This window comes from Bactrocera oleae, chromosome 5 (assembly GCF_042242935.1).
Source record: "Bactrocera oleae isolate idBacOlea1 chromosome 5, idBacOlea1, whole genome shotgun sequence".
Classification (NCBI taxonomy): domain Eukaryota; kingdom Metazoa; phylum Arthropoda; class Insecta; order Diptera; family Tephritidae; genus Bactrocera; species Bactrocera oleae.
The window spans coordinates 48240625-48817340 of NC_091539.1; the positions used below are offsets into that span (position 1 = coordinate 48240625).

General features: G+C 33.6%; 24 protein-coding genes, 2 long non-coding RNA genes, 1 other non-coding gene and 1 pseudogene across 41 annotated transcripts; 8 read left to right on the forward strand and 20 right to left on the reverse strand.

Moving 5' to 3' along the window:
* Window positions 1–17116: 17116 nt before the first annotated feature.
* Window positions 17117–17680, reverse strand: ubl (Ubiquitin-like protein 5). The gene is made up of 3 exons (XM_014246232.3): window positions 17522–17680; window positions 17321–17459; window positions 17117–17255 (listed from the first exon to the last, which is right to left on the reverse strand). The coding sequence occupies exons 1-3, from the start codon at window positions 17558–17560 to the stop codon at window positions 17212–17214; spliced, it is 222 nt and encodes a 73-aa protein (XP_014101707.1). The 5' UTR covers window positions 17561–17680; the 3' UTR covers window positions 17117–17211.
* A 442-nt stretch (window positions 17681–18122) lies between these two features.
* On the forward strand, window positions 18123–18761 carry LOC106623644 (anaphase-promoting complex subunit 15B). The gene is made up of 2 exons (XM_014243239.3): window positions 18123–18466; window positions 18529–18761. The coding sequence occupies exons 1-2, from the start codon at window positions 18256–18258 to the stop codon at window positions 18684–18686; spliced, it is 369 nt and encodes a 122-aa protein (XP_014098714.1). The 5' UTR covers window positions 18123–18255; the 3' UTR covers window positions 18687–18761.
* A 448-nt stretch (window positions 18762–19209) lies between these two features.
* On the reverse strand, window positions 19210–20477 carry LOC106623643 (NADH-cytochrome b5 reductase-like). Its single transcript, XM_014243237.3, has 2 exons — window positions 20128–20477; window positions 19210–20064 (listed from the first exon to the last, which is right to left on the reverse strand). The coding sequence occupies exons 1-2, from the start codon at window positions 20309–20311 to the stop codon at window positions 19340–19342; spliced, it is 909 nt and encodes a 302-aa protein (XP_014098712.3). The 5' UTR covers window positions 20312–20477; the 3' UTR covers window positions 19210–19339.
* Window positions 20478–20517: 40 nt separating this feature from the next.
* Window positions 20518–21770, forward strand: THG (tRNA-histidine guanylyltransferase). 2 transcript variants are annotated; one of them, XM_014243234.3, is made up of 3 exons: window positions 20518–20610; window positions 20699–20897; window positions 20966–21770. In XM_014243234.3, the coding sequence occupies exons 2-3, from the start codon at window positions 20750–20752 to the stop codon at window positions 21688–21690; spliced, it is 873 nt and encodes a 290-aa protein (XP_014098709.3). In that variant the 5' UTR covers window positions 20518–20610; window positions 20699–20749; the 3' UTR covers window positions 21691–21770. The 2 variants fall into 2 exon arrangements, with proteins under 2 accessions (XP_014098709.3, XP_014098708.3); XM_014243233.3 differs by having other exon boundaries at window positions 20559–20897.
* On the reverse strand, window positions 21742–22557 carry NC2beta (negative cofactor 2beta). The gene has a single exon (XM_014243235.3). It carries the CDS (start codon window positions 22409–22411, stop codon window positions 21851–21853), a length of 561 nt encoding a protein of 186 aa, XP_014098710.1. The 5' UTR covers window positions 22412–22557; the 3' UTR covers window positions 21742–21850.
* Window positions 22558–22903: 346 nt separating this feature from the next.
* Window positions 22904–24196, forward strand: ATPsyngamma (ATP synthase, gamma subunit). The gene is made up of 2 exons (XM_070110444.1): window positions 22904–23047; window positions 23120–24196. The coding sequence occupies exon 2, from the start codon at window positions 23154–23156 to the stop codon at window positions 24045–24047; it is 894 nt and encodes a 297-aa protein (XP_069966545.1). The 5' UTR covers window positions 22904–23047; window positions 23120–23153; the 3' UTR covers window positions 24048–24196.
* Window positions 24197–24863: 667 nt separating this feature from the next.
* On the reverse strand, window positions 24864–29021 carry Surf4 (Surfeit locus protein 4). The gene is made up of 5 exons (XM_014243240.3): window positions 28765–29021; window positions 26302–26565; window positions 25994–26224; window positions 25750–25929; window positions 24864–25546 (listed from the first exon to the last, which is right to left on the reverse strand). Exons 1-5 carry the CDS (start codon window positions 28813–28815, stop codon window positions 25460–25462), a joined length of 813 nt encoding a protein of 270 aa, XP_014098715.1. The 5' UTR covers window positions 28816–29021; the 3' UTR covers window positions 24864–25459.
* Window positions 29022–29697: 676 nt separating this feature from the next.
* Window positions 29698–34596, forward strand: LOC106623651 (RNA-binding protein 1). Of its 2 annotated transcripts, none has more exons than XM_036365862.2 (4): window positions 29698–29842; window positions 30048–30285; window positions 30349–30480; window positions 30938–33744. In XM_036365862.2, the coding sequence occupies exons 2-4, from the start codon at window positions 30077–30079 to the stop codon at window positions 31677–31679; spliced, it is 1083 nt and encodes a 360-aa protein (XP_036221755.1). In that variant the 5' UTR covers window positions 29698–29842; window positions 30048–30076; the 3' UTR covers window positions 31680–33744. The 2 variants fall into 2 exon arrangements, with proteins under 2 accessions (XP_036221755.1, XP_014098722.1); XM_014243247.3 differs by lacking the exon at window positions 30938–33744 and adding an exon at window positions 33983–34596 and having other exon boundaries at window positions 29699–29842.
* Window positions 34597–37688: 3092 nt separating this feature from the next.
* Window positions 37689–47993, reverse strand: LOC106623648 (band 7 protein AGAP004871). The gene is made up of 4 exons (XM_014243242.3): window positions 47710–47993; window positions 39855–40371; window positions 39604–39769; window positions 37689–38012 (listed from the first exon to the last, which is right to left on the reverse strand). The coding sequence occupies exons 1-4, from the start codon at window positions 47837–47839 to the stop codon at window positions 37857–37859; spliced, it is 969 nt and encodes a 322-aa protein (XP_014098717.2). The 5' UTR covers window positions 47840–47993; the 3' UTR covers window positions 37689–37856.
* A 1644-nt stretch (window positions 47994–49637) lies between these two features.
* LOC106623647 (probable serine/threonine-protein kinase nek3) lies at window positions 49638–51888 on the reverse strand. The gene has a single exon (XM_014243241.3). It carries the CDS (start codon window positions 51735–51737, stop codon window positions 50757–50759), a length of 981 nt encoding a protein of 326 aa, XP_014098716.3. The 5' UTR covers window positions 51738–51888; the 3' UTR covers window positions 49638–50756.
* A 1307-nt stretch (window positions 51889–53195) lies between these two features.
* On the reverse strand, window positions 53196–54141 carry LOC106623639 (fatty acid hydroxylase domain-containing protein 2-like; annotated as a pseudogene).
* Window positions 54142–56477: 2336 nt separating this feature from the next.
* LOC106623649 (fatty acid hydroxylase domain-containing protein 2) lies at window positions 56478–67330 on the reverse strand. Its single transcript, XM_070110220.1, has 5 exons — window positions 66823–67330; window positions 63029–63102; window positions 57475–57650; window positions 56923–57377; window positions 56478–56853 (listed from the first exon to the last, which is right to left on the reverse strand). The coding sequence occupies exons 1-5, from the start codon at window positions 67263–67265 to the stop codon at window positions 56703–56705; spliced, it is 1299 nt and encodes a 432-aa protein (XP_069966321.1). The 5' UTR covers window positions 67266–67330; the 3' UTR covers window positions 56478–56702.
* A 936-nt stretch (window positions 67331–68266) lies between these two features.
* On the forward strand, window positions 68267–84282 carry Ubr1 (Ubr1 ubiquitin ligase). Of its 4 annotated transcripts, none has more exons than XM_070110222.1 (11): window positions 68267–68351; window positions 70191–70954; window positions 73549–73566; window positions 74869–74937; window positions 75328–75662; window positions 78297–79775; window positions 79843–80504; window positions 80566–80677; window positions 80748–80876; window positions 80950–82321; window positions 82389–84282. In XM_070110222.1, exons 2-11 carry the CDS (start codon window positions 70780–70782, stop codon window positions 83558–83560), a joined length of 5523 nt encoding a protein of 1840 aa, XP_069966323.1. In that variant the 5' UTR covers window positions 68267–68351; window positions 70191–70779; the 3' UTR covers window positions 83561–84282. The 4 variants fall into 4 exon arrangements, with proteins under 4 accessions (XP_069966323.1, XP_069966322.1, XP_069966324.1 ...); XM_070110221.1 differs by lacking the exon at window positions 68267–68351 and adding an exon at window positions 68408–68732; XM_070110223.1 differs by lacking the exon at window positions 68267–68351 and adding an exon at window positions 68408–68696.
* A 2629-nt stretch (window positions 84283–86911) lies between these two features.
* On the reverse strand, window positions 86912–129050 carry LOC106619181 (uncharacterized). 2 transcript variants are annotated; one of them, XM_014237181.3, is made up of 3 exons: window positions 126523–129050; window positions 88203–88554; window positions 86912–88104 (listed from the first exon to the last, which is right to left on the reverse strand). In XM_014237181.3, the coding sequence occupies exons 2-3, from the start codon at window positions 88551–88553 to the stop codon at window positions 87868–87870; spliced, it is 588 nt and encodes a 195-aa protein (XP_014092656.1). In that variant the 5' UTR covers window position 88554; window positions 126523–129050; the 3' UTR covers window positions 86912–87867. The 2 variants fall into 2 exon arrangements, with proteins under 2 accessions (XP_014092656.1, XP_014092655.1); XM_014237180.3 differs by lacking the exon at window positions 126523–129050 and adding an exon at window positions 93543–94349.
* Window positions 129051–132507: 3457 nt separating this feature from the next.
* On the reverse strand, window positions 132508–134467 carry LOC106619179 (uncharacterized). The gene is made up of 3 exons (XR_004977118.2): window positions 134386–134467; window positions 133963–134192; window positions 132508–132616 (listed from the first exon to the last, which is right to left on the reverse strand). It is a non-coding gene; the product is annotated as an uncharacterized protein (transcript).
* A 3636-nt stretch (window positions 134468–138103) lies between these two features.
* On the reverse strand, window positions 138104–145977 carry RSG7 (Regulator of G-protein signaling 7). 2 transcript variants are annotated; one of them, XM_036365855.2, is made up of 7 exons: window positions 143376–145977; window positions 141062–141309; window positions 140793–140976; window positions 140452–140732; window positions 140264–140377; window positions 139368–139493; window positions 138104–139296 (listed from the first exon to the last, which is right to left on the reverse strand). In XM_036365855.2, the coding sequence occupies exons 1-7, from the start codon at window positions 144588–144590 to the stop codon at window positions 138969–138971; spliced, it is 2496 nt and encodes an 831-aa protein (XP_036221748.2). In that variant the 5' UTR covers window positions 144591–145977; the 3' UTR covers window positions 138104–138968. The 2 variants fall into 2 exon arrangements, with proteins under 2 accessions (XP_036221748.2, XP_014092657.2); XM_014237182.3 differs by having other exon boundaries at window positions 141062–141333.
* Window positions 145978–149967: 3990 nt separating this feature from the next.
* On the reverse strand, window positions 149968–275899 carry LOC106619186 (mucin-5AC). Of its 4 annotated transcripts, XM_070109417.1 has the most exons (7): window positions 275585–275899; window positions 272735–273055; window positions 271332–272377; window positions 238832–238882; window positions 186391–187038; window positions 158337–159271; window positions 149968–156996 (listed from the first exon to the last, which is right to left on the reverse strand). In XM_070109417.1, the coding sequence occupies exons 6-7, from the start codon at window positions 159269–159271 to the stop codon at window positions 153534–153536; spliced, it is 4398 nt and encodes a 1465-aa protein (XP_069965518.1). In that variant the 5' UTR covers window positions 186391–187038; window positions 238832–238882; window positions 271332–272377; window positions 272735–273055; window positions 275585–275899; the 3' UTR covers window positions 149968–153533. The 4 variants fall into 4 exon arrangements, with proteins under 4 accessions (XP_069965518.1, XP_069965519.1, XP_036221726.2 ...); XM_070109418.1 differs by lacking the exon at window positions 272735–273055; XM_036365833.2 differs by having other exon boundaries at window positions 186843–187038; window positions 271332–273055.
* Window positions 275900–304005: 28106 nt separating this feature from the next.
* On the reverse strand, window positions 304006–318950 carry Tlk (Tousled-like kinase). 2 transcript variants are annotated; one of them, XM_014237183.3, is made up of 7 exons: window positions 316564–318950; window positions 307955–310483; window positions 307055–307233; window positions 306797–306989; window positions 306526–306731; window positions 305583–305802; window positions 304006–305489 (listed from the first exon to the last, which is right to left on the reverse strand). In XM_014237183.3, exons 1-7 carry the CDS (start codon window positions 317008–317010, stop codon window positions 305220–305222), a joined length of 4044 nt encoding a protein of 1347 aa, XP_014092658.3. In that variant the 5' UTR covers window positions 317011–318950; the 3' UTR covers window positions 304006–305219. The 2 variants fall into 2 exon arrangements, with proteins under 2 accessions (XP_014092658.3, XP_036221731.2); XM_036365838.2 differs by lacking the exon at window positions 316564–318950 and adding an exon at window positions 311415–311546.
* A 116740-nt stretch (window positions 318951–435690) lies between these two features.
* Window positions 435691–441082, forward strand: LOC118681424 (uncharacterized). Its single transcript, XR_004977115.2, has 2 exons — window positions 435691–436687; window positions 440813–441082. It is a non-coding gene; the product is annotated as an uncharacterized lncRNA (long non-coding RNA).
* Window positions 441083–448959: 7877 nt separating this feature from the next.
* LOC138857325 (uncharacterized) lies at window positions 448960–449695 on the forward strand. Its single transcript, XR_011396411.1, has 2 exons — window positions 448960–449220; window positions 449427–449695. It is a non-coding gene; the product is annotated as an uncharacterized lncRNA (long non-coding RNA).
* A 38011-nt stretch (window positions 449696–487706) lies between these two features.
* Window positions 487707–488930, reverse strand: LOC106621759 (anionic trypsin-2). Its single transcript, XM_014240732.3, has 3 exons — window positions 488582–488930; window positions 488241–488517; window positions 487707–488183 (listed from the first exon to the last, which is right to left on the reverse strand). Exons 1-3 carry the CDS (start codon window positions 488923–488925, stop codon window positions 487836–487838), a joined length of 969 nt encoding a protein of 322 aa, XP_014096207.3. The 5' UTR covers window positions 488926–488930; the 3' UTR covers window positions 487707–487835.
* Window positions 488931–490532: 1602 nt separating this feature from the next.
* LOC138857536 (anionic trypsin-2-like) lies at window positions 490533–491637 on the reverse strand. Its single transcript, XM_070110330.1, has 3 exons — window positions 491300–491637; window positions 490959–491235; window positions 490533–490901 (listed from the first exon to the last, which is right to left on the reverse strand). Exons 1-3 carry the CDS (start codon window positions 491587–491589, stop codon window positions 490536–490538), a joined length of 933 nt encoding a protein of 310 aa, XP_069966431.1. The 5' UTR covers window positions 491590–491637; the 3' UTR covers window positions 490533–490535.
* Window positions 491638–493342: 1705 nt separating this feature from the next.
* On the reverse strand, window positions 493343–494447 carry LOC106621755 (trypsin-2-like). Its single transcript, XM_070110329.1, has 3 exons — window positions 494117–494447; window positions 493776–494052; window positions 493343–493719 (listed from the first exon to the last, which is right to left on the reverse strand). The coding sequence occupies exons 1-3, from the start codon at window positions 494404–494406 to the stop codon at window positions 493348–493350; spliced, it is 939 nt and encodes a 312-aa protein (XP_069966430.1). The 5' UTR covers window positions 494407–494447; the 3' UTR covers window positions 493343–493347.
* A 2797-nt stretch (window positions 494448–497244) lies between these two features.
* SkpA (SKP1-related A) lies at window positions 497245–498239 on the reverse strand. 2 transcript variants are annotated; one of them, XM_070109752.1, is made up of 2 exons: window positions 498080–498239; window positions 497245–497942 (listed from the first exon to the last, which is right to left on the reverse strand). In XM_070109752.1, the coding sequence occupies exon 2, from the start codon at window positions 497925–497927 to the stop codon at window positions 497442–497444; it is 486 nt and encodes a 161-aa protein (XP_069965853.1). In that variant the 5' UTR covers window positions 497928–497942; window positions 498080–498239; the 3' UTR covers window positions 497245–497441. The 2 variants fall into 2 exon arrangements, with proteins under 2 accessions (XP_069965853.1, XP_014096205.1); XM_014240730.3 differs by having other exon boundaries at window positions 498062–498238.
* Window positions 498240–498763: 524 nt separating this feature from the next.
* On the reverse strand, window positions 498764–499429 carry LOC106621761 (uncharacterized). Its single transcript, XM_014240735.3, has 2 exons — window positions 499188–499429; window positions 498764–499126 (listed from the first exon to the last, which is right to left on the reverse strand). The coding sequence occupies exons 1-2, from the start codon at window positions 499343–499345 to the stop codon at window positions 498949–498951; spliced, it is 336 nt and encodes a 111-aa protein (XP_014096210.2). The 5' UTR covers window positions 499346–499429; the 3' UTR covers window positions 498764–498948.
* A 304-nt stretch (window positions 499430–499733) lies between these two features.
* On the forward strand, window positions 499734–506235 carry Hmt4-20 (Histone methyltransferase 4-20). Its single transcript, XM_014240738.3, has 3 exons — window positions 499734–500197; window positions 501318–501985; window positions 502092–506235. Exons 2-3 carry the CDS (start codon window positions 501380–501382, stop codon window positions 506055–506057), a joined length of 4572 nt encoding a protein of 1523 aa, XP_014096213.3. The 5' UTR covers window positions 499734–500197; window positions 501318–501379; the 3' UTR covers window positions 506058–506235.
* A 7718-nt stretch (window positions 506236–513953) lies between these two features.
* Window positions 513954–514849, reverse strand: Roc1a (Regulator of cullins 1a). Its single transcript, XM_036365832.2, has 3 exons — window positions 514630–514849; window positions 514536–514563; window positions 513954–514392 (listed from the first exon to the last, which is right to left on the reverse strand). Exons 1-3 carry the CDS (start codon window positions 514705–514707, stop codon window positions 514172–514174), a joined length of 327 nt encoding a protein of 108 aa, XP_036221725.1. The 5' UTR covers window positions 514708–514849; the 3' UTR covers window positions 513954–514171.
* A 3216-nt stretch (window positions 514850–518065) lies between these two features.
* Window positions 518066–536821, reverse strand: OtopLb (Otopetrin-like b). 3 transcript variants are annotated; one of them, XM_014240731.3, is made up of 7 exons: window positions 531205–531382; window positions 521724–522218; window positions 521464–521580; window positions 521160–521377; window positions 519159–520109; window positions 518925–519101; window positions 518066–518845 (listed from the first exon to the last, which is right to left on the reverse strand). In XM_014240731.3, exons 1-7 carry the CDS (start codon window positions 531351–531353, stop codon window positions 518505–518507), a joined length of 2448 nt encoding a protein of 815 aa, XP_014096206.2. In that variant the 5' UTR covers window positions 531354–531382; the 3' UTR covers window positions 518066–518504. The 3 variants fall into 3 exon arrangements, with proteins under 3 accessions (XP_014096206.2, XP_036221712.2, XP_036221717.1); XM_036365819.2 differs by lacking the exon at window positions 531205–531382 and adding an exon at window positions 530735–531198 and having other exon boundaries at window positions 518069–518845; XM_036365824.2 differs by lacking the exons at window positions 521724–522218; window positions 531205–531382 and adding an exon at window positions 536516–536821 and having other exon boundaries at window positions 518070–518845.
* Window positions 536822–576716: the final 39895 nt, after the last annotated feature.

The following is a 576716-nucleotide window of genomic DNA, read 5'->3' on the forward strand; positions in this document are numbered from 1 at the left end:
TTGATGGCAATACCGCCTGTTGCTTTCGCTTCCGCTATATCCGTCCTTGCGGTTGACTTAGTATCATACAAGTATTATCACCAAATATGCAGATATTTCAATTTTATTTTAAAAATTGTTTCGCCTAAGGGGCTATATCTACTTGTGAATTTCAAAAAAGTTGATTTTTTTTAATATAAAATAAATAATATAATATAATATAAATTTTAAACTGATCCAACAAATAATTTTGAAGACATGATGTATTTGTATGAATTCTTTGACTTTAACCGTATTTTTCTGGAAACGCAGTTGTCAAAGTCGGTGAGAAAAAAGGTTAGCCCGATCGACTTGAAAATTTTATGTGACTTTCATAGAATTATTTGTCATGTAATGATAGAAAGAATAATATTTTTACCGTTTTTGTCAAAGTCAAAGCTTTGACTAGTCCTTCGATCATTAGCTGTATTAATATTTCGTAATATTTGTTTTGTTTTCGGATTTTAATTAAGTTTTTAGAGAAAAATTTTCCTCACCGCCGGAGCTCTATCGAGGTCCGGTATGGGATCAAGGAGATGCAAAGTTTTCACAATGGATCGCCAATTATTAAAGCAGATTAAATTTTTTTTGATATATTTATTAATACAAGTAAAATCCATCTACAAAAAAAATTCCCAAAAACACGCGTTTCTTTTAACCTGCAAGTGCATATAAACCCTTAAGGAAGTATTCTGAGGTTGAAATTTCAAAAAAAAAATTTTATATATATTACAAACTCAACCTTAAGAATATGTCTCCAAGAGAATTTCTCAAAACAATAATTATGTTTGGAGATAAAGCGATTTTAGTGACACGACATCCAACCCGACTGATTGAGATTGGACGCAATTTTCCCAAAACCTTAAACGCATTTCTCTCGTATCTTTTTTTTCATTATTTCTCAAATTGAACCTAACGATTTACTTGCAATGTAAAGAGAGTCGTCTCTATATAGTAATATATATACGTACTTATTACGACATTTGTATAAAATTGAAACTTTACAATTTTTTTAACCTCCACAAAAATCAAAGGAAATGGTAACAAAATTATTTTATTTTCGAATAACCGCAATTTAGCAAAACATGAAAAAAATTTGAAAATTTATTGTAAAAATATATTTTGTGAAAAAAAGACTTCAGGACCAGAATACCTCCTTAACATAGTAGAATGAGTAATAGCTCAACACTATTTCACGCTTTTTGAATAATTAACTTCAAATAATACAATAAATAAAAATTTGCATGGAAATATACATAATACAAAAGTTTGTCATGGCGTATGAGTAATATTATTTTCTTACTAGAATATTACTTTTTTAAATATTCTATATTGTTAAATATCAAGAAAATCTCTTTACTTGTACACATGAAACTAATGAAAGAAAAAATACGAAGTATTCGTTTTTAGAAACTGCGTAATCGCTAATCAAGAATTTTAGTCAAAAACAAGGGCGACAATAGCAGAAGACTCATTGAAATTACAATTCTGCAATTCTGCATACACATGTATACAAACAAGTTTATTTATATATTTTGAAAAGCCACAAGTTTATTATTGGTAACAATATTACATAATGACGGTTGCTGTTATCAAAGGCTTTGTGTCGAGACTTGAAAATTGTTATATGCGAAAACATACAATTTTGTAATTGGCACCTATTGTACATTCGCATACACTTATGTAGTACGCCGTTATTTACAGAACCGCCACAATAAGAGCAAAACGCCTTGTTAACCTTCCCACTAATAGCACAGTCCCGTGCCACACCATTAAGTGGCTTTTTTGTATACCGCCAACGTAGCATGCAGCAAAATGGTGGAATTTAATTGCTTTCGCAACAACAATACCATTAATTTTATTTCCACATCCCAGTCAATAGAAGGCAGTGCCAAGGTTACTCACGTTCGCACACTTAGTAACACACCCACTCTTATAGTACTATATACCATATAGAATAGCATGTGTACGTATTGATATATATAGACGTGAGTGTGTGTGCATTCAATGTCGAAGTGAAAATGCCAAAGCAAAAAACCGTTAGCATGCATTGCTTGCTTCCCCTGCCTCTTGTGACTGCTTCTCCGTTTTATTATACATTTTATCGTTTTCAATCATTTTGCTGATGTCACAATGACAAATTCTTGGAAAATTTCTAACATTATTTTTTTAGCTGCTTCATGTTCTCATACTTTCTACTAATGTACAGCATTCGTTTTTGTCATTTTGTAAATTTATTAAATTCACTTTTTTATATCCTGCAGCGAATTCCAAAGCCACTCAAGCAAAGCTACAGGTTGCAAGTTGCATCAATGATTATATGTTAGTTATAAAACTTTTTCACTTGTCGGCTACACACTTTTGTGCTTCTGTAATTTAGATTTATATTTAGCTACAACATACTGCTGAATAAGTACTTTTAGTTATGCTTATTTTCTAAACGTACCACGCGTGGCAAACTTTAAATTTCCAAAAAGTTGTACGATAGTAGACGATATTTTGAAATTTAGAAGTTTTTCTGATTGTGAAATTATGACGGCGGACGACGAAGCTTGAACTGACGCATAAAGAAGGACCGGAAAAAATTGCATTGATATATTAAAGTAATAAATCACTTAAGGGGCACAACTGGTCTGACAGCATAAAAAAGGAGCATTTGCGGAATAAAAAAAGAACTACAGTAAAATTGTTTTAAAATTTTAAGTAAATTATATAATTTATATTTTAAGAATACACCGTAAATTATGAAAAAAAACATACTTTATTAATTAAAAAAAGGTCCTGCACTGCTGCAGTAATTCCGGCCTTCACCGTGGATGAAACTTAATACAAATTTCTTTTCTAGAAAATATTGTCCGTACAATGACCTACGATCGAAAAAAGTCGAGAATTAAAAAATATGATACATAAAAAAAAGTTGAATTTTACCCAAATTTTGGTCGTTTTCGGCCTGCCGAAAATCGATTCTTGATCAGATCAAAAAACTGGTAGGTCAATATATGAAGAACTATATACAGAATTGCAGAAAAATTTGGTAGTGATCGGATTACTTGATCACTCTTGATTGAAATTGTAGAACAGACGCGTTTAAAGATAAACTAATTTAGCTGATTGAACTGAGCGACTACACTTTAAAAGGCTGTAACTCAAAAAATATTTTAGATAGCGATATAAAAATTTATTATGTTATTTTTAAAGGTCGAAATTTTGTATGAAAAAACGATTTTTTTTTTGTTTTAAGTTCACGGTTGTGGTACCCCTTAATAGCGATTTCCTACAAAATGTGTTCCCGAATTTCTGGTTATTAAAGCACTCCGCCACAAGGGCAGAGGTTAAACTTACAAACAAGTAAAAGATCAAAAGCAGCATGTTGGTCAGTTGGTACTTCCCGACCTTTACAAGTACGCTTTTTTAAAAATAAATAATTTTAGTAATTTTTTTCTTCCTGTTTTGTGGTTACCTTCTAGAAGTTATTGGACAAGTAGGTTCTATAAACTTTGATGCCAAAAAAGCACCTGAAGGTTAAACCTTAACTGCTGAAGAACGACCGCAGCTTGTCTTCACATATTATAAGGTTAGGTTTGGCTTAGATTTTCAGCTAGGATTCAATAAAAATTGATTTGCTTCTGTTTTTGACTTCCTTAACAAAATCACTAATTGTATCATCTCGAGCTTGGACAAAATCATAGGCATTTACTTTTTATATATTGTAAAATAAATAATAACATAAAAATACTTACAAAAAATATTTTATGTTGCAGAGATTTAATTATAGTCCCAACGCCATAGAGTAGCAGAAAGTACTAAATGCATTGTCAAATATGGAAAGATTTGAGAGTCCAGAGACGAAGTGATAAACAAAATAGAATTGCAGGTGTGTAGTTGTAGCAACAGCTGAGTAGCAAGAAATACATTAAAATGTATGCTGTCCACAGAAAAGTTCTACATTTTGTGACTTTCTCCTCTAATGCACTCCGTGGTATGTGATTATATTTACTTTAACTTCCGCCCTTGGCTGCAGAATTAGCTCACTACTTGCCTTGCTCGCCAACTGAGTTTCTGACGGTCGTCACAAGCTTACATAAATACATACTGAATTCGTTCGAAAGTCTTTTGCAGGCGCTTTTCTTCCATGTATGTTCTCTAGGTCAAGTTGTTATCCTACTGTGTGCGCAACAAGTTGCTACATTTGATGAATCATTGCCGTTGTAGACACTTGCTCTTACATACAAACATACGATAGCATGTTTTTACATTGTATTCATGTTTTGCAAACTACAGTGCAGAACTTTGCTTTGCATTGCTTTTCAACCCTTCCAATTCAATGTAATTTCATTTCTGTTAAAAGTTAAAATTTTACCGAATTTGTGCATCGCAATTTTAGTAGTTATGACAGAACACGTGTTCATAGTTCGCTTTTACATTTGTGAACTTTTGTAACAAACATATTGCATTTTATTGTATATTCTAATGTATTTGCGAGAGGTTTATTAAAGTTAATTGGTAACTATGTTGTAGACATGAACATTTTCAGATTAGTTGCAGACACGTAATCGTGAATTTATTTACAACTTTATTTGGATGTGGAACTTTGACCACATAGTAGATAAGTTGTTTGTGCTATTCGAAATACGTGTTCGGTTACTATTTTGTTCACTTTGTTCTGAAAAGTTCTTCGGTTATAGTCAAATTCTGTTATTTATTTGGGTTTCTGGGTGCATACACCTAAATTTGAATACTAATTGGTCGGTATTTAGGGTTTACGAATAAACAACGCTTTAGTACGAGGTGTGCATTTTGAATATTTTTGAAAATTTATTTATCAATATCTACTTTGTCCCCTTCAACTTGTGTCAACGCTTTTTCCAACGCGCGAAGCACTTCTGATATGTGCTTTTCGGTATGACCATCAGCTCTTTCTTCGATTCTGACTCTGACTGATCTCATCAATATAGGAAAAAGTCGTAGGGAGCCAAATCTAGTGAATGCGGTGGTTGAAGCATGATTACGGGTTTGTTTTGGGCCTCCTGATCGATACTAATGCGACATTGCTTTTGCTCAGAATTTAGAAATTACGGAAAAAACAAAACATCGATAATCGAATGAACACAGCCCACGAAAAATCAAAAATCCCCTTTTCCTTTGAACACACCTCGTAAAGGGATATACGAAAGTTTTGTCGAGTAAATTATAATATTATTAAGAAAAATAATATAAAATAAAAATTTTGTTTAATGTTTACAGATTTACCCAAACAATAGAACTAAAATGCTCATGCTTGGAAAAACATATTGATTGACCTCTCGTAATCTCACCTGAATCCCAATATTCTAATGTATTTTTCATTTTTATTAGTTTTCAAATCTGATTAATTTTCAGACAAAAAGCAGAAACAAAACAAGTTTTAATAAAAGTTTGACATCAATAATGAAATTTCGAAAGAAATAAAATGAAGCTTGTATAACGATAGTATATACCTTCTAAAATAACATACTTAAATTTTGAATGAATGTTTTAAATATTTTTTAAGCTACAGCCTTTTAAAATGTATGCCTTTTCAAATTTGCTGTCGTGATTACTCAGAGAAAAATTATCCGAACACTATCAAAAATATAACTTTGACAGACCAAAAACAGTAAAAGTTTTATGAAAAATTAGATTTTTTGTTCAAAAAACGACGCCATATTACCAACTTATGATTTTCTTTTCTTTGGTTAATACTTCACTCAGACTTCAGACTTTTCTAGTGTTAGTCATTAATATTAAATCCTTATTAAGCATTATTTTAATTTATTTTTATTAACTATAAATAAGTTCTAAAAATATAGAAATTCAATTTTCAAACACATTTTCAAAATCACTTTAAATATATTAAAGATCAAATTTGAACCAAAAACAAAACAAAAATATTCACATGTTTTAATACAAATTATTAAAATGGCTTTAAAAATAGGATTCTAGCCAGTACAAGCATGTTAATCCTTATTGCGATTTTCAATACACTTGTTATAAGCCTCAGCTAAGATTGACTTTAGGGAATTTTGTTTTATGCGGTTTCGGCCCATTTTTTGAGCGCCATTCGTTAGATTGTTGGACTGGACGCCATAGTCATAAATCTACGTCTGATCACATGTAATTTGGTGAATGTTGAATCGACCTTTAAGAGAAATTCTGCTTTCTTTCTGATGTAAACACGACAATTTTTAACCACTGTTTCTTTAACTAAATAACAGGAGTAGATGGATGACTCACATGAGGTGACTTCACTACCTTCACTGCATACTTTGTGCACTTAAATACTTGTGTTCGTACTTAAGTAGACTTCGTAAAACATTTCTGCAACACTTTCAACGATTATGTAGCCGTGTTTCTATTGAAAACATGAAATGTCAAGCAAACCTGTCGTTACATTTTTTCATGATAAAAATCGCCAGACAAGCTTTTCGCGTAATAAACAAACAACTTACAAGTATACACTAATTGATATATTGAGATCAAATTCCACACGAACATAAAAAAGTTGTAGCAATCTATGAAAAAAATGTTATCTATTTGGTTTGCGTGCGTGGTTTAGATAAAGCGATCCGGGTCAAATTTGATCAGATGGTATAAATAATTTCCAAATATGTGATAATAGGGACCCGTTATAGACCTGGATAGATAATGTTTGAAAATAAAAAATATCATAGCAAGATGAAACACATCGAAATCAAAAGATCAAATAATTTACGGGGATCTGAGGTCCGGAAGAAGAACGGGAAGGGCGTGGTTGAATTTTTAAGGGTTAAAATGCTTTATCCCTATTTCTGGCAAAAATACGGTTCCTATAAAAATTACTTGTATGACAATATTGTAGATAATTAAAAGATCTATAACTTTTGTTTATAGACTTTATTCACATACCCTCAAAATTAAATGTGAAAAATTGACATAACCAAGTTTTATAATTTTTTGATATTAATCTTGTAAAAAAAAATGTTGTTTAAAATATTTAGTTTTTCTCCTTATATTGACCTAATATCGGAAAAAAACCCTAACTATAAAACAAAAATTCTGAAGTCAAAATATCAGATTTTTTAAACAGTCAGTAGGCTTTATATTCATGAAAGTTACTACTTTTTTGTGTGGTATAAAAATTATATACACCTTCGTGAAAGAAAAAAATTGTTTATATAAGATACAAATAAAAAACCCAAAAAATTGGTTATTTGAATTTTCACATACATTTTGAGGTTATAGATCTTTTCATTACCTACTACATTACGATACAACTATTTTCTATAGAATTTGTAGTTTTATCGAAAATTTAGATAAACCGTTTTTAATCCTTAAAAATTCAACCACGCCCCTCCCCTACTTTGTCACGATCTCAGATCGCCCGTAAATTATTTTTCTTTTAATGTTTGTCATTTTATTTTTCCGAGGGGTTTCATCGCACTATGAATTTCTTTCTATTTTTTTATCATTTTCAAAGGCTTCTGCCCCAGTGTATTATTTATTTAAATTAAACTTGTTACACAATTACCTTTTTATTTAAGTATTTGATAAGATCCCACTAATTAGTAATGCTTAGTGTAGCTGTTGATCACATTGGTATATTTTATATGACATTTTATTTTCACAATTGAAATTTTTTTTGTAGGTTTTGTAACTAATTATATCTCACATAACTGGTCATATTTCATCAAAGTTATATTAAGCATATGTCGATATTAAAGCATTGGTTTCTCAATAATAGTAATTTAAGCACAACTTTTTCATTTGTTACCTGATAAACTGCATGCCAAAGTAATGTATTTTAATAAGAATTAAAATTTCTTAGAATTTTCAACACTTTTCTGAGTTGATAATACTACATGGTTTGTGTGAACTTCTTCATAACCCCTTGATTGTAATTATGTAAATATATTTAAATATATATATAATATATTGTATTTTAACACATATCTTTAAGTTAACTATCTTTTAGCTTTATTAATATTGAAATAATTTATATTTGACACTTAATTTAACCAAATTTGTTAGTGTAGTTGTTATTAATTTATTTGAGCAACAACAATATTGTTTAACCAACAACAGTGGCAAGTAATGACTTTTTAAAAATGCACTTTTTATATATATATATTTTTTTTTTTTTGTAAGTTTAAATATTTGTTGTTTTTTATTTACTATTTGTATGTGGTTTTTTACTCTTAACACTAATATTTTTTTTTTGCTGCGTTTTTATTTATTTGCGTAAATACTTTTTTGGTTAATGCATATTTTTAATCAGAATTTGTTTCAACAGATTTTAAATTTTTTTAACAATTGTTTTATATTTAAATATACTTGCGCTTACGTTATTTGTTAAAACGCCAACAACTTAATTTTTTAATTTTTTTTTTTACTCATAGGCCAAATTAGATCTTTTTGCTGTGTGCACAAAATTTGCACTTACTTCATTTCTGGAGAATTTTCACCAAACTTTTTGTATTAACACTGTTTCAATTTCTTAATAACGTCAGAAGTTTTGGCCCGTTAACACATTTTGAAACTCTATTTGCTTATTTGTTAATACATTCTCACAAATTGCATGATTCAATATTTTTTTTCGAATATTATTATTATTATTTTAACAAAATTAAGAAGGTTTTTATTAATCTCTCCAATATCTGTCATAACAACCCTCAAATATGTATTTTATTTTAAAATTTGTTAACACTTTAGCTTTCCTCTAGATATATAGTTTCAACAGTTACTAATTTTTTGTACCACAGTTTTTTAAATCACACACTTTTTCAACGGTAACAAACCAACGTCAAATATTTCATTCAAAATTTAGTTTACATTACTTTTTCACTTTTATAAAATTATTGTAGTTTCAACAACTTTCATCGCTTTAACAAACTTTTAGTTTTAATAGTTTCAAAGTTTTTTCGAGCGCAAGCTTGCACAATTCGAAATTGCGAGCCACTTTAACGATAACAACAAACCATTTGATAACACTTATCACACAAAATTAATTTTCCAAAGTCACTAAAAAACTTTAGTAACTTTAAAATCAAAATTTTCACTCTATGTTTTCAAAATTGTAACATGAATTTTTTTTTCAATCTTCTTCAAATTTTTTGTTTTGTCATATAGTGTTCACTGTTTCACTTTATAAGAAGTTGCTGCCACTATTGCTTCGTTCGATTAGTTGTCGAGCGCTGAAAGTATCTCAATGTACTGAAGATACTTTGCAGATGACTCGTGCTAATATAGTAGAACAAAACGCGCAACGCCAAATAATTGCGTTTACCAAATGTTTTGCAAGGATACACAGGGATTTCACATTCGCATGTACAGACATTGCGAATGATAACAGGACGCAGGCAAAAATAAAAAAAATAAATAGCGCTTTCGAGCAGACGCAACAGTTTCGAACATCATTGAACGACGTGTATACATACATGCAAGGAAGTATTAAATACCAGCTGCAACCAGAAACAGCTGATAAGAAAGTTCGTTACAACTTTCGAATAACCCAAGACAGTTACCAGCTAAATTTTTAGCTTTTATCTTTAAGCAACAGCTTTAAATGAAAGTTACTGACAAAATGTTTGAGTGAGCATTTTAGCTGCGATTGAGTGAGAAATGGGTGCTGTAAGTGTAATAAATGGGTGCTCACTGCGTCGGCGCAGTACGTTGGCCTTATATTTACCTTGAGCTATATTTCAAGTTCATCTTGTCTTATGTATTTTGCTTGTGGAGAAGAAGCTTTCGAATATATTCACATATGTACATATATATTAAATTTTGTTTTATATAAAACACGGAAAAGTTTACTGTCCATTCCGTGGGCGAGAACAATAAAGAGAGTTGAAAGCTTAGCAAGCGTATTGCTATTAATGTCTAACAGTAAATTTCTCCTTTTGGTATTAAGTCTTTAGTTTCATTTTTTGAATATGAGTCATTGAAACATCATATTTGGGCATCTGTTAAAAGAGGATTAATGTTTATTTCAAAACTTTAAGACTTCTTAACAAAAGATCTATTAGGTATTAGATGGTCTGCTTCCATGTTTGTCAAATTATAGCTGCAGATAAGGTCCTTATTGTGTTTTGAAATATTTTTTATTTATATAAAAATTTAAAAAAAATCGGAACATTAAAGTCTTTGTTAGAAAAAAATTTATATTTTAAGAGAAACTATATGATATATATGTTTTTGCACTAAAAAAAAACATTATAAAACGTAAACAAGCTCTTTATTTTCAATTTAAAGCGCTCCTAATCATATTTCTTTTCGCATGAATATAACATGGAATTTTTCTTATTTTGCATTAAACAAGTAATCTACAACTTTGAAGAAGTACTATCCTAATACAGAATTCTCCGCTCTACAGGAAAGTTGCAAATGATTTTTTTCATAAAAATATTCGTTTAAAAGTTATACACAGTTAAAGTTATAGTGCATATGTACTGACTTTTCATACAAGATTGTTATAAATTCTATGTTACTCATACAACATGGTGTACTCTAAGAATACAGCACATTTAAAGTATAACTTTAACAGCTTATACTAAATGCTTTTTTCTAACGCTGTTGTTATCCCAAATCCGACCTTACTAAAATCAAGAAGCATCTCTGTTAATTGAATTGAGACTATTATGTTAAAGTTCGGTGTGACAAAGATAGACACCACAACTGAAAACTACAAGAAGTGAACTGGTCACTGTTAAATATGCCCTTTAACTGTCTCCACTCAAAATTTCGACCAATTTGTTCTGTCTAAATTTTTAACAATGGTATTTACAGAGTTCTCACATCCCCTACTTTGTCGCTTTGTCGCGCTATTGCCAAACTGTTAACACGTTAAAATTCTAGACAGAGAAATTTCAAATGTTGCAACAGACTTTCCCCAATTGCTGTTAGCAAACTCCCTTCTCATAACAATATGTTATTAGCAGTATTTTCTGTGAAAGCCACATAAATATATGTACGCTCCACTACGCTTTTATAGAACTGTTAGTTCTGCTCTATGCATGTTGTTGATTGCAACACACCTTAACTTTCCCTAACATATACACTCGTACATATGAATTCACCTTGACATTCACAAGGCTCGTAGTGTGCCTCAGGCATACTCACGCTACCACATCCACCAAGTAAACCGAAGCATATTTACAATGCTTGCATATGACAACTTCTGCCGGAAATTCACACAAGCTGATGAAAAATCCTTGTGAACTCTACTTCACATCTATGTATAGATATATACATACAGTACATCTAAATGTGTATTTGTCTGGATATTGGCTGCGTCAAGTGTTTATGGCGTCCGAAATCCATTTTGAAAAAGTTTGAAATTACATTTCTCTTGTTAAAGAGTATACTCGCATTTGTCTTCTTGTTGTTATTGCTATGTGTAACGCTAGTTGCAGTCAAGACAAATTTTCTTCCTTTCAGTTGTTCGGATGAATGGCTCTATTGGTCTTATAGTTTTCAGAACTGGCTATGATTAGCGATGAATGTCACCTGCTCGGCTAACACTGTGCGCACTTAATTGATATATCCATTTATGTTGGTTATTGGCCTATGGTGTTTTCAAGTTGTTCTACGCGCTTTTATTCCTCCTACTAATGTTAGTTTCACTGCATCCAAAATTATCGGTTTAAAAATAGTTGCAGCATTGAAGTTACCAAATAAAAATTTTAAAACGTCTGCTAAAGAATCAAATAGTGATATAATAAATCTTCCATTTGCAGCGCTTAATGCAAACAAAACTGCACCCATAAGTTTCAAATCTGGATTTGCTATAAATGATGTACATTAAAACCATGCAGTTCCTTTGAGATATTTCAATTATTGTAAGAACATTTAATAAAAAAGATAAAGTTTAATTACTTGTTATGGTTATAGACCACGAAAAACTTGGTGACAACTGACTGGCTCCGAACAAAGTTATATGTACATAACTTGTGTATTTTTAGAAAGAATGAAAGACTAGAAGCAAAATTTCAAATGTTCAATAGTTGTGTATGCGGTCTTATGAGATTTTGTTATAATTAAATAATTATATATATATAATAATTGAACCGTACTTTTCTCTTGAGTGGCTTACATCACTGAAATTACTTCAAGCTTGATTCTTAATAAATATTTCTTTTGTTGTCCAATGAAGTTACCAAACATTTTTTTTAAATTAAATATTTTAATATGTGCGAATTTTTTTATACAAAAATAAAATTAAAATAATTAAATTAATAGTTATTTATTTAAATTTAAATTTAAATTTAGTTCTAAAACAATTTCCTTTTTCAACACTTAATTATGTGATTTCAATTACAATTTTTAATTGTTTTTTCAATTTGGTATTTGAGATTAAAAAATAAAAATAATACAAATAATAGATTAAACAGTATTGCGGAACTAAAAATTGTATTTATCTTTTTAATCCCGTGTTTGCAATTACAAATTTTTTTCCTGAACCTATACCCTGAACAGTGTATATTGAATTTACTACGCAGCTTTAAACACCCAAAGGGAAACGTCAGAGACCCTATAAAGTATATATTTAATTGATCAGCAAGACGAGCTAAGTGAAACCATATTTGTCGGTCTGTCCGTCCGTTCGTCATACAGACTAGTCCCTCAGTTTTTGGATATCGATCTGAAATTTTGCACCCGTCCTTTTCTCACCAGGAAGCTGTTCATTTGGTATATCGGTGCCATATGAACTGAAAGATTGGAATAAAGTGCTTGTATGGAAAGCTTTTTCATTTGACGAGGTATCTTCAAAAAATTTGACATGGGTTATTGTCCAAAGCAGCGGTGCAAAAGAAATTGTTCATATTGAGTCACTATAGCATATAGCTGCCATATAAACTGACCGATCAAAATTCTTGTAAGAAACCTTTTGTATTTATAAAGGGTATTATAGCTTCGGTGCAACCGAAGTTAACGTTTTTTCTACTAAATTCTTTAGGTAGCATTATTTTGCACTCTTATGTTGCAGTGAGAAAATCGGACTATTACCACGCCTACTGCTCATATAACACAGTTTCAAATTCCATCTGATTCTTTCACTTTTCAATCTATAAGACATATTATAGAAACTCAGAGAGAATCCGTAGCTTATAATAATATGCTCTTCTACCAAAAATGGGTTAAATCCATTATATACTTAATACAAAAGTTTTCGAATTTCCTTTTTACTTTACCTTTATCGACCAATATGTGAGTTATCTCAATAAAAATGAGAGAGAGCGTATTTTACTAAGAACAATGTATCTTTCTGCCTAAAATGGATAAAATTGGGTCAAAACTTGCCCTAGCCGCCATATAACTAATATCACGAATTTCGAACATTCGTCTGACTTTTTTCAATATATATTGGTGATGGTGGTACACTTATACCTTAATGAAACTCAGGGAGCATATCATAAGTATGTGACAGGTGAATAGTATGGGGTACTGACAAAAATATTTTGCCAATTTGTCAAGTTTTGTTGAAAATTATGTGATTTACCACGGAATATGAATGGAATTGGTCTAAACTTCATATCCATAATATACAAAATTTCGATCCTCTGGTTGACATTTTCTATTTGATTGTAATTTATTCGCGATTTCTTCAAATAATGGATGTTTAATTCTTTCGCAACATTTTTTAATATAAAGCTTTGCCAACATCTGAAAGTATTTTCCTGGCTTTGATCATTGCAAGTTGCAAAAATAAGAATCGTTCGATTACACTCGAACTTAGCCCTTCCTTACTTGTTTTAAATTTAGTTTCATTTCGTTAAATTTTTTCATCATCGCATTCATTAATCCCTAAAACATATAAATAACTGGTTTTTAGCTTTGATGGACGGAAACTCACAACAACACACATATGCGTAATTAATTCATTTGGTTGTCCACCAATTTAATTTTTATATGAAAATATTTAAATCGCAATATAAATATTAATATTCGCAAAATAATTGTAAAAACATTTAAAATTCGAAAAACTCACCGGCTAACTTTAAATAACGACTGCTTAGCATGCAGAGGAAATACTTGCATCAGACATATGTGCGCGCCATCTAGCGCAACTTTTGGCCTTACCCAAACACAAAACAACATACATTTATTTGCATATATATTTACTAACTAAATAAGATTTTCTTATTTGGACTTAACTGATTTTTAATACCCACTTTTTATATGTCACACAAAACTATAATTTCACATTAATTTTCTTCACACTAACTTTGCCACTTCTTATTAGAAATTGGCACTTTTCTGCGCGATACAATGAAACACACGCTGGGCGGCCATTTTGAACGAAAGGAGGCTTCGCATTTATGATATTTCGCTTACACATTGCTTTTGCAAATTTGCATTTCTAAATTAGATGACTTTATCACACTTTTCGCACTACACACACACAAATTTCGGCACTACAATTTTTACAATAATAAATTTTTAAACCACGCCGTAGCAATACAATTTATTCACTTTGCTAATTTTCTTGACAACCGCACGCACTAACTTCAGATCGAGTACTAACTGTTCGCTAATTGATTCGTTAAATTTGACAGCTTTTCGGAAGTTGACGAACGAGTAAATCGGTGCTGGACAATCGCTTCCGTGCGGATGCTGTATACATTTCGAAATTCTGACACTGTTCAAATCGTTAATTCACTTCCGAAAAGTGAACAAGCGGAAGTAACGAATAAGTGAGAACTTAGTAATCGATTTGAAACAAGCGCGTGTGTTTGAGAAAATCGGTAAAAATAGCATTAATATAAAGAATACTGTGGAAATGCAATGTTTTTATAATCAAAGTTTTGAAAAGTGTAAGAAATGATAATTGTGTAAAGTCAAAGTGAAAAATGTGCTCTGTTAATGCAATGTGTATACAAAAGTGCAGGAATGGAAACATGCATCAGCTCTTCTCAGAATGGCCGCCGCAAAGGTAGCACTTTCAATTGTAAAAAGCTACGAGAGGGATAGATTATTATTATATAGAAAGAGATAAAGAAGAAAAGACTAAGAATTATTAATATACCTATAATTTAAGAATTGTTTAGGAAATAAAAAGTTTAAAATGAGTGAACACTAATGTGAAATGAGTTAGTTTGTAGTGTATTATGTGCTGACATACATATGTATAAATATCCAATCAAAGTTGCAGTCGAGTCTTCATGTTATGTGCATGTGCATCTGATCTTGAAGCTGTAAAATTATGCATTACAATTAATATTCGGTAATTATATAATACAATGAAGCGTATAAATAACTACTAAATAATAGTATAAATGCATTATGCGAGGATATCAAATAAATTTACAGAAGCTTATACAATAGTATTGAAAAGATGATCAAAATTTGAAAAGTAAGTGTTCAATATATTTAGAACTATTCAGAGATTTGATAAATATAAGAACAACGAATTTTGAGAAATTGAAATCCACACATTTATTTCATTCAAAAACAACTCACAAAAAGCTCCTAATACTAAATTTATCGCAGGATATTTAATAAAAATCATGACATATTTATACCCTGAACAGCGTATGTTAAGTTTGTCCCACCCAAAATGAAACGTCTATAAAGTGTGTATATAAATGATGAGAATGGCGAGCTGAAGGGATTTAGCCCTGTCCGTCGGATCGTCTGTCTATATATACGCGAACTAGTATTTTTTAAGATTTCGATCTGAAATTTGCAGACTATAACGGGTGTTTTTTTTCGAGGTATAGAACTTTAAGTTCACATTACTGTTCAAGATGGCGATTGATTTAAAAGCTGTCAAGTGATTTATTCTCAGTTTGGTTTGGCAATTCATCATGAATACACTCACGCCTGAACTACGCTTGTAAATAATGCAATTTTATTTCGAAAATAATGGTTCTGTGCGGAATATGTATCGCGCACTACGTTCTTTTTTTTTTTAGCGATGAAGCGCACTTCTGGTTGAATGGCTACGTCAACAAACAAAACTGCCGCATTTGGAGTGAAACTAATCCTCAAGTGTATGTCGAAACACCGTTACGTCCAGAAAAACTGACTGTTTGGTCCGCTTTATGGGCTGGTGGAATCATTGGTCCGTAGTTCTTCAAAAACGATGATGGCCAGAACGTTACAGTCAATGGTGATCGGTATAGAGCCATGATTACTAACTTTTTCATTACTGAATTGAACAGCTATGATGTCCAGGAGCTGTGGTTCCAACAAGACGGCGCATCATGTCACACAGCTCGTGCCACAATCGATTTCACGTTTGGACCTATGAATTGACCTCCAAGATCTTGTAATTTAACACCGCAAGACTACTTTCTGTGGGGTTATGTAAAGTCATTGGTCTATGCACATAAGCCACAAACGCTTAACCATTTGGAAGACAACATTCGCCGTGTTATTGCCGATATACGGCCACAAATGTTGGAAAAGTCATCGAAAATTGGACGTCCAGATTGAACTACATCCGAGCCAGCCGTGGCGGTCATAAGCCAGAAATCATATTTAATATGTAATGCCACAAGATTATCTTTCGGATAAATAAAATTCATGTCAATCGAATAATCCATCGTTGTTTTATTGCAATTAAAAGTTCAACACCTGCCATATAAATTTTTTATTTGACAAGATATCTTCACAAAATTTGGTATGGATAATTAATCAAGACAACGGTACAATCACCAACTTGTTCAGATAAGATGACTATAGCATATAGCTGTCATACAAGCTGAACCATCAAAAGCAAGTCCTTGTTTGCAAAAATTTGTTATTTGACAAGCTACCTAAACGAAATATACAATACAATATCTGAATAAATTTTTTTATATCGTATCACTATAACTTATAACTGCCATACAAACTGAACGATCAGAAAAAAATTCTTTAGGAAAACTTTTATATCTGTGAAGCGTATTCTAGCTTTTGTGAAACGGAAGTTAACGCTTTTTCTTGTTGATGCTGAAATTCGTTCCATCACCTCTTCATAATTATTCTAAAATCAAAATTCTCTTACTTCTTAATGTTACAACCATTTTGCTTAAATAAAATATAAAATAATTTCAAACTTCGTATCCTTCATATAGTTTTACCTTTTGCAGCTACAGTATAAGACGGAAACATCACAGGATTATTGTGTTTTTACAAATATTTTATTAAATAGGCTTAAGAAAAGAAATTATTTATCAAAACAGTGACTTCAATTTTTAGTATACGATATCTAATTTATTGATAGTACAGCTCCAAATTCATGCCATCGTGTATTTCATCTAAAAGAATAATAGAAGCGTTTGTCAAAGTTATAACTTATATCAACTATTCTCTAACTACTCACAATCGCATAGACGTATAGGGTCTTTATAGATAGTGTACCACTTTTTTAAAACTATTTTTTCAGATTTTGTGCCAGTCTGCGCTGCAATTAACTTCTTTAGATCACCAATAGTGTCATCCGGATTGCATTTCACTCTCACCTATTATAGAAAAGACTGTATAATTTATATGTTTTTTAATTACAACAATTACATTTGCTTACCTTCTTGCCCAGTCGATCATTGCAAGTAATTTCAATCATTGCAGATATCCAGTAGAACCAAGAATTCCAGAACTAACTCAATTGTAAAACAAATATTGTAAAATTGTAAAACACTTTGCACATAAATTTAGCTAAATGACATTTCTCAAAAAGCCAGCTGACAGTTGAAATATTTTGAAGCCAATGTATTTAAGTGTTGCTTTGCTAACGAATAATAAATAGTATCATTTTTACAATCGTTTTTATCTTGATAATATCTATATTCATTAGCGGTAAGTGATACGCTTCCAATCATAAAGTCAACTTTAAATTGAGGCGTTATAAATAAATTTGTATAATTTAAATCCCTCAACGAAGGAGGCCTCGAAAATTATATAAATATTTTTTAAGCGTTTTATTTTGACGTGAACGGAAACTACACATTTACTATAGATTTTGACTAATTCCACTATATTTTTAAGCAATTCAAAAGCTCACATTATTATATCAAGGTGAAAAATGTCCAAATAGAAAACATGTACTTTTAGTTATTCGAAACTGGACTTACACTTTTGTCGTACCAATAAGTGCAGCCAGAGGTCAAATTGCAGCTCTGTTAGTTACAAGTAACAACAAAAATTTGTTTTGTTTACGAAAAACAGAAATCAAAAATCATATTTTCGTAAACATAGTTAGTCAAGATTTTCTCATACATAAGCTTTAATTATTAATTTAAAGTCTGTGTGAGACTAGTCATGTCTATGATACCTTTCTTTCCATCGTTGCGACCACAAATTGCAAATCGCATTTGGTTCGAAACTAATACTCCACCAAGCGAAGATGATGTTTTGCGTTATGAGCGGGATCATGATAATTGGAAGGAATCTATAAAAAATGCGGCAAGTGATATTCCGCCTCTAGGTAAAGTTTTAACAAGACCAGGGCCTGAAACTGATGACGAAGATGGTAATATGTACATACATTATTTAATCAATCAAGGACACATGAGCTTTCTTTTATGCTTCCAGCTAACGATGATAGCGATGATTCGGATACACACGATGATGATGATGATACAAATGACAGAGCTATTCCTGGTCAGCCAGAGCATTCTGCACTTTATTCGCCTGGTGATGATGCTAACCCAATTAATGAAGATGTGCCAACAACAGTCGACACTTTGTAAACCGTTTTTCTTTCCTTGTGGCTGTTTAATTTTTTTATGAAGTAGAATAATAATTTAATTTTGCAAATCTGAAAAGAGTTTATTTATGTAGTAGGATTTTCAACTAAAAGAGCAAGCCGATTTTATATCGGCCACTTAACATTTAACATAGCTTAGAAAGCGCAAAATGCCGCTTCGCCTGGAATTTTCATTGAAGTTTCCCAAATATAATATTAAGTACATTGTGGCTGTGAGGGCAGTTTGTGTTATATCTCTCATAACCAGGACGAGTATACCACTAATCGATAGAGTTTGTTCTTTCATTGTTTTAAATAAGTTTAAGTTTTTGCTTTGTTGGTTTTAATACATTGACGGTTAATATCTGCCTGTGGATGTCTTTAGGTATCGCTTTGCCAGCTAGCATGTACTTTCATTGCACCAAATGAGTGTATAAGTTTCCTAAATGTTCGGTGTTACATACCGCTGGTCCAAATAATTAAAGATCAGTAAACCAAGTACCAGTATTTACTAAAAAAAAAAATCATTTACAAATTTTGTATCTAATAATTATTTATTTCTTATAGATGTGTTTTTGGTTTTTAAGCGGGTATTAAGTACTTTCAATAAAAAATCAGACTTACATTTGTAATTTCTCTATATTATTTAAATTTCATCTACAGTAAAACAAATTTGGTATTTAAAGATTGTAACGTTAATTTTTTGACAATATTAGTAACAGATTCTTGGAAATTGTTTGAGCCAGCAATTATAAAAACTAATTCTATGTCGTTATCGACAATTCCTTTGCATATATCACTCAATTCAGATTCAGTCAAACGACATAAATAAGCCTTTTCTTTATACCACAATTTTTTTTGAAACCAGGTACATTCTCCACTGCATTCAACTGTTTTACACATACTTTGCGGACATCTCTGATGTGCGAGATATATGCGACTTTTATAGTTCCAATACTTATTGAAGTCTCGTAACGCCCCTCGAAAGAAAGCATGTTCTATATCTTTATAACATGCTAATTGAAAAACCTGACTAAAGTCTTCTTCATTGTCCAGGATATCTTTAACAATGCGGATGGTTGCTGCAATGGCAACGCCTTGCGTTATAATAAAAACATTGCGTTCAGTTTTAGTGTTACTAAAATATTCATAAGCACCTATAGGACCACGAAATTCGACAAAATCACCAATCTTCAGATCTTTAATAAATCGAGACATTTCACCATTAGGGGTGAGATTTACAAGGATTTTGAATTCCATCGCCATAGTTTCCACCCAAAAAGGAGAATAGGGCCTTAAGCACACTAAACCAGTAGGTAAACGGTGACGCATCATTACGTGACAACCTACTGGTATCACCAAAGCGAAATCCCCCACACCGTCTGGCAACTCAGAAACACAAAAATGAAGCTCAATTACTTCGACTATATCACAATTTCCATTACCATCGTCTCTGCCCATGGGGTTATGTGGATATTTCCTTAGGAGTCGAAATTTTTGATACTCCGAAATAACGTTCTGTTTTCCTTCTAGATTATCATTAGAAGTTTTCCGAAATCCCACATTTAACACACAATTGGCACAGCCATTACCGCAGCAGTCACTCTCACTTATCATAGTTTGATCCATTATATCCCAATTTGTGTAACAAGATAATTTCTCCCATCAGTTGTTTCCATATTCTTTATCGATTTATGCAATTGAGACTGATTTGTTTTCAAATAGTGAAACAATCTCATGATATAAAAACAATTGATAAAAACTTCGAATGGCACAGACGTTCTATGATAAGTTGATCACAGCTAACAGCTGATGGTTGACTTTTCAATGACACCTCATAGCCTTTTTTGACGTTCTCGTCTATTGGCATGCATGTTCTTGACAGATAAATAAACAATAACAGTGATATTCTTGAAGAGTTTTTATAAGTAATAAAATTTATATCTAAAATAAATTAACTAAAAACCAAAATATCTTATGCAACTTTTACGATATTCAATCCTTTATACATTAAAGAGATCAGTTGAGATTATAAATCAACAACGTGTTCTACATACGTGCGGTGGTATGGCCTGTAGTCGATTTGAATATGTTAAAAACTACGAACAGGACGACAGCATTTTACCAAATGTCTGGATTGTGATACGTTTGGATGGCAAGGGATTTCATAAATTTTCTAAAGCACACGAATTTGCTAAACCTAACGACATAAATGGTATATGTATATACAAAAGATTTTTTACTATTCAACTTTTTTTATACATAAATATCTTCTGTAATCAGCGCTTAATTTGATGAACATCGCCGCGATAACAGTAATGGAAGAATTTCGCGATGTCATACTAGCTTATGGCCAAAGTGATGAATACTCATTTATATTCCGAAAGGAAACTAACGTTTTCCATCGACGAGCAGCGAAACTACTCACATATGTAACCAGTTTATTCACTTCTGCCTACGTATTTAACTGGAATCATTGGATGCATCACAAAACTTTACAGTATCCTCCATGCTTCGATGGCCGAGTTGTATTATACCCATCAGATCAAAACTTACTCGACTATCTCAGCTGGCGACAAGCGGACGTACATATTAATAATTTATACAATACTGCTTTTTGGAATTTAGTATTACAATCGGGACTAAGCAATCAAGAAGCTGAAGCTGAGCTTCGCGGTACATTCTCTGCGGATAAAAATGAAATGCTTTTTACTAAATTTGGTATCAATTATAACAAGCTTCCCGCCATCTTTCGCAAAGGTACTATACTATTAAGAAAGCGGGTGAAAATCAGCGACAATGATGGTTTAAATAGACAACTAATTGTACCCGTGCACGATGATATGATACGTGAAAAATTTTGGAAAGATCATACTGAGTTATTGGGCAAGTATAAGCCTGGCGACTACGTATCTCGCTTTGATGATTTATCACCGGTACTAAAATCTCAAATAGAAAAGCTGAGCTCTGGATATGAAAAACCACAAAATATAGAAATTTCAAGTTAGCACAATACTTTTACAAAATTTGTATCTAATTAGAGAAATAAGTAAAACATATTATTATTTAATGAAACATTAAAAACTTTTATGTATGTATCATTTACGATATAAATCCACTTATAATCCTCAGCTGTAGGCTCTTAAATCTAATGCTTTTTAAACGCGATTAGTATTCTTCATCGTCGTCATCGTCATCTTCTAAACCCCCTCCGCTACTGCTAGACTTCATTTGTCGATGCAATAATTCAGCATTTTGTTGAACAGAAGACGCTTGCATGCTAATCCATTGTTGTTGCTCTTCACGTGCTTGCTCTTCGCGAGCTTTAGCGAATAGTTCCTGTTGTTGCCGCAGAAGTTCCTCTTCAGGTATACCAAGATTTTCAAGTCGTGTACTTTGACGTCGCCGTTTGGCGGCAACTTCTTTGCAATCATTCAAAACGGCCTCTGCTTCCTGTTTATAATCACAGAAACCCAAACGATCAAGAGCTTCTAATACATGCTCTGCATTAATAGTCTTTTTATTACGTCTGTTGCATACATCGTTAGCTTCTGAAGAAATTAGGTGTATAAACTCAGTGCAGCAATTAAGTATCAATTCTCGACTCTCATTCGCAACGCGTACTGATGGTACCAGCTCTTTAATAATTTTGTTAATACTTGCTCTCGGCAATGTCAAGTCATCATCCTCTGTAGGTGGTGGGCACAGCTCATCTTGTGGATCTGCCATTTATTACTAATATTTATTGCGTTAATTGTCAAAATTTCAAAAATACTTTATAATTCGGACTTATAATTACAATATGGATTATATTATAAAATAAACAAACATATACTGTTATATTTTGTGTACTGATTGACAGCAACTTTATTTTCCAAAAAATTCTACACAAGTGTCAAAAATGACAATCTGTCAACTAAAAATATCCTTCAGTGTTGCAAAACCATTAATAATAATAGTGGGGCTTTCATAGTTTTATTAAACGTTGAAAAATAATATTTTAAACAAATAAGAACGAGACAGACAGAAACCTCAATATCAAAAACATTCTAGAGAAATGTCAAAAATGACAACACGGCTAACAGAAATTCACTTAATTAAAGTGTTGAAAAGTCCAATTAGGTATAATAATACTGCTTTTATAGTTGAACATTTAAAAATAATATTTTTATTAAACCAAAATCGGTACTACAATCACAACATATTTATATACTCGAAACATTTTGCAATGGCAGACCGCAGATATTCTTGAAGGCCCATAAATTTCCCTTTTTAAGGGTAGTTGGCCAACACTGATCCCAACTTACATAAGATGAAATTCACAACACCATTTTCTGTCAATTGCTTCGTGTCGTGAAAAATTTGGTAATTCTCATTTTGCATAACCACAAATTACGGAAAAAATTGTGATAAAAATCTAATTTATACTACTTTTAGTTTTCTGCACGGTCCGGAACTTCAACTTAGCAAGATGATGATGCAGCGTGCTAACATTTTGATCCCAGTTGCCATTGAAGCGACTTTACAGTCGCAGCCGCAGCGCGGCATGGCTACTCTGAAATCCATCTCGATCCGTTTGAAGTCCGTAAAGAACATTCAGAAAATTACGCAATCCATGAAGATGGTGTCAGCTGCCAAATATTCGCGTGCTGAACGCGATTTAAAGGCTGCTCGCCCTTATGGTGTTGGTGCACAACAATTCTTTGAGAAAACCGAAATCCAGTCGGAAGATAAGGCTGAGCCAAAGAAGCTGTTGGTTGCTATGACTTCTGATCGTGGTCTATGCGGTGCGGTGCATACGGGTGTTGCCCGTTATATCCGTAACGAACTTGCTAAAGATGATTCCAATACTAAGATATTCTGTGTTGGTGACAAGTCGCGTTCAATTTTGTCACGCACCTATGGCAAGAACATTTTGATGGTTGCCAACGAGATCGGTCGTCTGCCACCCACCTTCCTTGATGCTTCAAAAATTGCTCATGAAGTATTAAAGACCGGCTATGATTTCACTGAAGGTCAAATAGTCTATAACAAATTCAAATCAGTCGTTTCATATCAGTTGTCTACGCTGCCTGTATACAATGCACCAACCGTAGAGAAATCTGAGAAGTTGGCACTCTATGATTCACTTGACAGTGAAATTGTGCAGAGCTACTTGGAATACTCGCTAGCTTCATTGATATTCTATACCATGAAGGAAGGTGCTTGTTCCGAACAATCTTCCCGTATGACTGCCATGGACAACGCGTCCAAGAACGCCGGTGAAATGATTGAGAAGCTCACACTCACATTCAACCGTACCAGACAGGCTGTCATCACTCGTGAGTTGATTGAAATCATCTCTGGTGCTGCCGCTTTGAATTAAAAAATTTAAAACGATCGAAGTAATAAATGGAAAAGTTTCGAAAGAAATGTTGGTTTTACGTTTTCGGAATGCGGTATTTAACGAAATAGCGAATTTTTCGCCATAAGTTAAAATTTGAAATAAAATGTAATAAACAAATAAAACTTATAGTGAATGTCTTTAATTTTCTTGAAATTGAAAGTTATAAAACGTTAATTAAGTGGAATTTGGAAATATTTGGATAGGTGCATTTTCTTCTATTTTTAAATTGTGTGCTTTGGATCATATCGGTTTTAATTTGCCTCCAAAGAGCGGAGGACTTTTTATACCCTGAACAGTTGATTTAGCCATATTCGTCTGTTTGTATATACGCGAACTAGCTACTCCGTTTCAGATATATCGATCTGAAATTTGGCACACGTTCTGTGCTACTCAAGAAGCTGCTTATTTGTCAAATTCGCCGATATCGGCCTACTATAGCAAATAGCTGCCATACGAACTGAACGATCAAAATAAAGTTCTTGTATAGTAAACTTCGTTATTTGGCTATGTATCTTCACGAAATTTGGCATAGATTATTGTACAAGACAGCGGGTCCGATCTCCGAAGAAATTGTTTATAGAGCTATGGATGCGTTCGAGCTACCTAATAATTGCAGCAGTACAGCTACTCTCGAACGCACCCTATCCTAAAAATTAATAGATCAAAATTAAAATAAATATTTTTTATACACTTTAATGCAGCTGAAGTTTACTTCTTTCTTGTTATAAGTATCTTTGCGCTTCTGAAACACTTGCAAAGAATCAGCAGTTTAAATTTTCTTGAAAACAAAATACCTTTCTCATTTAAAACATTATTTTCATTTTTAGATTTTATTTCTTAAAAATTAACGGAAATTAGGAATAAAATTGTTGTAGTTCAATTTTAAAATCTAAAAGGTTTTTGGAAGAACTAAAACAGAATGTGTACTTAAAAATTAGCTCATTCATGTGGCATTTCGTCGTATCTGATATAGTATATTTATGTACCGTGTGTTGTATAAAAATAAATTATGAGAGCAAAAGCACAACCTGAAATTTTTTTTGGAGCTAACGTCGATCATATACATATTTTATTACATCGTTTACTTAACACATGTAAAAGACATTACTGTGAACATGAAAAGTACTTTTGTTTGCTATCAGCAATTGCTTTGAACGCACAGTGGAATTAACCACGATTTCATATTTCTCTAAATTTTTTGTTTGTTTTCATTTGTGTTTTTTTATTTACTTTTATCATAATTTCTTCCATTTTATGGTTGTTGTTTATCGCTTGTTATTATAAAAAGTTGTCTAATTTATGAAACAAAAAGAACTACATTTATATAAAATAATAAAATTAATAATTTTCTCTCCTGTGCATGGAGATGCTCTAAGCCAGCATGGTCAAGTCTACCATTTCTTTTTATGTTCGTCCATTGATACACCACCTGGACCCAGTGACACAATCATTAGTAAACCGCCGATGACGGAGAGCGTCTATAAAAATAAGATAATAATTGTTATTCTTTTAGGGAAATTATTACATGTATAATTATATTTAACAAAAATCACAGGTGCACATTTTTATACATTATATTTTGTAAACACTTATATCGTATACACATCGTTCTACACATAACAAACCCTACTACAAAATATTTTTAATAATTTATAATATAATATACTATCTAACACATTACCTGGAAAAAGTCATATTTCAGAAAATCTCTAAGTGGTTTATAAGAAGGAATGGTCCACCACGCGTTATGGTACAAATTGAGTACAGTCAATAATGCTACGAGGATGAGTGCAGACAATTTTGTTTTATATCCTATTGTTACCAGAACCATCAAAATCGAACCGACGATATCTAATAAAATCTGAAAATATTTCAAAAGACCGTACTTGTTTTATATTGTATAACATCTTAAGCATTTAAAGTACCTGAAGGAAGCTCATTTCGAAACGAATTAATGTAATAAACATAAATGCGAGCAGTATACGACCAGCGAGCTGCATTACATTTTTAGGTTTATTCTCACCCAGTGAGGGAACACCAGCAAATAGACTGCGTCCCTCCACACGTGATTCCGCTAAAACAAGCAGTAATGCACCAATCAGTGCCAGATTGCGCAACAAGAATTGTATGTCCCAAAGGATGGAGTAAGCGATTGTCTAGTTTATGAAATAAAAATAAATTAAAACATAATTATTATTTAAATATTTAACAACTAAAAGTGGGGGTCACTCACCTGTAGCACTACAATGAAGAAAAGCAAACCAACAGCTATATCGACCTTAAATCTAGCGATTACCATTACACAGCCACCTAGTTGTCCAAATAAATTTACAAGCACAAAAACTGTCGCTAAAAATTTGCCACATCCCCAACTAATATCCATATATTCACGTTGCTCATTCCATTGAAAATACATGCGCAAACCATCTTCAAAAAATGTCGCTATTAAACACAGACGGGCGACTGTGGGCAGGATATTTTTACCGCGACGAATTACCTGCATAAAAAATAGAGAGTAATTAATATACATAAACACGATTATATTTTGTTTTATATCTGTTGTATAAATAAAACCGCATCGAATACTTTGCTTGACCTGCGAAACTATTTCCAACGCGGACGGAGTTACATAACGGAATGCCGTAGATCTATATTCAGCTGGAGAGCTTCACCCCATATTCATTACAATTTTTTAAAACTGCTGTGCCTTTTTGAAGAATTTTACTTTAGATTATTACAGAAAGAATTTAAAAATATCTGTTCGATTGTAGTTAAAATGAGAACTATTCGGATATTCTTAAAAGAATAATAACATTATAATTACACTAACAAAACTTTTGTCTCCTTCAACAATTACTTTTCATTTAATAAATTTCTTGTAACGTGCAAAAGTCTTCCACCTAAAGACTTGAGAGATATGAATCTGATTATAACATTTTTTGGTCAAGATGTGACGTGACGAGTACCGAAACTAGAAAACAAAATTTTAAGACTATGCCGAGGGCTTAGTTATATCTTTTAAGATATGTAAAAATATTATATTTTGTACAGCATATTATATTAACAAATTGAAACTCATATTGAAACAAAATTTTTATTTTGGCTATAGCTTAACTATATTTGATAGCAGAATTTTTGATGATACGCTGATGACAATATGTACTTACAATACTTATTGTGTACTAAAAGTTTTTGTTTAAATATTTTTCTATTTTGGTTTATATTGATGAGGATTTTCAATATGTATTTATATAACTAGACTTTAAAGAACGTCTTTCTTTTAATTAAATAGTTAACTGAGAAAGAAATTATATATTTACTAACAATTTATAAATGTATGTATGTATATAAATATTATCAAATAAGCCCTATTTATTTAATATAAATTAATTTTAAATGAAAAAGTTTTCCAATTGAAGTGAAAGATAAATATTTGAAAATTTATCATACACTCTTAACTAAAAGAACCTGACACAAAATATTGGTATGATAACTGAAAAGCTACTTTATTTTTCTCAAATAGTTAAAAAGCCCTAATTACATACATATATGCAACTACATGCTTCAGTTAATATATTGGTGTTATTGAAACTTTTTAGTATAAATGCATACATTTTCAATTACGTTATTTCTTTCATATTTTGTCTACAATACATACAACTATAGCAATATGTGCTCATCTTATGTAAATATGAAATCAAAGTGCATGTGTGGCATTTAAATGCGACCGACATATCATTACTTAAGTATGAAACTTTCGAAATATGTTAAAGACAGCTACAAATAACAAAAAAAAAGAGAAAAACTAAACCGGTCAAGAGAGTGAATCTATTGAGTTCCAAGAAGTGTGAAGACGGAAGCTCGAAGCGGAAAGTAAAAGTTAGATACAGTTGTAATGCAAGTTACATACATATGGACGCATAGATTGCTATATATTGTCTAAGGGCAAATTTTTTATTTTCACCAACGCGGTAATTAAAAATTTTTAATCTATTATTATGACACCTTCGAACTTTACACTTTGTTTTTAATTAGCATAAAACAATTACTTCGAATAGGTATTACTGAAGATTTCTTAAAACCACTAACTAGTTATCTTGCAACAAGTGGCACTCGAATCTAATATTTATGTTTAGGCTTATTTAAATACCATATATAAAAATTTTACTGATCACATACACAACACAAAGCTTAGTAAAATGTAGCATATTAAATCTTCTTTCTTATAAATTATTACTTTTTAAGTATTTTCCCACATGTTCTATCAATTCACTTGACGTCCCAATTGAATATAGCGCAGAAATCGAATTTAATCGGAACACCATTGATACAATCATTACTAGGGAACAATTCATCCTACATATCAAAAACATAATGTAGGAGCAGCAACAACAACCAGCAGCATTAGACAAACTAATATTAAAATGCTAAAACAACAACAACGAAATATTGCTGATACGAATGGGTGACGTTGACAGTTTTTTCATAATCTACCGTGCGGCTACTCAATTTAGCCGCATTCATCTCTTTCTATTGCTAAATAGCAGGATGATAGCCGTAATATCTAATCAAGCCGTTATGATGACAACTTTCTCTAAAGATTTCACATAGCACATTTTTGTTCTCAATCGCATTAATATTGGCTTCTTAGATTGTCCTACCAAAGTTTGGAAGTTCAAGCTTTGTACCAATTTACCTGATCCGCCACATCCTCCGTTTTCGAAATGTATTCGTTGGGGATATTCATTTTTGTTTGTGTACTTAATGTTCGTCGTTGTCCCGGAACCTAAGCTCAATGGAACAAATTTATTCGTTGTGGCTTTAGTAATAAAACCCTACTTTCTTTTAAGATTTCTCACTACCCTTTATAATATTTAAAATAAAAAATATTAACAAAACTTGAAGCAACACGAACTACTTAAACACGAACCACGAAAACGAGACAAATGTTGGAAGAGAACACGTCTGCTGCATATTATCAGTGTTGTATTTGATTTATATATCCAGTGTTGTAGAACGCCAATTGGAATAAAATTTTAAAAAAATCCAGTTAGAAAAATATTTATTTTGACATGCCAACAGCCGCATTAATCAAAAACACTGGCTAAATTAGAGAAAGTAAATGATTCATTAACATTCTCTGACTAGATATATCATCCGTTCCCAGGACATTCGGGCCTACATAACCGAAACAGACCCGGATTTTATCCGGCCAAAGACTGTCAACTCGGCGGAACTCTGCCGCTACAACAACAATAACACTAAATATATCATAAATATGATTCGGTGCAATATATTAGAGTATCATTTTAATATTTGCTAATTTTAACCAGAAATACTTTCAATTCAAATAGTACTTATTATAACATTATTTCATATAAAGAATTCTGACGAATAATATATATATGTATAATATATTTTTTCACCACACTTTTAAAAGCTTTATTTAGAGAAACTTTCCTTATATAATACAGTTAGTCAAGATGGGAGCGAATTTCCCTAAATTCTATTATTAATTTGACAAAACAACAAATAAATAGTTTATGATTTTTAGATACCCTGTTTCATAATGCTGTATGAAAATAGAGAGTGTTCAGAAAGGTATACGAATATGCAAAGGAGACGTAGACAATTTTCGAATCTTTCGATTATTCTTTTCTTGTGGTTGTAGCGAGTGAACGTGTTTGGGTTTTATCCGCAGTGGAAATTATATTAAACGGAATAAATAAATTTGGTAAACCTATTTGCAAAAGTATACACGAATTTAATCAAAGGTAAAAATATTTTTAAAATATAAGAAACAGTAAAATATTGTATTTTTTATTGTGATATTGGCACTTAGACTAGTTATGCAAATCATAATGTCGTCCGCCATTTTGTTTTTTCTGTATATGTAGAAATTTCCACGCCTTCGTTTTCCACGTAGAAAAATTGTTCAAATATAAGTCTAAATTTTATTTGTTTTAATATTGGTTACAGATATTATTAAGGATTTATAAACAAAAATAATGCCGCGCTATCGTGAGTGGGATTTAGCTTGCAAAGTATATGTAGGAAATTTGGGATCATCTGCCTCAAAATATGAAATAGAAAACGCTTTTAGCAAATATGGTCCCTTGAGAAATGTGTGGGTCGCAAGAAATCCACCTGGATTTGCATTTGTAGAATTTGAAGATCGTCGCGACGCAGAAGATGCAACACGAGGATTGGATGGAACGTAAGTAACTTGTATAAAATATTTGCAAATTTTTTCTTCAATATTTTTGAATAAAAACTGCAGGCGCTGCTGTGGTACTCGGATACGGGTAGAAATGTCGTCGGGCCGATCACGAAGAGATGATAGACGACGAGGAGGCGGTAGTGCTGGTGGCGGTGGCAGCAGCAGCGGAGGCCGTGGTGGGGGCCGCTATAGGTAAGTCAACGCAATATTATATAGCCTATATGAACGCTTTATTAATTTTGGCATTCTTGGCAAATTGTAAGAATAATTATACAGTGAAATTTTATTACCTAAATATTTTGCAAAGGATGAGTTGTTGCGAAAAATTACCATTTGTTGGTATTGTTCTATTATTATACTGATGTGCCAATGCTTTAATTAGTATGTTATGCATATATAATTATATTAGAGAACTAAAAGTGTAAAATATCTTTAACATGGAAATCTATAGGAACGAGTAGTGCAACATTATTTTAATTTTTGTTGCTAATGCATACATACAGCCATAAACGGTGCTAACGTTTATAGTAGTAGATAAGTACTGTTATGGCTATTTGTTGATTACACACATTATTTCGTGTTTCTATTTAGATTTTGAGATAGATATTGAAAGATTTTTTAAATGTAGTTTACGATAATCATTTTGCAGGATAAAGTCTACTGCTACTACTACTTCTAGAACTTCTACCTCCTCTTCCTTCAACAAAAACTACAAAAACAACATCTTCACGTATCACAACTACTGCTCCTTCTCCACAAACTTCACCACGACAAGCAACAAGCTCAACTTAATATCGTTCAACGACAACAATCTTGATAATAGTGAAAAAAATGTCAACCAACAATTTTTTAAGAAAGAATATCTACAAAATTTCGACAACAACAATTTTAGTTATAGCAAACATCATTTTCAACATCACCAAAAACAACTAAAAGAAAAGCCACAACACAGTACTTTCATCAATAAATTAATGATCATAGTTTTTGTTATCAACACGAACACCTTGAACACCACCAACACCAACGTTACAACAGTCTTGCACATAAAATTTGATCTCGTTTTCGCTGTAGTCATTGTCATCAATACTTATCTAACAATTGTTGTTGTCGTAATAGAAAACTGTAACAGTTGTCCTGATGTTAAGTGCAGTAAAAGATCAACAATCATTAGAACAGCAACTACTAGTAAAATAACTACTACCGCTACTACTACTACTACCTCAGCTGCAACTGCTTCTACAGTCACTACAACTATTGCTACTACAAGAATTAGTGCAACTAGTAAAAGTGTGCTTGGGCAGCAGGCGCAGGATCAACATCAACGGCAAATTCCTAAGCATTTACTACAGCCATCATCATTAATACCACTACTACCACCACAACCACCTTAACAACTTGATATACTACTACCACTTCCTTCTCCTTTGTATAAGCAACTGACTGTGAAAAGTGTCCACAACACTACAACCTTCAGCACAACAAATACCATCACCAACAACAAAAATCACAACGACTTTGACAAGAAATGCACACTTATGTGATAAAAAAAAAATCAAAGTGCTTGGTCGGGTAATGTATGCATGTACACCCAACGGTCTATATATGGGGAAGACCACACAAAATAGGTGACTCCATCGTAACTTCGTCATTTCTTTCGATGTTAACTACATGATTTTTTTTTTATGTCACAAAACATATTCGATCGCTGCAACGTCTCTGCTCTTAACCAATAATGACGACTTTACTACTAATACTTTTATACAACTTTCAAAACTTCTTTAACGACAAATTATACATGAAAGAGCAGTGGTTGTTTTCAATCGCACGCTATACAGACTGACCTGCAATGCAATTTTAACTGGTACTGCCGATATAATGGAATTTAATCTAAAATTCAAGAGTTAAGACAATTGAATGATTCGGGTAAACGGGTTCTGCAGTAAAAATATGACCGCAATTCGGATATTTTTTTGTTTTTGTATTTTTATTGTGCAAAGTAAAACTGCTAACTGCGTTATGATCTTCAGAGAATCTACATTAAATGGCGCTTTTGTGTAATCCACCAAATACTCCATCAGTTCTGCAACTTCACTCTTGCCTCTGCAGTGGTTTCAACTGCAAATATATACCTACAACAAGTGTTCGAGCAATATTACATCATTTACTTTGAATTTAATCCACTCAACTCGTCAAAATGAAAGTAATCGTTCAAATCTCAAAAGGGGAAGGGCAGGTTGTCACCCTGAACATCGTTTTTGACATGCAAATGTGCGAAACAGCGTATAAGTGCATCAAGAACGAAAGACAAAACGTGTGCGGTAATTTCAAGTAAGAATAAGTTCTTTCTAATTTAGATACTACCTAGTTCATTTTGTTACTAATATGCTAATATTGAGGATATTTCAAGTTGTGTTAAAATAATTTTTTCAAGGTTAAAAAAAAAAATGTACACTTTGACATAGAACTATCCACTAATTGTAAATTCCATTGCATCCGAGCAGGTGAACACTTAGCAATGATCGGCTTAATGAACACCATTCACAACTGCAACATCTTTTCTACTTAATGGGTGAAAATATGTGCGCTACTCAGCTACTCAACTCCATGACATCCGTTTGATAGGAACTTATTTCGAATTCATTACATCCACTTTGGCTGGTCCTTCGAGCGTTTTAGAGCTTGATTGGCAATATAAACAGGGTCACCGCTATACATCCTTCAAGCTATTCAACGTTCCGGCTTAGCAACCGATCTCCAAGGCCTTCAATTAAATCTAACTGAACTCTCATATTGCACCATGGTCAACAACAGCAAGCTAATGTCATCACTACTACTCCACCGATGCGCATACATATTCAACCAGCAACCCAAATTAAGGCTTTTTTTGTCTACTTCACCAACCCTATCATGTCCGATATGCGCAACAAACGCTTCCAAGTATCATTGTCACAGATGAATGTCGGGCTTGTATACTTTGTTATCCGCTCAATAGTTTATTTTGCAATTTTTATTATATCTTTTATTCATTTAAAATAGTCATCACAAATCAGTTGATTATCAACAAAAGAAACTCTTCCATTATCACCAAAAACCACCATCACCAGTACTACTACTACTACTACTACTACACCACCACCTCAACAAATAAGTCAAATCAAATGAACGAGCTACTGAGCTGCAGTTACTCGTGCATTCAGCTTATAATTTTTTTTAGAGAACCAAGGAATTGTAAATAGTCAGCAACGTAAGCCAGCTCGTCGAATTCGGGTTCAGCAACGCAGCAATACAAAAACAATTTGAAATAAATCTTTATATATATCGACAATATCAGGGAACAATTTGGTAACATTACAGTTAATTGAGTCAATATAAAGAACAGCGCAACAAAATCAACAAAACATTCTCAATAGTTAGACTTGTGAAAGCAAAGGGTATAAATTGACTAATTATAATGAATGAGAATTTTTTTTATCATTTAAAAAGTAGCGTCTCTCATCCCTTGACTGCAAAATTATTTGTAACGAAATCTTCTCTACAACAATCAACTCTACTACAAAATCCCATCGAATGTTTACAAATGGTATTAAAATCTTCAATGTACGGGTTTTTTCATTGTGTGCACTGCTTAGAAATCTTTCTATACAATAGCCTATTAAATTTTTATTTTTCTCTTTTATATGACAATTTCTTACAGATCACGTTCACCACGTCGTACACGCAGCCGTTCCCGCAGTTTTTCTAGAGACAGACGTAGCCGATCGGACTCTCGTGATCGCCATTAGATATATAATATAAAAAAAAAAAAAAAAATCACAAAAATTTCTCAAATTGAATTATCGGAAAAAAAACTATTTTCTTTACTCAAAATCTATATACACCTTTATGTAGAAAGAGAGAACTTATCATAGCATAAGTTTTAGTAACCTGAGAGTAACTTGTACACTTACTATATTGTATGCAGAAAACAACAAAAAGAGTCTAGATTAATTTTGAAGAAGTGGTAAACTAAACTCCAGCGTTTAATGATTTGGAAGATTTGTTCTCACAACAAAAGTGCAAAAACAAGTGTGCATTCCTGAGCAAAACAAAAACATTGGGTAACACAAAATACCCATTACACAATCTGTCTATCCACCAACAGACCTAGTATTCCCAAAAAGCACCACATTAAGGTAAATTCTTAATTTTTTTGATTGATTTACCGCATTGTACGTACGTTTGTGAATAATTACTTATGGAAAGCATTATTTAATAAGTCTTGCTAATTTTAAAAGTATAATAAAATAAAGATAAGATATTTAAAATAAAGAGCCGTTTTCTTACTATCCATCATGTACAGAATGGTTGAAAAGTGAGTAGTGCTCACCAAGAAATAGCACTACTAGCACCAAATTTTTTTTGTTTTCTCAAGTTGGTACATCTGTCGTGAGAACACATGCAAAGTTACAAGTCATTCTGCCGATTAATCTTTGTTTACAAGCCATTTGAAGTTGACATGTCAGAGTATTTTTTTTAATATATTGTAGAAAAAATTGTATATCACGCAGTGATTCGATTCTTTGTTTTAAAAGGTTTAAAAGCAAATAAAAACAATTGTTAGAAGTGTATAAGGAGTTCTCACCTTCAAAGCGCACCGTTGAATTTCGGGCTGGTAAATTTAAACGTGGTCGTACTAGGCTTGAAGACGATCCGCGCGAAGGACGACCAAATACCGCAACCACACCATAAATCATTGTGCAAGTTTATAATATTGTTAGTGAAGATCCAAGTTTGACTAAGTATGAAATTGCTGATGCCATAGGTATCACACCAGTACTTCATATTTTACATGGGTAATTACATATGAAAGAGCTGTTTGCGATCCAAACAGGTCTAAATTAGATTTGAGGGAGTGGACCACGAGTTACGTGGCCCCATGCTGTCAACGCAATAATGCGACATCTGCCTCAACGGCTGTGCAACCTGCACCATGTTCGCGCACTGCGCTGCCGCTGCAGTCGAGTGGCCAAGATAGGACCTCCATGGCCCTAAGGAGCTCACACATACAGCATGACTCCCAGTCTGACCAACTTATGCAATATCGTCTAATCGATGTTGACATCGACCGCAGGGACATTACCCTAGAATGTCAGGGTATAGGTGCGTTCGAGCTACGTAATAATTGCAGCAGTGCAGCTACTGTGTTGCATATTTGCTTATACTCTGCTGATGTGCAGACAAAAATTTAGTGTTGCCGATTATTTGCATAAATTGCGTACAAAAAATGACAGCAGAACGTGATGCTGTTGCAGGTGTTTGCAAAAATTCACGCAGAACGTGATACTTTGACAAATTTGCAACACTGCTGTCGTGATTGCCATCTCGAACGCACCCTATAGTTGTCCGGTCAGGCGATGTCGAGCTCGAAATATTTAATATATACATCCCCCAGTTACATGTTGCCCAACAGGATATCACCCGAACATAGATGCGCTACTTCGTGGTGAAAATCGTTTGGTGCTAGGCGACTTTAACGCGCATCACGACCTTTGGCATTCCTGCCTGTCAAACGATCGTAGGGGGATGGAGCTGGCGGAACAGATAGACGATTCGACACTCTGCACAATGAACGACGAAGCCCCCACCAGAATTATGGGCACCTGTAATAGCTCGCCCGATATTACCATCGCTAGCGGTGGTCTGATAAATAGCATAACCTGGCGACCTATGCTAACTCTCGCATCAGACCATCTGCCCATAATTATCTCGATCGAGAAACCTCCCGAGTTTATTTCTGTGGACACTGGGTCGGCTCCACAGAATTTACTGAGAGCACCTTCAACGCACTACCCATTTCTACGGACGTCATCGTTGGCGAGCGTCAATTCCGCTGGTAGAATCGCGGAACTCCGCACCTTACGCCATGCCGATCCCTGTGATCCCCGAATAAGGGATCTCAATTTGGAGATTCGGAAAATGGTAAACCAACATAAGCGGACAAAATGGATGGAGCACCTGAAGTACTGTAATCTCTCCACCGGTGTGAGTAAGCTTTGGAATACTGTCAAGGCCTTGTCTAACCCGAGGAGACATGACGATCGAGTTGAAATTCAATTCGATGGCCATGCCTCCTCGGACCCGAAGAAGTGCGCGAGCTATTTTAGCCGGCAGTTTGCACTGCACCCTTCGACCGACAAGGCCAAACGATGTGTTACCCGACGGCTGCGCAAAATGAAAAAAAGACTGCGCACCACTTACTTTCACCGATGGGGAGGTTCAGAGTGTCATCAACAAGGCGAAATCGTCTAAATCCATCGGCCCTGACGGAATAAGCATGCTGATGCTAAAACACCTAGGCCCAACGGGAGTAAACTATCTCACCAAGGTCCTCAACTTGTCGATATCCACTTTTCAAATACCCGATGTGTGGAAAGTCGGAAGAGTGGTCCCACTACTGAAACCTGGGAAACCCGCCAACAAAGGGGAGTCTTATCGCCCGATAACTCTCCTTTCCCAGTAGTGAAGACACTTGAGGCCTTGTTACTCCCGTCATTCACTCACCACCTGAGTCTATCAGATCATCAGAATGGCTTCCGAAAAGTGCATAGTACCACCACAGCGTCATAAACGCCCAGATACTTCATGGCCTGAACCAGAAGCCACCCTGCGAGAGGACGATCCTCGTAGCGTTGGACTTGTCAAAAGCTTTTGACACAGTCAATCACACAACGTTACTTGAGGACCTGGAACAATCAACGCTCCCTCCAGGGCTGAAGCGGTGGACTATGAACTACCTGAGCGGTCGGCATTCATCCGTACTGTTTCGAGGTCAAAACTCCAAACTTAAGAAAATTCCGACGGTTAAAAACCTTAAAATTTTAGGCGTCACATTGGACAGTCTGTGCTCTTTCACTCCTCACACGACCGCGATAACTGCCAAAGTACAACAAAGAGCTGTTTGGAAAGTTACTGAGAGTTGGTGAGATCATTATCCTAATTTGAAACAAGAACGTTTACAGTGAACTGAAGCTGGTTGTTCAGCTCCAAAGCAGGTGAAGTCACAACGATCAGCAAAGAAGGTTACGGCATCAGTTTTTTGGGATGCAAAGGGAATTTTGTTGATTGATTATCTACAGAAAGGTAAAACAATCAACTCTGAATATTATTGCAGCCTTTTGGATCAGCTGGATGAGAAAATTCGTGAGAAAAGAACTGGTTTGCAGCACAAAAAAATAATTGTGGCATAAAATTATTGGAGGATCATTCGAATAAGTGTATTAAAGTTAAGAGAGATTACAAGTATATTAAATAAAAAAATATATTTCGTAACAAAAACAGTATTTTTTCATTTCGAGCGCAGAAACTTTTCAACCAACCTGTATGTACGAGTTGTAATGTAAAGAATTTTGTAGTTGTTTCTATTTTTTTTTTATTTGTTTGGTTATTTATTGTATATTTGTTTTATATCGTTTTTTGTTTAGCAAAACTATTTTGTTTGCAAAAGTGTGGAGCTAATTTTGAATTGGCTTGCGCTTGTAATCGATTTCATATGAACTTAGAACATTGAGATACTCCTCTAACAGTAAACGTCACTGATGATTTATTCCTTGAGCAGCGTGTTGCCGACACAGGTGATTCGTCGTGCAGTGTCCAAGAAAGGGCGTTAACAATTCCATGGGTAGAGGGAATATTATGGTTGAATTCTTTTCGGCTGATATACTGCTGAGCGTTTGTAGATAACGTAGCTGAAATAATTGATTTCAAATTAGTTATAATATATATATTACAAAAAAAATTTAGTTGTATGTACAATAAAAAAAATGTAGAATTATTTTCGATAAATTGTACGAGCGCAAATAGTCACAAATTGCAAATTGTCTGGAATATGAAACACTGGCCCTTGTATCTCATCAATTTATTTAGAACGCCCTCGACTTCATTAAAAAAAGATGCTTTGTCGAGCTATGGATTTTTGTTTTAGCCTTAAGGTAAGTAAATTCTGGCAATCCACTGCAATTTTTTCAATATCTAGTAGCAACGCTGCTCCGTATACTCCTAATTTGTGCTGGCATTAAGCTCAAAACGAGTCCATAAAAAATTTTTTTAAGGTCACGTCGTTAAATTTAGCTCTTCTATTGGTCGGAGTTTTCTTAAGGACTAAAGACAATGTCAAAAAAATGTTGCTGGACGCAGCTAAAAAAGATACAGACATGTCAAAACACCGCTCTCCGGCTCCGACAGGTTGTCTCTTGATGTCCTCCGTCGAACACCTTCATGTTGAGCACATTTTATAGTTCTGCAACTTGCGAGGATCAAAGCCGGCGAAAAATTCTTTTCGAATTTTAATAATGTCAGGTTGAACGATGTTTTCGGTCAAAAGTTGGCAATAGGAACTGGCGTCTATATATTTAGTATCTAAGCCCCCAGATAGATAGTTTTGGTTCGACTTGGACTATTTTGGGTCATAAAGGCACTATTTGTGCAGTTTTATTCCGAGAAATAGATTTTCACCTAAAGGTGGGTGGTGCCAAGCCGATCTTCCAAATTTGACACCGCCTCCTATAAAGCCCTTTGTATCATCGTGGATGTAAAATTTTGTCTCTGGCACATTTAGTTATAGATTTATCGCACTTTTAGTGCGTTATATGGGGAGGGGCGGGGTTAAAATCCGAATTCACCCATTTTCACCGGGTGGCTAGGAATGCCAAAAAGATTTTGCCTGAGCGAATTTGGTTATACCTTGAATGATTTAGAAGATATGTACATCAAATTTATGAGAGGGCTGGCCTCACCCACTTTACAATTTTTTTTTTTAACCATAAACGCCCCCATCTGCAATATCAACCCTCGCTGGATGCCAAGGAACGTGTGTACAAAGTTTCATCAAGATATTTACACGTTTTTGCTTTAGTTATCACTTGCACGGATGGGCGGACGGACGGACAGTCACTCGGAATTCAATTCGTCTCGTCATCCTGATCATTTATATATTCATACATATGTATATAACTCCATATCTATCTCGTTTAGTTTTAGGTGATGCAAACAACCGTCAGGTGAACAAAACTATTATACTCTGTAGCAACATGTTGCTAAAGTGTAAAAATGTTGCGTTGCTGTCAACATAAGAAAAACTGTATTTGCTTCAAAAAATACAACTTGCATTCTTAACTCGTTCTCTTTCACACACGGTACATGGAATTTTTTTAAAAGTATGTTTACATTGCGTATACCCAACAGAGGAAGACAATCGATTAAACCCAGAATTATAAAATAATATGTACATACATGCATAATTGGAGGGCAAAAACGTATGTAGTAAAATCCCCGACTCACCTGTAAAGCTGATGGGCTCGCTGAAATTATTTCAGATGCTTCTTTTAAAGCACGCGATGATTTCATTTCTCCTTCAGCCGCGATAACTTTTGCGCGAGCTTCGCGCGCCGCTTCCGCTTCAGCAGCCATGGCACGTTGTAATGCTGTCGGTAGTGAAACATCCTTGCTATAAATGTAAGATATATTTGTAAATAAGATATAAATTCACTGATTCGATTACGATTAAGACTTTGATAAAAAAAAAAACTCACATCTCTACACGTTCCACTTTCACACCCCATGGATCGGTAGCTTCATCCAACGATACTTGCATTGTATGCGAAATAGTTTCACGCTCCGTTAACAGCTCGGATAAGTTTCGTGTGCCCAAAACATTACGTAACGTTGTGGCGGCCAACAAACGTGTTGAGTGACTATAATTAGACACCTGTATGACGGCCTTAAGAGGATCGCTAATGCGATAATAAACAACTGCATCAACCGTCACTGTTACTGAATCCTTGGAGAGCACCTCCTGTGGCGGCACATCAAACGAAACGGTGCGAAGATCTACTTTACAATAATCATCTACGCATGGTAATACGAAAAAAACGCCAGGACCACGAGCGCCGCCACTGCGCAGTCGTCCCATGCGAAAGATGACGGCGCGTTCATACTCGGAAACTACTTTGAAGCAGACAAATATGGAAATCGGAAAGGTGAGTATCATTACTACGATAGATATCGCCGTCGCGAGTATCTCGACACAGCCCATTTCGTCATTCTCTGCTATAATTATAAGATACCATTTTTGTATAACAGTAAATTTCGTACAAAACTATTCTGATTTTTTTCATTGAGTTATAAAATTCATAAGAAAAAAACAGTGCCTTAAAATAATCAAACTTCGATCGTTAATATCTTTTTAACGGTCAGGTTTACGAAAAAATCGTAAGAGACGTTTTTGTAGAGCACTCAATTTCTCTACAACAAAATCTATGAAGATGAGATGTTTTCAACTATTTGGAAGCGAGATGTGAATTTTCTATCTGATTATAAGAAAACAAAATAAACTATAAGGCGGAGGACCTTCCCGTTACAATTAAAAGCTCATACTTGGAGAAACTTTCGTAGAGGTAACATAGAAATATCAGGATAATGTTACGCACCGAATTTGGTTGAAATCGGTCTAGTAGGTCCGGGGATATGTGATTTCACCTAAAGGGTTTGCGGTGCTACGCCCTCCTCCAATTTTGACATTTAGCTCCTATAAAGCCCTCTTGTACCATCCCGGATATGAAATTTATTGTCTGACGCATTTAGTTACTGATTTATCGCACTTTTAGTACTGTACTCTCAAATCAGTATACCGATATGAAGTGAGCGTTAAGATACAAATGTGTTGGTAGGGAATATTTGTTGTGAACGAGCCTTAATTTTTTTTGTTTGGTTGGCATGACATCTGTCAAACATATTCAATAACCTTACACTCTTTGAACAAACATCATTTTTTTCATTGTGTTGAAAATGTTAATTTCGCAGAATCGCATCGAATGCGATAGAGCCACATGGTGTTCATGCTCTATCAGAAGCAATACGCAAAAGATGGTTTCAACGGTTCAGAGATAATGATTTGATGTGAGAAATGAAGAACGTGGAAGACCACCAAAAAAGTTTGAAGACGCCGAACTGCAAGCAATATTGGATGAAGATGATACTTTGAGTCAAAAGGAAATGGCAGCCATGTTAAATGTTACACAACAAACAATTTCAAACCGTTTGAAAGTTATGGGAAAGATCCAAAAGTGTGGAAAAGGGGTGCCACATGAATTTAATGAAAGACAAATGGAAAACCGAAAATACACTTTTGCTTCAAAGACAAAAAAGAAAATCAGTTTTGTATCTAATTGTCATTGGCGATGAAAAGTCATGGGTTAATCCGGGACAACCATCAACTTCGACTGCAAAAACAGATCGATTCGGTAAGAAGGCAATTCTTTGCGTATGGTGGAATCACAAGGGTGTGGTATATCATAAGTTTCTAAAACCTAGTGGAACTGTTCATACTCATCACTACAGACAACACATTATCAATTTGAACCATGCATTGATCGAAAAACGACCAGAATGGGCCAGAAGACACTGCAAAGTAATTTTGTTACACACAAAGCACTATCGATTCAAAATACAATCAAAGTACTTGGTTGTGAGCTGCTAGTCCACCCGCCGTATTCACCAGACTTGGCACCTTCCGCTCACCATTGTTTTTAATCAATGGGACACGCATTGGCTGAGCAGCATTTCGATTCTTACGCAGAAGTCGAAAAATTGGATGTCTGTTGGTTTGCTTCAAAAGACGAACATTTATATTGGCATGGCAACCACAAATTGCCAGAAAGGTGGTCAAAATGTGTAACAAGCAATGGTCAATACTGTTTTTTTACTTTCTCCTTTTCTTAGTATTTCCTTTTTACAAAAAAACGCGCATTTCATACCGGTACACCGATATTCGTAATATGGATGCTGAATAAAGATATTGACGGAACATTATTTTGAAATATTTCCAAAAAATTAAGCGAGGCATAGCTATACATGATATGACTTCTTTAGAAATTTAGGATATTTATGAATAGGCTTCAGATGAAATTTACATAGAATGTAAAATACAGATTTCCTGAAAGTGATTAAAAAAGTTTTAAGCCTAGGCTTAAGAAGATCCTCCATTTTGACATAAACTATAGTCGGTTTCGATAATCATCCATTACTGAGCTCAATTTAGATCGTACAAAAATATCGCAAGAATCTTTTTCAAAAAAAATTTGTTAAATTTCTGAACTTTATTCGGTAAATTGAGCGATATTTCTCAAAATAAAAAGATGGAATAATTTCTAATAATATAATAAGAACAAAATTATGTAAATACATCAGCATCTAGTAGTATTAAACATAATTCGAAGTTCAAGTTATGAATTTATTATAGCTATATGTACATGTGTAAATACCTACATATTTATATCAGCTATAATTAGGCATGAATTATCAGTCTTCAGATGTGTGTATTATGTATGTCTATATGTATAAATCTCTACTTGCATATACCTAAGTAAATATGGTAAAACTAATTAGATTTTATGGCATATGATTAAATCTGTAAACATATTCAAGTGCCAACGTTTTATTTAATCATTATAAACCTTTGAACATATTCAAGTGCCACCTTTTTGTTGTTGTATATGTTACACATTTTAGTCAGTTGTTGGATTTTTTTACTAAGAATTTTGACATTAGTATTGAAACTAAATTGATATACTTAATTTATTTTCTAAATATCCCACAAGCTATTAATAAAACTCTCGATTGCTTTCCAATGAGGCAGTGAGATTTAATGGAATTTTTATTTCGTTTTGATTAGCCATTTTATATCGCTTTTAAATTCTTATAATTGAGTTCGAAATGGCAAACGGCTTCATAAATATTTGCACATGAAAAGTGCAAGTGTAAAATTTTATTGCATTCTTAAATTGCATTGCATTGCCAATATATCCCTATTTGCACGGGTGCTAATATTGTATGTATATATTCTTATAGAAAATTATGTGTACATACATACATATATCTGTCAAAACGTGTGAGTGTTTATATATTAAATTGTTTTTGCATATCCATCACTTATATATACATAAATGTATATATTATTCGGATTTTGGCACTTGAGAAAACCTCACGAGCTTCCGCAGTTGCTGCTCGAAAATTAGAAACAAATTTTCAACTGATTGTATTTTCAATGATGAGAACCTGTATAATTGAGTTTATGGCTGCTTTTGGCAGGGGATTTGCATAATTTAATGGCACATGAAAATTCAAACGATTTAGTGCGTTTGGTTTTTGGTATTTGAGTTTTTAAAAACTTTCGGTAATCGTTTAAGCCAAAGATCACGTTGCATGTGAAAGAAAAAAGACACGTAGATATACGCTTTGCTTTCTCATACGATAAATACCTTTTCCAATAGTAAAATTTGCAATTGTTTTCAATTTTAATGATTTATTTGTACCTGTGAAAGATATGTTAGGCTTGAAAATTGAGAATCAAAGCTGAATTCATATACAAATCTGCTCATGTTTATACTTATACATACGTATGTATATTGGGTCGTTCACTAAGTAATTTCGTTTGATGACAACAGCTGATCTTATTGACGTTTTTCGCAGCCAACTTTACACTTAACCGCTTTACCGTTATATATATTTGTACAGCTGATATAGTAAAGCTGGTTTGTAAAAAATTTTCTAAAATTTTTTGGAATAGTTTTTGTTTAGTGCGCTATAGAAGATGGAATATCGAAAACAGCATTTTTGGCATATAATATTTTACTGTTTTACTATCGGGAGAGTAAAAATGCAGTTCAAGCAAGGCGAAAATTATATAATGTGCATGAAGAAGATGTGTTGACCGAACGCAAAAATTGGTTTGCAAAATTTCGTTCCGGCAATTTCGAACTTAAGGATGCAAGCGGGACTCCCAAGTTGTAAGCCAAATTCCAAACGGTCCATGCCTTTTTAAGAGAAAACAATTGCAGAAATAATCTGGGAAGAATACTTTGCTCCCAAGTTGCTGCTTATTTGTCAGAACCCCTGATATCGAACCACTATAAGATGTAGCTGCCTTCTGTAGCTGCCTCTAACTTCTTTATTTGAAAAGATATCTTTGCGACATTTGGAATGGATTATTGTCTAAGACAACGCTACTATCATTTAATAATTTGTTCAGATTGGACCACTATAACCACTATAGCTTATACATGCTATTCAAACTGACCGATCAAAATCAAGATAAAGATCTGTTTATACCCTTTTATACAATGCGAAATACCATTCTGAAAGGTATTATAACGTCCTTTTTTCACCAAGTAGCTGCTTATTTGTCGGAACGGCCGATATTGCACCACTGTAGCATATAGCTGTTATACAAACTGAACGATCGGATTCAAGTGCTTGTATGGGACATTTTTTTCATTTGTCGAGATATTTTTAGGAAATTTAGCATGGGCTATTGTCCAAGACAACGCTGTAATCTCCGAAGAAATTGTTGAGATCGAGTCAATATAACATATAGCTGTCATACAAAGAGCAATTAACATTATGTAACGCGTTTGGTTAGGTCCGGTCATATGGTTTGTGAGATATGTTACGCCTATTGGAATTCATCGTTAGAACGTTATGACACAATAAGGGCCGCTATTATCTGACCATTTTGCTAAATTAAATACCATATGGCAATCCATTCTATGTCTCCTTCCTAAAATTGATAAAAGTCTGACGCTTTTCTGACTAGCTCGTTTTCGGCTAGAAATTCCATTAGTAAACCGGTACTTTACCTGATTATTTTACTACCGGGTATGTAAGGTAGGTAAAAATTTAGTGCAAAATTAATCAAATCACTGTATATAAATTATGTTTGTAGGTATGTACATATATCCATCGAAAATGTAAATTATTTCTCGTTCAATGCACTTCGTTGGCATTTCAAGTGTTTATTTATCTCTCAAATACCAATTGGCGCTGAAATTGCGATTGAACCTTGCTGTGTTTATATTTAGAAGTTAACAGGTTAGAGGATAAATCATGTACTATATTAAACGGAGAATTTACTGCTGTAGGTTGGACAACCATAATAGCCATTCTACTATTTAGCTGCCTTTGCCCCATGTGAAGTACTGACTTTGCATGTATTTTCGATTTTGCATATCATGTGTGTTTGTATGTACATAAATACATATTTTATATACTGTTATAAATGTATCATTCAATGGCGAGTACCTCGAATTGTTTACCTTTATCTTATTTTATGATTTTTATTTCTAATGATATAAACAAAAATTTTAAACGCCTGTCAACTTACATACATACACACGTACATACTAATATAGTTCTGAAATTTTCTAGCGCAACTATTTAAGTTTAAGGAATATGCTATTTTAGTGTTTTTATTTACTTTTTAATGTTTATGCATCATTATAAAGCAAATAAAGCGATTACATGCGCAAATATCTGCCATATACAAGTATTGTACAATATATATATAAGTACCTAAGTATGTATGTACATGTGTATATATATATACTAAATATGTTGAACAAAAACTGTGTAATAGAAATTTATTAAAATGGAAGTTTTCTCAGTGCTACTACTGAGGCTAGGTATTAACGTTACAAGGTTGTTCTCCGCTGTCCAAGGATTTTTTTGGATCATTACTTGAATTAAGTAATTGAAATACTGGAAATGTTTTCAGAGTATTTTTGCCATAAACAGCTCTTAAAAATCATTCAACTGTTCGGAGGTGTACACTGTAACAATGGATAAACTTCCACCAAGGATATGAGTGCTAATATTTAAAACCTACTGATATGGACTTTTTGATTAGAATGACAGCCATATGGAAATTTTGAAAGTTTCCATACTGATTTCTTATTTTCAATATCCTGAACACTCAGAGGGAAACATCGGAGACCCTATAAAGTATATATATACATATATAAATGATCAGCATGACGAGCTGTCCCGATTTAGCCATATACATCTGTATATACGCGAACTAGTCTCTCAGTTTTTAAGATACCGATTTTGCTCACGCTCTTACCTTATCGGCACCGCCGATATCGGATCACTATAGGATATATGTAACTGATATACAAAGTGATCGATCAAACTCAAGTCCTTGTATGGAAAACTTTTTATTTGACAAGATATCTTCACGAAATTTCGAATTTTGCGAACAAATTGTTTAGATCGGACTACTAAAGCATATAGCTGCCATACAAACTGACCGAGAAACTTTTAATTTGACAATGTACAAGTATCTTTACGAAATCGGGCATTGAACAAATTGTTCAGATAGTACATCAATAGCATATAGCTGGCATAAAAGCTAATCCATCAAAATAAAACCCTTGTATGGAAAATTTGTATATTTGATAATGCATTTGCAAGAAATTACATAGAAATTGGGCAACGAAAAAACTGTTAAGACCACTACCGCATAAGGCTGCTTTAAGGGTAACATGCGTTTCACGGCTTCAAACAAATTTTTTTGTTTTTTTTGTCTTATTTAATTCAATAACATCTCTAGAATATTATCCTACATTCTCAAGTTGATATCAGTAATAGTTTTGGAGATACAACTTTGAAAAGTTGCGCGCTCAGGGTCAGCTATATAGTCACTTAAAACTTTAAAAGCGTTTTTCTCGAAACTGTGTTTTCAAAGTCGGTTGTCAAGATTTCTCACGAACTACTTAGCCGATCCTAATGAAATTTTACACATTTATAATTTACAAAGTCTTGCCGCGGAGGATTTTTTTGTTCAATTCCAACTATTTAAAAAACAAAAAACGTCGAGAAATGTTTACCAAAATTTGCATGTTTTTGTAAAAACGTCTGCCAAAAATACAATTTTTACTTTATATGTTTTTTCTCCGTCTCCATACCTAGTTAATGGTCTTAGTTCAAACACGTATTGTTTTCTTTTTACTTTTGATTATTCTGTCAGAAATTCTGCTGTCAACGCGGACGCACCTTTTTTCCGAGGGACTACCGGAAATGACGTCGTAATGACCGAGTTTTAAATATTTTTCTTTGAAAATTTCACAAAATTTGTATCAAATATGCATCTTCGAAATAATAAAAAGTTTAAATCAAATATTTAATTTTTTATATGAATATGATATAGATATTTTTATATCTCTTAATGCTATAAAAAATGCTCCTGGGGAGAGTATTATAGTCTAGGTGTAGCTAAATTTAACGTTTATTCTTTATTTTTTTATAATTTGCGAAGAAATAATCGGTTCAAGATAACTTTAGCAACATCGTTAAAATTGTGGTGTGCTTAACGATTATCTTAGTGTTGTTTCAGATGCTACAAAATTACTTCAGTGTTATAAATTTTTGAAGCTATATGTATGTGCATATTAGCAATGGTGGCTTTTTCACTCTTCATATAAATACATGTGTCCATATATCATATTTGTTACTAAACCAATTTTCCATATATGCAAATTTATATCAATATTGAAAAATATGGTTTTTTATTTTTAATATTGTATACAGTAAACTTTGTGCGTGTGTATGTACATGTTTTTAGGCCCTGGTAGACGCGTGATCCTTGCATAGTTGGCGACCGGACATCCGTTGTTGGATAGCTGATGGCATGTGAGGAGGCGGGATTTACACGTGTGCGATGTTGGCTAGCGGTAGTATTCATTTTTAAATATTATCTACGGTACCGTTAGTTGTTTAATACTTTTAAACGCGCGCTCTTTGCAAACTATCACTGCACCAAATAAGCAAATATCCAGCTTTAATGCTGGCCGATTATGTGATCTAAACGTTGGGAGCTAGGAAAAGCAACTAAATTGAGTTAAGCAAAATTGGAAAGCGCGAAGAGTTTTCAAAATTATTATATGCTTTTGTGCTATATGTGTGTGTATGTACCTGTCCATGTGCTAATATGTAGTTGTATACATTTGTTCATGAACATCTACATTTTTTGGTCCAGTGTTTATATTCCATGAGGTGTTCCTATTTACATACAAACACAAAACTTGGCGGCACACACTGGAAAATGTTTCCAGCGTATTTCGTCTACATGCATTTGTTTATAATTTTCACAAACAATATAACCATCAACTAGTTGCTACGGGTTTTTTTTTCTTCTAATTAAATGAAAATGTAAACTTTTGTTTCAAAACGGGAATACATTATACATACAAATATATTCATACATACATATTTATTTTCAAGCACCTACATACCTACAAACGTACATATTTATATATTTTTAGACATTCTTGTTTTCATCGACCGTGCAGTACGAATACATGAATGTTTCTGATTTCTATTAAGTTGTTAATGTACTGCATGGCTGATCCACTCGTGCGTCTTCCTCTGCCGCAATAATAATCTCTGTGACTAATCAGTCAATGAACAAGCATATTACTAGTGCGTTTTGGAGTGAATGCCATTTGGGGTCAAAAATGTTTTGGTTAAAAGTTGTAAATACACAAACGCATGTCGTATTTGTCAAATAGGATGTAAAACAGTTCGAAGTGGCCTTGACATGACGGTTTCTCGCTTCAAAATCCCAAACTCACTTGTCGATCATATTGCTTTTACTGACAGTTTTAATTGCGCAGCTCACTGAATGGTTATGTGTATATGGCAAAAAAGACCCAAAAAACAATTCAAACCTGCTCTTTTATTTCAGCCACCTGTTATTTCCTAGTAGCAGCTGTAAAAAAGCATCTTTGAATCGTTTGGCCGGTCTTTTCTTTTTGCATTTTCTGAAAGAACTTACCGTTGTAATGTATGTACATACATATATATTTTTTCTATCATCAGAAAGTAGAAAGCCGATTGAAAATTAAGTACTTTTTTCGTCATGAAGTCAAAACCAGGAAAAAACTAAATATTTTAAACCAAAACAAAAAAAAAATGTTTACCTCGGTTGCACCGAAGCTATAATACTCTTTACAGAAAATTCAATACAAGAACTTGGCTTTGATCGGTTAGTTTTTATGACAGCTACATACTATATGCTATAGTTTTCGTTCCTAGGGCAATAATCCATACCAAATTTCGTGAAGATATCTCGCAAACTAAAAAAGTTTTCCGAACAGGGACATGATTTTTGTAACAGATATTAATCAAAAACACGGTTATTTGAAAAAAAATTTCTCAAAAAAATTTTAAATATTTTTATTATCTACAACGTTGCCATTTAACTTTTCTCCATAGGACTCGTAGTGTTTCCTAAAATCGAGGTAGACCGTTTTTAATCCTTAGGTCTACTTTAAACTACGACCTCAGATCGCCCGGAAATTATTTTTTTCTTTCATTTTTGTTATTTTATCTTTTTTGGGGTTTCAGCGTACTATGAATTTTTCACATTTTACCATTTTCAAAGGCCTCAGCACTGGCATATAATAGTGCCATAGAAATTTGTTTTTGAATCTTTGACGAAAAAAATTGCTTACAATTATAAAAGTATTACAGTTATTAAATTTATTTTATATACTTTTATTCTGCCAGTATATATTACAAAGTATTTATGTACATGCATATGATTATTTGTAATTATCAATACACATATGTTTTTATTTTTATTTTTACCGTTAATAATTGTTTATTGTATTATTTCATTTCATTTTTTATACCTTCTTATTAACTATACACAAATATTATACGTACCCTATATGAAATAAATGCCTTAGCATTTATAAGGCACTTTCAAATCTACATACTTTTATAATTGCTTTCCTAATATATGAATTATAATTTCAATCTTAATGACTCCAATATTTATATATATAATTTGGTTTTAAATTATTGTCACAGAAAAGAAAAATATATTTAATATATTTCTTTTAATAATCAATATGGAAGCCAATTAAAAAATGAGTAATTCAAATTAGTCTCCTAATTTAATATTTTTAGCATTTTCGAAATATTTTTTAAAATTACGTGCCTTTACTTTCTATAAATGCTATGTTTAAGTGAAATACATTTATTAATATACGATTTGGTATTTTTTGAGCTCTAATTGCACCATAATAGTTGTTTTCTATCAGAAAAATTTGGCTGAATTTTTTATGAATAAAAAAATTGTTTTTTTAATCAACGCCCATCAATTGCTGGCGTTCGATAAATGATAATTAATATCTTTAAATGCTACAATATATATCGCTATGGTTTTAACGTACAATTGCACGATTTTTTTTAAATAAAATAAAATATTTTACATGATAACAAGTACACGTTTTCGGATTTACAAATTACTATAGAGATAATTTTTTAACAGAAATTGTTTTACTAAACACAGTAGATTTATGAATGTACAAATATGGACGTTCATAATTCATTTGGTTTGCAAATGACTTGTATATGCAAATTTCGATCATAAACAAATGTAAATTTTAAAAGAAGTTTGTGAAAAAACTAATAGTTTTGTTTTTAACTACTATTTATCGAATCTCACTCTCTTCTGTCACAACTATGTATTAAGATATTGTTATCGTGCTTTCTTGTAATAATTGCTGAGCAAAATCTACAGCATTATCATTATCTGTCTCTGCTTCATATGTTCCGTTGGAGATATCGACTATATCCTTGGTATCTATTTGTCAATCATTGTACATGCCATCAACCAAGAAATCCATTCGACGATAATGTCGCGTAGACCAGCAATCGCGGAAACGGCGATAAGTGGTAATCACAACTCCAATTGCCAAGGGTATTGTGAAGAGAACTGTCATAATGGGTACTATGTAATCTCGGCTGCTGTAATAGCTGAACCCATTGTTTAATTCTTGTGACGGTTGCACATTCGGTGGCACAATGGGTTCGTTCGCCACTGGCAGTTTTGAGCTGGATGCAACCATCTCCTTTATAACGTTCGTCTCTCCTGGTAAAATTGGGAAATCACCAAGTCCAAATGTGATAATTGGTTTCTTTGGCTTGGGTGTGGTGGTGGTGGTAGTAGTAGTAGTAGTGGTGGTGGTGGTGGTGGTGGTCGTAGTTGTAGTTGTAGTACTGGATGCGGTAGTACCTTTGGTTGATGTGGTAGATTGTGTTGGTTTCGTACCATATTTTATTTCCGTTGTTTTATTTGATGCTTGCGCGTTATCTTCATTTTTGACACCCGGTTTTGCAATTGTTGTTTTTATCTTGTCTTTTAGACTTGTTACATCTGTTGCATTCACCGTAATTACACCAAGGTTAGTGCTTTCGTTGTGAATATTAGTTGTACTGGAACTTTGAGAACTGTTTTCGATATTTTCCGAGTTATTAGTTGCCACAAAATTACCGTTTTTTACTAACGCCTCCGTCTTATTGTTAATTCGATCTATAGATACATTTGCACTTTTCGTGTTGTTTTCCGTTCCTGTTGGTGTTACATTACGATTTTTATGTACGTTGGCATTGCTTCCCGTTGTATTTAATAATTGTGACAAAGACTCTGTGTTATTTTTTGCCAGAGTATTATTTGGCAATGCATTTTGCACTGATGACGTTGCTATGCCGATATTTTCACCATTTGCCAAAATCAGACAATGCAAAATTTGCAGACAACCAAGTAATAACAAAATCGTTCCCTTTTCCATTCTACGGCACTTCACTCGATAATGTATTTGCCAAACATTAAATATTTTCACAATTTTTTATAAATTTTCTTGCAACTATAAATTCAAAATTTCTCTTTTTTGAATATTTGGATGCATAAATATTTATCAAATTTAGAGATTTTTTGCTCAGCTGTTTTATGTATAAGATACACAGAGTTGCTTTTATATGCAACAAACGAATATAGAAGTACTAACAGTAGGGTGATCTTGTTTATGTTAAATTTATTAGGAACAAAATATTTCGTCTTAAACTTTTATCTATAAATATTTAACATACCTACACAAAATGTAAAAAATACGTTATATATAATAAGAAAACACTTTAAATTTATAAAAACCACATTTATGAAGCTTAATGTGAAATTGAATAATCGTCTTTGCATACATGTATGTATGTTTAAGTGTTATTGAGCCAGAGGATTACTTTCTGTGAGAGGCCACACCTTTTTCCTATGGCTCCTCTGCAGCAGTAAATATAACTATGTCAGTTTTATTTAGGTTAATGACGAGACCATTTCCAGTCGCCAAATGATTTACGACGCTGAGATAGACTGGCGTTAACTCGTCCCAGTACTCAAGAACTTTGTTTTGACAATGAGTGCTACATCATCTGCATAAGCAATCACCCGACAGCCACGATCCTTAAGTTTTTTTAGCAAGTCTTTTAACAAGGGAGGCTTAACCATCATGCGATCTTTGTCGCTTGAGCGTTCTTTTAGTAGCAGTCGCTTCCGGTCGTACCCTGTCATTTTCGTATTCAGTATTCTCTTGGTCTACTCGGGTGTGTTAGCATGCTCCGCAAATACTTAACGGTATCTGCGTAAGATATCAGATAATGGTAATGCGATCTTTGTCGTTTGACAATAATTATTGCTTGTGACCAAAGCGCTCCACGATTTTTGCTGCCAAGAGGCGATTTGCCTTTTGCTTCCTAGCTGATTTTGTCTTGCTTCTGCCCGTTGTAGAATCCCTCATTAGTCTAGCAGAGTTGCTTTTGTTAGTGCTAACGATACCGCCTTGTAAGAAGACTCCCTCCACGCTTGATGGCAGATTTGCGCCGAAATCTTCCGATCTATTGTTCGTAGGAGAGCCTAAGGCCGATCTTATTATAACTGGCGTAGCGGTCCTTTCACTGCTTTTAGTTGGCGAATGTTTCATCGCCCAAAGACCCGTGACAGGTCTGGGCGTCATTTTCGACCTCCCTTTACTTCTCACGTCATCGTTTGTGTTATTTTTGTTGTTTATCCATGTTGATTTGCATATTCTTTAAATTTTTATAAATCGAAATTAGATTCTGCTCAACTAGAGCTCCCTAACCTCTTTATACCCTGAACTGGGAATAATAAGTCTGCCACGAAGTTTGTAACACCCAGAAGGAGACGTCGGAGACCCTATAAAATATATATGTAAATGATCAGCATGATGAGCAGAGTGGACTTAGCCATGTCCGTCCATCTGTATACAGACAGTGTATACGCGAATTAGGTACACAGTTTTTGAGATATCGTTCAGAAATTTATCACATGTCCACTATAGTATATAACTGAACGATCGGACTCAAGTGCTTACCCGGAAAACTTGTTTATTTGACAAGATATCTTCATGAAATTTGGCACGGATTTACCTTACCAAAGAATATCCAACCAGTTACAAGATGCGTACGAACCACACTCAAAGACAAAGCAATGGGGAAGGTATTCGCCAATATACCTATGTTTTATTGGATGGCAGTAATGTGCTACCACAGCAATGGGTGAAGTCCACTCGTAGTGTTTCTTATGTATATACCTATATAGAGCGCCATAGTGTAGCAAGCGATGACCATAATAGAAGATTATCTCTTCCAATACAAAGAATAAGGCCAGATCGAAAACAATTTGTTGTATCGATGGTAATTCGCGGATATTCAGAGTGTTTGGATATTTATAAACAAAATGATAGAGTCCATAAGCCAGCGGTATAGCCACATATGTTTGATTGAAGAGCACTACGCGTAGAGACTGAGAGGACATATGAAAGTTAATTATTTATGTGGATATAAAATCTGTTTTACATAGTACACACAAGTGCATATATGCCGTTACATAAACGCTGATATAAGTATATAAATTGTGAACTTGCCGGTAGTAAACGCTTTGTGTCCACAGGATCATCTTTACCCGTCTGCAACTTTTATTTACGTAAAAAATGTCGGTTTTTGGTAAAGTCCATCAAAGTTAAAATGGTCGCCAATTAATAATATTATATATATTAAAAGTACTTTGCCATATACCCATAATCTTTCAGGATCGTCTAAAAATTGAATCCACTTCTCCTGACAGAAAGACACAAAGTTTAATCCATTCCATTCTCTCGAAAAGAGCACAATTGGGTTGGTAACAATTTAATATAGAGGGCTCTCCAGCCGAGATTATTGCCAGGCGATAAAATATGGAATTTCTTGTGTTCGCTATCCACCCTCTCTGGTTGTTTGTATGGTAGATATTTCGATGCATTTCGCATTGTTGACATGTGCATCCACACAAAATGACAAACACAATATTGTTGATCATTCAATTAAATACTTATATGCAAAAATCTGTGTGCATATGTATGTGCTTTGTTTTGAAATTTTATAAATAAATTCGCCGGCTATTTTAGTTACCTAATGAATTGTTTGTGTGTACCCTACGATAAGTGTTTATGTGAAAATTACATTGAATACTTGTATGTTCTGAAGACATAAGAGATTTAGGGTATAATATTTGTAGAAAAATTTGAAGTTCCAAGGTGTCCTGATCTCATTTTAAAGAATAATTCGACATTTTTTCAGACGTTGTGGAAAAAAGTCTAAAAATTATCGATAAATTAGACCCTTTATTATATATTTATTTAAATCCCATCAAATTTCTAATTTAAAATTGACATTAAATTTTTAAGGTCAAAATACATAATATATTCACGTTATACTCGAGATATTAAATAGCATATATGCTGGAAAGTTGTATGTGAAAAATAGTAATTGTCCGATTTTGCTAATTTTGAAACTTAGTTTTTAAGGAAAAACGTTAACTTCGGTTGCACCGAAGCTACTATAATACCCTTCACAAATACAAAATATTCGTTACAAGTACTCGATTCCAAACGTATACTATAGTTATTCGATCTGAACAATTTCTTTGGAGATTGTAATATTGCCTTAGACAATAACAGATGACAAATTTCGTGAAAATAGCTCAACAAATGAAAGGGTTTTCAATGCAAAAACTTGATTCCGATCGTTGAGTTTGTGCGGAAGCTATTTGCTATAGTCATCCGATCTGAACAATTTCATGTCGGAGATTGCATTACTGTCTTAGGTTATAATTCGTGCCAAATTTCGTTAAGATATTTCGTCAAATGACAAAATGTAAGCACTTGGTTCCGATATCGGCGGTTTCCACAACTGAGCAGCTTCTTGAGGAGAAAAGGCCGTTTGCAAAATTTTACATCGATATCTCAAAACTGAAGGACTAGTTTGCGTATATACAAACAGACGGATACACAGACGAACGTGTATAAATCGACTCAGCTCGTCCCGCTGATCATTTAGATATATGTTTTATAAGGTCTCTGACAATTCCTTCTGGGTGTTAAAGACATCGTGGCCAACCAAGACCAACAGGGTATATGTTCATGGTATAATTAGACCAAAGTTTAATGAATAAATATATTTCCTTCTGTATAATTTGTTGTTGATCAATGATTCAGCAAAATATGCTGCTATATAGCAAAATATAGTTTATATAATAAAATGTATTAATTTTATATACATATCATCTGATCAAATTTGACACGGACTGACAAAAAAAACTAAATTTTCACATATTTTAATACAAATCTACAAATCGCCTTCAAAGTAGGCACCTTTTGAGCCAATTCAAGCATGACAATGCTTTTCATACATTTGTTATAAGCCTCGACTGGGATGGCCTTCGGTGTTTTCAGCGAATTTTTATTTATTTTTGGTTTCATTCCATTTTTAGAACGCCATTCATGAATCCATGTCTCGTTACCAGTAATGACGTGAGAGAGGAATGAGATACGTAGTGAAGAATCTCTTTTGCGACCTCTACTCGTCGTCATTTTTGCTTTATATCCAAAATATGTTGAGTCGATCCATAAAAGATGTGGAGAACCTCTGCTGTCTCTCTGATGCCAACATGACGATTTTCAAACACTGTTTCTTTAATTTTTTCAATGCTCTTGTGATTGTATTGTAGATAGACGAGTCGAGAAAGACAAGTTTTCGTTGACTTCACGATCTTCTCTGAATGCTTTCTGCCATTCATATACTTGTGTTCATGATAAAGTATACTCCCCTAAACACTTTTGCAACACTTCCCGTAGCCGTGATTCTATAAGAAACATATGGAGATCAAATTTCACACGACCCTAAAAAAAGGGTGGTACCCATCTATCAAAATTTTTTATCGATTCGGTTTGCCCACGCATTTAAATGGACTAGTATGGGTCAAATTTTCTATTTCGCCATTTATTACTGAGATTTTGCAAATGTAGTCTAGACAATATACTGGTACTATCTGATAAGATATATTCGTATTTTGGAACTAAAATAACCATCTCTAAACTCTCAAATTTGATAAAAAAATATGAGATCTTATGGCAGCTCAAGCCTACTTTCCAATTAAAATCAAATTACAGGAGTTAAATCTCATAGTAAAAACAACAATAAAGAAGTGTTATTAATTATCTTATTTTTTAATTTAGCTACATATATTTGTATATATAATATATACAATCATATCACATAAATTTATAGAATGCAACTTATGTAAAACTATAAATATTGTTGAATAGGCATAATTACATACATACATACAATAGACGTACATATAAAGCGAATTCAATACAATTTAAAATATATTGACTTGATATTTCAATAAGTTTAAGTTGGATGATATTCTATTTGGTTGATGAATCTGGAAAAGCCTCGCGTGGCGGCACAAAACTCAACATCATGATGTGACGTGTATAGGACTTGGTAGCCCTAAATAAAATATCAGTGCCATGTAGGCGATCCAAAACGCCCAGCACGCCAAAACAATTGTTGAATCTGTTATGCAGAAGAAAAATTAATTTTAGCCGATTAATTCTTATAAACACTGTGCTATGTTGAGCTTACTTTAAGTGATGGAAGTCGTGTGCCTCCGGACTGGGAAAGAAAGGCAGATGATAACCGGAATGTGCGTTAAGTGTCGACAAAATAGCTAGAGCGAACCACATCCAAGCCGTAGCTACGTGTGTGTTCATTAGGAATACGCCAAGGAATGGTGGCAACAGATTGCTGAAGACATGCTCTATTGGGTGGCAATAAATTGCAGTCACCGCTATTGGTGCTGTCCATTCGTGATGCTGTTTGTGTATGAATTTGTAAATATGTTTGCTATGTAATAGCCGATGTGAATAATAAAAGCCCAGCTCCTCCATTAGAATGCATACGGTCAGCTCTACGCAGACCCAGTGGAATGTAGGTAATTCACGTATCGAGTTGGGACCACGTAGCGTCATTAGTTTATAGCTGAGGAAAGCGAATGGAATGCCGACAAATACTTGATTGCTAATTACCCGCCATATAACCTGATGATGATAAAGTTTAAGAAGATAAATTAAGGCACTAGTGACAAACGGTATATATACACGTATATAACTTTGTATGGTTGCTCATATTATTTACCTTCATTAAACGTTCCCTCTCAACCGGTTCATTCGTGCCTGGCTGAATTTTGTATTTGCGCAGGAATGCTGGGCGATTAGTCATGTCCATGAAAGTGTAAATGCCACCAACAAACCAATAGACTATCATGGAGAATATGGTGCTACCGAAGACCCAAAGGATCATGGGATCATCACCTGAAACACATACAAACAAATGGATGTACAATATATTGTACTGTAATACTGATTTTGGAATATATTTTATATGCACGTATTTTTACATATGTATGTGAGTATGCGTAATTCTGCTTATATTTACTAAGTTCTAAATTAATTGATGTTAAGTGAAATTTAATTATAAATACATAGTTGGAAATTTTTAAAAATTGCAGACATACATATCTATTCATACATCACCAGTTCAGTGGTTTTGGCGAACCCAAGATTTTAATCGAAATGAGTAAAACGTTACAATTAGCATACATCAGCAAAATAATTTAATGATATAAGTAATTAAAAGAACCGGTTAATGCTATATCTATTAAAAATTTATCTATTAATCACGGCCCATAATTTCGAAAAAATCTTTAGTTAGAAGAGACAGTAAACTTTAAATGCAGTAAAACTCCGTAAGTTTCATAATATTAATGATTATTCAAATTAAACAAAATATTTTTTATATTTACGGCTTCTTCTCAGCATTATTATTTTAATGATTAGTGAAATAGGATAATAACCACGCCCATTCCCAATATAACGGTTACGTTCAAAACTCTAAATAATCTCGACAGCGTTATTACCCCACAGTTAAATTGATACGGAAGGGATTTATACCGCCGGTGTCAAAAATGAACAATGAGCAAGGCTCACCCTTCGGTTTCAAGGTATGCCGTCTTAAGTATAAATTTATCAAAATTTAATCATAACTTTTTAAGCCCTCAAATACCGATTTTATGGTTCCCGGTGCCTATAGCTTCATGTTTATCGAAAATAACGGTCAATCAGTGAGATATATTATTGAAATTCGGATAGAGTTTTTTCTGATATTAAAGAACCCTTTAGTCAAAAATTGGTAAAATCGGATCAATAGCACTTTCAGTCCCCATTTACTTCATATAGTGATTTCGAACTTTAAATTGACTTTAAACGGTTTAAGATATTAGGAAAGCACTTAATTATACCCTGAACAAGGTATGCTGACAAAGTTTGTAACACACAGAAGGAAACGTCGGAGACCTATAAAATGTATATATAAATGATCAGCGTGACGAGCTGACTTGGTTTCGCCATATTCGTTTGTCTGTCTGTATATACGCGAACTAAGCACTTGTCCGAACCATCGATATCGAACCACTATAGCATATAGCTACCAGAAAAACTGGACGTTTGGAATCCATTTCTTGTATGGAAAACTCTTTTATCTGATATGATTACTCCACAGATTTTGACATGGATTATTACTGAAAGCATTACTACAATATCTGAATAAATTTTTAGCTTATCTTAGCACTTTCTGATTTGTTATCTATTTTATGCCAGTTGCTCGTTCTTTTCGCTGCTATTTTAGTGTCAAAGAACTGATAGCTATCTTTATTTTGTTAAATTTTAGCAACTTCCAATAACAGAGGAATATATTTTGTTCTTGAGCGACTAATGATCTTTGCTTGATATTGTAGGTAATTTGTTTAGTTGATCTAACAAAAAAATGCATAGGTCAATATTCTTACTATTTAATAATTAATAGACACGTAGGATTTAAAATAAAAAAATAACGACAATTTTAATATAAATTCAGCATTTTTTATTTAAAATATTTATTTCGTATATCACAAAGAACTCCATAATGTTTACCAAAATATGTATGTATGTATAATATAAAATGTAGTCTACATTTTGGCGCTAAGATGTATTAATATAGGGACTTTAGGAGAAAGGGCAAGCAAGCACGAATTACTTACTGACTGAGCTCAAGTTTTTATATAAGCATTGTTCATATGTATGTACTATGTCATAAATGAGAAGCTTAAATTGGTGTCTTTGAGAGTTTGTCTCATCTATGTAGCACATATTATATATGTATGTACATATGTACATATATATAATATGTACAGTTTAATAAAAGTCGAGCTTCTTTGTTGCAATGCGTATAAATGTACTCGAGCTACTCACACAAATATATTAATAAAAGTTCAGTGTATATGTATTAATGTATGTAGACACATATAGGTATATAATGGACATTCATTTAGGTAGTTCTCACCATTTAATTGAATCTGACAAGTGATATATTTCACAGACGTTTAACATTTAGCAAAAACAAATTTTTGCGAATGAGCATTTTTGTGTGTAAATAAACAAATTATTAGGCGGGAGAGCGATACCGGGTTACAACGTTGATTAAGCATGCAAACAAAAGTAATTGACACACACATAATGATTGTGTAAACACTTGTTGATTCTACAGAGAATGCATACATATGTATGTATTTATATGTATGAGTATTAATAGATAAATTGTGTTTATATATAAATAAATATAGTAATTAGAAAGTACAATACTTGCACGTATTGCTTACAAAAATTACGAAATTATCATGCTAACGGTATCACATGCATACAAGAAATAAGAAAATATTGCAGATGCCGCAATAATTTGAATTTAAGTGAAAAGCCTTCAGAACTAATTATGACTAAGAAAATTTAAAAATACATACATATGTACGATATGTGCAATAATACACACGTGAGTACACAAAAGGCGTTCGTTCTGATATTTTCAAAAGCTTTTAGTATTTATTTATGTTTTGTTTACATTTTTCTTAGCGACATAAACACAATTAAAACAAGAATGCCCGTGACCATCGCAATTACGCGTATCTAAGGAGATTAGATTACAAACATACATATATTTACATACAAATTATGTTCATAGGTATTCATACATAACTACACTTATCTAACTATTGTATATATTTATATTTATATAGTGAACTTGGAGTAAACGAATTTTGGTCAGAAAGTGTTAACAACGAGGGAGACTGCAATTATACTATAATACCTCAACCATCTGACTAACAAATTTAAGCCAGACAGGTCTATTTAAACTGCCTGCGCAAATCGAATCGACAAGAAGAGTTCCCAGATTGGAACAACGTTTTTTTATGTTCGTGCGTAGTTTGATCTGGCGCTTTTTACTATGGAACAATCAAAAAAAAAAAAAATAACATCGAGTTTCCTGGAAATTTTGTGTCTCCAATGAAAATGTCGCAGAAGTGTTTTGAGAAGCCTACTTTATCACGAAAACAAGTATTTGAGTGGCCGAAAGCATTCAGTGAAGATCATGAAGTCATAGAAAACTTGTCTCATCCGAGTCGTCAATCCATCTCTCTTTATTACCAAATGACGATAACATCGAAAATGTTAAAGAAAAAGTGTTTGGATATTGTTGTGTTGGCATCAGAGATATATCAGAAGATCTCTTATGGATCGACTCAACACATATTGGATATTGTTTTGGTAATGCTAGATGCTCGTTATTTGCAAAAATGATGTCGAGTATAGGTCTCATAAGAGATACTTGCCAACGTAACTGAGAATCCTACATTTATCAAACGCATCATTAAGGGTGACAAGACTTGGGTTTATTAAATTGACATGTCGAATATGTCCAGCAACCTAGCGAATCCAAAAGGTGATCGCAGCCAAGGCTTATAACAAGCGTATGAAAAATTGGATTAAGCACTGCCATTTTTTGGTTTTGGAGCCTACTATGACGGTGATAATAAAGATGTGTATTAAAATACGTGAAACATTTTATCAGATTAAAAACAATTTTTAGTGTTTGTTGAATTGTGTATGAAAAAAAAATGTTTGTAATAGCACTGATTTAAAAAAAAAAATCAAAGTTATGTACAAAATCCAGAAAATTTTTTAATTATACAGAGGTCACTGTACCTAGTTTTTTACTGGGTTTAGATTTTGAACATTAAACAAATAACTAAGACTCGTATCATATATTTATTATGATATTTATGATAAATATATCAACAAAGGAAGTGTAAAGAACACCTTTCATAAAATATTATTTTGATAAAGAAATACATACATATATTACAACATACCATACATACATATATACTTATACTATAGAAAGTGTTTTTGCGCCTATTAGAATTCTCCAAATATATCATATATTAAATTTCTATTGAGTAGGGGTCTTAAATTATAGAAACATCTTTTTCAATAGTGATCGTACCTTCATAAAAATTTTCAAACCTCTGTGTTTAATTATAAAATATCATAAAAGTTCATTAGCCGTTCATAAAATATGGATTAAATCTTCTAGGTATTTCCATTTGTATAGTAAAGTAAGACAGGTATCTTTATAGACTCTAATAAATTATTACAACACTGTTTAATTATAATTATTAACCGGTAGCACATTTTTGATAAGTGTTCATACAGGTTATTTATGGGCCTATAGTTTTTATTTCATAAAGAAATAAAATTTAAAGTTTTGTGCGAGGTATACTCGTATGTAATATTATATCGTGTTATCTTGAAATTGTTTATATTACGAACTTTACAAAAATAAATACGGGCGTTTACAAAAATACAAACGTATATAGATATGTTTGAATGCATATATATACATATATATATATATATATATATATGTAGGTCACTTTGTTTAACTATATTGTTGTTATATAGTACATACATACATTCAAAACATCTGACGCTATGATAATAAAAATTAAAGCTTCTGCGCAATTAATAAGCCAAACAGTAGGCTTAGTAGTCGTTGATTTTAAGTGCATTTTATGTATATAAGAGAGATAAAGCCTTTATATTGCTAGCTATTATATATTTTTAGTAGTTTATAAATCATGAGCTATAAAATACGAGGGTAGCTGTTGGAATATGAAAAACTAGACATAAATGGTTTTTAGGGGTTACAATAATCGAAACTATTTGGTACTTCTGTCGAAAAATTAAAATCAAAAATTAATAATTAATTTTTTTTATTATTTCACTATGGCCAGCCCTGTTTTTAGCTTCGGCCAGCTTATAGCTTCAACTTTTTAAATTCTAACTGTTTTTACTAAGTGCTTGATGTTTTAAAATGTTTAAATATTTCTGTATGTACCTATGAGTAGCAAGACGTAGTGTGGACTATTTTGATAGATAACACGGATTAGCGTTTACGACCCGATCATCTACTGCATTAGGCGATAACTATTAATAATAAATATACACACGTCATAAATCACTAGTATTGACTATTACACAATATACTTAAAATTTCACTTAAAAACCCGATTCGAAATGCTTATTTAGCTTCTAATCATTAACTTTGAAACAAAACTAAGCTTACTGCGGTCAAAAAGTCAAAAAATAATGGAGGAGACTACGAACTTTTATCAGCGATAAACGGATGAGTGATACACATACGTAGTACATACTTACGTGCGTGGATTTAAATACACACATATACCCTCATATTTGCACAAACAATTATCACCGCTTAAATACGATTAGGTTAAATTTTTTTACTTTCCTTGTGCACTTACCTGTTTTATCGATAAATTTATCCCATTGCGCTTGCCAGAAATCACCCGATGCACCCCAGAAGCTTTGCAAATGCCTGAGTAGAAACATATCCAAGTAGTAAAACTTCTCCATTATCAATGATATTATAAACGATAATGTATAACAAAAAGAAAACAAAATTTTTTTCAACCGAAAAGGTGCAGATATCGTATATATGAGTATCTATGCCAAGGCTTCCAGTTTAAAACTAAACCAAGCTGAACTTGAAACGAAAGTCGGAACTGTAATGCTAGGTAGTTAGTAAATACATATGGACATGTGTATGCACATATGTAATTACAGAAACGAAAATGGAAAATCACTAATGAACAAGAAAAAATGCACTATACGTAATGGAAAAATGTAAATGAATACTCGGAGAACCGAAATTCCGGACGGTCGTTAAAAGAATGTCAACTGTTGCCTGTGTTGTGATGGTAGAATGTACATAGCAGTTGGAATTGACGGACAGAATGGGACTCAATGGGCTGTGCAATGATCTTTGCGCTCCTAACGAGGTCTAAATCAAAACAAAGCGATCGAGAGATTTTACTCTCACCAATTAGCACACACACAGATATACGAAATTGTATCTACGAGTTTGCAGAGATGTAAATAGTGAGTCGCTCTCTCGCTCTATACTGGAAAATTATTGATATGTATTGGTTGACGTCCAATTGCGACTTATACTTTTGTAATACAACCTGAACGTGCTTATGGTACAATACAAATATGTATGTAGCCCTTAACTTTACATATACAATCATATTATTTGACTGCCCTGTTAGGAAAAGTTCACCACATTTCTAATACTTTCTGTGTTTTACAACAAACTCCGAATGGAATTTGCCTTGCTTCATGCGAGTCGTCCATCCACCTCTGTTAATTACTTAATGACGATAACATCGAAAAAGTTAAAGAAACAGTACTTGAAAATCGTCGGGTTGGCACCAGAATTATAGAAGAGGATCTCTACTCTTCTTATGGATCCAATCAATACATTTTGGTTAATATTTTGGGTGTTAAGAGCGTCCATGCTAGACTCATACCACTAGATTCTTCGAGATCAATGCGATTCCGAATATTACCTACGCCGTAACATTCTCGTGTTAGGCTTATTAGAAGCCTAATTTTAATGTGATCTCATCTGATTGTACCTCAATGCTTCTAACTGCTAGTCCAGCAATTTTCGGCAGGGTGTCTTCCGTTGTATGGACCTAATTGTTTACATGACAAAGCCATTACTGGTTTATGCTTGATTATACATTCTTAAGGCAACAGAAAAACCTTTCATGTTTGACACCTTCCGTCGTATTGTATCATTAGACACATTTCTTAAGTCACTAATGCCACACTTCTCAGTCTTCACTAGTTTTTTTCTCCTCTCATTCAGTATGTTAATTCGAAACTAGAATATTTCGAAAATTCGTTTATGCTTTATACTTTCTCTTGGCCATTTACAGTTTTGTAAGAGATGTAAAAATAATATCGTTTCTTCTATATAAGGTATATATGTAACTGTAGGTTTTTCAGAGAATGAGAGAGCGAGCAAGCTTAGGTATTATATACATACATATTTATCGTATATATGTAAGCATATACTATACGTAATGGTGCAAATTGTAAACAATATTGGCGCAACGTCAAAAGTAAACAATCGGTCAAGTGCGGTTTGATAAAATATGTCCATATACATACATACATATACGGATTAAATGCTAGTACATGTGTATGGATGTAGAGAAAGGAACCTGTATACTTAAACCAATCTATGTGAATGTATATCGTAAAAAGTGAAAAGAAGACCTAAGAAGAAAGTAGTGACAAATTTACATAAATGTAAATGCACGTGTGTATGTACATATGTTTGTATATACACACCTACATACATACATATGTACATATGTACATATGTGTATACTTTTAGTTGTTTTTGTTTCGTATAAACAGAAAATAAACTTATATATCTACATATAGGAATACATACATATGTATGTACATTGCTTATGAATGTTGTGTGAATCAGGTGGAAGGTAAAGCGGTCATTAGCATTTCATTGACTAGTGAAATACAGGAAAATTCTTTAATTTCATTTGGATTTTAATGCGTGTACATATGTAGGTAGGTAGAGTGGCTGTCTGACGACGCTTTTAGGCCTTTAGAAGGCCCATTGTCAAACCATTGGAAATAAAATCCCTTCACTCTATTGTCGCCTCTTTAAACCACTCCTTGCATCTGATAAAGTACAAAAAGTTTTATATATGCAGCCTACGAAACATCGTTAAGAAATCCTCGACCGATAGTTGCGATTGTTTTTCTATTCAAAGCTTCGCTTTCGCATAGAAGATGTTTTGTAGTCTTCTTTTCTTATACATCCTGACAGCTTCTATGGTGTTCCTAGTCTGTTGGCATGTCTGCCAATTACTGGTTTATCGTGAAATAGGATGATAGATTCACTAAGAGATCAAGGCATTCCTTTACTATCTTTGACGAAACCTTAAGAGACTTAAGTGATTTCAAACCCGCTTGGCTATATATATATGTGTATAAATATATTCCTTGTTGTAAGCACCCTCCTTGTCAGAACAAGAAGGCTTTCTTTATTTGCTGTAATCTACGCTTCAAAGTCACTGCTGTTGTCTGGTCCACGGAAGGCGATTTTGGTATCTAAAATTGCTGAAAATACACCACCTCCTACTTGATATTAAGCTGCGTAACGTTAAAGCAGAATCAAAAGAATTGAGGTTAATAAATTTAAATAAGATTTTCAGTACCTTATGTACCTGTATAAGTGTATTTAGCCATCAGAGTTATTGGTTCAAACACAGGCATATTTGGATAAGCCATAGATATATTTTGACGTTTTTGAAGTTAATTTCTTAAGAGTTTCTGAATTTTCTATATTTTTCAAACCACGGACTGTCAGTCACTTATAGAGAGATTCCTTTTGATTGCAAGGCCGATATTGATATCGATTTGGGACCAAAAAATGAAGTAGCATTTCATATTGAAGTCAAAAGTAAGGGTCGAGGATTGATGCCATACAAACTAACCGATAAAAATCCAGGTCTTGTATGGAAACTTTTGGATTGGAGTTGAAGGGTATTATAGCTTCGGTGCAACAAAAGTTTACGTTTTTTCTTGGTTTTAATTGTGTATTGGTGTTAATGCAGGCATCCAGTTTTTTTCACAGTTTATCTAGCTTTCTTTCTTTAGCCGATATATTTTTATTCCAACTTTTTCATAGTCCGGTAATGGGACGACTATTATACTCCACTGACATTTGAGTATCATTTCTGTAAAACTTACTGCTGTTTTCATTCAGCTATAGTACGAAGGGGTTTTCATGATGTCGTTTGAAGTTCGATACGGTCTCCGAAATAAGATAGGTTTTAAAGAGAAGCTTTTTCTGAACTTTCTGATGTTTGTAATTAACATGGTTTGCTTCTGGTAGTGCGCGCCTCGAATCACTAGAAAATGGAATCCCAAAAAGAAATACCTACGGGTCTTAGTCTTCAAATCTTTTGAGCGGAATCGCTGAAACTATTTCATTATATCCTAACATACCTAAACTGTGGCAAAAATATAAAATTTATATTTAATGCCACCAAATTAATTATAGAACAATTAAAAGTGATCAGAAATGAAAATGACTTAAGTAGAAGATGCTTAAGCAAAACCGAAATCATGAAAGTATCTATCTATCTTAGTGTCAAAGGGATTTGAACATGAGAATATGTATGTACATATGTATATCGAGATGCGTAATACGTACCAAGTAAGGACGTTCCGAAACACAATGAATACTGCTAGTGCACAGGTTATAATGAAAATGACACTGTGTAAAGATGACAACCAGCGTCGTTTTTTAGGTTCCATTGGTGGGGCATAACCAATAGCTGATAACGGTGATGGAGGTGGGGTGTAATCCGAATCATCACCAGCAAGCAAAGCGATGCTATCGCCATGAGCATCAAAATCAACACGCTCCAAATACTTTTCTGTTTTCTCACTATGCGATGTTGTTCCACCGGCATTACCAGCTCCCTTATCGTTAACATTGCTTCCACCATAACCATATCCACTAGCTGGAGTCGGCTGTGCAGCATTGGTTTCCGTAACTGTTTTTATATTATTCATTGAATTAGCATTGCTTGCGTGTGATGAATTTGTTGTTGTTGTAGTGGCATTAATTGAAGTTTTCAAATCGGAGGCCATATTTAAACTTAATTTATTAAGTATGCCTATAGCTGGTTAAATTTACTACAGACAGGTAATTGTAGCGATTGTTTTTTTTTCTTTTAAATAAAATAAACGATTTTTTTTAAATTATTTAACTTTTTTAATTTTTTGTAGTTAGTTTTTTCATACTAGTTCGCAGACGTTACTACATTTGTATGTATGTATGTTTGTATATCTAAATTAAGTAAACTAATCACCATTTTTATGTCAAATCGATAATTTCGGAATATATGTAGTATAATAAAAAAATCGATTGTTAACCGTGAAAATTGGTTATATTATCCAACTGGTACCGCTGTTGATAAGTATCACTTTCATTTAATTTCGTTACTTTTTCTTAATACGAATTAATATTAATTCTATTCATTTTTTATATATATTATATTTACCAAATTATTATTTTATGATAACTAAATAAATGTACTGCAAATGTTTGTCTGTGTTGTTAACAAAGGACACGAATTGCTCACATCAAAACAAAAACAACATGCTCGTCGAAATCCTTTGTTTACATTTTGTTGGCTTGACGACGAATGGTTTAGAAAGCTTTCCCTGAATTTATACTAACTTTATTACAGAGGAGCAAATTAGTGCAACTTTCACATAAAAGTTCTTATATTCTTACAAGTAGTATATGAAAAAAATAATAAAATATAAAAGTGAATTATATACTTCAACTCTTGCTCTAAATATTTTCATTATCAATAACAAATTAATGCAAACAATTGCTTTTAATTTATATGCATCAATCATATACTCCGGTCTTCATTCATATATACATACGAATATCTGTGTCCTTCATGGCATTTTATTCCCACTGTTCTTCTGCAAAAGCTTAAATTTGGCCATGCCAGAAAATTTTCAAAAATTTCAGGAAGGCAAAATAAACTTTGCTTCTAGACGGCATCACCATTTTCACATGCAACCATGTACGCAATCACTAGTTTCTCTCTTTCGCACATGCTTTGTTTTGAGTGCTAAACGGGAATATGGAAAAATAGCTTCAGCAACACTTGCGCATCTGACAGCTGTTTAGTCTTTATTCACGTGTAAAATTAACAGGTACAAAATTAACGTAGTTATTTCACAGTTTCTTGCCAATTAAATTGATTATCTTTAGTGTTTGAAAAATTAATTTGCATTTCTACCCGAGTTATGCAATTTGTTTTTGTCTTTCCAATTATTGCTTTGGATATTGGTACAATATAGTCAAAAACAATAGGACAAATAATTAAAATGGTATTGAATTCTTCGATATGAGCTAGAGTGAGATAGTACAATTGGATAGCAGTACGAAGTCAAAGAAATAATAAATAAAAAACAAATACACGAAGAAAGATAGATCGAAGACAAGAATAAATTTGAGTTTCAAAAGAAAATATAAATTTGTAGTGTGATTACATGAAAGTGAGTGAAGAAATCAGCAACAAACTTATCGTGAAAGTACGCAATACATTTAAAATATTCATATGCAAATAAATCCCAACTATAATAAGTAAATTTATGCAAGCTATACAATAATAAATGCAAAGCTGATAACTTATTTTGTAATACGTGCAGAAATACATAAAAATAAGAATATCATGCTAAGGAAAAATATCTTTGCATGCAAAAATATTTTACGTCAGTTTAAGAAGGAGCAGTGAACAGCTATTAAATATATGTATATGCATACATAAAGTGTTTATTTTAGCTGAAAACCAGATACAATGTATTTTATTTACGCAAAACTCGAAATTTTTTTGCATGAATGGTGCACAAATGACGTGGACGCAAATTGCACGCTGAAGTTTTGAGTAGTATTAAAAGTTGATGTTTTTTAACAATGGAGTTGTAGCAGGGGGCTATAAATATTGAGTGGGAGCATGAAAATAACGTCATTTTTACAGCCGAAGTATACATGCATATCCTTAAAATATGTTTTCTCTTGTTAGTATTGTTTGCTTCCGCGTCTCAGGAAAAAAAGTATACTTATACTACATATATATAATATTAGCAAGATGTTTAAAAAGTTGATTATTTCGTATATATCTGATAACTAGTTTTCCAACTAAATCACATTAGTTGTTTTTAATATCTAACAAACATATACCTACTTTGCAGTATTCACATATGAAACGACCTTCATTTGCTGGTGCTGCACACTAAATAAGTATGTTATGTGCAATGTTTATTTCTTGTTTTTTGGCTTGTGGAACTTTGCCATAGTCGTACAAATGTACTCATATATAGGCATCACAGCTTACATTAATACTATACATGAATATAAAACAATATATGTTTTATATTGTATAACAATAAAGGCTGTGTCTCCCTGAGCTGCGCACTTACATCTACAACCGCTTTGTTTTTGCATAGAGCTAAGTTATTTTTAAGAAAGAAATCCAGATTTTAAAATTATAAGGATGGTGAAGTGTAATTATTTTTTTTGACGAAAACATAACACTCGATTAGATGAAGGATTTCTTTTTATAACCGCACCCACAATGACGTTTCTTCGCTACCATCTTCTTTAGCTTTACAATGCATCATAATCAAAAATTAATTGATTGCGGAAGTCACCAGCTGTGATTTACAAAATAATGAAAATATTTTAAGATAAAGAGTTTTTAAGTATAGATGGTAGATGTGGTGCATTAACCTTCATTGAAAAGTGTTTAATATTCGAATAAGTATACATTAACATAAAGCGTCCACTATTGTAGAATTAATATAATAAAGTTAAAATACCAATTCGGAGATAGCCAAAATATCATCTCTGATTTGCTAAGTTATGTAAAATTTTGCTCTTTACCTTTTTAAATGTATGTATAATATAAAGATTTATGTATATACATACATATATACTAACTTGTGCAAAATGTTCGAACTTTAATTAATTGTTAATTTTTTGTTTTGCAGATACCAATAATCAAAATATACAACTAACAACGTAAGATAAATAAACGGGAATAGATGCAAATAAGTACACACATATAGTATATGCAAGAATCTCACAAACGAAACAAAGGAGGTGCATCTATATTCTTCGATACTCTTGAGACCAGTGACGTTTTATTGTTTCCTGTTTAATAATTAATTCTTCTAGACCCAAAATAACCATATGCTTTAATACATAAACACCTACAATATAATAATATTATTAAAGGAAAAAAACAAAGAAGTAAAAACAATACATACATATACAAAGATCCGAGCAAAGCATAATAATTTGTGCGAAATAAAATATTCAGAGGAAAGAGACAAATTCAACACAGCAAATCTCTGTCATCGTGTGGCTAGTGAAACTACAGCAGTAGATGCGTGTGTCATAATATGCAAAATAAAGTTTTCTATATCAAAAACAAAAGCAAAACATAATACAAGTAAGGAATAACAACGAAAACAAAACACTATAAACACAAAAGTCACAGAATTAAACAGAAGTGTATATTAAAGACAAGTGACATTGTCGACGTAGGTGGAGTAGTATTGCAACGTTAGCGTCTCTATGGATCGTTTCGATTTGGAGGATGTGGTTGCACCGCCAACACACACTGCCGATGCGCCACTCAAAGATTGGCGTCTCAAGTATCAAGCTGGTACAATAAAAAATAGTGATTTTACGGAGTTTTTTCAAAAACAATCAAGGAAATATTTTCATTTCCGATATGAAAGAGAGCAAGGTGAGTAAATGCTTTACTGTTATTCTCATTAAGCAATGCTTAGCCATTCATATTAGTTACTATTATAAGCAGACCACACAGTAGGTGACTGAAAGTAAAAAATTGTCATTTGTCTGCCCTTTGACAATGGCGGTAGCGACGACGGTTGTGGTTGTTTTAGTGCTTTGGTAACATTGACCATGGCAACATGATCTGATAACACTCGTGTGCAATTTACCTGATTATTTACATACACATGTTAAAATTGTAATACTATTCTAGTTATGTGGATACATATGTCAGTTTTCATAACTACAGAGGTTTTTGAGGTTTTATACTCTAGCTCCACACGTCGCTTACGGGTGTTATACTTTAATTAACGTTTGCTTGTAAAAGTATTGTTGAATCTAATTATACTCTTATTTACATGTACTTCATTTTCAATAAAATATATTTGTTTTTAGAAGAAAAAAATACTATATAAAGCAAATCATTGTTATATACAGTACAAAAAGCATAAACCCTAAAATCTATATATATATTATATTCGATGTTTTTTTTTAGATTTTTCAGGTTTTGGTTCTTATTGTGGCGCGACGTATACATTGAGATAATTTAAAAAATATTTATAATACATACATGCATACATATGTATGTATATGTACATATTTGCCTGATATGGTTGGAGTATAAAATTCCGTTACGCTTATAAGTTATGCTTCCTTACTAGTTTACCTTGTTTCATGTAAAATTTTGTTGTTAATAGTCTCTTGTTCATATTAGTACAATAAAAGTTGAAAAATATCTGGATGTGGTATTGAGGCCTAATTATATCATATTATATAATGAGCATTCCTATACTGTTTCTTTTCTAAATAGTGAGCGCTCAATTCCTCATTATTATATTTGTCAATTTGATTAGTTTTAGTATTTTCGTTTTATTAAATGCAGTGCGTATTCAATCAAATCAATAATTGTAATTATATATTTAGACAATTTATCGTGGAATTAATATGAATCTCGTTAATGTATTTATGCGAGTTGAACAAATTGTCAATAGGTGATTGACTGCCGTGCGAAATTTCTCAGTAATACACCATTCAATCGTGAGAACATAGCTGTAGTGCACGAAACTGTAGAGCAAGTCTAATTAAAATTAACATTTTTTAATTGAATGGAACTGCTTTTTATATTTGTTGTTTCTTTACCGTTATAAAAATTATATGGTTGGCTTAGATTAAGTTTAACATAAATGTATTAATACACATGACTTCAAATGAAGTTTGTAAAACCCAGAAGGAAACGTCGAAGACTTTAAAAAATATATGTATGTCCGCCTGTTTATCTGTATATACTCTAACTAGTACCTCAGTGTTGGCGATATCGTTTTGAAATTTTTCATATGTCCTTTTCTCGCCAAGAAGCTGCTCATTTGTCGGAACCACCGATATCGGACCACTAAGCACGAAATTAAGCATGGATTATTCTCCAAAAGAATAATATAATATCCGAAGAAATTGTTTAGGTCGGAGCCCTCTAGCATATAGCTGCCATCAAAACTGACCGATCAAAATCAATTTCATGTAAGGAAACTTGAACCTGTGAAGGGTATTTCCCAAAGCATTGCAGCTGAAGTAAACAATTTTTCTTGTTTAGAATAACATTGGTATTTTAATATAACACAGATATGTAAAATTAAGTGATTAAAGATTATTTTCATTAATTATTGAAAACATTTGATTATTTAATAATGTTCATAAGTAACATTCAATTTAGTTTTGAATTTTATTTCCAATTATATTTCCTTTTTATATATGAATGGGTTTTAACTACATAGTATATGCAGGCACGAGTAGATTCGCGACGAAAGTGCTTTGTGATGAATCGTCAAAAATGAAAATAAAAATAGAATAATAACAAAAAAGTGCTACGTAGCGCTTTGTTTTCCATATAAGATATTCTAGAGTTCAGAGGCATGACAAAAAACGTACAAGGCATTGATATTTATATTTATCAACTAGATGTAATATTAAAGCGATCTTAGTTGTAAAATTGTATTAGTCTCTATACTTTTAACCGTATAAATATTACAACTTCCTAATCATTTAGCACATTATAGCACTGTGGATCGCATGATATTTGAAATATTCGGTTATTATTTTTGTGATAAAAACAATTAAAATTTTATTACACCAATATGAGTTTATGTTTTCTGAATGGGCATTTCAATTTAAAGTGACATATTATCTCAAAAATACATAGCAAACGTATGTATGTACTATATCCATAAGTTACTTATATTAAAATCAAAAGTGCATAAGCTTACAAGAAAAAGACAATGCTACCAACTATATAGATAATTTATACGCGTAACTGTTGTTTATAATCACGTCATCAGCATTTTCTGTAATTATTCACTTTTAGTCACTATACATAGTGCTGAAGCGATTTATCACCATAAAGTATAGGTTATGTGTTTATGTATATATATATGCATGAAACATAACTTGTTCGATTTTTTTTCTGTTAAATCCACAAATATATATTTAATTTATCGTCATAACCACTGTATTAAAACGAATAAAACTAAAATTAATTGTTTCCCTTTCTTTCAGATGCTACCAGACCCAGCTGTAAGTAAAATAGCATTGCGAAATTCATTTCGCTGATTATCGTGAAATGTCCATTGAACATTTAAATGTATTTCATACATCATTCATAGTACTTTATGTAGTTGTAAGTTCTGTCTTCCGTAAAAAAGTACCGATACATTCTATAGGGTAAGAAATCTGTTGTTCCGATTCATGAGAATTAAGGTTAATATTTTTTTAATCCTGGAGAATATTTCTACGCCACCTTTTGTGCCAATTGGAGGTAGCATTAAACCCTTAATAGAGGATGAAACCCCTTAAAGCAAGTGAATATATATTTACGAATTATTTAGGAAATTCTATTCCATTCCACATTATGTGGCAACAATATACTCAACGGGGATAAGTTTGATATGATTTAAAATCAAAACCATCTCACTTTATTGGAGATTACTTTCTCATAAGAGCATTATTCTAAAATCTATCAATAGTGTTGATTTCTGACTGACACTATTCAACATTTTTTATAAATAAATGAAGCTCTTATTCTTTGTTTTTTTTTAAATATTGTTTTCAATAGAGTTGAAGTCTTTTTAGTATTTGTAAATTGAGTCGCGTATGTATTTATTTTTAAAACAATAGTTGTGGTCTCTTTCAAACTTTATTGTGCATACTGAAAATTTTAAAAAATTTTCAAATCATTATTTCAAATATTTTCTGAGTAACAGCTTTCCAAAGTGTAGGTGTTCAGTTCAATCAGTTTATTTTTATAAGCATTTTTCTCAAAACTACATTTTTCATACATTGACTGCAGTTGCTAAATTGTAAAACATTTCATGCAGTAATTTTCTTTAAAAGAAATATGCAAAAATCACCTTTTTAGGCGATCCCACTAGATGTGTCCCTTAAAGTTAATGGAGTTTGGTTTGAATTTCAATTTTAGCTATTTTAAACAAAGACAGAACTTATAGGCGACTAAGTACTATGTGCTATTGGTTTTAGGTTAGGTACTCTTAATATATTCTGTGTATAATATCATTTACTTTTTGTTGTATGTACTTTTTTTTGTTGTAGTTCTACATTAAACACTCATTAAGTCTTAGCGGTTAAATTTTCTGCAGTTTTTGCCTTATTGCATGCACATCTACTCATAAGAAAGCTTTAATAATAAACTAATATATGATTTGCTTTTGCGGGTTCATATTAAATACTCGCACTCAACATAAAAATCATTTCACCTAAATCCGTAACATTTGCTTGATGCGCTAATTTTATTATTTTAATATCGTTTATTTATTTATTTTTTATTTTACGTTAATTATTATGTGTTTTTGGTTCCCCAAGGGGCAGATGTACTTTCTGCATTTAGAAACTATCAAACTAGGCTTGATGGCTCGCGGCCTCGTGGCGCCTGTAAGTTTTTTTTGCCAACACTTTTCCCAAAACTTAAATTCACTCATCTGAACAAATACAATAATTCAAATATAATCATCAAAAACATAAATCAGTAATTCAAAATTATTTTTCCGTTTTCATTAAAAGGAAGAGAATATTCAGTTTAATACGCATACATCCATTGTGTTTAGAATTTACTGGCCACGCTACTAATTTTCACTGCCTGGCTATTATATAAAGGTGGTTATGCACTTGCTATGCAAAAACCAGCAATAATCAATAACCATTTTCATTACTCACTAACACACGCAACTATATTTCTACTAAATCTATTTTTCATTACTCTTTTTTTATTCGACTGTGCTCTTCTGTATGTTCATTGCTTTGGAAAAAAATACATATATTTAGTAAAAATCAACTTCAACGAGGCTGGCGCCAAGGAGCACATCATAAATGTTCTGATGGAGTTCGTGTTGGGTGATAATCCCACAATAGTGCTCGATAAACTGCAACAGGAGGGCAATACCGCCACGGTGTGTGGCAAAGTATTCAAGAATGGCGAACCCACATATAGTTGCCGCGAGTGTGGCATGGATCCCACTTGCGTGTTGTGTGTGAATTGTTTTAAACAATCGGCGCATCGTTATCACAAATATAAAATGTCAACTTCAGGCGGCGGTGGCTGTTGTGATTGTGGCGATGAGGAAGCATGGAAAAAGGATCATTATTGTGAAGAGCATTTGGTGAGTACCTTTCATTTAAATTCATTTTGTGTCATTCGTTCATACTTAATCGATAACTTCCGAAGTACAACTACGCCTTTTGTTGTTGTATATGCAAAAAAAAAACATTCACCAAATAATTTTGGTAGAGGCGGCCGAGTTAACAGTTCTTAGCAGTATAGATGTATATCCGAGTAAACTCGACTGTTGATTGCTACTTACCGATTTAAACAGATTTAGATCGCTAAAATTATGGCCCTTGGCCACCCAAAATCCAAATTCCAGTACCGCATTTTTGGGTGTTGTGGGAATTGTAGACCTGACTGTCGCGGAAACGGACACCTTTTCTTTTGTAATTTTGTACAATTAATGAATTCAAAAATGTATTTTCGTATTCGAAATGTATTTGATTTCAGCTGTCTGACTATAAATCCATTCATTCCAAAATTGAGTTGTATTTTTTAAGCATTAAATTAAGCGAAAACTTGAAAAAGCATGACTGTGTTCGTAAATAATTGTAAATTGCCTAAAGCATATAAGTCTTGTTCAATATTTCATATTCATGCAATAAACAGTATCGTGCAAAACCTCGACCTCCTCCAAAATCACGTTCGTAACATCGTTGCGAAGATTTATAATAGTTAAATAAAACAGTTAATCAATGTTTTATACCTTGAACATATACTTATTTACCCTTAATACCAATATTTATAATACCATATATATTTATTAGGTTTATTATTATATTCCGGATATTATCATAATTTTAATATCTCTTTACTAATTTTAACTTTATTGTATATATATTTGTCGTATTGTTGATATTATATATCCAAAGCCTAGCTATTGTAAAATGCTGCTATTCACTTTCTGATCTCCAAATTTTCATATGATCAAATTTGACCCAGATTGTTAAAAAAAAAAACTACATTTTCACGTATTTTCATACAAATCTTTATTATCGCTTTTAAAATATAGTCCTTAGCGAATACATTCATGCTTAATCACTTCTCACTTCATGCTTAATTCACTTCTTAAAAGCCTCGGCTGAGCTGGCCTTCAGTGCCCTCAGCAAAATTGAATTTTCTCGGTTCCGGCTCATTTTTGGAACGCCATCCGCTAGATTTTTGGACAGTTTTGACATTATATTTGTAAACCCACGTCTGCGTTTAATGAATATGGGGTCCTCAGCTACGTTTTGAAGCATATTTTTTTTTGTTTTCCTCGACGTCGTTTTTGTAAAACATTTCGGTCTTTTGGTACGAGTCTAGACACGCTTCATACCCAGAACATTAACCAAAATGGTTGAATCGATATATAAAACATGCTGAGATCCTCTATTATCTCTCTGATGCCAACACGGCGACTTTCAAACACTGTTTAACTTATTCGATGTTATCGTCCTTACCAGAGTTGGCATGAGGCAAGTTTTCGATGCCTGCATGACCTTCACTAAATGCTAAATGCCAAACACACTTTAATTAACACATGGTGGAGATCAAACTTTACGAACATAAAAAAGTTTTTTTTTTAACGATTCGGTTTGCGCGCGCAGCTTAAATGGACCAGTCCGGGTCCTATTTGATCAGATGGTATGTGTATGTGCTTATGTATGTATGTACGTATGTATTTGAAATCAACTTGAAACGAATTTAAAACTACGAAAATTTGCCAGACCCTAAACTGTTATTTTTAATCGTTTCAATTTTTTTTGCAATAATTTTTCTTCGGCTTACATAGTAAATTTCCATAAATAATGCACATTTCGAATATGAACCGATTTTTGGTTGTAACTCTACTCTGGCGTCGCCTAGCGAGGCAATATTTTTGGCAAATGGCTGTCTTATCCTTGCCAACACATTTTTCGATTATAAGTAAAATCGAATTAATTCTGGAATTTTTCAAAATCGGCACAGTAGTTTTGAAAATTGTTTTCAAACAGTATGTGTAGCAGAATTCGCAGAGTACAAAAAATTCTTTATTCCTGTAAAATAACGGTTATCTGTTAATGAGAGATACTGAAAGTGAAAAATTTAAGTCGTTTTACAAATATTTTTGTAAAAAGTTCAATAAAAAACAACGGAATTTTTTCAACTACTGTTACTTGCTTTTCGCGTACTTTAACGTTACTTCATATTATATTTTATAATTTGAGTGGAATCCAAATTTATAAATTACATATGTGAAATTTATGTACTATGCTGCTACTGATTTAATGTGAATAAACAATATTTTTCAAAAAAGAAATAAACATCTTCTATTTATGGTTTTTATATCCTTCGTTGCACATGCTAGCAAACAATCGTATAGAATAACCACAAATCAGTTCGGTGAAAAATCCGTGGAAGAACAACCATTGAATTCACTAAACGTGATGCCACAACCACTAGAAAATCTTAAAGGCAAACCGTGCTGCATATCGGCCAGTGAAATATTTTTTCATCATAGCTGAAATGCAATGAAAATCAGAAATATCGAAATATTTTTTCTGCTTAACCCTTGTGTGGGACTTCTAATATAAAATTTTACGTCTTGTTCATTTTTCATTTTCTATATTCATTAAACGCATCAAAATCACCACGAGCTCTGATCTTTCACCAACCCATACAAAATAAGTCACAAGCATATTTTGAAATGTATACATTACACTTTCAGCGCGGCAAGGAGAATCCCATCAGTAGTACCATCATCACGGACGCCATACAGGAACGTTGTGAGCTGGCCTTCAATGCGATTCTTACATTTTGCGTGAATTTCCTAGAAATCGAACCGAACGCAAGTCTCGAATGCTTGGACGGCGACTCAGACGATGGACAAGAGGAGTGCTTTTGCACCGTACTCTACAATGACGAGTCGCACACATTCGATCAGGTCATACAGACATTGACGAAAATTGCCAAATGTCGCCAGAAGGACGCTATGGAAATTGTGGCGAGCATTGATCGTGAAGGTCGCGCGGTTGTCAAGTGTGATAGCTTTAGTGAGTGTCAGCAACTGCAAGAGGCCATCGAAAAACAAGCAGTCACCGCAGTACCAGCTATACCCCATTCACGCGCTAATCAATCGCTACGCGTTTCTGTGCTAAATATACGAGCTGTGGCTTGCCAACAATTCGCACTACAATTGCTCACATGGTTTCAGGAGTTTCTCATTAAACACAGCATTTTCCGTAAGATATTCGCACGTCTAATAATGGATCGTAAGTCACCCTATTGCATACGACACATACTCGAATATGATGTGAAGTTGTGGAAGACAGCACGTGCCTGTTGGCATCGCCTGCTTATATCCGGCCTACTGATGGAGTATGACAACAAAATGGCACTAGCGCAAGAATTCTCCAAACATTATGCTTCGATTGTGCAGGATTTCATACGTGACGATCACGAGCACTCATGCTCAATCGTTTCGCTGAGTGTACAGTTATTTACGGTGCCGAGCATAGCGCATTATCTAATGGCTAATGAGGGTATTTTTCACAAATTGCTACACACATTCTATCATGCATCGATAGAGACTTTCATCAAGAATAAAACCTTACAATTCTCAAAGAACATCAATGCGCCGTTTAAACGCGCTGCTTACATTCTATACGATTTGCGCTATATACTCAGCTTTAAGCCAGATGTGTGGACGGATGCATTGCGTGAGGGATTTCTGGAAGGTTGCAAAGCGTTGCTGAAGCTGTTGAACGTGATGCAGGGTATGGAGTCGACGACACGTCAAACTGGCCAGCACATGGACTACGAACCCGAATGGGAATGCGCTTTCAATTTGCATATTAAATTAGCCACCGCTATAACTTTAGTATTAGAATGGTGTGCTACTGATTTGGCTGTACTGACTAAACTTTATCAAATGGTAATGCGTTATCTCGTTACAAATACTTTTATTGTGGATACCACAATTAAGAGAGAAGAGCGTCATGTTGCCGGCCATGTAGCCGAATGTATAATCTACGATGTGGCTTCACGACCCGTTTCCATACATTTACCATTGTCCCGCTTCTTTGCTGGCATATATTTGCACTTGGGCTCATTCGGTTTGACCTTTGATAATGCCGTTGCTGGCAACAAACGCACGCCCGAGGAGATTATGGAGCCAATATTATGCACACAAACGATGATTGCTCAGGTAAGTTTTTGCAAAGAGTGTTGCTAGTGCTAAAAGTGTTAATTATTCAAAAAATAAACTAATATAGGTGCATGCTGCCATGTGGCGTCGTAATGGCTACTCGCTGCTCCATCAGCTGTACTTCTATCGTATTGTACGCTGTCGCACCGAAATGTTGGATCGTGACATTATCGGCTTACAGATTGGTGCCGCTTTAATCGAAAGCAACCAATATCTGATACATATATTAAATAAATTCAATTTAATCAAATGGATACAACCGGATTATGAAAAGAATTCAACTGCACAAGCGGTGGATGATGACTTTCTCTTACCGATGATTGAAGAATTTTTAGAATTACTCATCGTAATCATTGGCGAACGTTATGTGCCCGGTATATCGAATGTGGCAGAAGAAGATCGCACCAAAAAGGAAATAATACAATTGCTTTGTATTCGACCATATTCACACTCCGAGTTGAATCGCGCTCTGCCCGATGCGCTCAATGAAACAGCCGTGGAAGATGTTATCGATACTGTGGCAGTTTTCAAAAAACCACAGAAGTCAGACGCTAGAGGCGTTTACCAGCTCAAAGAAGATTTGTATGATAATTATAATATGTATTTCTATCATTACACCAAGGAAGAAAAGTCCAAATCGGAGGAGACACAACGTCTGCGTCGTAAGAATAAAAACGAACTCGTTTGTTGCCCACCCCCCAAGCTGCCCAAGTTGACCGATGGATTTGTGTAAGTTGGTACGATACGCGATACGTTTAGAAAATACTTATGTATGTATATATTCTGACAGCTCTATTGCTAATCTGTTACAATGTGACGTTATGATGACGATATTAACAACTGTGTTAGATCGTGCAATCGATCTAACCTCAAATAGTTTTGCGGAAAATCATTTACAGGAGGTAAGTTAATCTACTAAAATATATGCTTTTGCTTAATAATGACTACACTTCACACAACTATTGTTTACAGGTACTTTTTCTAATCGGTTATGGTTTGCAAGAGGAACAATCGGGCTATTATCCATTTCTTTCATTCTACGAGCAGTCACAAAAATATAATATGCTAAATAAATTAGAAGAACTGTCGCGTAGTTCTCGGGTAAGTACTGTTGCTACTATATGCACTTGAAATATTTTTCCCGAATACTGTGATATACGTTGTCTGCTTTTAGGTTGAGGCTCATCGCGATTTCATACTCTGGACAATACAGAAATTCAAAGAGCTGCAGGCCAAAGGCAAAGCTAACGAAGCAGATGACCTCAGTACAATGTTGGCAGAAGGTGGTGAAGCAGTCGAAATATCACGACCACTCACCGCTGCTGAAAAGGAGAAGCAAGAGAAGGAGGAACGTGCACGTCTGGCTGCCGAACGTCGCGCTAAAATAATGGCACAAATGCAAAATGCCCAAAATAATTTCATGAAATCGAATGCAGAAATGTTTGCCAGCGCTAATGTACAAGCGACCGGTAGTCGTGATACAACAACAGCAATGGAATGGCAAGAAGATGTTTCGAATATGGACGAAGAAGGTGCTGTAGCATACAATTCACAGGCTTGCTTGGGCGTGGAGCGACGCTTGCAGCAGCCAGAAGAGCAGAGTTTCAAATGTATACTCTGTTTTGAGGACTGCACCGTAAGTAAGGACGGACCGACACTCGTATATTCGGCTTTCGTACAGAAATCGAAAGTATTGCCACCCGATGCAAAAAATGCATGCTCAGTACACACAAGCAGCTGTGGTCATGTGATGCACATTAACTGTTGGCAAGAATACTATACTAACGAAGAGACAAAAGAACAACGAAGGCCACATCGCAATCGTCAACCGTTTCCACAAGCATCACAAAACACTGAATTTCAGTGTCCATATTGTCGTTGCCTAAGTAACTCAGTGTTGCCACTGAGTGCACCGCTATCCAAGTACTCAATGCCATTGGTTATTCATAAAGGCGAGGATTTATTCCCCATCGATATGTGGATTGAGGTTATGAAAACATTAGGTGATGAATTGATTTTACCCCCAATTGAGGGCAATTTCGATCGTGTTTTACCACCGACAGACACAATATTGTCGCGCGCTAATTTGTACGCCAATATCGCACAGTTCGAGCGTATCGCACAACCCATTGATAAGTTAGAACTACCGGCTAGCTGGATAACTTTTGCCCAACGCTATATCAAATCGATTCGGCAACATGCGCCAACTGATTTTGACGAGTCTGAGAAGGATGGCTTCTTGTGGCTGATACATACTTGTATCTATACAGTGCGGGCGCTGGAAGTTCACCATCGTGCGGTGGCTAAACCGTTTAAGAGTGAAATGTCCATACGACAAAAGAGTTGCATTAGTGGGTTGGTGCGTGCGTCATGCTTATATGGCACGAACTTGACACACACCGATGTAACAAATCTGAAACCCGCTGTGGCCGAGTTATTGGACACAGTTTTCAAGCAAAAGGGCAGCTGTGTTTTGGAATGGCGACCTTTCAGCATGATGGTGCAAATGATATGCATGGTGCCGAATATACTTTTCTCCTCTTCGCGTAAGTATTTATTTTTGTGATTTGAATTTGTCGTAAAACTTGTTTTCTACCATATTTATTACTACAGACAAATCTGTTGTGGTCAATGGCAGCATGCTGGACTTCTATGCAGTGCAGTTATTCTTTCTCGCTAATATGGTGAAGGCAATTGTGCTCTTCCAACCACCAGACATGGATGTCGACGAAGACTACGACCAGGAAATAAAACAGTTACCACAAAAAATACGCGACAACATAGCAGAATTTTATCGTAAATATAATTTTGTTGCTCGCCAACAAGCGCACGCATATATGCAACAACAAACACAGGCTCAGTCACAATCACAAGCGCCAGCAAAATCCGAAGAGGCATTATTACAGGAAACACAGTCAACAGAAATCAATCCCGATATCGAAGTATCGATGCATGAATATAATGCTGATAATGAATTTAAGGTAGCGTGCGATTTGGGCACTATCGCCGCACTGTATGCTCACATCAAACAGCAAATGAGTGAATATTTACGTTGTTGTTGTTTGTTCTTTCACTTTGTCACCGAAGTGGAATTTCCCGATGAATTTCTTACCGAATATAGTGACACATATGAAAATATGTGTAAATATTTAGGCTTGGAAACCGGACTGGCGGCATATTTCGACAGTGCCGGCTGCTATGCATCCATATTAGAGATATTTGCCACCCATCCCGATTTGGTGTACTGTGACGTGACAACATTGAAGAAACGCTGCGGCCGTAATTTCGATTTAGTGCCCTGCACTCAACCTGTGCCAAGATTAGTAGATCTACCCGAAGATTTTAGCGATCTTATAAACAGTGTTTCGGACTTCATTTGTCCGAATAATAAGCGTGAAGAGATGAAAACCCCAACGATGTGCTTGATATGCGGCAAAATAATATGTGCACAATCATTCTGCTGTCAACCGGAGTTGGAAGGTCGAAATGTGGGCGCTTGCACTTATCATGCCAATTCTTGCGCTGCAGAAATTTGCGTTTTTCTACGCATACGCGATTGTCAAATTGTGTATTTGGGTCGTAATAAGGGTTGCTTTGTGTATCCACCATATCTGGATCAATATGGCGAGACTGATCAGGGCTTAAGACGTGGCAATCCGTTGCGCTTATGTCCGTTGCGCTATAGCAAAATACAACTAAATTGGCTGAGTCACACACTGCATGAGGAAATCGCCCGACTCAATGATAATACGTCCGTTGTGGCAACACAGTGGCATCACATGTAGTCTTTTTGGTCGCGGCCAACACAAAAGTTGTACCAGATATGATGCGCTGGACACTGAAGCGCAACCGGAACGGCGTGAGCAAGTTGGCGACTTATTACATATGTGATTTATGTGTGTGCGCGCTAAAGCAATCAACCTTATCGGGAATATTTTAGCGTGACTTCTTTTGTCTAGTACTAATTTAGAAATAGAGGGAAGAAAACATTGAAATTTCATTCCCGCTACGGTTGTATAGGTTTGCCTTTTTCATTTTGTAAAGAAATATTTTTTTATTTAATTTAATTTATTATAAACTAATTATAATAAATGCAGCTGAGAGCTGAAGTGTCTGTTAGCCAAAAATATAAAAATACCCCGTGGGGCAGTTTAGTTGGTAGTGAATAAGATAAAATCGCAACGCTTTTCAAGATACACACAACGTATACATAAATACATAACATAACATACATACATATATTCTATAAACATTAACTGTGACTGTTTAACGCATCTACAGAAAAAAAAAAACAAAAAATTAAGAAGTTTGGTATAAACGAACAACTTGAATAGGCAAAATAAAAACCTAACTGCACACAGTACTTTTCTGGCACTCGTTAGAACTTTCGCTCTATATGCAATACTACTATTTACAAAAACAAAAAATGTTATTAATTATAATTTAACTATAACGACAAACAATTGAAGAAACGAAAAATTTAAATAAATCAAAAAACAAAGCAAAATCAATTGTTTACATGATTTGGACGTGCAGTGAGGAGTGGGAGGAATGTACAATTTTTTTTTTTTCTGAATTATAATTTTTACTAACATATTCAATTTGCGTTGATTTACGCAGCCAGCCATACTACTATCGAGTCTTATCTGTTTACCCCGATGATTTTTAAATCTACTCGTAAACAACCAATAAAAATAAAATTTTATTTTCGACGGTGAGCTTAAGTGTAGTTCACACAATTTTTCATTTGTACCATGAAAATAAAATATTTTTTAAATATTTTGGAATTAAAATTCAGTTTTAAGAAGCCAAGATCATCATACGATCGACAGTAAAACTCTAATTTAAAATTGGATGCTCAAAAAATATTTGGAAATTATTTGCAAATATCCATTTCCTCTTTTATATTCTTTGGCGAATTATAAACGAAATTTTCGTTTTATTCTGAAATTTGAGGCTCCCTGTGTGGTGTTCTACTGTGGAACCCGATTAGTTATTTTGTGATGCATTTGTTGTGTGTACGGCTAATTTTGAAACAGTTACTTTTGAATATTTGTCCACTAGCAATAACCACTGCCACTTCAGTAGAAACACGATTTTCGAAGTTTTTCTCCGTGATATATACCGTTGCTCTACTCTAGTTTACAATTTTTAAAATTAAACCATATGATTTTTTTCTTTTCTATATTTTATCATCAAATTTCTTATGCCAACTGATATTGCTATTCACAGAGCCATTGTAACTAAAGAGTAAACTCGAAAAAAGCATAGAAAAAAACTACCATTAACAAACCATTGGGCTAAAACTAAGACTGATAGAGATAATATTGCGACACAACTTTTACAATAAATGTGCTATTTTCGTTCATGACATCATGAACTTATGTATTTTCTCATTCTCATCAAAACACCCGTCCCGATAGGCAAAAAAACTGGGACTCTTCAATTTTCACAACCTTCTCTTGAGGCGAATTTTTCAACAGCAAAATCATTCGCCGTAAACAAGACTGGGTAGTAATCACTTGGTGCCAGGTCCAGACTATAAGGTGCTGCATAAAAAGCGTCCGGAGCTTCCGGCGAGTATTGATGTGTGATTCACTTCCTGTCTTGGCCGATTGTTTCCTTCAGGCGTTGTAATTGTAGGAGCTTCGTCCATGTCCGTTTTCGCTTGACGTTATCGTAAGTGATCGACTTTTCATCATCAATTATCATCGGCTTCACAAAGAAACGAGTTTGTTGCGATTCAGCAGATATTCGATTTCGGTTCGCCTTAACTCTCATGGTACTCATACATTAAGCTTCTTTTTTATTCATCTTTATTTAAAATAGGGTTTATATACAATATTTAGCTCCTGGATCGAAGTCGACGATTTCCATTATTTTTGCAATATTTTCGGTGTCTCTTTGACATCAAAATTACCGAAACGAAATCGACAAAATCTAAATTGTGCATGATTGGCTGTTACAATATTAATACCATAAACACTACTCACATTTTCAGTCATTTGGCATAGGTTTTCGTCTTTATCGAAGAAAAACTGTAAAATATGGCGTATTCACTCTTTGCTGGTGTCCATCTCCGACGTATGGTCAAACAATATTGAGTCAAGCAATCACAAAACTGTTAGAAAAAGGGCTCGTTTTTTAGTACGAAACCTTATCTTTCTAATGCCATATAGCGTAACAAGATCGCATTTATACGATGTGTGATACGGATTACTAAAGCTATCTATTGCAAACAAATGGATTTATTTTTACTAGATCTGGAATTGTTTTCTCTTTACCCTATATCCCTCGTTTCTCCTGTCATCCAAAGCTGTAGAAACAAATCTTGTTTTGGACCTAAATGATTTCAAAGACAACACTTTCAAGATCCCTATTGTATGGGTATTTTAAAAATTGGTCAGTTAAAGATTAGTCATTCCGAATATTGGTTAATGAAATCTGTCCTCGAGGTCTTTCAAAATGTTTGAAAAGGTTTCTAGCTTTCCGAGTATTATTCTAGAAGATATTTAGGTTCTTATATTTTATTATATTTTAACTAGGGGAAAATATCCAACTTTTTCGTTTACTGAACAGTAAAGTTTGTCTATGAGATTTTGTTCTGGGGCAGACTTGTATGTTCCGTAATATCTTATATATAATATATAGTTTTTTACAATTTGACTTTTATGCTATGGATCTGAGTTGATACGATCTCGAATCACTAGAGCATAAAGCTTCCTTACGAACAGAATAAAAGCTCTATTTTTTCTTATAAAGTAATCTTAATTCGATTTGAAGGTTATTTATAAGAAAGAACATGCCTATAAAGAAAGAGCAAAGCATTTTCCGTTAGATGCACATGAACAATTGGTCGCTTAAGTTTTCAGAGTTATAAGAAATATAGTAGTTATAAGAAATGCAACTGTGAAGGATATTATAGCTTCGGAGCAGCCGTAATTAAATTTCTTTTTGTCATTCGTAGTATAATGGTTTGACCAACTTCCTGATGTGGTCAGTAAAAACAATTTCACCTATCCTAATGTAAAAACTATCAGAATATCCATTAATAACCTTTACTTTCGCAAAAGACAACCATACTGAGTTTTGCGTGAGAATACTAGTAGAGAGAAATCGATAAATTATTTTTGGATTTTTGGATTTTTAATTTTTTATTATTTATTTTCAATTGCTTTATTTTATTTTCCTTACTTAATGCATATTTCTCATTATACTTTTATCGTTTTACACATTAGCTTATACATATTTACTATAAGTCCTGCGCTGATAAATCATCATTACATTTTAAATGCTGGTTTTCGTTGCTTAAAAATATTTATTAGCCAATGATTTAAAGATAAATAAGAAGTACTTCCGACTAGATGCTGTTGAGGGATATTTACAATGAAACGCAATGAACTTAGTCTAATGTTTTTTGTTTTTTGTTAATTTATGTTTTAAAATATTTTTAAGTGGTAATATAAAATTTTTGGGCAAAATTTTATGAAAAATATAAATCATAAGTTTTCTTTGAAAACTAGTTTATTTTGTATAAAAAAAGAAACGATAACCTTATAATTATTATACTGTAAATAGGTATTTGATTAAAAGTTATTACAATATTTCATATTGTATAGCTCAGCTAAGTTTAAAGTCCGAAGTACAGTTTAAATACGCATCAGTTGCAGATTTTTTAAAATCTGTTCGATGGAAAAATATTGCATTTAAAAGGCCACAGTTCAATAAAAGTTAAGAAAGGGTTAACAAGCAGGCAAAAAGGCGTGTGTGGGTATGTGTATAGATTTCTCAGCAATAATCTACCTTTCGTGCAAATGAACGGTTATGAAAAGCGTTTAATAAAGAGTTTGTAAAGTATTAAATTGGAAATTTTAAAAACATGCTGGCAGTCCACGTTATGCTTTTTGGTGTTTGGCCCATTGGGGTTAACTCCCTCATCTAGTAAATTTATTTATTGCTATTATATTGTCTGCTTATTTCAATTTTGCTGCAAATGTGTCGATCTATTTGATTTCTCTCTCCATAAAGCTAATTGTTAGCCGTTCTGTAAGAGCGCCATATTGAAAAAAACTTGTAGAACTGGCAACTCGACTTAAATATGTAGCACAGCTGCGTTAGTTGCTGACGACGGTTTGGCACTAGCCTCCGTGGCAGAGTTGCTTGTAGTAGCTACAGTGTTCACAGTCTGTTGCGCTTGCGGCTCCTTGCACTGCTCCATATTGACAATGACACAATCGTAGGGTGGTGGCGGAATTTCATGCTTCACCACAGTATCATAACTGGGCGGCAAGCTGTCCATGATGCGCAATATATCATTTTGTGTGTTGATCTGTTGGCAGTGGAGAGAGGAAGAGATAGAAAGAGAGTAAAAATTATTTTTCTTACATTCAAACTCAGAGAAGCAGAAAACTTCTAATTACTACTCACATGTGATATACCGCGTCCATCCGTGCGATTGCCCAACTCATCGATCGGTCCCGTCCAACAGCAGACGCTCAAGCGATGTGTTACATAACCGATAATGATCATGATTACCATCAGCAGACCCACACCCAGTACAAATACCAACCACGGACTGTTGGTCATATTTTGTAAATTCTTTTCCAACTGCAGGGCAAAAAGTATTAGCACCGGCACCGCAACAACACCAACTAGAATGTCAACAATATGACGTCGATCGTTGTTGCCGTTGGCCAGATCATTGTTGTTGCTGTTGATCATGTTGCTCAAGCTGGTGGTCGAACGCACCGTATTAATGCTGTGTGCATGCAAAGCCATTCTGTCAAAAAATTATAAAAAATTAAATCAATTAAGTAATCATATTAATATTTCAATTATAGATTTAATGTAGAAATATGCAAAATATTAATTTAAATTTTATAAAAGCTCATTTCAGTATGTTGATATTGCTTACAAGAAGTCAGTAAGAATAGAATCCAAACTATGTTAATTCACCTTCCGTCTGATAGTTCAAGAAGGCTTAAAACTAGTTTAGTACCGATTCAATTGTGTATGTTGGTATTTTCTGAAACTCTTTCTGTTTAGTTTTAATCGAATTTTGATTCGTCATACAGATTTTCGACATTACATAACGTCTTCGTGAAGACTTGAAACCGCGCAATATAATTATATATCGTTTTCAAAAGTTTTCCTATTGTACTAATCTCGTTCTCTTTCATCTTCGGGAAGTAATAATAATATTGAAAGCCAGGTCAGGTGGTTGCGAGCTTTGATCTAGAATCTCACCATGATTTAACACCTTTTTCACATAACCTCAAAATTTTTGAGAACAGCTGCTACTACGAAAAAACAGGTAGACGAAATAAAAGCAGCAGCTTTAAATCGTTTAATGGGACCGTTTTTAGCATTTTCTAATAAAACTTAATATAGTAATGTACCTTTTTTTATATAACTATAATCAGAAAATAAAGAACGAAGAAACTTTTAAAAGAAAGAAGACACTTTTAAAAAAGCAGATATTTTGAGTGAGAATTTACGATTGAAAATTTTCCGATATTAAGTCAAAATATGGTTTAAAAATAAATATTTTATATTACAAAAATCACAGTATGTTTAGTACATAAGACGGTCAGTATAATAAATTAATTATTTTTCCCTTCATGTTGTTTTCTTTATATTATCTTTTTTTTTAAATGAGTTTCATAGTATATTGATTTTTTTAAAAATATTTTACCATTTTCAAAGGCTTCAGCACTGTTTTACAATATTACACTACAGTGCTTATGCGTTTTTACCTCGGCATTTGTAGTACATAACCTTTCTATTTTCATTTTGCTTTACTGAACCAGCCGGAGTTGTCCTAGGTTAATACAAGTCTAAAGTGAAGGTGCCAAATAGAGTCACGGTGAAGTTATCGTAAGCCAAAGGGGGCCAAATGAGCTATTATTTGAGCAGCCCAAATTTATGTTTCTATGTTCTTTATTGTCTGGTTTTATCAGCTATAAATATAATTGCTTGGATTCCGAATAATGTCAAGAATTAGTAAAAACGTCAGCAAAAACCCGTGTTTTTATTATCTACGAGTTTATGTGAAGCTTTTGTGAATAAATTCTTTAAGAAAGTGGGTAGATATTTGAGATCAATACCAGTTATATTTAGTAACGGTAAATAATAATTAAATATTTATAATAGTCATTGAGTTTTATATAATAGTTTGCAGAAACAAATAACTTCTACTTATTTTGCCACCGCACTTCGCACATTTTATTGATATTTTTCACCTTTAACTAATATTATTATTTTTCTATTGTTTTGAGTACATCATATAACTCGTGCCTATTGTAGTTGTTGGTGTACTGTTTTTCTGTTTATCTGTGTATTTATGTACATTTTTCAAATAACTTGGCACTTGAAATGTGTTTTTTTGCGGCGTTTTAGTTGTATCTGCTAAAAAACAATCAACTTATTTGTTTACGGCAAAAGCCAACTTAAATGTGGTGTTAATATTGCTAAGTCTTTATTTGCCAACCTTATCTGGGTGCATATTTGAGGTTACTTATACGCCACAGTGTCATTTCTATCCTACTTCATAAGGTTTATTTGTATTTTTCTCCACACCTATGTTATTGTTTTTACCGTAGTGCAAAATATATATATAGTGTAAATAGTTACAAAATATTGCAAATAAGTACAGGAAATAAGTTGGCAAAATATTATTTTCAATAAATGTTTGTTTAGCAAGTGAAGCACCTGTATGCATTACAATAGAAATCTTAAGTAATGTATCTGTAGTGCCGCACACGTGCCATTGTAAAATTTGTAAATCTTTACAGTAACGTATTTGTTGGGATATTACGTAGATATATACTTTTGGGTGAAATAAAGCTTTTTTTATCTCTTATTTTATTATATTTTATTTCATAAATCTAGAGACCAGTTTAGTATCAGATAACAGCATGGCTATAATCCTTATATTGCGGATTTCAAATGATTTTAACTCTGATTGACCATCTTAAAAAATCCAACTCGGACTGGCTCTTTAAATTGCGCAAACCGAATTAAAATTTTTTCTTTCCTTTTTTTCGTGTGAAGTTTGAACTTCATATGTCAATTAGTTTGGGTTTGGCAGCTGTTAGTTTACGAAGTGAAAAACTTGGTGATTTTTACCATAAATAAAGAAATGAAACGGCTTTGCTTGAAATTCTTGTATCACGGCTACGGAATCGATCAAAATGTTGCAGAAGTGTTTAGGGGAGTCTACGTCATCGCCAACTAAAGTATGTTAAGGGCATAAAGCAGTCAGAGAAGGTCGTGAAGTCACCGAAAACTTGTCTCATGCGAGTCGTCATCGATCGGACGATATCATCGAAAGCAGTTAAAGAAACAGCGCAAGAAAAGCGTCATGTTGGCATTAGAGAAATAGCAGAGGATCTTAATATCATTTATTGATCGACCAAACGCATTTTGGTTAATGTTTTGGATATGAAGCATGTCAATGCTGACATGCTGAATCATAGTTTGAAGATTCATATTAAAATAAGTGTCAGTCCGTGTCAATTTTGATCAGATCATATATGCCGAGAGTTAAATCACTTTTCGGTTTTTGAGGCAGCACAGCAAACGCTAGAAGAAACATTGGCTTCCTTTATAACGTTAGCTTTGGAGGAGGCTCTGTTATAGTTGAAAGGACTCGCAAGCGCTTATCTAAATATACCAACAAAAAAAAATTATATAAAAGAGCAGTAATTGAATGTAAATTCAAGTCATTCACCTTTGCTTTAATTGCAATTAACAGGTATTTAAGTTAATTTTGCGATATGAAAAAATAAATGTGAGACAACGCGTACACGTACATACACACATGTATGTACATATGCTTCAATGTAAAATAATGTGAGTGTGAGATGCATTTTTTGCAATTTGCGTGAGAATTGTTGTTTTGAGAAAATAATCAGATAAACAATAATCAAGTGTACACAGTTAATATTTGCATGCACATATGTATATATATATATATATATATATATGTATATGTGTATATTTGTAGGCAAAGGCATACATATATTGATGCAGCTGCACTTATTTGTTGTATGCATGCGCAATGACTTGTTATGTCAACGAAGGTCTTGCATTTGCATTTTTCACATTTCACCTTGTTTTCAAAAACATTTGAAAATAATTTCATTTGAAATTTTTGCATCAAATGATAATAAAGATAAACATGTAAATATGATACACAAAGCTGATTTTTTTTATGTGAGTAAGTGCTTAACTCTGTATATATGGCAACCCAGTAAACCAAATGATTTTTTGAATGCTCATGGTCATGAAAATGTTTCATTCAATAGGCAAGAATATATTGTAATATTTGTCTTTTTGTGTGGTTTAGTCTAGATTTCAATAAATTAAATCAAATAACTCAATACATACTATAAAAAATGATCAAATATGATCCGGACTGGTACATTTAAGCTCTTCTCGCAAATTGAATCGAAAAAGAAGAAAACCCAAAAGGTCATGAAGGCATCGAAACTTTGTTTCATGCGAGGTCATCCATGCACCTGTGTTAATGACGAAAAGATCGAAAAAGTTAAAGAAACAGTGCCTGAAAGTCGTTGTGTTGCCATCAGAGATAGCAGCAGATCTCAACATCTTTTACGGATCGACTCAACAAATTTTGGTTAAAGTTGTGGTTAGGAGACGTGTCAATGCTAGACTCGTACTAAAAGACCTGATTCTTATGTAAAAATTGCGTCGAGTAGAGGTCGTAAAAGAGACGACAACGTAGGTGAGGCCCTAAAACTATCAAACGTGTACTGTTGAAGAGACGGGAGTTTATGGTGATGGCGTCGATACTAGCCAACAAACTGGCGAATGGCGTCCCAAACATTAGCCGAAATCGAAATAGTCAAAATTCGTTGAAGCTAAGGTAGAACATCACAGCCGAAGCTATTAAGAAGTGTATGGAAAATTGGATTAAGCATTGGCATGCTTGTATTCGCTCAGTAGCCTATTTTGAAGGCCATAATAAAGTATTGTATTAAACTACGTCAAATGGTAGGTTTTTTTTGGCAGACCCGTTCAAATTTATCAGATGGTATTATCTTCGTGTACTTTAAACAATAGGCAAATTATTAAATTTTTTTCTTTCCATACTCAAAATGTTTGTCAACTAATTGTTTAAATTAATGTCATGTATACTAAACAAGATGCTAAAATTTACAACTTGATAGAATTAATCGAGCTATTTAAAGATAACATATACATATTACATTTTTACTATTGTAATAAACCCGCGACAAAAAATTCCAAAAAACGTTATCACCTGATTAAGACTCTTTTATTATCAAATAAATTAATTGTTTGAGTTCTGTATAATGAAAGTATTCACCTTAATTTTAAAGAATTAAAATCCTTATCTCTGATGCTAAAAAGACTAAATAGACTCACTTAGTATAATAAAAAAAAAATTTTTGCACTGCTAAAATGGAAGAGATTTTTTCCAAATAATACTAGGTGTGGTTCCGTAAGATCAAATATTAACCGTTACTCGTCATTGCATTATAATTCGTTACCAGATAGTTGGGATATATGTATATACTATATAGGATTTATACATTTTCTTCGCTTTTATACACTCAGGAAATAAGTTATACCTTTCTACTAGACAAACTTAAATATTAAACACAGCAGTTAATTTCAAAATTTGTTGAAATTACTGCTAATAGCATACTTTTTCAGTTGAATTGTGAAATTAAATTTTTTACTAACTCACGACATGTTTTATTATAAAATCTATTGTCATACCTTGCCTCAAATGCTGTGGTCAGCAGATCGGCGGGCAAACTAATACGCATCTCGAAGCGTGTCTTTTTTGCGGTTGCTGCTGTGGTTTGACGTGAGCTTGGTAAATGTTTGTTGTGAGTCGATATTAAATAATTTTGATCACTTAGTTACGGCTGTTTGGGTTTTTCGCTCCCACAAATATGCAATATTTCCTTTCAAGCTGTGTAATGTATAGTATGTAGATGAGTTGTTGTTTTTGCTTTTATTTGAGTATTGACTTTAATTTGACATTTAGATTATTTTGTGCTCTTATATTAAAATGTTCTTTTTTCAATGAAAATTGTTTAATCGTTAGTTTTGATACACGGATTTTTACTATTTTTTATGTTTTTCTTAGCTGCTTAACACAACTTTTTATATTTATATTTGAGTAAAAATAATTTGCCTTTCATTTTCATTTATAACTTTTTACGTTGTTTTCCATAATGCTATGAATAGTTTATCACCGATTGTTTTTTTTAGAATTAGCAATATTTTACTATCACTTCATTAATTTATTGATTTCTTAATTGATATTTTTTGTTATTACTTGTGCTTCGTAATGCTTTCAGAATAACTTAAACTTTAACTTTTAATATTATTTACACATTAAATAACATGCAAATTTCACAATTAACTGATAAAAGTCGTTTAACGTGTTTTTCGCGTTTACTGAACTGCTCAACGGCAGCTCTCTTAGCCAACTGAGCTGAGCCGTATAAGGGGTGGATTTTAGTACATTTCGCAAAGCGGCGAGATCAACGTTCCGCGCAAAATGTTAATCATACGCCCGGCACGCACGCAGTCAGAATATGTAATAGCAGGAAAACGCTGACTTAATGTTTGAACGCTTATCAGTCCCCGGTGTGTAAGTGTGTGTGCGTATCTTATTATAACAATAACTTTAATTAAATACTGTATGAGATAAGTTGTTCAAATCTGGAATGCGCAAAATTTGCTAAGATTTTATGACAAAAAAAAAAATTAAAACGTTTGTTCGGCTGCACCGAAGCTATAATACCCACCACAGGGGCATTTCTTATAACACAAAAGGGTTAAAAAAAATTTGGTATATGCAATAATGATCCGATCTGAATAATTTCTTTAGAGGTTGTACCGCTGCTTTAGACAATTATCTATACCAAATTTCGAAGATATCTTGCTAAATAAAAAAGTTTTTCATACAAGGACTTGACATTGATCTATCAACTTTTAAATCGATAACTCAAAAACTGAGAGACTTGTTCGCGAATATACAAACAGACAAACATGACTAAATCGACTCAACTTGTCACTCTGATCATTTAGACTTATATAGTTTTTAGAGCTTCCGATGTTTCTTTCTGGGTGTTACAAACTCCGTGGCAAACTTAATATACCCTGTTCATGGTATCAACGTATTAGCATACTTTCTTAACATTATGGTGTAGATCACTTATTTCATTGAAATTAGTTGATAAAAACCGCTTATCAGTTAGTAAGACTAATTATGAAGTCACTATCTACTGTTTAAGTGCTTGTGTATGTGTGTAAAGAATTCACGTGAGCAGCCAACAGCTGGTAAACTAGTTTAACATAGTGTATTTGTTGATAGCGAAGCGTGGAGCAATAACAATAGCACAATCAAGTAATTACACCTCATTACTACGGCTGGTAACAATTAGTGTCGTTACACTAGTGAATTCACATATGAAAAGTAACTAGTAAACTCATGACAATGCGGTAATGCAGAGGATCAGTAGTTTATGAAAGAAGAATAATCGCCAGACAAACAGTTCGCGTCATAAACAAACAGCTACCAAACACACACTAATAGACATAAGGGGATCAAACTTCACATGAACATAAAAAAAGATTGTACTTAAAAAATAATCTTTATCGTTTCGGTTTATGCGCGCAGTTTAAATGGATCAGTCTGGGTAATATATGATCAGATATTGTAGTAGTGCGGTAAGTAATGGTACTTATTGATAAGTATAAATTAGTTTTCGGCTATGTCATCTCTGTTTTAAATTCATGAGTGAACAGCATTATCGTTAATCTGATATAAAATATAACTAGTGTTGGTTACCAATGGCTAATGAACTCACTAGTTTCTCACTGATCAGCCGTACTGGTGGCGCCTGCTTTAAGCTCACGTTCGCAGAGTCAGTATATGTATGCATGTATGTGTGTGATACGCAGACATTAATGTGGTCCAAATATACATATATTAATATGGAAAAATGGTAATTCACACTCAAAATGGTATTTTATCTACAATATGAATTTTTAATTCTTCGCTCTCATTAATAAAATTTACATTAATGAAATAAAAATTTACTAATTTATTGTAATTAATTGAGTAAAAATACATGTAACTTGTACATGTTCTCAAAACGTGTCCAATTTGCTGATCAACCACTTAAATCAACTACTTAAAGGCCTGAAAAATAATTTTAATCTCAATAGCAGACCGATTCCGATGCTACATACTCGCAGCAGGTAAAAAAGTTTAAACACTCAAAACTACTTTTTTCAACATGGTTGGGAACATATCTCGTAATGGTACTGATTGACTTAAAATTTGGAAAAATTTATTTGCAAAACAATATATATAGAAGACAAGGAATATTTATTGTTGCAACAAATATGTACTAATATCTTTATAAAATTTCGGTGCACATTGCTAGTAGAAAAAGCAACTTTTTTGTCCAAATTTACATGTAATGATCCGGTACCGGAACCTTACATCGCTAACTTCGGGCTGATCCCTACTTGCACAATCGCCATTTTTTCAATGTAATCAAATAATTTTTATATATATAATATATAGATATAAAATATCCAAAACTAATAAGAAACACATAGTTTAATCTCGTAAAAAAGGTGATTTTTGGGAATTTTGTTAAAGAAAACTGCTGCATGAATGTTTTCAGATTTTGAGAACAAATTTATACACGATTAATGAATATACACAAAGATTTAAAAAAACATACAAGTCACTTCACCGTGATAGAAAGCAAAAAAAAAAACAATTAAAATATAATAAATCTCTAAGATATTGCCTATACAATGGTCCACGATTGTTAAAAAAATTAAAATTTAACAAAATGGCAAGAAAACTCGAATTTTGCTAAAAAATTAGATGATTTTTGGACCGCCGTTATTACATTTTTTATCCATTAAAAAAACGTGAAAGGGTATTATTTGGAGAAATATTTAAAAAATAAGTAGAAAAACATCTAAGCGATCGGATGATTTGTTTTTGAGTTACAACTGGTGCCAATTTGAAACATGCTGTTTGAAGAAAAACGCGTTTAAAGATAAAAAAATTGAGCTGAGTGGTTACACTGCAACTCAAAATATATTTGAAATATGTTTTTTTAAAATCTTAGTATAATAATTTTTAATTTTCTATATGAAATTATACGAAACCAAAAAACTTTGATTTTTTCGAATTTTTAACGAGTTTAACCTGTATAATAATAAAATTCACTGGAAGCAAATGTTTTTAGCACCTCTACCTACAGTGTGAAAATGGTTGAAAATGGTTGAAATCGGGCGAAACCCCAACAACGCGTTAGTTCGATTAGATCCGGCTGAACCAGTTTGGATGACGGGTCAGCGAAAATAAAAAACAATTTTTTTCTAGACTAGAATACCCCTTTAGGAAACACCTTAATACTATATACATATGCTCCAATATCAGTATAGAGTCATATGTATGTATGTATGTATGTATGTATTTATGCACCCGTCGATTTTAAGAAAAGTGCAATTGTACTTGCCACGAGTCAGCCAGCGTCCAATTGTCGCCCTCATTACTATTATTATGCTGTTTGTATACATGTGTGCATGTATGTGTGTACGTGTGTGTGTATGCAAGTGTATTTTTATTGCCACTAAATATCACTTCAATTGATTGACATTATTAATGTGTTTGTTTTTTGTAAATATTTTCCCATCTTTGCGCTTTTACCTAGCGGGTTTGCTGCTGCTGTTATTTGTCTGCCGAGTGATCGGCGCAGCCGGCGTGTGATAACAGTAAAGGTCATTAGATTATCGTTTGTGTTATAGCGACAAGTACTAAATGCATGCGAGTTGAAAGGGATTCGCTTAAAAATAAATATATATGCAAATATTCAGGAATGTATTTATGTACATTAGGGTGTCTGTTATTTGAGAGATTGATTTTTTTTTTTTTGCAAACGCACTGAAGTTTTAGTTTTTGCTCTAAAATAAATTATTAAACATAAAGAAACTCTTTGTTATACCCTGAACAGCGTATATTAAGTTTTCCATAATGTTTGTAACACAAAAAAGGAAACGTCTGTCTGTCCGTCCGTCTGTCTGCATATATTTTTCATTTGACGAGATATAATATATTCAAGAAATTCGACATGGAATAGTGCCTAAGAAAATGGTGCGATCTCCGAAGAAATTATTCAGATCGGATTACTATAGCACATAGCTGGCATACAAACTGAACGATCGGAATACAGTGCTTGTAAGGAAAACTTTTTTATTTGACGAGAAATCTTCACCAGATTCGACGTGAGTTATTGTCCAAGGCAACGGTGCAATCCGAGAATTTGTTCAAATCGAGCCACTATAGCATATACATAGCTGCCATACAAAATGACCGTTTAAAGTTCTTATAAGGAATATTTTTCATTTGTGAAGGGTATTATAGCTTCTTTGCAACCAAAATAAGGGATTTTTCTTGTTTTTTATTTAAACTGTGTCGAAATCATAATTTGGGCATAGCCTATGCTATATACTATAGTGGGCCGATAGTGGGGAGAAAAGAACGAGTGCAAAATTTCAGAACGATATCTCAAAAACTGAGGGACTAGTTCGCCTATATACAGACGAAAGGACATAGCGAAATCGACTCGGCTCGTCACGCTGATCATTTACATATATATATTTTATAGGGTCTTCGAAGTTTCCTTTTGAGTGCTACAAACATCGTGGCAAACTTAATATGTATACCCTGTACGGGTTATAATAAAGAGCTTGTTTGCATTGAATCCTTGTTTTTAGGGCAAAAACTGAAACTTTAGGGGGCGGTTGAAAAAAAAACTTAATTGAGAAATAACGGACGCCCTGATATACATACAAGTATGTATTGAGGTGACTAATTGTTAGCATGTTCAACTAAGCATCACTGCTTATTGTATACTGTAACTGTATACATATTTATGTTAGTTTCTTTATATTCATCAATTTACATATTTTTATATATTTAATTACGTTTTTTAGTATTTTTGTTTTGCTACAACTTTTCGTTTTATTGGTTTTGAAATCTTTTTCTTTTTATCACCAAACAAATTGACAGAGAATTGGGTGAAGGAGGGATGCCGTGCAAAATAGGTACTCTAGCCACATGGCTTTAAGATTGTATTAAAAAATAAGTGTTTTTTTTAGACAAATAGTAAATTAAAATAAGATAATACCAATATTTCAAACGATTACCAACAATAAAATGTTTTTTTAACACCAATCATTCACTCGATTTCCACAATATAACTTCTCTCTATTCAATAGCATACTTGTAGTAATAAGATATGTCGAATTCCTTATTATATCAATTGGAAACACTTGATTTGTTACATTCTAAATTCGCTCCACTCACACGTACATATGTATCTATGTATGTACTTACAATTACTTACACCAAATAATTAACATGTGCACTTGAAATGGGTAATTCTGACATTAATTAAACACGTTTTTATGATTTTACAAATTAGCATTGCTTCATTGACTCAACGAGTGTGAAAAAGCGTGGCAATAAAAATGTATATCTACGTGTATGTGTGTAATACAAATATACTTAATTAATGTTAATAACCGACAGCACTTATAGAAAGTCGTGTGAATTAAAAATAATTTCAATTTAATTAGCAAAGTAAAAGTTGTATAAAATTTTTTTCAGTGTAATGGAACATTTTTTGGAATTAGTTGAAGTCACTTTTTTACCTCATTACGTACGCCCTATGCATATTTTTTCGAAACATATTTTACATTAAAAAAATTTTTTTTTATAAAATATATTTAAAAAAAATACTTCATATTTTTTATTTTAGGAAAAATATTTTTTTTATTTTAATACATTTTTGTGTTCTTTGTACTAAGACTGCACCTATAATATAGGATTACTTATTTTATCCCTTCTCATATATTATATTTTTATATCCTTAACAGGGTATATTAAGTTTGCCACGTAGTTCGTAATATCCAGAAGGAAACGTCGGAGACCTATTAAAATACATATATAAATGCATGACAAGCAGAGTCGATTTTGCCATAGCCGTCAGTCTGTTCGTCCGTTGTCTGTATATATGCGAACTAGTTCCTTAGTTTTTGAGAAAGCTGCACATTTGTTGGAGCCGCCGATATCGGACAACTATAGCATACATTTGCCATCAACCTACCAAACTGAGCGATCGGAATCAAGTGCTTATGTGGAAAACTCATTTGAGGGGATATCTTCATAAAATTTGGCGTGGGTTATTATCTAAAGCAATGGTGCAATCTCCGAAAAAAATTTCATATAGGATAATTATAGCATATAACTACTATATAAACTGATCGATCGGATCCTTGTCCTTGTATTACAGCTACTGTGCAACCGAATTTAATGTTTTTTTCTTTTTTGATTATTATTTAAACAATAATTAGTAAATGAAATGGAAATCTTGTGGTTCTAAAGTTCTCCTATAATTTCAACTCAACCATTTTACATACTTTGCTCAACTTGATTAACATTAATTTTAACTGACAATAAACGGTGTTTAGCACTTGCTGTTTGCTGCAAATATTATTTAAATAAACTTTAATATTCATGCATTTATATATTTGTTTTTCATATTCACACTGTTAATATTACAGGTGATTACTATATGTTGATGAGATATAAACTTGGTTAATATTGAAATCGGTGTAATTGAACTTGAACGAATGATTTAATGTTTTTTTGGAATGTTTTGCATATTATGTTATGTTTTCTGTATTTTCTAGGAACAACGCGAACTTTTTCTAAATTAATTTTCGATTACTCACTTAAAATCGCCAGAAAAATAAATAAATAAATATTTCTTTCAGCAAAAGATAAAGAAAAATATATCAGGCACATTCACCTGATGGCGTCGTTTTGAGTGTATACAAACACACAGTTTTTGTGGTTTAAAGATCACTGATCGTGCTATTAGTGAACCGAATTATGATTTGGCTTTGTGGCTGATTGAGAGGTGGTAATTATCACTCTATCAACAGTTGTTAAATGTTTATTGCCATTATTAATAGAAAACATTTAATCAACAACTTTATTACAACAATAATTTTACTAAGAGAATTTAAAAAATAAATACATGATCTAATGCTGCGTAGTATACCACAATTCTCACGCTTTCAATTCGCTATTTTACATTACAGCTCAGCTTAATTTTTATTTTTTTGTTTATAGATTTCTAGTGATCTACGTACAAGATCGCAGTACATTTTGTACACACACACACACATACACATATCTACGAGCGTTAGTTTTTCTAGACAGTTGCGCTTATTTAACAATAAAAAACATGTCAGACTTGAACCGTAGCAAGCAAATGTGTTCGAACAACTGAAATACGAATATAATGGTTAACAAAGCGAATGAAATTGTTAAACTTCATACTTCATAGTAACAGCAACAAAAAGTAAAAAAGTTTAAGTAAAACTGGGCAGCACTCCTTTCGAATAGGAGAGAATGAGAGTAGCTGGAGCCGTCGCAAAAAGAGGGAAAAAAAGAAAAAATATTACCTTCGACAACACCGAAGCTACAATTCCCTTAACAGGTGCATTTTTCATAGCATAGAAGCGCATTAAAGGTGCTTTATCATGATCTTGATCGGTCAATTTGTATGACAGTTATATGTTATAGTAGTCAGATCTGAACAATTTCTCTTCGGAGATTGTTCCGTTGCCTTGAATAATAATCCATACCGAATTTTGTGAAGATTTTGATCGATCAGTTTGTATGACAGCTATATGCTATAGTGCTCCGATATGAACAATTAGTTCAGAAATTGCAACTTTGGCTTGATGAATAATATATGTCAAATTCCGTGAAGATATCTCGTCAAATAAAATTGACTCAGCTCATGCTGATCTTTTCCCCCTAAGTGTTATAAAGTTGTTGACAAAATTAATATACTCGTACCCTGTTCAGGGTATAAAAAACAGTATCCAACAAAACAAAAATATATAAAGTTACTAACCGAATTGTAAACCAATGGAAAAAGTAAATAAAAAATATTTATTGAGTTGAGAACCTGGACACATTTCTGTTTATATAATATATGCATATGTATGTATATGTAACATATTCATATTTTGCAGTTGTTGCAAAAAATGTCGCAATAATTAGCAAAAAGATACACTGACGTTTAAAAACGTTACAGCAAACGCTTCAGGAATGAGAAGGTGTCACCGTGACCATCGGCACACGGAAAACCGATAAGTCAAGCAAATTTGCATGCATCGAAACAAATAAAAAAAAATTAAAACAAAAAAGTAACAACAACAAATTTTTCCACGTGATAATGAGACATAGATTCATAATTTCGTAGCTCAGTAACCAGTCTGCTAACCAATTCACTAACCACTTCACGAACCAATCAACCGCACAGTGTTGCACAAAAGTAAGTCACATTACACATTCAGTTAGAATTGACTATATTTAATTACACTTTACGCAAACAACAATGCATTTGTTTATTCTCGATACACATACCAACATAAATTGCTGTGTTGCAAGGTGGCAGCTCAAATAACAAGCAACAAAAAAAGCGTAAATAAAACAATCTATTCTACTGAAGGTACACACTCATAGCAAATAACGAGGCAACCAAGCGTCATTGGAGCGCACTAAAAAAGTACTATAATAGCGCAAAAACACGGACCGAGGTAAGTGTTTAAAATTTCACTTGCGATAAAAAATAGAAGAAAAAAACAAGTGCAATTGCATTTCAAACGTCATTGAAAGGTGAAAGGCTTTCATAAACAATATCTTGTTGGTTCGAATAACGCTTTTGCAAACAGCTTGTCACTGCCCGGCTACACAAATGCATACCACATATACACGTTTGAGAAACTGCCGCTTTACTTGAGGATCCATTAACCTCAAAATGTTGTTGTGGGCGACTGGCGTGTGTAGCCAGTGTAAATATTTACGTTATTTGAATGAAATTTTTTACTTTAAGAAAAAGAAATAATTGGCTATGTTTGTAAGACGTCATTATTTGCTTTAAAAATATTAATTTTAATTATTCTGTGCCACAACGCTTTTTAAAAAGCTTCTAATTGTTATATTACTTTCAATGGCACACCTAGGTAAAAGTTTTAAAAAATCGATTTTTCACAAACCTATTTCAAAAGGTTATACTTTTAAAAATAATATACTAAAATCGATATCTCAAATTGTTATTGAGTTACAGCTTCCTAAACTGTAGCCGCTCAGTACAACCAGCGCCTATTTTTCACTTTATTTTTAAATGCGTTTTCCTCGAAAAACAATTTTCGAATTTGCTTGGGTGATTACTGTGATACAAATGATCCGTTCAATATCAAATTTTTGCATTTTCTGTATATATTTTTATCTGATTAATTTGTTAAAAAATCGAATCTTGGGAGGTCAAAATGGCTAAAATTTTGCTTAAAATACAGCTTCCTTTTTTAACACGACGTCATTTTGTCAATTTTATATATATTTTTTTTATCAACACAGACACGGACAATATCTTAGAGTAAATAATTTTTTTTAGGTTTCATTTACGGAGAAGACGGGGATCACTTCAACAGTGAAGGCTCTTTTTTAGTGGCGTCGAAGAGCGCATCTAATTTGAAAAATATTGAAATTTTTTTTTTTTTAAATTTACTGTCTGTTCTTAAAATAATATATAACCTTAAAATTTTAAAACAGTTGATATAGTAGTTTCTAAAAATCGCATGTTCAAGGCTGCCACACTTGGTGTGCCCCTGAAATATAGAAGTCACATCGATTTCCTTTAAAGGAGTTCAATCAATGATACGGCCAGTATTTGGAGTAAATCGCAAAAAATAAATGATTTTTCTGAGAGTGATCGAATATAATTTACCAAAGAGATGTATACCAACGAAATACAAATATAAATCTTCGATGAGCTACTTTACGCACAATATTCTTCTTCTTGTGACTTTTTTGTTCGTTATACGCTGCGGGAAATGATCCATGCAGCGATTAATGCTATTAAAGTGTTAAATTTGTATCAATAGTGTACCTTATATTGACTCTTTGTATAAACGCACCTGTTGCACGTTACTTTATTACACACCTCCTTTACGTACAAAAGTCGTAACCCTTAAAAGCTTGCATAGCTTGCGCCGGCACATTTGCATAAAATGTTCATTTAAATATTATCCGTAAGTATATTTCAATTACTTCTAAAGTAATTAACTCGGAGCAGAGATGGAATTTTTTGGCGCTTATCTTAGTAATTTTAAATAAATTATTTGTCTGCAGCGGACACACCTATTTATTTTTATTTTTTTTATACCATATAACATGTTTTTTCAATTTCTTGCGCTCAGTAAACTAACTTCACAAATCCGACTTGTCACACACTCACTCTGAATATGCACATATATATCTTATATATATATATATAATATATTATATATGTAAATTTGAGAAAAAGTTCATATAATGCCATATTATACCTTATTTAACATTCTGTGTGGGTTTTTTTTACGTAATTCATGTATTTCGTTGAAAATGTTTCACAACAACACTTTGACAAGCTCCTGCTTTGTTGTTCTTAACCAGCTGAAAAATTAGTCATCCAAAAGGTGGTGTTTTTGTCAATTAAACTCAAGCTTATATGCAAGAGAGAATAAAGGTAGAAATTTGTATTAAATTTGTATAAAAATTTCGTTACTAGAATGAAATATTTTTAAGTGTGTGGTACCCTTTTTTTCTCGTATACATACTTATATGTATAGCAAAATTTTTTTTATTTTAAAAATTATTATATTTTGAAATTATCAGTTAAATAGTTATTCTCCTATTGCCTCTTTCATCCAAAAATTAATTAATTAAAAATAAGAAAAACCTATGACCATAACCTTAAAAGCCAAGGGCTTGGTTTTGATTAATCAATTTATATGACAGCTATGTGCCTTTATTAGTCCAATATCGGCAGTTCCGAAATGAGCTGCTTCTTTGGTTGAAAAGAATGTGTGCAAAATTTCAAATCGATATCTCAAAAATTGAGAGACAAGTTTGTGTATATACAGGCGGACAGATGAACCAACGGACAGGTCTAAATCGCCTCGGCTCGTCTTGCTGATCATTTATATATCAGTATACTTTATAGAGTATTCGACGTTTGTGTGATACGAACTTCGTCGAAAACTTGATGTAACCTGTTCAGGGTACAATAATTAAATGGTTCGAAAAAATATAAATATATACCAGTATTTTTATACCCTGAACAGGGTATATTTTCGAAGAAATATGTTCAGTTCGGATCGGATAGCATATAAATAGCTGCCATACGAACTGAACGATCGGAATCAAGTGCTTGTAGGGAACCTTTTGTATTTGTAATATATCGATATAAAAATTCTGAGAACATCAAAAAATTATATCGATATCGTAATCTTGAATTATTGATATTTATCTAAGTATCATGAAAATATTCGTACAATAGCTTTACTGTGCTAAAAAAGTATAAGGAGTAGTTACGTTAGTTGAAGCGTAAGTTCAAATTATGCAACCGTCAATACGACTTCAAGACTATACTTTTTACACCTGAGAAAGTTCAAGATATAATCAATAATTTTAATGTAAAACATGACTCCATTTTCTTTATAGTATGTCTGAGTGTCAATAATTACTGCTCTTTTATAGTTGACTAACCTCAAAAGAACAAAACCATCTAATCTCACAATATTTTTGTGATTAAGCCGCAGTTATAACAAGGGGTAGACAAAATCAAAAAGTGTGTGAAGTTCTGGTTCACAATAATTACCAACGAAAAGTTCTTTGTTGCTACTTCAGACTTGGCTATGGCATTATTGCAGGTCGGAAAAGAAAAATTAGAATGCGAATAGAAATAAGTAAAAAACATTAAGAACAATAACAATAATAAGTACCATAAAAATTAGTAAACCTGTTCGTTCTGCATGAAAGCGGGAACAAAAGCTCATTAAGTAGCTACACACACGGGTAGGTATGTATATATACAAGTATGTCAGCATTTATACTATTTATGTATATATGTATGTACATAATATAGACTCATAACAATTGGCAACAATACGCGTAATAACTTCGACAGACAGCTGTAGTTGTTGTTGTGTTGCCAGATAGAAATCCGTTGGATCGTTGAACTACCAAAGTTGCGTTCTGTTTCTATATTTCTATAGATGTATGTATGTAAGTAAGATTCTCAACTCGAAAGGAAGTTAAATTGTCGGTTTGAGGTTTAGTTGAAAGCGTTCAAGATTTTTTTGATGTAATCTTTATGTGGTTTATTTATTTGAGATGGAAGCTATTAAATTAAGTTAACTTGGCATGATATAATCGCAGAAAGATTCGCTAAAAATTTATGACAGGAAAACAGTTTTTTGTTTATACGTATTTTTTTTAAATATTTTTAACATTTTTTATGCCTTAATTGCTTTTAATTTAAAGTGGGCTTGCTCAGATTTCAACTTGAATTTTATGTGCTGAGTTACTTGAAGTTAGGAGCTTTTTAAATTTATTCCGTACTTTTTAAATTTAAATTTGTTATACAAATGAAAAATATAGCAAAAAAAAAAGATTTTTTAAGTTCCTAAACTTATTTCACATTTGCGCTCATAATTAGGCAACAAATAAGTTATAAAAATAGAACACAGTTTTCCAAGAGATGAAAACGTTAAAAATAATTCTGAATGAAGTCAACTTTCGGCAAGAACTGCTAAATAATTTTAGATATTATTATTAAATATAATAAATATTTCATTTTAGTTTGTCATCTTAAAATGCGCAATAGTAAATTCATTGCATCCATTTTATTGTTAACAAATGTTGCCTACCTTTAGGCGACAACCCGTAGTTTTATCTTAATTGTTGGTAGATAAGAAAATCCTTTGTTGATTTAGTGATTAAAACCAGCACCCACGTATCGCACATATTTTTTTTTATAATTTAGTGCATTCTTTAAAAAAATCTATGTTTAATTTGCTTTACGAATGACGACTGCATTTTGTAATCCCTCATTATAATTTATAGCACTCGTCGCAGTTCGGCGATATTTGTTTTAAAGGTGATGGACTTTAACACTTCAGATTCTGGAAATCCCGTCATGTGTCAGTGGAATAATATTTAATTAGTTTTATCAGCATATATTATATTATATATTTATCGTGTTTTACTTGCGTTTGGCTTAAAATTTATATTAATTTTTTGTTCTTATTTTTATATATTCCCGATAGATAAGTTGGATCTTAGAATACAATCTGTTCTCATAATTTACTATTTCACGCGAATATTCATTACCCATGCATGTGATAATGAAAACTACTGATTACGTGGCCTGTACAATTTTTTAGGCAAGTTTTAATAATGCTTTAAAATAAAATTTAACAATGCTCGAAATAAAACCATATTTTTTCTCAAGTGAAATGAATGAATAATTAAAATAGTATCAGAATCAGAACAAACTTACGACATCAATAGAAACTTATCTTAATATGTCAGCAAAATATTTCAATGAGCAGTTATGTTATCTAGGGAAACAAGCCGAATCGATAAAAAGAAATTCCCATGACAGTCGGGTCTACGTAACCGGAACGGACCCGGAATTTTATCCCGCTAAGGACTTTCAACTGGGTAGAATTTTGCTACTACAACAACAACATACAAAAATTTTCCTAGATTGATTCAATTGTTTCTACTATCGTATGACGTCTGATCTCCATAACATGTGGATAGTGGATATTTGGCAGCTGTAAGTTTACGACGCGAAAACCTTTCTGGTGATTTTTACCATAAAATAGAATTGAACAACGAATTTGTTGGAAATTATATGTATCCAATAGAATAACGGCCGAGCCGTTGAAAATGTTGCAGAAGTGGCATAAAGCACTCAGAGAAAATCGTGAAGTCATCGAAAACTTGCCTCTTGAGAGACGTCCATCCACCTCAGTTAATGACAATAACATCGAAAAAGTCAAAGAAACAGTGCTTAAAAATCATCGTCTTGGCATCAGAGAGATAACAAAGGATCTCAACATAGCTTATGGATGCACTCAACACATTTTGGTTCAGTAGAGTTTGCAAAAGAGATGCTTCACAATGTAGCTGAGAACCCCTATATTCAACAAACGCATCATTACTGGTGGCGAAACGTTGGTTTATGAATATGACTGTCCAACAAAATAGAGAATGACTGTCCGAAATTGAGGCGAAACCGAAAAAGCTAAAATTAGCTTCGGGCACTAAAGGCCATCCCTGCCGACGTTTATAAGAAGTGTATGGAAAATTGATTCAGGAAAGGCTCAGAACCCTACTTTGAACACGATAATAAAGATTTATATTAAAATACGTGAAAGAGAAGATTTTTGTCAGTCCGGTTCATTTGTGATCAGATGGTATTTGTGAGACATTTTTTGTTTTTATCCTGCTAACATTTAGAAAGAACTAGAGTATAAGAAGAAATATAGCCTTACAATTAAATGATGCTTTGGTACTTCCTCGAATGAGATTCATTAAACAACATGTTGATATTAGCAGTATTCAAAATTCTATTATAAATGAATTTCATTATATAGTTTTCTTTTTTCAAAATAACAAAACTTGCGTAACTCAAAATGCTATATCTTCCAAACCAAAACACATACGGATACAATTCTAGTCTTGCTTACATTTCTTGCCCTGCCCAATAATTTCTTTGACTAGTCAAGAAAATGACTTAAGTTTAGTTTTTGTAGATTTTCTTTAATATTTAAGCATTGCTTATATTCCATATTTATGAAATACACAATTTTACTTCGACTTTATGTGCTTAATTGATGTAAAAAAAAGTTTTAATCTCATTTTCTCATACATGTTCTGCTTAAAGGTGCAAATATTTAATTAACACATACTCAAGTTTGTTGTGTCTTGTAAATAACGCTTTTAATTAACAGCATTATGGCAAAGTCACATACAAACAAACACATTGTTGATAAAACGGTTCAACAAATTGGTGTAGATATCTTATCAGATCACAAAACAAGTCTTGTTAAGATACTTAATTAGTTTGCGTACAAAAAAAATGTAAAAAAGAAATAAAACACAGTCGAAAACGAAAAGAAAACACAACATTAGATAAAAAACGTGCGTGGAATTATGTGGCTTTTTTTGCGTACGTGCGTATACACACATATATATACATATGTACTTAAACATTCGCTACGAAGCCTAGGCTCCCTAAAGAACTGGTTGCAAAGTGGGTTTCCATATATGAATCGAGCTGCTAAAAGCGACAAACGCACGCACCGAGGACTTTATGGGATAGATACCATAAGCTTGGAGGCTGTACTTTCAAAGAAAAAAGCATGGAAAACTCTTTATGACAATTGTTAAATGAATAAAATGTATAGAGAAACGCGTGAGCGCAATTAAAAATAAACCGTTTATCAGTATGAACAGATAATAAAAAGTTGAATGCCGACAATTATAACGACGATCTGCAGAAGAATGGGAATGAGGAGCAACCAGTTATACCACATATTCCTAAAGTATACCTGCATATTTCTAAGACATATATATATGGTATATTCCTAACACAAACATGCATACACCTAATATATACATATAAACATATGTTGTTGTATATATAAGACAATTTATAGACAGAAAGTAGAAAGGTAGTAGAGTGAGAAGAAAGGAGAGAACGAGGTGCACTCATTGAAAATAAAGTTAAAGTATAAAAATCGCGTACAATATTTTATGGCATTTATTCTTGCCAGCAATAAAGATATATCTGCTAATACTCCAGTCACTCGCCGACAATGACTTCACATTATGTCGTATCGTATTACTGGCGCAGGGAGTAGGTCTGTGATGCCGAGGGTAAATGTAGGATAAATGGGAGCTGTGCGTTTAAATAACTTTATAACGTCTGATATAACGCTGACGTATGTATGTGTGCCCGTCTGGTCTTGTGCTTACAACATGTGCGCTCCTGATTGTTGTGCTGGTTGCTCATTTCTCCAATAAATTTGTATATATTTCATGAAATTATTATTTCTACCGACAAATTTCGAGTGACCGCCGTGCCAGAGCGCATGTCTGACAGATATGCTGCACTTTGGTTTGTTTGTTCTCAGCGAAAGCTCAAAAAAGTAGAATTTCGATTTGTGTTTGATTGATTTATTTGATCTTGATAATGTTGTAAAACACAAATTAGTATAAATATTCATATTTATTTGATAAAAATTTTAACTAGGCACATTGCAAATAATTCTGCTATATTTCATTAAATGCTCATTAAATTAGGACATAAAGCGATAATTGTTTTGAACTCTGATGAGGTTAACGTGTAAAAAGTACCTATAATATAAATAAAATATAATAATTTTTGTAGTGGTTGTTTGGAACAAACAAAAATTATTTTTCTTGCATTTATCAGGTGACTAAACATTTTATTATGTTAAAAAAAAAACATATCAAACATTTTATAAGTGCAAATTAATTATGAACAATTAATAAGTTGAATGACATCATTCGAATCATTTTAAATCGAATCTTGTATGCAATTATTTTGTTCTTGGAAACAAAGAAAATTAATTTTGAAAATTATTTACTATATATTTATTATAAAATAAATAATTAGAACTACTTTCTTGAGTATTATATATATATATATCTAGTTGGAGGCGATACATAAATTTTTCTATCTGATAATAAGAAAAAAACAGAAAACCATTAGGCCAAGGACCTTCCCGTTACAATTAAGAGCTCATACTTGGAGTACCTTTCTTAAAGGTGTATATCAACCAATTTTTCAGTGTGCGAAGCGAAAAAAAAATGATATGTAGTATTCTGTATATATTTTCTCTACATCTAGATTTTTATCGTTTATTTTGTAAGGCAGTTATATCCTATACAAGTATTGATCTAATCTGAACAATTTCTTCGGAGATTGTAGCGTTGCTGAGGACAATAATCCATGCCAAATATCGTGAAGATATCATGATGTCAAATAAAAAAGTTTTTCATACAAAGACTGGAGCTTGATCGATCAGTTTGTATGTTGATCCAATATCGGCGGTTCTAACAAAGCAGCTTCTTGAGGACAAAAGGACGTGTGCAAAATTACAGATCGATATATCAAGAACTGAGGAACTACTTCCCTTATATACAGAGAGAAAGACGGACATGGGTAAATCGATTCAGCTCGTCACGCTGGTAATTTATAAATATAAATTTATAAATAATTAATAAATATAAATTTATAAGAATATCGTTTCCTTGTGGTTGTGACAAATTTCAAATTATTATATAATATACTTTGTTCAGGTAAATATGAGAAAAAAAATGTTTAGGAGAATGCTATGAAAACATAAAAAATGCCTCTCTCTTTCTCTAGATAATTTTTGCTTTTTGAAAAAATACAGACCAAATTTCTGGGTTTTAGAGAGAGCTTTGACCTTATAGATAACTTGTATCTTATTTTTAAAAGTCAATTTTTTTTTTTCATAAAGAATATAGATGCATTCTTTGTTTGGTTGCCCTTTGTACTCAATGCATTTGTTAGCTTTTAATAAATTAACAGTGACACAACTAAAGAACACTTTTAAGGCCACAAAGGTTGCAATTAAACATGTGATGCATTTGCATTTAGTATCTATGTATGTAAAATATCAGTGTACTCACAAGGTCACATTCTAGGAATTAGTCACATCATAAATTCTAAAAGTACAACTTCAGTATTTAAATAAATGCGCATGCATTTATGGGATAAAGATAACAATAAACGTAGAATTTTCTCAGATAGCGCGGGTAGATACTGAGGATTACCATGTGGATTACTATGAGCGAGCAGGATGAATAACGTGTCACATGGTGTTAAGATAACACTATATACACATGGATATCTGTGTGCATAAAATTTATAGTAATCTAAATTTAAAACACATTATTTTATTAACTATGCAGTAAAGCGAACTAATTAAGTCTATACTTAGATTAGTATTTACTTAAGTGCTTACGTAAATGCACTGTAAAAGTAAATACGAATTTACATATAAATATAATATATTATAAATAGTTGTTGACACCTTTGGTAAATATTTGGTTGATCTGCCAACCATATTTATAGTCTGTTTCTACGTCTTAGATGATAAATCGATTATAATTTTTCACGAAATAGTCTGCTACAAAGAATAGGAAACGTAACATATTCCACAAAAAATCATTGAATTGTTAACGATCCGAAAAACTAGAATTCTCTATTTGCTAATGATAGACGAATCTTCTTACAATGAATTCACCATATTATCTTCGAAAATGCGAAGTTCTATTAGGTGAACAGAATACGTCCTAAAATTGGAACCCTACAGATATACCGTCAACAGGGTATATTAAGTTTGCCACGAAGTTTGTAGTAACACCTAGAAAGAAACGTCGGAGGCTCTATAAAGTATATACCATATATATTGCCAAGAGACTTGTTCCAATATTCCGAATATGAGTTAGCAAGTTACAGTCCTCGTGCGCCGTTTGAAGCATAATCAACAATAATTTTTTCCACTCAAATATGTTCAACATTTTGCCTTAAAAAGTGTTTTTACGGTGTTTTCTTAATTACTTCAATATAAAGAAAACCTTAGCCGAAAGTCATCGTATTTTGGTTGAAGTTTATGTTAAACATGCACGTGTCAAAAGTGTCTTGCGCGATTCAACACTAATCGTAAATAATTATATATGAAACCAGGCCAACCAGCCAAATCAACGTTGGTGGGATCATGTAAGCGTGGTGTATTATGAGCTTGTAAAACCGGGTTAAGTCATTAATGGAGAACGCCACCGGCAACAGCTCATCAAATTAAAGTGAGCGATTGCCGAAAAACGCACGGAATTTACGTCTAGGCACGAGGCAATAAGTTTTCATTATGAAAGCGTTCGGCCTCATGTTGCCAGACCGGTTAAAAACTTATTGGATAACAGCGGCTGGGAAATTTTGCCTCACCCGCCTTATGGCTCAGACCTTGCCCCTTCTGACTACCGGAATTGTTCCGGTCGATGCAGAACGCCCTCACTAGAATACGGTTCACATCCGAACAGTTTTTTTGAAATACCACCCACAAACTGCCAGAAAGATGATCAGCGGTTCCGATATCTGGCCAATATAGTAAATAGCTGCCATACAAACTGACTGATCAAAATTATGATAAAGATCTTTTTATACCATTTTATGCTATAAAAAAATGCACCTGTGAAGGGCATTATAGCTTCGGTGCTGCCGAATATAACGTGTGTTTTTTGTTTACTTATACTTTTACGCATTGACTTATTTAAGAAATTTTTTTCTCTATTTTTTCCATAACACTTGGCCTTCACCGTCAAACAAGGTGGCGCGGCGTGGTATCTTGTAATTCCACTCGGCAGCCTTGTAAGACGCTGAGCTAGTTTATTTATAGCAACTGCCTAGCAATATAACTAATACTTGCATATCATATACAAGTAAGTTACAAGTGCAAAGCAGGAAATGGTTGCCAGCAATGACCATACATTTAATTGCAGTTTAATTTTGTTTGTTGTTAATGCAACTTACAAAAGAGTGGAGCGCGGCTTGCACGCGTTACGCATTGGAAAATTGAAAAAATCGCTCAAAGAAATTATAAAGTGCTACCGCTTAGCCTTGCCATGAATTCTAGTAACCCAAACAAGTGACACTTGTCGACTTCTGGCTTGACCGGCCCCACAGAAACCGGCTGCAAAAGGTGGCAATCTCTCGCGAGCTAAACGAATCACCGACCAGTAGATGAAGTGTGAATGTGAGAAGTCATGAGGAAATTCCCAACAACAATTCACCTATTCATCAGCTGTTCAACCGCATTGAGCTTTTTGTTTGCTGCTGTTGTGTTTTATACATACATACAATATTTACATATGTACAAGTACGTTGGCATCGGTTGTCTCGGTATTGACCACAAATTGCATTTATTCAAAAGTAGTTTATCTCTTCGATTTGTTTTTTTTTTGGCTTGCCCAGCTGTTGGATTATTTATTCGTACCAGTGTTTCACAATATGACGCAAAAGCTTATGAGATAATCGATTTTACCTATTAACCTTTTTTCATCGTACAGTATTTACTTAGGTGGCCTGGATGATGTCAATTCATGTTATTTTCTTAGAGCAACAACCCACACAAATTTAAAATTCCAAGATATTCAATTTAGTTTGAGTTGATCATTTCATAAAGTTCGATAATTGATTGTAAGGTACATATTAAAGTTTCACAGGTCAGCTAAGACATTACAACAATATTTTATAGACTAGACGTAGACAATCAAGCCGGTCTCAGCAGATACTACTACTACTACACCAAACGAAATTATAAAAAGTTAGAATCAAGCTCGAGAAAAATCATTTTTCGAATATATACATATACTCGTATATTGTAAAACTCGACAAAAACAAAACCTGATTATTAACGATCTAAACTAGAATTCTCAACTTGTTAATGTTAGACGTCTCTTCTAGAAGTTCGAATATCTTCAAAAATAATTGTTCTATTAGATAATCAAGATTAGGTAAGGTACAGAGGTCGATTCTAACAGGAATTTCTCTTGGAAATCTTACAACGGCGCTCCGTCGTGGTATCTAAATTTGTTCAGGCGGATAATGTAAGTTTCGGCTATGTCAATTTCTGCTATGTCCCCTGGTTCGCCGAAGGTATGACTGTCGAGATGCATATTTAAACCTCAATCTTGTAATAGATGGACAATATAGCAGAAACTGAAACAATCTCGGGGTCGCACAAAAGCTAGTCGTCGACCAACGCCTGTTCATAGGTATAGTGCTAAAACGCAAGATGACAACCAACAGTATGTCTACTGCTCCCTTAGTCGCAGCTACTTCTGTCCAAATAATACTACAGTGTTCCGGTAGGCTAAAGCAAAGCTTTAGGAAGGGATCCTTATAGAAAATTCCCCTTTTAACCTACCCTCCTAGCTTCCATCCATCCAGGAAAAGGCTCACTGCGCTTCTTCTCCAGCAACTTCTTCCAGTCTACATACCTCTTGTCGGTATGTGAGCAGAAAAAGTGATCAAGAGTTGGCTTTGCGAGGCGGTGGTCCAAGTTTTCAGGGTTCGATTTGAAGAAAGATAGAATTTCAGCGTGTGCCTGATTGGACCCTTTTACCCCATATACCCAAGTTCCCTTAGCCTTAGAGCAACCTTCGCAGTAATGCACTGTCGGCAATATCCACAGCTGTTGTGTTTGTGTACTTGTTAATATATAAGTTTTAAAAATGTGTACCAGATTATTAAAATTAATTTAAATTTCTTAATTTTCGTATATAGTACATATGTACATACACTTTTGCACACATTAAGTAATAACTAGTTTCCTTCGATTCAGGCCTTGAAAAATATCCAATCGAACAAACAACTGGTATAAATGTAATATACTGGTATAATTAAATGAATAAAGAAAATCAAGCGGTTATGTCATTTTAATGAGTATTGAATTCAACTTGATAAGTATTTGATTACTTTTGCATGTAAATTTCCTAGCAGGAGAGCAGAGTTCAAGTTTAGCGAAGTATCGAACCGCAGATGCTTTCGATATAATTTGATTTTTTCAGAACATATAACCGCTCCATTCGCTTAGGTGCGTGTGTATAACTTAGTCAAATGTGCAGCAGGAATATCTTATCATTATTATCTTAAGCAGCGTTGCCGTTTTAAATAATTGTTAATATTTACTTTTCAACTTTTTTTTTAGGTATAACCATAAAATATCTAAAACCTCCGCAATAAGCGAACAAAATGATATCGAAAACTTCAATTTTTTGTAGGGATGGCTCGCCTAAACTTTATAGCGAAAACTTTGTAGGGAGTGGTTAAAAATATTCAATTACCTAGAAGAAAAGGAAGAAGGGTGGGCATGTGACTAAATTTAATTGTCATTTAAGGTTTATTTGTATGTTCATATTTGCCCAAATGCGAAGTGATATAAAACCCAATGTTTTGATGATAATAAAATTTGGTAGTTTGGCAGTAGATTTGGTAGCATTTGGCACTCAAAGATTATTTCAAGCGGCAACAGTGATCTTAAGTAGAACTTCAACCAAATTTAATTAGAAATTCGATGAAAACTATTATGTTCAAATTTTTTGAAAATACTTGTATATAATGCGATATCCTTGTATTAATTGCATAAAAATAATTTTAAATTAATTAGCAATTAATTTGTCCACTTTACAGTTTGGGCGTGTACTACTTTCATAACTCAGTATCAGAGACCAAATTATTTTTCGTGCTTGATTTCATAAACTTTTCCAAGAACGTTGATTTTTCAAACTGAATTTCGTTAATTACAATTTTCTTCATTTCAGTCCTTTGCACAAGTCAGCGTAGATATGCCATTGAACTCATCATTCTAAAAATAATTCGGTATAAAGCTGCTAAAGAAGCTTGAGCGTTTCTTGTCTTTGTACTAAAGTCTGTTTTACATGAATTGTTGGTGTTTTATTCATTTATATTTTTTGTTTTACATCTGCATTTAAAGTATAATTTATATATATTTTGTCTATGTTTGCTTGAAAACGATCTTTTAGTATGTATGTATGTATGTCTAATTGCTCGTACACTTTTAGATTGTGAGAATTTCTGCTCTTTAATATCTTTAAGTAATTTACCCACGACACTTGATCACTAAGTAGCTAGTGTCTGCTGTTTTATGCTTAACGCAGTTCCTTTGAAGATAATATTATATAATGCGATCATTATCGCACAGTACTTATGACGAAAAAACGAGTATATGTACAATACATATGTAGATGTACAAGAAATTACTTTCTGGATGTAGTTAAACACCTAAAATGTGCTAAATCTTAAACATTTTAACAAGTTTTTTTTTGTATATTTATTAATTTAATATTAAGTTGCTAATGTGAGAACCATTCTAGTTAATATTTTTGAACATTTTAAATGTGGTAAGAAGCAGCAGTTAAACAGTTAACTAATTTCGGTTGAAAAACTAAGCGAATATCTAAGCTATATACAATAAGCGCATATACATATGTTCAGGTATGTTTATCCTTAAGAGTCAATTATTAATAAATAAAAAATCTTGCATTTAAGTAAATATGTGCACACAACACATTAAGCGTAGTTACTCACTCAAAAGCTGAATTAAAATTTATACAAAATTCAGTCCATTAAGGTTTTTTTCTGCGAGTTTGACTAGCGTTGTGGTTAGCTCACCACGCTTCCACTGTTTATGTGTGTAATGAGAGAAGTAATAATTACCTTTTTGTGGCAATGAAATTTAAATGGGTTTGGTTTTGTAAACAATGGCTTTAAATATTGATTTCATACCGATACCAAAATGTAAATGTAAGTGGTTCTTCGACAAAGACTAATATTTTTTTTTTGTAAAAAAATCAAATATGCAATTATTTAATATGTATATAGATATATATAAATATATAATATATAAACCATTACAACGTCAATTTATTACAATTTGTTAACTATTTTATCAAAGAAAAGCCTTATGACGTTCGCCGTTTTTTCAAAAACGAATATAAAAATCGTATAATAAGTATCTTAAATAACTTACTCGCAGATTGAAATTAATAAAAACTTAATTTCTTAGACTCAGATGATATTTTTACGTAAGCCGTAACAAAGAAAAGTAGATGTAAACCTCTATATTCATCCAAAATAAATCTGTTTCGACAGAGAATTGAAATTAGTAATGCTTGGCCGCAAAATACGGACACAGGAAGCTTTAATATTAGATAAATTTACTGCTATATGGAAAGATATAAGTTAAAAAAAATCGTTAACTTCGGTTGCACGGAACTTATAAAACCCTTCACAAATACAAAAGTTTCCTTACAAAAACTTTGATCGGTCAGTTTGTTTGGCAGCTATATGCTATAGTGATTCGATCTGAATAGTTTCTTCGAAGATTACATCACTGTCTTAGACAATAACTCATGCCAAATTTTGTGAAGATATCTCGTCAAATGACGAAGCTTTCCATATAAGCACTTGATTCCGATCGTTCAATTTGTATGGCAGCTGTATACGATTTCGACAAATGAACAGCTTCTTGGAGGAAAAGGCCGTGTGCAAATTTCCGATAGATATATCAAAAATTGAGAGGATATTCGATATACGTAATAGACGAACAGACAGGCGCACATGGCTAAATCGACTCAGCTCGTGGTGCTGATCATTTATATATACACACACTTTGTAAAGTCTCCGACGTTTCCTTCTTAGTGTTACAAACTTCGTGACAAACATAATATAATATATCCTGTTTAAGGTGTAATGACTTTTAGGGCGAGTATTACTGGACTGAGATCAGACTATTAAAATAGCACAATTACGTTTTTCCAGATCGATTCTTCAGGCCGTTTCAATATGCCCTTAAGAATTAATTTCGATAGAAAATTGAGAAATACTTAATTAGCCATCTTCTTGGATGGTCAATATACCATTTGCGCTCTTCAACCGTCTTGGAGTGAACTCAGATCTAACAGGGCAGAAATAATTACTAAAGCCCATCCGTTCGGTAAAGACAAAAACATTTGTCTCCATATTTATGTATGTATATGTTTAGCTTACATTCAACAAATAAGTAAAAAAGTGCACTTTTATGTGTGTATATTTCAAAAACTTCATTTCAAAAACAGTTTAGTTGACTGGCAGTTCAGAAATATTAGCTGCTGCGACAAGCGCGTAAAAGCATTATGCTCATATACACTATATACACATACATATATACGCTTATCCACTACAAACTGATGCAACAATCGTTTGTGACCTACAAACCTATTTAAACCTCGTTTTGGCCCCTCGGCCACGATATTCCCGTTCGCATTTAAGTGTACATACGTACATATATACAGTCATAAGTATATACATAGAAAAACTCGACAGTAGCGCGCTGCCTGCTTGTACATAAATGCTAAGTTTGTTTGTTTTGCTAAATGCTTATATTTATTTTGGTTTTGTATGCGCGAAATTATAAGTTAATGAATTGTTTAGTCTAATCTTTAAAGCCATCTAAGGTAACGGTGTTAAGAATTTGAGTATTTAAATTAAAATAACAGAAGAAAATACACACTATGTATGTATGTATTTTTTTAAGTGAAACGTTATTTATTTAAAAAAATTATAAATGAAAAATTTAGTAAAAAAATATTTGGCGAAAAATATATCAAATATGAAAAATATATAGGTGTTTTTTTCTTATTTTCATTTTATATTAAACATGTTTCTAAATTTATATTAATAAATTTTTATTACTTATTCTCAATCTAGAAGCAATGTTAAATATACACACATAGTAATATATAATAAATATGATATTATGTACGTATGTATGTAGAATAATTTCATTTTGGCAATCACTTTCTACGTCATTCTGGCAATAAAAAAAACAATGAAAAGCAATAACCAAAAACAATAGTAGATGCGATAAGCATATTGTCGAATTTTCATATTCATCTGAGGTGTTCGTTCGCTCGCATTTTCATTCTCATCTTCATCTCTATATGTACTTATATGAATGCATATGTAAATATGTGCATACATATGTGGGCAAAGCTTTTTAATTTAGTGCGGTTATTTACATATGTTCGAGACGGATAGTACAGACGCGTCTTATTCGAAACTTGTTGACTACGTGACAAAATACTAAGGAACATATGATCTGAGATGAGTAAATATTGGTATTAAGGTGCGCCAAAAACTAAACAGACACGAAAGTTCCTGAATCATTAATTATAAAAAATGAGCAAGCGAATTTGACAACTTTTTGTTATTGAGTAATACAATTTTTGATTCACTTTAATGAAAAACTTCTTTTGCGGTATTCTTTATGTTCTTTGAACACTTAAAATAATCATAATAGAAGGATAAAAATCATTGGAAAAGGAAAAGAATAAAAGAAAATAGTAAGGAAAAATAATTTACGGACGATCTGTGATCGGGAAGTGTTAGGGAGCGGATGTGGTTTATTTTTTTAAGGTGAAAACGGTCTATCTCGATTTCCGGAAAATTTACAAGTCTTATGGAAAAATGTCCTCCGCCATGTTGAGGGATTAGTCATCTAATGTAACTTAGCCTAACCTAACCTTTTTATTTTCTAAATACAATGTAATTTTGTTTTGTAAATATTTATCTTTTCACCTAATATCCGAAAATACTCAAATTTTCAATCTAAAGTGCTGATGTCGAAACACTATCAACTTTTGGGAATGCAATTACGTTTTCTGAACCACGCGAAGGTTTGAGTCAACCCAATAGCGATAGTTTTGTTTATTGATAAAGCCATTAAGCCAGAAATGAGCCTAATCTGAGAAAATGATTTTTCGATTAACGTTTTTTTCGGCAAAGTGAATTCGGGTAATAATCTTGGACAATTTCCAAGCGTTGTACCAAAATGGCTGAACACATTGACAAAATTTGACACAAAACCGTAAACAAACATGACTGCCACGAGCTGTCAAAATCACGTCATCCCTATTGATAGACGCTGTACATATGTATGTACTTATAAATTGAAATTTAATTTTTGTTAAAAACAACAATAGGCAATATTTAAAGCATTAAAAAATACCGAAATAGTATTTTTTTTAATAAAATGTACAACCCTAATGAAGATATGTTTCATGACCCTTGGATATCAAACAACATTTTGCGCTTACACAATTGTATTTACTTATATGTCTACGTACATGCCTTCACACTATCATTTTATATACATTACTTAATTTATGTAAGTACGCACAAAGGTGCTTATATGTTCACGCGTTTCGTTGTGACGTTTAAAACGTTAAACACATTAATATGCCGCATAGCGTTTTTACGTACTTTGTGTATTGCCATGCGGAGAAATTGATATGTTATGACAATATAATTATGATTTCCTTATGTTGCTTAGATTGAGTGCTTGTAATATGCCATATATAAATGTATGTACGTACATATGTACATAAAATAATTTATTGCAGGTAATTATGATAAAATACGCATTCATTCGGAATATTGATTATCATAATCATTTCAGTGACAGTTAGTGATTTTATAAAATGACGGCAAGCGAAATTGCTGACAATTAAATAAAATACTTTAATACCTGGCTTATTGCCTTATATGTATGCATAAAGTGTGTTAACATAAATAATCCGTTTAATTAAGTTTTTACGTATTTAGATACAAGTATTAGAATAAATATGTGTGGATAAGTAGACAGCAAATAGTTGGATGTTTAAGGAGCGCAATTAGTGTGAAATTTTGAAAAAAATATTTATTTTTAATATTTTGCATGTTTTAATAGTTTATACTATTAAAAATACCATACTAAAACTTTATGTCGATATATAAATAATTTTTGCGTTACGGACTTCTAAAGTGTGGCCGAGAGAGGATATTTTTATAACATACATATAAATATACCCTTAAAATTTCAAAACAATTAACACAGTAATTTTTATTTAATTTCAAAAAATCGACGTTTCTTTAGGCTGTCACACTAGATGTGCCCCTTACATGTCATAAGAAACCATTATCATTCATTATCGTTTAATTAATTTGAAAACAGCAACATCTTTGCTTACGTACATACATAAATGATTACGTTGAGTATCGTTTCACATAGCTTATAATTAACATAACTCTAAGATAATATTGATTCAAATGTATGAAACAGCTTTAGGTATGCAGGAAATCTTAAAAACTTTTAAAATTTATGTACATATGTATACATAAACATTTTCGAGTTATGCTATTTGCATATGTAAATATTCTTGTATGTTTGTAAACATTGAGAATTTAAGTTTTTGGTATTTATCTCGTCGTTTTTTATATACTTGGAATTAGTGACTTGTTCATTTTACGCAGAAAATTGGTGTGAAAAACAATTTACCTCACTTTTTTGTAAGTAGAATGTATTTTTGCAAAATAATGTTTCGGGCCCAATTACGTGATTTAGAAACAATGTTTATTTCTCAGAAAAATTGAGCTTTTACACTACATGTGCTGATGAAAGATTTATACATTATACAAAAGTAGTGACTTTTAATTTGTGACTTTTAGCTGGAAGAGATAATCACTCAACGTTGCTAGATAACGCCTATGCAGCAATTCTAAAAATACATTAGCACAGAGTACATACATCTGTACGAGTACATTGGCAGGTAGTTCCATAGAAAAGTTACAGCACTCGCATATCTCATCATGTAAATTAAAATAAAGTTTTCTATATAGAAAGGGAAATTCTATTGAAACTTGCAAATACATTTTAATGGTTTTTCTACAAAAGTTTATCAGTCTACGTGAGATTTGAGAGCGAAGCATTTTGAATAATATTTCACAAGTTTTGTAATTTGTAATTTGTGTGCTTGTAAATAACAGTCTTAATTTCATGACCCATGCAATGCAGATTCTCGTTTTGAGAATAATACTTTAACTCGCTTTAAGAACCGTTCTTTTTTCTTCATGAAACTGCTCATTTGTCGGAACAGCCGATATCGAACCACTAAAGCATACTCGTATGGCTGCTATTGTATTTAAACTGACTGATTAAAATAAAGATAAAGATCTTAATTAAATATATATATTTTTTAATATTGTATTAAGTAACCTTAATTCGATTTGAGGTTTGTTTATATCATAAAAAGCGGCTAGAAAGAATTAGCAAACCGTTTTACGTTGGTTGCAAACCGTTGTTCGCTTACGTTTTCAGACTTAATTATACATAAAATTGCTGTAAGAAATGCACTTGTGAAGGATATTATAGCCTCGGTGCAGCCGAAGTTAAATTATTTTTGGTGGGTTTTTATTGCCAACAAATTTCAAGGTTTCGTGTAAAAAAAACAAAATTTAAAATCAAATTCAGGGCTTCCTACACGAACCAAGGGGAGAACTTTATAGTTCATTACAAACACAAAACTTTAAACTCTACTGACTCGGTGTAAAGTAAACGTAATAATAATTATCTATCCATTCGAGATGCGACATTGGGAGTATAATCCAATCGTAGTACTATGTTAAGATCACATTCATTTAATTTGACACTCATGGTATGCTATAGGAGGTTCAACCCTTAGATTTCTTACTGATATTTATATTTGTGCAAGCATGGACTGGTGAAACAGTGCAGGTTAGATGTTTTCACCGGGCCGGCCCGAGACAATTTATCGCCCCTTCTAAGCCTATTTTACGTTAACAACAAAATTTACATTGTTGTTTATTAAAATACTTTTTATAGTCTCTATTGAGCCCGTTTCAATTTACAATTAAACATTTAACAAAGTTGATTGATTTGTATCTTAAAGCCGAAAATCAGTTGACTTAAAGTTTTTCGTCCTTGATCGATTTATATAATCCAATTATTTGTTATTTCTTATAGTAAGAAAATATGTATTATGCGTAAAACACTATAATAAGATCATGTTGACTCGATAATAAAGGTCAAAGTTCAGTCTCTAAAGTAGCCATATGTTATACCAGAATTTAGAATATGTTTTCGAAAAGCTATGGAAATATGTTTGAAAACAAAAGTAGAAGACTTTGCCAAAAAAACGACGTGTACACAAGTGTATACAATATATTTCATTCAAGTATTTAGGGTGGTATGAGTGAAAACGACCAACGGACACCGTCCGTAAATTTCAACATAATGGAAAAAAACTAGAGAAAGATTTTCAGACAAAAAAAAAAATTGTACAATATAAATATAATATATAAAACTGAAACGCTTATGGCCGATTCACATACAACTTCGCTTGACAATTCATATTATAACAACAAAATGAAGAAAGAAAAGATTATTTCAGAATGAATGCTTTGCTTTCCGTGCTAGTTGTGGCAGTTCTTCAAGATTCGCATAAAAAGTATATAGCCAACTTACTAATTATATATGTATGTGTTATCTTTCTTTATTTACTGAATAATCACTAAGTGGCACTCGAAATTCGCTAGGCATTTCGGCTTTGGATTGAAGTTTTTCTTTTATTATACTCTCGCAACATGTTGCACAGTATAATATAATGTATAATAGTTTTGTTCCCCTAACCGTTGTTTGTGTCACCTAAAACTAATCGAGATAGATCTGGAGTTATATAAATGTATATACTATAAATGATCAGTGTAACGAGACGAGTTGAAATCAGAGTGATTGTCTGTCCGCGCAAGAAATAATTTGAGTAAAAATTGAGATATCTTGTTGAAACTTGGTATTTTTAGCATTTCTTTATACCATACACTGTGAAAATGGATAAAATCAGATAATAATCCCGCCCACTCCCCATATAACGGTTATGTTGAAAGTTATTAAAAGTGCCATAACTCAATGATTAGGGAAGGGCTTTATGGTAGTCGGTGTAAAAATTGTGTAATGGGCATGGCACCGCGCAATTTTAAGTGAAACTTTATATCTCAGGAACTACTAGCCCAATTTCAACTCTGGTGTGTGACGTTACTCAATTATTACTATTATACGCTAAGAAAATGGGCGAAATCGGTTGACAACCACACCCTAATTCTTTCACTTTACGTTGTACAAATCAAACATCAATGAAGTTATTAGAGTAAAACTTTGCACAAAGTATGTCCTCACGGTATTTAATCTGAAGCCCAAAAAGTGTTGAAATCGGTCTGTAACTTTTCAAGGACCCAGACACCAAATATGTGGGCGCCAGTGCATATGGCCGATTTTTTGCCGAAAATATCGGTCAGTCTGTGTGTTATAGTGTTAAAATTCGCGTAGAATGGTATTATCGGGTCAATACTTTTCTTAGCTCCCATATACTCAATATAAATACTTTAAACTTTATACTGCATCTATCCGTCAATATGTAGGAAATCTTAATGAATTTCTGAGAGAATCTCTTTCTAATAATAGTGTATTTGCTTGCCTGTAATTGTAAACCATGGATGCAATACTCCCTACTTTTAATTAAAATATATAACTAAATAACTAACTTGCTTTTTTTTATAATTTTTTTATTTGATAATTTAAGCTATCAAGTGCTTTCATATAACTCAACCTTTTATTTTAAGAAAATTTGTAGCGCTTGGAAAGTTTTATATTTTTTATACCCTGAACAGGGTATATTAAATTTGCCACGAAGTTTGTAACACCAAGAAGGAAACGTCGGAGGCCCTATAAAATATATACATAAATGATCAGCATGGTGAGCTGAGTTGATTTAGCCATGTCCGTCCGTCTGTCCGTCAGTATATATGCAAACTCGCCCCTCAGTTTTTAAGCTATCGATCTGAAATTTTGCACCTGTCTTTTTCTCAATAAGAAGCTGCTCATTTATCGGAACGGAACCACTATAGCATATAGCTGCCATACAAACTGAACAATCGGAAGCAAGTCTTTGTATGGGAAACTTTTTTATTTGTAGTAATATCTTCACGAAATTCGGCATGAGTTATTTTCTAAAGCAGCAATGTAATTTCCGAAGATATTGTTTAGATCGGATGACTATAGCATATAGCTGCCATACAAACTGAACGATCGGAATCAAGTACCTGCATGGAAAACTTTTTTATTTGACGAGGCATCTTCACGAAATTAGATCGGAATCAAGTTATTGTAAGGAACCTTTGTATCTACACATTCCCATTACATGGGAATATATGTGTCGCGTCCCAAGTACAGACAATTTTGTTTTATGTGTGCCGGTGTAGTTAGTGGCTGCTGTTTCACATATGTAAATGTTGGCTCTGTTTACTCAAAACATGTAGTAAAAAAAAGGCCTTAAACACAGTATTTGATGACATTGGAATAATTACTTGCCAGTCATAACGGTGATAATTACTATATAACTACTAATGTTCTTAAGTTCGAGTGATTTAGACTAGAATACCTAGGATTGATATATGGTTAACTGTTTCTACGACCTTCCTTTAGAAATTTTCAGATTTTCAGATCGGTTTTAAGCTTCTAGATATATTTGTTAGATATGTGTGTATAATAATCTTAATGTTAGCCTAAGCGAACAGTTCGTCTTGAGTTTAATCGGATAGTTTGTATAGCAGCTATATGCTATAACGGTCTGATATTGGTGGTTTCGAAAAATGATTAGCTTCTTGAGGAGAAAAGGAAGGTATGCAAAATTTCAGATCGTTATCTCGAAAATTGGGGATTAGTCCCGGTTATACAGACCGGCCGTCAGCAAGACGAACATGTCGATTATATTATATACTTGTATAATACATATATACATGTAGACTATAGAGTCTCCGATGTCTCCTTATGAGCGTTACAAATTTAATATACCCAATTCAGGTTATAATTATGAGATGCGATTTTGCGGCAGGCATCTTTTAATTTTTGCAAAAAATTTGAATACTTCACCGAAAGCAAAAATACCGGCTCAGAATATTATTGAAATAGGTCTTAAATTGTTGGGTTATCTTTAAACTTATCTCTATATTCATATGCACATACATATGTATCTATATACATATGTATATCAAAAGGTAATTTATTCATTGTATAACATGTCACCTTAGGACAATTTCATAACCTTAAAAAGAAAAAAACTTTTTCCGCTTTGTGTTGATTTTTGTAGTTTATAAAAAGCTTTTAAGAGTTTTCAATTTATGTGCGACTCTACAATATGCTACATGCATTGCCTTATAGAACTAATATTAATTTATATAAAAATGCTAATAATGTATAAAAGTTATGATAATATTTTACTCACTTTATTGTTCTTTAGTAACTTTGCTCTGCTTTTTATGGTGAATAAAAAGTTCTCGGTATTATTCGTGAGCGCAAAAAGTCGTATTTTTTTGTTACAAATGCGTTGGATTATATGAAAATAATTAATTTATATTCTATTTAAGTTACACTTTTTTTTTGCCAAAATCACAGTATTTATTTTTACGAACGATTTCTGTTTTCCAAATTTGGTGCCGCTTAGTAAGTTTTTTATTCTTATTTATTTATTTTTTTGTAATTTTTTGTATTGTTTTTTTTTGTATTTTTGTTTTTTTGAAACAAAAGCACTATTTTTTATTGTATTTGCTGTGTGTGATTTTGTGTGTATTTTGTAATCGTTAGTACGCGTTAGGCTAGGTCAGTGCGCGCGTTGCGGGAGCTTCGAGATCAAACACCAAAATATTTAATGCGAAATTTTCGCAACGAAATTGAAAATATTTTTTTTCTGCTTTTAAATGTTCGCCAAAAATGTTCGAGAATTTAAAATTCTAAGATAATTGCTTCGACTGCGTGTGAAAGCTGCTCTGATTTACTTTTAAATAATAATTTTATTTCTTATATTCTCTGTCGACTTTTGCAGGTTAATGTCCTTTGGCACGTGTGCTGTGTGCAACGAGAAGAAGAAGAAATGGTAGAAACAGAAAAAACGAGTGCAAGGCGATTATCAGTTCTTTGATGCTTAGTTGTGGCAAGCAAGTTAAATGCAAACAACAATATAATTTTTTCTCGGACTCAAAACGCTGCTAAACTTCTCAGTGCTTCGGGTGAGTTTTAGCTAATCTATATTTAATTTTTCAGTTATTTAGTTGCTTTAATTATATATTTTTCTCTAATTTGGTCTTCGCTTATCGGGAATGTGTCTATTTTTAAAATTTGCAAGTATCAGTGTTTGTGTGTGTTAAATTCACCTTCTTTTTGCTCTGCTCGATTTGGTTCCCTAAATTTGCTTTCATGCATTAGCTTCAGTCGTGGTTTGCGTTGCTGTCATTGCTCCTCTCGCTTAATTCTTAATTATTATGAATGCTCTTCTGACGTTGTTCACTTTAAATTTAGCAATTTATGCAGCGTTTATGTGCCTTCCGGCTACGGTGTGACGTGCAGGATTCTTATTACAATTGCTTGCCTTGCAAATGATCGCCACAAATCGTATATGTTGCTATAGTTGTTGTTGCTGTTTCGACTGCAATTGCCGCTGCACTGAAATCGCCAATAATCCAGCCAGTCAAAAACGTATTGATAAAAGTAATCCAACAACGGTTTCACCATTACACTACAGTCACCGATTGACCCGTTTGTCGTAGCTGTGGTTATTGTTGTTTTCGTCTCAATATTATTACTTCTATCACACAGTATTATTGCTGCTGGCACTTTAGTATCTACTCCCTCTTATGTACACAACTTTTTCCTTCCTTTTGTATTTTTTCAATTAAAGGGATGCGTGTTTTTAGCTTTTTTTATGTGTCCTTAGTAATTTAACATTGGGTTACGTTGGAAAATCACCGCTTCTTCAATTAAAAAAATCGAAAGTGAAATGCTATGCGAAATTCACACTATCGAAAATTAGCTGTGTATTGCGTTTATGGGCGCCGCTTTTCACTTGCAACAATAATTAACCGCAATCACGTGACCTTTAGTGATAAGTATGTGTACTCGCGTCGAACTCGTGTTTACCGTTTGCAATTTAAATTATGCATAGGGCACGTGTCGCTGGTGATCTGGTGATCGCTCAGTGTGTGTTTCATGTAGTCAAGCAAAGAGTTCCAATAATTGCTGTTCAATAATGATTACTTTACTTTTTATATGTAATAACATACAGTTAAAGTTAAAAGTTCCGGTGTACACGTCTGTTCAACTGCGCTGCGTTCTACTTTATGCCGCGTTGTGTATTAATAACTTGTAATTTTCAGTTGAAATATCTGCATACATACTTCGATTGCATTACGATTATTTTGTATTATTTTTATATTCTTCAACTTATTTTTGCTTACATTTTCTCTCAATTACGCTAAAATACCGGTATTAACAAGCGCAAGCGCGTTTAAATTAAAATAAAAAGTAGAAAACTGCAGCAGTTCTTAAACCCGATTGCCGCATCTGCAAGATAGCTTTCCTTAAATTTTTCTGTTTTTTTTTTTTTCTCTTTTCTTTCTCGTCTGTCTGCTGGCGTTTGGCTTTCGAATGAATTTGTTTCATTTACCGCCTCTTAGGGTCGTTTTATTTGCATTCACATAAATAACTTTACATAATGTACATGCTATACATATGTATGAAGATACACATACCTAAATATACGTTTATTCATTCAAATGCTTTTATTTGCGTTTGTTTAGCATTTCTTCAGCCAGCTCGTATGAATTTATCGACTTTGTGTGCGTTTATTTAGATCTTATGGCTACTATAATGTTATTGTTTTCTTTTCCTTTGGCTTTTGTATGAATTTTTTTCGTAGACCTTTTATTTGCGCGTTCACCGATCTTCACAACAATTCTCAAACAGCTCTGAATACCAACTGAGGCGATTCTATATGAAGCGATACGTTGTTCTGTGGGCTGCTGCTTTGTATAGTGCCGTGCTTTTGCGCCTCACTTTGTTTGTGCGCTCACAGATATACAACGTATTTGTATCTATGCATGCCTTTAAGCAGTATGTATGTGTGTATGTTTTTGTGACTTGCGGTTGAAATAAATACCATACAAACAGATACTTTGTATATGATGTGATGTGATCACGTGACATCAACATCACAAGTTGATCTTTTCAAGCTTTTTAACATTCTCTGCTTTAGCGAAAATCGTGAAGACTGCAGCTTTGAGCTTTCTGTTAAATTTCTGCTTTGCTTACAAAGTTTTTTTTAAATGCACAAATTATTTGAAATAAACACTGTTAGTTGTTGACTAAGGAAATGGTGAAAGCGAGTTTTCCTGAATGTAACAAAGCAATTTCATAGTTTAAAAGCTTTTTTTTAACCTTTGATGAGATATATGTATATATATTTAACCTGCAAGGAGACTGTACAACTTCATCTTTCAAAAATTTTGGAAATTACACATTCTTCCCCAATGTGAGACGGTTTATGGGCATAAAAATTCAATTTTTAGTCCCAAAATCGAAATTTTAAAATTGTAAAATTAATTTCTAATCTTAGAATCTGAATTAAAATTTAAAAAAATGGTAGAACATGAGTACGCAAGCGCGAAATAATTAAAAATTCAAAAACATACATTTCTTATTTTTTAATTGTAAGATGGGATTAACATTTTTTTCAATCCGGTATTTAGGATTAAAATTTTCATTTCTTATTTTTGATCTAATTTTTGAGATTGACAACTTATTTTTAATTTTATAATCTGGTATTCGAGATTAGACAATTAAAAGTTGTTTTTATTTTACATCTTCTACTGGCAATTTTTGAAATTTTCACTAGTGCTGCCTTTATCTATTTTTAACTATATACATAAAATCTTAGAATTTTCGAATATGGTATTACTCAAATTTTAATAGTTCAAAAAAAAAAAATAATTAACAAGTATTTTTCAAATAACACAACTTTTTATTAATTTTCGATTAAAGCTTCTGTAAGTTTATCAAATTAAAGAATGTATGAATTTTGACAACTTTTGAAGACAGCTCAACTCGCGTAGTTCCGCATAAGCACTGTTAGCAAAGCCTATGATTTTTCGTGAAAAGCTCGTAATCAGCAAACGCACATGATCAGTGTCAAATTATCGACAACTATTGCAAAAGGGTGAATCAGCTTAAAATGTATTAAGTTGATGGTTTTATTTAGAAAAGTTAGAAAATCTGATTTGGGTCAAATACCTACCGTTTCGTCGCAAAACTTGTTACATTACACCTATTTATAGAAACCCTCGTCTCTATTCGCAAAAAACAGGTAACTTCGATTTTCACAAGCTTCTCTTGGTTTATTTTATCGATATTTTCGATAGTCAGGCTTCCTTTGTCATCAAAATTACCGGAATGGAAACCAAAATTGAACATTATAGTCTGTTATAGTATCATGACCTTAAACACTATTGACATTTCTAGCCGCTTGGCTTGAATATTCGCCTTTATCGAAGAAGAACTAATGGCGTATTTACTCTTTGCTGGTGTCCATCCTTGACGCGTACGTAAACAATACCGAGTAAATCAATCACAAAACTATGAGAAGTTTTTTTAGTAAAAAATCTTTAATTTTTAACGCTTTCGATTATTTTTAATTTTTATCGGATCGCACTTATATAACGTGAGATACAGATTACTAAAGCCATCTATTGGACAAATAATCGATCTTTTTTTATTAGACCTTTTATAGATATTCTCAAACAAGTCTTTGAAGTGATGTTGACGCATATTTAAATTATTGGCTGAGTTAATAATCGTGTTAAACAAAATTTGGGAAGAGTGCAACCCACACCAGTTTCCACAGTTGGCGTTGAATACAACAAAGGAATATTATATACTTTGAGTTTTAAACTATTAAATATGGTAATTTCTAAAAATAGTATTCGATGCAAGCAATGCAAAAATATAACCTATTTATTAGATCAAATTAAACACTAGTTTCTACATTGTTTATCAACCTCAAAAATAGTGCGAAATTATTCTTGTGGGTTATCCTAAAACCTTTAGTCAATGTAGTGAAACCTCCATATTCGCCAGACATGGCTCCCGGTGACTTTTTCCTTTTTCCAAAAATAAAGAGAACCCTAAATGATCGTTGTTTTAACAAGATATACATATGATAGATATATGAAAATCGCTGCATAATATCGGTACACTTAAATCCATTCATAACATTTAATATCCACTCATAACATTTAATAAAGTAAACAGATGAACATTTTTATTCAACAAGTTTAATTAATCTCAATAGTCGTGGTTTTACTAAACTGCAATAAAAAAAACTTCAATTCACTCCAAAATATTATGGAGAATATAAAACACAAACTCCATTCACTACAACAATGATTTTACGATTCATAATTTCTATGAATAACTACTTCCCGATTCCACATTTTCGTCTCATTTCCACAACTAGTTTTTTCAACGCAAAATTAATTAATTTTGTTTTGTTGCACTATAACTATTAGATGTGCTAATTTTTGGGTCTCCATATTAATTGACCCAATAAAACTACGCAACCGTTTTTTAAGTCATTCAACTGACAACTGGTTTGCGGCATCCAAATATGCACACATACTCTTATATACTTAAATATATTTGTGTTGGTTTGCTGCAGTAATCCAGAATGCTTTGATTTAATTATGCAAAAACACCAGTTTTAGAATTAAAAATTGAAAAAAGTGAAGTCATAGATGATAATTTAAACTTTTGATGGCTAAACAACTTGGCCATTAAATACTAAAAAAGGATATTCGACAAACTGGATTAGCAAAATGATAATTGGATAATCTTCCGCAACAACAACTTTTTTTTGTATTTCTTCATTCGTAGCTAAAAATTGAAATATTTGCTTTAAAACATTTTTGTATGCTTTATGCATAAATACTGCTAAGTATATTCATGATCATGCAAAGATCGTTGGTTATCACTGATCGTTTGATTGAAAAAACTGTACTTCAGATTTCTAATGAGAGCAAGAGAGAGTCAGTGAGTGTATTTTTTTTTAAATCAAAGAGTATGAGATAAATATTTTGAAGAATTCAGTATGTTTCCGCAAAAAACTTTTATACTAATATAGAAAATACAAATTTTATAAAAAGAAGCTTTTTCCGCTTAATACTGTAAAGTTGTTTATTATTACTATTATTATTATTATTATATTATTTAAAAATTGACATAACTGACATTTTAAAGTATTAGTTTAAATTGATAGTGTGCCCAAAAGTTAATCAGTTTCTTCAGTTTCATTTTTAATTTGTGGCTTAAATTGCGGCAAATGGTCGCCCCATGGATGAAAGCCTGTCTCATCAGCAACATAATGCAGTGTATATTTTATACCATCGGGTGCTATCCATGTCGAAAACCCGTCTACTCTGAGCGCTTTAGTATCTGCGCCAATATCCTTAAGTTCTGCACTCTCCTTACGTTCGATACCGTCACTAGTTTCAAAACTAAATAAATTAAGAAATTAAATTAATATTTTCGTAAAAGTATAAAAGTAATTCAGTGATATGCGAGTATTCAAATTTTCTAGAATATATTCCCTGAATAGATTTTAAACGGATAAAAAAAGCTCTGATGTTATTAGTATTATTTTAAACAGGTAAATTTATCCGCAAAGAATTTGAAGAAAAAATTATTGTATTTAACAAAACAAAAAAGTGAATTTTTATCCACTTGCAAGTCAGGAAAAACTTTTGTCTTTATGAATTGATGTAATAAATAAATATAAAATATGTACATTTAGCGTCAGCGCATCAGCATTAATTTTAAAAAATTTTGGATTCCCTTGATATTGTAGCCAATCTCCGGAAGAATATTAATTATGTCTAAACTTAACTCAAAACCAAAAACCATAACCCAAAAAAGTTTTGAGTATTTTCCTTTGAAAACTTCACAAACTCTTTATCAAATATGTATCTTCGGAATAAGAAGAAGTTTAAATAAAATATTTCATTTTTATATGAAAAAAAATTATTGAAAATAAGTCGTTTTTTGCTCGACGAAACCCATGTACTTGTAATATCTTAAACTAAGTTAAAAAAATTTTGCAACTACGCTCATGTAACCGAAACTATTTTCCGGATCTTCTTCAAACTTTTTGAGAATATTGTCAAATATATGTACATTCGATATACGTATGATGTATGTACATTTTTTTTTAAATTTACAAGTGACAAGTAGATTTAACCCCTTAAGCGTGAGGGTGATAGAAATTGAAAAACTCTGATCAACATGTGAAACAAGCTTAGCATCTGGGTAAAATTTCAGCACAAATGCTTGAGCATAACTTATATTTCACTTTCTGTTTAAACATTTTTTTAAACAAATCTTTTTAATAAAGTCTTGAAACTGTTCCTGGAATATTTAAATTCAAATATCAACACAAAACACAAAGTGTTTGTATATAAGTTTATTACTTTATTTAATTATGTAAACATTTTTTAACGTTCTCACACATTGAGAACGAGTTTGGTTTATTTGGCCAAGTATTGAATAACACACACTTTTGCTACTTTTTTAAGTGAAATTATTTATAACAATTCTAAAACAGTAAAACAAGAAAATTAACATGAACACGGTACGAATGAAATGTATAGCATAAAACTTAAGAGAGAGCAAAGCTTTTATAATTTTTTATTTTATATTAAATTCTTTTTTTTTATTGAATTCATAATATCTCAAGAATAATGGAGCACACTTGTCAAAGTTACAAGTAGTTTTATATCTATCTTTGGAACGTTTTATATCAGATCATTTGCTGTTCAAAACTATAAAGCGTTTTTCCACAACTCACGTTTTCAAAGTTGGTAGTCATCAAAGCTTCAAAACTACTACACCGATCAATTGAAATTTTAAACACTATTTCTGTACAGAATTTATGTAGTAACACGGGAGAGTTATTTTTTAATTTCTTAGTATTTTTTAAAAACAGACTTTGCAAAAAATCACGTTTTTCTCAATGAAGTATTAAAACAAAATGAAAAATGGTCATTTCAAAAACCCTATTGGCATTAACTGTTAACCCTATTGGAAAAAACTGTTATCTAACAAATTGTCCTTGATTTTTTGATTTCAGATGATCCAGCACCAAGTTATACCAGGCACCGTAATTATACTTTTTTCCGAGATAAAATCGAATAAAGCTGCCACTTTTTAATATATCTCAAAAATGCGCAAATTTCGACCAACATTCTTCGAATGTCATAATTTAATGTACCATTGGTTTTAACAAAGGGATTTTAACTGGGTCGCCACCAAAAAATTCACAAAAACATGTGTGTTTTTACACGAATTTACTTTTCACCCCACTTCAATTACCACTCGCGGTGAATTGCACAATGTGTTTAAGCTTTATAACGTCACAGCATAAAGTGTTTGAGCACTTTTCTTATCTATTATCTTAATCATCACTGTGCTGTGCTATTAAAAAACAGCTGATGAATTTGACCCGATACGAGTGATTATCTTTTCAGAATATTTTAATTATTATTATTTGTTTTTTTTTTTTTCATTTTAATCTCACTGTTCATAAATTCATGTAACTTTCGATTCACTACTCGTTGTAATGCCGATTGCACATTATTCACATTGTATTTGTAGTTATTACTTTTTTTCTTTTGTTACCTAAAATCGTAACCATCTACTCCAATATTGTCAAAATCGTAACGCAACAGTCGTGCATTAGCCGAGTCGTCAATTGGTGCTGCGAAGGCGAGAGCAATTAATCCACAGATCGTTAGGATACTCAATGCAAACTTCATTTTATATTTTGTTATTGTATTTTGCTGTTTCGTTTAAAGTTTTATACAACACAAATTCGTTAAGTTCGTGCCTGTTGTGATCTCTTTTACGGTTTCTAACTAATGCACTATTTTTCCGTATGTTGTTCGCTTTTTATATGCACATTAATTCATGTGCAAAAAATAAGAAATAAAATTGCCAAAAATTACTATACATCGGTATATTTAAATAACTTAATAGAGTGCCCGAAAAACTTGTAGAAATACACAAATACACATTTTGCCATTTTAACGCCACGTGCTTGAAAAAAATATTTTATAGAAGAGATGAGCGCTATGATAAGTAGCAACAAGAAATCGCCAGTTGTGGGTAAAAGAATGCATAAAACAAATTTAGAGATAATCTGCGATTTTAAAACAAGTTAGCGAACTATTCTAAATGCGTTTGCATATTTTTACTATTTATATTTAAATGCAGTTATGTTCAAAGCGAAACAGATATGTTATATACATATATACACGCGACATAGGTACATATATATATTCACTTTTCTTACAAGTATTTCTAGTGTTAAGTATTCATGCGGATTCATGAAGTCACGACTGATCCAACTTGCAAAGCTAGAAACATTTCTAATGTCATTGTCGTCTCTCCTAAGTATGGATCAAAAAGACCGTCGCATATCGAGTAAGCGCGTTGAGCTTGCCAAAAATTTGTTGATACACCTAATATCAATTCCAGCCAATTCGCCCCAGTTCGCAAAAGGTATGACCACCGAGATGCTTCAACCTTAGTCATACGAAAGCCCCTGGAGGGAAAATGCCTTGATATTTCCACCTCACCTTCTTTCACGCAGTTTTGACTTCATTGCATGATTATCAAGAGGATAGTGCCTAGTTAGAACTCCTACCATTGCGGCGGTATAAACCTTGCTAAGAGCAAGTAATTCAATGCAACCGGCTTTCATATGACAGTTATGTTCAAAAATACGAAAGAAGCGATAAATATTTAACCAATAACGCCATAAAACGTTAATTTAATGCTATAAATCAAGCTTTTTTTATTATCTTTGTATTTGTATCTCATATACTACCTATACATAAATTTAAATGGCAATATGTATATAATGTTGTGCGTATATGTATACGCATCCAATAAAATTTAAATTCACTGAGCCGTGTGTCGATATTTTATGAAAGAAAAGTAAAAGACCTTCATTTATTATTTTATTATCTTAGAAAGTAAATCTTAAAAAATTTGGTCGACAAACGTCTAAAGCTAGTGAAAACCAAGTATAATACTTTGGAACCAAGCAAAGAAAACCTAAGAAATATTTAAATTAAATACTTATACTAACGTTTGGTATTTCCGCATTTTTATTAGTAATCTAAGCTTTTATTTAAAGCGATTCGTTCTTTAAGCTTTTTAACCTTAATGACTTGTGCACCATCTTACGTAACTTTAAACCCGCTGACTATTTTTTTCCTTAGAGGCTTAACGCTTCTAATTATTTACCTTATCTATATTTGCTTAATTTAACTACTTTCACTTATATAAAATTCCACTAACTTTATCTGATACATCGGAAAGAGATAATGATTATATTTATGGAATTATAACTGTAGATACTTTTTTAAATGTTTTCGCTTTTTAAGCTAAAGCTTTTATTTTTATCTCTCTTACACTTACTTTTTAAACTCTCTAGATTGAACTATTCCTAAGTAATTCGGCTTTTTAATAACAATACCAATTTTTTTTCTTTCCGGTCTGCACGGAAGTTAACAAAAGCTCACAACATATTGTCCAACACTAAGCTATTCGTTTAGCAGCTTTTTAAAAAGCTTCACATTTAACGCATGAACGAACGGTTAAAATTGAATTTATTATAGGTCTTCTGGATGTGGATAAATAAAGAAATGTTTGAAATCAACATTATCCAGTATTTTTTCGTTTTTATTTTTACTGTTGCGAATTTCTTTTTATAAGCCTTAAGTACTTATTTTGCTAGCAAGTCTTAAAAATATTAATATCCCGTTTATTATTTTGTTTCAAAAAGCACATTCCTAGAATCATCGTCGACGGTCGAAAAAAGATTGATTCCGTAGCCGCCAGTTTTTATCAAAATATCAATTTTGAAAATTTTCTTAAACACTCAAATACATGTTTAATAAATCCTGAAAGAGCGAAGTTCGATTCCCTTTTCCTTACTCCTGGAATAAATTGTAAAAATTAAGCCTTTTTAAGTGCTTCTTAAGGGTTTAAGGGGTTTACATATTCACTTGTGAATATCAAAAAATTTATTTGCTATGCATATAAATTGAATATAATATGCACTCATATATGTGAAAATATTCTTCCGATTTTTGAAGTTGATCTGGCAAATAGTTTCGGCGATATGCGCGTATTTAAAAAGGGTTATATGGATTTCAAAGGTTTAAAAAGGGGTATTATAACAATTTTTTTAATATATACAATCGGATATTTTATTTAAACATTTCGGCATATAAAAGATAAATATTTAAACAGTATATTGTGACATTTTTATTTTAAAATTCCGAAAACTCAGCCATAGGTACCTCATCTTCCTTGACGTCTCAAAAAAGAAAAAGATACTCTTGCCGTGGACAGCATAGCTCAATACTGGTATATCTAAAATCAAAAACCTAAAAAATGTTGGTTTGTAAGTGAATATATCTTGTTACTGTACGGAGGAAAAAAATTAAAAATATTTACCGACTTTAAACAAAAAAAGAAAAAAAATTGGTCCAATTTTCGCCATGTATTGGTTCAAAAAAATTAATGGTTATAAAAAAAAATCCATCGTGAAAGGACTAGATAATGTTCTTTCAAAGATGTGTGCAAAGTTTGAACAAAACCGACTTCCGAAGGGTCCATCGCTTCGAATTTTACACGTATCGATTTGAAATTTTAGGAGAATATTTTAAACTTATTATATTATATTATACGATTTAATAATGCATAACAAAAAACGATGTTTTGAAAATTTCAAACCCTCCAAATCGCTTAACTTGGTGTAATCCGCTCCCAAAACTTTAAACGCATTTTTCTTGAAACGCATTTTTTCAGAGTTGGCGAAGGAAATTTTTCCAAAACTTTGTAATTGAAGTTTTTATATTTTCTCTTTACTTATCGAAGTGCACCCCTTAGCTTATATATATATACATACAAACAAATTAAATAAGCATTGGCAGTTTATTCTTGAAAATGCTCAAAACATTGAACATTTTTAATATGTATATGTATGTTGTTTTAAATTACATACCATAGTACAATTAACATTTAGACATATATACTATAACTCTATGTTTATTTATATACTTATGTATGTACAAACTTATGTACTTAGTGTATTTATCTGCAAACAAGTAATCATGTAATATGTATATGTATGTATTCATGCGACTGTCTACACCAATTCAGCTATTATGCCTTTATGATAATATAATATTTCTGCAGGAAATGCAATATACATATGTATATGTATTTGTAGACCAAAGATGCGAGTTTTTCATCCAACATTTTTTAATTCAAGAATTCGCAACCCTGTTATAGACATGTACATACACATAACTATATGCGATTTCCATTAGTTATTACAATTTGCCTAAATTAGTTTACGATTATTATTTTTCTTCATTAAATTAACAAATGTGCCTATTAGTTAATTTTTTTTTTTCATTTGAAAACTAGACTAAAGTTGTCGAAAGCTCTATAACAAAAATATTTGTTGTAATAAGCGCTTTAACTGTTCAATGCCACATATTATAAATATAACTAAAATTTAATAGTTTCTGCTGCGAATATAAATATTAAGTCTATAAAAATATAAATACTTGTAGTTAATTATTAGCAACAAAAAATAAATTCAACTATAAACAATCTAGTCAATTCCTTTTTTCAATAATCCAAAGCTTTTAAGCTGCATACTTAAAAATAACAAGCTGTGTGACGGTATAAAGTACATTAGTAGTTAAACAATTTCATTTACTGCGACAATAGATCACGCCTTCACTTTTACTAGAGTTGTCTATTCTCACCCTAACGCTTCACACCGAATAAATTTGGTATTGATTTGATTTTCTTACGTGAACAATTCAAATAATCTTTATACATATCCGAGCGCAAATAACGGGAATATGAATCGCTCTTCATAAGGTGATAAACATGCGCAGCGGCCACATCGAAGCACCAGCGATTCGGACCATTCACGGCATTGACGGCCTCACGTGCCAATTCCACCGATTTCGAGTCGACATTCACCGGACAGGGTGCATCGGGTGCGAGAAACTCTTGCCAGATTTTGTGTATTGCTTCTTTGATTTCAGATTGTGGTAGTGTTTTCATCTGTTGCACTGACTCCCAAAACCTGTTCAATAGAATAGAGAATATTATTTGTAGTAATGGTTGTTTGTCTGCAATTTTATATTGACCGCTTACTTTAAATTCTCGCCACTGTACTCCTTTTCGAGAAATTTTGTGAATTGCTCACGTCCAACGGGATCGTTCAGTAGCTCACGTAAACTAAAGCCCCAGCGCTTTACATGACGTAACGGTACTTCTTTTCTGTAGGTGATAAATCAGTTTTTGGTATTATTATGAGATTTGTATTTGTATGTATTTTGTTTAGAAAACACTGAACAGTGTTTATTAGATTTGTCACGAATTTTGTAACATCCATAGGAAAACGTTCGAGTCCCCATAAATTGCAAACTTATGTACCCAAATAAGGCGTTGTGAGCGTAGCCCATTTAGTGATGCCCGTCTGTCAGTATATACGCGAACTAGTCCCTTAGTTTTTGAGATATCGATCTGAAATTTTGCCCACTTCCTTTTGTCCCTAAGAAGCTGCTCATTTGTGGTAACCACCGATATCCGATCACTATAGCTATAACTGCCATACAAAATGTCCGGTCAAAATCAAGTCTTTGTATGGAAGACTTTTGTATTTGACAAGATATCTTTACGAATTTTGACAGAGATTATTGCCTTAAACACCGCCACAATTTTTGAAGAAATTGTTTAGATCGGACTACTATAACATATAGCTACCATGCAAAGTCACCGATCAAAATCAAGTCTTTATATTAAAAATTTTTATATTTGACAATATACAATATCTTCCCGAAATTTATTCCGAGTGGACCACTATAGTATACTTCGTATTCAAAGTTAACGTTTTTTCTTGTTTTTTGTTTGAACATGTGAAATCGGTCCAAATTTCCATTAACATCGATATAAGATCTATTGATTACTACCGAATTCACCGAATAAACCTTTTTACTTATAATACCGCAATTACTTTTTTCTCAATACCCTTAACCATAACTACTTACGAGTTTCGTTCCGCATCCCACATTTCGGTGCTATCCGTTTGCCAAGGATTTGGCAACTCTGGTGATGTTATAAAGTAATCAAATTCATTGTATTGCTCGTAGTAGGCGACCAAACTGTGTTGTAAATATTAAAATTTGAAATTTAAGCAACAAACTATATTTAAACTGAATACTCCAATATGACTTACGCTTCGGCTGCCTTTGACACCTTTATTGTGCGCCGCTCGAGCTTTTGTTTGCGCAAACCAATCACACGCGTCACCTGCTCGACGGGATTCTTGGCCACAGCACCGCCGGAAGTGCCGCAGCCGTGACCGCCACGTCGATATGCTTTCTTTATATCGATTTCGGTTGTATTTACACAGCCTGGCATTGGTCGGTGCACATCCCAGAAGGCGCGCTCCTGTGAATCCAATACTTTGCGCTCGAGCTTATCACGTTTTTTGGCCACTTTGCTTTGTGACTCCGCCTATGGCAGAGTGAATAGAAATTATGCAAGGAAAATGTTAGATGTATATATGCTATCCACCTGCATGAATATGAATTCCCATTTGCGTGAGAACATCTTCTGAAGTTTGGCTAAGTTCTCCGCCTCGTAATCAGCCAATTCCAGTCGTGTTTTATTCTGCATCGTACGTTTGCACAGATACACGGCATAATCTGTGTTTTCAGGCTCCCAACAATTTGATGGCCAGAAATAGGGTGTTTGAAATCTGTGTGTGAAATTAAGTAAAATTTAGTATATACAATTTCTTATATAATATTTAAATTCAAGCATTTAATTGCATTTTAACTCACCTATAAAAGGTGCCATCGTTTTTCACAGTCAACTGATGATCATCGATGGGGAAAATGTAGCCGTGTGATGCAAGCAAATGCGCAAAATGCAATGCTTCCGTCACATCTTCAACATCTAAGTTCTTTAATATCCAAGCGACTAAATCTGCACCGGTAAAGACCGATGGCACTTTGCTCATAAACGCTTTGACAGTGCGCACCGCCACACCGGTAGATTCCGCTTGCATCTTCTCAATAATTGCTTCCATCTGTGGGTTTGCAAGAAAGCCATACTGCAGATTATGTTATAATTTCTTTAATAATCGGAATTTACGTTTGATTGAAATTAATACAATATTTACAAAAACTAATGAAGCAGTAAAATATTAGAAATTAAATCTGCTCTCTATTACCGCTTCATCTAAAAAATTCCTCACAGCATGCAGAGAAATTCTACAAATTGAGTTCCGCATATGTTTATATTTACTCTAATAAGTTCATATATATTTCTTATTAAAAGAAATTGTATCATCGATCGGTACTAAACGGCAAGGAACATGAAAGTTTGGCATTGTATAAATTACTCATACCACCCGTTGTCGTTAATAATAGCTCATATATGTATATGTATGAGTATATATTTGCATGTTTTATAAGAAATATGCTTTGTACCGATATGCATTAAACTAGCTTTTATATTAGGAAAACTTCATGTATATACTTTGCTAATCAATAGACAAAGTTATACGTTGTTGAAATGTTTTTATTTAAAAACCTACGAGGCGTATAAGTAATATCCTTGTATTGAAGTCACCCAAACTGTTGCTTTAAACCTGTCGAAATCCCTCCAAATCGTCATAAATGTTCGGACTTAAAATACTTTAAAACATATCATTAGTCAAAAATAGTATATTAACGTTGGTATCGTACGGTGTGAAAATGGGCAAAATCGAAATACAACCACACCTACTTTTCATGTAACACAGTTTAAAATTACGTCTAATTCCTTTATTTTACTGTATATAGAGCAAACATGAATAAAGTTATCGCAAGAAATCTTTATAAAAATAGTGCCCTTAAGGTATGACATCTAATGTCTAAAACTCGGACGAAATTACACCATAACTTATCTAGTATCCAGATATCATATATGTGAAGCTGAGTGCTTAAGAGTTTTTCCGAAAACAGCGGTCAATATCGAAGATAAACAATGAAACTTATAGCACGTACAGGTGCTAAAAATGACTAAAATTGGTTTCCGATGCCTCCATATACTTAATAAAAGGATTTTTAAAATCGGTTGACTTTATACTATATATAACGGGCAATATGTGATTTATCTTAATAAAACTCAGGAAGCATAATTTTCTGGAAACTATATATGGTTTATGTCAAAAATCGGCCCCATATACCTAATTTAAATATTTTCGATCTTTCGGTTGAATCATACCATATGTATCGAATAATGTGTGAGTTGTCTTCTTAAAATGAAAATATGTTCCCGTATATACTTGAGTTATGTATTTTAGTCCTGATGCTCATCTAGCCCCAATAGACACGTTATAGTGATTTCCATCCATTTTGACTATTCATCTGACTTTATAGCACTTATTTATGTTATGAAAACTTGATTTAAATATATCTTTCGCAAGAGTATAAATTGTTCGGTTACATCAGAGAATAGCTCTTTCTTCTTTGTTTAATTTTTATTTTTTATTTTTTTTTAATTTTTATTTTTTTTTTTTGGTTTAGCCCAAAAAACAGTACACTAATACGCTATGCTGCAAAATTTTATCCATTAAAGTTAAAACGTTAAACTGAAAATAAATAAATTATTAAACTAAAAGCGAAAGATATTAAGCAGAGAGATATGTACAAAAGCCAATTACTAATTCCTAAAATAGAAAATTTTAAATAAAAATAGCATAAGTATTTTTATATGTGAAATACGGAATTAATAAATTATCGTAAACTTTGCGAACTGAGCAATAACTTTTTTGTTAAATTCTATGCGGACAAAGTCGCGGTCACAGCTAGTAATGTTTGAGAATTATAACACATAAAAATACAGTTATACTATTTATTGCTCATACGCACAAGTATTTCCTCACTCCCTTGTCATTGATGACCGTCAACAGAAAACTAAAACCCTAGCGATTAGCCTTACATATGTATAAATTTTGGTTCGGTGAACTCGAATTGTTGGTGCTAAATCTGTTGAATATTTCAGCTATTCAGTACAACAAATAAACATACATATCTAATATCCGCTTAAACACTATCACTAATTGTTTATATGCATTCGTGTCTTTTTGTATTGTCGCTTTTTGATTACCTTTTTGTACACCATAATATTGGGCGCATCTTCGTTGCGACGCTGTTGTGGGTGATTTAGAATGGCGCCAGTGGTGAGTGAAGGCTTCGCTCCAGGCAGCGCAGTATGTGAGCCGTCCGCGCCGCCACCGCTGCCATTGCTGGCAGATGATTTCCCATGTTGAGCGCTTTGTTGTTGCTGTTGCTGATGATGATAATGACTGTTGCTCACACCTAAACCGGCACCGCCACTACCATTGGCAGTGTTGCCACCCACGGCAGCCGGCGTAGACATGCTGGTCACACTGCTGGTGCTGTTCGTACTCGACGTACACGTGCTATTGCTTGTGTTGCTGTTGGTGCTATTCACGCAGAAATTCACCTTTGGCGTTGAGGATGATGATATTGATGATGATGTGGTGGTGGTGGTGGTGCTGCTGGCTGCTATTGTTTTGCCGGTTGCAACTGTGGCGATGGCGGTGAGTTTGGCTGCATCGGTGGCAGCTCGTGTAACGCTTGCTGCAGTGAATGTTGTTGTGGTGCTTGCTGTAGTGTTATTGTTTTTTCTGCTGTTTTCGCTTTTGACAACAACATGTTCATTCATTGTGACACTTGTGGTGTCTGTAACGGTAGTTTTTTCGTTACACTTGGTGACTGCCGCCGCTTCAGCGCCTGCGGTAGTTTTGTCTGTTGTTGTTGTTGCAGTTGTGGGTGCTGGCGTTTCTACAGCTGTTACAGTTGTTATTGGTGTTGCTGATATATTTGCTATATTCATAGGTGTGGCAGGCTGTGGCGCAACGACGGGCGTAGTTACCGTTTTGGGCGTTGCTCCCTGCGGTGTGGTTGGCGTAACCGGTGTGGCCGGTGTTATTGTTGTGCATATAGCTGCCTCAACGGCCGTTGCAGGCGTCGCAGCTGTCGAAGAGTCATCTTCACTTGCCAATTCAATCGAAATTGTAACACTTGACAATTCTAATGGCTTTAAATTTGTTGCAGTTGTTGTTGTGATTGCGGTTTTCGCTGACACTTCATTACAATTATCGGTCGTTACGTTACTTGCTGTAAGAGTTTGCGCTGCATCCTCACCATTGTCACCCTCAAGCGCTATGCGTTGGCGTTGGCCCATCTCCTCAGCCCGAATCGGATTGTTTGCACTGGCGGCGCTTTCGGCAGCCGATTTCGCAGCCAAGACGATTGAAGTTTGCGTTTTGTCCACCTCTGAAGTCATCGTTACCATTTTTTCATTGATTAGGAGTTAGTGTGCTTGAAATCTCGCCGCACAAGTATACAAACCAACTATGTATGTATGGGTATATACATGCATACACACATATATCGAAAACAATTTCAATTCCTTTTAATTAATTATCACCGTTAAAATCACTTTCCATTTGTATTTCGTTTGACAAGTCTACACAAAGACATTTGCCGATTTGCAGCGCTGGGGATTGTATGAATTACACGCTACGATAACGGTTATACGCCAAATGACAGTATTAACGACCGCTCGCCGACCGACCGACCGACTGTCGCTACAAGGTGCACAGAGGGCAGCAAAAGCTAAAAAGGTCAGTCCGAACTGCCGTTGTCGGAGTTGTAGCCGTACGTAGGGAAAGCACTTTAACACACACACACACACTTACCTACATACACGCACACACATATGTACTCGTACACGCTCTGAGTGCGCAACACTTAAGACATTTTTTATTGGATATTTATTTTTATGGCCGCTGCTGTTGCATTTGTTGTTGCTGTTCAAAACAGCGGGGTTGGGTCGCAAGTAATTGCTGTGCTCTCTGCGTCAGCTACCTTTCACTCGGCGCTGTTCCTGTATGCGCATATATACTTGTATGTATGTAGCGTTTTTCTTCCTTTTTCCTTACGCACTCGTAGAAATTTTTCCGTATAGCCAATTATATGCAGACAATTTTACATTAACCTTTTGGTATATTCACTTTCAATGTAGTAACTTTTAATTTATTATTTAGTAATACGTTTTAGTTTCAATATTATTTCACATTTTAATACACAAAAGCTGACTGTTGTACCTATATTACAAGAGTTATGTATTAATATGTTGCACTGTTAGATATTTCCTCCTTTGCACACCACACATAAATTCGAAATGTCACTTTGCCACTCGAAGCTGCCTAACACTGGCAATGGCACCGCCACTACTCGTGCGCTGAGCTTACTCGTTTCCTCATTTCGGTTGGCATTCGTTTGCTCGTTGGTGGCGCTCCTTTCGTGTCACTTGTTCGTGGCAATTTGCTCATCGTTTATTAATGCCGATAAAGTTATTTTTGTAGGTTTCTCCATTGTTGTTGCCAATTTTATGGTGTGTGCTTCTTTCAAGTATTTTGCTTCAATAGTTTGCTCTCTGGCGGCAAATTTCCTGTTCTCTATTTGACTGCTTCCCGCTCTCGTTTGCGCGTCGGCGCTCTGTTTCTCCGTTAGCTGCTTGAACGGTGTTGCCACAAGCTGGAATTTCTTAGGTCGCTTAATAGTCAGATAAATATTTTGAAAAATATAGAAAATTTATGTGTTGCGTGGGTTAGTTAAAATTAGTTAAGGTTTTATCTAACTTTAACCCCTTAAGTGTCGGCTTGTAAGTCAGATAATAATCCTTTTTTGTGAATTATCTTTGAAAATGCATTTCATTCAATAAATACCCTACAAAAATGTACATTTACATTATTTAATGTACTCTAACGATTTGTGTTCAGTTTTTGAAAAATTTAGGATTACTTAGCTGATCCCCAAGAGGACCTTCAAAAAATGTTGTCTGTCGGTGAGGAAAGTTTTTTTAAATTAAATTTATCTCAAATCCAAAAACCCAAAAATAATTTTATTACTACAGATTAAAACAGGTAATGATTGAAGGATTGAAAATTTTAATTTTTCACCAAATGGCCACTTCCTAAACAAAGTCGTTTTTTGTGAAAAAATTTACATTTCAGTTTGGCTTAAAAAATCGAAATTTTATTATTTCGATCATTAGTTGATAAATATACAAGGTGTGTTCCAAAGTAAACAGTAAAAAAGTAAAAAAGTAAGCTCTAGTGGCGCCATTTATATGTCGACTAGTGCGTTAGAATCTGCTATCCTTTATCGACTTCCAGTAATAATTTCATGACATTTCATCTATTGGAAGTGAAGTTATCGTGTTTTAAGTTTCAGTATGTTTTTGTCAATGAAATTTGAAATTTTGTTTTAAAATTGGTAAAACTTTTACCGAAACGTTTCAACGCACGAGTGGTTTCAACGTGATCGTGAGGACATAAATGAGAAATGAGCCGAAATCCAAACAATCGCGCCACGTTAATGCGGTATTCTACCTTGGAATTTTGAAGCGTTTGGTGCGCCGTATTCGACATGTTCGGCCCGAATATCGCGAAGATCCTTTTTCTAAAATTCACAAGTCAAAGAAACGATTAGCTGACGTAGGCGTAACTCATGATTTTAGATGTAATCGATTTCGCAAAAATCTTGGAATAATGCATGAGTACAGCATGCAGCTATCAGTTTTTATTTTTTCCAAAATTTTCATAGGTCGTAAATACATTTTCTTATTAAATTTTCTATTTGATGTTAAATAAAAACTTAGGTTGGGTTATAACCTTGAAATGATCTCTAGGTACCTGGATATACCATACAAGTATATCTATATATACAATAATATACCTTCTATAATTGCTAATCGATTTATTTCTCATTTGCCAGTCACCGACTCGACTAGAATTTTATTGAAACACTGGTAGTCTGTGTAAAATGGGAGGGTACTCTCAAAATTGATCCTAAATACTGCATTATTAATAATTAAATTTTTCTGCAAAAAGTATTCCCAAGCATATTATTCCGGATATCTCAATTAGTATTTATATTTTTGGTTAACTTAAGGACTAACGTACTACTGATGCATTCTTAGCTTATAAAGCGATTTATTAGTGATTCGGAACTGTTATCGCAAAGAAAATTTACTCGTATAAATTAGAGTTAAGCCTTTTTAAATAAAAAAATAGTTTTAATTTTCTATTATTATTAATTTTTTGAAAACATAATCTGGCAACACAGCATCAACTGCTGTTGAATAAAATTCTCATGGATGTGAGTATGTCCCAAGTATTTGGTTTGAATTGATTTTTACGCTCTTTTTCACACAGTTCATCGCAAACAGAGAGCGTTGAGCAAGCAAAATACAATAGTTGTGCGCATGCGTCATTTGGTGAGCCTAGGACAAAAATAGCATAATTGGCATGAAAGGATGACTAAATGACTAACCGATTAATTGAAGCGGAATGAAAGAATGGTCAAGTGGATGACTGATTACCGCTCCGTTGGGCTGATGTTAAGTTCGAGTGACTGCAAATGGTTGGCCGCATCGATCAACGACGGGTGTGCTAATGTTTGATAAGCACATGACTACAAATATGCTTTTGTTAATTTTAAGTAGTGGCTTCAGTGTGTGCTGATATTTTCGGCTGTGAGCATTTTAAGTACTTACGACTATTTAATGCCAATATATCCTATCATTACTCAATTTAATATTTTATGTACTTTTGAGGTATCAACAATGTTACTGACTAATTTGGATTTATAAATCTGAAATATTTTTTTTCTGACGACAAATACTCTGTTTTATTTTTTGAAAAGGCAGATAGGCAGTAATTCTTTTGTTTTAATGGCCGTAAACTTTTGTGTGAGGCCAACCGTGTTATCATTATTAAGCTGTATGTTTCCTTGTAACCCAAGCGATTGGCTACGTAGGCAAATTATCATAAAATATTTCCGCCATCGGTTCTCGAGCTAAAAATTAAAAATTAAGAATTTTTTTTAGTCTAGAAATATATATTTTGTAGATATAACGAGAATGAATAACGGTATTGGAAATTAAAGGATAGTTGCAGAAGACGTTACTCTTTCATAAGACACCTTAATGACAGCGATCGGTCTATAAATCCGGGAGCTATTCAAGAAAATATTTGACCTCTACTATTCGGTTTTGCGCGCCTGGTACACATCTCAAATTTTTGCATTCAGATAAGAAAATTTCCGTTGCACATCATCACCTACACCAATAACACACAAAAATCAATGACGCACACAAAAATCAATGCTTATTGCAGAAACCATGTATGTATATATTTTTAGTAAAAATCAAAGTTCCAACATGTGTCCAAATAGATATTATCAAAGTAAAAAATGCAATAACGTCTTTTATTTAATTATTTTTGACAGAAAACAAAAGCGGTATGACTACAATTTTACTATTACATTTTTCTTCTATTTTTCCAATTTTATTTTTTTTTATATATCTATATTTTTTTAATTATTTATAAATTTTTTCAAAAGTCCTCTCAAAGCACTTTTATTTGACACCAAAATCATTAAAATCGGTGAAGATTTGCTCAAATTACGGAAAAAAAACATTTCTGGTCACTCTACCATGTTTCCTCATTTTTCACTAAATTCACAAACATCAAATTCTACCAGGCGACTATAAACGCCAGCGGGTCACTGCGGCAAAAAATAAGTCAATTTCTGTTGCATACCTCAAAGGCGCACACGCAACACAAGCAAGTGGTGGGTAATATAGTGCTTGGCATATTCGCTATAACTTTGGAAAAACTGAATCGATTTCAATGATTTTGGTGGCAAATGAAAGGTAATTGCTACGAAAAAATATTACTTATACGCAAATACTGTCCTGTCACACGTTGGCTTGGCAATTTAGTTAGAAAGAAGCTATTCGAGAATATGCACTACAGTTGAGTGCGTTGAAGTAGAAATGATGTCGTTTAACAGAATATACTTACTAAGTGTATGTTCAGTGTTAGGTAACACGAAGATCATTTCATCTCGTTTTGCAAATATAAAATTTTCAGTTTTTATTATATAGTTAAACGTTCACATTTGCTACTAAAATATTTCTTTGATTTCTGGTTTGTTAATATTTACTAGTTTGTGATTGTGTAGCTGCACGCTTGCCCTTTCATTTGGTGCTTGAATGATTGAAATTGGTGCCGAATTGTTGGAGTTATTCCTGAAAACGTGGCAGCAGTCTCTACTTCCGGGTGTCCTGCATCCGGCGGTAAGGCAGGCCTCGTTGCGCCTTTAAGTAGGCTATAAGAAATAATAAATTTTAACCGGCAGCTAACTACTGGGCCATTTTGCGCGCCTGCTGCAAATTGATGATTTGAAGCGAAAAATTCGTAGGGCCCCTTGTCGCTGGGGTGACCAGATTATATTTTTGCGCAATTTTAGTTCAAGGCTTGCTGGTTGCTTTTTTTTGGTATCGTGGATGTAGTTTATGATTAATTAATTAATACAAACATTTTGATATATTTACATATAACTTTTTTCTTTTTAAGATTTTGCCCAACTTTTTTGAAGTGCAACAATTTCAAGATTTTTTTTATGTTCTTTATTGAATTAGTTTTTAGTCTCTAACATTAGAAAAAGATTTTAATTTCTTTTATAATTTATTTCTTAATTTTGTATTTGCTATATACATATGTCAGCGGCATCGTGAGTATTTATGAGTGTTTTCTTGGTTAAAGGATGGGATGATTATACTTACACTTTCCTTTTTCCAGCATTATTAAACACTATTTATTTAATTAGTTGTAATTAAACTATATATTTAATTAATATATATTTAAGTAAATTTTAAGCACATTGATGATAAAACAAGCACTTTTTTTACATATCGTTCGTTTTTATATAAATTAACTTAATATTATTTATGTTAGAATATGACATTTAAGCAGATGGTTTTTAGTTTTTTAGGCATACCATGTATTTGCTTAAAACTAAATTTCTAAATAAAGTTAAAAGTAAATTAAAAATTTTTTTGTCTTTTTAGTTGTATGTGTTTATACATGCAAAAATCTATTATCTTCTTAATTATCAACACAAAACTGCCATTTCTCAAAATAATGGCATGGTTATGTTATATTATGTGAATTTTCTTATTACTTCTATTACTTATTCTAACTAAAAGTAATTGGTGTTGTATAAATATTTAAATATGTATGCTTAATAAATTCTTGTTATTTTCTGAGCGATAATACTTTATCGAATCTATTTAATTAGTTTGCTTGCTTAATTAATTTAATTTTGTTTACAAAATATCTTATAGTTAAACAATATTTTTAGTACAAGCTTTTAGTGAAATTATAAACTAAGAAATGTGATAGAAGTAAAGAGTATTTCAAAATATTCAACTTTATTTAACGTGTTTCGTTAAAATATCACTAACAAGTATATATGAAATAGTGTTTTTACATTCAACTATGTATTTCTTTATATAGTTAAGTATAATCGGGTTTCTTAGCTTTATAATGATAGATATGGTATTGATATACGTTTATAGTTATCAATACATCCTTGGTGAATACGGTTTGTATACTTTCATTTTTGTTCTCTGGCAATCTGAAAAGATATGATATTTTGCTGTGTCGAATAACCATGGAATATCACAACATTTCTCTCATCTGTTTTTGACTTTATTTCTTTAGTTTTTTATTTTTAAAACTAAAGCACAACTTATTCTTCGCTTTCGATTCGCACAGGCAATGCTGCCAAGTTTACTGCGGACTGTTTCCAATGCTGGCATTTAGTTAATTTTTTGCTTGTTTGTTACGCCACTTTTTTAACCCTCACGAATGGAAGGCGATTATTATTGAAATAACTTTTCGAAGAGAATATAGATGTAAGTAAGATATATAAAATGGTAGCTAATCAAAACTTCATTGAAAATTCATTTTTTTAGTGTGGTGGACACAATTTTTAGATTAAATCACAAAATGTTTTTTGATTATACAAGTAGTACAGAGTGTTCAAAGTGCCCGAAATAATGTAAACAATTTGCAAAAAACTCAATTAATGGTAAAAAATAGTTTCAATTAAGATATTGTTTTTCGTTTAGAAATGCGTTCTACGAACTTATTTTCGGAAGAAAGTCCTTTAATTTATATTTATTTTTCTTTCTCCGCCGAAAAAGAAAAGGACTATGCGATTATTCCAATACAATATATATCTCTTTTATCAGAACCAATATTACAATATTTAATCGTTACTTTAAAAAAATTATGTATTTACAAAAAAACAAAAAAAAAAAAAAATTGAAAGAGTCTGTTTTCTTATTTATACTATATTTCACATATTTGTACCTAGTTTATGATTACTAAAGTACTTAGAATTAGTTGTAGATCCAAATCTTGTTTTTTAGTTCCATTAAAAAATTAGTAAACAGTTCAACATTAATGTTTGTTATTCAAAAATAATTATATATATTTTTTAACAGTCATAAATCGCACAGCCCTTTAATTCAAAACCTTTTGTATAAAATTAAATGGACGATTTTTCCTGATTCGAATTTTTAAGAAAGAAAGCAGTCCGAAGGATGGGTCCAGAAATTTCAAAGAATAAGAAACATCTCAGAATGGTGCTAATATAATCTATAAAGCTAAATTTTTTTTTCAGAGTCGAATTATTGTAGTTATAAAAAGTATTGATATGTAACTTTTTGATATTATTGCATCAAAATTTCTGATGCAGGAATGTTGGCCAAACGATGGAACAGGTAACGAAGATTTTCAAAAAATATTTCCGATAACGTTTAGCGAGATAAAAAACTCTTCCCAGTGCTGGACACTTCTGGATGGCTGGTAGAAATGTTCGATTTAACTACCAAAATCTGTTATGTTTTGCTGGGCTGTTTAATGGCTGTGAATGGAAAGCCCTTATACTTTTTGGCAGGCATAAAAGTATTACAAATGGAATAATATTGGAAAGATAAATTTCATAAAAGCTTGAGTCAATATATATAAAATTAAATGTTTGTCTGTGTGTCCTTTATAGAGACGTAAACTATGCTTTTGATCATGTGTTGATCCTTGGCAAAGTTGTTGTGTATGAGCCAAAGAAGGATTTTGAGTTGGTACGACCAATTTTTGATAGATGGCGCCAGTGTCATTCCTATTGTGAAATTTATGTCGGCACACATTGAACAGACAATCGCTGTGCTTTTGCTGGATCCAGTGCACATCGAGTGTAAATTGAGGCAAAAAGAATATCAGCTGATTCTGGGCGCGCATGGTACAGCTAGAAAACTATAAAATGTGATGGAAGTGTTCATAATATTCGTGCAAAACTTGTAAAAATAAATGGTGTGATAATGGAATGATAATTTCTTCCTTCAGGGTTTTTGGACAGTGAAATAGTTAAACTATAATAAAAATAGATCTCTTCTAATAAAAAGTCATTCACTTTGACTAACATACTGGAGCATTTTTCTACAGATTTTGAGTAAAGTGCAGTTAGAAAACATTTTTGCAATAGAGCAGAAAATATAAGAAATAATTTTCTATAAATTATGATGAAAGATGAAGCAAGCAACAAAGGTATAGTTTTAGAGTGTATAAGGTAATTCGGACAGCTGAAATCGATACACTTAGAATGCAGCAAATCATAATTAAGACACAATGCATAATAAGTTAACTAAGGGAAATTTTGCTAGGATAAATGTGAATGAAATTTTTTATTTACTTATAAATTTTGTGTAAAATTTTGACTAATTTAGTTTTGTTGTGTCTTTATTATGGTTTGTCTGGATCTCGAATTCCTTAATTAAGAATGTAGCTGTCATTATAATATAGAGATAATTAAAGAAAAAATATACGAATCACTCATAGATAATCACCAAAATATGTGTTGAAACAAACTTGAATGTGTCAGTATTATTTGGAAATAATATTGATACACTTCCCTACTACCTACGATTCCTACAACAAACAAGCACCAACGCTGTGACAGCTTAAAACGCTTACAATTTGGCTTGCGCTCCGCTAGGTTTTGCCGCGGCTGTTAATTGGAGAAGTACAATTTGCTTAGTATTAATGAGCAATACGCAGATAGGCAAGTTGGCGGGCAAACAAATACATATACATACATACGAATGTTGGTGCAACGCAAACCGTTAAGATAGGCATACGTAAAAGCGAAAACAGTTGCACGCACAGCAATGCACAAGTGCTCATTCAATCATACAAGCACTCCATCAAACAGCCACTCAGCCAGACACACGCGCGCTGCGTGGCCGTCCGCTGACACTTACACCACAAATCAAACCTTTTTTAGCTTTGCCGCTTTTCCTATCACCGCCACTTTTTGTTTAGTGATTAACATTACCGTTATTGCTGCGCGTTGGCGTTTTCGTATTTGAATTTGCAGTCGCTTTGACGCCCTCATCGCTACGACTTTGGCTGCCGTTGCTGCTGTCATCATTGTTATTTTTGTTTTCGTTGTTGCTATTGTTGTTGTTGTTGTTATTATTTTCATTATTACTTCTACCACTACCGTTGCTGTTATTGGAACGCCGATATTTCGGCGCTATGTAATAGAGGCCGTCCTGCTCACCCGTCGCGGCCAGTTGCGGCGGCAGGCGCTGAAAGCCGTTAGATCGATATATCGGTGAATAGACTTGTGGTCGTACCACTTGTGGATGTGAAATGTATTCACTGTCTGGATTGATGGGCGGCAATGGCTGCCGGTAGTTGACCAAAATGTCACGATGCAGTGGAATTTGTGGTTGATATTGACGTGGTGGCGGCAATTGCTGTTGTTGTTGCTGTCGTTGCTGTTGTTGTTGTAGTTGTGGTGGCGCATAGTATTGCGCTTGGTGTGAAAGTGCTGGACCTGGTGGTTGTTGTGGCGCTGTATAACGTTGTAATTGCGGCGAAAAAGGACCTTGCGGTAATGCTGGTTGATAGGGATTAATATATTCCGCGTCTGGATTGAGCGGCGGTCGATTTGGTGCGTAATTCACATATGTATCATTCTCTAAACTCCACAGTGTTTGTGGTTGTTGCTGTGGCTGCTGATAATTAGACTGTGGCGGTTGCCGATAATTGATGACGCGCCGTTGTTGGAAGGGCTCCTCATAGAAGCGATTGTTTTGTCGTGCATGCAGCGCCGGACCACCATAATAGTAGCCATTCAAGCCGCGTTGTTTCGGGGCGAATGCGACTGGTGGCCGCTCAATGCGTTGATACTGCGGCGGTTGCGTGTACTCGTTCAGCTCTTGTTGTTGATTCAATGAAACCCAAGGTGTTTGCGTGGTGACGTGTGTGCGCTGGTTACCTTGGTATTGACGCAGTTCTGGTTCGGCTGAGCGGTATTCGGCTAGAAGTGGTGTTTGCTGTAAATATTTAGCGCCCAAGCGCAACTTTTTCGAACGCCCTTGTGATAGAGGCGCTATTTGTTGGTAAGGCGTATCGGGTTGTATTGGCACGAGTGTGGTGGTCGACTGATAACGCGCTTGTTGCTGTGGTTGTGAGTATTGGTCTTCTTGTTGTTGTTGCTGCTGCAACTGCGCATTCGTTTTCTCAACGTTAATGGCTTGGAAAGAATTCTCGTCGTTCACCGGTGGACTATAGGTGACCATTGGTTTGAAGGGTGCTTCATCATATTCGGCTGGTGGTTGAAAGTCTTCAGCGCCCGCTGTAGGTTGCGCCGGTTCCAAATTCTTTGTTGCATCGAAATTGAACTCGTATATAGGTTTGGCTTTTGGTGTGCGTGGTATGTTGTTGTCACGCAGCTGTTGGTTTTGGTAGTAACGCAGTGTTTCGCGTATCGCATTTACCTCTTCTTCAAAGTTCTCCAGCGGACGTGGTTTGTAGACAGTTGGTTCGATCGGCACTTGTGGTGGTCGCTTGTATCGCACCGCGTCCGGTTTAGGTGTGATGTAGACCACATCTTGTGGCAGGTATGGACGTTGTGGCTGCAACTGCGGCGGCAAGAAGTTGCGTTGGTTTTGCGGCTGTGATTTGAAGGGCCGTTTGCTGGTTGCATATAATTTGATTGGTTTAGCTAGTGCCGGCTTTTCGGTAGTGGAGAGGAAATCATCGATAACATTAGTGGTAACACCATTAGGCTGACGTTTAGCCTCGAAGTATTCATAGTAGATGGGGTTGGATTTCGAAAGTGGTGCTTGGTTATTACGCGGTGTGGTTGATTCATAAGCGATGGCATTCGGGCGCGATTGTGGATATTTGTGGGACGGAAAGATGGGTATATGTACTGCCACTGGCACAGGTATAGCGTGAATGATACCCGGTGGCGACGCGGTCGGTGCGGGCGCCGGTGGTGCTGGCGGTTGTTTACTTGGCTGCACATGTTGTACAGCATGTGGTGGCTCTGGTGTAATGATAATTGTTTTGGGAGAATACTGATGTATTTTCGTGATAACTTTTGGCCGATAGGGCGCCTCAGTTGTGGTTGAGGTGGTTGTTGTTGAAGTAGTTGTTGTGCTTGTTGTGGTAGTTGTTGTACTCGTAGTGGGTGAAGGTGTGCCATAACCGCGATGTCTTGAAGGCGTATGAACTTTCTCGGGTTTCTCCAAACGACTAAACTGATTGGCGGGTGGCGGTAGTACTATTCCTGGCACTAATGGACCCGGCGGCACTGGATTTGTGTAGTTACTTTTATAGACAAAAGTATATGCGGGCGGGTAGTACAATGATGGATCATCTTCATCGAAATAATCGGTACCATTCGAATTGTCTAACGAACCGTTATGTGAAAAAGTAAATGGACCCAGATTTGGGTATGAAATGGGTCGTGCATTATTCAAGAAGGGATTCACGAAAGTTTGGTTGTGATATAGCCACGGCGGTGAGGGTGCCGGGTAGTTGTAACCCGGTTCACCTTTCGCAACATCTTGAGCCGATCCCGGCCGGGTAAGAAGATTTTTCTCGTTGTCACTATCACTTTCGGTTGATGGGTAGTTGGCTTCCGCGCCGGCGGTATAAACTGGTATCGATTCGTTAGCGATCGGATAGACGACCGTGAATTTATTATTTCCGATAAACTGTAGTGGCCCATTCTCCTCGAGCTGGACGGGAAATGGTGGCGGGACTTTTGGATTCGGTGGAATTTTGATTTGTCGACCGGGTGCATCGTAATCGTCGATGGGAGGCCACGGTTCATCCGGTTCGCCCTCATTGAGATTACCACCCTTGATTACAAGCAAATGATCCTCAGCCAGCCAAATGTCCTCTTCATTGAGACCACCAAAAGTGCGTTCATTATCTATGGGTGTCTCCTTATTCGGTAAGTAGCTAATAACACCAGGTCTTTTGGGCGGTCGACGAAATATTTCTTTTTCGATAAGCCCATACTTGCCGTCACGTACTTGATCAGACAGTGTCTTCTTTGATTCGTCTTTACTTTTCTTCGACTTAACGGTGTTTTCTTTGCCTGAGCCGGCACTAAGGCGCAAGATACCGTTATCCCAACTATCGAAATCGCCGTCATCTTCCAACAATGCTTCATCATCGGTATTATCATCATCATTCAACGTGGTGTCTTTGCGATCGGTTTTTGTTAGAAATGACGTTGCTGTTGTAGTTGCAGCTGTATTCGTTGGCGTGACAGCAGTTGTACTTACTTTTGTTAAACGATACGAACTACTCATGGCCAGTTGTCCTCCTTTGGTACGCACGTATTGATATGGCGGCTTATGAGTTGTTGAATTACTAGTTGTGCTGTTTGCCGTGATGGCGGAAACCTGATAGGTGGAACGTCCTTCTGCGTTTTGAATGTGACCCGCTACAAGACGATGGATCATGCGTGGTCTGAAATGAACAATGAATAGTGACAAAAGTATACACAACATATAAGGAACCCAATATTGTTAACATCCATCCAAGAAGTGTGATGTAAACAAATTTTTGATGGTATAGAAACGCCAATATTACGAATCACCTGGTTCTTGCAACTCTTTAATATCTTGCGCCCCAGGAAGACTTTGTCCTTTATTAGGTTTAATGTGCATATCTAATAAACCACTTAAGCCAAATTAACAAAATTTTCTCAGTACAAATGTTTTTGTTATCCCCTATGACCGTGAATAGGAGTAAATAGGAAAATCATCTAAACTACTAAAAGTGCGATAAATCAATAAATAAATGCGTTAGAGACATTAAGTTTTATACTCGAGATGGTGCGAGAAGGTTTTATAGGAGCCGTTGTCAAAACTGGACGATGGGCGTAACACCACCCATCTTTAGGTGAAATCACATATCTCCAGACCTACTCGACCAATTTCAACCAAATTTGGTACCTCACATTATTCTGACATTCCTATGTTTTAACAGTACGAAAATTGCCGAAATTGCGATACAATCACGCCTACTTTCTATATAACACAATTTTAAGTTCCATCTAATTCTTTCACTTTCCAGTGTACGAATCAAACACCAATAAATATATTGGCATACAACTTTGCACGAGTAATGCGTTAAAGGTTTGTCACCTTATGATCAAAAATTGTCAAAATGGCACTACAACTGTTCAAGTTCCCTGATACCGAATATGTGGATGCCAGTTCCTATTACGAGCTTTTTACCAAAAATATCGATCAAGCTGTAAAAAGTCAAGCTGTCGAAAGTAGGGTATGAAACATCTATTAACAATTCGATATAAGTATACAGGAGGTATGTGTTTACTACATACGAGCACTTATATTGATGAGCCCTTACAAACAACCTTTAGTAGCACAATAACCCAACCTTCAATAGCCTGGTATACCCGGGTTCGCAGAGATGCTTTTTGCTTGCGTCGGTGCTATCACTTAATTTCAGATGAAATCTTATTTCACTTTGATACGTGGCAACACCCCGCTTATTAAGCATAGCTTTGAAATCGTCGATTTATTTTCCTTTAAAGCCCGGAACTAGAGCTGATTATTAAAGCGTTAAATTCGCATTCACCCGTTTACAATGATAACGCTTGACCCGCAATTGCCCCAACTGCCCACTATTATTACAAATCATGTGTACAACCAAAACAATGAAGCGCTAGCTGCCTGTAAATCTAAACTAAACTAAATGCAAATCGTAAATCGCCAATCATTTTGAGTTTCGTACGTCTGTTTGTTTGCTAAAAATAAATATGTAGGAAAAAGGCAACTCACGATTTTGGTGTCTGCGGCAGACGCGTCGAATTCGCCGTGCCAGCACCATTGTTGTCTGTCTGCAGTGTTGGCGTTTCGCGTTGCACGTTGGTTCGCGCCGCAAAGTTGGCGATTTGTTTTGACTGGCGCTGTAGTGGCGGCTGCTGGTGATGATTCGTCATCGCAACGCTTGGTTTGGAATCAATTGATGACGTTGTACGTAAAGCGCCGCTGCTAGAAGTATTTGTTATTGTAGACGTCACAGATGGCGACAATGAAGCCGTTGCTGGCACTTTAGCTGCGCTTGCCACAGCGCTCGTGCGCGCTACATTGTCGTTGGCATTTTGATAATTGCTATTGTTACTGCCTGGTTGTTGTTGGCCAGCATTATTGTTGTTGTTCTTGTGTGCGACACGCTTTATTTGGCGGCTGTCAATTTGTTTGTTTGTCTTGTTGGCATCAACACTCCTACCGACCGGCGCCACTGCATCTGCATTGGCATTTTGTAAGCTTTGCGTCGCTGCCGCGCTCAGAAAACTACGATTTTGGCGCACATTTGTTGGCGCGCTCTCATCAGCGCCGCGTGTCGGGCGGCGTATTGATGGCGGTGTCGTTACTGTAGCGGCTTTGAAGTTGGGCGCCGCACGACGCGCTGTTTGCGCAAATGACTGCTGCTTCGGCGCGCTGACTGTTGCAGATTTGATGGTTGTTGTTTTTGTTCTTGCTGTCGGATGCGTCATCACCGTGGTAGGGCGCGGTGTGCGCATGAGTCGCGGCGCACGCAACGATGGTGGCTGTTGTGTTGTTGTCGACGTTGTACGCTTATTAATATGAGCGGAAGTTGTCTGCTTCCCTTCCGCTGCTGCGTCAACCATATTTTGACTGTGTTGTGTTAGGAACAACAACAGCAATAGCAACGGAAGTAACGTGATGAGCTGCAAGGTCAACGACTTCATCTGCAAGCAAACGCAAAAGCAACAACAGCAAAATGAGTGAAGTGCAAGTGCAACGGTAAAAATCCATAATGAATTTAATCATATAAATTAAGTGATTTGGGGTTTAGGTTTTTTCATGTGCACCATTATACCTGTTAAGTGTGTGTGTTTGTGTTATATTTATATGTGGCATATAATTTTGCTTAACTAAATAATATGTACATAGATCGTGCAACAATTTGCTGCAAACAACATCTACCGATTTTAAGCGCGTGTTTCAAACCATCTCTTACAACAATAATAAAAATCGTAAATAAATCTGAAAACTTCCCCTCTTACCACCCTCTTTGCCTATGTCTTCGTAAACAACTTATGCTTAGCCGTTATTGGCGCGAATCGTGCAGCGCGCCGAAACGATTTATGGTAATTAGCTGTAATGGATTCCACCATCCAACTATTCATGCAACCACTTGGGCATCTATAAGCGCTGGGGCTGTGCTGGTGGTTGTCTGCCTCAAATTACCAGACAGAGCGCTGTTGTTGCTGTTGCTCATCTCTTATGCTCGGTCAAACGCTGCAGTATTTTTTGGCCTGCCTGTGGATACATGTTTGTTGGTGTGTGTGGCACGTGCGGCATAAATTTCAATGTTTACTTTACAGATTTATTTATTACGTTGCAAATTGTGTGAATGAGCATTTATTTTGTTTAATGCCGTTAAAAATTGTTATTATTAATTCTGACATCAATAAAGAAAATATATGCGAAAATTTTTGTTGAACTTTTGAATATTTTATATATTATGGATTTCTTGTTACTACACCTAGTATATCACTTAAATTGATAAATTTTTTGTTTTTATGAAACTATGAATGATAAATCGAAATTATTGTAAAAAATTAAGGATTTTGCACAAAAAATGGAACATTAAATCATATATAAAATATGTATAATTTATATGTATTTTATAAATTTTTAATGAGCTTTATAAGTCAGGTTAAGTAAAAGTTTTTTATATGAAGCCCCAGGCGGATGTTATTTCTTTGTCTTTATAATGTTTTCTGTGTGTAAATTCTAATGGATTGAGCGACTATTTTATAAAAAAACCAAACTGAAAAAATTAGAATACTTTTTTATATCTAAATGGAACTTGCTAAAAAAACCGAAGGCATATATATTTTTCAACCAACAAAAGATATTCAGTTTAACTAGGCATTCACAGAGTCAGCATCAACTACTTGGTGAAGGGCAAAGCAATCACATGGAGCCACTACGCTGAATTATTGGGATGATTTGATGGTACCATTTGGTGAAGAAAAATTACTCTTCCACCATGACAACAAACTGACTCCGCCGTCGCCAGAACCAAATTGGACGAATCAGGCTATCAATTCTCCAGATTTTACCCTATGCGACTTCCTTTTGTTTCCAAACATTAAAGAGTCACTTGCCGTGCAAAAATTTGAGTGGCAAGAAGATGTTTTCACCACCATGGAGGACTACTTTTCAGACCGCCATAAAACGCATTTTTCAGATGTATTAAAGAAGGTCTAATACATTTGAGTCAAGGGTATCAAGTAAACATGAAACTGTCGCATTTTGGTTCAAAAAATTCAAAGTTCTTTTGTAGTCTTATTACTATTGTACAATAATAATAAAAAATACATATATACAATTATATACTACATTCGAAATTAATATGAAAATGCCAAGTAAAGCTTCAGTTTCATATTCATAATTTTCGTATAAGCTGTAAAATGACTAAGAAAAGGCAAGAAAATTATTTAGACTACAAAAATAATGCAATAAAATTGCATAACTTTTTAGGTGACTTTTGTATCTTTGATCAAAAACCAGCACCAGAGAGCAATATTTCAGATTTTTTATGCACTTTTTTTTTGTTTTTTTGTAAATTTTGTAAGCATTTTGAGTTTGATTCTATTTGCTTACTTTTATTCTGCTTTGGCTACAAGTAGCTGGATCCAAATCATTGAAAGCGCGAGCAAGGCAGTGGGTAAAACAAAGAGAGGTCTGCAGACAAATTAAAGTATCGCAGCGGCTGCAACGCTTTCAACAATAATCGGCATATAACAACCACAAAGCAGTTAAATCAAATGCAATTAATTAGATCTACTGGTACACTTTTTCTATTTGCCTTATTGAAACCGGTTCTGAGCAACTGAAATATTTCGGCACTCTGACTTGGCTGTCGTTGTAATTTCAATGAACCCACTAACTGTACTTGTGGACGAGTAAAACATACATACGTACTAACCATTATGCACTAAACCAGGCAGTTATATACATATATGTTCATATACAAACGAACGTAGATACGTATATATATATATTGTATATATTGCAGTACATAGTATGTATATACAATATATACTACGGTGCCTAACGACCTGCATAACGGCTACATATAGTAAAATAGCAACAAAAGTTGTTATCAAAGCGAACCTGCATTAGAACAAATCAAGTTTTTATACCCTGAACAGGGTATATTAAGTATGCCACGAATTTGTAACACCCAGAAGCTAACGTCGAAGACTCTATAAAATATATATATAAATGATCAGATGAGTCGATTTAGCCACGTCCGTCTGTCTGTCTGTCTGACTATACGCGAACTAGTACCTAAGTTTTGGAGATATCGATCTGAAATTTTGCATGCATTCTTTTCTTCTCAAGAAGCAGCTCATTTGTCGAAATCGCCGTTATCGGCCCACTATAAAATATAGCTGTCATACAAATTGATCAATTAACATCATTATTATTATTTTTTTTTTACATTAACATGTCCTTGCATGGACAACTTTTTTTATTTGACGAGATATTTAACGAAATTTTGCATATATTGTTTTCTAAGGCAACGCTTCAATCTCCGAACATATTTTTTAGATCGGATCATTATAGCATATAGCTGCCATACAAACTGACCGATAAAAATAAAGATAAAAATATTTTTATTTATGCAGCTGTGAAGGGTATCATAACTTTGGTGCAGCAAGTTAACGTTTTTTTTTTCTTGTTTTATTCTGGTATTTTACTATTTTTTTGTTTTTCTTTTTTATAGTCTGATTCATTTTTTATTTATTTTTATTTATAACCAACACTGTCAGTCAATTCGCCCGCCGTCAACGTTAACAACGTTCAATTCGCTAAATTGTCAATTTTACTGCCATTTTAGTCAATAGGAAATACACGTGACTCCCTTCACCCTGAGTAGAATCAGAAAATCCGCGGTGGTGAAAAATTCCATTGACCGCTTTGAAATGAAGTTGTTAACCATAGCCAAACATGACATTTGTGATTTATGTCAACATATTGTGGTCGGCGCTAAGACACAGTTAGCAACAAAAACAGCAGTTCACTGCAGCGACAAACCTACTTAGTCGAGCTCATGCAGCTTTCAATTGAGGCTACTCACTACGAGTCATCAGATTGCTACCAAAATTGGTTGGAACGTCATTGGATGGCGCGTGCAGACGCTTTTAACCTGTATTATATATATTTATTTTCCACCATATCTCATTCATTCATTTCTTCTTAAAGGCAGTAGTTGTAATTCATCCGCATGGCAGCCATGCGGTCACGTATACTCTTATAGTACAGATGCCGATCATTTGCGATGATGACTTTTGGGATGACTGGGCCAATACAACTTGCATGTAAGTGTGTTTGCAAATGTAAATATGTATATGTGTCTCGATACTAAAAGTTATCTTTTAAAAGCTTTGCTGTGCTTATTGCATTAAGTAGTTTATTGTGATTGTCTCTTTCATCAAGCGTATTATTAGTGCAAGTTCAATGTCAAATACCAGACTAAGGACGGACTTTTGAGGTCATGTACATAATGTTTTCTTTCTTTACTTGTAATGCAGTGCAATAAAATTTATGGTCTGACTTGGTTTTAGTGCATTTTTATTCAAAGCTTATATTTTTTTTAGTTAGTTTGATTAAGTAAAGTTTGTATTCCAGACTTTCATTTAATTAAGTCAATAGTTTGAAAACAATCTATATAAATAATAGGTCCTTAGTAATCTGTATCTCATGCTGTTGTGCGATTGTATTACTCAAAATGTCGTTAAAGAGAAACGACTTTTTACTACAAAAATCTCAGGCAAATCAAAGATGCACCAGGACCTTTAAGCCCAATTGTCAAAAATATGGGAAAAATAATGGAAATTGTCGAGTTCCTCACAGAAGCTAAACATCGCACTACAATCCGCTTGAAACCATTTAATAAGGCTGAACATAAAAAGAAGCTCAATGTATGGGTGTCATGCGGGAAAATGCAACCAACTCGATCCTTTTCGAAGCGGATGGTAACATGGTTGAATCGCGTTCAGCTGACGCAAGCTGTGGCGTAGGATTGACTCTGAGCACTGTAAATTATGAAAACATCTCTCAATCACGTACGTTCCTCTTGAGTTTTGAAACAACTAATCAAAAAGAAAAGAGACATGAAATATGCAAAAAAGGGAGAGCCAACTCCCTCCTTTATTTGTTTTGGGAAAATGAAGAATGAAAAAAAAAAGTAGCGTTTTTTTTGCTTTGAAATTAGCTTATACAAGATATATTTAGAATTGATGACAGATGACAAAGTCACAGCCATTTTAATACAAGAAAAAGTGGTCAATTGTTCCATTTTTACAAAGAGCATATATAAAATTTTGTGGTAAATTTGCAAAAAATTTGCTGAGACATACGAATTGACGAAAACTTTTATAGTGATGATTTAGTCGTACTCAAGTTTATTCGTGATTTAAAAATGATCGTGAGGATTTGAATGACAACCAAAAGCGAGGACATCTAGAAGCTAGTAATGGTGCTGAATTGGTGGAAAAAGTCCGTGTAATTATTGGTAACGATACAAATTATACTTCCAGAATGTTAACTGAGAGATTAAATACGAGTAAAAACAATATTTAGGGAATTTTAACTCAAGATTTGGGTAAAAGAGAGGTCTGTGCACGTTTTGTTCCCCAGGAATTAAATGAAGACCAAAAAAGTTAACGATTTTTTGTTAAAAATACAGATTATTCTCATAAAATCTCCTCCGTATTCGCCTGATCTAAAACCATGTTGGTGTTTTTATCTTCAAAATTGAAAAACAATATGAAATAAGAATTTTATGATGATATCATATCTCAGCCATTCAAGCAGCCGTAAATGAGGAGCGGAAGAATATTGCTATTAATGGCAAAAAAATATCTATGCATGCCAAACATTATGTTGATTCTAATGGAATATATTTTGAATAAATATTAACTTGCAAGCATAATATATTGAGCATTTTATTGTATATCGAAAATGTTCGGTTATTTATCAAACACACCTTGCAAAGTTGACAGTCTAGTTGCTCTGGTTACTATAACATGATTTTGTATTGTGCATGGCAACTGAGTTCAGTACACTTAAAGCTGTTAATAGCTACGCTGAATTTTGGCAACATAAAAAAATACTTTACAACGAAAAACTTGTGAATTGAAGTAAAATTATGCGATAAAACGTTTTCTTAAGTCACTCAAAGAATAACCATGTTTTCGAGGTAAATTTTAGTAAAATTTTTTTCTTAGAAAGGTTCAAAAAAATACAGTCGCAGTGCATTTTTCAAATTTCACTTTATAAAAATACAACAATAAAGCATTCATATTTTCTTTAAAAATATTCAAAATATTTATACTTCAAAACTCGCAAAATACTCTAGGCAGCTAGTACTGAGCAGTTGCCTGATTTTGACATTTCTGTATAATATAACAAGGGATTGTAGTAAACAATACCCAGTTGTCTATGATTAGTAGATGGTAGCAATGCTCAATGCATACGGTTGTCTATCGGCTTGAAGTCATACAGATTAGGTGTGCTGGTAAAATTGATTGAAAAACCTAAAGTTAAAACATGCACAACAAATGAGAGACGTGTTTTGGTAAATACCAAGATTTACGATTATATTTAATTAATACCAGTTATAAATACGTTATATTTATGTATACGATATTTATATTTACAATGTAGTATGTAGTCTTGGCTCTTACAAGCATTGCTACAGCTTCTGATTATTGAATTCGCAACCTAAACATCTTAATTACACGTTTAAATATTGAGTTTCAATTAAAACTTATCGTAGAAGGAAATCAAATAATTGTTCAACACAAGCGATACATATCAACACCGCAGTTAATTAATAACAGAATTAATCAATATTGCACCGCAATGTATTATGAAGGAAAAATAGAATGAGCACAAGTATGAGATATAAGCTTTCTAATTAAAAGCGGTGCTGGCAATTAATTAAAATTCTTAAAATATTAATTAGATCGACTAACAGAACTAATTACAATAATAATACAGATGGGAATTGCAAACACCACAAAACCGCACACATACACACATACGTAGCACATGCGGGTGCATGCTGCAAGCGGGTTGGCATTTCTTGTAACGGCTCTTTTGAGTTGACTATCTGTATAATAATAAAATTGTTGCACAGTGGGTGTGTGACACACCCGCGGCAATGGAGTTGGCTGCATGCAGCGCGAAAGAATGAATTTCAATTGCCAGCGAGTGCAATGGCAGCAAAAAGCGTTGGAAAAGTGTTCGCACACCCAAACACCAAAGCACAGCCTTTACCGGTTGGTGTATCGCATGAAAAAAAAAAAATATTTTCCAAAAGTAGCCGCGAAGTGCAGCCATTAGTTGACTTGATTGTTGTTTTGTTGCTGTTGCTGTGGTGGCAAAGCGTGCGAGCGTTTACTAATGATACCGTTAGTGGCGTTTTATCGCCACCGCTTGGAGTAACTCTTTCGGTAACCGAATGTACACCGTTACTTCTAGTTCTAGCCAACTTGATTCGGCCAGGCACATAAGCACGCCTGCGCGCCTCTCGACACCTTTCTTGGCCGGTTTAAGCCGTTAGCAAATACAACATATATAATATATACATAGACATATATAATACGTTTACTACACTAGTTGTTTTTCCACTTTTTCTTTCTGGCGCGCTTTAGTATTTTTTTCCTCATTTTCTATATATATAAATTGGCATTTAGACGTTTAATTATTTTGTTTCTTCTTATGCTTACTAATCAAATGTGAGTTCGTTGCTTTATTTATTTATTACACAATTCTTTGTAGGTTTTTTTCAACCGTTGTTATTGTTTGCCGCGGCTAATTGGTTGAAAAGTGGTTGCAAATTCATATTACATGAGCGCCAGCATACGTATACATATGGTATGTATGTGGGACGTTATCTACGTGGCGCATATTTCGATCGGTCTGCCTTTTCTTGGTAAGATTTTATTTTATTTACGATCGTTTATTTTCGTTTTCGGTGTGGCGCATTCGAAAATTGACTGATTTACGCCTTTGTCCTTGATTTTAAGTGCAGTTATTTTTTATGTAGATAAATATTTTTCATATCAACCGTTAATATTTTTTCAAAGAAAAATGGACAAAGAATTACATTTTATATGCTAAAAAGCCAGTTCAAATGGAAAATGTTGCTAGAGAATGACTACTTCCAAACGGTATTATAAAGATATATACGGTTCTCAAAAAAAAATACTTATATGGGAAAAAGAAATCCATTATTTTTCCAACATATGGCTTTATTAATCTGTATCTCGCGTTGCATAAATGTGTGAAAAAGCGAGGCAAGCGTCTAGAAATGTGAATATCGCTTTGAAAGGCCATTATCGAAATATCGATCGACAATAATGGAAGCACTGTTTTGAATGCACAGGAGATAAATATTAAACAAAAAACCGTTTAAATAAACCTTAATAAAAAAGAAGCTCGGTGTATGGGTGACACAGGAGTTAACGCAAAAATCTCATGGAACATCGAACTTCCGTCTGCGACCGCAAAAAAGTTGATTAATTTCCGAAACGGATGGTTAGCCATGATTTCAGATTAGTAAGGGTTTGCTATGTGTTTGATGAGCTGAACAGCGCATCGATTACTATGTGCTGCACTTCTACGGCCACCTTCTTAATTCGAAACTGCACTGTTAACAATTTGACCCTATGAATGAAGCAATTGCTCAAATGAGACCGATAGGAGATGAATTGTGTTCCAACATTACAACGCCAGGTCGCTCACAACTAGTGTGATTCGTGAGTGAGTGGCATATAGAAGTTACCTTCCAAATGGCAACAACATCATATTTGATGTAAATCGGATAATTCTAACTATATTAAATAAAACCGTAAATTTAATGCACAGATAATGGATTTATCTTGACTAGAACTTATTTACAAATATATTAAACTAGTTTTTGTCGATAAAATTTATATAGTTAAAATCGATGTTTTTTTGTGAATTTCTTATTAACAATTTTACTATCGATATAGTATATAAATATCGAAAATGGAATATTCAAAAAAAAAATGTTACAGAAAATTTAAGAATATATAATCGAAAACACGGCTTTCTCCACAAATATTTACAATCATAAGCCGCTAAGGTATATAGAACGCCATACTGAGCAAATTCTTGTTGTAAAGAGGGACGCAAGAAATATTTTGGCGATTTTTCATTATTTTTGTTGGGTAAATAAAATGCAAATTCATTTTATTTATGATAACTTATTTATTATTTTCGGATGCCAGAGTTCGTGGCGATATCTTGTCAGGTAAAAAATAAAAGTTTTCCATACCAAAACTTGATTTTCATCGATCAATCCATGAGCAGCATTTAAAGAGGCAAAGACGTGTGCAAAATTTTAGGTCGATATCTTAGACCCTGAGGGACTAGTTCGCGTATATACACACAGACAGACGAACATGGATAAATCGCGTCAGCACGTCACGCTGATAATGATAAATATATTTTAGTATATGGTAGGTCGGAGACTACTACTTTTTGGATGTTACAAACCTTGTTACAAGCTTAATATACCCTGTTAAGGGTATAAAAATGGAGCAATTCATATACATAATAAGGATTATGTTATAAGGAATTGATTCCCAACTATTATTTTTTTTTCTCCCAAAAGATTGGTGTTCTTAACGACAATAGCTTTTTTTTATTAAATCTTCGGTGTATATGATTTTTAGAAGTAAAGATCGATAAATACATGCCCAATAACACCATGTTTGGGTGAGAGAATAAATAAAAATGTATTAATCACAAATTCTAAAAAAACTTCAGAGGTAATTAATTTGGCCATGTAAAATCAAAAACTCTTCTCATTTTAAAAATCAAAGTAAAAATTCGCGCCTGCGAAACTGAGATAAGTTGAGCTCTTCGTTTCGTACATAATTCTACTTTTCCGAAACTATGTCAAATACTGTTCAACTGACATTCGGTCATTTATCAAATATATTCATTTTATAAAATATGTTTGCCTTCTGAGATGGAATGTTAATTTTTTTAAAGCTATGAGCCGTCATACAGCTTATTGTGATAAATCGGAAATACTCGTATACTACAACTAAGATGCTAAAGTCTTTCATTGGGGAAACAGCTAACAGTGTTACTGCAGCGTTAAGCATTCTCGTAATAGTTTAACATATTTATTAATATCAAAGAATTTTTTATGCAATAAACTTGTAGAATATGCAAACTCGCACTAATGAGTCACATATTGAAAACCAGCAACAAAAAACAATTTCTCATAGTTAAATATTAAAATAAACAGGGCAATTGCATAAAATGAATACTAAACCATGTTACGTAAACAATTCAAGTAGCCAATGTGCTAAACACAAGACAAATGATGATTAAATTTTATATAATCGGTTATTCTAATTTTTAGTTACCGCAAAATTAGAAATGCATGACTTTTACCCATAGTATTTGCACTATTTGCACTTGAAATGGGCGCCTGAGAACCAAAAGCGCTCAAGCCGTGAACTGGTTTGCATTTCCGTTTAGCCGTTAGTTATGTAACGGAATTGGGGTGTGGTTGCGACATTTTAAACTCATATATTAAGTATTACCATACCTTTATTTTATTACTATTACAATTACGGTTATTCTAAATTATTAACGCGCAAACCAGTTGTGCAAGTCTTGGAGCTTTGAAAATGACCTGGAGAATTTGCACAATCACATCGCTGACACTGACATAACCAACCGCTTGACCAATAACGAACAAGCTAGATTCCGCTAACCAAAGCCATAACAATTTGCTAAAGCAAAATCAAAAAGTGCATATTTATAATGAACAAGTTAAAGTGGCAGTCAAATTGAACTGTCATAAAGTGTCACCATTTACCGTTCGAAACGCAAGCAGCAGAGTTGACAGTCAAAAGCGCAAACGAATTCGCTGAGCAAAAGTAATCGCTTAAATTGAATTGTCGCTTTGGTTTTTCGCAAGTTGATTGGCTGCATTGAACAAAAAAAGAGCTACAAATTTGTCGAAAATTGTAACTGGAAATATTGGGTAAAAATTTCGGTATGTGTGTAAAATAATATTTAGAATATTTTTTAGCAAATTTTAATTAAAATTCTAACCGCACTGCACAAGCTAATTAAAGAAACTGACCGAACTTGCTAGAATTTGCCCATTTTTTGTTGAAACGCTGGCTTTTAATTTAAATTTTTATTCATATTTTTTATTTTACAATATTTGGCTTTTATATTTAGTAACACTCTCGCGTGTTAACGACCGCTTTCTACATGCTCTAGTTATCAAGTTTTGCCGCACACAGGGTGTATGTAAATATTATACAAAAAAAAAAATAAAAAACGTTAACTTCGGTTGCATCGCAGCTATAATACCCTTCACAAATACGAAAGATACCCTACAAGAACTTGATTTTCATCAGTCAGTTCCATGATAAACTTAGTAAGGATATTTCGTCAAATAAAAAAGTTTTCCCACACAAACACTTGATTCCGATCGTACAGCTTGTATGGCAGCTATATACTATAGTAGTCCAGTATCGGTGGTTCCGACAAATGAGCAGCTTCTTAGTGAGAAAAGGACAGGTACAAAATTTTAGATCGATATCTTAAAAACTATACATATATACAGACGAACTAACAGTAGGACATGGCTAAAGCGACATAGCTCATCTCGCTGATCATTTACATATGTATACATTTTATAGGGTCTCCGACGTTTCCTTCTGGGTGTTACAAACTTCGTGGCAAACTTAATATAACCTGTTCAGGGTATAATAAATGCAAATTAGCAGAAAAAGAAACAACAACAATAATGCAAATCACGCATTTCGGTTACATAAAATCAAAAATTCTATACAAAAATGCGCGCTTATTAAAATCACGTAATGATAACAATACAAAGAGCATAATAATAACCATAATAACAACAAAAGCCTACATAATTTTTATTGCTAATATTTTGTACAGAAAGAAAGTCTACAACTCAACGAAGCGCAAACTGCAGCGTTTGCCAAAGCGTCATACAAATGTCATTTAGGCGTTGAAAATTGCTAACTACACGCGTATATATGCCGTTAAACTGCCACTCGAAACAAAGTAACAACAACACACAAAAATTTTGTATAACAATAAAAAATATAAACGAAATTTGTGGCAAATTTGCATATGCATACATACACATAAACATATATAAAGACCTTCGAGATTGCGAACCCAGCGGATACGCGGCGTTGCACCCACACACCGGAACTAGAGTCAGGCCTCAATTGCTATTATTATTTTTTGTCATGGAATAATGTGGGAACATTAACATTTTCGCTTCAAAGGTTTTCTTAGGTGATAGAGCGTAGTTTAGGTGTCAAAAATGTCAGGAAAAATTTGAATTTACAAGCTTTCTTTTAATGTTCCAAATAAATTAGCAACAAAAGTAGATAATTTAAAAGAGGTGAGTTTTCCATCAATGATGTCAGCAATTTCAAGAATATAGCCTTTTTTATATAAAGGGCAACATCGGTTGAGGGAAGCCATACAGTTTTGGCATTGCTCTTAAGTAAGCCAATAACTTCCTGATTTGAAAGAATCTCCTTTATTCCCACACCAGTTAAAAAAAGCATAACAATTCTAAGCCCCATTCATTACAATATACGGCAAAATCGAGGAAATCGAGTTAAAAACAAGTAAGGAAGGGCTAAGTTCGGATGTAACAGAACATTTTATACTCTCGCAAAGTCAAATGGTATGCTCGTTTGAGATTTCTTTGTGGATTGACTGATATTTTCGGTAGAAGGTCAACTATAGGCACTGGGGTCCACATATTTAGTACTTAGGGGTTCGAACAGTTTTGGTTCGATTTAGACAATTTTTGGCCGCAAGGTGGCATACTTTAATTGCATTATTCACGCAAAGTTTTACGCCGATATAATCATTGTTGCTTGATTTGCATAATGGAAAGTGAAAGAATCAAGTGGTATTTAAAATGGTGTCATATGGAAAATAGGCGTGGTTGTAATCCGATTTCGCCTATTTTCACACTATGACATAGAAACATGAAAAGAACGTTACGCACCGAATTTGGTTGAAATTGGTTAAGCAGATCTAAAGATATGGGTTTTCACCTAAAAGTGGGCTGTGCCACGCCCACTGTTTAATTTTGAACGCGGTTCCTATAAGGTCATCTTATACCATCTCAGAGATAAAATTTAATGTCTCTGGCGTGTTTAGTGCTTGATTTATCGCGCTTTTAGTAGTTTTTAACAGTACCGTTATATGGGGAGTGGGCGGAGTTGCCACCCGATTTCAACTATTTTCACACCGTCAATAGAAGTACTAAAAACATTTGCTTCTAGTGAATTTTGTTATTATAGCATTAGCGGTTTAGGAGATATGCACATTAAACCTATTAGAGGCGGGACCACGCCCACTTTTTAAAAAAAGTTCTAACTGCAGATGCCCCTCCCTAGTGTGATCCTGTGTACCAAATAACAGTCTTGTATCTTATTGCGGAGCTTAGTTATGGCAAGTTATTTGTTTTTGATTAATGGCGTTTTGTGGGCGTGGCAGTGGTCCGATTACGCCCATCTGCAATACCAACCGTCTCACGGTAACAAGAAACATGTCTACCAAGTTTCATAAAGATATCTCAATTTTTACTCAAGTTAGAGCTTGCACGGACGGACAGACGGACGGACGGACGGACGGACAGACAGTCACCCGGATTTCAACTCGTCTCTTCATCCTGATCATTTATATATATATAATCCTATATCTAACTCGATTAGTTTTAGGTGATACAAACAACCGTTAGGTGAACAAAACTATTATACTCTGTAGCAACAGGTTGCGAGAGTATAAAAACTTGTATTTTCATTTGAATTTAGTCTTTAGAATCATTCACAATAGTAAAACTGATATGAAATATGCAAAACAAAACTTGGTAGCACTGAAGACAGTGGCTATACCACTTCGCATACTCTCGTGCAAGAATTCAACTCGATAACTTTGTTGTTGTTTTTACATGTGATTCTTTTTACAAGAGAGCAGAGGCTGCAGAGAAATTGCGAATCGAAGACAGCTATTATATTATATTACGACCACTCTTCAAAGTTGTAAAGTATCTCGATTTGACCCTAGGAAAAATTCAAGAGGAAAAACACATAATGCAAACTGTTTATACAAAGCCGTTTGATGCATCTACAAAACTTCTATTGCGTCGAAAAGTTTTACAGTCCGTTCTACAGATCTGCGATCAGGAGGTAGAAACATCAGAAGCATATACTTCTTTATTGCCTCGCAATAGCAAGTCAAGAAATCGGACAAATGAATCCGGGAAAGAACATATCAAAACCATTAACACAGAAGCTTTGCAAAGCTTCTTTGAGTCAAATGGGTTAAATGAAGTGTTGTGATAAAAGGAGACGGTACAATCTATCATAGGTCGCAGTGTATTTATTACATTATATTATTAATTATATTAATAGCCCATTCTACGTCGAATTTACATAAAAGATGACACAAAATAAATAGTAAGGTGTCAACCAGATTCCAGTCAAGCAGTATTTAAAGTAAATTAACACACAATCCGAGGATTTTAACTCTTCCCAAAGTTTGAACTATATGCAGTGCGATCTTTCCCACTTTTAGGAAAAAATTGTTTTATCAAAGAACCATTTCAATTATTTTAGCTTAAGTCGATGGCAACGCAGACAGTATGACAAAAATTCATAAAGTCAATGCATGGTTTTGCTTGAAATTCAAATCACTAAAAGATAAATAGACACACACTTTGTTATAAGTAACAATTTTCTCTAAAAAACAATTAAAAAACAGACAATATTAGAACACAGATACATATTTTATTGAAAATAAATAACGGTATTATAAACAATTTGCAAAACAAAATGTGATGTATGAAAATAGTTTGCTTCGAATTCAGCCCTTTCTTAAGTATTTCTTTTCCATTTACTTCGCGCAACATTTTCGTGGTCGGCACTTGTCAATTTTAATGGGTGCAAACTTGGCGGAGTAGAGCACCTGCCCTGCCTAACAAAGGCACGTATCACCTCTCACCGTTTCCGTGAATTTGCTTTTTTTGTCGCCGAATATTTGTTCGAGTATATTTCCTTAATGTACCCGCTGTGCTGTTGTTGGCTTTGTGGATAGACGCTGATCAAACCAAATACAAGGGTATGCGCAGACAGACAAACCAACAAACAAACCGACGGACAAACATGTCAACATGCAGCACATTTCAATAGCCCACGAAGCTGCCAATACGGCTGAAGCATAGCGGAGCACACTTTGTTATTGTTATTGCTGCTGTCGACAATGATGGCCAAAGCTCACAACAATCTGTAATGGCTAATGGACAGCAGATAAACGAACAATAACGGTAAGGTATTGGGCGCATACACATGTTTGCGGATAAATAAGTAATTGGGCATTCTGCCGATGTCCATTTGCACTGACAACCGAACATTTACTGTGCTGCGCCACCGCGTGTGTGCGTTGTTTGTTGTTTGCCGGTGCGCGCGGGTTCGTTGCTTAAGTCTTTCGTTTGTGCGCAGTTTCGCTGCGGTGTTTGCGTTTATGTCTGTCTACACATTAGTATGTATGTTGGCACAGCGTGTTCGCTTTTGCTATTTGCTGCTGTTGTTGTTGGCGCATTTCATTAAATGTTGCATGCATTTGGCATTCTCTGCTCAGTGGTATGCGAAAATAAATTGTGTAAATTGTATAGCATTTAAAATTGGTGGCAATTGTAGAGAATTTGTCTATTGCATAACAATTGTAGGCAATTGTGTGTGTGTGTGCGTTTACTTTCTAACATAATTAAAAAGCTTACTGTAGGCGAAGCGAGAGAAATTTAAATACATATCGATTTTTTAATATGATAATGATTGAAACAATATGGCTCCACAAAATATTATTCATGCATATTTATTTAATTTCACGCATTAAAATTCTGATTTTATGTAATAAACCTCACCCCTCCATGCTTAAACTTTCGTTACACTTAATAAACTTTTCCAAAACATTCATTCATATATGTTATATGTATATATTGATTCCTTGCTATATATATATATATACTTATATGTATATTAGGGTGAATCAAAAAAAAATAATTTTGACTTAAAAAAATATTTCTCAGTATGTGTCCTTAATATTAATAGGAAGGTACTCCTTTTTTCAGTTTGCTATTTTTTCCTTATTATTGCAAAAAAAACTTATATTTCAATATCTACGATTTAAAAAAAAAATTTCTCGTCTTATATATTTAAAGGAAATTGAATAATCTACGAAAATGGTATCTTACATGTTTTTCGTAAACCTCAACGTTCAAAAGTTGTTAAAAAAGATAATTCCAAAAGGAAACTGAAGAACGGAGCACCTCCCTAATAATATTAAAAAATCATGCTTAAAGCGAATTATTTTAAAATGCCTACCAAACAATTGTTTTTTAAATGTAAAATAAAAAAATGATCGTTTTTTTTGTTTTTCACCCACCCTAATATTAATACATATTGTATATAAGCATATCTATGTACGTCGCCGCATTGTGATGGATTATCTGCGCTGTTTGTGGTAAATTAAAATTGTTGCTTGCGTTTTGTTACGTCAACTGACTTTTGTTTGACTTGCACATCTGCCATTCGGTTAGCCGGCTGAGCGTTTGCTTACATATTATTTCGATGGGCCGCTGTGCTATTTTTCGCTTAGTTTGCAGATATTTTGCACAGCGTGAAAGCACAAGTGATGCCCCAGTTACGCGTCGTGATTTATGAGCGTGCGTTTTGTGTTCCAGTTTTCTTGATTTTTATTTGATATTTGGTGAAATAGCTGTTATTTTTCAATTCAATTTACTAGCCCAATTTCGAACGTCTGATTAATTGCATGACTTTCAGGAAGCAATTTAACTATAGACAAGTTATTAGCAATAGTTTTGCTATAGTGATTTTTAAAGAGCTTATTGTAATGATTTTTATATTTTCACAAAATTTCATTTCTTTTACTTCTTCGAAATGTAGATACTATCGGCTTTCGATTCGCCATTTCTCTGATCGAACTTTGTGCGCTGCTCTTTTGTCAAAAAACATTACATTTAAAAGCAAGTAACAAAGTTATCGAGTTGAATTCGATACAGGATCCGTATATTACCTCATTAAAGTAGTATAATCGCTATCTAACAAGTTTTGTTTTGTACATTTTAAACCAGAATCAAGTGCTTGCATGGAAAACTCTTTCATTTGACGAGATATGTCTACGAAATTTTGCATGAATTATTTCTTAAGGCAATGATGAAATCTCCAAAGAAATTGATTTGATCGGATTGACCGATCAAAGATCTTGTAACGAATCTTTTGCATTTGTGAAGGGTATTATAGCCTCGGTGCAACCGAAGTTATGATATTTTCTTGTTTTTATTTTAAAAACTTAAGAATAATTAAAATTGCTTTAGCGCGGAAAGAAGAATTTTTCAACCAAAGAAAGAATCACGACACAATTGCGCATGCGTCAGAAGACATGTTAGTGCAGATATACACTGAAAGTGCTGCTCGGTTGTTTGAACTTCTGGTATAGGTTGCTCGAATCGAAGACAATTATCATCTTCAAAACTCATTCTTTATTAACATTTTATTAAAAATAAGTATTCTTTTAAAAGAAAGAGGTACAGTAATGGTTATAAGGTCTAAAATTTTATAGCGAAGTGGTTTAACTTTATAAGAATACAATAATGATCGCTTTGAGATATACTTTAATAATCCGATTCAGGTTAAAATCAAATTAAAATCAAATTAACACAAGGACGTCTAGATTTTATTAAGTAGAGAATCTTGTGAGCTGTTGATTGTTATTTAAAAACACACTGGTTATATCTCAGAAAACGTTGCTGCGAAAGATTTAATATACTTTACGTGTGACAATATTCAAGATAGAATAATAAGCTGTATGAACTCTGCTGATAATTAGTATGTGCACCGTAAATTTAATTTTTTTTTTTTTAGGTTTTTAGTTGTTTTTGTTGAAATTTTAAGCGTTTTATTGGTCTAAAGCATTCAGTGAAATCATAGAAAAATTTCTTCATAATAGCGACAAAATCTGAAGGCAATGAAATTATTAAGGAGTTAGTAGAAACACTAACATTGCTTATGAATCGAAGCACACGCATTTTGCTCAAATTTTACTAGTAAACTCTGCATTTTTTGCCGAGCCGAGCGTAGGTCCAAAAATATATACTTGTCTTCTGGGCAAGCAATTGAAGTAAAAGAAGACATCCTAACTAAACCCCCTAGCCTACTGGGTCTTTAAGAAATTGACTTAATTATAATAATTATTAGCATGTTCATATTGACTCTAGAAAGCTCCAGCCATAAATGAAAATTTTACTATATCTTTCGGTTAAATCTTATACAAGTATGTTGGTATAGTATGCAAGGCATTAATATATATAAATAGTTTTGTAATATTAAAAAGCAGCTGGTATTCATTTATAATATAAATTTTCGAATTCATTAAATCAAAAATTAAATTTTCTTTTCAATTTCAAGCACTTGCTTCTATCATTAATTTCTTTGCGTTACAAAACAAATTTCACACATAATAAAACGGACGTAATATTTAGAAAAGTGAAAGATAATGAAGTAACAGGTATGTTAAATAAGCTTTACGCCGTTGTCAAAAATCGACACTTTGAACTTTTCGAAGTCAATTAAATTGCATTTTTTAATTAACAAACACCTATGTAAGTAGCAAGAAAGGTAACAGTTGCAAAATAGTAGCAATCAAAAGAGTGCGATGTGCGTGAATAAAATATGTAAAAGTAAATGGTGATAGGAAAAGCAGCAATGAAAACGCTTATGTATTTATAATATATACATATGTACATAAATAATAATAACAATAATATTAATAATAATATAATTCATTGGCCTCTTTGCCAACTCATTTGCCAATGTTGACAACTTGAATGGGTTTTTATTTCCGCTACACAGCAAGTACAAGCGCGCGCGTAAAATGATTGACAGGGGCAAAGCAAATGTGATTCCAATTAGATGCGAACAATCAAAACGTTGTAACACTACACATATTGCAGCAACATAAACAGACGTTGAGTGACAAGTTTGCAAGCTCGTAAGACATTAGCGCTTAAATTTGAAAAACAGCGGGTGTTAGCGCTTTTCCCTTGCAATGCTAAGCATTTGTGCGAACATGCGCGGCACTTATGCTTATTTTTATACCCTGGACAGGTTAAATTTGCCACGAAGTTTGTAAAACGTAAAAGGAAGCTTCGGAGATCCTACAAAGTACTACATATACAAACGATCAGTGGTGTCGAGCTGAGTTGATATAGACATGTTCGTCTGTCTGTCAGTCAGTCTGTACATGCGCGAACTAGTTCCTGAGTTTATAAGATATCGGTCTGAAATTTTGCACAAGTCCTTTTCTCACCAAGAAGCTGCTCATTTTCGGAGCCGCCGATATCGGATCCCTCTAGAGTATAGCTATATAAACTGATCTGTCAAAATCAAGTCCTTGCCATAGGTTATTATCCAAGGCATGGCTAAAATCTCCGAAGAAATAGTTTGGATCAGACCACTATTGCATATCGTTGACATTCAAAGTGACCAATCAATACCAAGATAAAGATCTTCATAAAAGACTCAATTCGATTTTAATGATGTTTAAATCAAACAAGTCTAGAAAGAACTAGCAAAATGTTTCCCGTTGGTTACAAATCGTTGGACGGTTACGTTTTCAGATTTAGTTGTACACATAAATGCACCTGTGAAGGGTATTATAGCTTCGCTGCAGTCGAAGTTATAATTTTTTCTTGTTTTTATTTTCTAAAAATATTTGCATATGTTCATGCATATTTGAATTTATGGGGGTGTTGTCCCATCCATGTAGTTTTAAATACAATGCAACATGCCACGTTTGATTTATTTCGAATGCGCATGCGAAACTCTACTAATACGAACCGTTACTCCCTGACAAATGCTTTACTTTTATTGTCTTGCATATTATTGCTTTAATGTTTTTTATATTTTTTTTCCTAAGTGATCGTGTTAGCGTCCAGCTATTTGAACTGTTTGGTGGGTGCTACCAGTGATTGAATCGGTCTTACAATGTTCGCTGGAGTGTTTATGTTTTTTCTTATTATAACTGACAAATAGTTATGTACATGAAATGCAAATTCAGAGCGCGCTCTATGACTGACTGGCTGCGTGGAATATTACAACACTTTTGACAGCCGCTATGTCACGCTTTCTATTGATTGCTTTTAGATTGCTGGCGATTGTTTATTGTAACTTTTACTATGCAACTATGCGTCGTTGACAAAACATGATACCTACACCCATGTTATGTAATATATTAGAGTAAGTTTACAATTTGTGCGCAATGTTGCATATAATTTGCTTGCATTATTTTATTCAGTTTTAACCGCCAAAAAGGTTATGTTTTTACATTTTACCACGAAGATTTTATAATTATTTGGTATGCGAGTATTATAAAGATATATTGAATGAAATTTTTTTTATTTTTAAGATTTGAACACATTTTTAAAATATACTATACTATACTATAAAATGCTCCAATATGGGCAAACTCTTAATTCGAACATACTTTGTCAATAATTGGATTGTCTGCATCGCCATTGCATCCTAGGGCCAGTAGCGGTCAGTTTTGGTCAACAGGAGAGGAATTGTGTTTCAATAGATCAATCGCACACCTAGCTACACACATTAATATGCACGCATCCCAAGCTCCGGGAGCTTGGTTGGGAGATTTTTATGCATCAACCCTGTAGATTGGACCCGGCATCAATTTATTACTACCTGTTCCCGTCTATGGCAAATAACTTTGCTGGTGAAAAGTTGGCCTCGGGGAGAAGCTGGTGAAAATCGACTGTCACAGGTTTTTTTTTTGGCAATAGGAAAAAATTACTATGAGAGTGTCATTATGAAATTATCTTCAAAATGGTAAAAACTTACCGAAAAAAAAAATTTGATCTAAAGCGAATCATTTTAACTATACTAAATAATACCATAAATTTCATGTAAAAATAATGGTTTTATTTTTACTAAACCCCATATTAGGAAAATAAAATATATGAAATTCGATTACATAAACATAAATGGTAAAGAAGTAATCAGTAAAATATCCATTCCAGAAATGAGTTGAGTAAACCATTGCATTTCCTTCACCATGTGCTTAACTGCTTAATCTTTCGGAGCCCCGTCAGTCAAAATAAATATAAGTAAATTTTTGAAAACTAGTACAAGTATACTCTACAAGAAGTATCGGGGGCGAGTGTCATTTACCATTACCACTCAAAAAGGTATTTTAAAATCAGAGCTATGTACTGTTGAGAAATGTTAGGAACCACTGGAGTAATATTCTTAAGCACATTTTTAGAATATTTTTGCACATTTATTTTTTTAGTAAGATGCACATGTACCCTTTTTTTTAATAAGAATTTTTGATAGATTCCATTTTTTGGAAAAATTGCATTGCACCGAACAAGCTGTTTCAAAAATAAAGAGGATTAATTAAAATGAATTCAATTAGCGAGCAAAATTTGTGCATAAAATTTTAAAATCTACATTCGAAATAAATTTAATGTTGGCGGCTAATGACAGGAGAAATAAGTTAAAATAATGATTACAAATTAATTGTTTAATTAAAGTACACACTTGCAACATTTTGAAATCAATTAGAAATAAATATTATTTTTAATTCTAGAATCACTATATTTTTATTACAAATACATTTTATTATTTTTATTTTTATTTACTTAGAAACTTTAACTCCCCTGTTCGGCTAAATATTGCTTTTCTTTAAGCTAGTAAACTTTAAGCGGTCTAAATGCTTCACCCATACTTCATTCACATGCAAACAATGGATTTTCTTCAGCCCAGCTATTTCTCGCAGCATATATTAATAAATAAAATCACAAAATTGCAACACACATATGCAAAGTATCGAAAATGTGTTGCAAGCTATTTGTATTAAACAAATAAATAATCGCAACATTGTAAAATGTCTTTTGTATATGTTTAAATGTGGGCCAAAGTAATATGACACCCAACACACCACACCACACCATACCAACAAAAGCAAATAAAATAGTTTTCCTCACCACAGTCAAGCGTCACAAAGCTTCCACATTTTTAACCAGCCCATGTACAGTAGTTAAATCGTGTCAATCACTAGTGTGTTACCCCCCTTCATCCGAGCAACATCAAAATGACCATTAGACAGTCTTGTCCAGCGCCTGTGACATAAAAAGTAAACGCCACACATTGTGGCTGCCCGTTAGCGGAGGCATGGCAGGCACTTTGGCACGGCATTTACGGAATGCCACTTGTAGTGTGCAATAGCTTGGTCCAAAAAGATTTGTTGTTTTAGATTTAATATGGGCAGGCTTAGCAAAAACCCATTTCAGTGGCAAGTGGCAAGTGGCATTAGTTTGTTGGTGCAACGGTGAGCGATAAATTGTCACCCGCTATGCATGTTGTCATGGTATTTATTATTTGCGTGCAACACAATGAAATTACAGAGGCAAACCCATTCATTGTCAGCTAAATTTCGCACGAAAATAATAGCACGAATTTGCATCCGTCGTATACAAGCGCAAATATGGATTGAGGAGGTGGTACTAGATTATCAGCGATAGCCTAGTGTTGAAATTTTGCCTTTCAGTGATTTCTTTAGATTTCGGTTTCTCTTAATGTTGCCACATATTTCAATTTTGATTTCAATTTAATTTTTACAAAGATATTGGAACATATATTTTCTTGCATTCAAGTGATGAGTTTGAATTTTATATTTTCAGATTGCCATCTCTGTGAGTTTAAAAAAATCGAAATGTATTGTACATATATTTCAGAACATTCTTCGGAAATTTTGAAGTTGGTCAAAAAAATAGTTTCGGAGATATGATCGTAAAGGTATGAATTTTTTGACGTACTGTAATCTGTTCCCAAAACTTTGAACATATTTTACCCGAAACGCTTTTTTCAGAGTAGGTGGTAAAATTTCGTCGAAACGACTGAACCGATCGACATGAAATTTTCACAAGACTTTCTTAGATATATTTATGAGATAAAGACAGAAGAGGTAATATATTTGATAATAATTTCGATTTTTTAAGCCACTCTGAAATGCAAATTTTGTCACCAAAAACCCTTTTTTTTGGGGAGGGGAAGTCGCCCTTTTGTGAAAAATCAAAATTTTGACTAACCTTTAGATTTGCATACAGTTATTGGATTCATCTACCGTAATAATAATAAATTGAATAGGTTTTTGGAGTTGAGATAATTCTAAGCAAAAACATATTTCTCATCTCTGGACACATTTTCTCGGAGGGCCTTCTGGAGATCAACTGCGGAATCGCGGGAATCTAAAATTTTTCAAGATCCACAATCATTCAAATTCAAATTAATGACCGATTATTAAAGTACGTTAAATTTTGAAAATGTAAATTTTTTTTATTTATATATTTATTCAATAACATGCTCCTTGAAGAAAAATCCACAAATAACTCGTTTTTTATAGATTTGATATAATCTTTTAAATAAATTGAAGGAAGTGAGAAAAAGGTCTGAGTACGAAATAGATAAGAACGTACAGACGACTAGCCATAAATGTTATCAGTCGCCCAGAAAATACCCCTGACGTATATTCCTCGGTTTGAGAATAATTAATTGAGAACGGAGATGTCTTATTTTGAGCCAATATGAAAGTTGGTTATGGTAGAAGTAGTAGGAGTATACATGTATATAAAATAAAAATGATTTCCCTTTATTACCGTCTTTACAGATTGGACACGGTCAGATTTTCGATCTGAGAGAAGGAAGACTTACATATCAAAATATAATATGTAAAAAACTTGAATAAATAGTTATGAATAACCTGCCTTTGTATATACTTTTAATGCCTGGAATGGATTTACATGATACTTTATGAATAACGCATTTTCTCAACAAAGCTTTCCAAAATTCTAGTAATAGTTTTCACAAACGTTTCTAAATCAATAACGGATTGTTTGGATAACGTTAATATTATATTTCAGAGGGCTCTCACAAAATTAGCTAATGGTGTTAAATTAGGGTACTGAGGTGATCAATTCTAATAGATTGTGCTGAAAAAGATCAGAATCTAAAGCAGCAGGCGAAATTATATTTTATACCGCACCAAAGTACGCACCGATTTACTGCTTGCTGAAAAAATATTCGAATATAATCTTCTAATCTAATCTTGACATATCTAAAGCGATATTTCGTTTCTCGGAAATTAAGAACTCGATTCAAAACACCATAAGTTCTCCTCAAAGAGTTAAAGTGCAATTTTTTCTGTAAGATAATTATAGTGAAAGGGATTACACTATGCTTGGTCTGCATAATTAATGTTATCGCAATAATTTCAATACATAATTTCCTCATTTTCTTGTTTTGCTAAAAAACACCGTAGGCGGTATCACTTTCACAGTTCATTAAACCAGATAAGAGCCGGTTGCAAGTAACTGACCATATTACAAATGGGGACAGGTGCTTTATAGAATGACGGCCACAAAGTATTGACATATCGGCAAATAGTTCTGGAATAGATGTCGATATGGCAGACATTATTATCGTTGGCTTTAACACCTGCAATTATTCTCCGACAAATGACAGACCACCGCACATACATTTTTATGATTATTTGCATTAGAAATCAATAATTTACTCATACATACTTCATCAAATACATATTAAGTATGCGTATATATTGTACCATATTTCTTGAAGTAAATGCCTTTTTATTGCGGTTTTGATTGTTAGCCTCAGCGACAGGTACTTTGTTTGACATATTGGCAAACAAATGTTTCTTATTTAGCACAACAAAAAATTATTACAATATGTGAAATTAAGATTTCAACGCATATGAGTACATTCATTAGCATCAATAAATCGAAATGTGGCTTAGATTGCATCGATAAGCTCAAAGGCGCAGACGCAACCCACATATTTAGTACAGACACCGCTCCGCGCAGCCGCAAACGCACCAGCCAGTTCATTGTCATTGCGTAAATTATCAAGGCGTGAAATGTTATACGCAAACTTTATAGCGGTGTGAATAAGTCGATTTAGCTAATAAATAAATAAATGAGCTTTTTAATCAAAGTGGATTTTCATGCACGCAAAATACGAGAGGCCTGAGAAACTGCACCCAACATAACATTTTTTATTTTTCGATTTCTTTTCTTCTCAGTATTTATGTAAATATTTGCGCATGGAATTATTATTATTTTGTTGACGTATTTTTTTGTTCTTTTTTGCATTGCTGTGCAGTTATAATGCCATTCTTTTACATGCGCCAGACAGTTGAGATTCCAGTTTTTGACACTTTTGTTGTTGTTGCGTTTTGTTAGTGCGTGCCGCTTAATAGCCTATAATTTTCCAGTCTTATGTTCTAATCGTCTTGCTAATGGCTTAGCAGGCCTGCTGCATAAGCTGCTATTTTTATCGCCACTACGACGTTGTTTCTCGCCAATTAAAATCTGAAAACTGTAATATATTGATCGTAAAGATCGATCGTAAATCTACCCACTTTGCGCGTCTACAAAGTCAGAATCATAGAATTTTGCTGGTGTTTTACGATTATGCGATTTATGAGCGCAGTTGTGAAAGTATTGAAAGGCGCTTATTGGAAATTCATTGCTTAAACGTGACGTGAATATCAGGTTTTTTATTGCTTTAGTCGAAGAAATATTTCAAGTAGTTTTTCGCCACTCATTAGCGTCATTTCAATAATGCAGATCTTTCAGAATTAACTGTACTTGTTTATAGCGTACTATAACGTATAGAAAGCATTTATAGAATCCAACCGGATTACATTTCTAAAATCTTTTTTATATTAAAAAAAAAAAAAGAAATGCAGATGCGTTGTCAGAGAACATGCAAAAAAATATCTGTATCCTTAAACAAGAAAAAGTCAATTTACGCACCCGAGTCATTACTTGATGAAAAGGCGTAAAGTATTAAAAAGTTAAGCTATATACCTAAAAATCCAATCGTGGTGTGTCACATGTACCAAAAGGTGACGAAACTTGGATATACTTGACATACGATATCAAATCCCATAAAACTTGTTCAAAAAATTACTACTTTCTCTCGTAAAAATTTGGCGATTACTAGTGGTGATTTGAGCATCAAATGCTGAACTCATCCCAAAGAGGTAAATATTAGGAATCGTCGCTTCACAAACACATAACCAAACAAATACCAACTCTCGCAATTAAGCCGACAATGAATTGCTTCTTATTTTCATTTGTTGAGGAAAACAAATTAATTTTTTATAATATCTGAGGGATCAGCAGTGGTAGTCAGAAACCCATGTAATATCATACGAGTATAAGTGGATAAAAGGTTTCATTGCGTTTTGTTTACGAAATTATTCATAACAGATAGAAAAATTTAAATCATAGTTTAGCTTAAATTTACTTAAAACAAAAATAGATATTTATCTAAGTCAAACCAAAGTTTATAAATGACTATAAGCCGACTAAATGGGAAACGATGTCTCATTTTCAGATATAAAAGAGTTAGCTAAAGGCTTTGCCATTTTAACAGTAGTGATGGCATTGAAATCTATACCGAATCGTAAAAAGGCTAAGTAGGTATTTTGAAAACATCGGCAGGGAGAACCATCTTCAAACCTTCAAACTAAAAAATTAAATGTTTGAAGGGATTCCAAGCATTTTCTAGAAAGGTAAACGCCAACGGAATATATGAATACCTTTTTTTTGCTTTCGTTTCTAATTTTTACAAGTTTTGTGAAAAAGATAATCGCTTTGCGAAACGGGTAAAATCTCAATTTGAAGTCAGGAAGAAATGAACCATATTTTGTCAAGTAACAAAACACGCAATAGACATCAATATCGATGAATGTTGATCAATTATTTATCCACGATATATCATTCCAACAAGATGGAACGATCTGTCAAATTGTGAATCAAACTGTTAGCTTTTTCCGCAGAAATCTCCGCAGAGACTCCAAATCTCCAGATTTGATTGCATCAATTTCATTGGGGTAATTTTAAAAGCAAAGTGTATGCGAGCAATCTTCGGATCATTGTCAAATTAAATTCTAAATGGACCAAATTAAGTACATTTCTTAACTATTTTGTAAAAGGAAAATATTTGTTTTTTTTCCCTAAGTTACAAAAACAGAGATAATCATATGTTAAGTGCGAAGGACATGCGGTATATATTTTAAAGACTGTACGAAAATTATATATATTTTATTTGGAGAAGAGACAAAATTATGTGGGACTACTTCTTAAGCAATCCGTAGTTGGGGCTAAGCAAAATTTCGTACGTATTAAAATTTTACTGATATAAAGATTAATAGATATAAGGGTCATGCACAACGACTTCAAATAAGATGAATTAACGCCTTTTTTCCTCTTCTCACAAAAGCACCCCTGTACTATAAATTTTCTCTAGGTAATTCATTGTAAATCAAGTTATCAAAAAAAAAATAATAATAATAAATTAATGTACAAATTTAATGTCTTTGAAAATCTATCCCTTTACTATTGTGTTTTAATTTTATATAAGAATTCAACTCAGTTCGCCATAAATTTTAGCTATACTCGCTCGTTTAAATTTTATAGATGGCACCTTAGTAACAGATTCGATTTCATTTATGTAAGCATGAATATTTGTGTCTATTATAATAAAATGTAAATTAACCAAGATTTTAATATTAAAATATTACTCGTTTTTCGACTCACCTTTTGGTTCTTATATCACAGAATCGTTGTATGAATGAAGTTAAGACGTTTGTTTGTTAGCTTGTAATTAGTTGTAAGTTGTAATGTGATGCCACCTTGATGCGATTTTTATATTATTTGATTTTTGTATTAAAACTTATCACTTTGCACAACAGATTAAATGATTTTATTTAAAATTATTTTATTTAGTGATTTTATTTATGTTTATTATTGCACTTGTGTGAGTGATTAATGGGGAAAAAATTGCTATTGTGGATTTCGATGCTTGTGCTTGAAAGAAAAATTGGAAAGCACTTGATTGTAATTTCTTTAGTTGGAAAAATAAATGGATAATTGTTAATTGACAAACATTTAAAATATTATTATTTATTATTTTTGTATTTTAAAAATTTTTAATGAATGAGACTTTAAAAAACGTTGTGAAAAAAAAACTTCCAGCCGGTAATATTTACATATTGATTAAAAGTGTGTCGAAGATAGCAGATGTTGCTGTTAAAACGGTTATTGATATTCGATTATATATATATTTTTTTTCTTTCTTATTATACGCGCACGCTTCGTTAAAAACTTGAAAACTTTTCGATTTCGTAGCAATGCCGCCGTCACTTATTGGTTCGTTTGTATGTGTTGTAGCGCGTTGTAGTTTTACTGAAACGAAATAACAAAAACATAAATTGAAATTATTTGCAATTTAAATTCCAGTTTATGTATAAGAACTTTAAAATAAAAATACAATAATATAAATATCTAAAAAATTTTAATTCAAATTCTTTTAGAAACATACACGCGCTAGCAAAAGGCACGAATACATGTTTCGGTTGTATTTACAACAATAAAAATTGGACTTATCTCAAATTTAACACGTTTGTGCTGCCAAATATAGCAAATCTGCAATTAGCTGCTCACGCAATGACAATGGCTATAGAAAAGATTAATTGAAAGCAAAAGTCCATGTGGCTGGTGAATGGTAAACTGTCAATGGGGCGATTGACATTTCTGGGTGTAGCTGAACACTCTCTATTTGCACTTTAAAGTACCCGCATATTTGCGATGTTGTTGGCCTTTTGTTTAGAACAAAATTGTGATAATTGTGATATATTATATATATATAATATGCGCATATGTGTGTGTTATTTAACATGCAACACAGCTTCGCTCAAAGCTATTATTCAATAATGGTCTAAAAAAGGTAGTTAAAAAATGGTAATTATGTGGCAAACTATATAAAATAAGATCAAACAAAATCCAGTTACTTAATATTAAAGAACAAGTTTCAATGTTTTTTTCTCATACTGTGTTCTATTCATTTTGTTTCCCAGTGCGCAACACACCCATTTGGTGGACCACATACATGCATACGTACTGCCAGTAATGCTAATGATCTTTTGGTATTCAAGCAATTCTAAGTACCACGTTTACAGGAAATAAAATGTAAAAGTAACGGTTAATCACTACTGGTATTTGCACTATTATAACAACATTTATATAATGCTTAGTCATAATCATATGAAATGAATCTGAGACCAAAATAAGCGGTAGTTAAACATGAAATTACAGTCGTCTATGCCTGTGGGGCAAACAATAATAATTAACTTCTAATTAATTATACTGGGTAACAGCGATTAATTTGTTGGAAAAGCGGGAATTTCAAGCTGTGTATTTAGAAGAACAAATATTTAAACAAAAGTTTAAGATTCTCTTGATAAATCTTTAAATATAAAAAACTTAATAAGGGAATTGCAAAAATTCACGGGTCATAGGAAAAAAAACCCAACCCATATTATTTTAACTATACTTGTATACCATACATACGTAAAATGGCTGTTAATTGGGACTTCATCTTTGTAGCTTAAGAGATTACATGGGTTTCATGGCTTCAAAAAATTGATTTTTTTTTTAATTTTAGTAATTAATTTTTAATTGTCTCTGAAATATATTCCTAAATGCTCAAGTTGATCCAAGTAATAGTTTTCGAGATACAACCTTGGAAAGCTCGTGCTCGTGGATGCTCGAGGTCAGCTATGTAGTCATTTAAAACTTTAAACGCGTTTTTGTCGAAATTGTGTTTTCAATGTCGTTTGTCAAGATTTCTCGCGTAATAATCAAACGCTCTTAATGAAATTGTACAAAGGTCTTTGAGATATAATTTACAAGGCCTTGGGCGAAGGATTTTTTAATTACAACTGTTTAAAAAAAAACAATGTTTATTTTACTTCATATGATCCTATAAGAAGTGCTATCAGCACGGTCGCACCATTTTCCAAGGAGCTGCCGGACATGACGGCATAATGGAAGATTTTGAATATTTTTCTTTGAAAAGTTTACAAAATCTTTGTAAAATAAAAGGTTTGAATAAAATATTTCATTATGTGAAAGTTATTGAAAATAGAGCGTTTTTTGCTCGAGGAAGCCTATGTAACCCTTAAGGAACACACCCAGTGTGACAGCCTAAAAAATTAGCTTTTGGAGAGTTACAAAAAAAAAAAAACTTTTATATCAATTGTTTTAAATTAATATTAATAACATATTTTAAGGATAGACACACAAGTTTTTGAAGAAAAACATTAAATATTTTTCGATTTACACGCAATCTGCGACGACGCTAAATAAAGATTCTCCGCCATGAAACCTAAACAAAAATCTCTCCCTAGAAGATGTTGGACGTGCAATGACCTACGCTTGAAAAAATCAAAAATTGTAGGTTAAAAAAAAGTGTGTGTCAAACTTTTGGTCGTTTTTGACCTGACAAAATTCGATTATCGATCAGATAAAAAAACTGGTAAGTTATTGTATGGAAAACAATATAAAAAAGCAGCAATTTGATTGTGCCGGATAATATTATACTTGTATGTCTCTAATTAAACACTCAAGCAAATTTGAAAAATTTGTTTTGACAAACACAGGCTTAAAGATAAAGATTGAAATGACCGGCCACACTTTAAAAAACTGTAACTCAGAAACTATTTGAAATATTAATTTATAATTGTAATATGTTATTTTAAAAGTATAAACTAGCGACATATGCAAGAATAAAAAATATGATTTTTTCGAAATTTCATATAAGGCAGTGCCCATTGAAATTCTTTACTGCACTCCCCGATGTTTAAAGCCAATTTGTTAATTATTATTTTTGAACTTTAAATTACGAGCTTCCAATGCTTTATAGACACGTTCATATCCCCAACTTGGAGATTTATACAAAATATATATTGAAACACTTTCTTTCTAAGAATATTTCTGTGTATATAGCTTAAAACATAAACAAAATATAACAATATAAATGAATTGAAAAAAATCATATTTGGTTCTTATGAAAATTTTTGCACAAGTCAATTTCATATATAAATTGTAATTTCGATTTTCCTGGATTTCGCTAATTATCTGTCCTCTGTTTTATTTAATAATATGAATATATCGTATTTATTTATTTAAGTACCTCAGTATTATAGCGGCATTAATTACCTTTAATTGATGAGAAAATAAATGTTGACGGAAAAATTTAAATTCCATGTAGACTAGTGTTTTATGCATATTAAAGTATGGTATATTAAACAACACCGCCGCATTATTAAATGTGCTTAACTTTAATACTCCAATTAATAGCTACATATGAATGCAACAAACATATTACGCATGCGCCAGCTACTTATGACAAGTATAATATAATGAGTGAGTTAACAATATAGACGTAACTAGATATACGGTTGTTCGAAAAAAAAATTATAGAAGGTTTTATGTTAATTAGAGTTAATATTTGTTCAACATTGCAAGTATATATACGTTACATGTGTAATTATACTGTTAAAGTGATTTATTTATTCGCATTACCAGTTATCTGAGAACATTATATTATGAAAAGTGTTCTCAAATTAAAGAAATATCCGGATTTTGAAAATTTAGAAAAGTCTAAAATATAATTTTTTAAACTTCTTATTAATTAAACTTAATTTAGATAGTTTGAAAAAAAGTTAATATTGCATTCCAAAATATAAAAGTATTTGTAAATATATTTTACTGTACATAATTTCGAAAACTTTACTACTGTACTAATATTTTCTCTAATATTTTACAATTAGTGCTTGTAATTTACTCCCGTAAAGGGTTAGAAACCAGCCAGCATAGCAGGTCATAGCGCCAATTGACTGCATATTGCCAAAATAATCAGCTGAAAACACAGATATGAGCTAATTTATACGGACTTCCCATCTCATATATTAGACTATAACTGCCGAATAAAAAGCAACCAGTTACTAACTGTACTATATGCATATTTATACCCTGAACAGGGTATATTAATTTTTCCACGAAGTTTGTAACGCCCAGAAAGAAGCGTTGGATACCCTAGAAAATATATATTTAAATGATCAGCATGACAAGCTGAGTCCGTTTGTCTGTCCGTCCGAAGCTGCTAGTATAGAAAAAATTTCTTTTTGGAATGTTTTCTAAGAAAACACTGTATAAAACGTTTTAAAATTTCAAAAATATATTTATAAAAAAATAATTAGCCTGAGGGTAAAATCTGTAGATTATAAAAAAAGAAAGTTCTTAGAGAAAAAAAAATGTTATAACATCTTTTTCGAGTTAAAAATTTTATTTCGTAAAAAATTTTTGATAAGTGTTCTAGAAGCTGTGGAGAGTTCGCTTTCTGATAAATTAAAAGTTATCAACTTAAAAAAATTGTTTGTGGTCATTATTGGAGTTTAAAAAAAAGTCTTAAACGACAACATGCTTTCCCTAAGCGTTAAAATAAAATTTGAGTCAAAAACCGTCACATTCGGTAATTTTTATATAAATATAAAGAGTTTAACCCAAAATAATTTTTTCTTGTCCAAAAAAAATTTTAACACGAAATTTACTTTAAAACTTGCAAACAAATTTGTTTTTTATAATCTACAGATTTTACCCTCAAGCTAAGCAACAAAAAAAAAATTTTTTTTCGCTCCACCCTTATAAATAATATACACAAATACCCAACAAAAAAATTGTGTTTAGCGAGTTATTTACAACTACACCAATGCACGTGGTTGAAAATAAAAAATAAATACAAAATAAAAAAATTATTTGACTATAAGGTATTCTCTATACGATGTTCCACGATCGTTGAAAAATTAAATTTAACAATATAGCAGTTTTTGAAAAAAAAAAATAATAATAATTTTGCCCAAAATGAGACGTCTTCGAGTTAAAACTTCAGCCAGTTTGAAAAATGTAGTTTTGACAGTAATTTTATTAAAGATGAACTGGTTGAACTGTGCGACTACACTTTAGAAGACTGTAACTCAAAAAGTCTTTAAAATATTCATTTATCATTTATCTATTCGTTGGGTTATTATTATTAAAATTTTAGTATACCTTTAAGGTATAGACTATCGAAACATGCAAATGCAATGAAGCAATTAAGCAATGAAAAACAAAAAACTGAAATTGAAAGAACTTCGAGTTAGAGCATGTGGTCAGTTTACTTATATATTAAATTATCGTACTTTAATATTTTGTTGATATATATATTCTGTATTACTAAAAACTTTATATAATAACTTCTCTGTTCATTAATACTTGCAACTCATAGCAGCTTTTATGATGCAGAACAAAATAATAAAGAACTGAGTGACAGTCAGACACACTTCTGATGATACATCATTATTGTCAATAACATTGAGATTTTTTGAACAAAACAATCATACAATCAACAAAGTCAACAAAACCTTCTCAACATTTGCGAAATGTCGCATATATATACATAACACTCATGCAAACAATCATATATTTCCATATGTATAGCAGAGCATCCATTGCGATATTTAGCTGGGAATCAGTTCAAGTCAACAACAGATTATCAAAAGGTGTAATTTCTACTTTAACGACAAGCCAAGCAGCCGCTCATCACATACAAGTCAGTATGGAGGTATGTACGAGTATGAAAGACTTCAAAGAGAAGTCTTCTGTGTGACCAAAAGACCACAAAACAAACAAAAAACCTTTAAGAGTACAATTCAGCCACCACAGCAGTAAAAGTGGCAAATAATAAATAAAAGCACACAATTGTTTGGCATACACTTGAGGCTGGCTGTGGCACTTGCCGCTAACACCGCAATGACTTGTACAAGTGCGCTTATGCTGGTGAGGTTGTTGGTGCTGTCGATGTGCTAATGTTGATGTTGCAGCAAGTTGCAAGAAATTTTCTGAATGTCATAAATTGTTGTAAGTAAGGCAAAAAAGCTAAATAGCGGCAAGCAACGCTTACGAAGGCATTAAGTTGTGTGTCACTGTGCGCATGCGCACCTTCTTTTTTATAATTGCGGCTTTGTGTTTCTATTTCATTTATTCCGACTGAGCTACACGCTTGCTACGGAGAACAATCAGCGTATGAGCATTAGTGTGGACTCGCTAAATTTAATGCGTTAAAGTCAATAAATACATATTTGTTTTAAAAACACGAAAAATATAAGAAAATATGCAGAACAGATGCAGAATAATTACAGATGTCAACCGTGTTTCGTTTTTAATAATTTTATAAAAATTATAAAATAAAAATTAATATAAAATTTTAGCATTCTTTTTCGGACACAACCTAGTAATCGCTTGTATGTGATATTGCAGCATGCATGCAGATGATTGTTATTACAAATATTTTGCGCAATAGTAGCAAAGAAGCTTCACTATGGCGAATTGAATGCTTTGACAAATAAGATGCTTAAATTGTCGCCAATCACGTTCTTGTTTATTATTATATTTTATTTGCGTCTAAGGGGTTTGGCATGTGTGCCGTCTATGGTAATATCTGTTAGCTTTGAAATTTTATGCGGCTCCCTTTACAATGAAAAATAATAGAGTGTGAAAATCTTATAGTTTTTTTCATATTCTACGGACACTTTTTATTGATCCAGACAAAATAATTTAAAAAATTTCTAGTCGTTTTGTAAATAAGGCTTTTTTTTTCGAAATACTTTTTTCACTCCAATTGACATAATCACAAAACACCTTAATGCACCAAAAGCTTATGAAAACTTTGGACCTTGTTTTTTTCTTTAATAATAAGAATATAAAGCAAGAAAAAAACGTTAACTACGGTTGAACCCCTCACAATTACAAAACATTTCTTACAAGAATTCTGATCAGAATTCCGTCCGTTTGTATGGCAGCTAAGTATATGCTATAGTGACTCCATCTGAACGATTTCTTCGAAGTTTACACCGTTCCTTTAAGGGGTTACATGGGTTTCGTCAAGCAAAAAAAGGCTATATTTTCAATAATTTTTTTTTCTATAAAAAATAAAATACTTTATTCACACTTTTTCTTATTTCGAAGAAGCATATTTGATAAAGATTTTGTGGAAATTTCAAAGGAAAATATTTAAAACTCGTTTATTACGACGAAAATGGAGCTTCCGCGTTGATAGCAGAATTTCTGACAGGATCATCAACAGTACAAAAGAAATATATATTTGAACTAAGACCATTAACTAGGTATTGGAGACTGAGAAAAAACAAATAAAGGGAAAATGGTGTTTTAGGCGGACGTTATTACAAAAACATGCAAATTTTAGTGAACATTTTTCGAGATTTTTTTTTTTTTAAATAGCTGTAATTGAACAAAAAAGTCCTCCAAGGTAAGACCATATAAACTATATCTCAAAGACCTGTGTACAATTTCATTAAGATCGGTTGAGTAGCTCGTGAGCAATCTCTACAATCGACTTTGAAAATACAGTTTCGAGAAAAACGCGTTTAAAGTTTTAAATGACTACATAGCTGACTTCGAGCGCACAACTTTTCAAAGCTGTATCTCCAAAATTATTACTGGTATCAACTTGAGAATTTAGTACAATATTCTAGAGAGGTTATAGAATTAAATAAGACAATAAATTTTTTTTTTTAGAAACCGTTAAACCCATGTATACTCTTAAGCAATAACCCATGCAAAATTTCGTGAAAATATCTCGTCAAATGAAAAAGTTATCCACACAAGCACTTGATTCCGATCGTTCAGTTTCTATACCAGCTATATGCTACAATGGTCCGATAATGGCCGTTCACAAAATTGAGCAGCTTTTTAGAAAGGAAAGCTTCTTAGAGGGAATAGGAGTGCAAAATTTCAGATCTATATCTCAAAAACTGAGGAACTAGTTCGTATATATACAAATCAAATACAATACATAAAAACGCAAATTTTAAACTAAGGTACATTATTTTCAAAATACGGAGATATTTGTTGTCCCAAGGTGATCATGGAAAATATTATTGATGGTCCTCCTTGTAACGTCTAATGCTGAGAGATGCAATAATTCACATGGAATTTTAAAGAATCGATAAATTATACTAATAACTATCAACACAGGGCGAGCTCTTAAAGATATTAAAATTCAACTCGACCACCTAAATTACAATAAAAAGGGTTCAAGTCAAGAAATATGAGAGGCAGTAATCATATATGGTAAGTTTTAAAACTACAAAAAAACTAATAATCATAATATAGGACAGAAAGAATAAACCAAAGAAATATCTATGCATTAAATTATACTATCCTGAAGTCTACAAAAAATGTTTTGTGGTGAATCTTTGAAATAATTTCAGAGTTTCAACACAATTACAGACATTGAATAAATTATTATAATAAAAAACAATTGATTTCTAACAACCAAAACTTTCCAAGATTAAGGAATTTGTTTTCGCACTATATAGAAACTATTGCAATTTCCCTTTTCTTGCAAGATGCAAAAACGCTAATATTTTTTTACTTCCATTGTCCAGCTCTACATAGTAGTCTAGCTAATTTTGAAAACCTCAACGAAGTGTTGTGCGGTAATGTGTCATTCTCCTAAAATACACTTCCTTCCACAATTCCTGAACATTACTCGAATGCACTCATCCAGACGCACTACCGGTCCGTTATGTTAGTCGGGCTGTCAGTTGCAATTTTTACTGGTCAATTACATTTGAAAACTCGCCGCGACGGATGTAGGAAATTTGAAGTGACAATTTTTTATGCTGTCGACGACAAAAGTTTTTACGAGTGAATACATGTCAAATGTGTGTACATTACAAGTAATTAAAATGTGTGTCGCATTGATGACTTTTGTTGCAGCAATATTTGTTCACTTTTGTCTTTAACGCAGTTGCAGTTGCTGTCATTTGTAATTAATAATTTTTTTTACGCAAGTAAACATTTTTCATGCCAAATTTCATAAACACAAGAAAAATACTAAATAAAATTGACATAATCCAATGTTTTTATAATAAATATATGGTATATACATACAAGGTGTGTATATATAGAAAAATAGCAAGTCAGAAGTAGTCAATTGTGGTCATTATCAAAAATTACATCTTCTCGAATCATAATACTATGGTAAAGGGACTTTGACTCAATAAATTTACCAACTATTCCAGGCAATTCATCGTAATTGAAACAGGCTGCTGAAACTAAACACAAGCATAGATATAGGAAGACTCATTAAAAAAACTAAAAATTTTAAGATCACAAAATGTGGGGTTAAAAATTTTTGCAAGTAACTTTTGTGCTTTTACGCTATACCAACTATCTGCTCCAATAGGAAAACAAAAGAAAAACGAACTAAATGCTTTAAATGCTTGGAAAATAGTTTGGAATACACAAAACTCAACATTACAATAATCTGACTCTCGTTTCCTTCTCAATTCAGTCATTCGTTCAGAGTGAAAAGTCTCACCACAATCCACAATACAATGAAAATTCTCAAATTTGTTAAATAAAATATACTAAACACTTGGAAAAGACAAAAACTGTAGAGCTGCTTTCCGCGTTATCCAGCATGCATTCAATCTAACATAAAAACTATGCGAACACTCTAATACTCCAAAGATTCCAATCAAAATCTTTAGAAAATTATTTCTAATTCATCTTATTAAAATAAATACACTCATACCTCGCTATACGACTGCACGTTATATGGCATTTCGCTATGGCGGCCCTCTTGAATTAAGGCACATTTTCAATGTACGGTCTAAAATGATTCACTATAACTGCCAAAAAATTTTTATCAATGTGAGCCCGACAATAAACATATCCAGAGAGAACTTTGTAACCTTATATTTTGAGAATTTCTTTTTATCCTTTCATTGAATTCAGGGTGCAATAGCTATTTTTAAGGCGTAAATTCCAATTAAAACATTTTGGAAAAACTATAAGATCATGCTGTTGACAATATCGATGAATCTTGAAAGGAATTATAATTAACAATAATGAACCATGTTTGGAAAAAAATATGACTAGAATGTGAAAAAGTAGTTCTATAATTCCTCAAGGAATTAACACATCCATTAGCTGTTAAAAATCTCTCAAAAACGAAATAGGCTAGAGGGCAAAACAAAAAACGTTGGACAATTTCCATGCTAATCAGCAAAAAATTATGATGACTGTAATACGCAGCTTACCATTTCTTCATCATCAGATTAAAATCATTTAAAAAATTATGTACGTATACGTACACATAATTTAACTAGCATGAAGTTGTTTTACTTTTGTTTATAGATTATTGTTGGATTTTGGAGTACGATATTATTTTATGTATAAATATATATATTTGTTATATATGTATTTTTTATTTAAATTAAATAAAAATATAAAAAACGCATTTTGAATGATACATGTTACATATTTAACAAATTTGGAGCCGATCTCATTAAATTTGGCTTTTCGCTTTACAGCCAAGTTTCGTAGAACGTATCTAGGCCGAAAAGTGAGGTATTGGTGTATTTAAAATATTGAGTTTCAATAAGGTTTATTTAATCATAGTTTCGGAAAATAAAATTAAAGGCATCGCCTTTAAAGTAGAGTGTAGTAAATGCTGAAGCATTTTTACCGAACCAAAAGTAATCACAAAATTTATCTATTCCATTGACAAATATTGGTAAAAGTTTTAGGTAACACTTCACCACCTGATTTATATTATTACTGTTAGGTTTGTTAAATTTAAGATTTTCACCTTTTGCAAAAAAAAAAACACAATTAGAAAGTTTACTTCGGTTGCACTGAACTAAAATACCCTTTACATATACAAACGGTCGGTTTTTTAACGATCGTTCAGTTTGTATGACAGCTATATACTATTGTGATCCGATCTGAACAATTTTTTCGAAGATTGCACTATTGGCTTAAACAATAACCCGTGCCAAATTTCGTCAAAGATATAGATATTTTGCACACATCCATAGAAGCTTCTCATTTGTAAGATATAGCATATAGCTGTCATATAAATTGAATGAATAAAATTCAGTCCTTGTATGGAAAGCCATTTGACGAGATATCTTCAAGAAATTTTCCATCATTTATTGTCTAAAGCAATGAACGATCGGAATCAAGTGCTTGAAGAAAATATTTTATATTTGGGTATTATACCAAATTTTACGTTTGTTCTTGCTTTTTTAATAAAATATATAATTTATTTTACTTCCAATATCATGAAAAAAATATTTATTTATTTTGCGACTAATTTAATTAACTAAAATATATACCTTATAACTAACATAATAATAGTACCTGAAACTAAAGAACTGAAATAGAGAGAAACTGCTATGGAAGTTTCCACCAATGAAATAGTGCATTATTTGCTACCGTAAATTTGCTTATTTACTTACTATTTCCCTATGCCGGATGCACATAAGAGCACTTGATTTGCGCAAAAATCATTTTTTATCGAAGACATCACTGCCACCCAGCTGCCTGAGGGCGGTCTTAGCCAACAATGTCACCAAATCTGGAATAAATGTTATTCGCGCTAATAATCAATCAACGCCTACCATTTCATACTACAATTATACAGCCAAGTGCTCATCAGTGATGGAATGCGAAGAGCAATGAGTAGAATAAATTCTAGAATTGTTGTTGACGTAAGCACGTTCTTGCTAAACGCCCTAGTTGAACAAACATTGCAAAGTAATTTATTGCGCACCTCTCCAATCAAAGCGTATGCGTGTTTGGCCTTTTAAGTGATAATCATTGCACGATCCTTCTCGCATAACCCTAGGGACTGTATAGGTGTTACTTTCGCTCAGATAATTGCAAAAATCGCTCACGTTTCGAGACCGATCAATTGCCTTACAATGATTTTTAATTAAAATTGCAAATGTAACAGACAGGCATCAACGACGCCCTCACTGACTTTCCTGCCTGTCCGGCAGCCAGCCTACCTGCCCCTTCGCGGTTGCAATGTACGGCGCGTGTGCAAATATATATATATGCATACACAATATATACTAATGTGTTCTGCATGATTTGGGGTTTGGGGCACGGATGGCTGACAGCTGCAGCAGCGTTGTTGTAGCATTCGCCGTGTCTGCCTTTGCGTCAGTCTGACTTAAGCAATTAAAATAGTGTTGATTGCATTGCTGACGTTAGTTAGTGGAAAAAAATAAAAGCAATTAGATTTTAAGCGATGTGCTGGTAATTTTTAATTTTAACGATTACTCGGTAGTTACATAAAAGCAACTATAAAGCAAGTACAGTACAGAATTTAGAAAACTACACCACTGTTTTTGTTGTACTGTTTATTGTAATTTTTAGTTGTAAGTAATTCTGTGTTGTTACATAATTCTATATATCTATGCTAATGAATGACCTAAAATACATTTAACACAAAAATAATCGTAGTATTTAAATTTGAGAACAAAAGATTTATGAAACGAACTTGGTTGAACATTTTCGAATAATAGTAGCATATAACACACATAAATACATAATACAAGTATTGTCTGTACGAATAAATTAACGTTACTTTAAATAATTCGCTATCAGTAAAAAATAGAAACATCGACTTGTTATTATAAAATTTGAAGCCAAATCCAAGTACCTGACGAGTTTTTATGAGGCTTTGGCACAATACGCTTTTAGAAAAAATCCTACCAATATTAGCCAGTAATTGAAGCACATCCTACATATTACTATTAGCCTCAACACCGCCTTGTTTTTTTGGAATGATACTTTTTTCAGGTGGGTATTTAGTGAAGTTCTGTAGGGGCTTCTAGAAAGCTTTAACTAAAATGCTTAAATAATATAAAACGACTTTTGTATTACTTTCTATTTTAACGAGAATTATGAAAATTTCAAACTGAGCTTTAAAAAATAAGTTGATGCATTATATGTACAGTGTAGTGCATTAGTAGATCGCCAACAGGATCTGTTATGTTCAGTTAAATAAAATAATAATTATTTCGTGATTATTTTGAAGTTTTCAACAGTTCTAAAATATGGCAAAATATTATAGTAAAATTTAGCTCTTGATAGTCGACACAAAATTCTACAATATGTAATTCTCTGTATATACCAAAAACAGAACTTCAGTTCGACCGCTATCAATAGGCTTAAACTGATAAAGTAGGTAAGAGTTAATCAAGTACTCATCCTTAAATGGTACAAAAATTCAATTTCACGGTTTTCAAACTAACACTGACAGATCAGTTCGAGCACCAAAAAGGTCGCGAAAATCGTGATTTTGATTATCATAACATTCATATAATATGCGGAAAGCCTGACCGATTCGTACTGGAATATACAAAGATTCTATCCTGGAAGAAATAATGGATATGTCTGTTGAAGAAAAACTAAACAATGCAGTAAATTCATATTCAAATAAACACAATTTGGGTAAAAGTGTTTACAATAACACTTTTCGAGAGATTGGGTCAAAAGTAAAAAAGTAATTTCTCCGTTTTTCGAAGTTAAAACCAAAATCGAAATATTCGCCTTCGAATTTCAAAATTGAGCTCATTGAAAACATTATTATTAATTACAATATGTAAGTTTTTCATCACGTCTTCCTTATATTTCAATGGGGTCTAACACTTGTTGCAAAAAAAATTAGTGTTCAAAATCAGGCCAGTATTTTTATAAAAGAAAATATTTTTTTTTTTCAAAGATCCGACTTTGATTCCATATAGCAACTGTCATATAATTTTGACCGAAAACATAGGAAAACGTAGATTGTGTCCATATTTTTAATTTTTTAGTAATAGACTTGTATAATTAAAATAATCTGTTGTCTGCGAAAGATGTATTTCGAAAACGGTTTTCATATTTTTGGAGAATTTCATAAATTTCTGTGTCTGTCCTGTGACTTTCGATATTAAAGATGGAAATTAATCATACTCGAGTGTTATAGAAATCAAAGGTTTTAGCGCATTTAAATATTTTTAAATTAATGAATGAAATGTTAGCAACAACAGTTGCGCTTTGTAAAAATTATTCATTCACATATATACTTTTTTGCATATATAATATATATTTGCATGATTAAATTATCTACGTACTTAATAACAAATTTTCACAACATAAAATAGATATATTATATATGTTAATAGCAAAGTGAAATTCAACGCCCTAAAGAATTTAATTTTAGCTTTTCACTTTTTCTAATTAAAAAAAGATTGTTTTGTTTCCCACACGTTTAAGTATTTCTGTTTAGAACTTTATAGTATAATTTCATTTACCCGCACACACAATTGCATACGTCATAAAACAAATTATATTTTTTTAACTCCCATATCATTAGCAGCTGACTTATGCCACTTAGCTCTTCATTATTTATGATAAATGGCTTGACTAACTTAACTAGATGTGGCTAAGTATAGTAATTATTGCACTTAACTAAAGCACAAAGACGCCGACTGTAACTCATCCAAAGCAGAAATTTATTGATGCTTTCAGACAGAAGGGAGCAAAATGCATTTACAATTACTGCTGAAATACTATAAGAGCAGTAAACCTAGTTAAGAGGTTTATAGCAGTGAAGTCATTCGTTCAAGTCCCTTTTAAAACGTATTAATTTATATGTTAGTATATTACTCATCATAACTTGATTAAGATTTATTGCACAAAAGGTAGGAGTACTTAAATTTATCTAGGAGTTTTGGTTCCATAAAAAACATTTAATTTAATGTAATAGAAAAAGAGCGCTGCATCCCACTTTTTTTATAGTGTTTCGAAGTTTTTGCTCTTTTTTCTAAAATAACCGTTAATAGAATTATTTGAGCAGCGCTTTCGCGACACCTTTCAACCTATTTTTTTGGAATATTTAGAAACATTGTGTATGTACTGAACCTTCAGTTAGTTAGCCAATCTAGAATTTTCAAAAAAAAATCAAATTTGGGGGGATTTGGGGTTTTGAGGTGCTTAACTTGAGATAAAATTGTATGAAAAGGGTTTACTGAAGCCAACTGAAATGCTTTACGGCAAAAATACTCATGCTTAAATACTTCAAGAATTCAATTATCTAAAATATAAGAGCAGATTCTGTACTCAATTGAAACAAGGAAACCATATTGTTACTTTAGATCGGACATCACAGTCACCAAACGTCAAACCAAAAGAAAATGTTTTGGCTTTGATGAAAGCTAAAATATCAAGAAAGAACATATCTGGAGGTCGCTTTCTCTGGAATATGCGAAAGTTAGTTGCAAGTTGCCATCAAATATGTCAGGATATAATGGTCGACGCGGGAGATTGTTCCTAGAGTTACAGTCTTCCTTAGAGGCCCAATTTAAAATAGTAATTGCGAAAATAGACCTAGTAGCCTATCAAAATATCTACATAAAGATTTTGTGTACACTTGTTCATATGTATAATAAAACCTGAAAGAGTGGCATACGATTTAATTTTCCTTACTTCCAGAATTAAATGATAAAGTAACACTTTTTCAAGAGTTCTTGATTTTTCTAACTCCTTAACCGTATTTGCTTTGTCTGCTAATTGGTAATAAAAATTACAGTAATCTGAAAAAACACATAATAATTCAAAATGTTTAAAAGCGAACTTACATATATGTAGGTACATTATAATGTTCAATAAGTTATAAAAATAAACCCATATATGTACGTTGTACATATCTACTTATACAGTATATATATATTTATAAGTGCAGTTAAACTGCAACTTGGTGAACGGAAATCATTATATGTTGCAATTTCCTCGGCGCTGCATTATAGACAGGCATAACATCAGCATGTTGCATGTCATATTCCCACAATAAACTCAAGTTTTAGCGGTAAAAATAGCGAAAAAACACAATAGCCGTATATATAGCTCCAACAGCTGGATAAAAAAAAGTTGACGCAAACCGGTGTGAAAATCAATACAACGGCTACAAAGGCCAAATACTAGACAAACTAACCGGAAAAAATGGCCCAATAGCCAAAAGAACAATAAATACATGCATACATACACATATATGCACATACAGTTATCTAACATGAGCGATTGTACAGCTAAAGGGGTGCAAGTGTATGAATTGAAAATATTGCATGTCAATTCATTGAATGCAAATCAAAGCCGAAATAATTCCACTTGAGCGCTTTGACTAGTCAAGCGTGTAAATAACAAGAAAAAACATTGCTAATATGTGGATATGTGGCATGTAGCTACAAATTCAATATATGTACATACATATCGAGGCATACGTCTGTTTAATTTGTTTAATGAGGAAAATTGCAGTGGCTTTGAAGGTATAGAAAGTGAGTGTAGCAACAACAATGATCAACCAATTGCTCTCAGTCAAGTGCAATGTGCCTAAGCCAAGCCAACAATACCAACTAGTTTAAACACTTTCAAATCACTATAGCTATAACAATAAAAAATTAAAAAAAAAGATCCACAATTATATTATATACTAGCTACAGTAACAATGTTCATAGCTGTTGCCGGCAGCTAGAGTTTAAATACAGCATTACCGTACATCGGACATCAAATTCTTCCAAAATAAGAAAAAACGTTAACTTCGTTGCACCGAAGCTATAATACCCTTCACAAATCCAAAGGCTATATACAAGAACTTGATTGCGATCGTTCAATTAGTGTGGTAGCTATATGCTATAGTCATCCTTTCTATACAATTTCTTCGCAGATGGGATTATTGCCCTAAATAATAATCCATGCCAAATTTCGTGAAGATACCTCGTCAAATGAAAGAGTTTTTCATACATGCACTTGATTCCGATTCAGTTTGTATGGCAGCTATATGCTATAGTGATCCGACTTAAACAATTCTTCAGATATTACATTGTTACTTTAGAAAATAACTCATGCCACATTTCGCGAAGATATTCCGTCAAATAAAAAAGGTTTCCATATAAGTACTTGATTCCGATTATTTAGTTTGTATGGCAGCTATATTCTATAGTGGTCCGATATCGGCCGTTCCGACAAATGAGCAGCTTCTTAGAGAGAAAAGGACAGGTGCAAAATTTCAGATCGATAGCATAAAAACTGAGGGACTAGTTTGTATATATACAGACAGACGGACAGACAGACAGACGGACATGGCTAAATCAATCAGTCAGTCTTCTGCGTTTCCTTCTTGGTGTTACAAACTTCGTGGTTAATATACCCTGTTCAGGGTATAAAAATAATAATTATATTGTACGAATGTACAAATGTATAAAGGCTTAAATAATGGTAAATATTGAAAACATAATTGAATAGGTAAAATATCAGTGCTTATATACTTTTATTAAATAATGTTTTAAAAGTCACGAAAAAGTTAAACACAAGTAATTTAATGATATGACCATCCTCAAAAAGTCATTGTTTGGTGTGCTTTATGGTCAGAGGGAATCATTGATCTATATTTCTTCAAAAATGAAGACTGCCATAGTATTACAGTAGATAACAAACGCTATAGAGCCATGATTCATGACTGAATTGAAGGATGTTGATGTGGACAAACTTTGGTCTCGGCTGCAATATATTCAAGCCAGCCGAAGCGGTTACTTGCCCAAACTAATAGCAAGCCCTTACCTTTAGAATAACGCTAAATTCTCGGAAATAACAAGAAATTAAATGCGATTTATTTTTTCTTCAAAACTACTTTTCTAAAAAAAAACACCCTTCGACTATCTCATTAACGCATTTTTGACTTTGCGGCCAAACGTGAGATATTGATTAGATTTTGGGCCTTAAATCATTTATATAATATACTATTAATGATGTAACTTATATTCTACACGATTATTATCATGTATATGAGCAGAAACATGAAGTTTTTAAAAATATTATGGAAATACATTTTGGTCAATTTTGGTTTGAATACCAAAATTTATAACAGAGAATATACAAGAAACAGAATCTTGGCCATGAACAACGTTTCCGTAGCAGTGATATCATTGGCAAAACCAAAATTCAAGCAAACTCTAATAATTTTTTCCCATGGTAAAAAATTCCTAACAAACCCATCGCCAAACATCTGTCGAACACTTTACACTAACATAAAAAAGTTTATGTCAATCCAGGCAAAAATACTATTATCCAGTCAACTTGCGCACGCAGTTTAAATGAATCAGACCGGGTCGGATTTGATCTTGAGTGTATTGTTACTTGAACCCCTGTCGGGTTGGAGAATTGCATAAATACTAAATATTTTTACTAATGCCGTAGCCATTTCGTAAAAACTTTTATACTTTATTATGAGTTTTTGAATGAATAATAAGGTAACTAAAATTTACGTCCATACAATGTCAGTTTAATCCACTGTAAATACCATTAACAAGCAATAAACTGTACACCTGACCACGGATGTGCACTTGAGCTACTGTTTTACGATTTGCAAACCGCGAAACTGTACAAGCAACACATTCATCGCCCAATTCGGATAACTGTAAATTACTTAAGAGCCTCTAGCTTGAAAGTCATCTTGATAAAAGTGAATAAATGGTATTGCACAATATTAAATAGGAAGAAGCGAAATAGGAAACACTGTAAGTGATAACCGGCATAAGCGGATAACACAATTTACCACAATACGTAGTAAAAATTAGAGAAAGAAAGAGCAGGACATTTCGGTATAACAAAGAAGAGTGGATGACTGTCCGAAAAGTCGTTTGGCAAGCGGAATGGTAAATGGCAATAACTGAAGTGTTCAACACCAGAAACGGCTGGCTACCGCTAAATACTTGAGACTCCTCTTCGCTCTTGGCTATAAACACGATGACGACGAATGGCGATGAGATGAACATGTTTTGCTATGCATATTTTTGAATTTGCTCATATATGGTGTAGGTAAGCCCGAAGCTTGTTGTATGTTTGTAACCTTTTTTTTTAACCGTTAATTACTAAGCATCATATAGTTGTTGTTATTTTTGTTAGTCAACTGCTTTACAAATTGTCTAATGGTTTAAGAGCTAGGCGTACATTTGAATTAAAATAGGATATTTTTATCACTTTATAGCAATGTATGATTGCTCGAGGAAACGTTGATAGTTAAGTGTTTGCTTCATACTGAGTAGCTGTCGGCGGAACTAACTGACAGATATGTTTATGTAAGTGTAAAGCATGTAAAGTGTTGTTGAAAATGCGTTTTTTTTTTGCTAAACGCTTGAAGTTTTAGATAATGTTAGCTTTTAATCACACAGGAAAATCGTTGAATCCTCTTACATTATTATTATGGATTCTTCGTAATTGGTTCGGATGATCACAATGCTTACTTAAATAGTGACAATTTTAAATGAACTTTTTAAAATACATAAATATAATCTAATCTATAATGCGACTTTAGTGAAAGCTTACGCAGAATTGACAAGTGGCAATTAGGCTACCCGTAGCAGTCTTACTGCGTTGGGTTATGCAAGCAAGCAATAACTAGACGCTCAGTAGCTAACTCGGTAAACATCATCAGGTTATCAAGGTGGACGAGATCTTGGAACACTAGCAACACAGGACTACCACAAAGTTATTTTGAGGTAGTGTTGATGGTAGACAGACGAAAAAGTTTCTACTTCTAGGCAAAAAGAAACTTTGTAATATTGTAGGGATCATCACAGAGCACCTCCTCTTAAGAACCCACCTTCCGAAAATGTAAAAAGTGGATTGGATGGAATGCAGAGCATGCGTGGGGATGTTGAGACACTAGAATATTATCTTTGCGAATTCCTGACTTCAGCCGGCTATAACGGGATATCTTCCACAGCTCTCAATGTTCCAACTTAAGAGTCATTGGGCAGCTGGAGTGGAAAAAATCAGTTTATTTACCAAAATGAGTTGCTGGATAAGGTTTAATTTGCTTATCACACGGGAGCACAATGCGCTTAATGATGGCCTAAGTGCGGCTGCCTGCGGACTGACGCTCCTACGTCTATCTTTTCAACCAACCAACCAAAAAATTGTGCATTAATATTCGTATTTCAAAGGTGTTTATATAATTCATCCCAGACAAGGTTTTAATGTAGTTTAGTAGCTTTAATAGAATTTAGTTTTAATTATATACATTTATTTGGAGCTTTTTTAAATAACCTGTATACCTAACATATAGGCATATAACAATGATAACTTCCTATAATAAATGGCAACTACTATGTATAGTAGCTGCTAAGCAACCCTACACTAAAATTTTGCATTGCGTATGGTAACTGGATACTGATCATAGGCAACAGAGTAACTAGTCGCTATTTTATGATATATATTTTATTACCACCTACTTTATTACCACTTACTTGTTATTGTCCAAAAAAATGTCAAATTCAACTGATCTTGGATACTGAGAACAGAGAAAATCCTAGTAACCAAGGCTAGTAAACCGGCAAAATCTTTGATTAAACTTCATCTGCATAGCTTTCATAACCAGCATATAATCAAATAATAATAGATTATATCGAAGGGTCTATCTACCTATACTATTCCAGCACTTTTGAAATATTAGACGAGTATTATAGCAATATTCTAAAGTTGTAAAACACTATAAATATCCAGACCTTAATATCTCTCTATACATTTTCTCTTACCTGCAATTATCACAGCTAATCTGATCTAATTTTTGTTGCCGTTTATTTGTTAAACAAACTTTTGTAATTTTTTTGGTATGTGTAATTTTTACATATATAATTTTTCGTTCAATTGATTTTTTTAGTCGAAATGAATCCAACGCCAAGAATTTATATCTCAATTTAATATTATTGCCTGCACACGGTTATAAAATGACTCACAGCGGATGTCTATTTCGTGACATGCATTTTATTTTGCGAAAAAATTGCGTAACGAAAACAAATAACCGAGTTCCGTTAGTGATTCTACTTTGCGGTCATTCATAGAATGAGAATAGTATGCTATCCGGCTAAGCAAGACGCAGGGTGCATTTTTTTTAGATTCTTGTCAGCAATTAATTGCCTATTATTAACTGTATATGCCGAACATTGATGAAAATCGTAAGATACAATATATAGAAACATACATAAGTATATACGAATATATGACTATACGAGCCATGTTCGTATGTATGTTTACAAAAAGTTAAGAATGCGCACACGCCATGCTAAATGTCTTTTTGTTAGCCCTATTAAGAATCGAAAATAAAATAAGATTAAATAGCAAAAATTCAAGATTTTGTTATGCGACGAACTTTTGTTTGTGCGTATTCACGTAGACATTTATGTTCACCGAGGCGTTTATTTATTATCATAGTTGTTGGCATGCTGTCTCATTCATCAATCTGCTTGGCGCAGAGTCATTGTTCAAAGTTTTTTTTATTTAGTTCAGAAATTATATTTTTTTGCAACGCTTATATTTTACATAGAGGTACGTGGGTAAAATTTTTAGAAAACGCTGTTTATTTAACTCAAATTTATTTCAATATTTTAGATTAAAAAAATCTGTATATTTTTTTTAGTAATAAGTTTTAAATGTTCGCATTTATTTATGTTTAATAAAGAATTAGTTAGCATTTCTGAAATGAAACTTTTTTTAAACGATAACACTGTACAACACTCGGCAAGGTATGGGATCAAACCAATTTTTTTCGAGATTAAGTAAAATGTAATTTCTCCATTTTTGGAAGTTGCCCTCAAAACTGAAAATATTTGACTTCGAATTTCGATATTGAGAATATTGAAAACATCATTATGAATAATGGTATATTAGTTACGAAATAATTCTCTCATCCCAATGGTGTATAAAATATTTCGTTCAAGCTTATATTATAATAAAACAAATTCGACCAGTATTTTCATATTATCGCAATATGTTACTGCATAATATAATAGTTGTGTTCACCTAACGGTTGATTGTAACACCTAAAACTAATCGAGAGAATATAGAGTTATGTATATATGTATATGTACAAATGATCAAGTTAAATTCCGAATGACTGTTCATCTGCCCGTCCCTGCAAGCGATAACCTGAGCAAAAGTTGAAATATATTGATGAAACTTGGTACATATATTCTTTGGTACCCAAGGGAGATTGGTGTTGGTAGTTAGGCTTAAATGGAATATTGCCACGCCCATAACTAAGCTCCTAATAAAGATAAAAAACACTGGAACTTAGTACAGAGAATTGCAGTGGTGACAGGCACCTGTAGGCTGAAAAATGTTTAAAAAGTGGGCTTAGTCTAGATATATAATAGGTTTTAAATACTTATCTTAAAAGCATCTAAAGCTATATCAACCAATTAAAATGAGTGAAATTGGCATCTAACCACGCCCACTCCTTTTATAACGGTTATATTGAAAACTACTAAAAGTGCGATAACTCAATAAGTAAATGCGTCAGAATCATTAAATTTTACACTCGAGGTGGTCAAATAGGGTTTCATAGGAGACGGGGTCAGAATTTGACAATGGGCGTGGCGTCGGGTAAAATCCTATATTTCAGGAATTATATACATAAGTCGAGAACCAATGACGTTATCGAAATAAAACTTTGCACGCAATAGGTACATATGTATTTAGGATATGCAATCTTCTTTGTGTCCCCATATACCGAATATGTGGACCTCAGTGTCTTTAACTAAGTTTTTACCGAAATATCGGCTAATCTCTGAAGTAGCTTAAAGAAATCATTTTCTGTAAATAATAAGTGAGCCCCGGCTTTGATCCTTTCAAATTTTGAGAGTATAAAATGATCGGTTACACCCAAACTTAGACGCTCCTTACTTGTTTAAACAATTATAGCTTAGCTGGCACTAAAAAAAGTGTCTATAATGAAAAATTATCAAATTTGAATATTTGTTTGAATTCCTTGATATCATACTCGAATGGTTTAAAGCAAAAAATGTTACATAGTTGCCACCTGTTTGAAAATTGAAAAAAAAATTCGAACACTTCAAAATTAAGGACTTGAAGATATTTCAATATGCTCAGTTTTGAAAATATTTCTTAAGAGGACTGCCACCTATTTAAAAATAATTACTTAAATAAATTGAAAATGTAAACGAAATACTGCAATATTAACATTAATTTTTCTATGAATTGTCAGAATTTTTTTCGTCTAGATTTCAATATTGATATTAAGCGAAAGGTATCTGAAAAATATTGGATGTGTGTATTATTTTTAATTGGATTTACATCTATTTAGCACCGAAGTTATTAAAATTAAATAAGTATTACAAATTTTCAGACAATTTATATATAAAAATTAAAAAAATTGATGGGACAGCCTAAAAAATGCGATTTTTTTAATTTTAAAAAAATACTGAGTTTGTGGTTTTCAAATTTTCAGGGTAAGTTTATACATATTTTAAGAATACACAGTAAAGTTTTTGAAGACGACGTCGCTAAAAAAGTCTTTGATGGACGTAAAAAAGGATTCTTCAATGCTTCAGTGATTCCGACCTTGAAACCTAAAAAAAATCTCTGAAATGGCGGCGTGAAAATAAAAAAAGTTTAAGTTCAAAAAACTAGTAGATCATTGTATGAAAAACTATTTACAGAACAAGCTACACTAAGTGTCTCCTTTAATTAGGAATCCGTCATAATTTCATTTTTCCGGGGACCACAAAGATGAATGGTAGCTCTTTTTCTTCCTCTTCTTCAAGGTCTCATTACTTGATGAAAAAAAATCTTTTTTTTTATTTATGTTGTGTACTTTTGAAATATGAATAAATTTCCTTCTCTTTGTTTCGTGCTCTTAACTAGAAACCGCTGGTAATAGCTTATCTTCTTTACTAATTCGGTGTTTACATCACACTCTCCGCTATCTCACTTCTGTCAGACGAAGACAATCTTTAAGCTTCAGCTCATTATTGATATTCTCCTACATTGTATTTCATTAGCCATATGTTGAGTAACTTCAAAAAAAATATCAAATATAATTGACAAAGAAGCTGCTATAAAAATGTTTCAAGTCGTTACTCAATAAGGCAGTAAAAGTAGTTTTCCTTTTTTCCTTTGAATGCATAAAAATCTTTTTCAAAATAATCATAAATTCAAATCATTACAGCTTCTTCATCTTTCTGTCAACTTACAATGATTTACAACCAATTCATTACTGAGCGCAATCGCTCAATCTGGAAATGTGATGACCACACTTTGGTCACTCTATAAAATCCACGCATTAATTAACGCACGCCCAGTCAACGTGACATATATTTATGAGTGTGTGTGTGTGTTTCGCAATAAAATTGCATTGCACTTCATTTTCAATTCCACAAAAATCTCACAGTCACACTCGCGTGAAGAAAAAAGCGCATAAAAGGGAGACCGATAAAGCCACAGCGTTAAAATGCTGCTAATGAATGCAGACGTTAAAAAAAGTTGGTAAGTGTGTGTACGTATGTGTGTAAGGCATTGCATCTGAAGTTTCAGCGATGCATGAAAATCGCTTGAATGGCCTGAATTAGTTACATGCTGCCAACGCATTGTCGGCGCATTTTTCACCTTTGTTTTTGTCTGTGTCTGTTTGTGCTTTTGTGGAGCTGTCGTCAAGAAATGCCAAACCCTTTTTGCCAACTGACTGGCATCTGGTGGCTAGTGTTTGTCTGTTGTGTTTATCTTCGCTGCAGGTTATGTTAATCGTTTCGACGGCTTCGCCCCTTTTGTGCCAAATATTTTTTGTTGCTGTTTTTTAATGCAATTTTCTTTTTTTTTAAATAAGATTTTTGAATATAATACATACAAAATTTGATGTTACATATAATCCGTTCATTAGCAGTCTTTGTTAATGTTTTATTTATCAACATTCATATTGCAAGCAAGTAAGGGTTTTTAATCGCATTATCATTTAAAACATATTTGTACTATAAAAGTTCTCAAATCATCTGATAAAACAACATGTGCTAAACAATTGCTTCACTTCCGGGACTTCATCAAGGGAAGCACATATTTTGAAATCAATTGCAGAATCATTACGGTGAGCTCTACATGAAAGAAGAAATCTAAAGTATTCATAAATTTATTAAGAACGACAGTGGCAGAAAGATTAATTGTAGTAAACATTTCTTAAAACAGGAAAATCTCCGAAAATCAAGAAAATTAATTCAGTTAATGAAGAAATCTCCATCTGTCAGTCGCCAAAGTCAAATTTTCACTTTTTTTTCACTAGATGGCTTTAGTAATCAATCCCCTGCGTTTTATAGGTCTGATCTGCTTACGCTATATGGCGTTAGAAGGATGAGATTTAGTAATACAAAATATTCTGACAGCTTTGTGATTGCTTGACTAAGTATTGTTTCAGCATGCCTATTGAAAGTCTGGAAGGGCAACAGTCAAATATATTGATAAAATATTTCTAATACCCAGGAGCTAAATATTGCACGAAAAATCATTTCGAACCACTTTAATAAGGCTGTATACAAAAAGAAGTTCTATTGTCATATGGATACCACACGACCAGCAGACCGTTAATGGAAATAGAATGTGGCTATTTACGAAATGTCAAAATTTTCGCTTGAAGTCGCATCGCAATGAGTCGGAGCAAGCGGTGGTCAAGTCAGTATTGACTAACAGGAAGGAATTGCTGTGTTTGGTGAGATTGGTAGGGAATCATCTAATATAAGCTGCTACGGCAAAACTCTTAATTCGGATCTACACTGTCATCAATTGGATGGTCTGAGGTAAGCAGTCGTCCAGAAGTGACCAGCTTTGGGCAATGGGAGAAACATTGTATTTCGTCAGAACAACACCAGGTCACACACGGGTGTTAACTCGCAAGAAGCTTCGTGAGCTTGGTTCGGATATTTTTATGCCCCTTATAGTTTGGAGGTACCATGAAGTGATCAATACCTATTCCTGTGTATAGCGAATGATATTGCTGGTGAAAAATTGACCACAAAAGAAACTTATGAGGCATAAGAAGATAGAGACGATAATTTCTATTACATTAATACATTATGAAATTACCTTCAAAATGCCAACAAGTTATAAAACAAAATGGTGCACATTTGACATAAATCGTATACTAAATAAAATGTTAAATATGATTTAAAAACAAGTAAGGAAGGATTAAATTCAGGTGTAACCGAACATTTTATACTCTCGTAAAGATCAAAGCTGACAAAATCCTTTAAGGTGTTGTAAAAATGAACTTAACATTCGTTTTTCGACGAAATGGTGAAATACTTATATTATAGGTCGTAGACTCAATCAAAGAGGTTCAATTTATTGTAATATTTTGGGTATATGAAGAAAAAATCAACTAGTGAAACGGAAATCATAATATTTAGGATAAGGGGTTTAGACCACGGTCTAGATCGATTTAATTCATATTCACCGCTAAATCACAAAGTTTATGAAAACATTAAAGTATCACATATATCGACCAAGTCAGAAATCATTATATCGGGTGTATTTGGGCGAAAGGAAGGTATGTAAATACTTTATAAATAATTTTACCCATTTTTGGCATTACGAGATATTATTTCCATAAAACGTGGCTCTCTGACTTTAATTAACGTGTCAGGTAAGAATAAGGTTTGTGTATATTTCAGAACGACTTAAAACTTTAAATAATAATTTAACCATCATATTTTAAATATGTTTCGAAATCCATTTGTGGTGGCCCCAAAGGAAATTGCTCTCCAATTATTTAAATTAGATTCAATGCGGGGGACCTAATAAAAATTAATATATATTTCCATTTCATAATAGAAAATCATGATATACACCAATACACCATAGAAGTATATTCATGTCATGTTTTTTGCCTTCCAAAAAATCCAACCAAAATATAACTAAATTCCTCATAAACCATTATCGACACTACTTCAGGAATTTCAAAGTCTCATAAATATCACCACTACAAGCACACAATTTGCATGCACTCGCTTACGCCTGATACAAATACTTATTTATTGCAAATGGAAATGTGTAATTATCAGCGAATGAAGTTTTATGTAAAATATTTTTCAATTTGAACATTGCTAGAATCAGTATAATCAAAAGACACAAAACTAGCTTGCCGAAAATCACTTCATCCACATGACCGAACCCTAAATGACCGGCTGAAAGTAAATCTAAAACAAAATGTTCATTGGCGCACACGCAAACGAGGCGATCGACCACACTGCATAAGTCTCCGCTAACAATCCATTGTCTAAGTGTAGTCAAATACCATCGCATACATACCAACACAAGCAATATTCTCGTTGCCCAGTATGTATTCGTACTATGGTGCATATGCATGTAGGAAATGTATGTAATTTACGTGTATGTGCTTGACTTGTCCACTCTTCGATTTGCCTCGAAAATTACACCAAGTCACGAAATCTGTAACGGTAGCACATAAATTGTACGAAAACAAAATTGTATGTGGTTTTTAGTGAGCGAGTTTAATCGCAAAATCAGAAAAAATGTTCAACCGGCATAATGCAATAGAAGAAATATAAACCAACAACAAATAAATGTATGCCGAAATTGAAATAAATACAATAAAATAATAATGGACCGTCGCCTAGTTTGTGAGGCGTTTTCGTGGAATTTCGGTTTAAGGCGGTTGATTGTATTTTGAGAAAAAGTCAAGTAAATTTTACTAGGTTATGGACCTGGCATATCTATTTAGTTAAACACAATCTATGAAACTCAAATTTATATAAATGAACTGTTTTTAAAGAAATAATTAGGTCTGTGTTCATTTCTCAGCGAAAAAAATAAGTTTCTCAACATATTCATCCTAATATATTATAGCAATCAAAAATAAGTTGACTCATGGAATTACAAGGGACATATTCGCTTGCAGACGATATATAATATTATTATATATGAAAGATGATCTGATGAGCTGTGTGGTCTATATAGTCAAGTCAAGGTAGCCCGAATTAATTTTGTCCCTTAACTGTGAAAGTATTGAAAGTTCTACTTAAGTGGCAGATAAAGAAGGAACCCTCCGCATTTAAAGTCAAAAACAAACGTTCTGTCTAGAGAAAACCGATAGACGTCATATAACATCTTATCAAATTTGATAAAAAAAGGATTTTCGTTCGAAGTTTGATCCCCATATTTCAATTATTGTGTGTTTGGCAGCTCTTTGTTAACGACGCGAACAGCTTATCTGGCAATTTTTACCATTGAATGAAATGTAACAACCAGTTTGCTGAAAATTTTGTTCTTCCAATAAAATCACGGCACCGGAATTGTTGCAAATTTTGCAATAGTGTTTTGTGAAGTCTACTTTATCACGAACCCAAGTATTTGAGTTGCACAAAGCATTCAGTAAAGCCAGTCGGGAAGCCATCGAAAATTTGCTTCATGCCAGTCGTGCATGCATCTCTGTTAATGATCACAACGTCGAAAAAGTTAAAGAAACAGTGCTTGAAAATTAGCGTGTTGGCATCAGAGAGACAGTAGATGATCTCAACATCTCTTATGGATGGTCAATAAAGAATACTACCAACTAAGTTCCGCCCTTGGATCTTCGGCTTTACTTAATCCAATTCTATGTTAGTCTTTTTTAAAGCTTATGGGAAGAATAATTTTCGAACGACTATTTTTAAAATCAAAAAACTATCTCTGAAACGCCATGAAAAAACCCATGCATTTTAATTTGACAACTTTAAGGATGGAATTCGATAGCACTTGACCACTTGAAAAAAGGTAATTTTTGGGAATTTTTCTAAAGCAAACTGAAGAAACTGAATAAAATGTTTTCAACTGTTTAAAATATATTTATACATAAATAATTAATATACACAAGAAATAAAAATAAGAAAGAAAGTATTATAATTTGTAACAAATTTTTTGCTATTACAAAAAACAAAAGCTCCCACCGCGGTTTTCACGGCTTAAAAATAATAAAGATTATTAATTAGTATTAATTTGTAAAGTATTGCCTATACCCTACGGTAGACAAAAAACGCGATAACTTACAATTCTCAAATATATTGAAATTTAACAAAATGTCAGACTTTGAAAAAAAATACAAATTTTAAAAAAATAAATATTTCAAATATTAATTTAAAATTTTAGTATGTTATGTTAAATGCACAAACTATTGAATTATGCAAAAAAAATAACATTCAACCTCCTAGTCCAGCGCTTCTTAGCTGTTACTATAGCTCACTAAAAGCCATACCTCTGCACTCTAAGGTGTATGTATGTGTAATTCATATATCATTACAATTGTTGCTTGCAATTTGTTTTGTGACTTTTGGCTAAATGGTAAGCCATTGTTTGACTATTTTGGCATTCTGTTATTGTTGAAAAGTTAGGAGTTAGCGTCATCAAGGTCCTTACACGCCTCACCACTTTGACTTTTATGAATAAATGGTTATTAAAATTGGCATTCAGCGCTTTTTTCTCATATTCTCTTGTTGTACTCTTTCATTATAACATTATTTCTAAACTCACATACCTACATATGTGTCATATGGATTTGCTAAATGTTTGCCTTCTTTTTGGTTATTTTCAAGAACAAATTTATTTTATCTTTTTAATGTGATTTTATTATTTGTTTGTGCTGCGGTAGGTAGCATAGGTTGTCATAATTTTTATTGTCAACTGTGGAGAAATAAATATTTTTGTGTGTGTATATGCTTATTTATACTTGTATATTATATTATATATGAGAATGAATTTGACAAACGATTTGCCAGTCAATTATATTTTATGTGCAAATTTTAGTTCTTTTGTGTTTTTTATTCAATCTTAAATGTTTTTTATGTATATAACAGTATATTATATGTTTGACAACATTTTAGGAGCGCTCTTGCGGCACGGTTTCGCCTTTGCAAATAATTGTCGGCAATTAACAATCAAATGCAGTTCTATGATGAATACAATGGCTTGAATATTTACATATTTGTACTATATATGTAAATTTCTGAAATTCGACTTTATAAATTACAGCTATTGAATATGCAGAGATTTTAAGATTCAAAAAATATATCATTGGAGATGATTTCTTTAGCAAATTATTAAATTCAATAACTTTAAATTTAAGATTGCTTATGCATTAAATAAGCCTTTGAGTTCCAAGAAATGTACCGTGTCAGCAATGAGTTTAAGTTCTGTAATATTCACAGGAAAAATCTGTATAAATGACAACCAAACAACAATTGAATTCAATTGCAAAGGTTACTGTATTAGTGCATAATTAAGCAAAGGTATAAAATTAGCACAGTATGCTGGTATTTCCGCTCACAAAATTATTTGCCATTATGTATTTACTTTTTTCAGTTTGTATATATGTGCACATGTATACATATAATATACTTGTACATGTGTATGTATGTATGCAAAATCAACTGACCGATAACCGTTAATCCACAACCAATAATTAAGTAATTAGAATGGTAGTTACAAATTATTGAGCATTAGTTATATGCACATACATATGTAATATTATGGTACACATAAATATGCAGGTCTGCCAACAAATTTTAGCTACGATATAAAAATTTGGTTTTGCGTGCCAAAAGAACGAACACATTTAGCCAAAATAATGTATGCTGAATTGAAATTTAAAGGAGTGACAATGCGAGTGTGTAATAAAATATGCCAATTTTTTTTATATTTTATTGACAAATAATTGTCTTTAAATTGCATTATTTTAGATATTTTAAACAAGCAAATTGGCGCCTGGCCATTTTTAAATTTGAAGCGGTCTAATAGTATATTTATTTTATTCTAATATTGACAAATTTTCAAAGCATTTGGACTTTTTGGATGCATATACTGTATGTCAATAAAAGTGTAACCTTCAGAAATTATAAGAATACCAACCAAGATTTGTACAGTAAGATATTTATTGGAAATTTTATTAGACTCGAGAAATGTGACTCAATCTCTGAACTAAAGTAACGGACAGTCACACCTAAAAACATTTCAAAAGAAGGGTATTATATTACATGCCGTCCAGTACTTGCAAAGCGTAGATCGAGACCACCTTGATGGAACAAGGAGCTCGAATCACTTAAGTGTAGTGTAGTGTTAAGGAACTCTTCAAACTAACAAAAATGGCCAATAAAGAGCCATGCTGTAAGGAATATAAAAATGTAATTAAAGAGTATGAAAGAAAGAAATGAGCTTCTCAAAAATTTTGAAAGAAAAGCACCAAAACTGATAGCCTATGCAGACGACATGACTATACTAGTGACGGAGAAGTTTCTAGAGACAATCAGTAACGTGCCGCTCTAAGTGTCTAAGTGTCATACACCAATGGACAATATCGGCCAGCCTAGAGGTAAATGCCGATAAGACGGATATTGTACTTTTTACAATGAGGTACAAAATCCCGGCATGGAGACCGCCGAAGCTCAACGAGCTTGAGTTGAGAAGTGAGTGAAAAGGGACAAAGCTAAGAAGATGCTAGGGTCTACATAGGGCCTATCACCTGGCCTCATACATTAGTGTTACATAGCAGTAGTCAAGCCAATCTTGCTTTATGATGCTTTTAGGCTGTGGACCGCTGTCAACAAAATTTCATACAGAAAACCATTGAAGCGGAAACAGCGACTCGCTATTCTCTGCGTAACGGGAGCACAAAAAAACTTCCGAAATACTGCAATATCTTTCAAATGGAAGTCTTTGCGGTCAGGAAAGCGACTGAGGTAACTAACAACGCAGGACACAACATAAAGAAGATCAATATATATGTGCAGCGATAACCAGGCGGCAATTAAAGCAATAGTCTCAAATGTCACTAAATCAGAGAATGTCCTTAGATGGAATGGAATTCGGGGAAACGAAATGGCTAAAGAGATTGCCAAAAGTGCCATCCGTTTGACTATCTAACGAGTACAGGGAATATGGAAGTCATTAATGCAGCATCGCCAAAAAAAAAACGTTAACTTTGGTTGCACCGACACTAGAATACCCTTCACAAACAAAGAAGAAATGAACAGCATAACGAGCCAAGTTGCCATACAAACTGACCGGTCAAAATCGGAATCTTACGAATATTTTTACCTAATTAATTAAATAAAGGATATACCTAATCAAAATTCCAACTCAACAAAACTTTAATCTATAATGAAAGAATTTTACCAATATTTTACGTCCTTAGTAAATTAGCTCTAAATGTATTATGACCACTGTACGTGTAATATCTATACCAACGAAATAATAATTGACTGCATCATTATTATAGAATATGCAAATTTGAGACACATTGTTAAAGCAATAAACCAACTCCTTACACACATACATATGCATAGAAACGCTACAAATTGCACGCGAATAACCATTTCAGAATTAACTGTCAATTTTATTTTGCATTTAAATAGAAATTAAGCAATTTATCAAACGCAGAAAAGCAATTATTGCAGAATGCTTACGACAATTCTTCCAGCAACAGCAAACGCCCAATAAGACAAATCTTAATTGTCCAACTGCTGCATCATTGACACCATTTAAGCACATACATGGCTACTTGATTGACATATCGTTTTGTTGTTGTAAAATTTAAATAAAAACTTATTTATTAATTTGAATTTCATTAGAAATGATTACATACTTCCGAATGATTAATTACGTCAATTTGACTGATAACCGGTTCACCGACAAGACGCATAGAGCTATGTGATAGACTGGCAGGTGCACTTCATTTTTTTAACCGCTTAGCAATTGATGGTTTATGCTAATTATTGCCGAGGCAGTGCTCTTGTCCGCATTTGTAGCCGTTGTCACCAACCCTAATTGCAGTTAAATTCAATTATGCAATGACTGAAAGACAGCCCACGCCTCGCTAAGGCCTCTGAGCAACTGTTTTATTGACATACTTACATAGGTGACAACATAGGACACCACAGAGTGTTGTATGCTACTAATTAGCAACATATGTTGCTATAACTACTATATCTACTTGCAACTTTTTATTAATTAACTTATTTTCTATATCACATAACTCATTGCCTATACTTAATAGAAACATTAAACAGTCTGTGGTAAATGCAGAGCGAATAAATCAAAAACTGATTTCAGTTTTATATATTCCTAAGAAAAACAAAAACGATTAAAAATTATCTTTAGCATGTCGTTAAATGGAACGTACTAGCTTTAAGGTGCTGTTAAAAGCTTTTATTTTTTTTAAACACTTGGCTTTAATTTTTGGTATAAAATATGGTTTAAACTAAGTTGTTGAACCAAATAGGCTGCATCTTTTTGTAACATATATATCAATTTTTGTTTTACAATTATGCAGAGATAAATTCTATCAATGAGAAAAACACAAGAAAAAACGTTAACTTCGGTTGCACCGAAGGTATTCTACCCTTCTTAAATACAAAATATTCCTTACAAGAACTGGATTTTGAGCAGCCACGATCTTAACAATTTCTTCGGAGACATCAGTGCATCTCGGACAATAACTCGTGCCAAATTTCTTAAAGATATCTCGTCAAATGAGAAAGATTTCATACAAAGACGTGATTCCATACGTGCTGTTTGTATGGTAGTGATATGCTATAGTGGTCCGATATCGGCGGTTCCGGCAAATGAACAACTTATTGTTTAGCGCGTCAAGCTGATCATTTAATTATATATATAAATATATATATATGGTTCTCCATCGTTTCCTTCTGGGTGTTACAAACTTTGTGGCAATCTAAATATATGTACCTTGCTCAGAGTCAAAAAAAGAACACAAAATTGTATCATTTCCAATACTAACTTCTTACAAAGGAGCAAGCGTGTAGGAAAAAACTCACAACTGTATCCATGAACTCAACCCTTGATTAGGCTCATCAAGAAAATCAATAACTTAGTCACGTAAATTCAATTACGTATCCCTGAAACCACTGCGCAGCAGTCTTTGACGCTCAAGGCACGGCGTACCCTGCTGCGAAGAAGGCGAAAACTTTCCTGTAGGCCGGAAAGAAAATGGGATTCACAAGGTAGGATCTACATCGACTATGAGGGTAAGGGCAATGCGATAACAGAGCTCTACTATGCCGAATTATTGAGCCGATTCGACGTCGAATTGGAGAAAAAACAGAAAAAGTTTGCGAAGATATATTATATTGTATATTATATATTATACGACTAAATTGGTCGAATTAATCTATAAACTGCTGTCTTATCAACCATGTTCTCCTGATTTGGTCACGTTTATTTCACACTTTAAAAATCACTCACCGAACAATTTGAGTCAAATGAGGGGGTTGCCACCGCCACGGAGGCTTGCTTTGCTATTTTTTTCTGACAGATCTAAGAAATTGCAGCATCGTTGAGTCGAGAGTATTGAGCTAATACTTGACTAATGTTTTATAAAAATGCAATCACTTTAAAAAATGTAAAGTAATAAAAAATGTAAAGTTAAAACAATTTGTGTATTTTGTGGGAGATGTATACTATTCCGATTTTACTAATTTTTAATAAAAATATACTTTCAATGGCAAGAATATTTGTCAAGTCAACTCTGGACCATGGAACGGATAGTTGGACCAAAATTGCAAAGTAATTCTTCGTTCAAGCTGAATATAGGTAAATGAATCTACATTTATGGCAAAAATGTTGACCTAGAACATGTTGCAGCTGCGGTTTATTATGGGTGTATAAAAATATTTGTTGGACAAGCTCTAAAAATAATTACAATCAAATTCTTTTGCGTCATTAACAGCATTATAATTTAGGATTACTGGCAGCTTAAATTGACCTATTCGATATAACTTGGAATTAAAAGCACCAAATAAATGTAGAAACATACACACGTTGTTGCTGTATTAACAATTGCTATATTTTTACAATTTGTTGCACCAGCTTGTTAAATTGTAACATACAAGTACATATTCTTTAATGTCTAAAATTTTCGCATACAAAAAGTGCCGGCTGTGATGTGTAATGTTAGTTCATTTTTGTAAGAAAAGACTGTGCTTGGCTGTCAAGGTCACAAAACAGTTTGATTAACTGAATTTAATGTCCAAAATAAATTGGAATGGATATACCATATATATATATATGTATAAATGAACTTCAATGCGCTTAAAAATGCATTGCGGACTAAGGTTATAAAAAATATAGGGTATATTTTAGGGGTGTAGAATATATTTGGTAGGTGGATAAACTTTAACCCAGCTGTCAGAGAAAATGTGTTTGAAATAACTAAAAACGTTGAGACTTATTTCGAAACTCGCGTCCTGTTCGCCAAACTTTGCTGAGTACTTAGAATATATCAGTGACAAGGTAAATTTCTGACCTAAAGAGCGTGTAATGAAGCAAAACTGTCAACTTAAGGTTCGAACAATTCTAACGGAAGTCTCCAGGCTCCTTTGTATTTAAATGAGGTTTTATGCGGAAGGCTTTATTGGTCAATAATTATTTTTTTTTTATGGAACTTCTCCATCTAACATACACTCTGAACAGTTCGAAAACATTGTCATGAATGGTCGGCCATTTTTCTGTATTTAATTAAAATTAAAAATTTGATACGTTTAAAAAATACCTTTATAACTTTCAAAATGTTGTTATACCCTTATTTATCAAGTTTGCTACAAAGTTTATAACATCCAGAAGGAACCCCCAAAGATCCTATAAAGGACAAAAATGATCAGTGGCATGAGCTAAGTTGATTTAGCCATGCCCATCTGCCCATCAATCTGTATATACGTGAACTAGTCCGACAGCTTTTGAGATATCGATCTGGAGTTTTGCCATGTCCTTTTCTCCTCAAGAAACTACTTATTTGTCGAAACCGCCGATCGGACCGCTATAGCATATAGCTGTCATACAAACTGAAAAATCAAAATCAAGTTTTTGTATGAAGAGATATCTTCACAAAATTCGGCATGGATTATTGCTTAAAGCAACGCTATATTCTCCAACGATTATGTTCAAATCGGACCAGTGCTGCCATACAATCGACCGATCAAAATAAAGTTCTATGGAATCTTTTGTATTTGTGAAGGGTATTATTGCTCCTATGGCAATTTTCAAAAATTCTTTCAATATATTTTTTTATAACTTCTCTAACCACCAGAAACCACAAATCGAACACGGTACAAAGGAATTCGTTCTTTTTCAACCCACATATCAAATGTATTGCAATTGTGCGAGTGTAAATATTGTAATTAAAACTGTATAAATAAATTAGTGCAATGAGGTAAGCAGTCAATGGGGTAATATATGCGTAAACAAAGAGGAATGTTTGTGTTGCTAGATCAAAAGCAGATAAACAGATAAAGATGCAGAAAATATAGAAGAGAGAAAGTAAAGTAGGAAGTCAGCGTTAAAGAAATGTATACTTATACAAGTCTGAACTGTATAGTCGTATATACATACAAGTATTTACATATGCAGCAATTTAAATATTAATTTTCTTACGGCTGGCGCATTATGTCAATGACTCTATGTGTGTTTGTACACCACAACTTGCTACACATAACAAGCGTTGCTTATTGTTGCGCGATTGAGCAGAGAAATTGCAAAAGTAATCATCACAACAACAACAATCAACAGCAGTGACAACATACCTATACTCACATATTGACAATAAGCAAATGCATTTGTTTGAAAAAATTAGCACAACTTCACAACAATTGCGTAATTCTTTTTGTTGTTGCTTATTTTCATACTGTGGAATTTCAATTGAGCCTAATTACAAATACCGAACTGTAGAATTGCACAATGCAGCGATCGATAGCAACAGTAGTGATAATAATAAGCGAAGGAGGATACTTGATAAGTATCGGCATAGATGCATAAGCGCTTAAAATATGCCCACTATTATCACAATTGGCAATCGCAACAATTAGCGATGGAAGTAAGAAATATTGTTTTCGTTCGAGAGCAAAAACTGTTTTATGAATAACATATGAACTGTCACTGCTCGCGTTGTGGTCAATGAGTAGAATGAATATGGGTTACAGTGAAAACGACTTACCCAGGCCTCTCGATTTTGCGAAAATTTCTTATAATTTTAACAGCGACTTATAAAAAAATTCGCTGTTTTCAATAAAAATGTAATGAATTATTCTATAACTAGACATACATACATAAATTTATGGGGTATTAAGGTGCAAAATTATAGAGTTAGTTATCTTTGGCACTTTCAAAAAAGAGAGAATTACAGATCGATTAATTTTATAAAACCCTCTATATAATAGAATTTTGAAACCAAAAAATAATAATAATAAAAAAATTTCGCGGCAACATAACGCACCTTAAGATCAAAAGTTCAGATAATTGTAAATAAATCACTAGTTTAGAGTTGGAATTATATTCTATTATACGATTTCGACTTTTTATTATAATATATTTTATTATTATTGGCTTCTTTTTTATTATATTTTCAATATGAAAAGTACTAGAGAAATATACATATACATAATATATTAAATTCCATTTATTTATTAAGTTTATAACTCAACAAAGATACCAAATTAAGCTATCAAACGTGTATAGATTCGATTTGTGCGCGTAGTTTAAATGGACCAGTATAATGATTAGATGATCGGACTGTAAAAATAATCGGGCGGTTAAAAATAATATTGTTGTATTTTCTATCACAAATTATAATAAAGGAGGAATGGATACAGGTGGCTAATACAATTATTTGAAACATAGGAGCAGACTCTGTACTCAATGGAAACTCTAGATTACGGAAGGCACAATTTGCCTCCATATGCCTAAAGATTGCTGAGTTTAAAACATTTTACTCACACATATATGCATTACCAAGTGGAAATATAGCGTCAATATATGTATATTCGAAACAGATTATCGGTTGCAGTAGTTGCACTTACATATATTAATAGACGTAATATTTGTCTTTGAAAGCGCAACCAACTATGGTTAATTACACATGCAAATTTCTTTACGAACTGAATAAAGTAAGTTTTTACAAAGAATTGCATATTACGTATATGCAACGCCGTCCTTGCAAATTCTAACTGAGCAACAATTAACTTGTTACATATTCATATTTATTTTTTAAATATTCATCTATCAAAGTGCTGTTATGTAAAAACATATCAAGGGCTATAACTCAGCTCTAAATTATGATATAATAGCGAGCTGTGGGCTGAAAATTTTTTAAAAAGTTGGCGTGGCCCCGCCCTCTAAGAGGTTTACTGAGCATATTTTAGAAATTACTTAACCGTTATGAATTAAATTTGCTAAAAGTATTTTGAAACTTTTTTTAATCACTGTGAAAATCGGTTAAATTAGACGATAACCACGCGGTTATGTTGAAAACCACTAAAAGTGCGATAATAGTAAATAAGTAATTTTGTCAGAGACATAAAATTTTACACCCAAGATGCTACGATGGACAATGGGTGTAGCACTGCCCATCTTTGGGTGTAATATTATATCTCAGAAATTAATTAACCGATTTCAACCAAAGTTTGTACATGATATTACTGATATTACTGATTGACTTTCTAATGCTATGTTGTGCAAATGGTCTACAACCACGCCTTCTACCCATATATCACAATTTTAAATTTCCTATGATTCTCTGACTTTACAGTGTATAAATCTAAAGCCAGTGACGTTATCGAAATAAAACTTTGCATACAAAGCGTATTTAATTTCATACTTTGAAATATATTCACATGTCCAAAAATAGTTGAAAGCGGACCATAACTTGTCAAGTTCCCAGATACCGAATATGTGAACCTCAGTGCCTATGCCAGACTTTTTACCAAAAATATCGGTCAATCTATGAGGAACCTTAATGAAAGTCAGAGAGCACCATTTTCTGGAAATAATTTGTCGTGTTGTCAAAAATAGAAAACATCGGTTCCATACGTTGTTCCTTCCCATATATACATAATATAAGTATTTTCAAACATCCGCTATATATTGTGAGGTATCTAAATAAAACTTTGAGAACATCCTTTTATTTTATTAGTAATGGTATGTCGTAATGCCTAGTCACCAAAAAATCCGATATAATAGTTGCCGGTTTTCTAGTTGACTTTAAACCATATATATTATTCAATTTATATGATACTTCAATGTTTTCACAAACTTAATGTGGTTTAACGCTGAATATGAATTAAATCGGTCTAGACCGTGGTCTAAACCCCTTATCCTTAATGTTATGATTTCCGTTTCACTGGTTGATGTTTTCCTCATATACCCAATATATTATATTAGATTTAGCCTCTGTGGCTGAGTTTTTTTCCTACTTTATTTTGATTTTGTAAATTCTTATCAGGTCTGACACCTAAAATAATTACATTAAAGGTAAACAATTCACTTGAATTCAAAACCCAATATATTTTAAATGAATTTTTAAATTTATAAATTGATTTAGTAATTTAAGTATGTATTTTGTACTTTCTTGAAACGTGCTTGCACAACTTGGTCCGAAAATAATTTTTATTTTGCATTCCAGTACCAGTTTTGTCAAAGATCTTCTTTAAAACACCGGTTCTTAATTGTTTAAATATATAATAATTTGACAGGCAGACCAAATAATTTTATTATGTACAATAAAAATTGTTAAAAAAAAATTAATAAGAATTTCTTTCTGTATTTGCACTTTTAGCGATTAAAAATATTTGACCTTAACAATTGTGTGGTCAAAGTAATATAATATAATAATTTATAATCAAAAATATATAGTGAAATAAGAAAAATTCCTATGTCTCGCTAAATAATTTCAGTTACTGTGCATGAACAATTTACTAATTAAGCGATAAATTAATTTGCATATAAATACGCTAATGTTTGCTATGTAATAAAGCTACAAATGCTTGCTACAAAGAAAAATTATAAATTATATCACCGAATCTCCATACCAATTTTCTTAATTGCTCCCAATTTATAGCAGATTGTTATCACTAAATATTTACCTCAAGTCTTTGGAGAGAAAGAAAAACATGTCGTTGACCGCGTGTGTTTTTGACTAACAAACTAACTGTAAAATGACAGGAATATCAGTTGGCTATATTTTTAAAGATATACAATATATGTTTTGACATGTTCTTATAAAGTATCAAATTTGCATTGTAATTAACGAGCACAAACAACTTTTCGTTACTAATTGCCATTGTAATTAAGTGGTGATATAATTAAAGCATAAATAAATGTATCTAACGGGCCATAACATGCATGCCAAACTGATTGATCGCCCGCCTGCCTTCTCCGCACTTTTGATCGTTTGACAGCAAATTGAGCGATTTCGGTGCATAGCTGAGCTTTTTGCCACAACGTACAAGCCATGCATGTTCGATACATGAGTGTTTACTTACAAGGTGTTTACAAAAAGTTGGGGTATTACTAAGAGTAAATATAATAGTGGCGATAGAGGCAGAATTTGCATTCTATAACTACCCCACTTTTATATCACTCGCTGTAAATTGGTTTAGGCAAGGTGTTGATTTAGGTGTATCATCGAGAACAGCTACATATATGGTAGATTTTATTCTAGTGCCTACTCCGTTCACTAGCGAGAGGTATTATATTTTAAAATTTTCTTTTATAAGGATTTTAAAGTAACTGTAAAAAACATTGTTTCCACGAAGTCGGGCTAAATTTATTTCACTATGGAGAGACCGCCCCAAACAACAAAAAAAAAAAATATCCAAATATAAAATCATTGTTTGCATAGAGTACTAGACTTAACTAGAATACTGTCGAAGTTTCATGCATAGCGAAAAATCGTGAAATGTGAAATATTGTTAGGTGACCGAAAAATGAAATTTAGTCAATTAGTTATCCAACAGCTTTGTGGCCGAGAGTGCCTCGTTTTTTGAACTTCAACATTCAAAAAGACGAAAAGCAAACTGGCACTGACCAAACCCCATAGAAGGAGTTTCTTGCCTGTATTTCATTTACATTTTCAGCGAACTGAAAGTCGGACTTTCCCAAAGCGCCTTAAAACACACCGAAAAGGTTTCAGATAGTATTTTTTTTTATTTATGTGAAATTATTTTATTCGGCTATACAATATTACAATACGTGAATAGATCGATCGGACGTTGAGATCACAGTTGATCAAATAGTAGAAAAAAATACCAGTTTGCACATTAACCTGAAGCATGCAAAGAAATGAATCAGAAAACTATCAGACTTCTATCAATTTGTAAAAAAAGTTAGTTAGTCTCTCTTGACTAAGTTACTTCGATCAATAAGTACTTTCAAATGAAACACGAAAAAACGATTTAGATTAGAAATCTGATTATTGACATCTCGAAAAGCATCACATAAATACTTAAACTAAAAGTTTTAATGGAAACAAATATAGTCTGAAACCTGATATCTGTCGTAGATATTAGATTATCCGAAGAAGTCACAACGAATGGCTGATGGATTTATATGAGCAGCTTTTCCACTGCATGAATACACTCAGAAATTTGAAGTTGGCTGCGGAGAGCGAAACCCTGTCCTTAGAAGTTTTAATAACTAGCTTTAACAACAATATCAAGTCGATTACCCGATTTTTTAAATAAAGTCCAATTAACTTGACTTTGTAGAATGATTCCATGCTATCTAGTACTTAGATGACTTCAGGGGTTATATCCACTGTGAATTTCAAAAAATCAATTTTTTTTTTAAATATATCGAATGTTAATATATTTCATTATATTATATTATCTGAAAATTTTAATTATCAGCTAACTAGTTTCGGAGTTAGGGCGAGAAAGCAGCATATTTATAAGAGAAGAGTATTTAACTTAGTATAATCGGCTCAAAAAACATAAAACGAGATTTTCTCGAAACAATGCTTTCAAAGTCGGTGAGAAAAATTTCTCCTCTACAGCTGGACCGATCGACATGAAATTTTCACAAGATCTTCTTAGATAAGATCAGATAATGATGGAAGGAATAAGATTTTTGATAATTATTCCGATTTCTTAAGCCACTCTGAAATAAAAATTTTTTCACAAAAACACTACTTTTTTCGGAAGCCGCTGTTTAATCCAAAAACAGAATTTCGACTGAAACTAATTTGAAATTAAACTACTATTGCAAAAAATTTATTTTTAATATCAAAATATAGCTCAAATAGAAAAATGTTAATATTTGTACAGTATTTTTTCTCAACTTCAAGCTTCATTTGCCTATAATGGAAGTACTGATATCTATAAATGCGCATTTCTGCCAAAAAGCATGACTATGAAGAAAGTGAATAAGCAAAAACGAAACCAAAGAAAAACATAATATTGCAAAATATTTGATAACAATTCATGGCGCTGCATTGTTATATGACACTGGCCACTTAGCAGCAGATGAGCATGCGCATGAGTAGCTACTATGTGTACGCACTCGTAACAGTGGCAACATAACAACAACAACAACGCAACGGTAAACCATGCACGTACACACACTAAATGGTAAATTATGCCAAACATGTGCACATCGTCGCAAAATTCATAGCAACATAACACAAACGTTGCCGGCGAAATGAAAATGAAAATGAAAAAAACACACACACACATATGTATATATGCATATATGTTTATATTCAAGCAAATTAAGTGAAAAAATAATGGAAATGAAATAAAACGAAAACGAAAGTAAAGCAGAAATAGAAAATGCAAGTGCCAGAAGCAAAAGCTCATAAACGAGCATTTATACACACACAGAGCCATATAATTACCGGTGCCTGTATTTGTGTGTGTATTTGTGAGTGTGCAGTAGCCAGAAAAATGTGTAAAATTGCCGACAGAAATTGCATTCATAATGAATTATTATGTAAAGATGAGCACCTATGCATAACAAAATCGTTGAGAAAGCAACTGAGTACAACAATAGCAACAACAGAAAAAATCACATGCGAAGATAATTGTGGAAATTGAAGGCAATAAATGCACACACACGGAGAAATATAAAATTTTATAAATATGTAACTGTTAATTTTTTGCTTGACTTCAATTGATTTAATATAAACAGTACAAAAAGAAAAGCGACAACAACAACCGGAGTGAACTTTCTCATTAAGCGCCAAAGTGCAAGTGGTATTTTACCCATGACGAGCGCCGCATGGATAATTATGCTTATTAATATTGCGAGCTTTTTCTGCAAGTAAATGCTATATTTACCTAAATACATATGTAGTTTCGTATGTACATATGTGTGAATTTAATACGGGTTTATTGCTGCGTGTGAAGGTTTAGTAGCTTTTTAAAAAAACTTTATTTGCTTTACATCTAGTAGAGGTAGTTTACAAAAAGGGCGCAATTTATAAATTTTAGGTCTCATATTTTGTACAATTTACAGTTAAGTGCTTTAAAGTTTTCCCACAAGGTGCAATTTACTATTGACAAAGTGCGAGGCTTCTGCGGTTTGTAGGTTAGGGATGATCGCAATATTGCATCATGCGTCAGATAATGTGATGTATTTCTTGGCTAACTTAAAAATTCTACGCCATATAGGTTTTTAATACTACCGAAGAGCCTAACATAATTATACCCGGAAGTTTGTACAATAACATCTAGAAGGAAACGACGTAGACCCTATAAAACTTATACATATATGATCAGCGTGACGTTCATTGTTGAAACCGCTGATATCGGACAGCTATAGCATATACAAGTACATAGCTGCCTACGACGTGACCAAACAAAATTAGGTTGATGTATCGAAATTTTTTTTATATAACACGAAATATATATATATCTTCACGAAATTAGGCGGGAATCCAAAGTCCAAGGCGACGCTACAATCTCCAAACAAATTGTTCAGAAAAGAAAACTACAGCAACGTTTTTTTCATTATATACATATATTTGGAGTACGCAAAGTAGATAACTACCGAAGCTACCAAGCCTTCCACACGGCGCTCGAAGCACACTGAACCCAATAGATTTGTTGTATTATATATCCGCAGTATAAAATAACCCTACTAACTGTTTTGATTGGATTAAAAACTTATCAATAGTAACCGGCGTACTTTGTTTTCGTCGCGCTTTGCTAGAAGTCAACACAAAGTTAATACATTTTATTGTCATTTGGACCCAACTTCATAAAACTCTACGCTAACATTAATACATTTTTTCTATATGAACTTTATTATTTTTGCAGGGGCAGAAAAAAGTCACCAATGTTTCTACCGCATGCTGTAGAGCTGACAGCGTTTGGGTGGATGGAAATGCGGGTTCGTTCCAGTTAAGTAGCGCCAACTATAGGCATTCAGCTCGGTAAACGGTGAGAACATCAAAGAACTTAAGAAATCTGTATATTGTCATGGAATTACAGAGATCGTAGAGGCTTTCAAGAACTACAGGCTTTCAACAACACATTTTGGTTAATTATGTACCAAAGATCCCCAATTATTTTAAAAATATAACGCGGAGTAAAGATCGTAAGCAACATGATTACAAAAAAAATTAAATTAATTCCAAAGTCATGAGTATACCAGAGATTTTCGCTCGGAAGAATGGGCACGTGAGTTTATTAAGAAAATAAAAGGAAATTCAATGAAAGAACTTAAATGAAATGAAACCGCTAGAAGGATATGTGTATAAAAAATTTAAATATAGTATAATTGTATTGCTGGTACATTTGTATTTACTCAAAATTGGCCTATAAATGGGCATTACCATTCTATTTTTGGAAATTAATGAAAAATTACGAAAAATATTCTTCGTAAATCCGAGCATTAACCGTCTGCAAAGTTTAAACAGGAATGAGTACGGTAATGTACCGATTTTATAAGAGAGATTAGTACCGAAATTCAATTAAATTCTATCAGGCCATTAGGATCCGTTAATATTTACCAAAATTCATATTTTTACTGTTAATTTTACATTGAATGTTATCATTAAATTTGTATTGAAATAAAAAGTGATAATGCGCATATGCTCATAATGAATGTGCAACTACGCATGAGTAACGTGTGAAACTCCGGAAAGAGCTTTGAACTTAGCGCATGCGTGCGTCAACTGATTAAATGCTTGTCGCTCGCAAAGAAATTTCTATTTAACATATGTTTAGTAATTTACATATTCATACATATGTACTACCGTTATTTTTTCATTCCATCAATATTTATGCGAAACAAATTAATTATTCATAATCGGTTATAGATAATTTATTAGATTAGTTAAAAAGAGATACAAAAAAAAACATGTTTAAAAAGGAAAAAGGAAAAAATACACAAAATTCCAGTTTTGATAGAAACGCATGAATATGTGCAAAAAGCGCATATGCATGTCTTTTTTCGTTTACTATAGTAAGCCGTTATATGATTATTAACCTTGGCTCACCGACTGGGTCAATCAACTTGTTTATTTACTTTTATTTTTTATACAATGCTAATCGGTTGAAATTTCAAATTAAATTTTACTTATCAACAAAAAATTAAGCCATAACTTTCTGAAGTGGAATAAAGGGGTTAAATCAGTCTAGGATTTACAAAAAAAAAATACTTTTTTGAGTAAAGTACACTTAAACCTTAGTCAATTGGTATGTAGAATAGTGAAAAAAACAGCATGTTCAATAAGTTGTAGCACGAAAGACTTTAAAACGGGCGAGGGCGGAACTCGGAAACCTTCGTACATATCAACTTGAAATTTTACCAGTAATCTTACAGTATTATTATTTAATTAACTACGCACGCTCTTTCGTTATTATTGCAACCTTTAACCATTTACTGCTAATTTTTTCGTTCAAAAAGTGATCCTTTTGCTTACAAATCCGGCTTTTTGAAATTTATTTATGCAGGCCTTAAAACATACCTACCTAACTAGCAAGTCTTACGTTAACTACTGCGCTTTATCCTTTGTTTCTGAAATCACGAGTTTCTACAATCAGCATCGCCCGTCGATATTTTATGGAAAAAGGTGATTCACAAGACTGACCCAGAAGCCGCCATATTGTATTAGAAGGCCAATATAAGCATTTTTTGTACACTCAAGTGGGCTCTAGACTTGTCTAACCTTTTAATAAAATTATTTCTATTTAATATTTAGTATTTATCTAAACGTGGAATCTAGACACTAGCACACCTACAATAGCGCGAGAATAGTTGCCAGTATACCAAAATGTACATTACAAGTGGATATCGACTACCTACTACAGATAATTGAGTCGGCAGTCGATTACTATCAAACTTCTTTAAAGTAAGTAGAAATGTCAAAATCAGGAAACTGATCTTGAGCTGTTGTCTTACACTATTTTATAGCTTAAATATCTGTAAAGACAGTATATATGTATATACTTGAGTTTTTATTTACATACAACGTTTTTATCGGAATAAATTCAAATTGAAAAAAATCGTTACTGTTTAACATTTATTTATTTTTTCAAGAAAAACTTACTTTTACAGTTTTTTGTTGTGAAATTTGACAGATTTTTAAAAATTGTTCATATCATCAAGCACTGGCTTGAGTAGCCTTCCGCAATAGGGATGTAAGTAAACTTAGTATACAAAAAATATTTTTCTTTTGAAAATATCTCACCCTGTGATTACTTATGTCACAATTGTCCCTACTGATTAAGCATTTTTATAAACTTTTTGCCCCAACAAATGTTACACGCATGCAAGTATGCATTTATTCGTAAGTATTGTGTATATATTTTCAAATGCATGTAGCTCACAGCAGCAACACGGTTCAACACGCATTTTCGTGTACGCACGCTTGACCTCACAAGCGCTTGGCCAAAACGAAAGGAATTACGTCTACTGTTGGCTGCCCGCTGTCATTTGCATATTGCCTGCCACAGTTTACTGGCTGCCCCATATAAGACCACAATCGGACATAAGTAAATACAATTGCTGTTTTACTATATAAATACACAAGTGTACATTTGCTTGTCGCAATTGAAATGTTCCAACGCTATGTGGCCGGGCACTGACAAAAGCTTTAAAATTATTTGAAAAAATGTTTTCAGAAATTCGAACAAAAAATACGTAAAAATGCGTGACAACATAAACTAGCACTTAATTACGACAACAAAAAGGCTTTGGCAGTCAATTTGATTTTCAATGGACAATCATACACACATAACATATATATGTATGTAAATACACAAACTAAGTGAGTACGTAAAAATAATGAAATATATATGTATATACATATTTGTATGTATTCACAGTCATATAAATTGACATATGTAAAATGGTAAATGCACAAATGCATTTGGGCGATTTTATGTCCATTTGCTGCTTAGACAAGTGATCGTATGCAAACATGGTTTTAAATGAAGCCTTGAGGATACAATTTAGACAAGGAAATATAAATATTTATATGAAAGGCATTCCAATATTTTATAGCAGAATATAAATGCTGAACCTAGACTAGCTTCGAGTCAAAGCATAAATGGAATAAGAAGAGAAGAAAAAGCTATGATATTAATATAAAAATTGCAGAAATAAAATTAAGAACTTGAAGAGAGGAGGAAGTATAAAGATAAATACAGGGTTTTGAAATTTCATTTCAAGTAAAAGTCTCATATACTGCAAACTAACACGGTGATCCACAAATCACTGCCGATAGTCAAAATAGCGATGTTAGAAAAGCAATCTTCTTCTGCTAAGACTAGCTGTCCATATGGATATAGTTTTCGAAATTGACACACATTCAATGCATTGCTCGTTGGTGATAACAGAGGGATAAAATATTCATAGTTTTAAAAATGACAAATCGAGAAAGAAGCCCTCATTCTGATCTATATAAAACATGGAAAATAAGTTTTGAGGGGAAATTTGGTTTACTAGAATGCACTATGCAATAAAAAGCGCCCTGCTTCGAATAAAACCATTCCGCATCATACGAAAATTCTATTTGCCTAAAAATCGCTTGTCTATTAATAGTGAAATCTAAACCATATTTTAATGCCTAATTCATTTCGTCTAGAGACTATTGGCCGAGTGCGTTTCTGAATGCATACTTAAGCATAGACCTAAATTGGAGATTTTTTAAATTTTCAAAAATAGCTTTTTGTATGTAACAAGTTAGACCTGATAAGCCATCGTTAACAAATTCAAATTAGAATCACTTTATAGACCAGTAGCAGTAGAATTATATTGGGAAACTAGCATTGTTTCAACGGAAAGTCTCTTAAGCGCTTTTTTAGCATTAGGCAGCAATACTAAACTGAAAAAAACACTGTTTTTGTCGCACGAACTTTGTTAGTGTTAGTGTACCTTCATTAACAATATATAATACTTTTGTTTTAATCACGTCCAGTTTTTGTTTTTTTGACAGCTACATATTCATTTCTGACCTCACATATAAATCTCCTTTAAATAACTTCATTTATACCACTGTATAACTATTGCATTCGACTAACTTATGCGCCCTGATTTCACGTCATTAATCCATGTTATTTAGACTATTTTCAATTTCCTGTGAGGAATCAAGATAAGGTGGGGCTTAACAAGTACCCAGGCATATGCCATTTGCTATACCCATGATTTAGACGGAACCAAAGGATGATGTAAGTGATTATTATTGCGTCAAAAAGGCAAAAATTAAAGATGGAATATTTTTAGGTCCAGAAATACGGCAACTAATAAAGGTAAGGAGCTTGGAAGAAAAACTGAATGCTCAGAACTCGCCTGGAAAAGTTTTGTGAACTTGTGATATCGTATAAAACTTTGGGGTGTAATATTTCCTCAAAACTACATATGTTGAACTCTTATCTGTATATCTTTCCGGAAAATTTGCGTGCTGGACAAACAAGGCGAGAGGTTCAATCAGAACATTTCCTTAATGAAGAAGCGCTTTCAAGGGAAATGGAGCGCAGGAATACTAGAATATTATTGTTGGAGACTTAAAAAATACCTTCCAGATAAGCAATATAATGATGGTTGTACTTTTTAAAAAAACATATGTTTTGATGTGTCAAGAAAACCTGACGTCTCAATTTTTTTCATTCACATATTATTGTTTAGTGGTCCTTGTACATTTAAATTTTTATATGAGTTTTTATGTGACAAAAAAAGTTAAAATATTGTTAACCAGTGTAATATTATACAGATATATATTTTTTCTAGGCTGGAAATGACAATGATTTGAAAGTTCTCAATATAATAACATAAGATTCCTAATTGTTTCCAATTAAAAGAGAAACTACCATAACCTTCACCCTTGTATATATACGAGTATAAAGAAAGTGTAAAGAGTTATCCCTAATATGATGCCAATACTTGTAATACAACTTTTTCGGAAGTTTGGACAAACTTTTATTTGTATAGTAATATATTGTATTTTTTTGATAAACTAGCATTGTTTGATTCGTATATAACTTTAGGGTTTACAGTGATTGTAAAAACCCGAACTAACTTGTGGATACCACACATTCATCACACCCATTTTTGGCGATTGCTACAAGAACCAGCACTTACAATACCAGTAAAGTACATTTTACTGAAACGACTGAAAATATTTTTTGTTCGGCAAAAAAAATTTTTACACAATATGCATTTTTAATGTGACCTGTCAAACAATCTCGCAATAAACACCTACCATAAATAGCACAAACTACAAAACAAATTTCCATAAACTAAAAAAAATCACCTGCGGCAAACACACTTTATGAGCTTTAGACTATATACTTATAACACCAAACAACTAACCACAAATAAAATAAAACAAAAATTTGTTCAAAAATATGTTAAAATTCTCGAAACAATGCTGGTCAAAAACGAGGCACACGGTACTGTGCAGCCGTGGGTGATGGCAAAATAATGTGTCAGACTAAGCAAATGAATGAGGCAAAAAATATTATATTAAAATAAATCCATGACGTTTATGTAAAATTTTTGTTAAAAATGCAAATTCATAAGAAAAAAACTGAAACAACGGACCGCTAATAAAGCGAAAAAAACAATATTTCCTCCAAAGGAGTAAAATTGCCCTCAAATATGTGCAAAAACTGCATGCCAAGTCAAAACCTATGCCCACTCAACAGCGGCAATCAATGCACATACACTATATATGTATACATACATATTTATATATGTGTACAAGAATGCATAAATGGAGAGTCCAATTTGAAATATAGTATTTACGGTTTATGCTCGACACAATTGCAAATATTTGGACAGCACCCACTGGGGGTGCAATAACGACAGTCGAAACTATGACGCTAAACGTTGTCGCTTTTGGCGTTGATATATGACTATTTTAACTAGCAAAATTGGCGAACAAAAACAAATTCATGGTAGAAGTTAGTGAGCTAGAGTCGGAGTCTGTCCTCACTGGAATGTTAATAATTATGCAATCGCTTTCATTTGCATTTGCTGCAATTACAGTCTTTATATAAATTTCTGTACAAATTGGTGGTACAAAAATGACAAATTCATTGTTTTTTTCTTGCAGTTTGCTGCTTGAGTTGTAAGATGTATGAAGTATAGCAAAATATAAGGTCTAGTAGAAAAAAATTTAATGTTTTTCCAGTAGAAGGCTTTGGTTATTTGTATGTTGCGTTGAATAAATGCTATATAGAGTTAGAAAGACAAGATTTCGTTCTAAAAAACGTCTGAGACAGTTTTTTGATTGCTGGTAATTGTCGAAAATTTGATAATAAAATAATAAAAATCGTCGAGTCCGGCCGTTATGTATGTATGTAAGGACTGTTTCGATTGCCCAGAAGCTAAACATTGCACGAAAACCTTTTGGAACCATTTAAATAAGGCGGGATACCAATTAACGCAAAAAACACTTCACGGACCGAATTTTCATATGCGAATCGGAACAAAGAAATCCATTTCTGAAGCGGATAGTTGATGAAAAGTAGGACAACGTCAAGCCAAAAATGTCGTTGTCGAATTGTGGTGATCCATCGTAAACGGTGGCCAAGCCAAGATTAACTGTCAGGAAGGAGGAGCTTCAAGAAAAGCTTGTGAAAATCAACTGTCCTAGTTTTTTTACCAATAGGGACAAAGGTTTCCATGAGAGTAGCATTATCAAAATATCTTCGCAATGGCAACAGTTTATCGAATAAAACAAAGCAAATTTTACATATATCGGATCATTTTAACTATGCTAATTGAAACCTTCAATTTCATGCAAGAATTATGAATTTATTTTTTCTAGACCTTATTAATTGAATCTGTTCTAGTAGCTTATTTATAGGTAAACAAAACAAATATAAATATCGAAAAGCTGCCATATAGCCGTATTGTCTAATAATAAAAAAAAAACAAAGTCATAACAAATTTTTTTAGTATTATTCTGATCAGTTCTACTAGCGTTTAAAAAGGGAAATCAAGATCCATAAATAGGCACGGTAAGAGTATTAACAATTTAGCTTAAAAGCAATATACATAACTGTATGAATATATCTTCAACATCATCTAGGACATCTAGGTGAGCTATAAACTGGCATAGGTAAAGACTGAAGTATGTGTGCACAAACTTATTAGGCATACATATTTAGATCACCATTTCACATATTTCATCCGCAGCAGCCAAGGATTTTAAATTTCGAAATATTTTGTATACTCTTGAACGAAAAAAGTATTCAGTATTTAGAGAACAATTTTTGTGAATATTTCTTCAACTTTAAGTGGCTTCAACTCAACAAGCTGTTGTTATACTCCAAAAAATATTCCACAACAGCTATAGTCAATAATAGTTTGGTCTGGCGCGAACCAAATACCATACGCTTAATACTCAAGCATTGAATTCTTAAAATTGCATGTTTAGTTTATTGATAATAAAATAAACGGATTGCTAAACATTCACTAATTCAATTTAGCACTCCACTTCATACTTTTAAATATTCATACATAAAAGGATCTTGTAAATCATTGACCCAACAATGGCTATCGCACAAAATCGAAACAAAAACACAACAACAGCTGTATTTTGGGCAACAAAACCAGTTAAATTTACATTTTTTTTTCTAAGTACCTATGTAAATGGCAGCTGGCAAATTAAATTGGAATTGAGAGCTGATGCTTATCGGAACATGCAAGTCAATTTAGATTTCATTCTCAAATCGAAAGTTTGCATTTATGCACTTTGGGGGGCAATAGTGCTAATCAAGAATGCCGATAAGAACAGTTACATGGTAAATCGCTCTGATTTAAATATGATATACATTAGAGCGGGTCGATTCATATTCTAAAAAATTGCGTATGCGAAAATTGTTCGATGGATCATGGTGAACAACTTTGCCGAAGAGAATATGAATCTAAAACCGGTTGCGAGTCAACGATTGTTTAGGAGAAGTTTAGTTTTTCGGGATTGTAAAAATTGCTTCGTCAATTTTTGAGATATCCGAACGAAGTTTATTACATAGGTGCATTTTGATATTTTATTGATCATTGTTGGAATCGGCCGGATCGGACAACTATATCACATATCTCCCTGGTTTAAGACCCATATTCTTTTAGAAGAAGTTGTTCAGAATGATCCGTAGAACATTTTACGCATGCGCGAGTTTTCCGTGTTTTGGCTACCTGTAAATCAATTTTAAAAAGATTTGTTTGAACTTACATGACTTAATTACGCTCAAAATCGCTATGCAGCAAACAACCAACGAATTGTCTAAAAAGAAAAATTATGACAAATTTACAAATTAAATTATTTAAATTTTTAATACATATAATATATGTAATATGTCTGTTTTTATCTTTTATATATGTATGTATGCTGCACTAATAACTAAAAGAGCCCGTATCTAATGTATTGTCTGCACTTACGATTATCACACCGCAGCTAATATAATTGTGTAGTAGAGCATATATTAAGTATAACAAAAACCAGCTGATACCGAACAGACTACGAAACGAAATGGCAGAAAAGAAAAAGCGAGAAATTATGTCAAGGTTGTATGCACTAAAAAAAATTTTAAAGGCAAATTAAAATCTCAAATGTCACACAAAACAAAGCCGAAACGCACGGTTGAATTAAACACATAAGAAAAGCCGAAAATTTAACGGTTTGACGTGTAAACAAAAGGGACAGAGACCGCAGCTGTCTAATGGACAATGGTCACAAATCGCTGCGTGCGTTCGCGATTCAGATCAAAAGTCATTTTCGCGCACTTTATTCGTATAAACGCAAAGTCTTTAAGAAAAAAAAAAATAAAATAAAGTTAGATAAAACATAAAAAAGTAAAAAAATATACAAAAAAAAAATAAATAAATAAACGAAATACTTTACGAAGAAGAAAAAAGTTTTAAGTACACTAATAGCTAGTAAAAGTGCAATGATTAAGTAAATTAAGTAATAAAGCTGCAAACGCTCATAATCACAATGACACACATAAATTATGCCTCTTCGACTCACACAACGAATGTGAACAAACACTTGATTTAAAGTGTGTAAATATGCTCGAAAAGCACTTATTAAATATTATGTCTTGTTTATGCTTTAATACAGTTGTAATAGTATGTTAATTAAATATATGTGTATTTGTATGTAAGAGGAGTGTCATTTAGAGTTACTTACTTGTATATACAAAAACAAACAAAATGTTTGAAAATAAGGAAAACTCTGATGATTAGGCTAATTTAAAGATAAAAATAGCTTTGTCTGAACATTTATTAATATGAGAAATATTATCGATTAATTAACTAAGAAACCATTTTTCAGGTAGCTGTAAAAGTACCTTTGGAATACCCTCAGGTGTTGGCAACACTTAATTTTAAGAAATGTAGCGAAAAGGTTGAACTTTAGTTTGGTACAATATTAACCTATTTTGAAGGTCACAATTCCCATAGTTTTATTATTATGTTATGCGAACATTATACTAAAATTATTGGAGGCATAGAAATGGAAGCGCTGATTGCATGAATTTTTGAAACTACTCAGATATACTTGAGAACTTATTTTCAAGCAATTTTATAAATATAAACATTTATATGGAGTAAAGTCAGCCGGACGTTTCAAAATCATGAATGTCAGCTGTACCAATTTTATCCATTTATGCACAAAGATGCACTGTTATTAGACAAACACGCTCACTCAATTTAATTACGATAACTCACATATTGGCCGATATATGAGGTATAAAGTCAACCAGAAGTTCGAAAATCTTTTATTAGGTATATGGGAGCTAAAGAAAGTATTGATCTGATTCAACTCAACTTTGACACAAGGGTATATTATTATCAAAAAAAAATATTTTCTCCGAATTTCAATTATATATCTAACAGGTTGACCGATATTTTTAGCAAAAAGTCAGCCATAGGCTCCAGGGTCCACATTTCCGGTATCTGGAGGGTTGAATAGGTATATTTTTATACTGGAAAGTAAAAAAATCAGATGGAATTTAAAGTTGTGTTATATGGGAAATAGGCGTTGTCACTGGCTGAATTCATTGATTTCCGTACTGTTACATGGGAATATCAAAATAGTCTTATGCACCAAATTTGGTTGAAATTGGTGAAGTAGGTTCGGAGATATGTGATTTTACACAAATGTACGCGGTACCACGCCCATTGTCCAATTTCGACACCTGCTCCTATTAAGCACTTTTGTCTCATCTTGGATGTAAAATTTAATCTCTTTGATGTATTTCGTATTAATTTTTAATAAAACCGTTTAAGGGGGACTGGGTGTGGTTATCATGAACTGTAGTAAGGTAAAGTAATTGAAAAGTGGTTACATCTGAAACAGTTTAAAAATGTTAAAAAGAGCAATGTAGAATTGGCCACTTTTAGCTGAAGTCTCATATCACAAAAACTCTTCGATGAATTGGAACCAAATTTAGTATTAAATTACACACCAATTGTACCGAAGATTAAACATTGCACAAATAATGCCTACTGAATGCAGCACCTCTTTTTTTAAAAGGTCGAAATCGGACTATAACTTTTAAAGATCCCAGATATAGAATATGGGGACCTCAGAATATAAACAAAATGTAGTAAGGAAACTAAGAGAGCATATAACCAACAATAACTCACTTGAAAATATATTTTCCCGATTTTGATTCAATGTTAACAGTATAAAATTTTAAATAAATCGTCTTTCTTAAGGATGTTACACAATATATGGCCTTGAAGAATTACTTTAAGTAAAAGCCACTATTTTTTTCGTTATTTTCGTAGTTTATCACAAGGGCATACATATGTATAATATATTAGGATGGAGCGAAAAACTATTTTTTTTGTTTACTTAGCCTTAGGGTAAAATTTGTAGATTATAAAATACGAAAATTTTTGGAAAAAAACAACATTTTTTTAACATCTCACTTTTAAAGTAAATTTCGAGTTAAAATTTTTATTTCGTAAAACATTTTTGATAAGTGTTCTAGAAGGTGTGGAGAGTCCTCTTTCTGGCCAACTAAACGTTATCAATTAAAAAAAAATTGTGTGGTCCTTATTGGAGTTTTAAAAAAAAGTCTTAAACGAGAACATGCTTTCCTTAAGCGTTAAAATAAATTTTGAGTCAAAAACCATCAAATTCGGTCATTTTTATATATAGGTATATGAAGAGTTTAAACCAAAAAAAAATTTACTTTAAAAGTGAGCGAAAGATGTTTAAAAAAATTTGTTTTTCTCCAAACATTTTCTTTTTTATAATCTACAAATTTTACCCTCAGGCTAAGCAAAAAAATGAAATAAAAAATGTTTGTTCTACCTTAATGTATATGCTAACTACTGGCGCTTGCGTTAAATTAATTTTGTACAAGTTTATTTGTATGTTTGCCAGTCCCTTTTTATACTCTAAACAGGAAATATTAAGTTTTCCACGAAGTTTCCTTGGAGAGCATATAAAGTATATAGAGGGTGGCTTTGGATGACCATTGCACAATGATGCACAATGTCGGCCGTTCCGACAAATGAGCAGCTTCTTAGTGAGGAAAGGACAGGTGCAAAATTTCAGATCGGTAACTTAAAAACTGAGGGACTAGTCGTTTATATACAGACAGACAGACGGACAGACGTACGGACGAACAGGATGGCAAACTTAATACACCCTGTTCAGGGTATAAAGATCAATGAAATGTAACGTGACTATAACCATGTGTTTGCCTACATACATACATAAGTGTAATAAATGAGAGTAATTTAACAAAAATGTTTTTGTGTTTTACAGATATATATATATACATATAACATTTTTTCATCTCGTAAGGTCGAGACAACTGAAAGCAACCCAAATTGGAAGTGTTTTACTAAAAATAGGCGCAGCAAAGTAAGTCAAATATTATCTAGCAACATTTTGGCCTGTAAGATAGTATACGAATAGAAAATTAAGATTTTATCGCTGTGATCAGTTTTTCCTTTTTATTTTTTGTTTTAATTTTATAAAAAAAAAAAAACGTACGAACAAAAGAATTGCGCAAGAAACATACAAACCCAACCAAAAAATTTATAGACAAACAATCGCAACTACAAATAAATGCAATAAAAATAAAAACAACAGCAGCAGCAAACAAAAAGTTAATCGAAAAATATTCACCGATCACACTGAAATATTTATCCCCAACCGGACAATGTGAAACCGTCGTAGGAAAATGGAAATAAATAAATAAATTCAAGCAAAGCTAATTTTATCTAAGATATTTTTTAAGACAGAAAAAAGCAACGCGGACAGTCTTAACGAAGCAAAGTTGAAGCCGCAATCGGCAAAGAAGGCTGGCGAATTAATGTAGAGCAGTTCAGAGGGTCACGCAAGGCGTTGTTGCCCATGCTGTGGTCGGTATGTGGCGATGGTGGCGCTCAAGGCAGTGACGGCGTGGACCAGTGCAGCAAATGAAGGCAAAGTGTTCTACGAGCAAAAGTACAATACATAAAGAGCGCTATTGAAAAGTGCGCGCCCCGACGTTGATTTAGTTGTAATTCTCGAGGCATTTGCCACTGAGTCGGTCTAGTTATTTGCCGACACTTGCTTGACTACAAGTAAATTGGGTTTAGTATTCGCATTGCCCAATTTGCGATAATGATAAATTTACTTTCAAATAAATTTTTACTTTTTAAATGTTTCCATTTCTAGTTTCTGGTTAAATGTGAAAAATAGCAGCAAAAGTATATTATATCTTTAAGGAACAAAAATAAAATAGTAGCAAAAGTATATTATATCTTTAAGAAACAAAAAAAAATTATAATAATACTATTATTGTATATTAGACCAATATAGGTGGTAACAAAGTTAATAGAGAAATTGGGCAGTTTATGTGATATCTCTATATCGCACTGGAAGTTTTATATCTCTCACGGCATTCGACGGATTGAAAGAAGATTTGGTAGAAATGGAAATACTAGCAAATTGTAAAGTAGTAAAATTGTAAACAGTCACACCTACGTCGCGGTCCTTTTATGTATGCCGACTAGCGCGAGTATAGTAGTCAGTAGTTAAGCGATACCAAAATTTTAATTATACATAGCAACCGGCTACTGATCATATGTAACAGAGGAGCCAGCCGACATTTTGGTGCATTATACATTACAACCATTCCTATTTATAGTATACAGAACTATGATATTCAGGCAACTGCTCATGACTACAGTATGTTTAAAATTTGGTACATGAGCACCTTAAATTAAAAAAAAATATATATATATAAATACTTTATTTTTATATTTATATTTATCAACTTTAATATAATCAATTTCTAAAATGAATCTCCAAAAACATTTTGTATAAAAATAGTATTGATTTCGTTACATAATTCTTTTGTTGTAAAACATGTATTCACTACCTCAATAGACATTGCAAATATTGTAATAATATTAATATGATTAAACTAAGTATGGAGGATTCGCATTACATAAGTTTTCGATAACTAATTTTTGATGAATGACTGAATGTTTTGTGGCACTCAAATACTTGTGTTTGTTATAAAGTATACTCTCCAAAACACTTCTGCAAGATTTACAATAACTCCGAGACCATGATTCCATTGGAAACACAAGATTCTATTTATTCAATCTAGGAAAAAAAATGTTATCGATTTGGATTGCACGCGTAGTTTAAATGAATCCGTCCGAATCAAGATTAACTTGATTGTATATTATTTAATAAATTCTTGCACCAATTTGAGCGTAGTTGCGTACTTCCAAAAACAGTCAACACAGGAATGTTGTCCGCGTTTTCAAGTAAACTGAGACCAGTAGTCATATGATAACAAAATACTGCTTTTTTAAAACTATTTTAACATTTATTTGTCAAGTATACCCAAACAAGCAAATAAAAAATTATTGACGTACGATTCATACCGCCGGAATAGCTTCACTTAGTCATATATGATGCAGCATTTAAAAACAAACGAGAATATAAAAATAAATCATACGCTCAAAATATATTTCACAATTATTCATACAAATTTCCAATTTTCTATTGCTCACTATTTGTTGTAACAACTACAATGACGCATGTGATTTGGGAAAATCCAGCATTCACCGAGTTATATGAGTATATGGTACATCTATTTATATATAAGAATGTCCGTTATTTTCAACGTTAGTTTTTTGCAATTAAAAAAAAACAAAAACTTATTTACATTGGATTTTTGGTTTGGGGCATAAACTGAAACTTTAGAAGGCATTTGCAATGAAACAATCAACTTGGGAAATAACGGACACCATAATATTGTATATAAATATGTACATGTATTTATTTAATTACGAATAGTCATAGTTTGTTGCGAACTCATCATCAAAACTATTTTCGTAATATGTAAAAGTTAGTATGCGTGCTCTAGGACAAGGATTCCATTGTTATTACTAATAACAATTAACGGAAAATTGCTTTCGGTATGCGCTGGGCGAACCCAGTCTCTCTAAGTTGATAAAGCAAACTATGCCGCACTGAAGCTTTGTTGCAGTAAATTATCAGTATTTGTCAGCAATATAACACGCATTTTAATTGAATGCCAAATCAAATAAATATATATACGTACTTATTTGTGTATATAAATAAAATGCAATCGGGCATATGGCTGATACTAACATATGCATATGCATACATATGTGTGTATATATATGAGTATGCATGATGTTGAGTCAAGTCATATTAAATGCGATTATGTATATGCTTCTAATTAAATTAATTCTCGTAAGACCCCTGCTGTGCTATTGCATTTTTATCTCAACTCCCAGAATGCAATGCTTATGTATTTACATTAAAACTATATATGTATATAGTATCTACCAAAAGCCAGCAGACGGGCGTTTCTGCCGATTTCATACTCGCACATGTGAAAAGGGTGATTTTTTTAGAGGTAAAAAACTGTCTAGAAAATGAATGAATAGATGATAAGCAAGCTGTCAAATGACGCAGATTTGTGTTTTACATTTATGTTCAGTAAATTTTGTAAAGTTACTATGCATAGATTTACAAGGAAATGGTATTTAAAATGGAATTGTAAATGGAAATTTGTCCCACAAATCGCGTTCTATTAGGCAAACTCAAATTTCAGTTTTTACCATGAAATCATCTTCAACGATAAGGCATATTTCTGGCCTAAATAAGTTTATTTGGAGTACAAACAATGCTGAGAAGCTATCTACAAATTACTCTACATTTTTTTAAACTCGAAGTGGAGCCAAGAGCCAGTAGGAAACGTGGGAAACCCTATAAAGTATATACCATATATATAAATGATTAGCGTGACGAGACGAGTCGATTTAGTCATGTCCATTTGTATATACGCGAAATAGTTCTAGTCTTTGAGATATCGATCTGAAAAGTTTCACACGTGATTTTCTCTCCAAGAAGCTGCTTAATTTTCGGAACCACTGATATCGGGCCACTATGGGATATAGGTGCCATACAAACTAATCGATCAAAATCAAATACTTGTATGGAAAACTTTTTTATTTGACACTATATATTCATGAAATTTGGCACAGATTATTGTCCAAGGCAACTCTACAATCTGTGCAAATGATGATCGAATTATATAATATTAGGAAATGTGTTTATCAATTGGTCTACTACCTCCCTCGGTTAAGAGACGGTCTATTCTGGAAAAAGTGGACCTACAAAATGGGTTTAATGAGCCGTAACCGTTGAGGCCATATACATACCTAAAACAAAGATTTTTTGAAACAAACACCCTTTAATAAATATACTATGTATATATGATGCATTGGTGTAAAAACAATAATAAACTAGTATGTATATGTATGTACATTATTTCTTTTATTTATGTGAACTTGAAAAGTGTGCAATGCAATATTAACACCGAACTGCAAATTACTCGTTGGCACCTGGTGGCTGCGGACGCGCCTATAAGCAACTATTCGCCTGTCAAACGCCATTCAGTTGTCATGATTTTCAACATTTTTTCTTTTTTGTTTCATTCTTTTTTGTTTCTCATACTGTTTCGCCCCCAATCTTTCTTTAAATGCTTTGTTGTTTTTATTGACTCGTTTAATTGCCTCAAACTTCATTAGTTTGCATTTAAATATATGCTACTCGGTTGTTATACATATATATAAACGTTAATATATACTATTTTCATACATAGTTGAATATAAATATATGTAAAATTATTCAGAACAAACGATTTGAATTGAATCGCCAAACGATTAGTTAGTGGGAAACAATCAATGTCATGACTGAAATGACAGTTCAACAAAATGCTGCACTTCGTTGTCAATAAGTTGATGAGGTCGACAAAATTTATGTGGGAAAATCACCGATTCATATGTGTTGGAAAAATGTATCACATTTTAGAGAAATATATATTTATATGATTTTATTCAATTTCAAACAGTTTTTTATCTTTTGTTTTCGGTTTCCACTCCACGTCAGTACGCCTGTGGCTGAACTAATGTTAAAATATGTTAACGGAATAAAATAAAAATTCAATTATTTTTTAAAGCAAATATAAGTAAAAGTTTTGTTAACTTCTTAGTAAAACTGTCAAACATGCGTAATTTAAAACAACAAGTGAACAATTCCGGTAATTACAAGTTTAATTAGTTTAAATTTTCTATTAGAATAACTTTTTTCGAATCGCTCGTGTCTTATAATAACATAGCTCAGCTATAGATCAATAATATCGATCTGATCAAATTTGGCTCGGACTGTCAAAAACAAACACGTTTTCACATGTTTTAATACATTATTTATTATCCACTTCAAAATAGGCTCCTTTTGGGAAAATACAAGCATGTCAATTTTCCATACAATTGCTGGATGGCCGTCGGTGCTTTCTACGAATTTTGCTTTTCCACGTTTCGGCTCATTTTTGTTTTACTTGTATGTAATGCCATTCGCTAGATTGTTGCGACAGTTTTGACAATATTCATAAACCCACGTCTTGTCACCAGTAATGAATAATTAATCAATAAGGTGGGTCAAAAACAGGAATGTTTTTTCGCTGGGTACTCTAAAAATCTTAATTGTAACAGAAATATCCTACGCCTTATAGTTTTCTATTTTTGTCTTATTATCAGAGAGAAGAATTCAAGTCTCACTTCCTATTACTTGAAAAAATATCAGGATTCATAGATTTTGTAGGAAATCCCCTAAGACTTTTTTTCGTCAACCTAACCGTTTAAAATATATTAACGATGAAGCTTGCGTATTTTAAGGCAAATTTGATTTTTACTTTTGTATTTTACAACTCAATGAAAAAAAATCATTTTAAATAATAAAACTCATAGTTTTATAGGAAATTTACTGCTCTACCAAAAATGGTCTCTTTATCCGTTGCCGTGCTACGGAATCGATGAAAATGTTGAAGAAGTAATTTTGGTAATCTACTTTATCACAAACAAATGGTCAATACTTTGGGTATGAAGTGTATCAATGCTAGATTCGTACCAAACAAAAACAGAAACTTTGCAAAACAACATGGAATAGAGGTCGCAAAATAGATGCTCGACAACCTTACTTTTATTCCAACATTTTTCGTTATAACTTCATGAAAATTTTATAAAACGATGGCAGAATACGATCCGTAAATAAACACATCATAATTATTTATAATCAAAATCATTTAAATTATTGTAAAAAAAGTTTAAAAACTCAAAAATTCAACTAATAATGTTCAATGTTACAAGTTTCTATTACTCAACAAACTTAGTACAATGATATTTCCACTACCTTTTCCATATAAATACTTTGTTTAAGCATTAACATCCCTATTGCAGAAGTCTACTGGATCACATATAGTTGCCGGTATACCTGAGTTGGACATCATAACAGAATTTTACTAAGCGCAAAGCTACTGCAGTCAGTGTATTTAAAAACGCAGCTAACAATCCTGTGTTTACATTTTTGGGAAGCAAATGAAATTAGAAAATTTTATTTTTTTATTTGAATGGGTAAGTATTCTCTATATTCTTCTGCTGTAGATCGATATCAACTCGTAATGTAACCTTTAATAAAGTCGAACTGCTCACGCTATTATAGATACGCAATAGAGTTGTGTGAGTTTTAGATCAAATACACACTGCAGTTGCTGTACCTGTCAAAGGAAAAACTCAATAAATATTTAGGTTAGGTAAATCAAACGCAGTTTTAAGATTATTTAGTAAAATATAACTATAAAAGAATAAAATAATATTGAACGGAAATTCGATGCATACACTTCCATAGAATATCACACAAATGTGTACATATCGTGTATAAGTAGAAGAAAACTATGTACGTCTAACTTGTCGGACATAATATTTCAGCTTTAGTTATGACTTATACATGAATATCCAAAAAAATCATTTTAACATTTATTTTCATTGTGGCTTCATATTTACCATCTTAAATATACTATTATACTATGAAAAAAATGTACACACTTTCAATTTAGGAGTGCAATAACCCAAAGCTGGAGGCAATGAACTGAAAACTACCCAATCGATTTATGAAAACACAAAATATTAAAGTATAACAATATACTTGTAGATGTGTGCATATAACTATGCGCACTCGCATGAATATACCATACAAATATACAGTTATCACAATATGCGATTTCAATGGGAGCTGCTTCCGAATTTCGACAACTGAATAGCTGAAAGGCACTGCGGAAAAACACCTGAAAGGCATAAAAGACTTAATAATTGCGCACTTGCAGTATTTTTAACTGTGCGCATGCGCAAACATTTACATTGCTGCATCAGAGTTAAGCGATGAAATTGACTAGCGGGGCCATGCGATTTCTTAAAAATACGAAACAATACGGCTTTGATTTAGTTTCTTTACAAAAGTTACACATATAATCATTCGCAGAAGGAAACGTCGGAGACCCTACAAAAATAATTGAATTATATATATAATTTATATATAAATTTAGCTTTCCTCCGTCTATATGTCCATCTGTTTGTCTCCATATATACAATACGCGAATTAGCGCCATAGTTTTTGAAATATCGATCTGAAATTTCTAAATAAAGCCCTTGTATGAAGAACTTTTTTATTTGAGAAGTTATCTTTACAAAATTTGGCACGAATTATTGTTTAAAATAATGCTTTAATCTCCCATTATTTTCAGATCGGACCAATAAAGAATACATATAGCTTCCATACAAACTTACCGATTAAAATCAAGTTCTTGTGTAGAGAACTTTTGTATTTGGCAAGATGTCTTCACAAATTTCGACATGGGTTATTGCCCAAGGAAACGTGATAGTCTCCGAGCATATTGTATGGATCGGACCATTATAGCATATGGTTGCCATATAAACTGAAAAATCGGAATCAAGTCTTTGTATCGAAAACTTTTATATTTGACAATATATCTTTACGAAATTTGACATAGATTACTGTTCAAGGCAACGCTACAATCTCCGAATATATTTTTCAGATCACGTTACTATAACATATAGCTGCCATACAAATTGACCGATCAAAATCAAGATTTGTATACCTTTTTATGCTGTAAGGAAAGAAGTAACAACTTTTTTTCTTGTTTTTGTTTGCAAAAAAAAAATTATGGTATTTTTTGTTCTGAAAAAGCAGAGACACATACAAAATCATATATACAAGTATATATATATATATATATTTCGTATTTTCATTATTATTTTAATAACATTCGTGATAAGTTGAGGTGTCCGTGTTGCGGCGCCAATTAAAATTATTGCGTGCAATAAATGGAAATACAATTTGATCTAAAATTACTTTTAACACTCTTTTCATTGCTCAGCAGCACAATTAATAAGACTAAGATATTTCGGCAAATATATGTATATGTAAGTATGTATACCATATATACCTAAACACAAAACGGTACAATTTTGATTAGTTTTGATTGACTGAAATTCTTTAAAGCCAAATTGAATGGCGGCAAAGCAAACTACAAACACACACGCACTAACACAGTTACAAAATCCACCGAAGACATTGAACGGCAGCAGAAAAATTGGTGTGTCTTCTACATACATGCATATACATATCATATATAGGAGTATGTATGTAGAAGGTGCGGAAAGTGAGCAAATTGTAACACTACTTAGATTGTGCGATTGATTTGCACAAATGAATTGTGAATTATAAACAACAACAGAAACCACACGAAAATCATTTAAGACCAAGTAAATGGCAGCTTAGCTATGGTGATGCTGTGGAGGCAACTGTTCAACCGCTCACTGACAATTGCTGATGATGAATACATGAATTGCCAATGCTGCTGCAGCATACATGTATATACACATATACATAAATACACAATGATGGTTAAGTGCATTGTGTTAGTGGCAGCGAAAGAAGGCGAGTGCATATGTGGCGCGCCCTAGCATAAAAAAACCCGCAGTGAATTGCAATTATTGTAAGTTGAGTTTAATTTTTCATTGCACAGTTATTTTTTTCTAACATTTATTTGGTGTTTGGCAGGTGATTTGTTGGTGCTTTAAGCCACAAGTGGCAGCGTGGCGTTTGTTAGGCCGTTATATGCACATTCGGCTGGCTGGCCGAACAAAGGCCAAGTTCAAACTGTGTGCGGTGTCATTGTTGCTACTTATGGATTTGCCATTTAAACAGCTAATTGGGTAATAGAAATATCATTAGCAGCTGTGTGGTGAATAGCGGCGATGTTGTGGCTAAATTTATATGCACTTGTATGAAACTGGGTAAATTTGTTTTAGGCATATTCAAACTAAATAAAAATAAGTTAACATTAGCAAAAAACCGTAAAACTTAGCTTCTCACGGCTGATTAGCATTAATTCAAGTTCAGTATACAAAATTTTGTCATTATTGGAAAAAAACGCAAATTATTTAAAAAATTTTTTTTAATATATCAATAAAAATAGCTCTAAGACAAATATACTTTCCAATATATATACCTTAAAGAATATATGAATGTCAGATGACATGAACTGGACAATAATTTTTTTAATTTTAAAATTTTTATTTTGTAATAATTCGAAGAAAAATGAGCATCCATATAATTCAGCGAAGTTTTAAACCGAGTTCATAGCTTAAGTTTTTGGTTAATTCGTAAGTTAAGTTCTTTGAAAAAGTCAGCTTTCTCAAGGAATTACAATGCATTTTGGGTCTATAGCTACATTCAAACGAAATTCAATGAAATTCTTGATCGAGTTCGTGTCTTAAGTCTTTTGTTATACTGAAGTTTTGTGAAAGAATATTGTATATTAAAAATTATACAGAATTAATTTAATAAAATATTTAATAATATAATACTGTCATTAATCCAGGTCTTAATTTTTGAACGGCATGGTAAATCATCGAGTTAGTAAATTGATTAGCTTTTATACAAAATGTACCTTTTTCATATTTCTGTACAAACATGTATCCTAAAACACTTATATGTAGGTCATAATCTAAACTTAAAAAAATTAAATCAAAATATATATGTATCTATACACCAAATTTAGATTTGCTTCGAAAATATATATTTTTTTTAATTGTATGCTCTTAAATTTTATAAAGAATGTCCAACTTTTGAGCTATACCGTTTCAAACATAAAATACAGTAATTATTATTTTTGTAAAAAAATCATTACAATTCGTGTTCTTTTATTTATACTCCCAAAATAACAACACTAAGTCTAAAACACATGTTTGGAGATTTATCTCATACATGCATGCTGGGTTTAATTTAAAAGAACTAATTACACAAATAAAGTCCATTCAGCGTTTTATATACAAAACATTGAAAAAAATTGTAATCCGTTTTTAACACTCGACCAATTAATAATGTCTTAAGACATTTATGAAATTAATTTTAGCCATTTATTTTTTCTCATTTCGTTTTGATATATGTATTTTACTGTTATACTGGCATAAACAAGCAATTTTTCACTGTTGCCGTTATTTCTTAATTGCAGATTAATTAGCGAAAAACATATATAACTAATAGCGAGCCATTTGATATGTCTTTGTTTTCATTTGCGGAATTCGAAAACAATTGTATTTACCATATCGTGACAGAAATCGACAAATAGATACATACGTGCACATATGCCTTTGTTGTTAATCTGGTTTGCAAAAAAGTTATAACTCGTAGTTTAGAATCGCGGAGAAAAAAATACGAAATCAAGTCTATTATGAAAAAATAGAAAGATGCTTTTGTTATATACTCTATTATAACCTATTAAGGATTTCTTCTCACAATTCTAATAACGACACAAATAAATAGATATATGTATATATTTTTAATATGAATGGTCTTTTTTTTTGTCACTTTATAGTGAACAAATTCTTATTCAATTTCTCTGCAGTACTAAAATTACAATCAAACAATAAATCCTTGAAACTTCGTCACTCAAGAGATGAAAGTGGCACTTCCCATAATAATTTAGTAAATAATTTTTATTAACTTAATTTTTATTAACTTTCTTATTGCTTTGATTATAAATACATATGTATAGTCCAGCGCCTACTGTGTATTATGTGAATTTGAGTTATAGACAAAATTTCAATGCTAATATTCTTCATTCAAATATTCTCGAATAATGGAGTTAGGATCACGTTCTCATCAGATGCATCAAGAAGAGCTTCGAAAACATTTCTCTATCGAAAACAACTTATAACAATTTAAAACAAAATTGGCGTACGTATAAGCTTCCTTTGCTTGACTACACTTTGGGTAGGATCGAATCGATCAAAAAACTGGTATAAATCACAAAGATTGGTTTAATAAAATATATATAAAATAACAAACGGTTGTACCACTTGAAGAAGACATTCACATACACTTTTTGTGCTGAATTCAATTGAACCTCAACATTTACATCATCGAAACTTCAACGTGCATTATTTCTAAAATATTAGGTAAGAGTATTCCTTAGAAGCTCGAAGGATCTTAAAAAAATTTTGAAGTACTCGAGGAAATACCATAAATATATAGAATTTAAGAAATCGATACACAACGATAATATTCCCGTACGATATATACAAGTATGTACGATACGAGAAAGCACTTGGAGCACTTTTCGATGACAAAAAAGCTATATATGTATAATATATTATTAATTTTTTTTTTCCACGGACTTTACCTTTTTCATATCAACTTATATTGAGAAGGTTTAAAGAGACATGTTCGCGACAAAAAATACCTCGACAACTGAAACTCAATCACCTTTCTATTTTCATTAAAGCAACAAACGCTGAAATTCAACTTAATATGGAAAATTCGGAAAATTTTCTATTATGTATAAAGTAACTGCATCTCAAATTTAAATAATTTTTATAAATTTTATTGCACAATGTAATTTAGCTAATGCATTTAAATCAATTGAAAGAAAACCCCACACAGCTACGTACAAAAGTCATTAGCAGCTTTTAGCTGCTACCCACGGAGGTTAGTAAACTATAATTTTTAATCATTACCCAATTACCTCATAAATAACTGTTTTATTATTACCTTTTAACTGCATATATATATATACAGGAAATATGATGATATCGATATTTTTAAATGAGTTTAGTTAAAGGTAAGGGCAGTAAGAGTCACATGACCTTAACCAGAGCAACAAGGGCGTGAGCAACTAAATACAAACCAATTACCGAAAGTATATGAATGTTGGCATTTATTGATTATGCTCTATAATTCCCAAACATTTTATGCCTATTAGGCACAAAGCAATTGTTTAAAATGATTAATTAATAATATAAAAAAACAATTGAAGCGCAAGTAGACAGCTCAAAAACACAATCCTTAGTCGACGGAAAGGCGAAAAGAACAATTCGCCGACACAATTGGGAATAATATGTAGGACGTTAAGTAAAGTTCCGATTGTGATTAATATCTGAGTGAAAAATACATGCATGTACTACAATGTGTATATACTATCTATGCAGTTTAGCAATGCCATTTGCAGCGGACACTTGAAAATGACAACTTGTGCAGTTATCGCTTGACATCGACCATAATATATATGGCATGTGTTTGTTAGCTTATTATATTGTTATAAATTTGTTACAAAAAGAAAAAAGAAAAACCAAAACAATTGACATGTGACTACAACTGATCGATTGGCCAATTGACTCGAAAGATAGTTGATAGTCGGTAGTGCTTTTCAACTGTAATCACAATTTTAACTATTGTTCAATTGTGTGTTTTTGTTGTTGTTGTACGATTATTAGTTAATGTTTTTTGCACCTTTTATTTCTTCAGCGCATTGCCAAGGCGCATTACATGCATTGACACTTGAGCAAGCGTGGCGGAAGCGACATAATTTATCATCATTTCAAAATCAGTGAATGGTTGACGAATTGAGAACAATATTTAAACAACAATTAGCTGCAATATACAAAAGTAGTGGACAAATGCGCAGATACAGATATATGTATACGCGTGTATATAAGTTTTTATAAAGTTATATAGATTTTTGTTGAAAGCAAACATATGTTAGAAAGTCAAATCGTAAGATAGTAATGTTAACTATATTTTAAAATGTTTATTTGCAAAACGAGAAGATGACAAAAGCTCAATAATTTCATAAAAAAAAGTAATTTGATCAATGTTCTCAATAGCAAGTATGAAATTCAAATGTGTTTCTAGCTGAGTTCATAAAAAACATATTCCGAAAGTATCTTTGTGGAATATGAGAACTTACACGGAGGAAGGAATGGAGTTTCAATCACACCAATTATATTTTTGAAAATTTACCTAAAAGCACAATTGCCAAGTACATCGATATCAATGCGTTTTCGATCACGAACACAATTGTTTGTATGGCACAAAGCATTGCCAGTTATGCGAGACGTTCATCCACATTTATTTGACTTTTCCAAAAGACTCTTTTGCAGAAATGACATCGAGTAGAGGTCTTAAAGAGATGCTTGACAGAGTAGCTGAGGACCCTACATTCATCAAACATAGCATTACTGCTGACGAGACATGGATTTATGAATACGATTTCAAAACTGTCCAACAATCTAGCGAAAAGCGCTCCAGAAACGAGCCGAAACCGAAAAGACCTTAATTCGCTGAAGGTACTGAAAGCCATTACAGCTGAGTCTTATAACAAGGCTATGGAAATTTTGATAAAGCCTTAGCTTGCTTATCAAAAGGAGCCTATTTTAAATATGATAATAAAGATATATATTGAAATACGTGAAAATGTGGTTTTTTCCGTCTGTCAAATTTGACCAGATGGTATGCAAGAATAAGTCATTTAAATTTTGATGTCGTTAAAACATTCTAGCAATGTTATATTCAATATAATGCTCCTAATAGATCCCCTACATAATTACTATAAATGTGAACAGTTATTATGCACAAGTCATAAAATAACCATAAATTCAATTACAATGCGTCTTAAAGCTCATTTGTTCGAAATAGAATTATTTAATGATACAATATGATTATTTCGTATCAATGCTAAACAATTCTAAATAGAGTGTGAGGTATAGAAAAAATAACAAATTCCTTTCCAAGTGGAAAATCGTGCCTTGCGCGGATTGTGGCAATGATATGTCGTATTATAAACTATTTCAACACATATTTACATGCAGATATACGAGTAAATACACTTATGACAACACCCGCACCAATGAATATCTAATTTAAAAAAGAACACTGACAGGCTTTCACAAGAAATGGGTGTTGACCAGAGAAACGAGAAGAGCACAAAAAAACATCAAGAACACCGTGCAGCATAAATCAAACCACTTTTCAGATTACGAAACACAACAATATACAAATACAAATACAAAAATAAAAAAAATAAAAATTAGTTGAATACCATTTAAGGTACAAGTTGGCATGTGAATATGTACAAGTACAGAGTTATAAGCCAATAAGGTATGCCACTATGTATGTATGTGGCGAGTATCTTTAGTCAACACGAAACAGACATCAATTCCATTTGACAAGCGTTTTCAATTTCAAGGTACAATGTCATGTCCGAGACCTCATTCTAAACAGATTCGTAACACAGTGACCAAAAGGCACTAATACTATATGTATGTGTGTAAGTGTGTACCGATATAGGTACGGCTATTGCGCTGCAACTAAACAGCAAATTAAAGTTAAAATAAAATAACTAAATGCATTACTAGTAGTCATGCATTGGTAAGTGTGTGTAAAGTTATTTATTTATATATATTAAAACAACATCAAAAATGTGTGTGTTTACATGTATGTGTAATATTACTTGATGCGGGTTCACTATGAGTCGCATGCAGTCAATGTTAAGTTCAATGTAAGTTTGCTGCGCGCCACAGGCGCTGGAGTCACTGGACCAAGCAATCATGGCTTTGGTATTGCCAACCAAGTATTTTTTACTATTCTTATTTATTTATTTATGTTACGCTTTAAAGAATTGTTAAAAATAAACATAAATATTCTGAAAGTCTTCGGAATTTTAACAGTGGGCAACAACATCATATAAAGGTGGCAAAGCGTTAACCGTCCGCAAATTTACCAGATGGTAGACACACAAGACATTTGAAAAGCAGCAACTGAACCGAGGTACATACCCTGCAAGAAATGCGAAATAGTAATCAGAGCAAAAAAAATTAGTGAACGATCTTTCACTATTAATTAATAATAAAATAAACATGCATTTTTTTGACGATTTTTTTAATAAACAAATTTTTCATACAATAACTTGATTCGGATCGGTTTAGTTGTATGGCAGCTATAGGCTATAGTGATGCGATCTAAACCATTTCTTCGAAAGTTGTAGCCTTGAATTTGACAATAATCTGTGCCAAATTTTGTAAAGATATCTTGTCAAATAAAAAAGGTTTCGTTGCAATAACTTCATTTGGATCGGTCTAGTCGTATGACAGCTATATGTTGTGGTGGTTCAATATCGACCATTTCGACAAAAGTGCCGCTTCTTGGAGTGTAAATGACGTGTACAAAATTTAAAAGGGGCTAGTTCGCGTATATACAGATAGACGAACATGGCTAAATCGACACAATTCCCCTATATGAGTATTTCTTTCTGAGTGGGACAAACTTCGTGGCAAACCTAATTGAACCTATTCAGGGCATAAAAACAATTTCAGAGCCACTATTGGGAAAAAGCAATAAGAGGTTTTCTTCTCCAAAACCATTATTCCGAAAAAAAACTTAGCCTAAAATCTAAGCTTTTTATTAAAGAAAGAGGACGAATTAATTTGATGACAAAATGTGTGTGAAATCTCCTCGCATACCACCGATTTTGTCATGAGAGAAAGATTATTAGATCTAAAATTACTAAAAATATATTTTAAATGATTTTTCAAAAATTATAAAAAGTGGTAAATTGGCATCCTCACGGGTAATTTGACACTTGACATTTTTGTATACTGTAAGAAGTAACGGTAGTGATGCTTAATACACTAAAAATGGAACTTAGTAGTTGGTTGCCATACATAATGCAAATTTCGGAACACGTTCACGTTAGTCGCCACACATGGGAATAATAGAATACTTCGTACGGGTCGTAAAAGTAAACTTCCTAGAACATCACAAAACTAAATTCGTAAACTGCTTTCACTGAAAATGGCATGATCGCGTAACGGTGCTTGATACTTAAATTCGAACTAGTTTTAGACTAGTGCATTTTCCGACAGGCAAACGATTGCAACTATGCACATATACTCATATGAAGATACATACCCTATATGCATCTGTTACAGATAATTGAACGCTATTATTTTTACGCTTTGCACCACTTCTGGACCAAATCAGCGCAATGGAGCACAACAAAGCAAACCAAGATCACCGCAAGCGTATTCGCAAAATAAGAATATACATACAAAACTATATTTGTAACGCTCTAATGACAAAAGAGTGCGGCGAAGGACGTTATGCGGATAGTAGCCGTCAAGCGCTAACCGCCAACAAAATCGTTCGCTGATGATCGCATTTAGCAGCAACCAATATCCAACCATTCAAATGACTCGACTCCTCCATCGAGGTGGCGCTGCTGTGCGGCTAGCCGCTTGGCATTGAAATACATCGCCTTGCTGCGGTTGCATGTGGCAAACTCAACTGCACACATGCAGACATAACTACAACAGTGTACTTAGCCATATTTATACATCATATATAGGTATATAGCGAGACAGCGGGTCTTGGGTCTTATGCAGCAATGTGAGCTTTTTGTCAAATTAGAGCATCACGCTTGGTGCGCCTGATTGATGCTGTGTTTATTGGTTCGTATTAATTATTTTTGTATTCATTTGTTTTGCAATTTATTTCTATTATTTCAATTTTATTTATGCATATGTGTCCATTATTGGCATTATTTTTCTGCAATTTAATTGCAAGCAAGTTATTTTCTTTTTTTCGAACTTTTTTCATTGATTTTGTTTAAACTTTTTTTGCCATCATCTCAAGGTGCACAACGTGTATGAATATTAACATACATGTAAAATCGAGCGTATGTATTTATTCAAATGGGTGGGTGCATTTCATAATTTATTTATTATTATTTTTTTTTTTTAAATAAGTTATATACACATTTCTAGGTGAATAAATGAGCGCAGCAAGTAATTATGCTTGTACGTGGCTAATTCACTATTTATTAGACGATTATAGGTTCGAGATCAATTTTTCCAAAATATGACTTTAAAATGGCAAAATTTAATACTTCTGCTTGGCAAAACTTCCCCACGATGCAACTTATCTAACAAAAAACAAGAAAAAAAACCTCAACTTGGGTTACATCAAAGATACCCTTTACAAATAAAAAGGTCAGTTTGTATGGGAGCTATGTGCTATAGTGACCTGATATAAAAATTTTAATGGGAGATTGCAGCGTTGTTTTTGGACGATATTCTATGCCAAATTTTGGGAAGATTTCTCATCAAATATCATATAAAAGTTTCTTTGCAAGGATATGTATTTGATCGTTCAGTTTGTATGACAGCTAAATGCTATAGTGGTCCGATATCGGCGCTTCCGAAAAATGAGCAGTTTCTTGGGGAGAAAAGGATGTGTACAAAATCTTAGATCAAAATCTAAAAAAACTGAGGGACTACAAGTAGTTTGCGTATATATAGACGGACATGGATAAATCGACTCTACTCATCACGCGGATTCCTTATTTATACTTTTATAAGGTCTCAGACGTTTCCTTCTGGTGCTACAAAGTTTATATACCCTATTCACGGTATAAAAATCGAAAAAATTATAAAGAATGTCGTTCTCTGTTCTAATCAGCACATGTTAAATATGAAGAGGATATTTTGCTAATTTCCCTTTTTGAGCTTTCAGATGGACCACTACATGACTATAGCCGTATTCGGTTCGCCATTCCTCTGCTCGCTATGTTTTAAAACTGCTCTCTTATCAAAACATTTTACAAGGCAGAGTACAAACTAAGTTAGCGAGTTGATTTCGATACAATAGTGTCGTTACAAGTATACCGATACGCCATTAAAGTGGAATAATCGGTATATACAAACATATGCTAAAACAATTTTGATACCAATTTTTTCATTGTCAATAACTAATGTGACTAATTACTATCAAAACTGCTGGTATAGCTTGCTCGATTCTCCACTTTTAAACCCTTGGCAAAATTCAAACAGTTAATAAATACTAAGTACAGATTCTGAATAAGTCATCATGATGTTCTAAACAATGTGCAAAATCTCAAATCTCACATATAAAAGTCATATTTTCTAACTTTATGAGAAAAGGAAAAAAATTCTCAGTGTACCTGGTTGGTTCTTAAATCTATGAATCACGCTGATATTTTAAATAGTTTCACCTTAGTGAAAAATAGTGTAGTGTAAATAAGATAGCTTTTTAAAACAGAAAGTCTGTTTCGCCTAAACTGCGTCGTTTTAATCAAAACAAGTGATTGGAAGATCAGATGCGTTAAACTTTAATTCCACTTTAAGCCAATTGGAACCTAAAAATATCATTATTTGTTACCAAAAATAAAATGTCAAAAATAAACTATTATGTATTGTGTGTACTCAAGTTCATACAGCAAAAGTATATACTATACTTTTCTTACTAATTTATTCATTTTCAATAACTTGGTTTCTATATCACATACTCATTTCTTGGCCCAAACCTTTCAAGCATTTAGAAAACATATCATTTGTATGTTGCTTTGACACATATAAACAAGTTATTGTGCTTGAATGTAGCTTGGAATTCGATATGACAAATCATATAATTGCAATAGAATTGTTTCTCATGTAAACGGGTTCGTTCTACGTGCCTCAATATATGTATATTATATACATTAGCAAAAAGTCTGTTATGAAACACGCATGCACAAGTATTTCACCAGCAATTATAACACAAACCAATTTTAAAAAATTTTAATTGTATTTTATAGCAATTCTTAAGAATTGTTCAAGTGCAAATTAATGATTGTATATTTATAACGGACAAAATAAGATATTGTCGCGAAATTACATTAGTATGGACAATGGAACTGCCAACTCAGGCATAATACTGCTGACAAACAGCTGACACCTGATTAAATCGTACATTTCAACTGACGTTGAACACTTGTTCTACAGAACGGCAGAACAGCACAGTTTAGTGTAAATACCAGTGTCTTGTAATTTTTATTTGTAGAGTGAATTTTTACGGCTTAGAACTTCAATATTAAAATCATCGATCAGAATGCTTAGTCATAACTTTCTTGTACTTAAACTTTATTAAGAGAACGACAGAATATGCACATTCGCCTGATATTTCTAGGTTAAGCAGTCTAATGCTGCCAATCTTTTGTTCCCTTATGCTACTCAGTGTAGTCAAAGCGGAATTTCTGTTCTAAAACAATATCATTATCACATATCTTTCCCGAAAATTACACAATTTCTCGTGCTGCCATACAAACTTTCCGACCAAATCAAGTTCTTGTAAGGAATATTTTGTATTTATGAAGGGTATTATAGCTTCGGTGCAACCAAAGTTAAAAACAAGTAGTTTTTTTTTAATTTTTATCATTTTCAAAGACTTCAGCAAGGGTCTATTTGAATGTATACACAAACTATTCGAAAGGAATATGAAAAATGTGAATGTATTGAAGAAAAATATTTTCTTGTATAATTCAAAGAACTGTCTTTGCTCAAACAATTGCAGACATGTGTATTTCGAAATTCTCCTCGAGTCACGAAGATTGGTCGGACAAGCGAAGTAAGCCTACAGGTATGCCGCTCGCGCACATTTCATCAATATATCAACACCTTCGAAATGTCAGAGAAGTGAGAAATTGCCAAACAAACAAAACGTTAGTTTAACCGAATATTACATACAGGAGCAAAAATGCACAACAACAAAAACAAAAATAATAATACTACCAATAAATCAACTCGATGCTAATTAGTAGACCGTTGAGCCACATACTCGTACTAAGCAATACAAATCGTCGAACAAAGCGAAAGAGTAAACTATGGTAAATAAAACGAATACTTAACTAAAGTAGGAAAAGACTTAACAAAAAGGCCTTAACAAAAATAGGAAAAATATTTAACAAACAGGCTTAATAAAAGCGCACCAAACGAGATCATTTCTTTTACATGTAGTTTATTTTTATTGGAGCGATTAGAGTGGCGCATATTGTTTGCCCAACTGACCACAAGACCACAGGCGCACATAACTTAACACACAAATAAGGATCAAGACAATTATATAAAAATTGTGAAAAATGCACAAAAATGGAAATTCCGATTTATGTATTTGTGTGGGTGTATGTAAATATGTCAATTGCTTGCTTGGGGATAGAAATAAGTAAAAATACAATGAGTATGAAATACATGAAAATTTTCTAGCATTCGATTTATTACTGTTGATTTTTGGAAGAATGTACTAACAACAACAACCACCCACAACTGTAGATGCCGTCAACAATAACGGCCTATGGCAGCCACTAGTGAAAATGCTGGAAGCAACGGGACTTATAAGGGGATAAGAAAAAGTAGCGGATAAAATACTAACCATTAGGCGAATAATTGCAACACTGCAACTTTGTGGTTATTGCTACAAAAAAAGTGCAACAAAAACTGTGCCTTAGTAAACTCAAGCCAGCTGCTGGAACATTATGAGCGAAAAGTGTAACCAACAAAATAAGCAATTTGCAAGTGCAACTACGAAATGTAATTAAAATAGTCAAATAGTCAAGTAGTAAGGCAAAAGAGACAATAACAACAAACACAAGCACTTCTAAAGTGCATAGACGGTCAATATGCAGCAAAAAGAACCGGTGAAGCCCACCAAAAGCGATAATCGATAGCACATGAACGAGCAGGCAACGCGAGCGTGGAAGTGTGGCATGCAGTCACTGTGGCATAGGTATATAAATTTTTGCATTGCATTTTAATATCTAAAGGCATAAACTAACCGTAATATATATGCTGGTGATTATTGCATGGTTTTGCTAATATTTCAATATTTTTTATATTATTATTATTATTATTTTTTTTGTTTTAATAGTTTTATTTATTTTGTTATTTCGGGTTGCGCCAAATTTCAAACCTTTCACGGCATGCAGTATTAGCTATTTGCAATCCAACTACAATGTTTGTGGTATTTTTATTTGTTATTGTTGTAGTTGTTGATGTCGTAGTAGCCACTGATTGCCGTCACCTAACTCTTGTTTTTGTTGTAGCGCTTGTTGTTGTGCAAAATTCGAAAATAATCAGAGCGTTTCTAGTGGCTGCACTGAAGCCCATTCAACTAACGAAATTCAGCAATGAAGGTATGGAAGGTATGGAAGGCATGTCCGTTGCATGTATGTACTTATATATGTATTTGCAAATATATTATATACATATATATATATAGCTTATGTGCATTGATTTGGTCAGAAGTCGGTGAGTTTTCTTTGTGGCTTCAATTACCTTAGATAATGCCGAATTTCGTTTAACTTTATAACCATTTACTTGCTTAAAGTTATTTGCAATGCATCTGTCGTTAACTGAATTCAGTTGTTACAGTTCATAAAATTTGTGAGTGCTGATTTTTGCAATATTCTGGCTATTTTTATAATTATGATTTGCAAAATATTAATAAATTTTTAAAAATAAATCTAATTTTTAGCAAAATAAAGCTCTAGGACCTGCTGAAAACCAATAAATAATTTTTTATAAATATTTCCTGTATTATTCTTTATTGTACATCAAGAGAAATATATCTAGTCTGAAAATATGTTATAAAAGATTGCCTTATTTGATTACAAACCGTCAAGAATATGTATTTATTTCAAAGCATGATATGGCCCACTCCTTTGTATTTAAAGATTCAAAAAAAATATGAGCTCGAACAAAATAAATAAAGCCTCAGGGGCAACATCAGAAAAAACCAGAAAGACAAAAAAAAAATGTATGGTAATGTAAATATGTGCAATACTTATAAAACTATTTTAAAAATATTAGTTTTTCAATTTTTTAATTTCATACCATTTCCATAAACACTTTTTTAAGTATTTTAGAACTGGTAACGTCTACACGCCTTGTTTTCGACCAAAAAAAATAAAATAAGGTGCCACCATGTCACTATGTCTGAATTTGGCAACATTATAAATTTATACAACTGCCATAATTATGAAACTCCCTTTTCGAGAATACATCTGATCTTCCAAGAGGGATGAAATTATTGAAATGAAGTTGGTGACACCGTTACTCTCAATATATAACGGTATAGATCGATAATAACCAACTTTTTATAGCCAAACTGGAAAAAGTTGATCTTGAAAACAACAGGTTCTTACAAGACGGGGCTACGTACCACATAGCACCTGCAACAACCGAATTATAGCCAGAAAGGTTTGGAGATTCGATAATTTCAAGAAATTTTGATTTGAGTCTTTAAGAGTAAAAAATGGCAAAGTTGTAGGTTATAAAATGATCTACAATACAAGTAATTTATGTAAAAATTACAAATAATCAAGTTTTTGGTTTTTAATTTTTATCTTATGCAACAAAGTATTTCTGTGGTAAACTAAGTTTTTTATGTCTCAAATACAGTGTAACTTTTCGCTCATTTAAATTATTTATTTATTCACCTTTTTTAAATAAATATCGAAAAAGGACCGTAATTTTAAATAGACAATTCACACGTCAAAATATGTGCTATTTTTTGTTGGTTTTTTCTTAGTTGAAATCTATACTTTCTGATGGCATAAAAAATATATACATTGCTATGGTAAGTTTTCTCAAAAAATGCCATTAAAGAAGCGAAGCTGCTTTTTTACAGCTGCTACTAAAATGTCAAATGTTTACTTTATTGTTTTACTAACTTTAAACCAGTTTTACTGTTTGTTCTGAACGTACTGACTGAGAAAAAATAAAAAACAAATAATTTTCGTGGTTTTAAAAGCATAAAGCTTTAATAAATATATATTTGTGCGTTTGTCAGAAAACGTAAGGCATGGAAGTAATATAATATAATTGAAATAGAGTTTTTCTAAAATGCTAGGGGAGCAAAATTTTTCAACACAACAAAAAGAAGCAATTGCGCATGCGTTATAAGTCATGTCAGCTTTCACATTATTTAAACAGCTGGTTTAAGGTGTTCGATTCGCTAGGCTCTAACGTTTGTCGAATCGATGACAGCTATTATATGAAAGTATTTTACCTAAACAAGTTTAAAACGCAATAACTTGGCTAGGTAACTAAGAATAATATTCTGAATTTGTTAATATAATAATAGTAGTAATTTATGATGATATGCTGATTTCATTAACGAAATAATTGCGCATTTAATTGCAATTCAACACCTAATAGGAAATGAGTGCTAAAATTATTTAAAGTTCACGCTTAGTCGTGCAAGGTGGCCACCCACAACAAATGGATTCAATGAATCAAATCGCCCATATTTTGTAATACAAATCATCACAATTCATTTAGCAAATGGACTTTCATAAATTAACTTTCCACAAAGGCAAGTCGTATTTAGTAAACTTAATTACTCATTTATATTGGAAAACAATATTTTACTGCGCTTTAGTAAGCAATTAAAAAAAGCAATATGCAACATATTATATATTGAAATATAATACATACGAACATTTCTATACGGCACCAGACCTTGACATTGACAGCTGTCTCGGCGGGCGCCAAAATATTTATCAGAATCATCCCATTTTTGGTTGAGCATTTATGTATGTATGTATGTAAGCTAGTGTGTGTGGGTGTGTTGATTAATATGCAAAGTGTTCTATGAACAGTTGACGCCCGCATTTTGTAGACACTTTTGTATTTTTATTCAAGAATTTAAGGCAATAAACAGCACGCCTATTATATTTGACATTGAGAAAAAGTAATTTATAATTTTCCACTTAAGGTCATTGAAGCTTATTAACTGCAGCTAGTTTAGGCCTTTAAATAAGCCTACATGCTACTTAGCGTATGAAAAGCGTAAAAAGTAACTAATGTTTTAAAAAAAATATTCTACTAGTTTTAAAAATTAATATAGCCTATCTATATCTAGTCAAAATTCTGACTGTCAGTCAATGGTTGATTGAACTTGAAGTCATTTTGGCCAACACTTCCACCAACACTCCTGAAACTCAAACATAATTATAGCTCTCTGGTTGCTCGCGGCATAAGTAATAACAGCAGAAGTGCCAGTAGCCGCAACAGTAACACCATTCACGAACAACAATAACAACAACAACCAGCTTTTTATTAACCATAACAACAACAATAGCCGTAACACACTGTTGGCAGCTGCCAAAAAATAATTTGTTTATTGATTTTCGGCGCATAATCCTGTACGGTAATTGTTGCAACAATATGTATATATGTGTGTATGTATGCATATGCAACTCAACTACTGTGCCACACCATGCGGTAATAACAAAAGCTTTTGATTTTTGCCAAATTCGCTCGTGTAAATAATAACTCAAATAGCTTGTGGCAATAAAAGCGTGCAACGGTTTCTTAAAATTACACTTGACTTGCCAAGGATTTTGTGTTAAAAAACTGAAATTCGGTTTGGTTATTTTGACTATGCATGTTATTTTAAATAATATTTAACTTATTTCGATAATTCTTTGTTTGGATTTTGCCTTTTCTCAGCCGCACAAATCAATTTACCATTCTTTGATTAATGATTATAATTAAATTTAAACTTTGGCTTTTCGTTGCTAGCAGCAGCACAAGTGGTGTTGTGTCGGTAACTATGTAGGTACACACCTAGAATTTGACGCTCGACATAACTGCGCTATAATTAACGGCTGCCAGCAGAAAAACACAGTTGCCAATTAAATAAACAAACCGGGTGCACATAATTAATAAATCACATGAAAATGCAATAAAATTAAAATTTGGAATGTGAATGTCAAAAAATAAAACAAAGTTATACATATGTGTATGTATATAGGGGACGTAGAATGAATATGTGAAAAGAACATACAAAGTATAGTAATTTTCATGGTTCGCAGCGTAAACTCAAAAATTACAGGAATAAGATGAAATGTAATCTCTTTTTGAATTTTTTTGGTAGGATATTTGAGAACCGATTCTAAACTAATTTTTTACATTTCTGTTTACTCGTTTCATGAATATGTTCATGAATTACGTTTACGCTAGGTGGCGCTGCTGTGGAATAATTCATAATACTCCGTTTTAGCGGTACAGATTTGTATAGAACCCCATTTGTTATGAAATATTATTTTCAAAACGTTTGTCTCTAGTTTTTTTCTTTAAAAGAGTTAGAAAATCATGTTCGCAAATCTTACCTTGCGACATCGAGAATTTCAATGTAGGTTTTTATTTCAATGGGTCCGAAAAAGTAATAAACCTTACCAGCTTTTACTAAACCTGTCTAATAAACAGATTTTAGATACGAAAAAATTTTAACGAAAATTCAATATTTTCAAAAGTTCTAATAAGCAAAAAAACAAAAATAAAACACAAAAAACGTTAACTTAACAAAAGATACCTTACAAGAACTTGATTTTGATCAGTCAGTTTGTATGGCAGCTATATGCTATAGTAGTTTGATGCCAACAATTTCTGCGGAGATTATATCGTTTCTTTATATGAAAATCCATGCCAAATTTCGTGAAGGTGTCTCGTCAAATAAAAAAGTTCTCCATACAAGAATTTGATTGTTCAGTTTGTATGGTAGCTATATGGTATAGTGATCCTCTCGGACCAATTTTTTCGGATATTATACCTTCCCTTTGGAAAATAATCCATGCCAAATTGCCTGTATTGTTAAAAAAAAAGACGAAATGGCAGACTTTGAAAAAAAAAGTCGAATTGGGATCAAAATGATTTTTGGCTCGCCAAAATTACAGTTCTCATGCAATCAAAAAAACTGGAAGGCCATTGCACGGAGAAATATATACAAAAATCAAAGCGATCGGCTCATTTGTCTTCGGATTTCCACTTTACAACTGCAGCCACTTTGAAACAATTTGGTTGAGTTGATTGAACTGAGCGACTACTCTGAAATATTCATTTAAAATTTTTGCAAATTATTTTTAAAGGTATAAACTATCGAAATATGCAAAAACAAAAAAAAAACTATTGTTTAGAGTTGTTTTCGAGCACATTAGGTGTGCCTTTTAAATTTAATAGTCGATATTATCAATAAACTGTGGTGTATTGAGAAGGCCAAAAGCGCAACGCCTCTTGTTACTAAAGATAAAGAATACTATAAAATTTTTAGAACCCCTAAGCAATGAAAAATATTAATTTAGATTTTCATGTAAACTCTTTTATAGTTTAGTTAATGAAAAATGGCCGCAGTTACCAAAAAAGCACTCAAAACAATAAATATTTCAAAAGCTAAGTGCACTGCGAATGGCAAAAATGTATTAAACTATGTTCACATTTGCATTTATGTATACTTATGTATATTATTATATATACATATGCACATAAGTATGCGTGTGGGCCTGTAGTAAATGAAATCGAAAGTTGGAACCTTGATGAGAATTATGAGCGTATTGATTCGCCCGAAAACTAACAGCTACGAAAATATTAATTAACCATTGGCATAAGTGAGTGAATATGCATGTGATTAATGAAAACATTTTGAACTTATGTTTATTTTTCGTAAAAAAATTTGAATGTTAAACATTTGTTGAAATAAAACTAAAGAGAGAACAAATTTATATTTGCAAAAAGCCTATTAATCACTGCTTAATTTACAAACTCAAAACAGATCAAAAATATATTTGGAGCAGGGAACGCCCTAGACTCAGTGAGCTGCGGCAGTCTACAAATACAAATACAAAGGCAAGTCAATTATAGGTGACTCAGTGCGCGATTCGCTTGCAGATAATGCTTTTGGAATTTCGAATTTGATACCCCAAATTTTACTTGACTTATTTTAACTATTTGACTTATTGCCTTGATGAAAATGCCAAAAGTCAAAGAATTGCAGCGCAAACAAAAGCAATGTTTTTTAAATTATTCTTTAATACTTATTTTTATTGTGCATACATATGTACATATATATTTACCATTTATGTTTCTATTCGGTATTTTGACCTTGCGCTGTAATGCGCACACCACCGCTTTGAGTGTAATTATAATTTTATGCAAAAAATTATGGTTTTTTCTTCGTAGTTAAAAATAAAGCACTAGTTAACAGATGTAATTTTGTATATAAAAAATATGCGAATTTATGTGAAAATATAAATATATGCTGAAACAATATGCATATAAATATATTATGTGAAAAATTAAATTAACGAGCTCATGAAGTTGTTGGCTGGGATAAATTACCTATTGCATATTAATGTACGGAATTTTTAAAAATTTCACTCGACTACAAGCGAATAACTGTAAAAATTCATTCTTTCAAGAAATCCAAATATGATGTCTAATTCACTGACAATATTATACCTATAATGGAATTGAATGGTTTTTCTAGATCTGTTGAATAACAAAATCACTATAAGACTCAGAGGAAAACGGCATTGATAAGAAACTGTCTGCTCGAAACCGACTTGTATAAAGCAAACTCACAGCCAAACATTGGCTGAAGAAGCTACGGACTAATGTAGTTTATAAAACAATTTCAACTATAGGACTAATAAGAATTTATTTCATTTGCCCGACTTTTCCATTCATATAATGATAAGCTTAACAAAAAATAACAAGTTGGATTTGGAAATATTCGGACACTCTTTAGATTTCATACCAATATATATATAATTTTTTTTCGAAATTTTCACAAAAGTGTGTCTGGCGATTTCTCCATGAAAAAAAATTTAACAACAAGTTTGATAGAAATTTTATGTTTTCATGAAATCGCGGTTACCGAATCGTTGAAAATGTTGCAGAAGTTATTTGGGGAGTCTGCTTTATTACGAACATAGGTAGTTGAGTGACACATATTACTCAGTAAAGGTCGAGAAGTCATCGAAACCTTGCCTCATGCGAGTCATCCATTCACCACTCTTAATGACTTAATCACGATAATATCGAAAAAGTAAAAAAACACAGTTGGAAAATCGTCATGTTGTTCATCAGAATGAAAGCAGAGGACCTCAACCCCTCTAATAAATCAACTCAACACATTTTGCTTAATGTTTTGGGTATCAAGTGTATTAAAACTAGACTCATACCAAAATATCTGAATCTTTTGCAGAAACGACGTCGAGTAATTTGCTTGACAAAGTAGTTCAGACGAGGCGTGGATTTATGAATATGACGTCGAAACTGTCAAACAATCTAGCGAATGGCGCATTAAAAATGAGCCGAAACCGAAAAAAAACAAAATTCGCTGAAGATACTGAAGGCCGAGGTAGAGAAAACTGGATTAAGCGTTAGAATGCTTGTATTAGCTCTGGAGCCTATTTTGAAGGCAATAATAAAGTTTTGTATTAAAACACATGAAAGCCTATTTTTAGCAGTTCGGGTCGAATTTGATCAGAAATAGTTTTAAAATGCATAAAGATAATTCTTCTATACGAAAACGGAACGGAGACCACAATGTCGAATCAAAAGTTTGACAGCAGCTTTACATATTCGTAAATCGGTGCATACTCTGACGTTAAGTAAAAATTTCGTAAAGTGTTTTTTGTTTTTTTTTTGATAAAATAAAAATATTATATTTCTAATTATATTATTTTTCTATTTTCGATAACAAGTATACATAAAAATATGCTGAAAAGGATAATTAAACCCCTTCATGATATCAAAAGCCCTCCCTGTGTTGCTATAAAAGTATAGAATAAGATGCAAGAAGTCATCAGAATCAAGCATAAACTTCGATTTCAGGAAAACAAAATTCACATAATATTATAAAGGGGAAATTCTTATCTAATTACTATGTTAATATATCTTTTCTTTTAGTTTTAAAAAGTAATCAAGATAATAAAAATAAATAAAATAAAATTTTTAGTTATCCACGAATATTTTTTTACTTTTCTTTTACTTAAATTTAGCTAACGATGGGGTTACAGTGGGAAGAGTTTTATATTTAATACAGTTTACCAACATTTATCAGTAAAACTGTAAATATGTTAGATTAACAACAACAGTTAATACTATAAAGTTCTATAACAGCAAAACACTAATTTTAAATGCTTTGCCGTTTTTAGTTCTACTTCTCTATTTTACAAATAAGCTCAGAGTAATAATAACATTCCCCCCAGACTCAACTGACAAATTGCCAACAAAACCAAAAAAAAAAATCAATTTAATATATTACAGCAAAAAGTTAAACAGAAATAGATAAATGTTTTCTTTGTGCAGCTCCATATTGCAAGTAGTGTAACGAAAGACTTAAGCAACAAACTTGAACTCACCTGCACTTTACTGCTCGATGCTGCTTATTGCATGCACTAACTGTTGTTCTCTATTTTTTTTTTTGGTTTTTTTTTTGTTTTTGTTATTTAATTTTATTGCTGTTTTTGTTTTGCTGCCAAAAAACTCAAACTACTGCTGGCACAGCACCTGCATGCAGCACAGCAGCAGAAGTGCCGCAGAAAAAGTCAAGACAAAACAACAAAAACAAAGGAAAAGCAAGCAGAAAACACAAACGAAGCGATGATCATTGAGTGAAGAAGGCACGTGCGCGCGATCAACTGAAGCAGTTTCGTAGTAGCCGCAGCGACGACGGCAAGAGTGCGAACGATCAATGGGGGCACGTGAGTCAATGTTGTGTTTATCTTTTTCGGCGTTTTTGTTGTTATTATTATTTTCTTTTCTTTTTTGTTTATTAGGTTTTAATTTTTTTGTTTTGTTAAGTTTTTGTGTGATTTTATTTTGTTTCTTTCACAAATTTCGCTTTCAATTGTTGTCACACATTAAAAAAATATAATATATTATCATTATATTATAAATTTTGATAATTTTTCGGCTATTTGTTTTTAATTTTCGCAAACTATGCAATTATTTTCGCACTTGTAAATTATATTGAATAGTTAGATTATTTTTTGCTTTTTTTTAGAAAATTTCTGTTTTTTACTAGTTATTTTTATTACCTTTTGTTTTGTTTTTGTTTACTTTTTTTGTTTTTTGTTTTTTTTCTCGGATAATTTTTATTTATGTTTTTCTTCTTTCATTATGACATTCTGCTCACACTTTTGATTTAGCCAATGCCATGCTTTCATGTGACAAAGTATTAATCTTAGCTTAGCTTAGTCTTTGCAAGCTCTCACTATTGTTTTTGTTGTTAGTTTGCCAAAAACATTTGCTACGTGTTCACAGCTGTTTTTGGCGCCCTTTTTTATTTACACAAATGGAATTTTACAATTTGCACCTTTTTATTTTTGTAAAATTATTTGTTAATATTTTTGTTGTATGTTGTTGGTGTTTCTATACCTCAATAATGATTTCGCGTAAAGCGCAGCTAATGGAGAAGTGCCAGTTAGAAATTATAAAAAGAAAAGATAAATCTAAATAATTATATGGAAGAGAGCGAGAGCGTATAATCAAAGAAAAGCGCACCAAAAATTAGTAGAGAGCTCGAACAAACAGATTTCTACTATCTGCTGTTATTATTTTCTACAAATAATTTTGGTTCAGCTGAACTTATTGGAGAGATATAAAAATAATATATTTTTAAAATGTATTTTTCTTGATTTTACACACATTCGTTTCACTTAGTTTTGCTTTTTTTCACTTTTTTTTCAGTCAGCTTATTTGTTACTTTTATGATAAATGTTCACGTCTTCTGTTTTTAATATTTTTGCTGCTCTTAATTTACCTCGTCTTGATTGTTTCAACACACTGCGATAATCTGCAATACCGTTAAGTTTTACACCAAGGCGCATGCGCCAATTTTGTTGTTGCTTAACTTTTTGTTTTTGTTTGTTGCTGTTACTGTTGCTAATGTCTATGATGACAGCACCATTTTTTTTGTAATCGGTCGTTTTCTATTTTTTGTTTTTTTATTTCTTACACTTTTTCATAATTTAGTTTCAACTTTGTTGCAAAGGCCTATTTTTGCATTTAGTTTTAGTCTATTTAATATTTTTTGTGATAAATTGACTTCAACTCTTCAAAGTTTGACTTTCTACGGAAAATGCTTGAAATTTGAAATTTTATTAATTTTCTTTACTTATTTTTTGCAAATTTCAAGCCTAAATCAAACAGGCATTTAATATATTTACATAACAGCAACAACAAAATTATAAAATATTGGAACCTTTTACAGTGGTGAAAATTGCTAAATACTTGTAAGTGAGTTATACAATATTTGTTTAATATGATTATATCGTTGGTTAAATAGTTTGATTAATTTGGTTTTATCTGAATAAAATTTGCCTTAAACAGGCATATAAGACCTTATTTGATAGAACTTAATACATATCCTAGAAATGAAGTACTATGTTAAGTGCTTTTCCCACTGCGACTATTAATTTCTAAAAGTGGCTATTCACATAATATATATATAATATTTATACTGAGGTTATTGCAAAAATTTTCTATAAAAAAAACTGAATATTCTTGCCAGGAAAATGTTTTTATCAAGGGGCACCTAATTAGACCACCTAAAAACGGCGATTTTTGGCAGTTTTTTATATAGAAAGCTACTGTATACAAACTTTGAGGATATATTTAGGCATAGTTAATGAATATACTAACATGTCAAAAAATATATATTTATACTAATTTTAGCGAGTTATTAGCTTCTTCCAAACTATTAAAAAAACGCCATCCACCGTTGCTGATTGCGGTTTTCACCAAAAATAAAATTATTAATCTGTAAGATGTTGCCTAGACGATGACCCACGCTTGTTAAAAAATTTAATTTAACAAAATAGCAGACTTTGACAAAAAATGTCGCTCAGAAATGAGATGATTGTTGCCTAGCCAAAATTATACTTTTCATACAATCGAATAACTGGATCATTGTACAGAGAAACATTTTAAAAAAAAGGGAAGCAATTTGAAGCGATTGTATGATTTGTCTACTGGTTACAACTGTAGCCAATTTGAAAACTTGAATTTCGAGAAAAATTCAGAAAACTCAAAAAATATTTAAAATCTTAATTTAAAATTTTACTATGTTATTTTTAAAGGTACAGATTATCGAAATTAGAAAAGAAGAAAAAAATTTATTTTTCGAAATTTCACAAAAGGTAAGTCCCTTAGATGATAATACTGATATAAAATACACGTATGTGCTAGTCCGCTACACATAATAATATTTTTATAAGCTTATTGAATCAGAGGTCTGCAGACATATTTTTTTTTTATTTTACAAAAATATTAAACAAAAATTCAGAAATGGAATACCGTGAAAATTATTGTTACAGTAATTTGAAAAGAAAAAAAGTTATTTAGCATTCTTGAAGTAAAATTAACTTTTTATTTCTTTTACCATAGAAGGGTATTGCTTAAAGTTATCTGACATAATAGACAATAATTTAATTTCTTTTACCATAGAAGGGTATTGCTTAAAGTTATCTGACATAATAGACAATAAGCCGATTTTCACGAAAATGGCAAAGAATCTTTGATACTACTAGAGATAATCAAGATAACAACACCACTAAAAATTTAGTGGACAAGTTCTACGCAGAAAAAAAATGCAACAATAAAAATATAAATTTACATTATGTTTAACAAAAAAATGTCACGTATTTTTTAAAATACCTTAACAGCAATATTCGCTATAATATTACATGTATATTTTTTCAACACTTTTTAAAACATAAAACTTGTATTATTTCTATAAGCACATCATTTTTACAAAATTTTATTTTTATAAATTAATTTAGCTTGTCACATGTTTATTACATGAAAACCTCATGTCAAACTAAGCATCAAACATAAATCTCATTGATTTCTAAACATTTAAACATATTCATCTTCTCTTGAACAAATTCCGAACAAGTCTGAGCACTTTATAGCATACCGGTAATAGCAAGAACAAAAGACTTAAGCCACGAACTTGCTGTAGGCAAAATATAAACAGTAATTCTAACAACAAATCATATGATCATGTATATGTAAAAATATATACGAGTTTTCGACATTGAAGCTGTTTACTTTCATTTTCTGCTGTGATCAGTTTTGCTTTCCAGAAACCCAGAACGCGAAATGTATTTACTTAAAATTCCAATTAGCATGACAAACTTTCTCAGTATTTTGAAGTTGTTGGCGAAACACCAAAATACAGTGTTGCAAAAAAGCAAAAATAAAAAAAATAAAAACAAACAAGAAATTGCCGCTAATTGAGAAAGTCGTAGAGTTTAAGCGTTGAAAGGTCTAATTGCTAAATAAATATTTGTGTTGTTGCTGTTAGAAATTGCTGAAATTCGTTGTTTTCCTTTGCTTTGTTTTATTCTTTTTTGTTGCATAAAATCGTGAGAATAATATCTAACATATAAAATGTTAATTCTTATTGAAGAATGCTGCCAACAGTTAAGCTCGAGTATTTGAAAAACAGTCTATAAAATTTTTAAATCAAAATTTTAAGAACACTAAGTGAATTTTATTTTAAGAATTTTCAATATACTTTTTTTAATTTTTTTCCACAACGTTTATGTACTATTTGATATTTGCTCTTAAATTTTTGTAAAATATTTTACTTTTATTTTTTTTTTACCACAATCTCACACATTTAACACACGAAACAACACCATCGTCTTCATATTGTCATAGCAAAATCAGCTGTTTAAACAAATTTCTTTTTCAATTCATTCGCGTAAAGTTCGAAAAATATTTAGACTACATTTATAGTGTCTTAAAATAAATATTGCACAGTGGCTAGCGTGCTGCACTTAATGGTAGTAGTTCGTAATTTTTTTTTTTTTGTTGTTACTAAATTAAGTCAGCATTCGAATTATTTGACTTAGACACTGGCAAGCGTAGAACATTGCGCTAGTGCTGACAGACAATTGTTTACTGGCGTTGATAAGTCACAGCGAGGGCGATATTAACTTGAAAATGCCAAATTTGTGCAGCCACTTTGCTGTTAGTCTACTGAAATTGAGAGCGAGAGCCAGAGCGGGAGCACACCAAAAGTGGCGCTATCTGCCAAATGAATGTGGAGAGCACAAGCTGAGACGCCGCTTACAAGCTGAGTTTAATTAGTTCAGTGAGAGCTTCGAGTGCAAGCATTAGCAGGTGATCAATAAACGCTCTCAAGTTCTTTAAGCACTCTGCAATTTATTTGAGAAAAACCAGTTGGCAATAGCAAAAACAATAACGACTATGCTTAAGTGCAATGTAGCAATGTTAATTCTGCAAAAATGTGTAACACTAACCAAAATGTGCAACAGCAACAGCAACAACAACCACAAAGAGTAATAGCAACAATGTAAGTTGAAGCAAAAAATTACAACAATTGAACACTGGCTGATAGGTGATCGGTAATGGTTGCAATTGCGACAATTGTGAGCGCATGAACTGTCACGAGACAGTGAAGTACAGTATGATGTCCTGACTTAAAAAAGAAAATGTATGGAAACTTTACAACTGTCGAGAGATAATCCCTTATTTTAATTATAGTTATATATACATACATGTATATTTTGCATACATATTCAAAAATATCAGATTTTGGTCCCCAAGAAAGTCACTCCAAATTGATATTGGGGTTCATGTTCCCCACGTCAATTGGTTATCCGACCTAAATCGGGCGTGGACGGGTATAGACCAAGAAATCCCACCTCACTAAAAATTGTTGGCGGAACGTTTGTTTCGCCTACAACAACAACAATTTTGGATTTGGTGGGACTACAACTTGAGGTTCACCTTTAATCCAATCCAGAGGTTGGGATATAATATGGCTGAATTTATGACATGTTTACTAGGTCTCAAAGATGTGTCACCACTTAATTGAGCTTAAAACCTGTATATATTTATATAGGGTCCCTCTTAATGGCCTTTGCTATAATAATGTGTTACTGTTTACCTTTCACCATAGTATCCCTACTTTGAAAGAGTAATTATGTCTCCTATTAAACTTAACACTGACCTACCCGAACTAAATAACAACCCAACCTCATAAGCAAACGAAACCCGAACTAACCTAAACTAGCTTATGGGGTAATATTCACTTTCAAAATATCGAATTTTTTGCAGTTTCGAAGATATGAACGTATTTGTAAGAATATTTCAACTTAGTGTAATCGGCTCGCAAAACTTTAAAAGCGTTTTTTTCGAAACGCTATTTTCAGAGTCGTGAGGAAAATTTTTCTGGAATGGTTGGACTGATCAGTTTAAAATTTTCACAAACCTTTTAGATATATTTGTCAGATAATGATCGAAGGAATAGGATTTTTGATAATTTTGATTTTTTAAGCCACTCTGAAGTGTAAATTTTTTCACCAAAAACGACGTTTTTTTTAGGTAGCCGCTATTTTGACAAAAATCGAAATTTTGACTATATACCAATACCTGTAATCATTTATTGTAATAATAATTACTTTTGGTTTGGTTTTTGGATTATAGATAATTGCAAGCAGAAAAGTCATCCTCATACCCAGATACCTTTTTTCGGAGGTCCTCCTGAAGTCGGCTACAGGATCGAGAGAATCAAAAATTTTTCAGAATGAATCACCGATTGTTGAAGTACATTAAATTTTATAAATGCGTATGTTTTTATTTAATTTTTTTTTGGAACTTAATCTAACAAAAAAAAAACTCAGCGACCTAACCTCAACTAGCCAAAACAAAACCCCTACAAATAATTCTAAGTAGTATTTTTCTAGTCTTGACTTAAAACCATCATTTATGAGATTTATATTCATTTGACCACTGTGCTCAGTGGAAAACCATGAAGCCATAAAGTCACAATAAGCCGAAACCAAAATGATACAACCAATAAAAAGAGAGCGGCTAACAAGCGCACATAGTTAATGACGTAATACACAACCGTCAACAAGTAAAACTTCAGCGGTTCCAATTGCAATAAACTGCTTCAGCAGCTAGTCAGCCATGAACATTACACTCAGCGCAATGCAAGAGAGAATTTATGATCAGTAGTGCAGTGAGGTGCGCCGGAAGCATGTAAACGACGTCACTGTTTTGACAACAATATAGAGCAATTGAGCGCGCACAACAAAGCCGCTGAGCAATGAAAAATCGAGAGGAAAATAATGAGAGCGAAGTAGAAAAGCACTCCGAGAGCAATGAAATGCAGAGAGCATGCTCAACCACTACAAATGCGCCAACGCAAAACTTATTTTTTCATAACTGACAGTTTTGAAAGCGCTGTACTGCTTATTATACACGCTGCTGATGCATCAGTTAAATTCATTCACAAATTTTACGCTTTAGTGACTGCTTTGTTGCTCTTCCTTACCATGCGATGCGATGCTTATCAATGAAGTGTGAGTTCATTTGTTAGCCGAAAGCATAAATGTTTACATAAATTTACAAAAGAATAAATAGTTCTCGCTAGAGGTTGGCACACATACATACATATGTACCTAGACAAATGTATACATATATGAGTTAGACATAGTGACGTTCTAAGGTTCTAAGCTTTTGAGCGTGGAGGTCATTTCCGGTCCGAAAACTATTTCATTTTCTCACAAAATTATTTGGTATTTTAATTTTTACGCAGAAGCAAGTGCATAACGAATAAGATTTATTAAGGTCAAGAGGCGTTAAATTTGGATTATATTTTATATTATTTAAAAATTTCATCTTATTTTCTTATTGTTTTGTTATATTTTTGATTAATTTCAAATTATTTAATATGTTATTGCTGGAAAAATGTTAATTGCCATTGGATATTATATTTTTCTCACTTTATTATGGAACTGGTTTTGAAAATTTTTCTGCACTATACCAATGTAAAGGAGAGTCGGGGTTAAAGAGGGTTAATTAATAATAGTAAAACGATTGGATTTGGGCTGTGAATATTTCGTGACAGGTACATTACGAAATTTGTATTCTTATCGGGCTTACGAAGTTTGAAAAGTGGCTGTTGTGTGTATATTTGTGAGTGTAGTATACAAAAGTATATTTGGTCATACAAAAATTTTAAAAGCGCAATGATTACTTTAAGTGAATATGGGTTTTGTACAAAATAGATGAAAATCGTTGTGTATTGGTTTGTTGTAATTTGTTATTGTTGTTATGAGATTTATTTACAATTTCAGAGTCCTTGGTTGGATTGAAATCCGGATACGTTCCGGTAACGCAGAACAGATATTCGTGAAAATTATGATATTTCTGAGCCTGTTTTCTTAGTGTAAAGCATTGAAAAACTTTTTTTCTATTGTGAGTACATAATCAATTTTTTTGGAAATTTATTTAAATTAATCTAATTTTTTAATTGTAAGAATTTAATATTAATAGAATGCATTTGATTGATTGGAAGGTTAAACATAAATGAAAAATGCTTCGTTGCTAAAATTTGTTCAAGAAAAAGTATGAAAATTATATATATAATTAATTAGTTAAAACAAAATGATCAAATATTAATAAACAAAAATTTATTTTATTTTATTTTTAATTTATTTAAGATACAAAAATATGCACTGAAGCCGTTACTCTCTTTTCTACATAATACTGACAAATATTTGTTTAAAGGGTATATACAATATAATTCAATATACACTATATATATATTTAAACAATTCCGGTTTACGAACGAATTTTTGCAGGTTCTACTTCAAGGTTACTTATACGCACAGTATCACACTTTTACTAATCAGTCTTTATTCTTAATATGTTTATTAACTACTAAGTCCAAATATAAGCTAAGGGTGAGAATCCTTTTGTTTCAAAAACCCTGGATTATTAGTAATAATTATCAGTAATAAAGCCAGAGAAGCCAATTTAGCAAAGTCCCTAAAATTTTAAAATTTGAAAATACCCCAGTTTTGTTATATAAGCAAACCTAACGAATAGAACTTTATAAAGAAATAAGTAGTGGAGAAGAAAACAATAGTTTTGAAATTGAATTAATATAAAGTTATTCAAAAATTTCCCAGTAATACCATGAGCTTTAAGGACATACAAATACGTTAATGTAATACAAATAAGGCATCTACAATTTTAGAACTTGCACCAACGAGAAAGCAAACCTTACGAATGAAAGAAAAAAGCAGAGCCACTCAATATATATACGTCTGTGGTAAGTCATGTCCGAAGCTCGAGTACAGGTAACAAGCTCTATGAATTAATGCTACGATGTATATTTGCTTCATAGAAAATTTTATATATAGAATTAAGTAAATATTACGTTTTTAGCATTATTAATTTTTTATGAAAAGTGTTCACGAAAATATATTATCATAAAAGAACTTTAAATTAAAAACTTTTTACAACACTGACCGTGTGATGAACTGAGCCGTAACGGACATATCGGTGTTTTTTTTTTACTACTATTTGCGTCGATTAACTTAATAGAGAAGAATTATTAAAAGTAAGTGCTATAACATCTGAAACACTACTTCTAAAAATACATTTTAATACAAATCTTTATTCTCGTCTTCAAATGTGGACCAATAAAGCATGCCAACGCTTAATCCAATTTTCTATACACTTGTTAAAGTTTGGCTGGAATGTATGACCTTCAATGCTGTCAGGAAATTTTGGTTTTTTCGGTTTCGGCTTATTTTTAGAGCGCCATTCACTAGATTTTTGGACTCGTTAGCAGTAAAGCAGTATTTGATGAATGTCGTTTATCCAAAATTCAGGTGTTTTGGTACGAGTCTACCCATAACATACCCAAAATATTAACCAAATTATGTTGAGTCGATTCATAAAATATGTTGATATCCCCTGATATCTCTTTGATGCCAGCACGACCATTTTTAAGCACTGTTTCTTTAAGTTTTTCGACTGATCTTTCGATGATCATTAATAGAGGTGGTTCGACGACTCACATGACGCAAGTTTTCGATGACTTCACGGCCTTCACTAAATGTTTTGTCGCTCAAATACTTGTGTTCGTGATAATGTAGACTATCTAAAATTCATCTGCAACATTTCAAGAATTCCGTAGTCATAATTCCTTTGGAACCACAAAATTTCAAACAAAATCGTTGCTAAATTTTTATTTTTCATGGTAAAAATCACCCGACAAACCTTTTGCGTCGTAAACAAACAGTTGCTAAGTTACAATTAATTGATATATGGAGATCAACCGACAAACAAACATAAAAAGTTGATTCCAATCTAGGAAAACATTCTTTTAATTTTCTCATCAATTCGGTTTGCCCTCGCAGTTTAAATGAACCAGTCCGGGTCATTTTTGATCAGTTTAAGTTTTGAAAAATTAGACAGTGCTATTTCTGAGTGCAAAGCACCATGCAACATACTAATGAAAATAACAGAAAAATTTCTGAAATGGGCTTCAAATTGTTTCCGCATCCAACATATACTGCCGATTCAGACCCAGACCTTAAGAAACTGTGCGCAAAAGACAAATCATACTACTAAATTGGTGTCGAAAAGTTAGAAGATTATTACAATCGGTGTATCGACCTGGATAGCAGGCATGTTCAATAAAAAAATTTAAATTCTGACAAAACGAATGAGTTTTCCTTTAACGCTATTCGAACTTTTCAGCAATTCTAACATTTCAGATATTAATATATGAATTTCATAAGCCATATTTTCCTTGTTGCTTCAGAGCAACTATAGCTCCACCTATTAAGCAGTAATTAGAAAAATTGTTGCTCAAACAAATTAGATTATGTATTTATTGAATTTTAAAAACATATTTATCAGTGATTAGACCACTTAACATAAATAAGAATGCAGAAAACCAAAAGGCAATTAATAAATGGAGGTGAAAAATTCTACACCTCAACTTTGTACACACGATTAAAACACAATGAAACCGTTTGTGATAATCAAGGCGCAATTACTCAAGTCGATATGTAGGTATGTTGTTGTATAGTTGCAACTAAAACGGCTTTACAGTTTTTTATGCCTTTCTATGTTTTCATAAACTTTGTTTTTAGCGCGATTTAACACCTTTAAACGTCACTAGAGCAGCGGGTGGTAGTGGTGGCGGTTCCAGTGGTATATTGTGAGCATAAATCAAGACATACATATGTATGTATGTGCACGTATATGTTGTTGAATCATAACGGTACAACAGCGTGGCAGCAACACCTTAAAACACACACATACACGCTAATTACATCTGGTCTAAATAGGCGTGTTGATATGTATGCATATGTGTTTGTATGTATATATGTATGCATGTATGCATGTATGTATATATAATAACAAAAATGCATAGAAACAATTTTTGTATTAAGTGCATATTAACTATGAAGTTGGTGACGCAGCAACCAACAAAAACTGGCTAAAGCTGACTTGCGTTTTTTCTACCCAATGTTACCGTTAATACTGCCGCATTTCCAAGGACAAACTACATTTTAGCGCAGATTTGCAAATTCGATCACAAAAGGAATAGCAATTGCATGATTTTATGATGGTATACATATGTATGTGATATATCTATATACATATATATTATATATACCAATATGCGTTGAGCGTGTGGTACGTGGTCGCGTGGTGGCGTGGCTAACGCAACAGGCTCTCATATGTATGCATAAAAGGGCCCAGTAGGGAATATCTAAGGTATTAAGACAAATAATGAAATTTTTGTTGGGTTAATAGATCTCTAATGTAAAACTATTATGAACTCATTTTATTTATAAAATTTTAATTATAAAGGGTCACCGGCTGCAATTCACGGATCACAAAAAACACAAAAAAAACGTTAAGTTCGGCAACACTGAAGCTATAATACCCTTCGAAGGGGCATTTCTTCTATCATAAAAGGGTATACAATAATATTTATCTTCATTTTGATCGGTCAGTAGTCCGATCTGAACAATATTTTCGGAGATAGCGATAGCGATAGATATAATAACCGGTGCCAAATTTCGTCAAATATAAAAGTATTCTTTATAAGGACTTCAGCTTGACTCATCACTTTGGATAATAATCTGTGCCGAATTTCGTAAGTTATCTTGTCAAATAAACCAGTTTTCCATATAAGGACTTGAGATTGACTGATCAGTTTGTATGGCAGCCATATGTTATAGTTCTCTGATATCGGCGGTTCCGACAAATAATCACATTCTTGGTGAGAAAATGACGTATGCAAAATCCCAGGTCGATATCTCGAAAGCTGAGGGACTAGTTCAGGTATGTACAGACTGAGAGGCGGACATGGCTAAATCGACTCAAACTGACTTATCATTTATTTATACTTATATACTTTATAGGGTCTTCGTTGTTTTTTTTTTGGAATTTATAAACTTTATGGCAAACAAAAAAAAAACACACTCACATTGTCAAGCAAAATCGGTTCTAACTCCACTTTAACTAGAGAACCAAAAGTCTCTTCAAAAGACAAGTCCACTAGCAGAGTATGTAATATACAATAATCATTCCTACAGGGTTGCTAGTAAACTGACTGCTTGATAGTTTTAGTTTTGCTGAATTGTGACGATTTTTCACGTACAAACACGAGCGCTGTCATAGGCAAATGCTAAAATAAATCAAAAAATTCGCGTAGTAGGTGCGGCTATTAACTCCATATATAACACAAATTTGGGCATTTTAGTGTGTTTGATTGAATATATTTCAATTTTTAATTTGTGTATTGCCTTCCATGGCTTTGAAACACTATCTATTGCTTTTAATTAAATTTTGTTAATTTTTTGCAAAGGAATTAGCCGTTTTTCTATAAATAATTCTGATTTTTACTAATAATTTGTATTGTTTTTGTCTGCGCATAAAACAAAGCAAACTCAAGATTTAATAAAAAAATCTAATTGATTAAATCAAGCAGACCAAATTGCCACAGACCTGACGAATTGTTTTGGTTTTGATTTAAGATTATTTTAATTCTTCATACAGGCAATGGAACAAAAAAAAATATATTCAAAGTTTAGTATATAATCTAGGACAATAGCAATAAATTGTCGTGATATAAACGAATGTTAACTGTTGAACAAAGCTTTAATGTTGTGTAAAAAATATTCATCCTCTAAATAAGTGTTTTTAAGCAAGACATTCGAATATTATTTAATCTGCCAACCCCTTAGCTTCATTTTTTTAACCTTCAAAATAACTATAGATGTAATTAATTGTTTTATCTTTTTTTTTTTTTTTTTTTTTTTTTTGTACCGAATGGTTTTGCAAAATAAATCTCCGAAAGGATAATTGATTAATTTTGTTTTTTTTTGTTTTAGGGACCTAGGGCGATCGCTCTAAAAAAGATGATTTTTAAACTCTTGCAACATGTTGCTAGAGAGTATGATAGTTTTGTTCACCTAACGGTTGTTTGTATCAACTAAAACTAAACAAGTTAGATATGGAGTTATATTTATGTACCGAAATGAACGGGATGACGAGACGAGTTGAAATCCGGATGTCTGTTTATCCATCCCTTCGTCTGTGCGTCTGTATGTACAAGCTGTAGCTTGTGTAAAAATTGACAAACAAAACTCTATAAATTGCCATAACTAAGCACTAAATTAAGATATAAAACTATAATCTCATACAGAAAATTGCAATAGTAAGAAGCAGCTGTAGACTAAACATTTTGAAAAAATTGGCTCTAATAGGTTTAATGTACATGACTCCTAAACCAATAAAGCTACAACAAACAAATTCACTGAAGACAAACCCCTTAAGCACCCCTACCGATACTGTAAAAATTAATGAAATCGGGTGATCACCCCGCCAACTCTCCATATGTTATAACGGTTCGCTTTAAAAATGAAAGAAAAAGAAGATTTTATAGGAGCTTAGGTCAAAATTTGACGATAGGCATGGCACCGCCCACATTTCGTTGAAAATACATATCAAGACCTTAAGACCTACTCGGCCGATATCGACTAAATTTGATATGTAATACTATCTGCATATTCCTATGTTTTAGTGCGAAAAGTGGGCGAAATCGGACTACAACCACGTCTAACACAAGTTTAAATTCCATCTGATTCTTTCACTTTTCAGTATGCAAATCAAGCACCAATGAATGCATCGGCATAAAACTTGCATGCATAGTGCTTTTGAGTTGGGCGACCTTATTACCAAAAATTGTCCAAATCGGACTAAAACTATTCAAGCTTCAGATACCAAATATGAGGCTCCAATTTTTACAGCAAACATTTTATCGACTATATCAGTTAATATGTGAGATATATTATAGAAATTCTAACAGTATCCTTTTCTGATAATAATATGTCTATATGTCAAAAATGGGTTGTATCGGGTCATTAATTACTTCAGCCCCTATATGAATAATGGAAAGTTTTTCGAACTACCGGCTGACTTTATATCGCATATATCGGCAAATAAGTAAGATAACTTAGCAAGATTTACTGAACATATTATATAATATTGGATATACTATAGTTTAATGCCGAAATATGTGAAAGTGGTCCACAAATTATCCAACCAACCATATCCTACTTAGGTATATTGATTTTCGTTGTTGAGGCTTTTTGCCAGGCTTTGATGGTGGCAAGTTGCAAGAGTATGAAATGTTCGGTTACACCCAAACTTAGCACTTCCTTACTTGTGAATATTTAGCTTTTAAGTAGATAAATGATCTAGAAGAACTAAAGCAAACTAGACTGCGAAATTCAGCGAGAAAGTCTAGACTTTATGGATTAAGTATATAAGAATCATACAATATTTAGCCACAACATCTCGAAGGATATAGACAATAGTAATAATAGACAAGCTCTAAGCTTATTTATTGTAAAATCCAATTTTTTTCGAAAAATTAGTACTACTAACTATAGAATTGGTCTCTTGGGAGTCTGCATTTGTAAAACACTATCAAAGTCATAAACCAAAAAGGAAAAAATTGCCACATTATTGCAGTCAAGAATCTAACAAACTAATTCATTAAAACCGCCACTTTCAGACTAATGAATACACAATTAATCACGCCTGTAACCGCAACGAATGTGATCGAATTTATTAAAGCTTGAACGAAGCTGAATCATTAAATGTTATGATTTTTCAAGCTTACAATTCAATTTTAGAGGCTTATTAGTGAAAATATGCGTGGAATGGTAATAAATAAAACATTGATTACAAAATTAAAAATAAAAAAAAAACACAAAAAATAAGCCAAAATTAATTTAGCGCAAATATTTTATATATTAAATACTGTAACGATAGTTGACTGCATGTACTAAGCAGTTCAACGAGCATGCAGCAAAAGGAGGCATGCAACAAATATATTTATATGGTTTGTTCGTGGTGCAAACACCACCGGCATGGCGTGTACAAATTGCAACACTTTAGCGCACGCCGCCCACCAACACACCCCGCAAGTCAGTGAGCAGAACAAAAACAAAACTGTTAGGGTTTGCGTTTTGGCTTACTCACCAAACGAGCAGCACAAAAGACGCCTTCCATATTTTTTTAATATTTTTGTTTTGTATTATTTTTTAGAAAAGATTTTGTGGCGCATGCGCAGCAACTTAATTGCACTAGTCACTGCGTTTGCAATACAAGCTAAGCAAACAAGCAGGTAATATAAGCGAGCAAAGCGCCAACTTAAAAGCGTCTGGGCGTTGAAATCGATTTTCCCTTAGCGCCTTGACTCAGCAGTTTCCATTGGCGGCAGTATTTTCGGTAACTGTAAAAAGCAAGCAGCACAGAGGGCGCTGCACCGATCTAAATTTTGACCTTGCACAGCGTGTTGTCGTGTAATAAATTCCGACAAAAATGAATGCCAACTGACAACACCGACATTCAAGCATAGAAGCAATAAAGCAGAGCAAATTTGAAAGAAAAATAAATAAAAAACGTTAACTTGAGTTACACTGAAGCTATAATACCCTGGACAAGTACATTTCTTAGTGGATAAAAGGGTATAAAAAGATAATTATCTTGATTTTAATCGGTCAGTTTGTACGTCAGCTATAGGCTATAGTGATCTGATCTAAGCAATTTATTCGAAGAATGTAGAGTTGGCTCGGATAATGATATATGCCAAAGTTCGTTAAAATATCTTGTCAAATAAAAAAGTTTTCCTTACAAGGACTTGATTTTAATTGATTAGTTTGTATGGCAAATATATCATATAGTGGGCCAATATCGGCGTTTCCGACAAATCAGCAGCTTCTTGAAGAGAAAAAGACGTTTGTAAAATTTCAGAACGATATCTCAAAAACTGAGGAACAAGTTCGCATACCTATGTACAGACAGCCAGACAGACAGATGGACATGGTTTAGTTGACTCAGTTGGTCACGTTGATCATTTATATATATGTATATATATATTTTAGAGTGTCCGACATTTCCCTGTAGGTGTTACAAACTTTATGGCAAAATGAATATACTCTATTAAGGGTATAATACATACGTATATGCATACGACTTAACGCCCAAACGTGTAAAAAAGTCATACTTTTTTTTGGTGAAAAAAGCGATTGCAACGAAATAAAGGAACGGCTCAACATTGCAACAAGATTTTAAAAGGTTTTGAAGAAAAACACCAAAAATAAATGAAGAAAAATTCGCTGCTGATAATTTATACCAATAATAATGTCATGATTGACAAAGGAATAAGCAAATGAAAAACCAAAAATGCTGACAAAAAAATGCAAATGCGTGCTTATGCCATTAGTGCGCTGAATTGCCGTGGCTGTATGTCAGCATATGCAGATCCCGTTGTGTATGGTCCAAATAAGTCGACATTTATTTGCGCTTTTATTCTATGATTTGCTTGCCCAGTTTTCCATATTTTCCACTTTGTAGTGAACAGTGTAAGTTAGAAATATTTTTATCAAAGTTAAAAAACAACAAAAATGCAATTTTACTTATACCTTTATTTACTTGCATAGCCTTAACAGGTTACAAAGGTTAAAGGCGATGCCCAAAACTGTTTAGCAATGTTGCTCTAAATGCTTGCAACATTACATATACGACACCTACACATACATACACGTGTACATATTAGTATTTAGTGATCACCATGCATTGTGCACTCGAAGTGCATGAAATATGAGTCGTTTATATGCACTAACATGCCACTCGCATGAACTTAAGAATTTTTCTTATGAAGTAATATGGATATAACAATAAATAATTGTTCATAAGCGTAAGCAAATTTTGGCTGTAAGCAAATAGTTATACATTTTGGCGTTATGGCTCAAAGGCAGTAAAACAGTATTAGAGAAAATTGTATAAAAAAAAATAAAAAATTGTGTTGAGAGAAAAATAGTAGTTGAGCGAAAATAAGGTGATAAAAGGGAACAACAGAGAATAATTTATTTAAAAAAAATAAGGAGTTGTGAGGAGTGCTCTTACAATTTTCGCCAAAGATACTTTAATATGTCTGTATATAAGCACGTTCCACTATAAAAAAATATTCAAGGCTAAAACCCAAATCTAACTAACTCGACGAAGTTGCGTTGTTAGGAAGATATTTGTCTAGTTATTAGAAGTATAATCCACACACATGCTCCGTAGCAACAGTAAGCCAACAGGTGCTCTACTGATTCCCAGTCCTACTAGTACCAAAGAATTAATATGGATTCGCGAGAAGCAATGAAACCATAGCGACTTAGTAAAAAGAAAACTACAATATATTTGGACACAAAAGGAATTACTTGACAGCAAGCGAGAGAAACGAAAACGGCACAGAATTGTGCAATGAAAAGATTGTTGAAAATGTTGCAAAAGGAACTTGGGTTGTCTACTTTATCACGAACCAAGTATTTGAGCGACACAAAGCATGCAGTGAAGGTCTAGAAGTCATCGAAAACTTGCCTTGTGTGAGTCCCCATCTACCTCTGTTAAAGAAACAATACTTGAAAATCGTCGTTTTGGCATCAAATAGATAGTAGAGGATCTCAATATTTCTTATGAAATAACTCAACACATTTTGGATCGAGAGGGCGCAAATAAGGTACTGGAAAACGAAGCTGAGTACCTTACTTATTATTACTGGAAACAAAACGTGGGTTTATGAATATAACTTCGAAACTGCCCAACAATCTACCGAATGACGATCCAAAAATGAGTCGAAACAGAAAAAAACCGAAAATTGGAAAAGGCTTGAAGGCAATTAAGGCCATCCCAAACGAGGCTCTATAACATGTGTATGGAAATTTGGATTACACGTTAGTAAGCTTGTATTGGCTCAGTATGTTAGTAATAAAGTAAAAGTAAAAATAAATTTATACGCAATTTTCTCAGTACGGGTCAAATTTGATCAGATGGTAGTAAACACCATAAACCTGAACCTGTAGTCAATAGAAGACGACTGATTCGAGGAAATATCGCGAATAAGAAATGACAAAATTTAAAAAAAGTCATAAAGAATAGCTAAGTCGGAGCTTCAAAATCTGCGATTTTTATTATCTAACGGGTACGAAGATATTTCGAAAAAGTGAACTGAGCTTAGTTTTAATATTTGAAAGTGCATTTAAATACTTAACAGCACATTTGATCAATATTTCTTGTAAGCAAAATGACTCAGTCAAGTAATGGGTCAAAATCTAACAGCCTCAAATACAGAAAATCTCAATCTTCGATACGTACATATAATCTTTTGATTATTAGTTTAACGACAAAAGAGAACTGCGTCTGAATGCAGACCAATAGCTCCAAAATATTTATAAGATTTAAAGACATTTTTCTCTAAATATGCTATCACTAATTCCAGTAAATTCGAAGTAATTTGTAATAATAACAATGAATTATAATTAGAATCAAAAGGTTTTCAACTTCAACAAACCGACAAACAGTTGAAAAATAGTATATATTAATCTCGTATTAATCCGAAATCTTTCATTGACAATTTTTAGTGTGTGTCGCCCTCCGCTCACTTCAATTAGGGTCTGATAAAAAATAAACTGGTTAATATTTTCGGATTTCTGTCACATTGTTGTTTGCCGTTTCATCATGTCATCTTTCATTTCGGTACAACGTGGGGAAAAATTCACAAATACACATTCATGGAAAAGTCATCTTTCAACAAACAAATTATCGCTCCTGTGGTTCAGAAAACCGAATTGCACCGCCAAAAATTGACCCTTTGGTGTGGTATGGCGGCATCATCGGGTTTTATTTCTATCAAAATGAGGCAGGAAATGCAGTTACTCTCAATAGCAAGCGCTATAACACGATGTTGAACGTTTTTTCCGGAATTTGATGAAATCGAAGCGGACGATGTTTATTTCCAACAAGACGGTGTGCCGCCTCATGTTTAAGACATAAAATAGGCACATTGCTAGCAAATTTTGGCGAATAGTTAATTTCGAGAATGGCCTAGTTAAATGTTCGCCAAGATCAAGCGATTTAACACCAATGAAAGATATTCAGCGAACTATAGCCGAATTGCTGCACAGGGTCATCGAAATTGGCGTAAACGGGTGGAGATATGCAAACGGAGCCATGCTGGCTATTTAGTCGACATTTTGTTCAAATCATAAATATTGTAGCATAAAATTATCTGCTTACCAAAAAAAAAATAAAACAGAACCCATTTTGACCAAATTTTAGTGTTTTATTTCATTTTGACATTATGTTGGTCTGGTTGGTAGACGCTTAATGTATGAGACCCCAATATTTATTCAGATATCAAGTAAAAGAAATAAAATCGATGATTTATACCCGCTAGTTCGTGTTGCAAGATTGACACATAACACCTGCTCCATGTTTGCCAGTTGCGTTTCGTGCGACTTCACACGAGTAAAGGTCAAGGGAAATGTTTTTTTTACAAACTTTACTACACGCAGCGCCTAAACAGTAGTGGAATAGTAGAAAACAAAGGCAGCGCTAACCAATACAGAAGAAACGAATTTACTGCATTGTAGCAAGATCATTAAAACAAGTGAAAATTTTAGCGCCAACAAGAGAGCCGCTGCCACAATTAAGATAAAACAGTGAGCTAATGGCTTTTCAGTGTGTGACAGTCGACAGTGGCGTAAAGCAATATATTTTTTAAGTACCTCAGTACAACTTTATTACTTTTTCTTGTATTTTTGAATAGCGATTCCAGGCCGAGCTTGGCATACAATAGTTGCATAAATTAATTTCGTTTCTTTTCATTTCACTTTCAAACGCAACACAATGCAGCAAACCTCAGCGCTAAGCGTAAAATACCAAGCTCTAATAGCTAAGCTGTGAGCAGCTACAGATTTAAAAATGCTGGTATATAGTATTATTGTGGGAATGCGTGAGAGAGAAACTGTTACATATCGTGGTGCGAGGGTGTACAATGGCAATAACTGTCAGCAGCTGTCTGCCACAACTTTTAACTGCAGCGCCTCACCGCCAATCATTTTCATGCTTTCTTTCTGCGAGTGTGGCATTCATATTTTCCTGCAGCATAGATCCATTCATTAGCCGTCCATCAATCTTGTAATTATATTCTCATGCAGGTTTTTTATTAAGAGTGAATTCTCTTGTAAAATTTTTCGCCAGCTCATTTTATATTCAATGGCAATTATTGTTGAAGAAACTGTATTTCTGTTTCAAACACAAAAACCGCAAAACACAGGCACATGCAACCTACAACACTCTTGCTGCGCCATCATAGACGGCAAAATGCACTCATGTGCTTGAGAAAGTGCGCCGCCATAAAGCCAACGGTTGACAATGAAGCGAAGCTAGTGCCAGGGCGAGAGATGCCCAAAGTTCACACGAACTACACCGCACATATTTGCATAGTAGTGCATGTAGCTATTACTTGGGTGCTTTTGCTTTGCATTTTCTACGAATTGCTCTCGATTATTATGGCGACAATGCAGCCCACAAATGACATATGGAAGTAGTGAAAACCGCGAAATCAACTGGGCGGTCGTAGCAGCGAAAAAGAAGGTCACACAGTAGTGAAATTATTTGCTCGCATGCAATACTCGAAGTCACATACACGCATGCAGCGTATGTATATGGTAGCAAAGTGCATACAAAATTGCTACTAAATATGTATAGATATATGTATGTAAATTTAATTATTGTTCAAGCAATGCATAATATTTGCACATATTTCGCAGGTTTGCATACCTAAATATAAATTAAATAAAACTGTTTTATTTACGGCCTGTGAAATGGGAATGAAAGAAAGTCAACTGAATGTATTGTACACTCGTGATCCTTTCTCCTTTTTGAAGATACTATGTATAGCGATGGTAAGATCTCCACCCAACTCACAAAAGAAAAATATCTAGATTTCATTCCAATTTTTAAAAGATCGCATAGTAATCGCTACTGGGTAGACGAAAGCAAAACTTCGATTGTACAATATAAGATGCTTGGCGATGGCGAAATATTGAACAAAGGTTTAATAGATAAATATGTATAAAACTAAAGTTAATAAAATGTTATATGACCTATACCAATAATTTAGCTGGGCAAACTTTTGCTTAATTAACGAATTTATAAGATTCTGTGATAGAGGCAACGCGCTAACCAGATTGAGCTTACGACTTACAAACAGCCATTAGACCATAAACTTTCGATATCTCACATTGATTTCTAATCTAATCTAAGGAATTCAAGATAAAATTGCTTTCAAAGTTTTTAAGATATATATTAAAAAATTTTTTTTTCTAATTTTAATACTAGTTAAGCTTTTTGTGAGCATCTGCATTTAAATCCGGACAAAATTAATAAAATATTTACCGTCAGTTTTGAACCTTTATTGTTCTGACATGATATGATCCATAAAATTATGTGTATAGCTTAGACACCTTGACAATAATAAGTTATATTATATATTTTTTATGGAATTTATTTTAATAAAAACCCAAATATGGAAAAAAATCAATGTAAACATCAAAAACATAAATCGCATTCTCTCCTGGAACTCTTATTCTAAAATCCAAATGTTTGCGTGATGTTGTTTGTAACAATAGCAAAATACCAATACCTCGAGTAACTGCAGTCTTCAGAAAAATGTATTAAACTAAACTTGAAGTCGAAAGTGGTTTACACAATTGAAAAGTGGTGAATTTTGAAGATAAGGAACTGGTAGTATTAGTCAATGAACGGAAATGATCTGGCTGACGAGCTTACTCGCTCTGCAACTACTTTTAGAATGGTAGAACTGAAATACTGCATTACGAGTGGCATAAAAGAACTGTTTCGCAAGTAGGAGAGAGTTGGCAGAGAAGATCTTAGCAACAACTGACAGCCATGCGCCAGGCAAATCTGCTAATGGGTGGTTACAACCTTACTAGGTTTTAAAGGGTAGTCAACCTCCCGAGAAACAAAATCCGGCTACTTGTCGCATTTTAAACTGGACACTTAAGAATCACCTATTTAATATGGGTCTAACCTCTTGTGCAAACGGCCGCTTCTGCGATATGGAGCCGGAAACACCCGAGCACCTGTTGCTAGACTGACACAGTAGTCTGTAGACGCACCAAGGTCGCATCAAGGCCCTCAATAGCACTCAGCAGTATTCTGGAATTTATCAGTGGCATAAGCCTATGTAATTCGTTGTGACAGAGGTCGCGGTGCAAACCTCAATTTATTTCTATCCATCTTTCTACTCGACGAAAATTATTGTTAAACACAAGAAGAGCTGGCAGAATCTTTGGGAGCAGACATTTTAAAACGTTCTAAAATAGCCGGATACACTCAAAAGCAAGGAATTCGCGTGCGATATGAATTAAAGCCAATAGACGTTGAAAGACGATTTTGCATGTCAGAAATGCTACTTAAAGGCTACAAAAAGAAGTCGTTTTTTGCATCGGATTGTGACTAGACTGGAGTCTTTACAACCTTTAATGTAAAAAAATTATTTGTGAAACCCGGCAACCAGCCATATTAACGACAAAGCCGTATATCTATGATATTAGTGCTTTGTATTTGATGGGATTAAAAGGGAACGCTACCAACAACAACTCATCAAATAGAAGGGAGCGATTGTTAATGAAAAATGCTCGAAATTTGTAACAAGGCACGAGGCAATTATTTATCAACATGACAACGCTCGGCTTCAAGTTGCAAACCCGATTGAAAACTATTTGAAAAACAGAGGCTTGGAAATTTGTCTCACCCGGCTTATAGCCCAGACCATAGAATACAGTAAACTAGCTAAGAAAACAATAATATTTACATTTATTATTATTTCACAAATGATTTGGTTAATATTTCTTTATTAGTTGTCATTTGTGTTAAACCAAAGGAAAAATTTTAAAATTTTTTGCTGTGAAATTATTTTTCGAATTTAAATTACAAGCACATAAAAAATTTTTTGGTGATTTTTTTAAACAAGGTACATTCTATGCGTTAATGAGAGAAAACTACTTATACCTACAAAACCCGTTCATGTATACATTGTCAAATAAGCATGCAGCCAACGGCTGGTTTACTGTACACTGTGGCCCTAACCTTGCCACTTCTGACTACCACTTGTTTCGCTCGATGCAGAAAGCTCTCACTCTTGAGAATAGAAAAACTATGAATAGTCATGGAGATCAAAGTATGGCAATTAAATTAAAAAAAATACAATTTAAAATTCGAAACTTACCAATACTGATGCAATGGAATTTCAACTGCAATACAGCCTTATTTATATATTGCTTAATTTTGCTTTTTTATGCCTTATTTTCTTTCTTTTTCCACACAACCCCCAGCTATTTCGACTGAGCCCATTGCCAATGACAAAGCGCAACGTATGCATAGCTGCAATTTTAACCAACAACACACTGATTTTCTTTTTTCCTTTCCTTACTTGACAAAAACAATTTTTACTAAATTTTTGAAGTCTATAAAGAGAAAAACAAACATAAACAAAAAAAATTAAAAATCAAAAAGTGAAATTTTTAAACCGAAAGATAATTTTATAAAAATAATTTAGAAAATAATACTTTAATAAATAATATTATAACATAAAATGTTTTAATTTTGAATAAAAATAGTATATAATATAATATTAAGTAAATCAATTGTTTAAAATTAAAAAAAAAAAATTGTTTTAATTTTGAATAAAGCTAATATATAATATTATATAAAATAAATAATGTTTTTTAAGTACTCAAAATTTAATCGTTCAAAATATCGAAAAGAATATTTTTTGTTTCAAACACTACTCAGCGCTAACATTTTGCATAGCGAATTGCCAAAGGTTTCCATATAAAAACAAATGGCCTTTAAAGGCAACACCCCCCACCTAGATCAAAGTAATATTGATATCGTTCAATGAAATACAAAAATGCCATACATTTTTCTTTTAAATATTTTTATGTATTTTTTTCCATATTTTTACTTCATTTATTTTCATTCATTCATTTATTATATGTAATACTTTTATCTTTTTTCATTTGCATATTTTCATAATTTTAATTATTTTTGGTTTTTTTTTTCTTTTTATTTAGCATATTTACTCTATTACTCCAAACACATTTTGGTATTTCAAGTAATGTATGTTGTTGTTGCTGTGTGTGTTTGTTTTTGTTTTTTTCTTTGCCTTTAAATTTACTTCGTACGCCAAACTCTCCCAACACAAAACGCCTCTCTCAGCCTCTCATCCAACATACATGTACATATGTACCCACATTGCTAGCAGAAAATTTTCAATATTTTTTTTTATCGTTTTTGTTTTTTCAATTTAAATTTACTTTTAATTATTAACTTTTCTATGCATAATTTGAAATACACTGTTGTTTTTGTCCAAATCGTTACAACTGCGAAAATCACTTAATTTTTTTTTATATTTTAATATAGTAGATTACTTTAGTTCTTAATAAATTGTACGTATGTATGTATGTGTGTGTGTGTTAGTGTACAAGTGTTTATGTGTGTGTATGTGTACAGGTGTGAGTGTGTGTATGTTTTTGTTATTATATCTTTTTTTTATTCATTACTGCAATATTTTTGCTGTGTTTGGTGGCAATTGTTTTTGTTGTTTCTTATTTTTATGGTAAGCCATTTCTCTTGCTGGCACTGTGCTGCCAATTTTGCTACAATATCCGTTAATCTTTTGAATCCTTTACTATTGCAGTTACTACTATTTTTTGTTTGCCTGTAAGTCTATGTTTCGTCTTTTTTGATATATTTAACAATCAAGAAGTCTTCCATAACTACAATTTTTATTTTTTTTTTGGGATTTGAATTTCTTAATTATTTTTTTATTTTTATTTTATTGCACTATTGTTTATCATTTTTATATGCAATTATTTACTTCGCTAACACTGTTGTTGTTGTTACATTATTAAACTCTTATTTTGTTTGGTTTTTTTTTTTTTGTTAATCTGAGAGAGGAAGAGAAAAGTTCGATATATACTATGTATGTATGTATATTAGCATGTAACTATTTTCTGTTGCCTACGGTTTTGTTGTTGCATTCTCCGCTTTGTTTTAGCTGTTTTATGAGTGTGTCTGCATGTTTTTCTTTCGTTTTTATTTTTTATTATAATATTTGTTTTTGCTGCAAACTCGGATTTTTTTCTCAACACATTTTTTTTTATTTTCAATCTATTTATTTATTTTTGTTTGTAATGTTATTAGCCGCCTATTAGAAAACATCTACAAATTGTTAAAATTAATTTAATTTTCTTTTGTTATACTTTTTCACATTTATTTTCATTGTAAGTATGCATAAATTACTTGCAGTTTGGCTTTTTCTTGATTGAGTGGTTTAATGGATTCGCAAAATTGTTTTTATTTAATATTTAATTTAAAAATTACACAAGTGTCTATTTTTGTTTTTGTTTGCTTTGTCAGTTATTTTGCTTAGTTTTACACTTCATTGTTCTATATTGATTTACTTTTGCTTTTACTTTGTTAATTTACTGGTTTCGCTTTGGAAGTTCTTTCTTATTCAAATATGTATATTACAAAATACTTAAAGTTTTAGTTTTGACTTCTTTTTTGTTGTTATTATTTATTATTGATGAATTCAAAAGTTTTTGTTTAGCTTCTGTGTTATGTGATTTTTGTGTTTTGTTTATCTTTTTATGTGTCTGTCGGTTGATGTATTAATGTTTTTAATCACGTTTTAATTACATATGAACAATTTACAGTATGGCCTTAAGAAAAAATAATTTATTCGTTGTAATTACTTTTGGTATACTATCATATGCGAAATTTTTCGTTTTCCAAATATTTGAAGAGCGGACGACGTTGATGGTGATTGGAAAAACTTAGTTAAAAATTACCAAAAAGCTGGAGAAATCAAAGAAATAAAATATTATTCAATAAAAATAAATAAAACCTAAAATAATTAGAACTTAAATTAATTGAAAAAATGAAAACAAAAGTTTATGAAATAAAAAAATTATAATATGTATATAACAAAAAAAATATAAGAAAATAAAAAAAAACTTATAAAATCATAACACTAAAACAAAAAAAAAATTGTTCAAAAATTAAAAAACTATATAAAAGAAATTGTGAAAAACATAGAACAAAAAAAATACAAAGAAAAAAAATTTAAAAATTATATATGTACATATGTATGTATGTTTATATATATGTGTGTATATAAAATAAATTAATAAATAACAAAATTTAAATTTAAGATTTAAAAAATATATATACAAAAAATCAAAAACTAAAAATAAAAAGAAATATTGGAAAGAAAAACAATTTTTAAAAATATATAAAAAAAAAATAATAAAAAAATAAAAAAAAGAATAAAAAATAATAATAATAAAAAAATATATAAAAAAATAATAAAAAAAATATATAAAAAAATAATAAAAAAAATATGTAAATTGCAAAGAAAAAAATATAAAAAAAAAAATGTATAAAAAAATTATAAAATAATAGTAGTAAAAAAACATAAACAATAATAAATAAATAAAAAACCTAAATAAATAAAATAAAATAAATAAAAAATAATAATATATGTAAATAATAATATATAAAAAAAAAAAAAATTAAAACAAGAAAAAACATTAACTTTGACTGCGCCGAAGCTTTAATACCCTTCACAGCTACATATCTTATAGCATAAAAGCGTATAAAGAAATCTTTATTTTAAACGGTCAGTTTGTATAACAGCTTTATGACATAATAGTTCAATCCGGACAATATGCTCGAAGAATATAGCCTTGGACAATAATCTATGTCTAATTTCGTGAAGATATCTTGTCAAATAAAAAAGTTTTCCTTACAAGAACTTGACTCTGATGGATCCGCTGGTATAGAAGCTATAACCTAGAGTGCACCGATATTGACAACTCCGACATATGACCAGCTATTTGGGAGAAAAGGAAGTGTGCAAATTTTCAGATCGATATCTCAAAATCTGAGGAACTATTGTAGTTCGACTATTTACAAATGGACAGACTGGCATGCCTAAATCGACTCAGCTCGGCACGCTGATCATTTACATATACATATATTTCCTTCTAGGTATTACAAACTTCGTGGCAAACCTAATATACCCTGTTCAGGGTATAATGATAATAACAAAGTGGTAATAATAAGAAATGCAGTGCTGAAACAAAGAAATTAAAAAAATTTTATTTTTAAAAGTAACAAAAGAGATAAATAATAATTAAAAATAGAAATAATTAATAAAAAATAAAAAAAATTATTAAAAATAAAATAAAAATTAATTAAAAATAAAAATAACTAATTAAAAATAAAAATAATTAATTAAAAATTAAAAAAATAAAAAATTACGTTGGATACTTCAGAAGGTTTTAAATAAGAACAGAAAGTAAATTTTGAATAGAAGAGAACAGTATTCAAACATTTTTTTCTGCCTTTGATAAAATAAGCGTTTATGTATTTCTAATATTTTTTAATTTTTTCTTTGTTTTAATATTGGCAGTCGTACAATTGGACAACAGGAATTATAAGTGTATATGCATTGAAAAATGCATTTATTCTGCTGTCGCTGGTCATTGCCTGTTTCTGTTTGTATCTGCTGAATTCTGTTTCTGTTTTGAATGTTGTTATGCGTCGCAATTCTGTTATGTGTCACAATTCACATTTCAGATTAAATATGAAAAAATAAATATATAAAATCATATGTTAACAAACCAAAGAAATAAATTTTGAAATAAAAATATACATACCTTTACATAACAACAAAGAAAATTATTTCAAATAACATAGACTGAAAACAGAACGAAACAAATTTTGAACAAAAATATAACAGAATACAGCCAGAGAACGTATATATATTCATATACGTTCTCTGATACAGCCGTGTATTAAAATAGATGATGAACATAATTTTGCATACTTTTAGGCGTCGAATAATTTTAGTCAGACGTTGGATTTGAACTTAATGTGACAGCTCTTCGGCGAAAGCAAACAAACTAACGCAGAAATAAACGGAAAAACAAATAAAAGTATTTTTTGAATTTTTTGGCATTTTTTAGTTTAAATAAAAAAGTAAATTGCTACATTTATTCAATTTTGTTGCTGCTAATGCTTTTATGTATGTTTGTAATTTTTATTACTGTTTTCTAGCGGTTAAATATTTTATAATTTCGCAGTAGTTAAAATTTATTGTTTGCATTTTTCTGCTTCTCCTCTTTATAACATAATTTTCATTTTGCTCGTTTTGTTGCTAATTTTTTAAACGTTACTATATTAAAATGTAATTTCAAAATGACTTCCAACATTACAGGCATGTATATATATGTATATATATATGTAAATATTTATACATATTTAATTTAGCTTTTATTTTTTGTTTTCCAACTTGCTTTGCTTCATTCATACATACACATTACATTCGCAGTTGCCTAAAATGTAAATTTATTGTAATTATTATTAATTTTAATGTGTATATGTATATAGTTTTTTTATTAATAGCATAAATCCTATGAATGTGTATGTATTTGATGTGAATGTGTATATATAAATATACATATATGAATGTATGTGTATGCGTAAGGTTGTTTTGAAATTTGTTGTAGGCGTGCCTGTGTGTGCGCGTATGTTTGTGATTGGAGTGTGAAGTTTGTTGCTGCAATGTTTTGTTGTTTTTTTTTTGTCATTTTCATCGATTCCATATATGTATTTCCATATATTTTAAATTAAATTTACTTGTTTTCATTGTATATACGTAGGTTTATTTTAATTTAATCCGACATGCTATATTTTTTTATTTAAATATTAATTAATAATAACTATTTTTTAAGTTATAAATTTCAATGTAATAATATTATTATATTTAATGTTTAATATTTATATTTTATTGTAATTAAATTTATTTTATCCAATCCTTTCAATCTGCATCACCACATTCAACTCACTTGATTTAAGAATTAATTAATATAGTATAATAATAATAGTAAAATACTCAACAAATATTTGATTTCAGTTTTATTTTCCACATTCATTTGTTAATATTATTTTCTTTTTATTATATTTTCAATAACTTTATATCTGTTGCGTGGAAATTTTTTTATATATAAATATTTTTTTATTTCTTATTTTTTGCAACACAAGCGCTTAACTACAACTATTTGTTTTTGTTGGTGTTTATTGTGTTGTTTTGAATGAGAAATGCTAATAAAGTTAGAAATTTTTGGAAAAGTGGAAAATTTTAATTTAAAGTAGAATAAATAAGGGCCTTAAAAAAATTAGTAATAAATATTTGCGAAAAAAATCAATTTAAACAATAGTTTAAATATTTTCAATGTTAGAAAAAATAATCAAAATTTAAATAATGGGATATGCAATATTTAATAAATATATAAAAAAAATTCATAAATATTTAATTTAGATTAAAAAAAATACAGTTGTAAAATACGTATCGATTAAGAATATTAAAAAAAGTTTTCAAAAATCTATTTACAAAAAATTTAAAAATAAAATAAAAATTATTTATTCAAAACAATTATAAAATTAATTACTTTAAAAAATATTATTTAAAAAAATGTAGAACACAAATTATTAAAAAAGAAAATATAAAAAAAAAAATGTTAGACAAAATATTAAAAAAATATATTAAGACAAAATATTTTAAAAATAATATATTAAGACAAAATATTTAAAAAAAAATATATTAAGACAAAATTATAAAAAATATATGTTTATTAAGACAATATATTAAAAAATATATATATTAAGACAAAATATTAAAAAATATATATATATTATTTTAATCAAAAACTTTTTTTTATATTGAAAAATATATAAATAAAATAAAATGGAAAATATTTCATATAACTATTGAAACATATGTTTTACTTATACTTTTCAAATTATAAAACAAAAGAAAATTAGATAAAAAAAAATATTGCAACAAATTATTAAAGAAGCTGGCATTGGAAAATGTTTATACAATAAATTGAAAAAAACACATAAAACCTATTTAAAAATATATGATTATCTGAAAAGTTTAAAATTACAAAAAAAAAAATAGTCATCATTAATACATAACTTAAGAAAAAGTGACTCGAATTAGTATTTGTCAATTTTAAATATTTAAAACAAAAAAATCCAAACGTAAGCTAAAAAAAAAAACTTACAAATCGAAAGACATTTAACACAAACTCACCAAGTTAACGCGTAAATATGCGCAATCTCAACAACAACAACGCAAATTACACCAACAAAAACCACCACCAACTTAACCATTTAAGGAAACGAATATATCAGTCAAAAGCAAATAAATAATTCAAAGCAACATGTTGTCAAGCTAAGAATTCGCTAATACAAATACATATACATATGTACATATATACAAAGCGCCTTGTTAGTTAAGCTTTCCAACCGACAGGAAGAGAGAAGTACATGTTGAACGCTTTTGCGCCGAAACACAACACAATGCGGCCGAATACTATGCAACAACAACAAACACACATAAAAAAAGAAGTCCTATACGAAACCGGTTCTTTACATTAAAAAAACATATATATATATATATATATTAATGAGAAATTGCGCATCGCCATTAACTGGTTTTGTTTTACACAGTTTGCGTTTTGGCCTCGAAAGAAAATCGCGTACACGAAAAAGAAAATAATTGCATGGAAACAACAACAACCAATAATACATGCAAACTAAAGTCGTTAGCCCTAGCACGCACTGCTCCCCCGGCTCAACCCTCAAATAACGCATTTCTTTCTCTTTCTTTTGCCATTCTAGACTCTTGCACATACCTAAAAATGTACCTATGCGTTCCGATTTATGCTTTGGCGTCTTAACATGGTTCGGATGTTGTTGTTGTTGTTGTGGTTATGGTTCACAGTGTTGGTACGCTTGCTTGTTTTTACGTTTTTTTGTGGTTTTTTTCGCTTTTAATTACACATAGATATAATTTTATGTTATTATAGATTTTATTTTTATTTAATTTTTGTTTTTTTTTTTACTTCTGCTATACGCTTCTTTATTACATACATACTTGCATACTTATATATTTTTTAACGTCTGCTTGTTTTGTGGTTGATTTGCATTGTTTTATTCACTTGTTTATTGTAATAAACTATCATTAGTGGTAATAATAATAATAATATTAATAATAATAAAAATAATAACTAAAACTATAAATATTCTTGTTGTTTGTTTTACTTTAAATAAGAGTTTAGGTTTAGGTTTTGTTTTTGATTTTTGTTTTCAAAATTTCCATCAATATTTTGCTTTATTATAAATGTATTCTTCATTTCTTCACTTATGCATTCCTTTCATTTATTGTGTGTTTCCTTCATAGCATAAACATTTTCTTTTTGTTTTTGTGTATTTTATGCTGTGCTCTATTCATCAATAGTTAATTGTTAATAATTAATTAATAATAATAATAATAATAATAATATTAATAATATAATAATAATAATAAAATGTGGCTTGCGACCGGCTCAACTTACCCGCTGAGCACCGCGCATACCGAACCACACCCCCGCACTGGCTATATTAGCCATCATATTTATCATATCTAGAGCATTCGTTTTTCTTGCGCTTCGCAACGCTTTCACAAATTCTACATTTTAACTTATAATTACTTGCATTACTGTTCTCACTTTTACGATATTTGCAATTATCGCTTTATACTTTTATGTTTTTTCTTTTAGTTTTTTATTTTTGTTTTTTTTTCGCCACTTTCTCACATTCTCTCTTTTTCTATATGTCTATATATATATATATATCTCATTACAATCATCTTATGCTTATGTAGATTTCTATATGTTTATATATATTTATATATATATATATATATGTATAATGTTTAATGTAGTATGTGTGAGTTAATGCTAATTAGAAATAATCCTAAGTTTGCGTGCGCGATTACGTGTTGGTTTCACTAAATGTTTTTCTTGTTGTTGTTAATATTATTTTGTTGCTGCTGCTGACGCGTTTTATTGTTTTTTTTTATATTTTATGCTTATGCTTGTTGTTGTTTTTGTTTTTGTGTGTATTTTAATTTTCAACTCTGCTTACTTCATCATTTCTCTCTCAACGTATTCGCACCGTTTCTCAACAATATACAATTTTTGTTTGGAACACATGCATTCCATAGCTTAACCTAGGCATTACCGCAAATGCTACTGATATCTTCTTCTATACGTTTTGTTATACTTGAATTTCTATGATTTGATTCCATCGCTTCGCTTGCTTCGTGCACTTTTTTTTTTAAATTTATTATTTAATTACAGTGCACATTATTTACTCTGGCATTTACTGCGTGCTTACAGCGACGTGGTGTGTCGTAATCGCGTTTACGTCATATAACTGAGAAGATGAAATCATTTTTTAACTTTTCGAAATTCGAAAATTGTCAAAGTGGAAATGAAAATAGCTCAATTTCCGTGTAAAAAAAAAAAAAAAACAACGCCAGTAGTTACATAGAAATTGATAAGGATTCGCGTGCGAACAACACACCAACGCAACACCGCGCGAAAGCTCAAATGAAAAAAATTGAATTTGAACTGTTTAATCATTTAGTTAATATTACTGTACAATGTTTTGCAACTTATTTGTAAGAAAAACAAAGGAAACTTAATAAGCTATTTTAAAACAAAAATGCGAACCGTTTGGCATTTCAAAGGCATTTCAAGGCTTTTATATAATGATTTCTATATATAAAATAGCACAACAAAATGTAAGTTAAACGCAAGTAAACATGCATTTTTCCGATAGCATTCAAACTGATTGACGAATGTTTTTATTTAAAAAAAAAAAAAATTTCATCGATCGTTTTGTTTTTCGTTTTTTTTTTTTTGCTCTAACCGTCTTCAAGCCAACGTAACGTATATGCTTCATACACCGACTGCTGCAAAAGTGTATGCGCTTGTAATTTTGAAAATTTCTTACACAAAATTAGCAACGCTAAATTCGGTGAGCGCACAGTTTGAGTTAAAATTATATTATATATCTACTAAAAATGTTCATGCATTCAGCAATTGAAAACTCTCAACTAATCCATTTACCGTTTTTAGCGTCGCAAACTTAAGCGTATAGCAAGCGAACCACACTACTGCTCTAACATTTGCTGCTCTATCATTTGCTTTTGACAAAATTCAAGTATATTATCACATTTTCTTATTGTTTTTTTTTTTAATAATTTTGATACTTATGCTTTCACGTAAATTGTGTGAACTTATTACATTTTTTTTTTCACCATCACCGAGACAAGCATTTGAATATTTATTTATTAGTGAGCGTTTACAGCCAGCAACAGTTAACGCGCACAATTCTCGCCGCCATCAAGCATCATGATTTTTTGTTGGTTTTTGATTTTGTTGTTTGCTTGTTGGTTTTTACAAGTCTTGTTTGCGGCAGTGTTGATGCTGATGATGAAGTCTGTTGGGCGACGTTGCGACTTTCAGTTGACGACTAATTGCGCTAATGCTGCTGTTACAGCGACCGCCGACATGCTGTGCCATGGTTCGTTCTCTGCCAGCTGCGACGCATTGACGTCGTCGCTTGATATGCCGCTGTGGCTGTGTGGCTATATTGTTGTTGGTGGTGGTGCTATTGTTATAATGCTCTGGTACAATTGTTGTTGTATTATTTGCTTCATTTTTCCTATGCGTGTAGACGCAAATTTGCGTATTCTCCAAGACTGTTGGCTCCATGGACCCGATGAGCTCGCCAGACGTTAGCATTTTTATACTGTTATTACTTTGATTGCAATTACTATTGTTGTATGTAGTGGGATGGTGATGATTTTGGTTATTATTGTAATTGTTGTTGGTATTGTTCTTGTTGCTGCTATTGTTGTAGTTAAAATGATATTTACGGCTTTTGCTGCTGCAATAATTGTTGCTGTTGTTGTTGGTATTACTGCTATTGTTGTTGTTGTTGTGGCTGTTATTATTATTATGATTATTATTATTGTTGTTGTTGTTATTATTATTACTCGCGATCAGCATCAGCAATTAGGAATTTGAGTTGCGTTTGGTCTGCAGCTAGGATGAGCTCGACTGATTCAAATTACCGAACATACCCGCCGAAAAGGATGTTTGCCCAGCGGAATTCGCTTGTGATGTGGTCGACTGCTGTTGCTGCTGCTGTTGTTGCTGTTGCTGCTGTTGTTGCTGCTGCTGTTGTTGTTGCGTTAACTGCGATTGACCACGCACATGCTTGGGAATTGGCGGCTGTATGTACTCATGTCGCGCTAATGCAAACACATCCATGCGATCCTCTTTGCGATAGGCTAAGCAACCGCGTATGAAACTCTAAAGAAAAAAAACAAAAAACAAAAACCAACAATAATAAATCACAATTTCCAAATATAATATTTAAGTGTGCGCTAGTTAATAACAACTTACCTTTGCTTCATTGGAGACAGTTGGTTTATTAGAGAATTGTACCTCTGTGGCTTTGAGAATTGTGTTCTCCTCAAGGATGGTGGCCTGCGACTGATTGTGCCCGAAAGGTTTTTTGCCATAGAGACATTGGTAGAAAATGACACCAACACTCCAAACATCGACTTTCGATGAGATTTTCGGTGGATTCTTACCAACAACAAAACATTCGGGCGGTAGATACCTGTGTAGAAGGCACAATTTTGAAACAATTAGTATTGAGTTGCTACTTTTTTTTATTTAAGGGGTTAGGGGTAGTCAGAATTTTCGAAAACATAGATTTTTTTTTGCATTTACTTAAATATTAAATTTAATATCTTCGAAATACTTATGATCATTTGAGCTAAACCCGACAAATATTTCTTGAGTTATACGATAATTAGTAAAGAGTTTTAGGGCGCTCTCGAACATTCGAGAGTATGTTGCTAGCAGCAACTACTAGTAGCTTGAGGTAAATTGAGTGTAGAACTTCAAATGCGATTTTCTCAAAACTACCGTTCGGTAGATTACAACTGGTTCAACACATAGTCACTACTTTTAAAATTATAAGGTTTTTTTTTCAAATTTCTGTCAAGTCAATTCAAAGCCTTTAATGCTAGGTTTTTACTTCAATAAACTAAAATAATTTACTGACACCAAAAAAATATTTAAAATTGTAATTTTTGCATGTCTCTGACTACATCTAACCCCTTAATAGATTTTTTGCAGATTTTCATTCAATTACTAATTTATAATTTATATACGTAATAAAACATTATCACCTTAAAGCATCAATATTTAAGAAAAGTGTGCAGTTGTTAAGCGATAATTTAGTTTACTTCTCCCTGCCGAAATTGTCTATAACTATGTTAATCACTTCACAAACTAATGTGTGTGTGTGTGTGTCTGTTGCCCCACACATACTCACCAATAGGTTCCCGCGCCTTGGGATGTCAAATCCATGCCATGGTCTGGATTGTAATTTTCATCATCCATCACTTTAGACAAACCAAAATCGGTGATCTTAATCTCACCACACACATTGCCCTCAGTTAATAGAATGTTGCCTGGTTTCAGGTCATAATGTATAACTGGCGGTTTAATCTCATTCAAATATTTCAAAGCCGAAACAACCTAAGGTAATAAAATGTATAAATTAGAAGAAGAAGCTTGTAACGGTAAACTTCGCATAAACATACCTGCATAATAATCGAACGCGCCTCACGCTCGGGTATAGTTTTATGTTGTTTTAGATAGAAATCTAAATCATGACCATCACAATATTCGAGCACTGTGCAAAACGAATTGGCGTCTATCTCGAATACATCGTACAGCTTGACCACACGTGGATGGTCCAAGGCCTTGTGTATATTGTATTCTCGCAAGGCGTGTCTAATATATGACAAAACATATTTAATAAATATGTGATTAAGTTTTATTTTTGCTTTCACACTTACTTGATGTAGTTGGCCTTTTTATCTTCCTTCCAATCTTTATTTAGTTGATGCACTTTACACGCTACATATCGTTGCTCTTTCAAATCAAATGCTTTGTGCACTTCGGAGAAGCCGCCTTTGCCGAGCAGCATAAGCAGCAAATACCGATTATTTAGCACTGGATGGTTGTTGAAGCGCGACTAAAACAAAGAATATGAATTTTCAAATAAATGTACTCGACAAAAATTGATTTAAAAAAAAACACGAAGGAAAAAAACGTTCACTTCGGTTGCACCGAACCTATAATACCCTGCACAAATAAAAGTAATTTGATTGTGATCGATCAGTTTGTATGGCAGCTATATGTGCTATATATAGTGGTCCGATCTGAACAATTTGTTCGGAAATTTTACCGCTGCCCTCGACAATAAATCGTGCCAAATTTATACAAAGAATATCTTGTCAAATAAAAAGGTTTTCCATAGAAGAACTTGAGTTTGATCAAACGGTTTGTATGGTAGCTATCTGTTAGAGTAGTCTGATCTGAACAATTTATACGGAGATTGTAGCGTTGCCTTGGACACTAATCCATGCCAAATTTCGGGAAGACATCTCGCGAAATAAAAAAGTTTTCCATACAAGAACTTGACTTTAATTGATCAGTTTGTATGACAGGCATGTGCAAAACTTCAGAACTATATATCATAAATGGAGCAACTAGTTCGCGTATATACAGACGGACACGGCTAACTCGCACCAGCTCGTCACGCTGATCATTTATACAATATATTCATTTTATAGGGTCTCCGATGTTCACTTCTAAGTGTTACAAACTTGTGTTCAGGGTATAATTAAAATTAAAAACAAAGCGTGATTTCCATAAGTTTACGAAGCATTAGAAATACAAAATGTCTTGCTTACCTGATCTTCATTCAATATCCGCTTCAATTCGCGTATATGCAGATTACGCTCACGCTCTAACTTCTCCATTTCAAGCTGTAAATCGGCATCTTCTTTCTTGAGCGCATTTTGCCGCAGCTTCAATATCTCATCGTACTCGTAGTATTCTTGCGCTGTGTATGCCCCTGAAACGGGGTCGGGTTTAAGGAACGTTGCATCGCCGCCACCACTGTTGTCGCCGCGGCCTGTACCACTGCTGCCGCCGCCACCTCTATCGGAGAGGCGATCGCCGACACCACTGCTGCCGCCCACACCGCTGCCACCGCCATTGTGCAGCAGTTGCGTTTGACCGGCCTGTGTTGAATTGGAACGTGAAGGACCGCGACCACCACTGCCGCCACCAGCACCACCACCTCCAGCCGTCGAGCCGATACCACTGTCACCACCACCCGTCAAACGATCACAGCCAGCAATGTTAGTCGAATCATTTGAATTCGAATTCTGTTGCTGGCTATTGTTGCTATTGGCGTTGCGTTTTCGTCCCGATTCCGCAGGCCGCTTTTTCATTAGCTGTTTCTTTTGACGGTCGATTTCTTCGCGCTCGGCTGATATCTCCTCCTGCCGTCGGGTGAGCTCATGAAAAGCATAGCCATCTGTCCAATTTTCCTGGAATGTGGCACCAACGCGCTGCGTCACAAATTGACCAAGACGCAGTCGATTTTGCATGCACTTTTGTCGCGCTTCCTTCTTTTCGATGCTGCTCTTCTCTTTAAGCAATTTCTTTACCACGTCAATGCACTTGGCTATCTGCGACTTGTGCTGGTCGATCAGCTTCTGATGAGCAATTATCTGGCATTTTTGCTCATCGGACAGTCTTGTCATCTCGTCAAGCTTCGACTTGCTCGATTCGATCTCCGAGTCACGCTCCTTTATCTCCAAAAAGGAGAGTTCTGTTTGCGTGCCCTTTGTTATGGTGCTAGCCGGTACCGGTTGCAATGGCGGTTGCATGCCACCCATTGCGCCCGGCATAATGCCGGCATGCTGCAGTGAATTTAGCTGCACAGCGGCTAGCTGCTGCGAGGTTACGCCACTTGTTAGCGTTTGTTGCGCCGACGTGACTACCGATGTTGCGGGAATATGTTGTTGCGGCGCCGGACCCATAGGAGGAGGAGGTGGTCCACCGACAACGCCAGCAGCTAAACCTCCCATGTTGTTGGCCAACACACCGACTATTGCCGACTGAGGAGGAACCATTGCATTGGAAGTTTGCGGTTGTGCCACACGCTGTTGTTTTGCAGCGTTATTCACCGCCACAGAACTATGGTAATGAAATTCGGGTGGTGCTTGGGATGTAGGTGTTTGTACACCGCCTGGATTCAGCTGTTGAGGACTAGGAGGATACATTGCATATGCGCCTGTACTAGTGCCACCGCCTGCATTGCCAGTGTTCTGTACTTGTTGTTGCGGTGTTTGTTGCTGTTGACCAACACCTGCCGATGGACTCTTCGAGCCGCCCGTGTGTTGACGCATAGGACTATTTGTGGCACCACTGCTCGGTACACTGTGCTTATTGAAGTATTCATTAATTTTCTTGCTATCCATGCCATGCTGCAATAGTCTTGCATTCTTTCCGCCAGCCAAGTTGCAGCGATCTGCCGATGTACCTATATTCAATGATAAATTTGTTTTGCTTAGTGTCTGTCCAGTTCCGATCATATTAGAAGATTTTGATGCCTTGTGGGCGCCAACAATTGTTGCATTTCCAGCATTATTACCTCCATTTCCTCCACTGCCAGTTCCACTACCAGCGCCACCGCCACCACCACTATCTTCAGTATGGGGAAATTTCCTTTTACGTTTTCGTTCTGTTGGTGTACGTGACGGTTTTTCTAGACGACCAACCATATTATTGTGCTGCACTTGTTGCTGCTGCTGCTGTTGATTGCTGCTAACGCCTGCGCCACCTCCCATCATACCAGCTACGTCTTGGCCTATACCACTGCTATTCATCATAGCCCCTGGGGCTCCGTTATTGGACAATATACCTATTTGATTGGGAATGCCTGCAGAACCTAACATATCGGCAACATCTTTTTCGCTATGTGATGAACCTGTGCTCATATTAGAATCCGGATTACTACTATGACCGCCGCTATGCGTATGTTGCAGCGCAGCTGGCTGCTGCTGCAGCGGAGGCGCAAGTGTACTATGTGTCTGAGGCAACAACTGTTGCTGATGAGGCAACTGTTGATTGTGTGGTGGATGTTGTTGGGGAATTTGTGACTGTTGCTGATGAAGATGATGATGATTAGGCAACGAATGCAACGGTTGCGCTTGTTGTTGCGATTGCGTTATATGTTGCTGTTGTAACTGTTGTAATTGCTGCTGTGTTGGCGTAATTTGTTGCTGTTGAGTTAAAATTTGTTGTTGCTGCTGCTGTGGCGGATTATGATGGGCTGCGGTAAAATGGTGCTGCTGTTGTGTCTGATGATGATGGCTTATCGACGAAGTTGTCTGTGGTGCCATCTGCAATTGAGCGCCGGCGGACATCTGCAATGATCAAAACGAAAATACAAATTAATACATTTTATATACAGAAACATTATTACATCTTACGCAATCTAAAAAATTAATATATGAATGTGATGAACTAAACACTACAATAAGTTAATTAATAATATATATATTAGAAAAGTAAACATATACACTAATTCCAGAGTATTTACTAAACACTCACAATTTGCATACAATGCTGAAGTCATACCCATTATTGTTGACACCATCATAGAATCCCGGTATATATAATTGCATCTTTAACATTAACTGTCACAGTTAAAATTGGTTTTCATACATCTATGTAGTTATTTGTTTACAGTTTTTGCTTTTCAAATAAATAAATGTTTTAACTTAAGGCGCGTGTTAATATGCCAAGACGAAACCTATCAATATCGATATCAAAATTATAGTAATCGATTATCACTGACTGACCGATGAAGCAGCAGCTGGCAGAGTATGGATTACAACAACACTTTAGGCGCAGATATAAATATATATTCATAGGCCGTCGTTCACGCAATAACGAGTCGCACGAAAAATCACAAACTAACGATTTAACGAACAACAAGCGAATGAACGAATTTATAACCAACGAATAAATTCTTAATCAACGAACGAACGTGCGAGTAAACGAAGGTAAAAAAAATAGTAAAAATGTCAAAGCAGAGCAGAAACAAAAATGGCTACCGTCGGCAAATACTCGTCAATTTGTCAGCCAGCCAACCAAATAGTCAACTGCTTCGCACTACTTTTCCCCCACCAACTAGTTTTTTTCGCATTGAAATACACAACTACTACGCAAATCTACTTTTAACTACTAAACTTTCATTTATCAAATCTAATTACATATACACTTTTAACTACATATTCAGAAAAACGAGCAACACTAATTTGCAACCTCCTTGTGGGTTCGTATTCTTGTCACCTTTTTTAAATGCCGCATTTTCGTTGTTCTCTTTGCGTTACGTTTTAAATTTTCTTTCACGAATTTGTGATTTTTATGATTTTCACCACGCTTGAGAACTGCTTTTGGCAAATCCTCGTGAAAATAAAAACAAATTCAAAAATAATCACACTGATTTATTTTGTATTAACCGCAGCAAAATGTTTGATCGCATTTTTCTAATATTTTGTATAACACTTATTTATTTAAAATTATTTAGATTATTTCAAATCAAATGAATAGCACCGAATAATTTGCAGACCACAAAAACTTCTTTTTCTGACTTTGAGCGAAAAAAAATTCTTTGCCACTGATTCGTTTTTCTTCACGTCTCGTTTCGTCTCTTTGTCTTAACGAGTTCTGTCGCGAGTCGCTTCCAAATGCAACGAGTCGGCTGTCAGTCACTCGATTATTTCTCGTTTTTCACTTCGTCATCGTTGTTGCTGCCAAGTCTTCGTCGTCGACGTCGTCTTGTTCACTATTGCTTTTTGTTGCTATTTCTGTCATCAACGCTGCTAAGTTTCATCGTCGTCGGCAGCCATTGTCGAAAAAACTGAAATAAATATTTTCTCCACATTTCACACACCTCTTTACAAAATCTTATTTATTCTCAAAATTCGAATTTCTTTTTGTAATTAACATGTTTTCTAAGTACTTATATATGTACACACGAAATTTCACTTGTAAAATATACGTTAAAATTTGTTTCATTAAATTTTCAATTAGTTTATTTCATATTGTCACTTTTATTGCAAATTACTTTAATTTACACTCAACGACGTTTTTCATTCACTCCGCACACAACTGACCGATCCAATGATGATAGTGTGTAAAAGTAAGGAAGAAAAATTTCATGCATACCGAGAGCTGTGCGCTCACGAATTTGTCACTGTGTATGTATATGAGAAAATATGCGACTGAAAAGGTGTTGCCTTTACACGTTCGGCATTATGCCCCTTTCAATTCCCGCGACTCTGCGCTGAACACTAGACAATCAAATGTATCTACTTGCAAGTTACTATTGACACTCGGAAGTGAAATAATTCAGTATTTAATTGTAAACAACGGAATCGCACTTACAATGTGTGACATAAAAGTCGCCAGAAGGGAGATATTTTACCCCAAAGGCAGAGAAGTGAACACTTTATCTACTTGAAAAAAATTACTACGGCGCTCTTTTACTTCTCCGACGCTCACGCTAGAACGAGATAAATCTATAACGGCACGCATTTACACAAGCACACAATTTTACTCATGCTTTGTGCGCATATTGCAATCCGCTCATAGGAACCAACAAATTTTAATTTGGGAACGAAGAAATATGACAACACGATAATTATACTGCCAAAATGAATACCGCACAGCAGGAATAGTTCACAGTGCGGCTGGGTTGTCATAAAAAAAAAGGTTCAACACAAATACATACATACATACATCCATGCCTCATCTACCTTTATTTACGTATGTATGTCTATAAAACTGTTATGCCCACAGAGAATTCGAAATAAAACTGAACAAATAAATCAAATGCACGGTGTTTGAGGTCTCTCTCTTTGGCTCGCTCCTGCTCTCGAGTTCCGCTATTAGCTATGTTTGCAAAAAATTGCAAAAACAATTCATCTCAATTTTGCAAACACTTCGGACAGCAGAAACTTGGGATTTAATTGTAAGCAGGCAAAATTTTAATGAGTTTGAGAAATATTAAGTGAGCAACTCTAGTTTAATCAGCAAATGACAGATGGTTGATGTTCGTGTGAAATGAGGTGGATATGCAGATACATATTTAGATATCTTGTTGTACATAAGTGAATTTTAAATTTTTTACAGAAGTATATACATACATACCTATTATTCAGTTTGATATACATACAAATAGATTGATAGAAATTCGATGTTTTTTTAATAATAAATTTTTTTAGAATAAATACAATTTTAAATTATTAAAACATAATTTTTGAATAGCAAACGTATAATTATAATTCTTAAGAAAATAATTATTTTTCTTATTTCATATGCTTACATACATATGTACATATATATTTTTGGCTAAACTTCCGATTAGCTCACTTTTACTTTACTTGCATAAATGCAAAACAGAAAATAGTGTTGCAAAAATAAAGCACAAGTACCCAGCATTTGAACTGCATTGCCAACCACTTATAGCGAAAACGAATCGGCCCAACCCGATGAGTCGATGAGTAAAAACAATGCCACCACATTCGACCAGAAAAAATGCTGTTGATAACAATTATGCTGTCATCAGTTTATAGCACATACACCGTCATACATACATATGTACATATATTTCTCCACTACACCATGCCAGATGTAGCGACCATCTGTCAATTTCATTTCGCTATAATCCCAAACGGAACGGCAACACCGCAGCTTAAATAAAAGAAACTGAATAGACACAGAGCAGCAGCATGGTCGCTAGCAAAAGAGTGCACAGCAGCACCCGAACACCACGCTCGATTATGTGCGAATACATAGGAAAAGTATGTGTAAGTCAATTGAGAAAATGGCAAACGGCTGCCACATCGGTGTACAACGTTAGTGATAACGAATAAACTCACATTGTGACAAAATGTTACCAGATAGAAAGTATCAGCAAACAGCAAACTTTATTCGCACATCACCGTATTTTCATAAGTATTTACGCTTATGAATCTTAATCAAGTATTCAATGTTGTAAAATCCCCCAACTGTGTGGCAACACGATTGTACGTCAAGTTTGGTATCAGATCACATTGGCTTCGAATTGTAACACAACAGTTTAACAGTTCATGCCGATGAGTCAAGGTCGAGAGACGTCACGTCACGCAAATTTTCATTTTCATTCCTCACACACACAGATAACAAATGTATAAATTTGCATGGAGAGAGTGAGAGCGAAATGTCTGTACGTTCTCTCTCTCTTGTTCAAATTCCAATAGGGCAACCAAACATTTGCATTTATTTATAGCATTAAAAAGCAATTACATACATGTGTGTATGTATATATGAAGGCACTTGAGTTTTGCGCGAACAGTTGGTGAGTGAGCGCTCTGTTGTTTTTATATTGTCTGTTATGTTTGATGTTTCTTTCTTTTAACAGTTCAGTGTTTAGGTTTTGTTTTTATCGCTTTATTCTCATTTTATGGAACGTTTCACGTTTCCATTTTTCTATTTACATTTTTTTTCGTTAAAAGATTGCGCTGGATGATATTAAATATTAGGAAGTAAATATATCAGTGAGTGGACTATCGATTTCTAAAGTTGCCGATATTCGTGTTTAACAGACAAAAATTAAATATTATTATATATAAATTAATTATATTTAATGTTGAATAATGAAGGTATAAACTTTTAAAATGTATGTATGAGTGAAGGTATGTGCATAGAGGGTTGCGATTGTCAAACTAAAATTATTAAATTATTTAATATTTTTTAATCCCACAAATAGCCCCTATCGGTTGATTAAGCTTATTTATTACCTTTTCAATTACTTTTATTTTGTTTTATTTTTGGTTTGTAAATTAAAAATTTAATTTTTAGTTAATAATTTTTGGATTAGCCATTGAAAATTTAATGGAAAATTTTTATATTCTGAACAGGAAATTAAAATTTTTATATTCTGAACAGGGTATATCTTATGTACCAGGAAGTTTGTTAGACTTGAAGTCAGAGACCCTATAAAATACACATCTCGTGATAGTCCTTGTCGATTTAGCTATGTCCGTCTGTGTATATTACGCGAACTCGTCTCTCAGGTTTTTGAGATATCAATCTGAAATTTTGCACATTTCTCCCCACATGCAATTTTCTCCCCAAGAAGTTGCTCATTTGTCGGAACGGCCATTATCGGACCTTTATAGCATATAGCTGGCATAGAAACTGACCGATCAACATCAAATCAAGTTCTTGTATGCAATTATTAATTTGGGATTAAAATATATTTTATTTTTTAATCCAAATATTTAGGATTAAAATTTTTATTTTAAAAAATTGAAAATTACTTGTAATTAAGAATTTCGGTATTACAAAATAAAAAATTGGACTTAAATGTTAATTCAATTGTCTTTGTCTTTTAATGCATTATTTGTAGACCTGTGTACATACCAGATCTGGCCTGCCCACATAGGCATGTTAGGCAATTGCCTAGTGCGCCAGAATTTTAGGGTGGCAGTTTGGCAACTTTTTTTTTAAATATTTTATTTATTTATTTTGTTAAATAATATATAAAATAATTTACAATAATTTATAAAAAATTAGGTTGTGCGTACAAATAAGTTTAGGGAAAATATGCAGATAAATCTTTGAAATTTACGTCAAGTTTCAAGCAAATGTAATCGATTTTACTTATAATATTTATAATTTATTAAAAATGCACTTTCTCTAAACATTTATGTAGGTACATTTGTATATACATAAATATTGAAGTATATCGAAGTCTATTTTGAACATTTTGTGCTGAAAATACATATATAATATATAACACATACATATGTACATATGTACATAGTCAGGCTAGTGCCTAGAAACAAACACCCACAATAATATCTCTCCGCCTTTAATAATTGGTGACCAAAAGCCGAAACAAGAGTGGTAAATAACACTCGCCCAGCGTGAGAAACACGACCCACAACCACAAATCTGACTTTAACGATTTAATCCAATTTTTCAAATTAACTGTCTGTGGCATTCGCACTGCTCCACATTTCAGCAAAGAAATATATACTTATTTATATATACATACATACATATGTATGTACATACCTATGCACGCTAGTATGTAGCACTAACAAAAACTTCAAAAGTCGACAAATACAACAAAAATCAAAAGTGTACCGGAAAAAACATGAGCACGTGCAAGGCAATGATTAAATATGAGAGGAAACCACTACATTACTACTATTGCGCTTGCTCTTGCTCTCGCTAATTCGTTACAGCCGAATACAGAGATTGAAAATGGAACACGAAACGCTGCCGAACTGGCGTCAAACATGTATGCTGCTCGTCGCCTACTTTACGATTACACAGTTGCGCACAAAAATAAAAATGATAAAATAAAAATAGAACAAATTTCATATACACTACACACTAAATATGAAAACCCTTTCGCAAAACGGAAGTCACAATTCGAACTCACTCTCTCAACTGTTGTTTTTCCTGTTGCTGTTGCTGCCACTGTTGTTAACAGTTTACGATTACGTTTCGTGATTGGCGCCGCTGTCGCTGCTACTGTTGTTGTCGTTGTTGTATGGCCCATTATTTGTTGTGCCGAGATATTAGCACTCATGCAACGACGTTTACCGCGCGGCGTCGACGCTTGTGGCTTTCCGCTTGTTATCAAATTTGAATTTGAGCGATGGCGATGCAGCTGTTGCTCAGCCGCTGCCGCCGCCACTACGACCATTTCGGTCAACATGGGCTGCACTGTGGCCGCAGTTGTATTTGTAATATATGTGAATGTGCCTGCACCGCTACTACTGCTACTGCCACCGCCGCCGCCACCGCTGCTGCCAACTAGTCCACCACCGACAACGCCACCAAAACCCGAAGCAGCGGGCAACATATGTGCACAATTAGACGACATGCAGCACAATCCAATAAAAATACACACGCGCACACAAATATTTTGTATACATACAAATAATCAAATAATTTTACACTCTCTCTCTCTGCAGTTGTAGGTTAGCGATACGACACTGCTGATTCTGACTGTTATCTGGTCGTTAGGTCGGTCGCGAGGCAAAGAGAAATCAGCTGATCGGTATAAACACAACAAACGAACAACCGGCACGAAACAGCTGCTCGTTTAGCTGGTCGTGGTCGTAATCACCGTAGACAACACCACCAACAACATCACAATTGTACTAAAACGTTGTTTGTTTGTTTGTATTGTAAACAAACGAGTGCACAATCACTCGGCATGCGAGAGTTCAATAGTCACACCAAGAGAATTACTATATATTTTTGCTTTTCTTTTGTTTTCTCTTCTACTTTCTGTGTTTCGATTTGCCGTTCGGTTTTCTTTTATTGCAGTTTTTAGCTGCTGTAGGAAATTTGATAAATTTTGACCGCACGTACTCGCCTATTAAACAACCGAGTTTTTTATTATACATACATATATGTGTACATATATAAATTAGTGATTACACGAAGTGTATTAAGCGTACACTGTTGTCGTTAATTTGTTGGGGGAATACAAAGTTGGCTCGCCACCATGGTAAGCAACCGACCTCTCGTTTGGCATCCTTGGTTTCTTTGGTTTTCGTTGTTGCCGATTCACACACGCACACACAAAACACTACACTTGCAATTTTTTCGTTAACCGTTCTATTCCACCGTTCGATTTTCTCTTATTCCTCGATGTAGAAAAAACGTATAGAAACCGGTCGGAGGAGACAGACAAGATGCTGCCAACGGAAATATACATATATTCAATGTTGCGCAGGAGAGCTAGTAACATAACTTTCGGTTTGCTGCAGTCCGCACGCCGGTATCTTCGTTTCGTTACGATTGCTGTTGTCACTTTGACTGCTGCTATCACTTGAACTTGCTAGAATGTTTCGTATACATAAATATATATGTATCTTTTCGTTACGGGCAGCACACATCTGGCCTATGCTGTTATTATGCTTTTGTCAGACGGCGTGTTGTTGTTTCACCTTTTCTTATTAAGCGTATTAAATTATTGTGGTAGCCTTTTAATGACACCGCGGCACACTAGCTTGTTGCCTCTCTCTTGCGCGTCGCTCTTTTGAGTGAGTTGGCACTGCTGCTATGCCACTGTTAATTGTCGAGACTTCTCTGCTTTACACAACATTTACATTTTTATTTCGCGTTTACTTTGCACTTGCACAAGTGTTTAGCATTTTATTTTTTTATTTTTTTTACCTTTGTATAAATAAATATTTTTTATCTCATTTCTACACTACTTCGCTTTTATGCATGCGTTATTTATCACTTACTTTATATGTCTAAATTTTTTTCTTTCTGTACTCTTCTCTATGGTTTCTTTGTGAATTTTGTCAATGTGTATATTTGTTGTTTCTTTTTTTGCAAATTTTTCAACCGTCGATCAAATAATTAAATACACGTCACGATGAACGCTCTGCGCGACCAACACTGACAGTTACGAACGCAGAGAAGATACTCGGATACCGCTGCTGCTGTTGCTTTGGTTTTCAATTGGTTACGCGTCGTCGCGACGTTTCTCATTTCGTCTCGTCGCAACTCGCCACACCATCTTGCACTTAGTAATTGCAATATATGTACATCGCGATATACACAAATTATAGTAAACTAAATACAATACATATGTACATAATTATATGAGTATGTATGTTTGTATGAAGGTACATGCACAGACACACAAATGCTTGTGCCGAAAGTTCGACCGTCGCACAGTCTTCTGTTCAATCGATTGACAGACAAACAAAGAGACCGACCGAACGACACGACTGTTCGTTGTCGACAAGGCGAGCCAAGGTGAAATTAGCAAAAATGTACTCGACTCGTACACACAACACAAACATGCGATCAAGCGAAGCGAAAATAATCAACTAACCGACTGAACTTAAAATTGTTGTTTTGCTTTGGGTTAGGTTAGAGAACGCGTTGCTGCCGCAATGACATAGCGCTGTTAAAGTCGTTGCCGACGTCGTTGTTGCAGCTGCTCCGCAGACTGTTCGCCTGCCTTCGTGCGGTATATTTGTATATTTTGTTCTTATTTGTGTCGATTTTGTACATATGTCTATACACATATACAAATAGACATACATGTGTGTATCTACATAAATATATAAATATTGTGTGGATTTTCATATTGCTATTGCCAGAAGATGTTATATGTTGTATGTTGTTTGAGCTGTGGATATCTTCTTTCGTCACAGGCCAACTACTCGCGTTTGCAACTTATAATATTTCGTTGCCACGTTGGTGCTAAGTACATACTACATACATACATACGTGCAAATGTGTGTAGATACAACACTTCAAAAGATTTACCACTTTTCTTTCAGCGAGTGGTACATACATACACCCCTTGACATGCTAGTATGCACTCACTATTTACATTGAGCTTTAAGGCGAATTTGCTATTATTTCAGCGTGTAATTTTTGCGGGTTTCATTAATTGATCGAATAGTTGGATATTTGATTTGCTTTGATTTTTATTTATCAGTCGGCTCGTAATTTCGAAAAGAAACCATTGAGCGGGTTATACAATACTGAATTCTTACTTACTAGGTCAGTTAGAGAGTGCTTTGTGCCACATCCTAACTTTTTGACCCGAAGCGTTAAATTTCCCGGTATCCCTATTTCGTTTCAATTAATCACCCACCAGTGCTCACAGTCAATACAACGAGAAGCAAGCACTTTCAGCACTTGCAAGTGAGTGAAATGCTAAAAATTTGCTATATTCAAAAAAAGTTTGATATCAGTGACATTTTCTCAAGTTCGTATCCTCGCCACAATGCAAGGCATATGTGCATATGATTACATAACTTTTGATGGCGCTAGTGAGTAACTTTATAATTAATTAATAAGTTTACAAAAGGACATGTATCAATTTCACTTTATTACGCTGAGCCAACTTTATATTGTAATTACAATGACGGCCGCAACATCAGCCAACTAGTGGATCGTGCTCGTTGAAACACTGAACAAATAAATGCACTGTGGCGCGACATAATGCTACATTCGCCAATTTTCAGTCGCAAAATTTGACTTTGTAACTTGTGTTTTCTGTGTTTTTTTGTTTTTTTTTTTTGTTTTTTTAAGGGTGAACCTCTCTACTCCACAATGCCAAACAAAAAACATACTTACATATGTACATACATCTGTAGCGAAATGAAACGAGTGCTTTAATCGTCGTTGGTAGGCAACACCCGAGCGACACCGAGAAAGACTTACAAATTTATGCGCGCTGCATACACACTTCACAAGTTTGTTATTATTATTATTTTGGATATCCATATATGGATTTAAGCATAAGCGCATAGGTAAAAAAATATTTGCCTTTACTTCCATATATTAATAATATAGTAATAAGAGCTGGTGACCGAAAACCGGTTCATATGCATTTGGCAAACGTTATTTTACAAGCATGCATACAAATAAATATATTAATATACATATAAATGTATGTACATTTAAGTATGAACATAGGCGCCGCAGTTGTAGTACGTACTCGTCACCTTCTTTCTGCTTTCATTTATTGGCAAAAATGTACCCACTGAGAAAACGTTGGTTATTTTCAATGAAGTGACTCGTGTAAGACACAAAGTTTATTAAACAGCTCACACAAAAATTAACACAAACATCAAAGTTTTGAAAAAAAAAAATTATTATAATTCCGTCAACATATTTAAGATGGTTTTTAAATAGCAGTAAAAGTTCAACAAACCAAATTTGATTTAAGCATTTGTCTTTATACATACATACATATGTCCCTCTGTAGTTATGGGAAAGGTTAAGAAGCACACCTAGTATGACAGCCTTTTTGAACTAAAAGGTTGAGGTTAGTCAGAAATTTCAAAAAAATTGGCGATTTTATTGGCATTGTTTCAATGCATAATATCTTAGAAATATTCTCTGAAAATTTGAAGTGAATCGGACAAATACTTTTCGAACTATTCGATAATTAGCAAAGAGTTCTCGGGCGCTCTGGTACGATTGAGAGCAACTGGTGACCACTGTACTTCGAAAAGCGCTCGGAAGATTTAAATTAATTTAATTTTGATTAGGAATTAACTGTTGTTTTTTTTCCGAACATCTGGAAAACAATTTATTGAGGCCGTCATTTTGTTAGTTAAAAAAAAGCTTCGATCCAGTGCCTGATTTATAAAAAAAACAAATTTTTTTGTCCGATTGCTTTAAGATGAATCTCCAAATATTAGTGATGCACTGTAACAATTGATTTAAAATTTTAAGGGTATAGGTATTTATACATATTTTAAGAATACACAGTAAAATTTGTGAATAAAATTAAATATTTTACAAGTTAAAAAATATCTGTACTTGAAGATATTGTCCGTACAATGACCTACGATCAAAAAAAAATTAAAAATTGACAAAATGACAGCGTTTGTAAAAAAGTTGAATTTTACTCAAAATTTTGGTTGTTTTTGATCTGCCAAAATTCGATTTTTGACGAGATCAAAAATTGGTATATCATTGTATGGATGACTATGTATGTGCAGATGTATGTATATACGGAAGATGTAGAAAATTTCTTTGTCTTTTCGGACAATATTTTCACCGTATCAAAGAAAAAAATTTTAAATTTTCTTTGTTCCACCCTAGTATGCATGTACATATGTATTTATGTATATATTAAATCCCGATGATGGTGCCTAAATTATAACAATAATTTATAGAACTGATTAGTATTAAAATAATATAATTAGTGCATTTATAAATATTTAACAACTGCACCTTTTTATCCCCAATATATTTTAATATTAAGTAAAAAAAAAAGTATTTAAACTTATTTAAGCGTGCCCACAAATGAGCATATTGGTTACATTTCAAAAGTACCGTATTACTGCACATACCAAGCGAAGAGCAACGCTTGGACTGCATCACCATTAAATATCTGCTCTCGTGCTCTCTGTGCGCCTCCTTACCACCCACCATTTCGTGTGCACACTAACACCAATCATCTAGCCACAAATCTACATTTATATAAACTTTCTTGTACGCACACACCATTGCCACACCTCGACTTTCCCCTCCTTGCTCAAATGCATACATGCAGAGTGCATGCAATTTACAACATAGACGAAATTTTGGTTCTATTATACTCGCGCATGCAGCGCAAACTATCGCACACAGGAGATTAGGAGAACTACTACGAATATACATACATACATATATGCATAGTATGTATGAAATTGTTATTGCCGTTGGCTACACAACCGCCACCACCTGACACTGCCGATAACAACGTTGACGCCGATGACGTTGTTTGTTGATTTGTTGGGCTCGCTCGCCAGCTCGCTGTTTGCTGTTGCCGTTTTGCTTGCTGCTGGTTGTGTTCGTTCGTTAGGTAGTTGAAATTGTTGGCGAACGACTTGTTTGGCTGCTAACAGGCGCACAGCGACAAGCAACGAGTAACTCTAAAAATTTAGCTGCCGTTCGAGTGGCCAACGAATTTTGTTTTATACACACTTGTTTATGTATGTATGTATGTTTATTCGGTCGGCAGGGTTGGCACAAATTAAATTGCAGCTGGTTGGGTGTGATAAGTAGTAGGTAAAGTGCGCGGGCGGGATGAAAACAAGTAGTCAACGAAACGAAATGCAAAGTGAAGGAAAGACGAAAATGAAAAGAACACATGTACATACAAACATACATATGTATGTAAGTATATGAAAATGAATGTGAGTGCGAATACGAAAGTGAGGCAAAAATTTAAACAGGCAGGCGAAAAGACGATACTGTCAGACAACCCGTCATCGAACAAACAGGCTAATAATTGCCTTTAAAATGTAACTGCAAATCGGCGTTGGAACTAAATGTTATAATAACAGCAAAGTTAGGTGGCCATTTTGAATTACGCATGGCAATCTACTAAAAGAAGACCACGGCTTTGCAGTTTTAGTTAAATCATTGTTAAAAGATTTTGAGTGATTTGAATGGCTTGCCGCCTATGAAATTCCGCACCTGGACAAACGCTATGCATTCAAGGTGACCTAACCAAAGTTATATTTTCTTTGAATTTATACTAAAAAAAGGTATATAGGACACTCATATGAATTTAATTGGATCACACAGTATAATTACATTATTATATCCTGAACATCGTATATAAAGTTTCCCACGAAGTTTGTAGTAACACCTAGAAAATGATTATCGTACACGAAACTTAACATAGACTATTGTCTAAAGCAACGTTAAGCTCTCCGAACATATTTTTAAAATTGGACTACTAAAGCAAATATCTTCTATACAAACTGAACGGTCAAAATCTTGTATTATTTTTGTATGGAAATTTTTTATTTGTAAAGGGTATTATAAATTGTTAACGTGTTTTTGTTTTATTATATGTTTAGGCATATTCGTCATTTTGATATGGTATTTTGCTAATACATATTTACATCTGTGCAAAACTTGCACTCGTTCGCAATTTCGGCGAGTAGGTACTGCGCCTTGCAATAAGTATAAGACGAAGTTTTAAAAAGTATTGCAAGAAATAAGTGAAATAAATATGAAGCAGCAAAGTCCGTGGCGAGTGCAAATGCATAACAAACTGAAAATGCAATTGGTTCGTTGTTAGACGCTTGACTACGTAGTCACCATATAGTAATTCATATATACATATACATATGAATATATGTATGTGTGTATCTGAATTTAGCTAGAATTCCTTTGGTATGTAACAGCAGCAGACTGCAGTACTCGTCCCAAAGTACTCAAAAGCACGGAGAGCAAGATAATTCTGGAAGCCGAATGCTGAGTTGACCTGTGTGGTGCTGCGTCAACCAAACAGGCAGGCAAGCAAGCAGCCGGAGCCACCCAATCGAGCAGTCATCCAGCCGTCAGGCACCCAAGGCTGCCGTTTTGCTAGAGCCTATGCAGTAGGAGAGTAAGCGCAATGTATGCGTTGGTTGAGATGAGTAACCCTTGAAAACTTTAGTGGATGCACGCAACATGACATGCAACAAAATCGATAAAGAGGTAGCCATGCATTTGTGCACACACAATCAGACAAATTTACATTTGGTATATCTACATGCAACTGCACATCTATGTATGTATATATGTTTGAATGCATATATGTATATACATATGTATGGAAATAAATTTGTATATATACCAAATGCTCATTTTGTTGGGATGTCTTTATTAGAGCACCATTTCGGAAAAAATTGTATAGAAGCTGAAGCCTTCCCCAGATACTATTTAGGTATATTTTTTTCGTTATAGGTATATAATGACGTACATAAAGCAAAAATTTTTCTAAAATGTTTATGAACACACATAAAACGATACATACAAGTACTATATACATGGTATGAATATGTACATAAACATAAGTATTGTATATAACAGGTCAAAGCTATGCCACAACTTCGTGCTTATAAATTTGTATTCCTAGCAGAGTGTAAGCATGTGTCGGTATATATCGTACTGTATAATCTCTAATTCGGAAAGTGTTCTGAAGTGGAAAATCGTCGGCAGAGTTCGTTTCTGGGGGAAAGTGACCTCAATGTGTTAATCATTACTGCACTTTCTAAGCAGGCAGACCAGCATGTTAACTAAATTTTATTTCAATAGCAAAAATCACTGCTTCACTACTTCTTTTTCTCGCTTTTGGAAGCTGGTCATGTATAAACTGGCTTTTTTTGACGCATTGCCACACTTAAAGTTATCGCAACTTTTGCTAAATAAACGGGTACGTATGCATGATCATTGTATACCATATATCTAAGTATATATACAATATTATATATTATATACAAATATACATACATATCTATTATATACATACATTTTTAGTATTTGTGCATGTTTGTTCGTATGTGTGAATCTCATTTGGCTTACTTTATGCTTTGCACATTCTCTAATTGTTGTTTTTGTTTTTGTTTTCCGTTTTCTCGCAGCGGCTGTTGTTGTTTTTGTTACATGATTTTCTTACACGGCAAAGGTGAATAAACTCACCATGGCTATACAAGAAATGCAGCCCAGCGCCAAGTCGCTAGCCGCCAGTTGCCAGTCTCCAAACAGCTAAGCAGCGCGAACAGCGCACAGCAAAAAGCGAACAAACGATTTACAACAACAACAAACTAACACACAAAATGCGACAGCACTGCGCTTGCTGCCGCCCGAACTGCGGTTGTTGCCAACATTGCGATTTAACGGCTATAACTTTCAAACAAAAAAGGCGTTCAAAGAAGCAGAAAAACGGCAATATACAAATTAAATGAAATAACAAGAAAAAAACGTTAACTTTAGCTACACCGAAGCTATAATACCCTACAGAGGTGCATTTCTTGTAGCTCAAAAGGGTATAAAAAGATCTTTATCTTGATTTTGATCGGTCATGTACACATGTGTATGGCAACTATATGCTATAGTGGTCCGATTTGAACAATTTCTTCGCAGCTTGTATTTTTGCCTCGCACAAAATTCTTGCCAAATTTCGTGAAGATACCTCGCTCAAATAAAAAAAAAAGTTTTCCATATATGAAATTGATTTTTGTAGGGTCTCTGACGTTTCCTTCTGCATGTCACAAACTAAATATACCCTGTTCAGGGTATAAATACAAACTCAGACTGGCCCAAAGCGTGCAATAAAAATAAAATATATTTTTATATAGTATATATAAACATTAATATATACATACATACACACATATAACACAAAAGTAATGCAAGAAAGGCAGCACATCAACAAATCGAAATCAGTACCAACTAAAGAAAAAGCGACGCTTAACAAAACGTAAAAGCGATCAGCCAAAGCAAATCAGATATAATATTGTATGATTTTTAGTAAATGTGGCAATAGAGGAAACAAAAAATTAAGAAATACACGTACGTTTATGTCTAACGCCTCGGCTTAGACAAAGTAAGCAATGAGCAAACAGACAAACGGACGAAACAGAATGCCTGCCGGCCAGCTAAATAGCCAGCGAGGCAGTCGTTTAGTCAATGATCGTGACGGCGCGACCGAATCGAGTCAACTAACCAAATAAGTTTTAGCAAACTACAGATACGACATCAAGCCATAATTTTATATGTACTTATACATACATATGTATGTCTATATGTACTTGATACTCAATGTAAGCGTCTGGAGCTTGTGATGCCAACGCCAAATGCAGGCGGCGATAGGCAGACAGACAATCGTACTGACACACAGCCAAATTGACCGACTGACAGGCGTGTAGGCAGACAGGCAGGCGCACAAGTCAAACGGCCGAAAGCGTCAGTAAGCGAGTAGCAATAAGCGATCGACTGCAATACAGGCAGGCACATAGAGTGAACTGTTGCAACATGGAGTGGCTGAAAGTGCGCTGTTGGATCATTTGTGCCAACATCCAAACATCAACGGTATCGATAAATGTGCGCAGAATTCGTTGTTGAACTGTATTAACAGTTGAATGCAGTTTCTTTTTCGCTCTTTGTACTTTATACTTTAATACTTTGTTTGCTTTTGCTCTCTCTATAGTTTAGCAAGAAGGCGGACAATGAAGCACCGTAACTAATGAAAACGTCACCGCACAAAATCGATGCGCTACCACGTCGGGTAATCAACGAGAATCGACATTATCTGAGACGCCATTATTAATTTTATTATACCTATATGTACATACATACATATGTACATTGGTCTTTTCTGTCGAATATTTATATACTTATGCATAAATAAATGCCTGTATATAATAAATATATTATATGTATATATTCGCCAGCGTATGTAAATACATATGTGGGTACATATGTATGTATGTATATTCGCATGTCGCTTTTTTATTTCCGAAGTAAATGAATGTATCGTTTAATTTGCTATATAAAAGTCTGTGTATAGTGACCCTGACGAGTATTGAAGTCAGCGACAAGAATTTTTTTGCTTTAAATTATTGTATTTTTTATAATTATTTACTCAAGTGAATCTCAGTGACATAATATACGTACATATTATATTTTTACTGTTTATTAACGCTTTGTTTTAAACATTTTAAGTTGAGTTTAGCTGCGACTAATTATAAAACAAGAATAATATTGCAAAGTTCAGAAAAAAAAATAGTAATAAATAAATAGCCGGAGATATTATCACATATGCTGAGAATATACATACATACGTAAGTATGAACTAGTAAAAAGTCGGGTTTGAACCTTATTAGCGTATATCTGATTTAATATATCATGTCCATCTCGGAAACTAATACCAATAACAATTAAAATGTCGGAGAGGTACATTAAAAAATAATAATAATTAAGAAATATTTGTTTTACAGAAAATACTAGAGCATTCCAATACGATAACTAACTAATCACCGATCGCGTTGACTGAATCAATGGCCGTTTCCACGACAGTCGGGTCTACGTAACCGGAACGGACCCGGTTTTATTCCGGCCAAGGACTGTCAACTCGGCAGAATTCTGTCGCTACAACAACAACAACAACTGAATCAATGGGGGTACAAGAAGAATGTTAAAAATTACATAGAGAACGTATTACGGATAAAAAAATGAGACCAGGACGCAGGTAATGACATGTAAGTCTTAAGGCGAGAAATATGGAACGCCACCCTGAAGTAATGCGAAAGCGGACCCAGGATGGGCAACGGTACTTTAGAGGAGAGTTTTTTAGTGACCTGCAAGTGGCACATACCCGTTGCTGTGACGACATAATGTTGATGTGGAAGGCATTCTTCTCAACCTCAACCGAAACACAAAAAAACAAAATGGAGTTATCAGATCAAATTTGACCCGGACTGGTTCATTTAAACTGCGCGCGCAAATCGAATCGATAAATAGTTCTTTCCTAGATTGGTACAACCTTTCTTATGTTCATGTTAAGTTCGATCTCCATATGGATGTTTGTTTACGACGCGAAAAGTTTGTCTGGCAACTTTTATCATAGAAAAAAATTTGAACCTGCAAAATCATAACTTTGTGATTCCAATGGAATCATCACAGAATCGTTGAAAATGTTAAAGAAGTGTGTCGAGGAGACTACTTTATCACGAACACAAGTATTCGAGTGGCACAAAAGCATTCAGTGAAGGCCATTCACGCCGAGACTTATAGCAAGTGTCTAGAAAATTGGATTAAACTTGGAAGGCGATAATAAAGATTTGTAATAAAATACGTGAAAATTAAGTTTTTCTTTTTCAGTCCGGGTCAAATTTGTTACGGATGATAGCATAATTCGCCCGGCATCCAGTATTCGATATTTTTTAGAAGTTGTCGAAGAGATCAAACCAAAATTTGAAGACGTTTAAAAATTGGCAATGATATTACTTAGTTCAACATAGTCATTATTATAAAGGAGCAAGTACCGATTTAACGCTATTTAAAAAATCGAATGCAGTTTCGAAAACATTTGTCAATGAAAATGTGTTTTAAAGTTTGCTTTACAGCTTGACGTTATGAGGTTAACAGACAGTTATACCAGTATTATTATACCAGTTTTTTTGAGGTATATACACACTGTCTTGTCTTGAATTCAACATAACCGAACAAAAGTTTTCTGGCCCGTCATTTCTTTGTTCGAATATATAGTTTAAAGTGTCTTCAGCAGATATTTTCGTATCAAAAAGCATTGTTTGCGCTTCAAAATCCCAGAATTTGCTTTAGTTTCAACAGTATTTTGTGGTTTAACTTTAGTGGATATTACTCAATTTATACACAATTTCTGCATAACTACGATTTAATTATAAATCAAATGTAATAGTGTGTTCGGTTTATAAGATAACTGAGCGTCTACTTCACTTCTTTATCGAAATTCTAGTGGTTTGGGTGGCTATAAATACGTTTTGTTTTTATTTATATAAATATATTGTGGTCGAGTATTTTCAAAACCTTATCAAAGTATCGTGTAAATGTTATGTCTATACTTATGATGAGCTACACTGTAAAAAAAAAATATATGTATTATATTATAAAAAAGGTGCATTTCTTAAAGCATAAAAGGGTTCAAAAAGTTTTTTATCTTGATTTAGTAGTTTCAATAGCAGCTACATATATGCTTTAGTAGATCGATATAGGAATTTGTTCGGACATTGCAGCGCTGCCTTGAACAAAAATCTATGACAAATTGGGTGAAGATACATTAATAAATAAAAAAGTTTGCCATATGTTATAAGGATTAAATTTAATCGATCAGTTTGTTTGCCAGCGATATGCTATAGAGGTCCGTTCAGAAGAATATGTGCGGAGCTTGTGGCCTTGGCTTGGACAGTAATCAATGTCAAATTTCGTAAAGATATCTAGTCAAATAAGAAAAGTTTTCAATGGAAGGACTTGATTTTAATCGATTAGTTTGTATGGTAACTATATGCTATAGTGGTTCGGCATCAGTTCCGACACATGAGCGGTTTCTTGGAGAGAATAGGACGTGTACAAAATTTCAGTTCGATAACTCAAAAACCGAACTACTATCTAGTTCGCGTATATACATACAGACAGACAGACAGACGGAATGGCATAATCGACTCAGCTCGACACGCTGATCATTTATATATATGTATATATATATTATAGAGTGTCCGACATTGCCTTCTGGCTGTCACAAACTTCGTGGAAAACTTAATATAAGCGATGCAGGGTTTAAAAATTAGGCGTTCCTAATTTGCGTAGTAACTGACTGAACCGTGATTTTGCTTAGTATCAACAGTTAATAAGTGTTCTACTAAATATACAATATATAAAAACTAATTATTCATATATTAGCGTCTATATAGCGATTTCAGTTTTGTTTGTTTATATAAAAAAATATATAATAAAAAATTATTATATACACACATATTATAATATGTACATTTTATATTAGCTGATTAGAATTTTTAAAGTTATTTATTTTCATTTATCGACTTGGCACGTTCCTTTTTAAACAACCATATACTCAAATTTATTCATATTTATGCACAGCTGTTTGTATGTGTGTGTGTGTTTAGAATAATACAATACTCTGCTGGTCTCGGAGACTTATCTACCGCCGTTAAACACCTGTGAAGCGTCGGTAATATAACTACTAAACAGATATATGTATGTGTATATAAAATAACGACAATATAAATAGCTAAATGACAGTGAATAAAGTGACAAAAACACATCTACATAAACATATGTGCATACAAATATTGCTGATGTATATACAGTGGATCACAGCTTATTTGATACAGCAGTCGATATAAATTTCGAATCCCAATATTTTTTAAACTGAAAGGAATATTGAAAAAATTTAAACGCTATATTTTAGAGTAAAGAATTTCATATATATAATGTACTTCATTTATTTAAAAAATATTTTATTTTCAACTATATGTACATAAAATTAAAATTACTGCTAAATTTCAGGTCACAGCTTATTTGATACAGATATTTTTCCATCACGAGGCGCCAGCTTGTCGCACCGCATAACTGTATTTTATTTTGCCATGCATATTGGCGTCGTTTATGATTAGTTTTAAATATTTTTTAGTGTGTTATAATAAACCATGGAGACAGCAAGTGCGTTTATATAAAAATGGGTCGTCGTACAACAATTGAGCAGCGTGAACTGGTCATAAACAAATTTAAAAACGGTAAATCGGTTCGACAAATTGGTGAAATTGTGAACCTTAGTGCCTCCACTGTACAGCACATCATTGAGCGATATTTACATGAAAATCGAGTGGAAAGTAAAGGCAGAAGTGCGCCAAACAAAATTTTTAGTGCTTCCGAAGAGCGCTATATTGTTCGAAAAATCAAGGTAAACCCCAAACTATCAGCTCCAAAATTGGTTGTGGATGTTCATCAGGAATTAGGAAAATCATGTAGTGCTGAAACTATCCGCCGCGTACTCCGCGAACATGATTTTAATGGTCGAGTTGCTCGTAAGAAACCATTTATTAGTAAAAAAAACCAAATATGTCGACTAAAGTTCGCTCAGGAACATGTTTGTAAGACCCATGATTTTTGGAACACGGTTATATTTTCAGACGAGTCGAAATTCAATATTTTTGGGTCCGACGGCATGTCTTACGTTTGGCGAAAAAAGAATAGAGAGCTAAATAAGGAGAACCTAAGAGCTACAGTGAAACATGGCGGTGGAAGTGTGATGGTTTGGGGTTGTATGTCCTCAGCCGGTGTAGGAAATTTGGAGTTTATTGAAGGGACAATGGACAAAAATATGTACCTTAATATCCTGAGAAGTAATTTGCTGCAAAGTGCCGAGAATCTTGGTATAAAAGAAAAATTCCGCTTTTATCAAGATAACGACCCAAAACACAAAGCAGCAGTCGTTCAATCCTGGCTCATATGGAACTGTCCCCATTTGATGACACCCCCGGCACAGTCACCTGATATGAATGTTATTGAAAATTTGTGGGCTTTATTAGACAAAAACATTCGAAGCCACAAAATTTCGAACAAAGAGGAATTGAAAAGGGCGCTACTAGAGGAATGGCAGAAAATTACCCTAGAAACCACACAAAAGTTGGTCCATTCAATGCCAACCAGGATCCAGGCTCTTGTTAAGGCGAAAGGCTTTCACACAAAATATTAAGAATTTAAGATTGAAAGTGATTTGTTTTTGTTATTTTAGAAAGAATTGAACTGTATCAAATAAGCTGTGACCTGAAATTTAGCAGTAATTTTAATTTTATATACATATATTTGAAAATAAAATATTTTTTAAATAAATGAAGGACATTATATATATGAAATTCTTTACTCTAAAATATAGCGTTTAAATTTTTTCAAAATTCCTTTCAGTTTAGAAAATATTGGGATTCGAAATTTATATCGACTGCTGTATCAAATAAGCTGGGACTCACTGTAAATAGAATAGAAGAACTATTTAAGATTAGAAATAATAAACAGGTTCTTGTATTCTTTCAAAACAGTTAATACAAATTACTAGCCTAACGTTTATTAGACATCTGACATAGAGTATAAGACTAAAAGATTTAAGTACTCACTTTTTTGCATAATAATTAGCGCTTTTTCGGACGATGCACAAAGCCAAACATGTGATAAATGCGAAAAATCAACTTAAAACGTTGAACGCAAGAGTAACGCTTAGGCTCGCTCTCCCACGAAGATTTTATTGATGTTGTTTTCAGTAACTTAATTAATTTTTTCACTTCTGGCTACGAAGTGTGAAACCAGGTTAATACGCCACGGTGTGTAAGGTTTTGGACTTTTTCTTTGTTTATTTCAGCATTTTACTTTCTTTTCATTTGCTGTTGCTTTATTGTTTTTTATCTACTGCTTTCTATGGTAGTTTATTCACAACTAGCTGCTCACTTTTGATTTATAATTGTTATTTAGGTGCCACAAGCGAGTTTTATTTCATTGTTTGCACTTTTTATCTACAATAATTTTTCGTTGTAAATATGTATGTATGTTTGGTTTAATAAATATTTAGCGCAATTGGCGTACGAATGTATGCTCTTAACTTCAATGTATTGCAAGTTTTTCCCATATACATACATAGGTATATATGAATACAAGTATATGTATTTATTATTTATACTATACTTTCACCAGCTTTTAATGGAATTTCAATTGCTGTTATAATTAATAAATACGAATATGTGGTTCATTAAGTATGTGCGTAGATGAAAAAAGGTCGCTAGCTGTGACATACTCGTATGTACATACATATGGATGTATATGCATACTCGTACTCACACACTTTTTTATTATATAAATACATATGCAAGTACTTTTTATGACAAACCCTGGTTTGAATTTATATAAATTTTATTTTACTTTATAATTGGAAATTGTGTTTAAAAATAATTTTCAAATTTCCAAAGAGGAACAACGGTTTGAAAAATTAAAAATTATTTTTTAAGTCCAAAAATTTAATGAAATATTTTAAAGAAAATTTTAAACCTAAATACTAAAATGAATTATAGAAAAATATTAATCTCAAATAAATTTCAAAAAAATAGGTTTCTAAATGTTTAATTAATTTGCGTTTGCATACTTCATGTTCTATCATTTTGGATACTTTTAAAGTACAGTTTACTTTAAAAAGATATGTAACGATATCTTAGAACTTGTTGTCTTATTTACATTAAATTATTTGTAATTAAAGTTTTTCAGTTAGAAATATGTAAAAGTTTACTGTTTTTATTCCATTTCATTCCAGCTTTTGATTTGAAAAATATTTTTTTATTTGTTACTTCAATTATATTAAAAAAATACTTTAACAACTTCTAAGTCTTATTTTGGGATTAAATATTATGTTTTCAATTTCTAATTAGAATTTTTGGGTGTGAAAATGAAAAATTGATTTTTTATTAATATTTTTGCTTTAATTTTAACTTATATTAGAAAAATATTTTTAAATTAAAAAATTGTTTATCAACTTCTAATTTTGAACCCATATTAAAAATTAAATTGTCAATTTCTATTTACACTTTTTTTGCCATAAAAATTTAAAATTTAATTTTTCCTTTCTTATAATTACAACTTTTGCTTTGAATTTTTTTAATTTGTTAATCCAACTTTTAAATATAAATATATTTTAACTAAATTTAGAATTTAATTTTTAAATTTTATTAATTTAATTTAATTTTTATACCCAAAACTTTTTAATTAAAAGTTGAAAATTTAAATTTTATTAAAAATTAATTAAATTATTGGAATTTATATTTAAATTTTTTAATTTTATTAATTAAATAAATTCTTGTTTGCAAAATCGGAATTAAAAATTTGAATCAAATTTTTGATATAAAATTTTTTATTAACAAAAAAATTCGCAGCTCTGATGGCAACAGCATAAAAAGTAAAAACAAAAAAAAATATTTGAATTTCTAATTGTGTCTTATATTATATCATTACTATTATAAATTATATAAAACTAATATTTACATATTTCAGTCATAAATATTATACAGCTGTCTTATATAAAAAACATTATTTTATATTTATGCGAATTTATATAATGAGAATTTGTACACACACATTGCATCACTCCATTTACTTGACTTTACTTGAAAATTAAGTGAACTTACATACTTATTTCAACATTTTTATTTATTTAAACGACTAAAACAACGGCAATAGCTAATAGAAGGGAGCACGCATGTAGGCAAACTAATACACACATACATATATAAATAAGTATGTACAAGGTATCAGATCGAGCATATAAGTTTAGATACTTAACTTAGAAAAATGTATCTTTGTATCACAACAGATATACATATTTATATGCTTTACCGATAAATATACATATTAACTTACGGTACATATGTACGTGTGTGAAAAAAATTAGTTGCAGTGGTAAGTAAGGCGCAATTTACGGTGACAAGAAAATCCATATACCTGCATACATACATACATATGTACCTATAATGCGTAGAGATACATACATACATATAGATTCGTTCAAACACACGACCAATGATTTGTGTTGAATTACGCGATTGAGTGCGTTTCACAGATCTTTTCAGTTCACTTTTCGAATTATTTTCTATATGTATATTATCTCGAGCCGTTGTTGTTGTTGTTGTCTGCATTGTTTTTATATTCAATAAATGTACGCACGTATATGTATACAGATTTGCAGATATATACACACTAAATATATACATATTTATGTATATAAGTATAGTTGTAAAATCGCCTTGTGTTTTGTAGTTTTGAGAGTTTAGCCACTTTTCGAGCGAACGGAACAAAGAGACTGACGTAATCGTAAAACTGTTTGCTGATTTTATTTCACATTCCTACTAAAAAGATATAATATGTATGTTGATTTGCAAATTATTTTTATCAATCAATAAGTCTGCTACATATATCTATGTATATACTTTTATGTATATACTTTTATGTATATACTTTTTTGCTTTCGCAAAGAGTTGAGATGTTTCTACATATACATACATAGATTTGGTCCTTATGTGAACGCAAAAAAAACCTTATTGCAAAAATTATCAACAACAAGAAAAAACGTTAACTTCGGGTACACCTTTCCTATAGCATACGAGTAAGAGGGTACAAAAGGTCTTTATCTTGATTTCAATTGCTCAGTTTATATGGCAGTTATGTGCTATAGTGGTCCGATCTGAACTATTTGTTTGGATATTATAGCGCTGTTTTGAAGGATAATCTATGCCGAATTTCGTAAAGATATCTCGTCAAATTAACAAGTTTTCCTTACAAGGACTTAATTTTGATCGGTCAGTTTGTATGACAGCCATATGCTATAGTGATCCGATATCGGTCGGTTCCGAGAAATGAGCAGCTTATTATGGAGTAAATGACGCGTGCAAAATTTCAGATCGATATATCTCATAAACTGAAGGACAATGGGTGTTACAAACTGTGTTGCAAACTTTATGTATGTAAGATATATACCCTGTTCAGGGCATAGTTAATGTTTATGTATGTATATATGTAAATATTTACCACTTACTAAACACACCTTCATATATCGATTTTTTAAATTTGGTTGTTGTTGTTTTTTGCAATCTATTCAAAACCCACAAAGTTGTGGCGCTTTGATTCACTTCCAAACACTATAGCGTGCTTGACATTTCCTTTGTCGCAACCACAAAACGAACGAAAATACATAAAAACACACTTCACCACACTACACCACACAGCAAACAGAAGCTATAACAATTATAAAAGCTAAACCTCATTATTCAAAACGTAATAATGACTAAATGTCATTCAACCGATGTGAATGTGACACGTTTAGGCAGAGTCACAACAGCGAGCAACAAAAATAAGCAAAAATGAATCAATTACAAATTACAAATAATTTTTTTTTATTTTTTTGTTTCGGTTTTTTCGAAAACTGCAGAAGTGAAACAGAGTTTGACCGAAAAGGAGGCGATTATGGGCGAGTAAGCACGCACACATGAACAATGAATGGGAGAGGTGGCAACGAAAAAAAATAAGCAATACTAATAAACAATTATGAAGATGTTAAAAACGGAGATGCGAACATTGGAATAATCGTTTTTAAATTATATTTTTTATATCAACGATACTTAATTTACTTATATTTTTTTTTATTATTTGCGACTTTGATTCAACTTTTTTTTATTTTTGTAAAGCATTAAAAATTATAAGTGAATTAACATTTATATAATTTTTATTTTATTTTATAATTGAAAATTGTAATTAAAAATAATTTTCAAATTTCCAAATATGAACAACGGTTTGAAAAATTTAAAATTAATTTTTAAGTCCAAAAATTGAATGAAATATTAAAAATGAAAATTTTAAACCTAAATACTAAGTTGAATAATAAAAAAATAATAATCTCAAAACAATCCAAAAAATATGTTTTTAAATTTTAAATTAATTAAGTTTTTGAATTAAAACAAAAATATGTTTTTAAATTTTAAATTAACTTGCGCTTGCGTACTTCGTGTTCTCTCGCGTTTGGATATTTTTTTAAAGAAAAGTTTATTAAAAAAATATCAATATATCTTAGAACTTGTTGTCTTATTTAATGTAAACTATTTGCAATTAAAGTTTCTCAGTAAGAAATATGTAAGCTTCCTGTTTTTATTCCATTTCATTCCAGCTTTTGATTTGAAAAGTATTTTTTTAATTTGTTAGTTCAATTTTTGAGTAAAAAAAATAGTTTAACAACTTCTAATTCTTATTTTGGGATTAAAAATTAAATTTTCAATTTCTAAGTACAATTTTTGGGTATAAAAATTAAAAATAGAATTTTTTATTAACATTTTTCGTTTAATTCCAACTTTTGATTTGAAAAATATGTTAATTTGCTACTTTTTGAATTAATGCTAATTTTAAAATATTTTATATTATTACTTGTTTTATGATTTATGAAATTAATAGACAGATAAATAAATTTAAAAATTTTTAAATTATAAAATATTGTTAAATCATACTTTATATTTATTTTATATATTATTTAGACAATAATTTTTTTTTTTTTATTTATTTCCGCTTTTAATAATTTGTACATTTTAAATTCACAAAATACATATATCGAATTATTAATTATTTTTTTTGATTTATAACAAAATACAATATATTATATAAAATTATTAAATTTTTACAATTATTAAATTTTATTTTATATATTTAATTTTGTATATGTATTATTTATGTAATTATTAAATATTTGTTTATTTTATCTTTTTTTTATTTATTTAATTTTATTTAAATATTTAATTTCATTTAAAAATTAATAAATTAGCTGTTTATTTAATTTTTTTAATACTTTGAATATTTCACATTTTTAAAATCATTTAAATTATTATTTTTTAATTAAAAAATAAATATATAAAAAAATTTTAATTTTTTTTAATAATTAAATTTTAATTTATATATTTCATTTTACTTATTTAGTTATTTATCTTTTTTTTGTATTTTGTTTTTTATATATATATTTTTTGTTAAAAATTATATAAAAAATCAATAATTTTAGCTGTTTAGTTATATTGAACAATTGGTTATTAATCAAATTTTATAATCCTATAAATTGTTTGCATTATCATGTAAATGTTATTTTTTAATATAGTCAAGCAAACAAGTCTAACGAATGCCCATACACACAAATGGATATGTACATATGTATGTGAACAGAAGGATTTAAAAAAGTATTGATCTCCCAAGCTTTCGCTCATTTTAACTTCTAATTTATTTGTACTCAGCTAAATTTGAAATCAAATATTTTATACTATTCTAAATTTAAATTTTAACGCATAGCAAAACAACAAGATTACTTACATATATACTCGTAGTATATGGTATACATATACAACAAAAAATATTGTATAGACGCAGAAGAATTTAATTAGTCTTAGTTGTTGTTGGTTGAGGAGAGAAACAAGGCAATGCAAAGTACAAAATAATAAAATGTCACTATGTACAAACGTTTATATTTCCATATATATTCATATAAATATATATATGTACACACATACATACTTATATAATATATAATTATATAAATCGGCTAAAACAAAGTGTCGGATAGTTTTGTAATAAGTGTACATTTACGCGCATTAAACCGAAAGACGAGCGCAACTATCGATAACCGATAAACCAACAAGCATACCGAGTCACCAAACAACAGCCCGACCGCCCAATCAGCCCGTAGTCGACACACGCCACGAGCTAAAAACTAAAACTTGATGTTGTTGCTGATAGGCAGACGCGCTATATTGCAGCGTCGCTTATGCTTATGTCAATGACGAAGATGTGTCAGTGGGAGTTGTAGTACTGCCAAGAGAAGAGTGTGCGTTGAGTAAGGAGCTTTTACAGTTTTGGGTATAAAACAATGCATAGATAGAAAGAAAATATTTCGTCACCATTTTTATTTCATTATTAGTATATTTTCTTCAGATCGGAGTTCAAATCTCTGACAGGGTAATTTGAACTTGAACAGTTTAAGGGGTTCGATCAGTCTATCATTTTCAAAAAATCCATATGGTATTTTTCTGGTTTAAAGTACACTTAAGAGGTTGAAAAACATAATTCAATTGTTAGAATAGTGAAAAGTAAAACAACTAATCACGTTTTTCTCGAAACATTAGTTTTCAAATTGAGCCAGGATGCTACTCGGCGACTAAGACTATGATCTACGTACTTTTGTTATTTGGAGAGAAATACAAATTGTGTCTCTAGTAATTCTTCAGAATTAATATTTAACAAAATAAATATTGAATAAATGTAGCTAAAATGTATAACCCAAAATGCCGAGCCAACAAAAAAATTATGCGTCTGATACTTAAATACGCAATAAAATTGAATTTTCTTCGTGTGTATGTACACTTTTATGGCACGCCACTGTATAAACGGGCTGAGTAAGTGCTAGGATGTCGGAGGACGGTTAATCGCTTGTGCGAAATCGCAGGCGAGACATATTCCAGTTGAATGCGACATTATCGAGGCATTGCTAGCAAACTTGTCGCCATGCGTCAACGACAACAACGGGTGTGGTATGGCACTGGAAAAACGTCTCTACTTTTAACTTCATTCTTCACCTACTTATGCACATACTTAAAGATATACATGCATACATAAGTACCTACATGAGTAGCTGCTATCTTTATCTGTTCAATTCCATTTCGTAAGTTTATCTGTCTGTCCGTGCAACGTGTGCCTATAATTGTCCTCTTTTTGCGCTTCAGCAGCGCGATTCGTTGAGATTTATTTGGTGCTTTAATCTGTCCGTCCGTGCGTCTTGTGAGCGCACTTGACAATCAGCTTGTACATCTTGACTGACTTTCTAACTAACCAAACGCCTCTTTTTTATTATTCTTGCTTACGCAGTTTCTTTTGTTACTCAGCTTCAGTCAATTTTCATATTCTCTTATTATTAGTGTATCTACACTTAATTCAGTTAGCCACTTAGTCAAACTGCCACTCAACAACGCGTTCCGGTTGAAACTCACCGCTAATTTCAATGATTGAAATCTATAGGCGAATCGTTTAATAGCCATATATGTGCTCGTATATAGCCGTAGGTATATTTATTAGCTTGTTTACAACAAGTTTACGCTCATCGTACTTACTTGCATAGATACATATATACATATGTATGTATGTGGTTAGTATCACGAATGTGAACAGCATGAAAGTGTACGAACGAAATATCAGAGCAACCAGTACTGAGACGAAAAAAAAAGCATAGGAGTCAAAAAAATATATATTCTTACTTATAATGCCTGCTTATTAAAAAAAAATGATAACTCAAAAAACTAGCAATTTTAGTCAAGTATACAAATATAATAAAAGGTTTATTATGTTAAACATTTTCTCAACGATATCCTTCCAACTCTAGTTGCTAGAATATTACCGTTATGCTCCATTTTGAAAGAGTTTCCCAAATTGAAATCATCAAGTATGCTAATCACCACTTTTGTAATTTTTGAGTTATGGCATATTTTAAATAAACACCATAGACACCATAACTGATGAGATAATATTTATATCTCATAAGAGATTAGCGCCATTACATCTAAAAATTCACATACACTTAGGGTTCATTGTTTATAAAGAAGAGATTTTATAAAAAAACATATTATTTCAAGAGAACATATTTTATAAACCAAAAAAAAAAACAAGAAAACCCGTTATTTTCGGCTGTACCAATCTATAATACACCTCACCGGTGCATTTCATATAGTATAAAAAGGTGTAAAAAGATCTTCATCTTGATTTTGGTCGGTCAGTTTGTATGTCAGCTATGTGCCATAATGGTCCGATCTGTACAATATATTTGGGCAATGTATAACGACTTTTGGGCAATATTCCATGTGAAATTTCGTGAAATATCTGGGCAAATAAAAAGTTTTAAATACATACTGGATTTTAATCGATCAGTATGTATGACAGCTATATAGCGTTTATACAGACAGATAGATGGACATGGCTAATTCGACTCAGCTCGTCTCGCCGATCATTTATGCGACATTTTCTTCAAGGTGTTACAAACTCAGTTACCTGTTCAGGGTATAAATATTATAAAACTACAAGGATTTCAGTTTTTAAAGTGCTGAGCTGAGAACATAGTATAGACAATAATGAAGTCTGCACTAACTTAGCACACAACAAGCCAGCTTTTATTTTTAATGATAGAACGTTCTATGCTCTTGAAAGCAAGTACTTAAAAACTGATGATCGGATCAGAGGAATTGATCAAACGACCTACAATGACGAAAACTTTCAACTACACGTCTAGTACGTGAGACGCGAAAATATGACGCTAGATAGCCTCTTGATTTGACTTCAACTTTTTTGGACCTTGTCCAAACCAGCACCATTTTTATTTTCTTTTGAGATATGCCATAAAATGCTGGAAATATTGCAAGGCATCGGTTTGTGAAAACATGCAGCAATCAAATGATCGAATGATATGCCATGAACCATCAACCAACAAAACGTCTCTTGTAGCGCTTAGGATTTGCAGAGAGAAGCAGATGTTCCTACCGAATCCCGAAATATTCTTCAAATAGATACTGCAAAAGAATTTAATGAATATTTTTTGCTGCTGCAACAGTAACTTAGTTGCAAACAATACTAGTCGATTGTTTTTTAATGGAAGTTAAATCTGTCAAGGACAGTCTGTCCGGAAGAACATGTTATATGAATGGTATTTAACATCCTTTTTGATTTTACATGTGGTTAATGGGTCTATGGGAAATATAGTGAATAACAGAGATGGAAACAACGATTAACCCTTATAAAATCAAGAACTAATAAACTCTTGACGCAAGTATAGTAGTGTTGGAAGATATTCCGAAAAAAACACATTTTTATATTTTGTAGAAATTAACTGAGCTTGCATCTGACATACATAAAGAAATATATGTACACTCTTGATATTTTTAAGCATAAATGTAAAATACATATATTTATTAAAGTTGGTTTATAAATAGCAAGCAAATTTAAACGAATAATACTGCTTACTTTATTATAATAATAAAAATATTTACATAATATACTCACGATTACAACAAAAACAAAAACCACTGCAAAAAAAGTTGAGAGAGGACGGTTAATATTGTTAAGTCGATGAATCAAAACTTAACGATTTTCAGACAAAAACGAGTCGAGGCTTTATACTTGAGTTACACACCATAATAACGGAAGAGTATGACAAACGAAAACATAATAGAATAAATTGAAATCGAATCGAAGACTATAGTGTGGGTAGTGAGAACAATCAGAAGAACGAAAGGGTATAAAATATGCAGAATAAATATAAACTAAGAGTAAAAGTAGAAGAAAAATGTCGAGATTAAACGATGGTATACAGCAAATTGGTGCAAATGTTTGTATGTACATATATATATATAAAACGGGCATTTTTATATACATATTTAAATATACAGATATACAGATATATAGCTGTACAAGACATATAGTGGAGTATATAGAGATAACCTGAATGCTAAGAACTGATGGAGTAGGCCAAGGGGGCTGTTGCAGGCACAGCAGCAGTACTTGAAAATATGCGCGCATGTATTTATGAGGTAAGATGGAATACATACGAATAGGAACACGCAAAAAAACATATTTTAATAAAAAATTCAATCGACCGAACAACAGGCCAACCGACTGTCAGGCAAATGAAAAGGCAGTGTGTGAAGGAAGGAGGGGAATCAAGCACGACGGCAGGACGGGAGCGGTGGGCGAAGCAAAAAAAAAAAAAAACAAAAACGAATCAACGTAACAACTAGTGGTGGTAGCGAGAGTGGGAAACGTAAGGAGTGGAGCAGGGCAAAAGTGGGAACAAGTGAATTACGGAACTGGTGAGTAGTAGAGTGGAGCAAAGCGAAAAATATCAACACACAAAAATATATATGTATATATAAAATAAAATGGAAATAGAATGGCAAAAAATCACATTTGGGGGGAGGGAAGAAGACGGGTATGGCGGTAGTTTGATGGCAGTTAAAAGCGTTGGAGCGGTGGAGCGCTAGACCATAAGTTGGGCGCTAAAACAAATACACATACACGCACATACTTGCATAGCTTGTAGACGAGGTAATTAAATATATCCGAGAGGAAAGAGTGTATTGTATGTGAGTGTGTATGTTTGTATGTATGTATGTATTTATGTCGATTTGTAGTAGGCATGAACGCAAAAGTTGTGTGATGCGATCGAAAGCGAGCAAAAATGAAATAAAGTAACAGGAAAAAATCATATCACAAACAGCAATCAACCAACCGAACAGTCAGTGGACAGTCTTAAAACAAAATCAAGTACGGAAAAAATAATAAAAATTCATACGAGTGCCAATCGTTTGCAAATGTATCCACTTGCATGCATGCTACATACATACATACATACCTACATACAAACGAGTAAAATTGTATCGCTTTGCAGCAACTGGCAACTGACGAGCATGCAGCCAAGAGGGTGTGCAAGGAAGGCCAGGCAGGCGAAACAAAAAAAAAACAAAAACAACGAAACAAAAAGACATCTGCAAGCAGCACTTGGCACTCAGTGCAAAACATTAAATTGCATGGGAGTAGTAGAGAGCGGTGCAGCGGGCTACCGATATTAGAGTCGCTCGGCTATTTGGGGGCCGAGAGTATAAGAATGAGAGCGCATACATATGCTGTGCAGAGGAACCATTTGCGAAAAGTAAAAAAAAAAAAAAACAACCAAAAAATATCAGCAACAACAACAACAACAAAAACAAGTAGTGTTCAACGGGCGTTGCTATTTCAAGAGGTTGCAGAGGGCTGCTAAGTGGTCGCGGGTTGGATGAGGCGGTGTATTTTAATTGTGTTGTACTCGCATTTACATACATACATACATACATACATACATTCCTAAGTAGATGCGAATGTGTGTATACTTAAATTCGAAAACTTTGCCACGGTACATGGAAAGTATTTAAAAAAAAGAGCCACATTTTCTTAAAGCGTTTCATATCTTTAATTAGGTAAGTATGTATGTAAATATATCTGTATGTATGTTTGTAGGTATCTTTGCTTTAGTTTTATTTTTATGCTTGTACTTTTAACGCTTCTCTTCGAATAGTTGGTGAAAATGAGACAAAAGTTGCTTAGTTAGGATTGCATTTTAATATGCACGAGTAAGTAGATACATATGTACATACATATCTTATTTTCAAATTCAATTTGTTTAATGTTGCTTATTTAGTTTTTCACACTAAGGTGCGAAGATTTATCGGCTACGCCGCTTTAACTTAATACTTATACTATATTCTCCAATTAGGTTTGTTATATATGCGTGAAACAATATGTACTCACACACATACATATATACATATGTATGTATCTACTATATATGTACACATACAATATTCAAGATATTGTTTATCATATCTACTTATTACACACCTTTTGAATAATAAGCTATAATGATAATTTAATAATATATTAAAAAAAAACTTTTCTGCTGAATTCAATATTCATATTCATATTTAAGAAAATAACTGTATTTTTTTAGATATCATATTTGCACCAAAAATGTTAATTATTAAATTATTTTTAGTGCTATGTTGCATAGTAGAACGTTTAATTGTAATTATCAACTTCTACAGTGATGTGCAAATGTAACTACACATTTGCTAATTATCCGGTCATGATTGGTTTTGAATATTATCTATCTAACCTTATTCAACTTATCGAATAAACCAAAAAATAATATTATTTGTAGCATTGATGGCCAGCAATGTTTTCGACCCCAGACCTCATAATGCATGATATTTATATTGTAGTTCTGGTAAACACAAACAACGTTCTAAAAATTTAGATTAGATCCTACACATGTTACGAGTATATTATACTACGTAGAAACTCATGAACTTGGAAGCAACCAGGTATATTTGACCCAAATGACAAAATTTCTATATTTCAATATAAAAGCAATCTATTTTTATCCAAAACAGGAAAAAACGTTCACTTCGATTGCACCGAAATTACAATATAATATCTTTCACAGATGCATTTCTTATAGCATAAAAAACTATAAGATATCTTTATTTTGATTTGATTGTTCAGTTTGTATGGCAGCTATATGCTGTAGTGGTCCGATCTAAACTATACATTTGGAGATTGCATCGTTGCCTTGGACAATAATATAATATATGCCGACTTTCATGAAAATAATTTCTTAAATTAAAATGTTTGCCATACAAGAAATTGACTTTTAACGGTCGATCTGAACAATTTTTTCGGTGATTGTTGATTTAGGTGATAATCTGTGACAAATTTTGTGAAGATATTTTGTCAAATAAAAAGTTTTCAAAACAAAAACTTGATTTGAATCGGTCAGCTATATGCTATAATAATGGACAGCTTTTTGGGGAAAATAGGACAAGTGCAAATTTTCAGATCGATATCTCAAAAACTGAGAGACTATTAGTTCGACTCAGCCCACGTCATGCTGTTCAATTATACATGTTCGAGTACTTTATAGGGTCTTCAAGGTTACCTTTTTGGTATTACAAACTTCGTGGCAAACTTAATATATTCTGTTCAGGCTATAAAAATATTATTATTTTTGTCTCCATTTTATGGCGCACCACTGTATTGCTATAGTAGAAAATTTTTTTAAAATAATTTCTGAATTTTGATATATTATCTAATGGAAAGTATATGAGAATTTTGAAGCAAATCGTTATAATCCGTTATAATTTTTCAATATTTCGAACACTTTCATCACTTAAAATTAAAACACTAACAAATCAACTAGAACGGATATGTACATATGTACAAGTATATACACGTTTACATAAAGCGAAAGCGACATTCATATTTAACTCACTGATATTTAAATTCAAGTTGATTAATACAAATTTATGTGTAAGTATGTATGTATGTTGGTGTAAGAGTATGCGTTCCAAGCGTTTTATTTGTATTTCTAATTTGTTCTGTGCTTCTTTACTACACTGTATTCTTTATTTTGTTAATGTTGTTGTTGTATTATTATAATAAAATGTGGCTGGCATTTATCTGTCAACACTTTTAACTTTTTCACTTACTTACGAACTGTATTTTTATTCAATTTACTTTTGTGTTTTTGCAATTATTGCTTGTGAAACACTTTGTTGCGATATCTTCGCCACTATTATCTGTGTTTTTTTGCACCTTTTTATAAGCTCTGCTCTTTTTACCACAATTTCTTATCTTCTATTTTATTGTTTCAATTTTTTTTCATTTTTTTTTAATTGTAATGTTAATTTTACTTTATGTACATTTTTTTAAAACTTTTTTTATGTTTTTTTTTTTAATTATTTGCATTTCTTCGCTGTGTATTAAATTTAATTTTTTTTTCAACAACTGCTTGCTTAATAATATTCAAAGTGAATATTATGCTCGGCCAAACGAGTCAATATACATACATATTTATTTATTTATTTATATTTTGTTTTTATGTATTTATTTATATACATATGTGCATACGTATATACGTAGATGTCTTGAGTTAAGTATTTTTGCGTTGCTTGTCGACATTTATGCACAAAAGTCACTGTACACCAACATCTCCATGTACATACACAAGTGGGTTGTATGTTTGTATGTATGTATGTATGTCTATAGATTTTATTTTGCTGCTATACGGCGGCTACTGTTATGCTGCTGCTGCTCGTTGATGTTTGGTTGTGTTGTGGAGGAGAATCGCGTGGTACTACTCGCAGATACATTATTATTGTAGCGCACGCGAATTGAGACTAAAAAGTCGAAGAGAGATGTGATTTTGTGTAAGCACAGCAACAGAAAGCCCAAAACGCATTGGCAGCAGCGCGACCGTGGCATAGCGAGTCGCATTATGAGCGCTGACGTTGTCGCTGACGTCGAAGTGAACTGTGTGCGCGCGCTAAGCCCATAACAGCAAAGCCAATTGCAAAACTAAAGGTGAAATAATAACAACAATAACAAGAAAGCGCAATACAACAAAAATCAAAACAGTGGCAGCAGAACAACAGGAACTAAATGGAATGGCCAAAGTGGAAATGATATGAGACGACTTTGCGGCAATGCGACGGACGACCGACGACGACAACGACGACGAACGACGCTTAGCGGACGTTGTACGATATATGTACATATGTATGCGAGTGTATGACTGTTTGTGCGATACGATAACGAAGCAACGTCTCTTCGACAATGTTGTCGACGCCGACAACAGCAACGACAGCGACAACGAAACGGTTAAAAGCCACACAAGAACCAGAAGTTCAGCAAAAGCAACTACAATATTGTATAATTGGGATTTGAATTACTAGCAGCAGTTCGGCAACCAACAAAACCGCAACGGCATTAAACACCAAAGGTTGAATAGTGTACGGCGTTCGGGGTTGGCGGTGGGGCCGTTGATGTGTTCGCCGCTAGGTACTTGTGCTTTCAATCGCTACAAATTAAACTAAACGATAGCGTGAAAATATCGTGTTGTTGAAAAGTAATTGTTTTTCATTTATTTATTCGTTTATTCAGCATATGATTTATTATTGAGATATTTTCCTCAAATATTTCATTATTCATATACTTATGTAGTTGTTGAGAATTTTTAAAGATATGTTCAGGGTATAACTGGGTATTATAATTTACCACCTAGTTTGTAACATCCAGAAGAAAAGGTCGCAGTATATGTATGTATATATAAATGATCAGCGTGACGAGCTGCGTCGATTTAGTCATGTTTGTCTATCTCTCTGTATATCCGCGAACTTATTTCTCATTTTGGAGATAACAATCTAAAATTTTGCACACGTTCTTTTCTTCCCAAGTAGCAGCTCATTTGTCGGAACTGCCCATATCGGACCACTATATCATATAGTGTATGGCAGCTATCCGCTCCAAATCAAGTTCATGTATCGAAAACGTTTTAATTAGACAAGATATCTTCATGAAACTTAACATGGATTATTGTTTAAGGTAACACTATAATCTCACAACAAATGGTTCAAATCGGACTACTTTAACATATAGCTGTCATACAAACTGAACGATTAAAATCAAGTTCTTGTATGGAAAACTTGTTAATTTGACGAGATATCTTTACGAAATTCAGCATGGATTATTGCCCGAGGCAAGGCTGCAATATCCGAACATATTGTTCACATGAGACCACTGTAGCATATAGCTGCCATACAAACTGAAAGATAAAAATCAAGATAAAATATTTTCATACCCTTTCATATTATAAGAAATGCAGCTGTGATGGGTATTATAGCTTCGGCGCAGATGAAGTTAACGTTTCTTCTCATTCCTACATATAAATATTTGTTGAAACACCATGGCGTATACGTAACTAATGAGTAATTTAAACTATGCTTAACTTCAATATTGTAACTTTGTTATGACTTTAATTAAATATTTGCTGTGATAAAAAATTTTTACAAACACATTTGTATATATCTAATAGCTTGCTTTGAATATAAAAAAAAGTATAGGCATACTTGTCCATAAGTCAAGTGCGGCTGCAATTAAGTGGAGTATCTAATGTATTCTGTCTGTCGCATGAAAACACTCAGAGTAATGGTAGAAAGTATCACGGAATAACAAACGCAACATACATATTACAAGTATATATTGCTAGTGTTTTAGAACACAAATGAAGTCAGCAAAATACAAAAGAAATAAAAATTTGCAAAAATTTGCATACATATATAGATACAGACATATAAATAAACATATGTGTGTACATATGTATGTACATATGTATGTACATATTTATATGTACAGGTATGTATGTACGTTTACTACAATGAGATAGGTAATGGTACGGCCGTAGGCGGACGCAGCACAAAGCCGAGACAAAGCGAAGCGAATAAACGAGCTGTCGGAGCTTTAAGCACCGATTGTCGTTATGGTTGACGTTAACAAGAGCTAGTGATTATTGTTGTTTTTGCTAATGTATTTTTTTTATTATTATGATTGTCAAAGCCGTTACCGTTTGGTTGCCAACCAAACACAGCTATTAAACAACACATCAAACGTACGTACACACATATAGACAGATCCACCTAACTAAAGTTTATTTATACATACATATATGTGCGTATATAAGTACTTATGTGTACACAAGAGTATATATGTACATATATGTAGCAGTTTTCATTTATAGGTACATACGTAAGTCACGTGAACAAACGCCCATATATATTTTGCATATATGAATATGAATGTACGAATGTATTTATGTACAAGTTTATGTGTACCTAACTTAGTGTTAGTGGACTGTATATGCGTGCCTGCTGTGCGTAAATCGAAGAAAAAATAACAAAACTTATGCGCACCTAAGCTTGCTAAGCTCATTTATAATGCAGCGCAACAAATATAATATATACATACATATGTTTGTAAAACTCCGAATAGACGGACACTCTAATTAGCGGGCATCTCTTATGAGTGGTTATATTTTTTGAACGCAAAACTTTTATTTGAAAAATTATTTTAATTTCAGGTAAGAAACCACTGTACATTTCTTGCAATGTGAATGTAATTACTTGAAACATACCCATTAGACGATAAAAAGTAAGATAACCATTGGCGTTGGTTTATGAAAGCTTTCACAGTATACATATGTATGTATATTTCTATGATAGTTTTCAAGTGTTTGCGGATATAGTATAAATATATATATATATATATATATATTTACATAAGTACACAAGTAATATATAACTGCACCGAAGCTATAATACCTTTCACATGTGTATTTCATCTAGTATAAAAGGGTATAAAATGGTGTTTATCTTGATTTGAATCGGTTAGTTTATATGACAGAAATTAGCTATAGTAGACTGATCTGAACAATTTGTTCAGAATTTTTAGCGGTATCTAGGACAATAATTTATGCCAAAATTCGTGACGATATCTGGTCAAATGAAAAAGTTTTCGATACAAGCACTTGATTGCGATAATTCCGTTTGTATGGAAGCTAATGCTATAGTGGTCCAATATTGGCGGTTTCGACAACTGAGCAGCGTTTTGGGAAGCAAAAGCAGTGTGCAAAATATCAGATCGATATCTCAAATCTGAGATATATAGTGCGCGTATATACAGACGAACAGACGGACATGGCTAAATTGACTCAGAGTCACGTTGATCTTTTAAATAAAAATATTTTATAGCGTCTCCGACATTTCCTTCTAGGTGTCACAAACTTCGTGGCTTACGCTTTTCAGGGTATAAATATAGTAATATAATGATTTCAGCAACTAAGAAAAGCTAAATGAATATACACAAATAAATACATATGTACATACTAACATACATATAAATGTACAGATTCTTGCATAAACAAGTGGCAGGACAGTTGAATCGCCGCAATTACACAAGTAACGAATGTAAATTTAATATGAGAAAGCGATGAAGCAACTAGAAGAAGAGGCGAAATATGGTGTAAAACTAAAGCTTGACTGCAAAAAAAAGATAATTCAATAAAACCAATCTGACAGGGATAACAGTCGACAACAAAATGCCCACAAAACGTCAAATACAACACACAGAAACACAAACATACACACACATACACTAAGCAATGTATGTGAATATATGCGTTGCCAGCGGCAGCAAACGAGTGCTTAGACTGTCTGACGTGAGGACGAACAGATAGACAGTCCGGCCGCCAGTTAGCCGACTTGACTCACTCGACTGACTCGCTCCACTCATCCAACTCCACTAGCTTTGCTTACATTACAGCCGTGTCTTAATGGAGCGCTAAAGTGTGAGGCTGTTGGTGTGGACATAAAAATGGTGTAGATACCATGAAGTGGATGACGCCGTCGTCGTTGTCACCGCTGCCGTAACCATACATTTGGTACAACAACAACGAGCAAAACGCAACGCTGGCAAGAGTGAGAACAACCGTCGGTCCACAATGGAAAACAAAACGGCAAATGATTATAAGAAATACATACAAAGTAGAAAATGGTATTCGCATTCGCACAATTATTATACAAAGCGATGATGAATACAATGTTATACAAATAAATATACATACAAATACCTGCAATTGTACATACATACATACATACATAAAAGTACAACAACAAATATTAAGGCATATGGAAAAATATAGTTTTGTATCAGCTAAATGAGTCTATTTGCCCGACTAACTGACAGGCATTCACTTGCTCGGCTGGCAGTCGTGTAGTGTGCCTGACCACCAATGTGTTACTTAGGAGAAGAAAATACGCACATACCATACATACATATGTATATAAATATAAATGTAGTATATGTATATTGTGCACATATCATAAATATGAATAAACAAATGCGCACATTCACACATACATATGTATATACTAGCAAATTAAAATATACATATATGCAAATACATACATACATACATAAAGAAATGTATATAGCTACTCGCTGGTAGATATTTCTTTAAACTCACCGTCACCTCCACGCCAACCACACAATTTGTACTTTAGCAGTAACAAAAACAAAGCAAAAAAAACAATAACAACAACAACGTATGTATAATATAAATCCACCAAACGAGAAATGTGTATACTACATATTAGAAAAAAAAGGCTGGAAAAATCAAGTCACATTCCAATATGGCGTTGGTTTTGCATTTTTCGCTTAATTTTCGTTGACTTTCGCCCGTCGCGCTATCTTCTTTATGTCCAATGTTTGCGGTTATTTTGCTGTAAATTCTATTTCGCCACGTTGCAAATCATCGGTATGCATTGTACTAGTTCATATGGGCATACATACATACAAACATATAATATAATAATTGCAAAAATAAAAAAAAAATAAAAGAAGAAATTGTGTTGTCAGAAATTTATTTTTATACGCCTTTTCATATATTCTTACGATGGTGTCCGTCTAAAAATAGTTTCATAAAAATTATATCATTTCAAGAATTGTGTTGTTCATCTACAACTCAAATATTGTAGTTTAGTTCAGGTTGTGCTGACTGCCGATCTAAAGCATAGTTGGTCTAGTAATTCTTATGAGAAATACTTCATTTGAACTTCTGTATATGCTTGATAATTAATTAACATAAACATTAAATTTCTTGCACGCAATATTATGCAAGAATCAGCTAAAAACAAAAATTACAAAATTTTAAGTAGTAACGATAGTTAGGTTAGATGGCTGAGCCCAGCGATGCCGGGTTGCTATATGCAGTTCCTTGTGAAGCCATAGTCTTTTTATGGAATTATGAAGTCATCATAATCTCAAAATCTTCTTAAGGTGTCTCCTTATAATAATGAACATACATTAAGGTGGGCCAAAATTCGAAATTTTTTTTGTTATTATCAAATAGAAAAATTTATATCTCGCTTTCAACTACTTGAAAAAAATCTCGTTTCATAAATTTTGTAAAATCCTGAATGCTTCACAAAAAAAGTCTCTTACGATGTCGTAAACCTAACCATTTACCATAAAATATATTAACCATTGAAATTTGATTATTTTAAGGAAAATCTTTTTTCTTATGAATTTTTTAACTGGATGAAAAAAAATCATTTTAAATTGCAATTGCTCATAGTTTTGTATGCAATTTACTGCTCTACAAATTGGTTTCTTATATTTTTTCGATTCAGTTAGACGGTTACGAGATATCCATCGTGAAATCATCAATAAAAAAATATATAATAAAAAATTTTTTTTTAAATTAAAATAAAAAAATTTGGGAGAATATTCTCAAATATATGTATGTCCATCCATATCCATATGTATATATATTCGATTTTTTGATAATCATTATTGGATATAATCGCTTAATGGACTTATTTTTTTGGGAATACTCAAGAAATTAAAGGTTTCATTAAGAATTAATTGAGTAATCACGTCACAATCCTAATATATATTACACAAAAAAAGCACGCAATAATACAATACATACATACAAGTATGTACGTTGGTAAAACCTCCCTTATAAGTAATTTAAGTGATTAGAAAGCAAATGTAATGCAGTCACAACTCAACAAACTACCACATACGTGAAGGTTAATTCATACAAAAGATAACTGAAAAGTAAGTAGTAAACTATACCTATATATCTATGTACAATGCAAATATCGGACAAAAAGTATTTACCTTATACTCACAAATGACCGAAATGAAGGGCATAAAATTGGAGTGCTTCGCAAACAAGGTGCAAACTTTAATGCAAATCTTTATATGCATATTTATGAATAAAAGTTTATACTAATAATGCATATACCAAACAGGCTGAACAGTTCGTAACATTGAAATGAGAGGGTGCCACTAGAATTCATATACATATGTTTTGTAGTTTTTCATACCAGAAAGTGTGACTTGATGATTGTTGTCCGGACTGTGCCATAACCAGAAATTATCATATAGCGTTACTGGAACATTTGAAGAACAAAATTGCACAAATTGGACTTCTCCCCTGTTAAATTTGCACTGAGACATCAACAGAATGTTCGCTGCAAAAAAATTCAGCGACGAATATCGTGTTCAACTTTGAGACTGAGTACTATTTTGAAGGAAAAGACCAGTCGTATAAAAATTGATAAGGAATTTTCAAACCGCTGTAGTCGGTGCCAGAATTCAAGCCTCTTCAAAATTATAGCTCTTTATGATTTATCAAACCTTGAAGAGTAACAAATCGGAAAGAACTAGTATAAGTCACAAGGATTAGTATTATATAATAAGTGGTTATACCACTTTAATGGGTTACTCACACACTATTGGTGTTGTAATTGTATAACTTTGTTGTTACTTTACTCATGTATTTTTAGAAGAGAACAGAGTTCAACCAAAACTAATAGAAAATAATACTTATAAATGTATTGATATTTTTCGCTTACCAAAAAAAAACAAATATTAGTATTTGACACACAATACAATATAAAGCACGATGTAATACCTAATTTGTTTTCCTGACACTACTCCTTGATGAAATGCAATAATAAAAACCAAATAATTAAGATAATCAAGTTTTAAGTATTTATATGGTAAATGCGTAAATACATAGTATGAAACATTAATCTTTAAGCGATTTTTACATTGTAACGTTATGTATTGGTGGTGCTTTTGTTGAACAAATAGTTTCTAAAACCAAAAAAAAAAAAAAAATTACAAAATTTCGTATGCTTTTGTTGAACAAAGAGTTTTTAAAATAAAAACCAAAACAATTTTTACATATTTTCTTGTGCTGCTGTATTTATAATATTCAGAAAAAAAAATTGTGTTCATGTTTGAAAATATTTCACTTGCGGGTATTACACAAAATTAGAGCGCACTCAATTCTAGCCGCATGAGTAAATACCTACATACATACATACGTATGGTATGTAAAAATAGCCATCGAATATAAATATTTTGCAATACAAATACTTAAAATTAAAATGTGTACATTTTGGTAGTTGGCAACTATTCATTATTCAAAAACTAAATAAGACTATTGGAAAACAATTAAATAAATAGAATATCAATGAAATATTTTATTGACGTAACATAATTTATTACTAGCATAGCTAAAGTTTTGTTAAATAAATAAGACAATAGATGGAATAAAAATATTTTAAAATAAATTATAGTCAAATATTATATTATATTACATATATAAATTTACATAAAAAGCGAAATATTACATTGAAACACGATAATATGAATCATATTAGAAATTTACAAAAAAAACAATGAAGCAAGCAAAAATAAGAAAAAGACGTTAACTCCGGTTGTACCAAAGCTACAATACCCTTCACAAAAATAAAAACTTTCATCGGTCAGTGTGCAGCTATATGCTATGGTGATTCGATCTGAACAATTTCTTCGGAGTTTCCATCGTTGTCTAGGACAATAACCCAAATTTCTTGAAGATATCTCGTCAAATGAAAAAATTGTGCATACAAGCACTTTATTCCGATCGTTCAGTTTGTATGGAAGATATATGCTATAGTGCCCCGATAACGGCGGTTCTGACAAATGAGCAGCTTCTTGGAGAAAAAAGCATCTATGTTGGCGAACTATTACTAGACCTTTGCTGATAAGTTACAGAACACAAAAAAAATGTATGAAAAAAACCATTTCGTATTTCAACTAATGCGTAGAAAACTATATAATTCTTGTTAATTTTTGCAAAAACAGTTTAATATTTTTTTTTTTTAATTTAACTAAATTTAGAAAATATAACAATGTTGAGGAGAATACATAAAAACTCTATTTTATATGAGAACTGTCAAAGTTTGTACACCACCATTAAGAAACAAAATCTTCCGTGACTGTTTTTAGAGTTCATTGCCCAAATAATTAAGTTTTATATGCACAATTAGAAAAAGTTATATTTAGTAAAACAGATCGATAAACATCACTTTTATCATTGTGTTCAATTACTTTTCAAGCATTCCATTGCTTATTTTAGTTTCTATTTATAGTTGATAAATTATAAAGCATTTGTTTAAGTCAAACATAGTATACAAAAAATAAATATTTGAGTTTAAAGATGTATCTACATCTGACTGCGTTCTTTATATTGACTTGGCACACATCAATCTACACGGGGTAAAAGAAAATAATTAGGGCAACTGTGAAAATAACAAACTCTATTATAATTTCCGGTTCACTGGCCGGCAATAGAAAATAAAAAAAAATATATGGGTTGAAATTTTTTTTATTTGTAGTTATACTTGTAGTTGGTATACCGAACAAGATGAACAGTGCAGAGTTATAGGAGTTGTAAGATGTAAAAATATTGATGAATTTTTTTTTTTTTTTTTAATATTTTTTTTGAAGAAATTTTTTTTTTAAATAATTTTTTTATTATTTAAAAAAAAAAATTTTAATTTAAATTTTTAAAAATTTTTTTTATTATTTTTTTTAAATTTTTTTTTTACTTTCTCACTACTTTTTTAAAATTTATTTATTTTTTTTTGTTCAAATTTTATAAATTTTTAATGCTCTTTTCCACTTGAATTATTTTAACAACTGTTATTGCCAAGTACTAAAAAATAGTTTAATTTAGTGCTGAAGTATTTCATGCATGTCTGTATGTGTGTCTAAAATTGAAATATGCCGTGGACACAGCTAATTTGTCCGCATGAAATCGGTGAATAATAAAAATCATGTGTTTGGTGACTGTTTGATTTTCGTATGTACTATATACATACAAATGTATATAATTTATATGTTCACTTACTATTTCACTTTATTATTTTTATTTTTTTCATAGCTACAAATAAATGAACGCCTGCACCCACAGATCGAGCGCACGATCGGCTGACTATCACTTATGTATTTACACATCAGCTCACTAACTCACATTGTATCTAAATGTGGTATATATATATATATATATATATATATGCATATACACTTAATTATAATATAAATTGTGTGTAAAGAGACACTTGACTGTTGTGCGGCACACTGTATTACACTCACATCCGTATATAGTATATATATACTATATTATGTAGTGTCTGAAATGGCAACGCTCTGACAATGCGTTATAAATTGTCTTTCACATGACAATCGCATACTCGAATAATTTAAAATATTTCACCGACATGACATGCTTACCTAATTAGGTATTTAATGCAATAAAATATCAGATAGCGACTGATAAAATAGCGAATAGCGGCGAATAATGCGTTGTGACCGGTTAGTAGCCAGATATGTAGGAATTTTGCGCAAAAAAAAATATAGTATAAACCAGAAGTGATATACATGAACACATCTGAATGATCAAGAGCAAAAAATTAGATCGCAACTCTAGATATAAATATACACATGCATATGTGTATGACTATATATGTAGTGGTGCTCCAACGGTATTTTTGAAGCTAAGTTTCAATAACTTGGTTTAAGGTTTTTTATAAAAAATATATTTTGTCCTCAAGAAATTTTCGTAAGAACTACACTTATTCATACCTATATAAATATACGCTTGAAAACACAAAAAATTCTTACGTTTCAAAATTTTAGTTTTTAAAACAATTTTTCTTTAATCAAGTGCTATTGTAAAAATAATTAAGGTGAAGTGGCATATGTTAATTGTGTTGTTCATATTTTTTATAACTTCGCATTATCGCGATCAACTGTTGATGACGCGTCACAGTCAACAATACAAAAATCATTTGATTAAGGGTGTTTAGAGATGAATGAGAGACTATAATAAAATTTGTAGCCAAAATCATCTACACACTTATATAAGCTCGCAAAAAAAGCATTATTCTGTAAAATAGCATAAGTAAAAAGATGGCAGACAAATAAGATATTATATTAAGCTAAAATTAGTCTAATATTCTTAGTGTGTGGAAAATTGGATTAAGTGCTGGCATGCTGTTATTGGCTGAAGAGCCTATTTTGAATGCGGAGATACAGATTTGTATTCAAATACGTTGAAATGTAGTTTCAGAGTACAAATTATGGAAGAAAGCCTTTTATAATTTACAAGCATAAAATAGTACAAATAATTATAATTATTATAAAACTGCTCGTATTAAAATCTCGAAACACCCATTAATTTGATAAAAAGAAATAGTTTTGGTAAATTAGTTTATTATATGCGTCCTACAAGTATACTCAAGGGTACTTCTAAATGCATTTATAAACACCCAACATATGTATGTATCTACAAATGTATGTGTGTACAACGGGTAGAAATCACGAGTACGCCAAGTACAATGTACAATATATAATGAGATCGTGATCAGGTGACTTTTTGATTAAACAAAAATGCCCAAATCGCTAAAAGTCAATAAATCTATAAATACATGCTTTATATATAGAGTATGTGAACACACATATGTATTATAGTAGGTATACTAATAAAAATTACATTCGTATACACATAAATACTTTTAATGGAATTCACCGAGACTAAGTAATATACCTAATTCGACCTTATAAATACTCAAAGGTCAGCTACAAGTAATATTTACCTCCTTTATTTTGTATTATTCTACATCACTTTAATTTATAAAATAATTACGTTGTCATTGGAAAACATTAAAGGTCTGAGATTACGCTTACTAACTAAGGATTTGTTAACACACGGGAGACGAAATTATTGATGCTTTGTGCCATATTTATAAAAAATAAAAAATTATGTAGAAAATATCGCTATGAGAGATGAGTCTCACTGTAAATACGAGAACTAGGCGTTAAGTTTTGAGATATCGATCTGAAATTTTACACAAATCTCTTTCTTCCCAAGAGGCGGATATCCGCCGCTATCAGACCACTATAGCATATAGCTGCTATACAACTGCTATTATAAAAACACAAACATACCAAAATCAAGCTAAAGACCTTTTTATACCCTTTTATACTATAAAAAATTTGACTGTAAAGGGAATTAAAGCTTCGGTGCATTCGAAGTTAACGTTTTATCTTATTTTTATTACTTGATTTCAGACTATTTTAGTGGATATTAGTCAATAATAATAATGAATAGTAAAGATTGTGAAATTAGATAGAGAGACTGGGAAAATACCCATTATCCACGATTTTTACTTTTAGTTATTTGCTGTTCTAACGTCTTTAATCAAAATTTTATTATATACAGAGTGTTAAAGCTTTATAAGCTGACTTTAATAGTCCTTAAGTTGAGTTCAGTTAAGTTGAGTTGAGTTGAGTTGAGTTGAGTTGAGTTGAGTTGAGTTGAGTTGAGTTGAGTTGAGTTGAGTTGAGTTGAGTTATAATAAGACTAAATTTATTTATTCTATATGAAAATTATAAATAAAGTGAAAAAAGCAAAAAAAAATAGTTCACATTTGCTCTTCCGAAAAGTTATAGAAATAGAATATCTACATATATTACTCTATACATTTTATTTAATTCTGTAGTTCAACTCATCAGATCACCAATATTTTACAGAGAAATGTACGTTCAATTCAGTCGGTATGTTAACAACAAATATTTGATTAATAAAATATTCAGTATATAGTCTATATACATATGTAAATGTATGTATTTAAAGATAAAGCACATACGAGTAAGCATGTATATACATATATACAATTCCACAATGACCATCGTATGTATATATGTATATGTTAATTATAAACGGAATTCACAGTTAATTTATTTCGAACTGCTAAATTTAGATTTTTATTTCGATGGCACCTTTGTTGCGATTAGAAGCTGTTCGATACAGGCGCACAGAACTAAATACTTGTAGTTCACAAGTTGTCGATGATCAGCACGATCGATCAATAATAATCGGTGCAAACACATGGGTATTTACGTATAACAAGCGATCGATGTGATAAGTAAGTATAGCTGTTGAAATGAAAGCGAAAAGTGTAAAAAGTAAGAAAAAATCAATCGATTGTGCTAATTTGAGTAAGAGAAGGAATTGTATTATTTGCATTTCAAGTGACAGGGGAGTAGTGGCGAAACTGAGCGGTAGGTCAGGTGGCGAAAGGGCGGATTTTGTGGATTTTGGCGAGTAAGTGGTTGTTCAGTTGAAGATCAAGCGAGTGTTTTCAATGCTAATTTCTAGGTATGTATATATTCGTATGAATGTAGATCTGTATTGCAATTTAAATAAAAGCAATGAAATCACATGGTGCTTATACATACATATATAGGTATATAATATATCTGTGTAGTAATAAGTATTTATATACGAAGGCATGTATGAAATTGATGTATGCAAAGCGACTTTAGTATAATTTAGAGAAAAGAGAAGGAACGAAATTGAAATGTAAAAGCACAAAAAGAAAACTTATAGGTTTGTACATATGTACATAACCCCTTTGTTTCTTACGTCTCTATATTTATTAACAAAATAAATTCTTTAAAGTAAAATGTCACACTAGTCAAGTAAGTGTTGACCGAAATTGAACTGGTTACAAAATTAATAACATTGAACTAGTACAAAAAATACCAGTTTCGTAACTATTAATAGATGAATTTTAAATCAGTTAGTTATTTTATTTATATCGTTTTCTTTTTAATCTGCAAGTTATACAGATCCAACTCTGAATGTGATTTGCTTTTTACGTTTTAGTTGTGGTCCAGGACTTAATTAAATTTTTTTATTTCTTTTTGGTAGTAGTATAAGACTGGTTTGATACTAACCAATCTGGCATATAGTTTGGCCATGTACATACTTCTTAATAATTTATTATATATTTATATGGTAAAATGGATGGAGTAATTTTTCTAAAAAAAAGAAAAAAAGAAAACAGCAACTACATATATTCAACGGAATATGTTTAGTTTTTTCTAGCCAAGTTAATAGATATAAACAACCTTTAAGTCGAACTTAACTTTCTACTAACCTTAACTAGTAATATGGAAAAAATAATTTACTGAAAATATTTAATTGATTTTGATCGGTCAGTTTGAATGGCAGCAAAATGCTATAGTTGGCCGACCTGAACAACTTGTGCTAAGATTATTTCGTGAAGATATCTCGCCAAACATAAAACTTTTTCAAGAATTTGAATTGGATAGTTTGTATGGCATTATATGCTATAGTGGTTCGATATCGGCGGTTCCGGAAATGCGTGCAAAATTTCAGATGGTTATCTCAAAATCTGAGAGACTAGTTCACGTATATAAGTATACATACTAACGTTCAGGCAGACGGCTCGACTCAGCCCGTCACGCTGATCAGTTATTTATATGTATATACAAGTATTTTATAAGGTCTCCGATGTTTTGTTTTAGATGTTGTTAACTTCGTGGCAAACTCAATATACCTTGCCCAGGTTATAAATATCCGCATTTATCCCTTGAAGCATTCGAGTAAAATTTTTTTGAGAGAGAGAAAGATATTTGCTGGAACGGAAGCTGCTATTGACAGGATTTGTTTGAATAAAGTTTATGGATGCTTATCTTTTTATATATGGATACCATTCCCTTTCCTCAAAATCATAGAAAAGTTGTATTAATTTTATCACACATGTCAGGGAAAAACTATACCTATTATCTGAGGTCTTCTTTCAGGAGGAATATTCCTACTATAGTCACCTGATTAAGTGCCTTATAAATAGTATACCTATACTTAGAAGCAGGAAGTTTCAAACGGAGCTTATGCAAACCTTTTTGTTTCACTACCCTTATGGGCTAAAGTCTTTCATGGTGTCATATATGAGAATACTTGTTAAGTTGAACTGTGGTAGTGGGTAAAAACCTGCCAAATATTAAAATATTAGGTGGCAAGCCTTGTGTAATGTTCGTGTATAGCAAAAAAAAATCTTATTAAGTTTCCAAAATTATATGCCAAGTTTATGTCTTACGCTAAATTTTAACCATACAAATATGAATACATACATATGTATGTACCCAAGTATAAGTATACACAAGTATGTATGTATATAGATTATTATATGTAATTGGTTACGCGCAGTTGTTGAAGTTGGTTATTCTTTACCGTTGCGTAGTTTATGTTCTGTTCTTATTGTTGTTGTTGTTGCCGCTGTTATTCCAACTACTGGTCATGATACCCACAACATTTGCCCATATGCAAAGGCTGGAATAGTCTAGAAAATGATTTCTCACCCAAAAAGGTGTAGAGGTAGCAGAAAGTAGCACAAATGGTGGCATTAAATACAACAAGAAAAGCAACAATAATCTGTACAAAGTACATATGACAGGGCAAACAACGAACAATCCTCCGCGCAAAAATCGCTTGGGTTGAGTTGGCAGCGCAAGCATTCGCAGCTGGAACGGGATAAGGAGGAGGAGGAGGGTACTCCTCTCCTGGCTATTGCAGTTGAAGTGGAAGGTGGGGTGTATGTACACATGTATCCATACATTAGTAAGTATGGATGTAGTTCGAGGCTGAAGGCTGGAAGCTTACTGTCGAGTGCTGGATGCTGGGCCTCGCGCTGCGGCCGCACTGACGATGATGCTAGAAAAGTAATTGAACTTTCCAACAGCTGTCGTGTAGCACACAAAGCGAACGAGGAGGCAAAACTGAACCGAAGCGAAGCCATTGCATACACACACATATACATACAGTATGTGTGTACATGTAAAACTTTTCTCTGACAAAATGCACAATCTTTTAAATATAGTGCCCGTAAGTATGTATACGCATACATAAGCACTTGGAGTTATATACCGAATATATATATATACTTACATATTTTCATAAGAGCATATACCTATAAATTGAGCATCTATATAAATGGATATATCTATGTGTTAAGTTGCTGATATTGAAAATATGCAAAATTGCATAAATATTTACATATACATATGTATATATACGTATATTATGTTTACGAACATTTAATCTTTATGTTCGAAAAGACTCTGCGAGAATATCCACAAATACAACATATACAAAAGAATTTCCAATTTTCTCCTGAAAAGTTTTTTTTTCCAACTTTATGTAAAAGAAATAAACTATGGTTTTTCTTCCCACTTACAAATTTTTATAGGGTGCGCCATATATTCTGGCAGCAAGCATTGGATTAATAAATTCCTCCGATGTCAAAAAGCTATGACGTTGACTGCCCACTAAGGTTTCCAGATTTGTCTCCATCTGACTTCGGTAATAGTCCTCAGACTATGGGTGAGCTTAAGAGGTTATATCCACTTGCAAGTCAGAAAAAATTGTTTCTTTGTGGATGCACTTTATTTAATAAATAAGTTTAAAAAAAATGTACATTTAAAGGATTGCCGATTTTCTTTCAGAAAATGAATACTCTTAATTCTATAGCCAATCTACAGGAGGACCTGCGAAAAAAAGTGTCTGGCGGTGAGAAAGATTTCTCTACATTTTTTTTTTAATTTACTCTTTAGAGTGGCTTAAAAAATCGAAGTTATTATAAAAAATCGTATTTCTTCGAACATTACATAACAAATATATCTAAGAAGGTCGTATAAAAATATCATGTCGATTAGTCTAGCCGTTTCGGAGAAATTTTCCTCACCGACTCGATCAATTTCTAATTTTCGAAGGATATTTTCGAATAATTTCATATATGCAATCGATATAAAACTAAACAATCAGTTTTTTGTAGTTCACAAATGGCTATAGTTCCCTTAAGCAAACACTTCTGCTGAAAGCATCGCCAAACCATCCGAAATTTTCGTAATAGAAATAGTCGCATAAAGAGCAAATTTAGTTGTCTGTTCCTGCCCAGCGATCACTTGATTGATTTTGATTTCAAAGATATTCTAAATAAGTTGTAAACGACCAAGTTAAATAAATAACTCAACTGTCATATGTAATTGATGACGCACCCTGTATATTTGGAAACTCGGACTCAATTAAAAAATAAACGGCAAGTGAATTGAAGCTTATGCAAAAAATAAGAAAATATACGATTGTAATTTATAAGAATTCCTCAAAAAAAAAAAAAAATAAACAATATCATAGCTTCACGAAACAAAAAAAAAATCAATGATGGTCACAAAAATGAGATTGAATCCGGGTATGTCTGTACGTTAACCACAAAAACATTCATCTTTTCGTGAGCATATCAAAAAATTCTTCGACATTTTTCTTTATTAAGACGCAGACTAAAATAGAAAAAAAGTGCATAAAGTGTAAACGAATGAAAAAAGTACAGATTTTTTGCATACATATGTATTCAGATGCACGATTTTAACCGAGGAGAAGGCTCAACAATGCTCACTCTGGAATTTACTATAGCAAACAGCAGATAAATATATGTACGAGTACATATGTATGTATGTACGTCATGCACAAACGGTACATTATGTTGATGGCATTATCGGGTGGGTGAAAGTTACATCGAAACCACTGGCAACACGAGAATACATAACTATTTCACTTACAAGAGATCAGAAATGTGCTTGAATTAAAATAACGAATAACAGTAACGTAAGAAAGAAGGAAACAATTAAAAAATAAAGTATAACAATAGAAAGCAACTAGGCAAAAAAATTGCACAACGAACTATATTCCTACATGTACTTATACATATATATGTGTGTACTTATATTATACCATACATATAGATGATTATGTGAGCGATATGCAAGTGTTATACAGAAATGCGAAACATAAGGCGAAAGAAAGAAGAATTTATTTAAAAAAATCATAACTTGTAATAAACTAAGCTTTGTAAAAGATGGGATAACCAAATGGCGTCACATTGCAAACCGTTGAGTTTAAAAGACATTATAATCCAAATATGCCTGCCAACTGATCAAATTTGAACCGGATTGACAAAAACATTTTATTTTCAAAAAATTATATTTTAACACAAATCTTTATGATCGCCTTCAAAATAGGCTTCTATTCTATCATTAGCATTGACACGCTTCATACCCAAAACATTAACCAAAAAGTGTTGAGTGGAACCAAAAGAGATATTGACATCTACTACTAACTCTCTGATGTCAACACTACGATTTTCAAGTACTGTTTCTTTAATTCTTTCTTTAATTTTTTCGATGTTGTCGTCACTAACAGAGGTGGATGGACGACTGGCATGAGGCAAGTTTTCGATGACTTCACGACTTTCACTGAATGCTTCGTTCCACTCAAATACTTGTGTTCGTGATAAAGGAGACTCCCCAAAGCACTTCTGCAACATTTACAACGATTCCGTAGCCGTGATTCCATTGGAAACACAAAATTTCTCGTTATTCGTTTTTTTTTATGGTAGAAATCGCCAGACAAACTTTTCAAGTCATAAACAAACAGTGGCCAAACCCTTACTAATTGACATATTGGGATCAAACTTCACACGAACATAAAAAATTATTGTTGAACTAATCTAGGAAAAATTTTTCATCGACTCGGCATGCGCGTGCAGTTTATATGGAATATAGTCCGGGTCAATTTTGATCAGATGGTATTATTTGCAGAAAGAACTTCAATCAGACTCAGTTCATATTAAGACAAGAATGGGTAATCTGGAATTTCAGCTTCAGAAAATGGTGATTCGGAAGTTCTTTCACATTTGTATTTACTGTATGTTAACTGTAGTATAATTTGTTGTAACTTTTTTATATAAACAATAGACCGATTTTTTTTGAAATCCGTTAGTCGCTCCGAGGTGCTTTTGTTTTCATATTTTCAGGATCATCTACAATCTATAGAAGATGAGTTATTAAAGAAGCTCAGTCTTCATAATTTACGATTTTTATTGGAAGGTATAACATGTTATATATAGTCTTAGAAGGGGCTACATATAAGTATATGAATTCGAAAGAATTAGATTTTAGGCTTTGCTCTTATGTATAATTAACGCTGACCCCAATATCTTTCTATTACTATACTTTCAATAACATATGTACATACATACATACATACGAAATATGTCTAGTTGAAATATATTAGTAACTCCATATCTTTCCATATGACCTTAATTTGTATTAACGACTACGTATATACTCCTATTTATTTTAATATTCTCAATGTTAGCTTTGCACATTTTTTACGTGCGCACACACACAGACACGCCTTGAAATGTAAGCAGAAGTAAATAAATATAAATGAGGCAATTTACGTCATTGCAAATTCGTTATTTACATCACTTGTATATATGTATCATATATATGTAAGTATGCATGTATCGTCGATATGTATGTATGCATAATAAATGTGTATATATATATATACATTGCTGACATTACGCTATTGAAATCGTTAAGCGTAATAAAACAAAAATGAAACATAACGAAAGTAAATAAAATATTTAATTGCAAAAATATTGTAGCTGAATAAGCAAAAGGAGGAATGTATCGTGAAAATCATTGAATATGGGCTATGAAAAATATAATCGTACTGGAAAAAAGTAATTTTGTGAGAAATTGTGAAAATGCAAATGTAGAATGGTTACAAATTTATTTTACTGTGTTACTTGAAGTAAATACTTTATATCAAAGGTATATTTATATTTGCGAGTGTATTGCCGGAGTTTATAGTCAGAAGGCCAATCGCTATTTTTAGATAATTTAGTGAAACTTATACAATATTTAGGTTGGATTTTAGTGACCAAAATTTTAGAGATTGGGAAACGAACGTTGCTTTTTCTAAACCCAAAGTGTTGAACTGTTTAAAAAACGCTGAAAAATAATTGTTAGGGTGGTATATTTGAGTTCCAGAACTTACGTGTGAAATTGTGCATTAGGGTGATCACAAAAAAATCCCATTTGCGACTTTTTTTTAATATTTTTTTTAAATTTTTTAATGCTCAGAAGATGCGTTGCAAAGCTACTGTCTTTTTCTGTGCCTTTCATTTATTTAACAACAGTAATTTTTTTCACTCAGATATGTCCAACTTTTTGCCTGTTTTGAGGAAAGTTCTTGTTCATTGCTTTAATATAAAGAAAACATCAGTGTATTTTGGTGTAAGTTCTTGGTGAACATGCTCTAGCTGAGCGAACGTGCCAAAAATGGTTTGCACGAATTAAAAGTGGCGATTTTGGTTTGAAAGACGAAGAATGTTCTGGACGGTCAAAAAAGTTTGAAAATGAGGAACTAGAAGCACTACTCCATGAAGAATGTTTCCAAACACAAGAAGAGCACGTAGAATCTTTGGGAGTCACTCAAGCAGCCATTTCAAAATGTTCAAAACCAAGAAAAAAGGGTGTTTATGAACTGAAGCCAGAGATGTTGAAATAAATCGTTTTTTTTATCAGATTGTGACTGGTGCTGGAAAATGAATCCATTACGACAACCCTGATCAACCAGCCAAATCAACGGCAAGGCTGAATATCCATAACGCCATGGTAATGCTCTAAAATTGGTGGGAGCAAAAGGGCGAGCTTCTAAAATGAATGGGGAACACTGGCGACGACATCTTGAAAGCAAAATTGAAGCAAACGATTGCCGAAACACGCCCGGAATTTACGACCAGACACAAGGTAAAAGTTTTCCTCTATGACAACCCTTGTCCGCATGTTGCAAGACCGGTTAAAACTATTTGAAAAATAGCGGCTGGTTTGTCTCACCCGCTTTATGGTCTTGCCCATTCTAACCAACATTTGTTTCGTTTGATGGCGAACGCCCTGGAATACGGTACACATGTGAACAGTGACTTTGAGCTGAACAGCACTTAAAACTTCCCATAAGTACTTTACTAAAAAGCTCGATTACTATAATTGAACTTTATTTTCTTTTGGTTGCACCTCCTTGTGCTTGTCATGATCCGTTATATTTGATAGCTATATTGTTCTATTATATCTATCTCGAGTGTGTAGAGCTGTTGAACTCACAATAAAACAAACAAAAGCCTCTTGTTTCGAAAAAAAGCTCACACATTTAAAAAATTTATTACAAGGCCCAACAGAACTTCGGGAATTGAGAGCTTGATTTAGCATAACATTTAGAGATTATAAATATATCAATACAAATATTTTATTAAACCCCTATATGTACATACATTTTTGCCCCCAGCCCACAATCCACATTCTACACATTTATGCATGTATGTATGTCCATATGTAAGTTTTGTAGCTTTCATCAATGTTAGCAACTAACAAACGCATTCGATTTTCGCCGAAATTGTAGTTTTCGCGTTTGTAGTTTTCGCCAGCTTTTAGCACTCAAGCCAAACTGAACTACACAGCGAAAGTCGGCAACAAAATTCGGCGACACAAAGCAGCATTACGTAATGTATGTAGGTATTTATGTATATGTGTGTGCTAATGGAGGATGCAGCGAAACTGGAAAGATTGCAATGAAGAGAAGGTGTGCAGGATGCGGCGAAGAGGTGGCGTATGCCAGCTGAAGTCATTTCCACGATTTTTAGCGAATGACAGTTGGGTAGACAGCAAAGCATTAGAAAACAACAACAACTATAAAGGCAACAAGCGCGATTGTGACAGCCAAGCAAATTCATATGCCGAAATTGGCGAAAATTCATGGATGCACACATTCCTTTATGTGAGTGTGTGTGTGTGTGTGTGTGTGTGTGTGCACAAACTATGTATCCTAGTAACACAACAAATGGCTGAAGTGGGCGAAAACTATGCATAAGCTAACAACGTACAGCGCGTAATTGTATTGGCGAATGTACACATACATACACATATTTACATGAGTGAAGGCATATTTATGTATTTACATGCAAAGGTATGTATGTGTTTGCTGGAGACTAATATATTGAATGTGGAAATTTTTAGGTTAGGGTCTTGGTGCAATATTGTTGTCTGCTAAGCTGAATTTAGAACTTTTTTGGGCTCAATTGGTTGCTCACTACAAATATCTTAAAAAGTTGAAGAAACTATCCATAAGCAACACAGATCGCGTCACATATTATATGTATATAGATGGATAGCAAGACCGTGGAGAATCGCAAAGGAAACGTTTATATAAAGCAATACAGCCACACCTGGAGACTTCGTGTGAAATTTGAGAGTTTACTAAAAATTGAGAAAAGACGCAAACTTCGGCTGGACTGCAGCTATAACGCCATATACATCACAGGTGATTTTATATAGCATAAAAGGGTTTAAAACACCTTAATCCTAATTTTGATAAGTCAGTTTGAATGTCAACTATATGCTAAAGTGGTCCGAGGTAAACAATCTCCGCATATTTTTTAGCAATGTCTTTGGCATTAATCCACGCCAAATTTCTTGAAAATATCTCGTCAAATGAAAAAGTTTTCCATACAAGCACTTGATTCCGATCGTTCAGCGGCATTCTCCACAACAAATCCGAAAATATGTTATGTCGTTAAGAAACAACAACAGAAAAAAACCCGTACTACTTTATTCAGTCACTCAAGTAGCGGTATTTTGACTTTCCTGATCTTTTACAGGTATTTATTAACACGATTTTCTTTCTAGAGGTGGCAAAGGTGGCACCTTTATAATATGCGCCTTTCAAAATTATTTGGCGACTTTGAATGTCTATACAATTGTATGAGTAACGTTTTCATGTCAGTTTTATAATAGAAAGTTTGCCTCTGTCATTTGATAGACGAGTAATGTAAAAAACTAGATTTTTTAGATTTTGTTCCTCGGACTTATCTCCTCTGGTACAAAATTCTCCTAAAAATTTATTACTTCGAAAAACACTTGACCTGCATCTAGTATAATAGAGTGCCCTGCGATTGAGTTCGTTCTCTCACGAGAAATGTTTTAGTAGGTTATAGAAGACTTCGTATGTATTGTATGCTAGTAGAGAGCTAATAGAACAAACACAAATGTTCAGAGATTCAAAAATGAAAAGTATCAGTTATTATAGAGATTGTTTTGAAAGCACTCAAATAAACGTTAAGCAAATATTGCAAAATGTGTTAAAAAATTCCGATTAATATTTGAAATCAAAGTGCATTAATGTTTTTGATATGCTCTGTATATGTATATATGTATATATATTTGTTTATTTATATTTGCATAAAGCAGCTCAGCTACACTTCACATGTGTATGTATGCGGGCGTATAGTTTAGTTTCTAACTGGAATTGCCTATAGCAAGTTTGAGGCAGCAAGCAGCGAGCTACAGCAGCTTGACGTGCGGGGCGTATGAGTAACACCGCCATCATGTGACCAACCAGGCACAACCAACCAATCAACGCATAACTAACTACAAACGCAGCTTTCAAGCAATACAGCAAATGCGTTGACTACAGACGCGTATAACTTTCGGTAAACGTGTGCCCACGCATGATGATGCTGGACCGAAAACTAGGTAGAGATATACACCGGATGTGGTAGCGCGCGACGACCGTACGACCAGCGCCTATACAAATAAATATTCTCCTACAAATATGCACACACACACACACACCCAAACAGCTTCTGACAGAACGGCGCTTATTAGATATGCCTGCCGTCACGCCAATCTTCTGCGCTTGCTGTTGATGTTTTTGCTGTAGAGCAAGTTACTCGTTGTTTTGCCGTTAGGCGAAACTATTCGACTGATATTGCGCCTGCTATGCTTTTGACGGTTGCAGCAGCATTGCGACGCGCCACACGAACAGTAGCGACGAATAGTTTTAGCCGCTGCTTTGAATTGGACCAGGAAGGATTACACACATACTATACATATGCACAGGTTGGCGAAGGAGAAAGGCACGAGTTGTTGTGTATAGAAGTGAGTGTTAGTTTGCGCTAACTTATTTGTAAGTACGAGTTTCTACGCAATGCAAGGGATGGATGCAACGACGACGACGGCTGCATCGGTGGCTGTAACTGCGTTTTGTGACAGGTAAACGACAAGCCGACAGAAATTCGGTTGTTGACTACCCAGCTTACACATACACAAATACATACATAATACACGTATACATACATACATACATGCATATGTATATAAATAAGCTTGAATGGCATAAGTGCACTACTGTACAAGTGCATACATATGTGTATAGGTAGGTAGGTAGTTAGTATATGCATGCAACTATAGTTCATATGCTTTGGTTGGTTAGCTAGCTCTTTGGCTGTTTGGCTGCTGATGAGTCGCGGCTGCCTTGTAGCTTTGTTGCGAAAATCAATAAATCAGCCAGCGAAGTATGCATTACCAACAGCAGGAGCCGCCCAGGAGGTGGCACAGCTTGGCTTAGGAGCGACGGCGGTGTGGGAGAGGTAGCAGCAGCAGATTGCGTGCAAGTAAGCAACCAACCACTAAATAGGATATGAATCTATTTTCTCGACAAATTCCGTGTCATGCTCTCTTTTCGTAACGATTCTTACGCGACGATTGTGCAGCGTCGGAGTATACTGAAAAAGTTGTTCATGTTTTTATGCCAGCACATAATTGAAAATTTATTGTGGAAGAACTTTCAGATAATATAATCGACACGCATTTTGATTTACTAACACTCAAACTTAATTGGTTATATAAATGGTTGTCGGTTTTAAGCCATTAACACTCAGATCGGAGAAAAAATAGGTAAATATTATTAAAAAGGGTTTCTCGAAAAGGCTACATAAAATACAATAAGTAATAATATATAATAAAAATAATTAAGATTCAAAGTTGCAAGTTTAGAGAATATTCATCTACACAGTGGGATCTAATATGGCAAGAAATAATAGTATTGGTATGATATCCTTGGAATGGGTTAAAAGAGACTAATGTTACAGTCACTCACAAAAATTTAGGACCGCCAGTATTAAGAACGTATTTTGGGTGTTGAAAAATATGTATGTAAGTGAGGTAAAATAAAAGGTATACATTATGGAAGGTACTATTAGTATAGGCAATAAATTTTAATTTTGTTGAATTTTTAACGTAAGTAGAGTACATACATATACTCTAGTATAAAATTCAAGTATATTTTTGTTATATTAAAAAATAATTCCACCAAGCTTTTATATCCTTCAGAAATGAAAAAGTTTCCTCAAAAGAATTTAATTTTTATCGGTCAGTTCGTATGACTGCTATATACTACAATGGTCCGATTTGAACAATATATTGGAAGATTGTAGCGTAGTTTTAGGCAATCACTCATGTCAAATTTCGTGAAGATATACTGTCAAATAAAAAAATGTTCCATACAACCATTGGATTTTTATTGGTCAGTTTGGATCGCATATAATGCTATAGTGGCCCGATATCAACTCCGATTGCAGATTGTAGCGTTGCCTTAAACAATAAGCCATGCCAAATTTCATGAAGATACCTCGTCAAATAAAAAAAGTTTCCATACAAGAACTGGATTTTGAACGCTCAATTTGTATGTCAGCTATGTGCTACAGTCGACCGATAGCAGCGATTCAGACATATAACCAGCTTCCTTGGGAGAAAACGACGTCAGCAAAATTTCAGATCGATATCTCAGAAACGGCGAGGCTAAGTCGACTCAGCTCGTGACCCTGATAATTTTTTGTCTTTGCTCTTGATACTGTATTGAAATATTTTATAGGATCTAAGACGCTTTCTTCTGAGTGTTACAAACTTCGTGGCATATTTAAAATACAGTATGAAGAGCAAAGACAAAAATGAAAAGCATACAGGGATATTGATGATATTGTAATATATTCAACTCAATTGCTTTAAAATATTGAAATATAATTGGTAGGTGAGAACAAAAGCTCAAATTAAACGATAAAATGGCTGCAATGTAGTTCGTCCCTACCGATTAAAACCATTTGTGTCAGCCGAGATCATCCGTGATGGAATTCTTTTGACAGTTTGTGCCGAAATAGTTTATTTGGTGGACCACAAATTATTCCAACATGTCCAGAAAAACCATTACTAACGAGAAAGCATGTATTGAGGTAATAGTCTATTATAGAATAACTCACTGCTATTGGTATAACAACAGAAAAATTATTCAAATATAATAGAAAATCCGCAGAGCAGTGATTAAGGATTAACAGAGTTGTGTTTTGCCATTGGCATTCTCATTCTTCAAATATTCAACAAATAAGTTGTGGTAATAAATAATCATTAAAAAATCGATACTAATTGATCGAAATATGAGAACTATGAATATGTATTGGTGAATTGTTTTCTGTAAACAGTTTGAAAACTTCAACTACTTTAGATATATTGGAGTATACTAATTTTCATGGCCACTATATAATCTCATTAAAAACGAGTAGACTATTTCTTTAGTTCCAATAAATTTACGGATTAGCGAGTTGGACGGCATTTGTTTGAGCATTCATTTAGAGATGACTAAATGGCTTAACCATCTGAAATCTTGCATAATAGACGCGTGCTTAGTACATCAGACAAATGTGAAAGTATTTTAGTAGGGAAAAAAATAGAATTTACGCAATAAATAAAAATATGCAAGTACACAGCTTTGTAGGTATATACATATAAAGAAAAAGGCAAATTGAAGTTGATAATAAAATAACAAGAAATTTTCAACCATAAAAGGTATAATAGAAGGTACTCAACCAACAGTGACAACCGCTCAGGATCGATAATACCAACAACTAACGTCAGCAATACTAGTAGTAAAAACGACAAAGATGCATGTACGAAATTACATATAACAGCAGTTATGTACGTGTATGTACAATATATATATATTAGGGTGGTTAAAACAATAAATGAATGCTTTTTTTCTCGCTTAGTTTTCTGAAAAGCTACGCACTGAAACTGTAAGAGACCACTTTACAGAGCATTCAATTCTCTATCTATGAAACGAGATATTTCAAGTAGTTGAAAGCGATAGATATATGCATTTTTGTATCTGATAATAAGAAAAAAATAGAAAACCGTTGAGCGCAGGACCTTCCCGTTATAATTAAGAGCTCATACTTGGAGAGAGTTTCTTAGAGGTGACTATCAACCAATTTATCAGAATAAGAAGCAAAAGAAAAAACAATTGACTTTTTTTGGTCCACCCTAGTATTTCTGTTGTATATATAATAGATATACATTCAAATGTACATATATTCACTTAACCTTAAATTGACACGCGTGGTATTTTTATGCATCATTTATCTACATATATATGTATATGCATATGTATGCGCATATTCGAGCACATACAAATGTAGATATATATTTGTTTTCTTTTGTAATAACAAACTGTGTATGTGCTTTTTGCTGATTTTGCTAAAGGACTACAAATAAACTGATTTTAAAATAACTTAGCACTGTTAAAAATCTTTCAAGTGTGATTTATATATGGCAAATTATTAACTATAATAGAAAACAAGAAAAAATAATAATTAAAAGATTTCATACAAGAACTTGATTTGGATCAGTCAGTTTGTACGGCAGCTATATGCTATAATGGTCCGATCTGAACAATTTGTTTGGAGACTTGTGAAGATATCCTGACAAAAACAAAAGCTTTCCATCCAAGCAGTTGAGTCCGATCATTCAGTTTGTATTGCAGCTATATGCTTTAGTGGCCCGATATAGGGGTTTCCGACATATAAGCAACTTTCTTGGAAAAAAAGGATATGAGCAAAATTTCAGATCCATATCTCAAAAACTGAAGCACTTGTTCGACTCTATACAGACGGTCATTGCTTAGGGGCTCCGACGTCATAAAAAATGATATTAAGGCATTGCCATTCAAAGTAAGTTAAGTTCATTTATACTCTTTTTGCAGAAATTTAACCACATAGGCTTGCACATACTCTACAAATGTGTGTGTCGATACAATATATTTACATATTACCTTTATCTCTTCTTCACACATGTGTCATGTATTTAATATTTTATATGACAACATCAGCCAAACTCAAACCAACCAATTAACAGCGAATACAGAAACAATATAAAAGGCAAAACGAACGAAAAACGCGACAAAATTGCAAAAAAAAAAAATAAGAAGAAAAAATACGAATAAAGTACACCCATACTGAGTCATGTGTATCTTGAGCTCATGTAAAAATATGCGGACATCTTGTGATTGTTGCAAAGTTGGTCGGAACGATGTACAACATATGCGCATACATATATGTACGTGTAAGTGGTTGGTGACGGAGGAGTTTTATTACAAAATCCACAAGCTCACTTAATGTTCGTATTTGTGAAAATGCCAAACTTTGATGACTCAACAGTATTTTATAGACCAAATTCTATGTTTCCCCACAACCGATATGTTGCCAGCGTAAATACATTGAGATTGCAACCTTGCGTTGTCATTGGCTTATATTATATTAACGTCTTTTACGTACAAGTATATGAAAACTTGTAGAGTAGCTAAAAGATATTTTTTAAGTAGCGAAATTCGGACATATTTTCACGAAACTGGTTAACTAGAGGATGGGATGTATTCCAAGGAAGCAATTTACGTTAAAAATGTAAACAAGTGGTGTGAACTGGTGACAGCTAATCGGAGGATAAATCAGCAGACAATTCAGAACTACTGGTCTACTGCTAGTAAGAAATGGTTTTACGAAAAGAGCCATCTGCCTAAAAACTGGGTAGGGATTGTTAACAAGACGAGTATCATATTTAGAAATGCGCACAAAGACCTTTACCAGTTTATTTTTTATAAAATTATTCCCTATCGATTAACCAATGCAAATTCTTGAAAAGTGAGTTGCATAAAATGTGCGTCAGTCAAGCGATAACTTAAATATATTAATGCGATTTTATTTTTTCACAACATTTTGTAAATAAAATATGCGTTTTAATAAACAAGAAAACAAATGAATTTATACTCACACAGTACATATACATTTTGGCTTGTTGGTATCCAGGTTTAATGCAACAAGAGTTGAAAAATTTTTCTTACCTAAAACGATAAAAGGTTATAAATATTATTATCAAATATATTCTGAAGAAATTAAGCTTTAAATTAAAGTTTTATTAAGTATTTTTTTTCTTAAATCGAAGGGATATCAATTTATCTTAATTATTGTTGTTTTTGTTTCTAAAGATTACTTCCTTATCCGGAAACTTTATTCAGTTTTGGGTTATGTTTATGTAAATGCAGTTATCTACCTCAGACCTAGATGGAATTACACAAGAGGAAAGGAAAACAAGTAAAAATGTTAAATTCGGCTGCACCGAAGCATTTCTAAGAGCATGTTTATTTTAATTTTGATAGGTAAGTTTGTATTGCAACTAGTGGTTTAATCTGAAAATTTTGCCGTAGATAATAAATAATCCATGTCGAATATCTAAAGATATCTCGTCAAATAAAAAAGTGTTTCATACAAGAACTGGATTCTGATCGTTCAGTTTGTACGACAGCTATATGCTACAGTGATTCGATATCCGACAATCGAGCAGCTTCTTGGAGAGAAAAGGACGTGTGAAAAATTTCAGATCGATACCTCAAAAACTAAATCGACTCAGCTCCTCACGATGATCATTCATATACATATATACTTTATATACTCTACGACGTTTCTTTTTAGTAGTTGCAAGTTCCGTGGCAAACTTAATAATATATCAGGGAATAATGAATGGAAAATAGTAATCAAATCAAAAATAATGATATAAGAATAGGGCGACCCAAAGGCAGATGGAAGGATTAAGTGGATGGTGAAACTTGAAATCTTGTAGTGCCAATTTGAGGACAAATCTGCCGTTATATGTATAAATGATATAATATGCGACTTAGGTAAGTACATAAAATGGAACAATCAAAAGATCTATGAGCGACAGCCACAGATAAAGAAATCCTCAGAGTCTTAGATAAAATTGAGGGTTCAGATCCTTTGTGTGGTTTGGTACAACGGATTTCATATCGCTATAAAACTTCGGTGAATTTATTTATTATTAGCCACCATTAAAAACAAAAACATAAATATATTCGAGAATAGTCATCTTCACCTAACCTAACTTTAAGATACTGCTCAATGCAGTTTTGAGTAAAGTGAGTAAAATCGCTTGAAAAAAACTCAAATGTATCAAAACGAAGAGAGAAATGCCAGCAAAGACATATTATATGGCCAGCAGCAATAACCAGCGACTCGCTGGATTACTAATCTCATGTATGTTACATGCCTCCATAAATTATTTTGTGGCGCTGCGCATCAAAGCAGCGGTGTAAAATTGAACTAGAGTAACGGTAATAAATAGCAGACGGTAAGCAAAATAAAAACTAATTCAATTCAAGAATGACACGAGGTTCAACGAGTAATAAATAAATGACGTAAAAGCAAAGTAACGAGTAAGTTAACTAAAAGAGCCAGGTTATGGCCAACAAAACCCAAGAGAACCAAAAATATATTGTAAAATAGTAAAACTGTAATAAAAGCTAATGACACACACTAAGAGGCCAAGTCGAACAGAAACATCAAGCATACGTACGGCTCAGTTCCATAGCAAAATATTGTAATGCTTAAGGCTAGAATGGTGTTGAGGAAAATTAAGCAAAATAAATATGTATGCATGATATGTACATACATGTGTACATATGCGGAGCAGAAATTTAAAAGCGGGATGCAATGGAATGCTTTTATATGAAACGAAGAGTAATTGTTAACGTTATTCATAGAAAAATATATATACATATATAAAATGTATATGTGTAGTGTGTTATGGAAAAAATGAGAGCGTAAGAATCCGTTGATTTCAAAAGCAACAATAACAATAACAAGTGCACTCAAACGAGCCACAACGACCCCAAAATGCTTGACAGACGGGTTTGATAATACTTTTCCCAGTGCCACAGCGCAAGCAAGCAAAGTATATAAATATATATAGATATATATGTGATACATAAATGGAAAATGAAAATAAAGTATGTAAGTAGTGTGAAAAATAAATCAAGAAAGCGTATATAAAGTGTGGTAGAAAATAGGAAGAATACTGGAGAGCACAGTAGAATGTTCCACGACAGTCAGTCAGGCGAAAATTTATGATGCCGACGAAAAATTCACATGACAACCTACACCACTATATTGGAAAGTAGCAGCTACAAACACCGAAAATCGGTCGATGAGTTGGAAAAGAGGGCGAGCGGGGGTTTAAGGAGAAAAGAGAAAAAAAATTAGGAAATTTCATGGCAATAACATTAACAGCAGGTTAAAGAGTAACAACAAAAGTAAATCTATCAACAGCATCAAACCATAACATAACACACCAACAGTGGAAATTAACACATATCACCAATGCCACCACTAGACTGCTGGGCCAACAACAAACCATGTATCTGCCGCCACCTACACCAAATATAATATAATAACCCACCAATTGAGATAGGTTTTAGTCATGGATACCAACATTTCCGCCCAGTCATAAATACTCAAATGAATACCTAGCTTGCCATTACACCCATCTTATCTGTTTTAATGTAACTTATTTACCATAAAATGCTCATACATGCATACAGGCACATGTGCTTTTGTTGGTTTTTCGTTTTTTTCCTTTCTGTTATGCACATGTTGGTTTTGGGTGAAGGGGGGTGGGGGCAATGAGTGTGGGCAAGCAAAATATTAAAATGTTAAATAAGAAAAACAACACACATTTATATATGATTACTCACACAGCATATATATATCTATACACGTACACATATATATACACACATCAAATAGACGTTGAAATCGATGCCTGTACGAGTCGCTGAGAGGTCGAGCTTCAGTTGTGTGGCAAAACAAATATATAAGAGCAATAACAGCCATCAAACGTGAAGAACAAAAATGCGCAAAGACAAAAAAACTCTAGAACAGGGGAGGGGAGGGGGTCGTTTAAGAAATGGAAGCAACACAGAGCACAAATAAAAGACAAAACTTCGATTCGTCGAAGTACCAAGGCGCCAAAGCCCCAAAGCAGTAACATTTACAAAATAAAACTAAATAAAAATAAGAAAGAACGTTAACTTCGGCTGCACCTTTGCCATAATATCCTTCACGGGTGCATTTCTTATAGCTTAAAATGGTATAAAAAGTACTTTATCTTGATTATGATCAACTAGTTTGTATGGCACCTATATGCTATAGTAGTCTGATCTGAACAATTTGCTTAAAGATTGTAGCGCTGCTTTGGACAATAATCCACGTCAAATTTCGTGAGATATCTTATCAAATAAAATTTTTTTCCATACAAGAACTTGATATTGATCGTTCAGTTTGTGTTACAGCTATATGCTATAGTGATCCGATATCGGCGGTTCTGACAAATGAGCAGCTTTTTGAGGAGAAAAGAATCTGTACAAAATTTCATATCGATATCTCAAAAACTCAAAGCCTATTTCGCGTATAGACAGACGGACAGATTCAGCTCTTCACGCTAATTGTTTATATATATACTTTAGAGGGTCTCCGACGTTTCATTCTGGATGTAACAAACTTCGTGGCAAACTTAAAATATCCTGTTCTGGGTATAAAAAGCATCAATAAACGCCAAGCACGAAACGTGAAAGAGCAAAAGCAATAAGAGCACAAGCACGTGGTTACAAACGAACACAGCTTACAACAAATCAAGGCACCCCACAAGCACAACCAAATGTATAAGCATATGGCCCCCAGGAAATCACTCCACCAGGTTGGAGAACCTCAACTAAAACAGTGTAAAGTAGACAGGCAACCAGTTAGCCAGCCAGCCCGACGTTTAGTGAGTCAGTGAATCAGAGAGTCAGCGTGTCAGCTACCTCATTCAACTGGGTAATATTGTTGAGATTACAATAACAACTGCTATATTAACATAGCACACGACGCTCATTTCAACTCGTCCTCAGCTCAGTCGGCCAAATAAACCGAGGAAGAGCAACAGCATAACAAAATATGTTTGTAAAATGACACAACGGCGCTGCTAAAGCGGGAGAAAGCTGAGGGTGATGAGTACGAGTATAATAGCAAAAACGACAGGAGTATTATAAAATAATACAAGTAATATAATCGTGGATATGTATGTGCATTTGTAAGCATTTGACACGAGCAGCAGCAACCGGATGGAAATGTACGAACAAACACCGTCACGGTATCAACCATTGCCATCGTCATCGCCGACGTCCTCGTTTACGTCCTTGCCACTAGTGCGCGTCGCTCTCCTCCCGCTCAGAGCTCAGTAATGCTCGTAAAGTCTATTAGGATTCCTAAAGCGCAGACGGCAACAAGCGTGCTGATGGCTGCCTTGTCCAGTGTAGAGTTGCCAATTGCTTTCGTTTCTGCTTTTCACATAAAATACTCATACTGTTCCGGAAACTACTGTGCTGTAAGAAGGGTGGAGCTTCATTAATATCTATGATAATTTGTAACCTTATAAATTGACCTCATAAATTAAGGGGTTATCTGCACTTGTAAATTTAAAAAAATCGATTTTTGGGCATAAATAACGAATATTCTCCGAAAACGTGTAGTTGATCCGCCAAGCAGTTTCGAAGATATGAGCGTATTTGAAAGAATTTTTCAACTTAGTGGAATTTGGCCCCAACATAAACCCTTAAAAAATCGAAATTATAAATAATTAAATTATTATCAAAAATGTATCTCAAAACACCGATTCCAGAAACACGCGTTTAAAGTTTTAAGCGACTATATAGCTGACCTCGAGCGCGCAACTTTTCAAAGCTGTACCTCCAAAACTATTACTGAAATCAACTTGAGGAATGTAGGACAATATTCTAGTGCTGTTATAGAATTAAGTATGACACACAAATTTTTGTTTGTTTTTTGAAGCCGTGAAACCCATGTAACCCCTTAAGCCATTCTGAATTGTAAATTTGTTCATAAAAAAAAATACTTTTTCTAGTCCTTCGATCTTTATCTCTATAAATCTTTAGTAACAATAACCTTTTGTTTGGATTTGGATTTGAGAAAATAAACAAATAATTTTCCTCACCGTTAATCACATTTTTTTAGAGTTCCTCCTGGAAATGGGCTACGGGGTCAAGAGAATCCAAAATTTTTAAAAATAATCGGCGTTTATTAAAGTACATGAAATTCTGTAAATGATAACTTTTTTTTATTTATTTATGAAATATAATACCACTTCATAAAAAAAAATTACAAAAAATTCATCTTTTTGTCTTGCAAGTGGATATAAGCCCTTAATGTCATTTCTAAAAACTATGGGTATCATAAAAAGGCCCTATATGTTTTAGATCCTTAAGCTGTACACTAGTTTATTTTGCGTTCTCCTGTTAATCAATAAGTGAACAACTGCTGGAAAGGCAATCGAGTGAGTTCACGGATTTTAAAAAATCAGTGGTCCTTAGAAAAGTCCTTAATACCTTTTGTAGAGTGTTGAAAACCATTAATATATTCAGTAACATGTCTAGAGTTAATTGACCTGATTAATTGGAGTATAATGGTTCGCAGTCTTTAAGAATTTTATACTAATCGAACTCTGACATTTTTATTTGTATTTTAGTTTAAAAAAGTTTCGCTCAACTGCCATTGTAATTGGAAGGTTCGGTGTGACTTGGATACTAATATATGAGACCTTCTTCTTCAGTTTTCCCCTTGTCTGAGACCATGCACTTTAGTTTCACCAAGAGGTGGAAAGCTTGTTGGTTCATCCAAGGGAATAAACACACAATTGGGAATTTGAGGGTAAAAACCAAGATCAGAAAAATCATCAAGGCCATTGAAAGCATAATGCTATAGTTTAAAATAGTATCATATTTCACAAATTCGTCCTCTCTTACGCTTGTGGCAACTCTGGTAATTATCAAGACAGACAGCAATGAGCATGTCATTGTCGGGTGGTCGCCGCCGTCATCGTTTAGTCTCTGCCAAGCTTATCAGCACATCCTTACAAACATATGTATATATATATTTGGTAGAGCTCCAAGCATTCGACACATTGCACGTACCACCCGTTGATATAGTTTCGAGGAGACAAGTAACGCTTAGCTGAGTTTTTGCAGGCAATTTAATAGAGTTCGTACATTTCAACTTCTGTTCGTTTTTCATGACGCTCTTTCTTGCAAGCTCCAACACTTGCAATAATTTACATAGAAAAAAAGCAGCAAATAAATACGAAGGATGAAAAAATGAAATCAAAACTGAGAGTTTAAATTTGAGGAGGGAAATGAAACAGTCACACCGAAGGACACACAACGAAGTTATATTAAGAGAAAAGCGGAAACAAAATTTTAGCATGTGATACATTTTAACTAACACAGCTTTAAAAATATTGTAGGAACGAATCGATACTTTGAAGTAACGTTTTTAAAGTGTTTTAAAATATTTAAACGTAGTAAATATTAGCACTTTAACTTCAACTTTATAGGGATATAATTATTTTTTAAATGTACTTTTAAGCAATTCCTGCCTTTATCTTTGCCTAAAAGCAATTTATATTTGTCGAGGAGCGCTCTCGAAGTGCAGGCTGCAAAATTAAGTAATTTTCATGCAATTGTTTTTTGGGGTTGTGTACGTGTGCTCTCAACTCTTGTGGCCCGCAATAGCAACTCACCCGTGAAACCGGAAAAGGCAAATGCCGAACAAGGAAGCGACGGAAACACTGCAAGGTGTTTCAACTTACTTAGTAACGGCTGTGTGTGTGGGGTTTGTCAAGCCATATTCACCACTTAGCAATGCGTGCAATGTGGACAGCCACTAAGTGGAAGGCAAAGCACAAAAAATACAAAAAAAAAAAAAACAAAAAAAAAAACAAAAAACAGAACATAAAATGGAATCGAAAAATAAAATAAGGGAAAAAATATACACATACATATGTATACTAATAATAATATAAAAGGCAGTGGAAAGTAAAACAAACGAAGAAATCTCATTTAAAGCGCATAAAAATGAAATTTTGTGCAAATGAATGGCGGAAAAAATGGAGTAAAAATAAAAATGAAACCACAACTACCGAGACCATACGACAGACAGACGGCTCGACCGACCGAAAAGGCAAAAAGGATTTATTTATTATTGCATTAACGTGACTGGCAAGTGTTGAGTTTAACTCTGTTTAGTGCTTTCATATAAATACATGTAGATATGTACATATGCATATGTATATGTATGCGTATGTGTGTGTGTGCAATAGCTGCTAGTATGCACTAGAATGAATGAGTGGGTATCAGCTTGCGGGTAGAAAAGGATACAGGATATATATTCGTGTACAGCAAGCTAACCGAATATGACTACATAAGATGATGAGTGTGAAACACGGCGACTGCAGTCAGAAGGAAGAGAAAAAGTGTAGAATAAAAAAAAAACACTGGCGGGTGGGCGGTTTGGTTGAAGGCGTGGACATGAAATATTTACACGTAAAATAGCTGGGAATATTATAAAACTTTTTCACTCTACATGTAACCAAGTATAAAAGTGCGTGTGTGTGTGTGTGTTCGTATGACTGTATTTTGCAATTCGCTTGAAACTGGTATACACCAATGTATATGTATGTATGTACGAGCGTATGGCAGCTGCGAGCTTTAACGTTTGTAGCAGAAAATATATGTAAACTCGGTTGGCTGGAAGCGGTTAAAGGTGGCATAGCCGGGTATCAGCACAGTTAAGGTCGTCTGGCTTCGCCGTTTTTTCCATGGATACATAAGAAATGGAAATGTAACGATTGCACAAGTTGCTAAAGTTACATACATATGTACATAAGTAAGCAATTAAGTGTAATATGAAATTAGCTTGCTTAATTTGCGTTGTTTTCAACTTTAATAGTTCGGCAAGTGTTAATAATTTTCAAGATTTTGTGGAGGTTTCAAAATTATATAAGTACAGTTTAATAGCCTTGAAGCAGGCGAATAACCTGATTACTAATATAATCCCTTATAAATAACATTAAGGATACTTATTGCAGTATGTCACAACAACACATACTTACATATCGGAATCTATATACATATTAAAGCTCTTGGTATTCGACTAACCGGATAATAATTGGTTTGCACTATCCGGATAGTCGTAAGTTGTAGACTAGTAAGCGTTCATTACAACAAAAACAAAACAAAAAACAAAAAAACAAGAACAAGAACGGATACAAGCCGAATATTCGAATAATCGGCTTTCGGGTTATTCAAATAATTTTAAGAGCTCTACTGTATATGTATAAACCACTACTTTGAAGTGTCCCTATTTGTCAAAACGAATAGCATCACGTGTTTTGTATGTTTTAGGGATGTAAAATTTTTGTATAAAGAAAAAAATCACTGAAAAGGCAGGACATACGTTTTCTAGAGTCAAAGAATTAGAATATGACATTTATTACTAGATTTAACCGCATACAGATGTCATTATAATGACAAAAACGATAAAATGTTTAATAGTTTCTTGTTAAAAAAAAATTGTTGTAATTAAAATGTTAAATTTTTTTTAGCACACCTAAACATTTTTTGTCACGAATCTGAAAGTCTCGAATTTTCTAGGTAAGCTAACAACCGATTTGTGAACTCTTAAGCTTGACTGAGGACCATCAGCTGAATGGTAGGTATGCCCCAAAAAGACTACCACTATTTGGCAAATATTTTATGACAAAATCTATTCAATAACAACAACAAGAAAATATCAATAGATCTATATCAAAAAACCTAAAGGACATAGAGTTCTTTAAATTACGTGTCCTATCATAGAGATTACCAAGACTGCTCATTACTTCAATCATACACTTATGAATTTCAGGCTTTCTTACAGGAAATCCAAACTCTTCCAAAATGCATCACCGATTATGAAGTTACATAAAATTCTGCAAATGAACATTGTTTTTTCAAAAGCCTTTCAAAAATAATCACGTAAAAATCATTTTATTCGGACTTACAAGGGATATAACACCTTAAAACACTCATTTATCTTGAAGAACTGCTTTTCAAATAAAAGCTCAAATAAAAGCTCTTCGCTTATTCCTCTCTTTCGTCTGATATACTGTCTTAACTTGATTATTACCACTCTATTAGATTTATAGTATTACTTGTATACCAGTCGCTTGTTCGATTCGCCACTCTTTAATGTACAAATTTGCTTATTATTAAAAAATCAGACATAAAAGTTCTTTTGCGCGGAATGAAGATGGCAACAAAAAAGATATATTTCTTGCGATTGCTGCATAAAATCTGTGAATTTTTGGTAAAAAAATGAGTTATCCAATTACAATTATTCTGGATAATTTTGACTGAGATAGCATTTTACAAATGGAGTTTGAAAATACCATAGATGTTTTTGATATCGAATCTCGCCGATATCGAATCTCGATATTATATAGCTGCCATACAAACTGAACGATCGGAATCAAGTGCTTGTAAGGAACCTTTTGTATTTGTGAAGGGTATTATAGCTTCGATGCAAATAAAGTTAACATTTTTTCTTTTTTCATAGCACAAAGCACACTAGAATATATAAAATTTTTTACGAAGTGCGACAATAAAAGCCTTTTTTTTAAATTAAAAAAATTATTTTAAAATTTACTGCTAGTCACATTGCAAATGAGCCACTGTGCGTGCTTATTATTTACAAATTTACAATAAAAGTTTAAGTAACTGAATTTAGAATTTTTGATTAGTTTATTTTTCAATTTTTATTTGTGGATTTGAGCAACGAAAATACGTTTGACTTACATCTAAGCAGCATAGCTGGGCTATTTGTCGACTGATAATTGGTTAATTGGTTTTTTTAATGGTTCTTATTCTTCTTTAGTACACTTTATTAATAAACTTTTTTTAATTTCTTTATAAACTTCATATTTTATTTATTATTTGTCTATTTATTTTAGTTTTATAGTATTTTCATAAAACACACGTGTAAACACAGAAATGTTTGTCGGAATTTGCTTTCAATCACTAATCACATTAGTTAGTATTATTAGCCACTTGAGTTTTCAACTACAAACCGTGGAGACAGAAAAAATTTTATAGAAGAAAAAAGCACGAAATTCTCAGTTGGACACGCACACGCACATGCAATGGCGAAAGTTCGATGAGAAATACACAAATGAATTTGCGTAGACACGAGAAGCAACAAAAAGCAGCAGCGTCCACTAACTTGGGCACACAATAACAACAAGAGAACAACAAAGAAGCGACAGCAGGATAATAACGACAAACGGACGCAATGCAAAGCGTCGACAAAAAGCCTGTCAAGCAGGCAGCCACGGGGACAATGGCACTGGCGGGCTCTTAGGCAACACGAACCTGCCACACCCAAAAAATATTCGCACAATATTTTCGTACCAAATTTGTTTTTTTTCTTTGCGCTGCTTTGCTTTGGTTTTTCTTTTTCTTTTACTTAGTGTTTGCAGTTATTTTTTGTTTGCTTGTCACTTAAATTTTCGCTATTTATTTTTTCCTGCACTTTTGTACGGAATGCTCGCGCTGCTTATGCTTCTTCGTATTTGCGTTCTTTTTTCGGTTGTTGTTGTACTTGTGTTGTGTGTTGTATTATTGCTGCGTTTCTTATGCGTGTGCTTTTTTTTGCTTGCGATTTCCTGCGATGCGCCTTGACGGTGCAACAACAACTGACAGTGAAGCATTGCAAGAGAGCAACAAGGTGGGTGGGTGGCTGTTGCAGGACTAGCGAGCTGATGCGACAGTGACTGTCAGGGGAGAAGAGCAAGAGCGGGGGGGTGGTACGTGTAGTGAAAAGTGCAAGCTGAATTGGAGAGAGTGTACATTTGATAGAAGAAATTATAACATATTGGATAAGGAGATGAGTGACGTATAAAGACAAAATGCTGATGGTGAGGGGGGAGATTTGCGAAGGGAAGGGGGTGGCTGCTTTCCGTTTGCATACATAAGTAATATGTTAAAAATGCAAAAGCGTGAAACTTTTAAAACACAAGTAATACGAAATGTTGCACATACGCACACACACACACACACACTCTGACAGTGCCACAAGCACACACAACACGCATGTGCATGCAGTATTACGGCGTATGTGCGCGTGTGACAGGATATGCATTGCATTGTAAGCCAAGCGAGCGCATAAAGACTATGCAACGCGGAAGCAAACCGAAAAAATGTCCTAGGCAGTAGCAGGTTTAGCACTGTACCTCTTCTCTGTCAGCGCAGCGCCATCTTAATTCTACTTCCACCACCCACCCACACACACAACGCTACGTAGTTGTGGTTGTTGTTGTTGTGTAGTTGCTTGTTACACGAGAGACCCGAAATGCCAAATATGCAGCGCGTCGTGTTGCATGCAACACACAACACACCAACGCGCTACAAGTTCGCATATATTCAACTAACTGTGTATATTTGTATGTATATTCGTGCGGTAATGTATGTAATTGTGCGCGCAAAAGTCTGTAGCACTACACGCAACAACAAAAAAAAACCAAAAGCAATACCAAAATATACCAAACAAGTAGACGGAACGTTAAAGAGCATTCCGCGCGCGACTTTGGCCAGCGAATTTTCGACTCCCCAACTCGAATGCGCCGACAATACTGAAATGTCCTCGACGATGACTACGTCGAGGCCGTGGCGTAGAAAAGCAGCAGCTACAACAACAACAACGATAGCAAGTGTAACAACAAAAGCAGCGGCAGGGGCAGCAATGGCAAGCACAAAATAACACATCCAAGTTAGCGACGGCGGCAGCAACATTCGTGCAAATAAAGGCGGCAGCATTAGTGACAGCCACAAGGCGCACATACTCGCACGCACTCACAAACACATCAACCCAATAAGCAACAGAGTTTGAAACTTTTTTTGAGGAATATTTACAGCTTAGGCCTTGCCATGCACCCTTAGTTGCTACTCAGCGAGTTTACAATGGAGACCAAATTCTACACGGAGAGGTTCATAAAAACTAAGCGAGCATACCGAATCGATAAAAAAAAAATTTCCTAGATGAGTGCAATCTACAATTATAAATATATTGGTTCAGAGCACCTGAAGCGGATTGTTCAGTTTCGAAAACAGGTAATAATCAGAGGGAGCTAAATCTGACAACTATCGTGGCTGAGCGAAGACTCTCGTGTGTGTGGCCACGAAAATTCGTGACAATCACGCTAGAAAGTGACGGCGTATACAGTTCATTTGGTATGAGTCTAGTATTGAAAAACTTCCTAACTAAAACATAAACCAAAATGTGTTGAGTCGATCGATAAATGATGTTGCGTTACTCGGCTATCTCTCTGATGTCAAGCACGACGGCAAGTACTGTTTATTTAATTTTTTGATGTTAAAATCATTAACAGGCGTGGATGGGCGACTGGCATGCGACAAGTTTTCGATGACTTCACGATGCTTCTTCTACTTGGTTAGTTTACCGAAGACACGTTCAAAATTTTTTACCATCGACTATCGCATCAAATACCTTTTTCGCTGGAGCGTCGTCGGCATTCCTCACAATATGATCAAACCAGCGCAGCCGTTGGATAATGTCATGTCGTGGTACATCTCATAAAGTTCGTCCTTTATCCGGATAGGTTAGTAGTTGCCAACACGTAAAGACTACAAATCTTGAGAAGGACACTAGAAGCACCAGCTCATTACATTTTGGTCATAGTTCGGCGCCATACAGACGTACGGATTTCCGCCGCGATTTTGTGGTGTTTTGTTGCAGGGATAGAACAGCATTTGGGGTAGGCAGAGGCGTTAACATGAAAGCTATGTGACAACTTGGGCTAAACAGGGGAAAAGTTCATGCTGCTGCTCACCAGGTCACGATTAAGCAAGCTTAGGCCGCTTGTTGCAGTATTACAGTAAAATATATCTCCAGTAGTTTTAAGGAATGCTGCTATGTTGATAGACTCTGATCGGCTTTAAATTTATAGACGTTCAAAATATATGAAGCGAACAACTTAAAAGCAGGCAGACTTCATAGTTTTTGTTGTGGCGTGAACTAGCTTTTCTTGCTTTCTAAGAAGCTGCGGTTCTGGATTGTTTCGTGTTTAACATTTTTGTATGGATTTAACATCTTTTCGATATTATTTCCAAATTTAATTACCAGATAAATTTTGATAACAAATGGGGATAGAACACTAAAGTGTCCAAAACTCATGAACAAACTCACTAATATATCTATGTTCAGATTTTCCGATCTTAAATTCAGACTATCGAAATAACCTTAGCCTTGAAGCAACTTTCATCAGTTTTCGCGATATTTTGTCTGCGCAGCTGTAGACTTTCATTACACAATTGGAAATTAAACGCTCCAACAATGAATACCATTCGAAAAGGTTTACTGGGTATGCCCAATGCAGTGCCATTCGACTTGAGTGACGAGCGCATAAATGCCACCGAAAAATGGAGCAAAGAAAATGAAAATCGGGAAAAATGCCGTAATGGAAAGTAAAAGAAACCTTATAAAGCAGAACAATCAACATACAACAGGGATATGGCGGAGTGAAAGGATGTGAGTGTGGGTGTAGGGAGACTTTCTGTGGTTGCAACAACAAAGCGTTAGCCGCAGTATGGCATGCACGCAATAATACGTACAACAACAACCAAAAAAAAATACGACATTTATGTAAGTCTGTTTGTAAAACGGGAGCAAAAGCGGAAATAACTGTAATACTTTAAAAAGTGGTGGAAAATCGAACGCACGAACAAACTGAAACAACAACAACACTGCAACGAAGGCATGAAAGGATTAAGCGATAAACCGAAAGTACCAATAAATATAAGATGACTGAATACCTGTAAAAACATAAACACACGTGGATTTCTCAGATATAATTGCGGACTAGTGAACCGACTAGTTACAGCTAAAGGAGGAAAAAAAAGTAGATCTCTTGGTGGTATGTGTTCACCGGTGAAGTAAGGCAATTTTGAATGCTATCTCTAATGCTGTAAATACATTTAATACTACAAAGAATTTTAGGTTGACTTATATGTTGCTTTAGGGTGGCCACCAAAACTTCGCTTTTCTTAACATTTTTCTCAAAATAAGTAATTGAATATATTCGTAGGATTCGTATTTTAGAAATCTCCGGATCCTAGTTAGTTCTCCGCTACAAAAACAATACTCCGTTGGACATCCTTAATGAATAAAAGTCAGATACCGCCAATATTAAGAAGATGCTAAAATATGCTATATGTGAGGCGAACTCATTGGCGGGATTTCGTGATTTAAAATTTAATAAAAATAGACAAGTCCCGATTCTCTAGATTGAATTTACTTCAATCAGATTAATGATTTTATATTTGGCACCCCTTCATAAGAAAATCTTTCGAAATTGAACATTTTTGAAAAAAATCTTGTGTTTTAAGCAAAGATAATTGGAATGATATTACAGTACAAAGATTTTGATATCCTAATGAGAGAGTGGAGAGTTTTAGGCAATGTGTGGTGCACAAATATAGACGCGTTCGACGTGACGACCTCAGACATTCTATCCAGCACTGTGTCTATCCGAATTCCATCTAAATATTGACCTACTTCACGAATGGTTCGAAGCTAGATAGGAAGGTCGGAGATGGAGTTTTCCGTTTATCAACTACCTGGACACTGCAGCGTGTCACAACACACAGTAAAAAAACTGATTTCCCTGGTTACAGAAATTAATAGGTAAGTTTCAATAAGAAATCTGTTATCGAAGACATTTAACGAGATATGACCACGTGTTGCTTACTATTGGACAAATGGAAATAAAACCGACTTTATGAGCAATAGAATACCAAAGTCTTTCCGGACGAAATTAAAATATTGCTGTATTGGAAAAAAAGGCAATATTAGTACAAAACAAAAATTGAATTCGGTTGCAGCGAAGTTATACAAGTAATACGCTTTACAAATAAAAAAGTTTTCATTGGTGCAGATATACGCTAAAGTCGTCCGATGTGAACAATTTGTTCGGAGGTTGTACTGTTGCCTTTAGCAATTATCCACGCCAAATTTCATTAAGACAACTTTGTACATTTTGATCCATCAGTTTCTATGACAGCTATATACAATATTCGTTCGATATCGGCGGTTCCGACAAATGAGCAGCTTCTTCTAGTAGTGGTATATACAAACAGACGAGCGATGGACATGGCTAAATCGAATCAATTTAGGGCATAGAAGAACAGAAATAATGACCTCCATTTCTTTTCTGCACTTTAGCAAAATATTATATTAGACTTCAAAGCCAAACAAATATAAACACTAACGAACTTGATAGAACCACCCTAAAAATTAACAAAAGGTTGCCAAAAATGGAGTAGGGGCAGATAGACAGAAGAAACGCGACAGCAAAACGCGAAAATCGTAATTCGGCAAGACGACTCGGCTAACCGGATACGGATATGCATATTGAAAATATGCTTGGTTTTGCAATTGAGCATGGGAAGAGATGTTGTTAACGTGGGAAACATACGAATCGACAATAAGTGACCCGAAGCCAAAAAGTTGTAGAGGTAGGCAGTATGGCGCTAGCGAAAGCGCGAATGAATACATCCTTATATATATTCATAGGTACATACATACATATGTGTTGAGTGGAGAAAGAGGGATATTTGAAAAAGTCTAAAGTTGCTATAGCTGTAATAAAGGGGCGATATGAGTAGGCGCACGCTGAAAAAAAATTTCATATTTGAGGAAGCTGCGAGTACACAGTATGTGTGCTTTTCACAATGGGTGAGCTGTGGTGTGGGCAGCGGTGGGGAAATGCATCAAAAGGACCTGCGAAAATACATATATACATACAAACACACCCAAAACCGAAAACCACCAGCAAACTAAAACAAACTAAGCACTGTTAAGGCATGTTGCAGCAATGAAAAGAGGAGTGCACTAAACCAAAAGCCCTAAAGCGTATATAGTTGGCCAAAAACATATGTACATACATACCTTAAAGTGGCGTTGCATTGAACTACATGTGTAGCGCGGCGACTAAGGGACTTTGCAACCAAATGCTAAGCCCAAACCTGTATATAGCGGGTAAAACTAGGCGACCCAACTAAGCTCAAGTGCTATAACAACAACATATAAACGTCTAAGCAACTTTGCAAACGATGAACGCATCGCACACATCTCCACAACTCCTCGCCTTCATTATCCAAGGTTCGATTTTGTACGCGCTGCCGTCGTCTATACGATATGTAAACTCATGAGCAGTACACCAAAATGACAAAGGAAGCTTGTGTGGAAAATACCAACACCAATACAATATGGCTACTGCGTCGCTGTGCAGTGTGAAAAGCAAATGCAAGCCACATAACCGCCGAAACAACAGCAAACGATGCAGCTGAGAAAGCTGTTCATATATGAGTAAATGTAGTTCGATGACGACGGCGAAAAAAGTACACCAAAATAGAGTCAACAAGCAAACAAGGCACTGACGGACGAACGAAAAGAGCGAAGACGCACACACGCTGGTCCACAGTGTATCGCCACACGCAATTCACGCAATCCTGAAAGGACCGTTGCCCTGCAATGATGATGATGGTAGCGATGGTGGCGATGGTGGACGTTGGCGGTGACGCTGTTAGCAGTAGGAATTTCATTAAATGCGTTACGCGGCGCCAACAATATACACAATGCAACAGCAAGCAGCGGCTACAAACAACAACTACACAGTTATTGCCACAGTAGCAGCCACAATGGCAGTAGCAACAAAATAATGACATACTTGTAAAAGCGTACACGAGCACACGAACACAATCTGCATTGAAGAACGACGAAACTAACGAACAAACGAAGCGGCAGGACACAACGCAACTCATCCATCGCCCGGCATTCGCAACTCGGCTGCTCCGCTTTGGCTTCGCATTCGCATGCAAAGACGTCGTTTAGCTTGTTGTCCCAACCGAGCACACCTAACCGCCGAATGCCACAACATAAACACAAGGAATTACTTGTGGTGTTGGTGTGAGTGGGCGACGGCAGTTGCGTTTTAGAGGTAATATCCTAAATCTCCTTCCTCATTCCTCATGAAGTGCCGCAAGCTAGCAAAAGCACAAGCAGTAGGCAGTTTGGTTAGGAAGTAGGCAACCGACAAGTTAGGCGTAGCAATAAGGATTTGTATGCATAGCATGTATGTAATGGAATTTGTGTTGGTATTATTGTATACTTAGTTGGATACACAAGCTATAGTTTAAGATGTGTACTTTATGGATTAGAGCAATAAATAGTGGCTATAGCTTCAGCGCTGTAAGAAAATTGAACAGTATACTTAAAGCAGAAATCCAAGTAAGTAGTGTATACAAGTTACACAACTTTTATCGATAAATGCCAAAAAATTGATAGTAATATTATTTTTAAGGTTACTTCTGTTGTAAAATAATTATAATGTTGCCTTAAAGATTTCGTGGATTGAGGCACAGTTGAATTTTCTTAATTTACTTGAAATTTTATACAGAGCTTCTTTATACAATATACTATCGCGCTACGAGGATTTATGAAAAAAAAAATTTTATTTTTAAAAAATAGCGCCATCTATATGTGAGGCCCTAGACTTTTCAGCGCAGGTGTTAACTCGCAATTTTGGTTCCGTCGATTCGTTTCCAAATGTCGAAAATATCGATCAAATAATTGAAATTGTCGAAACTGATCATCATGTAAGCGCTGTCCCGATTGTCTAGGAGTTAACATTCTGTCTGTATATACGCGAATAAGCCACTCAGTTTTTGAGATGTCGATCTGAAATTTTGTTCACGCCTTTTTCCACCCAAGAACTGCACATTTGTCAGAGCAGCCAATATCGGACAGTTATAGCGTACAGCTTGCGATACAAACTGAACGATCCAAATCAAGTTCTTGTATGGAAATTTTTCTTATTTGATGAGATATCTTCAAGGAATGTGATATGGATTATTGTCCAAGGCAGCGGTAGAATCTTCGAAAAAATTGTTTAGATCGGACCAATATAGCATATAGCTTCCAAACAAACAGACCCGACTAAAATCAAGTTCTTAAGGGGTATGGCCACTCTATGGGGCATAAAATCATGTGCAGATTCATTTATTTTTTTCGTGGAATAATCATTTATTCACAGAACTAAAAAACCCCTAGCAAGTTTGAACCTCCAGGTGATGAAAAAAAATTGTTTCAGTTAATTTTTCGAGAAAAACGCGTTTAAAGTTTCACATATATGTCAATATAGCTGAGGCGGAGGTGCGCTTACAATATACGCCAAAAGTCGTTTGAAAACATTTTCTTCGCTACTAGAAAGTTATTCTTATGACTAGTTTAAGCGAAAAAAAAAGATTTTTTGAAAATTCTACAGTGTACATACCTCTTAAGTAGAAGTTGAATTGTAATAATAAAAATTATATGAAGAACCACTAAATCTGTAGCGCTAAATAATTCAAGCATTAATGATAAACGCACACATTCATGATACTCACAAGTCCTAAGTATAGGTCCAGATCAAGTACAGAAACAAAAATTTTTAAATGATAAAGATGCTGCTAGGTGAGAGCAATAGTGTATGCTATTGTAATGCCACGCATGGAAAGCAAGTGATATTTTATAGGTGCTATATAGTGTGTGCAAATCGCTGCACATTATTAACAAAGCATGGATTTTGCTACCGATACATAAAAAATGCACAAGTAAATACTTGTTGTAAGCTTCTTTTGAATTAAGCAGCTGCAAAGCAACATGTATAGCCAACATTTAATATGCACAACACATGATTACTGGGGAACACAGCGAAAAATATTCAACTTGTTGGTAACTGGACCCTGCGCCGCTGCATGTCATCGCCAATATCAAGCTTGCAAGGATATAAGGGATACGCCTACCCCGTTTTTCCGATATTTGTACAGTTTGTGCAGTGCATAACACACGGCAGTCTTGTATTCAGATTCTGCAGTTTCCAAGGTGCAGCCACGCATGCAATTATTCATGGCGAATGTAGAGAACCGAACTGGTGCCGCCGCCCTAACTGCGTAGCTAGGCAACCTGCTCAGACACAAATCCAGGGTAGTAAAATACATACACACATATGTATGTGTGTATATATATACATACATATATATGCAGAGGCAGTTTTGATGCCACACGTGTGTGCGTAAGTCGATTTGCAAGGAGGTAGATGTGGAAATTATTGAATTAAATGTGAATATGCGACTTCGATACAATGCTGGCGTATAGTATAGTTAAGGCCGAAATGCGCATTAATTAATTCGGAATGAAATAAGGTAATAAGGTGAAAGGTCAGCTGACGGTGCAGGCAAGCTTCGCATGCAAAACTGCCTTTTACTTAATTGCAGCTAAGTACACGAGGAAGCGTTACAATGTTTGTGCTTTTGTAGTGAAGCAGAATTTAATTAAGTTACTCATACGCGGTGGTGTGCCGCACCCAGCGGCAGGCAGCTTATGAGCAATATTATTTTATGAATTATTATTAAGAACTTCAAGTTCAGAGAAAATATGTTATGCGCAAACAACAGCAATGCGCCGATAGAAGTAGAGGATATTAAAAAATGTACAACAACAACAAAAAAGTACAGTTAAAAGCAGAGCAACGCATAGCCAGGCGAACTAAGTTGATAAAGGTAGCGAGAAATGCAATTTTGCGGCAATAGTTTCTGCAACGGCTGGGTGCACTACCATAAACGAACACACACACACACAAACATATATACATACATACATCCACATTATAGCCAAAGCTCAGGCACTGTTTTTTTTTTTAGAGTGTAGTATATGCAGGTTGGTCGTTTGATTATTTGTGTTACGATGACTATGGTCGCCGATCTGGAAAGCAATATATTACGCGAAGCAGCGGCGGAGCGAATGAATAAGATGCTGGTTAAAAGTGTGAGTGCAATGTAGGGAGAGGCAGATGCGATGCAGTAGATGGACAAAAGGTGAGCGGCGAATGGCGCGCGCGCTTACAACTTTCAATCAAACGAAAATATGTTGTTGAAGTGGCAAAGGGGCAAAGGATGGCAACGTCGCGTGAGTTAAAAAATACACAAACACAGAAAACGCGCTGAAGAAACATTCGAAAGTGGGCCTTGCATCATTGACAGGGCTGATATTCGGGTTACACACAAATCTCGTCGCCATCGCCATCGCTATCAGCAGCTAGGTGAGCTCACTGAGCTGTGCGCGCGCGTATACAGCTATTGATTTTTAACAAATGGCAGTAAGCAAAAGTAAAGAGACAAAAGGCAAAAATAATAATAAAAAAAAATTAAGCAAAGAAGTAAAATAAAAAATGTCTTGGCAGCAAAGCGCACAGAAGACAAATGCAAAGAAGGCAGCAGGCAAAGTAATGGAAAACTTAAAAAGAAAAATCAAATGTATACACATGTATATATGTGTGTATATGTGCAACAAGAAAGTTGGCACACAGCAACCAACAAGCGAATGGCATAACCGTATTTCACCGTTGACTGTGCGCTATAATTGCTGCAGTCGGTCGCGTGCAACAGGATAGCACGGCGTTGTTAAGTAGTTGAAGGATATTTGCAATTTGCGTGAAGGTGACGAACTGATAACTGTTTAAATGAAGCACTCACACACACACATGCACAGAGTTATCCACAAGGCAGCATGTGTATGTGAGCTGCTGCGGCCGATAATGGCGTTGATGCTGATTATGAGGAGAATGGCGGCAGCGTATTAAGAATGCGTGTGTTTGAGTGAAAGGACAGGAAGTGTTGGATACATTCTCATCAATGCTCGTTTACAAATTATGTAAGTTTTGCAATAATCTACATACATAGTAAATAGTGTTTGTTGGTAAATGCACACATATATTCGCTTATATTAAATACGCACTAATTTCGTAAATGGTAAGTTTAATTAGCAATGTAGCTAATGTAAATTATAGTGCAAGAAGCGTTGACACTTGCACATGCGTTTGCAACTGTTAACTTGTAGTCCTGATTTCGATTCCCACTGTCTTTATAATGTATTCGAATGTCTGCAAACACACGTCGAGTTCAGAGTTGGCTAGCTTTAGAATATATATCATAAAAAAATCATATATATATCTCTCGCGCTTACATAATTGTTTAGCAATATCTATATCAGCAAATATTTTAGAAAAACGTTGGCCTACCTTACCGACATATCAATTACCATCAATTACCCTCACTGTATAATTAATTACTATGTTTATTATGGTGGTAGAAACAAGCCAATACATAAGCATATAAATATATATATATACACTAAAACAATCCTTAGGCGAGCAAACCCGAATTATATTGATTATAGCTTGTTTTATATACAATACTATTATATTTGCCTACATGTACATATGTAAGCATATATGTATGTTTTCTCAAATGGAAAGTTTCTATTAAACTAGAATACCCTTCACAAATAAAAAAGTTTTTCATACAAAAACTTGATTTTGATCGCTCAGTTTATATGGCAGCTATAAGATATAGTACAATACATATATACAAGGTGCGTTCCAAAGTAAACAGGACTTTAAAAGAACAAATGGTTTTATCGGCAAAATCAATTAATTTTATTTAAAATAGTCTTCTTCTGTTTTAATACAGCTTTTTGCACGGTCCAAAAGCATGTCGAACGAGTGTTTTAGCTTGTTGCCCGGTATGGCCGCCAGTATGCCGGTACAAGTCTTTTGAATGGCCTCCACGTCTGCATAACGCTTTTCTTTCATCGGCAAATGCATTTTTCCGAAAAGATAAAAGTCGCACGATGCCATATCAGGTGAATACGCGGAGTGGTTGATTGCTAAAATGTGATTTTTGGTCAAATAGTCGGCCACAAGCGTCGATCGATGAGACGGCGCATTATCGTGCAACAAACGCCAACTTTCATCTTCGCGATATTCGGGCGAATTAGGCGCACGAAACACTTCAAAACTCCAAGGTAGAATACCGCATTAACGTTTTGGCCGGGTGGAACAAATTCTTTGTGGACAATACCCTTGGAATCATAAAAACAAATCAGCATTGTCTTCACTTTTGGCTTCTCCAGGCGCGATTTTTTGGGTTTCGGCTCATTTCTCCTTTATGTCCTCACGACCACTTTGAAAACGTTGAAACCACTCGTGCACTCTGCTACGGGATAGGCAATCATCGCCATAAACTTGTTTCATCAATTGAAACGTTTCAGTAAAAGTTTTACCAATTTTAAAACAAAATTTAATGTTGGCTCTTTGTTCGAAGCTCATTTTCGCACCGATGACAAAAACATACTGACACTTAAAACGCAATAACTTCACTTCCAATAGATGAAATGTCATGAAATTTTTACTGGAAGTCGATAAAGGATAGCAGATTCTAACGCACTAGTCGACATATGGATGGCGCCACTAGAGTTTACTTTGTTACATTTTTGCTGTTTACTTTGGAACGCACCTTTAGTTAGACTGAATTTTGCTCACCAAAAGCCGTCTAATGCACTCCCAAATAAGCCGTGACTATATTGAGTATGGTAATATAAGATTTGGGGTTAATGAGATCTCGGTTCGAGTTATTTATGCCAAAATAATTTCTGAATGCACTCCTGTGTTTTTCACTCATTTTCGCTAAATCAACTAACTTTAAATATTTATAGAGCTAGTTAGTGGTTTCGGAATTACAAATAACCGGACTCGGACCACCCCGCCGATTCTCATTACTTTCCGCACATATTCAAAAAAAATTCCGTTGAAGAAAGTTCGACGTTATCAAGAGATATTAAAAATGTTGATTTATTAGTGAATCCTACAAAATTATAAAGTCAAGGCCACAGAAGACTATATCTAAAATTATATTTGCAACTCTATTTGACGCCGCATGCTAGTGGCACTTACGTAACCAACCAAATATGTGTACACAATTTTACTATAAAGAGTGTAAACGGTAGTTGGAGGTCGGAAGGGAGTGATGAGAAAAAATGGCAAAGCGGAAAATCTTCAAAGATTAATGTTAAATGGTAAATCAATAAAGCTATACGCGCTTGAAAGCTGTGAAAAATGCTTTCGAATATGCAGACATACGCACATTTGTACATGAAAGTGCATAGTTAAGTACGATTTGCTTTTAGTTATATATGGCGACACAAGTATTATGTACATATATATGTAGTTACAGAGAACCAAGCATATGCACAGAGATGGTAATGTATGAAGTTGTCCTTTGTGTATTTTCTAATAATTTCTTTGGATATATGCATACATGTGTTACATGAATGAATGATGTGGCTAACAAGAATATTTGGAATTTTTTGTGGAAAATTCATGTTTAATAACAGCCTTATCGATTGCATTAAAAATAATAAGATAAAGTGTTAAAACAAGTTCTGGCTGATTAAACTTAACAACATTTAAATTGAGATAGGTTAGATTTCGAAGTTGAACCCGATACCAACCAATTCGCCCAGTTCACCGAAATTATGACAGCCAGGATGTTTCAACATCATTAAAAGGAAAGTAAGAGAATTCATGTATTTCTTTTTTAATCAAATTTTTGTTTCAAAAAAAATAAAAACAAGAAAACACTTCAACTTGGGCTGCACGAAGCTATAATAACAATTTTTCCGGAAATTGTGCCGTTGTCTCGGACCATGCCAAATTTCGTGAAGATACTTTGACAGTTTCCTTCTGGGTGATACAAACTTCGGCCAAGCCTGTTCTGGGTATATTAATAACACGACTAGTTTCTATCCATATCCTTTGGAAACAGTGAACTGTACCAAATTCCTACAGGGTATGAAGCAGGAGATCATAATATTATATTACGGAGCAATAAAGTTCAGTTCAGTTTCTACTTCTACATAAAAAGCTACAAAGTTAATATAAAAAAAAAATGATGAAAATATATATTTAGTCACGAGTTACATATATGTGTGTATATGCTTATCTCATACAAATGCCAAAAATTTTGTTTCTAGCTGTGAGTGATTCGACAGCTAGATGTAGATACACAATTGTGCAGATTGAATTTGCAAAAAAAAATACTGTGAAAAAAGGTATGTATGTATCTCTTTTGCGGTGCTGGTGGTCATGCACGAGGTCATGCTGGGCTGATGTTACAATACACATCCAATACAAACGCACAACTCAGTGAATGGGTTATACTTGATATTCGACGACTTAACCGCTTTTGGAACCTGTTAAACTAACAGTTGTGAGGGTCAGCTTTCTTATTATTTCATTCAAAAAAGTCGCAATTATTTTGTAATAAAATCATCTAGGTAATTTTTCTTATTAGACTATGCAATTTATTCCATTATTGTAATACTGTATTATTATCATATACATAAGGTTTATAAAGGAGTGGTAATTATTTTTTTTTTGGTAAATTTCTGTTTCACTTGAAATCAGAAATAAATAAATCCAATATTTTCTGAATTATTGTTTAAAAACGCAAAGTGACGTAGATTTGGGCAACATCTGATTCATGGCTCTTCTTGCTAATTACAGAAGATTCAACGGTCACCAGGTGGTATGTAAGGGCTTATTTCTTTTTTTCTGAAATTAATTAGTCAGTCATCTTTATATTGGAAATGTGATGCATGCGTAATACACAATGAAAGAAACTCTAACGTTCAAATTCGACATTAAATTAAAAAAAAAATTTTTTACAGAAATAAATATTGAACATTTTGGTACAAAATAAGTAAAAATTTTTAAAAATTATTAAGAAGAAAGTATTAAGACATATGTATATATCACTTTTATTTAATACATTTAGTTTCAGTTGCAAAGCCAAATATTATTCCAATAGAAGGTAAAAAAAAAGTCTTAAAGCAAATCGTCGAGTATAATCTACATATCTCTAAAAAAATAAATAGAGAGAGAGAGAGTTGCTCCGTTTTATCATCGATAGCTTTCTTACTATATTCCTCGCTAGTTTTTAAATCATCGCTATATCGTCTATTGGAACGGTTAGGTTTCAAAAAAAAATCTTACATTGGGTATTGGGTTTTTAGAAAAGTCTTTTTCTCAAACAAGTGTAATCAAATATGCTAAACATTATTTCAGGCTGTTGTAGTTGCAATTGGAAATTTTTTCGACGCAAGCTATTATTGAACTAAATACAATAATACACATCACTAATTTGCCTAATTTCAGACTAAATCGAAACGAAAATGTTTAACTGGCCATCGTTAGTTTGAACGACCGATTACGACACTGCCGATAATTTTTCACTTCTAGAAAAAGTTTCCCATTACTTGTTATTAAGATAAAGTTTTAAAAGAAACAGACTAGCGATAACCCCAACCGCATAACCGCATGAATATGATAATTCTTTTCAAAATTTTATATGCTAAGACTTCTTCGGTTAGTGTAATTGTGGTCTAAGCTGATATCATATATACAATGTAATATATGTAACTTAAGTAAGGAGATACGCAAAACCTGAATAGCGATAAAAATTTGTTGACAAACATAGAGTGTTGCAGATAGCAATTTTTGTTAAATAAATTAATGGCCAATAGAAAAATCCAGTGTTATAAATCACAAGTAGATAGAATCAAAATTTGTTTCAGCACTTTTAAGAGATATCAACATACCTGTTTGTATGGAATTCAAAACAAAATCAATTTCAAAAGTAAATGTTAAGTGTAGCAAGCAGAGAAGTGTTGAATCAAAGACGGTTATTATTGCTTACTAATTTTCCAATGTATTTCAATTGATATTATTAAAGTAAAAATCACTTCTTGGTACTCACATTACTTCATCTGAAAAGTATTTATGTGAAGAAGACTGTTGCATCATACAAAATTTAATTGTAATCCGACATGACTAAGTGAGGTACCATTAAATTCTACGAGAATACCGCTGCATACTTCTCAAAATTATTTGTATTAATTGAGGAAAGAGATTTATTTGAGTATTTGTGTGCCAACCCATTTATGCGGTTACAAAAAGTATAAAAAAAATCAATTAGCTATCATCATGTTATGAAGTGACGACGATGAGTTATTATTGGTCATAAGTAGGTGTTGCATAGAATTAGTCATAAGTAGCAAAAGTAAATAGTTAAATACGAAATCATACTTCCGTATGCAAATTACAGTTCTTCAATGCTTTTTAGGGGCACTGAGATCATAAATATTACGTAAGCTGTGGATGAAGGCAGTCGAAAAGATCGCCTCAAACTATGGTCGGCTTGTTTTTATTTGCAAAATGAAATGTTCGTACTTAAATATGAGCCAAATCAAAGAAAATATAAAACTTTGACAGCAATTCGACTCTGGCACCATCTAGCGGGAAATATGCATATGTTTCTAGTATGAGCTATGTAAATAGAAATACGACTTTTGCCCCTAATTTATTACATTTAATGGATTTCGCATTTACTAGAACACGTTGCTCTAAAAGTAAACACGAAAATCTCGTCATAATATGTTCAGTGGTTTTAGAGTATATTGAATTTACTTGGTTTTTACCACATAATTACGATAATTAGTCCATCCTTGATCGAACGAAAATTCACCAACAAAGTTTTCGCTTAGTAAACTCAATAAGAAGATTACGTAAACAAGTGAATGATTGAGTATTTCAATGAATAAATGAGCATTTTGTGAGATAATTAAAAATAGATACAAACGTACAGTGCCGGTAAAAAAATAGCAGTATGATTACTCATTGTAACTGCTTTTTTTAAATACATGACAGCTTTCCATTCTTCAAGCTTCATTTGTTCGAATAGCACCGCAACAAAGTTCTCCCTCACTCACTTACTCAATTAGCGGAAAACTGTTTTTATTTTTTAGCAAATTAACACACATGCTCAATTGCGATCACTGACGACACTGACACTTCGGTCAATTTTTTTCGATCTTCTGATTGTATCTTTCGAAATCTTATAAGTGTGGTTCTTTTACATCTTTGAGAGAATTCAATTGAATTTTTTTTAATTAACCGAAACGCTATGTAGGTTTCAAAACTTGAAATACGACAAGTCATATAATTTCTATTTTATTTGTGAAGCGGCTTTTTCCAAAAAGTAAATTATCTCAGTTTAAGTCAGTCATTGAGATTGCAATGAATCGCAACAATATCATGGTTTTTCTCAAGAATATTCGTTATCGAGCAAAATAAATTATTATTAAAAGGCATGCTTATATAAAAAAGAACCTCTTGAGGGACAAGACTTTGAGCAAGGAATGGTTTATGGAAAATGAAAGCAATATTGACTGTGATTCAAGCCTACATGTGATGGCCTAAAAATACTGTATACAATAGTAATATACGAGCACCTAAACTTGGAGATTCTTCTATCTTACAAGGATGTGGAACAACACTCGAACAGGAAATAATAAAGTAATACTGTATCTGCAAGAGAGGAAAGCCACCAACGCTGGCTCGCAATTGAGAATATTTATAGATTCCTTTTGGGATAAAGACAAAATAAAAAGTAGTCGGGATTCTTTATAAAGATTTGGTACGACATTGCTAGACACAAAAGTAATTATGCACTCTGCGTTTATTCGAAATGCATCGAGAAAATCTTAAGAAAAAGATGACTTATATTCTGATTAATTAAGTAGAATTTTATGTTTACTGGATTTATAAAAAAAAATATTTTTGTTAGAAACAGCGACATATGTATAAGTGACACACCCCGCCACAATGCTACTAATTTTATCATCACTGTATATTCATGCATATGTAGCAAATGTGTACGCTTTGTTGAAATTTTTGTTATTGCGAAAGAAACACAAACGAAAGAGTAAAACTAAAAATAAATTTATGAATGGGAATAAATAAATGAGGTAATTAAAATGTTGGATTTATCGCCAAATAGACGAGCACTCCGTACATATCGGGAGCAACATGTTGTTTTGTTTTGTTTTACAAAATAATTTTGTTTCGCTAATATTAAAAATAAAAAAAATTATAGTGAGAGCAAAATTAATTTAAGAATTTTGCCGAAGTATAAAAATTTATTGCAAATTAAAATGACTTGCATACTAAGAAGCATATACATACATATATAAACGATTAATAAACAGTTATTTTGTAACAAAATGCTGCAAAAAGAAATAAAAATAAAAATAAAAGAAAATTTTTTATGACACTGTACGACTGAGTACACAGACATGTTTAATTGTTGACGCGAGCTAAAATTATCTCATTGTCTGTTTACACAATGCAAATATTTTGTGTTTTGCTTTTCGTTTTCTTCTTTTTGTAAAATATGAAATGAAGGTCAGCAAGGAGATTGAATGTCGCATTAATAAAGTATTAAAAGATATCGACAAAACAAAACATAATTAACAAAAGCGGCATGTAAAGGAGCGCATGAAATAAAATACCCTGAAGGAATTCACAAAGGCGTAGGTATAAAGTACTCAACATTTATGAGTTATAGCTTGAGTAAAGTGTAGCTAGAGATATCTCTTTTTAAATTCTAAATAAAAGGTGTTTTTTTAGACATGTGGTTTTCAAGAAGAATAACAATTTTAAAGCAAACAATGGAATCGTTTTTAAGAAATCGTGGACACCAGTTTAGAAAATGTAGTTTCGAGAAAAACACGTTTAAAAATTACATTAATACATTAAATTTCGAAAAATTACTTTACCGGCACATTCTATGAATGCCCTAGATTGGACTTATGCAAAACAAAAATCGATTTTTTGAAACCGTCACACGGGATGACCCCCTTAAATCGCACGATCGTCGAAGCCACGCCACAGGCGTTCAATTACTTCAATCAATTGGGTGTTTCGTTGGCATGTAGCGCCGTCTTGTTGGATTCAAGGGTCCTTCACATCAATATCCTCCGAAAAAAGCACAAAAAAGGCACTAATCACGGCTTTATAGCGTTCCCCATTGATTGCAATATTATGTCCGTCTCCATTTTTGAAAAAATACGAACCAATCATTCCCTCTGCCCATAGAGCAGAACAAACAGTGTCTTTGTGAGGATGTAACGGCGCCTCAACAATGACTTGTGGGTTATTAACGCTCCAATGTGACAATTTTTTGTTTTAACGTACCCATTCAACCAAAAGTGAGCTTCATTGGTAAACAAAGTATTCTTGTAAAGGTTTTCAAGGATTGGACGCTTTGGAAACGTTGTTTCGGAATAAGTCTGTTCATTATAAAATGACAAAAACAAATGTTGACCTCAAACGGGCTTTATAACGGAAAAAAGATAGTTTAATTCATTTAACATTACAATAAAAAAAACTGTGTTTGGTTTTGATTTTATATTCGTTTTCCCACCAAACACTTACTCCTTCTCTTCTTTTTCACAGGGTTGCAATTTTATACTAATTGATTCTCAATTTAGTACTAATTATGCAATTAGTTAATTGGCTCATTCTATGTGACTTTTAACACCATTAAATATGACTTTTCCATTTGTAGAAAAAAATAAGATTTATTTATTCTTTGTGGGTATGTTCATACATACAAACCTTCGCAGTGTTTTTTAAGTGTAGAAAACATTCTTCAGATAAATATTTATAATACGTCAGATATAAATAGTCAAAGATCATAAATGTTTACATGTTTTTTAAGTGTTAATGTTATATCTTGAATTCGATAGAAAATAAGTAAGGATGTATTAATTTCAGTATGTCTACAAAAAATGTATTATATATATAATGGCTTGGATATCAGTAGTTGTTAGTGGACGAAGTCTTGAACCCATATAGATGGAGTTCTCTACCGTATTAAGTGAAATCAAGAGCACGGAAATTAATGTATTGTACATATGAACCGGTATAACCGATCTTTGCTACCGATTGGCCTTATTCTATGAGGAACATATGTCTGACATAGCTTTAGAAAATTTATGATATTATAGACACCATAATAAAATCAGCTAATGAGAACAAAATGGATTTATATGGGTTGAAAGCAAAACTTGTGATAGGTAAAGTGTCAGCACTGCATAATAAGTATATATTTTTATATACATCTCCACTGAATATCGGATGTCGCTTGAATAAATGGGCAAGGCAGCATATTATCCATATATAAGTACTACATGTATATCAGTAGTTCTTTACTTTTGTAATATATCGAAAGAGAAAAGAGACCTTAGAGAAACAAACAAACAAACCAGTTGGCCTCAGACAAAAGGGAAGTAGCGTCAAAACAACACAGGTAAATAAATTTAACAAGAAAAAATAATATTTTTGCACACAAGAATAAGCAATAGAAAACAGAGTGAATACATATGTATGTATGAAACAAAGATTGCGAAAAAATTGCGAACCGCAAAGAGTTGATAGCAAACTCGGCTAACGAGTAAACGAATGCGCAACAAAATACAATTGAAGCAATTATTTTGTAAAAAATAGAAAAGAAAAAATTCAGTGAAATGCGCAACACGCAAAAATGGACGAAGAAAATAAGAAAAAAAAAACTATGCATTTGTAATTCAAAAATAAAATTAAAATAAAAAATTAATTGGACAGCAAAAGTTTCAAAAGATGTGTACATAGCTCCGGCAAGCATAGAAAGAGATTTGCAACAGAAACAAAGATGTGGGGCAAGTGAGTATACAGAGTCTGACCAATGGACACATGAATATATGCATGCATACATACTTAGATACTCGTTTCCAGATAGAGTGATCTAGCACGGGCGCACGAACTTCAAATGAAAAGCCTATTCAAACACTACGCAACTTTTGAAGCATAAAATCTATTTGCAAAGAAACAGCTTAGTAATCCGAAACAGACTAGTTTATTCTTAACTGAATTTGAACTAGTCAAAAAAAAATTATTGACTATAATTCAAAATTTTTCAGAAAATACTTGTTTGGACCAAATATCTTTGTGGAATATTTTATATTAGAACAAAAACCTTTCTTTAACAAGAAAACACGTAGACAGGTGAATTTCTTATAACATAAAAGGGTATAAAAAGATCTTTATCTTGATCGTGATCGGGCAGTTTGTATGGCAGCTATATGCTATAGTAGTCCGATCTAAACAATTTCCTTGGAGATTGCGCCATTGCCTTAAACAAGAACCCATGCCAAATTTCTTTAAGATATATCGTCAAATGAAAAAGCTTTCCATACAAGCACTTGATTCCATCGTTCAGTTTGTATGACAGCCATATCCTGCCGGCTCCGACAAGGAAAAAAAGCACGTTTGCGAAACTTAAGGTGGATATCTCAAAAACTGAGGAACTAGTTCGCGTATATACAGACGAACATGGCTAAATCGACTTAGCTCATCATGCTGATCATTTACATATATATCTATTGGATAAGGTCTTCGACGTTTCTTTTGGGGTGTTACAAACTTAATGTACTCCCTTGTTGACATTGCTGGTTGGTGTGCTATTGGAAAAACTGCTAGAGAAAGACGATGGACAATGCGAAAATCTTGTGGTACTACAATTACCTGGCGTCACTAAGCTAGTTGCTAGAGGCTTTTTTTCTTCTCTCGTTTTTACTTTAGATGTAGGGCAAAGCTTTACTGCGATAAATTCTCTACGGACTCTAATTGCAATCTTCACTGTAGCGTATTCATGCAAGACTGACTACCACTAAGAAAACGGTATTTCTACTACTGCAAGGTCTCCTTTTGTGAAGTAAACATTCACCTAATTCCTGAAGGCAAGTAAGTCAATAGCTAATAAGAAACCTCGTGTCGCCATTTGAGACTAAAGAACGCATTAAAAGATTTGTGATTTGTGATGTTAGGACGTTTCGTCGATGTCACAATAACATAATCTAAGTTAGTAAAGGAAACCACTGATGACCCACAACAACATAACGACGGAATACATTTGTGTAAGTTTTCTGGAGTTACAGTCTGAGCCCCGTCGAGGATATGAACGGTATGAAGGCTACGCTGAGAGTTTAGTCTGACTTCGAATCTGTAACCTTTTTGGGAGAGTTTTGATTCAAATCTGTTACGGCAATAATAAAAAATCAAACAAATTAGACCATAATAAGAATTGGCTTAAAATAAGTATGAATTTAGTTATAAGAACATGTGCAAGGATATATCACATATACATACAGGTGCTATCTATGTAACTTTGTAGTATCTTTTCTATGTACATAGTTATGTAAGTAGGTAAGTATATATGTATGTTTTCAAGCATACTTACATATATCGTATGAACATATGTACGAGTATATGAAATATAAGGTACAAAAGCACATGACAGTTACATAAAAATAAGTACATAGCCGTACTTACATATTTATGAGTCTACAGCTACTATATACCTATAAACATATCATATACAAATGTATGTTTGTATGTATGTAATTGTTATTTGTAGAAAATGTGAGCAGTAAAGTCAAAACTGAGTATACACACTTTATCGGCATATGTATATACTGCTAAATACACTCAAGTATATGCTTATTTACATGACTTCAAACATAAATTTTCATGCTAAAATACAAATATATACCAATTTTGTATCTATGTAAGCAACATGTATCAAAGTATCTACATGCATATAAATACACATCCATATATATCTATGTAAGTATATAGACGTGAAGATGAAATTTTCGCCACTGTGTCTCCGCATGCAAAAGTATGGCAAATTCAGTACACTCCATTGCGGTTGAACAGAGTTTTTAACGGTTTCGGTGAGTTGGCAATGGCGGTTAGCTTAAAGCTCACGCACGGCGACGATGGCAAGGAAGACAAAACAGAATTACATACATACTATATACATATTTAAAGTATTTACTTTTACAAAGCAAAACTCATGCCGAATGCTGAACGATAAGGAGATTTTGGGCAGCGAAATGTTAGAAAACCAGGCGGAACATGGCAACGCGAAGTGGGAAAAAATACATATACCTATGTATAAATATATATATGTTTGTATATACATCTACGAGTATGCAATAGGCGAAGAGGACACAAGCAAAATCCAGATAGCTAAGAGAAGCAAATGCATAATATGTACCTGAGTTGTAGATAGATGCAGAGCTGCATAAGTTGACAGATGTAAGAGAAAAAACTTTTTTAGCGAAAACAAACAATTGATCTATATGTTGTAATGCTTTAGTGAAAGCCATTTTTGCAAAAAATTTTATATACAATTTAAATAAAATATACAGACATTAATTTTTGTATGTGTGTTCGTGCAAGTATTTATAAACGATAATTTTAAAAGATCGAAGTAAGTACGCTTGTCTTATTATTACTTTCACTTAAATTCACTAATTTTTTAGCACACATCTCTAACACCATCGAATTTATATTTTATTTTGAGAAATTTTTAATTGTCATTAAAGTTTGGTATAATGAAACAAGTCATTATAGGGAGGGTAACCGAACGTTTTGTACTCTCCCACTTTCCTAGGAAGTGGTAAATTTTCGAAAATTTTGAATTTACTGCTTCTCACGTTATTTAATATCTGCTTTTATCCGTTATAACAGTATCTGTGCAATTTTTCTGACTACCGAGCCAGAATAGAAAATACAGAAGTCACTAAAAACGATATACAATGAAATTTCCGAAAGGGGCTGACAGGCTAATCAGAGCGAGATGAAATGACTCAATGACATGCAGGATCGCACAAGATCATGTGCAAGAGCCGCGAAAAAAAAAACATTCATGCTTTTTACTCACACAGTCTCGAAAGGACTGTAGGACAGTTGTTGGCCTAATGACAGGTATCACATGCGAGGCATCACATGCGAGCCGGATGGGCATAAGTAACGACGATACATGCAGAAAGTGTAGAAAAGTAGGCGTCAGAGAGACGCTGAACCTCCTACGCTTCTGTTCGGCAAAGTCTTAGATATCTAGGAGCTTCGCAGTGTAAGGGACTACGAGGGACTAGAAGTATCAAAAGCAGATATCACGTCGATTTTAAATTTATTCGATCGTCGATTTATTATTTATTCAAAATAGATTCCATTAGACACAATATAACGTTTGGAATGATCAACCAGTGCAAGCATAAATTTTTTAATGTTATTAATAGGAACACTTATGAGCACCTCGGTTATAGCTGCTTGAACAACTGGGATATCATTATAAAAAGCTCCTTTCATGTTGGTTTTCAGTTTTGGAAATAAAAAATAGTCACATGTTAATAGATCAGGCGAATACGGAGGATGTGTCATGAGAGAAAAAAATATTTCTCTTTTTTGGTCTTCGTGTGGAACCAAACGCGCACAGACATTTCTTTTACCCAAATATTTGTTTAAAATTCTCTGTTTTTACGCATATTTAATTCCTTAGCCAACATTCTCGTAGTAAAATTTGCATCGAAACCAATAATTTCACGAACTTACTTCCAGCAATTCAGCACGATTACTGGCTTCTAGACGACCTGGACTTTATTTGTCATTTAAATCTTCAGGACCATTTTTCTCTCATACAATCAGCACCATACACTATTTTCCTCAATTCGTATGTCTCAGCGAATATTTTCGGAATCTATTCGACGAAGCGCTCATGAATATTTTGGTATGCGAAAGTCGTGTGTAAAGTAGTTGCTCCGGTAGTTCACATTTAAGAATTGCAGTGTGCCACAAAATAAAGTAAACTTAGACTAAATTTGCATAAAATTGACTTCGAGTCACTTCGTGTTACAACATATTCCCCATATACCTCAAGAAGATGATCGCTGGAAGAATAATTTGTAAGATTGACGAGAGTCAAAAAACAAAAAACGAAAAAAAAGACAAAAAAAAATAATTAAAAAAACATGAATAATGTCGAAAAGTTAGAAAATCGCTAAAAGCGGTGTATCGACCTCGGTACAATTCTGCCGCAGTATACTTCAGACTCACAAAAAAAAATATGTTTAGTTGATCTAATGAATGACTAATGTTAACACAATGAATTCCCTCCACGTTTTCGTTTTTCTATGCAATCCTTTTTCCAAGATCAAATACATGCGATTGGGATACAGTCCCCAAGATAAAATTTTAAGCAAGAAAAGTTTAAAGTCAAAATCGCTAAAAATAAACTATCTGCATCATAAATCAATATTAACAGCTGTTTTCTAAGATCAGTTAGCATATCTGGCTTAAACTTTACACGGAGGTCAAAAGAAGTTTTCAAATACCTGAGCATTTTAAATAGCCTAAACGGGGTCGAATTATATCGGATTTTATGTAGATGCACATATGATTATTGTAAAACCCGCCCAATCACTGATTGCGACAACCGTCTACATTTACAACCCACTCATAGATGGTTCGCCACTCAGGAAATTAGTGTGAAATATTAACCTTGACTTTTGTAAAAGTATATTTTGAACGGTGTCTTTATTAATATTTATAGATATCCATACATATACTTACATACTAATCATATCTATGTATGCGCTTATGTTTACAAACCTTTTATTGTGTATTAACATCCATTTATGTAATTAAACATTTGAAAAGGGGATGGTTATTGAAGTTCGGACACGAATGACTGGTAATTCTAAGGAGTGTATTAATTTTCTATTGCAGCACATATTTGTATGTACGAGTCTGTAACAAAAGTGTAAAGGCATAACAAAAGAACTACGTAATTTCGAGACACAGAAATGTTGTATTAATGTGGTGGATGACATCAATAAACATGAGTCACAACTACATATTTGCGGATAAAATATTGAAAACTTTATATATAAAGCATAGTAAGTGGATTAGGGGTAAGTGAAACGACCCCATTGAACTAAATGCTTCAGTAAACAAGCGACAACCCTGTAGAAACGCCGATTAATTTTGACTTGCTTCGCAGCAGAGTCAGGGAAGTTAAGAAATTAATTTTAGTAATACAAACATTTTTACAATAGAGCCAGGAGAGTGGCGTATCGAACGAACGATTGGTATAGATCAAAAGGACAGATATAATCATACAAAGATAGAATGATGGCAGTTGTTACTATAATGGGCCATTCAAATATTCTCTCAAATTAAATTCAACTGAAATATTTGGAACATTTTTTCACAAAAGAGCAGAGTTCAAACATAAAATAAGATATGGTCTCTATAGGTTAATGATTATACAAAGAATATTAATTATGATCACTTCAGCAAAGCAGTTTTTCAGTAGATCAGCGATTTCTGGAAAACTATTGACGTAGTATACTAGAACAAAAAAACGTTAGCTTCAGCTATGTATAACTAAATCTAAATACATATATGAATACTATAGTAGTCCGATATTCCATGGCCAATTGCGAGAAGATATCTTAGATGTCTTCGATTCAGCAGATGCCAGATGCTCAAACAAACGGGCAGCACTTGTCGCATGCGCCATTCTTTCTTAGTGGAGAAATTCTTTTTTTCGTGTTAAAAAACGTTGCTTTAACCATTTATTTTGATTTAAATTATTATAATTGATTTTAAGTCTCATGTTTTAAAAATACAAGAAAAAAGAAATATGTAATTTTATTTGTCATTTAAACCATTCACAATAGTAAAACTGATATAAAATAGGCAAAACAAAACTTGGTAGCATTGAAAGCCACTCTAATGGGTATAGCCGCTACCTTCGCATACTCTCGTCTACGAATTTAACTCGATAAATTGGTTGTTGCTTTTACTGGTAATTTTTTTGACGCGTGCAGAGAAATGGCGAATCGAAGACAGCACTATTCAAACAGAGAAGTTTTGCATACAAGAACACGATTTTGATTAACGAGTTTGTATGGTTGCTATATCTTATAGTGGTCCGATATCGGCGGTTCCGACAAATGTGCAACTTTTTGGGGAGAAAGGGACATGAGCAAAATTTCAAATCGACATCTCAAAGACTGAGCGAGTAGTTCGCGTATATACAGACAGATGGACATGGCACATTCATCATTTATATATACATATGTATGTATATTTCATAGCGTCTCCGACGTTTTCTTCTGAGTGTTACAAACTTCCTGACAAACTTAATATACCCTATTAAGATAAAAATATGGCGGCGTCATCAACACAGATGATTTCTCAAACAAAATCGACATGAATCACTGCATCCAGTAGATCACTGCTTCCGCCAATGCTCAGGGGAAATCTACCTCCTTTATTAAAGAATCTTTATAGGTTAACTGCACTTTTCAAAGAAAATTCATAGCTTTTATAATCATAGCTAATAAGGTTCAGATAGAAAGATGCCATTGACGAAATTGAGATACCCTTCAATAAAATCACGTAACATTCGCAAATGCTGCTACATCACCCTTTGAATCGAAATCCAGAGCAGTGGAAGGAGAACTCCGATTTTGGATTATGTTACAGCAGCTCTCATTTTATCCTGATAGATTGTACTATAAGCACACAGTAGTTTTGATCCAAGGAAGATAATAGTGGATATGGCTCTATTCTGTCTCAATCCTTTGGATTGGTTGGCTGTATATGTTGCGTATAATATATAATTCCAGTGGAGTCGAAAGAAATCGTATTTAATTCTTGGACTATCGTTGCCGACAAATTCTAGCTTCAAACCCAAATCAGTTCAAACTTTTAAATTACAGACCCGCTGTTCTAAGGTATCTGCAAATCCATGTGTATTTGTGACATTTAAAACTTTTCATACAATTTAAAAATACAAAAATTCCTACAGGGCATCAGCGTGCTTAGGAATATCAGTGCAAAACTGCTACATACTTAAATAAGGATAACAAGACACAAGAAATTTATCCCAAGATTGCAACTGATACAACTCGTATTTCACACAAAACGCTAGAAAAACAGCAATTAAGGGCGACACAAATAATTCGCCCTTTACGTCCACATTTTCAAATAAATTTTTAGTTGTAAAAATACAAAATAAATCAGCATTTTGAACAGCTTTTAATAGTTTATGAGCACGCTGGTACAATTTGCCATATTTTCCTCATTTCTACTTTCAATCAATCTTTATATGCCATGTGCCGAATACAAAAACATGCCGACGCGCATTTAATTTTAAACCCCTAAAGTTGATACTTTTCCAAGGTACTTTAAGAAACAACCCTCCTCAAGCATGGTTTGATAAAAACAAGCAAAAATTCACAGCATTTGAGAGCGGCAACAACAAAAGCAACAGCTAAATAAAATACCACATAGGACGGAAGAAGAAAAGGTCAAACTGTCAAACAAACTTATTAACACACAAATGCACATACATATTTATTTACATAATTTAATATAAGTATATACATATGTACATATCAAGGGTGTGTGTGTGTGCTTATTTTGAGTAAATTGTATCTAGATAAGGCACGTAAGATCCAGAAACCACTGGCTGACTAGCGGATAGCTTGAGATACTCGCGTACCGACATGCATATTTACATACATACATGCACATTTACATACATACCTATTTACATTCATACATACACATTTCCATACATCTGCTTGTAAAAACCGCTGAAATTCTTACGAACGCGCGAGGTGTGCCGAGAAATGGCAAATACTTTTCGATTAAGGGCGCTAACGCTATGGACTTGAATATATATGCCTGTATAAGGGTTCTCTTTTTGTCTTATTTTATATTATGGAATATGTTTACGCGATGTAAACAGGCATTAATTGCGCATTAAATTCAGCAGAAATGTATGTGCTTAACAACGGGCGAGAAATCATACATTAAAGTAGAGGGGCAGCGTATTTAGCTTGTGTCAATAATCGACGAAGAATTGTGGACAAATTAAAATTGAGCGATAAAAATGCGAACAAAAGCCAAAAGTGTGAACACCGAAAAATAAAGACGAAGCATAACAAAAAATATTTATTTATAGCGATGGATTTACGAACTACACAACTGCAAGTACATATGTACGTATGGCTGTACCCGTAACCATATTTGTAAACAAAGGGAAATTAGCGCATAATTACATTGAAAAAAAAACATTAAAATAAAACGCCTATCACCGAAATGAGCGAGTACAACAAACGAGTGGTTTCTCGTTCCAGTTTACCTCCTTTTTTTTATAACTTTTATTAGCTTCATCTGTACGTTTGTAACTTTTTTCGGTGCAAGCTTCTGGTTAAAATCAGATAATAACCACGCCCACTCTCCATATAACGGTTATGTTGGTAACTAATAAAAGTGCGATAACTCACTAAATAAATGCGCCATAAGCATTGAGTTTCACAAACAAGATGGCAGGGGAGAGCTTTATAGGAGGAGGTGTACAAATTGGAAAATGGGCGTGGCACCATCAACCCTTAGGTGAAATCCTATATCTCAGGAACTATCGAACTAATTTCAACCAAATTTGGTATGTGAGGTTACCGAGCCATTCCTATCACACACTGTGAAAATGGGCGAAATCGTACAACGTCCATAAAACTATACCGCTAAGAGCATGAACTATCCTCCTGAGAGAAGCGTGGGATGGTATGTACCACCATATTTTTCGTATATCGAGTCCATCACACTTTTCTCACAATAATACAAGTATTTTTCAGTCAACATTTCTGTCAAGTTATATAAGGAATTATTTTCCACTTTTTACATAATTTGAAGTGCTTTAAAAGCGTGTTTTTTAGTTTTTTTTTCAAACTATATTTATTTACTTGATTTGTAGTTTTGCGAAACTGTCGACTTTCTATGACAGCGTTTGCCAACTGTGCTGACGTTACTTCACTTCAATAATCTTTTTAGAGCGTTCTCCGTCGTTAGGTTCCGAGGCAAACGGAGCTGAGTTGTGTGACTAATTGACAGATCGTCGCGCGCATTGTCACTGTGACACCACATTATATACAGTACATCACATCGTAGCAGATAATTGCGCAATTTATCGCATATAATATTTGCATTTATTAGAGTGACCTTGAGAAATGCATTTCCAATTAGCGTTAAATATATGCACAGATATTATATATAGGCATGTATTTCCATATCAATATGGATTTTGTGGAAAGTTTTAGATTAATATATACATATTTACGTATATGTGTATATAGATAATATACACATTTGTCGCTAATGTGTCAATGTTCATTAATTCTTGCTAAATATTTCTGCTGATCACTCCAAGATTCCTCTCGTCATTGTGAAATATCATAAACAGTTTTGGAGCATGCTTCTGTGATAACAGTCCTTAGTCAAACCAAATCCCTACCATATTTTGGCAGGACAGCAGAAAAAATCTAACTTTTTGAATTAGCACTATTTTTGCAAACTTTCGAAAAGTTAGAAGTTTAATTAAAAATTGATATTTCGTTGAGTAGCCTCCATTTTTTTCAGTTAATTAGCTAACCTGCATATCGGGATGCCTAATGATACTGACTCTATCCATTTTTATTCTCAGATGGGCAGAAGAGTGTTAATGGTAACAAGATAAACATCTCTGAAAGAGCTAAAGGCCATCGAGTTTGTGAAGTGTTTCGACAATTGTAAGAAGCGCTGGCAGTACATAATATCGAATTACTAATTTGAAGGCGACAACATTAATGTAGACGAATAAATAAATTTTTTTTTTCAAAACCCAAAATTGCCGTTATTTTTTGACCACAACTCATACGCTCTTAGCGTTATTTTTGTTGTTGAAGAGGTTTCATTTTGGATCATATAGGGAATTTCACATTTTTCATTAATGGAGCCATAACTACTTATATTCCTACGTTTTTTTTTTTTTGAATTGTAAGTTTATTTAAGAAATATATGTACAATATTATTATTCAAAGTATTGCCCATCTAAAGCTATACCGTTTTCCCATCTTTCTGGCTATTTGTGGACTCCATCCCACAGGAACTGCGCGGAACAAATGATAGTCAAAAGGGGCCATGCCTGGGCTATGAGCTCGAGAAGGCAAAACTTTCCAGGCGCTGTTTTTCAAATAGTTTTTAACCGGTCTAGTAACAAGAGGCCGAGCGTTTTTATAATGAAAAATTATTGCCGCGTATCTAATCGCAAATTCCGGGCGTTGTTCGGCAATCGCTCGCTCCAATTTGATCAGTTGTTAACGATGGCACTCTCATCTTGTCAGGCCAGGTTTAACATATGATTTTTTACGTTTAGCATTGACGTAATGTATCCATTTTTCGTCACCAGTTAGAATCCGATGCCAAAACGACTTTGTTTTTGTAGCGTTCAAGCAGCATTTCTAACATGTAAAATTGTCTTTTAACGTCTCACTGCTTTTGAAAGTTTCGAAATGCCTGCTTGAGTGAGTCCAAAGATCTCTGCGAGCGCTTCATGTGTTTGGCAACAATCTTCTTCGAGTAATGCTTCTAAATCCTCATCTTAAAACTTTTTTTCGCCGCCTAGGACGTTCTTCATGTTCATAGCTTTCCAACGGTTAATCGGAACTGCACGAATATACATAGTTATAGACCCAATATAAGGTAATGCTTTGTGAATTAGTTTACCTCGACATAATTTTTATATGAAAAAGTAATTAATTATTTCAAAAAATGCATTCTAAAATTGAGGCCCAGTTGCTTTTAACTATATTTTTCAGTTAATGCAAAACCATTTTCAGAATAAATTTTCGATATCTTAGTCAAGAAATTAGGCCAAAGCAAAATTTAAACATAGAACATACAAATAAACGTATGTTTGTTGACTTTCTAGGAAAGAATTCCGGGAGCTCAACAATATTTATATTTGCTAATGAAATATGGTAATTTTATACAGGTGAAACCGCTCAGCACTGCAATTTCAGGTAGAACTAAGAGTTTCCCTGAATTGAAGTAAATATACAGCGTTTTTGAAATGACCTTGAATGAATCTTTCAGTCCTTTCGCTTATTACACAGGTCAGTAAAGTATTACTTAAAACGGTATTCATTGTGTATCAGCCCTCGGCAGTCAAACCAAAACATTCGTCAAACAGTATGACATGTATTGACATATGTTTGTATGTATATATATGTATGCACGAGCAACACAAACCGACTGACATGTGCAGTGGGGGTGCACAAAGTAATGAATACGTACGAGCATGTATTTACACATTTACCTATTGACGTAAATATTTGAGTATTGAAGAGCGGTGCAATTGATGCGCCATCACGTCAATTCGGTGTCGACTCATGCACACAAATACACAAATATTATACTTAACAAAGATATAAAAAGCGACAAGTAGGAATGGAAAAGGTATAAACACAAATTGAGTTTGAGCAGTGGATAGATACAGAAAAGCGAAGGCGAGTAAACGACAAATGAGTTGCACGTGGCAGCTTCTCAGTGGGTAGAAGAGGTAATGGATACTAAAATAATAGCGCAGGGCCCACCCGGCGCTGCTAATAGTGTGGAGTTTGAATGAAAATTCGAAGAGGAAGCCAAAAAACCGAAGAAAGCAGTAGAAACCAAAACGAAATTGAGATTAAAATGGATTTTCAGATACAAACACACACACACTGAAGTATGTATTTGTGTTGGTTATAAGCATGAACTCTATACATTCTTACATACTTACATATAATTAGGTATGTTTGTGGCGTCGTCAAAGCAATAAGTAAATTGTACGTAGAATAAAAAATAAAAAATAGAATATATAATATAATAATAATACCATATATAGACAAAATATTATGTATGCGTCTCTTTCCACACGATACAGTGCAGTAAATTTGTATGACAGTCGATACAAGATATATGTATATGTATGTATGTGTGACTTTGCGTACGAATAAAGAATGTAGCGAAAGTGTAGAGAAAATGGAAAATTACTAGCAGCTGTTTTCGTACAAATTCACACACTTGTTGTTGTTGTTTGTTCTCTAATTTGCTGTTATTTCATTGCCTTACGACACAGTCCATTGTTGTTTATATGATTGCTGGTGGAAGTCAAGTACGTCTTTGCTTAACATTTACAACTTTGTATAGGAATAATGTTGATAATCAATGGCTTCTAGGTCGATGTAATGGGTTATTACTAAAAAAACTTTAAAAATTTACTTTTATTAACTATTCACAAAAACATACTTCATCATTTTATCAAGCACTTCAAATGTTATGAACTGTTAGTAATCTCTTGACTGCGCCTTTTTTTAATTATAATGATGAAATTATTGCTTAAATTAAATTTTTAGCGTTATCATACGACCATGAGACTGCGATCAAATAAATAAAAGAAATTACAATAGATGGTGTTATCTACGGTAATTACTACCTTAAGGCCTGTTTTAGGTCTAATTTGGTTAAGGAGCACATCTAGTGTGAAAATTTTATAAAAAAAAGAGGTATACATATATCTCAAGTAGTTTTTGAGTTACAGTCTTCTAAAGTATAGCAGTTCAGTTCAATTAGCTCAATCAGTTTATATTTAAACGTGTTTAGTTCAATATAACATTTGCTTGAGTGACACAGACAAATTATCCGTTAACTATACAATCTTTTTTACATGTACTGTATATAATTCTCCATACAATGACCTAACAGTTTTTTTATCTGAACAAAAATCGAATTTTGGCAGGCGAAAAATTACAAAACTTTTGGTTAAAATTTAAAATTGAATTTTTTTCTTAAAAACTTTTGCTATGTATTCTTAAAATATGCAAAAATAAACTGTTAAAATTTTAAAACAATTTAATTCCCAATAGCGCTAACTGGTGCGATGTGCGAATTCTTAACAAAAATTTTATATGTACACATGTGTTCCGATATTTTTCAAATCATAGCTTCGTCGCATTTAAAACGGTTGAATTTTCGACAAAACAGTATTTACTTTTTATTTTTACCAAAAAAATAGCAACCGCAGTGTACCTTGGTACCAAAAAATTATGTTTTTAATGTTTTCTACGAATGGTTTTATATATTGCAAAAGAATTCATTTAGATTTATAATCGATTAATATTACGTAAGATCTAAACAATTGTGATCAATTGTCCAACCACTCAACTAAATGGAATGGTCGAAATAATTTATGACGAAAGCACAATAGTTGACGAAATATCATAATTCGCCAAGAACGTAAACAATCAGATTCGCTGCAACAATCAAGTATGCCACGAATATCTTGATATCAAATGGCGAGAAGCGCGATTAGATGGCCTAATGAGAAAAATCAAGTTAGCATAGCTGAATTTTCCATCTTTTGCACCATTATCTTCTGAGCACGATTGTCAACCGAAGCATTTATTTGCCCAATATTCAAAAAAATGGCATTTGTAGACAATATAAAACAAATTATAATTAATTGCAAAATATTAGTGAAAAACTCGAATGAATTAAAGAATAAAATAAAAATTATTTGTTTTTCAATTAAGTTAAAGTCGCATTGTAGCAAGGCAGCAATTTGCTATTATTTAGATAATTCTATATATTTCAGACGAAATATCTATTCATATATAAAGGTAAGTATGTGTGCTCATTTAAGAAAGTGATAATCGGTTCTTTATTAAATTTTTTTAATCAAAATTAAAAAAAATATCATAGCTTCTTTTTAACACACTCACTTTATTGCATTTACGTTTTATTGGTTTAATTCTTTTATTTTATTACTTGTATATATTGCTGTCAAATTTCGCGCACTTCTTTTCTCTTTTGAATGCTTTTCAACCGCTTAACAACACGAAATAAAATTTTTTTTGTAGCTGTTTGAATATTCTTTGATTTTGCATTAGCAACGTGTTTCCTTTTTGTATGAATAATTTTTGGAATTTTCCGTTCAATCGCACGAATTCTATACTTACATACATACACACACATACTTACATGTTTATCCATATCTGATATCGAAATATACCGAATATTAATTTTTCATTTTTTGTGCAAATAGTAAGTACATATATCAATATATACATACATATGTACGTATGGATGTATGTATGTATTTATAATGTGAATAAATTCGATAGGAAGTAGAATAACAAATGCTAATTTTATGGAACTTCGTAAATACAGATATACAAATGTTAATAATATATATTTCAGCTAAACTTTATTTTAAAAACTAAATTTATAAAATTGATTTTAAGAAATTGCAGCTCAAACAGATCCAGTATGTACAGGTTGGTTGAAAAGTTTCTGCGCTCGAAATGAAAAAATACTGTTTTTGGTACGAAATATATTTTTTTTGTTCAACATCATCTCCATTAACTTCAATACACTTATTCCATAAAGCCTCCAATAATTTTATGCCATCCCTATAATGACTTTCCGGAAGCTCTGCAAAATACCAGTCTACGACTGTTGCTTCTCCATTCGACGAAAAACGTTTTCCACGAAGGAATTTGTTCCAAGTTTCTGAAGAGGTAGTAGTCGCTGGGAGCCAAATCTGGTGAATACGGTGAATGCTCAAGCAATTCCTACTTTCATTCATTGAATTTTGCTATTGTTAAAACACCTTTGTGAGCAGGCGAGTTTTTTGTGCTGCAAACCAGGGTTCTCTCACGAACTTTTTCATCCAGCTGATCCAAGAGGCTGCAATAATATTCAGAGTTGATTGTTTTACCTTTCTGCATATAATCATCTAACAAAATTCCTTTGGCATCCCAAAAAGCTGATGCCATAATGCGGCACTAACTTTCCTAACAGCTTTTTCTATAATCATGTAATTATCCATGTAAAATATGAAGTGCTCGTTCGTGCTCGTTCGTCGGAGATGCCTATGGCATTCGGAATTTTACGCCTTGTCAAACTTGGATCTTTACTAACAATATTATAAACTTGCTCAATGATTTCTGGTGTAGTTGCGGTTTTTGGTCGTCCTTCGTGTGGATCGTCTTCAAGTACGACCACGTTTAAACTAACCAGCCCAAAATTCAACGATGCATTCTGAAGGTGAGGACTCCTTATACACTTCTAACAATTGTTGATAAATTTCCTTGGCTTTTAAACCTTTCAAAACAAAGAATATAATCACTGCGCGATATTCAATATTTTCCATATAAAAAAAATACTCTGACACGTCAACTTCAAATGGCTTGTAAACAAAGAATAAATTCACAGAATGACTTGTAACTTCGCATGCATTTTTAAGACAGATGTACCAACTTGAGGAAAAAAAATTTGGAGCTAGTAGTGATATTTCTATAGTGGTCCGATATCGAAATGTAGTGCTGAATACAGATCTAACAAATCAGCGTTAGAATACTTATTTATGAAGTTACTTAATCCTGAAGCATTTGCATTTGAGTTAACGTATGCCAATTCAGTAATCGGTATTCAGTTACTGTCGTTCCATTTTCAATCATCATATTGACTTAAATTAATTTTCATTTAAAAAAATTACTCTTTCCGAATAACTTTCAGTTGAACTCTGACTTTCGATAATTTTAAAAGTATTATATTTACAGTACTATAAATATCGTCACGAAGACTTTAGAGAAATTAGCACAATCATAAATAATCTAACTAACATTCATTAATATTAAGTTTTCTGTGGTTACTATGTTACTGTCAATAGAAATATAAGAATAAAATAGAATAGTACATCGTTAACAAAAGCTCTGGCAACTTAAAATTGTTGATCTCAAACTCCTTATATGTATATGACCTATATTTTTAGAATATTATTTTTCAAAATATCAAAATTTTTAAACAAAACTAACTTACAAAATATTCGCCAATAATAACTGCTTCAAATTTGACACTTTAACACCTCCGCGACACTTGTTTCGAAACCGTTACTGTTATTATGTTTCTAGCCTCAAAAATGTTCAGGCACAAAATGCTACTTTCGTTAACTGGATTATTTCTCATTAGTTTAATGCACTTTTTTTACGCACTTCAATCAGTATACATTTATTACTCTATTTTCTTTATTACAGCACATATTTTGCGCACAAAATATTTTTCTACACGCTTTTTGGGCACAATTTATATAAGTGTGTTTCTCAATTGTTTTAAAGTTATAATCACATTTCAATTAATTAAAAACCACCTCCAGTACACGCCATTTGGCTGACGAACTCCACTTCAAACATCGGCAATATTTGTCTTTTCGCGATTTTTTTCCGACACTTTTGGACCGAATAGGTGCTCAACGCTCAAACTCTCCACGAAATTCGGTTAGTTTTGGCATGCGTTTTTGTTGTTTGATATTTTCTTCTATTTTTTTGGCTGCTGCTTCGCGAATACTCATTTTGTAACTTTCGGCTATGCAGTTTTTTATTCGCGATGCACTTTACACACACACACACACACACACACACCCACATACAACGCGTACACTCACGAGTGGAGCGTTGCAGCTACTTGGGTGTACACGAATTGTTGCGAATATTCAATACACGTACGAGTATGTTTGTATGAGGCTACGTGGTTTGTGCCACATTTTGTTGCATGTAGAGAAATTACGCGATGCCCAACTGCTGCTGCTGACTGCACAACGGCGCTGTCCAAATGCTCCGTGTGTACGAATGCAATATTCGCTATTGCTCTTAGTTGATGCTCAGCTCAGTATATCTACTGTTGCTAACAGTTGTTGTTGTTAGTGTTGTTGGCCATTGTTGAGTAGTTGTTTGCAATTGTTGCTATGCTGTCTAGGTAGTAATTTTTTTCCTTGCAACAGTGATGCTGGTGACTGGGCTGCTGGCTTTTGTCTGGTTCGAACGCATTTACAACGCTTTGCCGACTGACTTTCATTTGAATTTCTCAACTCTTCAATGCACACCACACACAAAACACACACACATACAAATACAAAAAAAAAACAGAAGCAGAAAACATACACACAACAAATAGCAAAAAAAGAAAAACAGCAAAAAGTTACGAACGAAGCACCAGAAATCAATGAGTAATGCGAGTTTTCAAATTTCCTGCACACCATCTTCTGCCATATTTAAGTTTTTCGTTTCGTTTATGCACCACTCGCACTCGGCCACTGCACACCACCGCCCACCCAATGTCAGCAACAACAAAATGCACACACAAACACACACACATTTTTGACTCGCTTAATAACAAGCCAGTAACAATCGAAAACAACAACAATTTGATTTTTGTTAAATTAAAAAAATATTTTCTTTTCAGGTAGATTTGGTATGATACCCCGCCCTTACATCAACATCTGTGTACATTAAAGGTATTTGTGTTTTTATTTGTTTAATATATTAATATTTTTATCTTATTTTCTGACTTTTTTTCTTTTTACTATATGTATGTTTGTATGTGATTATTTATATTTATCTGTTAGATTTGTTGCCTGCTTGAAAATAATTCAAAAGCAAATCAGCGAAGACCAGAAACAATGCAACGGTAAGCACTTTAAAAACACATCGATGGCCATGTTGGCGACGGCAGAACGCTGAGGGTGCTGAAATGTTTGTTCGACGGCGCTTGATGTTGTTAACGTTGGATGGTGTTGACACATCGCCGTTGTTGCAACTGTCCGTGAGAGTGTAAATTGATGTAGCGTTCCGCTCTCGTATAAAAGAATAAAAAAAAAGAAAAAACAACACAGCTGCACCGAAGCTATAATATCCTTCACAAGTGCATTTTTTATAGCATATAATGGTATAAACAAATCTTAATATTGATTTTTATAGGGCAGTTTGCATGGTAGCGTTCAGTTTGTATGACAGCTTTATGCTATAGTTATCAAATATCGGCAATTCCGACAAATAAGCCCTTAGGGTAAAAAGAACGTGTGAAAAATTTCAGATCGGTATCTCAAAAACTGAGGGAATAGTTCAAGTGATCAGGGTATAAAAACTACAGATTCAACCGATGGAACCTTTCAACTCATATATATTTACAAAACATACCAAAAAAAATATCCGTATTTAGCCCAAAAAGAGGGAAAATGTTTTGCTATCTAATTTCGAACTTTTATCCCAGAGGAAGCTACTATTTTGTTGGTTTCATGGACATATGTATTGCTTATAAGCTTCACGAAATCACGAGCGAACTAAATAAAACTGAATAAAATAAAAAGTGGGCCAAACTGATCACAATTCCTATTGTCTCGTAGTTTAAAAGCGATATACTAAAAGTAATACTCTACAATTAAAAAATGGAATTAATATGATCTTGAGACTGTGCTAAACACTGCATATGACTTAAGGAAGTAAGTGATTTCCTTGCGTGTTCTTTTCTAGACATTTTTTCAATTTAATTTCTTCTTTATATTTTTATTAGATTTAGTATTGTATATATTTTGTTTACCGAAAAAATAAACTGACTTTTGAAATTTGTCAGACCATTGATTAAATGCGACTTCTTGAAAAATAAACAACTTGATAAACAGGTTCATAAGTTTTAACCCAGAACATACATAGGTGATAAGATCAGCAATGGTCATAATTTTGTGACTCAAGTTGGAGGGCAGAAACAGCACTCAAATTTACATATGTATGTATATGAGAAATGGAAATTGGAACTTTTGATGACATTTTTTTAAGGGTAAAACCGGGATCAGATAAAGTATTATATTAATAATAGACATTAAGGTGAGAGAAAAAGAGTTAATTTCACTAGATATTTTCATTTCTTTGGTATAATAAGTGGATAGATATTTAAATTAACGAACTACTACTTAGTGCGCAAATTTTTATAGTTTATTTAGAGTTTTTCAAAATTGTGACTTCAGGCTCTCTTATTATCGTTCTTTTCTCTTGCTTTTCAGAAAAGGATTTCCAATACAAACGTGTTGTGCTGATATCTAAAAGAGGGATGCCCAGCTAATCGTTTAGTTCATTTTATCTCAGTCACACCGCTACTGTATCTTAACTTGTCTTCAAAGCCAATTTGTTACACAGAATTCTAAATGTGCAACTTTAAAAATTCGACTTACAAGATTTACTTGACTAGAGACTTTGTATATGAATTAGGAAGGTGCGAAAACTTTTTTTTTTTGTTTAGCCTGAGGGTAAAATCTGTAGAAAATAAAAAAATAAAATTTGTGGACAAAAAAAAACACATTTTTTTAACATCTAGAGGCGGCGGCGCACTCAATTTAATTTTCGAGGTAAAATTTTTGCTAAGTGTTCTAGATGCTGTGAAGAGTCCTCTTTCTAGAAAATTAAAAGTTATCAACCTAAAAAAAATGTTTGTGGTCCTTATTGGAGTTTTAAAAAAAAGTCTTAAACGAGAACATGCTTTTCTTAAGCGTTAAAATAAATGTTGAGTCAAAAACCGTCACATTCGGTAATTTTTATATAAATGTAAAGACTTTAACCCAAAATAGTTTTTTCTTGTCCAAAAAAAATGTTAACTCGAAATTTACTTTAAAACTGAGTGCGCCGCCTCTAGATGTTGAAAGAAATTTGTTTTTTGGCCAAAAATTTTCTTTTTTATAATCTACAGATTTTACCCTCAGGCTAAGCAAAAAAAAAAAATTTTTTTCGCTCAACCCTCCGTAATTATACACTGAACAAGGTACATGAAGTTTGCCACGATGTTTATGACACCCAAAAGAAAGTATTTATGTATACACATACACATATTTATAAATGAGCAGCTAGAGTAGCTGAGTCAATAGTCAATTTAACCATGTTCGTCTATCTATCCATACATTCATCTGTATATACTCGCAGGAAAGGACCAGCTCAGTTTTTGAGATATCAATCCGAAATTTTGCACACGACGTTTTCTCACAAAAAAAACTGCTTATTTGTCGGAACCGCCGGATATAGCATATAACCATAAAACTGACCGATGACACTCAAGTTCTTGTAAAGAAAACTTTTTTATTAGACAAGTTATCTTCATGAAATTTGGCAATGGTTATTTACAAAAACACCGTTACAATCTCCAAATATACTGTTCACAACGGACCACTATTGCATATAACAGACAGTTAAAGTAACTGATGAAAAACAGAAAAAAGATATTTTTATACCGTTTTATGCTATAAATGCACTTGTGAAGGGTATTACATACATATGTGGCCCTTCTCACGACCTTGAGAGCAATGGAAAGCAATACAGAGAGGACGTTGCATCTTTTTAAGGTATGAATCGATTTAAATATGTTGTAGAATGGACAGTCTGTACTCTAGGGTAGGCAATCTCGAACTTTGTGGAAGGACAAAATGCGAATGGACTTCGAATCTAGAAATAATGAGATACTTTTTAGCACGTTAACATCAGATTAAAATAAACTCGTATTAAGAAATGCAGATGCTCTCTGCTTTTGAATAAATCTCTACAGATTTCACTTGAATATACATACTGACTTAACTGTAAGCTGTTCTGCAATATAATCACTGTATCGAAATTGTGAATCATTACTGACTGGGCATGGTATTCATATACAACCAACTAATAAATAAATATGTAATGTGTATAGAAATGTATGTATGTATATATCAATATGTAGATAAGTATATATATGCAAAATCATTTATATATCCTTTTATTTACATACCTATTTATATACATATTTATATATATGCAAATATACATAATTTGTACTAACATACATACATATGTATATTTACCTAATTAAAATTATACTGGTTTGACAAGTACGTACTTACTTATATATATATGTATATGTATATGTATGTAGATACATATGTGTGTATTACACACGTAATTAAAATATTCTGAACAGCTACTTGTGGCCTCTACATTATGAGTTAACTTATTAATAATATACCTGTATGTATGTACAAAAATAGTTAAGTATATACATAAGTAGGATTTAGTAAATCAGCATATATTAGTATATATTTGTATGTATGCATATACATCTTTGTGAACAGAACCACAAATGGCATCCACATAAGTGTAACTGACTGACGGTGCCAACCAACGACAGACGGACGAACCAACAACAACAGCTGTTATCTGACAAAATATGGAATAAAGCAGAAAATAAAACCCAGAAGAAAAAAACGAAAAAATTATAATAATAAAGAGAACATACAAAAAATAAAAGAGGAAGTAGGAAAATGTGAGGTGATGAAAATGTAAAAATATAAAAAGTGCATAAAATTAGGAAGCTGATGGAGGCACCATTAGAAGAAAAAACTATCAGCGAGTGCATACATATGTATGTATATATGGGAAAAGACGTACTCAGCATATAATAGATGATAGATATATTTACATATGTGCACATACAAGTACATAAGCTTTATGTACTTTTGTTATATACGAATACAAATGAAGTACATTTCCGTTTACTCCAATAAATATAGAGAAGCATATATACTTATGTATATACACACATATGTATGTGTAAATAAATATCGCTTCAAAACGATTCAGAAACTTTAAAGCATTGTAGTGTGCATCATCCAAAGCGATTATTTATTGAGAACACAGTACGTATGAATGTAAGCGTACGGTTTTACAAAAGCAAACAATCAAACATATTAAAACAACAGTGTACTCAATAAAGAAAATAACAACAGGTAGAGAATTTTATACAAACAACTACGAACCTTGCGAGAAAAATCTGCTTGAAAATAAATAAATTTAATATATTTAAGTTTTAGTTTTCCTACAAGAACTTGATGTTGATCGGCCAGTTTGAATGGCAGCTATAAACCATAGTGGTTCGATCTGAACAATTTCTTCGGATATTGCACCATTACCTAGGGCAATAATCTATGCCGAATTTCGTGGAGATATCTTGTTAAATAAAAAAGTTTCGCATACAAGGACATGATTTTGATCATACGGTTTATATGGCAGCTATATAATATAGCAGTCCCATATCGGCGGTTCCGACAATGTCAGACGTCTTTGGGAAAAAAGGAACGCGCGCAAAATTTCAGATCGATAGCTCATAAACTGATTAATTAGCGTATATACAGACAGACGGACATGACTAAATCGACTCAGGTCGCTATTTTATAGGGTCTCTGATGTTTTCTTCTGCATGTTACAAACTTCGTCACAAACTTAATATATCCTGCTCCGGATATAAATATGTGACAAAACTTTCTGCCAGGGTATGGATATCAAATGCAAGAACTTGGCTACACGAATACAATATTTGAACCCGCAAACGTTGCGTAACGTCGAACCATTCAAAGGTTCCGATTGATTTATAGTTTAAGCTTATTACGATTTCTCATTACTTTCTTCGAAGAATTGTGGACTGAAAAAAAAATTTTGAGCATCAATTAAATTTGAGTCACGCTTAAGGTCAAAATACCTGAAAGGTTTTGTGCATATAAAAATACACATATACTTACATACATACATATTATATATATATGAGTATAAATATTTCAGTATAAAAAGTATAAATGGAAAAGTTTCGACAAAATAACTGCTAGTTGTCCTTGCAACAGGCATGTTGACGATATGGCCATAACTTTGTTATTTGATTGGTTTCTCGGCTGACTGTTTCTGTTTCTAGGGGCGCAAAGTATTATTGTTGCAAAAAATCAGGACAAAGGTAAAGTAGGAAAATTTTGTCTACACAATGGCTGTGAGCCTTAGCATATACTCGAAACATGTATACATATGCATATTGATACATATTTACATATGTATATGCATGCATGTGTAAAACACGAAATTAGTTGTAGGTAGATACATGCCTTTCTTTGCACATATTTACTTATATCAAGGCTCTGTGCACCGCAACCAACTAGCAGCTGCAGAGCAGAGATCAAACAACTGCAACTTGCAGCAGCCGAATAGTGCACCAATATACGTATGTACATATATACATTTATACAAAAAATACATACATATGTACGTATGTATATATATTCCTAGCACAGGAATTGCTTACAACCATGCATATCTAAATATATACTTGAATATATAAGCACATACATACATACATATATACTTATATATGCTCCTACAATAGAGCAGATTGCAGTGGAGTAACACCGGGTACCGTGAGATTGGGTCGCCGCGAAATACAGCGAGTGCGTACACGGCGCGTTCTCGCGGCTGCTGCTACCAACCAGCCGATCAGGCAGGCAACCAGGCAGTCAGGCAAACCAACGGACCAGCTACATAGTTATTTATGTATGTATGTATGTATGTATAGATGTATATATATAATATATGCATTCCTATGTTAGCTTTATTCGAAAGGTATACTAAAGACTACAAAATTCGACGATTCTCAATAACATCCACGTTGATGTGGAGGACAAACGACGAACGACAGGCGATGAGAACGTGGAATTGTGCTGGGCAAGGGGATGGTAGGTGTAATGCGTAGACAAGAAATGGCGATACATAAGATTGTGCATGCATATAAGAGTAGCATGTATATAAATATATGTACATATGTACACACAACTGCACATAACTGTTAACAAAAATGCATTAATATACATATGTACTGAGCGCTTGTTTGTAGCTACTACGAAAATGCATTCGAAGTGCTGCTGGCAGAGGGGTGGGGCCACTTGCAGCCAAGAACAACAAAATGGGGCTATCGATTAATTTTGGTAGATACTAGAACTCAAACCTATATTTTTAAAATCATTTTTTTTACGCAAACGCCAATAATTCTCGCTCATAAATAAAATTATGTTATGTTTAACCGCAATTAAGCATATATACATATGTATTCATGTACAAAAGTTTAAGCTTTTGTTATCAGATATAACCGATTTATAACCAAAATTCAAATTTCGTTGCAATGTGTATATTTTATTTTTATATTTTGTGTATGCTTTCCTTCACCTGTAAATTTATGAAAAGTGATGTTAAGTTATTTAGCATTTTTAGGTGACGATCCACACACACATTGAAATATATGCATACACATTGAAATATATGTACATATATACACAAAGACTCATTGTGCGCCACTGCTTGCTACACTTTTACTCACTATTTTTGTGCGTTATCAAAGAAATTTGTATATTAAAATACTTACATAAATGTATACATACATACCTATAAATTATGCCATACATATATACATACCATATAAATAAATTTTAATACATATGTACCTACACGCACCGAGCAGTTGTACGTGTCTAGCAGCACACTCTAGAATTCCACGACTGACGTCATCTTACCGATTATTGAATACCATACTGAGGGCAAAGGGATGAGACGATGACAAAAACAAAAGTCATTTTTAGCTTTTCCACGCTCGTTAGGCCTGGTGAACTTTATTTCAAAATGCGCAAATTACAAATTGTGGCGAGTAAATATACGAATGTAGGTTCGTACAAACATATTCACATACATACATATATACCCACCCAAGAATTTATAATAAAATTTATACGTGCACTTATTAACATAAATTTTTTAACGCGATACTAAGCCGTTGCAATCAACAGTTAATATGAGACATACCTCTCCATCAAACAAGAGAGCACTGTAGAGTTTCAATTGAGTTTTCATAAAATTCATGCATCTGACAACAAAATTGAGTTCAGCTACTGTCAAGAGTTTTTATTGAGTTTACAAGCTCAAGTTTAAAATCGTTTTGTATGCTGACCATTTATTTTAAATAGTGAGATCAAATTTGTTTTATTTCCAAAAACACTAAAAAAGTGGTTAATGGTTGGTGAAGGAGTTCCACTAAAGTAGAATTTGCAAAATTTCTTCATTAAAAGTTAAGCCTGAAACAAAAGTTCGCTGAATTCAGTACTCAAAATAAAACCAGTAAATTGGAATTTATGAATCTCCACATGTTCAGTATTTATTAAGAGATTTCTTATCTAATAATTGGACGCACTTTTGCAACCGAATATGTGGACAAAAACTATAATTTTTGAAAGGTTTTTAACTAAAGCATATACCATCTGATCAACCCGGGCTGCTCTGGCGATTTTACGATGGAAAAAGTTGCACAACGAATATTTTTTTTTGGCACATAACATTCAGTGACGATCGTGAAGTGATCGAAAAGTTGCCTCATGCAAGTTGTCCATCCACCTCTGTTCATAACAATAACACCCAAAAGAGTTAAAGAAAGACTGCTTATGTCTATGTATGAGTGCTGTCGTCTTGACATCAGAGAGATAGCAGAAGATCTCAACATATATTACGGATCGACTTAACATATTGTGGTTAATGTTTTAGGTATAAAGCGTGTCAATGCTAGACTCGTACCAAAATATATAAATCGTTTGCAAAAACAACGTTTAGTAGAGGTCCTAAGAGAGATGCTTGACAATGCTACCCAAGATTCATCACACGCATCATTACTGGTGACGAGACGTCGGTTTATGAATATGACATCTAAACTGTCCAACAATCTAGCGAATGTCGTTCCAAAAATGAGCCGAAATCGAAAACAAACAACTATCGCTGAGAGCATTGAAGGCCATCTCACCCAAGCGCTATAAACATTTTGTGGAAAATTAGATGTTAGAATGTTTAACGTTGGCATGCTTTTATTGGCTCGGTAGCCTATTTTGAAGGCCATAATAAAGATTTGTGTCAAAATACGTAAAAATATAGTTTTTTATCAGTCCCGGTCAAATTCGATCAGATGGTTTTTTCTTAGTTTTAAACAAATTTTTTATAGTGAAGATCGTAATTCCTATAGAAGGATACATGAAGAACTGTAACTTTAATACAAATCGAAATAGAAAATTACAATAAACTAAGAAAATAAATTTCAAAAATATATAAGAAGTTTAAAAGCATAGAAAAAAGATTTTATGTAATATATTGAACTAATAAAGCGCATACTTCTTACTTGACTTTTCACCATTAAGCTTTACTTATTGTTGCCATCACGTTATATTCGAATTTTAAGTAGTGAATTTAAAATCGTCTTAAACTTACCTGAAAAGAGAAACAAAATATTTATGTAATTAATTTTTTTTTATAAGTCAAGCTTATTATATACAACAGCTCCTTTATAGATATAAAAAAATGCGTCTCATGTTTTAGAAATTTAATAATTTTAAGTCTGAGGTATTGGAATTATAGCAAAATATTTGAAAGAAAAACTTTTTAAAATAAAACTTATATACATATGTATATTCTTAATAGATGTCCGTTTAATTGAATCTTTGCTACATACCTATTATTGGGAATAATTTTGAACAATGATTTATTGAAGCTCTCAGCATTAGAAATGATAGCTTTGTCGCCTCAAACACTTTTCTAAATTTAAGCCAAAAGTTAATTATTGTAGAAAACACGATACGCAGCTTAGAGGGAGAAAGTCGATAAAAACCTGTCAAGGTTGTCGCTGTTACATTAATATAAGCGACTGCTTGCAGTTGTACGACTCACATACCTACATATGTATGTATGTATGTGAATTATTTCATTCGATTTAAACTTGTTCTAACAGTGTGAATTTCTAATAAATATACATACCATATATAGGTATATATGTGCATCCATATGTAGACAAAATATGTATATGTGCTGAGCTTATGTTATATCAGTGCGTATAGTTTCTGCAATAATTTTTCATTTCTAATTAAGCGAAATCAGGGCAATAGTAATAATGTGGGTACTCTCCAATGAATTATACATTTGTGTATAACTTTATGCAATATAAAGTTTATATTTGCAAATTTAAACTAGTTCAGTACTAGTTCTCAACCGCTTAGAAAACATGTTGAATTATAACATAAATGACTATGGTGACTTTAATTCGTTGTAGTATAAAGACATTAAACTCCATTCTAGAAGTATTTATTATAGTAAGTACATTATTTAGCTCCAATAAAACGCTTATATTTATTCTCTTGAGTATACACGCGGCTGCAAATAAAATGAAAAGTGGGAAAAGTCCAAAATTTACTGAAGTTGATAAAGCCACAATTTTGGCTTTGCGACCTCAAAACTTGAATATACGCAAAATTAGTGAAAAAATAAAATATTGGCAAAACTACTGTCGATGATTTCCTTCAGAAAAAAATTGTGTAGACTAGGTCTATAAAACGCAAAGCTGATGCCGAAAGCCCGAAGAAGACTACGGCTAAAGATGACAACCGTATTAAGCGGATTAGTGTCCAAAACCGTTTCAAAACAGCTGAAGACATCAGTAGCGAAGTTTAACGACTAAATAGAATCGAAAACAGTAAGCGAACTGTACGACGATGTCTACAAGAAGCCAGGCTAACTACCCGTCGACCTGTCAAAAAAACACTCTTGACGGTAAAAATGCGACAAAGTCACCTCCAATGTGGGCTAAACCGCACACAACTTGAACCAAAGAGGATTGGAGAAAAATCATATTTTCAAATGAATCCAAAATTAATCTCTTCGGTTCAGACGGAATGTTGTGTGTTCGCAGAAGAGTTGATGAATGTTACAATAATGAGTGTGTCAGACATACCGTTAGGCAGGGGGAGCAATCGGATGATCTGGAGGTATTTTTTCTATAATGGTGTTAAAAAATTGGCTTTGGTTGATGGAAATGTTAACAGAATCAAATAACAACAGCTCTTACAGGGAAACTTGGTGCCTTCCATTGAAGCGCACTTTTTCTTTATTGACAACGGATGACTCTAAACCATGCCATCGATATAATATTTTTTTTATATTATATAACCGTGTTAACATTTCGTTTCTAAAAAAAACTATAATTTTTTCAAATAAAAAAATATTTAGCAGAATGGTTATTTTATCACTGGACTGGCCTGAGATATAAACTTCATAGAACACCTCTGGCACGTCATGCGGATAACAAAGAAGAGAGAAGAACGTGATCGAATAATTGAAGACATTTAACGGTTTTGGCTTCTAATCAAATATGAAAAAATTTATTTTGAACTGAAATATTTATTTATGTTGTATATATGTGAATCTAGTTTCAAGACAAATTTAGTTATATAATACTTTGTTTTTAAATAAAATCAAATAATCACACATCTCTAAGGTGTCATTATTTTTTTGTCCGCTACTGTTTTTATTCCAAAACATTGTCAAACAATTTCAATATAATTTTAGAAAAGTGTACACATTTTGCATTTCGGCATTTCAACTTCACATCTCATCTCAACCACAACACCTACCCATTTTCGTAGTTGATTCTCTCGAATATGCCAAAAAGTCTACCTGTGGGGTGCAACATACATCATGTGACCGCTTTATACACATGTACATATGTATAGCATATATCTATACCCAGGACCGTAGGGAGAAAACTGGTACTCGGGAATGATTGTTGTGAATTGTTGGAGTAAAAATCTGCCAAAAGTTGTTGCAGAGTACCGGATCCGTCTGAGAACTCTGGTTCCGAGAGGTTTTGTCCACGATCTCCCCTCTTCTTCGTTCACTATCTATACCCATAAATATTTGCCCACATTGACTGGTGGCGTGAAAGATGTCCTCTGATCTCACTAATAAAGTCCTAACACATAAAAATATTTCACAATAATAAATAAAAAAAATATCTAGACCATCAATAAGCGGCCTGTATTTCACTAAAGAGAAAATCTATAACTTTTTAAAATAATCAAAATGCTGGCATCCCTACACATTAACAAAACTAACTCACACCCTAATATTTACCGTTTCATAACGAGAATTTATTCATTTTTATTAAAACATGAAAAATTCTAATAATTTTCATTACACCAACGCGGCTGTGGGGAATTCACCGATAATAACATCGCATCGACGACAGTGTAATCATCGTGGAATTCGTTGTTAGCTGTTGTTGTCGCTGTTTTGATTCGGGTCAATTATGTTGGTTATGGATTTTAAGCGAAGCCACATGACAAACGCGTAGATTCCGATGCAAAATACATACAAACAGCACATACCTACTATACTTATATACATATACCAATATGAATTTAGTGCAGCGGGAGGAGCAAGCTCGCACTGGGAGATGTGCGCGATATTGAAAACTTAATCGGAGAGCCAGTTGGCGAAGTGAATTTTATGAGCATGTGCAACTTTTCCAGTTTCGCAATAATGGCATTTCGGTGTTTTGGGTAGGAGACGAATGTGCTGAGAGTTAGGGGTGTGTAAATAGTAATTTTTTCCATTTAAGAATGAGAACGAAACTTCATGATTTAATATTATATGTTCCGTTTTTATTTATGATGGCAATATTTTATTATCTTTTATTTATTGGCTATTTGAAGGTCAATTAGATAATATGCATTCAATATCTAACAAGAGGGTTTTTCGATTTTGGTAGAAAACTTTGGGAAGACAGGAATTTTATTATTTCAAAATATAACACACATTATTTCATTAGAAAAAATTACAAGTTTAGAAAATACACATCTATGCGTGGTATATACTAAATGCAGTAAACTACATAACTCGGTTTAGTTATTCATTTGAAATTGCTAAATACCTGGGGAAGGTTTAATTAGATTAAAAGTCGAGCCAAAAACGGATGCCACTTCGACAGCTGAGAACAACGGTTCATTGTAGAAGAAGATATGACTGGCGAGATGTTCCAACCTCAACCTTGCAAAAGCTGGCCTTCACCTAAACCCTAAAACTTTGACAGTTAACGGCCCACAAGATTTTCCATTTTACCTCATGCACGTCTTTTAAATAATGCTCAGTAAGAACTCTTACGATTGCGACAAGAAAACCCTTACTGAGGGCAAGTAATTCCGTCATTCTGTACTAGACCAGAAGGATTTCGCAATCGAACAGAAGAAAGTTGTTGACCAGCGCGTCCAGAGGTCCAAAAGTAGAACGAAAACCCAACTCGTTCCCAATCCGATGTAATCGGAACACTAGCGCCCTCTCTTGCGGGCTCATCGGCTTTGCAGTTTCCAATGATTCCGCTATGACCAGGTACCCAAGTGAGTCTGATAATGAAGAAGCTTGATGCTATTCATATCCGTGAAATCCGTGAAAGCAAAGAAAAAGCTATCAGGAGCGGATATAAGATCATATATACAGGTACATGTACATAAAAGATCAGCGTGACGAGCCTGTCCGTCTGTATATACCCGAACTAGTCTCAGATTTTGAGATATCGATCTGAAATTTTGCTCATGTCCGTTTCTCCCCAAGAAGCTGCTCATTTGGCGGAACCGCCTATATCGAACAACAGTAGCATATAGCTGCTATACAACTGGCCGATCAAACTCAAGTCATTATATGGAAAACTCTTTTATTCGTCAAAGCATCTTCGTGAAATTTGGTTAGATTATTATCCAAAGCATTCGTACAATCTCCAAACATATTGTTCAGATCGGACCACTATAGCATATAGCTGCCATTCAAATTGACCGATCAAAATCAGAATAAAAAGATATTTTTATACCTTTTTATGCTATACAAAATGCAGCTGTGGAGGGTATTATAGATTCGGTGCCGCCGAAGTAAGCGTGTTTTCTTGCTTGGTATTAGAAACTGTTATCAACACACATCATATACGAATTATTTATTCATTTCGAACAAATAACAAGAGTTAGAGGCATTAAATTAACATTAAAAGTGAATTAATTTTCTCAACTGTTGAATCACACTTAAAAAGTTTTAAATGGAAAAAATTAACAACCATCAATTGGCCGACGCACAGCAAGCATCTTGGTTCTCTACCATGTACTATTCTCTCCACTACTAAAATAATGAGAACTCACCTTCAATCCCCACTGTAACGTTTGTCAAATAAATTACGCCTTCTATACACATATGTACATATATAAGTATATATCTACAATTAATAAACAGAATTTACTCTCTACAAACACTCAACAAATGCAGGTTCTGTTTTCTCACCCAAAATCTCCAACACATTGTTTTTGCGCTTTCGGATTCTTATTGCCGTTGCTCGCATTATATCATGTATATTATTCGTGCCATGAATTTATTTTGTTTGCATGCAAGCAACAGCAATCAACCCATTGACTATTTAACGACATGCACGCGTTACGCGAATCTCGTATCGAACCGAGGCACAGCAGCAGCAGCAGCATGAGCTAAGCATAAGTAAACAAACAGACTACACCCGACTTCCCGAATGGCCGAATTCCCCAAAGTGCTGGAGCGCAGCGCAGTCAAAACCAAAGCAAAAGCAAATATCCAACTCCTACATTGAGATGACTGAGACTTCGGGGTCGTGTGTTGTGACTGTAGCCGAGAAATAATCGATGATAAGCAAATGTTGTTGTGCTCATAGGCAGGCACCAAATATAATTGTTCTCTTTACTTCCGTCGCACGCTTTTCAATTGGGATTTGTAACATGCGACTTGCCAAAGTAGTACAAGCAATATTAACAAGTTGGAACTGCGCTCTTAAATTGCGACAACCGAGCCGAGTCTGCTGCTGCAGCCGGGCTGTGGCGTTGAGTGGCCTGTTCATCTGTCACCATGCAATAGTCGGCTACATTATAGCAGCAGTGTGCCAAGAGCGTACGCATAGATACTGTTAACAAGGCACCTCTGTCACCGATAAATGTTGCTGCTGTGGCTTTTTTATGTTGTATGTTGGATGTATGTGGCACACAGTGACCCGAGAGTGCACCGCATTCCAGTCATTCCAACACATACTCACAATTTCGACGTGCGCTTTGCAAAAACTCACAGCCCCATGGTGTATGCCGGCGGAATCCACTTGGATTCATTTTAGTGGCCAGAGTGCAACTTTTATTGCATTGTAAGCATATAAATCAGCTGAAACGACGAGTCTGTGACAACGAAGGCTACGATGTTGCTGTACGAGATGACCAACGAAGCAGCAATGGCGAGGTAAAATTTAGTCGTTCAGTTGTTAAAAGAGTTGCCAAGGTGAATTAATGATATTCTTTATTTATAACTATTATATAATTATTTCCTTAAGCTCCAAAACCCGAATCATTTTACATGCTTTAAGTTTCACTAATTTTTAACTAGTGGTTCCATTTAATCCTTTGTTGTTCGTTTGATCAAATTATAGTAATGTTTAAAAAACCGTTGATATACCATCTGATCAAATTTAACCCGAACTGCTGCATTTAAATTCTACGCGCAAACCGAATCGATGAAAAAGTGTTTCCTAGATTGGTTGGTACAGCCTTTTTTATGATCGTGTGAAGTTTGATCTACATATGTCAATTAGTGTGTGTTGGCAGATGTTGGCTTCCGAAGTGAAAAGTTTATGTGGCGATTTATATCATGGAAAAATAGAACAACGAGTCTGCTTGAAATTCTTTGATTTCAGTGTAACCAAGGCTACAGATGCGTTGAAAAATATTTTTTTTGGGAGTCTACTTTATGACGAAAATAAGTATTTGAGTGGCACAAGGCATTAAGTGAAGGTCCTGACGTCATCGAAAACTTGTCTCATGCGAATCGTCCATTCACCCTCTTTTGTTTGAAAATCGACACGTAGTGCTGGCATCAGAGAGGTAACAGAGAATCTCTACATTTCTTATGGATTCAATATAGTTTGGTTGATGGTTTGGGTATGAAGCGTGTCAATGCTAAATTCCTACCAAAAGACTTAAATCTTTTGTATAAGCGACGTCGGGAAAAGATCGTTGGCAAAATAGATGCTTGACGACGCAGCTGAGGACCCTACATTCATCAAACGCGTCGTTATTAGTCATGAGACGTGGATTTATAAATATGATGTCGAAACTGTTAAATAATATTCAGAACACCGCTCCAAAAATGAGTCGAAAGGCTATCCCACACGAGGCTTATAAAAAGTGTAATGATATGATTTCGTTGGTTTATAAGTCTATATTAAAGGCAATAATAAAGTTTTGTATTAAAATACGTGGAAATAAATTTGTATATACTATTTTTTCCTTCTATATCAGTCAACACACTAAAAGAACATAATATCCGAAACACTTGGAAACCCTGTCGCCGCTTTAAAGTAGCTACTATCTTATACAAACTAATAAAAAATGGATTTAATTTTACATTAGATCCCACATGAATTTCGTTTAGACAACATCCACTCAATTCAATTACAACAAGAGCACAGAGAAACGAGGAAAAGAAACAAAATTCTTCAACAACTAAATCGCACGCCAAACCTGTTCCGCAGCCATTGAAAAACGTACCATATTTTCCAAGCTGGCTCATACAAATAAGTGTAGGTATTACTTTCAGAGGTCTGAACGGAAAACGACCCCAACAAACTAACTAACCAGAGGCGCTAAAGTAATTACCCTCGAGTACCCCCCAAAGCGAACACGAAGCACACGATAAAACACGCGATAGATAGCCCACATTGAACCACTCACCCGACCAACAACCATTTAAAATGCATAGCACAACAGCTGACGGCAAGCAAACAAGTTCGATGCCAACGAACAAAAACATTTAACGTCAACCGACGAAGCAAACAACCGAAAAAACAGCAACGCCAGCAAAGAGAATATAAAGGCTAAAAAATGCACTCGCAGCGCAGCCGAGCAACAGCGTGCGTCTGAAGCTAAAAATAGTATAATATTTAAAAAATAAATATATACATATGTATATGTATATACGAGTGTGTAAACATATTAACGATTACGATGCCGACAGAGCGGCAGCAATAGCAGCGTCGTCGTCGCCTCCGACGATGGAATATAAAAATGTTGAGAGATACGATAACATTGATTGCACGATTTTCATAATAAATAGTCCGGTTGTTGGTGTTATTGTTGCGGTAAAGCGACCTTCCGGTACGCCGCACGACCAAACGACACCGCAAACATAGGCGGAGAGCGCCATAACAGCGCGCACAGCTGCTCCCCAACACAATCAATTTCAATGGAATGGTTGGAATGCAAGACGTGTGATAAAGTCGCATAAGACAAGTGAGAAATGAAACGAAATATGCGAAATGAGAAGCGTACGTATGTATGTACATATTTAAGTGGGGAAGTGGCAGCAGCAAGAGCAATAGAAACGGGAACGTGAACGTGAACGGCAAAGGAACCACCGCATGACGAGGTGATAATCCAGCTGGGGAGCGCACAGCAAGAAACGAATGCTGTAAACGGGCCGACTACACGCTCAATGAGTGCAGCCAAACGCCGAGCGCCACTAAACGAATCGACATAAAAACACACACATTTATAGCTACTTACATATGTATGTGTACAAGTAAACCAACGACCTTCTCTTAAATTTTCGCCTTTTCGCTTGGCTGCTGCTTGCTTTTTTTTTTAATGACGAGGCTTTAATAACTATTTGTGTGGAATTTGTTTGAATTTTATGTGGAAATGAGTTAATTACATGCAATAATTCGTTTTTAATAGCGTCTTTTTTTATAAATAATTTATATTCGTATTAATATAATTTAAATGTGTATGTATAGGTGTGAATTTATTAGGTTGTTATGATCTCTTAAATAGTTTCATCATTCTTTGCAATATTAAATGCACAGTGCATACATAAATTCCACCTACATAATAACCATAAAACATTATAAATAAATGACACAAAAACGCTTAATATCTATTGTATATTTATGTGTGTATTTGTTTTTGTATCTACCAAGCTGTCGTTATTTGTTTTGTGCAAATCGCTCGGGTCCCATTCCACAGCATTTAAGTGGCTGGTAATCAGTGGACATAAACTTTTGTTCGAATTATGAACTACCACCATATTAAATTATTGCACTGTTATATTGCTTTTTAGAAAATTGTGAACAAGGCTTGCCATATTATTGATAATAAAAAATAAAAATACATCATTTCAGATTTTATTTATTAAAATAGCCCATAAGGAAAATTACTAATATTTGAATAAAAAAGGTGTAGACTTTAAGTTCTTACAATGGGAACTGTAGCTGGAGAGTAAGCCGCCTCTAGCTTACATGTTTCTATGCGTGGGCATCTCATCAAATTTGACCGCCCTGGTTCATTTACTTTGCGTGCGTCGAATCGGTAAAGAAAATTTTTCTTAGTTTGTTAAAACCTTTTTAATTCGTGTAAAGTTTGATCTCCATATGAAAACTAGTGTATGTATTTACGAAGCGAAAGGTTTGTCTTGCAATGTTTACATGAAAAAAAATTAAATTAAAATTAACGAGTTTCAAGTCTACGGATTCGTTGAAAAATATTGTTATTGGTAGTGTACTTCATTACGAACTCAAGTATTTGAGTGAAAAAAGCAAAGCATTTAGTGAAGGTCGTGAAGTCAACGAAAACTTATCTTATGCGAGTCGGTACATTCAGATTTATTCGTTCCAAGTGTAATTCAAGACAATATCCTAAATAATACAATTCCAAATCGTAAAGTGCATTTTTAAGAAAAAAATTCTGGCGTAGAACCTATTAACCGGAAGCAGTTTTCTCTGGCTGCGTATTTCGCTACAAGGTCTACATTCTTTCCTTGAAACTCGTTCAATTTTATTTTCAGAAAATTTTAAGACGCGAGTCTCAATTCAGCTTCAAAGGAAATCAATAGTATTAAAACATATGGCTATCCATTACTGCTAAGTTTAAATCTCTCATTATTTAAAGACCCTACGTTCCTATATTTCCTGTTCAATTCCACAGAAAAATTTACTAAATATAATAAAATAATACTCAGAATTCATTAATATAATAATAATTTTAGCAAATTTGAATATATATTAATTTCGTAATATTTTATTCGCAAAATAGTATAAATATTTTATGCTAAGAATTACAAACAATTTGCCTGTGTCCTAAAAAAAATTTTTTTTTTAAATTTTGTTATAGGTGATCTTGCAAAGACCCGAGTTCAACATATTTATTCGGAACACATTTTTAAGTACTGATACTCTCTTTTATACGACAAAGAAACCCAACTTTTTTTATCTTGCTTCCTTATATTATTCATGATTAACTTACATACGCTTTCAATACGCAATCTTTATCCCTGAACAGTGTATATTGACCATTTCTCTTTCTCTCTCTTTTCAAGATGTCTTCACAAAATTTTAGTATGGATTTGTGTCCACACGACAATCTCTAAACAAATTTTTTAGATCGGAGCACTATAGCTGCCAAACAAACTGACAAAATGACATTTATAAAAATAATTCAAAAAGAGTCTTTAAACAAATGAAGTAACAAGCCCAATTTTAATTGTATAATATATTAAAATACTAACTATTTTAGCATTGTGAAAACACCAATAAATAAACTAGACAATCATAAAATAAACACTAAACGCCACAAATCCAAATATTCATTTGAATCTAATAATTTCAAAAAAGCTGGCAACCTTCTTACAAAGTTGTATATGTATGTATATGGCGCTCATACGCTCTTTCAACTCAACGTCATCATGCAGCCGACCAGTTTCGTTGCTACCGTCTCATTGTTGTTAACGCTTCGTGTCGTGCCGTCTGGCTTTCTGGTTTCAGTTTACTAGGCTAATCATCTGTTTTGGTTTTCAATGTTGATTCATTCAAAATAACACGACAGCAACGACGCGCACGAAGCACCAACAACGGCAGTCAAAGTAATAAAAACGCCACCACTCACTCAGAGAGATTCCACTTGTACAATGAGTGCGCTGATTGTATGGGTATGGGTGTGTGTGTATAAGTTTGTGGATGGGCGATTGGATGAATGTAAACGTACTCGCTTAAATATGTGCTGATGCAGCAGAAAAACGACCACGGGGCGTATAAGTAGTCTAAACGCGTAGTGGGTAAAAAAGTTCACACGCTACCCACCCCCAGCCACACCCGCTGCTGCTCTACACACACGACAACAATTGTAGAGGAAAGCAACGAACTGGTCGGATGGATGGTTTTGGTTTGTTGTCGGTTGCTTATTCGGTTGTTTGGTTAGCTGGATTATATGATGCAATGAGTGTACCAAGTATGAAGTGTTTGCTTTGCCGGCTGTTGGAGTGTTGGTGGTTAGTCGCTGCCGGTATATATGGCGTGTGGCTGGACGATATGAAGAGCGCATAATAGAATGGTTGTTGCTTTGTGTCGGTGAGAGCACACAGTATTGGCGTCGGAAACAAGTTGTTTGTAGGATATATATGTGTGTATAGCGTTGATGCAACGAGTTATTAAGAGCCAAGGCGTCACATCGGATTGCTTCGCTTTCCGACGTTGGGGTCATAGTCATCGGCGTCGCTGATATTGTTTTTGTCGTTGTCGGTGTTGATGTCGGTATAGTTGTCGACTGCTTGAGCTGGGGCTGTCAACAGCAGCACGTTAGCGTCATTCAGTCAATTGTTGACTGTGACGGCGTTTGCTATTGCGCGCGGCAGCTATGTTAGCTAGCCTGACTAGCTGGTTATATGGCTCTAAACAGCTGATTGTTGTTTTTATTACTTAAATCGCTTGTGGCTCATTGCTATTTTGATAGAATTAAATATGGCAAAGTGATTAAATAAAGCAAGCACATATAACATATTGCCGACGATGTTGTAGCGACAAAACCCACCACCTAACAACGACGTTGACGCCTCCGCCTTTGACGATAGCACGATAGGAAGCAATTAGGCATGAGACGACGACGAGCATGTTGAGGAGTCAAAGTCGGTGGTAGCCATCGGTAGGTTTTTGCGGCAGCATTTACCGACCGACATTCACAGCACCGTAGCGGCTCGCGGCAGACGGTTGTTTGGCTGTTGACCGGCTGGCGCGGCGCGCGCATTCACTTGTTCAACACACTATATAGCACAACATTTGGAATAAGGCGGCTAGACACTCACTCACTGTAGTAACATTGCCGGTTGGCTGACTTGGCACATTTGTTTGTCGTTGTTGTACGCTGTAGCGGCAGTTGATGTTTGCGACAAAAAAATACGTTGTTTGTATTCATTTCTGGTTGATCTTTTTATTTAGTAGCATATTTATTTATTGTTAAATTTTGCAAAGATTTTAAAAGAAAGTGTGTTTTGTTTTTGAAAAGAAAAAATTACAACGAACTCGGCGGTAAAATCTCATCGAAATCGAGATTCGATATTCGAGGGAAAGATTAGGGGAACAGCCGCGTCAGCAAGCAAACGCGCACCAAGCAGAAATTCAAAACCAGAAGCGAGCGCAAAGCAACAGCAAACAAAGCGCCAAGCAGTCGAAACACCGCCAAAGCCAGACGAACGAACGTGCATAAAAACGAACGCGCTGTGCCGTGCCGTGCGCGCCGCGCCGCTCGACGCGTTGTGGTTGCTCGGTTGGCCAGTGTTGAGAGCGGGAGCGCGCAGGGTGGCGGGGCACAGACAGCAACGCTGTACAAACACATGCGCAAAACAAGCAAAAGGTAAACAAAGCGGTTGAATGGAAAAGAAATTACAACTTGTTCAACAACAACATAAATGAGAGAACACAACAGAAATCGAGTGCGAAGTAAAACGAACGAGCGCATTGATAGAGCGACGCGCCCTCAGTAAAATATGAGCGGACAGGCACGACGCTCAGCGCACGAGTACAGAAAGGCAGAACTGATAACAGCTAAGCAATAAGAAAACAACAACAAATACTCTATTATGTATTCATTGGTGAATGTACAACAAATTACGAATCGGACCGCCTGCCTAAACAGTTCACGCTGCATAGATACACACATGGCATAGCGCATTGCATTGTCAACCGCACAGTCGAGCGGTTGAGCGGTCGTTATCGATAACGCATAACAAGCGTTTTGTAGTTCAGCGGCGCTTTCATACATGGCTTATTATAATAGGTATTATAATAACAAGGCAGGCAGTCAGCTGCAATGATGAAGCGACCAAGCGCGCGCGTGCACACAAGTCGACAGCGTGTAACCGCCAATGTAACAGGCAACCAGAGTCGGGTATGGCGAAATAGCAAGTATCTGCCGATGAACGATTGCCACACAAAATTTACCTTCAAAATGTGGGTTACGCGCCAGCCGGCAAACCGGCGACTACCCACCACTACTAAGAACACACAGAGAGCGAGAGAGATAACGCGCGGTAGTGAGAGTATGCGCGTTGTTGATATCTCGAGACCGGTTCAACTGCTCGTCATATGGTTAACAATGCACTGTGGAGCGAGTTATGAATTGAAGTAGCAAATTGATATTTTATCTAAGAGAGTATGTGCCTAATTTATTAAAATGCTGGATGTCAGCGTAAATTATACCAGCTGTTTGCTCAGTTTAGCACTTTACACAGCTTTTCTCCATAATTTATTATTATTAAAATATTTCAACCCCAAAAGGCTAAGCATCAAAATTTTCAAGATAATTTCGCTCCGTTTTAGAAATTTAACGAAAATTATGATTTGTCAATATAAATTGAATATCAAACGAATATAATTATAATTTTCGATTCAAAATCAAAACAAAAAGTTTAAAAAAAATATGTATCAATATTTTATTTCATCTATACAAACTTTTTTTGGTAGCATTGGCAGAAAAGTATACGAACCCCCAAAAGTATGCTAGAGAGTTGCTTGAAACAAAAGACTTTAGCAGCAAACCATCTCTTATATATGAGGTGTGTCCAGGAAATAACGAAAATTTTTAAATTTTTATATTTTATTATAGTTTTCAAATTTTTATTATTACATTTTTAGCTGTATTCATTGCTTTCTTTGTCTGTAGCCGCTGCTAGGGTTAGACGAGTTTTTATGAGCTTGACGAATTTCGTTTGTTAAAATAAATGGATCAAAGAATTTGTTCGTGAAATCTTGGCCAAAACCAATACTGAAACGATGCGCCAGCCTCCATATTCATCAGACATGGCAACGAGTAACCTTTTAGTATTTTCAAAAATAAAGTGAATCTTAAAGGGCCGTCGTTTTACAAGCATAGATGACATTAAAAGTGCATCGCTGAATGAACTAAAGGCTCTCCCATGAGTTTGAGAAGCGCTAAAGAAGAAAGAAGAAGCTTTACCGATAGACCTCTTTCAGGGTCTCCTGAACAAGGTATTTTATTTTATAAAAAGCCAGTACTTGAACGTTGAATATGCTGGGGCAGGTTTGCCAAGACATTTATCAAGCCTTTGTTTTGCCTCCAAAGATTTATCAAACACACAAAATTCTGCTTTTTCCATTAGAAATAAAAACAGCAGAGGTAGAAGCACTTTGAAACTGAAAGCTTGAGAACAGTTGGACGAAATGTCATGAAACTTTGATAAAACTCTAACTAAGGTTAGTACTTTCAGGCAGGGATAAACATTTCTTGGTGATCTTTCGATCAGGCCAAAGACTTTTCAACCCATGAAGTGTACTACTACTAACCGGCAAATAGTTTCGGAGATATATTTTTCTCAAAACTCTGTTTTCTGAGCAGCTGAGGGATATATCTCCGAAACGGCTGCACCGATCGACTTTAAATTTGCATGCGACCTGCTTATTTATATATGTCTGATAATTTTCGAAGGGATACGATTTTTGATAATAATTTCGATTTCTTATGCCACTCTAAAGTGCAATTTTTTTCACAAAAAACGACTTTCTTCTCAAAAATCAAAATTTTTACAGGTCTTTCAATCAATACCTGTATTCATGTCTAGTAATAATAATCTTTCTCACCACCAGACAACATCCATTATTAAAATACAATAAAGTGGATATAAGTAACCCCTTCAATTAAAAATTATTCCTGATTTATTACTACTTATTTCTTCTATCTCAACACACTGTGCCCTTAAAAATTTAACAGACACAGAGAGAATGTATCCCACAGCGAGCGCACGTAAATAAAGTGCATACGAATTTCTACATACATATATACATGTATGTATGAATGTATTGCATAATAGAGTGCAAGGAAATGGCAATGGTAAAACAGCTGTCAACGTTGACAACTACATACACACATATATGTACCTATATACATTCATACATCATTATAGGAGAGCGATATTAGAACGCGAAATGTTTTAGATATACACATGTGATAATATCAAAAGTGAGCGGAACCAGAAACAAATACACTAATGAGAATAAAATTGAACATTATAACTACATACATACACACATACAAACATATCTCCTACATATCTATACATATTTATCTTGTGACACTTTGTTGCTTTTCTTTTGCTTTGCTCTGTATTCTGATATTGTTTTTATCAACTTTCGTTTTTGTGTATAACTAAATTCTTATTTTATTTTTCTATTTTGAATCGACTATATAATATCCCCGCCCCCCCTTCGGCATACCTTCAAGTGTTACTACAAGCATAACAACAAAGCTGCCTAACGCTAAAAGTCGTTTGATTGCCATTCTGCTAGGCGTTTAGTTTCTCGTCCGTTCTTCGTTCATTTACCTACAGCACATTCATGAGGATTTTTGTTGTACAGCGCGAATGTGAGTTACTTGGATGTGAGAAAAAAATAGAAGGTAGCTAGCTGTGTCGCTGTCCCTTTTTTAGACTTTTTGCACAGTTTATGCACTAGTGGCTTGTACGTTTGTCTATTATTTTTATGAGAGAATGAATGCCTTTAATACTTGTGCTCTTTTATTACGTATACTTATACTTATGAATATACTATATCAAACGTTTGATGCCCCCTTGTGTGAAAGAATCTGGGTAGGTATTATAGCTATTGCTTTTCTCTGTTTTTGTTTTACTTTTTCAAAAACTGAAACATGTGTGTATGTATATAGGCATACAGTAGCGCTCAAAATAACAAGACTGGTAAAATAAATACACTATTTTTCACATAATCTGTTTGTGATAACATTTGTGAAAGCTCGAACTTTAATAAAGTTATTTTTTTTTATATTGCATATACATACGTACATGCTTATTTAATATAGAGCGATGTACAAACTGTTATTCGAAATAGTCACCTATTGCTTACACATAAACCTTTAAACGATTCGGATATTGAATAGCTGCACGTACCATTTCTATTGGTATTGACGAGCCTGCTCGAACCAAAGATTTCTTGGGACACTCTGATCACAAACTGTAGTCCAATAAATTTAAATCTGGACTTCCAGATGGCAAATTATCTGCAGCTATGCAACTAGGAATATTGCTTTTAAGCACGCCTTCAGAAACATCCTGCCAATACACTTTTGCCCCAGTTTTAAACTTTTTTTTACAGAAGTGAAGTAGTGTAACACCTTTACAGGAGACTCCCCACCAAACCATTACAGCAGCTGGATGGTGACCACGTTGAACTCTTCGAATAATATTTTTTGCGTCTTTGGAAGCTTTTGCGTAGATTTTGATGTTTTGCTTATTAAAAACTTTTTCAACCGTGAAAAAATTTCCAACTGTAAAAAAGATACTTTCACGGCCGTCTATAGAGTGCAACTGAAGAAGCCGCTTGTATCTCTTGAGCCTAATTTGCTTCAAGCGCGTTGTCAGAAGATGACCAGTTGACCAACGGTAAGCTTACATGTGATGATCATCTCGAATGAGTCCTGACATTGTTCTAGTCGATATATCTTTTTCCCTTAACAAACATTTCTGTTTTCTAAGGGGATTTCACGAATAAGTTCACTCCAATGTCAATAAGTGAAAGAAAACACTGAACATTTTATTATATATGAGTGGAAACTGCAAACATGTCTTCACTGTATGCATTGTAGAATTTGTAACGGAATTTATGGCAAGACAAAGTCAAGTTCATTAGGTCGTCAACCTTCGCGCTCAAATTTTGGGTCTACTTTTGACAATGAATTACAAACGAACTACAGATGATATTTCCTTATTCAATTTTCGTAATTAATTAATTTCTTCTTAAACTTGTATACAAAACAAAAATAACCACAACTTTTATCCTAAGTCTGCCTTTGACACTTGAATGCATCACTCCCGGTGCGACGTTGGCGACTTCTTAGCAATAGATTTCAGCCCTGAAACCAATTTTTTTTGTGAATATTTGTAAAAGTGACAAAATGACAGAGATTTAAAAAAGTGTATATTTTGACCAACCACGAAGATAGACGATACTACTGTATATATTTATATAAAAGATATGTTTTAATTATGAACGCGTTGCCGATGAAATTTTATTTGCAAACACTGTGTTGAAGTAATAAAAATACCACAAATAATGCAAAAATCAAATTATCAAAACAAAAATTAGAAAAAATATAATTAAAATCAAAAGGTTTGACTTCACTGTATAATACAATGGGACTTGTTCGACCTCTGTTTGCCAAAATAAATAAAAAGACCCAGCAAACAGTGCACACAGTGTGTGGATATCAGAATATAATTATGTTTACTTAAATTAAGTCGATACGACGAGTAGTAAGCCAGCTGAATGCACGAACCATAAAACATATAAAATAAATACGGTATGAAGAAGAAGCAAACGAAACAATCTGACAAAGAAAAAATCAAATAAATCAAATTAAAGTGGAATGAAGAGCGAATAATGGTGGCAATAAACGTACACAAAATGGATTTGAAACATATATATATATATACATATATAGTATTACTAACAGGCGCCACTAATCGCAAAAAGCGGCTTGACGAAGAAAATTGCTGAGTACGCAAGGAAGAAGATGGTGAGCTACTTATATAAATATATAGTACATGTAGTATGTACAGTGAAAGACAAACACTGGTGTTGGCGATGAAGGAGCTGCGCTTATCGGCGACAATAAGTTTGTAAGTAGAGCGAAGTTATATGTAAAAATCTAGGTACAGCATACTTATGTCTGTATGTGCATAGAAACGATGAGCGTTTAGGTGAGTACGTGAGGTGGAGACCAGATGATGGAGCGAATGAGGGGTAAAATTAACGAAACTGTAATATAGCATATACTCAAATATAAATGTATATACTTCTAAGTATATTAAATAGAAACCTAAGCAAGAGCTATGTATGTATGTACATATGTATATGAAAAATAGAAATAAAAGATACAGAACGAAAAGAATGATAGCAATAGCGAAAATAACGAAAAATTAATAATGGCAGAAAACAAATAATATATATACAAATAATATATATATGTATATATATATATATAGCTGTAGTAGTGCTTTCTTAGCGAAATTTTCCGCATTATACGCTTGCAATTCATTATTTCAATATTATATGTAATACATAAGCACTTCGAAGAGGATTATTATGCAAACGGCACACTGTCTGTCACAAAGCGCATATCAAGCGTGTGAATGCTCCAACGCTCCACTGGCTAATGACTGTGAGTGAGTGGTCGGTCGGTTGAACGAATAAAGCAGCCGACGTTCACCTAAAAGTAACTACACAATGACGATGCACAGTCTACAAATTGTAACAGGGGCTGAGTTATTGGCAGGCAGTTACTCATCTCACCAAATAAGTTTATGCAGAAATATCGTTAAGTGCTAGTAAAAATAAATGTAGCGGTGTGCAATCTTTACATATACACTCTGTATGTGTGTTTACATATTTTTGAAAATTGAAAATACACTGTGCGTCAAACCAAAATGTAAATTGAGTTAAAATAAACAAACTGTTTAGTAGAATTAAAATTCGTCTTGAAATGGGCGCTGCATATTTTGTTAAATTGAGTTTGTTATATTAGGATCAAATCCGATAGATAATAGCTCAATGCAGCTCTTCATGTCGAGAAAACAAGCGAAGTATTAACATTTGCTGTCGAGTAAGGTCACTACTTTCGATATATATTTACAGATTGTTGTTAATAGGCTGAGCTCAGACCACCAAGGGCTACAGTTTGGCGAACTTTTGACGGCCTAAGTTCTTCTAAGTTCTTAGATTAGCTATGAATAACATATATGTTAAGCAGCCCCCGGCCAAGAGCATAGTACAGACATCAAACTAAGAAAACAAGCAACGAAGTAGGACCACGATTCTGACAAACGATTTGGAAACGCTGAACTTGGGCTGACGGCTGTGCTGCATTCTGTTACCTCAGTATGCAAGAAGACTCGCGGAGTCCGGAGTTTCCGAAAGTCCGAAAAAAGAGAGAGAGAGAGGCAAATAGTGTAAAAAATATTAAGTATTTTTTTGTAATACGTTTTTTTTTATTTTTGTTTTATACATTTTTATTGTTAATACCTTCGGCAAAAATATTCTTACATTACGAGTATATTTCGGATTATTTTTTCAAACAAAAATTGGTTATTTCCGAAAACGGCTTGTCAGAGAAAATTTTGAGGCATTTTCGGACTTTCGCGATCCATTTGTCATATCATTTTGTCTTTCTCTCATAGTTCCTTTGGATGTCAAGAATTGTTATACAAAATAAAGAACTAAATAGAAGTCCAATGGTGAAACCGAAATTTTTTCCACGCCGATCATTAAAGGATTATATCCACATTTGAATTTCAATAAAAAAACTAATTTTGTTTTTGCATGTATATCGAATGTACATACTTATGTATATTTGAGCATATTGTCGGAAAATCTGAGGTTGATTCGGCGTATAATTTCGGAGATATGAGCGTATTTTCATCTTAGTGTAATCGGATTCCAAAACTTTAAATTCGTTTTTATCGAAACGCTGTTTTCAGAGTCGGTACTTATTAGATAAATTTGTCAGATAATGATCGAAGGAAAATAATTTCATCATTCATTGAGTCCAAAATTTTTCAAAATTAATCGCCGATTATTAATACTTTTAATTCTGAACATGTACATTTTTTATTTGTATTAATGAAATAAAATGTCTCCTCAAAACAAATTCACAAAAAACGCATTTTTTTTTTACTTGCAAATAATCCCCCAATGCAATACTTTATCTCAAGAAAACCATTGAAGAATTAATATTTACTTCCGATGAAAGTCATTACTCTCGACTTAGTAGTTATTATTCATCTTACTAGAACTACATAAAATTCAATCACCGCTAGATTTGTATTACCTAGCAAAAAATATTTATTAAGATTTTTTCTATACTGAAATCAATTTAATTCCGCATACATTTTATCACCGAGTTCGAAGTCTCCTGTAGTCCCTAATAGAGATTTTAAGGCAAATAATGGAAAAAAATATTTTAATACACTTTTTTTTTACTTTGTGGATTTGCTTCATTTTCCGTCTTTTATTTTTTGAAAATATATATATTTTGGGTAATTTTTTTCAAAAGAAATTGGCTATTAAATTTAGTCATACAAATACGTTCAACATTAAAATTTTTTGATCGACATATTTAAATTTGAATTAATTTCCCCTCGGTTGTAAAAATTCGAATCAATATAAATCTAGAATCGAAAAAAGTTTACCAAACCGTCGACTACCAACCTGAAAAGTCGCTAACTAATTATGGTAAATAATCAGCCACAATCTACAGTACACCGGTTTTGTAATGTATGTATATAAAATCTTTAATTGCATTTTATCAGATCATAACACCTTTATAGTCTTTAAGGGTTTAGTAAAAAACACGGATGGTAAATTTTCTATATACATATATTATACTTTTCAAATATGTGAATCATTAAAACTACTTAGTAGTTAGTATAAGTACTCAAACTAATAATATATGTACTTATATATACCCATCCCTCTTCGAATTGAGAAAGTTCCCAACACTTACCTTACTCAACTGTCAATGTGGTTAACAGCTGTGCCTCAACCGTACAGTGGTGAAATGCCGTTGTGCCTGCCATTGAACAGGTTCTCAGCAACGTTGTGGAGAGTGAGCAACGACAAATGACGAAGATTATATTAAACAATTTTCCTACGAAGCAATTTTAAACTGTCCCCACTGTTTTATTGTATTGTGATTTATTGTTGTTTTTATATATTTATATATGTAGGTATAATTGTTTTTGGATTTGCACAGTACTTTCTCTACACTAACACTGCACTTGCGCATACACACATGTGCGTAAATACTATATGTATTGTATATATGGATATGAATCGGTTAGTTATTTTCTCTGTGAACTTTGATATTACGAGCGCTTTTTACAGCTCCAAATTGTTAATTTGACACATACACATTGTGTGGATCACAACAACAGTTACGATATCATGACATTTCAATAAACTTTGCACACACTCCGAAATGTAAGGAGGCGACTGTAGTTGTTTTTTTTAACGTTCATGTATTGCAATGGAAATTGTGTTAATTATTGCAAAACACTGTGGGTATATGTGAACCTGTAATACATGAATTTATGACGATGTGTTATGCTGATTCGCTCAGATTTGCTGACTGCCTGGTTGGCTATTCGTAGAGTTCGGTAACTAGCTTTTGTTGTTGCTGATTTTGATGCACTATTGACAAGTATATTTATTATCTATCGATTCTCAACTACGAATCGCAAATCGTGTAGAATTAAAAATAATATGCAGGAAAAGAGTAGATAGTAAAATAACCTTGTGTGTATGTATGCATGCATGCATGCACAGTATGTAAAAAAATGGTGATAATACGCAATGTATGCATGAATGAGTATCTGCACTAGGGTGTGATGATTTATTCAAAGCTAGCAAAAAACTGTTCCATAAAAAAATAAATGCCGTTTGAACGAAAAAAATATATTAAGCAGAAATATATACGATTTATTGTTGCTGACCTGTATATATATTTATATCTGAATAAAAATGATTGTATGTGTTTTTTAGCAGTTTTGAGTGCTAAACCGCCATACCATCTGATCAAATTTAACTCGGAATAATCCACATAAACTGCGCACGCACAACAAATCGATAGTTCTTTTTTTGATTTTTGGGTACAACATTTTATGATATTGGTGTTAAGTTTGATTTCCATATCTCCACTGAAAAACTTCCTGAGAAATTTAAATTCGCCAGGTGGCGCTAAAAGTCTAATTACTTATATTGATCTAAATAGAAATTAAAGACAGGTAAACAAAAATTTTTTCCGTTAAGTGGTCAAACTGTCGATTTATTAAGAACAAATCTTATTTAAGATCAGATATTTTAATAATCATTGGACTTTCCTGATATAAATATATAATAAGTTAACTAAGAGGCTCGATATAATAGTTCGTTATCAATCAAGGAGGTGCTTTTAATTGATCTGTGTAAGCTTCGAGTACTTTAAATTCATTACGGAGTAAATGTTGACAGAATCTGGTACTGTGACTATTTAAAGACTAACCAAAAATGTTTCACTCTGACTTTTATAGTGTATGATTCTATATAAGCTTTGATACTCACTTACAACGTCGAAGGATAATAACACAGAATAATAAAAAGTATACTCCACTATAGTAGAATGAATTATATCGGCGCTGCATCAATCCCTTAGCGAACTTTCTTTATAGCCTGAACAACGTATATTACATTTGCCACTAAGTTGGTTAAGCCCCGAAGGAAACGTGGAAGAGCCCATAAAGTATATAGTATATACATAAATGATCAGCGTAACGGGCTGACCCGATTTAGCGATGTTTGTCTGTCCGTCCTTCTGTACATACACCAACTAGTCCCTCAGTTTTTAAGAATTTTGCACACGTTCTTTTGTACACAAGAAGCTGCTCATTTGTCGGAACGGCCGATATCGGACCACCATAGCATATAGCTACCATACAAACAGAACGATCGGAATCAAATTCTTGTAATGGAAAACTTTTTTTATATAGAATAGTAATTTCGAATTTTTGTTCTTCGATTTATAACATTAAATTTTCGGCAAACTTGTTATCGTGTGCACAAATGTGTGAAGAAAAGCGAAATTGTGAAGAAAAGCGAAATTGGTTACAATACCGATGCTTGTACGAATAAAGCGATGATGTCGTTGCTTTTTTTCAAAAATTAGTATCTAACAGAATGATAAGTCAAACTTGACAGCTCCAGCGATTTTTGGTTTGATTCGAATCACTCAAAAAACAAGGAAACATTTTCGCGGATTATTAAAATCACAAATTGAGTCTTAATCTAAAAGAGGAAAATGTTGGTATATTAGGGTATTTTTTATAAAACCTTTTTTAATTTACAAGGATGATGAAATAAAATTAATGTACTCTTGCTTGTTATCTATATTTATTTCTTGCTAGAGCCAAAGCAATGAAAGATACCCGATAATTGAAAGGTAAAATCCGATTTCAAGCCTGGACAGCGCACTGTGATGTTTAACTCACAAACGGATAATAATCATCAAACTTTTTTTAATTTTTTTTCTGATTAAAATAAGATTTTAAAGTATTTCTAGCCAAACAAAAATAGTATGATATTTCCAAAAAATTGTGGACCATTTCCATAAAAAACTACATGTTTTCAAAAAACTTTTTTTTTTTTTAATTTTGTTTAAGGATGCTTTTTGCATGAATGCTACACTGAATATTTATATATACGAGTATATGCATCATATGGCTCCGTGGGGGAGCAAAAGGCCATAATAAGACTGTTCCATTTCTTGTGCTAGACTCTTGTTTTGACTCCAACTTTTTTGGAACTTAGAAACCTCGGGTAAAACAAACACTCATCATAATAACGACCTTTAACATGCAAAATAGTACCAGATTCAGAACATGAAATATTCGCACACTTTCAGAAATATCACGGCTAGCCCAAGTAAGCAAAGAACTCAATATTTGGCAGATGGTAAATAACATAAATTCATATTCTTCGAAACAAAATAATTCGTGTTTCAAATCGGAAGTAATTCAACTCGAATACAGTTCTCTTTTAATGTAGGAAGCTAATTAATGATCTAAGCTAGAAAAGTGAGTATCGCCACTAAAGCGCCGTATTCGAAAATACTTTTCTGTGTAGGCATAATGGCTTGTTCACTTTTATTGACCCAAGATGTAAGTGGATTCCCAACACAAACCTTAATAGAACCTTTACCGTATTAAACAAATGGATTTTTATTTAAATAAAATTGTTGAAATCACAAAAAAATTATCAAAGAGGAATAAGTTTTATCAAACTTCAGCACTATTTCAATGATTAAATCTTGAGCCCGATCTCTCTGAGAGCAGAAAATTTATGAAGCAGACGATCTACTTTCAAATTGGGAAACATTGAAGTATAAATTTCTAATTTTATTTTCACTTTTAATTAAACAGCTTCATAATCTATCTATAGTCACTTTTTCGGCATTTCATATATCTTTTGGAACTATATTTTTGGTGTTTTTTTATTCTTTGAGTATGAGCTCCATGTGAAAAACGCGTTTCCCATTTAGGCCAAATAGTTTCATAATCACATTAAATATATGCGATTAGTTGGAGAGACGCACTTTAATAAATGCACTTATCTATGTGTATGTGTGCGTGTGAGTGTGAGTGTGATGGCCAATGATGATAACGGAAAACTTTCTCGCTAGAAATTAATTGGCGAAAATGCAAGCGACACAATTTGAGGCGAAAATAGGAAAAAATCAGCAAACGATACGTTGAACATGAGAAGCGTACGTAAACAATTACAATAAAAAAATAAAAATCCAAAAAATAAGAAAAACTAAACAATAAAAAAAATTTAAAAAATTAAAAAAATTAAAAAATAGAAAGAAAACTAAAAAAAAATAAAATAACTAAAAAACGATGACTCAAGTGTGGAAAAGACAAAACCCAGATAAGTGCAGAAATCAACTTAACTGCATATTAAAGCGGAAATGTAATGGAACACAAAACATAGAAGAAGAAGCAGCAGCAACAGTACCAACAACAGCATACAAACACGCACACACACACACAAATGCAAGGCGATGGTAGTCACACAGATGCACAGTTAGTTAGATGCAGACAACATAAATAATAGTGCAAAGCAAAGTGTAAAAAAAAAAGTAGAGAAAAAGATTGTACAAAACACACACACCGAGACGCGCGCGGAAATTCGCAATTGCAATTTTGCACAACAACAAAAGCCGAGACCACGAACAACACACCACACAGTTTGTCGAACTAAACTGAACTGAACTGAGCCAAACTGCGAGCGAATGCCGAACTTGGGGAATGCGCCAATGGATGAATGGATTGTTGGACAAACCGACAAACGGACGGACGGACAAACAGACGCATAGACTGAAAGACGAACGGACGGACGGACGGGCGGGCGGGCGAATGGATTGGATAGTTGGTTTGTTAGCTGGTCGGAGTGTCTAAGATAAATAGTGGTAAAAGGTAAAAAGGGGGAGGGGGTGGTGCTGTAGCCGACTGGCGGCAGGTTGATGCTGCTGAAGGCTGTTTAAAGTGTGATTGCGATGGCTGCTTTTGATAGTGCAACTGCAGTTGCCGATGCTGCTGTGCATGGGACACATTATTGGCGATGGCGGTGGTCATTGCAAGCAAGCAACCAACCAAAAAAAAAACGATGAGGTAGAAGCTGCAAAGACAAGGGCTGCCGCTGAACTATGCATGAGCATACAAGCGTTGCACATTCATAATTACTTACATACATATACAAATGTGCATCTATGTATATGCAAGCCGCAGATGAGCACCGAAAGTTTATCCATCTTGGCTTTTTGTTGCTTCCGACAGAGTAATCTCATAAAATAGAAAAAAAAATATTATTTTACTTTGGATAATATTTAAATTACAAGACACTGTGCAGCGAAGAGTATGGATTTTTGAAGAGCAAGCGTCTAAATGGCAGCCATGTTTTCTTTTTTTGTTTTTTTTTGGTCGTGTTTTCCAATGCATTGCCTACCTCACAGTGCTTCTTCGGATGCGGCCCACAAATTTTCAACGTTTAGTCACTCAGCCATGACATTTTCCCAGAGTTGCAACTTGCAAGTTGCAAGTCGACACCAGAATAGTTGCATGCGTGTTGGCTTTTTTCTTTTGCATGTTATAAATCTACGCATTTCAGTGCAGGCACTTGTATATGAAAGTGCGTAGAAACTTGAGGTAGCTTCGGTGTTGCATGCAACATGTATATATGTATAAAAACATGGCCTCCATCTACTACTAGTCGGCGATAGCGCATACCTAATTACATACACAGATATTTTAATGAATTGCAGAGTCGTGTACGAAGCAGAAAATCTATAGTCCATTTAACCAAATAAACGGGATATCTCAGGTGAAAGGTACAGTGGTCAAAGCTGAATGATTTCACTTAGATAACATAAAAATAATAAAAAGATAAAATATATATAGGAAATACTTCTCGAGATACATTACTAAAAAGTAGTAATTATTTATAATTGTAATGATAATAAATTTTACAAAAATAGAAAACAACAATTACAGCGAATTAAAAAAATTTAAGAAGTAAACAAAAAAAAAACGTTAATCGAAGCTATAATACTCCTCACAAGGGCATTTCTTATAGTATAAAAGGGTATAAAAAGATCGTTATCTTGATTTTGATCGCTCTGTTTGTATAGCAGCTACTATATGCTAGAGATTCGATCTGAAAACTTCAATCGGAAATTGTAGCTTTGTTTTGGACAATCAATTAAAAAAATTTTACATAGAAGAATTTGACCTCGAAAGTTCAGTTTTTATTACAGCTATATGCTATAGTGGTCCGATTTTAACAATTTATTTGGAGATCCTAGAGAACAATCCAAGCCAATTTTCGTGAAGATATCTTGCGAAATAAAAAAAATTTTCATACAAGAACTTGACATTGAACGTTCAGTTTTCATGACAGCTACTTATTTATATATGGTCCGATCCATAACAATTTCTTCGGAGATCCTAGAGAACAATCCGTGTCGAATTTCGTGAAGATATCTGGTCAAATAAACAATTTTTTCATACAAGGACTTTATTTTCATCGGTCAGTTTGTATAGCTATGCTATGGTGGTCCGATATCCTTTCCGATCGATATCTCAAAATCTGAGTGACTAGCACCGTGTTAAATTGCATTATCATTGTCATTGCTAATATCCAAGATATGTACGTTTAGAAGTTAATTGCTAGTTCAGTATTTTCAAAAAATCTAAGAAAAACAAGTAAGGAAGGGCTAAGTTCGGATGTAACCGAGCATTTTATACTCTCGCAAAGTCAAATAGTATACTCGTTTGAGATTTCTTTGTGGATTGACTGATATTTTCGGTAGAAGGTCAACTATAGGCACTGGGGTTCACATATTTCGTACTTAGGGGTTTGAACAGTTTTGGTTCGATTTAGACAATTTTTGGCCGCAAGGTGGCATACTTTAATTGCATTATTCACGCAAAGTTTTACCCCGACATAATCATTGTTATTTGAATTGAATTGAATTGAAAATGGTGTTATATGGGAAGTAGGCGTGGTTGTAGTCCGATTTCGCCCATTTTCGCACTATGACATAGAAACATAAAAAGAACGTTATGCACCGAATTTGGTTGAAATCGGTTGAGCAGATCTCAAGATATGGGTTTTCCCCTAAAAGTGGGCTGTGCCACGCCCACTGTCTAATTTTGAACGCGGTTCCTATAAAGTCATCTTATACCATCTCAGAGATAAAATTTAATGTCTCTGGCGTGTTTAGTGCTTGATTTATCGCGCTTTTAGTAGTTTTTAACAGTACCGTTATATGGGGAGTGGGCGGAGTTGCCACCCGATTTCAACTATTTTCACACCGTCAATAGAAGAAAAAAATTTGCTTCTAGTGAATTTTGTTATTATAGCATTAGCGGTTTAGGAGATATGCACATTAAACCTATTAGAGGCGGGACCACGCCCACTTTTAAAAAAAAAGTTTTAACTGCAGATGTCCCTCCCTAATGTGATCCTGTGTACCAAATAACAGTCTTGTATCTTATTGCGGAGCTTAGTTATGGCAAGTTATTTGTTTTTGATTAATGGCGTTTTGTGGGCGTGGCAGTGGTCCGATTACGCCCATCTGCAATACCAACCGTCTCACGGTACCGAGAAACATGTCTACCAAGTTTCATAAAGATATCTCAATTTTTACTCAAGTTAGAGCTTGCACGGACGGACGGACGGACGGACAGACAGTCACCCGGATTTCAACTCGTCTCTTCATCCTGATCATTTATATATATATAACCCTATATCTAACTCGATTAGTTTTAGGTGATACAAACAACCGTTAGGTGAACAAAACTATTATACTCTGTAGCAACAGGTTGCGAGAGTATAAAAATTTGGTTTAAAATACATTTTAGGGTCCTAAAAACATTATTCAATGTAGTGCTGTAGTGTTGATTCGGTTGTCAATCAATTTGCGTTTTATTCAAATTTTATGCAGTTTTCGTATCGGGCGCCGATAACACTTGGAGGCTATCACACGTATCCATCCTTACCTTACCAGTAATATGAGTATTTTCATAGATGATCCCGAAAACGGGCCCAAATTCATCTTTGTCCCATTTTGTATTAAATGTCTATATAACATTTTTTTTATACATTCAAATTCTTATTTAATAATCCCCGAAGAAAAGAAATTCGACTCCTTTTCCTTAGACCACAGAATAGTCAAGATTAGAATTTTTTTGCGGACACTATAGTGGCCTAATTCCTTAAGGAGCGGTTCACAAGCTTTATACTACTGAAGATTGTATTTATGTCAATGGAATTCAAAGTTTCAAAGTTGTTTATACCGATGAGTAGGGTTCTAGCAGCTTCTAGAGTTCTATTGAATAGAAATAAAAACCAGCTTGTGTTGAACTAGCTATGATGGGAATTGGTTTCTAGCAAAATAAATCAGAAGATCCTGAGGGTAATCTCTAACCCATACTATTCCAAAAATGATTGAATAATCACTAACAAGGTAATGATTAGATAAAATTTCCAACATACCGAAGTACATGTGGGATCCCACTCTTGTAAAAGCAACAAAGCAAATCCAACCTGTCGACGTGCTCTGGTCACAGTATGGTTATTAAAATTTCTATTGCAAACACGACAAAAACCACTGCGGCATACTGTAGTTTCACCAACGAACGAGCCTTGTGCGAAACAACAACTACAACAACAACAGCAATTGCAAACGCGATAAAAGAAAGAAAGAAGATGCAGAATAATGCGTTTAACCGGGAGTAGTAAGCAACGGCTCAACAACGTAGTATACAGAAGATTGCAAATATGATTTTAAGTGAGCGAGAAAGCGAGATGATGAGGAGTTCACTTTGGCGGCGCTATATCTACATACTTATATGTTCTGCTTCCAATGGCATACGCAGGAGTCGCATACTGGAATAGTGGAATTTGAAACCTAGAGACAGCCACTGCCACCACGGTGAGGTGCAATGAGGGTCGACTGAGGGGAGAGATATGAAAAGCTTAAATATACCGAAACGAGGCGAAGCACGCACTTCAACTAACCAACAAGCGAGTCAGCTGGCCAACCAACTAACACATTTAATGAAATCGTACAGAGGTTGCAACACAGGCCGGGTGGCAATCGACCGACATATTCAGCATGTTGTAACCCGGCGGAAGTCAGTAGCCGAACATCGCATACGCCTACACCTGCAAGAGCATCCTTCCATTAGGCCAATACATACGAATACAGTTGTCTGTACGAAACTGCCGGAGCAAGTGCGGGTGCAGTGTGGACTTAAAGTGTAGGGGTTAGCAGAAAGCAGCAACAACCGTAATGCCTTGATGTGAGTGAATCAACATTGCAGCAACCTAAAAATGCAATGAAATGCCAAAACCGAAGTACACAATAAATAAACAAACGAACAAATGTAAGCCGGGCTATTCGTGCTAACGTATTGAACGGCCCAGGGTTCTCACAATGTTTGTACTTTGGCGCAACCTACAACCACCATCTGGAACGCAATAAACGACACAGTTCGATGAAATGATTGCCAAATTGTGCGCTTGGAGAGCTCACACTCAGACTGAAAAGTTCGAATCAACATAGGCTTTTTAAGTTACGGCATGCAGCACATGAGAAGAGAAACGTTGAGGGTAAGTTACTTTTTCTTTTAACGCCCACATTGGGCGGGCAAATCACTTTTAGAGAAAGTATTAACCAAAATATGGTGTATAAATATATTTATAGAAACATACTTCCAATTTCAAAAATGTCGAAAATAAGTAAATAGGAAGGACAATTAAACACTACAATAATAATTTACAGTTATGGAAGCGCTGGTGGCGGGGTCCTAACTTTTCAAATCAAGGTCCAGCCAATGGTTGTTTGAAGCAATAGACATAGAGGAACACCTTAGGTGTTCGAACATTAGCAACACAGGGCATACCAAAAAGCTACTTTGGGGTAGTCTTGATGGTGGACAGACCAAAACGTTTCTACTTCTATGCATAAGGGAACTTAGTAATATTGTAGGGGTCAACACAAGGCACCTATCGTTAAGATCCCTTCTTCAAAAAATTGGAAAAGCATGCGCGGAGGGTGATAGACGCTTAAACATTATCTTTGCGAATGTCCAACCTTCAGCCCGATGAGGCGGAATATATTCCACGGTTACCAATGCTACTACTTAAAAAATATTGGGCAGCTGGGATTGTAAAAATCACGCGTTTTTACGAAATCCACTGAGTTACTGGATAAGTGTTACAATGCTGCTTCGATCAATATTAAGTTCGTGTTTTCTGAGTGATGTTGGATCCAAAATGTGAAATTCAGTAGAATATTATAAAAAAATGTGCGTTCTTTAAGATTTCTATATGATTATCTCACTCTCCAAGAGAAGTCTATTGTAGATTAGTTTAAGCATAATACAATAATGAAAAAATCAGTCATGGTGCATTTGATTGGACGAAGAAAAGTCTATACTGGCCTAAAATCATAAACGAAATCAGAAAAAATTGCAAAAGAGTGGCATCGTCATTCGCTACAATTTCTGAAGAAGTATTCCGAAGGATTTAGGCTGTTCATCAACGGTTAACTGTTACAAATTAATTGATTTTTCACATTTTATCTACTTTTTATTATCATATATTGTCGAAGCTCTAACATTTAAGATATTTATAGCCGTTTCAATATCGATGATGATCTTATATAAAAATATGTTTTTGTTTAGAGAATTGAAAAACAATGTATCTATGGGTTAGGTTAGGTTAGATGGCTTATATCCTAAGATGGTGAGGGTTTTAGCCTTGATCTGGCAAACGGTCATTCGAGAAGGAAGTGTTGAGATGATTCTATTTCAGCCTATTCCAAGCAACTTACGCAACTGGTAGCCGGTAAAATTTTGTAAAAGATTAATTTTTGTATTGAAAGGTGAACTCTACTGAGGGTGATTTACTCTGGGTCAGAAAGACCTTGCGATTGCACAGCTGCAAACCAGCCTAATAATGAAGTAACTCGATGCCAGAGGTAAGGAATCGAAACATCCCCTCACTGGTCTTTAGCGAACGGTCAGCCAGCTCAAGGCTAGTATCGATGTTGCGGGTGAAATTAGAGTACATAAGCCTTATAAAAGACGTTAAAATAATATAATATTAAATACTTAAGTACGGTTTTTAATATTAAATTTATGCTTATATACATTAGGGTGGAGCGAAATTTTTTTTTTGCTTAGCCTGAGGGTATCTTCTGTAGATTATGAAAAATAAGAAAATTTTTGGACAAAAACAAATTTTTTAACATCTAAAGGCACTCAGTTTTAAAGTAAATTTCAAGTTACAATTTTTTTTGGACAAGAAAAAATTATTTTTGGTTTAAACTCTTCACTTTTATATAAAATATACCGAATTTCACGGTTTTTGACTCAAAATTTATTTTAACATGTTGTCGTTTAAGACTTTTTTTTAAAACTACAATAATGACCACAAAAAATTTTTCCACAGCTTCTAGAACACTAATCAAACATTTTTTACGAAATAAAAAAACAACATTTTCGCTCCACCCTAATATACATACATATACTTCAATCAGGCAAAAGAGAAACTATGATAATTAAGATTTATAATGATAACCAAGCCCATCTTAAAAATGTATATATTTGGAACAAAAAAACAACAAAACTAAGAAAACATCCTGTTTGAAAGACTATGGCATACACCAGACACACAGAGATTCAAACACACATATATTGTATGTATTTAATATTTATATGTGTATGAATGCATGCAATGAAATAACAGACACTGGTAACACCCCTTGAGCTTTATATTTTATTAGTGATTTTTTTCAATATACCGCATACCTATGTACTCGTATATACTATGTATGTGAATACCCTCAGTATTCATCTATGTATATGCACATATGTATAAAAGTTTACATTTCTTTTACTGGTAAGGCGTAAGAAGTTTCCATTATAATGAATTTTCATATAATGTTGAAGAGTGCAATATAATACATAAGAATTCTTGTATACAAAACTGAACACGCTCTTATGTATGTGGCCGGTAGGGATAAGGAGCGGTAGTATTTTAACAACTTTATTGGAATCCGTCATATCGCTCTAAAATAGACCATTAGGTAATTAATACTCGGTCAACACCTTTTTTAAAGTCCACTAAGAACAATACAAAACAGTATTTCGAATACGAGGTAGTGCCCCAGGAGCTCTTTGGAATAAAGGGAAAATACCAGCATTACTGAGGTAACTAATTCTGTGTGGTATATGCACAGTTGTAAAAATATATATATTTACCAAATATATTAATTTTGAAATAAAAAATTTAATTTTCTCAGAGAAATCGTAGGTACATATGTATATACATACATATGCATCAACACCCGTTTACGCTTTACGCCGATTTTCGATGACCCGGTGCAGCATTTCGCCTGAAATTTAGGCTATAGTGCGCTTAATTTTGTGTTCGAGTTTTTAGAGCGTTGTTGGTTGATTGGCGTAAGCCTTTAACCATTTAACATCCCCCAAAGAAGGCGTTAAATCGCATGATCTTGGCGGCCATTTGTCTGAGCTATATCGCGAAGTTAACGGGTCGACTTGTTGGAATTAGAGATTGTTCGCGTCAATTTCATCAAATTCCAGGAAAACAAAGTCGGTGCACATCGTGTTATGACGCTCACTACGGATGGTAACGGCATTTCCTGCTTCATTTCAACAGAACCGCAGCAAATGTTCAATCTCTGGAGATGCAATTGCGTTTCCTCAACCACGCGAAGATTTTACTCATCCCAATAGCAACAATTTTGTTTGTTGAGCAAGCCATTAAGCTAGAAATGGGGCACCGAAAAACGTGAATTTGCGTAATAATCTTCGACAATTTTCAAGCGTTGTACCAAAGTGAAACGTGACAGATTAAATGGTAAGCTTTACTGAACACACTGACAAAATTTCACACAAAACCGTGAATGAACATGGCCACCACGAGCTGTCAAAATCACGTCATCTTTATTGGTAGATGCTGTATGTAGAGTCAAACTACATATTTTATTGTTCATCAAGGAAGTTTTTGAAATTGCTAGCATTTAGTAAAAAATTTATTTTAAAAAATCTTCCGATTGCCATGTAATCAAAATATGAGCTTTTTTTATACTGTAACTTTAAAAACTCTGTTGGTGCATATAAACCAATATGCCTAAAATCACGATTTAATTAGAAAAAACTAGACAAAATTTTGTTGATAATTAATTGAAATACGTTATAGGTACATTTCGTTATGACCATTTTGTATTATATAATAATAGGATTCGCTGAACCAACAAATTTTAACCAAAAAATTTCCGGCAGGGTACGCAGCATATGTGCAAGTATGTACAAGTATGTAAAAGTTTTTGCAATCAAGCATAGAAAGCTTTTCGTGACAGCCCTTATTTGTTTGGCGTAAGATTACATTTTTCACCATTTTTGTCTTTCCTCATATTCTATAAATACACAATTTTCAAGGCGCCACTTGCATACATGCGAAAACCACAGAGGAATGCATGTAAACTATGAAATTGGCCAATGTTTTAAAGCAATGAGACCTTGGAAACGCTATTAAATGCAATTATATTATTTAAAATATATTATATATAATTTCCATTTATCTGCACTTACACTTAAATCGTTATAAAATACTAGCGTTAGTATTACTGAGAGATGATAACAAACTTACCTGAAAAGAGAATATAAAGTTATAAAAAATAGAATAATAATTATGAATATTATCTATATATAAAGAAGAGCTTCATAATTCGTATAGACAGTGTGTATTATAAATTTTTACAATTGAGTAGTCATTTTCTAAATACCATAACTGTTGACATTTAGAAGTTCAAGCAAACATATCAATTTCTTTTCAAAACAAATATTACATATAATATATTGGTCGATATATGTATGTACTCAAAATAAATTGAACGGTCAATAAGCAATCGCCTAGAAGTGGCCACCTTTGGCCAATCGGAGAGGAATTGTGTATTCCATCAGGACATCGCCAAGCTGCACATATCGAAAGTAACTCGATTGTCAAAAACTTTGAAAGCTTGTTTGGGAGGTTCTAATGCATCCACCTTATAGTCCGGACCTGGCACCAAGTGACTACTACCTATTTCTGTTTATGGTAAATGATTTAGCTGGTGAAATATTCGTCACAAGAGAAGCTGATCAAAATCGACTATCCCAGGTTTTTGGCAGTACGGCCGTGGGTTATTTTGTTCAAATTCGACTCTGCAAAGTCCAACAGTGCGCTCAATCCGAATCGATAAACAATTTTTTATACAACCTTTTTTCATGTTCGTGTAAAGTTTAATCTCCATATGTCAATTAGTGTAAGTTTGGCAGCATTTGTTTGTTTGGCGATTTTTACCGTACAATATTTAACGAGTTGAAATTTTATGTTTGCAATTAAATCACGTCTACGGAATAATTCAAAATATTGCAGACGTGTTTTAACGAGTCTACTTTATTACGAACACAAGTATTTGAATGGCACAAAGCATTCACAGTGAAGGTTGTGAACTCATCGAAAATTTACCTCATGAAAGTCGTCCATCCATCTCTATTAATGACAATAACATCGTAAAAGTTTAAGGAACAGTGCTTGAAAATCATCGTGTTGACATCAGAGAGATAGCAGCGGATCTCAAAGTTTCTTATAGCTCGACTCAACATATTTTAGTTATTGTTTTGGAAAAAATGTAGATTAGAGGTCGCAAAAGAGATGCTTGAAGTAGCTGGGGACCCTACATTCATCAAACGCATCATTCCTGGTGACGAGATGTGGGTTTATTAATACGACGTCGAAGCTGTTCAACAATCTAGAGAATGGCGCTCCAAAAATAAGCCAAAACCGAAGGCACCGAGTTAAATCGAAAATAAATTCGTATTCCCCATTTTGCAACGAATATGGTAACAGTCGTTCCTTGCCTTTGTAGAGAAAGTGAGATAAAAATGAAAATTTCTAACCGAAGCAGTTCGAAATTTTACTGTCCAAAAGTATAAGAAAGGGGATAAAACCATTGAATTCGAAATTTGTAAAATTGCATTTTTATATCTATGAAGGTTTCTAACATTTAAAAAGAAAGAAAAGAAAAACATGGTACAAAACAAATCCGAAGCTAGAGTAATAGGAGGAGGAGTTGTTATTATTATTATTGTCTTACTGTACTTAAATTCACAAAATGGTTCAAATATTTTCTGCAAAACAACAAGTAAGAACTTCAGAAAAAATGGGCGTTATCATAACATACTTTCTTAATTTTATTTTAAAATTTCTATAACTTTTCTTGACGTTACGATATAATTGAAGAATACTAATTTAGCAACGACGATAACAGCGACAACAACAACAGGAATGGGGCTAAATATTTATATTGGAAGTGGGCGTGGTTATTACCCCATTTAACTCATATCGACGGTGTAAAATCAAGTGGCGAAATGCATTTTGAGAACAGTTAACACATTTTTGTTAGTTATTTTTTTGAGTTCATAAGATAGTCGCCCTTAACCCCTCTAAACAACATAATTATTAGGGTGGAGCGAAGCAAACAATTTTTTATTAGCCTGGGGATAAAATCTGTAGATTATAAAAAAAGAAAATTTTTGGACAAAAAAAGAAAATTGATTTAACACCTAGAGGCACTCAGTTTTAAAGTAAATTTCAAGTTACAATTTTTTTTGGACAATAAAAAAATTATTTTTGGCTTAAACTCTTCACGTTTATATAAAATATACCGAATTTCACGGTTTTTGACTCAAAATTTATTTTAACGCTTAAGGAAAGCATGTGGTCGTTTAAGACTTTTTTTAAAACTCCAATAATGAGTACAAAAAAATTTTTTAAGTTGATAAATTTTAATTGGCCAGAAAGAGGACTCTCCACAGCTTCTAGAACACTTATCAAACATTTTTTCGAGATTTTAGCCCCAGACTAAGCTAAAAAAATATAATTTTTTTTTCGCTCCACCTTAATAATTATCGTGATAAATTGAACCGCTATAAGCTGTTCATACTACAACAGAAATACACCGGATAGAGTAATTAAACCGCTAACAACCGTAACACAAATTTCGCCTAATATAGATAAGACAAAGCATCGAGGCAAATCGGTCTAATGGTGAAGATGACAAGATATCAAAAAATTTAGAGTTATCGCACTCGTGTGCTAAAACCGCGAAAGCGGAGGACGAAGCTTTCCTTTTATCCTGGAACCAGAATCAACGGGAAAAAAATCTCACTATTTGAACCCCAACTTTTGCTCCATGAGCAATGCAGAAGTAGAATTCTATCTAAGAACAAAAGCGAACGAGGTGTAAAAGAGGAAGATCCGGTTAATTCTTCATAGACCTTTATAGAAAGACCCTTAAGCTTAGATAGAATTAAATGTGGTAGCAGATGAGAGACATACTATGAAATGAGATGAGATGATGATATGCTACAGAGACCAAACGGCCAGATAGTTAAAAATTAAGCAGAGGAATATGACAACAGAGAAAAATATATAAAGCAGTTACTAAATGACATTTCACCTACCATATTACGTTCTTGTTTTACCGAACTCTACAAATTTAATGCAATCAGTACAAATTTTTACAATTTATAATTCTTTGATGACAAGCATCACCGATAGATCACAGAGTATTTTAAACGTCATCGTTGCATCCGAAATATGATAATCTGACGCTGAATTTCATCATCCAAATTATAACGTTACTTTCCACTTGAAAATAACTAAGCCGACCATGCTTCTTTTAATCCCATGCAATAATAAAATTGTAGACAACAAATAAAACGAAACAGAATAAAAATGTCTTATGGTAGAAAAAAAATTAAACAAACTGGTTTGATTAGTTTTACCATTTGCCAATTCTGGGGACAAACGTCAACGCCAATCGATCGGCGCATGTTCGTTGAATGTTGATCGCGTTAAATATGCTTGCAGATTTTCGCAAACTGTACGTAACACACAAAAGCATACGGGCTGAAACACTGAAGCCGAAACTGAAGCATCGAAGAGAACAAGAGTAAAAGTAAAAGCAAAAAAGTAACTCGTATAATGCATTTCACGAAAAGTCAATGACTACCCAACGCAACTGGCTGCTTTAGGCAGTCAATGCTCGGGTTCAGCTAAGCTAAACATTTGTCAGGACCGTAATGTGTGTCCTAAGGCTAAGCGGCTGACAGTGCGCGCTACCCGATTTCTTTTCGTTACACCACTTTTGTGCGAGTATCCAACATGTAATAACATGCGTGAAAGACCATTACATTTCGGCGTCAGGCCATAAATAACAATCGCATAGGATTTACTTTATCATACTTTATCAAGGGCGTATCGATAAGGGGGGTCAGTGTATAAATCATTTTTCGAAATTATTATTTACTGTTAATATACAGTTATTTTTATTATTCGTGTTATTATTTACTATTTTTAAAAGCATAAAAATAGTCAACAATTTAGAATCTTAGAGATTCGGCCTGCGCCTTCCGGCGTATGTAATTTTTGAGTTACAACTAACATCGCTTCCACCATCACCAAACTAGCCGACAACCGACCGAGGAGCTAATCATGTGTTTGTGAGCAATGCTTAGCCGTTGATCGTTAAAGCGATCGCAACATGGCTTATTACACAATTCAACACTAATAATTGTTGCAGACAGTAGTGGCAAGATGTTGCCAACATACAGACATACATATGTATGTATCTATACTTATCACATGCAGTTGCTTATAGTTACAAAACTCTTTCAGTTAGATGGCAGCTACAAAGAGTAATTGTCGATGTGTTACGTAGTTATACGAAAGCCAATAGGTGGGAAAATGTATAAAATAAAGCGAAGTTTTGTGATTTTCTCAAATACCCCGGTAGGAGGCGTTACCGCAAAACTAATCATTAGCAAAATTTTACAAAAATTTTACACTTCTCATGCCATTTTAGTTCAAAACTTCGATTTTCGACTTTTTATAATTGCGTAAAAATCGATCCATAACTGTTCTTCAAGTAGCAAGAGCACGCCGCCATCTAGGTATTTTGTAAACAGTTGACATTTATTGAAAGAAAAAATAAACATAATAAATCATTGGTCTGCGAATACCATTACAATGCTCAAACTTTTGCTAAACTTAAGAAACGAAAGAAAGGGTAAGATCTTATACACAAAGAAAGGTAATTGACGAAAACGGTTTCCTTTGTAAAGACTTACCACGGAAAGATTCCCGTATTACTGAACAAAGTTTGCCTGGAAGCTTTAAGCTCTAAATATTATTTAAGATATTATCAAGGGCTTCTCGTTTCAATTTAAAAACCCTTTCATCCTAACTGACGTTATAAACCTATCAGAAATATTTACAATTCGAAAAGCGATTTTTGGGAACTAAAAACAAAAGCTACTGTATCAATTGATTTAAAATTTTAAGATTATATTTATACATTTTTATATTATAAATGGGTAGGCGGAAATCCTCTCAGCTATAACCTCCTCGCGAGTGCTGACTGGCCAATGGACGTCGCTGCTGGCACCATCACAACTTGGCAACTGCACTAGTTTCTCTTTCCAGCAACTTGCTTTGCATAAGACACAGACCTCGAACGCTCTTCGGGGGATGTGAAAAAAGCTATGTCAGCGATAAAGACTTAGCCGAGGGCAAAACTCAGTAAGGAGGGGCTGAAAGCCCACAAAAGACAGCAGCAAGTCCAACCGGACGAAGGGGGAAGAGAAAAGGTTGGCTTGGGGTGCGGCAAAACTAGAGGAAGGAGCGTACTATGCATCGCGGCCGCAATTTACATCCACAGTGAAAGCCAAACAGCGGGGCCGGCTAAACGACCGAGGAAAACGGACGACACTGTAAAGCCAAACGTCAAGCTCGATCGAGAAAAACGATCAACGTCCAGGGCGGCAGCGACGGATGGCAAGACAAGAGGCATTTAATCGTGGCGCTAATTAACCAAAACAACCCCCTCGGACAAATTACCGCCGAGAAATGGAAAGTGGTAGAGCTGAAACTGCTGGGGGGCTGGCTTAATGGGGTCAAGATTCTAAAATTTAAGGAAGACCCTTTACTGTTATTGGTAAAGAAAGTGGTTGCGAAGCTTCAAGGTATGTGGAAAAGCGCCATTCAGTAAATAGTGGACCATAGTTGCATTCCGTTCAAACACGTTTAAATATAAACTGATTGAACTGAGCGACTACACTTTAGACGGCTGTAACTCAAAAACTATTTGGAGATATCGTTTAAAAATATTAATTAATTATTTTTAAAGCTATAACCTATCGATATACGATTTTTTTAATTTCACACTTAATGTGCCCCTTAAGACATATGGAATAGATTACGGATTTTCAGATGATGATTTCCGTATTTAAATTCAACACAGTGACACATTAAAGCTGATTTGGTCTAGCTTGACCATTCGTCCCGGTTTGGCCGGGACCGTACGGATTCCGAGTTAAACGTCCCGGCCGTTCCGGGCTTAGAAATTAAAACAAAAAGCATGAATTGAATAAAACTGTGTTGCTCTTTCACCTATTATGTGTGGCGGTTTTCAGTGAATTACAGTAGGGAAAAAATCGATGACTGAAAAAACCGTCCCGGATTTTGCCGGTAAAAATATGGTCACCTAAGTCTAGCTTAAAACTTTGATTGAAGTTTGTACAATAGACGCTTGTAAAGAAGACATAACTGCGCATAAAGCTTCCCACGAATTCCGATGGAATGTTACGGGTATTGATGCAGAAAACTACTATAAAGAAATTTTGACAGTTGTTTTGAAAAAAAAAATGCAAAAAAGCATTAATTGCATTTTCATACAAATATTAAATATGAGGATAAGAGTAGATGCTTCCGCTTGCACTTCCAGACTTCAAGAGCGATATAGTAAGAGAATAACTTTCAAGGGAATTGCGGAGTCATCGCAAGAGTTTTAAGTCTATATAATATTGTGTTTCTTTGTTGTATTCTTGTATTGATATATTATTAGTGCTAACTTTCTAGATAATATATATTAATCTTACTTTGATATAGTATAATTTATGACTTTTTAGTCTCAAACCCAGAACCATAGGAAAACAAGGATCACTTGATGAAAAATATAATTCAGAAGTTTTGCTAACTTTAGAATATATGTTACCTTATTGGTAGATAATCTACATAAATGGTTTACCTTAACGAATGTATCGTGAATACAAATGGCGAACGATTAAACGGCATATAAATAAATACAATGGGCGCGTAGTTAGTATGTATATTAATGTCTATATATGTAATTCATACATATGCATGCTTTAAAGTAGATCTACTCGCCGAAGTTTTTAATGGCAGCGTGCGATGTTGGCAAAGAGTGGTCAATACGTGAGGCAGTCAAGAGCGCGTCGATCGATCCGCCACTGCATAATCAAAGCATATATGTATATATATGGTATGTACATACATAGTGCACTTAAATGTGCACTAATATATATATATATTTGTTTACATCACCACAGACACATAGACTATGTCTGTGCCTGGAAAGGTAGCCAATGCCCCTCTAACAATAAGCACTAGAGATATTTTGCTATTTCGTTTTATCATTTTGCTGCCTTTTCTGGTTTTTAGTTCGTTGAACTTTGTTGAGAATTTGAACTCAATAAATGCAATTAAAGCAACAATAGCAATGTAATATTACTTGCATAGTCTCGCCATTAGAATATTATAATTTACGTTTATTGTGCGACGTGTGATCTCGATTTTGCCATTAATACGAGATCAATGCGGTTTTTTTTTATTAGCTATTATTTGTGTAGGCGGCGATTAGACTGTTTATTAAGAAAAAAATAATGGAAGAAATAAAAAGATACTAAAGCAAGAATGTGTTTTTTTTTTCTTTTGCAAAACTTATTAATATAAAGGCTGAACACTTATTTTTATACTCTGGGCAGTGTTTATTAGGTTTGTCAAGAAGTTTATAACACCCAGAAGGAAAACGACGGAGAACCTATAAAGTATAAATAGAAATAATCAGCATGACGAGCCAATTCAATTCAAACTAAACGTTCAAAATCACCTCCTTATATGAAAAACTTTTTTTGACAAGAGGAATATCGCTACAATCTTCGAACAAATTGTACAGATCGGATCACTATAGCATATAGCTGCGATACAAACTGACCGATCAAAATCAAGTATTTTAAGATTTAGTTATACATATTGTTGTTGTAAGAAATGCAACTGTGAAGGGTAGTATGGGTTCGGTGCAAGCGAAATTAAAGTTTTAAATAAAACACCTTAATTATTCTGGAAGGTTAACCATTAACCAGTTAGAATAGCAACTAACTCGACTTAAGGGGTTACATGGGTTTCACGACTTCAAAAAACCAAAAAAATCACAAGTTGATCTCAGTAATAGTTTTGGTGGTACAGCTTTGAAAAGTTGGACGCTCGAGGTCAGCTATATAGTCACTTAATGTGTTTTTAAAGTCGTTTGTCAAGATGTATAGCGAACTATTCCACCGATATAAATGAAATTTTACACAGGTCTGAGCTACAGGTCAGCTCTGAGGTTGAGCTATAATTTACAAGGTCTTGAACGAAGTCGAGAAATTTAGTTTGTAGTACTAATTCAAACACGTATCATGTTGATGATCCTGTCAGAAGTTCTGCTGTCAACGCGAATGCACTTTTTTTCCGAGAGACAGCCGAAAATGAGTTTTGAAAGATTTCCTTTGAAAATTGTACAAAATCTTTGTAAAATATGTATCTATGAAATAATAAAAAGTTTGAATAAAATATTTCATTTTTATATGAAAAAAAAAATTATTGAAAATAGGGCGTTTTTTGCTCGACGAAACCCTTGCTCGATGTAACCCCTTAAGTGTTGACGTCTAAATTTTTACAGGAAGCGCCTTGTATGTCGGTATTATAAATCATTCAATAGTGTTAACCAAACGTGGATCCATTTCAACCTATCTGGCGGAGTTAATAATCAAAAGTTGAGTATTTAAAAAATCAATTCCAGTTTCATGAAAGATCTTCACGTTGCGCCAATTTAATTTTCAGTTTCTGCTACAAAAATTTTATGAATGTCTGATGTCGAAACAAGGTAAATCTCCACACTTTACTTCCCTTGACTTCTTTTTGCGAAGTTGTTTGAACAACAAAGTATACGCCTTCAATCCTCATTCAACCATTAACGAACTCAAAGCAAGCATTCGTGACGAAATCAGCATTTTACCATCCGACATTCTCCAGCATGTAATTGAAAATATAGCAGAACAAGCTAACTGATATGTCCGAATAAATTGTATAGGGAACCAAATCTGGCGACTATGATGGCTGAGCGATGACTTTTGTTTCGTGTTTGGACGAAAAGTCAGTCATAATCAAGTTAGAATGTGACGGCGCATTGTCGTGGTCAAAAATCCATTAATTTCTGCTCACAAATCCGATTGTTTACCAAGAGTTCTTTGACATAGACGCCCCAAACCAGCCAAGCAGTATTCCGTTTGATTCTGTGGAATGCAACCATGGTGAACCCCACATCATTGTAATTAAAGAAAACTTTGAGCATCAGCTTGAGTTTTGAACGACTTCAACGTGATATTTTCAGTTTCGGCTCACTTTTGGAACAGCATTCGCTAGATTGTTGGACAGTTTTACTGTCACATTTAAAAACATACGTCTCGTCACCAGTAATGATGCGTTTGTTGAATGGGTTCTCAGCTACTTTGTCAAGCATCACTCTTGCGACCTCGAATCGACGTCGTCTTTGTAAAGGGTTCTGCACACCCAAAACGTTAGCCAAAATGTGTTGAGCCAATCCAAAATTTATTTTGAGATCTTCTGCTATCTCTCTTATGCCAACGCAACGATTTTGAAGCACTGTTTCTTTAACTTTTTCGATGTTATCCGTCATTAACAGAGGTAGATGGGCGACTCGCATGAGGCAAGTTTTCGATGACTTCACAACCTTAACTGAATTCTTTGTTTGGCTCAAATACTTGTATTTCTGATAAAGTAGACTATCGAAAACACTTCTGCAACATTTTGAACAATTTGGTAGACGTGATTTTATTGGAAACACAAATTTTCAAAACTTGTTGTTACATTTTTTTGGTAAAAATCGCCAGACACACTTTCACTTAACGTCATTAACAAATAGCTGCTAAACACACACTAATGCATATATAGAGATCATAATTAGGACGAACATAAAAAAGTTGTACCAAAAAATCGTAATAAAAATTTTATCAATTCGGTTTGCGCGCGTAATTTAAAGGGAACTGTCCGAGTGAAGTTTGATCAGATGGTATATATTGTAGCTGACTACCTAGGAGAAATATTTTACCAACTTTTACAGATTTCTAAATATTCTACTTGATCGCAAGTGAACAAACGTTCGAGAAGACAGATAAACTGAATATTATATAATATTTATGACTCGTCTTTCGGTGTTTTTGAGTTACAGTGCAAAAATATAGACACCTAAACATAGTGTACCAATCGCGTTAAGTTGAACACATGAGCATTAGTGTGGATACCATTTTGCCATAAGGATCATGTACTTACAAGTTCTTCATTAACTAAAGTGATAATTCATCGCCTGTTGATAGGTGAAAAGATCGAAATAGGCAGCAATAAAACATTGCACCAAGTCGTAAAGTTTATCGTAGCTAAAAGCTAAAGTTGAACAAGTCGAAAGGAATCAGATCAAATGTAAATGGGTAGCATTGGAAGCCCGAGATATAGTAGGCATGTAGGCCTGCGCTGGTATAAATATGAATGAAGTTGTGTGGCAACAATTGTATGAGTTCGCATCTACTCATGCATATAAACGAAGCAACGAGTGCACTGAAATGGAATGAAGTGCAGCACATACATATAGACATATTGTATAAATTTATGTATATACGTATGTTTGTATGTATATGTATATATTTATGTTTGTATATATGTATGTGTATGCGCAATATTCAATCTGTTGCAGGTTGCAGGTGCCGACGAAACTCCAACAAAGCGAGCATACAACAATAATATCGAGGACCACCATTTGATGTTGGTGGTGGAGCCGATGAGTGGAACGCGAAAGGCTGAGCATACGAAATATGCAGATGAATATGAATTGCATGTAAGTAGAAATGAAACAGTACCATCGATAGCGTCAAAATAGTCACGAAATACAACCAACAGCCAACAGCCATCAACAACCAAATGCAACAACTACTTATAACTAACAACAACAAATACAACAACGCTAGCAGCAAGAGGAGCTTGCAAGAGCAACGTAACAATAATATAGTTACATAGCTTGATGTATATATATATATGTGTGTGTGTGTGTGTATACAGTTAATGCAATGACCAAAAGCTTCCGCCAACGACGTGGCAACAACAAAGCACGCCAATGATTGCACTTGAGCCTGAGCAATAATCGAAGTAATGCAACACAGCCCAGCGACGGCGACGACTACAACGACAACGACAACGACAGCGCCAACGACAACGCAGCGGGCAGTGCAATCCCTGCCCCAACTGCCACCATAATAATACTAGGTAGTCAGTATCACAGTGGGCAATATGGTGAATGCAATTGTTGTTGCTCATATGTTGTTATTGTATAGCTGTCGTGTCGGATTTGTTGTTAGCTGTTTGTGTGCAACATTCGACTCGCTCACACTCATACTTGCAGCCAAATGCCAAAAATTCTAAATTTCAAATACATACTCGTCCACTCGAAGGTGCGTACGTCCTATAGAAGTGCATATGCTTGTATACTCCCTATATACATACATGCATCCATGCATGCATACATATGTATACAGCTAGCATATGTATGTGTTTGTGTGTATGTGTGTGGAATGTGCTTGCATGACAACAACTTCAGTGCCTCCCAACTGTACCAAAATACGCTGCAACGCTATTCAGCCAGGGACCTAAAAGCCTAGCCCAAACGGGCTAACAAGCACCCGGCCAGGCCACCTATTTTGTGGCAGCTCCGATGCTGAGTTTATGTGTATCTAAGTTAAAATGTGCAGAAATCTAAGCTCATTGCAAAAACAACTAAAACAACATACATACATACACACATATAATTTATGTATACATTGCATTTGGAAGGGGAGAGCGAAAATTTCATTACATCAGAAAATTAAGACAAGGTTCTAGAGATTAGCAAAAATGTACGCAGAACACATTAGAATTAATATTGAATAAAGATATTGCAATCCAAGTACAAGGTCTAGTAAGAAGAAATCCATTATTTTTGCATAAAATTGATAACTTCATTTAGCATAGTTAGAACAATCCGATTGAGGTCAAATATGCACCATTTTGTTATATGACTGGTTGCCATTTTATACATACATAGATAAGTTCGTAATGCCACTCTCATAGAAATCCTTGTCCCTATTGGCAATAACTAGAACCGTCGATTTTCTTAAGCTTCTTCTGTAGCCAATTTTCCACCAACAAAACCATTCGCCATAGACAGAAGCAGGTAGTAATCACTTGGTGTTAGCTCAAAACTATAAGTTGGATGCATAAGAACCTTCCAACCAAGCTCCCGGAGCTTCTGGCAAGTCACTATCGAAGTATGTGGCCTGGCGTTATCCTGATCGAACATAATTATCCTGCTATTGGCCAAAGCTGACCACTTCTGCGCGATTGTTTACTTCAGACGGTCCAATTGTTGATAGTACAGATCCGAATTAAGAGTATGACCGTAGGAGAGGAACCTTCCTGACAGTCAATCCTGGCTTGGTTACCGTTTGCACCGGCTCACCACGATTTAACTACGACTGTTCGCTTGCCGTTGTTGTAAGTGAACCACTTTTCATCACCAGTTACCATTCGCTTCAGTAATTGATCGATTTTGTTGTGAAAAAATCATTGACACATTTCAGCTTGCGTTTTTGCCATTATCGAAGAAAAATATTATATTAGCGTATTTTCTCTTTTCTGGTGTCCATCTTTGACGCGTACTCAAACAATACTGAGTCAAACAGTCACAAAACTGTCAGATAAGTGTGTTTAGTACAAAATATTATTATTTTAACATCATATTTCAAGATGCAGATTACTAGAGCCATCCATCGAAAAAATAATGGATTTCTTTTTACTTCACGTAATATATGATAATTTCAAACATAACGTCATACGAATGTTCTCCGAAAAATTACAACACATCCATAAAATACCAGACTATGGAAGGGCTAAGTTCGAGTGTAACCGAACATTTTATATTCTCGCAGGTAAAGTGATATACGGGATTCGTATATATTTTAATTGAAAGTAGGAAGTATTACATCCGTTATTTACAATCACAGGTAAGAAGATACACTCCACTAAGAAAGAGATTATTTCTGAATTTCATTAAGGTTTCTTACATATTGACCGACAGATACAGTATAAAGTCAACCGAAAGTTCTAAAATTTTTATATTAGGTATATGGGGGTTAAGAGAAGTAATGACCCAGTTTTGCCTACTGTTGGCACAAAAGCATGCTGTCATCAAAAAAATATTCTCTCCAAATTTCAATACTAGACATCACAGTTTGACCGATAACAAATCAGCCCTGGTATTTACATATTTGGTGCTTGGAGCCCGATTTCGATAATTTTTGGGCGTAAGCTGGAAGACCTTGATGGCACTATTTGTGCAAAGGCTTAGTGTAATAACTTCATTGCTGTTTAATTTGTGTACTGGAAAGTGAAAGAATCAGATGGAATTTAAAAATTGTTATAGGGGAAGTAGGCGTGGTTGTCATCCGATTTCGCCCATTTTCACAGCGTACGATAAAAATGATTGGGTAAACTAACACACCAACTTTGGTTTTAAAATTGGTCAAGTAGTTTCTTGTCCAACTTTTTCACCTATACCAACAGAGCAAGGGCTCTTCTTACCATCGTGAGTTATCACACTTTTTGTAGTTTTGAACAAAACAGTTATATGGGCAATGGGCGTAGTTATTACATGACTTTAACCATTTTCACAGCGTTTAAAGAAGTGGGCTAAAAGGGCTACTTCTCAGGGAGTTTGGTTGGTTTACCTTCAGCGGTTTGGAAAACATGTATATTTAACCATTTAGGAGGTGGGAGCACACCCACTTTAAAAAAAAATGTAACCCACAAATGTCCCTTGCTACTGCAATCCCCTGTACCAAACTATTATTTTGTATCTTAATTTGGATCTTAGTTGGGACACTTTATATGTTTTTGTTTATTGGCGTTTTGTGTGCGTGGCAGTGGTCCGGTTATGCTCATCTGCAAGACCGAACTCGCTTGTGCAGATATCCCAATTTTTACTCAAGTTATCGCTTGCACGGTCGGACGGACAGACAGACAGTCAGCCGGATTTCATCATCCTGATTTCTATATATCATATATAACTCCTATATACCTAGATTAGTTTTAAGTGATACAAGCAACCATTGGGTGAAGAAAACTGTTATACTCTGTAGCAACATGTTGCAAGAGTACGAAAAAAGTAAAGAGGCAAAAAATTTTGGTATTAATATTAATAAGTACAACTGTCGCAACTCTGGCCATCGAGAAAAACGGTTTTAAAGTTCTATTCTATTATTGTTATTCATTTTGCATTAAATACATATTTTCTTGCTTTCCTTAATATACCTAAGGCCCCGATTATGGTTTTCTACCCAACTGTAGTTTGGTTGAAATTTTGAAATTCGGTATTACGGTATTCAGCTCAATTCGTAAAAAAAAAATTCGGTTGAAGTGTCAAACTTCAACTTTTTTAGGTACTACGTTTACTGGTACTCTGTGCCAGTGGGGCTGAGTAGAGTATCAAAAAACTAGCAGTTGTAGTTAAATATTAATAACTTTATTTGGAAAAAGTTTTAATAGAAAAGGAAATTGGGTAAAAAGAACTATTTTATTTATAATTTTAAACTATTTTAATCAGTTATTTTGTACAATATAAAAAATCCGTAGAAAATCTCAAAACTGGCCGAAATAAGCCACATTTCGAAACATTAAAATAAAATTAAGAGACCTCGGGAAGTGTTTCGAACATAAAGAGTCGATAAAGTTTACTACTCCTAGGAATATACTTTTTGAGTAAAATTAAATTTTTTAACGCGTTTTACTCTTCCGCAGTCATTGATGTTTTATCCACAGCGCACAAATATGGTGTTCATAATATTTAAAAGCAGGTTTTGTAACAATTACAGATATCGTAGGTTGCTTCAGCCCAAGTTTAAAATAATTTAAAATGCATTCCTGATAACTACCGGTAGGGAGGAAATGGAGAGTTTGGGATTCCTTCATCACATTTAGTAAGAGACAAAATGATTCCTTTATGAATCTGCAATAAACATTATTTAAAAACCATTTAATTGGTGTTAGGAAGCTCAAATGAATTTGAGTGATTACAAAGCTTTTACTTAAGCGCAGCACATCAGTTTTGTCCCCAACCATTTTGTCATCGTAATATAAATCAAAACTAATGTCCATTTTATTAATTATTCACCTTTTCGTGAGCAATAACTAAATTAAATTGTTTGGTTTTTTCGTTTAAAAATTTTCAGCTGTTTAATTATCAGTCAAATCTTCATTTTTTTGTTGGCAACACCAATCAAATTTCGACTGAAAATAGTTGGAAATCGTAATACCAAAAAAGAGTTGGGTTGATCAGAAGTTGCTTCAACTTCAATTCAACCGAGTGGAATTGAAAACCGTAATAGCGCGTAACCGTAAAAAATATCAGGTTTTTAAACTGAAATAACAATCAGGAGTGAACAAAGACACAAAGAAATATTTTCCTCGCCGAGTTGTCATGAAATGCAAAATTTTTTATTTCGCACGAGAAAAAATATAATAAAACATATACATATATATATAATTATATGAACATACATATATACATATAGAGTTGCAGTAAGTACATAAATTCATACAAGAACGTTATGTGTATATGCGGAAGCAAGCATTTTATTAAACCCTATCATCTTCCACGAAGGCTGTAGGTATGGCAAAACAACAGGGTAACACGATGGCGTATACGCAACCACAAATAAATGGAACGTTGCAAACGGGGGGACGTCCACGAGCATATACAATATGGCCGCCAACCCCAATAAGAAACAGGAGTCAGTACCCAATCGTAGCGCTAATATAGGATGCATTAATGGGCCGTTTGTTTGCAAGTCGGCACATTTGTTTACTTGTGTGTAAGTATGTATGCATTTATGTATGTATGTATGGATATATGCACGCTTTTAGGCATAAATTTGTGTGTTTTTTAAGGGACATACATGGGTGTGCGCGTGTAGTCGAACACAGTATGTTGTCATACTCTGGACGACTGCTTTCTACCAAAACCCTTTACCTCAGATTTTAAATGCAAAATTTTGATAGTAATCGATACTTTATTTTAAACTAAATAATAAATAATAATCGTAAATTTAGTAAGCACATTGGTAATGCTGAGAGATAGACTAAGAAGTTTTTTTTCAATTTCAATACGAAGATGTTAAAAATGTGAGAGATTAATCTTTAATTTGTAACCATGCTTCCACAGTTGGATTAAGATCTCGATATCAAGTAGAGCTTGTATGTATGCAACTAACATATCATTCTCATACACAAATACTTCAACATTTCAGGCTTCTAATACACACCATCAGATCAAATTTGACCCGGACTGATATAACAGGATTTTCAAGTATATTAATACCAATCTTTATTATCGTGTTCAAAATAGACTACTGAGTCAATACAAACAAGCCAACCCTTAATTCATTTTCTCTACCTCGGCTAGTATGGCCTTCAGTGCCTTCAACGAATTTTGGATATTTCGCATCTTTTTTCCAATCTCCACTCGACGTCGTTTCTGCAAAAGATTCAAGTCTTTTTGTATTGGTTTAGCAAAGACACGCTTCATACCCAAAATATGTTGAGTCGATCCACAAGAGATGTTGAGCTCCGCTGATATACATACCTCTGATAGCATCACGACGATTTCCAAGTCCGGTCCGACTCAAATTTGATCAGATGTTACAGATATATTAAAACTACATACTTATATAAGAAAAGCTTCAGGGGTTACATGTTTTTATTTTATTTTCTTAATGTATTTATTTTTTTATTTCTTAATGTACTTTTGGCACGTTCGTTCGGCTAAAGCATGGTCACCATAAACATCTAGTAAAATACGATGGCTTTCGGCAGCACTTTTCTTCATGTTAAAATAATGAAGAAGAACGAAGAAAATGCGATAAATTGATGTTTTGGAGATGTTCAATTCTATTTCCATTAATTTCAATGATGATTTCGGCTGATTTTTTATGAATTCACGCACAGTTTCGATGGAATTTTCGGTGATCACGGATTTTGGTTGGCCCACATGTTCATCGTCATTTATGTCCTCACGACCACTTTGAAACCGTTGAAACCACTCGTGCACTCTGCTACGGGATAGGCAATCATCGCCATAAACTTGTTTAATCAATTGAAACGTTTCGGTAAAAGTTTTATCAATTTTAAAACAAAATTTAATATTGGCTCTTTGTTCAAAGCTTATTTTCGCACCGATGACAAAAAGATACTGGCACTTAAAACGCAATAACTTCACTTCCAATGAAAATGTCATGAAATTTTTACTGGAAGTCGATAAAGGATAGCAGATTCTAACGCACTAGTCGACATATAGATGGCGCCACTAGAATTTACTTTGTTACTGTTTACTTTGGAACGCACCTTGTCTTAAGAATACGCACAGAAAATTTCATATCGTTCCGGTGAATATTTTCAAAGTTACACGCACTTTGGAAAGGCGTTTAAGAGTGCTTGGAAGTACAAGGCCGGAGCGGCAGCAACTACCTGCACGCTGAACATTTCCGATTACAGAGCGCGTGAGAGCACCCGAGATGGAAGAATGGCTTGCAGACAACATCAGCTCGAGTTATTAGAAGCCCGAATCGGCGAAGGGTCTCTTATATGGGCCTGGAATAGACGACTCCATGTAAGTTAAAAAATATTTTATTTCATGTAAAGTGCATTCCCAACATTGAACGCTTTTTTCTTAGAATGGTGTTTTCAAAGTCGGTGACCAACATTACTCGAAAACGGCTAAACCGATGTGTCTCAAATTTTAACACGAGCTTCTTAACACTAGAACTACGAACCGGTCAAAATAGCCGGTTGCATCATTTATTTATACCAATTCTTCTTTATTCCTATTTAATATTTTACGATAAAGTCATGATTTTTATTAAATTCATGTATAGAATAATATTATAGATTATGTTGTTCTTACGATTCTAATTTTCAGAGAGAGAGAGACCTATTTCAAGTAGATATATGGTAAATCTTCGTAGTTCTACTGTTAAATATATTTTTTAGTAATAAATCGAGGATTTTTTCTCTCCGATAAATATTTTTGTTTTTATAAACAATTTAAGGCCGAAATTTCGGTGAAAAATTGATTTTTTTTTTTTGAAAAACCGCCATTTTGTCAATAAATTTTATGTTGCTTATTCCCTCGATTAATTACTAGATTTAACATTACTTTAACGAAATCTATTTGGTTTTTTAATTTCAGATGGTTCAATTCAAAAATATAGTGGTAACCGCAAACCTCTTTTTAGGGAGGAGCTCCCGGACATCAGCTGTAGCTCTTTTCCTAATAAATATTTTTACCAGTAATAAGTCTTAAAATATAGTTAAAATATACCATAATATGTGTATAAATTTTTGGATCAATAAATTTAAAATTTTTTTTAGGTAAACTTCTGGAAAATTAATTTTTTTTCGGACTATATACATACCCCTTCAAGCCTTTTTGCAAAAATTTTGCACTATTTAACAGGGAATTCGGAATTTGTGTTTGTCACAGCACAGTTATTTATACTCAGTTTGTTTTGCCATTTTATAATGAACAGACTTACGCCGGAACTATTAATAAATTTTTGTGCCTGAATTGGTGGTTGTTGACATAATTGCAAACCCTTATCTTCTTAATAAAGCTAAATCCTTGGATATGACATAAAATTATATGCGTTTTGTTTCTTCTTGAAAACCACATGTCTAAAAAAAAACACCCTTTACCATTCCAACAACAGTCGGGTCGATGTTATCGGAAAGGCCCCGGATTATTATCGGGCTAAGGACTGTCGACACGGGAGCATTTTCAAAACTATTTCAGGTATGTTCTCTGGCGCTACAGCAGAAACAACCCGTCACATGTCAGTTTGGTGGACGCAACTAGTACAACACTTTTTGTGGCATTTTTCTCTACGTTGAGGATAACATATACCATTAATAAAATATATTGTACAATATAGGTTTATATAACAATAGCACTTGTGCCCTGTCGGTAGTTACTTAATTACAGGTCTCAATGTAAGAGGATGTAAAATTACTTATCTATTTAAATCACAAAATAAAAATTGCGATTAGGTAAGTTCAAATTGAACTGGTCAATGACATATTTAATAAACGTGGTTATAACATTCAAAAGAAATTAAGAAATGTTTGTATAATATTATTTAGATTGCAAAATTAAAGAATATATATCGATCATACCTATGTAACTAAGGGTCCTGATTAATGCCCTTCCAATTCAATCAACTATATTCTGTCATGAAAGCCTTTTCGTATGTATTTAAATATCTTAGACATATATGTATACATACTTATGTAGTATATACGTATGTACGTACCATATATGCATTTATGTATGTGCGCGAATATACTTGTATGTTTCTTATTTATCTTAGCACTAACCTTAAAACGACTCATTTTTCGTTGCTTAATTATTGGCATAATTTTTGTTGTCCTCCGCACTGGCGCTTACTACTGAATATGTTACCTGTTCTACTTCTATATGTACGATTATATATGGATGTATATAATACAGTATAAGTAATACTCTCGCGACGTCTTCGTTCAATGACACGGTGAGTAGCACTATTACACTTTTGTTGGATTGTTTAGTTTTTCTTTACGTTTTCCATAAGCCAAATGCAAAAAATATACCAACATGTGCATATTTTAACATTGTTTACTTTATTTTGATAATATTTTATTTTTGTAGTAATTTCTTAAACCTTACTATCCCATCATAATAATTAAGTAATTACAATAACAAAAATCCATTACAAACACAAAATTCAGTCAGCCAAAGGCAATGTGTCGGCCAAGTCACAGTACGAAATATCTCATATAACCGGCGAATGGCAAACAAACCGCACAGACAGCACGTTGCTGAAAGAGTTGCTGTTGCAACGAAACTGAAAATCTCAGCAACAAAACACTTCGGCTATCAGTTGGGAATGCCATCCACATCACTTGCCAATGCTAGAAATGGCAGCATGTGGCGGTGGCAAAGGAAACAATGAAGGTAGCGCTTTCAAATAGACAAGAGAGGCGCAGGGTAGGAAACGAAGTGTGGTTAACTATGGGAAAAGCACCTCGACAATATAAACCGTGGTATTAACAACGAAGGCGACCACTAGGGTCATAATACATACTAGCACTAGTAAAGTTGGTAATTTTGAACGTGTGGAAGAAAACCATTGATGCAACGGAAGAGGAAAATTTAACAAAAAAGGAGTTCAAAAAAAAAATTAGAAAATTTAACAAAAATACTGTTATATTATTCATTACTAAACTCAACATTTTGAAAACATAAAAGATATGTATATCTACAATTAGTTGTTATATGATTAAAAAAAAACTAAGGAAATTATTTAAGTATCTACTTAAGGGGGCAGTAAGGGTTTAGAACATTTCTTCAAAACTTAAAGCGTAACTAACGTTTTCAAAGTCGTTGCCATCCATTACTTCAAAACTACTGCACCGATTATTTTAACTTTCTGAACACTATTACAATTTGTTAGTAATATTTATTTAACTATATCAAATAGGCTGACTTATTCGCTAAGAATATTTTTTTCCTTTAAAGTGTTAAAAAAATTAAAAATTGGTATTTCGAAAAAAAAACATTATCAAACAAGTGAACCTTGATATTTTAATTTCGGATGATCCAGTCAACTCTCTGCACAACGAAGTGGACTTCTATAGTGGTTCGCTCGGAAATTCTTATTTTAGTTGTATAATGCCGATTGGCGTCTGTATATTTATACGTATTTAAGTAATGGAACTCCTGCTAATAGCATAATTACATTTATAGCTTACAGTATTTATTAAAGCTATTCTTTCTATTTAAAGTAAGTTTCTTATTGGATAAGTCTTAAGCCTAATCAAATGATGACAATTAAGTATTTCATAAAACTTCTAAACCGTGTTCAACCAAATTGAACACAAGCACACAAAAACACACAAGTCTACCCAAATATATAGATATTATTTGATATATTATACATCTACGGACACTCCTGTATATTTTACTTTTACTAAATATTTATATATTTACCCGTACTCCAAGAAAACGCGCCTCGAGCAGCTCCTGCTTTCTCGGGTCTAACGAAGCTTGAAATTGATCCATTATCTTGCAAACTTGCAAATTTACACTAAATGTATCAATAATATCACAAGTTATTTATCAAAAAAGCAATTAAACCCAATTACTATTACAAAAAATTGCATTCACCAAAATTTGTCCGCGAAAACCGGCAGGCACTGCTTTACCGACGTGCAATTAGCGCGATCAAAACAAACGAAACAATCACGAAACGTATGAAAAATGGCAACACTTATCGCAATTTTATAATTAATCCGTCAGTACTCCGGCATAAAAGCAATGAGGGAGAACACACGTAACAAACGTCTTCATTACGTTGCGTAGCTAACAACTTTACGTTGGCACATTTTAATTTACTGATAGTAGCCGAGTCTCTCCCCCTTGCAACCGTACCAATACAAGCAAAATTGCAATTTTACGCGCTCCAACCAGAGTTCTACGTTCTCTGCTCCAACATTGTTCATTCACACTTCTGAATAACAAAATTCACTTCTATGATAACTCAGTATGTAGCATCTTCACTCTTTAACGACTTTCTTTTAGTTATTGTACAATCATGAGTTTAAACCCCGTATTATTTCTGGAAGAACGCAAACTAAAAATCAACGCGAAAAATTTAGCAGAAGAATACTTGTCGGAGCGAAATGCATACAATCTTACACATACTGAAACAAACAATTTCATGTGAGCGCCGAAACAGCTGCGTTGCTTTGAATGCTGCCACCTTCAATAAATTTGTAGTAAATATTCATAAAACTATTGCGGTTTATTTTACTTATAATGAAAATCTATCCAGGAAGTCACGGCTACCGAAACTACAATACAATACATTGAAAGAATTAACGCGGAAGCTAAAACATACACACCGTGTATGTTGCCTTTTCGTAAGAAAGGCATGATCACACGTACACAAGAGTTTCGGTTAGAACTGTCAATGGGCCTTTAGAAACTCATAGAAACTTTAACAGAATTATCTGGTAGCGCTTTTGGGTAACCAACGGGTAATTTAATCGATTGGTGGCTTGTTTCTGCATTGTTTTGAAATGCATTTGTTGCAAGTAAACAGTTAAGGCTCAATTAATTTTGCTTTTTTTATATTTAATTTACATCACATCATCAAAATGACCCGGTAATAGCAGATCTAGTAGTCTAAGATTAAATGAATGGAGAGTATATTACAATTTTTTGGTAGACCAAGTATAACATCTTCTATCACACTAACGAGTACTTTGACAATATAAAACACTCTGAAATATTCTTAATATTCTTAAATTTACTGGAAAACTTCACATTACATCACAAAATATAGCTATATATATATGTATGTACAAACAGGTAATTGGCAGTACATACCAAACGTATTATCTTTAAGAGTACTAATCACACTTTATTTATTTCATTTTCGAATGTATAAAGTCTCACAAATGTACATTTTTTGAACGTAAATTAAAATATTTCGCTATTTCCGGTGCTGATTTGTCACTGATTTCTCTAGCTACTTTAGTTATAGCCCTATTGACGAGATCCTTTTGATGCAAGTCATCAGCAGCGCTAATTATTTGGAATAATGTTTCATTGTCGACATCTAAGAATTCGTCTTTCCATTTTTCCATGTTGTTATTGTCTAATTCATAAGACGCATCCTCACATTTTTCTGCCCATATGATAATGCGACGCAAAATGTTTGATGTAATTTTATTTAATGATATGCAACCTTCTTGATCCGTCACTTTTTTCGCTTCTTGAACTACGTGTGATTTCTCAAATAATATGTCACGAGTACCGAGAACTTCGCCATCCTTGGTACGAATTCTCAAATCATTTAGTGCCATGAAATGTCGTTGCGAATATGATATTGTATATATGTACATATGTATATATGTACTCTATACTTAAGTATATTGATTAGTAGTTGTAAACGTTACGTTGTCATAGGTGAACTGAGCTCAAACGATATTTTGTTGTAACATATAAAGTGGAGAGTGTTCGATTTATGGAAGCAAGTATATACATACACATGTACGTTTGTATGTATGTACGTAAATATTAAATAACGTTTAATTGGCAGCTTACCTTTTACAAATGTACCATATACTTTATTTATTATTAACTATTTAATATTCAATTGTATAAATTATTTATGTACGTCATGCCTTTGAAGCTTGCTGTTAGACGAAGGCAGCAACTGCCGTCATCTAATTGATTTTTTCTATGAAATAACAAATGAAAAATCATGTACAAATCTGTGATTTGATTGCATCAAGAACTTTTGATATTCAAATTCCGCTTGCGGAAACAACTTAGTCCGATACCGAATCGGTAAAACACTAAGTTGACCTCGATTTATTTAACACCCCTCTTTAGAATGCTCACCTACATTAAGACATTGTCAACTCTTCACTCCTGTCTCAATCACGTGAAACACTTTTTTATTCAACTTGGTTTCACTTAACTGGTCCAATAACAACAAGCGTTAATGAATTGCGGGTTAAGTACATACATACATGCATACATACATATGTACTTCACATACCTCTCATCATAATTTGTAACACAATTAGCAAAATAAAATTTACAGGTCTTAGTTTACTGATTCCATTCTCACGAATCCAATCAAGATACGAAGTCACATTAGTATAATAACCGGCATGTTCGGGTATACCACACTTAACACCAAATGATACAATACCCGTTACACTACCATTACATATCAGCGGCCCACCAGAATCACCACTGCACGAATCTCTTTCAGGATCAGCCTCATCGCCAGCACACATCATGCCAAAAGCAAAATTGTCAGTTCTAGCTTCACAGTAATCAGTTGGCAAAATATAGACATCGACATGTAATATCAAATCTGGCATTGGGCCCATCTAGAATAATTAATAGTTGAAGTTCCAACATATTTTATTATGACAGCTTGTACTCACGAAAAAAATTCGACCCCATCCAAGCACGGTGCATTTAGTATAGGGAGGTAATATGTTGGTTTGCAGACTAATTCTCTGTGCTGAAACACCGTCTTCATATATACTTTTTACCAACAGTAAAATAGCAATATCATTTCGAAAACTTGACGGCTTGTAGTAGACGTGTCGAATAATTTTATTAACTTTTAACACTTGTGTTGTTTCGGTAGGTACCAAACGCCTCGGGGTTCCAGCTACTACCAATAAATCTGACGGTTTAACCCGTATCCGGCTTTTGCTGAATTTATAGAAATGCTTATGTACTTATAAATAAATTTTTGAACATAGCATCAAACTATTACCGCTTACAAACACAATGTGCTGCGGTCAGAATAACTTTTGGTGAGATTATGGAGCCACCACAACTGTGATCATCTCCAAAAAACCATTTATATTTCTTTCCTCGTATGGAGACAACATGTTTTGCCAAATTATCTATTTTTGGACGATAACCGCCAGTTATTAAAAATTTATATTTTTCTTTAGCATCTTCCATGATTATATTGCTATTGTTTATTGCACAAAGATATGTTTCCCATCGTAAAATGTTGATAAAAATTATTGACACAAAAATTTTTTCAATTAAACACATTTTTAACTTCTTATACACATGATTCAATAATAATAGTAATAATAATTGAATCATGCTTGATGTAAGACTCAACATCTCAAACAAACTCAAGTTCGAAATAGAAAGGTTTTTTTTGTGTAATATTTAGTTTTATTTAGAATCTTTCTTATTATTAAAATGACAATAACTAAACTTGCTGACAAAAACAATGATGTGGAAGTATAATGAAAAATATTTGACTTAAATGAAGGTGAGTTCAATTGAATGAAAAGGGGTTACCTAATGGATGATATCTTTTTATCCAGGTCCAGTTGGATCGCAAGTACATTAGCATACCTTTTCAATCGAGAGAGGTAACGACTACTAAATTCTTCTATAGTTTCTTTTACAGTGGGTATTCTTAGCTCTCGATGCAGAACGTCATTTGTAACATGAAAATGTGCACCCACTATAGTGCGTATAACTTTATTTTTCCAAAAGGTATGACATGATTTTGAAAGCTCGTGGCGGCCATGTTTGTTTACGGACTTGTGTCAAATGTTGTCCGTGTGTTCAGTAAGGTTTACCAGTTCTTCATGTCATGGTTGAAAACTAATGTTCATCGAAAAATAATCTTCTCAGATGAGTCCCATATCTTACATAATAGAATTGTCAACAAACAAAATTGTCGGTATTAAGATGAGTCAAATCCTCGTGCGTTTCAGGAAATTCAATTGGCAGGAAATGCCCTTACCATCAATAGTGAGCGTTATATTACGACGTGGACTTTTTTCCCCGGAATTTGATGAAACCGACGCGGAGTATCCCTATTTCCAACCATACATTGCGCCGCCTCATGTTTGACGTCTAAACATGAACACATTGCGTGCAAAGAAAAAAACAGAGCCTATTTTGACCAAGCTCGAGTCTTTTATTTCATTTTCAAATCACGTCGTGCTTGTTGGTAGATCCCATGTATGCGTACCTTGTTCGTCAGACTGAGGAGGGATCTTGTCATTAGGAGCCAGTACAGCTGCGCAAACCTTAACCTAAACTGAGTTTTTTTTTGATTTTCATATTGGAGAGACGCCTCTTATCAGTTGTAAGCTGCAGATATTTTGCGCTTGTGCTTGTTAGTAGCAACTGACCATATAGAGCCACTTGTGGTTCTAAAGCGGCCAATTGCGTTTCCAGTTTCCTGCAGGCGCCAGCAATGCTGTATCATCCGCATAAATTGTCGAAATTATGGAGTCAAAGCTCATCACTGGTAGGTCAGCTGTGTAGATAATATTGAAGAACGTCCGAGCATAACTTTAGCTGCAGTTAGTAAGGCAAAGGCAGTTTTCCTTTAACTTATATTCTAGGCTAAGGCGCCAATCCTTGTCAAATGTCTGACAGGCATCAAGGAAAACCTCATCATAGTATTTACAATTTTCCATTATTTATAAAATGTTCTACTCTGTAGAATGAGCTGTTTTTCTTCAGCAGAGGTGAAAGTCTGCACAAAAATATTTTTTCAAATAGTTTTTCGAAATAATAACCAGTAGGCTAATCGGTCGAAATGAATTGAGCAGATGGTCTGCTTTAACAGGTTTCGGAAACCAAATTGTTTCAGCACATTCTCATTGTACCTGTACTTTTACGTACATACCATATGTATTGTAGTTTCACTAACCTGAATGATGCAATAGAAACACTGCTAATTTTCAATTAATATGCGTAATATTTACTCTCCACTTGTCTTTCGTTATGAAAATTTGTAACACAATTAGCAAAATAAAGTTTACAGGCCTTAATTTACTTAATCCATTCTTACGAATCCAATCAAGATACGAAGTCACATTCGTATAATAAACTACATAGTTGGGTAGAGCGCAGTCATAGGAAAATGATACAATACCCGTTAGACTACCATTACACATAAGCGGACCTCGGCACGCATTTTGCTCAAAATCATCCACATCGCCTGCACACATCATGCCAAAAGAAAAAACTCTAACTCTCTGTTTACAGTATTCCGTTGGCATTATATAGATATCGGCATGTAATATTAAATCTGGAAATGGGCCTGCCTAGAATAATTGATAGTTGAAGTTTATACAGAGTTTATTGTAATAGAATTTACTTACTGTAAAAACACGACCCCATCCAAGGACGGTGCATTTAGTATAGGGAGGTAATATCTTTGTTTGCAGACTAATTCTTTGTGTTGAAACACCGTCTTCATATATATCTTTTAGCAATAATAATATAGCAATATCATCTCGCATAGTATCAGGATCGTAGTATTCGTGTCTAATAACTCTATCAACTTTTATTACTTGTGTTTTATCAGTGGCTACCAAACGTTTTGGAGTTCCAGCTACGACCGATATATCAGACGGTCTCAATTGTATTCGTCCTTCCCTGAATTTATTGAAATGCTTATGTACTCATTAAGATTTTTTCAAACGTATTGTCAAATTGTTACCTCTCACAAACACAATGTGCTGCGGTCAGAATAACTTTGGGTGATATCATAGTGCCACCACAATTGTGATCATCTCCAAAAAACCTTGAATATTTTTTTCCTCGTATGGAGACAACATATTTTGCCAAATTATCTATCTTAGGACGATAACCGCCGGTTATTAAAAATTTGTAATTTTCCTTAGGATCTTCCATTTTTATATTGCTATTGTTTATTGCACAAGGATATGTTTCCAATCGTAAAATGTTGATAAAAATTATTGACACTAAAAATTTTTTCATACAACACATTTCTAATTTCTTATAAAAAGGATTCAATACTTATAATTAATTATTATGTGATTGATGTGAGACTAAACATCCGAAATCGATATACATAATATACATATATTCGAAATTAAAAAGGTAAAAATGTTTTAAGTTCGGTCGAAGTTTGTTTGTACATACCTATGTATATAAAAAAATTAATATTTTATCCTCGGGTATTCTCCAAATATGACCATTTGCAAACCAAGTTTTAATGATCGCAGACGACGTGTCCTTTTCGTTTACGTTTGTCAGCGTAGTCGACATTTTGCTTCTTATATTGATATTATGATTATGCTTACGAAAACAACCAGATCAAAACATTGTGAACTATTCATCAGCAACAAATGCTAACTCTCGCATCAAAACATCTGCCCATAAATATCTCGATCGAGAAACCTCCTGTCTTTATTTCTGTGAACAGCCGCAAGCTTCCTTAACTCCAACTGTTTCGGTTTCACAGAACTTACCGAAGACACCTTCACCGCACTACTTATTTCTATTTTAGTAATTGTTATCCAATCTCACGTGCCATGACGAACGGGTTGATGGAGGATCGTTGAAATCCATTTACCCAGAGGCGATAAACGTGTTGATACTAAAGCACTTAGGCTAAACTGGAGTAAAATACCTAGCCAAGGGCCTCAACCTATCGCTGACCACTCTTCATACACCCGATATGTGGAATATTGGAAAAGTGGTTCTCCTACTGAAAACTGAGGAACCCACCAACCTGAGAAGTCTTATTGTTCGATAACTCTCCATTCCCTAGTAGTGAAGACACTCAACATCGCTTCTGGAAAGTGCACAGTACTACCAAAGCACTTAGCGTCATAAAGGTCTTGATAGTTCGTATACTAATCAAAAATAAACTTTTGTGAGGACCATCCTCTTTTTGGACTTATAAAAAGCTTTTGACACAGTCAAACACACAGCGCTACTACAAGACATCGAACAATCTACGCGCCCTCCTATCTGACTATCTGAGCGGTCGGTAATTATCCGTACAAGTTCGATCCGTACGAAACTCCAAGTTAAGAAGAATTGAACAGATGGTTTTGCCGGGTGGTGTCTTCTGCTCGCTACTGTTAAACTTCTATAACTCGAAACTCCCGCAACCAACAAAGGGAATTGCCATCACCTAATACACAATATTGACGTCAGGCAATGAAATTGATGGTATCTTAGTTAATTTTCTGCGAGAAACCTAACGCTCTCGCCCACGAAATCCGCAGCGACAATATTCACGAACTGTACGAAGGAGTACAGACTGTATCTTAATATCACAGTCGATGGTGTTAAAATTCCGCCTTTCAACAATCCTAAGATTTTAGGCGTTACACTTGACATTCTGTACTCCTTCACTTCGCATGCGATCACAATTATTGCCAAAGTACAGAGCCGCAAAAGGCAAGGAAACGTTGCTGGCAACATGCTAGGCAATCGGTCGACCGATCGTTAACTACGCAGCACCGATATGAACGCCTGGATGTGTTGACACGCAGTGGAAGAAGCTTCAGACGTGCACTGCACTCCGTACGATAACAGCATCCCTCGAATACCTACACAGTGAGTCCTGCATGCTTCCGGTTAAGGAACAAAATATAGGATGTTTTCGCAGAAATCATCACTGCAGTCGTCTGCCTAAAACGAAGCCGCCTCCGCATTAAGAGGTCACTAACACCTTCACCGACTCCCTTCCAGTGAATGGCTTACTTGAAGTTAAACCACGATCAGCAATAATTAATTTACGTATTCTTTACTATACATTCCTTTCGTTATGAAAATTTGTAACACAATTAGCAAAATAAAGTTTACAGGCCTTAATTTACTTAATCCATTCTTACGAATCCAATCAAGATACGAAGTCACATTCATATAATAACCTGGATAATTGGGTGAAGCACAGCCAAAACCAAATGATACAATACCCGTTAAAGATCCATTACATATCAGTGGACCACCAGAATCACCTCGGCACGCATTTTGCTCAAAATCATCCACATCACCAGCACACATCATGCCAAAAGAAAAAGAGCTGTATCTCTCTTTACAGTATTCAGATGGCATTATATAGATATCAGCATGTAATATTAAATTTGGAAATGGGCCTACCTAAAATAATTGATATTGAAGTTCCAACGTATTTTATTATAATAGCTTGTACTCACGAAAAAAACTCGACCCCATCCAAGGACGGTGCATTTAGTATAGGGAGGTAATATGTTGGTTTGCAGACTGATTCTTTGTGCTGAAACACCATCTTCATATATATTTTTTTGCAACAATAATATAGCAATATCATTTCGCGAAGTATCAGGATCGTAGTATTCGTGTCTAATAACTCTATCAACTTTTATTACTTGTGTTTTATCAGTGGCTACCAAACGTTTTGGAGTTCCAGCTACGACCGATATATCAGACGGTTTCAATTGTATTCGGCCTTCGCTGAATTTATTGAAATGCTTATATACTCATTATGATTTTTTTAAACGTATTGTCAAATTGTTACCTCTCACAAACACAATGTGCTGCGGTCAGAATAACATTAGGTGATATTATGGAGCCACCACAATTGTGATCATCTCCAAAAAACCTTGTATATTTTTTTTCTCGTATGGAGACAACATATTTTGCCAAATTATCTATCTTAGGACGATAACCGCCAGTTATTAAAAATTTATAATTTTCCTTAGGATCTTCCATTATTATACTGCTATGGTTTTTTGCACAAAAATATGTTTCCAATTGTAAAATGTTAATAAAAATTATTGACACTAAAAGATTTTTCATAGAACACATTTTTAGTAATTTCTTATAAACAAGATTCAGTACTAATTATATTAAAGGAAACGCGCATGGTGCGGGACGAAACGTGTATTCGAAATAGAAAATGTGAAAAGGTTTTGAATTCGGTTGAAGTTGGCTTGTATGTACATATGTATGTAATATAATTAATATTTTATGCTCGGATGTTATCCAAATATGACCATTTGCCACCTCAATGCTAGTCACTTTGTCGTTTGTGTGGAGACTTAACTGCTTGAAAAAGTATAGCAGAGAAGCGGTCATACTGAACAAATTGAGGAAGCTGTCGCCGGAGACCGCAGCCCTTTCCACCGAATATGGACGAGAAGAGCCCACTACCAGCCGAAGGGCTTCCGAAAGAAGAAGGAAAGATAGTTCCTCTCTCGGTGATTTGTCTCGGGAGGCCGCTGAACATAAAAAAAACACTTCGCGAAATTAGTAAGCATGTCTCAGAACAGCACTCTTGCAAACATACAGAAGGAAGGAAGGCGGAGACGTAGCGAAGGAAGAGGTTGCAGATACGACTCTCCAGATAGCAGGCAATATTCCACGGAGCGATCAATTATCAGCGTTGAGGGCCTTAGAACTCCGCTCGAAACTAAACCGCCAACAAGAAGATATTCATCTGAAGATACAAGGGAGCACACTATCGAACGTCCGAACATCTAGGGACTTAGACCTTCGTAAAGACATGATTCGCTCAGCAGACAACAGGAAGAACGATGGACAGAGGTGTTCTATCATAAGCATCATCGAACCTCATCTGAGAGTAAAACCTCATCAGAAATGAGAGGATCCTCTGTAGAAAGGAAAAATCACTCTCCGAGCAAGCGATCAGACCGCCTGGAGAGAACACACACCTCGCCAAGAGAAGAAGGAAAAACCGACGGAACGCATAGAGAGTAAGGAACCTCGCATCCAAAGAAAAGCAAAACTAATTATAGGAAATACAAAAAGGACCAAAAGTACGAGAACTGGGGCGTCCTGATATAAGAGAAGATCCGAGGAGATAAGGTCTGGAGCTGGAGTCATGCCATATCTCACAAACCTGGAGAGAGGCATGAGTCCAGACAGTATAAGTTTCTAAGAATACATATCGTCGATACCAGACACAGCTATAGGCATTAGTAAAAGGTACAATCTTAAGTAAAATGACATAAAAGCTAGGTGACATCGAATACACAAGAAATGAAAGATAACAAGCACTAACTTTGCTCAATATACATTTTCCAGGATCCACAACTAGTATGTTAAATAGTCATAAGAAAGGCCTAGACCCAACAACGGATTCATGGTCCTTCGAAGAAAACAGCTACAGATCGGTTTAGTGGACAATAAACTTCCGAAAGAAATATAAATCACCAGACATATGGCTAGCACGCCTACAAAATAGAAAACGACAACTGATATCCGATACAACTTTATTTCCACTCTCAATATTCTAAGGAATGCGATAGACAACTAAGAAGTAGCAAGGAAGAGTACTATCAACTCTTCTAGGGAGCCCAGACAAATAACGGCATAAGATGTCAAGGTTATGCAGATGACATTGAAATAATAACAGTAGGAACATTCGAGAGCACACTGTGTGATATTGTACAGAGAACGCTCGCACTAACGAAGAAATGGTGCTCTAAAGCAAGGCAAAGAACTAATCCTGCCTATTCTCGAAACGAAATATCTGAAACTTACTATCTTATATATATACTTACTGTACAGGATATAAAAATTCTACTTCTCCTATAAATAGTTACATATATGAAAAGGATCCTCCCGAAGACGAATGTAGCAATCGAGCCATTTTATTCTCTCAAATACCTTCAACATTAATCAGCATTATGTCAACATTACAATTAAGGTCTGAATTTCATTCAAATGGCCTCTACGACTTCTTTTGCAGGACCGAATTCGATGAACCCAATTTCGAGAACTTTTTCCGCTAAATCAAGTCGTATGTCATGTATCGCACGTTCAATATTGACTTCTAAAGTTTGAGGAGAGCTGGTTTATTGCTAAGGACCAATGACTTCAAATAAACCCACAAGAAATAGTCTAATGGTTTTAAATCACAATTTCTTGAAATCACGAATCTCCAAATAGCCTCGTCGAGGACATGTGAATGATTATTACGACCACAAAATGGCAAAAGCGCACGAAAAGTTGATATTTTAATAATAAAATTTAATAATTTGTAAACGTTGTTCTTGCGTATATCTTTCCATGATGATATTGTAAACATTACTGAATACAATGAAAAAAATTACAGAACATGACATATTAAAAAGGCCGAAACGACACTCACAAATTATATCATTCCTATTGGAAAACCTTATACATATCACAAAAAATTAGGGTAAAGAAATAAAGTAAAAATTTACTTGAGCGACTTCTCCCACAAATTTACCGATTAAATATTTTTAGTTTTGAGAACTTTTTCAACTTTCAATATTGTTGTGATTTCAGGGCGCACACGACAATAAATTTGATGATATACGTACGCTTATAAATCGAGTATTTCGTAGAAATAGAAAAAAAACCATTTGTTGTTGTTGTTTTAGTGACAGAAAACTACCACAAAAACAATTTGGAGAAATGCTTCCGAGTTAACTGTTTGTGTCAGCTACCGAATTCGGGCTCGTTCTGAAAGCACTCGTACAAATATATTTATATATATGAGTATATACGAGTATATATCTTAACATTAGAAACTGAAATTTTCTATCAAAGAAATTCATATTCTTAGCTTTTGCCTTAGTCAGCTTTAATATAGTTAATATAATATGTATGCACATATTTAATACACAATTCAAATTATAATTATAAAACTGGGTATCGTTTTTCGGGAAAATCAATTACATTTATTGCGAAATATCGTTTAAATATGTTAAGAGATTTTAAAGAAATCTCAGCAGTGACAATTCAAGCCATACAATTTTGATTAAAATTTTATACTGATCTCTCCTTTATAGTAATATTGTTCTTTTATACATAAGTAAATATAAGGGCTATTGTGTTTTGAATATGCTACTTTATTTTTCCTCACACCACTCGTTTTCCTTACGCACTTGTTCCTCCTCTGCTGGTGTGAAATCGTTTTTGATATTGAAAGTTTTGCGGATCTCTTCGGGTGTTTTACCTTTGATCATATTAGCCACAGTTTTACAAGTTACATCCAGCAGCCCTTTAATATCCAAATAATTAGCGGCTAAAATTAGTTCAAAGAGTGTGCCCTGATCAACTTTCAAAAAATCAGCATCCCAGGAGGAGATATCATCGGTACGTTTTTCTTTGTTCTCGTCATCTTCGGTTGGTTGTGGATCGTCTTTATGATACGTAGCCCATGTAAGTACTTTGCGCAGTATGGCGGAATTCACATTAGGTAATGGAACTGTAGCGTTTTCACTATCATCCATGCCGCAATCCTCCAACATTGTTTTTATTGTACCTGAGCATTTTGCGATTTGCACGTCAGTTTCGAAGTTTTCGTTGTCGGATGATTGCAAGGTAATAGGCATCTTGATATTCTATTTCTGAAATTAAGAATATATCAAATAATATATGTATACACACATGCACAATTGTTTATGGTATATTTAGAAAACTTCGATTGCTATACAGCCCCCATGTTTTTACCGTCACCGAAACACACCTTTTCTTTATAATTTACCAAAACGTTTAAATCTTGTGTTTACGACAAAACGCAATATAATGCTCCAATATATTCCAAATATTTGGTTTTAAACGATTGCAACAGTCCTATCTCACAAATTAATTTTTTGGGACCTTCTTTCACTGCTCAAAATAAATTCACGAATGACAAATGACAAAGGCGCTAATATAAGTACATATTTCAGGGTTGTATGTTAACTCACATTGCTCTTGTTTTTAAAGTTGCCAGTAAATTCCAAATATTCGTCTGGAAAATCATTTCGTTGTTTCTGAATATATGTTTTAAGTAGACAAGAATATTTCCTGATTTCGTTTTATATAAAACAGATGCAAATTATAAATATATGCAAGTACAATATACACATTTTCTATATAAACGATTTATTAAGATATTTACAAATTATGGCAGTGAATTTCGCAGGGCAAAACCGAATATTTTGTCTCAATTTGTATTGAGTGAAAAAAAGCCTTATTTAAACTATTTTAATATTCAATAAAGTTTTAAAATACTTGTGTAAATAGTTTGAACATATGGTAAGGTCAAATGGCAAATCTATTACTTTAGTCAACTCTACAACTCAGGTTTGTTCGTTAAACACTTTTACTATTGGCATTTGCTCTACTGCCGTCATCTCGTATGAATTCGCCTCGATTCAAATAAAAAAGATGTAAATAAAAAAAGTTTTTACTTTTGTTTTAAATTTTTTGTTTACTATATTAAGGTGGAATTCGGACCCATGAACAAAGTTTTTGGCTGGCCATGAACTTCTACAAACAGCTTTAATATTTTGCTACACATGTTGAATTCCATTTCGCATTCTGGCAATTTAGAAATACAATTTGTATTTTTGTACCCAGTATAATACACTAACGAGCCACAGTGCAGTCGTCATATGTCCACAAAAAAGTCGAGGCACAAGCGCCCGTCCCAAAGAGCCGTACATGGTTATAACGTCGGGCAGCCCATAATGCGTAAAAGGCCATCAAAAGCAATAAGGTTAAAATGGACAAAATCAATTGATAAAAAATTGTCATTTTCCGATAGCTGAAAAGATATTGACATAATGTCAGGAGAGCACCTCTAATCATTAATTCTTCTAATTCACATGGATACTTTATTTTGAACATTCCGCAGACGTGATTGATGACCGCATTCACAACATTTTACGTCATTAAGCGCTTGAAAAAGGTCTGCCTTTTGTTTCTCCTTATATTTACAAAATATATTACGGATATCGTCAGATAATTCCATTATATCGGACATATTCTAAAGAGTTTAAAAAAAATAAGTAGTATAACAGCGATCACAAAAAATATATGTATATTTGATGAGTTAATATTTTCAATTTTGAGTTACTGTTCTGAGTTGCTAGATTACATGAATTCATCCAAGACAAAAGAATATTATTAATTTTTTTAAATAATATAATATGCAGGTTATTCAAGAATAACGTGCAAATATTATGCATAACCTCTTAAACTTTAAAAAGTAGGATAATGATAGATAAATGTATAGCATTTGTAGATAAGGTTCAACATCAGATCGAGTAATATTTGATAAAATGCTTTATAATGGAGTAATAGATTATTGCCCGTGTGTTCGTGCTATAATAGCTTATGGCAGACGATTTTTGGTGGTTTCGCTGGTTTCGGTACGAGTTTATTATCGCGACGACGAACGAGGACAACTACAACGAAGTCAAAGACGCTGCTAAGAATTTTTGTGGTTTCTATTTCTTTTTTATTCGTTGTGAAGTGAACGTGATTTCAGAATTCTATATATTTTTTATTATTTTTACGCAGCAAAATTTGAGCTTATCTCTATCAATAGCTTAAAGTGATTAAAAAGAACGATTTTATAGAGGGTGTAATGGCGTGAGGGGAGCGAAAACAAAGAAGTTGAAACTTCTGTGTTTTGTGCGTGAGAGCTTGCTCGGAGAATCTCGCCAGCACAGACGGCTAGACAGCAAGACAGCAGACAGAAAAGTTGAACAGAAGGAAGTTTAGGGTGAAAAAATAATCGGATGCACATTATTTGCAAATTAAAATCAGCTGAAGATATCTTTTAACAATTTAGAGATCTATGGGAGTTAATTTCTTAGCGGCATTTAAAGTGGTAAATAATTGCAAAAATGGATTCATACAATGTAACATTGTAATTTTTCTCGTTCTTGAGGACGTTTGATTTTTTTTTCTTGTATTTTCTCAATTTTGCTGTTGACGCTGGCTGGTAATTTTTTCCAGTTATGCCTGATCAGTATAGTGTTGTCTCGTTTACACCAATGTGAATAAAATGGTGTAGACTTTGTAAAGTGATTATTCCCTTTGTCTTCAAAAGTACACATATTGTGAGTGTTAATTGAAATGTATTGAACGGGTACAATTTCGGTAAAAAATCACTCGGTATCAAGTGATCAAATATTCTCTTTTTGCTGTGTTCTTTTAAAACAGCCATATTTATTGGTTCGAAATACGTTGTGATTGACTTTTGATTGATTTTTTTTTGTGTTTGTACTCGATAAACGACGAAAAAGCATGTTACTGCAATGGTGGCATTGGTCGGCTTCGACAGCTGATGCGATTTCGCGACAGGGCTGCGCAAGTATCACGACACGGCGTGTTCCACTGAAACAGTTGTTTCGCTCTCACTTGAAGCTGAATACGAATGCGAAAGTTTAGCCCTTTTTTTATCGAGTGCGTTCAATCCTAGCTACCTCTGACTTCTGTGACAAGATCAAAACAGGCATGTTAATGCTTTAATGCCTTTAATTTGGTGAAGGAAAATTTGATTGAAAGTAATGGCCATTTAAAATATAAAGGATCTTGAAAAGTTTTGAAAGGTCCGATGTTTTGTGAAATGTTAGTTTGCTGAAATATCACTTGCATATATCCTATTCCAAAGGAATATCGACTTTGTATACATATTTGATATATTTTGGAGACAGCGACAACTCTACCAATCACTTTGGTTTTGTACGACATTTTTTTTTATAATTATTTGGAAAAATCAATTGTATTTCCACTCAAAAATAATGCTTGTGCAATAGCATAGTTAGGTATTGGAAATCTATAAAATTTTCACAACTTTTCCAAAAAACCTAATAAAGAGGTTATATGTTTCACCTTAACAGATCAGGAGCAAAACAATGATTGCCAACTACTTTTAAATTGAAATTGTCCTACATTGTTATGATACTCATTAATTTAATTATTATTATTTTTTTTTTTTATTACAGTGACTGTTAACTGTTAAGCAGGTGCATAAGCATCCGCGACAGTGACAGGAAGAGTGACAACAATGGTTGTTGGTTCGAATCATCAGCGGCGTGGTGGTGGTGATACTGGCAGCAATAGCAAAAACGGAAATTCTTCGTCCAACGCAGTCTCCTCCACCTCAAATAATAGTACGTCTAGCTACCATCATTCGGCACATAACACAGTTCATCATAATATTAGTGGTAAAACAAATTCGATGTCTTCACATAGTAATGGCGGAAATAATAGCCATAGCAGTTCCAATGGTCATGCCCAACAACAGAGCACATACATTTCATATACAAACGGCTATCATTTAGGCAGTACAATTGGCGGCACAAATGGCGCTGCTAGTAATAGTGTTAGTCGACTTTCACAGTCGACGGGGATGACACCAAAAGAACTTTCCGAAAATGATGACCTAGCAACTTCATTGATTTTAGATCCGCATTTGGGTTTTCAGACACATAAAATGAACATTCGATATCGTCCACTCAAAGTGGACAGTGCTCAGTTGAAGGCTGTAGTGGATGATTTCATTGCAACACAAAACTATGATGTGGCGGTAAAAAAAATATTTAATGGCCCTTGGATACCAAGAAGTTTTAAAAGTAAAAACAAAATAAGCTTCAAACGGCTTCACGATCATGTAAGATTTGTGTTTGTGCAAAAAATATAATAGTTCAATACTACTTCATGAATTGATTTTCTTTAAAGAATTTTTCTAATTAATGTTTACCCATATGATATTTCAGATAATTCGTTACTTACGTGTGTTTGATAAGGACAGTGGTTTTGTAATTGAGGCCTGTTATCGTTACTCACTCGAAGGTCAGAAGGGTGCCAAAATCAGTTCGACCAAGCGGTGGTCAAAGAATGATAAAATCGAATGCTTGGTTGGTTGTATAGCTGAGTTGTCTGAAGCTGAGGAAGCTGCTTTATTACATACAGGCAAAAATGATTTTTCTGTAATGTACAGCTGTCGAAAAAACTGTGCACAGTTATGGCTGGGTCCTGCTGCCTATATAAATCACGACTGCCGTGCGAATTGTAAATTTGTTGCCACTGGACGCGATACTGCATGTGTGAAAGTGTTACGCGATATTGAGGTTGGAGAAGAAATTACGTGTTTTTATGGAGAGGACTTTTTCGGCGATGGCAACTGTTATTGTGAGTGTGAAACTTGTGAGCGGCGTGGAACCGGCGCATTTGCGGGTAAAGTTATGAACGGACATACTGGCAGCGATGCTGGTGCCTTGGCCATGGGCTTAAGCGGAGCTTGTGTAATCGGTATAAACTCGCATGACCCATCTGTATCTGGCGGTTATCGTTTACGCGAAACTGACAATCGTATAAATCGTATTAAAAGCCGTGCCAACTCTACAAATTCAACGCACATCGATACAAACACTTGTGCGACAAACGCACCAACTACAATTACTGAAAGCTCTGCCGGGGCTCAGATTGCCAAGAAAGTAGAAGGTGACACAAGCATCGCTATGGAGGTCCCTAATTTAGAAACAATGAAAAAACAACAACCTACTGTGGTAGTGACCCCGTTAACAATGAAAGAATTGCGACAAAAAGGTATGACAAAGTACGATGCCGAAATGATTATGGCCAACACATACCAACGGCATCATCATCATCAACATCACACTCATCCACATGTATTGCAGCAAGATATTAATGGCAAACATTGTGCTTCTGATGCCATGTCAGGAAGTAAAGTAGGTGGTAGCAGTTTTAATGTAGGTCGTGAATCGCTTCGCAAATCGGCACGTGTAAACAGCACCAGCAGTACGATATCTTCTGGTTCCGCGGACGAACTCTCTGTTAGCGCCGCAACTGCTGTGTCTCGTAATGTCAGCGCCGGTACCGTGGCTAAAGCGAATGTAACAAGTGCGGCGGCCGAACCAAAGTCGAGCGCAGCCACTAGTGTGGCACGACGCCCAATCCGCAAAACTGCTGGCAATGTTGTGCATAAAACTAATACGAACAACAACAACAACAACAAAACAAGTGGCTACGTTACACGAAGCAGTAGCAGCAGACAAACACGCGCTGTAACAGTGGCACGTGCCGAGGAAACAGTGGAATACTGCAACCAAAGGGATACAAATGATATAAATGAAATGGATGAGGAATTTGATAATGCTATGGAACAACAACAACAACAACGTGTCGACAAAGCAATAGATGTTGCAAGCACAGCCCCAGGAGTGGAAGAAGAAAATGTTGCACTTGCTGTAGCAGCGCCTAAAGGCAGCGAACGCCAACGACATGACAAAACAATACGCCTGCGCAATGGACTGACTCGCGCCGGCGCCGCAACTTTGCATAACAACAGCGGCGGGCGTATACTGCGCAACCACCACCAGCATCAGTCGACTGCACACAATAGTGATATAACCGCGTCAAGCATTGGCACGGAAGTAAAATCAACTGCCACTGATGCCCATACGAATCGTAATAATTATAACAGTAAAAGTAGTTGTAACAATAGCAGTAGTTTAAGTAGTAATTGTAGTAGTAGTAGTAGTGCAAATGACTCAAATGAGTTCTTTAGCGGAGTTGCGGATAGGTTGCCGGCTAACAGACAATATGCCGCCAACACAGCCACTATGCAAGAAGTTACCAACTTTGACCCAAGCACGGCAGTTTGCCATGTTGACGGTAATAATGTCGTGAATGCCACAGGCCCAACTCACAATAGAAATAAAAGTATTAGTCCAAGTTATCGAAAAAATTTGATAGATTCATTTGATGAAGCGTCGGTGACACAAACACAAGAATCGCTTGAGACGTGTCTCTCGAAAGATTCCACGCTAACACACGTGCAACGTGCCACTCGTCGAAATCAGCAACGTAGCGCCGTTAAAACCGATATCAGTACAATACCAACAACAAATGGGAATATAATAACGCGTAAGAGGAGTCTATCTCAGCTAACGGAACAACAAGTTCACGATGTTAATAGTCGCAACCGTAGCGAAAATGATTTGCAAGCCAAAGTTGCGACACACGATAGAGTCGATAGTGACTGTACGCCTGTTGTCGCTGTTACGGCCATGGAAACGCTCTTGAAGACACCGGAGAGACGTTTGAAGTTGACGTTGCGTATGAAGCGTTCTCCTATACTCGATGAAGTTATTGAATCGGGTACCAGTCTGAGCGATGAGAGTAGCAGTTTTAACGGTTCATTCAGTCGTGCCTCATCTCATTCGGCCGAACCGGTGGAATATGAGATTTTACGTATGGAGGGCATTTCCGAACACGGTGGTGACTTTGATAGTATTCCGCTAAAGCGTAAAAAGCGTCACAAAACCAATAAGGAGCATCATCATCACCATCGACACCGCAGTCGCCATCGACAGCATCAACGTTACAATGCTGCGGATGAATTATCACATAGTATGAATGTTGAAGTTTCTACAACACCCCCGGCGGGTGTACCTGCCGCCCAGTCCAGTCCACAAGCTGCTGTACTGCCCTCACTAACCACTGATGCTAACGGCTGTGCGGTGCACACGCCACAAAAGAAGCGACTACGTTTAATATTTGGCAATGAGACGCACACAATCGACATTCCAGCGATCAGTTCGAATGCTAGCCTAAATAGCACCCCATTCAATACCAGCGGTAGCAGCGCCGAGTGTGAAAATGAAATGGGCGACATGAGCGAATCGACGATTGCTTCAAATACAACAAACACAACACATTCGGCGGCTGCTGTCACACCCACGACCAGCACTAACGCCAGTGCTGATACCAGCATTAGTACACGCGCAAACGCATCGTTGTTGGCCAACGCTTCAACGCATTCAACATCATCCAACGCACCTACCGAGCCAGCCATTTCGCCGCAATCGAATTCGAATTCCAATTCGAGCTTGTGTTCTTTATCGAATTCCACCTTCGCGTCGGCCTGTTCGACAGCAACTGCGCACACATCGTTGCCACAGAGTGAAAAGCACGAGCAGCATGAGCAAATTGTTGCAACTTCAACCGCAAATTTTGTACACGCCTCTGTAGCGCCGTCTGTAACTACTCCGCCGTCGACAAGCGGGCCAGTAGTAACAACAAATACTGTTGTGGTGGCACCGCCAATGTTGCAACACAAACCCTTCACATTGCTGCAGCAGCACTTGCAGACTTCCACAGTTACACCCACAGTTACACCCACCGTTACAACACCACACAATAACTTTAGCGCTTACATGCACCATCCGCTTGGTGGCGCAACCAGCATCACTGGCTTGCCAAAGACTGCAACAGCAACTGGCGTTAGCGGCAACAACAACTGCATTGCCAGTAACTTGAATGGCGTAGCAGCTGCGCTTGCGCCCACCTTGTTTCTATCGCAGGCGAGCGTGCCCAAGCATACCTTCGGCTCTTGTGCCTTACTGCCGCCCCCCACTTTTGCACGCAATTTAACAGCCAGTGGACACACGTTGTCCATGGGCACTACAGCGATTACTGCGACTGCTGCGAGCGCTACACACAAAGCAGCTGCCAGCGCGTCATTGCGTGCGCACAATGCGCATACAAACACAACAACAACAACAATGACAATTGGTACAACAACAGCCGTGTCCAGCGTAAGCGCGTTAGGCGGTGTGCTCGGTGATGGTGGTGTTGGTGTTGGTGTTGGTGTTGGTGGTAATGGTGTTGCCGCCACCTTAATGGTCAAGAAAACGACTGATCTCCTCATGAATTGACCTTCATTGTTGGCAATTGTTGTACATTGTGTTTCGCAAAGGGCATTAGTGTTGTCGCTGCGTTTGTGGCTGTGTTCTTGGCTGAATAGTGTTGTTGCGGGCGCCAGGCGCGTTCCGTTTTCAGCATTTTAATTACATGTTGTTGCAAAATGTATATTAAAGCGTGTTTAGTAGTTAATTTTCTATGTGTGTATGTGTTGTGCGTGTGGTAGCGCTGTTTAAACAACAATTGAAATTCAAAATTTTTAAAATGAATAGTACATAAACGTTTTGCAGTTAGGTTCAAAGTAAAGTAAAGTAATAGTTTAGTTTAGATTATTGCAGAATAAGTAAATTGAATTGAATTAATGCATAATTATCAACATTTTGATTTTCTTAAGTATCAGTAATTTATCAGTATAAAAAAAAAGTTCATAATCAGCGAAAAATTTCGTAAGCTATAATTGCGGGTTTCTAACCTCTTACAAGCGGTTAAAACACATATTACTTGTAGCAAATTGAAAAAGCAGTTTTAATAGTTTATTTGCTCACATGGAACATAACAACAACGGTTTTTCGTTTCGTTGATAGCGCCGCTTGTGCACCACCGAGTGCCCGGAATTATTATTTATAGGAGAATTCTGCTTTTAGCAGGAAAGCAATTACATTTTTTTATTGTTATTTACACAAAATTTCGACATAAAATAATGTTCGCAATTTTAAATTAATTTCCAACAACCACTATATTAATCGGCAAGGTTTGTTGAATTTGTGCATTTCCCATTATTTTCCGATTTAACTTTTTTTACTTTAATTAATTCAATAATATGCTAAAAACATGCTTTTATATTAATAAGCATAAAAAACATTTTTGGTGTGTGCTTAAATCGAAAAAAATTAAATGTTTAGACATTTTATCATTGCTATTCAGCAAACTCATAGGAAAATATTATTTTTTTTGTTATGTCCAAAATGTATTTTATTTTATTTTTTGTTTTTGGAAATTTTCTGTAATTCTTTCTTCATAGAAATGGTGTATTGTATGGATATGAATGATGTTGATCAACTTTTCTTCTTTTTTTTCCCCCTTCCCTATTTTCTCTATTTTTTATATTGCAGATGAAAAATTTATAAATAATTATAAAACAAATGAATTAACTTATAGTAGCAATGCTACAGTTAATGATTATGTAGATAATAATCTAGCATTTAGCTACAATAATCCATCTAACAACTATGAATATGGGTGTATAGGTCCAAGCAACAACAACAGTAACAAACATGGATCATATAAGAAGAACCAAAAGGGCCACAAATCAATTGCTAATAGCTTCTCAGCCAATATTTATACTAATAATGACATGTATTTGAATACTGAAACCACGAAACAGAAAAGCGGTAGAATAACAAAAAATACAACAAAATATATTGATAGCGAAAATCCTAATACAAATAATAATTCAATGGTTAAGAAGTTAAGAATAGAAATCAATCGAATTCAAATCATGTATAGTTAAATTGCAAAAAACAAAAAAAAAATATTAAAAAAAAATAAAGAAATAACAGCAAATGCAAGCCAGCATAAAACACGAGCCTCAAATGGAGTCGTAATATTGTAACTTTCCATTAAATCACAAGGCAATTTCATAAAAAGTTGAAAGTTGAAAGTTGACTAATGCAAAAAAAAAATAATAATAAAAATAAAAACATTACATTGTACATTAGTTAAAGCATTCTTAATAAATGTCGGTTGTGCAACCGTAAGTTGAAGTTAATGAATTAATAAATAAAATGAAAAAGTTGTATAAAAAGTTCGCAAAAAATAATAAAAATGAAAGTCGAGCATTATGTCGAAAGAAATTAGTATCTCAGCGCTGCCAGGTAGCGTATATTAATTATTAAAAATAATTTTAACAAATATGTAAATACAACAAACTATGTATACATTTTCTCCAATAGTGTTCTAAATCCGATTAAAATGTTGCTAAATGATTTTAAATCGCAATGCATAAAGTACATTCTACAGCAAATTAAAAAAAGTAAAATAAATTTTATAATAAAAATGCAGGAAATGTTGGTATATAATATAAGGATAGAGATTTGTAAGGGGAAAATATAATATTTAAAGAAATGTATTATTCAATAAAATATTAAGTTATTATTGAAACATATTTGTCAAAATATCTTTATATCCCATCTTAATGACGCAACATGAAATGAAATTTATTATCACCGATATCTTCTGTTAAAACTTTTCCTTAAAGCTGTGTTATTTCATAAAGGACTACTAACTTATAATCTTGTTTAAGGCAAATTCCACATTCAAAACCGTAGTAACTTCAATGTCATGCAATAATCGAACTTTAGAGGATTGGCTATTAGACCGCGCTCAGCAGCATAAACTCCAAAACTAATTTGTATCTTTTAATAATATTTTCGTTTTAACAAAAAAAAATTTTGAATTATATAATTTTTTTTTTTGTCTTGCATACCAAAGTCTACAATTTTCTGTGGTGTAGAGCATACAATAGAAAAAAATGTAATAAAATTTAAGTGTAATCAACAAATGGAAAGTTTTACATTAAGCTGATTTGTAAATATTACAAAACAATTGTGTTCTTTATATTAACATTAATTAATTATATGAAAACTGATTTACATAAGATTAATAAACGTAAAAGGAATCAAATAAATTAGTGCAATAATAATAATGAATGTAAAATAGATAAAGAAAAACACTTAATGCAAAGCACTAAACAACAAGTTAAAAAGAAAGAGTGATAAAATAATAAAAAAAAAAAGAATTCAACTGACCAACTGCAAAAAACTTGTAGAATTATTAATGAATTAAAATTAAAAAATATAATAATACAAAAAAAAAAAAATTAAAATGTAATGAAAAGTAAAACCGTATTAATAATTTTCATCTTAAAATGCTAATGCATGTGCATTTCCATTAGCAAAAAATACAAAAAATATTAGTTTTAACATATAGATTTCGTATGTTTAGTTAATTATTTACGCTTTTGTCAATACATACAGTCTTAAGTTGTTTTCCAATATCTATGTATGTATGTATAGCGATAAAATATTAGATTTGTTTATTTTGCTCTCATAGTTTAGCTTTGCACTTTAGTTAAATAAGTATACATACAAACATTAAAGCATTCATCTCATTTATTTTTAATGCAAATAGATTTAATTTATGGATACTTTTACGCATTAAATAAAGTTTCATTAAATATTTGTATACATTAAAGAAATAAAAAGTACGAAAAATATACCAATTTATTATAAAGTATTTGTATTTGGGTATGCTATATGAAAACATAAGAATAAACGTTTGCTCCGAACCTATAAAACAAACTCCACATAAATACAACGGATGCCATACAAGAATTTGATTTTGTTTGCTCAGTTTGTTGCTGTTGCTGTAGTAGCGACAGAAGACATTGCTGAAGTAATTTCAAGGTATGGTACCGAGTTGACAGTACTTGGCCGGATAAAATATTCGAGTCCGTTCCGGTTACTTACACCCGACTGTCCAGTGAATGGTTGCATGTTTGATCAGTTTGTATGGCATAGTGGTCCGATCGAAAAAAAATTCATTCCGAGATCGTAGTGTTGCTTTAGATAACACTCCATGCCAAATTTCAAAGATAACTCTTTAATTAAAAAAGTTTTCCATACAAGAAGTTAACATTGATTGTTCAGTTTGTATGACAGCTATTTGCTATAGTGGTCCCATAACGGCGATTCCGACAAATGCAATTCCCACAACAGCCGGTTCTGCGATACCGGAATTGACCCGGATTTTATCCGGCCAAGGGCTGTTATTTCGACGATCTAACCCTGTTTGGATCGGTAAGTTTTAGATTAAGTTTGTCGTCACTGGAGCAACGCCTAGCAGCAGGGTTGCTCCGTATCCTCCTGACCCGTGCTGGCATCGAGTCCAACCCGGGCCCCGAGGTATTCTACTGCTGCGTATGCGCAAAAAGGCTCCATCCAAATTCCACCTCGGTTAGGTGCAATACATGCAATGGATGGAGCCATCTTAAGACCTGCTCGGGCCTTAAGACACACAGGGAGTGGACCACGAGTTACGTGGCCCCATGCTGTCAACGCAATAATGCGACATTTGCCTCAACGGCCGTGCAACCTGCACCATGTTCGCGCACTGCGCTGCCACTCCAGTCGAGTGGCCAAAATAGGACCTCCACGGTCCTTAGGAGCTCACAAAGACAGCACAACTCCCAATCTGACCAACCTCCCCCCCCCCCCCCCCCCACCTTCATCCAGCTCCAATCCCCGTGCGAGAACCACACAGCAACTCCTGGTTCCTCGCACAGTCTGTTCCGTGTGTCAGACCATAATACGCCGGAATGTCACATCAGTCAAGTGCAATTCTTGTACTGGCTGGTGTCACTTTCTGTCGTGTTCTGGCCTGCGCACCACACGAGAGTGGAGTGCGTTGTATGTTGCCCCATGCTGTGGGAGTCTGCCCCCGCAATCACAAACAGTGGCGTCGCCAACCAACACCATAGTGCGACAACCGCCCATGCGGATAGCACAGCTGCAACAACCACCACCTACACGCACCCCACTCACCCCTAGGATCACGACTGGACACCCGCGACAAACGCGACTCTTACAATTCAACTGCAACGGACTCCAGAGCAAGATCGAGGAGATAGTTGCATTTATGAGCCGGGAGCGCGTAACGATAGCTGCGGTCCAAGAAACCAAGTTAAACAGCCGCTCAGATCTTCTGAGTTGTGCAGGTTTCAACGTTTTACGTAAGGATCGCGAGCGAGATAATGGTGGAGGCCTAGCCTTCATATTGCACAACACCGTGCAATATCGTCTAATCGATGTTGACATCGACCGCAGGGACACTACCCTAGAATGTCAGGGAATCGCTGTCCGGTCAGGCGATGTCGAGCTCGAAATATTTAATATATACATCCCCCCAGTTACATGTTGCCCAACAGGATATCACCCGAATATAGATGCGCTACTTCGTGGTGAAAACCGTCTGGTGCTAGGCGACTTTAACGCGCATCACGATCTTTGGCATTCCTGCCTGTCAAACGATCGTAGGGGGATGGAGCTGGCGGAACAGATAGACGATTCGACATTCTGCACAATGAATGACGAAGCCCCCACCAGAATTATGGGCACCTGTAATAGCTCGCCAGATATTACCATCGCTAGCGGTGGTCTGATAAATAGTATAACCTGGCGACCTATGCTAACTCTTGCATCAGACCATCTGCCCATAATTATCTCGATCGAGAAACCTCCTGACTTTATTTCTGTGGATAACCGCACCTATGTTAACTTTAACAAAGCTAACTGGGTCGGCTTCACAGAATTTACTGAGAGCACCTTCAACGCACTATCCATTCCTACGGACGTCATCGTTGGCGAGCGTCAATTCCGCAAGGTGATCGCTGCTGCTACAGCTCGCTTCATACCGGCTGGAAGAATAGCGGAACTCCGCCCTAATTTCCCAGCCGAAGCAGCTGTATTAGCAAATGAGCGCGACACCTTACGCCATGCCGATCCCTGTGATCCCCGAATAAGGGATCTCAATTTGGAGATTCGGCAAATGGTAAACCACCATAAGCGGACAAAATGGATAGAGCACCTGAAGTCCTGCAACCTCTCCACCGGTGTGAGTAAGCTTTGGACTACTGTCAAGGCCCTGTCAAATCCGAGGAAACATGACGATCGGGTTGAAATCCAATTCGATGGCCATGCCTCCTCGGACCCGAAGAAGTGCGCGAGCTACTTTAGCCGGCAGTTTATACTGCACCCTTCGACCGACAAGGCCAAACGATGTGTTACCCGACGGTTGCGCAAAATGCCAAAAGACTGCGCACCACTTACTTTCACCGATGAAGAGGTTCAGAATGTCATCAAAAAGGCGAAATCATCCAAATCCATCGGCCCTGACGGAATAAACATGCTGATGTTAAAACATCTAGGCCCAACGGGAGTAAACTACCTCACCAAGGTCCTCAACCTGTCGATATCCACTCTTCAAATACCCGATGTGTGGAAAGTCGGAAGAGTGGTCCCACTACTGAAACCTGGGAAACCCGCCAACAAAGGGGAGTCTTATCGCCCGATAACTCTCCTTTCCCCAGTAGTGAAGACACTTGAGGCCTTGTTACTCCCGTCATTCACCCACCACCTGAGCCTAGCAGACCATCAGCATGGTTTCCGTAAAGTGCACAGTACCACCACAGCACTTAGCGTCATAAACGCCCAGATAGTTCATGGCCTGAACCAGAAGCCACCCTGCGAGAGGACGATCCTCGTAGCGTTGGACTTGTCAAAAGCTTTTGACACAGTCAATCACGCAACGCTACTTGAGGACCTGGAACAATCAACGCTCCCTCCAGGGTTGAAGCGGTGGACCATGAACTACCTGAGCGGTCGACACTCATCCGTACTATTTCGAGGTCAAAACTCCAAACTCAGAAAAATTAAACAGGGGGTTCCGCAGGGCGGTGTCCTCTCCCCGCTACTGTTTAATTTCTACATTTCGAAACTCCCCCAGCCACCAGCGGGAATTTCAATGACCTCGTACGCAGATGACTGTACGATATTGACGTCGGGCAATGGAATCGATGGCATGTGTTCAAAAGTAAACGGCTACCTCTCCGATCTTTCTCGCTTCTTTTCTGCAAGGAACTTAACACTCTCCCCCACTAAATCCACAGCGACCATCTTCACCAATTGGACGAAGGAGTACAGACTGGACCTGAACATTTCAGTCGATGGCACAAAAATTCCGACAGTAAATAACCCTAAAATTTTAGGCGTCACTTTGGACAGTCTGTGCTCTTTCACTCCTCACACGACCGCGATAACTGCCAAAGTACAGAGCCGCAACAAAATCCTCAAGTCGCTTGCCGGCAGCTCATGGGGAAAGGACAAAGAAACGTTGTTGGCAACATACAAGGCAATCGGCCGGCCGGTCCTCAATTATGCAGCCGCAATATGGTCGCCTGGATGTAGTGACACGCAGAATAAGAAGCTCCAGACTTGTCAGAACACTGCACTCCGGACTATCACGGGGTGCCTCTTGATGTCCCCAATCGAACACCTACACAGTGAGGCCCGTATGCTTCCGGTTAAGGAACATAATGAGCTCCTCTCCAGGCAGTTTCTGCTGGGATGTTTTCGCAGAAACCACCCCTGCAGACGCCTGCTTGCAGCGGAGCAGCCTCCTAGGAACATCAAGAGGTCCTTCCTTGACTACGTCGACGACATCAGACAGCACGTCGACCAGACTTCGGACGCAACTAACTTCAGACAAGCACTGACCGCCATTCACAGTGGAGCCATTAACACCTTCACCGACTCCCTTTCAGTGAATGGTGTAATACGAGTCAAACCACCACCCATTGCAGACACAGAGCTCGAGTTGCCTCGCGAATCTAGAGTGACCCTCGCGCAACTTCGTTCTGGATACTGTAGCAGGTTAAACTCCTACCTATCCAGAATAGACCCCGACATACTAAACACATGTCCTGCATGCAATGAGTCTCCGCATGACACTAACCACCTCTTTGCATGCCCCACAAACCCCACTCATCTAACACCCCTTTCCCTATGGTCCGACCCCGTCGAAACAGCTCGTTTCCTGGGCCTTCCGTTAGATGACCTCGACGACAACGAATCTAGGATTTATCACCCAAACGGGGATTAGATAATCGTTATAACAACAACAACAACATTCCGACAAATGAGCAGCTTCTTGATGAGAAAAGGAAGTGGGCAAAATTCCAGTTTCAGGTGTGGTTATCGGGCTAACTCCTTGATTTACGCCGTTGCGACCTGAAAGTGACCGAAAGTTACTGCTGACTTTGTGCGATGAGAAGCTTCAATCAAAAACATATAACATACTTTTTATACTTTTGTATCAAATTCATTTATTTTGCAATCATTTTGACAAACTAGTTATAGGTTATTATTTAGCGTTAAACCAAAAATACTGCAGTTTAATAGCAAACGCGTTATAAATTATATGTAGACGATTTGAATAGCGCCTTTATTGTTTTGAAGATGAAATAAAAAAGAGCAAGATCCCTCAATTACCGCTTGGAAACTCCTAACGACACTTAGTGGCCATATTTCTGGAACTCCCATTCCCTGTTGTCCAATGGACACACCTGTCGGGTTTTTAACCAACGTGAGATGCAATGAAAATGAAAAGCATGATTGCAGACGCCCCACGCAACAGTACATTCCTCGCTGGTAGCAGACGCCTGATTGGCCTGACATTCTATACACAAATCCATTATATGGTTACGACAAATAGCGCAATTGTCTACAACAATATCTAGAAATAGAAAAAATTCACAATTTTACCAAAATTATTTTGAGCACTTTTCGGTGTTTACAAGGACTTCAGTAAGGTTATGTAGTCATAAAGCAAATGACTACGTATAATATAATAAGTAAATTTGGCTATATTATGCATACCCCAGGCCCATAAAGCGACGGCATTCCACTATAAATTAAAAAAGGTGTATTTTTTGTTAACTGTAAAACTTGAGAATGAGATGTCCGTGCTTACCTTTTTCACATCGAAACGCTTCTTTTCGCCTTTGCTACTTGAAGTTGGTACCTCGAAATCTTCCTCGTCGACCTCCATTTCAATTGGTTTGATGTGTGTTTATAAACAATTTGAAATAAAACTTCTTTACTATTAAAAACTGCTAATATATGGTTTAATTGTTAACAATTGAAAACAATGCTCGACAAATTACAACAATGAAGAATAATGTCAAAATTTACATGGAAGATGACTGTCACTTTGTAACAATGTTGCCTTCCTTTATATGATAAATTATATGAAATCACTCGGTTTGGTGTTTATTACATATTTAATTAATATGAAAATGGTTTTTTCATAAAGTCATAAGCATTATAGAGAAAACCCAATTGCTTATGCATTTATTTCCATTATGCTCTTATTTTAGGAAGTCGTGTCAGGGAAATTGGCTATTTATTGCGTTAGCATCATTGTTTGTTATTTCCCCAGACCAGAGAATGTAAGATATATCTACATTCTCTGCCCAGACTACTGTTAAGTATGGCCTTTACTATAACAAATGATGCCAATTGATTTAAATAGTTAAAAGCTTCATTCTCCTTACAAAAATTATAGTTAATTTACTCCAACGTAGCAATTCTATTAGTTTTGTTAATTGCTGCATCAAAGCTACTTAAGTGTCACTTTCAGACATAAAAATTAAGTCGCAATAATTGCAATACTGTAATATTGTAGAAAATTTTTCGGTTACATGAAACATCTGACTCACCCTGTTTTCAAATTGACGCTAGTGTAAGCGCCAACTCTTTATTTTTCGCGTTATTTTTGCATCGACAGAAATTAAGTTATTTAACAAGTAAGGAAGGGCTAAGTTCGGATGTAACCGAAAATTTTATACTCTCGCAAAGTCAAATGGTATACTCGTTTGAGATTTCTTTGTGGATTGACTGATATTTTCGGTAGAAGATCAACTATAGGCACTGGGGTCCACATATTTAGTACTTAGGGGCTTAAACAGTTTTGGTTCGAAGACAATATTTGGTCACAAGGTGGCATACTTTAAACGTATTATTCACGCAAAGTTTTACTCCGATATAATCATTGTTGCTTGATATGCATAGTGGAAAGTGAAAGAATCAGATGGAATTTGAAATGGTGTTATATGGGAAATAGGCGTAGTTGTAGTCCGATTTCGCCCATTTTCGCACTATGACATAGAAGAATTCGGTTAAGCAGATCTCAAGATATGGGTTTTCACCTAAAAGTCGGCTGTGCCACGTCCACTGTCTAATTTTGAACGCGGTTCCTATAAAGTTATCTCATACCATCCCAGAGATAAAATTTAATGTCTCTGGCGTGTTTCGTGCTTGATTTATCGCGCTTTTAGTAGTTTTTAACAGTACCGTTATATGGGGAGTGGGCGGGTTACCCGGAGTCACCCGATTTCACCCATTTTCACACCGTCAATAGAAGTGCTAAAAATATTTGCTTGCAGTGAATTTTGTTATTATAGCTTTAGCGGTTTAGGAGATATGCACATTAAACCTATTAGGGGCGGGACCACGCCCACTTTAAAAAAAAGATGCCCCTCCCTGCAGATGCCCCTCCCTAACGTGATCCTGTGTACCAAATAACAGTCTTGTATCTTATTGCGGAGCTTAGTTATGGCAATTTATTTGTTTTTGATTAATGGCGTTTTGTGGGCGTGGCAGTGGTCCGATTACGCCCATCTGCAATACCAACCGTCTCCCGGTACCAAGAAACATGTCTACCAAGTTTCATAAAGATATCTCAATTTTTACTCAAGTTAGAGCTTGCACGGACGGACAGACAGTCACCCGGATTTCAACTCGTCTCTTCATCCTGATCATTTATATATATATAACCCTATATCTAACTCGATTAGTTTTAGGTGATACAAACAACCGCTAGGCGAACAAAACTATTATATTCTGTAACATTAGGTTGCGAGAGTATAAAAAGTGTTTAAATAGTATAATTACAGTGTATTTTTAATAAACGTAGTGAAAAGACGAATCGCGAGTGCGTTAATTATGTGTATAGTGTAAATATTGTTTAAAAGTAGTTCGGAATGTACGTTTAATATCTAAGTAAAATATGTATGAAACCGGTGCCCATTAGTCAGCAAGAAAATTGTACTGTTAAAATACTGTTAGTTTATTTTTAATAAACGTACGTAAAAAGTGAATCGCGAGTGCTTTTATTATGTAGATAGTGTAAATAGTTCGGAATATGTGTTTAATGGCTAAGCAAAAAATGCATAAAACCAGGCCTATTAGTCAGCAAGAAAATTGCAAGTTCAAAAACTAACTGCAGTCTTTTAATCCGGAAATAGTTCGGTCAGCATTTCCGTTCAAATTTATGCATATAATTGGGATTTTATGGGATCAATTGAGATTTTCGAGTATCTTTTGGGTTACACGTTTGCTTTACCTTATATGAAACAAATTTGAATTTATTTGCATTAAGGTAAGTCGTTTCATTATCAATGTGTTCATTGTTTGTCAAGCTTTAGGACAATACATTTTCTAAACATAATGCTAACGATGTAATTAAGACCATCTGGTCGATTCCATATAACAACAATAGACCGGTTGAAGTCGTATGTTTTTTTATCACATGCGATATTTTTCATGCATGCAAACTATTTTATGTTTCTCCAGTTTTGTTAAAATATTAGAATTAAAATAATAAACAATTTGTTTTATAAGAAATTAGAATTAAAGTAAATCTGAGCTAGGCATAATTTAAGTGAATATATCCACTTGCAAGAGAGAAAAAACGCGTTTGAAGTGGCATTATATGTAATACATACAAACAAAATATGTACATATTCAGAAATTACTCTATTTTAATAATCAAGGATTAGCTTTGAAAAAATTTATAGCCTGGATCCCGTAACCGATCTCCAGAAGGACCTCCGAAAAAAGGTGTCTGGCGCTGAGGAAGATTTTTCTGCTTAAAATTGTCTAAAAATTTATTATTACTATAGATGAATCCATGTAATGGTAGAATGATTTTAATTTATAATAAATAAAAACAAAAAAAAAACGGTTTTTCGTAAAAAAATTTACACTTCAGAGAGGCTTAAAAAATCGAAATTATTTTCAAAAGTATTATTCATACGTTCATTAAGTGACAAATATATTTAAAAGGGTGAATAGAAAATTTCAAGTCGATAGGTATAGTTTTTCTCACTGATTGCACTAAGTTAAAAATTCTGATAAAGACGCTCATGTCTCCGAAACTATTTGCAGGATCAATTTAAAATTTTCGGATAATATTCTCAAATATATGCACACTCGTTATATAAGCAAAACAAAAGAGAAAATTGATTTTTTAAAATTCCCAATTTTAATAACCCCTTCAAAGAATTTGCTTGTAGAAAGCTCAGTTTATTGCCTAATTTTACTTTTTTTTCCCATTGTAGTATAAGGTAGTAAAAATCGAAAACTATTTTCAACAAAAGGGTCCTTGAAAACAGTATAAGTGTAGAACAAGAGCTCATGACTACCATATTTGTTTGTAAATTTGTCAAAAATATATTTATATTTATAAATACAATATTAAATTATGTTTATCTACATTATAAAAAGTACGCAGTATACTATTTTATGAAGTATGATTTCTACAAATATACCAAATGTACGCATATCTAGAATAATACATTCTTCTATAGAAAAATACTGATCAAACGAAAAGTGCTTAATTGACTATAATTCCTCATGTCTTGACTAACCATTAAACATAAATACAATATGTGTATAAATAGGTACAACTAATTATAAAATTACAATTAAATATGTTTCTAAAACCTATTTGGTTAGGTTTTGTCGAATGTATTGCGAAATAGCTAAAGGAAAAAGTTATTTCCTTTAATGTGTCTTTGCTTTGTAAGTGATTTTCCACACTTCGAAAAGACATATAGTCGAGTGAAAACGGTAAAATATAGCCAGTGGCATGGATATGTGTGTGATGATAGTCCAACCCCAAACACCAAAGAACACCAGATTTGTCTCACGAAAAACGGCACGACCTTTGATCAGTGTATTGATGAACCAAATTGCAATATTTACTATAAGTAAAAATGTAACTATTTCGCGACCCGGCTTACGGCGTGCCTGTTTGGCGCCCTTACAACGTCGATGGCTCGCATGAAGTATGAACATTGTCTGTAGTGAGGTCTCCGCCAAACCAAGAATCTCAGCAACAATGCCTTTGGAATGAGAACAGGTAAATGGTTCAAAAAAAAAAAAGATCGTGCTTGCGAAATTTATGGTTGACTTCTCACTTACCTTCTATACGATCCGGCACCGCGTCCCATTTGGAGAAGTAACTACCGAAGATGCTGAACATGCCATAAAGGTACACGCCAGTTTGCGCCACAATCAGCAATTGATTGTCCAGTTCCATTGAGTGATGATCATCGCTAGAGTTTTGCACGTATTTCAGATCGCGTATCAATATGAGACCTACGAAATTGAAAATTTGTCTATTTCCTTGAATGAGTTAGGTCCAAGTGGTCTTACCTGCAATTATGGCCGCCGTGCAAATAAAGTACGTAATTATCTCCCAAATGGTGACCTCCTGCGTTGCAATCAATTCATAGCCGGGTTGTGTGTATAGCACAAAGTACATGATCATTGATATAATCGTCATTACAATCATAATTATACCGAAGAAGAGCCCTTTATGCGACTGTGAACAATCGACGGAGAAATGATTTGCCGGTTTATGATGTGCTGGTTTTACCGAACTCTTTCGGGACCGATCAATATCCGGAATGGAGCGTACTGTCTTCCACATCTCATAAAGTATAACGGCACAGATGAGTGAATACTCGATTGTACAGGGGAAAAGAAATGGCGCCACCTCTTGCACCAATGCACCCATAATGTTGGTGCGTGAACAACCGATCGTCACTTGCGTTGATGAGTTACTGGCTGATGCAATCGTCAGATTTGTGAGTACATTCTGTATAGTTGTGACGATCGTATTATTTATGCTGTTCGTATTGAGCTGTGTATGTATTAGCGATGCATTGACATCACTCCAATCGGAAGTTCCGTGAGCCTCGGTTGGGAATAACGCCTCAGTTGCATCATTTTCGTGGTGGCCAATATGAAATATTTCATGTTTCGTCTCCTCAACTAATACATACAACCACTCGCATAGATTGGTGGCAATCATATGCATTAGACCAAAACGGCAAATGACCTTATGACGTGCCATATCCATATAGGTTGTATTGAGGAAAATAAATTGTATTTGTACGATGGCGAGTAACATGCGGCAAATAGGTGTGATTGCAATAAAGACATCACCACAACCGGCTTTGCCGTTCAACTCAAAATACTGACCGAATTCCAAACCCGAATATACCATAGTGCCGATGGCGAAGGCGATGGCACCGACACGCAGATAAAAACTGCCGAAATGTGTGACCTTGTGTTTCAAATGAATATTTTGGGTTTCCTCATCTGTGCGTATAAAATAAATTATTATTAGTTTTTACTTTTTGGGGTGATTTTAAAAATTATCCGCTATCTTTACACCAAACGCTAGTATTTGAAAGAATTTTCGTAGAAAGTAATAGTAATAGTTTAATTGCTATAGTTCCGAAGATTATCACAAGTGGTAAAGGCAATCTAGAGCCCCCATAAAAAGCCTAACTTTGATAATTTATTGTAGAAGTAAGGAAAAAGTTATCGATTTTCTCTTTTCTCGGCTCGTTTAAACAGGAATTTTAGTGATTTTAAATTTGTATAGCCTGAGTACAGTTTATTAAGTTTGCTTCGAAGTTTGTAATACCCAAAAGGGTACTTCGGAACTTTACAATGTTTATATAAATAATATATATGTCACTTATCAGTGGGACGAACAGAGTCGATATCCGCCTGTATATACGCCAGCTAGTCTCTCAGTTTTTGGGATATTAGTCTGAAATTTTGGGCACGTTCTATTCTCAAGAAACTGCTTACCATACATTATAGTTACCATACAAACTGATCGATTGAAATCAAGTTTTGTCTGGAAATTTCTTCTTTTTTTACCAGATATCGTCATGAAATTTGGCATAGATTATTGTCCAAGGCAACGCTACAATCTCCAAATACATTGTTCAAGTCAAACCACTATACATATAACTGTGCTACAGACTGACCATTCAGAATCAAGATACAAATTTTTATAAGATATCGGAAGTAACCTTAATTTATCTTCAAGGTTGTTTACCATTTATCAAATAACGTGACTAAAAAGAAAAACGGTGCTACTATGAACTTCTGAATATGAAATAAAAGACAGAATCTTAACCGACTGCAGACTCTCTAGAATTGGCTATGCCAATTGTCCACCTTGGAGCGTCGAACTTTAATTCCTCAGATTCAGAAGGCGAACCGTTTATTAATTAGAGCCTACAGGACAGAACTTTTTGCATATTTCTCCTAATAGCTAGATTTTGAACTCAGTACAAACGGTAATTCCTGCCGAAACTTTGTACAAAAAAAAATTCTTAAATTTTTACTTACGAAAAGTTTTCAAGGCATTGAAAAGCGTACGATTCCGCAACGTCGTTGAATAAAGGAAGGCCACAAAAAGTATGCTTCCCATATACAAATAAACATAGAAGCCCTGGTATACATAATTGGGTATTTGATGTGATATCACTTCGGTAATGGGCAAGCATACGCCCACCAAAACTAGTATTTTACAATAAAATGCAGAAAGTGCTGCACTCAAAGCGTCACTGGAAAGAAACACAGCAGCAATTGATAAAGTCAAAAACACAAAATTTGAGATAGTATCTCTGCTGCCACTTTTCCATATACTTACTTGCCTTTACGCCGATTTTTGACTTTCATTTGCTTCGCAGCGAAGTGTCGATCGTCTCCATCCCCATGTGCGTTGATTGTGACCATAGAAGTGGCGGCGGTGTCCGCAAGTGACCGACTGTGCCATACCCATACCATTAGTATGTACATATATGTAAGGGGAGGAGTAAAAAGAAAAAAATAATAAATAAATTTGAAGAGAAAAATTGTATAACGAAAAAAAAAGAAACAATATCATGCCGCACATGCTTGAACCTGTACCCGAAAGGACTTTTCGACGCATGACCATTCGCCTCCTTGCCATTCTTGCCGCGAAACAGCGCCGATGGTCGCCGTCCCAATATATCCTGCAGCAGCAACGATGGACGTCGTGATATTTGCAAAGTTTGTATACTCGTGCTATTGCTGTTCGCTGATTGAAAGCCATTCGAGTGCTTCTCTAGTTTATCGTTTTTCTCAGCTTCTCCACTGCCATGGCTGGGAAGCTCAATGGTCGGTAGTAGAACTTGTCGCGCATTGCCCGTACTCATGAGCTCCAGATTTGTTTGTGAACGCACTAAAGGGGAGATGGGATGTGCCATGATCGGCACGTTATGGTAGCCGCACTGATCGCAGGGTGTGCGCGCGAGACGTTTCGATTGTGTTGACTGATTGTACGAGGGTGTAGCTACAATCGTTGGTATAGAGAGCGAGGATATTGGTTTTATATCGACGGTCTTGTAAAAATAATCGCTATTGTTGGCCGCTTGGCTTTTGCTGCGTATAAAATAGAATTAAACTCGTATTAAATACGAAGAGTTTTGGCAAGAGGTGTTTAGTGACAGAGTGGTGCGTGTCTGTGCTAAGCTGCATAAGCGAGATTTCGTGCCGTGTGATAATGTGACTTAGATTGCATAACAGTGTAAGGGCTTTTATTGTGCCCAAATTCAAGTGAATTTCTAGTTTGTTGTTAGATCTGATCAAATATGACTCGGACTGGGCCATTTAAACTACTCTACACAAACCTAATTGATAAAAATATGCTTATGACGCGAAAAGTTTGTCTGGCGATTTTTATCATGGAAAATTTTTAACAACCTTTCCTCATGCGAGTCGTCCATCCACCTCTCTTAACGACGATAACTTCGAAAAAGAAAAACTTAAAGAGCATTACTTCAAAGTCGTCGTGTTGGCATCAGAGAGAAACGGATGGCGAATAGCGCTCCAAAAGTGAGCGGAAACCGGAAAAACAAAATTTCGCTGAAGACACGGACTTTCATCTCAGCCGAGGTTTATAACAAGTGTGTGGAAAGTTGGCTTAAGCGTTCACATGCTTGTACGGACTCAAAAAAAAGCAATTTTGAAGACGATAATACAGATTTGTATTAAAATAAGTGAAAATGTTCTTTTTTTTTGCCAGTCCGGGTCATATTTGATCAGACGGTATATTTATTTTAGTTGGTATTTAATTGGTGCGGGGCAAGTCAAAAACTAAAACATGTGCTTTACAAATTCGTTTATATGCTTTAAAGTTATGTATTTGATTATATAACTGTTATTTGATAATTATTTTTTTATTTCGTATTTTGTTTCGATATTAACCGTCACTCTCAATCCACAACCGACGAGTTTAAAATTTGAATTTACTCTGACAATGAACTGTCGTAATATACCACAAGGGCGAATTATTGTTCAAAAAATCCTTACATATTTTCCATTTGGACTTGAAATATATTTTTTGCAAGTCAATTATGTACCGCCTAAATTGATAAGAAGATTGATGATGTGTCAGTGAAAGCGTGATTGATTTCATCAAATTTAAATTATACTAGGTATATGTACATATGTATATATACATTGATAAACATATATCCATAAATACTCGTATATGCATTGCTTTATAAAAACGTGCATGTTAAAGTACTATGTGTTATTGCTCTTAACATTCCGCATAACAAACCGCATGGTTTGCTTTAAAATAAGACTTTACATCAAATATAAAATATAAAAAAATATATAAAAAATTTTCTCTAAAAAATCAAAATCAAAATTTAAAATATTATAAATCACTTAAAATATCGTATGAGGAAGTGCTAAACGCTGCGTCTAGACGGCCTTATTAAATTATCAGGCATAAAATTCGAAATTCATATGTTTTATCTATTTTCAGTCAGTTATCAATTTATTATTTATTATCTATATCAGTATATTATTACTTTTGTACTGCGTTATTTAAATATTAACACATTCAAATACCAAAATATAAGGAAAATGTACAACTCTGCATTTTTGTTGTAATGTTCGCGTGGCAATTTATGTTGTAATATAATAATATTTTATAGTTTTCGTCTTTAAAATTCAACATCACTTGTATATTCTTGATCAAAGTCTTTAAGTATTTTATGAGTATTATTTGCAGAAGTACAATTTTGATGAAATTTTTTATAATTGTTATATAATTATCAATGAATGTGGCGAATACAATATTATCAATATATTATTCGAGGTGAAGCAAACAATTCAAACGAATCCTTTAAGATTTCTAAGACAAAAATTATTTTCTAAGGGTTCAAATTCACTGAAGTTACTAGAAATTTCCTTTCAACTATTGCTGCATTACTTAAAAACAACTTAACTGTTTTTGAAAATCCTTCTTTAAAATATCTTAAAAATCCTTCCACTATGTTATGCTGTGAATTTTAATTGTGGTAATACATCACAGGAACCTTATTGATTATATAGAAATCATTTAGTCAGATGGCTAATAGCTAGGCCATGTTGCACTGACGATGTTTTCAAAATTTTTCCTCCTTTTTTTCTTTGATTCGGAAGTTTTTCAAAACAGGTTTATTATTTTATATTATTTAAGTTAAATGATTCAAAAAATGATAAAGATAAAGGCAACCACAATACCTGATAAAGGCTTTCGATATAGATGTTAATATTTATTCATTCGTCTACATTAATGTTGTCGCCTTCAAAATAGTCCCTAACGGATATTATGCACCTTTGCCAGCCCTTCTTCCAATCGTCGGAACACTTCTCAAACTCGATTTTTGGCATATCCTTTAGCTCTTTCAGCGATGCTCTTTCATCTATGCTTGTAAAACGATAACCAATAAGGTTCTCTTTATTTTTGAAAATATGAAAAAGCCACTCGGAGCCATTCCTGTCGCATAAGGAGATTGGGGCATCGTTACAGTATTGTTTTTGGCCAAGAACTCACAAACAAATTATTTGTTCCATTTCTTTTAACAAACGAATATCGCCAAGCTCATAAAAATAGTAAAGTGAATTAAAACTCAGCTGGTAGAAAGTCTGAGGCAAATTATCTTAACAAGTAGAGACACTTAAGCTCTGAAAATATTTCACACTGTGTCAATTGTTGATAAATAGCCGTTGAATTAGTAGAAAAACGGACATAATGTCAATTGAAATAAGAAACTTTCTATTTTTGTTGTTGGGAAGTTAACTTGATGTATCGGTTATCAACCGGTTAACGATAAAACAACTTGTCTTTAAAAATTCTGAATACTACATTTAAACACTAAATACCACTCTATAAAAATTCAGCACCATTCATAGACATTTTTTGTTAAAGCTATCTTATCTTGGAATATGAACCAGTCATAAATTTCTCATTACCTTACTCTAAGTATGTAAAATATTATATATATATTATACTAATATTAAAGCTTAAGCAAAATGTTTGCTCGGTTTTGATTCAAAGAATGTAGCTTTTGCCTTTTTGTCAGTCCAGAAAATGTTTCATATCATCAATCAATTGGGGATTTGCTAATAATGAAATGAGTTTAGTGTCAACTAGAAAAACCTTAGATTTCGAGTTGAAATAAAAAACCAAAATATTGCATTCCTGCACCAAAAATATAACATGCACCAATAAATTAATGATATTGCGCTTTAATTAATAATATAATCTCTTAGTTTGTGTTTGCTCGGCTTGAGTACAACAGCTAAAACGCTTTAAAAGATTTTTGTTATCTTCGCTTCACAAAAAATTAGTTCATAAAAAAAAATATTCTAGAAGTTACGTAAAATTAGCTGATTTTTGGCTAATATTTTTCTTCTATACTCTAAAGGTTGACGAGTGCGCAGTTTATGAGGAAATTACATGTTAATTACATCTGTTTTCCTACTATAATACAAAACCGCGTTTAACGCGCTATAGTTGTACATAACTTTGTAATGTTATACAGTATTAAACCTTAAAATAAGAACACAATGATTACATTGTGAAGGGCGATTGTGGTTAATGTCTCGGTGTTGGGTATATGAAATTTTAATGCAACCGCTCAGACATTTTAGAGGGCTGTAACTCAAAAACTATTTTTAGATATCGATTAAAAATATTAATATGAAATTTTTAAAGGGATAACCTATCGAAATATGAATTTGTTTTTAATTTGACTCCTTCTTATGAGTTACAAAAGCTTTATTTGCTTATAAAGTTGGCCGTTTAATAAAGTTATTCAGAAAAGTGATCGTATTTACTTTGTCAAGAAATTAAGGTTTATGTTTATTTTGGCCTACAACCGACATTAGGTGGCGCTGTGTTACATTCTTGCTAATTTTTATATTTTTTATATTTTTTATATATTTTTTGAATTTTTGTTGTTTATAATTCTGCGTTGTGACGTTTTTATACTTTTGGAGAGATAAATTAACTCCTCTTTTCGTTGAGTTGACCTCAAGTGTTTATAGAATGCTGGTTCAGCTAATAACGCCCTGTCCAAGCAAACATAAATGCCTTGGAAGACTTTGTAATACTTAGAATTTTAAACTTAAACTCTATTCTACGTTAAAGATTCTACGTAGGTTGAACTACAGCCACAACGTCCCTATTTCTTTTCACACCACTGTACAATGTGAAAGCGAATCTATGCAAATTTACGCATACCTACACATTGAATTTACACGTACATATACAGATGACTACATATTATTCTATGTATGTCATGTGGGTGTATGGGTGCAGTGTGGTACGGTTTGACTAAAAGCTAACAAATTATGAGGAAGCGTGCCAAGCGTGTTAACAAATTAAGCGGTCAACTAATTGCTTCATGTTAATTTGGTCGACTGGTTGGTCAGCCAAATATGCACAGACATATGCGTGTATGTATGTACTATGTGTATAGTAAGTTACAGGATAAGTGGCTGATTAGCTGGTTGGTTAGTGTCGAGGTCTTTCCACAATTGCTGGTTGTAGTTAATGATTACGTATACGCAGAGGCATTTATACCCTTAACTACTTACATTGACTAAAATTTGTGAGTTTTTTGTTTAAATTGACTACAAAATACACTTTTCTATATTTTTGCGAATAACTGTTAATTGGATTTTGTAAATTCTTGTTCGCTTGACTTCCTGCACATGTTGACGCAAAGTTAATTTAATTTGTGCAGTATTGAAAATCGCACTTTGAGCTTAACAACGAATGTGTTAAATCTTAATAATTCAACAATTACTTGCATAAGAATTAAAATATAAAAATAAAAGTAAATAAAAAGTGCAGCAGAAAAAGTGACTTTCATGCACAAAGTAACAAAATGGAAATATTTCTTTGTACTTATGAAAATAAAGATAGCAATTGCGAATAAGCTATTATACGTGCTAATTTAGACATACACACTATAATGTGCTTACATTGCTTAGATACTTTGCAAGACTTAAAATTAATTTATTTGATGTGAATATGTGATTTTGGGTTTAATTATTGTTTTTCCAAATATTCAAAATTCTCAAAAGAATCGAGAGAATTTGTGCTTTCTCTTACTACTGGGAGATTAATTAGGATTTTGCCAGTAAGCAATATTATAGTACCATTTACCTTTAGTTACCTAATTACTGAGTCTTGCTTATCATACGTTAAAAATTTACAAAGAACAAACAGTTATTTTTCTAGTAATTATTATAATATTAATAACAAGACTATCGAAAACTAATATGAAGATACCAATACAAAATTTCGTTGAAATTTCTTTGCATATTACTTGTAGCAAAGCACAAATTTATAAGAAAAATGTTGGGTATCTAACAATGCTCAACTCTATGTATTTCCGACAAATATATATTCAAAGAATCTACTTCACTTTCTCCGAGACGCTGTAAAACCCTTTGAAGCGTTCAGCTTGCAATGTGACGAAATTAAAATAATAATAAAATTTGTTATATTTTGTTATAAACAAAATAAAAAAACAAGTCAAGGGAGAATAGGTTAAAGGTTAGGTTTAGTTCAAAGGCGGATCATCCAGATGGAGATCGCACTGGGTCTACTACATACTGTCCTTTGTGAAGCTAGAAAAAGGACTCCTCTAATTAAATCTTATAGGTCGACAAAGCATCTTTAGGCTTTTTAGGCGTTTTATTTCTATTCCCTCCAAATCACCGTGATGCCTGAACGTGTGAGGTCCGAGGGGTTTAGGCCTAAATTTCGCAAAATAGAGACAGAGTATTGAGATGTTTGTACTTCTCCCAAACAGCTTCTACAACTGATATCCGATAAGAACCGCAACCTTACCGGGTAGACATCATGTTTAATGTACATATCTCCAAAACCATTTAAGCTAAAATATCAACCAAAATTGCTCAGAAAAAATCTCTTCGACATCCCCTCCAACAGTGTGGAAATGTGTGAAACGAATTATAATCCCGTCTACGTAACGGTTATGTTGAAAAATACTAAAATGCACATAGAATGGTACATATAAGCTGTATTGGAGCCAATACAAAAATTGTACAATGGGAAAATGAACGGGGTACTGCTCACCTTTAGGTGAAAACCCATATCTCAGGATCTGCTCGACCGATTTCACAAATTCGGCACATAATATTATCCTAACATTTCTATGACAAAGTGCGAAAATGGGCGAAATCGGCTATAACCACGCCTACTTTCCATATAACAAAATTTTAATTTCCATCTGATTTTTTCAATTTACAGTACACAATGAACACCAATGAATATATCGTGGTAAAACTATGAAAAAATTTTTCCATTAAGGTATGCCAACTCAAGTCTGAAAATTTCCAAAATCCGAGCTTAACTGTTCAAGCCCCTAGATACGGAAAATGTAGACCCCAGAGTCCATGGTTGAGTTTTTACCGAAAATATCGGACAATGTTGAAATTTCGAGAGAACCTTTTTCTAATAATTCTGAACTGCATAATGATTTCCGCATTTTCGGTTGACTTTATACTGTGGCCAATATGTGAGATATCTTAAAGAAACTAAAATATCATCTCTATCTAATGTGGCAGTGTGCTTAAAATTAATAAAATCGGGTCAATACTACCCCTAGCCCCTATATACACAATATAAGAACTTAGCCGTAAATATCGTTCAATTTGTTAGATAATCAGATAGAATTAAATGAATGTATAATGGTGAATATACGAGTATAATATGCAATTTAATGCTTAAAACTTACGCAAAATGCATAAACTTAATCTTGTTTTGAAGAAGCCCTTAAAGGATATTAAAAGCTTTAAGATAATCTCATCAGACAGATATCTATCTTTAAACTAATTTCCGATTAAACACTCTTTGCTTTTCTTCTTCCTGGTGAACTCTATAACTCAGTAAGTTGGTCGAGACTTTTGATTTTTGCGCCTGCGAACAGCCCGTTTAATCATATCTTTAATAATTAACTAACTACATGTATTGACGTTTTTATTTTAACCTCATCTTAAGCTGATAAATTTTTTGCCGTCAGTGATTTCAAACACAAAAGTAAATATTTATCATTAGTCTAGGCGGTTGATTGGCGCCACATAATACACATATTTGCACATGTCTAATATTTACGCTCTATAATAATTATCGAGATCGGTGCGATAACAAAAGGCCGGACATAAAAACATTGTGAGAGAGAGAGGCTCCCTAATTGCTAAAATTTTATTACTTATTAGTTGCTCAAGTCAATAAAAACAATTCTGTTTTAGGAAATGAGAATTAGCTATGTTTAGCGTATTAAGAAGTAGCAAATATTAGTAGTGTTTGTTCGATTTGGTCAATTGAATGTGTGAATTGTGTTTAAAATGAATGAATGATTTGGTTTTGCTTTTTACCTTCCTATTTTTTATTATATTTGATGCTTTCTAAGCTATATACCATATTATACCTCCATTGCAAGATTGAATGAAGTTTTAAAGAACTGACAAGAGAAATGATTATTTATGTTATAACATATTTCAATTAATATACAATTTGGGGTCTCGAGATTCTGATTTGAATCAATTTAATTATATATCACTGATTATAGTATTCGAACTGTCCATTTGTTTTTTAAAAACTTAGTATTTAAAAAGTCCGACATCAACTATGAGCTCTGATGGCAACATACTCTGACGCGAAAAGTTGAGAAGTTCAGAAAAAACACCAAAGAATAGTTTAACGTTATATCAAGCATGTACGGAACTGAGAGAGCCAATGCTGCCGTCTCTTAAATATCATCGCTTATTATGGTAAATCTACGAAAAACTATGCCTTGATAATACCATGGCTCAAAAACTCTGTGCATATAATAGCATTTAAGTTGGAGAGGGAAATGTGATAACAGTGTAGTAGGTAAATATTTTATATATCAGCTGCTGCAGACAAAATTAATATGAGTATGATTAAAGTGAGTTGTATGGGTCATATGAGTCTTAAAGTGTCACACAATAACCATACCGAGGAAAAATACCGAGTACATATATAAAAGAAGTTATCTGTATGAATATAAGATATAATGAAGGTTATAACTTGTTATATAAAGGATCTCAAAAAAAAAAATTATTCAAGAAACATGAAAAATTGAAGTGCTTAAAAAATTTTGGCAGATCTTCCGACGACTTGTGAGGTGTACTTGGATATTGCGAAATATTTGGACAAAGTGGGGACATAAACTGGTCACCTCGTCCCATACTTATCCTTAAGGCTATTTATGCTTTAGAAAGCTTTAATTAGAAGTCCAACACCTCTCGACAATCATAGGTGCATATTCTGGAAAAGAGGCAGAACATTTCACGAAACAATTGCCAAGTTTTTCGCTAAAACCGCCAACTCCATGTTAGAGCAGTGTTAAAATACTTAACCAAGCATCATATATCAATCATTTTATTTAGAAATGTATTTGGTACATTGAACTTACATATATAGGATTTCGCTTTTGTTTGGTAGGGAGAAATAATTTTTTCTCAAGCTGTGCTCTAATGAATAATAGCTGTGCTTTAATGAATAAAAATAGCTAGCGTTTGATTGAGTCCACAACAACATGTTGACCTGACATTACTTATCCTCTAATTATTTAATCGTCTTGAAAAGTATTCACTACAAAACACTTTCTTTTATCACTGATGTACAATATTTGTAAAGCGGAGCTTAGAAGTTATATTCTCCAAAGTGAAGCGACGGTCAAACACACCACCTCATAATTTCTTTGCCGTTGTTCCAACTAGTTAATATTCAAGGCAGTTAATAATCCAGATTGTTTTGCAAATAAGTGGTTCAAAGTGGTTTGAAGTGAAGTGTTTGTTTGTTACCAATACAATAGATCAAAACGAATAAATGCGCTTATCTGTCGGCGCTGAGGGTTAAGAACACTTTGTAAATGGCATTAACTTGGAGTTAGCAATTATCACTACGAAACACAATCGAATTTACAGTTATATTGCTTACGCACAGCACCAAACACTATTTTTTTGTTTTAAATTGAATTTAATTTGTTTTTGATGTTTTTTTTTTATATTAATTTAAACAAACTTTTGCACATCGCCTGGCATTTCATTGTGATAGCGAACACGTTGTTTCGGTTTCCACAAACCCAACGGACCGAGAACTGCGGATGCTCTGCTACCCACACAGCCACCCAGCGAGGATTGACGCGGCCGATACAGATCGCTCATCGACATCTTCCGGCGAAAGCTCAAATCAAACTGAGTTCGAGTTGTTCCGATTACAGAGTTAACTGTGAAAATCGAAGTGATGCTGTAGTAGTAAATATTCGTAAACCTACTCGTCTACACAGATTCTTCACACGTTTCCATAAAATCTGTTTCAACTGCGAAAGTTAAAGATGCTAAGCTCGGAAGGCTAGCAAGCGCGTATCACAAATCAGTGTGGAAAAAAACTCAACTAGTTTGCCCTGCCTATGTGCTCAGTACTCTTTAATTGCGTGAGTTATTAGCACCTTTACACATTTTATTATTGATAATTTTGCGGTGAATGCAGTGATGCCGCGATATTTGATATATTTTTAACCCTTTTTGGCAAAATCGACTTTTTTCTGGTTACTAGACCAAACCAAATGTGTTCGAGAAACTGAGTCCTAAGTAAAAACATAGTTTCTTTGTTTTTCGAAGTTAGTTTCAAAAATCGGAATATTTGTCTCCGAACCAATTTTTTTCGAGGGATTGAGTACTAAGTAAAAAAAAGGAATTCTCCATTTTTCGAAGTTAGTCTCGAAAATCAAAATTGTCTTCGTACTTCGAAAGTGATTATTAATTACAGTATCGAAGTGCCTAAACCAGTAAAACTAAAGTTTATGACAAATGTTATACGGTTTCAGGGTGAGCCAGTATTTTCGAAATATAAAATTTTAAATTTTTTCGAAGATTCGACTTTAATCTCACATATATTAATCAAAATTTGGGCTACTCCAAGGGTTCATATATTTCTATTCATCTCATTTCTCATTTTATTTATACAAATTTGTTCTTCTTCTTTTAAGTCACTTTATCTAGGCTTCACTGTGTTTTTGTAAGCTTTTTCGTTTTTCTTTCTTATTCCTTTTTTCCCGTCTAAAGAGATTTATGATAGGATATTTTTTCTCAGAAATTTCAGTGTAGAGTTTTTTTTGCGCTCCGGTATCGTTATTTTGGTGTTTTGCAAATATGCATAAGCCATTAGCGAAGGCAATTAAGTTTATTAATCATAAAGTCGCGTTCGAAGAGCTTTTTATTCAAAGTTTGCGATTTTTCAATAATTTTTCATGCGTAGCAATGCATTTGTAGTGAATTTGAAATATTTTGTGTTTATAAATAGAAATTTGCTTGGACAAAAATAGATTTATAGGCTACAACAATAATAAAATATTTATATAAGTTTAGGGCAATTATGTGTTATGTGCGATCAGTGGCTTCTTTATTAGCAAAAATTTCTTTACTTTTTCCGTTTAGACCTAGATAAAGTTTAGTTTAGACCTAGATAAAGAGATAGTATTAAATTGAGGTGTGCACTGTGACCTGAAATCTCTTGTATCTTCTTCTCTTTCATACGAACTCACATAGACCCAGAACACTGATGAATTCTAGAATCTGGCTTGGCGCCATTGACGTATGTACTCCCTCTTTTATATATGGATTCAAGGGCCTTATTCCTACTTCTGCAGATCGCTACGCAATCCAGAAGAAGGTACTCTGAAGTTTCCGGCTTCATGTCACAGAACCGACAGTTTGCATAAGAGGTTTTACCCATGTTGAATAGGTGGTACTTGAGCCTAGAATGACTGTCTCCAGGGAGTTTCGTAATTGGTTTAAACCTTGTGAGGTTGTAAGGGTGCCTGGTGTATCTTTGTAGATTGTTGCCAGTACCAGTTTAGATATAAGTTAGTAGTGAATAATAAAAATGTTTTATGAAAGTTGTGCGAGAGGTTGATTCCAACTCATCGTTAAAAATTACCTTGAACTAACATTGTGCTAAATTGTAAGTCTTTGATCATAAATTTTTTCACCCACAAATAGGTAGATTCAAAAAGAACATTTGTTTTTTCTTGTGTTTTCATCCATACAAAATCTGTCAAACGAAAACACAGATTATGCTGAAAACCCCTTGAAAACTTACATTCCATGCATTATAATCGGTGCCTGCTCTAGTTTAATCGATATTATTAGAAGACATATTTTGCCAGCCCTAAATGTCAGTTGACAATTTGTGTACATTCCATAATTGGCCTAAACGTACCCTATAAGAAACTGCTGATGGGTTCACCAATACACTCACATTTAATATGTCAGTACTGTTAATTTACATTTGCATTTTTAAATTCAGAACTATCCACTGATTGGAGAAAGACGTACGCAGAGCTATTGAGAGGAGGAGATGGCATCAAGTGAAAATTTATTTTTATATTTTCATATATTATTATATTTTTTGTTGCATTTCTTTTTATATTTAAGTATATTATTATAACTAATTTTGATTAAAAGTTTGAAAAGATATTTATTAAAGAAATAAAAATGATATTATTTACTGCGCAAAAGAATTTTTCACTTCTGATAGCGTTTCAGTCATAACTGACAATTTTTAGCTATGACGGATTTATGGTCAGCAATGACTCAGAAAAAGGCATGAGAGTGAACAGTATAGATATATAGTGAATCAATTCCGAATACCCATGTGTTAAAGAGAAATGCAAACTCACAGACATACGTTTGTTTACATCAGTTTTTGCACAAGGCTCTTAAGGAAATTATAGAAACTTTGTTCTGCGCGCTGACAAAATTTTTTCAGCTATAACTGTCATATTCCATCAGATGACCGTCACTGTTCTTGTAGGGTACATAGCAAATGTAAACAAATAGATATGTGAATTGTCAATGAAAACTCATCGAAAACACACAATGTCGGTCAGAACGACTTTGGTTCCACAATCCACAAATTGTGTTTTCAAGAGGATTTGAATTCGGTGCGAACATAGTATAAAGTGTAAGCACACACTCAACGTTTATAATTACTCCTAATGCTGTTAGATCACAAGATCACCAATTCGGATCATAGTGTGTCCAAGAGTAGAACGGAAGGAAATCCGTATATATCTTTTCATAAATAAAACGGCAAATAATAGATTGTGAAGAACTGAAAGAAGACTTAGTTAATTCGGCTAATTGACCAGCATTGATCTTCAGAAAGATTTTGCTGTATGTTTGGTAAGATTTGCAGGGAATGATATGTTTGAAGCCAGCAATAGGAAAAGAACTGTGTTCCATCAAAAGACATCAATAGTGACCGGCCACAGGCTCCCATGTCTGTCAATCTGTCTGTATATAACCGAACTAGTCCCTCAGTTTATGAGATATCATGATACAATTTTGCACACGTCCTTTTCCTTCCAAGAAGCTGCTCTTTTGATGAAACCACCGATATCGGACCACTATGGCACACGCTACCATAAAAACTACCATAATCGATCGGAATTTTGTATGGAAAACTTTTTTATTTGACTGAATATCTTCACGAAATTCGGCATGCAGTATTATCCAAATAAACGGTATAGTCTCCGAAGAAATTGTTCAGATCGGATAACTATAGCTTATATAGCATATGTTCTTGTATGGAAACTTTTTTATTTGTAAATGGTATTATAGCCAAAGTTACCGTTTTTTCTTTTTTTATATTATTTTATATAAATTCCATAGCATTTTGATTAGTTTTGGCTTTTACAAGCAATCTTGGCGATAACAAAACTCGTATACTTTGTTGTAACATGTTGCGAGAGTATAAAAATGCGGCAATGCATTAATAGAAATATTTCTTTAGCAGCACACTCAAGCTACTGGTGATAACAGCATAAGTTTAATAGTAAACAAAGTTTGAAAAAAAAATTAATAAAAATTCGCGAAACATATAACCTTGGCATGTATGTACTTATATTCGAAATAATAAATTATTTAACAAAAATATAATCCTCCACCAAAGTACTACCGAAAGCTAACCAATTAGAAAGCCATTAACAGCTAATTAACAATTGATTTTTGCACGTGTTTTTTATAACCGACTTATGACTTAGTTATAAGTGTAAATATGTATGTTTTTATACCCTGAACAAGGTATTTATTGTAAAGTTTGCCACGAAGTTTGTAACAACCAGAAGAAAGCGTCAGAGACCCTACAAAATATATGTATAGGAAAATGAATGTCCATCTCAATATACGCGAACCTGAGAAACTGCTCATTTCTCGGAACCCTAGCTGCTGCACAAACTGATCGATCAAAATCAAGTCCTTGTATGAAAAACTGATTTATTTGACAAGATATTTTCACGAAATTCGGCAAAGTAACGCTTCAATTTCCGAACATATTGTTTAGATCGGATTACTATAGCATATACTTGTAGTACCAAGTCCTTGTGTGAAAAATTTTTGTATTTGACCGGATATCTTCACGAAATTCACCATAGATTATCGACTAAGACAATGCTACAATCTCTGTGTTCAGATTGGACCACTGTAGCATATAGCTGTCATCGAAACTGATCGATCAAAATCACTTTCTTGTATGGGAAATTTTTTTTTGTGAATGGTATTAAATTGTAGTTTACCGAAATTAACGTGTTTTCTTGTTATGTATATACAAGTATTGCTGTTTCATTGTCCAATTCTTGCGCTCATATTTCAAGTATTGTCATATTTGCATTAGATCGTTTTCGTCATGTCAAGTCTCGTTGGCAAAGTGAGATTTTCGTAATTAAATTGGCAAATTTTGATATTTCTGGCAGACACATGCACATTGTAAATTTATCAAGCTTTACCAATTAACACTTTCATGTACATAGGTATGTATGTATGCAAAGTGATTTGTTGTGGTCGATTGTTGTATTTTGAAGTGAAAATTTCGTCACAACACTATTTGGCGGGGAGAAACTCGGGAAGTGTGTGCCGGCATATGATATTTAAATAATAAATGTCTGTGTTACAAATTCTCCACACACTCTATTTTATAGTTTTGCGATTTTGTTATTTGCTTTCATTAATTTACACCGCAAAAGATGAACTTAAAAGGGGGAAAAGACATTTGCTTTCTTTAAATGATTCGCCTTTATTGCCGTTGTGATGATTGCTGTTGCGTTTGTTGTTGTTGCATTTGTGATGTCACTTCCTTGGTGTAGATAATTTTCCAAAGTTGCTTGTGTTAAAAGTGGAAAAATTTTGCAAAAACACAATGACAATTAGCAGCTCATTAATTGCGGTTTCAGGTTCAAGATGTTAGCGGCAAAGCTATCTATACCATATGTACTTAGAAAGTACGGTTATATTTTGAGTTAAAAAAGTTTTTTTTAGTTTAAGTCTCATCCTACCTGAATCTCACTGATGGCATTCTGAAATATTTTGGCAGTGGTATCGTAAGTGGACGGCTAGACATTTATATATTCTTTTAATAAGTATAGATTTATTTTTAATAGAAATAATTAACAACAACTTTTCACTGCTCTTTAAACACACGCTTTGATTTTAGTAAACAATATTTTTTTAATATGTATAAATATTATTATTTTTTTTTTTAATTTCCACTGCTCATTTTTAGCACTTTTTGCTTTAAGTAATTTTCGCACTTTTCCCGAATTATTTTGATTTTATTTCTATTAAATTTTTTTAAAAAATTTTTTTCTTAACATTCAATTGCAAGTTAGTCCGGCTATATTGCGAAACCGACTGATTGCGACCAACACCTTTGACTCGCTTGCCGAAAATCTACTTATCGATGTAGTGTTAATTTTGCTAGTTCGTGCGCGTAAATTGATAAGTACGTTGAATGTATTTATTTAACTAAATGCCTGTCTAATGCCAGTGACAAATCGCTTGCAATATATTAATATCTTAAGGCATACTTACTGTATTTAAATAGTATGTGTCATCTACAATAGTACCGTTAGCAATAAGAAGAGATGTAACTATAACTATGTTTTTTTATGTTAATTTAGTTTAATGCAAGAATAGCGTGGTAAGATGACTACAAAACAAGAAAAAATGTTGATTTCGGCTGCACCGGAACTATAATACGCTTCACAGTAGCAATTTTAATAGCATAATAGGGTATAAAAAAGCAGTTTGAATTGCCTCTATATGCATTAGTGGTTAAATCTGACTATTTTGTTTGGAGATCCCAGCCAAGCCCAAATTTCGTGAAGATCGGTCAGCTTGTATGGAAGTTACATGCTATAGTTGTCCAATATCGGCGGTTCCGATAAATGAGCAACTTCTTGGGGAGAGAAAGACATATGCAAAATTTTAGACTGATGTCTCAAAAACCAAGGGACTAGTTCGCGTATATACACAAGTAGAGACAGACAGACATGGCTAAATTGACCATTTATATATATATTTTATAGGGCCTCAGACGTTTCCTTTTGGGTGTAACAAACTTCGTGGCTAACTTAATATACCCTTTTCAACGTTATGTTTTGTTCAAGCTACAAAGTGACCAACATAGTTGTTATCATATAAAATGTTATTAGGAGCGACCGCTATTTGGGAAATCCTTATTAATGTAGATAAGTCAGTCGATGAGATCGAAGCCATGACTTGAGTAGTGCTAGTTCGAGCTCTTAAGGAAAAGGAGTGGCAAATATTTACATATAATATATTGAATCGACAAAATTTAGAGTTATATGTTATGCGACAGTTTTAAGTCCCAACCTTAAATGTCTATAAGCTGCTGGAATATAAAGACTTGTATATCCATTATCCTTGCATTATATGGAAGGCTTTGTTTAGCATAGTTAGAATGATCCAATTTAGGTCAAATATGCACCGTTTTGTTCGATAGCGTTTTGCTACCTTGAAGGGCATTTTATACTTTGTCATTATTGGCAAGCAACTGGGACCGTTGATTTTCATGAGCTCCTCTTAAGTCCAAGTTTTCAGTAACCAGTAACCAGTTCGGAATATAAGGTGGATGCATAAAGAGTTTCTGGTGAGTCTCTATCGACTTGTGTGACCTTGCGTTGTCCTGCTGCAACACAATTTCTCTTCTATTGATCAAAATTGTCCGCTTTTGGACGATTGCTTTCTTCAGACGCTTCAATTGTTGACAGTACAGGTCCGAACTAAAAAGTTTTGCCTAGGGCAGCGGCTCATAGTAGATAATTCCTTCCAGACCGTGAATCTTGCTATATACACCTTTTGCGTCGGCTCAGTCCGCTTCATAAATGGATCGAGTTTGGTACGATTCAGCAATGATTCTCAGATAGAAATTCAGTCCATGAGGTTTTTTCCCTTAACTCAGGCGGCATCCATACCAAGGAGCTTCTTTTTGTATCCAGCTTAATTTAAAATGATTCCAAACGGTTTATTGTGCAATGTTTAACTCCTGGGAAATCGAAACATTGGCGCTCGGGCTCAATGATTTTCATTATTTTACCGGTTTTTTCGAAAATTTTCCTTCCATACATCCGTAGTACATCCTTGACATCAAAGTTACCGAAATGAAATAGACAAAACCAAAAGTACGCGTGATCGTTTTTATAGTATCAGGACCATAAACACTGTTCACATTTCCAGCTGCCTGACTTGCGTTTTCGACTTCATCAAGGAAAAAATGTAAAGTACCTACTTTTTGCTGCTGAAACAATACTGAGTCAAGCAATCACAAAACTGTTTGACATTTTCTTTTTCACTTTTCACTCTTAATTTTATACATCTCTGAGCTGAATATTAGCCTGTTTATCATACTAATAGTTATTTACAGCTAACCTTCTCTTTTATAACATTGTGTTGTTTATAGAATAATTTCGAAAAAACAGCATATCACCGAATTAATTCGGATAACGTGATATCTTGATCGGGGGTTCTAAAGCTCTAAGTTCTTTAAAAGCAGAGAAAAATATTTCCCTTAAGAATCGCTGGTCTAATAATTGCTCATATTTGCTAGCTTCACCATTGGCCGCGTATGAAAAAGTCATCATCCAAGAAAGTCCTGGTAAAATACGTTTCAAAGTTTGTAACTACAATTCTGAGTTTGCAATAAACGCAATACAACTGTTTTATAAATAAAAGACGCATATTATTTTTTTTTAATAAGCCACCTTAATCCTTCTTCAGTTTAATGTGTAATTCTATCTAAGACGTATATTATTTAATACAAAACCGTAGATAGAAAATCGTAACGCGGGGAAGATATAGGATGTGAGCCCCCTGATCCAAATATGTATTGATATTTTTTTTTTAAAGAAAAAAATTGGATTTATTTTACCATATGAATATTTTTTGTTGAAGTTAGTTGTGTCAAAAACATATATGGTAACTTCATAATGATGGGTAAAGCTTACAGAAGGAAATGTCGGAGACCCTATAAAATATATACATAAATGATCAGCATAATGATCTGTTTGTCCGTCTGTCCGTCTATTTGTCTGTCTGTATATATACAAACTAGTCCTTCAGTTTTTAAGCTATCGATCTGAAATTTTGCACCTGTCCTTTCCTCACTAAGAATCTGCTCATTTGTCGGAACGGCCGATATCGGCTATATGCTAGCAGCCATACAAAGTGAACAATCGGAATCAAGTACTTGTATGGTAAACTTTTTCATTTGACGAGATATCCCCAAAAGATTTGGCATGGATTCTTGTGATAAGCACTCCGAAAAAATTGTTGTTTTTGTTGAACGATCGAAATCAAGTGAATGATAACGTTAAAGTCGAAAGTTCTCATTTAGCAAAGAGTTACCGTTATTCTTTCGCTGCGCTCAGGGTATAAATTTGGTATATTTTTTAAGTTTTCTATTCACCGTTATTTTCTAAAGCATATCCACCATTATCACCTCAATTTTAAGGCTCGTTTTTTCCAAAAAGTTTTTGTTTTCCAGAATTGGTACAGTTAATCTTTACTTAAGGCTTTGTTTTTTGAGAGTTATACAATCTATTTATTTTTGATAGAGATTATGAACTCGGTATGAAAATGTGTTTCATATGATTCACAGCTTTGTTAATTAATAACAATTATATGTGTTCTTTTTATGATATCATTAAATAAAAGCTTTCTTTTTTTAAAGTATCTCTTTTAAGCAATAACATATAGTAGCAAGCATATGTAGATTCATACACTTATACATAAACACATAAATTAGGATTACAAAATTTCAATGTTACTACTGCTATACATAAATGAAATAAAAATGAGATATGACTCAATATGCAGTTAGTTAGTATTAGAGATGACACTTTGCTTGTTTACACTTGGATTTTGTTTATTTATCTATTACTTACTATTAATTTCGTGTAATTGTGCGAACTGCATGTGAACTTAAAGCCGGTGACATTCACAAATGGTCACGGACACGGCGTGGAAGGTGAAACGCTCGTTATGGAAATGAAATGAAAATGATCACCATTCGAACTGTTAAACTTACCGTTACGGCCGAAAGGAAGGCCAAGCAAAGACAGTCGCTGTCAATTACAAATATAATCAATTAATAATTGATGGAAGTTATGTACGATTACATGATAACGGTGTAGAAAAAATACTTGCTACTCATTCACGCATATGTTACTTAGACATATGTAGATACCGATATTTCTGAATACGACATATTTATATATAAATTTCTATATTTGAGCAGTTGTGTGGCTATCAACTGGCTGGCAGCTTAAAAAGAAATTAATAGAGTTTCTATGTATGTATGTCTGTCTTTATTTGTCGCGTAAACGTGCAAATGTTGGCGTTCGCTGCTACAGCATACAAAAAAAAACTACTTGTGTTTGTTTGTCTACTTAAAGATTAGTGTCGGCCTGAAAAGTAAACACATTACATATGCGCTTTGTTACCGTCTTTCCGGAGAAAAGTGCCACTGTTTTTTTATTATTTATTTATAAATATAGACCTGAGAGTCATTATAAGCTATCCGAGGTAGTGATCATTGATAGATCTCAATATTCATAATATTTTTTAAATAACTTGTTAGAAGACTTTTCAAATATATTTTGCATGCCTCTTTTTATGATATATTTATATATTGGCAACGCCATTAGTCCACTTACTCTAAAATTATTTGTTACAACGAATTTCCGTAAATTAATTTTTGATCGTTGAAATTTATATTTACTTATTTTTCATTGACTTTTTTAATTTTCAGAATATTTCCAAGCTTTTTCAAGGATTTGTCTAACTAAAACTAGATTTAATCCGCAACTTTTCAAGCTGTCTTCATTAAGTCATTATCATTAGTTAATAGTTTTGTTCACCTAACGGTTGTTTGTAGCACCTTACAGATACACTAAATTTAGCACCCGAAATGATACAAGCTTTATAGTAGCCAATATCGAAATTGTACAATGGGCGTGCCATTTCCCATAATAAGGTGAACATCTTGGGTTCTGCTATAACAATTTCAACTTTATTTGGTACATAACATTATCTTAATATTCCTATGTTACAGTGCGAAAATGGGCGAAGTTGAACAAAAACCACGCCCACTTCCCATATGCCATAATATAACTCAAATTCTTTTCATTCTTTCACTTTCCAAAACACAGCCCTTTAAACCGTTTAAGTTGGCCGAAATGTGTGATATTTTAATGAATTAAGTGGACAAGATTTCCTAAAAATTATGTGGTTGAGCGCTGAACATAAATGTAGTTGCTCTAGGCCGTTGTCCAAACCTCATATACTTAAAAAAATTCATTCCGATCCTCTGATATTTTCCACATCCACTCAATTTATTAAATTAAGCTTCTTCGGTTGAGTGTAAATCACATATATCTCATTTTAAGATAATTTTAATAAAATTTTAGCTGTCACGAAGTAAAATATTGCAATAAAACTAAGTGAGTCTATAACTTAACCAAATACCCAATTTGATTGCAATCCATTCACGATTTTGTCGAATAATGAATGTTTAATTCTTTTGCAACGTTTTTCATATAAAGTTTTGCCAACATTTGAAGGCACCCAGCTTTTATTCTTGCAAGTTGCTAGATTATAAAATGCACGGTTACACCCGAACTCAGCTCTTCCTTAGTTGCTTAAATTGTTAATTTATGTTTAATGTGTTCCCACTTTATTTAATTACCAATAAATATGTCTCATATCAATTAATAGATATACATAACTGCATTTATTTCGCAATATCTATTTACTTGCATTTCCGTAAGTTCTAGGAAATATGTAAGTCGGCTGAAATAAATAACCTACTGTGATTTCCCCACCGCTTCAATTATTTATGTTTGACTAATATAAATGTTTCTACGAGTATTGACATTCTTTGTAATTTTAATAGTCACTTAAACAAAAATAAGATAAGAATGCAATATATGGATATATATCCATACATATATGGTATGCGATATTTTGAGAAAACAAATCGGTTAATTTGTTATGGTAAATAAAAAAGATTAATAAATTTGAAAACAATTTCGTAACCTCGTAAATTATATACAAAAGTAGTCTTCAAAATTGCAAAATCAGTGCAGTAGTTGTGAAGTTATGAGTGACACCGACTTTGAAAACATGAGTTGTTAAGAAAAAGCTTTAAAGTTTTGATATCTAATGTAAAACGTTCTTAAGACAGGTATAAAAATAGTCATAACTTCGTCAATTTTACTCTGATTGACTTGCAATTTAGACACAACATTCTAGAGATCTTATGCATTCATTCAAAATTAATATATAGATCTTTATTATCGATTTCGAAATAGGCTCCTGGGTCAATACAAGTATGCTAACGCTTAATGCAATTTTCCAAACTCGATACTCGGCTGAGAGGCCCGTTGTGAGTGCTTTCAGCCAATTTCGATGTTGTCGATTTCGGCGCGATTCACTATATTTTTCGACAGTTTGGAAGTCATATTCATAAACCGATATCTTGTTACCACTAACGAGGCGTCTGATGAATTTGTAGAGGTAGGGCAGCTACGTTCTCAAGCACCTCTTTTGCGCCCTCTACGTGACGTGGTTTTTACAAAAGATTTAGGTCTTTTGGTACGAGTCTGGCATTAACACTCTTTATGTAAATCAAAACTTTTAGCAAAAATAATTTCCTTACAAAATTCTGTTGTTTAAAGTATTTCGAAATGTTTGAATCTTTTACAGGCTAAAAGGATCACATTGTTTTAAAGCAGCACATTTTTTTCTTGCATTTTTTATTATTCAAAATATCGAGAACAAGACGCTGATTACAATAAACTTCCTACTTCTGGATACGATTTTTGTAGTATGTTTATTGGTCTCTGAAACCCTTCCTTAAAAAAAAATATTTTTTTTTTTATAAAATCTGATGCTAAATTAGAATTTTTAAACCAAATGTAGGGTTTATGTTAATTAAAAAGACCATACTTAAATCAGTCCTCAATACATAATTCCACAAGCACACTTACATTTGGATTTATGATTTGTGTGGTATATGTGTTACAACCTGTCTCTGAAAATGCATTTGTTGTCACAGTGTTGCATGCAGCAAGTCAATAGGCAACAAAAAATTGAATGCCTGCCCTTGTGAACAATATTAAAAATGTTCGGTGAGAAGGGCGGCGAGAACAACGCCTGTACGTTGGCGATAAGACACTCCAGAAACGAACCAATCAACTTGCAACATAACAATGTGCAACAAAAAACATTCAATTTGTGCAATGGAGGTTAATTGTTTGCCTTGCAACAGTGTTTGCCAAGTTCCACCTGCACATGCAAAGTTTTCATATAAAATTCTGAAATGAGTTTTCAATAAAATTTTTTTGTAATTATTAAACTGACCTGATGAAAACATTAAAGGACTATCTCCGCCCAAAAGGCGTAAGTATATATTTTTACACCTGAGTGGTCACAATTGAAAAAAGGCGTTACCAATATTGCTGTCGATGTGCGTATTATCCTTTGAGTGAGTTCATTTCATTAATTTTTATTTGCCGCGTAAAGTAAACACTTGTAGCGGTTGGCCTTGGCAGGTGCATCACTAAATGTAAATACATTTAGCGAATTCTTCGTTGTAATTATTGGTTATAAAGTTTTTTGTTCCACAGCGCTTGAAGGCCGTAATCTATTGGTATGTAAATATGGTATAAATCTGGGAGGAGTTTAAGTTACAAATTTTCCGTTTATTACTTGGTGATCGCAGTATTGAAAAAATTCATACGGAAACAAAAAAAAAACGTTAATTTCGGCTGCAGCGAAGCTATAACACCCTTCACTGGTGCATTTCTTACTGTACACAAGTGTATGGCTTTTTTATTACCTTAATTCTGATCGGTCAGTTTGTATGACAGCTATAAGCTATAGTGGAGTTGTTGAAACTTGTAAAACATATTTGACAAACATAAACATATTTGTTTATTAGACGGTATTTTGTTTTTTATGTTATGTTATGTTTATGTTTCTTTTTTTGTATATTATCCAAATGTTCGAAAATGGTTTCTCTATTTCAGTTATAACCAGCATAACTGATTCTTCCTCTATGACATTTTTTGTTTACCGTTTTAGTTGTGATGGGTTTCTTAGATTTAAAACCGAAATCAGGTTACTATATTTAGCTGTGAAGAAATTACTACGGAGTAGTCTCTGAACGGAATAGAAGAATACACATTGTATCCTTATACTAGTTTACTATTGCACCTTAATAGGACTTAAAATGGATAGTATGTACCGGCATTGCGACTCCAATTGTAAGTGTTCCACAAGTTCATACAGATAAGTAGCCTCCAACTTGACAAAACTTGGATAGTGGCGAACAAAACAAACAACTAGCACAATTTAAATAGATATAGCAAAGGAATAGCTTGTACTACTTTAATTGGGTATCTATATATTTTTTTGAATTTTATACATTGGATATTGTTAAATTTTAAAGACAACAATTTAAGATATATTTCGTAAAGAAATGACGACGACGTTGACTAAAAAGTGCAGCTGAAAGATTTTTGAGACCACTCAAAGATTACGAAATTTACATTTCGCATTACTTCATAAGAAGTTGACATACCTACATACATATCCGCTCACAAAATTCGTTTTTACATATAGGACAGTATATTTTTGCCTGATTCATAAATAAAAAAACATTGCTATACGAGGAATTCTGCATAAGAACGCAAACCCACTACTGTACCTTAATATGTGTGCTCTGCTCAGTTACCGCTATGGGCGACGACTGACTACCATCGTCTATTCGTATGAACCAGGTAGTGAAATTAGTATGAATTTTGAGTTTAACTCACTTTCTTCTCAGCAAGCAACATCAACACCCAAAAGGAAACGTCGGAGACCCTATAAAGTAGGTTTATATGTAAATGATCAGCGTGATGAGCTGAGTCAATTAAGCCATGGCCGTCTCTCTGTCTGTCTGTATATACGCGAACTACTCCCTTAGTCTTACAACTTAAGTCCTTGGATGAAAAATTATTATCTCAGGCATCGCTACATTTGAACATATTGTTTAGATCGGACCACTATATCATATAGCTGCCATTTGAACTGACCGTTTAGGATCAAGATCAAGTTCTTTTTATACTCTTTTATACTACAATATAAGAGATGGACCTGTGAAGGGTAGCCGAAGTTAACATATTTTCTTGTTTTATATGGCTAGGATAGATGAGATAGAATAGTATGGTATATAGTGACTAATATAGACAGAAAGTTCATAACCAAATTTCGTTCAGAAATATATCAGTCTCAATTTTGATAAAAAAAAGTTTTAGTACAGTTATGGACTAAAATCCTTCTCGTAATTACGTAACCTCAGATGCTTCAATGCCAAGTTTTTGGAATTTTGCGGTCGATTTCAATTTCATTTCACCTGTCCTAGTTAGCAACTAATATTTTTCGTACTAGTTTATTTTGATATAGTACTTTTTCTGTCTTATACGTTCTTTTACCACAAGGTAAACTCTAGTACTCTAGTGTATCATCTACAGTGGATACAAAAAGTTAAACGACTACCACTGCCACTACCAACAATTACACAACACCCAACTCGGTGTACAGGATCAAAAGCGTCACTGCTGCTATCCTACACCTATAGGTATAACTCTTCTTCGCTTGAGAGCTTACATGTTGCCGTTACAACAACACAATGCCATTTGAGATTGTGCTGCAGAAAATTGGGATTTACATAAAAGCCACTAGAATCATTGCAACAGCGGCACTTCAACAGCGACCTCGGCGGGGTGTGCGTTTTGGTCTTAGGTCTTAGGAAGAAGATAAACCTCGGAGGCGGTGCGCTGTTGAGAAGGTGTTCAGGTGCTGAAAAAGTGTCTTAGTAGTCTGGAGTGCAACTAGTAAGTGGAGAGCATCTTCTGCGGAGTAAAGTAGACACATTTTTATGCACAGAAATTTTCGTATGTATATGTGTGTGTATGTATGTAAATGAAGTTGAAAGTACGTTGCAAGCCCACAAATATGCTTAAATAAATAAAAGTTAATACATATGTATATGGTACATTAGAAGAGAGTCTGCAGGTTTATGCCGTCGTGTTATTTTCGTGCAAGCCCTGTCGTGAGCTCACTAGTAAATATATTTGCCTGTACTTACATATGTGCATACATATATGTTTGTTGTAGGTTTATCTGCTTGGTAAATAAGATACGCTTGTTCACATGTGTAGCACCGTTACGATTTATTTATTTAATATTAAATGGAAATGCGGCGATACTTAGCTCTGTTGTGTTTGAAAACAAAAGTATGCACATCTATATATAGATATATGCAAATACCTATACATATACTTGTATGTGTACAATTTAACCGCTCCGTCTGCTTGTGACAAAAAAGCGCAGATACAGCAATCGCTGATAATTTCGCGAATGTATTGCATTTCATAAGCGTTGCCCTATGCAAATGGTGCGATTGTTGCATTTTGCTTTCCTGAGCGTTTGCGCACACTTTCATATCTACGGTACTTGCAACTAATTGCCATAAATAAGAGTAGTCACATCAAATCGATTGTCATCAACAATATGGTAATACGAAGTAAATTCGCAAACATATTATTTTTAAGCGGGAAATATTTGGCTGTTAATTGGCCTTAATATTAGTAAAATTAGCCTAATTGATGAATGGTGATGTAGTATGATTCTCTGCACAAATGGAAATTATGCATTTCATTTTATATGACAAACCAAGTACACGCACTTTTTATTGATTTTATTAATTTTGTGTGTGTTTAAGGCGATCTAGGCGAGTAATTGCGGGGTTATGTTAAACTAGTATATTACTCTTTAACTCATCTGATGTGATTTCGCTTCAATACTAAGACTTTTTATTTTTCAGTCGCGCCAAGGGTACGTTCTTAGTTCCGAGTTAGAGTCGTGGTTTTTGCACATGAAGTAGTTCAATTAGCAAATTTTATTAGTTTAAGTACAAATAAAGGTTGAACTATGGCAGAAATAATTTTTCATTTTATTATTAAAATAAAAATGCTAACTTAGGCTGCACTGAAGCAATAATACCCTTCACAGCGTTCTTATAAAATAAAAGGGTTTACAAAATTTTTTATCTTGATTTTGATCGGTCAGTTTGTGTAGCAGCTACATGCTGTAATCTGAACAATTTGTCTGGAGTTTGATCGATCAATTTGTATGACAGCTATATGTTATAGTCCTCCGATATCGACAATTTATTCGGAGATTGCAGAGTTGCTTTAGACCATAATCTGTGCCAAATTTCGTCAAAATAATTTGTCAAATAAAAAAGTTTTCCATACAAGAACTTGACTTTAAACGATTAGTTTGTATGACAGCCATATGCTACAGTGGTCCGATATCGGCGGTTCCGACAATTGAGCAGCTCCTTAAATAGAAAAGGATGTTTGCAAAAATTCGGCTAGATATCTCAAAAACTTAGGGACTTGTTCGTGTGTATATGTCCTGCTGATCATTTATATATACACTTTATGGGGTCTGCGACGTTTTATTCTGGTTGTACAAACTTAATATACCCAGTTCAGGGTATAGAAAGGGCAATTGGGTAATTACATATGTTAAGGTGAATGGGGTCTTCTTTTGTGTTTTCTGAGAAAACTTGCCATAGTTATGTTTATATGTTTTATATCATCAGAAAGTAGAGATTTTAATAAATATAAAGCCCATCGACTTTTTAAAAAAATCTGAAATTTTGATTTAAGATGTTTTGATTGAAAATTAGGGGTTTTTCCGATATTAGGTAAATATAAAGAGAAAAAAATTATTTTAAGTTAAAAAAATGCAGTGTGTTTGGGACATAAGCAGGTAAGTTTACATCAAATTACGTGAAGGAAAAAAATTTGTGTACAAGATAAAAATAAAGAATCCAAAAATTAGGTTTTTTGAATTTTTCACATAAGTTTTGAGGTTATGTGAAAAAAGTCTATATGCAAAAGTTATAGATCTTTGCATTACTTAAAACATTGCCATATAACTCTTTTTTTTTAATAGAACCCGTAATTTTTCCGGACATCGAAAAAACCAGTTTTTAACCTTTAATTCAACTACGCCCCACCCTTTATTTTTCGCGACCTCAGTTCGCCCGTTAATTATTTTGCCCTTAATGATTGTTGCTTTATCTTTCGTTTTTTCAAAAATTTTCTATAGCTCGATGAGTTTGAAAAACGCTCATAATTGTCTGGTTTACAAAATGTTACTCCCCATATGACTTATGTTGTGAAACTGCTATGACATGGCTCCGAGTCATTCCAAAACGATTGTTTTGTGCTTTCAAAGCCCAAAAAGAAGTTTGAAATCATTCATGCCCCAAATATTTATTTTCCAATATCCCTGAATTTTATATCTAGGTTTTCTATGAAGTGATTGATGAACTAAACTTGATGTTATTTTTTTTTTACTATGATGTCACCCAAATCTAAAAGTATATAAATGTACTTATTACAGATGGAAACAACTTGACTGGTTTTGTAGTTTTAGATTTTTTGTTTGTCATGAAATAAATTGTAGACCAATTCCAAGTTATATCTGCACCATATGTACATCTAGCCTATCGCAATATACTCGAATTACTCTTGTTAGATCAAAGACGGATAATACTGCAAATAGCCTTCAGACTTCATGATATTTTTTAACCTTGCATCTCTACCATGTCTCTCTAGTGACAATACTTTGAAACATTCCAGCATTCCAATACACTCAATGATGATTTATACCTCTTTTTCTGAATAATCATCGGTTGTTTTGGCACCAATATTCACTTGAGCATTTATAGTCTTCGCACTAATACTGAACAGTTGTATTACCAATTGCACGTACTCTTTTCAGTTTCAAGCGCTTCCGTCATAATTGTTGCCTCGAATTACAAATGCAACCGCATATATTATCTCACAACAACAAAATGAGTTTACGAGTAGCTGTCAGTTAGTTAATATAATACTTTTTCTCCCATATGCCCATGAAAATAAAAAGTAATAAAACAAACATGTATATTCGTAGTGGATAACTGTAACTATATTAGTGGATTTTTTCGCTAGTTATTGCATTTCTGCTTGGTGTTTTGGGCGTTTGGTAGGCTACTAGCTGTCATCTGCTGTCTGCATTCATTAGTGTTCTATAATTGTATTAGATTTGAGTGGATAAGTTTAGTACCTAAGTTACTGCTCGATACTCGCTTAGTTTTCAGCAGAAAGATTAAGTCGTATTCTAATTTATTTATTATTTATTCAATGAAAAATTTGGGGACTTTGGAATAAAGCTCGGTAACATACATATATTATTTTGAGACTTCTGTAGACAAAAAATTCAAAGGAATTTGCACATTTTAAATGTCTGCAAATTTCTCGCTCCACCCTTAACTAGATAAATTATCCATTATTCCTTATAAGGTTATTACGCCGCGTCACCCAAAAGTTGAATATCCTCAATTCAACCTTTTTGGTTTTGCTTTTAATACCTAAAAAGGCCTTCGTTTATTTAATTCAGTAAGTGCCTTTCTGTTCTATTATATAATATGACAACTTTTTTTTCAATTAAAAAATGGGCCAAAAACTTTCCACAAGGTAAAAAGGAAGCCTCTTAAAATATTGTTCATATTAATATTATGAGGTGGTGTTATATTATGTACAGACCATAGTATATTTTACTAAGAATTCATACACTTTGCAGGACTAATTCGTTTTCTTTTTATTAGTTTGAACTTCATGAAAACTATTTTAATTTGTTCCTGGCTCGAAGTATTTTGGATAAGTTAGTAAATTCTGAAAGAATTGTGGAACAAGATCTCCTGAAAGGTCTGCTCTAAATTCTAGAACAGTTAATGATAATCTAGCTTAAGGGTGTCGAGTTACGGCGCCAAGATGAGCTAAAAAATGGTAACGGAACTTGGCGTACAACAGATCAATTCTGATGTGGTCTGTAGGCAAACTTTCTGAAATCGTAGATAGTTCCAATTTATGTTTCTAATCCTCAGCCAACTAAACTGCATAAATTTATCTCTTATACTGCCCGATATTTGCAATCAAAAGTCAGCCATATGCACTGAGGTCCGCATATTCGGTATCTGGGGACTTGAAATGTTATGGTCGCGCTTGGACCATTTTTAGACTGGAGATAGCATACCTCCGAGGCACTATTTTGGAAAGTTTTGTTTCAATATCTTCTTTGGTGCTTGCTTTATATATTGTAAAGTGAAAGAATCAGATTTGTATTTGAATGTCTTATATGGCAAGGAGACGTCGTTGTGGTCCGGTTTCGCCCATTACCAAAGTATAATATTAAGACAACAAAATAATGTTATGCACCAAAAATGAAAATTGGTCAAATATTTCTGCGCAAGTAAGAGTTTACCTAAAAGTGGGCGGTGACACGCATATTGTTCAGTTTTTAGATTAATTCTTATGCACCTCTTCGGCGCCATTTCAAATATGGAATTCAATGCTTTTGATGTATTTATTCAGTAAGTAATCACATTCGCAGCAGTTTTCCACATAACCTTTATGAGAGGATTGGTCATGTTCGATTTTTGGAAATTTAAAAAAATCGAATATATATAATAAAAGTATCGAATATTTTAAAATTTTCAGGGTATATATATATATGAGTCAAGTATACACAGTGGAATTTTTGAAAAAAAGAGAATAAATTATATATACCTATTTTGAGTTACACGAGATCTTCGACGAAAAGGTCCTTCACTGTTGCAAAGATTTCTGTCTTCTCCGTGGATGAAACCTAAATAAAAAAATTCTCGTTAAACTAGAAGATATTCTCAGTACAAATCAAACCCCATCAAAAAAAAAAAGACAAAATTACGGCATTCACGAAAAAAATTGAATTTTGTATTTATATTGGATCAAATCAAAAAACCTATAAGCCATTGTATGTAGAATTATATACAGAACAAGCAGAAAACAATTTCTTGATGATCGGATCATTTGCCTTCGAGTTATCACTTCAGCAAATTCGAAAAATACTGTTTCGAGAAAATCTCGTTTAAAGATAAACTGATGGAGCTGAATAAACTGGGCGATTCCCCTTTAAATGGCTGTAATTCAAAAACTATTTGAGATATCGATTTGAAATTTTAGTATGTTATTTCTAAAAGTATAAACTATCAAAATATAAAATATAACGATTTTTTTTTAAATTTCACACTAGATCAAAAGTCTTAAAGGTCGTGAAGTCATCGAAAAATTGCCTCATGTGAGTTGTTCATCCAACTCTGTTAATGACGACAACGTTGAAAAAGTTAAAGAGATAGTGCTCGAAATTCGTCGTGTTGGCATGAGAGAGATAGTGAAGACTCTCACCATTTCTTATGGATCAACTCAACCATTTGTGTTAATCGTTTGGGTATGAAGTGTGTCAATGCTAGATAAAGATTTGAATTCGTCGCGTCGTACAAAAAACTGCCAAACATGCACTAATTGTCAAATTGAGATCAAACTTTACACGAATTTTAAAAAGTTGGACCAATCCAAGCAAAAATTTTTTTTAAGAAGAGGTATAAGGTTAAAATTTTTTTTTTACCAGTTTTTATTTTTAATGAATGCATAATATCTCAACAATGTTGTGTCTAAATTGCAAGTCAATTGATGAAGTTATGGCTATTTTTATACTCTTGCAACATGTTGCTACAGAGTATAATAGTTTTGTTCACCTAACGGTTGTTTGTATCACCTAAAACTAATCGAGTTAGATATAGGGTTATATATATATAATATAAATTGAAATCCGGGTGACTGTCTGTCAAGCTCTAACTTGAGTAAAAATTGAGATATCTTTATGAAACTTGGTAGACATGTTTCTTGGTACCGTTAGACGTTTCGTATTGCAGATGGGCGTAATCGGACCACCGCCACGCCCACAAAACGCCATTAATCTAAAACCAATAAATTGCCATAACTAAGCTCCGCAATAAGACACAAGACTGTTATTTCTGAGTCACCGCCGTTCAACTTTTATTCTAGACGCTCCAGAATAATAGCGACCATTGTCGTATTTTTTAATATGCCTTTTATATATATTCTTTTCGTTTTAATAAAAAGATTTAAACTGTTTCATAAAAAACAAATATCACAAAAATGTGCCTTTTTTACACGAACTAACCCTATTCCCTCCTTAAAAGAAAAGGAAATTTATTTAATATTAATTTATGAACCTCATAAGTGTCCAGTTTACTGCAGACATTCATTTTCATTGAAGTACCATACATTTTTAGCGTACTTTAAACCTTTTAAATGTATTTGTCTACAAAATTGATTACAAATTGTTTAGAAATGCCTGAAAAGCACAGTTATATTTGCCAAATTTTAATCACACGATTAAGTACTTACCACTACATCCTTAAGGAGCGCCAATGAATAAACGAAAACTTAATTAAATGCAGCCATTTAAAATTTTGCACGCTTAAACGCCCTAAACTCATATACATTTACATTTATACATACAATATGCTTACTTATAAATGCTTAATTCATTGTTGTTGGTGTGAGAATTGAAGTTAATTTAATAAACCGACACTCAAAGCATTTTCCAAATATGCAACGAAATTTGAATGCATGCCAAGAGCTCATAAGAGCATTTATTCACATATATACACACATGCATGTGTTATATATGTATATGTATGTATATATTTTACATTGACATAGCTAGGCGCTTATGAGCTGTGGCGTTACATGCTCGCATTTGAAATTTAAGCTGTTTAAATATGTAACTGTACTTCTACACACTAGCAAACACACCCTTACATTCACATATACATTATACTCGTACATACATATGCTATATAACTGTAGTTCAACAATATGGTGTTGGTAATACCATAAATGACTTACTAAACTAAATATTGCATTTAATGCTTCGCTATAAGCTAAACGAAGTGGAAGCTATCTGATGAAATCAACCAACAGCAAGCCATTGAAGGACTAACGGTGCACCAACGGTTACGTAGCACGTTTCATTGGCAGACAAGTGAACTGTAAATTGCCAAAAGCGCATATTATGCCAATACTCTCAGTATAACAGCAATTACTAGTTATGAATGTGCAGGTTTAGCGTGAAATGTTAAGATTTTTGTTGTTTTCGCTTCTTTGCTTTATTCCTTTTTAGTCTTGAAATTAGTGTAACTGTTTTAGTTAATTATTTATATTATGTTTATTCGTGCATCTGGTGGAATTGAACTTGTTAATCCTTTATTGATTTACTACTGTCTTTCGTGAATTCTTAGAAATTAAAAATTTTTGTAACCAGAAATTATATTATTGTTTTAAAATATTTTTACAACACGACTAACACACTTTTGAAAGAAGTTGAATCAATTTTCGCAAAGCTCTTACCACTGTGATTGAGATATTTATAAAACATGTGATATAGATGCATCGAGCAACTTTTCCCTCGCTAAAAAATTTGTTACTTACTTTAATAAAATTTTTATTATAATTCAAATTTCCATACACTTGGATGGCCATCACTGCTTTCAGCGAGTGACTTCTAATGGTTTTAGTGTACTCATTGCACGTTCCTTGAAGTCGATTTTCCAATTTCGAAAATAGGTGCCAGGTTAGGCAAAAACGGTGATTGAGCGATGACTTTCGTTTTCTGTTTAGCCGAAAAGTCGGTTACAAGCATGAAAAATGTGATGGCGCATAATAGTGGTGAAAAATTTTGATTACTGCCTAGAAATAGGATCGTTTACGTCACATAGCCATCTCAAACGACCAAGTAGTATTCTTTATGGATCGCTGATGGCTCTGAAACATTTGGAGAACCACATCACGGTAATCAAAAAAAAAAAACGATGAAAATACCTTTGTTTTTGACCAACTGTGACGTAGGCTTTTCGTTTTTCCCTCATTTTCGGAGCGCCATTCGCTACATTTCGAGTCAAGTTTTCGATGATTTCACGATCTTCACTGAAGGCCCTGTGTCACTCAAATACTTGTTTCACATTATAAGAATTTTGTTTTAAAATAATCATTTAGTAAATTACTGTTTAATTTCGGATTGATATGCATAGACTTATGATCGATCTATAGACGTCAATTGAAGCACTGAGGCTAAAAATTTTGAAAATTTGTCAATAAATATTAAAAAAAAGAGAATTGTTTCGGTTTAAAAGAATATTGCAATATATCAGCATCAATGTTTTCATGTTAAACAACCATTCTTTTTTGCCCTTCACGAAATAGATGCGGGGTCTTTCATAGTGCGGTCCAATAAACGGGCCATTTCAACTGATTTAGTCAAAGATGATAGTTGAGTAGGATTGAAGGGCATGTAAAGGGTGGTTAGTGCGATGCAAACATTCGTTGTATTTCGGATTGAATAAGTAGACTTTAAATGTTTACTGTATTCAGAACGTGATTGTGCTAGGGTTTCTCTAGTTCAATAAGTCGACTCGAGCTATTCGTTTGAAAGGGGTGGTGTTTTCACTTCGAACAGTGCAAATAGGGGTATCTGTTTAGTAGTCCTGAGAAGTTGTTCTGCTCATCAAGTATTATTGAAATGAAACAAAAACATTCCTGTTCTAGCCCAAAGCTTAGCTTTCTTGTAGGTTTTTAGTTTCTGTATTTGTGGTCTACTATTCCCCTGTTACTATTTCTGTCTTTCGTCAAGTGATTCCGGTTAGCAATTTGAGGATTTTGATGCTGCTCTTTGATTATAAATGCGACTGTAAGTGTTTACAAATATTTTTGGACGTTATAATTCAATTGTGCCACTTTGAAATAATCACAAAATTCTCCCTTTTAGGGAACTAGTTTTTCTACATGAGATGTTTAATGGCATATGTTGCAAGTAATTATTATTGATATTATACAGAGCTGGATTATATGACCCTATACTAAGATTTCGCTGTGCTTGAGGTGATTCTTGACCTCAATCCGCTTCATACCGTTGTGGAGATGACAGAAAAAGGTCCACGCTAGCGCTGCTGTCATCAGGGTATGACAAGAACAGAGTAAAAAACACTCAGATACGGAGCGACTTTGGTGAAAGTCTACCGCTGGCACTCCTTTCCAAAGACGACATTACCAAGAGAATTTACTTTGAAAAAGAAAAAAAGGGAAGACTCCATCAATGAGGAGTACCTTCGTGGTAGCACAATGCAATGGTATACAGACGGCTCGAAAACGGCAGATAGAATCGGAGCTGGTATGGTGGGACCACGTACCAACTATCATCCAGCATTTTTCAAGCTGAGGTCTACGTCATTGGTAGATGCGCTGAGATAATCCTAGAGAAGAACTATCATGGGGAACGAATAGTCATTCTCAGTGATAGTCAAACGTCACTTCCGGCAATCTTATTCGCTGAAATTAGAACAATGGTACTTGAGTGTATAAAACTGGTTAACAGGGTTGCCACTGTAAATAACATCCTACTAGCATGGATTCCTGGGCACAGAGAGACTCAATGGAAATGAGCTAGCCGATCTCCTGGGTTAAATAACTGAGAAGCGGTCTCGAGTTCTTAGCAATTAAAATTTGTTCAATAATCTACTGTTGTGAATATAAAATAAGTTAATTTTTTTTTGTAATAAGATAAACTCATTTTCTTACATTAAACTAGCAAGTTAAAGTATTGAACATGAACTTGAAACATTTTCAAGTACCGTATTTAAATTCAATGTCCAATGATTTCCATATGAAACTTAAAGGCGGAGAAATGTTTTTTGTTTTTTTTTGTTTTGGTTCTTGTTTGGCTGGTTTTATGAAAAGGAGATTGCAACACTTCACCAAAGTGTTTGCCTTAGTTGCACTTGTTGCGCTGTTGATTGTGCACTTTCCAATTTCTGGCACCGGATATGAACATCCGGTGGCGTTGATGAACGTTTTCCATTCAATTCGTTCTCCGTTTATTCATTGGTTGGCGCAGGGTTTGGACCCTTACTGCTGCCGGTTAGTTAGTTGGCTGCTTCGTTGGTCCGGAAAACAGGCTTTGACTCTTCATTTTCATCTCGATTGACTTTTCGGCAAATACACACGAACGCAACGCACACACATATACACATTAAATATGTATGTATACATGTAGTTTGTGAAGTGACTTAATTTTGCCAATAGATACAGGTATGTTTCTGCGTTCGTATATACTCCTGTATACTCGTATATTTGTTGGTTTTGTAGCTTTCAGCTTTCAGCCTTCATGCCGTTGCAAGTTTCTTATTACCGAAAATTTTCCAAGTTGGCCGATTGCCTGTTGCTCGATGGTTGTGGGCAATAATTGCTTGTTGCAGGTGTTTGTTGTTTGCGTTTTGTTGTTGTAAGTAAAGTTTACGGTGTTTACATTACGGTTAACAACATGCAACTCACTTATTGAGTTATTTGATTTTGCTGCAAAGTGTGTCCAGTGGCAGTGGCTGCGGCACATGTGGGAGGGGGGGTGAGGGCAGGGTTCAGCTATAGAGCTAGCTAGGCGTGGGAAATGCGAGCAAAGTGTGAAATTTTTCGGTAAATTTGTTAAGTGCAAGTGGCTTAGGATTTTAAGGATTTACAGCAAAATGTTAGCAAAATTGTTTGCATGCGTGTGTGTGCGTTTGAGTGTGAGAATAAGTGTGAGCGAAAGGGTTGAAATGTGTTGAAGAGCGGCAAACTTTGCTTGGCATTGGGCAAAATAACTCAACACATATGAGCTCATGTTTATGCATATGCATACACACACATGTGTCTGAAGTGTGGGCATCGCACGCTTGTTGTTGCTGCTGCTGATGGCACACCGCAATTCTAATGCTCGGTGGTGAATGATGATGGTTTTAGATGTCAACACACTCACTCTTCACTTAAACTGCAGACAAATGTTCACACGTTTACAAATATAAACAAATATATAAATGTATATGAATGTGTGTATAGGGTGTTACCACTACCACCTCACTTGTATATATGATATATAAACATATGAAGAGTTCTGTCTTTACTACTGTCATTGTAGCATGCTCGTAGTTGCGGTTTGAGGCGTTTGGTGTATGGTGACTTCACTTTGGCTAACGGCTGCCGGGGCGTATGCGCAACATTTTCTCATATTTACACTATTAAAAAAAAGTCGAAATCCGGGTGACTGTCTGTCCGTCCGTCCGTCGTCCGTCTGTGTATGCTGTAACTTGAGTAAAAATTGAGATTTCTTGATGAAATTTGTTACACATATATCTTGACACCATAATCGAAAACGAATAAATAGCCATAACTATGCTCCACAATATCATAAAATTCAAGGAAAATTGCTTTAGTTTAAAAAATTATTCTGATATTCTTATGTTACAGTGCGAAATCGTCCTACAACCACGCCTACATACCATGCAACACAATTTCAAATTCCACCTGATTCTTTCACCTTCCAGTATGCAAATAAAACAGCAATTAATATAATGGATTAAAGCTTGTACCATCTTATGACCTGAAATTGTCCAAATCGAACCAAAACTATTCAAGCTTCTAGGTACGGAATATGTGGACCACAGTCGCTATTGCGAACGTTTTATCGAAAATATTGCTCAATCTGTGAGACATATTATTGAAATTCGGAGAGAATCCTTTTCTGATAATAGTATGCCTTTGAATCAATATTGGATTCAATCGGATCAACAATTCCCTTAGTTCCTATATACCTAATACCTAATTTGCGAACTTCCACCGGATTTTATATGGTATATATTGGCAAATATGTGAGTTATCTTAATTAAATTGAGTGAACGTATTTTTCTAATAATAATAATAACAAACCTTATTATGTTAATGGTTTAGCGATGAACATGTTGGTCTAGACCTTGGTGTTAATCTCATATCCCTAATATTATCAATTCCGATCTTCTGGTTGACTTTTTGCACATCAAGTATTAAATTTAGCCTCTCCGCTTAAATTTTTGTTAAGTATATCTCATTTGGGGAATATTTTAATATAATTTTCGCTAATATGTATGTTGAATTCTTTCGCAACATTTTTTAATGGGAAGTTATGCCAATATCTAAAGGTATTTCCCCTGCTTTGATCTTTGCAAGTTGCAAGAGTATGAAATGTTCGACGGGCAGACAGACGGAGATGGCTAAATCGATTCACTTCGTCACTTTCGTCATTTATACTATCTGATCAAATTTGACCGAACTGACAAAAATATATTTGCACGTACATTAATCCAAATCCTTATTAAAGCCTGCAAAATAGGCTCTTGAGCCAATATACTCGTAAGCATGTAAGCGTTTAATTCAATTTTCCATACACTTATTATAAGCCCTGGATAGGATAGCCTTCATGTGGGGTCCTCAGTTATGTTGTTAAGCATCTCTATTGCGACCTTTACTCGACGTTGTTTTTGCAAAATATTTTGGTTTTTTGGTAAGAGCACTGACACGCTTCACACTTAGAACATTAACCAAAATGTGTTGAGTCGATCTATAAGAGATATTTCTTTGCTATTTCTCTGATGCCAAGAAGATAATTTTCAAGCACTGTTTCTTTAACTTTTTAAATTTTTTTTTATCGATTCGGTTCGAGCGCTAGGCTTAAATGGCCAGTCCGGGTCAAATTTGATTAGTTGGTACATATACTTTATAGGGTCTATAAAAAGAAAACGGTGAATAGTGAAACCATATATGTATAAACCAAATTTCTATTTTGGAAGAGCACGCAGTGGTTCAAGTGTGAACAAAAAATTTATAAATCGTGTAACTTGGATCTACTGATATTGCTCATCGTTACCTGGACAAATATAGTATCTAACGAATGAACTTTAAATTTTTCATTTCATATTGTCCAGCACCAAGTTATGAGGGGCATTGCAATCCTACTTTATTCCGAGACATATTCGAATAAGTGCTGCCATTGCCATCGTCTATTAATATTTCTTCGTAATTATTTTGTACAACATTCTTCGAATGTCATACCTTCAAAAATTTAAATTGTCTCTCACAAAAATACGCGCGTATAAGAGTAATTTCGTTTGTTAATGGAACCCTAATTTTATTTAATAAAATTGATGTTGATACCAAAAAGAGGTCTGATGAGTGTGAGATGAAAGAAATTTTAAAAATTACTTTGGATGATCGTAAAATGAGGTTGATCATTATTGTTGGCATACTCAAGGTGTTAAAAGAACCTTCATAAATATTTAGGAATACCAAAGTTCTGAGAAAATTGGATGCCGTACAAATATATAACCAACCGATTCCTAAACCAATTAAAATTAACAAAATTGCATTATTTAAGCTTGAATTGCTTCTGCATTGTGTTCTCCAAGGGAGTGAGAACTCTCTGCGATTTTTACCGGCTCACAAGTCTTAAAAGAATGCTCTCTGTAAAGAAATTTCGAGACAGGGAAGATGTAATCGACCAGACTGAAACCTGTTTCGAAGCAGAAGACCAATCGTGCTCCAAAATTTGTATCCCTATAATAGGTGTATCACTGCCGATATATAAGTTTTGCAATTTTTGTTTACTTTTGAAAAAAGTAAATTTTTGAAAAAATTCCTGACAGGATTATTTACTGAAAACTTTTGGTGCATATTTAATATGTCAATAAAACTTTATTATCTCCATTGTTACAAGAAAAGTTTTTTTATATTTATACTTGTAGCCTATAGACAAAAAAATTTATTTAAGAAATTTCTGGAATGCTTCCCTTAGCTTTCAACCAGGTATATTTTGCTACAGAATTACTTAAGTCTGAATGAAAAAAATAGTCATTTGAAATTTAAAAAATCGTTTGTAATAAATTAATCATATAGTTAATATATTATTTATTATACATATTTTCACTTCATAGGTAATTTCGTAATTTTGTTTCACAGTGTACTCTTCTAAGTGCGTGCATTTCAACACCTTGTGGGCAGTGCAGCTTTGTGGGCGTTGTCGCATGCAATGGACAGTGTGGTGTGCGGTGACTGTTTGTGAATGCTTTGTGGTTTTTTATTACCAAATGCAACCAGTTGCTGACGGTTTGCCACCCTAAGCTGACCCTTTATTCTCAAATCCCTTCACACTTGCAGCTTAGCAGCCACTTGCAGATAGATATATACATATGTATATACCTAATACGTTCCTTTACTAAGTGGGCTTTTTCAAATATGCATTCAGGCAGTGTTGTGCTGCGTACGTTACATTATTACATAGGTATATGTATGTATATGTACATATATTTGCATGCTTGTGCGCACGTTAAAATTGCAATTTCGACTTTATAGCGTGTTAATCGATTTTATTATTGAATTAGAAATGTTGGCACATTTTCGTTGAAAATTCGAACAAACTCATAAATTACTGTTTCTAACACTTGTTTGGCTAAATTTCGGTGCTGCGATTAGAATTTTTGCTCTCCAATATTGAAATTTTGTCATGAAATGTTTATTTTCGGTGAAAATGTATGGGCACTTTTGGTTTATTTATTATGTAAGTTATCTAAAATTTTCTTATTGCTATGCGTATGCGGTTCTAAAATTAAGATAATCTGTGATAGAAATGTGTGTGCTTATATTTCTCGGGAGGGCTTTAATTGTCAGTTTTAGTCAAAAAAAATGCTTGCTCTTTTCACTAGTTGTTAAAAAAATTTCAAAATTCTTTAAGCTAAACTTAAGAGAATCTTTATTCAAATGAAGATATACTTTTTTTTCCTTATAAATTTTTCACAATATGTTTCCTTTTAGGCGGGTATTCTGGCCTAGAAATTCTAAAAAATCGAATTTATTTTTCATATCGCATACTAGTTTAGATATTCGAAAATTTATCCCTAAAACAATTTTTCGAAATTCGTATTACTTTGAAAGTAAAACTTTATCGTTTTTCTCGAAACTACCTTCTTCGAAACCGCCGTCGCCATACGAGTATCTCAAGTTCTAATTAGTAAATTTTTTTAAAATTGGCGTGAATATTCTTTTAATATCTCTCTAACGAAAGAATCCACAAACACTGAATATCTATTGTAAGTTAAGAAGAAGTGAAAAAATCGCCGACGACTAGAAAACTTTTTTTCCCCTCTAATTCAAGGCGCTAAATTTTATGGATTTTTTTTATTCAATTTATTTTGTGTGCTTTTGAAATATGTATAAACAAATGATGAAAAAAGGATGATAAATTTAACAGTTACTTTTCAATTACTTTTTTTTATCAATTACCAAAAAACGCTCGAAATATGTGCCTTGTGACTAGAATATTACTCAAGACAAATCATGTAAAGGGTATTTGTTTGGACGTATGGTTTTCAATGAGGCAATACGGTTTTCAGAGTTGGTCTTTTTGACAGCTGTTACTTGAGTTATACTCAGTTTGGTTTGGCATTTCATAATGAACAGACTTACTTCGGAACAACGTCGCAAATCGTGCTAATTTATTACCACAATAATAGTTCGGTTCGCATTGCAAGAAAATTTTGGTTGAATGGTTACGTCACTAAAAAAAATTTTCGCATTCGGAGCGAAAGCTGCTCTATGGGCAGCGGGAATCATTGGTCCATAATTCTTCAAAAAATGAAGCCGCAACCCTGATGCGAATTTTTTGATTCAAAAATTTGGGATTAAAAATAAAAATTTAATATTTAAAAGCTAATGTTGGGATTAAAAATTAGATCTTCATTTTTAAATCCAAGATGTTCGGGATTGAAAATTGAAAATATTTTAAAGATGAATGATCACGAAAAAATTGTAATTATAAAGCAAATTATATATATATATATATACATATATGCTTAAGACTATTTTTGGTAAAGTTATGTGAAGTCGCTTGTTTAAGCAGTTAAGTCCAAGACAATTGAAGCTTTGGAAGAGAATATTCACAAACCAATTGCTGCAAAATGTGGTGGAAAACGGCCGCGGCAGTCACTTGCCCGAAATAACTGTTCAAAATATTAGCAGACCCCTAACTTTATAATAAAGATAAATTCTTGTCCATAACAATTAATTATATGCGTTTTATTTCTTCCGGAAAGTCTCTTGTCTAAAAAAACACCCTTTAACCCTTAAGAAATCGATAAAGAAGTGTCCTTGACAATTTTGATTAGAAATTTCAAAACTGCAAACATTTTGATTGTTATACAATTTGCAAGAGGAGTAAAGCTAACTACTGAATTAATGGCAGCCTATATCAAGACTTTTAAAGCAATTTCAAAAGGATCTACGGATGTTACCTCTTCAAAATATATACATACAGTTGTCCATATTAAAATTGCATGATCACTCATGAACAAACCGAATCGTTTAATTTTCAATAACAAACAGTTTTTTTTAACAAATCTTTTGGATCACATATGCACCAATGGTGTATTAATATTGGACCGCTATATGTTTTACACAGTAAAAGCAATTTAATTCCGCATACCGGTTTAAAAAATCTTAAAAAAATGTTTTTATTTCATAAACCGGATTGCAAAAAAAAAATTGTTTTTGAATTAAAAATAAATCTTCAATTCCAACTGCCGGATTAAAAAATAAAAATTTTATCTCAAGCATATAGTAATAATTAAAAAAAGAATTTGTTTTAGAATTAACATTTTTTTGCGTATATTGCAATCAAAAAATAATATATTAATTTTTAAATTTTGAATTCCAAAAATCTTGGACTAAACAAAAAACTCAGGGACTGCCGCGGTAAAGCCATTGCATAGTATTTTTTATCAACTTATGCAATTATAATTATTTATTTATTTTTTTCCTTTGATATCAATTAAAGTTACACTTTTTGAGCGTGGTGACCAATAAGAACATTTTTTTTTTTCATTTACTGAATAAATGAGAAGTTAATATTGTTTAAAATATTTTTATTATCTTACAATACATGTAGGTTATTAAGGAATTTTTATCATTGAAACTATAAGTTTATGGTAACTGAAATAAGAAACATAAGGTTGAGATTTGGTATCCTCTAAATATAATATATAGAAAATACCGTGTCAATGGTGGTCCCATATTATGTTGTGGATTCTTGCGGATCATTATTCATTTTCAAATTCAATTTTTCCGAAAGAAAAGTTGTCAACCGCTCTGATTTTTTATCAGCGAAGTTGATGTTGCCAGCCAAGATAAGTGCAAATTGATAATCCGATTGAAATACCTAATTTCAATTGTATTGTTCAATTCAAACGAGATACTGTTCCAAAAGGTAGTGTAGCTATTTACCAAAATAATAATAATGTTATCAATATTTTGACTCCGAATATTGAATAATTTATTTGTTATTATTTAAATTTTTATTAAATGCCATATTTTTATTTGCCACTAAAAAATTGTAATTGTATATTATTTTTGAATCCTCCTGCTCTTCAATTTATTTGTTCCGTGTGAAATATGCGAAAATACGCCTAAAAGTATGCGAACATTTGCGCATACTTTGTGATCGTGTTAGGTTTATTTCCGTTACGGAATTTCTTGATTCGGTCGCCGCGCTCAAAACCTGCGATAGAAGCTATGCAATAGCTTAAAATTTTTTTTTAATCTCAAACTTTTGAGTTAAAAAATTCGCAACCTTGGTTTAACACTTTAAGCGTAACCCTTGTACAATGCTTTTCTCCACCCACTGAAAAAATTCCAATGATTAAATATTAATAATAACTAATTCAAAATGTTGCTAGCTTATGGAACTCTTCGTACTTTTCCAAAGTTGGGAATTTTTTTTAACAAACACTCCTCTTTTTTGTGAAAAGCAGTAGCATTAAAAACGGACTCAGATCGCGCAAAGTTGAATGAGACTAACGAATATTTTAATGATAGCATTCTTTCACGTATATCGCTATTGTACCTCGTCTTTTACATGTCATCCAAGAAACTTATACAGCCAAATAAATTTTGATTGTTGCAACTCTTTTTATTTTGTGAAAAACTGTATATATTGTATGCATATGTAGGAATATAAGGCCCCATTTAGGGTAATAACAAAGGGCTCACATGAAGTACTCTTTTCAATGTGTGATACAATTATTGATGTTCGTATAAAATAATATTTTCTTGTAAATAATTTTTTTTTTTAATTGTTTTATGCTTATAATCCACAAATATACACAGATTTTTTAATATTCTTAAGTTGTTTTGTCCACACGATATGCAGGTTTCGTCGACAACGAACTCGTTTTAACAGTTTAACAGCCCGCTGCTTACGAAACCCGAGTTCAGCATGGATTTTTTTTTATGAAGAGAGTCGCATACTTTTCAGTGCATAAGCCCGATGTATTTATTTAAGCACTAATAATCGCTTCACTCACTTTCGCATTTTTTCTCGTTATATACATATTCACACCGTTTTTAAATTTATCTCACGCTATAAAAATAAGTATTACTCTAATTTATATTAAAGTTATCAAATATTTAAAGTTAATTTTTGTGCTATTTTTCTCTCTTTTCTGGTATAAATTTCACAGTTCATCAACAACATTAAATTTCTCAAAAACTATGTTCACTAAATATTATTACACCGTTTATTGTCATTTCGCACTTCATCCTATTTCAGCCGCAGAGTTCAGTGGTATTTTTTATTTTCGTCCGCCGCTGCAAAAGAGAGTAACCGTAAAATATGTAGTTAACATTTTTTTATGGCATTTTGTTTTGCTGAAAAATTTTCATTGTTTTTGTGATAAAATGCTTGCACATAAATTTGAAAAGTAAATAAACGCCACATTCGCACCTTGCCACATGTGGTTGCAGCAAATATGCGAGGTAGTTTGTTAGAAGCAACAGACAGCGAACTAGTTTGCTAGCCAAATATGGTTTTGTATTTGAGTTTTCAGAGATACACTTATATAAGTGTATAAACAACGTCTGCTTCAAGGTGTTTATGGCCAAAAACGAGCTAAGTACCACATGAGTTGTTATAATGATGTTCTTTTTGTTGTATTGTATAAGTTCTTATTTTCATGTGGGTTTCATTGAAGATACGAAGCCAGTTGTTGTTTACGTTGTGCGGGTCATAAAAATAATTGTCAACCAAGGAGTTGTGCATTCTGCTTAGGAGAGAGTGAAGAGCGTGAAATAAAAATGAGACAATATGAGTTATAAAGACGACAAATATTTTTGTATATATATATTTACGTATGTAGTAAGAACTGTAGAAAATTAATAAAATGATGAGTCAAGTAAAATAATTTCAAGCGGTGAAGGATTTTTCCCAGCAATGTGGTTCCTTTGGAATAATGTGAGAGAGAGCACTGTATAGTCCATATTGTCATAGACAATTCTTCGATCAAATTGATCATTAAAGAGTGTTTGGGCATAAACATACAAGTGGTAGTTCTCGAAAGTGTTTGGCTTTACATGACGGCTTTCCAAAAAAACATAATTTTTCGTGAAAAAATTTGCACTTTAGAGTGGCATTTAAAATATTAAGCTTACGATAATTACTTGAAAAATATATCTAAGAAGATCTTGTGCAAATTTCAGTTCACCATCTCTGTAAACAGCATTTCGGGAAAAACGCATTTAAAGTTTTTGGTCTCGACTGCATTGAGTTATTTAATTCTTACAAATACGCGCATATCTCCGAAAATATTTACCGGTTCAACTTCGAAGAATATTCTCAAACACTTACCTATACTTTCAATATACAATGCAAAAAAAAAAACAAGAAAAAACGTTAACTTCGGTTGCGCCGAAGCTATAATACCCTTCACAAATACAAAGGCCCCTTACAAGAACTTGATTCCGAACATTCAATTTGTATGGCAGCTATATGATATAGTGATCTGATCTGACCAATTTCTGTGGAGAATAATTTGTTGCCTTAAGCAATAACTCGTGCCTAATTTCGTGAAGATACCTCGTCAAAAAAAAAAGTTTTCCATGCAAGCACTTTACTGCGATCGTTCAGTTAATATGGCAGCTATATGCTATAGTCATCCGATCTATACAATTTCTTCGGAGATTAGATGAATGCTTAAAATAATAATACACGCCAAATTTCATGAAGATACCTCGTCAAATGAAAGAGTTTTCCATACAAACACTTGATTCCGATTGTTCAGTTTGTATGGCAGCTATATGCTATAGTGGTCCGATATCGGCCGTTCCGACAAATGAGCAGCTTCTTGGTAAGAAAAAGACTTGTTCAAAAACTGAGGGACTAGTTCGCGTATATACAGACGGACAGACGGACATGCCTAAATCAACTCAGCTCGTCACGGTAATCATTTATATATATACTTTATATGGTCTCCGACGTTTCCTTCTGGGTGTTACAAACTTCGTGGCAAACTTAATATACCCTGTTCAGGGTATAATTATCTTGTGTGAATGATGTATTACGCCTAGTAAGGAAATAAATGTTTCAAGTTTTATACATCCAATTTTGTTAACAAAGATTACGAATCGGCCAGCATTGATTCCAACAGAGTTGCACAAAATTATTTGAGACTAGGCCATGGCAAAACATATGATAGGAAAATAGATGAGAGTATACTCGTATATTAGCACGCAAAGGCCGAGGATAGTAAATCTTACTTCATGTTCGAAAAAATATTTTCGAAAGAAATAAATCTTCTCGGCGCGTATAATTAGAAAAACATCACTAAAAAGAAGGCTGCCAAATATAAGGTCTCGAAAAATAAATCCATAATTTTTCCAATATATAGCTTTGGTAATCTGTTTGCAGCATATATTACTAGACATTTTTTAAACACTTCAAGAAGAATGAGAGTCTGACATGATTTGTACTGGTTAACTTACATATATTATATACAAAAAAATATATATTTTACTTATTTCTGGACTTTGATTGCTTGCTCCACAATCGAATGTAAGAGGGTTGACTGAACAATGATATTATTGAAAATTTTTTGGTAATAATGGGTCTCCTTTTAGAGGGCTTATGCAAATTATAATAAATTTCTTACCGTTTATTGGTTTTATTACTGGAAAATATTTCTAAAAATAAGTGAATTTTTAGCACATGCATTTGTTTGTAACCTTTAGCTCTGAAATAAAATGATACAATTAAAACTAATTGAATTTATTAAACAGATTTAAAAAGTTCGGTTTATTGGCTTTACCGGAATTACATTTAACAAAAATTTAAACTCATATAAAATAAGTGTGGAAAATGCGAATAAAATTTATTTGTGAATTTTTCATTGAAACTAAAACTATAACCGCAGTTGTCAGTGTGATTGCATAATCATTTGCTACGTTATGCCAATAAAGTTTTATTTAAAATAATGCTTTGGGTGAAATTTGCTAATTTTAACGAATTTCGTTGAATTTTAGTTGTGACACAGAGTGAAAAAGTGGAAAAACAAAACAAAATTATTGACACAAAAATGCTTTTATTTTCTGACATTCATACTTGTATGGTTGCCACATACAGGTATGTAATTATTGCGGCCACTTGTGCGAATATATTAGCCAATAATTGAAATAATTAAATAGATTAATTGTGTTAATTTAATAATACTAGTTAATGACAGCAAACAAAATGAGTTATTTCAAAAAATTTCCCTGCCAATACATGAAATATTCATGCAGTCGATATTAATTGGCAGAATGTGTAAATAATACTTGTTGACAACTATTAGTCTTGTAGTTACATATGTTAGTGCATAAGTGTGCTGAAAAAAAGTAAGTAACCCACTATGTGTAAAAAAAAAATACAGAAATGCATGCTTCGACATGAGTTTATATTTATTTATTATAGTTGAAATGCCATTTGTGTGAAGTCTAAAAAAAAATATACAAGTATATATTGAAGATAAATAATTAAACCTATTATTATATTTATTTAATTTAATTTTTGAGCAATATATTCTTTTATAGTCTTTGTGTTTTTGTTTGTTTTTAGACTTGTATAATTTTATATGCTACTATAAGTTTTCTTCCGACAGTATAAAAGAAGCCGACCATTTCAAAAATATTAAAATACTACATATCGGTACTTAATTAAAAGCTATTTCTAATGGACCGATACTATTGGGTCTATAACTACAAGCATGTTCTAGCGATTTGCCAAGAGTTGTCGTAATTTGATTATTATTATATTGTTCTAATATTCCGAACATGCATTCAAAAGCTATGACTTCTGTGTTTCTAAACATGGACACATTGCGTGCAAAGTTTGGCGACTCGTTAATATCGAGAAATGGCCCAGTCAAATGGTCGCCAAGATCTTACGATTTAACTCCTCTAGATTGTTTTCTTTGTTTGTCTATTAAAGTAAGGGTTTTCGTCAATCAACCAGTAACGCTCGAGAAGCTCAAAGAAAACATTCAGACACTATAACCGAATTTCTAGTCGAAATGCCGCACCGGGTCATCGAAAATCGTGCTAAACGGGTGAAGATATGCAAACGGCGCCGTGGTGGCTATTTGGTCAACATTTTGTTCAAATCATAAATGGCATTAAAATTATCTGTATAACAAAAAAAAAACCCATTTTGACCAAATTTAAGTGTTTTATTTCATTTTAACATAACGTCGTTCTCTTTGGTAGAACCTATAAGTGGTGATTTTGGCTTGATGAAGACCGTCCTGGGCGTCCAAAAAGTAAAAAGATGAGGCACCAGCAGCATTACTCGCAGAAAACTGGTTATTAACTATTTGCAAAACATCGGCTGGGAAGTCTTATCTCACCTGTTTGTAGCCAGACCTTGCTTTTTCTGATGGGCATTGGTTCCGGTCGATGCAGAACGGCCTCACTATAATACCGTAAACGTACGAATATAGTTTTAGACCTAATAACGTTATATATTTTTTTATAAAAAGTTAGTTTTTATACCTAGCGGTCTTTTATTTATATATAAATATTTCTGCCAGATTATTTCTGACTTAAAAATCTTTCATTCATATCAGTATAAAGCGAAAAGCGAATAAATGTCATATCATCAATAATCTAAGTATTTTTCTTAGCTTACTGCAGAAACAACTTACAGATCAAATTTTCTTATTATAAGAACTGAACGAGTTTCAAAGTAAATGGGTTGTACCTGAATGATCTAAAGTGAATTCTGCTTTAGTGATAGTGATACTTTTAAAGAAACTAAAGTCTCTCTCTTTTCGACAAGCAAATTCGACTTATTTTGTCTCGAAGTATGGTTCAGAGCGTTGAAATATCAATATAAAAAATCGTATAAATGAATCATGCTGTCTGAGCATTGAGAATTGGTTAAACATTGCTAGCTCTTTAGCTGTGTAATAGTCTTAAGGAATCTGTATTTGTACACCGTGCTTGCTTTATAATAAATATTGCTCTCAAATAGATATTTCGGGTATTCTAAATTTTGAAAAGGTTTCAGGTAGTTAATTAAGGCTTTAAACCAAGATTTATTAATTGTTGTTTATTTAAATTAAGTTTTAACTTAAAAGTCAAGAAAGCAAAAAAAAAAAAGACAAGATTTCATTATTTCATAGCTGGTATGTTGTCAAAACAAAATTTTAAACAAAAAACTAAAATTGAAGAAAAAAATTTAGAAGTTTCTAAAAACGCGATAAATTATAATTGAAGATAATACTGTAAAGGGAAATTTACATAATTAAAATTCATGTACATACTTCTTAATTGGGAAATGCTTATAAGCCATCACTAAAGTGACGTCACTTTACCGCAGATAAAACTTGTAGTTTTTTTTATTTTTTGAAAAAGCGTCGCAACGTTTACGCTTGCCCTAATGATTAATAAAAATACAATTTTAACTTTAAATTAAGTGTCCACAACATTCAAAATTCCAAATTTTATTTACATTTTTAACAGAAACCTTTATTTTAATATTTAATGAAACATTTTTGCTTATATTAAGAACCAAAATTATTATATTTTTTGGGAAAATATTTTAAATTCATCTCTTCAAGCTTAAGTTTCATGCCAAGAGCACTGCACGTACGCCATTATCCAATTTAATCTACCGACCAAGTTGCCTTAATCTTCCCACTCTCGATCACTTCATCCTGCATTTTGCAATTTTCAAATTGTTTGCCGCCATTAAAGCGTAAAATTGACAACAAACAAATTCATCTTGATTATTGCTAAACGCCAAGCTGTTGCGAATGTTTAACTTTACGCCACGGCTGAGCAGACAAGCGCCAGCAGTTACTACTCACTTTACCTGGCGGAGATCAGCCGCTGGTTGCCAATCGGCGAATATGCAACTCAGCAGTCAAGCGGGGGGAAAAAAATAAACAAATAATGGCAACGTAAAGAAAATAGATGAGACAAGAGTTGCAGGCGGCTAACTGCACTAGACGACGTTGGGGGTTTAAGCAGCAAAGGCAAAAAGTGAGGAAAACCTTAAATGTTGCATACCAATTTGCTCCAGCGTGCACACCTGACAAGCGCGCCACGCACGACACAGCTGCGGTGTAGCGTAGACTGCGCGGTATGTGGCATGCTTGAGCACACGTAGCTGCGCACACATACATACACTTTCACAGGCGTTGAAAAAAATGCGAAACCGCCCGCAAAGTCAACCAAGTCAACCAACATTATCCCATTCGATGTCGTGTGGGTCGCTTCTTGTCTGCTTCCTTGCTTGGTTGCTATGGTGGTACTGCTGTTGTTATTGTTGTTGGCAGCATGATAAACGATTATTGAGATTTATATCTATAAGCGTCTTTTGGTTGGCACATTGTTTTCTTGCTTCAACACCCCGCCCAAAATCAGCGGCTGAAGACGGACGTGCTAGAGGCTGTAGTTGGCGACGAGGATGTGAACGCGCTACCCAAGCAGCAGCCTTCATTCCAAGTAAGAAATCTAAACTTAACACAAACTATGATGACAAACAAGAAGGTTGAGCGCAAGAAAAATGCTAAAGACGGAAATGAAATTATGGCAGTTGCAGATGCAACAAAAACTTGTGGCAGAAAAGCAGGACTTCGGGTCTATGACGGCTGAGATGGCAGCAAAGGCGGCGGCAAGTGCAAAAGCTGAAAAGCTGAAACATGCGGTGACTTGGCGGAAAATCAGATACCCACTTCAAGGTGGTGTTGCGTGAAATTTTTTTAACGCTGTTGGCGGCAAGGTCTTGCAATTGAAGGTGTGTTTGCAGTTACGGTGGAGACTAAGAAGGGGAGACAAAGCGAAAAGCGAAAGCGGCGTTCAAAAATATCACAATATATTTGAGGAAATTTCGTGCTTTTTACCTTTGATCATTAAAAATAACGGTTTGCATTCAACGGAAAACGGTTTGCTGATATAAGTAAACTTGAAGTCGAATTAAGGACACTTAATACGTAAAAAAGATCCTTAATGAACAACTTTATCTTACTTTTGATTTATAGATTTGTATTGCAGCTATATGCTATAGTTATACAATATAAGCGGTTCCGATAAAGCGTATTAGGGAGTAAAGGATATGTACGATATCTCAAAAACTGAGATTCTCGTATTTACAGATGGACTGATTACTGCCTGATGGGTGTAACAACTTCGTGGCAAACTTATTATTCAAGGTATAAACATTTTAGCTAAGTTGGTGTGCGTCTAGGTTCTGTACAGGTTTGTGTCTTCGCTGCATAGCTGATTAAAATTCGGGACTGTTACAAAATAATTTTCGACTTTCTCCTCCATTACTCGAAACGTTTGTGGTTATTCGAATGCTTAACTAGTTCCGAAGGCAACATTTTTCGGAAAATTTCGTTAGGTAAACTTTGGTCAATAAGAAGATCAAAACTTATATGTGTATAGAAAACTTATTAGTGAAGATGGATTCCAATACTTGTTAGTGAAGATGAACGAATCGGTGATTGTTGATTTGGTTACATGGACAGAATATGCAGTGAGACTGCTTATACCTATCTTTGATTCTTTAACTACTATTTATTTACCGTAATTAGAACTATATTTTGAAATGTAAGAAAACGTGCCTACGTTTGGTAACGTTGCATTCCACTTTCTTAAAAAACTATGCTAAGTCATTCAATTATATGAAGGATTTATTATAGGTTTGGAATAAATATGGTTGTCGAAAACCTTCCTTTGTACTTCGATGGGTTTGTGATATTTACGAGGTGTGTTCAAAACACAACGGAAAGAGGCAGAACTTCGCGGGTTTAGAGAGTCCAAACGTCAAAATTTTTCTTCGTTATTTTTTGAACACACCACATACATTGCACCATCCCATTGAAAAGATCACGAATTTAAATTCGGAAAACTCCATCTTTTTAATAAAGTCTTTCTTAGGATAATCGGGAAAATAAGTGAACTTGAGACCACTTAAATAGAAAAAATTGCTTTATAAATTTTATTACTCGGAAATATATCTAACAACTGTAAAATTTAAAGGAAACGTTTTCCTGCAAAACAAATTTACTCCTTATTACTTTTTCAAATAAAGCCAAGCTACTTGGCTTCGCACTTGTTTGCTAAAGTTGATGACAAAAAATTGCATTTCCGGGCACTGAAGTGGGTGGACAATTTTGAAACAGGTCGCAGGACGTCAACATCAAGAATAATAAAAAATAGCAATAATATAAAAAAAAGAACGAAAACAAAGCGAAAAGAGTCAACTCAACAACAACAACACCATGTAAATTTAAAACAACAAAGGACCACTGGATGCCAAGCAACCGCATCAGCCAAAGTAAACAAAGCAAAAGGTGTACGCACGAGATGCACACACACACACACACCCGAACATGTGATGGGCCACGGACTGAAGTGAAAAAATGTGCGCAAAAACAAGCAAAAAAGAGATATGTGTTTATATATATAAAAATAGTGTAAATATATTATCCACACATAAGCATAGCAACTATACCCACAGCGCTTGCAACAAAAAGGCAGCAAGTAGCAGCGAGTAAATAGTTGCTTAGAAGCACCGAGACGCCACCGAAATGCTTAAGGAAGCGCAGAAATTGTAGGAAAAGTGAATTGAAGTGGCTACGGAGAAGTGGTAGCCGGAAAAGGAAACCAGCTGTTTGAGACTGCAGCATCTTTAGGTATGCATATGGGGGTGTGTGAGTGCAGCAGTGGCTCGTTACCACGACAAACGAGCGGGCGTGTCCGAGAGTGCAACGCATATTATTATGTCTAATAAGTAAGAAGCGCAAAAGGAGTCAGGAAAGAGCACATATACATATAAATATATTTGCTTAAGAAGGAAGAAAAATTCACTGCACTGCATGTGTGTGTGTGCCACGCTTACTTGCAACTTTTTGCACGCGTCTTTGTCGCTACTCCGATTTCAAGTTAAGCAGCAGAAAATTGAAAAATGCACTGCAGGCGACGAGACGTCGCGTCACGTGACGTGAGATGCAAGGGGAGCGAGCAAGGCGATTCTGTGTTGTTGGCCTGTCAGTGAGTGAGGCGTGAAAGGCAAACAGCCCGCGGCGCGCAACAGGCAACATACTCACACGCGCATTGCTGCAACAGCAGTGACTGTGCGGTCACATGACGTGAAAGACAAAGAGCAAAAATGACAACAATAATAGCAACAACAATAATACATAGTAATAATAATAATAAAAGTAACAAACAACAAGTGGCGAATGGCAACAATCAGTGTTTGGCAGCAAAAGTAAAGCAAAGTCAAGTATGCAGGTTGCCACATTCAACAACTGGGAGTAAAATTGCTCTCTGACAGCAGCGCTAGCAATAGTGGCAGAGTTTAACTGCGGATTTGCCAAACGAAGCGGCTGACAAGATGTGTGAAGGGATTGTGATGTTCTTTAAATTGCTCACCATTGTTGGTTAAAGCTTTGAAAAATGCTTAAAACCTCAACTTTTATAAATACACATTTTAAACTATCAGATTAATATGATGTGTTATATTTTTTTAGGTGATGACATACACCAGTAATACCGCTTCTGATATGCTAAATGGTTCGAAATGAAAAAAATTAAGTCGACTAGGGAAGAGTTCATTCTGGCGACGACCCGAATTGTAATATTGCACTTAACTGAATTGAGTTGTCATTGTGCGTTTTAATTCGCTATACAGGGTGTATGAGCTTATAAAACGCATTGGAAACCTGGTGGTCTTTAACTCTATCTAATCAAAACTTCAATCTCAACCTCAATCTCAATTTCAATCTCAATCTCTATTTCAATGTCAATCTCAATTTCAATCTCAGTTTCAAGTTCAAGCTCAAGCTCGATCTCTATCCCTAGCTAAATTCAAACTCTATCTCAATACCAATCTCAATTTCAATCTCTAGCTCAATCTCAGTCTCAGTTTCAATCTCAGACTGAATCTCAGTCTCTATCTTAATCCCAATTTCAATTTCATTCTCAGTCTTAGTCTCAATCTCTGTTTTAATCTCAGTCTTAATCTCAAACCCAAATTCAGTCTCAATCTCTATCTCAATTTCAATCTCAGTCTAAGACTCAATCTTAGTCTTAGTCTCAGTCTCAATTTCAATTTCAATCTCAGTCTCGATCTCAATCTCAATCTCAATCTCAATCTCAATCTCAATCTCAATCTCAGTCTCAGTCTCAGTCTCAACCTCAATAATAATCTCAAATTCAATTTCAACCTCAAACTCTATCTCATTATTAATCTCATTCTTATTTACAAGGTCTGGTACTCTCAATAAATGTCGGTTTTGTGTTATTCTCTCTCTTTCTAATTTTATCCAACTCAAAATATTTATTAAATAATAATCTTTAAACAAGATTGCCAGCGGATTTTGTGCTTCAACCAGTCACTGCTTAAAAGATTTGCTAGTGAAAGTGCTACTGCTTAAGCTACTGCCATGTGGCAAGATCTATTCTATGAACAATTGTAGTCAACAAGTCATACACATAGCATAAACTTTCTTCACACACATGCACATACTCAGCACACTTGATTTGTTTCCGTTGCGGCGCACCTTCTCGGTCACAGATCCTTGAATTTTTTTAAGATGTTAGCTGCTAAAAAAAACTCTGAACTTAAGACGTCGTAGCCACTCGAGTAGTGTACTTGCTGCATATATATTTTTCTTATCCTTTCTATTTATATAGTTTAAGGAAGTTGAAGGAAAAAATTGAAATTGCTTGCAAATTAAACAATAAGGAAATTGCAGGAAATCATTGTAGTTGAACAGAGCATAAAAGCGCAAGTAAACCGTGTAATGCAAGCATGTTTGTCTACAGTGGCATTTCAGGTGCTTGCTTGTGCAAATATATGTGCTTGGGTGGGCTCCCATGTGGAGACAGCCAGTTATGCTCCTTGCTTTGTCTGTGCAGCAAATGTGGCGTGACGCTGTGTTGTTTATGTTGATTGCTGCATTTTGCTTAAACTTACCTGCTGTTTACTTACACGCCTGCCAATCTTTGTTGTTTGCACGTTCAGACACACAAGTGTATATGGATTTTTCTACCAATTTCTTCTTTGGGACTTTCAACTCTGTCACAACTGCTTTGTTACTAGTTTTTTTTTGTGAAAATTTACTTTTTTTTACTGTACTTTTTTTTCTAGGGTTTTTATTTTACTTTAACCGTTTTGGAAATTGCTGCGAAAGCGTCCGGTCAATTTAGCCGCTCTTGTATTTCTATAAATATATTTTATTTTAAAGTGTGCAATGTACTTTAAAAATTTGAAAAGGCAATATTTTTACAAAAAAAACAGAAAAAGTATGAATGTAAATGGTATTTATGTAAAGGTCAATACTAATTTAAGCAAGTAAACATTTTATCAAATAACACAGAAGCTCAATTGCATTGATATTTCCAAAAATTATATCGTATTAACATTTTTTGATACATTAAATTTCTTATAACAGTATTTCTTCTTGTATATACTTATAATTTACAACTGTTTTATTTTTATCTTTCAGAAATTGCGTGAAGTGCTTGATGCTGATTTATCAGTCAATAAAGTGGAATAAGAGCAATTCCTTTTCATAGTGAATAATATATAAGAAGAAACAAAGCAAAGTAAGTTAACACTCACTAATTTACAATACTCTTATATGAATAGTGTACATATTCCGAATCCAAAATTTAATACTTAAATCATGTTATGCCCCTTAACACATTTACACCTCAGTTTGGGTTAAAAAATCGAAATCGTTATTAAAAATCTTATTACTTCGAACATCACCTGAAAATTATATGTGAGAAGGCCGAAAATTTGAAGTCGTTCGGTCCAGTCGTTTCGGAGTAATTATCCTTACTGGCTCTGAAAATAGGGTTTCGAGAAAAAAGTGTTCTTATTTGCCAGATCAACTTTAAAATAATTAAAGGTGGTTATAATATTCAATCAACTTCCATAATACCATAATATTGCCTAATGCAAGCAAGTAAGAATGGGAAGTTATTATTGTAATGCTGTACTAAACATACC

What these genes read in the sequence shown, in the direction of transcription:
- ubl (XM_014246232.3), bottom strand. Translation starts at nt 17,560, where the DNA reads ATGATTGAAATTACTTGCAATGATCGACTGGGCAAGAAG. An exon ending in ATGATCGACTGGGCAAGAAG is followed by an intron (nt 17,460 to 17,521) that starts GTAAGCAAATGT and finishes TTTCTATAATAG; the next exon opens with GTGAGAGTGAAATGCAATCC. An exon ending in CCCTATACGTCTATGCGATT is followed by an intron (nt 17,256 to 17,320) that starts GTGAGTAGTTAG and finishes TTATTCTTTTAG; the next exon opens with ATGAAATACACGATGGCATG.
- LOC106623644 (XM_014243239.3), top strand. Translation starts at nt 18,256, where the DNA reads ATGTCTATGATACCTTTCTTTCCATCGTTGCGACCACAAATTGCAAAT. An exon ending in TGAAACTGATGACGAAGATG is followed by an intron (nt 18,467 to 18,528) that starts GTAATATGTACA and finishes TTATGCTTCCAG; the next exon opens with CTAACGATGATAGCGATGAT.
- LOC106623643 (XM_014243237.3), bottom strand. Translation starts at nt 20,311, where the DNA reads ATGGATCAAACTATGATAAGTGAGAGTGACTGCTGCGGTAATGGCTGT. An exon ending in CCCCATGGGCAGAGACGATG is followed by an intron (nt 20,065 to 20,127) that starts GTAATGGAAATT and finishes CTGAGTTGCCAG; the next exon opens with ACGGTGTGGGGGATTTCGCT.
- THG (XM_014243233.3), top strand. Translation starts at nt 20,660, where the DNA reads ATGCAACTTTTACGATATTCAATCCTTTATACATTAAAGAGATCAGTT. An exon ending in TAAACCTAACGACATAAATG is followed by an intron (nt 20,898 to 20,965) that starts GTATATGTATAT and finishes TTCTGTAATCAG; the next exon opens with CGCTTAATTTGATGAACATC.
- NC2beta (XM_014243235.3), bottom strand. Translation starts at nt 22,411, where the DNA reads ATGGCAGATCCACAAGATGAGCTGTGCCCACCACCTACAGAGGATGAT.
- ATPsyngamma (XM_070110444.1), top strand. Translation starts at nt 23,154, where the DNA reads ATGATGATGCAGCGTGCTAACATTTTGATCCCAGTTGCCATTGAAGCG.
- Surf4 (XM_014243240.3), bottom strand. Translation starts at nt 28,815, where the DNA reads ATGAATATCCCCAACGAATACATTTCGAAAACGGAGGATGTGGCGGAT. An exon ending in CGGAGGATGTGGCGGATCAG is followed by an intron (nt 26,566 to 28,764) that starts GTAAATTGGTAC and finishes TTTTTTATGCAG; the next exon opens with GTAATTCGTCGCGGTAAAAA. An exon ending in TCTTCATTGTAGTGCTACAG is followed by an intron (nt 26,225 to 26,301) that starts GTGAGTGACCCC and finishes TTCATAAACTAG; the next exon opens with ACAATCGCTTACTCCATCCT.
- LOC106623651 (XM_036365862.2), top strand. Translation starts at nt 30,077, where the DNA reads ATGCCGCGCTATCGTGAGTGGGATTTAGCTTGCAAAGTATATGTAGGA. An exon ending in ACACGAGGATTGGATGGAAC is followed by an intron (nt 30,286 to 30,348) that starts GTAAGTAACTTG and finishes TAAAAACTGCAG; the next exon opens with GCGCTGCTGTGGTACTCGGA. An exon ending in CGTGGTGGGGGCCGCTATAG is followed by an intron (nt 30,481 to 30,937) that starts GTAAGTCAACGC and finishes ATCATTTTGCAG; the next exon opens with GATAAAGTCTACTGCTACTA.
- LOC106623648 (XM_014243242.3), bottom strand. Translation starts at nt 47,839, where the DNA reads ATGAATACTACCGCTAGCCAACATCGCACACGTGTAAATCCCGCCTCC. An exon ending in CTACCAGGGCCTAAAAACAT is followed by an intron (nt 40,372 to 47,709) that starts GTACATACACAC and finishes TTATAATTATAG; the next exon opens with CAGAGAATGACGAAATGGGC. An exon ending in CGAGCCCATCAGCTTTACAG is followed by an intron (nt 38,013 to 39,603) that starts GTGAGTCGGGGA and finishes CAATTATTTCAG; the next exon opens with CTACGTTATCTACAAACGCT.
- LOC106623647 (XM_014243241.3), bottom strand. Translation starts at nt 51,737, where the DNA reads ATGGAAAAGGGAACGATTTTGTTATTACTTGGTTGTCTGCAAATTTTG.
- LOC106623649 (XM_070110220.1), bottom strand. Translation starts at nt 67,265, where the DNA reads ATGGCCTCCGATTTGAAAACTTCAATTAATGCCACTACAACAACAACA. An exon ending in TTTCGGAACGTCCTTACTTG is followed by an intron (nt 63,103 to 66,822) that starts GTACGTATTACG and finishes GTTTCTACTCAG; the next exon opens with GCATTTGCAAAGCTTCTGGG. An exon ending in AGAGGGAACGTTTAATGAAG is followed by an intron (nt 57,378 to 57,474) that starts GTAAATAATATG and finishes TATCATCATCAG; the next exon opens with GTTATATGGCGGGTAATTAG.
- Ubr1 (XM_070110222.1), top strand. Translation starts at nt 70,780, where the DNA reads ATGGATCGTTTCGATTTGGAGGATGTGGTTGCACCGCCAACACACACT. An exon ending in CGGAAAATCATTTACAGGAG is followed by an intron (nt 80,678 to 80,747) that starts GTAAGTTAATCT and finishes TATTGTTTACAG; the next exon opens with GTACTTTTTCTAATCGGTTA. An exon ending in TATACTTTTCTCCTCTTCGC is followed by an intron (nt 82,322 to 82,388) that starts GTAAGTATTTAT and finishes TTATTACTACAG; the next exon opens with ACAAATCTGTTGTGGTCAAT.
- LOC106619181 (XM_014237180.3), bottom strand. Translation starts at nt 93,592, where the DNA reads ATGCGTATTAGTTTGCCCGCCGATCTGCTGACCACAGCATTTGAGGCA. An exon ending in ACCACAGCATTTGAGGCAAG is followed by an intron (nt 88,555 to 93,542) that starts GTATGACAATAG and finishes ATTTTTTGACAG; the next exon opens with AATGGCTTTGCATGCACACA. An exon ending in ATGGACGCGGTATATCACAT is followed by an intron (nt 88,105 to 88,202) that starts GTGAGTAGTAAT and finishes CACTGCCAACAG; the next exon opens with ATCAACACACAAAATGATAT.
- RSG7 (XM_014237182.3), bottom strand. Translation starts at nt 144,590, where the DNA reads ATGGTAACGATGACTTCAGAGGTGGACAAAACGCAAACTTCAATCGTC. An exon ending in AACGATGGCACCTTTTATAG is followed by an intron (nt 140,977 to 141,061) that starts GTGAGTTAAAAT and finishes TTTCACACACAG; the next exon opens with ATTTCAAACACCCTATTTCT. An exon ending in TGGGATGCGGAACGAAACTC is followed by an intron (nt 139,494 to 140,263) that starts GTAAGTAGTTAT and finishes TATCACCTACAG; the next exon opens with AAAAGAAGTACCGTTACGTC.
- LOC106619186 (XM_070109418.1), bottom strand. Translation starts at nt 159,271, where the DNA reads ATGAAGTCGTTGACCTTGCAGCTCATCACGTTACTTCCGTTGCTATTG. An exon ending in CTGCCGCAGACACCAAAATC is followed by an intron (nt 156,997 to 158,336) that starts GTGAGTTGCCTT and finishes TGTTCATTTCAG; the next exon opens with ACCACGCATGATCCATCGTC.
- Tlk (XM_014237183.3), bottom strand. Translation starts at nt 317,010, where the DNA reads ATGTCGTCTAATTGTGCACATATGTTGCCCGCTGCTTCGGGTTTTGGT. An exon ending in GAAAAACAACAGTTGAGAGA is followed by an intron (nt 310,484 to 316,563) that starts GTGAGTTCGAAT and finishes TGATCATTGCAG; the next exon opens with ATGTCCGCCGGCGCTCAATT. An exon ending in CGCGTTCGATTATTATGCAG is followed by an intron (nt 306,732 to 306,796) that starts GTATGTTTATGC and finishes TTATTACCTTAG; the next exon opens with GTTGTTTCGGCTTTGAAATA.
- LOC106621759 (XM_014240732.3), bottom strand. Translation starts at nt 488,925, where the DNA reads ATGATTCAATTATTATTACTATTATTATTGAATCATGTGTATAAGAAG. An exon ending in GCACATTGTGTTTGTAAGCG is followed by an intron (nt 488,518 to 488,581) that starts GTAATAGTTTGA and finishes CTATAAATTCAG; the next exon opens with CAAAAGCCGGATACGGGTTA. An exon ending in GATGGGGTCGAATTTTTTTC is followed by an intron (nt 488,184 to 488,240) that starts GTGAGTACAAGC and finishes TAATTATTCTAG; the next exon opens with ATGGGCCCAATGCCAGATTT.
- LOC138857536 (XM_070110330.1), bottom strand. Translation starts at nt 491,589, where the DNA reads ATGTGTTGTATGAAAAAATTTTTAGTGTCAATAATTTTTATCAACATT. An exon ending in GCACATTGTGTTTGTGAGAG is followed by an intron (nt 491,236 to 491,299) that starts GTAACAATTTGA and finishes CAATAAATTCAG; the next exon opens with GGAAGGACGAATACAATTGA. An exon ending in GATGGGGTCGTGTTTTTACA is followed by an intron (nt 490,902 to 490,958) that starts GTAAGTAAATTC and finishes CAATTATTCTAG; the next exon opens with GCAGGCCCATTTCCAGATTT.
- LOC106621755 (XM_070110329.1), bottom strand. Translation starts at nt 494,406, where the DNA reads ATGTGTTCTATGAAAAATCTTTTAGTGTCAATAATTTTTATTAACATT. An exon ending in GCACATTGTGTTTGTGAGAG is followed by an intron (nt 494,053 to 494,116) that starts GTAACAATTTGA and finishes CAATAAATTCAG; the next exon opens with CGAAGGCCGAATACAATTGA. An exon ending in GATGGGGTCGAGTTTTTTTC is followed by an intron (nt 493,720 to 493,775) that starts GTGAGTACAAGC and finishes CAATTATTTTAG; the next exon opens with GTAGGCCCATTTCCAAATTT.
- SkpA (XM_070109752.1), bottom strand. Translation starts at nt 497,927, where the DNA reads ATGCCTATTACCTTGCAATCATCCGACAACGAAAACTTCGAAACTGAC.
- LOC106621761 (XM_014240735.3), bottom strand. Translation starts at nt 499,345, where the DNA reads ATGTCCGATATAATGGAATTATCTGACGATATCCGTAATATATTTTGT. An exon ending in GTTCAAAATAAAGTATCCAT is followed by an intron (nt 499,127 to 499,187) that starts GTGAATTAGAAG and finishes ATATCTTTTCAG; the next exon opens with CTATCGGAAAATGACAATTT.
- Hmt4-20 (XM_014240738.3), top strand. Translation starts at nt 501,380, where the DNA reads ATGGTTGTTGGTTCGAATCATCAGCGGCGTGGTGGTGGTGATACTGGC. An exon ending in TCAAACGGCTTCACGATCAT is followed by an intron (nt 501,986 to 502,091) that starts GTAAGATTTGTG and finishes ATGATATTTCAG; the next exon opens with ATAATTCGTTACTTACGTGT.
- Roc1a (XM_036365832.2), bottom strand. Translation starts at nt 514,707, where the DNA reads ATGGAGGTCGACGAGGAAGATTTCGAGGTACCAACTTCAAGTAGCAAA. An exon ending in AGCGTTTCGATGTGAAAAAG is followed by an intron (nt 514,564 to 514,629) that starts GTAAGCACGGAC and finishes TTTAATTTATAG; the next exon opens with TGGAATGCCGTCGCTTTATG. An exon ending in CGTCGCTTTATGGGCCTGGG is followed by an intron (nt 514,393 to 514,535) that starts GTATGCATAATA and finishes TTCTATTTCTAG; the next exon opens with ATATTGTTGTAGACAATTGC.
- OtopLb (XM_014240731.3), bottom strand. Translation starts at nt 531,353, where the DNA reads ATGTCGATGAGCGATCTGTATCGGCCGCGTCAATCCTCGCTGGGTGGC. An exon ending in ATGCCAGGCGATGTGCAAAA is followed by an intron (nt 522,219 to 531,204) that starts GTTTGTTTAAAT and finishes TTTTATACGCAG; the next exon opens with CAAAAGCCAAGCGGCCAACA. An exon ending in CACGGCGGCCATAATTGCAG is followed by an intron (nt 519,102 to 519,158) that starts GTAAGACCACTT and finishes TCAATTTCGTAG; the next exon opens with GTCTCATATTGATACGCGAT.